The 492,751-nt window shown below is 38.9% G+C and overlaps 1 protein-coding gene and 1 non-coding gene across 2 annotated transcripts; one reads left to right on the plus strand and one right to left on the minus strand.

Moving 5' to 3' along the window:
* Nucleotides 1-81,883: 81,883 nt before the first annotated feature.
* On the plus strand, nt 81,884-475,441 carry LOC124722536 (voltage-dependent calcium channel type A subunit alpha-1). The gene is made up of 25 exons (XM_047247682.1): nt 81,884-81,916; nt 82,425-82,580; nt 83,547-83,686; nt 113,948-114,048; nt 157,074-157,229; nt 158,810-159,030; nt 165,314-165,417; nt 181,224-181,339; nt 237,896-237,955; nt 242,090-242,191; nt 253,957-253,977; nt 266,632-266,716; nt 271,209-271,336; nt 278,145-278,367; nt 342,343-342,547; nt 349,194-349,412; nt 355,990-356,096; nt 363,657-363,776; nt 366,486-366,675; nt 405,256-405,368; nt 427,990-428,250; nt 440,831-440,971; nt 459,169-459,370; nt 474,865-475,029; nt 475,304-475,441. The coding sequence occupies exons 1-25, from the start codon at nt 81,884-81,886 to the stop codon at nt 475,439-475,441; spliced, it is 3,507 nt and encodes a 1,168-aa protein (XP_047103638.1).
* Trnat-agu lies at nt 92,006-92,077 on the minus strand. Its single transcript has one exon. It is a non-coding gene; the product is annotated as a tRNA-Thr (tRNA).
* Nucleotides 475,442-492,751: the final 17,310 nt, after the last annotated feature.

The raw sequence follows: 492,751 nt of genomic DNA on the forward strand, positions 1-492,751 counted from the left end.
CTGTGGGGAAAGTTGAAGGATGTTTGCTACCGTGGTCCACCGACAACGCCTGACAACATGCGTCAGCACATTGACAATGCATGTGCGAACATTACGGAAGGCGAATTACTCGCTGTTGAGATGAATGTAGTTACACGTATTGCCAAATGCATTGAGGTTGACGGACATTTTTTTGAGCATTTATTGCATTAATGTGGTATTTACAGGTAATCACGCTGTAACAGCATGTGTTCTCAGAAATGATAAGTTCATCAAGGTACAAGCATCACATTGGAACAACCGAAATAAAATGTCCAAACGTACCTACGTTTTGTATTTTAATTTAAAAAACCTATCATTTACCAACTGTTCGTCTAAAATTGTGAGCAATATGTCTGTGACTATTACAGCGTTATCTATCACAAAGCGAAAAAAGTGGTCCAACTAAGACATTCATATTTCTTTACGTTCTACTCGAATATGTAATAAAAATGGGGGTTCCTACTTAAAAAAACGCAGTTGATATCCGTTTTACCTATGGCAGCACCACATAGCGGGCCAACCATAGCGCCATCTGGTTTCCACCTTCAAGCTAGACAAGTTTCGTTCTGTGTAGTTTCTTCGTTTGACGCTTATTTCGTGAGATATTTGACCCGGTCACGATCAATGGACCACCCTGTATATAAAAGAGAATCACTGTTGGCAAATCCAAGAATACTTTAATTCTAGCTTGTCTGCTGACTTGAGTGAAAGTTTCTTCGACACTTACATACACCCATACAAATTGAACTTGTCTTGCTTTCATAATTGCGAAATCTTCTATTGTCTGTTTAATACCTAAACTAAGATCTCGTGTTCTATTGAAATAATAGCCAAATTTGTAGCCTCTATTGATGCATTGCTGATCTTAGATAATTTTTTATAATTTTTAATTTCGAAAATGATCTTTCACCGGATGCAACTGTGACTGGCAAAGTTAGAAATATTCTTAGCTTTATTGATGTGTTGAGAAACGTTGACATTAAATCATGTTTTAAAAGATATTGTAGAATGTTATATGGACCCCAAGACTGATTTTCTAGGAAATGAAACCTTAAAATCAGTACCGTCAATGTCGGGTTCATTTCTGGAATCGGTTTCATTTCTGGAATCGTCAGTAAGTTTCATATGCAAATATTTACAACGTTTCATCAGTTCTTCTATAAGGTAACTAAAGAATATACTACTGAAAAAACCAAAAACGTCGTCTAAACTTTTTAACTCTTCAGATCTGTTTGTTAAGGAAATTAATGTCTGGTCTAGAATTCGGATAAAAACTCTACTCTGAAATTCGTTTTGGGTTCTAAAAAAACTTTGTCACGATGTTTATTGAAACTAAGTCGGTTTTCTTCTTGGGCGAAGTAGATTTACTGGAGGGAAACTTGCTTCAGCATTTAGTTTGTTTGCACATTGGTAGCTTCCTTTAATGCTATTTCACAATTTCATCCGTTCGATATTGTGTGAATTCGTCAATCAAGCTCTTTAACAAATTGATGCATATCTGAGTATTAATCGTCGGGTTTTACATCATTGTACTTAAAGAATTAATTTGGCTCAAAGCATCGTACCAAATTACAACAGAACAAATGAATTTATAATTTTGAATTTTTAAAGCAAGTGACTTTGCTTTGAGACTGGTGGTGCAATCCCAACTAGAAGAGGCTTCTGATATTTCCAACAGAGCATCAAATACGTTTTCTGTGTAGAACCGTAAGGGCTTGGTTGCTTCAATTCTGCTGGACCATTTCGTAGCACTTAAAGCTTTTAGCTTTAGCTCTGTTAAATGTTTGCAAATGATTGACCACCTAATTGTCGATGCTGAAAAGAAGACGTAAATTTCTCGAGTAATGTCGAATAAATTGATGGTTTCGTGAGAAATTTTGCCGTATCATTTACCACTAAGTTCAAGCTATAAGATGAGCATGGAACGTAAAATGCACGCTTATTGCTATCCAAAATTGTTTTCTGCAGTCCTTTGTGTTTCCCACGCATGTTAGAGCCATTATCATAACCCTGTCCACGCAAGTTTTGAATGTCCATGTTCAGTTAAGAAAATCAATTCAAAACTAAATTTAACAAACCCTCGCCAGTTGAACCGAAAATCGGGCAGTAACCAATGAAATGTTCACATACCTCTACTTTCCTGCCTGTGTGGTTTAGATAAACATGCCTGAATATTACTGTTATTTGTTCTGTATGGCTTGCATCTGATGTGCAGTCTAATATGATGGAAACATATTTAGAATCTCTTACTTTCGTCAAAATACGTTTTTTATCATCGTGTCTAATAAACCAATAATTTCATTTTGAATGTGATCTAAATATTGGGCCATACTCGTCCGACTTGGGTCAGATTTTGATTCAGTTCTGCGAATATGTTCCGGCATAACTGAATCAAAAGATGCCAGCGTCTCTACTGCTTTTAAAAAATTTCCATTATCATGTTGACATATTTTTTTGGCAGAACCGCGAAAGGTCAGACATTGTCCTTTCTAGTACATCACACAAGTGCTTTTTTCCCTTCTCTATTAGTCTCAGCTGCATCTGATTTACAGTTTTCTTTGTCTGTGACATATTATTGAATTGTACCAATGACTTCAAATTTTCATTGTGGGAATCACTTGTTTCGTGTCTTTTCAAAGTCAATGATAAATGCTGGCAATCTGAGAATTCATTTGTATCAGACAGACTACTTACACTTTTATCAAACATTTCACAACAGAAACAATACACTGAATCCTTCGATAAAGAGTAAAGAAGCCATTCTCTTTTAACTTTTTCGTCGTTAGCAAGGTTTCTATAGTTCTAAGTGTCAGCAAACTTTCTTCCCTCGTCGTTAATTGGATAAGTATGATTATGTACTGAAACAGGATCACGTTTACTTAAAATATTAACAGGATTACTATTAATATTAAGAGGCCACATCTCTGGGTCTTCGCTAAGTGTCAAACTCTCACAAACTGCTACTGTACTGCTTGAAGATTCTTCAGCAGCAACATCACACGTGTCAATGTTTCGTTGAGACTACCAGAGGGAGTAGGAGCGCAACATGTTTTGTCCGTAATTTCAGACCCAGACGTCGAGCATGTGTCAGAGGCAATAGTTTCTTGACCGACGATTACAGATTTGGTCAAAAATTTCGTAATAGAACCTGCCAGTTTCTGTTTTTGCCTTTCCTTCTCTCGTTTCTGATTACGAAACTGAGCTCCAGAAGGTTATTTTTTTCTTTTCTGTGGTCCCTGAAACAATTTTTGGGTGAAACTAATTAAATTGTTTGTTGGTACTTCGTTGGACAAATTTACAAACAAATGAAATGCTCACTCCTCTGTTCTATAATATTTTACTTTGTGTTATTGTAGGCATTTTAGAGCGTATATATATTTCCTTCCACTTCTGACACTCTCGTTGTTTTCCCGGCGTGTCAGTGACTGTTGAATTCAGGACGTTGTCGATAACGCTATTCAGTGTCTCTTAATTTTTACGAAGAGTTTATTAATTTAGGTTACAATTAGCAACAAAGCCAGTAAGGCGGAGTGAATTGATATGTGTAAATACGAAACCAATCTTATATATGTTAATGTAATACGGAATGAACTTACTGTACTGTTTTAACATTAGTAAACAGTATAGCCAATTACTTGGAAAACGAGGATTCGCTTTTGGCTGACGTTGCCTCCATATACTGTTGGGTTTAACAATGAGCATGTCGGTGATATACTGGAGATGATAAGCAACCAGGGAAAAAGAGCGACATAACGTTTCTCTGTTGTTAATTGTCTGTTATGGAAGTCACCTCTCCTCTGAATGCGCTACTGCATTATGAAATTATAGTCAGTCGTGGCGGGTGATCGTGTGTTACTGTGCTACAGCACACTGTAAATATCGGACGAAAATTATGGCATATATCTTCGAATAAAAGCCATAAATCGCATTAAAATTATGTCATTTTTCCTCGATTGGGGACCGGAAATCGCACTAAAATAATGTCAGTTCTTTTCCAACGCCTGTTGGTATGTAAATAAAACGGAGAAGAACTCGTTTTGGATATTCATTCTGGTATTAATGAAGTAGGCCAATGACATCAAAAACTCGTTGGTGTCAGACAGAGTAATATGAGAAAGCAGCAGGTCATGACACAACGAATGAAATTTACAAAACATATGTAGCTGTACGGGGCGGGGGCACTGAATTCATCCTACAGGGCGGCAAAATTCGTCAAGACAACTAAGCTTATGTATGAACCTTTTTATGATAAATTAGAAATCAGAAAGTTAGAAATCATGATTACATTACTGACAAAATTTAATAAAGTCAATTTACCACAAGAATCAAATGCGTATTCTCCTTCCTTAAAAGGAGATAAAGATGCCTACATTATTTTGAGAATTAACTGTGCTACTATTGCTTAAAAATCCTTCGTTCGCACATTTACTTACTGACAAAGGAACCTCCCCATCGCACCCCCCTCAGATTTAGTTATAAGTTGGCACAGTGGATAGGCCTTGAAAAACTGAACACAGATCAATTGAGAAAACAGGAAGAAGTTGTGTGGAACTATGAAAAAATAAGCAAAATATACAAACTGAGTAGCTCATGATAAGATATGCAACATCAAGGACGCTGGGGACGCAGGACCACAGTGGTCTCGTGGTAACGTGAGCAGCTGTGGAACGAAAGGTCCTTGGTTCAAGTCTTCCATCGAGTATAAAGTTTAATTTTTTATTTTCAGTTTATGTGACAAACTCGTATGTTTTCATCACTTTTTTGGGAGTGATTATCACATCCACAAGAAAAGCTAAATCGGGCAAGGTAGAAGAATCTTTTAACCCATTCGCCAAGTGTACAAGTTAGGTGGGTCGACAACATATTCCTGTCATGTGACGCACATGCCGTCACCAGTGTCGTATAGAATATATCAGATGTGTTTTCCTGTGGAGGAATCGGTTGACCTATGACCTTGCGATCAAATGTCTTCTGTTGCCATTGGAAAGGCACGTCCTTTCGTCTACTAATCGCACGGTTTTGCGACGCGGTCGCAAAACACACACACTAAACTTATCACAGTGAACAGAGAGGTCAATGAACGAACGGACAGATAATAACTATGCAAAAATAAAGAAAGTAAAATTTTCACTCGAGGGAAGAATGGAACCAAGGACCTCTCGTGCCGCAGCTGCTCACGCTACCACGGGACCACGGCGCTCCTGAGCTCACAGTGTCAAGTTGTTGCCTATGTGCCTATGGAGTACTCAGTTTGTATATTTTGCTTATTTTTTCATAGTTCCACACAACTTCTTCCTGTTTTCTCAATTGATCTGTGTTCAGTTTATCAAGGCCTATCCACTGTGCCAACTTATAACTAAATCTGAGGAGGGTGCAATGGGGAGGTTCCCTTGTGAGTATAAATGATGTTTTCCAAGTGACGTTACTAATAAAAATATTGTCACTCCGAAAAGGCAAGAGAAAAGGAAATTAGAGTAAATAAGCCTAATTCATCGCTGTACAAATTTTCTAAACTTCGGCAAAAATTTAGTTTTTAATGTCAAAGGTGAATTGCGATCACTTTGGGAGAACATTACGTTTGATCGAGGGTTTAAAGTTCTGTATAGACACTGCTGTCAGCAATTAACGTGCTAAAACAGCGACTATAAAACAGAGAGTATTTAGTAATAGAAATTAGTACAATTAAAATAGAAAACCGTACTCACAATATTGACGCTTTTTTCTCCGCCTATATTTTATAAAACTAAAAAGAATGTGCACTGATAGCACTTTGAAGTTGCAGTTAACAATCAACGGACAATGTGCGGCTTTCTGTTTCACGCTAACGGCTCGGAATAAGTGAATGGAGAGCGGAGTTTCGTCAGTCAGATGCACCTGCCGGGAAGCCACGGGGATTCCTTGCACGGGAACAGGCGTCTGGAGGTCTGCTCTGCTGGCTTCTACTTCGTACGAGTAATATCCCCATTGGGCATGTTCCTTCCAACATACAGACGTTTCGTATTTTAATTCGAACAGTCAGATATACATTGCACTCTTAGGAGAGGTTTAAATAATTGTGTCATGCAGATATGGAGACATTGAAACGAATCCGATCGAAGCAATTTGGCTGAATTTGCCCCCCAGGCGTGCCGCCCGCAGCACCGCACGCCTTGCACGCCTGCTCCCAGCGGCCCTGGGAAAGTGTAACAAGCTTATGTACTTTCTGGCTCTCATGCTGACGTATCTCTACGACCTCTAACAAAAAGTCGAAAAGGCTCTATTTCCACAGGTATGGTCCCTTTGTGCTCCAGGTAAAAAGCTTCCGAGATATGAAGTACATAAGTTTCACTATCATTATTTGGATATGGGTAGAATAAGAGACATTATACTACGTACATGTGGACATCACCTTTCCACTGCAAGCTAGGAACAGTCGAGAAGCCATCACGAATAACGATGTTTTAATCTGCTCGTCGTGACGAGAAAAAGCATTTCAGTGGTTGCATATTCACTATCAGCATTAATAAACTAATCACAAATGAAGTAGTGGTCGGTATTATTCCTAATGTATGAGTACCCTGAAACAGTGTGTGTTATATACTCTGATCATCACCCACGTGATAATAAAATTTGCGTTATTAGGTGTAGCCAGGACACCACTTAATTTTACAACAGATAACCTTCTTTGGAAAACAAAAAGGCCTTTCTCCTGCCCAAAAATTTAGTATCAAAACACGAATATACAGCCTTAATAAGATTGACTTTTATAACTGAACTGATTTTACGTTCCTTGGTAGTGCTCTCTCGATGCTCTCCAACGGATGCCGAGGAGTTAGACGGGCGCCGCTTCCGGGTCGAAGACTGGCGTATTGAAGACGGGCACCTGGGCGATCCGGCTGCGACGATGTTTCCTCCTGGTGGCGGTCCGCGGCAGGTCGAAAGACCTCTGTTTTTTTTTTTCTTTATTGTTATTTTTAAACCTGTTTACAGGCAGGCCGCCGGCCGGTGTGGCCGTGCGGTTAAAGGCGCTTCAGTCTGGAACCGCTTGACCGCTGCGGTCGCAGGTTCGAATCCTGCCTCGGGCATGGATGTGTGTGATGTCCTTAGGTTAGTTAAGTTTAATTAGTTCTAAGTTCTAGGCGACTGATGACCTCAGAAGTTAAGTCGCATAGTGCTCAGAGCCATTTGAACCATTTGAACAGGCAGGCCAGCAGCAGCATACTACGCCACTCTTTGGCCTCAGAGAGAAACACAAAAGATACAAATGAAGACAATTAGAGAAAAAAAATATGGTGGACATATAAACGGAGACAAATACTTTTTAAAATACATGGAGCCGTTCACTGGCGTAGAGTCCAAGATAAAATTTGTTCAGACACTTGGACACATACATAGACGAAAATTGTCACACGTGAACGTAGCTGCACAAAACGAGTAACACTGAACCACTTAAGGACAAAACGACGGCACACACAGAAACACGAGGCGTTGATCTCCGGCGCGCGAATGTTTACTAACCGTGTTCGAGTCCGGGGACCTGCCAGGAGAGGAGGAGGGGGGTGGGAGAGGGGAGAGCAGATCCCATGGGCAGAGGAGATAGGGGGAAGGGAGGAAGGTTGAGGGGAAGCCCGGGGGAAAGAGGGGTGGAGGAAGAGGACGGGGGAAAAGGAAAGAGAAGGGAGGGAGGGTGCCTAAAGGAAAGGACACAGCAAGTGGGGGGGGGGGGGGGAGGATCAAAGTTGATAGGAGGGGTAGATGGAGGGGAGGAGGGCATCATCAGGGAGGGGGAGCTGGCGGAAGCCACCTTGGGAGAGGGTAAGGAGGGTGGAGGGATGGAGACCGGGTGGGACGTGGGAATACAGGCGCGGCAGCAGGCGGGGGTTGGAAGGGATGGGCGAGACAAGCAGGTGAGGAGGATCGAGTTTGTGCGGGAGGTGTACAGGATCAGTATCTTTTCAAGGAAAAGGAGTGGTGGGGGAACGGAATGAGATAGTACAGGATCCGCGTGGGGGAGGGGAGACGGATGCGATAGGCGGGGCGGAGAGCATGGCGTTCAAGGATGTGAAGGGATTTATAAAAGGTAAGGGGGGGACCTCTGTTTCCTTTCCTGCCGGCTATTTAACCCGGCGGCTCTAGTCTTCCTCCTCGGATTCTGTCGTGAGGATTGGCGGCCGTTAGCGATACCCGATTGGCGGATGGTGATATCGTATTACTATCCGCGTCGGAAAAAGGGGTCGCGCGCGTGCGTATTCCGCGGCTGCTTTCGTGTTTGGCGGGAAACGCCTCTAGTCCCGTCTGGTGGAACGCGCCGGAACTACGTTGCAGGTGCGGCTTATTCTGGAGCGGTAGCCGCCAGTTGTATTTGCGTGGCCGTGCGCGCCACGGCAGTGTGCTTACGTGATACATTTAATTCGTTGAAATGTATTGCTGACAAAAGCAGATCTACTTTCATGCCAATGTTTTTCGAACGACGTGACCTTTTCCTCTCGCAAAACATACTCGGCTAGCTTCCGAATTCCTGTCGCACGCATATTCTCAGCTGCTGACAATACACTGACCATTGTATTGTGCCACATATCAATTGTTTACTTTTCCCAATAACAACTATTTTAAGCGCGAATCGCACATTGTCAGTTTGGCAAGGCGTAGGTGAGTAATCAGCATCTGTCATGTGCGTGTCATTCCGCCTGAATGAAGGGTACGCTCGTCATTACTTTAATACTGCTCAAATGAATAAAATCCTTTGGTAAGTTTCCAATCTAGTCGCTCAGTGTTAAAAATACGATGGGTTACGGGATTCAACCAAAATTCCAACAGAATTGGCGATTTATTTTTGTGTGAATTGTTAACCTTTCCTCATTCGAAGAAGCATCACCATTTATGAGTAATGGACATATTTCTCTTGTTGACAGATTTAATTGTACTTCTTGTCTCAAAACACAGTATAATTTGCACGAACTCATTTTTTCAGCAGCTATTGTGTCAGAATTCTCAAACAGTGTCTCATTAAACTAGTAATGGGCGAGCAGAGAGCTCAATAGCTCACGGAAAACCTCATTGAGTTCGTTTGCGCTAACATAAGACAAGAAATTTCATGTTTATTTTCATACCAGGAAACTCTTGTTTCACTAGTTGTCGATAACTCTTAAAGAATTACCGTCAGTGGAATGAAAAAAAATTAAATAGAAAGTACATGTTCTGTTATCTCGCAATACATAAGAAAGTTCAGCGTGTTTACAAACTGGCAAAGGATTCTCCTCCTCGGGTGCCATCTTCCACCAAAATATCGTTTCGATGTCTCGAACGATTTAGGAGATATGAGAGATGTTGTTTGTTTTACATTCTCGCTGGCGTGAGGTCGGGAGTTAGCGCGCTACATAGGATCCATTTTCTCGAGATCGGAGACAGAGACCTCTTCCCAAGTCTAAACAAAAGTTCAGTATGTTAGCTAAATTTCATAAGCAGCAACATATGGAGTAATACGCGCCAAACGCGTAATCATAGCGACCTTTATTTTTCATTGCAAACTTTTCGAATTTTGCGTAGTGTCTTACTAAAATGTGTATATCACAATAAGTATGACCACTAGCGAGGTGATGGACATTTCGCCACGACGCTGACATATAACGTTACAAGAAAGACAAAAATCAAATATTTTCACTGAATAGTTTCTGTAAAATCGTTTGAGAAAGTTTTCAGGGTGCAGCCGCTTCGGTTCTGGCTAGGCGCAAATTGAGACGCGTAATGCACCTGTGACGTGACACGACACTACAGCGCGACACGCACGTTCCGCACGAGTCGCGCTGGTCCAGCGCATATTGCGACGCGCGCACATTTCGCACGCGCTGACAAAACCGAAACGCGCGCAACCTGTTATCTCTCTGAAACGATTTTATAGAAACTATTCACTGAAAATATTTGATTTTTGCCTTACCTGTAGCGTTATATGTCAGCTTCGTGGCGTAGTGCCCATCTCACTAATGGCCATTCTTATTATGATGTACACATTTTTGTTTACACTTAGGAGGAGGTCTCTATCTGCCTCTGATCTCGAGAAAATGGATCCTATGTAGCGCGCTCACTTCCGATCTCACGCCCGCGAGAATGAAATACACGCAACATCTCTCATATCTCCTAAACCGATCGAGACATCGAAACGAAAGTTTGGCGAATGATAGCACACAAGGAGGAGAGTGTTTTGCCAATTCTTAAACACACAGAACTTTCTTATCTATGGCGATATATCAGTACTCATTCTTCCCTTTCTATTTATTTCACTCCAGTAGCTGTAATTTTTTGAGAGTTATCGACAGCTAGCGAAACAGGAGCTTCCTAGTATGAAAATAAACATGAAATTTCTTCTTTTATGTTACTGCAAACCGACACTATGAGGTTTTTCGAAAGCTATTGAGCTCTGTGATTGCCAATTAATTGTTTAATGAGGCACTCTGTCTCGGAATACTGCCGCAATGGCTGCTGTGAGATGAGTTTGGCAAATTATACTGTGACAAAGGAAGTACAACTAAACCTGTCACCAAGAGAAATGTGGCTGTTACTCATAAATGGTTATGCTTCTTCGAATGAGAAAAGGTTAACAATTCACAGTAAAATAAATCGACAATGTTGTTGGAATTTTGGTTGAATCCCCGCAACCCATCGTATTTTTAACAATGAACGACTGGAATGGAAACTTACCAAAGGATTTTATTCCTTTTCTTGATCTGAGCAGGATTAAAATACTGACGAGCGTTCCCTTCAGGTGCATTGACGGGCACATGCCAGATGCTGGTTACTCACTTACGGCTTGCCAAACTGACAATGTGTGATGCGCGAAGAAAATAGTTGTTATTGAGAAAAATAAACAACTGATCTGTCGCACAACACAATGGTCAGTGTATTGTGAGCATCTGAGAATAATGTGCGCCATATGAATTCGGAAGCTAGCCGAGTGTGCCTTGTGAGTGGGAGTTCACATCGTTCGAAAACCATTGTTATAAAAGTAGATCAACCTTTGTCAGCAATACATTTCAATAAATTAAATATCAACAAATTAAATATATCTAATTACCACACTCTTTCAGGACACTCATACTTTCGTAATAATACCGACAATTTTTTTCTTTGTGTAGCTGTTAAGGTTCCGGCTTCTATCTAGATCCTCAAAGACTATGATCTACAAGACAATAATACAACCTGTAGTCTGATATGGAGCAGAGACCTGGACCATCACTCAAAAGATGGAAGGAAAACTCCTGGCATTAGAGAATGTCATCCTCAGACAGTTTTTTGGGCCAGTGAAGGATGGAGATGAATGTAGGAAAACAAAGAACTGTGAATTGCAGGAGCTATACAAGTAGATGGACATCGTGGCAGTAAGAAGTGGTATGGACACGTAATGCGTCGAGAGGGCCACATCATCAGGCAGATAGTTGAGGAAGATATTAGAAGCAAAAGACCACGGGGAAGACCACGACTCCGATGGATTGATCAGGTTAGAGAGGACATGAGTATGCTGGGGCTGTCTGAAGAAGAATACATGGACCGACGACGTTGGAGGAGGCTGACTGGTGAGGCCAAAGACCGACTGCAGTTTGTGTGGCCAGCGCAGTAAGTAGCTAAGTAGCCTGTTGTATAGTTAGTTAATAAATGCTGATAATGTGTATGCAACCACTGAAATGCTTTTTCTCGTCACGGCGGGCCAATTAAAACACTGTTATTCGTGAGGGCTTCTCGACTGTTTCTAGCTTGCAGTGGAAATGTGATGTCTACATGTACAAAGTATAATGTCTCTTATTACAAGCATATCCAAGCAATGAAAGTGCATCTTATGTACACTTCCTATCTTGAACGCTTTTTTTCCAGAAGCAAAAAGTGGTCATACCTGTGGAAATTACGCGTTTTCGACTTTTACAACAGATCGCAGATATACGTTAGCATCACAGGCAGCAAGTAGATAACGTTGTTCCACTTTTCTGCCTTGCTTCTAGATCACATGATTTTGTAATATTCCTTACTTTCTTAGTCACTACCCTCACGATGAATCGTCTGTCCCTTCTTACGACTGTAGGCTAAGCGCAAACTGAGACGCTACAGCGCACGTTCCGCATGTGCCGCGCTGGTCCTGCGCATATTGATACGCGTAGACATTCCTTGCACGCGCCGGATGGCGCCGCTCTGCGCTGACAGAATCGAAGCGCGCCTTCTCAAACGATTTTACAGAAAATATTTAGTAAAAATTTTGATTTTTCCTTTACTTGTGGCGTTATGTGCCAGCTTCGTGGTGAAGTGCCCATCATCTTCCTAATCGTCATACTTATTGTGATATTATTAAGTAAGACACTGAGGAAAATTCGAAAAGTTTCCAACGAAAAATAGTGGTCACTAGGATTTTGCGTTTGGTGCTTGTTACACAATATGTTGCTGCGTATTAAATGTAGCCAACATACTGAATTTTTCTTTAGACTCGGCAGGAGCTCTCCATCTTCCTCCGATCTGCATACATCCTGCAATCTCCTAAACCGCTCGAGACATCGAAACGAGATTTGGCGAATGATAGCAACCAAGGAGGAGAGCATTTTGCCAAATCGTTAACACACGGAACTTTTTTATCTATGGCGATAATCAGAAGTTATAGTTTATATTTTATTTTTTAGGAACTGTAACGTTTTAAGAGTCCTCAGTAGCTAATGAAAGGAGAATCTCCTAGTATGAAAATAAACATGAAATTTCATTTCTTATATTACTCCAAACCGACACAGTGAGGTTTTCTGTGAGCTACTGATCTATCTGGTCGACAATTACTTGTTTAATGTAACACTCTGTTTCAGAATTCTGTTACAATAACTGCTGCAAGTTGAGTTTGTGGAAATTATTGTGTGTTTTGGACAAAATAAGCGCAATTAAACCTGCGAACAAGAGAAATGTAGCCGTTACTCGTAAATGGTGATACTTTTTCGAATGAGAAAAGGTTAACAATTCACACAAAAATAAATTGCACCATTCTGTTGAATTTTGGTTGAATCCCCATAACCAATCGTATTTTTAACACTGAACGACTAGAGTGTACACTTACATGTTCTTCATGTGAGCAATGTTAAAACAATGACGAGCGTACCCTTCAGGCGGAGTGGCGCGTACGTGCCAGACGCTGGTTACTCACCTATGGCTTGCCAAGCTGACAATGTGTGATTCACTGAGAAAAGTAAACAACACGATGGTCAGTGTAGTGTCAGCAGCTGAGAATAATGTGCGCGAAAGGGATACGGAAGTTAGCCAGATGTGCCTCGTGTGGGGAAGAGTTCACGTCGTTCGAAAAACCATTGTCATCAATGTAGGCCCCCTTGTCAGCAATACATTTCACTAAATTAAATATATCAAATCACCAGACTCTTCCAGGGCACTCATACTTTCGGAATAATATCGACTGCATTCTTCATTTGTCTAGTCTATTGTGTGATTAGTTTATCGATGATGATAACATGTACACAAGCATTGAAATGTTTTTGCTGTACACTACGCGCCAATTAAAACACTGTCATTCAGAGGGGTTTCTCGGCTGTTTCTAGCTTACAGTTAAAATGTGATGTCTGCATGCATTTAGTATGAAGTCTCTTATTGCATTCGTGTCCAAGTAATCAAACTCGCATATTTCAGATCTTCGATGGTTTTTAGCACGAACACAAAGGGCATACGTCTATGGAAATTTCCACTTTTCGAATTTTTGTAACGGATCGTACAGAAATATCAGCTTAGTCAGCACGTAGACATCCTTTTTTCGCAGTATACTATTAAAATTTCCAACCTTGCTTCCTTATCACATGATTTTATAACATTACTTTCTATTTCACTACCTCCCGAGAGACTGTCTGCCCCTTCTTGCAATTTGAAGACACTGTGGAGACATAGGATATAATCCCAGTGGCTAATGGCTCCCAGTCGCTGAACTGCGCATTGTCGTTGACAAAAGAAAAACAACGAAATAAAATAGCAAAACAATATAGATGTAAATAACTGAAAAATACAATGACCTAATGAAGAAAGATTGAGAGCTTAAATGGCGAAAAAGGAAACTCTGCCCAATGACAATAAAGTTCAGTAACAACGCAATTTTTTTCGGACACCCAACACTATCACAGGCCATATGCGGGTTACCTGAGGGAGTATATGGGACTGCTTTCCCGCTCCCCGCCGCACCCCTCCCGTAGTGCTAGCGTGGCGCGAGAAACTGCCGCAACCACACACAACACCGCGCGACCTGACACAGGCGCGTATCGCGTTGACAGCCAATTTGCGCAGTCGCATTTGAACTTATTGAGTTACAAAAATGCGCGCTGCGCTGCAACGCGCCACACGCGTCTCTATTTGCGCCTAGCGTAACAGACTGTGGTGCAGCGAACGTAGCTCCACCCACATCACCCGCCAGCTCCCAACTGATGAGCTGCGAGAACTGCGACGGCGTGTATCCGGGCGCTTGCACACTATTGGTTCGCGTCAGATCGACGTGACAAGAGACCAGTGTTGCCAACACGGAAAATGAAAACATACCGAATCCTTCTCTGAAAAGCTCCGGAAAATCATTACAGCTGACAAGCACGGTTATCATTCGATACCTCTCCCGTCATGTAAAGAAAGTTAACAAAACAGAAATACTAGTTATATAAAATGTAGTGAAGTTTGAAACTTGAATGGTGAAACAATTAAGACTGTTACTACAAGTTATATGGCGGGAAACCTACCGAATATTATCGCGTCGGTTATATAATTTACGTATACTGTACTCACTTTAAAAATCTGCCACAAAACTGCTTTATTCTTCGATGATGATTCTTGGGGAGTATAGCTCTGCAGGTTTAGAATTTTCTCAACTATATCCATGTGTAAATCACAGTTGCACCAACATTTCCCTGCATTTAGAAGTCCAAGTCGTATTGCCAAAATGGAATGCAAGTTTGTCACTTTCAGTCTATTTCGCTGTTTTCTTTTAATTACATATATTTGCGTGAAAATCCTTTCAACTATTTCGCTGTTTTCTTTTAATTACATATATTTGTGTGAAAATCCTTTCAACATCTCCATTCGAATGTGGTAAGGGAATAATGAAAGCTGCAATTTTCACTATTTCAGCATTGGGTTTTCTCCGCTATCATCTCTGTATGTAGCAACTTCACCTAAAAATTTTACCGTCTCTGTTACTTCAGTCCATTTTATGTATTGTAAATTTTTCCATTGATTATCTATTAATGTAATGATACTAGGATCCTGAACAAAGAGCGTGCCAATTCGATAACACGACGTTTTACTGATTTTAGACACTCTCTCGTAGAAAAGAGGGCTATATCTTGAAGAACTTTAATGATTTCAGGAAGATGTTGCCTCAATTGTTTTATAAGTTCTAGAAGGAATTGAACATATCTGTGACGCAGCTCTTAACTTCATTAACAGAAAGTTTTCTTAAGGAAAGTTTTGTCTCGCATACAAATCCAAGATAGGGATGTGGCTGCAAGTGATCCTCAGCTCTGGAATTCAGCATATATAGCTGAAATCCAGGAATCATAATTTTTGGACACAGTGATTTAATGAGAAGGATTAGGTCATACAATATCTTTGTGTAATCCTGACTTTTGGATTCAGATTTCTTATTCATGTTCTGAACTTCTTGTAGAATGGGCTTAAGAAAAAATAAGTTACGTTCATCACTGTACATAGAAAACAAAAGCTCAGCCATATAACAGCGTTCTCTCAATCTTGAGCTTTCAGAATGAGTTTTATGCTCCAACCACTGCTGAAATATTCGGGTTACTGCTCTTCCAATGGATAACCAGCTCGCCTGACTCATCTGAACCAGTTTTAATAGCAAATCACTGTCATTTATTGGAGCAAATAGTTCATTATATGTAATTTGTCTCACAGCGGAATGCGAGAACGAGTTGTACGTCTCTTTCATTAAGAATTCTAAATTCCTTGGCTGAAAGTCACTAGCATCAAGTGAAACCGCAAGTTGCAAACAATGGCACACGCACATAATTAACTGTAGATGAAGAATATCACTTTTCAGTTTAGCATGGACCCCATTGTTAATCCCTAGCATGACACAGGCATTACCTGTGGCTATAGCAATAAGCTTAGTTAAATTCGTCCCTCTTTTAGCAAGTCAGCTTTTAAGAGCCTCAATAATGCCATCTGCAGTGCATTGGCATAACTGCACAAGTTCTAGATACGTATTTACGATTGTATTTATTGTTGTAGAATAGTACGTAATCACAGTTCCCAGGAATTTTGTTACTGAAATGTCATTTGTTTCATCTATGCCTTGGCCTTCTAAATTAATTACATTAATTAACAGTTGCTCAAAATGTGCTGCTAACACGTTGTAGGCGACTGACGCGCGTATTGTACGACGGAGTTTAAGATCTGCTGCTCCTTTACTATCAGAAAAGCAGGATTTACACAGATCGTACAAGTAGTCTACGGTTAGAAATGAACAATGTTCTTCAATAAAAAATGTCAACCGCCCATCTAGCAACTTCGATTCTTGTCTAATCGGTTTGTATGTTGAAGCACCCTGCCGGCTGCCATTGCGTGGTTCCGCAGCCTTTATGTGCTTATTTGCTTTATTATGCGTCTCTATATCCCTCAACCTGGTATGTATTTGCAGTATTTGCAATAATATTTAGTGTCAACTCACTCTGCTCTCATTAGCCAAGCTTACTAGTAGTATAACTCAAAGAATTAAAAACAGATAGGTCGCCAGATCCAGATGGAATTCTAATTCGGTTTTACAAAGCGCACTCTACGACACTGGCTCCTTACTTAGCTTGCATTTATCGCGAATCTCTCGCCCTGCGCAAAGTCCCAAGCGACTAGAAAAAGGTGCAGGTGACTCCTGTAAATAAGAAGGGTAAACGACGGACCCGTAGAATTACTGAGCAATATCCCTAACATCGCCTTTGCTGCAGAATCCTTCAACATGTTCCCAGTTCAAATACACGCATCAAAAAAAGTTTTGCATCACTTCGATTCCTAGAGTTCCGGAACCTGTACAGAAAATTGGAATAGCGATCAACATAAACATTATTTCCGCCCTTTTTCTTGCTCATGAAAACCACACACTGCATTTTGTACCACCATACAGCGAAACATTCAGAAGTGGTGGTCCAGATTGCTGTACACACCGGTACCTCTGATACCCAGTAGCGCGTTCTCTTGCATTGATGCATGCTTGTATTCGTCGTGGCATACTATCCACAAGTTCAGCAACGCACTGTTGGTCCAGGTTGTCCCACTCCTCAACGGCGATTAAGAGTAGATCCCTCAAAGTGGTTGGTTTGTCACGTCGTCCATAAAAAAACCCTTATCAATCTATCCCAGGCATGTTCGATAGAGTTCATGTCTGGAGAAATGCTGGCCACTCTAGTCGAGCGATCTCGTTATCCTGAAGGAAGTCATTCTCAAGATCTGCACAATGGGAGCGCGAATTGTCGTCCATGAAGACGAATGCCTCGCCAATATCCTGCCGATATGGTTGCACTATCGGTCGGAAGATGGCATTCACTTATCGTACAGCCGTTAACGGCGCCGTCCATGACCACCAGTGGCGTACGTCGGCCCCACATAATGCCATCCCAAAACAGCAGGGAACCTCCACCTTGCTGCACTCGCTGGACATTGTGTCAAGGCGTTCAGTCCGACCGGGCAGCCTCCAAACTCTTCTCCGACGATTGCCTGTTTGAAGGCATATACGACATTTATCGGTGAAGAGAACGTGATGTCAAACATGACCGGTCCATTCGGCATGTTGTTGGGCCCATCTGTACTGCGCTGCATGGTGTTGTGGTCGCAAAGATGGACCTCGCCATGGACGTCGGGAGTGAAGTTGGGCATCATGCAGCCTACTGCGAACACGGCGTCCTGTGGCTGCACGAAAAGCATTATTCAACATGGTGTCGTTGCTGTCAGGGTTCCTCCAAGCCGTAATCCGTAGGTAGCGGTCATCCACTGCAGTAGTAGCCCTTGGGCGGCCTGAGCAAGGTATGTCATCGACAGTTACTGTCTCTCTGTATCTCCCCCATCTCCGAACAACATCGCTTTGGTTCACTCCGAGACGCCTGGACACTTCCCTTGTTGAGAACCCTTCCTGGCACAAAGTAACAATGCGGACGCGATCGAACAGCGGTATTGACCGTCTAGGCATGGTTGAATTACAGACAACACGAGCCGTGTACCTCCTGCCTGGTGGAATGACTGGAACTGATCGACTGTCGGCCCCCTCCGTCTAATAGGCGCTGCTCATGCATGGTTGTTTACATCTTTGGGTGTGTTTAGTAACATCTCTGAACAGACAAAGGGACTGTGCCTGTGATGCAATATCCACAGTCAACGTCAATCTTCAGGAGTCCTGGGATCCGGGGTGATGCAAGACTTTTTTTTGGTGTGTGTACTCGTTAATAAATTTTCTTGAGGCCGAAGAACTAACGTCCTTGAATCAGCGCGGTTTTAGAAAGCATCGCTTGCTGAAGTTCAGCTTGCCCTTTTCTCATATGATATACTGCGAACTAGGGATGAAGGGCAACAGGCGGATTCCATATTCCTAGATTTTCAGAAAACATTTGACAAGATGCCCATCTGCAGACTTTTAACGAAGGTCCGAGCATATGTAATAGTTTCCCAGATATGTGAATGGCTCGAAGACTTCTTAAGTAATAGAACCCAGAATGTTGTCTTCGACGGCGAGTGTTCACCAGACACAAGAGTATCGTCAGGAGTACCGCAGAGAATAGTGACAGGCCCATTATATACATAAATTATCTGACGGACAGGGCGGGCAAGCAATCTGCGATTGGTTGCTGATGATACTGTGGTGTTCGGTAAGGTATCGAAGTTGAGTGACGGTAGGAGGATACAAGATGACCTAGACAAAATTTCTAGCTCTAAATGTAGAAAAACGTAAGTTAATACGGATGAGTAGGAAAAACAAACCCGTACTGTTAGGATACAGCATCAGTAGTAACCTGCTTGACGCAGTCACGGTGTTTAAATATTTATCCGTAGCGTTGCAAAGCTATATGAAATGGAACGAGCATGTGAGGATTGTGGTAGGGAACGCGAATGGCTGATTCGGCTTATTGCGAGAATTTAATGACAGTGTGGTTCATCTGTAAAGGAGACAGCATATAGGACGCCAGTGCGACCTCTACTTGGAGCACTGCTAAAATTATGGGAATGCCCATCGGGTCGGATTAAAGGAAGACATCAAAATAATTCAAAGACGAGTTTCTAGATTTGTTACCGGAACTTACGAATAACACGTATGCCGCGCGGGATTAGCCGAGCGGTCTTAGGCGCTGCAGTCATGGACTGTGCGGCTGGTCACGGCGGAGGTTCGAGTCCTCCCTCGGGCATAGGTGTGTGTGTTTGTCCTTAGGATAATTTAGGTTAAGTAGTGTGTAAGATTAGGGACTGATGACCTTAGCAGTTAGGTCCCATAAAATTTCACACTTATTTGAACAATAACACGTATGTGTTACAGAGATGCTTTGGGAACTCAAATAGGAATCCCAGGAGGGAAGGCGACTTTCTATCCGAGGAACACTGTTGAGAGTATTTAGAGAACTGGCATCTGAAGCTGACTGTAGAACGGTTCTACTGCCGCCAACATACATTTCGCGCAAGAGTCATGAAGATAAGGGACGAGAAATTAGGGCTCGTACGGAGGCATATAGATAGTCGTTTTTCCCTCGCTCTGTCTGCTAGTGGAACAGGAAAGGAAATGGCTAGTAGTGGTACAGGGTACCCTCCGCCACACACCATACGAAGGCTTGCGGAAAATGTATGTAGATGTAGACGTAGATATGCTTAATTATTACTATAATAAGTGTATTTAATTACCTTTCCGTAAATGTCCACTTCACTGCACAATACGCCTTTCAGAAAAGTATAACATATTAGCACAAACACCACGAAAAACTGCCTCACTGTCTACTGTCCACAGCATTCAATAGCTTTGTCACCTCTTAGCTACCCAAACAATCTTGTGGAACCCCAGTCTGGGTAGGTGGCTCTACGTCAGCAACGTATCACGTTACATTACATGAATCCAGTTATCTTATCTTTTCTCTTCCTAGTTAGCAACGCGGGTCGGGAGGCAGGCTCATCAAATTATGCCTTAGTTTTAAGTTTAGAACCAGTAGGCGTGCCCGCCGTTGTGGCCGAGCGGCTCTAGGCGCTTCAGTCTGAAACCGCGCGACCGCTGCGGTCGCAGGTTCGAATCCTGCCTCGGACATGGATGTGTGTGATGTCCTTAGGTTAGTTAGGTTTAAGTAGTTCTAAGTTCTAGGGGACTGATGACCTCAGATGTTAAGTCCCAAAGTGCTCACAGCCATTTGAGCCATTTGAACCAGTAGGCGTGGGGGCGGCGAATAAGGGTGTAAGAGTTGATTAGCCGTCGCTTTCAGCTGCTTGCAGTATCAGTTTAAATTATTTACTTTATAATATCCTTTAATTTCAACATCGCCAAATTAAGCGCTAACTATTCGAGAAAACAGATTTTCGCCATGGCACTAACTACAAAAGCCTGGTGCCAGATGCATTTACGCTGAGGTGAGAAAAAGTCGTGGGAGAATAATATGTACAGATACAGATGGTGGTAGTGTCACGCACGCAAGTTATAAAAGAGCAGGGCATTGGCAGAACTGTCATTTGTACTCACTTGATTCATGGGGAAAAGTTTCCCACGTGATAATGGCGACACGAGGGCAATTAACAGACTTTGAACGCGGAGTGGTAGTTCCATTTCGTAAATCGTTGGGGAATTCAATATTCCAAGATCCATAGTGTCAAGAGTGTGCCGACAATACCAAATTACAGGCATTACCTCTCACCACGGTCCAAGCAGCGACTAAAAGCCTCCACTTAACGACCTAGAACAGCGGCGTTTGCGAAGAGTTTTCAGTGCTAGCAGGCAAGCAACACAGCGCGAAATAAAAGTAGAAATCAACGTGAGACATGCGACGAACGTGTCCGTTAGGACAGTGCGGCGAAATTTGACGTTAATGAGCTACAGCAGCAGGTGACCGACGCGGAGTGCATTTGCTAACAGCACGACATTGCCTGCAGCTCCTCTCCTGGGCTCGTGACCGTAGCGGTTGGACCCTAGACGACTGGAAAACCGTGGCCTGGTCAGATAAGTCCAGCTTTCTGTTGGTAAGAGCTGAATGTTAGGGTTAGAGTGTGGCGCATACCCCACGAAGCCAGGGACCCAAGTTGTCAACAAGACATTGTGCAAGCTGGAAGTGGACTGTGTTTACATGGAATGGACTGGTTCCTCTGGTCCAACTGAACCGATCATTGACCAGAAATGTTTATGTTCGGCTACTTGGAGACGGCTTGGAGCCGTTCATGGACCTCCTGTCACCAAACAACAATGTCATAGAATGAGATGTCATGTCACCGCAACAATGTCATGTCACTGGACCACAGCTGTTCGTGACTGGTTGGAAGAACATTCTGGACAATTCGGGCGAATGATTTGGCCACCCGGATCGTTCGACATGAATCCCATCGAATGTTTGTGGGACATAATCGAGAGGTCAGTTCGCGCACAAAATCCTGCACCGGCAGCACTTTCGCAGTCATGGACGGCTATAGAGGCAGAATGGCTCAGTATTTCTGCAGGGGACCTCCAATGACTTGTAGATTCAATGCCACATCGAGTTGTTGCACTATGCCGGGCAAAAGGAGGTCCGACTCGACGTTAGGGGGTATCCCGTGACTTTTGCCACCTCAGTATAAAAAACACCAGATCTGGTACGTAAAGCGGCAGATTGGCAACAAAGCGCGAGACGGTGGCTCGTTCGCCGTGCGAGCACAGCGCTGCGCGGCCGCAGTGTCCCCTCCGGTCATGTACGTCCATCTCCTGTGGCGGGCATTCACCTTTCACGGCGCCCGTACCAGAAAGTGGCCATTTGAATTTAAACGTCGAGGACAAATCGGTTATACAACTACACTTATGTTGCCCGTCATTTCATATAATCCAACTCTCCCTCACACAATTTATAACAACAGTTACGGCAATCAGCAGTGCTACTATTGACAACATTCCTACGGGCATATCAAGACTGCAAACAAATTATGGAAATGCTTGCAGTTAAACTATAAGAGTAATGAATGAAAAAGGAACTTAGGAGTTATATTAGCACACTGGGTAGGTGTACACAAATACCTGGCGTCAGTGAAAAGTGTAATGTACAATATTTTGTAAAGTAACCTACATTTACCAAGAAAAGCGTTTCACAACATGTTTAATAAATTATGGTCTCATGATTTTTAATTTATTTTTTGCAATTATTCGTGGGAATACGAAGATGAATTGCAAATGCCGAACTGCAACTGCTGGTAAACATAGTAGATCATTTTCTGTAGCAGAACTTCTCGACACAGTGGCTTTCGTAATACTGATTGAAACTATCTGGCAAATCGCTCGTGTGTGACGGGGTCGAAGCGAGCGACCGACAGCAGGCGATATCCTTCGCCTTCGCTCCTGCTTGGGGGCCTTTACGGTCCCTTCCAGCAGCCATTGCTCCGCGTGTCGACTGCGCGAATAGTATTGTATTATTTCCGTGTCCATGTTTAATGTGACTGATAAAGATGGTCCAATCGGTACCAGCTCTATACATTAACAGTTGGTTTCGAGAATCTAAATGATGAATGTTGATTCGTAACTCAAAAAACGAATACAATTATGAGTTGCTTGTTTAACACAACCATCTTCCCATGTCTCCGTAACGAGAGCGGCGCACTCAACCAGGGTTCGCCGCCATGACACAGATAAAATAGAGCACATTAAAGGGATGCTCCCGAAACGATCAGTTCGGATGTAGAGCATAGATCAAGACACACTATCAGCACGACGACAACGAGATTCAATATTCAATAATAGACATTGCATATCGCTGAAGTTCTTATTAATATTACTCAGTCAGATTATAACATTACACAGTCAGAGTATAACAAAATAAAACTGTTGGGCAACGAAAGGTTTAAATGACAATCACATTGTTATAAACAGAAGAAAGAACAGTTATATACTACAGACTTAATATCGAAGAGTAGCGTAGTTAATTTATACTTAACATTCAGCGCCGAAAGGAAACCAGCCGAACGAGGTGACGCAGTGGTTAGCACACTGGGCTCGCATACAGAATGGCGAAGATTCAAACCCGCGTCTGGACATTCTGATGTAGTTTATCCGCAATTTCCCTAAATCGCTTCAGGCAAATGCCGGGATGGTTTGTCTGAAAAGGTACGGCCGATTTCCTTCCCATCCTTCCCTAATCAGAGTTTGTGCTCCGTCTCCAGTGACCTCTAATCTTCTCCTCCTCCCGGAAGGAAACCAACTTCTTGAACAGCATGACACAGGGCTTTATGTGAATGCGTGGTGTCTGTTCTTTCGGACACCACGCATGAACAGAACAGACATCACACAGAATCCGCAGCTGTTATGTACATTATGTAAACTAAAGGTGGATGAGGGGGGTGGGAAGGAAAGGAAAAATAAAGGGCTATTGATGTCAGCTGCATCGAGACTTAAATGCGGAATCACCGTCTACGAGTGAAAACTTGTGCAAGACTGGGATTCGAACCCGAGATCTCTTGCTTACTAGGTAGCTGCGTTAACGATTGCGCCACCCGGACACTTTATCGAAATTGCACGGACTATCTCGGCACGCCTCTCGGCCGACCCACATTTCCAACTAGCTACTTTCGGATTCCCACTGGAGGTAGAACGTAAATGTGCATCCACAATTAAGGTGGTGGATTCATTGCACACCGGGGCGAATCGATTATATGAATGTGTGGTGTCTGTTCTTTCGGACATGTAATTATATATAACGGGGAAACTTTGTTACCAAAATCTCGAAAAGTTCTTGAATGGTTTACCTCATCTTTTTACACGATGCTCTAATGAATTTTCGGACGGTCGTAGGCTGTATAGCTTTAATTCATAAAATATTTAAAAGTTTATATAATACATAAAGGGAAGATGTTGTTACCAAAAAGCTCGAACAGCATTTGGCCGATTTACTTCAGATATTTACACGATACTCTAATCAACATTTGGACAGAAATAGGCTATACGGTCTTTTAGTATAGACTACATGGTACATAAATAACGAGGGTTGGAACGTTAATAGTGGCAACTATTTATTTACAGCTCGTACAAAATAGACTCGTGTTTCAAAGTTTTACTGACCTTCAAAGTAGTCACCAGCATTGTGTATAACCCGTTGCCAGCGATGTGGAACTCGTAGGATAATCTTAGCAGTGCCAGTTGTGTTGACAGATCGAGCGGCGCGCTCTATTGCCTGACGAATTTGTAGCAGTTCTGAAGCGAATGCCGTGAAGTGTTTCCTTCAGTTTAGAAATAGGGTTGAACTTACAAGGGCTTAAGTCAGTGGAGAGCAGTAGGTTGGACAGCACTTGGCAGCCCTATCAGTCAAACAAATCAGTAACAGCTTGCACAGTACGTGCTTGAGCATTGTCCTGCAAAATGATGGTCAGGTCCTGCAGAATGAGTCATTGCTTCTGTCTCTATGCCGTTCATTTTTGGAACACAACCTACTACCCTTACGAAAATCCTCGTTAATAGGGGGTTCTAACTCTTCCGACGCAGCTGAGGAATGACATTTAACTTTTATCTAGTTCGTGGTCCATTTCATACACTGAGCAGGTGGCTGAACCACTAGCTGAAAATAGCTATGGTTCAGAAAGAGGACATACAAATGCAAAAAATTTTATTATATTGGAAGTTAAGTCAATGTCTTGATAATAAGTTATCGTGTATTTAAATAAATTTGTAATATTACTACAGCATCTCTTAAAAAATTTTGTAAGTTGCAGTTTTTCATGAAGTGAGTCCATATTTAATGGACAAAAGCAGCTGCTGGGTAATTTGTAGATTCGTACAGGAGTGATAAATACTTATAAATCGTACAAGAGTGATAAATACTTAGAAATTTACTATCTTTAATTCTGTCACAAATTCGAGGACATGAGGACATGACACGTAACGACCATGCCGAATTGCTGACAGTAATTGGTGGAGGTTTTATGAAGACTATGTGGCGTAATTATTATACCTTAGTCAGGATCCTTAAAATACTGGCTCTGTGCAGTGAAATCAAAAAATGACTAGTCGAAGTAGTGAATTGTATTAAGCTTATAGCGAATAATGAACAAGTAAACATGCTGGTATATGAATTCCCTACGCCACTGCACACGGATACAAAACACGCAGCCTTACCCTAAAGCTTATACACTGAAGCACCAAAGGAACTGGTATAGGCATGCGTATTCAAATACAGAGATATGTAAACAGGCAGAATACGGCGCTGTGATCGGCATCGCCTATATAAGACAGCAAGTATCTGGCGCAGTTGTTAAATCGGTTACTGCTGCTGCAATGGCAGGTTATCAAGATTTAAGTGAGTTTGAACGTGGTGTTATAGCCGGCGCACAACCAATGGGACACAGCATCTCCGAGCTAGCGATGAAGTGGGGATTTTCCCGTACGATAATTTCACGAGAGTGCCGTGAATATCAGGAATCCGGTAAAACATCAAATCTCCGACATCGCTGCGCCCGGAAAAAGATCCTGCAAGAACGGGGCCAACGACGACTGGAGAGGATTGATCAACGTGAAAGAAGTGCAATCATTCTGCAAATTACTGCGGATTTCAACAGGTATCAGCGTGCGAACCATTCAATGAAACATCAACGATATGGGCTTTCGGAGCCGAAGACCCACTCGTGTACCCTTGATGACTACACGACAAAAGCTTTACGCCTCACCTGGGTCCGTCAACACTGACAACGGACTGTTGATGACTGGAAACATGTTGCCTGGTCAGACCAGTCTCGTTTCAAATTGTATCGAGCGGATGGACGTGTACGGGTATAGAGACAACCTCATGTACCCATGGACCCTGCATGTCAGCAGGGGACTGTTCAAGCTGGTGGAGGTTCTGCAATGGTGTGGGTCGTGTGCCGTTGGAGTGATATGGGACCCCTGACAGGTCTAGATACGACTCTGACAGGTGACACGTACGTAAGCATCCTGTCTGATCACCTGCATCCATTCATGTCCATTGTGCATCCCGACGGACTTGGGAAATTCCAGCAGGACAGTGCGATACCCCACACGTCCAGAATTGCTACAGATTGGTACCAGGAATACTGTTATGAGTTTAAACTCTTCCGCTGGCCACCAAACTCCCCAAACGTGAACATTATTGAGCATATCTGGGATGTCTTGCAATGTGCTGTTCAGAAGAGATCTGCACCCCCTCGTACTCTTACGGATTTATGGATAGCCCTGCAGGATTGATGGTGTCAGTTCCCCCCAGCACTACTTTAGACGTTAGTCGAGTTCATGCTGCATCGTGTGGCGGCACTTCTGCATGCTCGCGGGGGCCATACACGATATTAGGCAGCTGTAGCAGTTTCTTTGGTTCTTCAATGTATGAAGTGACCATAGCCTACAGAGCCTGTTCTCAACATCAAACCAGCCTAGTCACGTGATTTTGCGACGACGCTGCTTGTCTACAATTTGATGTAATAGTGGAACTTTAATTCTACACGTATTTGCCTTGTTTTATATATGCGTCTGCATGTTTGAGTTTTTAGTCCCATAGGAACTTACCACCACCATGTTTTAGTTTTAGTAACATCTATGGTGCAGTATTATCGTTACTATGGATTTAAAGAGAACTTTGTGAAAGGGTTACCAGCTACTTTTCATAGGTATGTAAAACCAATGTATGGTTGTAAATGTCATATTGATATGATGCACTTTATATGTTGAAAAATATTGGGGCACTATTGTTAAGTCTTATATTGTAGAGATCATTTCTACAATTTTAGGGCCACATGTTTCCGAGATAGCTGCTAGATAAATTTTCACGTGTGTTTAAGTAAACCATCACTCAGTGTATACTGGTACTACGTTCATATGCAGATAAAATTTATACTGACAATCGGATTGATTTCCTCCAGTTTGTGCAGTTTCCCAAACCCTTGTGTATATCTAAGTACTTCTACAGGAGACAGTTTCATATACAGTGTCATTGTAACGTAATTAATTAAAACAGATTCGACAATATGAATCAGTGCAACAGTAACCGTAAAAAAAACCTTGTTGGCTGTCACTTCTTTTCTTACTCAAAAACTCTAGCACTCAGCCTGTATTTTTTTATTTTTTTGTGCATAATGTATGGTTTTACTTTTCTGATGATTAAATGAAACAACATGTTTACTGTTACCAGTTACTGTTTATTTATCTCCACGACGCGTTCCAAAGGTTTAAACCTCCATCATCAGATGGATTTACATTTGTTAGTATGACATTTGTGTGTGTGTTGTGTTACGATTTTTTCGAGGAACTTGCGTCACTGTCTCCATTGGTCACCGGTTTCTTTCGCTGTCGTAACACATCACATGTATACTGTCATACTTTGTAAACAAATATGGCGCCTGAAGATATGGGGGAAAATGTAATAAATATTTTACCCGTCTATAAAAAGCAGGAGAGTAAACAAAGAAAAACTGAAAGTAATAATGGATAAGCAGGTGGTGCAAATCGCTTACTGTATTTACTGTAACAATGCGTTGCTTTTTCGTGACACTTCTGAGCCGTCTACAGTTTCATTGTAACGTAATTAATTAGAACAGAGATTCGACAATATGAATAAGCGCAATACAAAACGTAAAAAATATTGTTGGCTGTCACTTATTATCCAGATTCCGAAAAAACCGTTAATAAAGTGGAATCTGAGCTATGGTACTGAGAAGAAAAAGCACAATACAATTGCTCCTCCCACCTTTAAGCCTCTTTCAGTTCCTGGTACCAAGTTATAAAGATGACAGCAAAACGCATATACGAAGTTTGACGGTACTTCTGAAGGTGCTCTACCTGTAGCAGCGAAGTAAAACACGCAGAATACCCTAAGCCATATACGGGCTGAAATGCACCGGCCCAACGCCACATGACTTGAGCTGCGTGAGATGCGGACAGAACTCTCGTTGTCATCCTGGGCATCCGAATGCTCACCCCATAGGGATTTGTACTCTATGGCGCCCTCTACATCTACATCTACATGTATACTCTGCAAATCACAATTAAGTGCCTGGCAGAGGATTCAGCGAACCACCTTCACAATTCTCTGTTATTCCAATCTCGTATAGCGCGCGGAAAGAATGAACACCTATATCTTTCCGTACTAGTTCTGATTTCTCCTATTTTATCGTGGTGATCGTTCCTCCCTATGTAGGTTCGTGTCAACAAAATATTTTCCCATTCGGAGGAGAAAGTTGGTGTCTGGAATTTCGTGAGAAGATTCCGTCGCAACGAAAAATGCCTTTCTTTTAATGATTTCCAGTACAAATCCTGTATCATTTCTGTGACACTCTCTCCCATATTTCACGATAATACAAAACGTGCTGCCTTTCTTTGAACTTTTTCGATGTACTCCGTCAGTCCTATCTGGTAAGGATCCCATTCCGCGCAGCAGTATTCTAAAAGAGGACGGACAAGCGTGGTGTAGGCAGTCTCCTTAGTAGTGTGTTGTGTTACGATTTTTTCGAGGAACTTGCGTCACTGTCTCCATTGGTCACCGGTTTCTTTCGCTGTCGTAACACATCACATGTATACTGTCATACTTTGTAAACAAATATGGCGTGTCCTGCCAATAAAACGCAGTCTTTGGTTAGCCTTCTCCACAACACTTTCTGTGTGTTCTTTCCAATTTAAGTTGTTCGTAATTGCAATACCTAGGTATTTAATTGAATTTACAGCTTTTAGATTAGACTGATTTATCGTATAACCGAAGTTTAATGAGTTCCTTTATGCACTCATGTGGATGACCTCACACTTTTCGTTATTTAGGGTCAACTGCCACTTTTCGCACCATTCCGATATTTCTTCTAAATCGTTTTGCAGTTTGTTTTGATCTTCTGATGACTTTATTAGGCGATAAATGACAGCGTCATCTGCAAACAGCCGAAGACGGCTCAGATTGTCTCCCAAACCTTTTTATATAGATAAGGAACAGCAAAGGGCCTATAACACTACCTTGGGGAACTCCAGAAATCACTTCTGTTTTACTCGATGACTTTCCGTTAATTACTACGAACTGTGACCTCTCTGGCAGGAAATCACAAATCCAGTCACATAACATAAGCACGCAATTTCACTACGAGCCGCTTGTACGGTACAGTGTCAAAAGCCTTCCGGATATCCAGAAATACAGAATCGATCTGAAATCCCTTGTCAATAGCACTTAACACTTCATGTGAATAAAGAGATACTCTATGAAGAATTCTTGAGATGCTCGCTGTGTGAGGCACTCCTGCGCTCTGTGATTCGCGCGCGGAACTGCCTAGTCTTCCGCGCCGTGGTAGTGTGCTTCGTGTATGTGCTGTGCCTGCAAAACACACGTAGTATGACGTGCATTGCAAAACGCACATGGGCATTACAACTTAAAGTTCACTAGTTATTAAAAGTAACCTGTGTTATTACCACATTAAAAACTCGTCTGATATCAAAGTCACACAAACATTATAGTGAACCCCTCAAATTAATTATTTTCCACATTTAGGACACTTGCCAAGTGTCACAATGTTAATTCTATGTCTCAAATATCTGCAAAAAATCAAAAACGCAAAAATTACAATGTTTACGTCAAACTGGTATCTAAAGCATGATTGCGGAGTCTTCGTGGTTAAACACATGTGGCCTGCTAAACAGGCAGGTAAACTTCTTACAGAATATGGAAACAAGTATAAAACATATTATCCATAAATAGTTGAAAACCTATGTTTGCTTAAGCAATTTAATTATCGAATTACTAATGTGTAGTTGTTAAAGATAAGTTATACTTTAAATACTGTATCGAAAAACTTCAAAAATGTGAAATAAAATCAACTGTTGTTTTAAGCTCTCGGCTTGACTTCAACTGATGTTCATACGTTGATGTGAGTACCATTCTTGGTTTAAGAAAGAACAGAGCCTCAGATTAACTATTTTCCGTATGTACGCTACTTGTCCAGTGCCACAGTGTTCCTTGTAAGTCAAAATGTCTGTAAAAATACGTCATGAACGCAAAAGTGGAATGTTTAAATCAAGTTTCACAACGTTATTTTCCACATTCATACATATCCGTCAAACTGATGTCTAAAACACGATTGTGAATTCGAACGTAAGTAACCCAACGCCATTTCCATCCCTAAATAATTAAAAATATCATAATATCGGGTTAATAACCTTGATAATTCTCAGTCCACTTTAGACTGTAAGTTTTTCTAAGGAAGGAAGATTGGGTTTAACGTCCCGTCGACTTCGAGGGCATTAGAGACGGAGCACAGCTCGGATTGGGGAAGGAAACTGGCCGTGCCCATTTAGAGGAACCATCCCGAAGATTTTCGAAATAGTATTTAAAGCAAAACTCATCTTTGACAACTACACATCAGTAATTCGTTAATTACATCGCATTAGCAAACGTTGGTTTTCAACTATTTATGGACAATATGTTTTACATTCGTTCTCATATTCCCTAAGAAGTTTACCTGTCTGTTTAGCAGGCCACATGTGGTTAGGCACGAAAATAGCATTGGGGTACTTCCTTTAGACTTCGCATTCATGCGTTAGACACGAGTTTGATGTAACCAATGTAATTTTTACGTTTCTGATGTATTCTTTTCAGAAATTTTAGACTTGGACTTAACATTGCAATACTTGACAAGCATCCTAAATGTGGAAAATAATAACTTCGAGGGAGTCGCTGTAATGCTTGACTGTCTTTGATATTAGACGAGTTTTTGATGTGGTAGTAACACTGTTTACTCTCGTTGACAAGTGAACTTTAAGTTACAGTGTCCATGTGAGTTCTGCATGCGGCATGCGTGTCATATGATGGTGACTGGATGTGAGATTTACTGGAACAAGCCAACGCTCAGCCAGCTAGTTCACTCTTGCGGATTCCTGGTCAATGTGTCATATTACGCCAGCTGGATGTCACAACACATGACTTGTCGAACATTCAGTCAGTGAGTGCAGTCTCGCCTAAGCCTACCTGCCTGCCTTGTGACACAACGATTTAGATGCGGAAAGTAATTAATTTAAGGCTTCGATCAAACTTTTCACGTATGCAAGTGTTGCTTTACATAACATTTTGGATATGCATGGGGCGGAAAAAAGAAACAAAAAAACGGAGCGTTCGGATACTTTCAAACTGTAAATTACTATGACGTACTGCAAGTTACACTCTGTGCGTACGTTTTGGAAAAATATTTGTGTGTGTGTGTGTGTGTGTGTGTGTGTGTGTGCGCGCGCGCGCGCGCCAAAGGAAACAAAGCCTTACACGCACATTTACTGGATTACTTTGTAAGAGAGATATCATGTGCAAGGAGACTTTTTAAATTTATTTTATTTGTTTTGTGAAACTACATTGAGTTGCCTTAGTTTAATGCTACACTGTGATTGGCTGGAGAGGGGAGGGGTAAATGGGGTGTGGCATGTCTGTTTATTTTAATATTTTATTTTTTTTAATTTTCCCCACTTGCACATTTGAGCTAGTTCCACCATCTTTGTTTCTGATTGGTTGTTTCATTTTAATGCTACGCTGTGATTAGCTGGGGAGCTTGTGGAGAGGGTGGTGAGCGGGGTGGGGAAGAGGTGTGACTTGCTGACATCATCGATAAGAATGACGGTGTCACTAATAAGATTTCCCCTGCATGCAGGCAATCTTCAGTAACACTTGCACTGTTCAAGATCAAGCGGCCCCATCTTAGATTGTGACTTCGGTGGTATCAAGTACTTTAGTACTGCATTCAAATGCGAAGTGTCCCACAGTCGGACCGTTAAAGTCCGTATCATTTACTTAGCAAAAGAAGAGAAATTTGTTAACATCGAGTATAGATTTAAGTGTCAGGAAGTCGTTTCTGAAAGTATTTGGATGGAGTGTAGCCATGTATGGAAGTGAAACATTGGCGATAAATAGTATAGACAAGAAGAGAATAGAAGCTTTCGAAATGAGGTGCTACAGAAGAATGCTGAAGATTAGATGGATAGATCGCATAACTAATGAGGAGGTATTGAACAGAATTGGGGAGAAGAGGAGTTTGTGGCACAACTTGACAAGAAGAAGGGTCCGGTTGGCAGGACATGTTCTGAGGCATCAAGGGATCGCAAATTTAGCATTGGAGGGCAGCGTGGAGGGTAAAAATCGTAGAGGGAGACCAAGAGATCGATACACTAAGCAGATTCAGAAGGATATAGGTTGCAGTAAGTACTGGGAGATGAAGAAGCTTGCACAGGATAGAGTAACATGGAGAGTTGCATCAAACCAGTCTTAGGACTGAAGACCACAACAACAACATTGTTATTACTGGTAAAGTTTGGTGCCCTGATCTATACAGCATATCAGTGTGCAAGGTATCTTCTCATTTAGTGAGCTACTCCTCACAGCACCTCCCTGTTATTAGCACTATGTGGTGCGGCTTATGCTTTACTTAAGCTCCTGCCGGCTGTGGGAACAGCATCCTATTGCAGTTCTGTAGCTCTGTGAGTTGCTGCTCGAGAAAATATCGTAATGTCTGGCTCTCCATCATACTGAAGGATTTTATTACAGAAGATGCATTAGGTGCCAGATTGTGACAAGGTATGTCACAAGCTATGTGTATAATATGGAACGGTATTAACTGATACGAAACATAGAATAAATGAAGCACCGTGTCTCAATTAATGAAAGTGTGCCTGGACTGAAATAATGGCAGAAAAGGCATGTATCGAAGTCATAGCACATGTTCTTGATGGTGCTAACACAACGTCCACTACCATAGCCAGGAAACAGTTATCGTCAAAACTCACTGCAAACTTGCGAAGAAGTGTTCTGAATTGCTGAGACATTGAAGAGAGCAAAATCGGTAATTTCGTACAGACAAGGGGGCTAACATTTTTGTAGTTGCGAATAAATAATTTGAAAACCGTCGCACAAACACATTTTAAACTTGGTTGTAACTGTTTCGACACCAAATAGGGCACAGGTGCCCACCGTAGTTAGCGTAAAGGAAATGCCAGGGTTCTGAGCTAGGCACGCAGTATTTGAAATTCCAGATCTCATTCCTCCAACAGTAGGCAGTTTAGTTGCCAAATCTACACGGCTCCGGAAGACTGTGCAGCTAGTGCCGAAGAAATATGTGGAACACGGTGTCATCTGTGAGGTTAACAGGCCTCAATTCACAGTCCATTCTGTTCGGTACTAAGGCTCTAACGGTAGTACATGCAACTGGTCGAGACCGCCGGCTACCGTCACGCGTGTCGCCAAACATCAAATAAGAGTAGTTCGCTCACTAAAGCAGTCACAATAGTTTTAACCTAGTGACTGGTCTTCCTTTACTAAGACTCAATTAAAGTGTCTACCGAAGATTGTGGGTACGCAAAGGTAATGAATAAGTCAGTTATGGGATCTTGGTAAAAGTCTCGTTTCTCTGCACTGGAACGTAGATATTGATCAGCTGTATGTCGTACAAACTGGCAGCGACCCCCCACCCGGACAGAAACAGGGCTTCGGGGTGCACAGAATCCCGTGTTTACGTAGTAACACAGTGCCTGGGTTGGGCCCTATATTGATTATGGACTTATAATCTGCGACATCTGCTGGTTTGGTGGTGGTGCCTTCCTGGAGAAAAATGATAGTTGTATGTGCTGCCCATTGGTGTTTTTAAAACTGAGTATTGCGACTTCGGACACGATTCGATTAAGGTTGAGAGTTACTAAGATGCAAGTGTTCCGGTGAGTTTCAGTTAGTCTTATTCGTCCTCAGTTCACGCTACGTTCGGTTGTGAGAGTTGTTTCTGGAAAATTTCCATAGATTCATCACTTTGCATTTGGGGGCGTTATTGCACGTGATGCCACAAGGCAGACGGTGACACAGCGGCCAGTCGGCATCGTGTGATTTTCAGGGCTTCATAGCGGAGTTTAGCTTAGTTTATTACGTTATTGCTTTATTGACGGCTGCTCCTTTTTCTTATCACTTTTTCGATTCAGTGTCCGATTTCTTTACATCTCTCTCGGATGTGCAAGATCACCATAATTTGCACCTGTTGTCCGAAACATTCGCGTCGGGTAATGATGGGGCGGGGGGCTTCGGCAGCCACTTGGGTTGACTTTGCTCGGGAGTTAAGAAGATGTGCAGGAGTAGCTAGAGGGTCTAGGGAGCGATGGCTTTGTCCTTCAGTTGTCTGTACTGTTATAGGCGCGACATGTACTGTATCATTGGGAACCTGAGGGCGGGCTGCGGTGGAGAACGTTACCGCAAGATAATGTTGTCTATGGATTTTGCTGCTGGCATTTGTGTCGTGCGAAGTCCAGAGCCGACAGTTGAATGGCATGTATATCACTATTGTCGAGGTTCGACTGCAGTACTTCACGCTTGGGGGTGTGACTTGGCTAACGTGGAGTGTGGTTCGAGCCCACAGGGCGATTGGCTCGGACTGTGATAACTGACTGTATCTGGAGCCGTATAGGCGAGCTAATTGTCGCTCTCTGCTGGAAAGGGCACTAGGCCCACAAGTCGTCTCTGACCTTCGTGAACAACTCACAGGGGGAACCGTCCATAGGTTGCTCTCTGCGGCTCACGGAACTTCGCACGGTGAAAGAAGGGTGAAACCAAAGGAATACCTCAAGTTCGATTCCACGTGTATGATTGTGCCCCACGATCGTGATGTAGTCCAGGATAAAAAGAGGGTCAGCATCGGTCGTAATATCAACTGTCTTTTTTATTGCAGATGTAGATTTCAGCGAACAGTGCAGCTATCACCAGTGCAAGCTTAGTCCAACTCACTACTTCATGTACATTCCTAAGTTATAGTGGAATATGTGTTGTTATGATTACGTTGAGTTTACAAGACTACCTATAACGCACTGATGACAGCTGCACTGTTAGCTGAAGTCTAGATCTGCAATAAAAAGCCAGATGATATTACGACCGATGTCGACTATCTTTGCGTCTTAAGGAAATACCTATTTTGGCTTAGGTGCCAACACTCAACAATTTCCGTGAAATTTACGGCTAAAGTTCTAATGCCGCTTTATTGTCTCCTCTGCATTTAAATGTACCTGAGTCGGTAATGCGATGGTTAAGCGCACAGGTGCGAATTTTTGCGTCCCGTCTTCAAATCCAGTCTTACATGTCCTTTTTCTGTATCGTCTATTGTTGCGGAAGTATGTGAAATCAAAATTTATCGATAAATGTAATAAAATTACAGACAAAAGAAATAAGCATTTTTAATCTGGTTAAAAATAGATTTTATCATCAGAAATCTTAAGCAGTCTTCTGTCATTAACAGCACTTGAAAATGAAAAACATATAAATTCTAGTATTTCAATTCTTTTTTTCGTTTTTACTTTTGAACATCAGGAGAACCAGTGCATTCCCCGTGGCGATGACAATCACAAAAACATTCGAAGCATAAAAATTCGGAGCACCTTAAGCAGCGTACGAAGTCACGAATACCGCAGTCACATCTCTTTGTGAGAATACCATTAGGAAAACCGACCTCGTTAACGTTGCTAAATACTTTGCGATCTGGTGATCTCTCAGCAAACAACAACCTACATTGTAGCACTATCTCGAAAGGCTTGTATTCTAAATGCATCGCTTCTGTTTGTGATTTACCATTACTGTATAGGGCAATTGTGTAATCAGCGGTCCGCAGCTCGTGGTCGTGCGTAGCGTTCTCGCTTCCCACGCCCGGGGTCCAGGGTTCGATTCCCGGCGGGGTCAGGGATTTTCTCTGCCTCGTGATGACTGGGTGTTGTGTGATGTCCTTAGGTTAGTTAGATTTAAGTAGTTCTAAGTTCTAGGGGACTGGTGACCATAGATGTTAAGTCCCATAGTGCTCAGAGCCATTTTTGTAATCAGCGAATGCAATTCTTCAACAGTCGGTGAAAGTATACGTAGCACGGTAAGGTGAATGGCGTACAGTTTAGCGAAACTGCTTTTAATTAACACGTCGGTATCCTGATTTCACCGATAAACAACCCGTCGTATAAGGAAAATGAAATATTAGAATTCATATGTTTTTAATTTTCAATTACTCTTAATTATATAAGGATATACACTACTGGGCATTAAAATTGCTACACCAAGAAGAAATGCAGATGATAAACGAGTATTCATTGGACAAATATATTATACTAGAACTGACATGTGATTACATTTTCACGCAATTTGGGTGCATAAATCCTGAGGAATCAGTACCCAGGACAACCACCTCTGGCCCTAATAACGGCCTTGAGTCAAACAGAGCTTGGATGGCATGTACAGGTACAGCTGCCCATGCAGCTTCAACACGATGCCACAGTTCATCAAGAGTAGTGACTGGCGTATTGTGTCGAGCCAGTCGCTCGGCCACCATGGACCAGACGTTTTCAATTGGTGAGAGATCTGGAGAATGTGCTGGCCGGGGCAGCAGTCGATCATTTTCTGTATCCAGAAAAGCCCGTACAAGACCTGCAACATGCGGTCGTGCATTATCCTGCTGAAATGTAGGGTTTCGCAGGAATCGAATGAAGGGTAGAGCCACGGGTCGTAACAAAATGGTTCAAATGGCTCTGAGCACTATGGGACTTAACATCTGTGGTCATCAGTCCCCTAGAACTTAGAACTACTTAAACCTAACTAACCTAAGGACATCACACACATCCATGCCCGAGGCAGGATTCGAACCTGCGACCGTAGCAGTCGCGCGGTTCCGGACTGAGCGCCTTAACCGCTAGACCACCGCGGCCGGCGGGTCGTAACACATCTGAAATGTAACGTCCAAGTGCCGTCAGTGCGAACAAGAGGTGACCGAAGCGTGTAACCAATGGCACCCCATACCATCACGCCGGGTGATACGCCATTAGGCGGCCGGGGTGGCCGAGCGGTTCTAGGCGCTACAGTCTGGAACCGCGCGACCGCTACGGTCGCAGGTTCGAATCCTGCCTCGGGCATGGATGTGTGTGGTGTTCTTAGGTTAGTTAGGTTTAACTAGTTCTAAGTTCTAGGGGACTAATGACCTGAGAAGTTGAGTCCCATAGTGCTCAGAGCCACTTGATACGCCATTATGGCGATGACGAATACACGCGTCCAATGTGCGTTCACCGCGATGTCGACAAACACGGATGCGACCATCATGATGCTGTAAACAGAACCTGGATTCATCCGAAAAATGACGTTTTGCAATTCGTGCACCCAGGTTCGTCGTTGAGTACACCATCGCTGGCGCTCCTGTCTGTGATGCAGCGTCAAGCGTAACCTCAGTCATGGTCCCCGAGCTGATAGTCCATGCTGCTGCAAACGTCGTCGAACTGTTCGTGCAGATGGTTGTTGTCTTGCAAACGTCCCCATCTGTTGACTCAGGGATCGAGACGTGGCTGCACGATCCGTTACAGCCATGCGGATAAGATGCCTGTCATCTCGACTTCTAGTGATACGATGCCGTTGGGATCCAGCACGGCGTTCCGTATTACCCTCCTGAACCTACCGATTCCATATTCTGCTAACAGTCATTGGATATTGACCAACTCGAGCACCAATGTCGCAATACGATAAACCACAATCGCGATAGGCTACAATCCAACCTTTATCAAAGTCGGAAACGTGATGGTACGCGTTTCTCCTCCTTACACGAGGCATCACAACAACGTTTCACCAGGCAACGCCGGTCAACTGTTGTTTGTGTATGAGAAATCGGTTGGAAACTTTCCCCATGTCAGCACGTTGTAGGTGTCGCTACCGGCGCCAACCTTGTGTGAATGCTCTGAAAAGCTAATCATTTGCGTATCACAGCATCTTCTTCCTGTCGGTTAAATTTCGATTCTGTAGCACGTCATCTTCGTGGTGTAGCAATTTTAATGGCCAGTAGTGTATAATATTTGTGAAGATGACATCTGTTTTTAAACTATCTAAAACACTTATTTTTTGCCAATAATTCCTTTATATCTCACGATGTCACAAAAATGCTGATGCCACATAATTCAGCTACAAAAGAAGATAAAGCAAAAAAAAGAAATCCATAAGACTGGGTGTGAACACGAGACACAAATTGTAGAAACTGCGCTCTTAACCACTGCACTACCGACTCACTTAAACTTTACAGCAGGTATGGTGGTTATCCCTGAAACAACCATTTTTCCGTTGTATCGGTTTTTCCCACGTCAGTTTAACCTGACTTTTAAAACCGCTCAAAATAACCGGTTTCAGAAATAACCGATTTTTGGTTTCTTATTCCTATTATTTCCTTTAATAAACGTAGAAATCGCACAAAGATTGAAAATTTTTGACCCTCTCACTTTCAAGATATGTAGAATCAAAATATTAAATTAAATAGGAAAATGGAAGAAAACTTGTCATCACTATTTGGGCATTACGAAAGGTCAGTGCTAAAGGGTGTAAACTGAGGTTGAAGAACTGTGTTTTTCGTGTTGATTTGTCCGTTTTCAAGAGCTAAAAGCAAGTGAAGGCATATTATGTAGACACAGGCAGCAGATCAGCTACTTTCTGTTTATGCTGTATACTATGAATGAACTGTTGTTAAGTTTTTAATTTATCACTGTTACCACACTTTCTTTCCTCTTTTATGATTTCATAGAAATGGCAGACAAATCTTTAATCTTTGAAAGCAAACGAAGCACTGTACTTCATTGCTAAGTCACTTAGTAAAAATACTTCTACACTAGGATTGATACAAATCTGCAGTACAACGGATGTCCGGCAACGACAGCGATTAACTACGACATAGACCAGGTTAAGGCAGTTATGCACAGTGCAAGCACGCGCGTACCTTAAGCCACGACACACGGCAACAAGGACAGTATTGTCACAACAATGCTGTAACAATTCTTATGCTATGTATTTGTTGCTCGTTCGTGTCGCGTTGTTATTAAAATAGCACTGATTGCTTTTCTCATTTTCCACAATAACGCAATATTTCAAACCAATGCAAATTTTACGAACAAAATTTACTTCTTTTCTTAAAAAAAGGTTTATTTAAAAACGAAAAATTTTAGCAATCCTGCTATGCCTAATTGATATTTCAGTTTTTTCCTCGGTTGTAAACAAAAAATTAAAAAAATAATACCTGTTATAACCGAGACCAAGCAAATACCGAAAAATATTGGTTATTCAGAACCAAAATACAGGTATCGTTTTTAACAAGGCCGTTTTTCCAATACCTACTTTACACTGTACGAAGGGACTGATTACGTAGCATTGGAACTTAACCTTCATTTTCTCGGAAACTATAGTGTTAGCACGTAAGCCAAAATAGATATTCCTTTGTGTTCACCCTCCTTTCACCCTGTCAAGTTTCGCCTGTGTCAGAGAGCGATCTATGGAGAGTTCCCCTCGTCAGGCCTCACAGGCGCCAACAGACATATTAGAAGGAGCATATCTTTTTGTTTAAAATCCTATGCCCAAGCATCACACACCGTTAAAAATGGTTCAAATGGCTCCGAGCACTATGGGACTTAACATCTGTGGTCATCAGTCCCCTAGAACTTAGAACTACTTAAACCTAACTAACCTAAGGACATCACACACATCCATGCCCGAGGCAGGATTCGAACCTGCGACCGTAGCAGTCGCGCGGCGGACTGAGCGCCTAGAACCGCGAGACCACCCCGGCCGGCACACCGTTAATAGTGTTGAAAAACTTATTGCTTATCGACTTCTCTTGTTGCAGCTGTAATGCTGATCCGCAAGGAGCTAATGCTTGCCAGACAGCTTCGTTTGTAATTTCGAAAAGAAGGTTATATATTTTGCCTGTGTGCAGGCCTATACTCGCAAAGAACACAGATGCTTTAGAAGTTTCTCCAGTGGAGGTTGTGTAATCTGAGGAACTCTCGAATCTTCTTACCACTCTTTTACGTACTAGTAAGTATGACAGAAATTGCGTTAGCCAAAGAATCGTACTGGAGAAATTTGTATCAGCAGTGGCAGTTCGTGGGTTTTCATGAGCATAAAGGAAACCGATTCGGAGAGCGCATTTGCTAGCCGTTCTTTCCACAGCTACCTGTCAAGCACTTAACTATACAGGTCCACCTGCCATTCACAGTCAACGCCAGGCGCACCAGTCAATCATACCGGGCTAGAGCCGGTAGTACACAAGCCATTGCTCCAGTGGACTAACTCACTAAAGCTGTCAGCACACGAATCGTGCAATCGAATGTTGAGCGTTGAGCATGCCGAGTTCCTGACGTCATAGCGGAAAAAAGCACGTTGGGGAATCTTTCTGAACGTGCAGGGCAATATCTAGTATATGGGATATTCTGAACGTGTATTTAAACGTGGACCAATGAGATGAAAGAACGTCACTTAAGTGAGATGACTCCATCTCAGTTCAGCACAGAGAGGGCGTACTTTGTAAGTATGCTGTTTCAGGGCAACGGATGTTGAGGATCCATCAAAAACGCGTTGTTCTTGGTACAGTTTGTTATAATTAAATGTCAGTTAATGACATACCTACGAGTAAATCCTCCAGAAGATGCTAAGATGCAAAGTATGGTCATAATGAGGTATGCTTCCGTACCGTAATGGGTAGAGATGCAGCTTAGTAGTATAAAAGATAGCGTGTTGCTGGTTCGCGTTATACTTTCTTATTAGTTTAATAGACGAATATTCTATATTATTCTATTTTATGTAAATAAATATTCGCTATGTCTGAGGAATGAGTTTGTTCGATTGGCTTTATCTACAAGAAAGCTTGCACTGCCTGTAGTAGCAGATGTTGCACTTCCTTATTTCAAGTTTTGTGTTTCACATGCTGTGAAGATTCTGCTACTGAATAGGAACAGTGATCAAGTAAGAATGACCTTAGCGATTTATTAAAAAATGAGAATGATGAAATAATTTTTATCTTATGTGGAGAACTATTGTAATTTTGCGTCGCACTATTTGTGATGGAACTTTTATAAGCCTATGCCCTTACTGACTGGACATGGTACTTCCCTTTTGCCTATACCATGTACATGGATATTGAAATTTTTGTTTATGTACACTACAGACAGAACAACATGCCTGGCGTATGAACAAGGGAGGAAATGCGCGTTTTAATAGAGATGACGTAGAAATTTTACGCCAGTCAACTTCGTAAATAGTGTGATTTGCGTGCCAATTATAGCCAACAACTGCCGCTAAAGCGGGTTGCGCTCACGTATACCACGTTAAGGCCTACGTGCCGTATGCACAAGTCGCATCGTTACTGAGCGTTAATCGTCACGTTGAACTCGACTCGCACAACGTTGACGTTCGAAAGCACGGTCCGTGTTCCGACGGCTGAAAGGAAGGCTCGTTCACACAGTCGCAACCACCGCAATGCGGAAGCAGCAATAGTAGAAGCGCGAAGATTTGGCAGTGTAACACGGGATGCGATGTAAGCGTAGGCTTCCGAGGCCGTTGTCACTGTCAATAAAATTCTGCTGGGCCGTTGACCGCATTGTCAGTATCTAAAATTGTCCGACGTTTCGGTCACTATTGAAAATGGTCTTCCTCAGAGTTTTGTGTTGAGCTGACTCTGCACAAAAAGCCCTGAGGAAAGCCACTTGCGATAGTGACCGAAACGTCGGTTAGTTTTATACATTGACAATGCAGTCAACAGACCAGAAGAATTTTATTGACATGGGAAGCGATGTTTTTGTGTAAGCGATCCAGTCTGGTTTCTTTTTTCTAGAAAACATTGTCGCGCTAGTTTTCATATAGTGCGATTTCATTTTATTATATTTTTGTTAGGTAACGTCAAGTTGGTTTGTTTGGCCCACGGGAGAGCGTCACTAACATCCTGAAAATCTCGGACTGATAGTCGCCTAAAAATAGACGCCAACCTACAAAGTTTCAAGAGCCAGTATTAAGTGACGAATCTAGCAGTATACTACAACCCTATGTATCGCTCCCATATGGATCGCGAAGACAAGCTTAGACTAATCACAGCGCGACAGAGAAATTCAAGCATTCACATATCCTGCGCTCCGTGCGTGAATGGAATGATGGTACACTGTGTACATGGTACTATGGGTGTAACCGTTGCCATGCACTTCACTTCACAGTCTTTTGCAGAGTATGTGAATAAGTACCAGGGTTGCCGAGAAAGTAATGCACCGCAGTTTTTTATCAGCCAGAAACAATGCTACGAATGCAAAACGTTACGTATGTATTATTTTAAGTCTCCTGAGTAAGCGCGCCAAGTTTCCGTCACTTCCGACAGATAGCGTAGCTGCAGAACAGTTTCAAAATGGCGTCGGTAGGTGATGTACGTTACAAGCAACGTGCCGCATTGCATTTCTCACTGCAGAGAGAGAAACTGTGGGGAATATTCACAAACACTTCTTCAAAGTTTATGAAGCATCTGCTGTCGACAGAAGTACAGTTACTCGCTGGGCACGGAGGGTGAGGTCATCAGAAGGTGGTTCTGCGGAACTCCACGATTTGCAGCGGTCGGGGAGACCATCCACGGCTATCACACCTGACATGTTGCAGCTACCTGATGTGATTCGCGAGGACAGACGCATTGCGACTCGGCAGTTGGCGCTGCATCTGTCAATCAGCAAAGGAAGTTCGCAGTTCACACACCGAAGCACTGGTTCCGCCACCAGGGCAAGGGTTGGTACTGACAGGGCATCCACGCCTGTTTCGCGCTGGAGGAAGGCCATAGAACGGGATGGAGATTACGTGGAAAAATAGGGTGTGTAGATAAAACACCATTCTTTTATGTGTGTAATCCTCATTATGTATAGTAAAGAATTGTCGAAGAAAAAAATGCGGTGCATTACTTTCTGGACAACCCTTGTAGATGCTTTAGCCTTTACCAGAAGGTTCTTTTAACTCTACACAAGTCACACAATAAACTGTGTTTTTGTAACTCTTCCATAAATTTTCCACGGCCTATGGCTGGCTGCACCGATGTCTACATAGTACTTATTTTAAAAGAAGAAATAACGCATTTCCACATTCACTAGTTTTATGTTTATTTTTAAAGATCTTACTAACACTCCGTAACGTTCTAGGTTGTGAAGGGGCAAAATGTTCTCCCGAACCGGCCCTGCGTAAAGGGAACAGCGTATCTTCACCAATAGCTAAAAGACTAAAAACAGAGTATATATCGCGAAATACGCGAGCTAAGTGAACTGTCAGCTTGTTATTTTTAAGGATGACGGCGGCCAGCTCGCTCGCTAACGATGTCACGCGTAGATCGAGTGCAAATTCTTACGCCCAATGGCACCACCTTGTTCCCTCACACCTTGCCTCACGCGTAGAGAAGCGAGATAATGGGCTGATGTAATCCACCTCGCATAAACACCGTGCGGAGACGAGACGATGCAGTTCCAGAACACCGAGATGAGCACAAAATCTGCCGCAGAGAGGTGTTCATATTGTTAACTAGCGATCCTGGCAATGCTTCGCAGCTGCTAAATGTGTATGAGAATTAGACATACGTCCTGATCTCCTGCCCCCCTCCCTCCTCCCCCTACCTCTCTCATCCTCCTCCTTCCCTCTGTCTCTGGCTTTTTCCTGCCCCCCCTCTCACCATCTCGTATTCCCCCCTCTCGTGACCTTCAGCTGTGTTTATTGTTATAGCCAACAAAAACTTGATTCGGAGCTGAAGCCGCTTAAAATAAATGGGTACATCGGTTGGGATCATGGGTAGACAGGTTATGAGAAATCTGTCCTGCTGCTCGATCTGTGAGGATATTAGCTTGAATGACAGTATCTGGCATAATTTTAATCAGCAAATTCGTAGGATTACAAAGTTTCAGAAGATACAGATTCCGTAGTAGTTTCTAATCATAAAGTGATAACCCATACATACAACTTTCGCGTTTTCTGTTACAACCACCTGAGATAAAAAAAAAATAACAGCACATAGTTGTGTACACAGTTATTGTTTAAAATTATATATAAGGAGGAAGAATATATAAGGGAGAAACAATTTATCTAATGGTTTAAAAGCCCCGCTATCGTAGTTAAAACTGAGTGCAAGAAACACACCGAAACCGTACATTTTCACAGAGCGGCGTAGTACAGCATGTTCTTTCTCGCAGTCGGTTTTAACGGAAAACCTGTACACGGTTGTTTAAAAACTATATGTCCGTCCATATGTTTATTAGAAAATAGAGTAAAAAATTGCAGTATATTGCCCAAGAACATTTCGAGATGTTTCCCCTTTAGATATTAGGCAAGGTGTTACAAAAAGGTACGGCCAAACTTTCAGGAAACATTCCTCACACACAAATCAAGAAAAGATGTTATGTGGATATGTGTCCGGAAACGCTTAATTTCCATGTTAGAGCTCATTTTAGTTTCGTCAGTATGTACTGTACTTCCTTGACTCACCACCATGATTCCATACGATGGAGCTCCTGCACATTTCAGTCGAAGTGTTCGTACGCTTCTCAACAACAGATTCGGTGACCGATGGATTGGTAGAGGCGGACCAATTCCATGGCCTCCACGCTCTCCTGACCTCATCCCTCTTGACTTTCATTTATGGGGGCATTTGAAAGCTCTTGTCTACGCAACCCCGGTACCAAATGTAGAGACTCTTCGTGCTCGTATTGTGGACGGCTGTGATACAGTACGCCATTCTCCAGGGCTGCATCAGCGCATCAGGGATTCCACGCGACGGAGGGGGGATGCATGTATCCTCGCTAACGGAAGACATTTTGAACATTTCCTGTAACAAAGTGTTTGAAGTCACGCTGGTACGTTCTGTTGCTGTGTGTTTCCATTCCATGATTAATGTGATTTGAAGAGAAGTAATAAAATGAGCTCTAACATGGAAAGTAAGCGTTTCCGCACACATGTCCACATAACATGTTTTCTTTCTTTGTGTGTGGGGAATGTTCCCTTAAAGTTTGGCCGTACCTTTTTGTAACACCCTGTATACATATTTATAGACCATTCATATTAAGAAAATATGTAGCATATGTCCGTCTGATGATAAAAAGTATATTTGAAGTAAATCCGTCAAGAAATTTTCGTGATTTTTGCTAACAACCTTTTCCCTTAGCGTATGTCTGTCTGAATATGTGTTAGAGTATCGCGTAAAAATTTGAAGTATAGCAGTCCAGAACTTTTAGAGATTTGTGAGAACGACATTTGCCTTGTATATGGCCATACGAAGGTTTATTAGTGTATCGTGTGAAAGTCTGGAGCACGTTTATCAAGTACTTTTCAACATATTTGGTAACAACGTTTAACAGCGACTTGCCTTTATACAGTAGTATAGATAATCGGTAAACCCCGATTCTTTAAGAAATCTAACTCTCACGTATAATACAGCTTCAAACGCCCGGTTACTTAACAAGTGAGTTGATGTGTTAAATATTTCCCTTTATGCTTGTAATCGAGAAAAAGCTTAGGAAATGTTTGAAATTATGCTTAAAGTCTGTTGGAAGTCTCTAAGTGTTCTGATTATGAAACCCTAGATGAATATAAAGTGAGTAATTTGCGCTCCCATTTAAGCAAAAACTAGTTTTTCACGCATCTTGTGTTCATGACGTCATATCTCCTGAAATATGTGTTGCACAATGGTATAATTTTGCAAGTACATTAAGTAATATATGTAGATACTGTATGCAAAATGTGTTGCGAACAGCGTTAGTAGTAAAGAAGTAATAAATTTAAACGTCTTGTCCGATGCAGAAGTTTGAATGCATGAACAGCGAAAATGTAGTCAGCGATAAACTTCATTCTGTGGTGGATGTGAGTTTCGTAAAGGTTTGAAATTTTGTGTAACCTTTGTGGGAAGTCGCGCCGTGCCCTCACTGTGAAATTCTGGAGAAATGAAGTGCGCATATTAGCTCTCCGTCACTTACGCAGCCTCAAGATGGACACACAATTTCTCACTAATTCTTGTCTTACTATGTTAAACTTTTGACATAATACTTATTAATGAATAGATTATGACAGCATTTTACGTTTAAATTCTGTCAATAACTATTTTGAAAGTCGAATTTTTATCACCCATACGCTGCAACTGGTACCCTCGATAGGTCGCTTGTGGCCGAAGGTCTCCGAACATTCCAGAGGAGACAGGCAGATGCAGAGAGCTGAAGCGATGCGCATGCTGAACCACTGGGTCCTTTCTTGCGACAGGCGCAGAGTTTTAGTCTTCTGCTTCTTGTAGCTGTCTTGTACCTTGGCAAGTGAATTGCTGTTCCCTTAACACAGAGTCAAATGGGAGCCATGATACGCGTGCCATCACTCATGGCGTCAGTGCTTCGCATTTCGCGCGCGGTTTCTGTGCACATTGGCAAGTCAGCAGCTCCATTGTTTCTGCCCACAGTTTACCATTGAGTACAGTATAGTAAAATTTTTGTGCGTGTAGTGGCTACATGTGACGTGAAGAGTTTCATTGCGAAAGTGCAGTGTAGGCCAGTTTGCGGGAGTGGTCCATACCGGACAATTACAACTTAAAATCTAAAGCTTTGAATGAAATATGTAGACTGTATAACAAGATATTTGACACCTTGCCAACACAGGCGAAGGGAATCGTAGGTAATAAGATGTAAGTTCTCTTATTATTTTAGCAAGGTATCTACCGTACGAGATATATAACTGCTATATTCTACTGCACTTATGACCATACTATGTGACTACAAAATATTACGAATTTTGTTCCTTGATCCGTACAGTTTTTCATACATATACTCGAGAATGTTGCTGAAAAACTAGTGTGCCAAATTATAGCGAATAATTTTCGTGTACTCGATCTGCAATTTACATCTATGCCAGAGTCTGTATCTTAAAAACCATCGCACTGCCGCGTATCTTAAAATTTTACTCCGTCTCTAGTGCGAATAAAATTGTGAAGCACAACGCAACGTTCTACGACGTCTTCTGCAACACTGAAAGCTCGGTAAAAATACTTTACTTACTGTATAATGTTTCAAATGTACATTCAATAAGACGTCTTTCTCTAGACGGGCTGTAATTAAACATTCTCTTTTCCTGAAACAGAGCTCTTCCAGTGCAAGGACGCATCTCATTCCTGGATAAACCGAATGCCTCATCTGCGAGAAACACAAGTGGCGTATCTGACTTTGTGATCCCTCTCAAGGGGTGTAGTCGAGGTACATACAATGTTTTATATATAGTTTTTCCCTGAATGTCCTTCAGCTCCCGTGAACTCTTGTACGCTGAAGACCAGCAGCATGAAAGCTGCTCATAGCATCTAAATGTACGACGTCCCGTGTGAAAGTGTACCCTAGACGGTCAGTATTATTGCTCTATATTTCCAGATCTGCAATAACGTTGAATGCGCGTGGGTTAGGGTGAGAGGTTCTTCCAATAATACTGACCAGATCAAAAATTTCTGAAATATATTGCGCTTCCTGAGAACTACTGTGCGCTCTGTGGGCAGTATTGGCTGTAATATGCTCGCCTGTCGCCCATATTTCTGGGATTCTCTGTGTTCGCTCTTTGTGTTATATAATGACATGAGTTCAAAACAAGAAGGAATGTCATATGAAGACTGGAAAATTAAGAGCGACTCTTATTAGTTACTGCTCAGTTTGTACAGGGAGCGGTACCCTACAACTTCGAGAAACTATTTTTATTTATTTTATTTGCATGAAATCAAAACGAAACTTTGTAATTTTTGACGTTCAAGGTTTCATCCTAATTCTTTTTTCTGCTTGAAAACAGCTGTATCCACTGCAACAGCATGTTGAACTTTCAGCACTACGAATCAGACTACATAGTGCACAATATTACTGCATATTTTTATTGAGCAGTCTGTGGATGACATTAATCTTTTTGGAACGAGATTAGGCATACTGTGTCACATTAATCACATAACTCATTCACAGCATTATTTATTAAATTTCGTTAAGAAAACTTATTATACCTGAAAATATCGTTAAAGTAAGACAAAGATTTCATGAGAGCACAACAATAAAAGAAATATTATCATTCAGTTTTCTTATCGTCTGTGTTGGATTGCAGTAACAAAGAAAATAGCTTTTTCAACTGCTCCTTTATTAAAAATCACGAATTAAACTTACTATGTAAATGACAGGTATCTTTATATAAAGGCAAAGACGACATTAGAGCACATCAACAATGATAATATTCCTCATACATTTGTTTCATCGTCACTTTTGGACTGTGGCAACGTATAAGGAATTTTACGGCAGTCAGAGCAAAAAGTTTCAGTGTGTTGGGTTTTGACACATTTTGCAACAGTATTCTGTCAGTCTTTTCTTTACCGTCACGTATCACATCTAAATCTTTTCCTTTTGATCCCAGTTCCTTTTCCTCCATATCTGCTTTCGTCTCCTGCTTCTTCTTTACACGTTGGTGTATAAAGTTGTAGCCTCAGATGAATGTGAATTCCTGAGATGTCCAAGCTTCTTCGACTCAAGTGAGGGAGAACCAATGCATGAAGCCAATGCAGGAAGCCTTTTCTTCTGATACGATTCTCATTGTCGCGCAACTCCACCAAAACTGCGGTTAGGTAGTTTTGGATCTTACATAAATGGCGTAATAAATGGTAGTATTACCGGTAGTTTGGTGGCATTGGTAGGAAAAGAACATAAATGAATCTATGAGGGAGAAGCCACTGACTTCTCTTTGTTTTTGTTTTTTTTTGTTTTGCACATAATTAGAACCGCACATCTCTCAGTGTTAGTTCATTATGTACTTACTTACTTACTTACTTATCCGTGTGTCCGCAGCTCGTGGTCGTGCGGTAGCGTTCTCGCTTCCCACGCACGGGTCCCCGGGTTCGATTCCCGGCGGGGTCAGAGATTTTCTCTGCCTCGTGATGACTGGGTGTGGTGTGCTGTCCTTAGGTTAGTTAGGTTTAAGTAGTTCTAAGTTCTAGGGGACTGATGACCATAGATGTTAAGTCCCATAGTGCTCAGAGCCATTTGAACTATTTGAACTTATCCGTGGCTTGGGCCTTAGTGACGATATGCCTGCTCCACACTCCTCCTCCATCGTTCCCGGTTGCGAGCCTCCTGCCACCACCCGCCCACTCCTAATCCCGTGTCCTCGGTGTTCTTGTCAATATTGTCCTTCCATCTTGCCCGCGGTCGTCCCCGGTACCTCCTTCCAGCTACGGCTCATTATGTACTTAAAAATTTAAATTGTATTTTATCTCTATAAATAAAAAATCAGTGTTTCTTTGTATATTTGTCCTCTGTGCCTTCCTAAACTACTCATCCGATTGCGATGAAATTTTGGTGAGTTGTTTTCCGTACACCCGCAAAGCTTTATAACCCCACCCCCTACGTCACATAGTTCAGGAGATGTGACGTCATAAACATTGAGATGCGTCAGGAACTGCCGCGTCAGGTATGACATTTTGTTTCATTACTTCTTTACTACTAAAGCTATCCGCAATACATTTCGGAAATGTATTAAAAGAAAAGTATATAAAACCACGAGCGTATTCCAACGCAACGTTGTGTCAAAATTTGAAATCAATCGGTCAGGAACACCAGACGGAAAAATCCAAAAAAATTGTGTATCCAAAAGCATTTCAGTAAACATATTATGAAACCAAATACTTTTTTTCTTTCCGTGGCATTCCAACGCATGTCGGGTACAGGTGGCAAGTAATAAAAATTAGTTGATCGCGTACATAACTTCTGCGCTTTTATGTAACCAAAGCAATTACTTTTGATGCAAGTACAGTTTTTTTGCAGAAACATAAAAAATGCGTATAATCATTGTTTCTAATTTGTACTAAATAGAACGTTCTTCGTTATCATCAAAAGCAAGAGTTTTCTGTAATTTTTGACAAGTACGAAAGTTGTTTATGAATAACAAAATATGTTTTATGCTGTATAACCAGGACGAAGTACTGAAGCGACGGTTGATGTCTTATTGTTTTATGTTTTTTTTTTAATTTTACCATTTTGTGAGAAAATTGCGTTTTATAGTGTTATACGATAAATCAGCATTGTTTTTTATTTTTACTACAACATCCCTCTGCTTCACGTTACAAAGCAACAACTTTCGAACGAAACATGAATTAAACGATGGTAATTTCAGTTCTACTGTAAATAGTGTTTATTTTCAAGTAACAAACAGGAGGATAACTATGTGAAACAAAAACGTTCCGTAGGTTACGCTGTCCTTTATATATCCCCACTCAGTTTGTAGACAGTTCCCACTTACGTTTTCAAAGCGAATCTAGTAAGAAACTGATCGGCTACGCCAAACAAAGCGATCGAAATGAGGTAACACCCAATAGTTATGCAACACACCTTACGCAATGGTAACACGATTATTTTCTGAACTGACCAAGGCTGTTAGGAAAACTACCGTAGTCTACACTTACTTCTCATTGTCTGCGGTAGCCTTCCGTAATTTCACAACTCTTAACCCTTGGTGCTATTATAAAATGTTACAATGGATGGTTTCCGTTTATCTCCAGCGTCAGCATCTACTGAATTATCTTCATGCAAATCAGTTGCCAGAATCTCACACTTCCCCATGCTAGGAACATAGGAAAGTAGAGTACAGCCTTTCTTGAAGCCAAAAAGTTAACTGTGGGCAGCCCTTCCATTACTGGTAGCAAACTCCAGAGGAATCTCAGGTTTCTTTTTCTTCAGTGTCCCAACAATAGAAATATTTTTTCCTTCCTGACACTCTATCAATCCAATACTAGTAACCAAGTAGTCTGCTGTCAAATTTCAACGTCACACATTCGCAGGACAACATCCGACTATTCATTTCTTACCTAGTGTAATCTGTCTGTTTGCAACCCAGCGTATATTTCCAAATTACTCAGGTAAAATACTCTGAAATCCACAAGAGCATATATCTTAATTGCGTATTTCTTTGGTTTGCTACGTATATATTGGCAAAAAACTGCACCTTCCACAGAATCCTTACAGTTTCTCATATATTGTAACATTTTCTCCTAGAGTGAAGGATATCTGGCGGTTCTGTAACAGCGTTGAAAATATTTCCGGAATCGCTGGTATCTTGTCTGATTTTCTCCTTTCATCGCGAGGCTCAAGACTGTCAAATCTAAGCCTCCGCATAATCAATTTGAAACGTTTTATGTTCATCACGAAGCGAAATTTTTCAGTGCCGCCCCATCAGTTCTCCACAGAGCCTCTAAGCTCTGACTATTACGCCGTGTGTTATGTTAGCGACAGAAGCGACCGACAGCGAGCGATTTCTGGATACACGACACTCCAGGGACAAGCAGCAACATCGGGCGAAAAGTTCGGGAGTGCTGCGTGCGAGCGATCATGTCGCGCTACAAGATGGCTGCTTAGAGCCAATCAGCTGTTTCTATAAAACGGCGCCCCTAAACTGTAGAATACTGTAATTGGAGAGTAAGGCTACAGAATTAGGTTTACTTAAGAAAATAAAGCGAAAAGGAATGCTGTGCATGAAATTTACAAAGAGAGGAATCTCCATGGAGAATTTCATAAATATCATCAACTACGAAGATCACCATACAAATTCTCGAATACACGTGAATGAGCAGAGGAGCATTCGAATATCTCATCAATAAAATAAGTACGAATGTTTTTTACATGATCAAGAACTTTTAATAGCCGATAAATGCGGAAGATTGACTGACTACATGACGAATTACCCTAAACCCATATGTAAATTCACTGAATGCGTTCAGGAGAAATGGCTATCTGTGGTGGAGCGGTAGCGTTGTAGATCGTAATTGCGTGATTGGTAATGTCCTATGTTGAAATCCGGTGTCTTATATTTTAACTGACCCAGTTACAATTCTGTATACTAAGTTTTATGTTTACTGTTTACACTGCATTGCTCAGTATATTTTTAAGGTCTTGCTAAAGAACTTGATCTTTAAATGTATACACACCTATCCCAGTGTATCCACACATTAAATTCCTATTAAATTACAATGAACCATGAAATTTTACAGATATTTGATGTTGCGAACGTAATTCATCAGCAGTCAGTGTTATGGGCCAAGCGTTTCAATTAATCTAAATAGTCTGTAAAATTACAGCATACAAAATTTTTGAAAAGAAAGTCAAACGTTTTGTGTAATGATTATTAGGGAAAGGTTTGGTACACCTCATTTTCTGCTCATGATTTCGAGCATCATTCAAAGGCACGTAGAACGTTTCTCTGATCTACTTATTTCTTTTACACAAATCATTTGATAAAATATTTGACTGTTTTATTTTAATTTTTTATTTTCAAGTTTTATTCAGAAAGCATAATCTTACATACTCCTCGTTTGCCTTCCTATCGTACTTGATTCTAAGGAAGCCTTTTTGACATTTAAATACCGCACCAATGTACTTTTTATGCGCAAAATAGCTAGGCCTTGAATAGATGAAATTTTTTACACTTCATTTACAGCAGCTTTTCGTGAAATATTTCAATTTTTCATCAGTTTATTAGTTAAGTTTTCGTTAATTACCCTGATTACTTTCAAGCAATTAAATATTTTCATGCCAAACTATATCTCATGCTGGTCACTTTGATACCTCATTTACCTGTTTCCCTCCCTTTGTTTGACTATGAAAATTTGGATAAAACCTCATGGTGTAAGTTATAGGGAGTCTTGTTTTCGGCTGTGCTCACACGTTTACAAAAACGTATCGCGTATTAATCATATGATAAAATAGCCCTTTCTGCGTGCTGTCATTTCCAAAATTCGTCGTTTCGATATCTAGAACCTTTTATGAGGTACGACGATTTTTACGACCACTTGGTTCCCAAAGCGCAAGGAAAGGTTCGGACACACCGTGAGCGACCCGTCTGCGGATATAACAACCAATATCTCAAGAATGAAAAGAGATATCATTCCGGTCTCAACTTTAAATACAATTTAGATATATGGGTTACATTTCATACGCAACAATGTATGGCCTTCAACGAACTACACAGAAAGTCTACACAAAGTGATTTTACCTCTGCAAATTCTTAAAAATTTCGTGCAGCACAGTAACTATGACGAATAACGAAAATAAATTTAGACCTTTATCGTTTAAAGATATCAAGCTGTAGGTTGCGGAAGAATCAAATTTTTTCACCAAATAGTTTTCTTAAAATCGCATATTAAGTAATTCATAGATGCTGTCGCGTCCACTCCACTACTTTGCCGAGAAGACACGTGGCTGTCGTTCTCTGCCGCGCGTGCTGCAGCGACAAGATTCAAACACGTTTGAATACAAACGTCGCCAGTTGCAGTGGGAGACAGGCAGCGACACAGATGTCGCTCACGTAGGACACTTCCGTAACTACACCTGCGGTTGTGTTTTGTCGCCTGAAGCTGCCGCGCGCTGTCGCTCGCTTCTGTCGCTCACGTAGGACACGGCCTTAAAGCTTGCTGCGTGGAATCGCTGCAAAAGAAAAAAATAAGAAATTTGTTTCGATTCGTGACTGAATGAAGAAAAGACGTCATCTCGGTTGCTCAGCATCCTTGCTGAAATAATTTGTAATCAAAGACCCAAGAAGTTCTTTTACTTATCGCAGAATGTCACCAGAACTGTTAACGTTTATCCTAAATAGAGTTAATTATGCGATAAGTAGTTAAGATATTGTAATGCATGAAGCACTGTCGCCAGAACTGAAATTACATATCATATTGCATGCATTGCAATCAAGAACACTCGGCATGCTATAAGATGCGGTTTTAGTTGATGACGCTTTTTCATTTACACCAATAACTATTAACAGTAATACTTATTAACATTAACAGCAATAATTATTCGCAGAAGGCCGAATTAAGAAGAGAATAGTTTGCAAACTAGTATCTGGAAGATATATCTGTACAGTGGCAATATTTCAAAATTCAAACATTTGTGACTGGGAACACTGCTGCGACGTTTTAAATATATGAATATTGAATAAAGAATGTAGCTTCTTGATTTGCGCAGCCTTCCCTCCTGTCAACAATATTCATTAAAAAAAACAGTAGGCTAACTCGAACAATGGGATTTTAGTCTTGTAGAAAAGAGCATTTCTACAGCTAGAATCACATTTGCTTGTATTTTTCTTACTTCAGTTGTATATGTGCTCTAATTCAATAAATTTTGCCATGCAGCTCAGATGTCGTCAAACTATCTATGTTCTGATCGCACATGACGGTCCCAGGAACCGCAATATGTTGCTTATTTTTGTAACCAGCATCACTGAAATCCCAAATCTATGCAAAGCATAGATATCCAAAAAGCGAACATTATTCTCTGTTCCCCACGTCATATTTCAGTTTGTCTACAGTCTCCGAACACACATAACCTCAAAACTCATGCAACTAGTGTCGCCAAAGTTGGAAGACGCCGAAACTGTTTAGTTTCACCGACGAGGTTGCGCAAACGCGCGGCGCGCATGCGCAGTGGCCGGTAGCGCAGTTGCCTGCAACCTAGTCACGTCGTGTAAACTAGGCTTTACGTAGGACGCGGCCTTACCTTTCTCAACACCAGCTAAATATAAGAAACAGATGAAGGCTTTCAGTTCAATAACGTCCACTGGTTTTATGTCTCTGTCACTCCGAAATGAAGCTTTTTCGCTCACAGTATACTGATTTGTATACAAAATTGTGATAGACAAAATGTCGTCATCTATGAGGCAATTCCAGCAATCCAAAGGCGATCTCGCTGCTTTGCCGCACCTATAGGTCCAGGTAACTTTCGAATAATATTTTTGACCCTGAAACGTACTCTCTGCGATGATGATACTTTACTCTATGTTGTCTCTTTGTCCCTTCCAATTGGTAACGGTCGTTTTCCTTAAGTACTTCCTCGCAGTTTTCACTGTCGTCTTTCTTTGTTCTTGAATCTCTCTGCCAAACTTCAACTAATCGTAATCTGTGTCTACTTTGTCTTCAAAATCCTCTTGAAATTCATTGTTATCCTCTTCGAACATCATCATTTGGACGTCTCCAAAGTGATTTGGGTCGAGGAGGTTATACACTTTACTGTAACTTGCCGTGATGAAGTACATCCCGCCTAAAATCATAAAATTCCTATAAAATAACGCAAAAGGCGCAGTATATCAATGTGATAATTGTTATTTAGAAAACCGAACAGACGATTAAACGGTCCAAATATAAAATAAGTGCATTTTACTTTCAAAAATAGTTTCGTACTATTTACTAGATGTGTACTACTTACTAAGTTATGTTGTTAATCAATAAAGTGAACTGTCAGAACGAAACGCGAACGGGCACGGTGTATCAAACTCAGCAATCAGCACATATCTCGACAACAGAGCAGTCGCCTCAGTCTGAAGCTAGCCTTACTTAAATAGCGATAAACTATAGATTAATGAATAGTGTCTGTACTATCTCAAGTCTGATTTGACTATCGATATTGTTTATCATGTAATTCTTTACTTGGCGCGCGAAAAGTTGTCGGATCCTATTACCACCGTTGCCTGTGGAGTGCAAAGGGAAAGTAGATTGCATGAAGGTATTTGATCAACACCAAATATGGTGGCACCTTAGTCAGTCTATACTGTTTGTATACGTGTGTTGTTAATAGATTGGCCGCTGTGGGGGAGGCAACGTAAGAGACGGAGTTTTTCTTCTCTGTCTTCCAGTGATGACAAGTCATGGTCCTGTGCATCTCGTACCGATCTGATGTATATGGTAAAAATTACACGCGTAAATAACATGGATTCATGACGGCGCATTATACAGATGGCCGTCTTCAAATGTATGGGCATACTTACTTATAGCACTGAATACAAATGTAAATAAAGCTGCTGTATTACAGCGCAGTTAGTAGAGGAAAAAATGGCTTTTAAAGATTTGTTAATGTTACGGTACAGTGATAATTTTTATTTTTCGACCGTCTAACTTCAACTGAATGAAACACAGTTATCGTGGCATACGCGTTTCGCTTTTATTCTCCGCATGGCAACTTCAGTGGCCTGGAATATGTACATATTTTTACTATTTAGTTTACATTTTGGGGCAGTGTATACATGGTGTTACAAAAAGGTACGGCCAAACTTTCAGGAAACATTCCTCACACACAAAGAAAGAAAATATGTTATGTGGACATGTGTGCGGAAACGCTTACTTTCCATGTTAGAGCTCATTTTATTACTTCTCTTCAAATCACATTAATCATGGAATGGAAACACACAGCAACAGAACGTACCAGCGTGACTTCAAACACTTTGTTACAGGAAATGTTCAAAATGTCCTCCGTTAGTGAGGATACATGCATCCACCCTCCGTCGCATGGAATCCCTGATGCGCTGATGCAGCCTTGGAGAATGGCGAATTGTATCACAGCCGTCCACAATACGAGCACGAAGAGTCTCTACATTTGGTACCGGGGTTGCGTAGACAAGAGCTTTTAAATGCCCCCATAAATGAAAGTCAAGAGGGTTGAGGTCAGGAGAGCGTGGAGGCCATGGAATTGGTCCGCCTCTACCAATCCATCGGTCACCGAATCTGTTGTTGAGAAGCGTACGAACACTGCGTACGAACACTTCGACTGAAATGTGCAGGACTCCATCGTGCATGAAGCACATGTTGTGTCGTACTTGTAAAGGCACATGTTCTAGCAGCACAGGTAGAGTATCCCGTATGAAATCGTGATAACGTGCTCCATTGAGCGTAGGTGGAAGAACAAACTAAAATGACCTCTAACACGGAAATAAAGCGTTTTCGGACACATGTCCACATAACAACCTCTTCTTTATTTGTGTGTGAAGAATGTTTCCTGAAAGTTTGGCCGTACCTTTCTGTAACACCCTGTATATAGGCTGTAAACAGTTCTGGTGGTTGGTTTTTCTATGACGTAGTAATATTTTGAATTCTACTTCAGGTTCTGTGGACTATTTTCTTCATGTTATGTTTTTGTTCCCTTCTTGGCGCTGTTCGTCTTCTTGTAAATGACATTTGAGGTTTTTGTTTTCCACACATCATAGCACTGAGAACTGAACACTTGTTTTGATGCTATGTTTCGGCTTGTGTTGCCGACTGTCGGATGCTATTGCCAAAGATCGGATGTTGGTGCGAACTTTCGAGTGTAATTTTTGAAATATGTGTGATTTGTTTGTGTATGCATGTGTGAGTGTGTGTGTTTGTGTGTGTGAAATGGTATTTGTTTTCATGCGCTTTTTTTTAATTGTGTGTGTGTGTGTGTGTGTGTGTGTGTGTGTGTGTGTGTGTGTGTGTGTGTGTGTGGCCAGAAGACGAAGGGAGGGAGGGAGGGAGGGAGGGAGAGAGAGAGAGAGAGAGAGAGAGAGAGAGACAGAAAGATATTTATTTGTTAATGTGGCTGTATGTGCAATAGGGAGTCTGTACTGATGTGTGTTTGCTCATTTATCATATGTCTGTTTTCAGCAATGGCTTTCTGGATGTGACAGTTTTCTTGCATTTGTATAAAGTATTTGTCATGGTACTTGCTTTCACAGTATTGCAGTGCACATTCATAACTAATTTGGGCGAAATGTGCATGTTGCAATGGATGTGAGGCAAAACTTATCTCTTCTTACCAAGAGTTGAGAGTGAATGCTTTTACAAAAACTCCAATCCTGAAGATACTTCTTAAGCTCTTGCCCATTAATGCTGAAACCCTTTGTTGAAACTTGTAGAGCGGGTGAATTATCTCACCATTATCTATATTTTTATTATTTTATTTCTTCGTGTCTACAGCATATGCGAACTGATTAATAATTTTTCGAGCCTAACAAAGAGCTGCCCCTAAAGCTTCCGCTCTTAAGGGTTCCGTAGGAGGTGCTCTTAGTGTTCCAACATAATATAAACATTAAGGGAATACGACTAATATAAGAGACCACTTAAAAGGAAAACTCTATGAAAAACTAGAGTATTAATGGATTAGTAATAGAACTGAAAGGTGAGGGAATAGCTGGTGAGATATATCATGTGCAGAAGGTGCAACCAAAAAAATCTAGCAGCTCCATAAAAATTATTTTAACAGAATTCATTTGTTCAAAAGTAAAAAAAAAGAACTTGATTATCTTTATTCACAAATGATCGCTGTCGATGTGTTGCCATCCAGAACTTCCTACCATCAAGGTTCGAAAAAATATGTTCATGCATTAGACAATATACATGAGTTGCCAGATAAATCCACACTTACATGTTCACTGACCCTAAAACTATATGCGAAGCGTTCCTGTTCGGTTATACGGCCTTGGAGAGTTCCGGTTAGGTTAATGTGGCCTATCTTTACAACTTGATTGACTAGCCTTTTTTGGCAAAAAATAGGCATTAGTATTGACACCATTTTATAAGCACCAGAAGTTTTAATTCTGTTCCGATTCGCTAACACAGTGGGAAGCAATTCCGTATAAATCTCACACCAAAGCACGTTATTTATGTACTCGGAAGACTGCAACACTGTAACTTGAAATGTCTCACAAGTGTAGACTTTGGGCGGTCCGCTATAAATGAGGCGCGGAAGTAACAATGTTTTGAGAAAGACTGAAACCATTTTTTAATGTTATAATGGACATGTGGACAAGCAACGCAATTGAAGACATATTGGCGTTGACTTGCCATTTTATAATGGACGAAAAATTAGTTGCACCCATATTAAAAGTGACGGAAGTTGCATCACCACAATGCAGAACCTATGGCATATGTTTAAGTATAGTTTTTTAAGATGTGTTTCCTTCCTTAATGTGTCTTTGCCAACCTGAGTTTCCATTCATTCTTGTGATCGGTACAGGTTGGTGCAAGTCAAATTTTTCTTGATAGCTTCACTTAAATCTCAATAAAAACTAAGTTTAGTCTCTAGTAGCCGGAGTTCACAGTAATGTAAAAATTTGTAAATGAAATCATGGTCCCAATTTAAGTGTAAATTTATTTATTTGTAAAACCCAATATTGAAATTTCGGCCGTGTGGCCGTTGTCAAGTGGAAATTGAGTTCCTGATTACGACCTTCTCGCGTGTATTGCAGTCTTAGAATTTCATTGTAAATATTTTGCACGTATTCTGCTTCATTTTTGTTCACATCCGTAATATTGGTTGGTGTAAGTGATTCCATATTTATGTTTCATGTAAAACAGAAACTGGTTTCGACACATGGTACTCTATGGACGCATGTCAGTTTGTTACTGCTTGAGAATCCGTGTGTGACGTTCTCGATTTAAATGCATTTTAAGTATACTGCTCGTATTCCACATTATTTTTTGTTCCTATCCGTTTTTCGTACTCTCACATTTAACAGAGACCACTAAAATTTTCATTGATTCCTGCTAAAATGTATTGTTTGTAGTACCATTTAAGACCGTGTGAACACATTTATCCAAGTACTGTCGCATTTTTAGCAGTTGCTGGGAAGAATGATCTAATCACTAAGACTACAAATCATACTCTCTACTTCTCCATCTATACTCTGCAAGCCACCGTGAAATGTATGACACTCACTGGCAAGAAGCAACACCATTCACAGCAAAATGACATACTCATTACGTGACTAGATCTAATAAAACCAGATATCAGATCTGTCAAACCTGCTAACATAGAGTTTTCCATTAAGTACAAGAATGTACAGAAATGGATGTAAACAAAATTGGAGTAGAATAAAAGCAATATACTTAAATGCATTTGGATCGTACATTTCACACACAGATTTGTACGCTAAAATAGTTTGTAACAAACAGAACACCATGCGACGAAACTAGACTTTTTTATATGGAGTCATTTACCCCACCCTATATTACGGATACAAGCAGAACTCAATCAGAATACGGGCAACAAAATAGCAATGTTATTCAAAGAGTACAATACACATGAGAAGTCGTAGTCAGAAGCAAAATCTGGTGATTTTCTTTTTGGTTTCGTTATATGGGGCTCTGCTGTAGACTTTAATGACTTGTTACTGCTTACGAATCTGTGTGAACTGCTAGTTTAAATACACCCTAAATCTATCGCTTTTATTCTTCTTTATTTTTGTTTGCACCCGTTTGCCGTACTTCCTCGCATGTAATGGAGAATTCCATGTTGGAAGGTTCAAATGTGTGTGAAATCTTATGGGACTTAACTGCTAAGGTCGTCAGTCCCTAAGCTTACACACTACTTAACCTAAATTATCCTAAGGACAAAAACATACATCCATACCCGAGGGAGGACTCGAACCTCCGCCGGGACCAGCCGCTCGGCTAATCCCGCGCGGCTGTTGGCACGTTTTGATAGAATTGGTATTCAGCTTCAGTAAATCTTGTCATGGAAAGCATACGTAATTCTGCTTTGAATGGTGTTGCTTCTTGCCACTATGCATTTAACAGTGGCTTGCAGATTATGGATGCAGATATAGATGAGTATGCGTTGTCGCCTTGGTGCCTACAGCATTCTTCATTGCAATTGATAAAAATGCGACAGTATTATGCAAGTGTTTTCACACGTTAACTGGTACTACAAAAAGTGTTTTCACACGTCATGGTGTGGTACTACAAACAACGCATTTTAGCAGAGGTCGACGAGCATTTCGCAGGCCTCTATGAAACGCGGGAGTAAGAAAACCGGATGAGAACAAAAATAACGTAGATTACGAGCAATATACTTACAATGCATTTAAATCGAGCACTTCACACACGGGTTCTTAAGAGGTAACAAATTGATATGGGTCCACAGAATACCGTGTGACTGTAAGGCAACAGAGATAATATGCTGTGCAAAATAGACTGGAAAATACTTGTTTTGTGTTTTGATGGGCGTTGTAGTTCCTGTTATATCCTAGCCAGTAATGCCACCCGAGCCCGCTGCCAAAAGGTTGGCAGCATCAAAGTCCGGACGCCGTCCGCATAAGCAGCGCCAGCGAGACAGGAAATCGCCGCAAGTCTGCGCGCGCCACCGCTGGCTTCTGGGTTATGTGAACTCCGTCTTCAGCTTTACTTTTAATATAGTCCGCACTCCCTGAATAATTATAAATTCTAACATAAAGTTCTCACTCCACCTGTGCCTAGCGAAGTGAGACTGAACGAAACAAAATTACACAAATATTTAACGTAACAAACGAACCGCTGTCATACTGCCACACATGACCAATTCGTTGCATGCGTTTCACCAGACTTCATGGGAATTCCAAACGATCAGCGATTGACCGCTGCGGCTCGACACAAAGGAGACAGCACTACATAGAGATAAGATGCGAAACATTAATGTTCAGAGAGGATTAATTTGCATTGCGAGCGCACTGTTTTTGACAAAGTAAGCAAAATGGCGTAGGGAAGGATGACTAAGTGGATTAATTTGTATGTAAACGTGAAATGCATGGAGGTAATGTACTTAAAACTGAATTGCAGCTGCTGCTTGCCTTAGCCTTACACCAAAATTTGGCACATATGACCACAGATGCTTTCCGCTGGCTGCTCATTACAATTGTGGAAAAAAGAATACTAATTATCGACGACCAACATAACCTGAGGCTAGCATTTACACTCTGGTTTGTAGTAACCGGAGACATTTCCGTTCGTGATTGTTTCGCATTTCATTAGCTGTTGTGCATCAGCTAGTTACTAACGCCTGCAGTGACATGCGAAGTACTTCATGAATTACAGTACGTATAAAGAGGACAATTTCAATAAAATATGATTAATAAAATGTGAAATATACGTACGAACTGTCACATAGGCAACTTGACCAAATCTACTATATAGATTTTCAGTGGGAAGATAGCACGATTCCAGGTAAACCACTTATTTATCATCAAAAATATTCAACATAACAGTGCTACATAAGCCATGTTATCGCAGGTACCATGAACATAAGCAACGAGAATGATTAGGTCTATAGTATATTTATAATTTTAATCAGAATATTAGATAACATGTTCGTACTGGTTTACTTTAGAGGCGATACATATTGCTTTTCGTTTTTAATTAAAAGAATTAAAAAGCTTGTGCTTATTCACTTCCGTTCCCGCCTGATCTAATGAAATTATCATCTTTCTCATATCTCCTGTAGGGCATTTGATTGCTTTTACAATTTTCTACTCGCTCTTCGTGCTCTGGCAGTGGATTCGAATGCGGGAAAGTATGGAGCGATAATCCGTATTATTGCTTTGCGAAATACGAGTACTAGACCATAATATTTATGGGTGGGTCTGGTAGTCTGGTTTATCGCAATTTCGCCAGGCTCCCATTGTCAAGTGGAGATTATGTTCCTCATTACGACCTCCATTTTGTATTGAACTCTGAATTGTATTGTAAATATATTGCTCGTGTTCTGCTTCATTTTTGCTCTCATCCATGATCTTGGGTGGGATAAATGATTCCATGTTTGTTTTTGTTTCATATAAAACAGAAGCTGGTTTCGTCATGCAACTAAACTCGGGCTCGTTTACTGCCTATTTTTCACGTGGCTCATCTGCAAAGGGGGTTGGTAGTAAACGGTTGCATTTGCGCTATTATTAAGTCATATATTGGCTGGCTTTTGAAGAGCAGTGAATTGAACTATACACGTTCAGATTGAAACTTATTTATTCAAAGAAACACTTTAACGTTGTGGCCATGCATTTTTAAGTTCACAAATAATAATCGGTGCAATTCGTACACTGTTTGTCTCACACCCATACACTTTCACTTTGTTCCTTCGCATACACTCGCGTCCATGCTTGCAATCGCGGCACTTTGCCGCCCCCAACTTGCCACCACAACGGACCACGCACCAAGAGCACGATTTTCCCGCTCATATCCACAGTCCTGAGCCGGGTCACATGACACCACAGTAGTCAAAATAATCGCTAAACATGGCCACAATTCGTTTACAATATTTTATAATATTTAAATACTTAAATCTAAATACATCATATAATTTTACGCATTTATCACCATACTTTTATAATTCGTTGCAATTAAAAGAAAAACAAAACACTATGCACCGGAACTTTTGTGGCGGCCTTCGTAGCGACAAACAATTCGCTGTAGAAACGGCTTACGAAGTCACCGCCACACTTTTAATAGCGGGCCGACCGGTCCGCTGGAACAGTGAACAGAAAGATGAAAACCCAAGCACTCTGATTAAATAAAAGTCGGTACTTATCTTTATTAACGAAGATACAGAAACACAGTAGTGAACTCCGTGTCTACAGAGATCTGTCTAGTTCGAGTCGGAGCGGCTAGGTCAGCGTCGGCTGACGACAAACAACAACTCTGCTGCGATGAACACACAACTGACTAGCAAGTACACAATTCGGTGGCGAGTATACAACTGGGCGGCGAACACAGAACTGCTAGCGCTCGCGACTCCAGCACTCTGATTAAATAAAAGTCGGTACTTATCTTTATTAACGAAGATACAGAAACACAGTAGTGAACTCCGTGTCTACAGAGATCTGTCTAGTTCGAGTCGGAGCGGCTAGGTCAGCGTCGGCTGACGACAAACAACAACTCTGCTGCGATGAACATACAACTGACTAGCAAGTACACAATTCGGTGGCGACTCCGTCTTCAGCTTTACTTTTAATATAGTCCGCACTCCCTGAATAATTATAAATTCTAACATAAAGTTCTCACTCCACCTGTGCCTAGCGAAGTGAGACTGAACGAAACAAAATTACACAAATATTTAACGTAACTAGACAACAAACTTCCCACTGAAAATCTATATAGTAGATTTTGTCAAGTTGCCTATGTGACAGTTCGCACGTATATTTCACATTTTATTAATCATATTTTATTGAAATTATCCTCTTTATACGTACTGTAATTCATGAAGTACTTCGCATGTCACTGCAGGCGTTAGTAACTAGCTGATGCACAACAGCTAATGAAATGCGAAACAATCACGAACGGAAATGTCTCCGGTTACTACAAGCCAGAGTGTAAATGCTAGCCTCAGGTTATGTTGGTCGTCGATAATTAGTATTCTTTTTTCCACAATTGTAATGAGCAGCCAGCGGAAAGCATCTGTGGTCATATGTGCCAAATTTTGGTGTAAGGCTAAGGCAAGCAGCAGCTGCAATTCAGTTTTAAGTACATTACCTCCATGCATTTCACGTTTACATACAAATTAATCCACTTAGTCTTCCTTCCTACGCCATTTTGCTTACTTTGTCAAAAACAGTGCGCTCGCCATGCAAATTAATCCTCTCTGAACATTAATGTTTCGCATCTTATCTCTATGTAGTGTTGTCTCCTTTGTGTCGAGCCGCAGCGGTCAATCGCTGATCGTTTGGAATTCCCATGAAGTCTGGTGAAACGCATGCAACGAATTGGTCATGTGTGGCAGTATGACAGCGGTTCGTTTGTTGTCTAGTTACGTTAAATATTTGTGTAATTTTGTTTCGTTCAGTCTCACTTCGCTAGGCACAGGTGGAGTGAGAACTTTATGTTAGAATTTATAATTATTCAGGGAGTGCGGACTATATTAAAAGTAAAGCTGAAGACGGAGTTGACACTTCATTTAAGATTAGGTGACCTTATTTTTGGGAGCCGAAGGTGGGACCAACATGGGTGCCCATACAGGAGGGCAAGGGTGGTCGTATTGGTTGGGGAGGGGAGGGGGCGTTACATACGCGCCCACTGGACAGCGAACTCCATGAATATAAACTGTGAGAGCCGCTGTGATCTAAATGTCACAACACAAACTGGAGATAACGTATGTTACCTTGTGCGCATTCAGGACTATTATTTTACCAAATTTCCTGATGGCAGTAATTTCGCAGTAACACATTTCCGTTAGCAATTCTTACTTCATAATGGAGGCTTCAACGTTATTTATGATGCCTTGTTTAATACTGAATAATTTCGGAATATAAGGCCTACAAATTTGCTTTGTCTAACAAAGAGTGCTGAACCAAGGCGCTGGCAGTTAATCTTGACGCAGTCTCAATTTTCTCACGGTTTTTCCCTGCCCGCCGCAGTATTGATCATGTGTTTGAATAACGACCGGCACTCCTGTCTAGTACTTTTACCTAGTTCCATAGGATGAAGCCTGCCAGTGTTTCTGTTTCTACTTGTAACAAGTAAGATGCAAGGCCCTTTGTCAGTATAAGTTAGCGGTGCAACTTACATGTTAGTGGATGGTGGTACCTTCTTGGGTGGCGTCGATACGTAGCACTTTCTCAATTTTGTCTCGTTGTTCATTGTCTCCTTCCTCCTTCGTGCGGTCCCGTTGGCGTTTCTGCGCGGATGGAAGGTCTCTTGATGCAGTTGCGTCGACAGGTGAAATCTATTGGTGTGTGTCTGCGTTGTGGAACACGATGATTTCGTCGCTATTCACTTCACTGATGGGTGCAAGAAGTGCTTCAGTATCCATTGCGACATTATGCGACTGGTTTTGCAAAGTCTGCTGAGCAGGGGGGCTGCAGTCGCCGCCGTCCGTGGTGGTGATCGCAGCGTAGCAAAAGTTCCAACGATATTGCAGAGCCTATGGAAGTAGAACAAATACCGGAACGACCTGTGACTGTGTACAATGAGCGAGCGCAAGCCTTATAGTAAATGTTTACTACACCGTAGCTGCCGATATTGGCTCTTCTGCTTCCCGGAGCGAACTGAGATGGCGATTTTGATACGAAACAACTAGACGCATTTTAAAATTTGTTTTCTAAAGAGAATGAGGTACCATATCAAATAAACATTTTAATTTAAATGTTTAGGGCTTACCTAGTATAGTGCTTGACGTGTTCTCTTATGTGAAATTTGTATATCCTTGGATAAAAATTTAAGATCGCCGTTACTTTGTAATACTGTGCTGCTTTTTTTAAAACCTAACCGTGGAACGAAACCGTGTCTTTTTGTCATATGTGGACTCCGTCGCTCCTAAAACTTCTTCTGAGCTGGGAACTGGGAAATTTTGCAGGTCCAAATCTCTGCTAAATAATTGAAACATTTCTCCAGAAGCACTCAAATACTGACTCTTGTTAGAGCGGGCGTCACGTATCTTGGCGGGTGGTGGGGGAGTTCTGCACAGCCAGCAGTTAGTGGTGGGGGATCCAGCTGCCAGCTGCGGCAGTGTAGCCACACTATACGTTAAACGCTAGCCACACTATGCGTTAAACGCTCCATTCGACTGTCAGCTACTGACCGCAGCGCATAGAAGTACGTGCGCATATCTGTACGTCTTTGTGAGAAAGGCGTTGTCATCGAATCGTCTGCCCTTAAAATATGGAGTTGTATAAAATGTGTAAAAATAAAAAATCTGTGAACATTGGCAAGAATAACAGACTGACTTGCATTGTTTATTGTGGCTGTCGATCAACACAAGAATACCGTGTTGAGTAACTGGGAAAACTGCTGCGCATTTATCTTTCCTATTCTAACTCATAAAATACGATCTTCTTGTGCTGCCTTGAAAAATAAAATGTGAAAAGAAGAAGAAACCTCGCGGAAAAATGCATACCTACTGATAATCAAAGGATTTTTATAATACACATAGAATGTTTTGCAATACGTGTGAGTACTGGGAAAAATCGCGGCACATACAGGAGTATTTCTGTCTCCCTTTCAAACCCAGAGGATACGTTCACCCCGTGATGGCTTAACATCTGTAGTCAAAATTATTTATTTGGATTGCAGGGGAAATATTCGCACATGTGAAATTGTTACATGCCTGTTTTTAAGTGACCTAAGCAAACGTTGAGCAGTCTAGATGTAGAGCATCTTTTCAGCACATAGCTGAAAGAATCATATTTCAGAAAATATAAAACTTGCCTGGTATACATCAAAAATCGTCATTAAAAGAACCAAAGGCACTTTCTGTTTCTAGACACCTCACTTACAACAAATAATTTAAAATTGTTGATATTGTGTCTATTGTACATAGTTATTGTCATACGTAATATAAAACAAGTTTCCACGTGCTGTTTGTTGGGACTAATTTTCGGGAAAGCAAGAACAAATACTTTTTCAAAAATGAAGTCAGCATTTCGACTAGCACAAATACAAAAGAAATTCTACATATCTTGAAGGATAATTCAATAAGAAAATCGACGAGTGTAATCACTGAAGACAAGCTTCAAAGTCCCCAATGAAATTGCGTAAGAAACTAAAATCCTTTTATAATTACTTTACCAGCCAGGCAAACCTAGACTCAAGTTATATTATATAGACTTACGATTTACGATATAGGTTTAAATGCTTACCGCAGCATTGCAGTACCGTCACAGGTATCCCAAAACATCATCTTCATCCTCGCTGTCTGATAAAGACGAATCCGAATCGTGAACATTAATTATGAAAGGCTCCATCACCGAGTCTCTGTCGATTTACTTTTTAAAATATTCTTCCTGGAGTGTTTCCGAATGTCTGACGCAGTTTGCCCATGCAGATAAGCTTACGTTGTCCACTGCTTCATGTGTGCGTTCTTTCTACGTCAGCAATTCAGAAGGTGCTGTTTCTTTCTGAGATATGGGATTTAACTTGCGTCCATACCAGCTCAGTAGGATTGTAGTGGCAATGATATTGTGGTAACCTGATTACTCGGCGACCATCTGTCTTGCCATTTCATCTACCTGGTAAGTGCGGTATTTAGGCTTGTATGCATTTACGAGCATGAGTAACTCTGCCCTGGTCTGTGACGCTGTGTGAGGAATTCCATTAGACGACGACCATGAAATAATTTCATCCTTCCTGGTATTTGAAGTACGAGCCTTATTCCCTTGTACAGAGTGCACGCTTGTGTTGACCAAGACAATAACAGAATTCTCTGCCATGGCGGAAGTAGCTGTTGTACAAACCACCTCTTGAAGACAGCATAGATCATTTCAGAGTGATAGTCATCTGATTCCTTCGTCTTTGATGCTTTAAATATTAATTTACTCTCTGGTATGAAGCCTGTCTCTGCAGAACCAGCGTGAAGCACAATAAGGCGTCTCCCTTTTCCCACAGGAACATTCAGGCCACCAACATCGTCACTTGTCTTCTACCACATTGGCCTTGAATGGTTCTGGTGAATGTATGTTTCATCGAGATAATAAATATGTGATTTTCGGGCTTGTTTCATCCGGTGCATTTCTCTCAAGAACACAGTTCTTGCTGCTGCAGTGTCACTTCTATCTAAGAGCAGTTTTCTTCCCCCATTGCTCTTTCTGTATTTAAATGCCATCTACCTTAATATTCTGAGCAAGGTAGATTTGCTGCCATTGAAACTTTCGGCTTCTTTCATGTAGGAACACAATTGATCTGCCGTAGGATATTCGCCTTGGCTATACATGTCGAATATTTTGCGCTGTAACACATTCTTGCTGAAATCGTCGAGCTCACTTACGAATTTCTTTCGATTTCGGCACTTACCGGGCGACTTAAAAATAGATGATTCATTCTCTTTAGTAGATGCTTTGGCTTCACGGGCGATCCATTGTACAGTTCTCAAACCGATACCACACGCCTCAGTTGTTCGTTCTTGGCACTTGGCAACACTGGGCGACACTTTTTTGTCAGCTGTGGCTGCCGCTTCCAGCTCCCGTCTAAAGAACTGATACCCGCAAAATATTCTCTCTCTCGCCTGCCTGTGTAGTACTGGGTGACATTTGCTGTTGCCACTCATATTACCACAATGCCGTGCAATAACTTGCGAAAAAGCACCACACACCATTCTAAAACCAGTCGTTAACTTGCTCCGCTCAGAACGACATCAAATCGGGCGCTCGCTACGGCTGACTGACTCCTATTGGTCGGAAGGTCACGTGACTTCCGTGCTATGCGCATCAAGTCCTCACCCGCCAAGTTATTTGCTCCTAAGGCTAGGCGCAAACTGAGACGCGCATAGCACGTGTGACGTGACACGATACTACAGCGCGACACGCACGTGCCGCACGAGTCGCGCGGGTGCAGCGCACATTGCGAGGCGTACACCATACTTCGCACGCGCCGACTGGCGACGCTCTGCGCTGACAGAACCGAAGCGCGCGCAACCTGTATCTTCCTCAAACGATTTTACGGAAACTATTCACTGAAAATATTTGATTTTTGCCTTAATTGTAGCGTTATATGTCAGCTTCGTGGCGAAGTGCCCATTTTAGTGAGACACTACGCAAAACTCAAAAAGTTTGCAACGAAAATCAGGGGTCGCTATGATTTTGCGTTTGGTGCATATTACTCCATATGTTGCTGCGTATGAAATTTGGCTAAATGCTGAATTTTTGATTAGACTTGGGAGGAGGTCTCTATCAGCCTCCAATCTTGAGGAAATGGATCCCATGTAGCGCGCTCACTTCCGGTCTCACGCCCGCGAAAATGAAATACTCGCAACATCGCTCGTATCTTCTAAACTGCTCGAGACGTCGAAACTAAAGTTTGGCGAATGATAGCACGCAAGGAGGAGAGTGTTTTGCCAATTCGTAAACACACGGAACTTTCTTATCTGTGGCGATATATCAGTACTTATACTTCCCTTTTTATTTAATTCACGCCAGTGACTGCAATTCTTTAAGAGCTATCGACAGCTAGCGAAACAAGAGCTACCTAGTATGAAAATAAAAATGAAATTTCTTCTTTTATGTTACTGCAGACAGACAATATTAGGTATTTCGTAAGCTATTGAGGTGTGTGATTGCCAATTACTTGTTTAATGAGGAACTCAGTTTCGAAATTCTGTCTCAATAGCTGCTGTGAGATGAGTCTGGCAAATTACAATGTGACAAAGGAAGTGCAATTAAACCAGTCACGAAGAGAAATGTGGCCGTTACTCAAAAACGGTGATGCTTCTTCGAATGAGAAAAGGTTAACAAATCGCACAAAAATAGATTGCCAGTTATTTTCCTACTTTCGTAATAATACCGAACATTTTCTCCATTCGTGTAGCGTGTTGTGTAATTAGTTTATTACTGCTGGTAATGTGCATGCAACAATTGAAATGTTTTTTCTCATCACGGCGAACCAATTAAAACATTGTTATTTGTGTCTGCTTTTCGAGTGTTTCCAACTTGCAGTGGAAATGTGATGTTCACATGCATTTAGTACAGTGTGTCGTATTACATTATTACATCCATATCAGAGTAATAAGTGAGACTTCTATACTTCAGATCTGGGACGCTTTTTACCAGGAGCACAAAGGGATCACACCTGTGGAGATTATCCGTTTCTAAATTTTTGTACCAGATCGTACAGATACGCCAGCATACTAGGCAGCGATAAGGTAACCTTGTTTTACTTTCCTGCCTTGATTCTTCATCACATGATTTTATAATATTCCTTGCTTCCTTATTCACTACCTTCTGTCCTTTCTTGTTGTGTGTAAACATCACGGAGGCATATGATACAATTCCAGCGGCCAATGACTCATAAGTTACTGAAGTACGCAGTTTTCTTGACAGAAGAAAAACAAAACTATACAGGTATAAATAATATAAAAGTATAATGTGCTAACGAAGAAAGCTGGAGCGCTTAAATGGCGAAAACCGAAACACTACCCAAAGGCAATAAAATTCAGTACACAGTAAGGCAAAATTTATCGTATGGGCAATACTACCACTGCTCATACGCGCCGTTCCGATGTGAGCATATGGACGGGCTACTTTTCCGCTCCCCGCCTCAAATTTCCCACGCGCGGCGCGAGAAACTGTGCCTCAACCACAACGCCGCGCGACATGGCGCAGGCGCGTGTCGCGTCCCAGTCGCGTCGCGTCGCAATTTGCGCGGTCCCATTTGAAGCTGTGATGTTACAAAAACACGCGCTGCGCTGCGTCGCGCCACACGCGCTATACGCGTCTCAATTTGCGCCTAGCCTAAGGCCGGTATTACACTATCAAATTTCTTTGTCCAAAATCTTTGTCAAAGATATTTGATAGTGTAATAGGGACTTTGTCAAATGTCGTCCAATATTTGATCAAATCTAGGGCCTCGCTGTATATTTGATCAAAGAAACCGCTTGTCTTCTGTTCACTGCAATGTGTCATGTTACCATATGGAGCGCTAGCATCGCTGCAGCGTTCTGTCGTCTGTAGTGTTTTTATAACCATTGCCGGTAAATACAATCGGTGTGTGCCGACAACTACAAATTTAATAGAGATGTCTGAAGCTGATGAGGCGCTTTACAACGTGAGGCACCCTGAATACAAAGATAGATTAAGAAGATTGGAGACCTAACCTGACCTAACCTAACATAACCCTCTCCTGTAGCAAGGAATCGGAGTGTTATAGTGAGCCTGTCTTCTGAAGATGTAGCAGTTCTTAAGTGAATATTGTGCTTTGTGATATGAGGATACACTTCATTGAGCACATACAGAAATGTATGCTCATCCATTCTTAAGTAATTGATGTACAACTTGACGTCTTCCACTGTAAGCTCACGTAACAAGTTTTGTTGAATGCTTTTATCGTGTCGTCGTAAAACCCACCGCCTCACTCAGACTAGATTAGTTTTTCGTTCCATAGATCCGTGCTGAGGAGATCCTCGTGGATGTGGAACATGTCGATTTTTTAAAGCTGAAATAACAATACTAATAGTATGAATAAATACATCATTTGTTTCTATTAAAAATTTCGCCAATGGAGTAGAAGGAGTTGGCCAGTAGTAAGTCTTTCAGGCTCCTTTTAAACTGATCTTTATTTCTAACTAAATTTTTTATGTTTCCTGGCAAATTATTGAAGATGAGTGTTCCTGAGTAGTGGACCCCTTTTTGAACTAAAGTAAGTGCTTTTAAGTCCTTGTGCAGATCACTTTTGTTCCTGGTATTGTATGTATGAACTGAGTTGTTTGTTGGAAAAAGAGATATATTATTTACGACAAATTTCATTAAGAAGTAAATATACTGAGAGGCAGTAGTTAGTATACCCAGTTCTTTGAAGAGGTTTCTGCAGGAGGTCCGTGAATTTACTCCATAAATAATACGTATTACACGCTTTTGGGCCTTGAAAACTTTTGTTTGACTTCAAGATTTACCCCAAAATATTATCCCATATGACATTATGGAATGAAAGTATGCAAGCTTTTTCATTTTTATGTTGCCTATGTCTGCTAACACTCGAATTGCAAATACAGATTTGTTAAGGCCTTTCTGCAGTTCTGTGGTGTGCTCCTCCCAACTGAATTTATTATCAAGTTGTAATCCCAGGACTTTTAAGACTGTCAACCTCGTATGTATGGTTCCATTTTCCCCCGACTTCTTTTCCGCATGTGCACACAATGCAATTGGAGTACGTAGAACTGCTGCGGTTAATAACAAGTTGTTGTCAGCCATCTTGAACTTTGACGAAAAATTTGATGACAGTGTAATACCCCTTGTAGCGCTACGTCAAAGATCTTTGTCAAATATATTGGACGGAATATTGGATCACATCTTTGATCAAATCTTTGACAAAGAAATTTGATAGTGTAATACCGGCCTAAGACCAATTAAACCCTGAGAATTTTCCTTTATTAACCAATTTGCAAACTGATGTAGGAACTCTAGTATGTGCTCAGAATTCCTGGTTATTGGCACTTGAAACCTATTTAATAACCTTTGACCTTTTAACAATGTTTTTACATTAACTGCATCCCACCACTTGCAAATGATCTCAATGAAAGTTGCAGTATCACTGCAGTATTCAATATTGTGTTTAAAGCCTAATTCCCTGGGAGCAATGGCTGTTGTATGGTCAAAAATATGGAGAGCAAATTTTACATTCTGCCTTTCTATGGTTGAGGGATACAGTGATTTAAGACAAATTTCAATAAATTTGCCTTCTTCCAGCAAATGAAGAGATTTCAAACTATTGAAAAACGCAAAACCACCATCCAGCTCGTTATTAAAATCCGGAAACTATATAATCTCTTCTTGCTGATTCAGCCAATTGTTATGTATGCATTTTAATAAGTGCACGCTATGAAATAGAAAATAAAAAGTCCTACTTCCAGCACCTGGTGAAGGGTGTCGGTATTTAATTTTAAGTTCGGGTGGATCACTGAAGTAAGATACAGCTTTCTTATTGATGGCATTATCATCAGATACAATACCAACAACTTCAAACCCTATGCTTTCTAACTTCAATACAATATCTTTAAGGAAGGTGAAAAGAGCATAATATGAGCTACATCAGTGTACTTTGTATCCAAACCACGCACCGTGAGTACGTAGGCTGCAGATGCACATCCACTACTATTATAGGCCTGGCCAACTGTTTCCCCCGTTGTAGCCCATTTGTGACTTTAAATGGATTTCATCCATCAAGAGGAGAACTGTCCGGTCTTCTTCAGTTAAAAATCTCACTTTTTTAGCTATGTATCCAAGAAAATGTGCAGTAACTTGTTCAAGAGCAGGATTGCTAGCAAATCCACCACATATACTACTCAGAGTAACAGGGCAAGGCATAGTTATTATACCACTGCTTCTTAAAAACTTGTAACAGTGGGGAGAAATAGAATGAACTAATGACCACAAAACTAAAATATCCCATGAATATCTTGCACTATTCCCCTTGTATTTTAGCAATGAAATCTGTTCATTCATAAAGTTTATAATTTCATGTTTATCTGGCAACTTTTCAGATAAATTATTCAAAGTAGTGGTTATGAAATCAATACTCTCATTAGGTTCCTCATCTTCTCTGCTGCTAAATTTTAATTTGACAATATTAAGAATATTAGTTAACTGTGTTGTGGTACTTACAGTTACTGGAAACTTTATGTTCCCTGTTTGACCAAGCTGTAAATCATTGACATGGACAGTGAGAGTGAGATTTGCGTTAATTGTAACAGAACTTTCTCAAATGGCACTTCACTAATTAAAAGAAAATACACACTATTCAACTTTCTGACACAGCTCCACTCATTCAAATCACTACTATTAATTTTATCACATAATTCCTTCAACGAAGAGAATGATATTGCCTTCTTATGGTCTTCATGAGTAATCAAACTTTCTTTCAGCGCAGATCTGACGAAAGCATTTTCCAAACGCTGTCTTCGATCTTCAGGATGTTCTCTTGATGCTGACGGTGTAGATAAATATTCAGGACGTCCTGGCAATAGTGCTGCTATTGCACCTATAAAAAATATTAATTCTCAGTACCTTACCATATAAACCAAAAGCGTAAGAGATTCGTCCAATAATTATATAACCTAACTCAGCTGATGTAGTTCTTTCTCTATCGTGTGCATGGAAGTGCAGCTCACAAACCTGTTAAAAATAATGGATTACGTTACGTTAGTATGATAAAAGTTTGGCCTATGTATACAGGTTATGTTTATAAATTACAATTAACACTCAGACTAAACAGAACCATTTCATAGGTTTATTTACTAAAGCTGCTACTTACCACATAGTGATCTGAAGGGGTAAAATTATCATGGTGAACTGCTCTTATCCATTCTCACCTTGCATCTTCATCACGAGGGAAATGGAATGTACTGACTCTCTCCTGAGCAGTATAATTGCCTCTACAAGCACGCATACAGCATCTACGTGGCACATTTATATGTTGAAGTAGTAGGAACACTATTACACTAACATTTCAATTCACAGTCATATAACGGCTACACAGGCGAAACAACCAAGACAGCACATGTGGCTTTGTGTATGTTATGACACGTAGTGCTTACGTCACGAGCGACTCCAAAGACGGTGTAGGGGCCTTGTTCCTAGGTGGCACTGGCTAGACACGCTTCAGCGCCACGCGTCTCGCCGAATGTTGCTAAGGCCCGTATTACAATATCATATTTCTTTGACAAAGAAATATGAACAAATATTCGTCAAATTTTTTTGACAAAGATCTGTGACGTGGCGCTTAAAAGGAGTCTTACACTGTCGTCATATTTTTCGTCAAATTTCAAGATAGTGGGCAACAACTTATTATGCGCTGCAGTTGCTAGTACCACAGTTGCATTGTTTGTGTATTTGGAAGAAAAGCGGCAGATGAAGCCATGCGTATTACGTCGAGATAACAAAAAAATGGTTCAAATGGCTCTGAGCACTATGGGACTTAACATCTGTGGTCATCAGTCCCCTAGAACGTAGAACTACTTAAACCTAACTAACCTAAGGACATCACACACAACCATGCCCGAGGCAGGATTCGAACCTGCGACCGTAGCAGTCGCGCGGTTCCGGACTGAGCGCCTAGAACCGCGAGACCACCGCGGCCGGCGAGATAATAAAAGCATTGAGCAAAATTTGTTGCGAGGGCTGCAAGTGGTGGACGCCAAGTCTTATATATAAATTACTTACGAATGGGTCAGAATGTATTTCAGTACTTGCTCAGTAAAGTGCCTTCTCATAATACTCTCTTGGGAAACGCTGTATGTGCAAAAGACAGGCAAACTGTGACACTGTGATTTCTTGATACAGTAGAAAGCTACTCTAGTTTACAGCACAGCACTCGAATATCACATTGCACATTAACCAAAATAATTCCAGAAACGTGAAGCATATTTATAAAGCACTGAAGAGTGAATACGTGAAGGTAAATACATGTTTAGTACACTATATGGGTAATAAGAGCCATTTTCATTTTTGAATAATTTAATTAATGGAATTAGTGTTCCACCAACCACAAAATTAATAAAAAGTGTGGAACTGATGAAACGCTTTTCAACTTGTGGCAGTCAGAGTTCAAAAATAGACAAATTAGAATGGCAGGCTAAGAGAGAATGTTTTATTTTCGAGTCTTTCCGGCTTGCTGAATAGCTGCCTAGATGTTTGCAGGTGTAGAACTGGATGGCTATAGGCCTGTAGCGGTGATTGTGGACATGAAGTCGCCTGCAGCATATTCCACCCTAGCCGAAGCAAGCTAATAAATAAATAAATAAATAAAATAAAGAAGCCGAAGGAATACACCAACTTTGAAGGCATGTTTACAAACATACTGACAACAGAGACGTCAAATAGCTGTTGCGACGCCAGCGCTCCAGGTGGTTACATTTCACATTGCAGCGAACAGAAGACGAACGACCTTTATGATCAAATCTACGGCGAGGCTCTAGATTTGATTATATTTATTTGACGACAGGGGAGGTTTGATAAAGCTCCTTACTACACCATCAAATTTCTTTGACATAAATATTTGACGTAACGACTTTGCAAAGAAATGTGATAGTGTAATACCGGCCTACGCGACATGTGCGTCCCACCGTCACTTGTCCCCACTGAAAGATTTTTTTGTTCACAGACGCGCTGCTCGCATTTATTAGGTATATTTTAAAGTGTCACAGTCAGTGTTTGATGACGACTTCATGTGTTAATTTCGTAACAAGAGAACGGATTTTTAGTTCTGATTATGACTCAATACAGTCGAAACCGGTTAATAGTAACACATCGGGTATCTCTCCTATGGATCGTCAGGTGCATTTTCTGTGGTGTTTTCACCAGATATTTGCAATTTCGTTCTTGCAATGTGTAGCTGGAACCAGCCCGAACAAATATTGTTCGTTAAATCTCTCATACGACCCCCAGTTTCGATGGAAAGCGTCGGCTACCTGTCCGTTACAAACAAAATTATTTTTAAATCGAACTTTTACGCGCCCATTCGATAGAGCAGTCCCAAATTAGTGTAGTGCGATATTCCTTTTATCGATGTGTATTAACAGGGACAGTAAAACACAAAGAACAAGCCAGAACTTTAGCAGCAACCGCGACGGAGCAATGCTGCTGCATAGCAGTCAGCGAGGGCCAGAGAGGTGCTGCCGGTGCTGGAGTAGTGGTTATTACCCGTGCTTTACTGTTCCTCTTAATATATTTCGATGAAATGAATGTAGCACTTGACTAATTTACGACCGCTCTGTCGAATGGGCACGTAAATTTCCGATTCGAAAATCATTTTCTTTATAATGGGAAACAAACCGACGCTTTCCGTCGACGCTGGCCGTCGCATGAAAGATGTGAGGTGGAGCATCTGTTTGGGCTGGCTCCAGCACAAACAAAATTGCAAATATCTGCCAAAACACCAGAGAAAATGCGTCTGACGACTCTTAGATGGGACACCCTGCTCATATAAAAATTGCGATCAAGACACTTGTGAATAAAAATATATATTTTTCTAAATACTTACTTTAAAACATAAGTTGAGGCTAATATAAAGTTGCCAATATTGACCCTACTGCTTAATAATATTTTGGAAATAAATTGCGATTTATTTCGTATAAAAGAACAAAAAAGGAATTTGAAAAATTGTGTACATAAATCAAACACACGCAACAGAATGTGCAATAAACGAAAACTTCTTCACCACTACAGACAACGGAAAACGAAAAGGGTTCCAGCATATTTTTCACTAATTTGTCTCCGATAGGGATTACTACGAATAAAAAGAAGTGCATCAACATTGTCCGGGGAAAAGTTGAGAATGAAACTGCTGGAACAAAAATTTCTTTCAGAAGCAGAGCTAGATGCTTGTATACACAATATGTCTCTGGTGATCTTCTGAAGAGTCAGCAAATTTTGAAGGCTCGTTTTCCAGTAAGAAGCCACATTTTCTTCTATTTTGCAGTTTTGATTTAAATATTTCTCCAGCTCATCTATTGGAATACGAGTCATTGACAACTACCCACAAAGCAAACTTCTTTATTTTCGCTGGTAGTGGAGTTTCTGTGGAATCTGACGAAAGAATTCTTTTCGTGGCTCGTGCATGCGTCTTTCACCAAAATGATTTTTACCTGATTTTAAAAGTACGAAAGCTTTTTAATATATCGTTTTGCAAATCCACGTCTATGTGAGCCCTACTGTGACTATGAAAGAATATTGAAAATAAAACTAAATGTTCTGTTGTTGAAGCTATTTGAATTTCAGTGTTCCGCCAAGGTCGCTCACAAGTCGATCGGGCGAACTGTCACAGTTTATATTCAGCTCAACTGTTCTTTAGTCGAGGGAACATCGACATTCTGTGACCTACCTCGGTTTCAATCGAGGGATGTTCCCTTTGGAACTGGCCTGTGGCGAGCTATTAACACGGCAATAAATGGATTGTACGTCTCGCATGTGCCGTAACTTCACGCCTCTTCTCGTCAGATACCATTTTTAAATGACGAAAAAGTGATCAGAGAAAAGTACACTCCTGGAAATTGAAATAAGAACACCGTGAATTCATTGTCCCAGGAAGGGGAAACTTTATTGACACATTCCTGGGGTCAGATACATCACATGATCACACTGACAGAACCACAGGCACATAGACACAGGCAACAGAGCATGCACAATGTCGGCACTAGTACAGTGTATATCCACCTTTCGCAGCAATGCAGGCTGCTATTCTCCCATGGAGACGATCGTAGAGATGCTGGATGTAGTCCTGTGGAACGGCTTGCCATGCCATTTCCACCTGGCGCCTCAGTTGGACCAGCGTTCGTGCTGGACGTGCAGACCGCGTGAGACGACGCTTCATCCAGTCCCAAACATGCTCAATGGGGGACAGATCCGGAGATCTTGCTGGCCAGGGTAGTTGACTTACACCTTCTAGAGCACGTTGGGTGGCACGGGATACATGCGGACGTGCATTGTCCTGTTGGAACAGCAAGTTCCCTTGCCGGTCTAGGAATGGTAGAACGATGGGTTCGATGACGGTTTGGATGTACCGTGCACTATTCAGTGTCCCCTCGACGATCACCAGTGGTGTACGGCCAGTGTAGGAGATCGCTCCCCACACCATGATGCCGGGTGTTGGCCCTGTGTGCCTCGGTCGTATGCAGTCCTGATTGTGGCGCTCACCTGCACGGTGCCAAACACGCATACGACCATCATTGGCACCAAGGCAGAAGCGACTCTCATCGCTGAAGACGACACGTCTCCATTCGTCCCTCCATTCACGCCTGTCGCGACACCACTGGAGGCGGGCTGCACGATGTTGGGGCGTGAGCGGAAGACGGCCTAACGGTGTGCGGGACCGTAGCCCAGCTTCATGGAGACGGTTGCGAATGGTCCTCGCCGATACCCCAGGAGCAACAGTGTCCCTAATTTGCTGGGAAGTGGCGGTGCGGTCCCCTACGGCACTGCGTAGGATCCTACGGTCTTGGCGTGCATCCTGGCGTCGCTGCGGTCCGGTCCCAGGTCGACGGGCACGTGCACCTTCCGCCGACCACTGGCGACAACATCGATGTACTGTGGAGACCTCACGGCCCACGTGTTGAGCAATTCGGCGGTACGTCCATCCGGCCTCCCGCATGCCCACTATACGCCCTCGCTCAAAGTCCGTCAACTGCACATACGGTTCACGTCCACGCTGTCGCGGCATGCTACCAGTGTTAAAGACTGCGATGGAGCTCCGTATGCCACAGCAAACTGGCTGACACTGACGGCGGCGGTGCACAAATGCTGCGCAGCTAGCGCCATTCGACGGCCAACACCGCGGTTCCTGGTGTGTCCGCTGTGCCGTGCGTGTGATCATTGCTTGTACAGCCCTCTCGCAGTGTCCGGAGCAAGTATGGTGGGTCTGACACACCGGTGTCAATGTGTTCTTCTTTCCATTTCCAGGAGTGTAGCTACGTCATGCCACCTCTGGTCAACTAACCTTTTCTCTAAGTCATAAATTGAGGCGTTTGCGTAACAGATCTATTTCAGAGGCTTCTCTGTCCTGAGGCGCTTGACTCAAATGCTGTAATGTATTCTCATTCCTTGGCAACTGAAAGTGTAGTGTAGGCGATTATTCCAGCTGTAATACCTTTGACGCCTCCTTGAAACGCTGCAAAAACCCTCATGTTTTTGAAGACTTGCTATAAACTAAATGATAACGTATAAGAATTACAGTAATAGTATACATACTATGAGGAGAGGAATCAGTTCGCTCATCACTGTGATATCAATTCCTTCAATTCGAGCTATTTCTTCGTTCTCAGAGAGCTTCTCGCACAAAGCCGGATATTGGCTTACTACCGATTTCAACATTGTCAACTGCACATTCCAGCGAGTACCGTTGGTCTCTTCCAGTGTTCTACCAACAGCATCGAGAAGGCCACTTTTCTTTGTATACATCCTCCACAATAAAAGCATTTGTTAGCACTGTATTTAGCATATGGCAGGAACAATTCAATTGTGAATAATCGCGCCGTGCAGCGACAGTGTTGACACCTTGGTCGGTAGTAAAAGGCAATTCTTTCAAAGCAGTGTTGTGGGTACCAAGAGACATAAATTTTTTCAACAGTTCTCTTCGAATGGTATCGCCCGCTTTTGGTTCATTTGTAAACTGAGGAGAGCTGAGAGTCCAGGCAACAAAACAGGAGACAGTACACGTGAGATAATGGTTTCTTCTTCCACTACATGTCCACGTGTCAGTTGTTGCTGAGCAGTCACCGTTTGTTATATAAGAAATTACCTCAGGCATAATTACATCACTTAGGTTTTTAGCGCTTTCTGCCATTTGCTGCGACAAGGTTATGGGATACCTTTCCGCAAGTCGCTCCAGTGTCGACTAATGTCTGAACAAGATCCAAAAAACCTTCACCTCATATAGTTCGGTATGACCTTAGGTCTCGCCCACACGTAGTCACGCATTTATCGACAGTTGCCTCCTGAGCAAGTTTAGGAAGGCGCTTGTCGCCCACACACGAACACCGTTTAGCCACACGAAATCTTGTTTATTGCACATGCGGATAGCGAGAAATGTGCGAAGTGCCAGTTAACCCTTTACCATGAACACAAATTTCACTGAACAGCAAACAAAATTAGCGTTTTTTCCCATCGCCATTCACTATAGGCTTAAATACCGTCCAAACTGATCTTTTAGGATTCGTTTCAGGCTGTGTAGCTCTATATTAATGACTGATTAACTTTCCTTTTCTCCCTTTTTCTCGACATACTTCCCTTCCTTTGCATAGCAAGTTTAGTTTCTGCGTTAAGAAAAAATATGGGGAATTCGCACCACTGCACTAAGCACTGCTCTACGCGCCATTGGTAAACCCCAACTCGCAACAGCGGTCATTTCTACCACCAGCCCGTTGACCACAGCACATCAGTGCTTGCGCACAGTACTGGTCAGCTGGGCGCCATCAGCTAGCTATCTGTGTGCTGCCGTCACGGGCTCACTCAGTGTTGAGCGGCCCGCGGGATGCTCTCTACTCGCGAGCCTGCTGAGCCTGCTAGCACACAGGTGCTAGCGTAAAGATGCCGAAGAAAAACGCGCAAACTGCGCATGAGCAAGGAAACTGCGCGCGCAACTCTCTCGCTGCTCATCTAAAAAGGGAAACCCCCCACCGAACCCCCCAAAGACTTACTGGCAAGAATGGTCCAGTGGACAGCCTGTCAAAAACTGAACACAGATCAAGCATGATAACAGGAAGAAAGTTTTCTGAACTGAGGAAAAAAAAAAAGAAGTCAGTGAATGGTCCAAACCAAGAAATGCAATATGAGTGAAAAGGAACAGCCGCAGTGTTGTGGTTAATTGGTGACAATGTTGGACTCGCAAGTGGACGAGCCGTGTTCGAAACTACTCCGTGCCATTTACTTTTATTTAATTTTTTTCACAACATTATGAACTGTCCTTCCAGTCATTGAAATGTTTGTCCTCTTTCTGTAGTCTTGGCAGTTGTCATACTATACGCTGGTTATGGAATAGGAGTCTAGGCCTTCTACAAGCAATTAATGTCAGAGAGATTAAGCTGGTTAAATAGTAAGATTAATCATTCCACGTACCTAACATATTAAAATTCTTGATAAGCTCTTCTCCTTCGTGAGGTCTAAATTATCTGAAATACTCAAACAATGGGCACTTGCAGTCACTGCCTAACTCATGAGACATTGCCCGACAGTCTCTACGAAGATTAGTTAACAGATGGCTTCTTGCCTTCATCTTGAGATGATCCACACATTTTAAAGACCCGAAGAGAACCATACCTCTATCACACTTCAGACTAAACACTATTACTATAAGGAAACACCACAGAGTAAGAAATCCAGCTGATCACATCTGCAGTCGCCACTCAACTGACCTAACAGATGTAATGCAAATAGCGGAAGCAAACTATGGATTTGCTCCAGTCTTTCTGCGAGAAGCTCAAAAACTTAGAACTTTCTTTCCATTGCCACTGAAAGTAAAACCCTCTGTATCTCTGTTACTAGCCATGTTATTTGAAAGTCACTTCAACTGCCTTGTAGTACTGTCAGTTGGCCATCAGAATATGCTATCAACTGATTTTCTAATTAAATGGACTTACCCCACTTTTTCTGTGGGTTCTTCAATTATGAAAAAACTGAAATTGGGATGATCACATAGATAATGGTGTGAGGAATGCAAATCAAAAGACTGTGTTTTATTTGCAGAACATCTAGGTATTGTTGTGTGGTCTTCATCATCATCATCATCATCAGTCCCCATTACGGTCGGAGGAAGGCAACGGCAAACCATCTCCATTCGGACCTTGCCTAGTATGGTGGTGCGGGTCTCCTGCATCATTCCCCTATGCTCTGTCAAGAAGCATGGGACTTAACTTCCATATTAGAGTTTGGGAGATATACACTTGGACAGAAATTACTGCATTTAGTCACAGTTTCTACATATACTATTTCAGAATGTAAATTTATATTAAAAATATGATTTGCCTTTAAGTACAGTGTTAAACGTGAATGGACTAAATTTTTTAAACTAATTTTGCTGTCTGACAGGTATTTGTGAATAAATTAGGGTCTGTATTATTTTCCTTAATGACTGATAATCCGTTTGAATATGCTGTGTTACTTACCATCATTGCGAATTGTGTGGTGCTGGCATTGGAAGAGCATCTGCCTTGTAAGGATAAGACGATACTGGCTCAAAAACTGGTATGTATAATAGACAGGTCATATAAATGCACATTCCAATTTTATAAAGCTTCCTCATTTCTGAGCTTGCTGTTAGAAGTAACACACAAATTGAAACAAACATAGCACCTGTATATTCTAGAAAATACAGGAAAGTCATTTATTTGTGTGTTATACACTGCTCTTCAGTACCATTTATGTTTCCTTGCAAAATGTTTCATCATATAGTAAATTTAATTTTTTGTTTTTGCCTGCTGTCTGACTAGTATATACCAGGACAAATCACAATAAGAACAGTATATCAGTAAAGCATGGGCAAATCAGAATTTTCAGGCAGGTCATGAGTTGTGTCTGAACAGAAAATAACATTTCAGGTTTGTATTTTGGTCATGACTGCTGTTTTAACCTTTCAATAAGGATCACTTACCGCGTTGTTAATAACAACATGGTTTAATAGATGGTTGCCAAAGCTCAGAAATTATTTTCTTTAAGTGACAGAAAGTAAGAACCGATACTTAAGAATATTGTGTGTTTTTTTAATTGCCCATGTGTTAAATTTGTGATTGAGTGCAGATGAATTATTGTTATTTAACCCTTTGCAAAAAATACTCCATTTACAGTGATAACATTTTAAGGAAGGAATACAGTTCTTGACAGGAAAAGGAGAAAATCTTTACTGTGTACTGTTTCATTTTAGTACAAGGAAGTAAATGAGTTTCAAGAAATGATAATGAAGGTTGAATCAGAAGTGGAGAATGTGTATAATCCTTTTCTTTTAGCCTACAAAAAAAATGTTCATAATAAACAGTTGTTTTGACCATGCTTGGTTATCAGTGTATTAAAGTTGGTAACTACATTTAATGTAATTGATTGAATGAAATGTAGTTTATCAATCTTTTAAAATCCAAATTATGTTGTTCTAGACATTTTCAGAAATGTAATGCACTTAAGAAGATACTGCAATTGAATTTTATTTTATTTTTGCAGGAAAAAACGGAGGCCTATTTCCTTGGTATTTTTTGTGTAGAAGCGTCCCTCAAAATATTAGCGCTAGGTTTTGTACTCCACCCGAAATCATATCTCCGCAATATTTGGAACATGATGGATTTTGTTGTAGTAGTTACAGGGTAAGTGAAGGAAAATAGAACTTAATTTTTTTAACATAGTGTATGTCCTCATCTGTGTGCAATCGCAACATGTCAGATATGTTGTGCTTTCATATTTCAGGGTAGCTGAAAAGGTAATTCAAAATGCAGTCATTTCCTTTATCAGTTATGCTTTTATTGTATGCTGCTATAGTTTTATGCCATAATTCTGTCAACATGTGCAAGTTTTTGCTAAGATTGACATCCATGTTATTTTGTTACCAAAACCTCATTTAATGTTGTGTCACTGCATAATTGTTATTAAATTTAGGTTTGCTGTCAGCATACGCAATTAAAATATGGAATTCATTCTTTTCTTTCTTTTTGTCATTGTGAACTTCCCTACAGTGGTGTTGATGCTGTGGATAGCATAATTTATAGTTTTCATTATTGTTAATAGCTCTTTGGCAGACACATTTCTAATCTTAATTTTATGTTATTCTTAATTTATCAATAGAGAGAGAGTGTGTGTGAGTGTGTGTGTGTGTGTGTGTGTGTGTGTGTGTGTGTGTTAATCATGTATATGTCCAAGCACACTTCTCTGCATCACAATGCTATATCTCCTTTGCATGCTGTATAATTTCAGTGAGTTGATGAAAATCATCAGTTCATGTAAGGGTAAAAAGAGTGAAAGGTAAGAGGATGACAACAATATAGTTGTACACACAGGCTGTGGCAGCTGTACTGCAGACATGTGTGAACAGCAGAATACATGTTCCTGCTGCTTCACTATCAGTTGATGGATTGTATTCCTCATAATGTGAAGTGACAAGATTTCTGCAATGCCAAATTAAAATAATATATGAGGGGTATTCCATGACAACACTGCCACTTAACTGTGATTGAAATGCTTATAATTACACAAGTTCACATTCTTTTAATTTAATAATGATTCTGTTTTAGAAATTAAGAAGTATTCTCTTCCATTGCTAGGTTAGTATTGTTATTAAGTGTTTTACTGTTGCTGTATGTAATACCCGTTGACTACAGATCAGTTCCACACAGATTTCTGATGTAGATTTTAATTATGGTGCTTTTATCTGCTGTTTGTAACAGATACAAGACTTTTCCATGCTGAACCTTGTAAATGTTGGTAGAAATTAAACTGTATTAGACAGAAAATTAAGTTGAGAAAATTATTGAAATTATGGGACAGAAAGCTTACCTTCAGGATTCAAAATTGATAGGTTCTAAAAAGAATTGATTATAGGAGGAAAGTTTTCTAAAAAGAAAACACACAAGTACCAAAAGCTAGAATTAGTGTTACCCATTTCAAATGTTTCTATTGATGGTATTAGGAATTTTTCCTCTTGAAGGTAAGCACTGAGCTACAATTCTGTCTCCTTGGAGTCTTTAGTAAAATTTTAGTATTTAGGTAATGTTAATGAGCTATGTTTGCTTTCTAATTTTAGTAATTACAAATAAGTCTTGCATATAAGATAATCTTCATAAACATGTCATTTGTACTATTTTAGATAAGAATGATGGTTCTCAGCATGGAGAGACTGTTGGCTGCCCAGTCATACATCTCCAGTATTATGCTGACAAATGCATCTGTTGTATTTGATGCAGAGTGCTGCCTGGTTCAGAAACTATGGGGCCAGATAAAGTAGCATAAAATTTGTAGTACCCACATCTGTTCTTACTTCATAAGTACCATTCATACTATTGTGGACCCAACACAAGACAGGAGGTGGTCAGAATGGCTACCTCACTGGGACTGTGTGAGCATGGAATTCAATCACAATAGGGCCACAAGTAGCATTCCAGCAGGAGGGCTCATCAAGTAACTCAACACCCACTTGACTCCCAGAGATTTAGTGTAATCAGTATATAATTGTTGAACAGTAACATGGACTGTGAGTCTCCACGTCACCTCCCGAAGACTGCAGTACTTCTGCCGGAGATAACACTGTGATTAACGTGGTGTTCATACAGAGTTCATATAAGTTGAAGTACATGCCCCACTATAGTTCACTGATGGTGATGGAGCCATCAGAGGTGGCAGCAAAAGGGCAGGTGATGAGGATAAAGGTAGCAAAGGCTCTGTTGTTGGATGACAGTAGTCATCAAACTAAGTTCTTCACACAAGGCCAAACCAATCACTGGAATCCACGACACGATCCCACCATACCTGTATCCTTTATTACCGGAGATAGTGGTATCTGTTTGCTTGCTGGTTTAGATTGTTGCGCTATGTACCAAAACTGTAAGTCCAAGAGTACCATATGGGGACATCAATTGCTTGCCTCAGAAATTAGGCGAGATAACGACTAACTGCTGGTGCAAAGTGTTTTGCTGCCATAGGCTTTAATGGTCCAATTGCAGCTTTGTAGAGTTGATGAAACAGTGAAGTGTACATGCTTGCTTCAGTCAGCAAACAGCATGTACTATCCAGTGAGAGGGTGTTACAATGGCCTGGAGGCTTGTATGCCATTAACATTGTATTCATCTTAAGTAGCAGCAAAGAAGTAGTCAGAATACTGAAGGGCATCCTGTGGCTGTGTACACTACCACTCCTGGTTATTATGAAAATGTTTAGGGAGTTTGTCATGTTCCAGTAGAGGAATGAATGCTTAAAATTGCAAAATGACATTCAGTAGTTGACCAAGTCAACTGCTCACCATCTATGTACATACATACACTGAGGCCACCCAAATGGAGAGAAATTGGTTTACTGTGTTACAAAATAAGGTATTGGGAGTCAGCAGTTACAGTGCCTGTGCTGTAGGAGCTTCAGTATGTATGTTTTAATCAATAGTACCTTATTTGTAAATAACAGTGCAGTAACAAGACTTGTATTTGAGGTAACACTGTAACAGGTGTAGTGCCCAATGTAAAATTTTTAGTCAAAACACTTAACTTAATTGTTGGAGCAGATAGGTTATAGTGTTGCAGAGAGGCCAACTCAATCATTTTCATTGTAATTTTAATTAATTAATTAATCAATTAACTAATTTTGTGATCACATAGTCAAAAGATTTTAGTGTTTTATTTAATTTATAATTACTTTAACATTTGGTGGAAAATGAATTAAGGATTTGCACAGCTCTTTTCTGTGTATAGAGATTTTTTAAAACTTTTTATTTTATTTTTCAAAAAGTGAAAGAATACAGAGGTGTGAGACATCTTTTTTTATGGATTTGCACAACTCTTTTCTGTGTGCAGAGATTTTTTAAACCTTTTACTTTACTTTTTTTAGAAAGTGAAGAAATACAGAGGTGTGAGACAGTTTTTAGTGTTTGTGTGACTGCATTTCTTTTAAAATGCATGCATTTTAACAATATTTGCCACACACAACTTTTGTACATGAACTGTTGTATATGAGCTACTGTTCATGGTGTTGAGAACCATATCTAGAGATCATTATCATGAGAATCAACAAAAGATGTTTTGCAGAATTTAATAAAACCTGTTCCATTATATGAGAGAAGCAATTATTAGTGTTCATTTGATTGATTTTGGGATGCTGCATGCAAATTTTGATTAGGTGGAGGTGAATATTGCACATTTTCATGTATTCATGTAACGCCCAATAAATACTTACTGTGTGGTCAAATTGTGTAGCCCTTCGTATCCAATAACTGTTTCTTGCTAGTAGTTTTTTTTTTTTTTTTTTTTTTTTTTGTTTTTTTTTTTTTTGCTGTAGTGTATGACTATTACTACAGCAGCTGTCACTACCATTACAGTTATCATTAGTATGGGTAGAGAGAGAGAGTAAAATTGTCATCTCAAATTGTTATGACACCACAATACAACTTTCATCTGTTGCAAAATTTTGTTTATGTACAGAATGGGAAACTGTACCACAATTCAGATTGCATGTTGTGATGCAAAATAAGGAAAATCACCAAAACAATTAATAGTATAACACTGTAGGTTTCAAAACTAGTAAAGAATGATCCAGTTCTATTACAATGTCACTGTGGCTATCTTGTCAGCTACGATTATTTTCTGAGGAAGAGATATGAGGCACTTTGAGATTTCATGTTTTTCTCATTTTGTGTGAAATCCTAGAGTAATGAAACATGTTAAAAGAATGCAAAGTAATATGTATCCTCACATTTATTGTCTCCTATTTCACCTATTTTCTGAATGTAGAAACTGAATTTTGTGATAGTAACAACAATTATTACTAACACAAGTAGATATCAATAGTCAGGGTCTTTATTTTCTACTTATGTGTCACGGTATGCAACATCGCTAAACATATAAGGAGATCATGAGAAAAAAGGACAGTTTCCATCTTTAATTTACTGTTCTTGCAGTTGAGTGATGTGGTGCAATGGTTAGGTTACCGATTTCATACCCAGTACCAAGGTCCAGACACCATGATTTAAGTTTACCATTGAATGGATGATAAACTCTAACAGCCTTACTTATTTCTTATGCTGGCATGCTGTTGTGATTTGCTTTCAGTCTTGGAAGAACAATTACCAAAATTGTGAAAAGAATGAATATTTCATTACCACAACCTGCTTCAGCAGTATTTTTTTTACTGTAAATTGCAATATCACTGTGATAAGTTGTTGCATTATTTCCAGTACTAAGTATCCACTCTTTCACTTCTGAAGTGCTCATTCATACTTTCTTAATATCTGGCACTGGGTATATAATTAGCAGTTGAAGTTTCTTTCTATTCATCTGGGCTAATTATAAACATAATATATGCCCTAAAGATAATGTAGTACAGTAACTCTAGCAGAATGTACTCCGATGCAAAACGTTAGTGAGGTGGATCTAACTTAAAGAGAATTGATATACATTTTGTAACATGCATCAAACTTATAATAATTGTTTCTAGTGGTAGCTCCAAGCCCAAGGCCATAAAAAATTATGGAAATATGTAAAATTATTGGGAAATATTAGAACACATTCTCTTAACTTGTTTTAAAACAGAAAAATTTTACACTTACAAAAGCCGGAGAACTAAGGAAACTGCCTTAACCAAAGGGCAATATTTTGTCTTATGTCATGCTACAAATGAATTATGTCATAATAGTAATGCCTCATCACACTGTGGGTTATATTGTAGTAAAAGGGTTTATAAACTAGGAATGGGGTCATAACTGGTTTCTGGTGGACTATAATTTGTTTCCAAATTCTTGAACAGTGTTCAGTGATTTACATCTATTACTTCCTAATTTGACTTCATCTGTCAGACAGAGCCGTCCTTGTAAGTATGCAGCCAAAACTGGTGCTCAGGTAAGCAAACTTGATGATGTGCAGTCAACTGGCAGCTCTTGAACATTATGAATTCATCTAGATATTGCTTCATTACATTATAAGCACAGCTGATGCATCCACGTAAGTCTTCAGGTGAACTTGTAACGGTTTCCGCTCTCGGGCGTACGTTAACTCTTTAAAGCCTGTACTATAGTAAGTTGACAGGCTTCACCTTGTAAGAAAGGATTTTAATAAATATGTTGACCGCGTGTACCTGAATGGAGGCAAAATCAGACTTTCACCCACTCAGTAACAACAATGATACGTCAAGCAACTATAAAGTGCAACTACACGTTAGGACGGGCAAGAAACATACACAGCAGATGCTACCAATTGTGAACGATACAGTCGCCAGCCTAATTAGGCATTAAGTGAGTTTTTCCTTGTACAAGTAAAGGTACGTACAAGCATAACAACACGTAGTAATACTGCATTATATGGTAAATTTTAGAACCGGAAAAATCTACTGAACTAATATTTTCCCTTTGTGTATTAATTTGGACAAGCTATAAATACACAACATCACACTACAATGATTACTATAAACTGCGTTTTGTCTATTGATCTGATTGAAATCGGGCATAGGTTACCCTAGAAATAGCACTTTTGAAACACACATACAAGGTCAATTTTAATAAGGGAAAAACACCAATAAATTTAGGTTTTATATTGACTTTAACTTTGCGGGTCAAATCAGTTCAGTACACTCCAGAATTTAAATGAATAGAAAAGCAAAGAGTGGAGGGGGGGGGGGGACCCTGAAACTGTTATGATCACTGTGTTGAAACTATTGACTATTGGAAACATTAAGCACTCAAGATTTACAAAATATGAGTTACTACTCTTTTTGTCTTATTACTTCCTCATTTAACTACCATTATTTTTGTCTCAAATTAATTAAGTTTCATTACTAAACCAATTCCAAAATTATCTTCCAACTTTGTTAGACCTTAGTTCTTTGCTTATATTTTCATTAACAATAAAGCTCCTTAAACATCTTTCTAGCATAGATAGTTCTGCAGGTAATTCCTTTTAACATAAACTTTAAATCTTCATTTCGGGACACTCGGGTTGCACAACATATGGAAAGGACCCTGTCTAGGTTAGTGATAAGGATAATTAATTGCTAGGACAATTCTGGTAAAAGTTAAGTTATTATTGAACAGTCAGGATCAAAATTAACACTGGTCCACACGAATACAATTCTAAAGATTCAACCTGTTCGTGTCGATGCAGCGGTTGGCGGGCGGCGAAATGGCGAGGCGCACAGCACACATACAATCACAGCTATGGCTCTTGCTGTATCGGCACTTTGCTTCTTCTTAGCATTGCAATCCTTTTCAATTCAGTGCCTATAGAATATAGCCATGCTGAATAGTCGTCGGAAACAGCACATCCGAGGCTCAATGAAACCACTTTTTCCAGGATAGCCTTCTTGATCCGGAACGTGTTCCTCAGACCGATGCCCAATTCCAACTGTATTGCTGAGCCCGTTATGCCGTGCCGCGCCTGTGTGCATTTTCCCGTGCTCGCCTGCCATCCACCTTTTACCGCTCTCCTATAGATAGGGTATTCACCAAAGGTTTTACATTCCACATATTCTAATACATTGCCTACGCATGGACCAGGCTCACAATTACAATTTCAAACATGTTACAATAGATTCAACAAGGGTTACACTTCAATTCTGTTATAGCATTGCTTGAAATTTGACATAAATATTAACATTCACATCGAAAGTTGCTCACAGTTTCTTTAACATAATGACACGAAAAGAAAAAGAAATAAAATCAAAAAATTGCTTACACTAATTTATCGAAAATCAGAAGAAAAAAAATTATTATATGTACAGTTGTTGTTGTTACAAACTCATAATTGTCCCTTATGCATAGTGGATTGCGAAGTACTGATCTGCAATCAATAGGTAAGTAACACTAAGTGAGGTCAAGTTCACACCATCAAGACAGTCATCATCAAAATGTTTATGGAAAAAGAGTAAAACACTGCTGTTATGGAAACTGACAGACCAATTGGGCCCAACCAAATTCTGTGTCATCCTCAGCTGTCAGCATCATCAAGACACAGTATATATAGCGCCACTGGGTCAGCACATTGCTCTCCTGGTCATTGTCAGGTTAGCACAACTTCTCATTTGAATAGCTCCTCAATTGGAATCACGAGGCTGAGTGCTCACCATTCCCCCACAAAGGAAAAATCCCTGGCAGTACCTCGAATCAAACTTGGGTCCCCCACATGCCAGCCAGCTGTGGTGACTGTTCGGCTATGGAGGAGTACCTTTTTATTGACAACCTCTTTATTTAAGAGTTACTCTAAAATTCCTATTTTTCTGTTTGAGGTCATGTAATGGTTAAGGTACTGGACTTTTATTTGAGGGAGACAGAGTTCAAATGGTTATCTAGCCATCTAGATTTATATCTTCTGTTTGCCCTAAATTAATAATGGCAAATGCTGGGCTAGTACCATTGGAAAGTACATGGTTGATTTTTTTTCTCATCTTTGTCCTATCCAAGCATACACTCCATCTCTAATGACCTCACTGTTGAAGGACCAATGAAGCCTTGTCTTCCTTCTTAAAACAGCCTGTCTGCATGTTCATTGTTTCTTTGCTCTCATTTGGTCTCTCATTAATAATAGGTCATTAGCTATGGAATAATTCTCTACTGTGAGCTGTCATTATGATCTTCTGCATTCACAGACATTGATGCAGACAGACTGTAGATAACACCACAGTGTGCTGAATGGTGAAGACAGAATGGTGTTAAATTATTAAAGATATCAAGAAACATTTGAGCAAAGGTTGGTAACATTAGTGAACTAATCTACAATCAATGCTACACTGCTCTGCAAAACTTAAGGATGGGATAGATACAGTAACATAACATATTAACAAGTCAGTGAAAATGAATGAAAGTGTGAGAGCTTGTTACCAGACATCTCACAGTGATGCACATAAAGCTAGAGAAACTGGAAGAAGTGAAACCACTTCAGAGACTTTACTGGTCTCGTACAGCTATGCTTTTGTGTGTATAGATTGAAGCAGCGAGTGAAAATTTGTACCAAGGCCAGGAATTGAACCTGGGTCTCCTGCTTACTAGGCAGGTGTGTCAGCCACTAAGCCACCTTGGCACAACGGTTCACACAACTGCACAGATTACCCAGTCACACCTCCCTCCTCGATCCAAATTCTAACTGCCGTCCCAGTCTACTGTAAATTCTCCCTTACACATGAACAGAATTGCCGAGGCTCTCCGTGTTCTGCAATAGCATCTCAGCACTGAATGTAAATGAGGGATCCAGCCTGAAATCCAGAACATGGAGAGCCTTGGCAATCCTGTTCATGTCTAAGGGGGAATTTACAGTAGACTGGGGCAACAGAATTTGGATCAAGGAGGAGGTGTGTCAGGGTGCTCCATTCAGTTGTGTGAATCAGTGTGCCAATATGCCAAGTGGCTTGGTAGCTAATGCACCTGCCTAGTAAACAGGAGACTTGGGCTCGGTTTATGGCCTTGTACAAATTTTCACTTACCGCTTCCGTCTATATACATAAAATCATATCTGTATGAGACAAGTAAAGTCTCTTAAGTTGTGTTATTTCATTTCTGTAAGTACCTGCACCTGGGTTTCAGGCTGGATCCCCCATTTGCATTTGATGTTGAGGTGCTATTCCAGAACATGGAGAGCCTTGGCAGCTCTGTTTGTATGGAAGGGGTAATTTACAGTAGACTGGGGTGGCAGTGAGAATTTGAATCAAGGAGGGAGGCATGCCAGGTTAATCTGTACAGTTGTGTCAACCGCTGTGCCAAATTGGGTTAGTGGCTAATGCACCAGCCTAGTAAGCAGGATACCCAGGTTTGATTCCTGGCCTTGGTACACATTTCACTTGCCACTTCGGTCTATATATGTAAAAGTGGGAGAAGAATGAAGAGTGACAAGTGTAGCTCAGATGTTTTTTATTGCTCAGAGCATTATTTCACATGCGTAGGGAGCATTCAGAACCACAGGCAATGCTGCTTAAAGGAGGGGATGTGGTTGATCACAGTCATCTGCAGCAGCAGATGACGGCTACATTGTGCAACAAGCAAGAAGGGACCCATGTCAAACAGTGGATGCAGTTACAACCACATTTAACAGGATTGCAAAGCATGCAATGTCAACTCCACAGTGGAATGGTGACTGCATAGCGGTGGTTTCTTTGCCTGATAACCAGTATGTTGTGTTCTGTTGATACCTGCATATAGGCGGCACCATTTGCGATAGTGCCAAGAGCATAGGGACAGTTACCCTCTGTACTATATCATAGTAGTTCTTTTATGTATGGTCCAAACTTCATAAAACTATGTTAATTGGCACTGACACATCATGTAAAACATACTTTTGTCTTTAAGTTCTGCACATCAGTGTATTTTACGGTTCTATATCTTCTTCATTAGTGTAAATATGTGGTATTTTACCCAGTGCATGTACATCTACATCTACATGACTACTCTGCAATTCACATTTAACTGCTTGGCAGAGGGTTCATCGAACCACAATCATACTATCTCTCTACCATTCCACTCCCGAACAGCGCGCGGGAAAAACGAACACCTAAACCTTTCTGTTCGAGCTCTGATTTCTCTTATTTTATTTTGATGATCATTCCTACCTATGTAGGTTGGGCTCAACAAAATATTTTCGCATTCAGAAGAGAAAGTTGGTGACAGAAATTTTGTAAATAGATCTCGCTGCGACGAAAAACATCTTTGCTTAACAGATGCTTCACTCTGATAACTCTCAGTTCCTCACACTTCTTCATTCACAAAACACAAACAACTGTGCATTCTGTGGGATAGTTTATCACCAGGCAAATTTAATGGCAGAGACATCCCAAGCAAAGACAGTGAAGGCAATGAGGTAGATTGGACTATAGTGAAACATCAAAGGAGTTGGGTGGGTGAGGCACATATGTGAGTGCCACTAGCCTAAAAACAGATGTACATTAAATGTGTTCTATCTAGGAAACCATTTAGAATAGGGCATATGTACATATGAAGCTGATGCAACATCTAATCTTGATAACATCTATTGTAGTGTATCATGAACCCTCTCAGATAATGGCAAACAGAATTTCCAACTAGTGCACTCTGTCCAATTATCTGTGATACTACTGTAGGATGTAAAGAGCAAATTGAAAGTCAACAGAGCAAACAAAGTTACCAACTAGAGATCTCCAAATGTGTATTTCAATACAGTCATAGGAGGTTATGAGAAAATTTAGGAGGCAGTCAGCTGATGAGAAAATGCGAACAGGTTTTCTCACTTGGTGTTATGGTGTACTTCGTGGCTCAAGTTGAGGGAGATTTTTTGATGAAATGCTATTCAAAGATCTGAGCTTTGTTTCTTTTATTTTCTTAAAGCCAGGTTATATCATGGTATGGAGTCCACATTAAACTATAGGTCCACTTATATCATTGGTTGATTAAGTCATTTCTAAGGGTGGGAGAAGATAAGGACATCCCACCTCTAACACGACCATGCTTAATAAAGTACAACGGTGTTCAAACCAACCTTTAGAACAATGATAGATTTATTTTCATATGAAAATAAAATTCATATATGAAGTAGTTGCTTCAAAAATTCAGAAAGCCAAAAAGGTACTTTTTCTTGTTGGACATGATTATTTATGAGTCATTGATTGTTGTATATTTTAGACACACACCAAGAGGAAACCTCTTACAAGTTCTGAACAGCACAGACTATGTCTCTGAAATTTTAGTCACAAAGAAGTTGTTAGGAACCATTCATTAATATCCATGAAAATTTAAATAGCTGATCTTTCAAAAATTGTACTTGATTTACTGCTTATAGCAAAGTTGGTATCCTGTGTAAAAATGTTTTCTGTTACTATAATTGGCCAGAGTGGATAATTCTTATGTTGTTTCAGTGAAAACATGTTTCATCATTCTTAATATATTTTTCCTGCCTACAAGCCATATCAAAACTAACAATATTCATGATAGGGGTGATGAGTCACCATCAGGAACATAAACGAGACTGAGAACTTTGCTATCTGTGGATGAATCCTTTTCTGAGATGGGGTATACACGCATACAGAACCTGTACAGCTATACTGTGCTGGCTGATACATTGTGCAGGGATTGCAGTTCTACATCTTAAGGTGGGTGAGGACAACCACTCACTCCAATCAAGCCGCAGACCTGCAGTCCCAGCGAAATGTATTCAGCTGACATGATTCAACTATACAGGTGTGTGTGTGTGTGTGTTTGTGTTTGTGTTTGTGTGTGTGTGTGTGTGTGTGTGTGTGTGTGTGTGTGTGTGTCCAGCTTAAAAAAACGGTTCATCCGAAAGCTAGCAAAGTTTTTGCACTTGTTTACGTGCCTGATGACTACTTATTGCCTCTACTGTTTAGTGAGTGGTTACCTTTAGTCCTAAATTATTTATATTCTACCAGAAATTTCCACTACAATATTCATGACACTTTAAATTTAGTTACATTTTGCAAACCTCTCTATATCCTAACAATTTCATGCTCTTACAAAACAAAATCTACTTGTACCCTACTACACACGTAACCATTTTTGTACAGAATTCATTACTATGAATTTGGCCAATTTAGTGAAATGTATTCAAAAGATAACAGTAAAATTTTGACAGTTCCCTCAGACGTCCCTCAGAAGCACACACAACTGTGATAATTTCTGAGGAGTTTTGTCTAGAAATGTATAAAAAACTTGAAAACAGAAGCTCACTTCACCTGTTTGAATTTGCTGCAGTTCCTGTCCAACTGAAGAAAACTGGAGACTCCAAGCAGAATGTAGCAAAACGTCAGCTTCAGGAAAATTCACTTTGTGACCAACACTATACAGGCTATTTGCTGTGAAAAGACAATATGTAACATTTCTCAGATTTAATTATACAGTGGTTGTACAAATCACCTGAATTAAAAAAATCTGTTAGCACCTGGAGAATGTTTATAGCTTTTGATCTTGAAATGACAAGGTTCCAACTTGTCTTTGACTTCTTTCAAGAAGTGCATCTTCATGATTCAGATTGGTTTTTTATGTTGTCATTTCTACCATATTTTGACAGAATATTGGAGATCACATTATGTAGGCCCACGTGGTTTGTACCTTACTATATATTGGTTTTGTGTTAACTGTGGCCGGCCGGGGTGGCTGAGTGGTTCTAGTCACTACAGTCTGGAACCGCATGACCGCTATGGTCGCAGGTTCGAATCCTGCCTCAGGCATGGATGTGTGTGATGTCCTTAGGTTAGTTAGGATTAATTAGTTCTAAGTTCTAGGGGACTGATGACCTCAGAAGTTAAGTCCCATAGTGCTCAGAGCCATTTTGTTAACTGTAATGAAAGTAGTTCTGATTTGCAGTAAGAACCTTGTCACTTATCATCTTTCTTTTTTTTCTGGCCTTATCCTGTATCTTCGAGTGATCAGCATGTTAATCTGGATTTGGCACCTTTAGTTGTAAAGTGCAATCTTTCAGAACTAGTATTTCCTCCATTTAATTTAAAATCTGCTATGCTATTATACTATAATTGAATGATTTTTCTTGATATCACCCCCTGAAGGGTCCCCCACACATGCAGATTAAATAAATGGTTTATTGAGAAAGTCCATTTAACCATGGTATAATAACATGGCAAATTTTAATAAGTGAATCATGAGATGTAATTAAGTTTCAAAGCAGCCAAGATCTGCAAATGTATACAAAATTAACAGTAAGACAAATAACTGTATTGCTATAGTAACACATTTGTTAGTTGCTGGAATAATACATTTGTTAGAGAGTTGGAAAATGAATCTTTTTTCTCCTCCTCCTCCTCCTCCGTTGCAAATTGTGGTATGCCCAAGTACATGTATCCTATGATGATTTCACAGAGAAGAAAAACAGCAAAAAACATGGTAATGACAATATTTCGTTCCATTTCATATTTGGGTGCTGATGACCTCACTGTTTAGTGCCCTATATATGCTACCGCCATTGCATATTTAAATCTACTGATAAGCCAAAATGTTATGAGCACCTGCTTAACACCATGTTGGTCCATCTCTGGAATCCAATGCAGTAGCGGTTTTGTGTAGCACGAATTCAACAAGTCCTGAGTAGGTTTCTGGAGCTATGTGGCATCAGACATTTAAACACAGGTCACACAGTTTCTATAATTTACGTGCTGGTGGTTTGTGGGGATGGGGTTAATGCCTAATAGCCATGGGCACCTATGCCCAGGGGCCAGGGGGTGGGCGAGGCATGCCATCTCACACTCCCCCCCCCCCCCCCTCCAATTCTCAGTGAAAGGAGAAAATAAAGTGTAGTCAAGTGATTTTCTTTCAAGAAGAGGATTTATAAGTTGGCATTAAGCAGGTTTTTAACAGGACTGGAACTGGAGTTTTTGTGTGGACTTACAAGTCACCATTTGTCTTCCAAAACATAAAAATACTTCATACCCCCAGATCTAGGCTCCCCCCCCCCCCCAAAAATAAACTAGCATATGGGCACCCTTGCTGGTAGAATCACCGATGTGTTCCTTTGGCCTCAGATGAGGCAAATTTTGTGGGTGAGACATCAATGTGAGTTAACTAGCATGCTCCATAAACCATTGCAGCGTGATTCTGGCCTTGTGACACACAGTTTTTCCTGCTGGAAGGAACCATTACTGTCAGGGAAGACATAAACCGCGAAGGAGCTTCAGGTGGTTCACAGTATTGTTCACATAGTCCACAACTGTCATCGTGCTTTCAATTACTACCATAGGTCCTATGGAAGCCCAGGTGAATGTCTCCCATAGCATAATTCTGCTGCCATTGGCATTGAATAGCAGTGTGTGTTTTGAGCAGTTATTCACCTGAATGACAGTGGACACCATCATCGACCTTGTGTAACAAAAAATATGATACATGCAATCAAATGTCATGTTTCCATTGATCCACAATCCCATCTTGACAATTCCATACATATGGGGGTCATTTGCCATGGACACCAACGTTCAACATGTATTCGATGGTATGCTCAAAAACACTTTTGCCTGCAGTGCACTGCATCATGAGATTGCCATGGATCACCATCTATCGTGCTTTACAAAGCAATTAAGCCTCCAAACGCCTTGCCTTGTGATGAGGTGTGGATGTCGAACACCTTTTTGCTTACTTCAACTACTTTCCATAGATGTTCAGGACAAAAGCATGTGAACAGCCAACCGGCTTCCCAGATGCCAGGCCATAACAATCTGCCCTTTGTCAGAGTCACTTATGTCAGTGGATTTCCTGAATTTCCCCACAGGACCAGTTCAATGCAGTCGTGCACGCACGTGTGTGTGTGTGTGTGTGTGTGTGTGTGTGTGTGTGTTTTATTTACCTCAGAGGAAAGTAATATTTTTGGCCTTGTCTATGCACCTAGAGTGAGTTGTTGTTTTTCACTCCATTCATTGCTTGTATTCCACCCAGGATTTTCCATTACCATATCTATATTGTATTTTGTATCATTGTAGTATTGAGGTAGATTAGGCTGTTCCAGATTGAATGCCTGCCTCCAGACGGATGGGTGTCCATGGGCAGCTGTGGGCACTATTGGGCAAACAGCTGAGGCACACACAGTTGCGCTGTAGCATATGGGACTGTACTGTCTTGGCCTCACACCTGCATGCAGTGGTGGCCAAGGGGGTTTACTCAAGCACAAATTGTGTGCAGTAGGACTATTAGGTGGGTAGCCTATAATAGCTGCACTGCTCACTAATGAGCTGATAGGTGCTTCCCAGTACTGGTGCCCTCTGGGGCGAGTGATGGAACAGCCTAAAGTAGATAACCATTTGAGTAAAAATTAAATAAATAAAATACACTGGAAAGTTTGTTCCAAAATGTGTGTTTGTGTTGAATTCGACAGTATATATTGATGTTTCTTTCCAAACAAGGTACAAGTAAGCGTGCTTTGACTTTCACTTAAAAGGATGAAACTTATTAAATAAGTGCATGATTTGGAGGGGCACTATGTTTCTCCATTTATCATTTATTTGTATAAAGAAAAGGTTGTATTCAAGACCAAGGAGAGAGGTACCATGATCAAGGAGGCTACTCTGTGAACTGCAGATATCCATTAAGAACAGAATGAATTTGTTACTCTATAACTTTGCAGTGATGGTTACTGGGAACAAGAAACAATTGGTTATACCATTTTCCTATAACCTCTGAACATATATTGTATGCCAGTACAAGATGCTACTTCACAGAACTTGTATGACATAACTGAGTGGTAATAGCATAGGACATGAGGAAGAATCAGTGATTAATGTACAAACTGGTTAGTTGTAGAACAGGCACAATAGCAGGAATGAGTATTGGTAGAGAGGGGTGTGCTAAGACTGATAAATGCAAGGTAGTGGAAGAAAAGAAACTGAATGCACAGGCTGATGTGTAGGGCTGGGGAAAAATTCAACTTAATTGAAGAGATTGAGAGCCTGAAGTTATGTCCTGGGTTGTGACAGGAATGGAGTAGCTTTGAAAGATATTTATGCACTGATGTGTCACATTTTCATTTGCATGGGTGCTCATAAAAATATGGATGGCCTGCCATTTACCTAAAATTTTCTTGTTATTTTAGATTCTATGCCAAATGGAAATGCACTTAGGGCCCTGACAACCTATTTCTCTATATGTGAAGCTCCTACATATGAAGCCAACCAATCAAAAATATTTACACCAATCAAACTTCTTTAGTCAATGCAAATTACTTTGAGGGTAATACTGTGTACCTATTGGTCTGTGATAGATCATCAAATTTTGCCAAGACATTACATCAGTTTCTTTGTTCACAATACCTCGTGTTCATAGTTTTGAAAATAGGGCCATGAATTTTGCCCTTCCTTCATATGTTATTCTTCCTACCTTTATCTGTTGAGTGAGAAGCCATTGATTCAATTATGTAGCAAAGATGAACTAATTCATTCTCAGGTAAAACACTGATTGTTATTCATGCATATAGCTGTACACATAATTATTCAATGTCAAATAGTAGCCATTGTTTGCAGTTATACAGTTATAGCACCTTCCTTAGTGGAGATGTGTCAGTTAGTCCTACATCTCATTCTTTTGTAGACAACTACTCTGGATGTGGGTACATTGTGTCATTTCAAGATGAAAACAAAATTGTTCATAATGTTAATTTTTTCAGGCAGCTTCCGTCCCCTGTTCTTATGCATGCTTTAAATGAATAATCTAAATAAGAATTTCATGCCAGATGTTCACTACAAGTAATCTTCTATTGTGAATGATGAAATGATCTCAGACTTCAAACATATTTGAATTGTTTCTCAGCGGTATTTGGAGTACATACTTATGAGAATGTGCTGAAAAGTAATGCCTCTAAATTTTGCATGTGAAAACTCTTGAAGCTTTTTAAATAAAAGAGTTGTTTTAACATTCGACATCTTTATTCTTTGTGTCTACATATTTGCAGCTGCCTCCCTCTGGAGGGCTCCAAATTGTTGTGTGTAACATGATGGTGTGTAATGTAACTATGTTGGTGCATCAGAAGCAGCATTCTCGGATTGAGTTTCAATTTCAAAGAGTTTCTTCATTCATGGAGCACACTATCATTCAGCATGACAGTACCAGACCATACACAAGTACTGCACCACCTGCAACAATCAAATGCCTTGGGTTCACTGTCCTCGATCATCCTTCATACAGTCCTGACTTGGTCCCATCCAATTTTTATCTGTTTCCAGAACTTGAAGAACACCTTTGAGGACTTCACATTGATAGTGATGAAGCAGTGGAAGCAAAGGTGAGGTTATGGCTCCACCAAGAAAGTCAAACATTCTATAGTGATGGTATCAACAAACCAGTCTCTTGTTGGGAGAAATGTGTTCATCACTGGGGTGACTATGTTGAGAAAGAAATATCTCAACATGAAGAATAAAGATGTAGAATGTTAATAAAATTTGTTTCATTTAAAATGCTTCAGTAGTTCCCACATGAAAAATTCAGAGGCATTACTTTTCAGCACGGCCTTGTACACAGATATTTTAAAGACCTCTGGAATGCTTCTTATTGCAAATATGAACCTCATTTCACCTTTTTGAACAAACTTTGGTGTCCTTGCAGTGCTGTCGCCTCTTATTTGTGACGAAGAGACGTTTTCATCCTTTAATCTGCTACTAGATTATTTCCAATCTGATGAAAAGTCTCTTTTTTGGGTGCCCCGTACTGGTCTGCTTTCTTCAAGTTCTCCTTAAAACTACAATGTGGATGTCCCTCATGGGTACATTTTTTGAGATGTCCAAACCGTTTCAGCCTGTCTTCAACATAGACCTCACAAACAGATCGTTTCACTTGGATGTTTTTTCCCTGTCTCTCTTTGTTTTCATACTGTAATTCTCCATTGCTATACTAATACTTCTGTTGTTTGTGGTGTGCAGAATTATTTAATTTAGGTGCGACTGGTCACTTCAAGAAGAACAACAAACAACAGGACTAGTGTTGCAACAACTTAAAAAATAGTCTCTAGTTCCCTAATGTTACACCAATGCCCATTGCCAACTGACCATGCTTGATTGGCTAATGGAGATGAGTACCTTCAATAACTGCTTACACATCATTACTGATTTACATAATTTATTAATAATAGTTCATTGAAAAACAAGTCCTAAAACACTTCATAGAAAGACTGATTAAATAACTGTTCCTCTGGGTAATAAATTCTCAACCAATAACAGTAGCAAACAACATCATTTCCAATTAAAAACTCACAGAATCGTAATGGTAGAAAGGTACCTTACAAACTTCAAAATTCACTTTCATTTAACACACAGATATAAAAACATATCCAAAACTCACAGTTATCATATATGGTAAATTCCAGTATTTATAACCCACTGAACTACAGTGCAGAACTGAATTTCAAATCTATCCAATGAGTAATCCTGATAACAGAAAATTATGTTTACAAATAAGAAATATAATAACTTTATGACAACACCCAACCAGCATTGGCCATGCTTTTACACACTTGTTAATTCCATTGAAAAGTGACAGTTGCTGCTTAATCTCCACACAGTTAAGCAAACTAACACTGCAGAAAAACTGAAGGTTAATACATGTACTGTATTCCAGTGCTTTCTTCTCCAATATCATGACATCCTTATTGTGGGTGAACATGCTACAGCACAGCATGTTCAGGTTGGGCCCACACTGTCTTCCTTATCTGCTGTGGCAAAACACCCACAAACGACATCAGCCACAGCTCGCCATAATTGCGTCCATACAATTGCAGAACCCACAGCTTATCATTCCACAGCAGCGTTGAATTCCCAAGCATCTCAGTTTCACCATCGGTCCATAACCACAGAGTGCCAAAATTATTAAATGCCCAATTAGGACCTTCTGGACCCCAACACTCTGCCATTCTGTCCTTCTCACTCAGTACTGTCCAATCCTCCACTCCTCATCGCCAGAGGGCCACTCGCCGCCAACTTGGCGCCCCAGTATCTCTGGCGAGGCCAATATCGACCTTAACACTCACTGCCGGAACACAATCGTGCTAAAATTTGGTACATACTACCCCCCTTAATTGCTGATCACAGCTCCCTTAAGTTCCCAGAATGAATAAGTGATTGACCTGGTTTTATCTGAGAGAGATGAGCTGGTATTGTCTTTCCATGCTGGGGGTCCATCAGCGTAACGGTGACCGGTGTTACAAAACATCTAATAGTGTATGGCCTGATGAAATGTGGGAGGAGTTTTTTAGTAACCTTATCCACCTTGCTGCTCATGGCCTGGAAATTTTTTACATACACCGAATCTCCCAATTTATACGGGTTTGGCCACCGCCCTTTGTTGTACCGCTTTGCACGAATCTGATGAGCCTTAAGAATATTGTGCTTCGCCCTTTTCCACTGATTCACCAGCTACTGAAGCTCAATGTGCTCAGGTAGTAGATCCCTAATGGACCATAGGTTACTGAGAGGAGTCGACAAATGCGTTTCATGCTTGGCCGTGTTAAACGCCATCATAATCCTAGGAAGTGTGTGATCCCAGTTCTCCTGGTCTTTACTGTGATAGGCAATTAATGCCACCCTTAGATTGTGATTTACCCTTTCGGCATATGTTGGGTTCGGGTAATAGGGAGTCGTGGTCCCATGGGTAACGCCCATTCCCATGCAAACATTCTTAAGCCCTCCTGAAGTAAAACATGAAGCATTGTCGCTAACCAAGTACTGCAGCAGCCCAAACATGCCAAATATATTTTTCAAATTCTGTATCACAATTTCAGTCGTCGCTGCCCTAGTGGGATACATCCAAGTAAACCTTGTGAAGGCATCAATACGTACTAGGATGTACTTATTACCTTTCTTAGATCGAGCTAAAGGCCTTACAAAGTTGATGTACATTTTCTGAAGGGGATAGCCTGCAGGTATGGATTCCAGCCACCCAACCCTACCATCCTGCGCTGGTTTCGCAGCAGCACACACCTGACACGTACTAACATTGTGCTTAATATCTTTATCCATTCCCTTCCATATGAAATGCTGACGAAGTTTTGCTTGAATTTTAAATATTTTCAAATTTCCACCCACCAGCAATTCATGAAAATATTTAAAAATGAAAGGTGCCAAATCTCCAGGCACCACAATTTTGTAACCTTTATCGTACCGAGCCTTGCAACACAGTACACCATTTCTAAGTAGGTATGGTGTCACCACCTTTCCTTCTTCAATTTTTTGTTTTACCCCCCACACCTCCTCATCCTTCTCCTGATATTCCTGAATGTCTTTTAACAGCAGTGGAAAATCAGTGAGAATCGAACTTATTCTCCCTATGGAAGCACTACCTTCATCCAATTCATGACTATCATGTTGTATGTCAGGTTCCTGTAAAAGGCGGCTGAGACCATCGGCTACCTGGTTTTCCGATCCTTTAATGTTCTTGACCTGGAACTTAAATGCCAAGAGCATTGTTGCCCACCGGGCTATCCTTCCAGTCTTACGAGGACGTGCAAGGATCCAGCTGAGCGCCTAGTTATCGGTCTCTAAGAAAAACTGTGTATGTTCCACATAATACCAAAATTTCTCCATGCTAAATAATACTGCAAGTGCCTCCAGCTTGTAAATAGAGTAGTTCTTTCCTAAATAGTTCAACGCACATGAAGCATAGGCAGTAGGCATCCTTCCTTCGTCTCCTTCCTGAAGAAGGACCACCCCCACCCCCGCATTTGAGACATCAGTCTGAATTATAAGCAGAGCATTGAAATCAGGAAGTGTGAGTACTGGTGCTGACGCCAAGGACTGTTTCAGGGATTCCCACATGGCTTCCTGTGAAGGACCCCACTCAAATTTTTGTCCCTTCTTATGTAAGGCATTCAACGGGGCCACCTTCTCTGCAAACCAACACACTTTGCAATCTCCTTCACATTTCTAGGAATGGGCAGCTGCTTTATAGCTCACACCCATTCCTCAGCAATGGTTATCCCCTCCAGAGAGACCACATGACCAAGGAAGTGCATAGATTCACAAGCACACTTTACCTCAGCTGGATTCACCATAAGACCTGCCTTCCTTAACCTCACTAAAACCTCCCTTAAATGTTGATAATGTTCCTGCATGGAATTACTATAAACTACCAAGTCATCCAAGTGGTGGTATATAAACTTAAAATTTATGTCCAAGAATATTTTGTCTAGGAGCTGAGATAGAACTGCAGCACATAGATAATCCGAATGGAACCCTATTGAATTTGTAAATATTCCAATCAGTCGTGAAGGCCGTAATCAGTTTGGAAGTTTGATTATAACCCTGGTTGAAATCTAAGGTGGTAAATATCCTTGCACCGCAAAACCATCCAAAACAAGAATGCGGGCTGGGAAGAGGTACTGACCGCAATACCACTTTTTTATTCAAATCCCTGTAATCAACCACCGGGCAATAATTCCCATCGGGTTTCCAGACCAGAAATGTAGGCACAGCATATTATGAATTAGAGGTCCAAATTACTTCCTGCTCTAACATCTCTTCAATCTTTTCCTTCAACAATTTCATTCGAGGTGAAACCATCTTATAACTGCCACAGAAACTTCCCCTTGGTGCTTACAAAATTAAAGACTCTTCTCTGGTTTAACTCTGAAGCCAAATTGGCTTGCACCTCAATCGGTAGCCAATACAATCTTTTTAATAACATCAGCTCCTAGAATGCATGTTGTGGCAAGCCTGCTTACCACTCGCAGTCTCACCCTCCATGTGAAATCCCTAATTATAAGTTTAATCCATATGACACGCTTCACTCTTACACTAGACTGATTTACCGCCTTGTATTTAACTGTATCCTTTTCTATTTTACTCCACTTACAAATATCACTGTTATGGTTAAACCAATTTTCTTCGGTTGCTGTAATAGCACTACCAGAGTCCAACAATGCCCACACAGGTTCCTCATTCACAACAGAGCATACAAAAGGTAAATCCTGTTCCTCCCCTCTACTTATCACACAAGTCTCTTTCCGTTCCATTCCTGCCTCTTGTTGTAATTGTCAGGATGTCTCCGGCTTACTCTTCTGACAATTCCTATTTATGTGATCTAATGTCCCACAAATCCAGCACCTTACATTACTTTTCTTTTCCCACCGCTGATTTGTAGAAGTAATTTTTACTATTCCTATTGTTTGCTTGAACATTCCTATTCCATTCCACCTTATCCAACCGGTTCTCCTGTCCGCGTAACCTTTCATAATTAGTGATTAGTGGCCTGCCCCGCTCCCCCGTGAGTCTACATACATAATAACCTGGATGTGCCATACTAATTCATTCAGCTGGGCAAACATTTGCCGTGTCCCACCAAATACTGCCCTCTGTCTATTGTCTGGTCATAATCCTTGAACAATATGTAATACAATTTCTCTTTTGCAGTATGGCAGGCACAAGGCTAGCACACTCTCTCTAACTTTCTCAACCAAGTTGACAGTCTGTTCATTATCCTCCTGCACTCAACCATACTCCCTATAAACTAATTTTTGCAATGCATGGGGCGGAATCAAGGTGCAAATTTATCCTCTAAATTGTTCCAATGTTAGTCTCTCTTGAATTGCATTCAACAGGTGTTCTACTAGCTCTCCCTTTACCTTTCCCACTATGAATTTTAAACTTTCCAAGCCCGTCATGTTAACAGCTCGCACTTTCTGCTGAAAACCGATGATGAAATACAAAAACTCCACAATATTCTCCACCGAATCTAAACACCATTCCTTACATCCTGTCAAATAATCTTGCATGAGGTGAGGTAATTTTGAATACGACCAATCTGAAAACGCATTCCCCCACACACAGCGTTGCTCGACCTGTCCTGCTACACTTTCTGCTTCACGTTCCACTCCTCCAATGTGAGTCAGCCCGTCACTGATTTGCTTTAAATAATCCCTTATTACATTCTCTTCCTCCCTCTCCATACCTACTAAATCATCCACCCGATTTAGGTAATTGGCACGTCTCTCTTGTAACCTCCTAACCTGATTTTCGGTTAGTGAACCCATATCCAAACTGTCAACACTTTCCAAGATTTCCTCAAGCGGTGCATCTATATTGGCAGTGGCCAAACTTACGTCTCTTTTTCTCTGTAATTTTTATTGTTACCAGGAGGTGCATATTCTTCCTTAATAATTCCAACAATTCAGTTACATTGCCTTGTGGTTCCATACCACTCCTTCGAAGTTCATACATCAACTCACTTCTCCTCAATAAAGCCATGTTCATCACCAGATTCGATAGAATCCTGGAATAATTACAGCAGTATCAGGTCCAAAATAGTAGTGAGCAGTCTTATACTACAACCTAATTTTTGACAGTTTGAAGACACTTCCTTCCAGCCAATCAACCGTGCTCTGCTACCAGTGTGCAGAATTATTTAATTTAGTGGTGACTAGACACTTCAACAAGAACAACAAAAAAAACAGGATTAGCATTGCCACAACTTAACAAATAGCCTCTAGTTCCCTAATGTTACATCAGTGCCCATTCCCAACTGGCCATGGTTGATTGGTTAATGGAGATGGGTGCCTTCAATAACTGCTTACACAACACTACTGATTTATGTAATTTATTAATGATAGTTCACTGAAAAACAAGTCTTAAAACACTTCATAGAAAGACTAATTAAATAACTGTTCCTTTGGGTAATAAATTCTCAACCAATAACAGTAGCAAACATCACTTCCAAATAACAAGTTACAGAATCGTAATGGTAGAAAGGTACCTTACAAACTTCAAAATTCACTTGCATTTAACACACAGATATAAATACATATCCAAAACTCACAGTTATCATATATGGTAAATTCCAATATTTATAACCCACTGAACTACAGTGCAGAACTGAATTTCAACTTTATCCAATGAGTAATCCTGATAACAGAAAATTATGTTCACAAATAAGAAATATAATAACTTTATGACAACGCCCATCTGACATTGGCCACACTTTTACACACTTGTTGATTCCATTGAAAGGTGACAGTTACTGCTCAATCTTCACACAATTAAGCAAACTAACACTGCAGAAAAACTGAAGGTTAATACACGTACCATATTCCAGTGCTTTCTTCTCCAATATCATGACAGCCTTATTGTGGGTGAACATGATTCAGCACAGCATGTTCAAGTTGGGCCACTGTCTTCCTTATCTGCTGTGGCAAAACACCCACAAACAACATCGGCCACAGCTTGCCGTAATTGCATCTGTACAATTGCAGAGCCCACAGCTTATCATTCCACAGCAGCGTTGAATTCCCAAGCGTCTTGGTTTCACCGTCAGACCATAACCGCAGAGTGACAAAATTATTAAATGCACAATTAGGACCTTCTAGACCCTAACACTCTGCCGTGCTGTCCTTCTGGCTCGGTACTGTCCAGTCCTCCACTCCTCGTCACCATAGGACCACTCTCTGCCAACTCGACACCCCAGTATCTCTGGTGAGGCCAATATCAACCTTAACACTTGTGGCCAGAACACAATTGTGCCAAAAATCAGCACAGTGAGTACAAATTTCTGGACTGAACCTGGTAACTGCTACAAAGAAGCTCCTGGAGAGGATTTTGACTTCAAGGTAACTTCCTCTAATGTTAAATTAATTTTATTGAGGCAGGTTCCACATTTGTACAAAATTTCATAAATGACAATATTTCTGCCATGGATTGTAATTATTGTATTACTTCCACTATTGGCCACTTTTGGCTGTTGTACCATTTTAAAGTGATAGCTGATGTTTCAAATTGGGCTCAGCAGCAAAAGTCCCATTTGTGTAACACATGTAGTTCAGTCACATCAGTTGCAATTGCCGTGGATAGGGGAGCTTCAAAATCAATCACAGAACTGTGCATATGAGCTGCCTGGTCAGATGGATGCAACTTATTGTCAAGTCATTTGTGTCAATGATTGTACTTGTTTGATACAAATCATACAAGCTGCACAAAGACTAGCATGGTATATTCACATTCATTGAAGGAAGTTTGTGTGGTTATTTGCAGTTACAAAGGAAAGCTTTCATAATTGTTAAACACAAAGATAGAAAAAAATCTAAGGTTTTATCAGTATATTTAAAAAAAATGTTGCTGTTATCATGATAACTTTAACCAGCTGCAATGTAACAAAAGTACTACTATGTCTGTTTGTCAGTTAGAATTCAGCACTCATTTGGCAAAACTGCATAACTGAGGTACTCACCAAGATGTTTTTGGTCTAAGAAGCCATTCAAGCATTCACATTTTCTCTCTATTTTCCTCCTGCCAATGTTTAACAGGTTGATGATGAAATTTCAAGCTGTAACATTAAATCATACTTACAAGTTACTTGAGGCATATATTGAGCTGTTTCCAACACTGTACAACTGAGAAATATTAAAATGTAAATTGTATAATTAATCTTTGTGGACTGAAAGACTGAGAAGTAACTTGTAAACTAGCCCATTATACGCCTAAGTGAGTATGAAATCTTATAATATACTGAACTTGATCAGTCCAGAGAAACTGAGCAAAATTGTGCAGTGGTTAAGACACTGGGTCCATATTTATAAGGAGCAAGATGCAAAAAATCCTCTGGTCATCTCCATTTAAAATTCCTTAAGTTATGTGAAATGAGTACCCTGATGCTTCTTTTGTTGAGGCCATGGTGGTTTCCTTCCATATTCTTGCAAAATCTGAGCTAGTTCATCATCTCTAATGTTCTTAACATCAACAGGACATTAAATTCTATACTTCCTTCCAGTACAGGGAATCTGGAGCTTCTAATAGAACTAGCTTCACATCTCTGTAATTTGGAACTTCAGTAATATGTGGGATTAACACACAGCACCTATATAAAGTAAATTTTGGAAATCAAACTACTTTGCTACTGGTGTTATCACAGAGGCTTCAGGACAGTAGTAGAGATGCAACTTCAGAGAGTTGTAAAATAATGATCATGCATAATGGAAATTTTTGTTTAAACATTCAAAAGTAGCCCATTTTTAATACGACCACTCCTACCATGTTCACTAATTGTTAAAACTGTTGATCAATCCTCACACCAATAACCCTATTTTAATAATTTTTGTATTTTTGCCTTTTTCCACATATTTACAAGGTTGTAAATGAAGTTTACTGTTTGAATAAAACATTTCTGCTATGTTTATACATGCATATAGATATATTGCTGTATTTTGCAGCATTTTATGTAATGAGATGAGTTACTTTTTTCCATAACTACACTGAGATATTGTTAATTTTTTGCAGCAGGTGGAGTACCAATGGGCCTGTTGAGTAACCAATGATAAATTTGGTAGCTTTTGACCTGTTTGTTAAATTCACTGCATGTTGACATGTGTGCTAATGGCCATAATCCTCTATCAGATCTGTTCTGTGACCTCTTACTATTTATAAAGCATAAAGTTGAACATTTATTTAAATTAACCACGTTGTATGTGTTCCAGCATGACTGAATAGGCAGTCATACACTGACAGCCCCATCTATAATGTTGCACATTTAACAAAAAAAAAGTTTTTTGGACGGGTAGTTTGTGTATGTCTTTTAGCAGGGACATAAGGAAAAGTAATCACTCAGGTTGAACAGACAACTGAACTACTATGCTTCAGAATGCTTTTCCTGTAGGCAGCTGTTTCCAAAACATGTGGGTGTTTGTAGGTCGATGACCATATTTGCGGAGTCCAATGTGGATGTGGATTTGCGGATGCTTCGATCATTCCGTGTGTTGAGGCCACTGAAACTGGTCTCAAGAATACCAAGTAAGTTGGTAGCAGCCTGCAGCGAGCTTACCAACTTGAAGTACATCCTCCTCTAGACGCAGTGTAGTAATGACAACCAAATGTTAGTGTTGACTGGAATGATTATCCGTGTGTCTTATTGCCTTAGGTGCAGGCCACAGAGCTAGATGGAGTATTTCTATATCTTAGTCTTAGATATATACAGCTAGTTGTTGATAACATGGCATGCCCATGAATGTTGTTCTTCTAAGTGCGATTGGCTGTTTCATTACTTAGCAATAATATTGTAAAAGACGAGTCACATTTACTCTAAAGCTGCATTATAACAGTGGATGTGATTAAAAATACCTCTGTAGGTGGCTGATTGTCTTAGTTTGGTCTAATTGATATTGTAACTGGTTTTGATTTACAGTGGGTTCATAAATTATAAAACAATATTTTATTCTGAAGCCTTGCAGACCTTGTTTGAAGAGCATAATTTTTTTTACAGTATTTGAAATAAAGTTATGCACGTATATATATATAATCCTTAAGCAGCACAACATATGACACAAAGCATTGTGATTTAAAAGTCAACAATATGGTTCTGCTTTGGAGATACCCTGTTACATATGCATTTGTGTTTGAGTTTGCTGTACAGAAACTAATTTCTTCATGACGCATCTGTCTGTTGAAAAATAGTTGGATCAACATTTTTTGAGACCAGTCATTAAGAAAGTGAGCTTTAGATGAAGGCTATTGAAAAGAAAGCATTAAGTGCTCATTCATTTTGTCTTAAGAACAATACATGTTTGTAATTAACATAACAAAAAACTTTCATTTGATGAAAACACAAGAAGAAAAGAAGTTTGGGCACTTGTAGCATCCCAGTTAAAATTTAATCATCTCTTGCACTGACATTAATTTTTTGCTCAGTATGTAGTATCAGTTTTTTCCTCCTTTGCCTTTGTGACCTGTGAGCAAGGTCACTAAATAGTGAACTGTACATCTGGGCAACTTGTTATTTTTCAAAACGTTATTAGTGATGTTTCCACTGTGTCACTGAATGTTAAGTCTTCTGATAAAGTAAACATGTATTCAGTAAAGACCACATGTTGCGTCGTCATTTCGGCTTGTGTAAACTGCTGTACTGTAACGCTATGTAGTACATTATTTGTACACATTGTACTAGAATAATTTGCATATGAAATAATGTAAAATTAATTCAAGATGTATGGCCCCTTTTAAAAATTCTCTGTTAAAATATTAAACTCAGAGAGTAGTCATTCGTCTGTGTATGGTGAGATTTCAGTTGATTGCTTAGACAGTAGATAGATTCAAGTATGAGAGTGTTCTCTGAATTTATTTGTATTGTGCTGTCAGTGTTTAACAAGTGATTTTATTTGCATTAACTTGAGCAGATTCATTATTATTTTGTGAAAACCTCAGTATGCCTTTAGTCAACAATTACATGTGATGTAGGCTTAATTTTATTTTGAGTATTTTGTTGATACATATTATTAACATTTTAAAGGCAACATCTATATATAATTTTATTGAAAGCAAATCATTTCTGTTTATAACTGCATCAAGTTTCACTGAGCTTGTTACATGGTTTGAAAAAAATAAACATACAGTTTCTGTGCTTAGAAAGTGTGTCCATATTCCCTTATTTTGGAATATAGATTTTTCTGATAGAAATTGTATCAAGTGATCTCAATGTGATTTAATAGTCTGAAGGTAACATTTTTTATCATAAAAAGGACAAAATTTTTTATGAATAAAAATTGTTCCTTTGCTGTAAATGTACAATAATTTTATGTTTCTGTTGATGTGAAGCATATGGTCAACATTTTTTATCTCTGTAATAATTATTGATGAGACCAGAAATTTAGCCTCATATTTTATGAACTTTTTGGGTGACTGTAATGAACATAGCGTTCTACCATACCTTTGGCAACTATTAATATGCAACACTCCATTGATAAATGATCAGTATGTCCAGTGGGTACGGATGAGCCTTCTATCACTACCATCCCCACCACTACAACCACCAACATTGTTGCCACTGTCACAAACATCACCACCACCACCACCACCACCACCAGCACCATGACCTTTACTACTACCACCACCACCACCACCACCACCACCACTATGCCATCACCACAGCATATTTATCCAGCTTGTAACTTTGATATCAGTTAGTGCTATTTTCATGCCAGCACTGTACTAAATGACATTGAAGACCAAAATGAGATTAGAACAACATTTATGGACATGCATGTTTCTACTCATGAGATGTCCACTTGTTTTGCAGTGATGCGGTGTGTGTGTAGTGTGATACATCCAGAATAGAAAACTGTGTTTTATTAGAGTTTAGTGATTTTGGCTGACTGGCTGTCTGAGGAATTTCGAGAGTGATTGTTCATAATACTTTAGTTTCATTAATCACCGAGATGCTACAAGATCCTAGCTGAAAATCTCTGTGCCATTTTATTATCATGACAAATAATATGTGAAAGATTGCAGATACTAAAACACTGTGTTATTATTTCTCAGCGTATAAATTCTTGACAGCAGTGAACCTAATTTCTGGTGGCAAAATCCCACAATACAGAAAATAAATTTACACATTTCCCTACTACAAATATTTCATTTGATGACTATTGATTTTGTGGCTTTTCTCAGAGTAACCTCATCATACTCTGTTTATTGCTTACATATACTGGGTCTTCCACTTCATACTTCTCTCATATTACTTTTAGCTAGTTGCCTGCATAGCATTACAAAATATTTTATTGACTGAAAAAAAAAACATCTGTTTCTAAATGTTATAGATACATTATAGTGTAATGAATAACAATTAGCTCATTTTCCTCTTTTCAGGAGTTGCTAATTGTGTACCTATTGTACCCGAGGCATGAAGACAGCTTTTAGAGTACAGCTGGCAGTGTTGATATGTTCTCTGCTAGTTTAGTGTTTAGTCCTGTTTGTAATAGGAAGAGAGCCTGACACAGAAGTATGCAAAACTCTGTGTGTGTGTGTGTGTGTGTGTGTGTGTGTGTGTGTGTGTGTGTGAATGTTTTTTTTTTTTTCTTTGGGGGGGGAGGGGGAGGGGAATAATAAAGAGAAAAAGAGAGAGAGAGAGAGAGAGAGAGAGAGAGAGAGAGAGATTATTTGCTTTTGTATTTGTGGACAAAAACACTGCATCAATCAGTCAGCAAATAAAGATGAAGGGAAGTTAATATTTTTTAGTAAGTAAATCAGTGTTCTTCTCTTAGAATATAATTATTACTGAATGTGGGGAAAGATATCAAAATGGTAGGGACATTGAAGGAAAGCAGCATTACCTGCCAAGTAATTTCAGATCAAATAAAGTGGTGAATAATGAAGAAATCGTTGGATAGTAGTGCTTTCTGTGATATGTTATCCATTACAGCAATTAGAAACATCTTGTAATTGTCACCTTATCTTTAGTGGTATTTCTTGACTGAATATTTCTTAATGTTTTAATATGTTTTCCCCATTAGTATGTATTGTTCATGTACTAAAACTATGCAGTTTTAGTGTGAATAGAGTTGGCAGTGTGAATGGAGTGTCTGTGCTAATTGTTCATAGTAGTTTATTTTGCATAGAATTTCTTAGTTTAGACATGTCTAGATCTAGAATAGTTATGTCCTATTTTACATTTAGTTCTTTTCTTTGTATTACTCTTTAGTTTTAGTAGTGGTTTGTTTTGTAGTGATAGCAAGTAATTGCTTCCACAGGTTCATAACACTCATCCCTTTCAATAATGTGGACATGGATCTCCGAACTCTGAGAGCCATTCGGGTGCTCAGACCTCTCAAACTGGTGTCGGGGATTCCCAGTAAGTATGAGTTCTCGTACCTGTTTTATAGCAGAGGAGTCATGTTCCATCAAAAGATTCTGTGAATATCTGCATCCTGGCTTATTTGTTAGGTGTAACAAGCAAACAAAAGGGTAGATTCTCTGAGTTCCTTTTGTCAGATACTTCTTTTTTGTGAAATGAGATGCTGGTGTGATGAAATGAATTTAGGTATTTCAGACTTTGCGACTGTTCTAATTATAAAATTATGGCATTTGTTGATATTCCTCCAAACTTTCTGCATTTTCAGTCAGGCTGCTATGCAGTGTAAGGCCAAAGAAGTTCGTAACTATCATTGATTATGCTAGTACCTTTGGGTTGCAGGACGTTGTATAAATCACCTATTTCAGTTTCTTTGGGTTATGTAACAGCTTTTAACCAATCACAGTTTAATGATATCTGTTTCATTGTTACTATATGCTGTACTTGCTAGATCAGTAAAAGAAATGTGTTTCAAAAAATTGAATGACAGGCCAGATCAAATTTCTAATCACATAAATCCATGCAACATTCAAGGAGACTAAATTACTTACATACTTTTGTTTTGCTGAAATGTGCATTCTGCTTTTAGTTAGTAAGTAAAAAATATTGTAGATACTTTTACAAACACAGCTGAAATGGTATTAATTTTCCACTTTGCATGAAATAAGCAGTTGTGTGAAACTTTCATCCTGCATGGAATATGAAAATAACTATTCCTAGCATTCAAGTAGTATGCTTCATTGTGGCTGCTTACTATTATGTAGTCTCCAGTTAATCATCTTTGTGCCGTTATCTTTGTGTTTCTCTGTAGATTACACATTATTTGATACAATGAATAAATAGGCTTTGCCTGTGATTGTCGAGAAGACAGTAGCACATTTCCTGAGAGTGAAAGTAGTTCTCAGAGTGTAGTTTCTTATGTTATTCCTAACAAAGACAGTGTAATTTGAATAGAGGTAGTATTAAATTGTAATGTACATATACAAGGTGTAGGAAACAATTTGAATGACTCTGGAAATTAAATGTTTAAAAAAAGTGTACATACCTGAAAACTGAATGACTATGAGCAAAAAGTTTTGTTTGTGCAGGAAGTGTAGACTTCATGTGTTACCCTCCTTTGTGCTATTTTAGCCATTTATCTGAACATATTTATTCGGCCAGTCTTCCTAGTATTTAATTACTATCATTTTGGACTACCAAGCTGAAGAAATTGTACTTTTCTCATGAATAGTTAACAAATGTCTACAGCACTATTGAATTCTGTAACCATGTATACAGGCCTGTATAGCTTCCAAACGTTTACTTGGTTACATGAAAATTCAGCACATTCCTGTATATCATCTATGTTCTGCAGCATTCCTTGTGTGCAAATCTTGTAAATAGCATTCAGTTGGTTTTTCAAGTATATGTGTAGACTGCTGTTTCTCAACCTTGATCATTTCCCTCCAATGGGTCCAAACACATGTGCAATAAGTTTTAGTTATTAGGCCAGTCTAAAGAGTCCTCAACCTTTAACCTTTGGCCAAGAAAATTACATTGCTTACTAGGTAGCATTGAGACCTTCATCTCTTTCAAAGTAGGACCATTGTTCACCCATAAATTTTGTTCCTCAATACATCCATTGTTGGAAACACCACTGGAAGAGGGTTTTGGGAACAAATTGCAACTCCATCATCACAATCTGTATCATCTCCTAACTACTCTCAAAATGATTTTTTTCTCAGAGGTGTCTTTATTCCGTCTTATACCAACAAAGCCTGGATCTGACGTGACAAATAAGCTGGAACATTATTATTATTTAATAATCGGTTCCTTGCTTTCTGTAGGAATGATCTGTTGCACTGAACTGTGTCATCAATATGGCAGAAAACATAGTGATAAAACTCTATTCTCACTTTTGCCTTTCTGGTGTGTACTCATAGTAGTCATATAGTGCACTTCCACAGTTATCAAAGAAGACATTCAGCATCAGCTAGTCTTGGGGGCAGGGGGGGGGGGGGGCAGCTAGGAATGCTTCCATTTTAGTGACTGTGAACTGTGCTTTTGTTTCCAGATCATACCTGTAACCCCAACTACTGTTCAGTTATCATTGTGTTATGAAACCTAGCATCAGTATCAGCAGTGTCCTACATGTCCTGTGAAACATCAAGATGGAATTCTTTCTGTTCTGCAGACAACAACAACTTGGGAAAGAATTTTGCTGACATTCTACACATGTTCAAAATCTTGTGTAAAATTGTACACATATAAAGTTTTGCTGATCCCAATGGCCCCAGTAATCTGTCATGTTGCAAAACAATGATCCCCCAGTACTAGATTTTGGACTTTCTCAAGAACATCTGCCCTGCAAGCAGTTTGTGGCCTCTCTGGACACTAGCCATTTTTCACAAATGTTTAGCTATTTTGTAACTCATTGAACCACTTCTTTATTTGGTCTCCCTCCACAGCATCATTCTCAAATCCTGCCAAATCAAATGAATTGTTTTGCTTTGAGAATCATCAATCTTCTGACATAATTTGATGCAGCATTGTTTGTAAACACATTCAGTCATCTCAAATGAACCAGAATTCTGACAAATCATGGAACAATAGTTCACACAGTAACTACCAAGTAATGAATGATATAGCCCATGGTGGCATGATTATTTGAGTATACGTATGAAGATGTCCCTCTTCACTGTGGAAAGTGGTACTACTGTAACACTATTACTTTATGTGGGAAAATTTAAAGTTGGATACCTTTTAGACAGGTCTCATACTGCTCAGTCGGACATTGTGCATTAATTCTCTTGCACTATGATGTCTGTACTATACATTCTCACGATTATAAAATCAATTCAAAGAATGTTATTTTTAAAGCCCATCTATGTGGTTAGCCTACACTGATAGGTTATTGTTTGAAATTTGTTTAATGAATTACTAAATGTCAGTAGTGTTCTGCAAATGAAACTTATTATTTGTGTCAACAACCAGTAACCAAAAGAGAAAAAGGTATAGATTCAGAAAATGAAACTTGCTTGGACCCTGAACAAACTCTATGTACAACACCTTTCATTGACAGATACAAATATTGCAGTGTACCAGAATAATAGTATGAAACTTGTTCTTCCCAACTTCTGAGGTAGGAAAGAATATACTGAATATTTTGAAGAAATTAATTTGTTGATTTGTAAACAAAGGTCCTTAATGTCAACTTGTAATTTTTGGTATTATCCATAAAAATTGATAAATTTACATGACAAATGTTTACTGGTTACTGAGGTAACAAAAAATAAAGTCATTCTGATTATTGTGGGGAGTGATAAGCAGTCCCAGGTCATTAATTAGTGAATTTTTCCAAGACTGACACCATTGCCTCTGAGATATTAAAAATAATAAACAGCTGGACATACATAGTTTGAAAGAAGCTTCCTTGCCAGTGCAAGAAGTAATATTCTGTGAGAAACATTAGAAAAGGATTACTGTAAAATATTGAGAGTAGAGATTATGAAAAGATTGAACATGCACATATTATTTACAAGTTTACAAAAAATAAGAGATATGGTAAAATACATCTTTAAGCGTGAAATAGAAACATGATAGTAATTAAAAAAACCAACTGTGCTGATTGTTGCAAAAGCACTGTATGTGAACTAATGAGTCAAAACATTGATGACCACCAGCTTAATAATGTGTTGATGTGCCTCTGGAATGCAGTACAGTGGCATGCTGGATGTCATTGGGTTTCCAGAAGCATATGGCACCAGCATCTACTCACAGGTCACACAGCTTTCATAAATTACAGGTTAGTGTTTTGCGGGTGTGGAGCTGACATCTGATAGCATTCCTGTCTGGCTAAGATCAGATGAATTTGGTGGCCAAGACATCAAGATGAGTTCACTACTGTGAACAACTGTAGCACAATTCTGGCTTTGTGGTACAAACAGTTGTCCTGCTGGAAAATTCCATTGTCGTTGGGCAAGACATTGAATCTGAAGGCATGCAGGTGGTCTGCCATATAGTCCAGAGCTGTCGTTGCACTTTCAATTATGACCACATGTCCCAGGGAAGGCCTGGTCAGTGTGCCCCATAGCATAATACGGCCCACACCAGCCTGCATCCATGGAGTGGTGTATGTTTTGAGCAGCCATTCACCTGAATGACAGTGTATCCACACAGGGTCATTGACGTGGTATGATAAGAAATGTGTTTCATCTAACCAGGTAACAAATTTCCATTGGTACAAAATCCAATTTTGATGATCCTGTTCTCACTGCAGTCATAATTGCTGATGGTGTTAGGTCAGTGTGGGAACACATAGAGGTTGTCTGCTGTGCAGCTCCATCTTCAGCAGTGTGTGCTGAACAGTGTGCTCAGAAACAGTTTTGCCTGCACCAGAATGGTGCCAGATCTGCCACAGGTTGCCACCTATCTTGCTTTACAGCATGGTCAAGACTCCAACATCCATGTTCTGTGAAGGGGCATGAACATCCAACCCTTTTTGGGTACTTTTGGTTTCACTTTCCTTCGAACACTTTTAGTAAATGCTCATAATGGTAGCAAGCAAAGTGCCAACCAGCTTCATTGTTTCTTAGATGCTCATTGCCAGATCCGTGACCACAACAATCTGCCCTCTGTCAGAACCAATAATGTCAGTTGATTTTGATATTTTCAGCTCATGTTGAACCCTAAAATTATTCCCCATTCATTTGTGCTCCCTGTAAATGCTTTCTTCATCACATCATGTGTTGGAACCCCACCAAGTGGCATTCAATCTTGTTGTGGTCAGTGGTAGAACAGTGGTAGAATGCGGCTGGAATTCTTGAGAAGTTGGTCCCAGCTTTTTCTGTCTAATCTGATTTTGTTTTCCTACATTTTTCTTGAAGTACATAGGTAGTAGCCAGGTTTTTCCATAAAATTTCCCAGTCCTTCATTTCAGAATGCTATTACTCCAGTCATGAAATTGGAGTCATGGTGGCAACTCACTATAGGGATTACATGAGTACAGGCAGGTTATGTTACAATACATATAGAGAGTACAAACAACTATACTACCAAGAGCAGCCACAATAATTTATCTGGCAGGGGGAGGGGGTGCATGGGTGGGAGGGTGGGGGGGGGGGGAGGAGGAGGAGGGGGATAGTTGGACAAGATACTAAGATTTCCATTTTCATATACTCAGACAGTGAGTACGAAGACATGCTTGAAGCATGTTATTTTACAGGATATATACAAAGATGCTAAATCCCAAAGAATTGATAGTAATTCAGTCAATAGGTAGATTACTTAATCTGTTGTGAAAATTTTATGTATGTAGTCACTGTGAGTTACATGGTAAGGTCCCTTTTAACTGTGGTGAGATATTCATTTCACGAACAGGCATATTCTGCCAAAGGTAAAAAAAGATCCATGTATAATCACACAACACATCACTGTAGCATGTGACACATCTCATAGTGTAGCATGTGATACATCTCATAGTACCAATTGGACGATACTTAACTGACTCTCCATGTATCCATATTACCATCATTATGTGCAGGATCTTTCACTTGCTAATCATAGACAGTAGAAATTTTACTGATGGTTTGTGGTGCAAACTGCCAATCTGTTGGTTGTATCCTCTTTCTCATTTGTAGATGAGGCAACATTTGGAAGATATAAAAATAAACCATCACAACCATTTTTGTGAGTAAATGAAGACAATCATGGAAATACTCGGCTAGACACTGATAGCAGTTTAAAATTAATGGGTGCTCTGGAATTCTAGGTGACTGGTAATTTGATATATTATCCCAGCATGCCTTGCAGATGTTGTCTGTAAGGATCCTATTGATAAAGTTCATCTGGCCACACTGCACCCTTAAAAATAAGAGGAATTGGTCTATGTATGAAGAGGCTCCAGTAAATTTCAGCCAAATAGTTTGAGGTGCACTGGTTGATATATACTCCAATGAATAGATAGGTAGGAGAGTACCAATTCCATGGCCTGCACATTCCTCCAACCTCAGTTTTTTTGGAGTGCCAGCTGTGATGCCATCTATTATAAACAGTTTGTGCAGCAGTCATTCCTAACACAGAGACACTTCATCAGTGTGTAACAGAGACCTGTGAAACCATTTGACACCATCCAGCAGGGTTTGAAAGTGTGCAACAGTCTACCATCCCATGAGTCTATACATGTGTAGAGGCAACTAGGAGACATTTTCAAGTTTTTCTGTCTGTCAGTGGCTTGAGAATGCAGAGAAAAATTCTTTCATCACTACTTCAAAAATGAAATATTTTGAGATACATTCATTTGTGGACATATGCCCCTTTTTTCATGTGAGTAATCTGCCACAATCTCAAAGCTTGTAAAATTATTTCTATTACTCCTGGTATAACACTTTGTTTGCTCACAGAAACAAACATCAGATCATATTAATGGAGGCATTATGTTATTTACATATCATCACCTTTTCAAGTTTGAGTGGCATAATTAAAGGTGAACAATTGTGTATTGAGTGCTACATGTAATGGGGAATCTAGTCACTTATCAAAATGTGTAGGATAAACCTCCTAAAGTCACAGTGAAATGGGCTGGTAGAACTAGCGTATAGTCCTCATATCCCTTGTTTGACAGTGTTGTGCAGTCATGCTAATAGGTTTCCATTTTTATAATCCTAGTTGTGCAAGTTGAATTATGTCACCACCTTGTCAACATGGAGAAGGTGTCATTTAATGGATATGGCACTTTTTCTAATTTGATGAAAATTTCACATTGTATTTTCTTTCCTTTATCCACTCTTAGTAAAGAAAGTGACATGATCTAATGGATACATCTGAGTTCATAGATGAAGTATAGAATACCACGCCTACTGTATAACATGGCCATTCTTGTCAGTTTTGATACTGTGCCTTTATTTACTGTGATTCCTGTGAACGATATATACAGGGTGATTCTTATTAACATTTAATAACCGACAAAGAGATGTAGATGATCCTGAGACAAGTAATTTAATATGAGACACATGAGGCCACAAATGTTGGGAAATACCCCAAAAATGGATGATAAATGCTGAACATGTGACATCACCAGATGATGTTCCTTGCCATCAGTTGAGCTTGTCAGTCCTACCCTTGCTGGCAGGGGCAGTGCTACTCTGTTTCTGTGCTTGCATCATCTGATGTGACATGGCAGTACTTGTGGTAGTGGTAATACAAGACTACAAGGAATCAATTAACATTTATGAAAAGAGTAGCATACCAGAGCGATGTGTAGCACTGCTGCCTGCAAGTGAGAGTACTATCGACAAGCCCAACTGCTACAAGTACAGTGAGGTATGTCATCTGGTGAGGTCACATGTTCAACATTTGTCATCCAGTTATGGGGTATTTCCCAACATTTGTTGCCCCCCCCCCCCTCCTCTCCCTGTGTCTTATATTAAATTACTTGTCTCAGCATCATCTATAGTGCTTCGGGGGTTTTTAAATGTTAATAAGAATCACCATGTAGAGCAGACATTTTTTCAACTGATATAGTAGCTTTATTTTGACACTATCTCATTACAACCTATTTTCAGTACAATAATGAATTTTATGAGCAAATTGATGGCGTCGCAGTGGGCAGTCCTCTTTGCTCAATTGTTGCAAATTCGTTTATGGAGATTTTTGAACAACAGTTATTGTAGACAGCCAATAAAAAACCAGCTAAGTGGAACCACTGTGTGATGATACCTCTGCAGTAAAGACACACAATAAAGAGGAGCTGGATGTCTTCTTGGAGCATCTCAATAGTATTAGCCCAAAAATTCAATTTATGATGGAGAAAGAGAGCAATGGGCAACTTAACTGTCTGAATGAGTCTGTAATCAAATGAGTGGATGGGGCTTTGGGAAATAACATGTACATGGAAGGTACACACACTGATTGATACCTCCATAAGGAATCCAACCCTCACCCAAGACAAATAGAGGTGTCATCAGTAACTTGGTGGACATGGTTAATAAAATCTGTCAGCTGGTTTATTTATGAGATGAGTTTAACCACTTACAGTTGGCTTTCAGGAAAAATGGTTACTCCAGTAAAGAGGTGGATCAAGCACCCCATTCAAGAAGAGAGAAAGCCAGGACCAGTGAGAAGCAATGTACACCAAATGGGAAAGTTTTACTCCTGTTTCTTAACAAGATTACAGATCACATTGGAAAGATGTTGGCCAAGTATGGTGTGGAAACTACATTTATACCCTCCAAGTAGATAAAAGAATGTTTGAGAATGACGGAACATGTATGCATCCACTAGCAACACCTGGAGTACATAAAATCCTTGTAGTTGTCGGCAGGTATATGTGGAATAACAAAAAAGAAGTGCTAACACCTGTTTTGCTGAACACAAAAGGAATTGCCATATAGGACATATGGACAAATCAGCCATACCAGAACATGTTTTTCAAGATGGAAATCATGAAATAAAATAAAATTCAGTGAGATGAGTGTTTTAGCTATTGTGTGAGCATGTATAGAGAGGTCATAGAGATTTAGAAACATCATAATAGTTTAAACAGAAAAGAAGAAGGTGTTAAGTCAGATAAAATATAGATGTTGACTTTGCACCAACAGAATTACGATCAGTTGCTTTTAATCAAGAATGATGGTACCAGCCATAGATACTCTTGCAATCGGCATCATGTGTCAAATTATGGTGCCCTCTAAACAGCTCTATTAATTTGGCACTCTCTTGAGCCCTTGATGCAGTTGCCATTTTACCTCTAATGACCTCTCCTGCTGTTGGAGATAAAATGTTAGGGAATAATTTTATATCTTGACCATGGCCTGTCAGCCAGAAGTCTTAACTTGATGTCTGCTGGCCTTGAAAGCCTGTATTATACAATTAGTTTGAACTTAAAATTTTAGACTCATTTTCATGGATGTTCATGAGACAATACAAAACACTGAGGTAAAGTCCCTGTTCCTTTCTCTTCATTGTGCGTAAGGTCTGTGTCAGTTATGTGGATGACTAAGATGAGTATTGTGTTTTCATTTTTATGGATGATTATTGAAATGAAATGTAGGGAGGAGATGAGATATGACGTCAACACATAGCAGGTTACTCTCAAAAAGAACAAAGAGTGCAGCCAAGTATAACATTCTTATCCAATAGTTGGATTGCTAGCAGTACCCTTACTCCATGAAACAATATAGAGATATTTGGGACATAACCTAGAGCACTGCTGTTAATTTAGGTGATTGTGAACTGTGTTCCATCCACTCTTTATCCCATGTTGGCCAAGTAATGGTTACAAAAAATATCTACACAATTCAAACTGGCTATGTCCCAGTGGCTCCACATTTGTGGTTAGCAGCCCTGGTTACAGAGGTGGGTGCAGAGGAAGTTATGTCAGAAATTCTTAAAGAAATGTTGGAAAAATTTCACATGACTCCCTTTACAGACTCAAAGGAATCTCTTGGTCCTTGAGCTGGTATGGTTTCCTATAATTTTTCAATTTTTGGGTGATGCCAGATCTCTCTGTGCGTCTGAAATTGTAGTCGGCGCAGAAAAACATATTTATGTAAATGATCCAAGAAAGGGAATATGTTTTCAGTGATAAGAGCATACCTGTCAACATTAACAAGGTGAAAAAATGCTGCAAATAAAGTGGTGATGGTGTCCTTTTCCAGAAGTAATCATTATGGCAGCCTTATTTAGCACACTAGATATTGTAAATGCAAAGTGGTATATGGCAGTTGCTCTGATACAAGTGTTTAAAAAAAAATCATGAAAATGACCAAAGAAGTGTAGTAAAAGACTTTCTGGTCCTACATAACAGTATGTCAACACACACTACCATCATCATGGACTAGTGAAAGAAATAATTTTACAGCTGCACAAAATTTGCTTGATATCCTTCCATAGTGCCCTTACTTGTGCTGAAGAGCTAACCCTGAGAAAAATAATTTTTCGGGTTGAAAAATTCAATTCTGTGGTGTACACTAATTTTAATAAATGACAAAATGAGGTGGCAAAATGAGGCTGAAACAGAACTGAAATGTACTGACTCATATGTAATTATGCATAGTATGTACCCAGTATTAGTAAAATTGTCTGAATGGCTGCTGCTCCTACACATTTTGGGTGAAAAGTGATACAGGTGGTAGAGGGACTCAAAGTAAATACTCTGAATTATGAACTAAAATATTGGGGGTTTGTGGTACTGGCATATCACGATCAAGAGTACACAGATGGCTGACAACTGCGCTGATCATGTTGATGTGTCCCACTACATATTTTATAGCAAGTAAAAACACCACTGTCCCTTGCACAGCTAATGAAACAAGTGTTCTGTTTTATGTCATATACAAGAATGTAAGTATGTATGCATGTATCAATACGTAAAGTTTTGCTGAACATGGTGGTAGAAAGAACATTCAACAATTTCATGCTCATAAAACCATACTCACTGGATGTAGCTACTGGATATCAAAGCCAGCATTGCTCAGTAGTGTGGAAATACTCAGATCATACAATATTAGATGGAGCTGACTTTAACCTATCAGGTATGGACCAGGCAATCTATGAATTCATTTCTGGTAGTACAGAAAGTTGTGTAAAATGGTTCTGAATGCATTTTCCAAAAAGTGTCCAGAGCAGCTAGTTCAAGAACAATAACCCACAAACAATGGAAATCTTTTAGATCTTGTAGCTACAAACAGGCTGGACATTATTGACAATGTTAGTATAGAGACAGTAATTAGTGATCATGATGTTATCATAGTAATAATGGTTATTAAAGTTTATAAATCTATCAAAAAGGCTAGGAGAGTTTTTATGCTGGAAAGAGCAGATAAACAGTTGTTAGCAGGCTATTTAGACAATCAATGGGGATCATTTAATTCTAATATGATGAATAAATTGGAATTATGGACAAATTTTAAGCCGATTGCAAACTGTGCTGCGGAGAAATATGAAAGAACACAGAAATGTCAACAGTCAGAAGTTAGTAGAAATTTGTGCGTCTATAGAAATATCGATGGGCAAAGCATACAACTCCTATCACCATACCTTAACAAAAGATCTTGCAGTGAACCCAAGAAATTTCTTGTCCTATGTAAAATCACTAAGCAGATTGAAGGCTTCTGTTCAGTCACTTATCAACCAGTCTGACTAGGCAATAGAAGACAACAACAGGAAAACTGAAGTTTTAAGCTTTGGATGTTAAAAATTATTTACACAAGAGGATCACACAGAAAAACCATTGTTTGACCATCACACAAACTCCTCAATAGACACAGGCATCCCTGACATTGAGACTGTAGTGAAATAGTTGAAAACAAATAAGTTGATAGGTCTAGATGGAAGCCCAGTTTCATTTTACAGAACGTACTCTTCAGCATTGGTCCCTTACTTACCATGCATTTATCATGAACCTCTCATCCTGTGCAAAGTCCTAAATGACAGGGGAAAAGCACGGGTGTCTCTTATATATAAGAATTGTAAAAGAATAGATCCACAAAAATCAGAGTCCAATATCCTTAAAATCGATTTTCAGCAGAATTATTGGGCATATCCTGAGTTTGAATATCATAAATTTCCATGACACAGAAAACCTTCTTTTGACAAATCAGCATAGATTTAGAAAGCACTGTGTGTGCAAAACTCAGCTTGCCCTTTTCTCACACAATATCCTGCAAATTGTGGATAAAGGGCAACAGACAGAATCCATATTCCTAGATTTCTGGAAATCATTTGATACAGTGACCCATTGCAGACTGTTAATGATGGTCCAAGCATACGGAATAGGTTCCCGGATATACAGATGACTTGAACACTTCTTAAGAGATAGAACCAGTATGTTGCCCTCGCTTGTGAGTGTTCATCACATATCAGGAGTGCCCCAGGGAAGTGTGGTGGGACCAGTCTTACCACTCTTGTTCTCTCTGTCTCTCTCTAAAAAGCAGCATTCTGCATCTTTTTGCTGACGATGATGTAGTGCACAGGAAACATTGTCACTGAGTGACTGTAGGAAAATACAAGATGAATTAAGCAGAATTTCTATTTGGTGTGAGCAATGGCAGCTTACTCTAAATGTAAAAATGTGTAAGTTAGTGCATATGAGTAGGAAAAACAATACTGTAATGTTTGAATCCATTATTATTGATGTTGTGCATGACAAAGGCCTGTTGAAAAAATATCTAGATGTAATGTTGCAAAGTGATGTGAAATGGAATGAGCACATAAGTTTGGCAGTAGGTAAAGCAAATGATCAAATTTGGTTTATTGGGAGAATTCTAGACACGTGTAGCTCTTCTATAAAAGAGACCATCTAGAGAACACTGTTGCAACCCATTCTTGAGTACTGTTGAAGTGTTTGGGATCCCTAACAGTTAGGATTAAAGTGAGACATTGAAGCAATTCAGAGGCGTGATGCAAGATTTGTCGCCAGTAGGTATGATCAGCATGTGAGTGTTACAGAGATGCTTCAAGAACTCAAAGGGGAATCCCTGGAAGGAAGACAACATTCTTTTCATGAAATACTATTGAGAAAAGATAGAGAACCAGCATTTACAGCTGCCTTCAGTACAATCCAGCTGCCGCCAATGTACATTTTGTGTAAGAACTGCAAATAGCATATAAGACAAATTAGGGGTTGTGTGGAGGCATATAGGCAGAAATTTTTGTCTTGCTTCATTTGAAAGTGGATTGGGAAGGGGAATAACTAATAGTGTTACGAGGTACTCTCTGTCATGCACCATATGGTGGCTTGCAGAGTAGGTGTGTAGATGTAAATGCAGAATTTCATGTACATCCATATTACATTAGTTAGCTTGATGATCATCACTTTGAAAGTCATTATGGGTTGTACATTGCTTGAGGTAACAAACAGCGAGAGACAGAAACCATCTGTAAACACACATATAACAAATTAAACGACTTTTACAGTAGAAGAAGAAGCTATTGAATTAGTGATGGTTCAGCCACAAGCCCATTGAAAACTGGAAAGAATCTTGTTGTACAGTATACTATTGTGTGGAAAATGTGATGTAAGCATCTACTTCATGTGTTTTCTCTTTGACAGAGTTAAATGTAGCCTATCCACATTGTGGTTTGCAGTTCTCATTTCTGCAACAGACTGTGTTGTAGACAAAATTTTCAGACTATATCTCTGCAGAGATGTGAGTTATTTTGTACATTAGGGTGTTTTCACTCTGGAGTCCATTTGTTTAAGCAGTCTGAAACCCATGTATTATAAGATCACAATCTTTTTAAAAACGGTGTGCTAGTACTAGTATCAAATTGTGTTGACCATATATTTCTCAGCCATCTTAGTTGGTAGATATGTATCATTTTTCAAATGTGTCTGACCAGAGCATTTAAACAGTATTTTCTTGTATGAAGAAGAGTGGAAGTCCAAGACATGAAGGAGCTAGTACATGTAAAATCATCTGAGCATCAATATGAAAGTAATGTCTGGGAACTAATGATAAGGATGCCATGGATTTATATATCCGATTCTATCTGCTATAAATTCCTATCTGTACACACTATCTGCAGTAAAGACAGATGTCAGAATCAAATTTATTGGATGAAACCAGTTGTTTAATATTGTTTGATAGTCTGGAACACTTACCAAATTAAAGTAACAGAGGAGAGAGACTATTCAAAGGAGAGCTGCAGCACTGGAAATAATAGATAATTAACATATATTTTGAACATTTCAAGAATAAATTAAATATAATTCTACACACATTTGTATCTACATTTTCAATTCCACTGTAGTCAGCAATGTGTTATTACAGACTTGCATCACACTATTGTTGATAGAAATTGTTTGGCTTATATTTTCAACGAACGTTGCTCAAAAATTATTTGTTGATATACCCTAGCACCAAGAAGCGTAGGCCATTAATTGAAACGGTAAGAAACCAGCATACACCCAAAGACTTACAGCTGTTTATCTGAATTAAGGTTAGTGATGTTCTAGCTCATTTAGCGGTCATTTTGTCATTGTGCTTTACATTCTTTTCACTAATTTAGTGTGCACATAAAGTATTCCTTTAGCATTTACTAGGTTTAAACTTATTTTAGTACAATTTCAACACATATTTTAATGTATTTCCAACATTATGTTGGTATCGGGATCAGCAACTCAATATATTTGTAATTTATTAATTAAGGTTTCTGTCAGAGTTGCAAATAATTGTTTTTATTAGTGACTAGTTTTGTACACTGAAATGCTACAAATGCAGGAATGTCATAAAATATTTATTACACTGCTGTAATATGTGCACACAAAATTTTTGAAAATGTTGTATTTCATGTTTTGTTAATAAAAATGTACCTTCTAATGTAGGTAATGGTTTGAGAATGAATGAAAATGTTTGAAACTAGTCACTAATAAAAATATTATTTGCAACTTTGATGTAAACCTTAATTAGTCAATTACAATTATATTTTAATCTTTAACTCTTTGGTATATGAAACTATACCTATTCTTTTCTGCCAAATGTCAATTATTTTCCAGATTCCATTGGAAAGCACAATGTAGATCAGGCTTTCCTTAGGAAGTGAAGTGCAACATTTGGCGTAGTCCTACTGACCCATGAAATTTTATTGTATCCAAAGTTCTAAACTTTGTAAGTTTATAATAGAATGCATTTTACTTTTTAATGTGAGCTGTAATATTTTATAATTAATTTTGAAAGAGTCTGTACAAGGCATCACCTGCGAAGGCAGGAAACTGCCATTTTCAGTGTATACAAGCCTAAGTAAGCTATGGCCCAAAAATTTGTTTCAGTTTTGTGGTTTAGAGACATATTATTTGCAAACAATGGGTTTGCCGTATCACGTGAATGGAGCTTATAGATGTCACCTGTGATATACAGTAGGTGCAATACCCTGACTACTATGAAGATATTGGTCAGATTATGGTCCAAAAATCAACCTGCATTTCATCTGTCCATGCTCAAATTAGTAATATAAAATTTTATTAGACTATATTTTCACATATTGCATGGAAATACACAAATCTGTTTGAAAAATGTGAACGCACATGTCTGAATGAGTCCCCACAGACTGTCAGAGGAACAGACCTTGTGTGACTTTAAACTGGGCCAGTTTAACAGTTGATCATTGAATTGTGGTGTTGGAGGAAACTCCTCTGAGTCCCATTGAGCACACAGAGAATGAATAGGTCAGTATTATAGCAAATAAAACTAAGTTGCTCCTTAGATGGTCTGACACGGAAACAAAAACTTAAGCACATGTGAGAATACATGGTTCACTGGAAAAGACGTTAATGTTGGGGAAGATCAAAGACACAAAGAAAAGAGGGCAGCAAAGGATGAGATGGATCGATGACATCATAGAAGTAATGGATTCCAACCTGGAAAGTCTACAGGAGAAAAAGTGCAGGACAGAAGAAATTGGCATTTTCTAACTCACGGGTTAATGGAAAGTTGGAATTGACTACACGAATAGAGAGAGAATGTTTCTCAAACTCTCTTAAATGATCTGTTCTGTGTAATCACAGTTTTATGCCTGCTCGATTTTTTTCATCTCTGATTTATAAAACATAACAAAACAATAAACTGCAAACAACAGTAAGCAGAGAAAGCATTGTGATAGTGTACGTATGTGCTAAAATATGTACAAGGGGCAGACATGAAGTTTTAATTATAACCACGAAACTTGTAACACATTCTTCCCAAGTATAGATGACTTAGTGGAGATCTTGGTTGCAGAAATCTGCATTTTTGCTGTTGAAGAAACATTCCATCTTGAAAATGGATTTTTATCTGAAGAAAAAGTAAGAAATCACTGGGTGCCATGCCAGGAAGACAGGGGTGAGGCAAAATTTAATAGCAGAAGGAAGCAGCATATGTCACTGTGCTCTGTGCACAATGAGCAAACACACTCTCTTGGACAGATGCCTGTAAAACTTTCTCATGACAGCCAATTGTAACCTAATCAACCAATTTTGATAGTATACCACTCTGAAGGTTTATCCTTGATGAGCATAACCTGTTAGTATCAGATCATGCTAGTTCCAAAAGGCATTCAGGGTCACCTTGCCTGATGATCGTTAGGTCTTCACCTTTTCAGTGGTGATGGATGTATAGTTATGTTTCCATTGCTTGCTTTGCTCCATTGTCTCAGGGTCTTAATGATACAGTCAGCATTTGTCCTTGGTGAATAGATGGCTAAAGGAGTATTATTGTGTATATGGGTCTGCTGGGTCTGTGTGGTTGGAATACTTCACTTTTTAGTGAAAATCATGGATACTTATTGTTCACACCCTTTAATATCATTTGAATGTTAATATTCACCAAAAGAATATGGCAATTTTGCAGTGCTTCATAACATTACACACACACTTTAAATATCTCTGCTCAGCATAAATATTCTGTTCAGTTTTGTTATTACCCAGTTTTCAAATAAAAATAAATTGAATGTACATTCCCACAAGGTTCTGTCAGTTTTAAATTGAGTATTTAAGAGATAAATGCAAACAATCCGGATAAAATCTTTTTCTGTCACTTATCGCTTCACTCAATTCTGGAAATTATTTGTTAAAGTAAAAAATTCCAAGTTGCACTATGGTTTGTAGGTCCCCATATAAATCAGTTGAAAGGTTGGAGGACCACAAAGGCATACCACCTTCATACCACCTTCAATACTAGCATGCCTACTAAAGTACTGAAGTGTTCAAACCAACTCTGAATTCTTTGCAGTAGACACACATCTGAACCTGTTAATTACAAATAAAATTATGTCATAAATCTTGTTTGCGTTAAAGATGAAAGCTTGAAGTAAAGGTAATCAGTAACTACACCCATATTTTGAACACTTCAGACAGCAGATTAGTTAGCATGATGCGTACATAAGGAGCTGATCCACAGACAGCATTTGAGATAGTAAATACTCTAAAATTTAATACTTTTACAGTTATTAAAAATTATGGGTGAGAATTTACGATTGTGACTCATGTGACGCCACAGAATTTGCTGGTGGGAAACACAGCCAGAGTAAGAGTCTTGTGCAGCACTGACACATATAAAATGCAATGTGTCAGTTTTTCAGATTATTTTGTCGACATCCAGGGGTGATATTATTATTTTAATGTTATACTCAAATTATCCTTTCTGTTTTCAAGATCTATTTCAAGAACATAAAAAATACAAAAATATTTCCTGGAAATTGGATATGCAGTCATTATCAGTAGATAATACTGTATAGTGATTGGTCAGATGGAGAATTTTTACTGGTGGTGTTCAGGTACAGCTGAATACCCTGTCTGAAGACATTCATTGAAAGATGTCCCATGTTTGACTCTATATTTGATTTTCGATTATATTCCCTTGTCTTATGAGACATATTCTATTGGCTCATGGCTTGACAATTGAAAGTCTATTATGTCTTTACACCAATCTGCTCTGTATGTCATGAAACATGTCCATCACTCTAGACAAAGTGTAGTTAATTTCCCACATAGAGGCAAGAGTGTTTTGGCTAGAAACAAAAGAGGGTCACTTCCAGTGGCAGATATGATAAAGAAAAACTGATGGCAACATAAAAGATCTATGACAATAACCTCTGACCACCTATTTGAGGCAGCTGTGATGGAGAGTTCCTGTCTTCTTCAAGCTACAGGAACAACAATTAAGATGACATTTTATGTTAGCATTGTTTGTTATTAGTATTAATCTGTTATGAATGAATTATCACAAGGAACTTTAAACAAAAATGAAGTGGTAGGGAAATTCAACTGTAGAGTTTAGATTACCAGTAACACTACTTCCTTATTGTGTCTCGTACAAACCGGAATGTGATTTTGAGGAATTTTTCTTATAAAAGAGTGCATCACTTTAGAAATATTCTTGCATGTTGTGGCAATATTCTGCTGTATAGATTAGTCATTTACTCACATTTATAAGTACATCACTTACTCTGTCACAGCCAGCCATTGTATTTGATTCAAGGTTAGATACCTGCACCACATTCTTTTAAATCAGGAGGGTGCCCGAGAGGAGGATCTGCCCCTTTCTAGGAGGCAAATCAGTTTGAATAAAGCTAGAACCTTTAATGGATACTGACTAGCATAAGAGTACCAAAGCAATTTGTGAAGACATCTCAAGATTTGTTAGCTGTTTCACATTCTCCTCTTGTGCAAGGACATACCCAGCAATGACCAGGGAAAGGCAGCTGCCTCTTCCTAGAGAGAAATTATGATTTTCACAGACTGAGCTCGAATACTGCACCTTATCTCTCTCTCTCTCTCTCTCTCTCTCTCTCTCTCTCTCTCTCTCTCTCTCTCCCTCCCTCCCTCCCTTCCTCCTTCCCTCCCCCTCTCTCTTCACCCCCTCTCCCTCCCTCCTACACACACACACACACACACACACACACACACACACACACACACACACACACACACACACACGTCAGTTCCATATCAATTTGAAAGTAGGCAGAGTATCTAATGGATACGATGTAGGATTTAGTAGCAAATGTACACAAACCATTTATCCAGATATCTGGCAACTAATTCTCCATTTGCAGCTATTCTGTTTGTAACAGAAGTGGCAGAAGTCTATTGGTTCTAAAGGCACCTAGTAGCATCCAACCATACGTTAGTGATCTTTTTTTGTGTGTTACTAGTGACTGTCAGAAGAAAAAAGATTTGATTACAGGTAGTATTCACAAATTTCTGAATGTTACCTGCCTAAAATCTAAATAATACTCTGAAATTGCATGAAAACTATTATCTTTCAATTAAGCATATTTATAAAGTGTTTGAAAGCATGCAGTGATAGCAATAAATCTGTATTTTAATAAATGACAAGCTAATTATAGCAAAGCAGTGTTAAATGAGAGAGAAAGAGAGAGAGTTGGGTATTCCGTACAAATGGGAAATGGAAAAGTCAGTATTAGTCTTCTTCATAGAAAAGGATGAATACAAATATTTAAGGAACAGTTATTTCCAGCTAGTAAAAATGTAAATGGTAAATAATGACAGTGCATAGACAAAATAATTATGCTGGTCAGGGCCATCTTCTGCTGTGTGTGTGTGTGTGTGTGTGTGTGTGTGTGTGTGTGTGTGTGTGCGTGTGTGTGCCTGCAGTTTTAATATTTGTTATTTATTTCTTTGTTGCTCCATTGATAATAAAAGTTATGTGAATGTTGTCCACATGTACTTGTAAATTGTATATGAATTCATTACAAGGGAAATGAAACATACAAATATAATCATATAATAATACACACAAGATAGAACAAGTAATACATACATAGTAATAGAAATTTATATATGCACATGCTTTTGTTATTATATATTCATTCTCTTTTCTTCAGAAGCCTACATTACTGTCCTCCCTAAGGAGAATATCTTTTTATACACAGCAATTATTCAGTAAAATTTTATATGAGACAAAAGCTCTCTGTTAGATATGTAAACACAAAGAAAATATTAAGTGGCAAAATACAGTAGTTTCAGTTTCTGATTAATGTAAACATATCAACAGAATGTTACTGGTGAACATCACAGAGCAATTGCATTGTATAAGTAGAAATATTTTAAGTCCTGTTTTAAATTTATTTCTGTCTCCTAACTTTCTAATCTATACCACAAGTCTGTGTAAGGTTAATACCAAAATGCCTCACATACATTTGTGTGCTAGTTCTTTTTGTTGGATGTGTATTTAGTGCTGTGCTATTTTGGGTTGCAAAAGAGTGGAAATAACCAAAGTATGCCACACATGCACCTTCTGAAATATAAACATTTCAGATTATTCTTGTAGTGAAACAGGCCAAATCGAGTTTCTATGCAAGTTTTCCTACTTCCTCTGAATGAGCTTTCAGCAGTTTCGTAGATGCTACTCTTCCCAAGTCTTTTTTCATCCAACACCTGATTGAAATTTGTATTTTAACTTATTTTCCCACACTGCATGTAATTTCTTTTAATTACATTTAATGTCAACCTATTTACATTGGACTAAGTGTGGACATTCTGGAGGACTTGAAGCAGTCATTGTGTGCACCAATTGCTATAGTGCACTTACTATAATACTGTATTAAATATTGAAATACCAGTATTGATCTTTCACAATAATATTAATTTTGTAGTGGTTGCAAACTGGCATTCAGCTTTCTAGACCATCCTCAGACAACTTAAGACTAAACAGATAGCCTACACAATGATACAAAAAACAAATGTGTATTGACATATGCAAAGAAGCTATGAACAACATTATACTCATAGATTCAAAGTATACAAATATTAAGGCCAGGACAGTACATATGTGAGTACTTGGACAGACTACTATGTTATATGGACAAAGTAACTGGTGTATGTGATGAACAGGCAAAAAATGGGGTGTGGTAGGAAAGGAATGTAGAAGGGGGAAGGAGTGATTTGAATGTGAATGGAGACCAGTTAATCCATTTACAGCAAGCATGTTATATTATGTGAGGAAAATATTAACTGTCTGCTGCTACTGTGGCAGTGGTGAATAATACAACGGTGTTTGATCATTAAGGATTAAGTCAGGATTATGTGAATTGGTGTTCATTGATAGTCAAAACGTCAAGTAATATTGCTCTTTTGACTTTATTTGCTTGATGACAATCATCACATTCAATGTCACAAGGATGAAATTCATTCAGAGCATGTTTAGTAAAAGTGGAATCTTTCTTTTCCAGTCTCCAACGCATTTCATGTTCAGTCAGTCTAGAAATCTACATTTAGTTTGCCACACAAATTGCAGGAACTTCTCTAAATTCAGTTTTGTTCTAGAGGCGGAATTTTTTCTTTACTGTGAATGTGAGTAACTGTGTTCATAGAGCGGGAAGTTGGCATATATGCTGAACAGGTTCAGAATGAATGTCATTCATATGATATTAAATGTGATATTCTCCATAGTGCAAAAAGGCAGAAAACTAACATTATTTGAAATTATGGCTATCAACAAACACTAATTATGCAATAATGAATTAATCCGTAATGATTTGATACAGTTCCATTAAAAAGGAATACAAAAACTTTTGCACTCAAATTTCTCAGTGCTCGAAACAAGGTTATGTACATACTATTTCTCTCTATTAACAATGAACCAGTTGGCACCAATACAGAAACCAAATTGTTAGAATTATGCCTGCAAAGCAACGTAAAATGGACTAAGTGTTTAGAATTTCTTAATGCAGAACTGAGCAAGACCTGCTACTTGCTTTACTCACTATAATCCCGCTATAGCCAAAACAAAAACTTACATATGATCCAAATCACACTCCTGTGTCAAAATAGTACTTTCCACATGGGAGTTAAACTTTATGACAAAATTCCCAAAAACATAAAGAATACTGAAGACAAAACCTTTAAAAAAATTTTCAATTAATATTTGCAGCATCACTGAATTTACTCCACTGAAGCATATTTAAAGGTCTGAAGTGTACTGTATAAACATTTAGATGTATGAAGTCTATTATTTGTAATTTTAAATATTTAAGCATATAAATCACTTTGGTACATATATAAATTGACTTGGCCAATGTTTTATGCATAAGGTGCTCTTGCATGCAACACAACCAATAAAAATCCAATACAATATACATCTGCTAATGTAACAGCAGCTAGTTAATATTTTTCTCACCATGAAATAATATGTTTGTTGTAAATGGCCATCCACATTCAAATTACTCCTGCCCACCGCACTACCCCCCTTTTTTGCCTGTTCATCACATTCATCAGATACTTTCTCCATATAAATAACATAGTAGCCTTTGCTAGTATTGTGTACTTGTGGCCTTTACATTCTTATACTTTAAATCTCTGAGTATTAAGCAATATAAGGTATATTTATTTTAAATTAGAAACTACTATTCTCGGTATATGGTGGTTATTAGGATTCTGTTTTCCCCATGTCATAATTTGGCAGCTATAAACGTTAAAAATTATTTGTATGTGTTACAAAATGGGCATAATGACTTTTTTTAACTTAGTGAAAACTACATCTCAATATATTTACTCAATCTAGATATATTTTGGGATTACTGTGTATGAAACTACCAAGAAACAGGAGAATTCAAGAGGGATTTGGCAACATTTGTGATGTTACAACTACAGTCCACATAAATAATAAATATGTTTTGTTATTACAGATAGAGTGACAAGTTCTTGATTCCGTGATTAAAGTATCTTTGGAACATGTTGAAGGTGTAAACTCATCATCAGGCAATCATGATATACAAAGTTGGTAACCCATCATACAGTAATTTTTACATTGATTTTGTTTTCATGCCGTATGCTGTGGAATACCAAAAGCGAAAGAGAAGTACTACATACCTGCAAAAATGTGTCTTCAATCACTGGTCTGCCATAAATGCCAAAAAATGACAATGAGTGAAGAGACATTTTCTCAGTAATGTTGTGTTTTCTTTCAATCCTGATGTTCCACAGTGCATACCACAACAGGAGCACTGTAAAATCCATTGTGTAGGCTACAGGGAAAAAAGAGTGGGAAAAAAAGGAAACTGGAGTACCACAAGACAGTATTCTAGGTCTCACATTATTTCCTATCTCTATAAATGACATACACACCATAGATAGTGCAGCTCCAGGACTTTCAAATTCATAACAAATTAATACCTACCGTAATTCAACAAACACGGAACAATAGTCCAAATACAGTTGCCAATGATGTTATATGTATGTCAATCCATCTAGACATCACTTGATAATGGAAATTTAGCTGAAATAGATCTGTAGTGAATGTGGATGGAAGTAAAAGTTAATATTACACAGCAGTAAGTCTGCACACTCCTTTTAAACATTTCACTTGCTGACTTATACTACGCTGTAGGCCCTATCGAACATAAACTGTTGGCGTTGCCTCAAAAATAAAACTTACAAAAGATGTCAACAAATTGTGATTGATAATTGTCATTGTAAAATGTATTTACTAATTTCATTAATCTGTCATGGTCATAGCTGAAAATTAGCCAATGTGGATTTTCATTGTTTCTTAGCAAGATAATAAATATAATGTCACAGCAAATGTCATTTAAATGATGTATGGTTGAAACACACTACTGTGTTTGCCATATCATTGGGATATGGTTAGGTGCAACTTTTGGGAGGTCAGGTTAATGAAGCACATGTATGACCATCAAGGAGAGACTCCTTTGTGGACAATAATGTGACTAACTAACTAGCTTTTGCTGAGGACAGTTTCAACCACAACACATATATCATAATTTTTCTGAACTATCATTATTTTATTCTGCAAATATTTCTCTGGTATGAGTATGTAGGACACAGGATGTCTATTTTGGTCCCAAATATATCCACAATTGTCTCACAGTGTTTTCTGAGGTGTTATAGTACTGGATGTATTCCTGTATATTTGTAATGCTCCAAAGTGTAAATGGTTATGACACTCGTGTTTTGAGTAGTGTTGTGAATACATCAGTGTTAGAAATATATCCTGAGAGAGTAACATGTTTAAATGCTAGTTTCATATACTAAAATTAAAATACAGATATGCATGTAAACTAAAAGTGAGAAAGGATAAACACCCTGAAAACTATATGTCAATTCAGCCAAGCTGAAAATAAGTAAAATCAAAACTGAACCCCCTTGAGATTTCCAGTGTTTTTGTAATATACCATTTATGGTACAAAATGAACAAATTTATTTTTAAATATGCAAGTTCTACTTGGAATGAAGAAAAGAATGTAAGTGCTGGATAAGCAAGATATTTCTCATAAAGATCAATGTACTTTGAACAAAAATACTGAAGGAATCCACAATAATCCACCTCATCTTAAAAATAACAAAGAGGAAGGAGAAAGCCAGCAGTGTTGCATCTTGCTTTTAAAATGAAAGGAAAACCTGATGATGAAGAAATATCTGTTCCCTAACAGTTATAAACAATGAAATAAATAATTTTCAATAAATGTAAATCTTAAGAAAATTAGATAATATGCAATCCAGGGGTAAATGAGCACCCACTGAAAACATTTTTGGGGCCTATTTTAGAAACATTGATAAAGAACATGGTAGTTGGGTTCCAAGAACTACAACATGGACAAAAAGTGTTTCTTCTTTTTATAACTGATTATATTTCAGAGACCTAGTTTAGTTAATGATGTTCCAATATTTTGTTGTACTTGAGTACTTCAGCAATTCCCAAGCTTCCAGCTCATAAAAGCTTTTTTCAAAGAGGAAACGGTCAGGGTCTTCAGAAGTAACCTTTGAGTTGTTTGAATTTCAACTATGGAGTGTGTATAAATGTAGTCTTGATGTCTGGGATGGTTTTCACTTTTCTAGGTCTGATTTTATTCGTGTCACTTTCTCTTGTTTCTGTAATTCCAAAATCCCTGTCATAGGGATGGTTACTATCCCCTGACACAATGAACTTTTAATCAAAATAATGAACAAGATAAACATCACAATTTTATTTTTATTTTGTCTGGTATAGTTCCTTTTTGGCAGCCATTGTAATTCTGATTACTATCTATCAACACAAAGCTAATTACTTTAACCATACCAGCTACCCTGTTGTAGCACATATGATTTTGGCATCTCAGTTGTCTTTTAGATGAATACATACATTGATTGATTATTTATTCTAGTGTTTGCAAAGATATTTATTTTTACAGGAATTCCCGGAAGTTGAGGGTTTTTTCACAGTCAATGGTACCATGTATACATAATCACAGAGCACAAGATAAACTAATTGACAGTACTCTAATACTAAGATATAGTACATTACATTTTAGCTAGAATTCAACATAATGTGTGCATATGAGGTGATCTGACTAGCACTTGTGTTCTCATGTTCTGGATGCTTGAGTTTAGTCATCAACCTTTATCCATACTAACACAAAGAACACATACATTTCCTGTGAACTCCAGGAGCATATTAGAGTTACTTGATTTTCGGGTGACCAATGGTGCAGATGAGTATTTTCATCCACTTGTTTTTAAGATGCAAATTGCACCAGTCTGATACTTAAACCCTTTCCCATTTCCACTCTTCTCGACAGAGCCACATACTGGTGCAACTATGTTATCTGAATAGTCTGAATATTTGTGAGAAACACAATTCATATGACAAATTAAGATATAGGACATATACACAGGAGAAAATGAAATTACTATTTTAACATCTATCGCACAACAAAAGAAATATTGCTATGGGGAATGACATATTCCAAATCTTAGTAAGTTGTCATAAATATTCCTCAATGAAAACACAAATAACTAAATAACATATATTAAACATGTTTCCATATATTTGTGAATAGTTCTTCTGCATCGGATGTTCTGGTGTTAATACTCAATGTATGAATAGTAGTAACTGAAATATGGGAAGTACACTGTAAAATGTGCATGTTTGTGTAGACTGTCATCCAAACTGCCACACTGTATTTTCACCATTGTATTTAAATTCCTAAGGCCATATTGTTTCCATTGAGACTATTTGGTTAGGCACTGTGCGGCAGATGTCTACTATTATCTGTTGGATATGTATTGAGGTCACAGGTCCATTACCTAATGTAGACGTATGAGTCACTGTATCAACTTCATAAGGAAGGTGACCAGAGATGAATTTTTAACATTTTATTATTGACAATCAGATACCACATTGATTTAGTGCTGAATGATAAATGGTGACTCTGGATATACTTCCTAATAATGTCCTATTTCACTTGTTGGTGGGTCTTTTTATCTGGTTCATCCATTTTTTATTTCTTACAATCTCATAAATTAAGTTATATATATGATTATGCTTCTGCAAACAGAAGTTTTGTGAAACTCAGCTTGCTCTGTCCTCCACAAGATCCATAGTGCTGTAAACAATGGCGCTCAGGTTCCTGCTGTGTTCCTTGACATCAGGAAGCATATGACACTGTGTCACACTGTTTAGTGGAAAAAATTGAGCTTCTGAGTATCAGACAAGATTTGCTACTGGTTTCTAATCTTCCTTGCGGATAGAACTCAACATGTTTCTTTCAATAGAATAAAATCCTCAGATGTAAATATAATTTCCAGAGTACCCCAAGGAAGGGCAACAGGGCCATTACTGTTTACAGTCTATGTAAATGATCTAGTATAAAACATTGGAAACTCTTTAAGACTGCTTCATTAGTTCGTGGGTGTCAGATCAGATAATGTTTTGGAAGCTGCACCATATTTCAAGACAGCTGCTCATCATTTTCAACTGATGTGTTGCTGCAGTGGCTCTCCAATACATACACTGGCGCACCAGAAAAGTGCGGGCACCAAGAGTTGGGGTGATAACATCACTGTAGACGAATCACAGAGTACGGCGATATGCAGAGGCCGTGCTGGAGAAAGAGGCTATGGTGTTTGCATGCACAATCCAGAAAAAGGATGGCCACAGATTGCTGCCCAGCATGTGCATGGGCAGACTGTTGGCACCCAGTTTAAGTGTGAGGATTCTGATTCCTTGTCTGTGTTGATTTGGATCCATTCATCTGTGGCTGATGCAGCATTAGTACCACCAATGGTGGCTCCCATGCCTTGCTCAGTTGAAATCCCGTGTCTCTGTTAATCAGGTCATTACTCATATATATTTTGACTGCTTCTTTAATGATGGAGTCCCAGTACATGAAAATGGATGAAAGGATCTTTGCCCCTCTATAGTTCATGCTATGTCCTGTGTCATGGCTGTGTTCAGCAACAGCAGACTTTTCTGGCTGACCCAATCTGGTGTGACATCTATGTTCAGTGCACCTATCCTTAACAGTGTGACACGTCTGGCCAATGTATGATTTTCCACACTGGCATGGGATTGTATATATCCCTTGTCTCCTTAGACCTAGGTTGCCTGTAACAGAACCCAGCACTGTTTGCACTCATTCTAGAGGGTGGAAGACACATTTCATTTGATGTTTCTTGAACTGCCTGCCGATCTTAAAGGACACACCACCAACATAGGGTAGTAAAACCATCCTCATGAAGTTCTCCATTTCTTCTGGCTGTCCATGAAGTTCTCCATTTCTTCTGGCTGTTCTTGAAGTTTAATGCATGCAGGTTGAAATGCATTACGAATGTGTTTGTCAGAGTACCTATTTTGTACAAACACAGAGCAAAGATGTCTAAGCTCTGCTGATAAGCTCCCTGTGTGTGAGATAACTCTAGCCCTGTGAACGAGAGTCCGTAATGTGCCACTGCACTGAGATGCATGATGGCAACTGATAGTTAATAGGTATACGTCAGTGTAAGTTGGTTTATGAAACACACTATGATCAAAGGAACCGTCTTCTTCTCTGTGGATCAGGACATTATTTTTCTCCACTTACATGGTGAAGCTAATTCTCAGATGGAGGGAGTTAAGGTGTTCCAAAAATACAGGAGGCATTGCTGCCCCATGTGGCCATACTACAAAGGTGTCATCCACCTACCTTGAGAAACATTTATGTTTCAGCATTGGTGACTGAAGTGCTTTTTCCTCGAAGTCTTCCATGAGAGGGCTAGCTACTGGGGGATACAAAGGGCTATGCATAGCCAACACCAGCAGCTGTTTTCAAAATATTGTTCATTAAATAAAAACTCAAATGTAGCTTCTGTAAGTTGTAATAAGTTCATCAGAGATACTTATGTGAACAAAGAGACAACATCAAGAGTCACTAATATATCAGCTGGTTTGAAAAGTCACTATATAAAAATCTTCTGACTTTCGATTGTGTTGTTCATATTTTCCTACCAAAGGGCTCAGAAGAGAAACCAGATGTTTTGCCAGGTAATATGTTGGGTATCCTCTTTAAGACTGTTTGCAGATGATGCTGTTGTCTATAAGTAAGTAGCAATGCCAGGAGACAGTATCAATTTGCAGAATGACCTGAAGAGCATTGACGAATGGTGCACTGTTCGGTAATGAAAATGCCAAGACTGAAACGGTATCCAAGGAAGAGTATGCTTGAGACCGTAAATAGAAACAAATGTCCATACATAATGCACTTGAATATAAATGGTCTAAGTGCTGACTTTTCAAAAAGAAGTCATAAAGTGGACAAATTACAAATTTTTCTACCTTGATGTACAAATATCAAAGTTATTTGCCTCATTGAACATTGGCTTACGTCTGACAATACTAAAAGTCTTAATGAAATTGAAAATTTCGAATTAGCCAACAGCTTTTGTAGATGAGGGAAATCACATGGAGGCTCTTGCATACTTACTCATTCTGATATAAAATATGAAATAAGAAATGATTTTAATCATTTGAATGAAGAGTGTATATTTGAAAGCTGCTGTATCGAGTTGAGGGACCTAAACATCATTGTAGTTTCTATTTATAGAGTACCAGAGAACGCTACAATTGAAACCTTTGTGGTGAAATTTCATTGCCTTCTTGAAAAGCTCAGTAAAGAAAAAATGACAAAGATAATAACAGCTGCTGACTTCAATATTAATATTGTAGATGAAAGAAATGAAGTGTCCAAATTCACTGAATTAATAAAAAATTTTGGCTTCAAAGTAAGCATCATGTGACCCAGTAGAGTAAATACATAGTCAGCTACCTGTATTGATAATATTCTAACAGATTATATATTTGTAAATGTTTATAAATTTTGCATAGATTTAGAAATCTCTGACCACTCTGCAATGCTTCATTGAACTACCAAAAATTAACTAATAAATTTTGTCTAACAAAAGCCATATGAAAAGGAACTTAAATGAACAAAATTCAGTTACATCAAGAAATAAGTTAAGAGAGCTTGAATAGCCTTACAAGAGCTGTATTTTAAGTAATAGTAACTTTAACAATTTTTAAGTAACTTTCTTGGAATATTAAATGAAACTTTTTCACTTAGAGTGCCAGGCAACAAAACAAGTAGTAAGATTAAATGGCTAAATCAGGATGTAAAAATTTGTAGTGCCAGGAAGAGGAAACTCCACAATGAACTGAAATATAATAAAAACAGATCTGTTACTGAGTATGTTTGTCATTATAAAGCTATATATAAAAAAGTTGTGAAGCCAGTCAAACAACTGGCAAACAGTAAGTTCACTGTACAACATAATAGTAAAACAAAAGCAGTGTGGTCAGTTGTCAAATCAGAGTTAGGTGTTAGAGTTAGTAGTAATGAAATATCTAGGATTACAGTAGAAGATAGCTTTATTGTAAACCCAGCTCAAATGTCAGAGTGTTTAAATGAATTCCTCATAACTGTGGCGAAGTCAGATGTTGATGTAGCAGAGTATCAGAGTAAAGTAAATCCCTTTGAACTCCACCAAGAAGCTGAGTATCTTACGGATTTTAAAAAGTCACAGTACAGGATGTAGAAAATGTTGTATTATCATTAAAAAATAAAAGCCTTGCTGGTTGGGATGGGATACCCACTAAAATTATTAAAACGGTGTGTGACATAATAGCACCTCCCCTAACTAGAATATTCAACCAGTCTTTTGAACATGGATGCTTTCCCAAAGTTCTAAAGTATGCTGAAGTCAGACCTCTGATCAAGAAAGGGTCAAGGGGAGACATGGGAAACTTCGCCCTATTTCTATTCTTCCAGTCCCAGCAAAAGTGTTAGAGAAAGTAGCTGCAAACCAGTTCAAAAATTTTATTGTAAAAGTGATATTATTATAAGTAACCAATTTGGATTTCAACCAGGAAAAAACACTCTGGATGCAGTGAACAACTTTATTGAAAATATATGCAAATGACTGGATCAGAGGAGTAAAGTTGCAGGTATCTTCTGTGCTCTCACAAAAGCATTTGACTCTATGAACTATGACTTGCTTATCTACAAATTAAAGAAATACAGATTAAGGATAATGCTCTAAACTGACTCACATCATACTTCCACAACAGACTCTATGAACTATGACTTGATTATCTACAAATTAAAGAAATACAGGATTAAGGATAATGCTCTAAACTGACTCACATCATACTTCCACGACAGAAAACAAAGGGGGCTTATAACATCAGATGCAGTGAATTATTATTCTAAATGGAATACAGTATCACAGGTTGTATGTCAAGGCTCTAGTTTGGGGCCAATCCTCTTCTTAGTCTATGTAAATATAAATATAAATTCCCCATCAGTTCTATTTGCAGATGATACTTCTGTTTTAATTGAAGATGCTGATGCAGAAAAAAATTGAGTTTCATTGTTGGCACAATGGATATCTTACAAAACTGGTTCCAGTTAAATGGGTTGAAACTGAACATTGCAAGAACCCATTTCATACATTTCAAAACCGAATGTGTGGAACTTAAAATACAACATAGGAATCAACTTATGAAAGAAGTTGACATTTATTTATATATTTATTTATTGTCTTTTTTTGCATATAGTCACCAAATGGTGTCTTCTGCAAACGTCATAGCATTTTTATACAATTTTTGTACAAACAGTAGGAATTTGCAATTCACATTTACAAGAAGCCACTTAAGGGTGACACACTTAGCAATATATGGTACAGTACTTCATAATTCAACATACAATTGTTACATAGTATAGGTATCTGAATTTACAGCATGTTGTTACAAAAATAATATATATTACAATCACCTCAGAATAGTACATCATATAGATAGAAGAGTTAGGCATACATTTAAGAATAGCTACACTTTAATATCAGTATTCATTCAGTGAGTAAAAACATTTGAGAGTTAAGAATGATTTTAATTCTCTTTTGAATACTTCACCTCTGTGGCATCTTACAGCACTTGGCAGTTTGTTCAATTCCTGGGACTAAATGTGAACAAGAACTTAAGCTGGAATACACATATTGACTTACTATCAAATAAAATATGCAGTTTTGCATTTGCAATGCAAATACTAGCAAATTCCACTGACCTGAGTACACAAAAAATTGCTTGTTGTAGATATTTTGAATGTGTTATAAGATACAGTATACTTTTCTAGGGAAGTCAAGTAGTGTACCTCGAATACTGAAACTGCAAAAGAAAATTATCAGATACATGTGCACTACACAGCAAACAGAGTCTTGTCTACCATTATTTTGGAAACTAAAAGTCCTAACTGTTCTCACCATAAACATTTAGAATCATTCTAACCACACATATAATAGAAGAAATACAAATAATTTTATGCTACCCATACATCAGTTGAAATTATGTGCATGGAGTCCACAGTATTTGGGGATGACAACATATAACAAGTTAAGGGCCAAAAAATATTTAATATGGAGCCAGAAATTTTAAAAATGAGGCTACAGCAGATTCTGTGGGAGAAATGCTACTATCCAATAAAATAATTCATAGAGGATGAAATGATAATTTGAGCAAGGGGTAGTTAAGTGTTAGGTGTTATTGTATGTATATATAACAAAATTGTATTATTATTATTATGCTGTTTGTTAACATCAGCTGTTCTGTGTTTATGGTGAAATGTTACTACAATTTTGATGTGTCTCCTGTATTTGAATAAAATGATTTAAATTATGTACATTATGAGATGATAAACCACAGTATACAGTTCAGGCTATGGCAGTTGACTTTGAGTGTAAATAAATGTAACATATTGCGCATACAGAGGAAAAGAAATCCACTTCTGCACTACTATGCTGTTGATGGAAAATTGCTGGAAACAGTATCTACCATAAAATATCTAGGAGTGACCTTAAATGGAATGATCACATAAAACAAAGAGTAGGAAAATCAGATACGAGACTTAGATTCATAGGAAGAATCTTAAGGAAGTGTAACTCATCCTTGAGGGAAGTAGCATACAAGGTGCTTGTTCAACTGATTCTTGATTATTGTTCATCTACCTGGGAGCCTTATCAAATAGGAGTGAAAGAAGAGACAGAGAAGATCCAGCAAAAAGGGGTGTGTTTTGTCACAGGATCATTTAATTGACATGAGAATGATACAGAGATGCTCAACAAACTACAGTGGCAGACGTTACAGGAGAGGCAAGAGGTTTACTATTGAAATTTTGAGAGAGCACTCTCTGGGAAGAGTTAGATAAGATACTACTTCCTTCCATACAGATCTCATGAAATGACCATGATGAAAAAATTCAAGAAATTAGCACTAATACAGAAGCTTACTGACAATCATTCTTTGCATGTACCATTTGCAGTTGGAACAGATAAGTAGGTATCAGTCAGTGGTATCAGAAGTCCCTCCACTACACATGCTCATGCTCATGGAATATGGTGTAGATGTAGATGCTGTTGTTAGTTAGCATGTGTGTGCAGGTTGAAGGTAATCTAGCAACAATATGTTGGAAAAAACGTTACTATCAATGATATTTCCAGGTTTTCATTAGTTGTTAAGGTGTTCTATGTACCTGTATTTTTACAAATGTTGTTATTTAAAAACTTTTGTATTTTTGCATCACATTGATGAGACTTACACTACCCCTCTTGGTTCTGATGATGGTAAGTTGGTGTGTGTGCCCAACAGCACACCTCATGGTGGGCAAAGTTAAAATATCATAACATATGTTTAAAGTGTTTCCTCCATGTCCGAACAACATCACTTTTGTTCACTTCGACATGTCTGGACACTTCCTTTGTTGAGAGCCCTTCTTGGCACAAAGTCAAAGTAACAATGCAGTGCAGACATGATCAAACCGCAGTATTGACCATCTGGGCATGGTTGAACTACAGACAACATGAGCCGTATACCTCCTTCCTGGTGGAATGACTGGAACTGATCAGTTGTCAGACCCCCCTCTGTCTAATAGGTGCTGCTCATGCATGGTTGTTTACATCTTTGGGCAGGTTTAGTGACATCTCTGAACAGTCAAAGGGACTGTGTCTGTGATACAATATCGACCGTCAATGTCTATCTTCAGGAGTTCTGAGAACTGGGGTGATACGAAACTTTTTTTGATGTGTGTATAATAAGAAAATGGTGATTCACTGTGTAAAATTGAAGAGTATTTTATTGCACTTATAATATTACATTGCCACCCTGAAGGAATATTTTTTTCTCCAAAAATCTTAGGTTTTCAGGTATGAAGCATGTTATTTAAACATGCACAGTGAAGGAGTACTTGATATCTTATAATCTCTGAATAACAAATGATACGGGTCTGTTGGTTTTGCATCACATGTTTTTCAAGTCATTCTTCTATGTAATTAGTGTTTGTGAGATATACTCACTCACTCACTTCTGCGTCACCATCCTCTCTGTCATACTTCCAGATGTAAATCATGGGATCTGTGGCAACTGTGGTGCTTACATCACCAGTGCCTTTCCTGATATGTAACGAAGTAGTTATCTCCTAATATAGTGTAAATGGATGCCACTGTAAGGGAATGGCTGAAGCTGTAAGATCCAAATATCACCCACAGGACTCCTTTCCACCCTCCCCCCCCCCCCCCCCCCCGCCCCCCCACCTTCCAAATGCAAGAGATCCCAAATAAACCCCTGCCAAACCATCTTCAATCCTGGAAACCCGTAGAGGCTGCAGTCACTAACAAAACTTCCACATTAAAGAAGACTGGCAATGAAAATGGAATGCAGTATCAATACATGAACATGGTATCATAGACCCAATGGTTGCTCCATTAGGATTGAATATGAAGAGGTGCACCTGGACCAGCTTGAACTGAATTAGAACTAGCCATACAAAATGCAGTGCCGTGTTGTAACAGTGGGGACTATACAACAGCTGCATCTGTGGGTGTGGAGTTGGTGGCCACAATTGTCTATATTCACAGCCTTACCATTCTGGTCATAATCATAAACTGTCATTCAGTAGGCTGCCAAGTCGTATTTTACCTACTTTCATGCTGTTCTTTTCTTTAACAATGGAACAGTAATACCACCTTTAATCTTCTATGGCATGATATCAGTTTATCATAATCTGTTCACCATTTAAGCCATGTATGTCCATGAAGATCTCAGTAGTACTATGAGAATACAGCATACAACCCATCTAGACTTAATGATTTACCTTTTTCAGCTTTGTAGGCAGAATCTGTAATATGTCAGCCTCAGTGGTTCTCAGTATCAATCTTTTCACAGACATTTTTGGATAGATACTAATTTATGACTTGCTTGTGGTATTAGTTACTATAATACTTTTGTGTAGTTAAGATATCAGGCTAGTTCATCAGTTTGTTTCCCTCTTCATCATTTGCTTCCTCCACAGACACCAAGTTGTGATGCTGTACCATTAAAAATGTAGATCTATGGTTTTCTCTGTGGGCACATATCAGCACTGTGGGTGTTCTTAATTCCTTCCATATGTGTACATAAAACAGTTGTTATTTTATTCATATCTCTTGACACTATATAACTTCATATTTGTAGTAGTACTGGCAGCTTGCTTATGGCGATGGTCTACACTTGACCTCTCTAGATCATCTTCTTCTAGAATGTCTAAACTGGCAACTAACAAAGCTGTGGTCAAACATACTTCAAAAGTGCCAAAGTTATCTACACTGGCAGGAACCAGTCTTTCATCATCTACTTCTTATATGCATGGGGAATTCCTATGTACAAAACACCATGGTGCATGCAAGACCTATTCTCTTCTTGTGGCTCTACCACATACATCACCTTAACAGGTTGTTTCATGTCCACGCTCACTCAAAGCATTTTCTGTGTGCCTTGTGGCATGTTATCATGTGAACTGAGTCTTCATGATTTCTCTTATAGTTTAATTGATTTGTCATATATGATAGACAAACCTTGCAGCTGTTTATCACTGGTGACAGTTTCCCTACGTGGAACAATGTTCCCTAAGTTCCAACGTGTGTCACCAAAGATCAGTTTTAGCCTCATGACTAACCAGACAATTCAACTCAAGGAGCCAATATTCATTTGGAATCGTTCTGCCCCAACCTGAAAACACAGTCATATTGCCTCCAGTGACTCTACATCACTGTTACTTATGCCATGCAGCTTATAACATGGTGGGTTCAACTGTTTCTCAAACTCATCATGTATACATGTGCCCCTGGGTCCAAAAAAATGTACACTTATTACCATTAACAAAGCCAACTAAGACACACTCTGACTCTGCATTTCTTCTTGCAGCATCAAAATTTAGTGGGACTGCCATCTGTTGGACATGGAGTTCCTCTTGGTGTTCAACGGGTGACTATTCTGCCCTTGTCCATTACTCCTTCTGTTCCTAAAATCTCAGTGTTGGTGCTCACCCAAGACACACCTTTCACATCATGGTTGGTGACACTGCTTTTGGATGTTTTCTGAATGTTCACATGTATAACATTTTAAGTCTATGGAGAAAGCACTTCTTTTTTCCTGCACTCATGTTGTGATATCTATCTCCTAAAGTTCTGTAGCCATCCTAATGGCAGTAGCCAAATCTTTCAGTGTTTCTGCCCATACCCAACTTTACATGTTGCGTGGCAGTCTCTTATAAAGGCACTCGGCACCCTATGCTCCACTTCTTGGAGAATAATTTTGTTTGATCATTCTCCACTAGCTCATATGTGTTTGCATTGATCTTTCTGTTTCTGTTGACAAAACTGTCTACTGTCTTGTTCTGCTTCTGTAACACACCAGTCGGCTTCTTTAAAAAAAGCCTCATACTGTTCTGTTTCTTATAGCTTTGCACAAGACCTTCCCTTAGCTCCTCAAATGTAAGTGCATTCCTCAGCCCTTCACCGCTACCTAACAAGTGCTTTTGCTTCCCCTATCAAACGTAACTTACTCATCTATTCTACTATATAAAGACAAGCTGTTGTTTAACATTGTTACCAAAAATCTCTAAAAGTACTGGAACAATTTACTTTAAATTGATACATGATACTGTAATGAATGTTCAGACAGGCATAGGCTATACAATTTTAATATATGTGATATGGATATTTATATATGTAATATATAAAAGGGGAATGTTGTTACCAAAAATCTTGAAATGTTCTTGACCAATTTACTTAAAATTTGTATGTGATACTCTACTGAACATTTGGACAGACATATGCTACATATTCTTTTAATATATAATATGTAAGCATATATTTAATATAGATAGGGGAAATATTGTTAGCAAAAATTTTGAAAACTCTTTGACTGATTTACTTCAGATTTTTGCATGATGCACTAATAAATGTTCAGATGGACATAGGCTATATATGTTATATTATGAACAGATTTTTTGTTAAAACCAACTTCAAGAAAGAAAATTGTGTGCTGTGCTGTGAAAATGTGTGGTTTTTTTTTTCTTGCAATCAGTTTCAACTACGATAGTAAGGCATGTAAACCATTAGACAAATTGTTTTTCACACATTCTTTCTCCTTATATATAATTTCAAACAAAATTAATAACACAAAAATGTTCTGTTTTGTTTTCTTCATTGCTGTAAGTTTTATAGAAAACAGGAAAAGTGTATTTATGGCTTGCCAGCTTATGATTAGAATAATACTACACAAACTGAATTGTCAGGATTTTGTAATCCTGCTCTTTTGCAAATTTAAACTATGCAAAATACTGTCATTGAAGCTACTATCCTCTCAGATCCTGCAGCTGGAGAGGTCTCTCTCACTCCCTGTATCCCATTCATTATTAGCGACTTCAATCACAAATTAAGGTTTAGTTTGCAGTAACAATACACAAGCCTCAAGGTGAGAGAGAGGGATAAGAGAATATGTGGAGATGGGGGAAGGGAGAGGAAATGGACATAGAAACAGAGGAGGAGGAGATGGACAGAGAGATAGGAGAGGAGGTTATTCACAGAGAGAGGAGGAGGAGGAGGAGGAGGAGGAAAGAGGAGATGGGCACTTGGGGGGGGTTACTTTGAGAGTGTGTATCCAGTTTTCATATATATTTATTTAGCAATTGTCAAGGATTGCCAGGTTTGCTAGTTTGTAATAATTTCATGTCTGTCTAGAATCCCAGTCTAGCAACTGCCATCAAGTCTATAAACAATAAATCCTTTGTTGGCTTACCAGAAAGTGGGTAACCAAACTTGTGACAGCTGCACCTAAGGAAGAAATAGTTAACTAGATGATACTCCATGTTCCCTCATAGCAGCTAGCTGCCTATGCACTTCCAAGTTATCTGTTTTCAACTGCACTTCTTGGTTTATAAAAGACTTAATCGCTTCCCATTTGGAAACCTCCTTGGTCTCAAACTCCGACATTGTGAAACCCCTGTCCATCAAATCACATCATATGCAAACAAAGTACAATAACCCAACACATCTGAAGCATCAAAACACACAGAGACAACAATACAGTATAGATAATCTGAAATAGTTATTCTAAACTATACATCTAATCATGCACCACCTTGACTCCCTATATTGCCTAGCAAGATGATCATAAGAATGACGTGTTATTCTGTTTAGATATACATAACAAATTATAAATTTATGTTTCTGTTTACCAATAAAAGATGTCATAGAATCATTGAAATTTGCTGAAACCTGCTGCAATTTTATCACAATATGTCATATGATTACTACATTTTGTACTGGCTACTGTTAATATTCAGTAGTTATTATTAACATATAAAATCGTTTTCATCAATCATTCAATATTCTTCTCCGCTGTAAAATATTACAGAAGAAATATGTCGGTGTAATGAAACAGCACTACCTTGTTATGCACACTGAATACATTCATATGAAAGTACTGAAATATTTTATAGATTACAATTGGAAACAGAACAGCTTAGTTACTATAGCTCTAGCAATGAAAGATGATCACTCAGTTACTGAAAAATAATGTAAAATTGTCAGAGATGCTGCAAACGCAGTGAGTATGCATACATTTAAAATTGCATATAAGTTGAGTAATAATAAAGGGCAGTTTAGAACAATGTGTACATTTGTTCCCTCATTTAACTGGTTATTCAAGATTGTGTGACCAGACTTCAAACTTTTGCATTCCAGCTCTGTGTTAAGCAGTTTTTTCAGTTATTATGAGTTCATATATGGTGTTTGTATTTTTTCATTATGTTTTGGTATCCTTATCTCTCCTCTTGTTGGTTTTCAATTTTCAAATTACCACATTGCCTTCCTTCAGTGCTACCAATTGAGGTGTTGCAGCAGTGAAGACACTGCTCACTCTGGAGGAGTGGGGTTCAGACTTCTGTCTTGTTGTCCAGATTTTGGTTTCCTGTGATATTCCTTAATCAGTTAAAGCAAGTGCTGGGACATTTTCTTTGAAACGGGCACATTCAGTTCTTTTTTCTGTACTTGTCTGTTCTGTCTCGAATGACCTCATTATTAGTTGGTCATTAAACCCTAATTTACCTTCTTTTCCTTCTTGCTATTCCACTGTTGCATTTACATACCTGTGTTTCCTTTCTACCCAAAAAATTGGCATGCACATTTCCATCCATGTACGCATAAATACACATACACATGATGAGGATGATGATGTTGGTTTGTGTTGTGCTCAACATCATGGTCAGCAGCACCCATACAAGTTCCCAGTCTTTCCATTCCAAGTCTCACCTCTTCCCGAATGATGATGAGGACAACACAAACACCAGATGGAGGAAATCCTCAATCTGGCCAGGAATCGACCTGGGACCCTGTGATCCAGAGGCAGCAACACTAGTGACTAGACCATGAGCTGTGGACATATACACATGTATTACCGTGCATTTGAATACTTTAGTTGCATCGTACACAAAGCACCCTGCAAATGAATGTTCTCTTTACATTACTGTCTATGTTTCCCCTAACAGTCTTCTTTTGTCTTGCTGATTTGTACCTTTAACTCTCATATTGGAATACCCCCATTTCCCTCACACCTTTAAAACAAAATGCTAGCAACTTACTAGGTCACGCAAAGCTGTTGCATAAGTGTAGTGGTTTTCTTATCCTTCTGTTATCTCTAAACAGCTTTTGCTTCATACTAGATCAAACATATCATTCCTTATTTCATTATATTTCATTACCTATCCTGTTTGGAAGTTTCCCTCTTGATTTTTGGTTTATTTGACTTGATTACTACTAATTTTCCCATCATTAATCACTGTTTACTTTGGACACTTCACACTGGCCAGAAAAAGATTTGTTGCCTGTGTGATTATTAAAAATTCTATATCTTCAGGAAAACTTCAGTGACACCTAATATTCTCAGTTGTTTTGTTCATTAAATTGTGATGTATCTCCAGATATTTCTTTTCGAAAGACACAGATGAATTCAAAGTTTAGAAAGCTGTATACTTCAGTGAATTTGCTTTATCTGTTACTTGAAAGTTAATTTTCGAAGTGTTTGATGACATTTCCATAATTATAATATTCAACTATTTAGTTTTTATGACTAATGTTGTTGTTATCATTATTCCATTGCTGAAATGGAGAAATTTTTTATTTCTCAGGGGTGTACAGTGTGACAGAGAACATGGAACATAATGCATTTTGAATCTGCCTGAGGTTGAAATGTGGTATGTCATCAAAAGATTCATTTCTTGCAAAGAAGATTTCATTAGTAGATAAAGGGATGGGACAGATTAGAGGCAGTCGTATGAATTTGATAAATTATAAAATGATTGTCCATTTCTCCAGAGAACAATAAGAGCACTTTCATAGATGACTGAACGGGAGAAAAAAAACCTGATGTGAACTTGGAAATGACGCAGCAATAGAAATTAAAAATTAAATTTAAGCAAGCATATAAAAGTTTCATATTAGAATAAAAATCAAACCTAGGTTCCCATTTACTGCCACAGACATGCCACCTCTTACATTATTTCCCTCAGTTTATTACTTCTGCAAACTGATACATAGCATACTGTGACAGGTAACTTGTTGATGGAAAGACCTTTTTGTTTCAAAGCTGAACATATTTTGTCTTTTAACATTTAAAGAAATTTCTAATGTTTTGATCTTTGCATGTAGCCTTTATCTTGTAAGAAATTTCAAGCACAGTTGGAAATACAAAAGCAATATTTTACATTAATTGTAGCTGTATTTTATAAGCTGATATTACTGTATAGTTATTTTTATAATATATGAAATTTGCAAGGGGATATTTCAGGCTTTTGCTGCAAAAAAGGGGGTATACTTTTAAATCTAGTGAAAATCTGAGATGCATTTTTCAACAGTTATCACTTTTTGAATGTAATTTAAATATATCTGCATTTTAGGTCTGTATTTGTCTTATTCTGTCTTTCATTTCAAGGATACATTGTCAGAACTGCATGAGTAAGATCTGTAGAGAGATGAATTTCAATTTGAGTTTTGTGTTTGTGTTAAAGTTTCCATCCTGCATTACAGTAGCTGTATCATTTGGTAAACACTATTTAATTGTTTTAATTTACATTTGGTCTTAGTACCTTGCAACAGATAATTAGGACTTTGGTATTCTTGTATGCTTTATACTGGATCACAGTGCATGCACCCATATGCAATCAATAGTGAGTATCCCTGGATAATATGTTGTACAGAGTGTGATAGAACTGCTTGGGTCAGACAAATGAGGAAATAAATGTCCAGCTGAATACTGTTTACTGTTAAATCACTTTTGCTGATTTCCCTCAGTCCTCTACAATATACAAATAAAATTGTCAATTTTTGCCCTTGAATTTTTCAAAGTGAAATTTTAGAATGACTGTACCATTTATCAAAGTATGTCAGAAATTACACTTAATCTACTCATATGATCAGTAAACAATAAATCCTCAAAATTTAATTACTGTCCAAAACAATGTATGAAAATAGTCCTCTGTAAATAGCTCAGGTACTTTATCCTGCTATAAAGAACACTTACGACCATTAGTGTTTAGTGTCAGTTTTTAATTTTGTAGATTTTTATAGTTTGTAAGGATTCATTATGCAGTAAACATACACTCTGATGGACTTTAATTATAGCTTAAAATTTATTGCACTACATAGTGGGTGGGAGAAATTTTTATTGCAAATGAGTTTTGAATTAGAAACTTGATAGATGTGTGAAATAAGCAATACATAGTATTGCAGAGTGTAAGTGTCAAGAACTTTTGAATGGGTTAGCTGTCAGTTTGAACAATGAATGGTATTGTAAGACAACTGCTGGTAGAGCTTTAAACAATCATTGGAAAGATGTTGGAATATCACAATGCAAAGACAATAAAAATTTTAACTTTTATTACTCAGTGTTGCCTGCCCAATTCTGATATCTCCTCTTGGTCATAATAATTTAGTCTAAATTTGTGGAAATGACAATAATTGTGCTTATAACAGGTAAATGGGAGAACCGGGGGAAAAAAAACCTAATTAGAAAGTATTGTCAAAGGTTAAATAACGGATAATATAAGGGGTTACCAAATGAAAATGAGACAGATGAAAAATGATAAGTAAACTATTTATGATTTCAAAAGTAATCAGTATAATTGTTAATACATTTATTCCACTGTGGGACAAGACCATCAATGCCTTAATAGAAAAAATGTTTGTTTTGTCTATAGAACTGTGGTTGTGCCCAGGCGTGTACCACTTCATCTGAAACTAATCAGCGACCACAAATGTTTTTCTTCTGGGCTCCAAAAATATGGAAGAGATCAGGACTGTATGGAGGATGTGTAAGGGCTTCCTACTGAAACTTCTATAGTGCAGTTGAAAACACATAGGCAACATGTGGGTGGGCATTATCTTTCAACAGAATGATGTTCTCCATCAACGTTTCTGGGCATTTGGAGCTTACTTCACTCTTCATTTTTACAAAGTGTCCACATATCGCTGTGCATTAATTGTGGCACTGTGTTCCAGGAACTGAATGAGCAGTGGGCCCTTGCAGTCAAAGAAAAAGGTCATCAAGACATCCACAGCACTGGCGTGCCTATTGTTTCACCTGAACTGCAGACATTTCACTGAGAAACCCTTACATATTCTCCATTCAGTCCAGATCTCACCCCATGTGACTTCCATATTTTTTGACACCTGAAGAAAGGCATTGGAAAACAAAACATCGATAACATCGATTTGCTTGGAGGGAGGAGGGGGAGGGGGGGGGGGGGGGAGAAAGGAGGTGCATGCCAAGGTATTACCATAGTTCCAGTTCTGTAGGTAACAACTACAAACATTTTCCAAGGCAGCATTGGCCATCTTGTCTCACAATGAGATAAATGTGTTAACAGTTAAGGGAATTACTTTTTAAATTATAAACAGTTTACTTACATTTTTCCATCTGTCTAATTTTCATTTGACTGTCACTTATGCATTATTTTCCTACCACCGTAAACTGGAATTAACTTTTTCTCAACTTGAGTGATTTTTCCATAGTGTAATGTTCATTGAAGTCAGTTTTGCTTGATGCAGTCACTGTGATAAGACATTTGCAAGTCTGTTGTGATGTTCTAAATAAAAACATAATGATTAAAAAAACAGAAGTATTATATTTATTGGCAAGATCTGATCCTTACTTACAGGTTCTGCTTGGTATCCAAATAGTTATTAATCATCTTACTGAGACTGCTAGTTCCAAAACTATGTTAAAAATTACTTTATTGCATATTTTCTTAGTCATGTAGATCTACTGAATCAGTAAGTTAGTGAATCGTTAATAAAAGATGAAGAGAGTCTAAACTGGTTTGTTCAAATGTTATAAACAGCCAATAATGTGTTCATGACATTACTGAGAAGCTGCTCGAAACTGTATCATCATTTGTTACCTAATATTTTTCTATAAGCGTAAGATGTCCATCTGCTATGGAAAAGAATCATTTCCGAATGAACTGCTGTGGTGATGGATAGATGGTGAAAAGTTGGCCAGCAGAGCATGAAACAGAGCATTAACAAAATGTTCAAATCTCGGAAACTTGAAGACAGCACCAAGTGGAGAGTGATACTGTCTATTTCAGTATCTTGCTTGATGAAGGAACATTAAGAAGCTAGCTGGTCTATGCTTCGAATTTTCCACAAGTTGTCTTTCTTTTTTGCGAGATAACAAAAGAATTGAGTGTGTGTGAGCAGAGAAACAGTTTAATGGTGTCATGGTAGGAATTATTAAAGTACAACTGAGACTCTAGTGCTTTATGATGCATAATGTTACTATTTCTACAAAACTCATTGAAAATTATTAAGTTTTTGTTCAGTATTCATGCAGTTATGTCAGTAACTGATTTTACTATAATCCCTCTAGCATTAAATTTATTCTCTGTTAAGAAAATGAATCTATGAAGTGTGTTCTTCTCTTCCCATGCAGGTCTGCAGGTGGTGCTGAAGTCCATAATAAAAGCAATGGCACCACTGCTGCAGATTGGTCTGCTCGTATTGTTTGCCATTGTCATTTTTGCCATAATTGGGCTCGAATTCTATTCAGGGGCCTTACATAAATCCTGTTACAGTTTAGAAGATTTCGGTGAGTAGCCTTAATGCTTTTAATGTAGCTGCTCTTTGTGTTTCACTTTTTACTTATTCATTGTAAACTTACTAAATGAGTCCTTGAGAAAATTTCAGGCTCCTTTAATACAAAATTAAAGGTACAAAAATAAAGAAATGGATACGGCTTCCAACAAAGATAATATATTTGTGTTGTTGTTAGTGTCTTTGAAATTGATTGTTGCATTGTATTGTGTATGACATAGAATGTGACATAAATCTGCACATGGGAACTTCAGAGGATAAAAGTAAAAAAGTATCTATTTATCAACTCCTAAGGCCTGAGGGAAACTATAGTCATACATGGATAAACTCAGGCTTTTGGAAATACTAGTGATGTCTACTGGAAAAAAGAGTTTTTTTTTAACTTTTTAGGACTGTATGGAAAATTGACCTAGCATGCAAAGGCAATCAGCAAATTAGAATGAAATGTAATGCAACAGACAAAATTTGAAACATGGTAGATCAGCAGTGACAGACAAGATAGCTTGCAAGGCAGATGTTGAGATGCAGAAACTAGGAAGAAAAGCATGACAAAATATTACAAGTAAAATAATTAAAGAACATCTCCAGGATGTATGGTCAGTGAGCGAACATTAACACTATGATATATTGTGTCAGATCTACTCTTTGTTTACCTACAATTATGTCATTTTGCTTAAGTGTTAAGGTTTCTCTTCACATCAGTGGAAACTTGGATAAATTAGGATCTGTGTAGATGGTTTCCATTACTTGAGGTAAGAAGGTAGCATATTACAGAAAGATTATTGGCTGCAATGAAGGTAGTGTTGCAGATTATTGAGCTGTGGAGAATTTAGGGTCCACTTAAGAGTGTGAATGTATGCACTGTGTTCTACATGCTACTCCCACACACAGCATACATGATGGCTGATTGCATAATCACCTCAAAAGGTGTCACCCCTATTTGGTGTAATGTGCAACATCATCAGATGCTCTCAAGAAGAGAATCTTAATGCATGTCTCTACAGGCACCAGACATGAACATTCTTGCCACGTAAACATGGACCATATGACAACCATCACCAGTCTGCACTGTAGACACCATTCATGTTCCAACCATATTTTCTTGTGGACTGTTAACTGGGTGGGCCACTATGGTATTGAATAGCCTCTCAGCTTCGAGCTTGACTATCAGCTACTGCCCTTCTCTCCAGATTGGCCAAAAGTTGATTGATTCTCCATTTTGAGGAAAATATTGATATGCTTTAAATACCTACGATAACTTCCAAATGCCTTGCAAATGCAGCCAATCATGAGACTGAGACCAACAGAGTTTTTCCTTGCATTTCAGCGCCATGTTTAAATGCTTTCTACCTGCTGACTGATTGATTTCATTGGTATGTGCAACAGGTATGCATAATGATTCTTTGTGGATATTATGTGACCAGAATTAAAAGTTGAAAAAGCATTAACAGCTTTTGATCACTCACTGCAAATGTTTTTAGTAACCTAAATTAATACTGTTATTTGTAAAATTATTAACGTTTCACACTGGTATGTTATGGAAAAAACAACTCCAGTACTCTGTGTGTTTTTCAGATGTTATAGTTAAAGAGGGAGATTTAGAAACTCCTTGTAATGCAGACAGCGAGTTGACTGCACCAAGAGGAAGTTATGTTTGTGATGCTAATATTTCTACTTGTTATGAAAAATGGGATGGGCCAAATTTTGGAATAACATCATTTGATAACATTGGCTTTGCAATGTTGACTGTATTCCAGTGCATTACTATGGAAGGATGGACAGCCATTCTTTATTGGGTAAGTGCTTTACATATTTTGACATATTTGTTTTGCTACAGAATCAAAATGTTTAATCTCTTTTTGTGTGTAAAACTATTTTTTGTGGGGAAATAGCAATATTGATGAGTGGAATCACTAATTAATGCTTACTATGCAGTCTCCCACTGCATGATATTTTTGCAATGTTGTCCAGGTCACGTGAAAAATTTTCAGGTGTTATTAGAAATAAAAAAATAGTGAAGCATACTTCTAATGCAGTAGATCTCAGTATATAACCAGCATTACATTGATTGAACAGATCAGTTACAATTAAATAATATATATCATTATTTTGAAGATAAATGAAATAACCACTCCCACCAGAGTGAATAGTTATGACCTTAACAATAAAACGATCAACTACAAAAGCAAACCATGGTATTTAGTAGCTTAATTACCACAGCATTAGAATATGTGTAACATCACAGACATTGAAAAAAAGTACTACAAAATCTCCATTAGGACTAGCAGAAATAATCTCAGAGAGTTAAGCATAAGAGACTACTGGAGATACAATGTTTCTTGTACTTTTATTGACAGGTTTTTTACACATATTAATCACTCAGTAGAAGGAGAGTTCATCCTAAGTGACAAAAATGTGTTCACACCCATCATGTGTCCTGGGTCAACCTGTGATCAGTTTGCAGAATATCTGCTGTACAGCTTACTCCACTAGGATACAGGGGAAGTTTATTTTGCAATGCACAATTCCATTGTTTCCACATGTGAGTGGAAGGACTGTTGGGCAGTTTCTCTCTTCTCTGTTGTTCAGGCAGTGGTGTCAGTGTGGCTGATATACCAAGTGTTCAAGCTAATGTAGTGATGGTGATAGGAAAAATAACTCCAAGAAAGAAAAAGAAAACTATGAACTGAGCAAATTGAAGAATAAAATTTTACACAGTAGCAGAAAAAAAGTCCTGACTCTGGAAAGAGTTATTTTTGAAAACAGATCTCTTTCAAAGCTGATACTCTAAAAGAGAAAGGTATTGATACAGGGTGGGGCAAATAAAAGTGGTCCAGAGAACAGAGTTCCAGGGTACAAAGAAACACAGAAGAGGAAAGTACTAACTTGACTATGGCAGATATTGAAAGTGACCACCATTCATCTCTTGGCACATTTTCTGGTGTGCGGGCACATTTCAGAATGTTTCTTGACTTGTTCAAAACAAATCCTATCTGATGCCATTTCCAGACTATGCGTTGCTGGGAACTCTTTGCTGGCACTTTGATACCATTAAACTTCTCAGCAGGTAACTGACCACACCATATCCACAACCTTGTTGTCACATAAGACTTCACAACGAATACCTGGTGCTCTACTGTGAGTACCATCGTCCACTTTGGACTGCTCTACTCACACTGACACAGCCCACACAATGCTCTTAACCATGTGGATCACATGGCGGGCATACACGTGGTGTGCGTGTCACGGGTTGTGGTTATATGCATACATTTACATCCAGTTATATCCAATCATCCAGTCATATCCACTCATCCCCACCCTGTTGCTTACAGATATTCATGTGTTGGCCAAAACAAGAATTTTGTGGTAATGTACTTTACTCTATGCCAATCATTTGAGGAAACTGGACATACATTTCTAATGCAACTGCAAACAATCTTTCCATGTTACACAGATTTTGCTATAATAGGAAAGTGAATGCAAGTCATTTATTCACCTTGACAATGGGTAGAATTCATAAAGGAGAGCCAATAGTAGAATCCATACAAAATCATCAAAATGATGGTGAATTATTTTGATTTTACTAACATAAATGCAGTGTTGGTAAGAACTGGTAGTAGTAGGTTAGGCATCACTGTTTCAGATGTACAGACATAAATGTGCCATGTCTTTGAAATTTTATTTTATTTATATTGTTTAAGAGGAAAACATTGAAGGTATTAATTGCAAAATGGACTTACAAAATTGAAGAAGAGAAATTTGTTAACATCTAATATAAATTTAATTATTATGAAGTATTTTCTGAAAGTATTTGTCTGGAGTGTAACATTGCATGGAAGTGAAACAAGAAACATAAGCAGTATAGACAAGAAGAGAAAAGAAATTTTTGAAATGTGGTACTGTGGAAGAATGCTGAAGTTTAAATGAGTGATGGAATAACTCTTGTAATGAAAAAGGACTGAATCAAATTGGAAATGAAAGAGTCTTATGGAACAATCTGACTAAAAGAAGTGATCTGTGGATAAGACACTTCCTGAGGCATTATGGAATAATCTGCTCAGTGTGGAGGGAAGCGTGCAGGAGGGTGAATTGGATGGGGAGGAGGGAGGTGTGAGGGTAAAAGTTGTTGAGAAACACTAAGACTTGACTGCAGCAAGCAGTTTCAAGCAGGTGTATGTTGCAGCAGTTACGCGCAGATGAAGAGGTTAGCACAATTACAATTCTGATTTTCATTCTATGTACTGGTGTTCTTTATGTGTGTTCATTGTATAATAAAATTAAATAATTGTAGACATAAGAAAGAATTTTCAACCAGTAAATCCTCATATGACATACACTATCTATATATGATGACCAGTGTTGTTCAAATTTTGAACATCTTCAGATCTTTGAAAACAAATAAAATACACGCCACGTTTCACCCTACAAACCAGTAACTAAACTGAAACACACATGTGATAAATATAAAAGTGTATACAGTACCACTGTAGTTGCAAAGCAACCTAGCAGTTTTATGTACCATGCTCAGCCTCCATATGTCCCTAATGTACATAGTCTATCTGATTAAAAGTATCCGGACATTGCTATGTAATGCGGAATTGACCAATAGATGTTATGAGGGGAGGACCTCCCATTATAAAAGGATGCAGAGAGTATTGTGTTCTCAGTAGAGAAGCAGTAACAGTGGAATGCATCAGTAAGCAGAGCTCACTCACTGAGTTTCACCTGAGTAACAAAGATATCAGGAACTTTTGAATCCTTCTAAAACTGCCCAAGTTAGTTGTTGGTGATGTGATTGTTAAGTGTAAACATGAATGAGCACTAATAGGGGTCCAGATACATTTTATCAGGTAATGTGAGACCTTAAAAGTAACAATAAATAATGAATAACTACACTCCTGGAAATGGAAAAAAGAACACATTGACACCGGTGTGTCAGACCCACCATACTTGCTCCGGACACTGCGAGAGGGCTGTACAAGCAATGATCACACGCACGGCACAGCGGACACACCAGAAACCGCGGTGTTGGCCGTCGAATGGCGCTAGCTGCGCAGCATTTGTGCACCGCCGCCGTCAGTGTCAGCCAGTTTGCTGTGGCATATGGAGCTCCATCGCAGTCTTTAACACTGGTAGCATGCCGCGACAGTGTGGACGTGAACCGTATGTGCAGTTGACAGACTTTGAGTGAGGGCGTATAGTGGGCATGCGGGAGGCCGGGTGGATGTACCGCCGAATTGCTCAACACGTGGGGCGTGAGGTCTCCACAGTACATCGATGTTGTCGCCAGTGGTCGGCGGAAGGTGCACGTGCCCGTCGACCTGGGACCGGACCGCAGCGACGCACGGATGCACGCCAAGACCGTAGGATCCTACGCAGTGCCGTAGGGGACCGCACCGCCACTTCCCAGCAAATTAGGGACACTGTTGCTCCTGGGGTATTGGCGAGGACCATTCGCAACCGTCTCCATGAAGCTGGGCTACGGTCCCGCACACCGTTAGGCCGTCTTCTGCTCACGCCCCAACATCGTGCAGCCCGCCTCCAGTGGTGTCGCGACAGGCGTGAATGGAGGGACGAATGGAGACGTGTCGTCTTCAGCGATGAGAGTCGCTTCTGCCTTGGTGCCAATGATGGTCGTATGCGTGTTTGGCACCGTGCAGGTGAGCGCCACAATCAGGACTGCATACGACCGAGGCACACAGGGCCAACACCCGGCATCATGGTGTGGGGAGCGATCTCCTACACTGGCCGTACACCACTGGTGATCGTCGAGGGGACACTGAATAGTGCACGGTACATCCAAACCGTCATCGAACCCATCGTTCTACCATTCCTAGACCGGCAAGGGAACTTGCTGTTCCAACAGGACAATGCACGTCCGCATGTATCCCGTGCCACCCAACGTGCTCTAGAAGGTGTAAGTCAACTACCCTGGCCAGCAAGATCTCTGGATCTGTCCCCCATTGAGCATGTTTGGGACTGGATGAAGCGTCGTCTCATGCGGTCTGCACGTCCAGCACGAACGCTGGTCCAACTGAGGCGCCAGTTGGAAATGGCATGGCAAGCCATTCCACAGGACTACATCCAGCATCTCTATGATCGTCTCCATGGGAGAATAGCAGCCTGCATTGCTGCAAAAGGTGGATATACACTGTACTAGTGCCGACATTGTGCATGCTCTGTTGCCTGTGTCTATGTGCCTGTGGTTCTGTCAGTGTGATCATGTGATGTATCTGACCCCAGGAATGTGTCAATAAAGTTTCCCCTTCCTGGGACAATGAATTCACGGTGTTCTTATTTCAATTTCCGGGAGTGTATAAAAATTTATCACAGTCTCGTCAGTATCTGCATGTAAAATAATTTTTTATGCTATGCCTAAAAGGTGTTTTGAAAAACTTATTTATCAGCCAGAAATGTGAATTATTGAAACTTCTCTTTATTTGAAACTATCTCTAGTTGCGACGAGCTCATTTTTCACTGAGCCACTTATATTTTGACATTATGTTGGTAATGGGATTTGCCTATGAAGAATGACTGTTAGTTCAGCAAAGTGTACATTCATTTTGTGGTATGATCTCGTAATTGATCTTGGTTGGAAAAAAAATGAGAGAAGGTGACTGACAGATCTAACTGGCAGGGTCATGGATCTTTTAGATATTAACTGTGTCAGATAATTAGAATTATATTTATTGTTTTTGCTGTAGCATTGGTAATGTCTATGTGATTATTATTGCTGTTGTTATTATCTTTATCTTCATCATCATGTATAACAATTTGTGACAACGGCACATTGACATTTGTGTGTTGCCTTTTTCTATTACCAAAATTTGTGTGAGTGTTTATTTTTAGGTATGTTTAATGTAAATATTTAGGTATCTATTATTTTGTTAAATTTTGTCCTTTTTTTGTTCAGAAAGTTGTGAGAATTGTCTTTGTGATCTCATTTACAGAGTGTTCTTTGCACTTTATGGACATTACTTCTTGTCTTATTTACTGTGGTTGCAACTTTAAGTACACTATATTAAGTTGAAAAGTCAAGAAGCTAGTTTATGCTGATTATTTAGATCCTACTTCCCTGCACAGTTGCTTGAAGGGCTTAATATTTTTCATTTCACTTGATGTGTACTGCATTCCTGAACACGACAAGTTGCTAAGGGAATCTCTCACTACACTATGCAATCACAAAACAACTGTAGCAACCGTAGCGATTATGCCATATAGACTGCCATGATTAACACTGTCTTTTGTCATTACTTTTTCTAGTGATGAAGAAACACATTCTCACAAAAGAGCATGGCAGGTGGTATGTGATGCATGGCTTCTTGGAATATCACAATTGAATTACAAATATGTAAAGAGATAAAATATTCTTATAGGTTACTGTTTGCATTTGTGTAATAATGCATCATATAGTGTATGGGGAAAAAAACAATATAATTATGAAATAACACATACAAGTACGGTATTGTGACATATAATGTACTTGTTAAATTACAGATTCAGAGCTATGGGTTTAATCAGTCTTAGGAACTTAATGGTCTTAGAACTTTTTCTGGCACTTAGTGTGCTGTTCGCTTTGCTAAGTGCTTTGATAAGTAAATGATATCAAGTTAATTGAAGTTCAAGTTCCACATTTAAGTGCAAATACTCTAAAGCTGATAGTGTGAAGTCAGAAAGAAACAGTCAGATACCATTTTCAGTTGAGCCATTCATAGTGGTATTTGAACCAAACATTGGCTCAGTGACTGATTTGCTTATTGGTTGGATATGTTGCAGCATGAAACATGCTTATTTTCAGAACTAATTGCATAATTTTGCTGAAAACGTAAGTTTATCCCCAGTGTTCCACATGATGAGCTCTTGCATTTGAAACTGTGGGTACTGTAGGGCATATATACAATCATTCTCACTGTTATTCATGTATTCTTGATCACTGGACAGTATTTACTGAAAATGTTAGTTTCTCTGATTTTAATTCCATCCATATAATTTAGCATTCTCATCTCATATTTTCTTATTATCACATGTGTGGTTTATATTCCATATTTTCTACAATATAAATATTTCTTTTGATTTCAGACAAATGATGCACTAGGTAGTTATTTCAACTGGGTATATTTTGTGCCATTAATCGTCCTGGGTTCCTTCTTCATGCTCAATTTAGTTCTTGGTGTTCTTAGTGGGTGAGTAATCTAAAGTAAATACACAGTAACAGTATTTATATGTTTAAAGTAATTAATATCTTCATTCTTTATTATAATGGTTTTAATGTATTGAATTTAATATTTTTACCATGTATATCAATCACTTTGATCTTGTGAGGATGCTCAATGTTTAAGACACTGGATTTTTATCTCTGAGGAGAGGAATTAATACCTGTCCAGCCTTCCAGATTTAAATTCTCCACAGATACTCTAAATCAATTAGAGCACTAGATTTCTTTGAGAAAGGTATGGGAAATTCCTTTCCCATCTTTATCCAGTCATAGCTTGTTTTCCATCTCTAATGACCTTGTTGTCAATCAGACAGTACAGCCTAAACTTGTCTCTTTTTTTTTTCTTTTTATTTGGTTTTGGTTACTTTTACTAAATTGATACAGATGTATTTGTTGTAGAAAATTAGCTGTGTAATTTGCTTATTTTCCTAAAATTCTGTCATATTTTATCAGTTGTGGACCACATTCAGGCTCTGTATGCGTAGGAGGGTAACTAATGCGTCAGGTGAAATAAGTGAAGGTGTGCTGAAATCTGCTACACATAAATCTACACATCTGAAGATGCTATAACCAGAATTTATGATTTCTAAAAAGCTGTAACTAGTATTTTCAGTGTGGTATATGGGTTAAGGTGATTGCCCACAGTTATGAATTATTGTAAAGCAAAACGTCACACATGACGTGCTGGTTGTGCGTACTGACATTAATATTCACGCAGAAGTAATAAATAACACACTATATATTTTATTCCCTGTTCTCTATACCCTAATTAACACATACTCATATGGCAATTATAATGCACTAATTATGTACAAATGAAATGTATCATCAGTTTCATTTAATGGTGGGAGCAAGTTGTGTTTGTTTTACAAATAATTTGTAACATTTCAATCTGTACGTATGAAGCAAACTTTATTAATAAATACATTGAGCCATTTAATAAGTTTATTGTGTGAACTTATCACACAAAGTATTTGTTGTTTGATCATCATTATGATTAATACAGATTGTGTTGAAGTACACACGTAACTAATCAGTCATTCTCACTTAGCTTTCTGCTTTACATTTGAGAGGACTATACTGTGAAGGATTTTATGCTTGTCATTATGAAGATTTATTTAAAAGCAGCATAATGTATATGGTTTGTATGTACAATTTTCTGGCCTACCTGTAGCCCTTCCAGAGAGCAGAGGGTTGAATCAGAAATATTTCAGTCCATGGATACAAAACAGTTTAACTATGAGGGTGCTTTCATTTCATAAGTAAATAGAAATATAAATGACTTTCAGATATCACAGGCTGGTTTTTTTAAATTATGTATTATGTTACATACTTTAATTTCATGAACTGACGTATGTATATGAGCATGCAATATCTGTTTATGTCACATCATGAAACGTCTTGTGTGTAATGTTACTGTAAAATAGCATTCAGATCAGCATCTTGTGGCCACTGAAAGCTATTTATGTTGCTATTTACATTTACAATGAGAGAACTCTTGTCACAATAAAGCTTCAAACCCATACATTAAAACAATTTTGTTTTTACCTTTTTCTCACTAAGAGTGCCACTGGTTGCTCAGAAAGCTTTACATTCAAAGTGTCTATGTGATTTAATATTTACATAAATCCATGTAATGACAGAGTTATAATTCTCCAAAATGCATAGTGTATAGTTAAATAAAAGTGGCTGGTTCAATTTTTTCATGTTTCAATTACTATTCATAAAAGTCACAATTAGCATCAGCCTAAAATTTTCACATTTGAAACTGATTTTCTTCAATTTTCCTGTAGTTTTTGTCCACATTTTCTTGAAAATAATAATATCTTTCAAATCGTTGCCCGGGCATAAAATACAAGAAAAAGTGTTTCAGAATAATTTTTTTCCCAGAAACTTTTTTTACTTTTGAAGAATTATTAATGTTTTTCCTTTAGTTTCATTTTTTGTGTTATCATTCATATTTTATTTACATCATTCTTATTTTGATATGTTCTGTTATCATTATAATTTTTTTATTTTTCTAACCTTTGGGCACATGCACAAATGTTTCCTTTTCAGTGAATTTTCAAATGAAAGAACTCGTGTTGAACGAAGAGCAAAATTTTATAAAACTCGAACTAAACAACAATTTTCCCAAGCATTTGGGGCATATCTCAGTTGGATCACTCAAGCAGGTATCCCAGGAAATTGTAACATTATAATACTAGATTGCTGTACTTCTTTTGAAATTGTAGATAGCACTGCATAAGCAGTAGCAGAGAAGTAAAACTGAAATGCTTGTACAAGAGTTGTGTAATGGTAGAGCTGATATGATATTTGTTTCATAGGAACAGCATACACACTGATAGTTTCCCTATATCTTCGAACTTGTTTTGTTAAGAATCTGTCTTTGAATCATTTTGCACCCAGTGATTTTGATTTTATTCCACTCCTGAGAAAAGACTAGCATTAAGTGCAATGCAAACCTAATCTAGTGGTGTGTGCACAAAAGATGAAAATTTCAAAGAACCAGGAAAGAGCTCACTTTTTTCGAAGTGTTCATGTCTGTTACTGTTCACAAAAATAATTTGTCATTGGCTTTGAATTGTCAGTCACATTTGTTGCACCGAACGAGGTGGCGCAGTGGTTAGACACTGGACTCGCATTCGGGAGGACGACGGTTCAATCCCGCGTCCGGCCATCCTGATTTAGGTTTTCCGTGATTTCCCTAAATCACTCCAGGCAAATGCCGGGATGGTTCCTCTGAAAGGACATGGCTGACTTCCTTCCCCATCCTTCCCTAATCCGATGAGACCGATGACCACGCTGTCTGGTCTCCTTCCCCAAAAACAACCAACCAACACTTGTTGCACATTTGATTTCATAGGAAAATGTGAAACTGCAAAATAAGAGTTTCTAACTGTAGTGAGGAATATGGTGCACCAGAAATTCTTTTCATCCAAAAAATAGCTTCTGTGTGTAACATCATTGGAGAATCATTTTTGCAGTAAATCTGGAACTAACAATCAGTCATTATTGATTCTGCTAGTTACATATTATCACCATAATTATCATGATCAGTTTTTTTTTTTATCCAGTCTTCTTTACGTGTCAGTTATCAGATAAGAAGTGACTTCTGTAGTGAGGACAAAAAAAGGCTATTTTTTTCCCTTCTAGAGCATGAATTCTAATACAGTCTGCACTGTCAGGAATGTAAGCAGTTACAAATTGAATTGTTATGTCTTTACTTTGAATATTCCTGCTGCTGATCCACAAGTAATAGCAGGTGGAATTTAGACCTTAATCTATAGAGCTCTACTAAAGAGACATTGTTTAGACTTTCCCAATAATATGCAAGCCGGGGTGAGAAAAGCTACTCAACTACCCACTATCCACTTCATATAGATTCCAGTAAGATATTATTATAAGCTAATCAGATAGTTAATGTTACCTAAAAATGTTTAGTTATAAAAAGACCCACTACTGTACTAAATTACTGCCTTTATGTGAATCAGCCATTATAGTGATTCTCAAGACTGAATGCAGCTCATTATTTTATCCCTCAACCTTGGTCTTTGAGTGGAACTCTCCATTTTTCCTTTCCTATAGTATAATTTTTGACTCTATCTTGGCCTGTTAAGAGGCCTGTTCATATCATGAGTCATTTGACATCCACCGTGGATAGATGCATTGTGTAGACTTCTCCATACAATATGTTCTTCAATGGTACACATCCATTTTGCTCCTGTATGTTTTCTAATGCCATCTGTCCATCTTCCAGTCTTGAAATCCAGCAGAGAACTTGCTATTCATCTACCATCTATTCAACTAGATACATTTCCAACCCATCTCCATTTCATTTCCATTATGATCATAATTATGTCTTTCTGTGCTGACTGTTCCCTTTTCTATTTGCTTGTTGTCTTGTCTCTCCCAGCAATGCCAGACTTACAGGGGTTGGACAGATATTTGGAAACACCAAAAACTCAACACACTACCATGCCTAATATGGTGTAGGAAACCCATTAACTTTTGAACCAGCTTCTAGTCAACACAAAAGCAGTCTTGGACAATGCAAGCTGTGCAGACAGGGGCCATGTTGTCTTGGGACACAGCATCACCATTGGGGAACAAACACTGTATCATGGGATAGACCTGATTAGCCAGAATGGTCACACCAAAATAGCCACATAATCCTTGGCAGTAATGTGACTTGAAGAATACCATGGTATTGCAGCCCATATCATCATTGAATTTCCACCAGGTTTCATTCTTGCCATGTGAACTCAGCCAGATGTTGGAAACAGTGTGAAACAAGACTCGTCAGAGCAAATGACTTTCTTCCATTACTCGATAGTCTATGTTTTACGGCTTTGGCACCACGTTTTCCTGTTACGGGCATTTGAACCACTGATTGGTTTTGGAATTTCAGCTAACCCTGCCCCTGTTTGTGGAATTCGCTTCATATTCTTTTGGTGGCAACAAAATTTGTGAGTGCAACGTTCAGTTCTGGAGTGAACTTTGCAGCCGCCATCCTCTTCTTTTTCATTATGATCCTTTTCAATGACTGTATGTCATGATCACTCAACACATACTTTTATCTGTGTTGTGATATAACAGATGATATTTCCCTGCTTTCCCTGCATGTACTATAAATCCTCGATATGGTGCTTCTTGAAACACCGAACACATACTTTAGCTCCAACATACTGCACTCATCACTATGCAGAACACTGTTCTGAGCATGACTGACACTTGCAACATTATAAGGACATTGTACAGGTGCCGTTCATGGTTATATACAACAGCACAACCTTCATGCTTAGTTAGCATCTGCATTTATGTTCAAGCATGCATTTCATGCAGTGTTCCCATATTTTTGTCCAACACCTGTACATCTTTCCAGTATCTGCTGAGCAACAAACAACTTTTGAATGGTTTTCACATTAACTGTAAAAACACACTGGAAGTTTTATTTTGAAAACCTTATTTGGTTTAGGCTACCTGAAGCACTCCAGGCCAGTTTTATTTTTCTGTCTGTTTCCTTTTTTGGCCATCCTGTCGCCTGTGATAAGCCTTATTCAGCTAATCTGAAGTGCTCTAGACCAATTAACTTTCATGTTCATTTCTTTTGTTTTTGATTTTATCATCTGCCCTAAATCAACAAACTCATCAACTGGTTTTATAGCTTCATTGATTCATGGTTAATTTGTACTATTTTATTCTTGATATGTCAGTTATACATTATTTTAGTCTCATTGTAATTGATTTTCAAAGTCATCTGCTTTCATACTTTATTTAATAAGTTCTTCCATTTATTGTTGTATATTATCTGCACTAAAGCAAATAGTACAGTGCCAGTCATAAAACAAATGTGACTGAGATATCTTCCATTAACTTCTTTCCTTCTCTGTTTTTCTCAGTTTGAAGGTACAAAAACTTCCTCTATGATTGCTGAGATTGGTTTTGAGGCTATGGAATCTTCTGGTTTGACTCCTCTTTCAATTTGGAATTTTTCAGTGCCCTGACAAAGTTCAACGGGAGCTATTGCATTTATGTATGTACTATCCAGTATAATGCCATAGACTGAATCATTACATCATTTCTCAATGGTTATCAGTAGCAATTTAGTTGAAACTGAGTATAAAGCTTTTTCAAAACCATGAATCCCAAACGAAGTGGTAATTCATACTCATTGCACTGTTCTGTAATTTTGTTCATGACTTGCAGATTGTCCTTTGTACTATGTCAATTTCTAAAGCCAGCTTCTCCCTTTGTGTGATTGGAACCTAATGTTCTTTGTTCTGTGCAGTTTTGCTGCAGTTGTAGTGAGTATCTAGTACACTGCATATATGAGACTGTTCAGGCTTTAGTTTTTTATGTCTTGTCTCTCCCCTTTCTTGTAAAACAGAACAATTACAGTTTGGTGTAATTTTGGGCAACAGTCTTCTTTCACAAACATTCTGTAAACTATTTAGCAGATACCTTATATCTGTCTTTTCCTCCATCTTTAAGCATTTCTTTTGAAACACCATCACCCAGTGACTTCCCTTTCTCCATACTACAAATGGCTTTATTCATATCATTTTGCATTTTATTAGGAACTTCATTATTTTCATAAGTACCTATCTGTTTTTCTGATCATCTCTTTCGTGCAAACCTTTAAAGGAATCTTGGAATTCTTGAACAATTTTCTCTCTGTAGTTTGTCATCGTGCCAGATGTTATATTACCTTATGAAATACAACATCTACCCAGCATAAACTCCCATTTCATCATCTTCGTACAGTTATTTCTTTACTTGTTTCATTTACTCAATTTTCTTAGTATCTTACCACTTTGTCTCAAATAAATATACAAATAGCGTTGTTTCATTAAGCATATTTAATCATTTCCTAGTTATTGTTTATTTGAAACTCACCTTCTCTTAAACAGCTGCTTGTTTCATTTGAGACTTTCTTTTCACTTGCCTGCTTCATACATGCATTCACTTTTCCTGACTGCAGATATTCTTTTGTTAAATAATTGCTGCTTCCGTCTGTGTTTGTATAACATTCTTTCTGCCAAGATACTGAACATGTTACCTATTTTAATGTTGTTTACCTTGATATTATTAATAAATGATCATAATATACATTTATGACTTCCTGCCTGATGAGTCTCTGTTTAACCATATATCTAACTGTACTCTGTATTGTATGAACCTGTGATCACTTGCAGTTTGAAAGCAACCATCACATCCTGCACAGTTTCATTTTTCATTCTATGTGGAACTTTTGGAACTGCATTTTTTGTTTCCCTCATATGGGAGAATGTGTTAAGCATATACATGCTGTGTTTCTCAACAAATTCTATTAGTATATTAAAACAAATTCTATTATTATATGATTTCTGTCATTTCTGATGTCGTTACCATTGAAACTTTTATATAGAAGTAATTGTTTGTTGTGTATCTCTTTTTAGCCTTTATTTTGAATTTACCATTTACATCAATTTTGTCTTCTTTTCTCCATCTTTGCCGTTTTTGAATAAAGAAAGCAGAAACAACTCTTCAGGTGTCAAAGTATCTAAACGAAGATGCTGTAACTTACCAAATGAGAAAGTGCTGGTATGTTGATAGACACATTAAAAAACACACACACAAATATTCAAGCTTTCACAACCCAAGGTTGCTTCATCAGGAAAGAGGGAAGGAGAGGGAAAGACAAAAGGATGTGGGTTTTAAGGGAGAGGGTAAGGAGTCATTCCAATCCCGGGAGTCATTTGATACTTCACAGTTTCTTTTGCCACACTCTGATCATCTCTTGAAATAGTAACATTTCTTTGTGTATCAAACAGTCTGTATCCATCTGGAGCATAGCCAACAGAAGTGCATGGGTTACTTTTTTCATCTAGATTCTTCAAGCACCCTAGATTTTTGCCAAAATGTCTTGATCCAAAAGTTGGAAGTCTTAATAGGTTGTGGTCTTTTGCCAAACCACTTTCCTGCAGGTGTAACATTTTTTATTGATTTGACTGATTGTCCATATAGATCTTTCTTCAGTTAATTACTATTGCCTTGTTCATTATTGTCAGGTCTAATTTCTCTGCTTTCTCATTGAGTTGAGGAATATAATTAATACTAAAGTCCGGCACAGTTACTTTTCCTTCACACTGCTTCACAGCTGGTGTACTCTCCACCTTTAACACATCTTATTTTTGACAATTTCACATTGAACAGATTTTCTCTTTCCAACACATATTTTCTTATAGATGTTGCAGCCTCTGACGTATGTCTTAACAAGTAGATTACACAAAAATGAGTGAAGTCATCCAATACAGTCTTGTAGTATCTATATCAACTGAATGTTGGAGGATCTGTCTCTCTACACAGATCAGTTTGTATTATTTAAAATGGTCGTGCTGCTCTCTCTCTCACAGTAGAAAATGGATATTTTGTTAGCTTAGCTCTCACACAAGCTTCATGCAATTTTTCTGATGAGAATAAACTATTAGGTACTCCATCACACATTTTCTTTGTCTTTGAAGTATAAGTTATGTCTGGATTACCTTGCTTCTTTTGCCATTATTGGTTTTCTCCATCTGTCAATAATGGTCACTTTCCTGGTTCAGTTATCACTTCACACAATCTGTTTCTTGTATTTGGTCCTTCTAAAATAAGTATTTTATCTTTATAGATTTAAATAGAATGTTTACTAAAAGCTGTGCAATTTTTTCAGTGATACTATTAACAGACATTAGATTTCTACTCAGTTCACAAACATACCCCACATCCTAGAGAATATGGCATTCACCCACAAATTTTCCTATTGCTACTATCTTCATTGATCCACCTGGATAGGCGACTTTCACAAAACTACCATAGTCTTCCACCTTTTTCAATTTGTCCACATCATTACACATGTATCCTATACATACACTATCAACAACTATGGTCATTTCTTCTTTCTTGCTACTTCTTCTGAAATCTTTTATACAAGAAATACACTGTCTTCTTTCTTTTTTTCATTGATTTCTTCTTTCTTGTTCTCTTTAGTGATGACTTCTCTCTTCTTTTCTTCGGTGATTGCTTCTTTCTTGTTTTCTTGAGAGATATCTTCTTTCTTGCTTCCTTCAATGACTGGATCTTCTTTGATGTCATCTGGGGTGAAAAGTACTGTTTTTGCATTGTCTTTGTCCTTAAAATAATAAATGTCTTCTTTATGGTTTGTCTTTTTGCAGTGAGGACAGGGCTTGAAAGGTCTTGTTTATGGTTCTTGAATTTTATTTTTGTTTTTAAAGTAGCATTCCATTATTCTTTGATTATTTTTCTTGTATATTGAACTGTGTTCTTTGTTATTAGGCTTCTGACTTTCTCCTGCAAAATGGCCATGTTCACCACAGTTGTTATAGATTGGATCCTTTCTTTTATCTTTGTTAAGATGAACATCGAAGGCAATACTATCTTCTTGATTATTACCTTTGTCATTCCTTTTCTTTTTTGAGCCTAGCGATTAGATTTTACAATCTTCTCTCCTGTGGGTGATGAATTCTATGCTGGAGAAAAATGAGTGAATTCGCTTGGCAAAACTTGGGTATCATGTCTGACATCTTTCCTGACTTGAAATGATTCAGTTAAAACACTATATTCTCTAGAGCACTTACATTACTAGCCGTGACTCTAGTTTCACAGTATTTGAAACTATAATATTGTTGAAACAACTGCACAGTTCTTTGAGACGTGTCTTTTTTGCATATTACTTTGGAGATAAGAGAACAACTTGTATGAATATCAAGAGCTCAGATGGAAACCCAGTTCTAAGCAAAGAAGGGAAAGCAGAAAGGTGGAAGGAGTATATAGAGGGTCTATACAAGGGCGATGTACTTGAGGACAATATTATGGAAATGGAAGAGGATGTAGATGAAGATGAAATGGGAGATATGATACTGCGTGAAGAGTTTGACAGAGCACTGAAAGATCTGAGTCGAAACAAGGCTCCCGGAGTAGACAATATTCCATTGGAACTACTGACGGCCGTGGGAGAGCCAGTCCTGACAAAACTCTACCATGTGGTGAGCAAGATGTATGAAACAGGCGAAATACCCTCAGACTTCAAGAAGAATATAATAATTCCAATCCCAAAGAAAGCAGGTGTTGACAGATGTGAAAATTACCGAACTATCAGCTTAATAAGTCACAGCTGCAAAATACTAACACGAATTCTTTACAGACGAATGGAAAAACTAGTAGAAGCCAACCTCGGGGAAGATCAGTTTGGATTCCGTAGAAACACTGGAACACGTGAGGCAATACTGACCTTACGACTTATCTTAGAAGAAAGATTAAGGAAAGGCAAACCTACGTTTCTAGCATTTGTAGACTTAGAGAAAGCTTTTGACAATGTTGACTGGAATACTCTCTTTCAAATTCTAAAGGTGGCAGGGGTAAAATACAGGGAGCGAAAGGCTATTTACAATTTGTACAGAAACCAGATGGCAGTTATAAGAGTCGAGGGACATGAAAGGGAAGCAGTGGTTGGGAAGGGAGTAAGACAGGGTTGTAGCCTCTCCCCGATGTTGTTCAATCTGTATATTGAGCAAGCAGTAAAGGAAACAAAAGAAAAATTCGGAGTAGGTATTAAAATTCATGGAGAAGAAATAAAAACTTTGAGGTTCGCCGATGACATTGTAATTCTGTCAGAGACAGCAAAGGACTTGGAAGAGCAGTTGAATGGAATGGACAGTGTCTTGAAAGGAAGATATAAGATGAACATCAACAAAAGCAAAACAAGGATAATGGAATGTAGTCTAATTAATTCGGGTGATGCTGAGGGAATTAGATTAGGAAATGAGGCACTTAAAGTAGTAAAGGAGTTTTGCTATTTGGGGAGCAAAATAACTGATGATGGTCGAAGTAGAGAGGATATAAAATGTAGGCTGGCAATGGCAAGGAAAGCGTTTCTGAAGAAGAGAAATTTGTTAACATCCAGTATAGATTTAAGTGTCAGGAAGTCATTTCTGAAAGTATTCGTATGGAGTGTAGCCATGTATGGAAGTGAAACATGGACGATAAATAGTTTGGACAAGAAGAGAATAGAAGCTTTCGAAATGTGGTGCTACAGAAGAATGCTGAAGATTAGATGGGTAGATCACATAACTAATGAGGAAGTATTGAATAGGATTGGGGAGAAGAGAAGTTTGTGGCACAACTTGACCAGAAGAAGGGATCGGTTGGTAGGACATGTTCTGAGGCATCAAGGGATCACCAATTTAGTATTGGAGGGCAGCGTGGAGGGTAAAAATCGTAGAGGGAGACCAAGAGATGAATACACTAAGCAGATTCAGAAGGATGTAGGTTGCAGTAGGTACTGGGAGATGAAAAAGCTTGCACAGGATAGAGTAGCATGGAGAGCTGCATCAAACCAGTCTCAGGACTGAAGACCACAACAACAACAACAACAACTTTGAGTTTATTGTACATAGCCTTGGAAGTTTCACAACACAACACATGTGGCTTTACCTTTCTGTCAGTTGTCTTCATTGTTCCTGACACGAATACCAGGCCATTCTGCTGCTTACAGTTCGCTGTTTCAATCATACAGCCTGCAACACACAAGTAATGCATGACACATGGTTATAGGAACTTTCATTCATCAGTTCCATCTATTGCGGCAACTATGCATATCAGGACACGTGTTCATAGGACCCTTTTCTCCTCCATTTCCAGTCAGGAATCTGTCCCTGTAATTTGTCTGTTTTGTTAATGTTCACCCTGTAAAATGTTTTGCCTTGCTGTCCCATTGTTGCCATTTATATTTTTTCTTCTGTGTGACATATTTCAAATAATTCAGTTTCATCCACAATATCATACAGGTCTTGCGTAGTAAACAGTATTCTGATTTTGACATCATCCCACACGGCAAAAATGCTGCTGTCATCAAGCAGTTATATATCACAAAATTCATTACTTTCCTGGGACTTTTTAAGTATTTTTCTTCTTTTCAACATTTATTGGTTGTTTTTGTGATGTTTCTTTATTTCTGTTGAAGCCATACCAAATATACAGTGCCCCCCTCCATACTAGCCTAAAATACTTTGATACATAAAATCACATTTTAAATTATTTCTGCTATTTGTGGTGCACTTTAAAAATATAGTTTTTTGCTGTACTAAAAAGTAAAGTTACTTTGTACAAAGGTAATTTCTTACAAGGAAAAGAACAAAATCTAAAACTTTTATAAGATTTAGATTTAAATGTGCTGTGGATCAAGGCTGATGGGTATTGTACTATTTCTTTGTAACCTAAAACTGGTGACACACAAACTCTGGAGCTGTGTGAATGTTGTAGGTTTCATTTTGCTAGAATAGAATTTGCAACAACTGTAGTAAGATAAAATAAACATGTGGGAGAGTGACAGTTTAAGATTAACAGGAAAATAATTTTGTTCCCTCATTACAATGAATGTAACATGCTGTGATGTTACTATCAAACTTGTCAGTGCTATTTTACAACACTATTTCACAGATGAATGTTAAGTACCAGATATACTCAGTTTCTTTCTCCATCATGTTATAAATTTGTGAAATGTTTTCCTTTTTGTTACCAACTCCTTCTTCCCAGATTCTTGCTGTTAACTGTACACACTAAGCAAAGCAGGTAAATACTCACTGTAGGCATTTTGAAAACTTTAATAAGATAATTATAAATACTGACTAAATGATGAACTGGTTATGTAATACAGTTCAGTAAAAAGCCAGGTATTTAAGTATGCAAGTAGACACTATGTATGGGAGCACGCTGACGATCAAGTTATTTAACTACATTTTTTTTCCTCAAGATGAGAGCATCTGGAAAAGTATTGATGTCGTTGTGTCAATGACCCAGTTTTTCTTCTGATGTTGTGAAGCGTTTTTACAGGGCATTATGTAGCTATGATACTTACAGTGTCTTATTTACATTTTGAAAAGAGAGGACTAGTTTTATGTTTTTCAGTGGTTCTGGCATTGCAAATATAATTCATTGTGAAACTTCCTGACAGATTAATTCTGTGTATAGTGGACTATGCCTTCATCCCAGAACTTTGTACTTTGGACATTGGTCTTACCAACTCAGTTATCCAGCCACAACTCTCGAAGGGCCACAAAGTAGGAGAGAGCGTTATAATCAGTGGCAGCCACTGAGGCATTCCATTGGCAGTGCCAAAAAAACTTAGTTTGGTAGCACTGAATCTATTACGGAATTTTGTCGATAATTCATATATTTCATAAGATATTATATCAAACAAAATGTATAGGGAAACAGAAATAAACACTTATTACAACAGCACCCTTTTTATGCACAGAAAGAGTTATATATATTCCTGGAGAACATGATAGCAAGTGTTTGCATGAGAGAGAGAGAAAGAGAGAGAGAGAGAGAGAGAGAGAGAGAGAGAGAGAGAGTGTGTGTGTGTGTGTTTCCATGTCTGCATGAAATATAAAATGTAACACTAACTTTGAAAATTTCTATCGCACATACGCGCATGAGCACACATATGAACAGCGCAATTCTTTAGTCCTCACAGGGTATGTTTGGTCACTTTTACGTAGCAGTCATAAGCAGGGGGTGTTTTGATGTATAGTTGCTTAAGATACCAGTGGAGATCGGGCCTGAACTACCATGTAACAATATAACCAAACTCAGCTAACAATTGCACTCTAGCAGCCGTATGTGCTCCGCTTCACTTTTGAGTTGTGCTTGCTCGTTGTTTCCTTTTCTTATTTTGAAGTGAGTGTGGAGAGCAATCTTGTTCTGTCACAGGGTTCAAATATGGCTCTCACAACATCAGATGGAATTAGCGATCCATATATACATTATTACATCAATTATGCCTTAGGAACAGAGAATATGGACATAGGCTGCCAGCCCTGTGCGAGGGTGGCATGGCTTGTCCCCCCACTCTGCTCTTTTCCCCTTGACAGCCAGAACTCCCCGTTTGTTTTACGTTCATGGCTGACTGCCAGAAAAAGTGACAGTACAAGAAATAATAGAGCATGTATAAATTATTCGAACTTGTAATCTGGATTTTGCGAAGCAAATTTAATCAAATTACTAACATCTAAAACTAAAGGCATTGTACTCACCAGTAGCAGCAAATCCATGACTTTGGGAAGACAGCTTCAAAACAATTGATAGGAATTATATTGTAAATCAATTCATCAAGCCTTCTTGTTGGCAAATAAATCTCTCATTCAAACTGAAATCTTCAATTTTACACACGAATGACTTTTCACAGGTTAGCATCCCTAAGACACTCAGTCATTCTTCTTTCATGGTGTTTTGTAGGAATGTTTTAATTCTCTCAAGCATTGAAAAGCACCGCTCAGCTTCTGATCTCAAGATAGGTGTCACGATTAGCAGTTTCAAAACTTTAGCAGTCTTGTCGAATGTGTCACAGAGAGGCAGTTCCAAAGCACCACAGAACTGAATACAATTTACAATTAAATTCAATATATATCTATTCTTTTCTACACATTTGTTGTGGCTGGCAATTGTTTGTCTATATTGTGAATCTAATTTCTGCTGAATGTTTGTTTTACCTAGAAATGAAAGATTAAGCACATTATTCATGTGTTGCTTTTACATTTCATGTACTTTCATTTTAGACCATATATGCCCAATATCAGTTATTCCGGTCTTGCACTAGTGAACATCACCCCCAAGTAACGGACAAGGAAAACAAAAAACAGCATTGCTTTCTTCACAACCACAAGTCCATTTGTTCTTTTGGTAGATTTCTGGACTGAATGTACTGTATCAATTTTTTGTTTGCTGCTGCAGATTCAGATTTGGGAGTGTTTTTTATCTGAGAGTCCTGTTACTAAATGGAATTTTTAATAACTCATTTACTTTGTTCATGTTTGCTATTTTCACAGTCAACTGAATTTTCCATTACAGATAACACTGTGCAGACAGCTATATACGGTCAATTACCTGACCTCACAATAACTACATGTTTGCACAGGACTGTATTACACAAACATAATAAGTATAAATAGAAATACTACACCTTTTCTTGGAATACCAGTATTGAAAAAATCCCTCTTCGTTTCAAAATCTAAGGGCATAATTATATTCAAATTACATATAGCTGTTTATAACGATATTTAAGTGTATTATCTCTGTATTTGATTTAATTAAGCATTAATTAGTGTTTAGGAATGCATAAGCATTAACTTGCAGAAGGACTGTAAAACTGAATTACAATACATCTGCACCCTGATAATTTCTAACAGGATCATTAGATGGCAGATCATGCTTCTATAGATCCTGCACTTTACTGCTCTCTGGCAGAATGAATGTAAAGCTCTGAGTGAGACTAGTTGTGGCTTCACTCAGCCGTAAGAAGCATGAAGAAACCAGTGACCGAGCCTTTCACACAGCGCTTTATGAGAGCAGATGGTGCCAATCTGCTGTTGGCTCCAAGCTTCAGAAAACTACCGTGAGAGCGCACAAGGCGAAATGTGCCTCTTCAAATTAGAAACCACGTACGCCGAAACAATGTTTTATGCACAGTTCGCATAGATTTCTCTTTCTTTCTTTTTTATACAAGGGGTGCCATGGCACAGCGGCACTACCTCAGAAGCTGCCCCTGGTTATAATTAAAACTGGGCAGACTGTGAGTCAGGCCAAACAGCTCAGCTGTTAATAGCAATGCCCCTGAAAGGTAAAGTTCTGTGTTTGAATTTCAGTCTAGCACACAGAGTGAAAGATTCATTCTAGGTCATTCCATTTGTAAAATATGCAAGAAAGTCAGTACTGCTGCCAGTGAAGAGTACTGATATCCCACAGTTTTTTACATTGTTTGCCATTCGTTAAACAATTATCATTGATGGCGTTACGATTGTGCAATAGGTATGAACTAGTTACATATAAACAAGTTACAATTTTGTGAGATACATTAAATTGATGCCCTTAAAGCTTTCCAGTCACAGATGTGTGATGTTCTTATATTGGCACTATGAAATAACCTCCTTATTATGCCCATAACTTTGTTGCTTTTAAAAGTTAGTTGACATTTCCTGAAACCTGTTAGTATTATAATAATAAGTATTATCATTCTGTAGCTCTGCAGTACCAGTATTTATCCAAATATTTTGATTTATGATGTTGCTATTTAAAATCTTGTAAAAAGAACAGCTTTCAGTTCCTTGTACTACCTTTTGTACTGCAAATACTGAATCTGTCTTGATGAAAAGACATTGAATAAGATATTGTTGTGCATGACTTATTGTAGTTCCCCAGTAGTTACTGCACCAGTTTCCTTTTCCTTACCAGAGAATTTGCCAAGGAGAGAGAGAAAGTTGAAAACCGTCAGACGTTCCTGAAGCTGCGTAGGCAGCAGCAGCTGGAACGTGAGCTCAATGGGTACGTCGAGTGGATCTGCAAGGCAGGTGCGTAAGACTTATTTTTATGTATGTTTATAGTTGATGTGTCAGAAAAGTGAAACAGTTTTTTACTTTGTCTATGAAAATTTGTGACAATGAAGTTGGCTGCAAGTGATACCTTAATGAAAACCAGTGAGAGATAAATTACTGTATGTAAACTGAAAATAATATGACTTTTTTAACTTTTAGAATAGATAAGTGTCAGCAAGGGAATATATTTATTGCTGTTAACATCAGACCATCAGATAACTGTGGTTCATGAGAGACTGAAGGAAGTGCACTATAAATTGTCAGCTCAAAGAGGGCTTTCAGCATACTGAGTAATGGATAGAAGTTGAGGACCAAAACACAGACTGGGTAGCATATAAGTAGATCACACGATGGTTTGGTCTATGATCCATATATTAGGATTGTCAGTGAAAGCTAACACCAGAAGTTCACAGTGACAACCTCTTCGTGAATTTATCATTTAATTGCTTTGTCACCACTTTGACTGTGCGACCTACTCAGATCCAAGTGTAAAAAATACAATTTACGACCTACTTTTGCTACTACTTACTTTCTACCTCCAGAGTGGTTATTCCAGCATCTAAAATTAGCCTTATGTCACACCCATATATGCACTTCTCTCTTGGATTCATACCTCTCCCGACACTCCATGCACAAAATTTGTCGTGTCAGTATGTTTCACTGTGTTGTATTTGAAAATATATTACTTGACACAGAGAGAGAGAGAGAGAGAGAGAGAGAGAGAGAGAGAGAGAGAGAGAGAGAGAGAGAGAGGGGGGGGGGGGGGGGGTATATGGTGGAACTGAATCTGCTAAAACAGATGGTTATATCTATGAGTATGGGGTTTAGCAAATTGTTTTACATATTTCCCTGTTACAATTATTTGCTGCTAATTATATACAGTATTCATAACAGTAGTACAGACTTTAGAGAATTTTCCTGATTCATGTTTATCATTATTTACTATTATGTGGAATAAGTCAACTGCTGACCATAAAATGGTTCAAATGGCTCTGAGCACTATGGGACTGAACATCTTAGGTCATAAGTCCCCTAGAACTTAGAACTACTTAAACCTAACTAACCTAAGGACATCACACACACCTATGCCCGAGGCAGGATTCGAACCTGCGACCGTAGCAGTCCCGTGGTTCTGGACTGCAGCGCCAGAACCGCACGGCCACTGCGGCCGGCGCTGACCATATATATGAGTGATTTACACTTGTTTAGTACTTAATTTATGTTTTTGTTACTCTATTGAAACATACATATCTCTTCAAAAATTTCATGATGTAGTATAGAGAATTATGAATAAGGGTAACAACTGAACAATCAATGTAAGCCTCCAAGACCTTCATCTAGTCCCAGAAAAACTATACAGAGATTGAGAAGCTGGTTTTGTTACCAGACACAACATAGAAAACTTCCATATTTAACATTATTGTGCATGGATTCACATGACAATGGACTGTAAGCCCTTCTTGTCCCTTTTTGTTCCACTTTGCAATATAACTGATGAAACCAAACAGTACTTGCAACAGTGGGTGTGACTTCTCAGTACCTACAACTAGGAGACACATTTCAAACTGACCACAAGCACTTGAGAGTTGTTACATTATTGCATTTCTTCATAGAACTCTATTCTGTATTCACCAGCAGATATTCTGATACCTGCAGCAACCTTATATGTTTGACACATGCTGCTGCTTTTTCTCTGCATACTCTCTTCAGATTCTACCACCACCTTTCTCCAGTAGTTTGCTTGGAGCCATGAAAAGAATACTTCATGGTTCCCCAAAAGCTTACAAGTTACAATTTTGTCTCATCCACTGCAGCCAATCAACAATGACCTGCATTAAGAACCTGGACTGGTGACATGTTTCTCAGTCACAGATCAACAGGGACAAAGTCTGTGACTATGGGAGGTGTCCAGAAAATCGGGAAGCTCCTGACCATCTTTGGCCTCCATGCCTAAAGCTCACAATCCTTGGTACAGGATCTATATTGACTTTGCTGGTCCATTTTTATATTAATTATGACAAACACATGTTCGTGGTTGTCCTATTACTCTACATGTAACATATTTCTGCAACAAAATTAAGTAATGCCAACTAAACCAGAATACTTTGTCCATTCTTTTACTTTATGACAGGTTTTACTAAAATCTCATCTGCTGGCATTTCATTGTTAGTCTGTAAAGATAAGAGAGAAGTAGTGTGAATAGCCTTGATCACATTTTAGCTGTAAATATTTCATCACGTTTCCATTTTATGAGGGCATGCTGAAAACTAAGGCCTCTGAATTTTGTATACTAGTCTCAATATTAGTTGAAGTATTACACGTGATGCACATTACTCGGTCGACTTTCCCGCGTCGCAGGTGCAAGTTGCAGCCCTCTGCTTCTTGAGAGCTCCAAATTGTAGTGTGTGACATGGCAGTGGGTAATGTAGTCAGTACATGTGAAACAGCATGCTGTAATCAAGTTTCATAAATCTGAAGAGTTTGCCCACACATGGAGCACCCTATGCTTCAGCATGATAGTGCCAGACCACACTCAAACACTGCAGCATCTGCAACAATCCAACGCCTTGGGCCTTGGGTTGTCTGTCATTGATTGTTCTCCATGCAGTCCCAACTTGGCCACATCTGATTTTCATCTGTTTCCAAAACCTAAAGAAAACATTTTAAGGACTTCACTTCGATAGTGATGAAGCAGTGCAAGCAGAGGTGAAATTGTGGCTCTACCAACAAAGTCAAACATTCTGCGGTAGCAGTATCAACAAACTGGTGTCTCATTAGGAGAAATGTATTTGTCTCCAGGGTGACTGTGTAGAGAAATAAATATGTAAACATGAATAATTAAGATGTAACCCCCCCGCAGGTTCGGGGGTTAGAATAGGCCCGTGGTATTTCTGCCTGTCGTAAGAGGCGACTAAAAGGAGTCTCACACGTATCGGCCTTTATGTGATGGTCCCCTCTTGGGTTTGACCTCCATATTTCCAAATTTTTCTGAAGAGCAAGCCAATTGTGGAAGGGCACCTTACATGGTGCACTGTGTCCATCATGCATTGAGATCTTTTGCCTGATTTCTCGTCGTCGCAATGCAGTCCCGCTCATTCTCCATCTCTTGGGGTGCGATTTCTGCCATGCACTGTGCAGTGTCACTTTCTGTGAAGACGACGACCATGGACTTCCTTGCACCTAATATCCAGCACGGTAGCCAGTCGGTTGTGGTGGGGCCACCATGTACCCTGTTGGTGGTAGCCCCCTGACAACACGGGGATCGCTCTGCTGATGCCTGTGTCGTTAACTCCCCATGTATGCCAAGGAGTAGATGCCTGTCACCCTGGGGCATTGGGACTCCTGGCAATGGCCATCCTGCCAGGTGGCCCTTCCTGAGGCTGGGTGGCGCCCATGGGGAGAAATACAATCCAATATTGTTCCCCTCCTTGGCCACACTGTGGGAGGAACGAAAGGCTAAGGATGGCAGCGAGACTTATTTGCCCCATTTCCTAGTTTGAATGAGAGCTGATGGGGAGTCTTTCATGGTGACGAAGCCTCAGTTCTTTGTAGAGCATTTAGAGGACAAGTTTGGGTAAGTGGAGGGCTTGTCCAAAATGCGCTCTGGGTCAGTTCTGATAAAAACAGCATCCTCTGCCCAGTCATGAAGGTTACTCACTTATGGCAAGTTTGGGGATGTTTCAGTTACTATCACACACCATAAAAGCTTACATATGGTAAAGATTAAATATCGTCCAGGACATTATCTTCCACAGGGATCTTCTTTTATAGTCTGATGATGAGCTGCACATCAACTTAGGGTGACGAGGTGTCCATTTCGTCTGGTGCGTCCACCGGGGTCCAAGGGATAATCAGGTTGCCCCCGGTGCCTTCATCTTGGCCTTTGAGGGTGACACATTACCCAAGAAGGTGAAGGTGATGGTCTACAGCTGTGATGTCAAGCCATATATCCCTCCCCTGATGCGATGCTTTAAGTGTTGTAAGTTCGGCCGTACATCTTCCCGCTGTACTTCCAGCCTCATATTTCGAGATTGTGGTTGTCCATCCCATCACAATACTCCATGTGCCCTGCCTCCCATCTGTGTTAACTGCGGAGAGCACTATCCCCCTTGCTCACCAGACTGTAGGATTATACAGAAGGGAAGGAAAATAATGGAATACAAGACCCTGGACCGACTGACCTACACTGAGGCTAAAAGGAAATTTGCACAGCTCCATCCCATGCACATGACAACATCTTACGCTGCCACTGTCACTCCTGTTACAGCTCCATCCATTGCACAAATTACAGTCTGCTCTCAGAGCTGAAAGACCACATCTGCCCCCTTGATGGTGGGGGGCACTTCCCTCCCTGTTGCTCCCACACTACCTACCTCAGGAGCAGCACCCGCCCAACCATCGGGGACATCCATCCCCACCTCTAAGCCAGAGAAGCGTAAGTCTTCTTCAGCTTCTCTCACTAGGAAGGGGTCCCTTGGGTCTCTCCCTTCCCAGATTCCTACCAGTGGCAAAGCAGACACCCGCCAGTGGTTGAAGAAGCCCCAGGTAACTGGTTGTAGGGCTTCGCAGTCCTCTTCAGTCCCAGAGACTGAATCAAAGCAGCCCTCCCAGCTAGAGCAACCCAAGGAACAGCGCAAGAAATCAAAACCGAAGACCCCTAAGACGAAGGAAATTGCGGTGGCACCCCCACTACCATCGTTACCTACCAGCTCTGCATCTGAGGATGAGGTGGAGATTCTGGTGTCCACTGAGGACCTAGATCCCTCAGACACGATGGATGTCGCTCCCATAGGTACGCAATCGGTGGCAGCAGGTGACCCAGCAGTGTAATCTGCCTCCTCGGCCCCTTCACACCGTTTTTGGCCATGGACAATGTCATTCTCCAGTGGAATTGCAGTGGTTTTTTCCAACACCTTTCTGAGCTTTGACAACTTCTCAGCCTTTCCCCTTTCCTCTGCATTGCTCTTCAGGAAACTTGGTTTCCGGCGATGCGAACCCCCGCCCTCCTTGGTTCTCGGGATTATTATAAGAACTGGACAGCTTATGTGAGGGTATCTGGTGGCATCTGCATCTACAACCTTAACTCTCTTTACAGCGAGTGTGTCCCTCTTCAAACACCTTTAGAAGCTGTCGCTGTTCGGGTGTGGATGCCTCAGGCTGTTACTGTGTGCAGCCTCTATCTTCCACGGGATGGTGATGTCCTGCAGTATGTTTTGGCTGTGCTTATAGCCCAATTGCTGCCACCTTTTCTGTTACTGGGCGACTTCAACGCCCATAACCCTCTGTGGGGTGGATCAGTGGCAACAGGCCAAGGTACTGTCATTGAGCAAGTGTTGGCACAGCTCGACCTTTCCCCGCTTAAATAATGGTGCGGTGCCTTCACGCATTTCAGTGTGGCACATAGCACACACTCAGCCATTGACCTTTCGATCTGCAGCCCTATCCTTTTACCATCTGTCCAATGGAGTGTGCATGACGACTTGTGTGGTAGTGACCACTTTCCGATCTTTCTGTCACTGCTACAGTGTCACTCATCTGGGCGCCCCTGCATTTGGGCTGACTGGGAATTGTTCACCTCCATTGCCACTATTGAGCACTATTGAGCCCCCAAAAACCAACCAATTAAGATGTAGAATGTTAATAAAGTATATTTTATTTGAAAAATAGCAACAGGTTTCACATTAAAATTTGGGAGGCATCACTTTTCAGCACACCCTCATACTATCTGGAGTGCCCTGTTGAGATGACTAAAGTGTGCCCTTTGAGATGACGAAAGTCATCTGTATGTTCTATATGATGAATACTGTATCACTGTTTGCACATTAGTTTTACAAGGAACCATCTGCTGCTTTTAATCATACAGTATAAGTCAGTCCATGATCTTAATTATGTTTACATTTATGTCAAGGGAACCCTACACAATATTAGTACCTCTGACACCCTCTATCCAAGCCTCCCTCCTCCCTCCCCCCCCCCCCCCCCCCCCCTCATTTTTTATCTCACAATATTGTAACAACAGCTGCATGCAATAAAATGGATTTAATGAACAGCAGACAGCATAACCTCAGAAGCTATAAATACTTAACACATTAGATGGCTCTCCCCTAACAGCATTTCTAAATATGCTAAGTCTGTTGTTACATTAACACCAGTTCTAAGATTTCTGGCTCTTACACATTTTTTTCTAGTTTATTCATCAGTTTAAGCATATAATGTAAATTTTAAATATAATATTTTAACAAATTAAAATTAAAATAACTACATTATGTACAATTATCAAAGGAACAATTGTAGATAGGCTGTAAGAATGATTAATAATTGTACATGGGATCCAAAGGTTCAGTATGCTTGAGGGGGGGGGGGAGAGGGGGGGAGGGCAGGGGGGGGGAGGACTGATAAGGCAAGTGGCATTTCAATCATCACTCTAGTCTAATATAAAAAATAACATAAATAATTTTTGTAACTGGACAGTCAGAAGAACACATACACTTATCATTACATCAGCACTGTTTGCTACAATTCGTAAACATCATTCCCAATACAATCAAATTCTCTTGCTCAAATAAGACACTAAATGATGTTGTATTTCAAGGTAACTGGGAAATTAAAAGGCAAATTAAAATACACTGCTAGAAAAAAAAGTCAACACCCTCAAGGACTAGGTCACTATTGACAAGTGAAGTGACAGGTATTTCATCACTGTAGGAATATGTGATAACAAATTTGGATCAAATGAAATGTGTCACAGTAAAGGGTGTCCAGTTGCATCAATACACAGTGTACTTCCTTCTGGTGGCAAAGCAGTTGTGTATTCTCATATGCAAACAATATTAAAGGTGCCAAGTAGCATCTTGTAACAGATTGTCCCAAGCATGTTGCACCTTTTGTTGCAATTTGGCAATAGTCCTTGCAGGCCATGGAGATTGAGTAAGTTCCTGCTTCATCATGTCCTTTATGTGTTCTGTTGGTGAGAGATATGGTGATCTTGTTGGCCAGGGCAATTGTTGTGCATGTTGTGTATGTGGACATGCATTGTCCTGTTGAAAAAGCATATCACCTTCCTGTGAAGAAATGGCAGTGGAATAGGGATAATAGCTTGTGCAACTTAGTGGGCACTGGTTACTTTACCCTATAGACACACCATATGTGACTGCTAGTTGTAACTGATGTACCCCCACTCAATGAAGCCTGGGATGGGACCTGTTTCTTGTGGATTAATGCACTCTGGAATAGGCAGTTCACCAGGTATATGCCATATATGTGTACGATTATCATTTGTGTACAGCCAGAACCTACTCTCATCACTGAAGATAGCAGAGTAACATTCCACCCTCCAGTAAACTCTTTCACGACATGAGAGTAGAGATGCTTGGCAGTTTTGTGGTGTCAGCAGTAGTGTGGCCAGAGGCACATGTGATCTTACTCCTGCTTGGGAACCACATGGAGCCCACCATTCATACCTTTCACACTGACCAAAGGATCCCATGATGAATGCACTGCCCTTTGTTGGATTTTCTCACCTTCTCTGTCTTTCATATCATTGAACCCTCTGCCAGGCACTTTATTGTGAATAGCAGAGTAATCATGTAATGCAGATGTACCTGGTAAGGATCCCAGACTGATAAACAGTACCCAAGAATCAGTTGAACAAGCACCTTTCAAGCGACTTCTTTCATGGATTAGTTAAATTTCCTTAAGATTCTTCCTATGAATCTCAGTACTGCATCTGCTTTTCGTACTGTTTGTTTCATGTGGTCATTTTGTTTAAGTTAACTCTCATAGTTACTCGTAGGTACTTTATGGTAGATTCTGTTTCCAGCAATTTGTCATCAACAGTATAGTACTGGATTTCTTTTCCTATGTATGCACAATATGTTACACTTATTCATGTTCAGCGTCAACTGCCAGAACCTCCACCATTTATCAATACTCTGTATGTCATTCTGCAAATTAGTACTGTTTTTTGGCATCACAGCTTTCTGATAGACAAGTGTATCTTCTGCAAACAGTCTTAAAGAGTTTCCAATGCTTTCTGCTAGGTCATTTATATATGTTGTAACCAGTAATGATCCCATCACACTTCCTTGGAAATTACCTTTACATTTGTGAATTTTGTTCCATTAATAGCAGCATATTGTGTTCTATTCACAAAGAAGTCTTGAGTCTAGTCACAAATCTGGTGCAATTCTCAGTAAGCTCATTTTTTCACGAAATGGCAGTGCAGGACAATGTAAAATACCTCCCTGAACTTGTGCAACATGGCATCAACCTGAGCACTGATGTTTATGGCACTATGGATCTCGGGGAGGACAAGAGTGAGCTGGGCTTCACAGGCTCTCTCTGTTTGTGGAATCCATGTTGATTTTTATATTTTCTCCAAAAATATCATAATTCTTGAGTGTAAAACATGTTCCATAATTCTAAAACAGATTGACATCAATGATATAGGCCTATAATCATGTTCATCTGTCCTATGACGCTTCTTCAAAATTGTAATGACCTCTGTGTTTTTCCAGGCAAGAGGTACTCTTTGTTGCTACAGTGAACTACAAAAAACTGCTGCTAGAAGGGGAGCAAGTTCATTGACATAATCTTTGTAGAATATTACAGGCATCTCATCTGGTTCTGATGTCTTTCCATTACTAAGTGTCTATATTTGCTTTTCTGTTTCACAACCAGTTATTTCAACATCTGTCTGATGATTGAAAGGAGAGACTGTATTACAGTCTTCCATGGTGAAACAATTTCAGAAGACAAGACTGACGACCTCAGCAGTTTGGTCCCATAGACTTTACCTATCAAAAGACGAAATTCAGCATTTCAGCCTTCTGTCTGTTATTTTCCGTTTTGGTGCCAGCATGGTCATTGAGTAACCCCTTAGGGTTTTTAGTGAGATTAATTGACAACATTTTACTTTCAGGATAATTCAATGCTTTTCTCATTGCTCTCATTTTGCTCATTTTTGCTTCGTTCAGCTTGTGCTTGTCAGCTAGGCTTTGACTGCTCTTAAATCTGTAATGCAGCTCTCTCTGTTTCTAACATGGCTATTAAACCATGGTGAGTCTTTCCTATCCCGTAAGACATTGCTGGGAACATACTTGTCTTAGGCACATTGAACAATGCTTCTGAATTTTTTCCATTTATGCTCCACATCTTTCTCGACACTGAATGTTTGATGTTGACTAGACAGATACTCTGCAGTTTATATACTGTCACTCTTGCTTAGTAAATGATGTTGACTAGACAGATGCTCTGCAGTTTGTACCCTGTCACTATTGCTAAGCAAAAATATTTCCCTGCCTTTCTTAACATTCTTTGTAATATCAACAATCATAGTTGCTATCACAGCCTTATGGTCACTGATACCTTACACTACATTAACTGATTCGATAACTTCAGGTCTGTTTGTTGCTGGGAGGTCTGAGATGTTACCTTCATGAGTTGGTTCCCAAATTATCAATTCAAAGTAATTTTTGGTCAAGATATTTGGAATAATGTCACATGACTCCCTGTCCCTGGCACCCAATCTATACCTGGGAAGTTGAATACTCCCCCTATTATGACAGCATGATCAGGAAAGTCATTAATGCTGTTATTCAAGTTCTCTCTGAAGTGCACTACTGCTACAGCTCTTGACCCAGGCAGTATATAAAAGCATCTCATTACTATTTTTGAGCAATCTCTGATGCTGAACTTTACCCAGATTAATTCCCATTTGGAATCCATCATAACCTTGCTAGATATTATTGAATTGTTTACTGCAATAAATATGCTGCCACCATTGATGACTAACCTATCCCCACCATAAATATTCCACTCTGAACTTAAGATTTCATTGTTATTCACTTGCAGTGTCAACCAACTTTCTGTTCCTAATACTATCTGGGTATTATAGCCTTCAATAAACGATATTAATTCTGGGACCTATCCTTGGATGCTCCTGCAGTTTACTAATATGGTAGTAATTATTTCTATATCCAGTCTGTGAGAAGAAGCATTGTCTGAGAACATTGTGGCTGATGTATCTTCTATTCTGGGAGGCAGTTTGTCACTGATCCCAATGTGGCTTTCCTCTGACCTTAAATACCTCCATGTACACATCACATGTACAATGCTACACTAGCAGCTGCTTCTTGCATACAGTGCATACTTCGACTATCAAGAAGAACCCTACAATTCTCCACCCAATAGCAGAGGTATAGAAATCCACATCAAAAAGCATCTCAAAATCATCTGAGACTCTGGCTTAGACTTTCCTCTTCGCTCCAAACCAGAGGACTGTGATCAACCCTTGGTATAATGCTACAGATAGTGAGCTTAGCCTACACTCCACATGCGATGCAGGTTGCCTTCACAAAATTCAGCCACTGCAGCCAGTTGCACCCAGTGTCCTCAATAGCTGCTGGCAGAGTCTCCTCCATATCTCTGAGACACCCCCTTCACCAACACCCACCCCTGGCAAACGTACCAACTGCATGCTGGCATTCCTTGTCACGATGCGTGCTAGTTCCCTGAGGGGCTCCATTACCAGCCTAACATTGGATTCCCAATGACCTCTGCACTTGCTGCACTCATCCAGACTGGGCAGGAAAATTGGCCACTAGCCCAGCAGGATAGGCATCCTGTGCTGGCTCAAGAGTATTATCAGCACTGGGTGGCACCTCATACATGTTGTTAAGAAGTAAGCAGCCAGCTATGCAGCCCATACCCACTTTTGCCTTCTGCCCAGTGACATGCAAACCTACTACTGTCCGCAACTCACTCTTCAGTGAAGACAGACAAGTCAGCTGTTGCATATCAGAAGATACAGCAGCAACCAAGTCACCAGGGGACTCCAATGGCACCAAATTCATTGCAGGTCTCATCACTGGCACTTTGGTGTCATTGCAGCTTTGGGCAGGAGTCTGATGCCTGTTGACAGAGCCCACTGCATCTTCCAGCTGTTTATGGACAGCAGCCAGCTCTCATTGCATCAGTTCACAACATACACAGTCCATAGCCCCATAGCCATAACTTACTTTGTAAAAAAAAAAAAAAAAGAAAAAAAAAAAAAGAAAAAAAAGAAAACTGAATAAGGCCTCAAAAAATAAAAAATAAGGCAGTCAGGAGTAACTGAGAAAGTACAAACAGCCTCCCACTTTACTCAACTGTGGTGTTGCTGACGGAATGCATGCAAAATATGAATGAGGAGAATAAACAAACACTAAAATCTCTTCTGCAGAGTCCTTATTCAGTTAAAGAGTTTACACCAAAGAGCACATAGACACTAAAATCCTTTCTGCAGAGTTCATTCAGTTAAAGAGTTTAAACCGAAGAGCACACATGAAATTAAAAATAAGTCTATTATTATTAGTAGCTGTGTCAACTCACAAACGAAACAGTGTGCTTTGGTGTGTGCTGCTGCTGGAACGGAAGCTGCCACTCAACTGAAGGATCTAACAACTGAAGGATCTAACAACTGTAACTCACTCTTCAAACAAAAATGGGAATGACTGTTACAATGCAAACAGCGGTACTATCTGCTATACAGTTACTAAAACATTGAATTGTGCCTGATAAAGACACAAACATGCCAAAATTAAAGAGTTTAAACTAAAGAGCACACAGGAAATTAAAATAAGTCCCTTCTTATTAGAAGCTATTTCAGTTCACAGACTAAACAGTATGCTTTAATGCACTGCTGCTGTAACAGAAGCTACCGCTCAGCTCCAAGTTCATTGATATAAAACTTGAACAGTAAAGGTCCCAACACAATTCCCTGTACCAAGCTTGAAGTGTGTTGATGATTGAACATCCAAGGTATCATGCTGCATCCTCCCTACAAAGAAATTCTTAATGCAGTCACAAATTTTGTTTAATATCCCACATGAATGTACTTTGATTAGTAAATGTTGTGTGGTACTGAGTAAAATGCTTTTCAGAAGCTGAGGAGAACTGCATCTACATGACTACCATGACCTATAGCTTTTGTGGATCACTTCTACTTCCCGTCTTATAGATGGGTGTATTTGTGGTTTCTTGCACCTATTGGGCACAAAATTTTGTTTAAGGATTCTATGGTACATTACGGTTAAGAGAAAGGGTAATTCAGTCACAAATTAAGTATACAGTATGATATGTATCCTGTCAGGCCCTGGGGTCTTGTTCAGTTTTAGCAATTTGAGCTGTTCCTGCACACTGCTCACACTAATACCTCTATCACTCATCTTTGCAGTGATACAAAAATTAAACTAGGGAACTATTGCCCTACCTTCTTTTGTGACATTAGGAAATAGTGTCGGATGCAAATTTCTCGACCTCCGCTATCGGGTGCAGAATTCCAGGGTACCCCTGAATAGGTCAGGCATGCACTACATGCAGGAAGCAGCTACTAGGGCAGTGGAGTATGTGTGGTGTGCACGTGGGACTTTTTTTAGGTTAGAGGACCCCTCCCTTGGGAGCAAACACCATTTGCCTGTTAAATCAGCCACAGTGAGTTCAGAGAATTGTGGGTCTCGCAGATCAGAGATAGAAAAGATTAATATGATTTTGGTAAACTGCAGGAACATCCAAGGAAAGGTCCCAGAATTAGTATTGCTTACTGAAGGTTACAGTGCACAGATAGTATTGGGAACAGAAAGCTGGTTGATGCTAGATGTCAATGACAATGAAATCCTAAGTTCAGACTGGAATGTTTATCATAAAGATAGGTTAGTCAGCAATAGTGGTGGCTTGTTTATTGGAGTACAAAATTCAATGAAATCTAGCGAGGTTATCACGGATTCCGAATGTGAATTAATCTGGGTGAAACTGAGTAACAAAGAACAGTCAAAAATGGTGATTGGATGCTTTTACAGACCCGGATCTGTAGTTGTAGAGCAGTTCAGACAGAACTTGCAGAATATCATTAGTAATTTTCCTGATCATACCGTTGTAATATAGGGCGACTTCAACTTGCCAGGAATACATTTGGAGTGATATGCTATGAAAACTGGTGCCAGAGGCAGGGAATCGTGTGGCATTGTTCTGGATGTCTTGTCCAAAAATTACCTTGAGCATGTAGTTAGAGAACCAACTCGTCAGGGTAATGTCTTAGACCTCCTGGCAACAAACAGACCTGAACTTATCAAATCAATTAACGTAGAGGAAGGTATCAGTGATCATAAGGCTGTGACAGCATCTATGATGACGGGTCCTACAAGGAATGCTAAGAAAGGTAGGAGGATATATTTTCTCAGCAAGGGAGACAGGATACAAATTTCAGACTATCTTAGCAGTCAGCATCAAATGTTTGGTGATGAGGACAAAGATGTGGAGAACAAATGGAAAATATTCAAAGGCAATGCCCTAGACAAGTATGTTCCAAGAAGGGTTTTATGGGATGGGAAAGATCCACCATGGTTTAACAGTCATGTTAGAAAAGCACTACATAAACAAAGAGCACTTCATCTCAGATTCAAGAGAAGTAAAAACCTAGCTGACAAACAAAAGCTGAACAAAGCAAAAATGAGTGTAAGGAGAGCAATGAGAGAATCATTCAATGAGTTCGAATGTAAGACGTCGTCAACTGACCTGAGTAAAAACCCTAAAAGATTTTGGTCATATGTAAAATCAGTAAGTGGATCAAAGTCATCTATTCATTCTCTCAGCGGCCACACTGGCACCAAAACAGAAGATAACAGAGAGAAGACCGAAATACTGAATTTGGTCTTCCGAAGTTGTTTCACCATGGAAGATCATAACACTGTCCCTCCTTTCAATCATCGTGTGAACGTTGAAATGGCAGATATTGAGGTAATTGATCACGGAATTGAAAAGCAGCTACAATCGCTTAGTAGTGGAAAGGCTTCAAGACCAGATGAGATACCTATAAGATTCTATAAAGATTATGCAAAAGAACTTGCTCCCCTTCTAGAGTAATTTATTTTAGATCGCTTGAGCAATGAAAAGTACCTGATGAATGGAAAAAAGTGCCGGTCATTCCCGTTTTTAAGAAAGGCTGTAAGACAGATCAGCACAGTTATAGACCTGTATTGTTGAGGTCAATCTGTTGTAGAATTGTGGAAGATGTTTTATGCTCAAGAATTATGACATTCTTGGAAAATGAACATCTGCTCTATAAAAACCAACATGGATTCCGCAAACAGAAATCCTGCAAAACTCAGCTCGCTCTGTTCCTCCATGAGATCCACAGCGCAGTGGACAATGGCTCTCAGGTTGGTGCAGTGTTCCTTGATTTCAGTAAGGCATTTGACACTGTCCCACATTGCCGTCTAATGAAAAAAATACAAGCTTACAGAGTATGAGAACAGACCTGCAATTGGATTCAAGACTTTCTTGTAGTTAGAACTCAACACGTCACTCTTAACGGAACTAAATCGACAGATCTAAAGGTAATATCTGGAGTACTACAGGGAAGTGTGATAGGACTGTTGCTGTTCACAATATATATAAATGATCAAGTAGAAAGCGTCGGATGCTCTTTAAGGCTATTTGCAGATGATGCAGTTGTTTATACCAAAGTAGCAATGCCAGAAGACAGTAAGAATTTTCAGAACAACCTGCAGAGAATTGATGAATGGTGCAGACTCTGGCAGTTGACCCTGAATGTAAATAAATGTAACATATTGTGCATACACAAGAAAAGAAATCCACTGCTGTACAGCTACACTATTGATGTCAAACAGCTGGAGACAGCGTCTGCTGTAAAATATCTAGGCACAACTATCCAGAGCGACCTTAAGTGGAATGACCATATAAAACAGATAGTGGGAAAAGTAGACACCAGACTCAGATTCATCAGAAGAATCTTAAGGAAATGTAACTCATCCACAAAAGAAGTGGCTTATAAGGTGCTTGTTCGCCTGGTTCTTGAGTATTGTTCATCTATCTGGGATCCCTATCAGGTAGGACTGATAGAGGAGATAGAGAAGATCCAAGGACGAGCAGCGCGTTTCATCATGAGATCGTTTAGCTGCTGAGAGAGCATTACGGAGATGCTAAACAAACTCCACTGGCAGACGTTACAAGAGAGGTGTTGTGCATCACGGAGAGTGTACTATTGAAGTTTTGGAACAGCACTTTTCAGGAGAAGTCAGGCAACATATTACTTCCCCCCACATACATCTCGCATATTGACCACAAGGAGAAAATTCGAGAAGTTGGAGCCAATACAGAGGCCTACTGACAATCATTCGTCCCAGCACTATTCACGAATGGAACAGGGTTGGAGGGATCAGATAGTGGTACCAAAAGTACCCTCCACCACACACCATTAAGTGCCTTGCGGAGTATGATTTAGAGGTAGATGTTTTAGACGTAGATGTAGTGTTCAGCACGTCTAGTTTTGCTCCCCTTTCCTCAGTTTTAGTTCCTGTGTCACCTATGAGTGTCAGGGCATAACTTAGGTGCCTTTACATACGATCAGGGTTTTTTGGGTTTTGTGAGAGGTATTTCATTAATATTCAGCTGTTGCAGTCACTGAAGGTTTTGTCATTCCCCTTGTGATAACCAACAGCATTTCATTTAGCATCTCTTTGTTCGTAGCTGTTTTCTTCATTTCATACCAATTGTGCTGTAGTTGCTGCTTCTTAAAGTTTCTTTACAGAGACTTTATATCATAGAGTGTAGCTCCTGTCATGAACTGTTCTACAAGGTTTATATTTATGCACTGCTTGGTCAACTAATTTCTAAATATGAGCCAAAGTTCCTCAACATGAACATGTACATGTTCAGTGGCGAAGATTTTCAGTGCTCCCTTGAGATATGACACTAGTGCCCCTTTATCTAGTTCACTGAAAATGTAAATCATTTACTTGCTTTAGTTTGTCTCTATACTTTGGTAATTATTGTTGCTACAACTGCCTCATGTCACTGTTGTGAACATCCTCAAAGAGGTCAGGTATATATGTTGCCATTAAATCTAATGTATTTCCATCGCCAATGGGCATCCGAACTATCTTTCTGTGAAGTTTTCATTGACAGCATTTAGTCTTGTTTCCCAGGATGTCTGATCATGCACATGGCACACCACTTACAAAGTTGCAACTACACCAAGTGATTGCTGGATGACTGAAGTCTTGTTGAATGAAAGTATTATGGGGAATATACATACTAGCAAGCTGAAGTTTTATTTTTATTAATTGCATCTGGATGTGAGTTAGGTGGCCGATAAATGTACCAGATTGTAGGTTCCCCCTTGATATGGAATCTTGCCGAAACAATCTTATGTACATCCTCAAATTTTCAATTTTTATTTCAGTGGATTTGACATACTTGTCTACTGTGGTAAATACACTACCTACATTTCTTGTTAGTTTTCAATGTATGTTTGCATTTACTCTAAAAATCTCACTGCTGTCAATTTTGAATTTCAGCCAGATTTCTGTATCTAGTAATACGTGTACTCCACTGCTTTTTACGAGCACTTCAACCTTTGGGACAAGTAAGTTTCAGTAGCCCTAAAGAGTACTCAGATTGTAATATACCTTCTTGCCTTGGCTTCGGTATTTCACATCTGTTTGGGAGAACATGCATTTGTGAAGACTGCACACTGAAGGCAGAATTCTTAGAATTTCTGGAAGAGCTTATGAATAAAACAGGTGCCCCCACTGCACTGATCTGGTGACAATCATGTTATCAAAATAACTGACACATCTGGGGCAGATCAATTAATCTGTTCAAGACAATATAAAAACAATATGAGAGGCTAAAAATATTGAATAGTAATTTTTTGTAATTGTAAGATGACAGGTTGTAATGATCAATGCTTAATATTGTGAGTTTTCATCATATGGTCTTTGCAGTTATGCGCCTTAGGGAGAACATTCACACAGGTCATCTTAGGGAGAACATTCACACAGGTGAATTTGGAGAGGAGACTTTGTGGTGAGAAATGGGATAAGTATCAACCAGAGCCTGGTTGTTAATAAGAGGGGCGATCAGAAACTAAGGTTACAAAGCCTGCAGTGAAAAGTATACATTTTATTTCATACAACCAGTAAGTGATAGTAAATACATTAGGTTATTTTTAACATAGTTGCCATACTGGTTTAGGCACTTGTTGTTTCATAGGGTGAAATTGAATATGCCCTAATGGTAAAAATCCTGTCCCTTCATGTTCAGCCATGTTGCTGTGAAGTGTTTCACCTCTTCATCTGGAGCAAATCGACGGCCTCCTACATGAAAAAAGGTGAAAGTTGTGTGAAGTGAGATCTGGTCTGTAGGGAGGGTAGTCGATGATGTGTCAATGAAACCACTTCAATGGCATTGTGGTCTTGTAGTCGGTATGAGGTCGCATGTTGTCATGAAGGAAGATGACACCCTTGGTGAGAAGTCCTGGCCATTTTTTCCTGATTGTTTTGTGCAATTGAGTCATTGCTTCTTGCAGTCGAGTGAAGGTCTTGTGGTATCAGTCATTGGACACTGTATACCCTCTTTTTAAAAACTCCATGAGTATGACACTCAAAAATATTGTGGCCATCATCATCTCAACAGATGACGTCATGCTAAACTTCTTTGTCTTTGGAGAGGAAGGGTGTTTCCACTCCATTGATGATTGCTTATTGCTGGGGGTGTAGTGGTGGATCCATTTTTTGCCATCCAAAACAATGCGATGAAGAAATTGTTCCATTCTATGGAGATCCATTGGAAAAGTTGTGGACTTGCCCCCATGAACTTCTCTCTTTGTCTTGGTTGGACAGATATGATGGAGCTCATTGGGAAAAAACTTCCAGGTACTGCAGAATATTGTGAAAAATGAGACAAACCCTTATGAATGAGATTCCCAATTCTACCACCATATGGTATAAAGTGAGCCTTCTATTGTCCTAAATCAAATTTGTGCATGTGAGCTGTGTTCAAATCTGTTGTTTCCATGCTGGATCAGCCAGTGCAGTCCGTGTCAGTGATGTGTTCTCTATTGGCCGCAAACTTTTGACACCATTCTGTGACATGCAGTTGAGACATTACAGTCTCTTCATAAACCTCTACCAGCTGCTGATGAATTTCAGCCACAGTTACATGTTTTGACTACAGAAATCGAGTAACTGAGCAGGTTCCTTTGCGAGACCAGTTTTCCAAACAAATCAATGTTTGTGTTTACCTACAACTAGTGTTGTAGTTGGCTGGTGGCTGGAACTCTGCACAGTTGCCAACAGCATGTATCAGAATTACTGCACAGTATTAATGGATGAAACACAAGAACACTGGCCATGTAACCTTAGTTTCTGATCACCCTTCATAGTACTCAGAAGTCACCACAGATATTCAAGGGCCTCAGTGTCATATTCAACAAGTAATTTGTTGTGCAACATAAACACAGCAGAAATAGTTTTAAAAATTCTTACCAGACTGTTTTGATACCCTGGAAAAGTTGTAAACCCCAAAATCCTTTAAGACATCAAGAGCTAAGATATTGCCAAAGCGATGTGATCAATTGCTAGTATACAGAAGCATCTAGACAGCTTTGTAGACTTCATTGACTGTGAAAAACTTTCTGTCAATATTGGATTATTCTGTAGCAGATTAATCATTGTGGTGTAGGTGACAAAGATGGTTAAGTGCAGGGAAAGTAATCATAAGTAAGTGATGCTCTATTGTCAGCTTGAAAAGTAATGTTCTGGGAACTATTGGTAGTACACCAAGAAGACAGCAGTTGGGCCTATTTACTGTGGAGCAACACTTTTAAGAAGGGTTTGGCAGATAGAGATGTGGTTAGCTGTGCTGCCATATTGTGTCAGTGTGACTTTGTTTACCACAAACTGTGCACTTGTCCAAAAACTTTGGCCCGTGTGACATGTCATGCTGGTTGAAAAAATATAACTTGAAAGCAGTTGCTTCTTTTGGTGATAGGAGGACATTATGAACAAAAAACTGGAGGATGACAGTGACACCAGTAAATGGAGGAGGATATTAGTGTTTAACGTCCCGTCGACAACAAGGTCATTAGAGACGGAGCGCAAGCTCGGGTGAGGGAAAGATGGGGAAGGAAATCGGCCGTGCCCTTTCAAAGGAACCATCCCGGCATTTGCCTGAAGCAATTTAGGGAAATCACGGAAAACCTAAATCAGGATGGCCGGAGACGGGATTGAACCGTTGTCCTCCCGAATGCGACCAGTAAATCTGGAGACTGATGTTGTGGGACCTATATTTCTGCTGCTTCTTTAGGAACTTGTAGGTGCTTAGTGGAAGCCTGATTTACTTAAAACACTTGCACTATTAGGAACATGTCATACGATGCATAATTGGCAAGCTTTAGTGCTTCACAATGGACCTCTTTTGAGGGCACAAACAGTACAATGAATTTGCAGATGAGGCAATCAGCGTAAGACTGTTTCCGTGGGGATTTATCATTTCTGGTGTCACACTTTCTGCCAACATAACTTAACTCAGTTGCCACAGTAAATACAATTGCCCTCTTGTTTTTTTATACTGTTAAAAGTGGAGGTGGGCTTACACCACGTTGCACTTTTGATAAATATAATTTTCTGGCAGGCAACAGATTTATGATAATGGTAAAATGAAAGTGCAATGCAAAAAACAAAAATGATTAATTAATTAACTTCTCACTCTTTGACTTTGACACAGATGAGACAGGTACTGCATTAAAAAACCTCTCTTTTGAATTTTTTTGCCTAGATAGGTACATTATAAAATTTTTACCTGACTAATAGAAACAATCTGTGAAAAAATTTGACTACAGGTGAGTGTGTTTTCTTCATGGTTGCTGTAAAGAGAGAACAGGTCAGGTACAGGATAAGTTGGTAGTCGGAGGTTTCTGCTTCTCCGGTTCTAAGAGAATGCCAGGCAAAGTCGGAGAAAACTGCTACAACTTGCGATGAAGATGCCATCTCCCTTAGCAGCTACAATAGTCACAGTCGCCATAAAATTTTCTTTTCTAGAAACACTTTCAGAATGATAAGGTTGAACAACAGTGGCAGTATGATATCTTCTGACTAACAAACTGGTTGATTAGGGAACGTCTTGAACATACCAGCTGATGGCAAAATATTGTGCGTCGTTCGGACCATGATAGTAGCAGATTTGCCCAGTATTGTTAATTTGCGAAGAAATCACTATGCACTGTATTGCTAAACTAACAGTTTTTATGAAGGTCCAAGGATCCAACATCAAATAAAGGTCCGTAAAAATATTTACCTCCCTTTTTTTCCACAAATTCAATTTTTATTCTTGATAATCGCAATTACATATTGACCTCTGCACTTCAAATTACTTCTCTGTGCAAACTTATCTGACCTCAAAAAGGCACAATGTCCAATCGGCATTTCTTGTCTCCAACAATTACAAGAAAACCTAGATGCTCCTCTTTTTTTTTTTCAGCAAAGAGCATTGTCAGAGCAAAGAGCATTGTCATACCAAATTATAGTAGCGCATCATTGCAGGTACTTGTAGCTGGAATATTATAATTACATTACATTATTAGGAACATTATGATGACTAGCCTACAGTATCATCTAACACGAAGAGTTTACTGAGATTCAAGACAATTCACGGTCCAACCAAGACAAGAAAAACGCCGAAGGTCAGTGTCATTGACGTGGAATGCCATGAAGTGTCACCAGAAAGAGCAAATGTTCCATTCCCAGTCCTCATAGGTTTCATCGAAGGAGGAAACAGAGGCAATTGTAAGCTGGGCACCCAGTGTTGTTGTGAGATTGATGATTAAGGTGGATGGGATAGCTGTAAGTGGAGAGATTCTTCTTGCTGCCTATGCTGCTCTGCATATTCCATTTGTTCTGTCATCATCTAAAGTTGTTGGTGATGGCATCCCTTATGTTGTTTTGTGAAATTTGTCAAGTTAGAACCGTATCCGTAATCTCCTTTCTGGTGGTTTACTGCATAAAAGGGTTATAAAGCAAGTTATAGCATAACCAGGAAAATATATGTTGTTGTCAGGAGTCCTAATGTTGTTAAATGAGCCATGTGAAACACTTTCACTAACTGCACAAGTACCACACCAATTAGTATCTGCTGAAAGTCTATGCCAGCAGCAAACTAGTGGCAGATGATGCAGGTGGTGATGTGAACAGCACTCACACCAGCAGTCAAATGGCTGAGCCAGTTTGGTGTCACTTCTTGTAGAGAACCCAGTCCAGGGGGGTGGCAATTTTGGCACTGCTTGTAGTGAGATGAGCACATTCAGAGTGGAGAGAGACTCCATCAGTTCTGGCATGTTCTCAGAACATGAAGTATTTGGACAGTCCATCAATCAGATCTTGTACTAGATACATATAATGGAATTAGTAAAGGTAACCCCCTCACTGTTACACACAGATGTACTGATACATTGTCCCGGCACCAACTACATCATTCCATCCATATCCAGCCACCCTGATTTAAGGTTTTCTGTGATTTTCCTAAATCCTTTAAGGCAAGTGCAGGGATGATTCATTTGAAAAGGTGTGGCCAAGATCCTTCCCTATCCGTCCCCAATCTGAGCTTGGGTTGTGTCTGTGATGACCTCATTGTCAATGGGATGTTAAACCATAATCTTCTTCCCTTTCTTCATTTTGCATTGATCTGGAATGACACAACCACACAAATCGGTAGGTGAGTTTGCTGATACGAAATGTTTTACGTGCACAGCAGGGATAGATGACAAAATAAAATAAAACTCATCTTTTACTGTTACTGGGGTAGCCACACACCAATGAAAACCCCTCAAAAAAGTTTCAGTAGTTCTCTGGGACAATGTAGCCATGCATACACTGATGAGGCAAAACTTTATGACCACTGCCCACAGTGGGTTTGTATGCTGCCTGGTGGCACTGAGGGCACGTGATGTGGCAAGAGAAGCATACGAGTGGAGCAGAGACGAATGGGAAATCATTCTAGCTACGATAAGTGGTGTAAATGCGGAAATCTGTCAGCCGAAGTGACACTGACGTAAGCCAGAGTGTCGTGACCCAGTGCCCGGGAGCGAGCATCTCGGAAACGGTGCAGCCGGTCTGTCGTTCGCGTGCTACTGTCGTGAGCATCTGTGGAAAGTGGTTGAAGAATGTTGAAACTGTGCATAGGCAACAAGAAGTTGGACAGCCATACCTCATCACAGAACATAGGGGTTGGAGCCTTGCCCACTCTCTGAAACAGGATAGGTGGCAATCTGTAGCAGATCTGACGACAGAGTACAGCCGCTGTCATCCAGACAAATCGCTGCTCGAAACACGCGACACGCCACAAACGCAGGCCTGTGAGAGCAGCATTGTTGGAGCACATCCACCTGAGCTTCCATGAGACTTAGCTTCCATGAGACTTGCGGTAATAGTCAAAGTCACCATGACAGCTGTGGACTATGTGAACATTATTAGTCAGTTGATGTCTTCCTCTACAGCAATGGCATGTTCTAGCAGGGTAACTGTCAGTGCCACAAGGCCAGAATCGTGATGCAGTGGTTTCAGGAGCACGACAGTGAACTCACGTCGATGTCTCAGCCATCAAATTCAGCTTATCTGAATCCGATGAAACCAAACTGCGATGCTATCGGGCACCAGCTCCGTGCCCACAGACCGACTGCCCACGAATTGTTGGAAGTCTGTGACCTGTGCTTAAGCATCTGGTGCCACAAACACCTGGTAACCTATCAAGTACTTGTAAAATCCCTGGCACACAGAATCACAGCTGAATTGCATGTCAGAAGTGGACCAATATGATTTTTAAGTAGGTGGTCATAATGTTTTGGCTCATCAGTGTATACTGGAGACTATCTCCTAACGTTCATCTGGTGCATTTTGTCTGGTGTTTTGGGAGATATTTGCTGTTTTGTTTTTGCAATGTGTAGATGACATCAGCTGAAACAAATGCTCCCCATCCCATTGTTCGTACAATGCCCAGCATTGATGGAATGCATTGGTTTGTTTCCCCATTTCAAACAAAATTATTTTTAAATCTGAATTTTACGTTCCCATTTCATAGAGCACTATCAGATTTGTCTAGTGCAATATTCATTTGACTTATATGTATGAACGGGAACTGTGAAACATGAATAATAACCAGTACTCCAGCAATGACAGCAGCATGCTTCTTTGTGGCAGTAGCAGTCAGTTTAGGCCAGGGTGGTGCTGTCATTGCTGGAGTACTCATTATTACTTGTGTTTTATGGTTCCTTTTAATACATATTGGCAAAATGAATATCACGCTAGACTAATTTGGGACTGCTCTGTTGAATGGACATGTAAAATTCCACATTAAAGATCATTTCATTTGTAACAGGAAACAAACCAACTCTTTCCATCAACGCTTTGTGTCACATGAAATATGTGATGAACAGCATTTGTTTGGACTGACTCTAGCTGTGCCTGACGACTCTCAGGAGATACGCCCTGTATATGTGTGTTTTGTATTAGCTACCTCTGAAGAAGGATATTGTAAGAAAGCTCACAATTTCGGTGTTACTTATGTACGTGTCAACGGCATAATGTATGGCGTAATAGGTTCTCTCCTTCCACAATTCTGTCCAGGACATTCCATTATCATATGTTTACTATAGATAGTTACTTGGGATGGAATTCTTTTTATTTGTGTACTGCTGTTGTGGTTGGTGAAGAAAAATTCAGTCACTTGATGTTCGCCCGCCCGGCGAAACGTGGTGTAACACGCTGCTTCCCGAGCGAGAAGGCGTATCGGTCCCCGACACGAATCCGCCGGGCAGATTAGTGACGAGATCCGGTGTGCTGGCCAGCCTTTGGTTAGTTTTTACGGCGGTTTTCCATCTGCTTCGGCGAATGCGGGTTGGTTCCCCTTATTCCGCCTCAGTTACACTATGTCGGTGATTGGTGAGCAAACACTTTCTCCACATACGCGTACACCATCATTACCACGCAAACATTTGGGGTTACACTCGTCTGTTATGAGACGTTCCCAGAGCGGGGGGTCCACTGGGGGCCGAACTGCACAATAACCGAGGGTTCGGTGTGGGGCGATGGTGGGGTGGGTGGACTGCTGTGGCCTGTTATGGGGTTGTGAACAGTGGCGGATTTACATATAGGCCCACTAGACACATGCCTGGGGGTGGCATGTTAACCTGGGGGTGGCATGTTAAAGGGTGCGGCATTTTTTGTTCTGTACTCAAATTAACCTTTTATGTTTTAAAATGACTGTGCATACAAACGAAAAAAATTTTAATATTGTTAACAACTTGCTAGTTTAAATAAGCCTTAAGAACGAAATTTGACAATACAAGCTTGGAAATGTACACAGTTTAGTTGGTGACTGAATGGAAATTTAACATTGGGTTTCCATCTGGTATCATCTTCATGATTGTTCAAAATATTTTGAAGTAAGCTGTCAGGACAGCAATCTACAATACAATGTTTGAAACGTTATTATTCTGAGATTGTTGTCGGCTTCTAATTAAACCTACCATATTTTCCCCGTGAAAATATCGGGACCCCTGAAAAGTGTGATAAACTAATCACACGTTTATACGAAAAGAACATAAGCAGAATATCTAACAATGTGTGAAATACACTTCGCAACAGTTTAAAAATTTTATTTATTTATTTACTTAGTTACTTTTTTGGCAAAAAAGAAGAAGAAACCAACTTTCGTTTGTCTTATTTATTGTGCTTGCAGCCTGCACGATATCGTAGTACATGGAACTGCAAATTTTATGGTTCAAATGTCTTTGAGCACTATGCAACTGAACTTCTAAGGTCATCAGTTGCCTAGAACTTAGAACTAATTAAACATAACTAACCTAAGGACATCACACACATCCATGCCCGAGGCAGGATTAGAACCGGCGACCGTAGCGGCTCTAGACTTTGGCGCGTAGAACCGCACGGCCACTCCGGCTGGCTGCAAATTTTATATTTAACTTCTTAACTAAGCATTTTTCTACGAGGAAAGGTTATTTTTATTTTATGTTGGAACAAAAGGTGCATTTGCATGTAGACATGACAGCAGTGTTCACACAAATGGCAACAAACCACATCAGCTGCCAACAAGACTACTTAAACTTTGTAGTCTGTCTCCCCTGCCCACAGAAACTGCTAAAATGTTATAAGAATAAGTGGGATAAGAGTCAATCCAGCACACCTCACTGCAAATAATTGCAAAAATTCTTTGCTTTTTAAATTAGAAAGACAGTATCAAGAATATTCAGAACATATTTGCCTCCCAGCTAAAATTCCGGCGACGCGGGAAACAGAAGCCAAAAAAGGGACTGTCCCATTTTATTTATGAGACGAATTCCAGCCGGCATGTGTGCTTCTACTGTTCACTGACAACAGATAAACAGGCGACAATGAAATTAAATTATTTTGCATTGTCATTATTTCATAGCACAGTTATATCGAGTAATCCGAGTTGGTCAGTTCATCGATTCGTGTTAAAAGGAAAAATCTTTGTGCTCATGTGCCGTGTTTAAAGTAAAAAGCTTTGTGCTCATGTGCACTGTAGTACGATTGGAACTGGATACAATCTTTCTTTCTTTCTTTCCTTTTCTTTTCTTTTCTTTTGATTGTTGGTTGACAATTTTGTAAGTGCCTTAACATGAATAACAGTGAAAAAAGCAAACGTGCAAAATTAAGTGGGGCAGCATTTCGGAAATTATCAAAGGAAAGGCAAGAACGAGAAGCCAATGTTCTAAAAACGCAGAGTAGATAATTTTTTCGCAAAAAATGTTGCTGGTTCGACTTCAGTTAGCACAGATGATATTTCTGGCACTGCAGCTGTTGTAAAAGAAGTAAATACAGATGAAACAAAAGTTAAAAATGAAGAAAAGCAAATTGTTACTGATTTCCAGTTTCACAAAAACTAAATGTCGAGTCAGACATTACAAAAAGAAATAACCCAGTTAGTGATGATCCTGCAGAATGGTGTGTCAGTGAATCGACAACTGACATTCTCGTACACTGCGGCATTAATCAAAATTGCAACAGTGATTTTTCTAATTCAAGAAGATCAATAGGCGATAAAAGCATATATTTGAACAAAAATGTGTTTTACCGTAAACTTTTAAATGGTGAATCAACTTTGGGTGATTTTTTAGTATACTCCTGTAGCACCGGTGCTGTTTTTTGTGCACCATGTAAATCGTTCCGAGGTGAGGCCGCGATTGCTACTAATTGTATTTCGGATTGGAAAAATATTTCTTATGTTTTATCTCATAATGAGAATTCACTTGAACACAAAAATTCTGAGTTATCACTCTTAACAAGAAAAAAGTCACTTGGAACAATAGATAACCATTTCGAGTCAAATGTTGAGACAGAAAGAAATGTACTGGCGCAGTGTGTAGGAAAGTGTTTGCAGTAGTGAAGAAGCTAACAAGTGGTGGACTTCCCCTACATGGACATGTTGAAAGATTCCATTTATTACATAATGGTCAATTTATGATGTCTCTTGAAATTATAGCCGTGTTTGATCCTTTTTCTCGCAGAGCACATTGAACGACATGGAAATCCGGGGCAGGGACATACAAGTTACCTTTCGTCAACAAACTGTGATGAAGTAATAGAGCTTTGTTCTGAACGAATAAAAAGAATTATCTTAAGTGAAATAAAACAGGCCAAATATTTCTCTATAATAGTAGATTGTACTGTGGACATTTCACATATTGATCAATTATCTTTTATATTAAGATAGGTGAACGAGAATGGTGAATCTGTTGAATGTTTCCTTCTGTTTTTAATAAACCCGGGACACAAGTCCGAAAACTTAGCTGAGGCTGTACTATAAGTCCTGTCTACAAATTCCATTGACATTACTGACTGAAGAGGCCAGTCATATGACAAGGCAAGCAATATGTCAGGAACATACACTGGTTTGCAGGCATGCATTAAAGAACGAAATCCGAATGCGCATTATATGCCTTGTGGAGCACATTCTTTGAATTTAGTCGGCACTAGAGCTGCAAGCTGTTGTCGGGAAGCATGTTCGTTTTTCAGTGTAGTGCAAAATCTTTATAATTTTTTCTCTGCTTCTACACAGTGCTGGGATAAGCTTCTTTCTGTCATAAAACCAGGAAGTAAAATGGTAAAAAGTTTATCAAAAAACACATTGGCCAGGAAGAGGAAGCGTATGTAAGTCTATATTAAAACTGAGTGGGCGATATCAGTGCCCTCACACATATTGCCACTAATACACTTGAAAAAATTTGGCTTAAGTTTTATAGAATCAACTCACCGGACTATAAACACTATTCACGATGACAGTTTGGAAGGACTTAGTCCAGAGATTTAATAGTGTAAATTTGAAAATGCAAAGTGTAAATATTGATACTAATATTGTGAATTATACGAGTCACTTGTAGGATTTATTGCATCTATTCGTGGCATGTTCGACTATTATGAAAATAAATCCATGGATTTTGTGACTGGTATAGATTATGAATGCACCTATAAAAGATCACGAAATCACAAACTTCATGATGACGAGGAAGTGGACTGAATAAGTTTTTCTGACTGGAAGGGAAAAATTCAGAGTGGAAACATTTCTCCCAGTACTCGACAACTTGTACGCCGAATTAGTGAGGAGGAAGGAAAGCTATAGATAACTGTTGGACTCCTTCACAGTATTCAGTAACCTTAAGAACAGTTCACCTGACGATATTGCTCAACGTGCAGCAAAATTCCAAGTGTCATATGACACAGATTAAGAGCCTTCTTTCCCTAGTGAATGTGTACATTTCGCGGAACTTTTGAAATCTTCTGAGATTAGTGATATACCAGTCGAAACGAGAAAATTTTTACGAAAAGAGAGGTTACAGTCCGTGTTTCCTAATGTTGACATTGCTCTTAGAATATTTCTATGTATGGCACTTACAAATTGTTCAACAGAACGCTTGTCTTCGGCTCTTAAGGGTATACGGAACGCCCTATGCTTACAATGTTAAATTGAGCTAAAAGTTAGGGACATTTTCTCATTTGTTATTTGTACGATACTCTTGATTTTTTCACAGAACGCAGAGATATGTTCTGCTTTTATGCTGAATTATTAATTTTGAAAAAATAATGTATAGTTTTTCAGATATTTTATTTTTTGTAAATGTTAAAAAAGTTATACATTTTAACAAGTATTTTAAAATTAGATCCATTAATACAAAATAATTCCACATATCTTTTAATTCAGATATATTAGAAGGTCTTAAGGAACAACTACAGAAAATTTCATCTTTCTACTATAAATAGGCCCTGAGAAAATGTACCTTATACACAAAAAAAACTAAAGTTACGGGAAATTAGCTTCAAAGTTTTTACTTCAGTACAAGCCTGCTCCATAGCTTGTATCATCCAACAGCTTCCTCTTGATGGCTCTGCTATGCTGTCTAGCCATCTTTGAATATACTTTTATGGCATTATCTGAAGACCTAAGCCGTTCCTTGTCCAAACAAAGCATAGCTGCGGCAGTTCGTAGTCCTACACAGAGCCCCAACTTCTGCAGAACTTTGCATTTTGTCATATTGCCCTGATTGAATGATGAAACAGCATCATAAACGCCAAAGTGAAGTGTGTTTATACCCACAAACACGGTTTTAGGTAGTCTATTCCATATCAAATGGTTCACACACTCATTTGGATTTTGAGTCCGGCCATGAAGACATTTCTTTAGTAGACTAATATCTGCGAGGTCTTGGAATATTGGTTTTATTTCATCCATTACTGCAGGTGGCAGGTGATGAGGGTGATTGTATAGTTTCTTAGTTACCTTGCCTCTGTTGTACTTGCACCAACTATCGTCTCCTTTTGGACATAGCTCATGTTGGGAATTCTCATTGTTTGAAGCTGTATGAAAAAACAGAGCCCAGACTGCTCTTCTCATTAATTCTGCATCTGCTGTATTCTGTCTTATTGCTAGACCATAGCACTTCTGAATATGATCTATTGTAGCATCTGTCAGTCTATTTTTCCCATCTAAAGTTTTTCCATCGCTCAGTTTCTTGCCTTTCATGCTAGCCTTGAGCCGTCGAAGTCTTGATCTCATCCTTTTCTGAACATGGCCAACACACTCCAGTTTGGAAATTTTCACATCGTTACCATAGGGTCTCAGCTCCTCAATTTCTTTGAAAGCCTTTGAGTCACCATCTCCAAGATAATTTAAGTATCTAATGTTGTACCATTTTACTGAGCATTGATAAATACTTCTTACACCAGCAACTTCCATACCACCACTTGACCCATAGTAATTTGCCATGCACTCCTCTTCATGTTTATTTTTCATTTTCTCCTTGCATCTGCAATGCTTGGAAAGTATGGCCACATCAACTACCTTACCAGTGTCCACACTTGCAGCTGTTACTACACCATTCAGAGATGTGTGGCCTCTCTTCTGCCAGCTTCCATCAAAAGCTATGGACAAGTCTCTGCTATTATTATTTTCAACAACTGCTTCCTCAACAGCATCTTTCATGTTTTCCTGTGGCACATCTTCTACAGCAGAGCCTATTGCAATTATGTGTTTATTAAATTTTGAAGGTGGAGGAGGGAGGTTCATCACACCACACAACATGGCACCTGCAGCCCTGCCCTTTCCTATACACCGTAACCCATAAACCAGTCTAATGTTTACATCGTATAGTTTACCTGTATCTGCAGTAACATGTGAGGAATTGAAGAAAGTAACACTGTGTTTGCAATAACTGCACATCAACTCTAATTCACAAGCAAGTCCTACATGTAAGTTTGTTTTCAATGAAACACCACATTTTCCACATTGTTTGCAGCACACATTGTTCTCCAAAACGTCTGATAATAAAGAGACGTTAATTACCTCATATTTTGTAGTCCCAGCATTTAGTTTCTTGTATTCTTCTTCAATTCCAGATAGTTTTCTTCTTGAAGCACTTTCCGGTCTAGTGGCACCAGCATCACTCAATGTATCACTACCAGTGTTGAAGTTAGTCGCTACTGGGACATCAGATACTGATGAAGATGAATCAGACGAATTTTTAGTACACTTTACTTTCTTGCGCCAATGCACACGCTTTCTAAATACCTTCAGACTAGGTCTTGGCATGTTGAAGGAAAGAAAACTCAATGACTTCTCCACATACGACTTTCACAACAATGACATGGATGTACTCACAAAGGAAACAATACAAATGAAGCAGAATCTATTGTCAACTGTCTAGCAGTGGAGCCAACAGAAAAGCTAACTCTCTTGTGCTCAATTATATCTCTGGCAAGGCTGTCTATATCAGGTATATTTCGCGTCTCATATACAAGGTGTGGAACATCGTGTGTCGAAATTATTTTAAAAAATTATTTAAAATAGTTCTATTCACGTCATCCAAATATTTTGTACATGGTATTAAACGGGAGAGTCTAAATTTTTCGAAAATTCATTTACCCAAACATGAATTTTTTCATCGAAAAACTCATTCCGTATTCCCTTAAAAGGCTGAAATCATACCTATGTTCTACGTTGTCTGAGGAGAGATGAACGCCTTGTCCATTCTCCCTAACTGAAAACCGTCTGATCTATGAAGATATGATCAATGAGTTCTCTGCCGTTAATGCCAGACGCAAACTTTGCTAACTGGTAAGTTTGTTTATTTATTCATATTAGTTTTAAAAATTTAAGATTGTAATGTGATTTTTATTATAACTTAGAGCACATTCAATGAATTTACAAACTACGTATTACCTGTTTATTTTACAATTGCCGATGGAGAACGCGGAACTAAACCTCGTTTACCTGCAGACGCGACCGAAGGCACAGTTCTAAACCAGGGCTTAACAACTGGCCGGTTTTGAGCGCGAGTACTAGCGTCGGCTCAGACACGTGCTCGCGAGCAGGTGCAAGGTCGCGGAGTAGGGAGGGAGGGAGGGAAATGTGCGCGCACGTCTGAATAGGGCCGCAGCGTGCGTATTGAATTCGCGCCGACTGTGTAACATTTAAAGTACTACGATCAGCTCTAACAGTCACTTCGCTCGTTAAGAATCATCTCGAGTCGCCGTTGTGTAACCCCAACCATGCTTTCGCAATTCAACCCCCATTGGGAGGAATTGTATCTGTTTACAGAAAAAGATGGTGTTGCAAAATATTTAGTATGTCACAAAACGCTGAATTCTTTTAGGAAGTCTAATTTGCAGCGACATTATATGTCGTACCACGCGAAAGACTACGGAAGTGGAAAATGTGATGGACCAGATCGTGCACAGGAAGTTATTAAACTTAAAAGGAAGCTATCCGAAGAAGATCTGGACGACGAAGAAACATCAACTGAGGCAGCTCTCAGAGTGAGTTACAAAATTGCTTTGCTTTTAGCAAAATCCCTGCGCTCCTTCACTGATGGCGATTTAATAAAAGAATGTTTGGTAGTTGCAGCGGAACATTTGTGTCCATCTCAAATTGAACAGTTTCGGATTGTGCCATTATCTAACATGACCATTATGCGTCGCATACAGGACATGGCAGACGATGTCCAGAGCCAGCTTGCAAATATCTGTAAAGATTTTATGGCGTATTCTCTAGCTCTGGACGAAAGTGTTGATATCACTGGAACAGCGCAGCTTGCCACATTTGTTAGAGGTGTTAATAGAGATCTTTAGGTGCGGGAGGAGCTCCTCGATGTAGTAGCCATGAAGAACACTACAACCGGAGGTGATATTTTAAGTAGTGTTGAAGAAAGTGTTGAAAATATAGGATTGTCGTGGAATTCTTTAGTTTCAGTGTCTACAGACGGTGCACCAGCGATGACAGGGAAAAAAAAAATCAGGTTTCGTTGCGCTGTTGAAGGAGAAAATGCAAAAACTGACCGTGCCGAATGAAATAAGGGGCGTTCGCTGTGTGATCCACAAGGAAAACTTATGTGCAAAGAGTATCGCTCTAAAAAATGTGATGAGAGTAGTTGTTCATACAACCAATTTTAGCCGGCCGAAGTGGCCGTGCGGTTCTAGGCGCTGCTGTCTGGAACCGCGAGACCGCTACGGTCGCAGGTTCGAATCCTGTCTTGGGCATGGATGTGTGTGATGTCCTTAGGTTAGTTAGGTTTAACTAGTTCTAAGTTCTAGGGGACTAATGACCTCAGAAGTTGAGTCCCATAGTGCTCAGAGCCATTTCAACCAACCAATTATAAAAGGAAGCAAGGGCTACAACACAGGCAATTTAAAAGCTTTCTTGATGATGTAGAAAGCTCATATAGTAGCCTGCCTTATTACAGCGAGGTCCGCTGGCTTAGTCGTGGCGAATTATTAAATCGATTTTTTTGCCTATTAGATGAGATAAATATGCTCATGGAAATAAATAACATGTGTGTTTCTGAATTGAGCCTTCATGGAATGTGATCTCGCATTCTTAGCATATTTAACTGGCCATCTGAATGCTTTGAACATTTCACTACAAGGTAAAGATCTGCTAATTACTCATTTCATAGATCGAATACGAGCTTTTAAAATGAAATTGACACTTAGGGTGAGTCAGCTGGAAACAGGAAATCTAGCTCATTTTCCTAAATTATCATCCATGCAAGATGTTCACAAAGACTGTGAACGCTATTCACATGGTTTAGTTGCCCTTAAGGAAGAATTTGATCAACGCTTTCAAGATCTGACAGCTCTAGACAGTGATTTTGATCTGTTCTCCTCTCCATATTCAGCGAATATTGAAGAGATTCGTCCTGAGCTGCAACTAGAAATTATTGACCTGCAGTGTGACAGAGAATACAGAGAAAATTTCAGAACAAGAAAAACATTTTGGAATTCTAAGGCACTTCCCTCAGGATAGATTTCCTTGTTTGCACAAACTGGCGGCTACAATAATATCAATGTTCGGTTCCACGTATGTTTGTGAACAACTGTTCTCTGCAATGAAATGTAACAAGATGCGCCTGAGAAACGCATTGTCTGATCGAAATTTAAACTGCACGCTGCGCCTACAATGCACAAGAACAATTACTCCGAACATAGACGCAATTGTAAAGTGCAAAAAGTACAAGATAACTGAGAATCCCACACCTCAGTGACACCTTTTATTGTGTAACAGTTCACAAATTAATACGAATGTAGAGGCATACACTAAGCTAATAAAATTATGTGGCACGTGTACATTCTCCTTTATTTGTTTCATTTGTCGCAGTAATAATTCGTGAGTGATATCCCTGCAGGTGGCCGCGGATTTACATTGACTGGCGGCAGCTGTTGTGTGCCCCACGTGACTCTCGCCACTCTCTCCGCTTTGGTCCGGTAGTGGGGGTAGCGTGCTCTCGCTGCTCTGTGCTCGCGCCTTGCTGCTCACAGCTTGATCCGCGAGCACGTATGTTGTGAAGCCCTGTTCTAAACGATACCCGAATGACCCAGGCCGCTCGGCGCTGTACAGTCAAGTCATACTGATACTGTTGTATATTACAACTGATGCTTATTCTTGGCGTCTGCTGAAACGTATAGTTATCGCAGAAATATATGTTGTCGTAGAGTACGCTCAGATGAAAAAGCATTAACAAATAATGTAGTTCAGTTCTGTGGATAAATACTTAAAAGCTTTGCTAATACCGTTAGAAAGAGCTATAGTGAGAGCAGTAGCTGCAGTACAAAACTGTTAAGCCCTTACATGGATTAAAGGTATTGTGTAAACTTATTATGCAGCACCTTGCTACACAGACCCTAATGCTATATACGTTAATTATTAGATTATAAAACAAATTTGATTTCTCCACACTAATCTGTAAAATTGTGTAATAGCAAATCCAGTTCTGTGTTTGTTCGTCTGTGTTTAGTTATTAGTTTGTGTGCAGAAATTTGTATTTCATTTCTTACGCTTTCCTTTAGATTCACGTATTAATACCGAACGTGTTTTTTTTTGTATCAGTTCAAGTTATTAGATCGTAAAACGACAGTTAATTTTAATTTTGAACCCATCTCTGTAAAAGTATGTATTAATTAGTAATGTACGACACGTTCGCCTCAATTTTTTTAGATTGTAACACAACTTTTTTTATTTTCGTGTTCAACGGTTTTGTGGCGGTGTTCGTAGCGACAAACACTTGGCTGTAGAAATGGCTTACGAAGTCACCGCCACACTTTTAATAGCGGGCCGACCGGTCCGCTGGAACAGTGAACAGAAAGATGAAAACCCAAACACTCTGATTAAATAAAAGTCGGTACTTGTCTTTATTACGAAGATACAGAAATACAGTAGTGAACTCGGTGTCTACAGAAATCTGTCTAGTTCGAGTCGGAGCGGCTAGGTCAGCGTCGGCTGACGACAAACAACAACTCTGCTGCGATGAACACACAACTGACTAGCAAGTACACAATTCGGTGGCGAGTATACAACTGAGCGGCGAATACAGAACTGTCCTAGCGCTCGCGACTCCAGCGCTTAAGAAGCCAGAAGCCAGCGGTGGCGCGCGCAGACTTGCGGCGATTTCCTGTCTCGCTGGCGCTGCTTATGCGGACGGCGTCCGGACTTTGATGCTGCCAACCTTTTGGCAGTGGGCTCGGGTGGCATTACTGGCTAGGACATAACACTCCTCCCCCCCAAATCGCCGCACCGTCGTTGAATAATGACGTGGCGAGCGTCGACGGTGGTGGAGGGGTCTGGCCGCAGGCGTAGCAGAAGAGACCGGGGCGGAGACTGTTGTCGGTGGCAGTCCCCGGTCCGCACCCCAGCATTGGCTGCGCGGGGCCTCGGGAAACACCGACTGAAAACCGAGGTCAGGGCGCACGCCTGTGACCACGGGCGCAGCTTCTGGTACTGGACGCAATGGGGCGTCGAGACCCACGAAGAGAGGCAGCGTCTGCTGACGCCGCGTCGACGGCTGCTGAGTGGGCGCCGGACAAGGCGCTGTTGTGTCAGACTCCTTGGGGGTGCCCAAGGAAAGCGGCTAAAGGACAGGCTGCACAGCCACCACTTGGGAAGGCGGCCCGGCTGAGGGGTCGACGTCCATCAGCTCCGAAGGCGGTGGCGACTGAAGAGGGACCGCAGGCGCCGGAGCGACCACCTGGGGCGCTCCCGGATAAAGCTGCGCGGGAGGCATCAACGGGACGGGCTGTCGGTGTGGTAGCGGCGACGGCTGCTGTTGCTGCTGCTGCCCTGGGGGCGGCAGCGAAGTCGGAAGGCGCGGCTGGAACCCGCCGCGGACCAAATCTGTGGACAAAGAACGAGCGGCAGAATCCGGGCGGCCAGCGCGGCGCAACTGGTTCTGATGCCTCCTGTGCACCCCAGTAGCACCTTGAACAGCATAAAAACCTCGACCCTGGACACTTATCACGGTACCACGTTCCCAACGATGGCGACCGTGATAAACTCTGAAAAAAACGGCGTCGTTGCGCTGAAAACGCGTGCGATGCTCAGAAGCGGCGGGTCGATCCGGGGGGTGCAACAACTGTAGTAGGGTGCGATGACGACGGCCGTGGAGAAGCTCCGCAGGCGAAGGGCCATCGCGTGGCGTGGTCCGGTACGACGACAGGAACGTGATGAGAGCCTGCTGACGAGAGTGCGTAGCACGAAGGCGGTCCATATGATCTTTGAATGTGCGTACAAAACGTTCCGCTGCACCATTCGATTGAGGGTGGAACGACGGAGTAAGAACATGGCGAATGCCATTGGCAGAACAAAAACTTTCAAATTCAGCAGAGGTAAATTGTGGACCATTGTCAGACACTAAAACTTCTGGGAGACCCTCAATACAAAAAATTGAAGTCAACGCCTGTATAGTTTGTGCAGACGTTGTAGACTGCATGGGCACAACAAACGGAAAATTACTAAATGCATCTATCACGATGAGCCAACGAGAATTCCAATATGGACCAACGAAATCAATATGTACTCGCTGCCAGGGACCGGCAGGGCGTGCCCACTCAAAATAGCGTTGAGGCGGAGCAGCTTGGTGTTCGGCACACGTCGAACAATCTGTAGACATCTGCGTAATCTGCTTATCAATGCCGATCCATGTACAATGACGGCGGGCAAGCTGCTTGGTGCGGACCACTCCCCAATGACCTTGATGCAACAAGTCGAGGACCTTGGATTGGAGCACTTGGGGAACCACTACACGAAGCTGGTCATTCTCGGTGCGTAACAGCAAAACTCCGTGCGAAACAGACAACAGATGACGTTGTGGATAATAGCGACGAACCACAGGATCCGATATGTCCTTTGCCTTGGACGGCCAACCACGTTGAACAAAACGTAATAGCAAACTCAGATGAGGATCCGTAGCTGTCTCACGTGCCACCTGACGATAAACAATCGGAAAATCCCGGAGGGATTGATGCTCATCGGCGTCAATCTGATGGCAAGAGTTGTCAGAGGAATCGAAGACATCATCCGCAGCAATCGGCAATCTAGAAAGCGCGTCAGCGTTTGCATGCTGAGCTGTAGGGCGATACAGTATCTCATACTGGTATTGTGATAACAAAAGAGCCCAACGTTGTAGTCTCTGAGCTGTCCGCTGAGGAACTGGTTTAGACGGATGAAACAGTGACGTCAGGGGCTTGTGATCTGTGACTAAATAGAATGGTCTACCATAGAGGTAGTGATGGAATTTTGTGACACCGAACACAATAGCCAACGCTTCCTTGTCCAATTGGCTATAATTACACTGAGCTTTGTTTAGCAATTTAGATGCGAACGCAATAGGACGTTCGGTGGTACCGACTCGGTGAGACAACACAGCACCGAGGCCGAAAGAAGAGGCATCACAAGCTAACACCAGAGGCTTGGTAGGGTCGTAATGGACCAGACAACGATCATTCAATAAAGCCTCTTTAAGCTGCTGAAATGCTGATTGGCAATCAGCTGACCACACAAACGGAACATTCTTACGGCGGAGACGATGCAACGGTGCAGCAATCTGTGATGCATTAGGTATAAACCTAATATAATATGTCAATTTGCCAAGAACTGCTTGCAATTCATGCAGATTGCGAGGGGCGGGCAAATCACGAATAGCTGCTAAATGTGACTGGGAGGGATGAATGCCTTGAGCATTAATAACATGTCCCAGATACTCCAGCTCCGTATGGAAAAATGAACATTTATCGATGTTGCAACGTAGGCCTGCCTGAGACAACACTTTAAACAAACACTCCAAATTACGGAAATGTTCAGCAGGCGTCCGACCGGACACAACAATATCGTCTAAATAGTTGCAACACGATGGCACATTAGCCAGAAGTTGTGACAAAAAACGCTGAAAAACAGCTGGAGCTGACGCACAACCAAAAGGCAAACGCAGAAAACGGAACAACCCCAACGACGTGTTTATGACAAAATACTGTTGTGACTGCTCGTCGAGGGGCAATTGCAAATATGCTTCACGGAGAACAATTTTGGAAAAGAAACGAGCTTCTCCTAACTTATCCATCAGCTCGTCCGGTCGAGGCAAAGGAAAAGAATCAATGACAGTGAGGATTAACTGTCGACTTAAAATCAGCACACAAACGTAACTTGCCAGACGGTTTCTTTATAATAACTAAGGGAGAAGCCCACTGGCTCGCTGAAACGGGTTGAATAACACCGTTGTTTTGCCAACGACGAAGTTCATCTTCTACAGGTGCCCGGAGGGCGTGAGGCACTGGACGAGCACGACAAAATCGAGGCTGAGCATTATCTTTTAACGTAATATGAGCGGCAAAGTTCGCAGCACAACCTAGTTCGTCTTTAAGTATGTCACTGTATCGTTTACACAAATCGGTTGTGCTGTCTTGCGGAACAACAACAGAATTAATTTGCAACACATTGTCTTGGATAGACAGGCCAAACAAGTCAAAACAGTCTAATCCGAAAATGTTTACACTGTCTGTAGCGCGGAGCACTGTGAATGAAACTGTTTTTGTATTGCCACGGAATGTGGCTGGCACGCTACATACACCTAACACAGGAATTTGTTCGCCACTGTAAGTAGCCAAAGAATGTTTTGCCGCTGAAAGTTCAGGGCGGCCGATAGCCGCATACGTAGCACTATTTATGAGAGTCACAGACGCACCAGTGTCTAATTGAAAATTGAAGGTCTTATCCTGGATGCGTAGCTTCACAAATAGTTTATTACACTGTCTCTGGATCGGTGCAGTGGAGGCGGAAGACACAAAATCAGCGCGTTTAGCGCGTGTTCGCTGCTTACGACAACTCGTGGGTTGGGCGGGTGGAACAACAACTCCCGCTTCACTTGCAGTCTGTACATTACTTTTTACAGCGTTTGAATTACGCTTGGGTCGCATAGCAGAGGGCTGGGTGGGTGGCTTATTGCGAACAAGTTTATTACCCACACGAACCGTGGAAGAGTCTTTAAACGGGACCTTCTGGGCGGGCTGGCTTTGAAGAATATGAATATCCATGGGCTGGGCAGCACTAGAATCGTTCTTGCGTTTACGCAAACAAACAGTCTGGATGTGCCCTTTCCTTTGACAAAAGTGACAAACCGCGTTTCTTAACGGGCAACGTTCACGAGGATGAGCAAGAACACACTTTGGGCAAGACTTAACTCTGGCATTTTGCACACGCGGCTGACGAATGTGTTTAACATGACGCGGCCGGCTAGTGTTTACAGTCTGACTGCCGGTGGGGCCGCGGGCGTGACATAACTTGCTTAGCACAGGCAATTTGAGAAATACATGGCTGATCTAACTCACACTCAGCATAGTCAAAAGTATCTTGGGCTTCAATGATGTTCATCACAGTCTCTAATGACGGGTCAGGCAACTTTAAGATAGCAGCACGAATACGAGAATCTGCAATGTTTTGAGTAATAGCGTCTCGTAACATGACATCACTGTAGGAAGCTCCACACACACAATTAAATCGGCACTGACGGGTGAGGCCCCGTAAATCTGTTAACCACTGTTTATTAGATTGATGTGGCAGTTTCTTTAATCTGAAGAACTTGAATCTGGCTGCTGCCACATGAACTCGCGACTCGAAATACTCAGCAAGCTTGTTAACAACAACGTCATAGTCTAAAGCTTCTGGCTGGGATTCCGGGAACAACTTACAAAGTAGTCGATAGATTTCCACGCCTGCAGTGGAAATTAAATAAAGCTGCCGGTCAGTACCTGTGATTTTGTAGACTGTCGTGCGCCTGCAACTGCGCGAAATATTCTCGCCATTCTTCCCTGGATTCCTCAAAAGCCCGGAACTGTGGTGCTGCCTGTGCTTGTTCCTTTTGTGTTGGTGGATTAGCCGCTTGTTTGGCGATTGCTTCCACCAGACTTTGTATTTGCTGACTCTGTAACAAGATCAACTGTTGTAATTCGGCAGACATAGTGAACACAAATTAAACCAGCCCCCAAAATTCTATCGCTACAATTAGGAAAACCAGAAACAAGTTGAACCAGCCCTGCACACGAGTTCGGAAGTCCTCGTCGCCAGTTTTGTGGCGGTGTTCGTAGCAACAAACACTTGGCTGTAGAAATGGCTTACGAAGTCACCGCCACACTTTTAATAGCGGGCCGACCGGTCCGCTGGAACAGTGAACAGAAAGATGAAAACCCAAACACTCTGATTAAATAAAAGTCGGTACTTATCTTTATTACGAAGATACAGAAATACAGTAGTGAACTCGGTGTCTACAGAAATCTGTCTAGTTCGAGTCGGAGCGGCTAGGTCAGCGTCGGCTGACGACAAACAACAACTCTGCTGCGATGAACACACAACTGACTAGCAAGTACACAATTCGGTGGCGAGTATACAACTGAGCGGCGAATACAGAACTGTCCTAGCGCTCGCGACTCCAGCGCTTAAGAAGCCAGAAGCCAGCGGTGGCGCGCGCAGACTTGCGGCGATTTCCTGTCTCGCTGGCGCTGCTTATGCGGACGGCGTCCGGACTTTGATGCTGCCAACCTTTTGGCAGCGGGCTCGGGTGGCATTACTGGCTAGGACATAACAAACGGTTTCGTGTAAAAGAAAATATTAAAAGTTAATGAACGTATAACAAAAATCCGTTGTCTCCTACACCCTCTGCAGAATTTTTTAGGCCATAAAAGAAAAGTTATTTTCCTTGTGTTCGTTTCTGTTGTCTTTCAACAGATGAATGTGTTAACACAATGCAGCTTTAAATTTGTTTTATCCGCTGCCGTACACCAAGTACAGTACAGGCACCATATTACATTTTGATTGAGTGCGATTATAAGCCGTTCAACGTAAGAATAAAACTGATGTAAACATTGCACTATGTATTTTTCCGCGTTTGCTGGAACCTCATTGGATTTCCGTTTCACGTGGGACTGCAGCCTAGCTGCCTCGAGTACTTTCAAGCGCGATAATAAGGGTACATCTTGTGTTGTGCGTTACGCACACATCGGATTAGCCGTAATACGGGACAACAGTTTTACCGGCGCATTTAACTTGGCCAACACTGACGGGTCAGCTGGTACAGCTAGTATGAAGGCTTTCACGACCGGATGATATATCTTCTGGTAAATCTTCCGGGATGTAAGGTCGTGGTCCATGAAACGTTAGGAGCTGAAGAGTTTCATGGACCACGACCTTACATCCTGGAAGGTTTACCAGAAGCTATGGTACAGCTAGCCTGCAGTGACGTAGCCAGATGCAGTTCACACGTAAAAAGAGACGAATAGAGGAGCAATACAGCTTCGAATGTCATTTAATTGTTAAGCAGGGTGAAATAATACACTACAGATCTCCCACAATACGCTCCTTTGGCGACTAGAAGAAAACCGCAACACGCTATCGTTTTTAGCTAACGTACTATCGTAATTAAAAGCAAGAATGACGAGAATTCCTGACTTAACCACAGGGTAAATTTTCTGCATAAGCTGTGTGTAACGTAAGAGAGTATTGAATGATTTCACTGTGTAGTTAAATACTGAAGCCACTGCAGGTATTACTTAGAGTCAGTCGTCTGATAACCTCTTAGCTCCTTCCTTATCCGAATCTGAGAAATACATTTCAGTTCTGGAAGAGTCACCTGCTACGTTGATAACGAGCGTATCAACAACAGAATCCACGAAGTCAACCAGACGCAGCATTTTCTCTTCTTGTTTTATGACGAGCCATTCTATATCCCTCCAGCGTTCGGCAGTTAAGTGTGAAAAAGCTGCGTGCGTTAGTTCCAGTACGTCTGGCAGCTTAACAGTCTTGTTACTTCTCGGGCCAAATCCCGCAGCTTGGCTCCAGATCAGTTCTGTTGGGTTAATATTGTAATGGCACAGTAACAAGTATCAAAATGCAGCACTTGTATGATGTGCTCGATGCTGTGAAAATGATTGTTTTTCATGTTTCTACGATACTCATCTACCTCTGCGTTACAAAATGTTGGACGTAGTCCAAATAAATAGTATTTGGTTTTTCATTTTTGACTTAAAAATTAAATTGTTATGTTTTTTAAATTTAAACAACTTTTATGAACAATCTTTCATAAAACATCGATAATTAAGAATTTGTATTTGAAGCGGAAACAGGAATTTCGCGTCCAATAGGTAATTAGAAACAAGTAAGACGTGCATTAGTCATAAAAAATGATGATGAGTTTTATAATTACGAGATGTAGGTATTTCAAACTAAACGAGATAAAAAAACGGTGATACAGGGGTTTGAACCAGCACCCATACAACATGTCGAGGTTCATATTTATATGACTCTGAGAAAACTTCAACGCCAATTATCTCCGTAAATTCATGAAAAACATTAAGAACAGTCTATTTCTCGGCACTTCTTAACCGTGTTCCTCGCGGGTGTTTCACTACTGAACAGAAAGCAGCCTCAGCCATTTTTATACTGCACATTAACAGCGTGAGTCAGAGCACAACGCTGCAGAGGCTGTGACTGTACACGATTTTTGAAATAAAAACTACGTAGCTAAAGCGTGATTAAGAAAAACGTTGATGGCTGTTAATACATTTGAATATCTTAAAGTTTCATTTAACGTAACTTAGTAATAAGATATCTGATACATAAGTAGGACCTACTTCCAAGAATGTAACAACACTAGTGTACTTGTGTTACGGCTTCTGACCAATCATCACGTTTGTGTTTGTTGACATCAGGTTTATTCTTATGATGAACGTATTATAGACCGCTACAGTCGCAGGTTCGAATCCTAGGTGCTATAGTCTGGAACCGCGCCACCGCTAAGGTCGCAGATTCGAATCCTGCCTCGGGCATGGATGTGTGTGATGTCCTTAGGTTAGTTAGGTTTAAGTTGTTCTAAGTTATAGGGGACTGATGACCTCAAAAGATAAGTCCCATAGTGCTCAGAGCCATTTGAACCATTTTAACCAGAAGTGAATTATTTAGTTTCACCTGAGTGCTTCGGTAGTTAGGTTTTTGAATCTCTGGTATTAATCTAATTTTTTAGACATAGTTCCTGTGTTTTCGTCAGGGTCTACAGTAGAGCTGCGCAGCACTTGCTGATAGTCCGTTTATCTGCATAGTTTAGTTTTCCACGGTCTTTAGTATGAACAGGGACTGCAATTGTTGTGTGCGGATGCGAGCTGAGTTGGTGACACTTTGCTCTCAGCTTCAGGCTTTGATAGCTTCGGTTACACAGCTTGAGGCTGCAGTGGATGGGCACCACTGCCGTGGGCTGGCCGTGGGGGTCCAATGGACGTCCAGTATATCCGAAACCTCCCATCGGTCCTCACCGGTGGCCAGCCCAGTTATTGCTCGCACTGAGGTTGACCCATCACCTGTGGTCGAGTGGGAGGTTGCTCTGGGGCGTAGCAGGCGGCGAAAGAATTTCCAGGCAGGCGCACGTAAGGCCCCCCCGCTTAGTATGGTAAACAGGTTCCAGGTGCTGTCTGTGGCTGACACTGTTGCTGAGTCAGATGCTGTCGCATGTCCTAAGATCTGGACAATCACAGAGGGTGGAATTATTGATAGTTGGGAGCTCCAACTTTAGGCACGTGATGGGGCCCCTTAAGGACATGGCTGCCAAGAAGGGAAGGAAAACCAATGTGCATTCCGTGTGCATACTGGGTGGAGTCATTCTAGATGTGGAACGGGTCCTCCCTGATGCTATGAAGAGCACAGGGTGCAGCCAACTGCTGGTGGTTGCTCTCGTCGGCACCAATGATGTGTGTCACTTTGGATCACAAGGGATTCTCTCTGACTTCGAGCGGCTAACAGATGTGGTAAAGGCTGCCAGTCTTGTTTGCAAGAGGAAAGCAGAGCTGACCATTTGCAGTATAGACAACAGGACCGATTGCGGACTTCTGGTACAGAGCCGAGATGAGGGTCTGAATCAGAGGCTCAGACGGTTTTGCGACTGTATAGGCTGCAGATTCCTCGACTTGCGCTAAAGGGTGGTTGGGTTTCGGGTTCTGCTGAATAGTTCATGTGTCAACTATACACAGGAGGCGGCTACACGGGTAAAACGGGCTGTGTGGCGTGAACTGGGCGTTTTTTTAGGTTAGATGGTCTCGGGAAAACACAAGATGGGCTTCAGCCGCAAAGGGTGCAGGCCGAACACAGGAAGAATGGGGATACAGGAACCATCAGTATAACAGTTGTAAATTGTCGTAGCTGTGTCGGGAGAGTACCAGAGCTACAAGCGCTAATAGACAGCACTGATGCTCAAATCGTTATAGGCACTGAAAGCTGGCTAAAGCCGGATATAAGCTCAGGCGAATTTTTGCGAAGAACATAATGGTGTTCCGAAAGGATAGGCTAAACACGGTTGGCGGTGGCGTGTTTGTTGCTGTTAGAAGTAGTTTATCTTGTCGTGAAACTGAAGTAGATAGTTCCTGTGAGTTAGTATGGGCACAGGTCATTGTTGGCAACCAGAATAATATAATAATTGGATCCTTTTACCGACCTCCCAATTCAGATGATACAGTTGCTGAAAGGTTCGAAGAAAACCTGAGTTTGATTTCAAACACGCACCCAACTCATACGATTATAGTTGGTGCTCACTTTAATTTACCCTAGATATGTTGGCAACCAGCTACTGTAGAAGAAGTATTAAATACATGGTGGTGTATCTGCATATGTTAAAAATAGTGTGAACCTAATCTATGAAGTTATAGATGTAAGTGGACTGAACATAGAAGCAAAATTTGAAGCTGCAGCCATAAAGTTGCCAAACCTGGAAATTATAATAGCTTCAGTATACTGCCACCCAAAACACAATGAAGACTTGTTTGTGGAGCTTCTGGAGAAACTGATACTCTTGCTACTCAAATACACAAACCACAGAGTACTAATATTTGGTGATATCAATATAGACATTAGGTTTAAGAGTAGAAAGGTTGATAACTTGCTAAAAACATTAAGATTCCTTAACTTCAGCTGCGCAAATGACAAACACACGAGACGGGAAGCATGTCTACATAACATAATTTGTAATTTTCATCTAAACAAAACAGAATTCAACACAGTCAAGCTAGGCATTTCAGATCATCAGGGACTATGGCTCAGACAAACTCTTAACAGTAAAGCAACTGAAACTTCCACAGACTGTACAAAAATTATAAGGCCAATTAACGAATCAAAGCCAAACAAGTTGATAAGTAAATTGTATTTAATAAAATGGAATAAAATAATAAACACTGCAGGTGCAAATGAATCTACCAACAAATTTATAGAACTGAAAATTTTGAAGCATGTTGTGCTAAACACTGCAAGAAAATATTAAAGCAAAATAGTTGCACCAAACCACAAAATCTAAAAAGCTGGTACACCCCACATCTAAGTAGAATAAGAATCATAATGCTACTCTATCATGATAGGTCCAAGCACAATAATGCTGACAAGGAAATGTACATGAAAGTGAAAAACATTTACAGGTCTAAAATCAAGGCAGCTAATGATGCATATATACTGAACTCAGTAAATAAATGCAAACCTGCATGGGAAATTATTAAAACAGAAACTAACTGTGATGATAAAGTATACCAGACCACAATTCCACCTGATATTCTAAATGCGCATTTTGTCAGTCCTCAATCAGATAACAGCATAATGGAGAACGTGAGCAAGGCAGAGGCACTGCTGCCAGAAATGAACAGTAAGTAGACAGACAGCTTTCACTGGCCTTGTGTAACTGAGAAGATGGTCAATGAATCAATAGCTAAGCTCAGTAATTCTAGGGCATAGAATTATTATGGTCTCTCGAATTATGTGATTAAATACATCAGAAATCAAATTGTAACACCACTGACTAAAATAATCATCAAAATTTTAAATGAAGGTAATCATCCAGAATGTTTAAAAATTATCTGTAGTTAAACCAGTACATAAGAAAGGAGATATAGCATCGCCAGATAACTATCGACCAATATCACTTATACCCATAATATCAAAAATAATAGAATACTGCATGCATAAACAGATGAGTCAATATTTTGAACATAATAATATACTCACCCCCTCATAGTATGGTTTCAGCTCTAGCCTTTCTACAGTCAAAGCAGTTGAGAGTATGGTAGCAAAAGTATACAATTGTTTTGAAAATAAAGATATTATCTGTGCAACACTGTTGGAGCTCAGTAAAGCTTTTGATATGGTCTCCTACAATATTCTCATAAACAAACTCTACCACTACAGAGTGAGAGGGAATGCTCTATGCCTAATGCAGTCATACTTGGACAATAGAAAACAGTTAGTTAAGGTAAATAATCAAATGTCAGAATGCCTCCCCTTTGTAAAGGGTGTACCTCAAGGATCTGTTCTTGGACCTTTCCCTTTCATTATTTATGTAAATGATTTATCTGCAGTTGTCTCATGTGATGCAGTACTATATGCTGATGACACAACACTCATCACATGTGGCACCAATGTTGAAAATGTGGAACACAGCATGGCAGTGGCAATGGAGAGGTGCACTACTTGGCTTGAGACAAATGTACTGCAGAAGAATGATAGTAAAACTGAAGCTCTTGTATTCAATCTGAGAGCTCCCAGTCATGGCAACAAAACAGTAAAATTATTAGGATTTCATATAGATCAAAAGCTCAGCTGGGATACTCACACAGGGAAGATATGTAGCAAATTGGCACGTGCCATATATCTGCTGTACAAGCAGAGGAGCAGTGTCAGTAAAGAACTTCTGTTGTATGCGTATTTTGCATTCTTCCAGTCGCACCTGAGTTATGGAATACTATTATGGGGTAGTTCCGTAGGCTCGAAATTAGTGTTTAAATGGCAAAAGAAAACCATAAGGTGTATAGCAGAACTTAGCCCATATGAATCATGTCGAGAGTATTTTAAGAAATTAAATATAATGACAGTGCCTGGTCTGTATTTTTGCAACTGCTTTGTCTTCGGTAAAGAAAATCTGAGTAAATTTGACTTAAGTAGAACAGTTCATGACCATAACATAAGAAGTGGACATACAATTAATATGCCATATGCTAGGCTTGGAAAGACACATAACAGCTACAAATATCTTGGTCCTGTCTACTTAAACAAATTACCTGAAAATGCCTACACAGTGCCAGTAAATAAATTTAAAACCAGTCCCTCGAGGTGGATCAAAAGTAAAGTAATTTACTCTGCTCAAGAATTCTTTGTGTATGTGACAAATGACCCACTTTCCTTATGAGAATGAACTATAAATTAACTGAAAACTACACATATGCCATACTGTGCAATTATTTTATTACTGTTTCACGTACGTATTGTTAATTATCCGTTTGATTATTTATTTGTCATTCACTGAACTATGTAGTTCATTTGTCTTGTAATTGACCTAATAGGAAACTTCTTGTTGTTTTGTACACTTGCACAAATATGTATTGCATCCATCCTGGATTATTATATTGTAGTTAGTAACATTTGTCATGTCAAAGCTTATATTATTATTATTGTTATTATTATTATTATTATTATGTAAACAGTGACGACACCAATTGCATGTAAATATGCTCAACAGTGGAATAAAACATTTGTATTTGTATTTGAAAATACATGTTTAATTCCGGAGGTACGCATAACACATAAAACATCCGAAATTGTGCTAAACGCATTCTCTGAAAATTATTTCGAGCAGTTAGTTCATATGCTCATGCGAATAGTAAATGGTTGTGTAACACACGTGACCCCTTAGCAACAAATAATCCTGAGTTAATAACGAGCATCAAAACGGAAAACAAGGTAGTGGTAGCGAGACTGAATATTGTAACCCCCAAATCCTCCTAAAATAACCGGAAAATATACCTGTTCAAAGAAGCAGATAAAAATTCAGTTGACGCCTTCCTGAGAGACAATCTCCACTTCTTCCAAATTAATAATGTAAGTGTAGACCAGATGTGGCTTGAATTCAAAGAAATACTATCGGCAGCAATTGAGATATTTATACCAAATAAAGTGACAAACAACAGAGCTGATCCTTCTTGGTACGCAAAACGTGTGAGAACACTGTTGCAGAAACAACGAGGCAAACATGTCAAATTTAAACACGAAAAATCCCTAAAATTGGCGATCGTTTACAGAAGCTCTAAATTTATCGCGGACTTCAATGCGTGAAAACTTTGTCTCGAAATCTGGCAGAAAATCCAAAGACATTCTGGTCGTATGTGAAGTATATTAGCGGCAAGATGTAATTAATGCCTTGTCTGCATGACAAGTAATGGCGATACCACAGTCTAACATATCAGTCGCGACTAGTGGTGGGCAGGAAATCGCGTATCTGTTAGAAATCACAGTGACTGAGAAGTCACAGATATCACAGTAGCAACTTTACAGAATCTAACTGCGATTTCAGTCACAGTTAGCAGTCGCAAATAGTATTTCACATTCAAAGACGTGAGCCATCTATTGGTCGAATTTAGCACTGCTTTTTGCGATTTCAGTGACAAGTCGCAACTAAGAGTCGCAAGTAGCAACTAAAAAGCGCGGTTAACAGTGGCATCTGTTGGCCTAAGTTCGTACTACGTCCATCTCTGCGGTACGCTATGGAGTCCAACTGCGATTTCCGTGACAAGTCGCAACTAAGAGTCGCAAGTAGCAACTAAAAAGCGCGGTTAACAGTGGCATCTGTTAGCCAAAGTTCGTATTACGTCCATCTCTGCGGTACGCTATGGAGTCTAACTGCGATTTCCGTGACAAGTCGCAACTAAGAGTCGCAAGTAGCAACTAGAAAGCGCGGTTAACAGTGCCATCTGTGGATCAAAGTTCGTACTACGCCCATCTCTACGGTACGCTATGGAGTCTAACTGCGATTTCCGTGACAAGTCGCAACTAAGAGTCGCAAGTAGCAACTAAAAAGCGCAGTTAGCACTGCCATCTGTTGAGCAAAGTTCATACTACGCTATTCGCTACCGAGTCAAACTGCGATTTTTGTGACAAATCGCAACTAAGAGTCGCAAGTAGCAACTAAAAAGCGCAGTTAACATACTTTTCCTAGTGTCATCTGTTGACCGACGTACGTACTTCGTTATGAGAGCCTTGTGCCTCACGAGATCGATGTGCTGTGTGTGCATATGAAGGGCTTATTTCAATAGTGGAACAAGTCCATTTTTGTTAATTTTGAGATATAGAGTCGTAAAGTTAAATAAGCGCTGAAAAATCTGCAGTTGAGATACCAGAAATATTCAAGCATATGGCTTCTTGCTAGAGATGAACCTTTATTTATGTTTGTTTGGATCACTAATTTCAGAAGCATTATAGACAGAAAAGTGTAGGTAATGGACTTGTACCACTATTGAAATAAGCCCTTCATATTATATGACGACATGCACATTCAGCATCAGTTATGGTTGGTCAAATACTGCTGTGACTCTGAATGTATTATATTAATAAGAAACAACATTGCCTTTTTCTCCTGAAAATATCAAGTAACGTAACAAATATGTTTGATTCTGCTTCCAATATGACAGTTTTGGTTAATGTCTACAGGACTTTGCAATGTTAACACAGCAGATCTCAGACATCTGTATAAGTGTAGAGAAATGAAAACAGTCATATGAATGCCTCACTTTCGTTCCGACACAGTTCAAGACTCGGGAGAAAAGTTTTACACCTGGTGTTCTACATGGCAACTTCACACACAAGAACTTTTTGCCGACACTACTACCACCTACATAAGTAAGCTTTTCCTGTGTCACTTTCAAGTAATGCACTTGAGCTATTCCTGATTTAACTGGAAGATCTGTACTTCCCACTTTCATAACAACGGCCTCAAAATGCATATTGTAGACTTCAGGATATGTTACAGATCAGTGTCACACCAAGATTGTGTAGAAAGGGAGGGGGGGGCGGCACATCTGTATCCAACAAGTGTTTACCAATAAATAAGTGGCGGAAAATTACGGGTATAGGACGGCTTAACATGTGGAAAATGAGATTTTTATTATTCACTCAATGTATTTAACATTTATTATTCCTTTAAAATCGCACAACAACTTCAATAAAACACTTTAATCAGTCGCACACTTATTTCATAATTATTTCACTTTTAAACTGCAAATCCTCTAAGAGCTGTCTTGAATCTTCACGAGTCTCTCTCAACAGCCTTGATGTGGATAGATATGTACAGTAACCAGTAATCAGTCAGAACTGCGTCTGCAAAAACACAAGGATTATTAAACAATTTTTGCTGTCACTAATTACTAGCAATATAATTGATAGAGTAGATTGCTAATATTTGCTATATCACATTTGCTAATATTTGCTATATCACATTCGCAAGAACGATCTCACTGAAGTAATTAAGTCCATCAAAACGCTTAGAAACTAACCTCTCGTCTGACGAAAACGGTCTAAAGACTGGCAATTTCTTCAGCTCTGTTGACAATGATATTTTGAATTATCTCTTTACTGAGTGACTGAAATGTAGTGCAGGTACCTATGAACATAACAATATGTTAGAATTCATTTTCAAAACACGAACTATTACGATACTGTGCGGCTACTTACATATTAATTACACTATTAATATTTTCACAGTTGTTTCTTTAATACAAAATTAAAGCCAACGGAAGAATAAACGTAAAACATACTTACCAATGACAGGTTTGTTGAGATGCAATTTTCTGTGTGGACAGATGTAACTTTTTCATACGGTGGTACGTCGCAGAAATCGCAGGAGTCACAGAAATCGCAGAAGTCGCAGAAATCGCGGAAGTAGCAGAAATAGAAGTGGCGGAGGGATACGCGACTTATGTTCCTTAACTGCGACAAATCACAGTTAAGAATAACAGATACTGAAAAGTAGCATTCACAGAAATCACTGATATCGGAAAATCACAGTTTAGCCCATCACTGGTCGCGACACTCACTGCTGTAAAAGTTGTTGCCGTTTGACAGATGGAACGACACTAGCGCTCCAAGTGGCAGGTAAGGTGAACGCCAGACGCGTCGTAAGCATAATGTTTGTTTACATCCATTTCCTACCTAATTTCCGAATTATTCGAGTTATTTTCTTGCCTCCAAGAGTTTGTGTAGTATCAGGAGGCATATATGTTTCTAAAAGTGATTCTAAAATAAGCGCAAGTATGGACAAAAACCATGAATAGAGTGGCAAGCTACAACACATTCGGGAAGAAACACTTGTGACATTGGACAGAATTGCAGCTTACCACGTTGATATCAAAAGAATATAAACACACAGATTCACATGTGAGAAGGACAGAAATGTACCTCTACATGCAAAAGCGATCGACAGCTCGTTTATCGTTCTGTAGGCCTACTGTGTGTGTCATTGCCGCCTGTTGCCACAAGTACGACCTTCACCTCTATATTATTCTAAGTGGGACAAGCAACTGCCAAATAGTGGGAGAAATACGCTGAAAATATTATAATTAGCTGATTACATTACATTTCACGAAAAACCACATATTTGAATAATTTTCAAACAATCTGTCTGTAGGCACTTTGCTTGTCCCGTAATAGTTTCGCTCGATCTGCACATTCTGACACTTCACACGCTTTTGTAAGACACGAACAGCTGCACTTAATCTAACCACTTCATCGCCAAAGCATGTCTGTGTTGATGTTCACACGAATCTGGCACTGATACATGGAGAGTTGAACTGGCTGCTTCTGTGTCATAGGACTGTTTTACAGCTTTAGATTGACTGTCGAATCTTTGTGGCTGTTTCCTCTTCATCGTCAGTTGCAGTGGTTTATTTGGAATGTCAAACAGTGTGGGTACTGCACTCCACACGAGTTTGTTATCGTCTGCGTTCATGAACTGGTTTTGTTCGAAATGTAGCGGACAAAACCTAATATTATTGTACAGGTAAACTGGCTCTTTCTTCATAAGGTCTTCTCGTCTGCTATTAACTAGCCATTTTCTGCTCCTAAAACGAAACATTCATCATTTATTCACATATAGTTTGCAAGTGAATCCTGACGATACAGTTTAGTAACATGATGGTATATACCTCTCAGGATCCTTAGGAAACCTAAAAAAAGACAGCTGTGGTGTCTTCTTCCTGTTGTTGCTGCAATTTATTGCGCTACAAACGCTCCCGATGGTAAAAACCATTGTATAATTCAAAATAAATAATCACTATTCGCTTTCACGATCGCGCCGAACTCACAGTTCAACCTACCGACCGCTTGGGGCGCTGCTGGCGCTGTAGGCAACAAAATCGAGGCGAAGTGTCGCGACTGTTATGTTAGACTGTGGCGATACTATCAAAGACAGTGCTGCCAAGGCAGAGTTTTTAAACACAGCCTTTCAATATGCCTTCACAATAGAGGGCGAAGTATTTTTTCCTTTGTATTGTCTTCAAGCATACAACTTTTTAGCCATCACAAATAAATGTACTGACACACATAACAAGATAACATTTTTTCTTCGTCATACATACTGTTTAGGTCATACAATGACTAAGTAAATATTCCAGAATTCGAATCAAGAACAGCTGCTAACATGAGTAACGTAGAAGTAAATATCCTCGGAGTAGCGAAGCAACTTAAATCACTTAATAAAAGCAAGTCTTCTGGTCCAGACTGTACACCAATTAGGTTCCTTTCAGAGTGTGCTAATACATTAGCTCCATACGTAACCATCATATACAACCGTTCGCTCGACAAAAGATCTTACCCCACAGACTGGAAAGTTGCACAGGTCACACCAATATTCGAGAAAGGTAGCAGGAGTAATTCACTTAATTAATGGCCCATATCGTTAACGTCGATATGCAGCAGGATTTTGGAACATATATTGTGTTCGAACATTATGAATTACCTCGAAGAAAATGGTCTATTGACACACAGTCAACATGGGTTTAAAAAACATCGTTCTTGTGAAACACAGCTACCTCTTTATTCGCATGAAGTGTTGAGTGATATTTGCAAGGGATTTCAGATTGATTCCATATTTATGGATGTCTGGAAGGCTTTTGACACTGTACCACACAAGCAGCTTGTAGTGAAATTGCGTGCTTATGGAATATCGTCTCATATATGTGACTGGATATGTGATTTCCTGTCAGAGAGGTCACAGTTCGTAGTAATTGACAGAAAGTCATCGAGTAAAACGGAAGTGATTTCTCTCGTTCCCCAATAGTGTTATAGGCTCTTTGCTGTTCCTTCTCTATATAAACGATTTGTAAGACAATCTGAGCAGCCGTCTTAAGTTGTTTGCGGATGATGCTGTCACTTATCGACTAATAAAGTCATCAAAAAATCAAAATAAATTGCAAAACGATTTAGAAAAGATATCTGAATGGTGCGAAAATTGGCAGTTGACCCTAAATAACGAAATACCTAGGAATTGCAATTACGAACAACTCAAATAGGGAGGAACGCATAGTAAATATTGTGGGGAAGGCTAACCAAAGACTGCGTTTTATTGGCAGGAAACTTAGAAAATGTAGCAGATCTACTAAGGAGACTGCCTACACCACGCTTGTCCGTTCTCTTTTAGAATACTGCTGTGCAGTGTGGGATCCTTACCAGATAGGACTGATGGAAGACACCGAAAAAGTTCAGAGAATAGCAGCACGTTTTGTATTATCGTGAAATATGGGAGAGAGTGTCACTGAAATGATACAGGATTTGGGCTGGACATCATTAAAAGAAAGGCGTTTTTCGCTGTGACAGAATCTTCTCAAGAAATTCCAATCACCAACTTTCTCCTCCGAATGCGAAAATATTTTGTTGGCACCAATCCACATAGAGAGAAACGATCACCACGATAAAATAAGGGAAATCAGAGCTTGTACGGAAAGATATAGGTGTTTGTTCTTTCCTTGTGCTTTACGAGACTGGAATAATAGAGAATTGTGAAGGTGGTTTGATGTACCCTCTGCCAGGCACTTAAATGTAATTTGCAGAGTATCCCTGTAGATGTTGATGTAGTAAACAAGGACCACAGCTCTGCCTCTGTACCCATATGAATTGGGTGTCTCCCCCTTACATTCATCAGGTTCGTTGTCTGTATTGAAAGGATAGGCATTGAGTTACAGACAGGCACAATGAAAATGACTGCTAAAATGTTTATGCTTTTAGACAAAGTCCTTCTGAAATAGAAAACACACACACACACACACACACACACACACACACACACACACACACACAAAAGCACAACTAACATACAAATGGCCACTGTCTCCTAGTGCTGGGTCCCAACTGGCATGTATGTATTACATGTAGTTGTGTGTATGTGAGTGTGGTTTCTATTTTGGAGGAAAGACTTCATCCTAAAGCTGAAACATTTTTCATTGTGCCTGTCTGCAACTGAACACCTCATTTATGTGGTGAGTAGCAATCTATCTTTCATTTATTGTTATTATTCCATGCTGGACTACCCATTGTTTGACACTATATTGTTTTGCCAGATATTTGCAATTTCATTTTTGCAGTGCATTGATAGTCAGTCCAAACAAATATTGGTCCTCAGGTGTTTCATGTGCCTCCAAGGGCTGATGGAAAACATTGCTTTATATTTCATAACAACCTAAATCATTTTTAAAGAGGAATTTTGATAGAGTGATTCCAAATTAGTTAAGTGCAATATTAGTTTTAATAGTAAGTATTCACAGGGACAGAAAACTACATAGAATAACCAATACTCTAGTGAAGACTGAATGGTGGTGGCAGACAGACAGCATGGCTTGGGCAGGTACACAACAATGGGAAAGTTGGGAACATTCAAGAAGTTTTTACAGAACAGCTTGAATGTGTTAACTGTTTTGTTTCTACCAATATTATGGCTACAGACCTTATTCTTCATAAATAGATAACTATAACAGACACCAGAAATTTGGGAAACAGGATTCAAGTTCCATCACAAGAATTTTAAACAAACTGTGATAATAAGCCAGTAAGTTGTTATCTGCAACTTGCAAGGAGATAAAAGACTGCAGATGCTGCTATAATGCAGTTTGTCTTTAGGATCAGCTAATTTCACAGCATGTGGACTGGTACCTATTTTTTAGGAACACTGAAAGGCACTTTGCTGCATAAAAATACTAAGGTTGCAGAGAATACAATTTATGTTGTTTTTTGTGTTGATTTTATCTACTAGTAATGTTACTACACTATACATCTTTGCATGAGGCTTGTTTCACAAGAAATATTATGAAAAAGAGATCAGAAATTTCTAACATTTTAATGTCACTACTTTCTTTCTGAGTTAGTAACCAAATTGTGGTGCTTGCATTCATTGATTGGCTTTGGTAGGTAAGAGTAAAATAAAAGTGGTGCAGGTGTGTGGGATAGAAATACGACAGATAGGTACTGGAGCTGGTGAGTTATGTGGCACACAATGGCAGTGACATGAAGGTGTATTGTGAGAGTGTGACAGGACTGATGTGGGGGAAACTGTTAGGTATGGAGTGTCCTGCAGGGGGCTAGTGGAGACTGAGGCCAGGAGGATTACAGGAGTGAAGGGTGTATTGTGAGGATAACTCATATCTGCATAGTTCAGAAAAGCTGCTGCTTGGAAGAAGAATCCTGTTGACACGGCTTGTGAAGAAGCCATTGAACTTGAGGTTGTTGAGCTAAATGCATAATCCACCACTCAGTGATCAGCTCTGTTCTTGGCTGCAGTCTGGTGGTGGACATACATTCTGGCAGACAGCTGGTTGGTGCATGCCCACTTAAAGTACTATGCACATATTGCAGCAGAGTTGATGTATGATGTGGCTGCTTTCACAGGTGGCCCTGTCTCTGAGGCAAGGTATAGGATAAGTGTAACAAGACTGGAGTAGGATGTGCTGGGTGGATGAATAGGGCAGGTCATGCATCTGGATCTTCCATTGGGACATGATCTTTGTGGCAAAGAGTTAGCAGTGGGAGTGGCATTGGGATCGATCAGGATGTTGTGCAGGTTGGGTGGGCAGTGGAATACCATTTTAGAAGAAGTGGGAAGGTGTGTGGGTAGGATGTCCCGTATTTCCAGGCACGGTGATAGACAGTCAGAGCCTTGACAAAGGACATCGTTCAGTAGCTCCAGTCCTGAGTGATATTAGGTGATGAGGGGGGAACTTTTTTGCATCTGGTTCTTGAGGTGCTGAGATGATTAGGGTTCTGTGAGGATATGGCACAGAAAATCTGTTTTCTGGCTGGGTTTGGGGGATAGTACCTATCAGAGAGGTGGAGATCAATGTCAAGGAAGGTGGCACGTTGAGTTGAAGAGGACCAGGTCATCAGTGAACCTGAACCAGACTATTGGAGTTGAGGTTTTTGGAGGCTAGGAAGGTTTCCTCTAGATAGCCTTTGTACAGGTTGGCATAGGAGGGTGCCATGCAGGTGCCCATTGCTGTGCCACAGATTTGTTTGCATACCTTTCGCTTAAAGAAGAAGTAGTTGTGTGTGAGGATGTAATTGGTAAGGTGTACAAGGAATGAGTTGTTTGGTTTGGGGCCAGAAGGATGTCAATGAATCAACATCTCTTCTATTTGGTGAGTAGTCTTCTTTACTTCTAAACAATGTGATTTTGTCATTTTTCTCTTCTGAACTGCTGGAGTATAATCATTTTCTCTTAAAAATATAAACTGCTGGAATCATAATTGGAGGCCATTTTATATACTGAAAACTTGTGACCCATATGTAAAATGTCATATTGGTGTTGCTGAGTCATCACTTAAATCATTTACATTTTGTTATTGTCACTTGGTAAGGCTTTGATTTTAAGGCAAATGACTTCTTAAGGGTTTATCAACTTCTGATGTATATAAGAATACAACCATGCACAAAATAGTAATAACAAAATATATTGTTACTGATGAGATATTGTTGTTCTGTATCTGTCCACTCAGTGGAAACTGCTCAAACCATAGAAATTACAACTCAGAATTATACTAATATGAACCAGATGTATGGAACCATTACTAATTTATGATTTAATGGAGTTGCATCGGAGGTCAGTGTTGGGCTCAGAAAATGGCATCCAGTTAACATTTGTCAGACCACGGAACACTAAGTTTAGAGTGAAATCTTTGTTTTCTATGAAAAGTTTTTTATTTTTTATGATCATAAAACTATTTTTTTACCAGCAAAGTTTTTGTAGTCTGTTAGTGTATCATATAAAATTAAACTTGTCTTACTTCAACTGAATTAGAGAATGTTGCATGATACTTACACTCTATATCTGTATTACTGATGCACCATACTTCACTTATGAGCTTCAACTGCCAATTACTAGTATGTTTACTACTTTCTTTTTACTAAGTTCAAGCCATTTGTCATATTCTGTATGAAAATGAATTATTACTGTCACATTGATTTCACTACACATTTGTATATAAGATATTGAAGAATAATCACACTAGACACTTTTTTTTCTTTTTTCAGAGGAAGTAATCCTTGCAGAAGAACGAACTACAGAGGAGGAAAAAATGCATATTATTGAAGGTATAATCTTGCACTTTTAACAGTTTCATCATGCAAATACGCTTAAGTAATGTCAATTTTTCTGTAATAAATTAATCTGTTGATTGTTTAATGTGTGACCTAGTGTATGTGTTCCACTGCAAAACTAAGAACATGACACGGAATGCAGCAAATTATCACAAGAGTAACTATTTATATGGATTTGCAATTATATCCATCATAATACAGTCAGTTATTTGTTGATACTTCTGTCTCCTCCCACTCAAAGGAAACCCATTGAATGCCTAAAACAAGGAAAAAGTGGTTATTTCTATCTATAACTGTTTTAGGCATATTGTTTATTCACATTCTGGTGACAAAAATCCATTATGTGTATTGTTTACTCTTTGATAATTCCATTTTTGTTTTCTTTAAATTGGACATTTTTGGTTTTTGAGTAGAGAATAACTGTTGAAGGGAAACTAAATAAAGAGTGACAGTTTTATGTTGAACGTATGTGATAGACAAAGAAAAGAAAATTACTTTCCAAAATTTGTTGAATTCACAGAGACACAAGTGAGTTTGACAGCAGTTACCTTCAATAAACACAACTTCACAACAGACAATAGACATACATATAGGTAAATAAACAAATAGAGCTTCTAGCTTTTGGAATCAAATATTTCTTAAACATAACCATGATAGTGGACCTGGCTTGTGCCTTAGCATTGTTATATTTTATGAATAAGACACAGTAGCCACTTTAGGAGTACACACACACACACACACACACACACACACACACACACACACACACACAAAAAAAAAAAAAAACCACAACCACAACCTGTGCTCCTACATCGTGCTGGACGGACACATATGTCGGGACTGCATTTCGGCAGATGGTCTAGGGTAGGGCAGGGACTGTATCAGGTGAGGTGGTTACAGGAGAGAGGTGTGAGGCAGGAAGGAGGATTGGTAGATGGGTAATTAGTAGCTTGGAAGGAGGCAGCAGGTTTGATGGCTAGGAATGTGGGAGGGAGGGGTGGCAGTTTCATGGGATAGACACGTGATACACAGGTACAGGAGCCGGTGGGGTGCAGTGGATGATGAAGGTGATGTGGGGACATGTATGTCAAAGGGCTGATAGGAAAGAGTAAGGGGAAACTTGTTGTGTAGAGAGTATTAGGACAGTGATTCAATGGAGATTGAGGCAAGGAGGGCTATGAGAGCGAATGGTGTGTTGCGGGGGTAACTACCTTCTGTGTAGTTCGGAAAAGCTGGTGGTGGAGGGAAGGCTACAAATGATCCGGCGTGCGAAGCAGCCATTTAACCTGAGCATGTTGTGTTCAGCTGCATGTCGTGCTACTGGGTGGTCAACTTTGTTCGTGGCTAAAGTTTGGCAGTGGTGACCAGTCATTCTTGAGCTAATTTTTAATTTTTATGATGAATTTAGAGAAAAATTTCTAAATTCAAATGGTATATTTTTGATTATTTCATTTGTGCCGTTCTCTGCCACAAGAGCTCAGTGTAAATTCTGGTTATTAGTTTCATGATTACTTTTACAGTGGCTGTAGGAACACAAACAAATACAAAAATTATTTTTTTCCAGAGAAAATGCTTATGCTTATCTTTTGAAACAAGCTGTGTTTTGTAATATATCACTACCACAATAGTAAACATGATATGAGAAACCAAATTTCATATCAAACTCATGTATCTGAGAACAGCACAAATGTAATAATCTAAAAGTTATCTTCTGAAACAGAGATTTGTTTCTGAAATACACCATAAAAGTGAAAAAAAGAGGTGGTTTGTGGTGTTTTATTTTTGTATAAAAGTTGCAGACTTATTCTTCAGAGAAGAGAAGAAGATATAGTCAGTGGAGGGATGCTCTCCTTCTTCTTTTTTATTTGGGTGTGTGCATTGAGGGGAGGGGGGTCAGAGATCATTCAGAACCCATTAGCCTTAGGACTTAACTACGTAGTGAGTATAGTGTGATAGCAGAGTTAATGAAGGTGCACTGACTTAAAGTAAGGTAACACATTGTGTTTTGTTACAGTCATGGACATTATAAAATTTAATTATGTTACAGAATACTTGCTATGGGTGTGATAGTAAAAGTTATGAAATCTGTTGGTTCAAGATAGTTTTGTGTACAAACTGCTATTGTGTTTTGAAATGTTTTTGATTCTCTGTCTGTAATAAACTCTATGATTCTGTGCTCCTAGAAGAAGTGTTTAACCAGAGTTTAAAACTTAATTTGGAATTAGATCAGTATAAATACATGTGGAATACTGGCAAGTAGTATAATTCTGGTGCACAGCAATGGTTAGTGTGAGACCTGAATATTTTTTTCCATAAATGTAGTTTTTCTTATTAATGGTAGAAGATTGTTACAGAAAAGCTGAAAATGTCAGCTGGCAGACACATGAAGAAAGATGGATAATATCTCATGAAAACAGATGTAGAAAATTCCATAGACTAGTTTTTCAGTGTGGAATTTGTGATTATTATTCATGTCCTCTCAGATCACTCCTGTAGAGACTGTGAAGCTAAAACCAGATTAATAACAGTTCACATTGTGACCTATGTGCAATCTCTTGTCCTAAATGGCATCTGTGACCAGCAAGGATCATTAATACATATAGTACAATCAAAAACACTTTATACTGATTTGTAGAGTACTGGTATGGATGTGTGTACAGAGATGTGAGTGTATGTTATTTTAAATTGTGAGCAACGGCAGCCAAATTTCCACATTTTGCCTTGCTTGCTGTCGCTCAACCGACTGTGGTTCTCTGCTGTCCCCTTCATTTTAACTATGGCTTATCACTTTGGCTCACTATGTGTTTATAACTTGGCATGAATGATGGGGAGTGGATCTAAGTCAGTTACCTTTCTGCTATGAGTTATTAAGTAAAATCTCTGTCACTTGAGGATGCATCTTCAGCTGACATATACTTGTTGCAACTTTAAATAAAAGTATTTTACACTCACAGTGGATCATTTCATTCAAGATGTGAGGAATTATTATTTTTATAAAACCATCTCAGCCACATCATATATTTATTTTTAACTCCATAGTTTATCCTGTTTTAAGTGATTGCATATCATACAAATATTTAAAAAATTTAAATTACCGTCAGTAGTGAAAATATATACACGTTTTAAGAACACAGAATACAATAGGATACCGTTTGCAGCACACAGGTGTACCAATCCATTGAGACAGGAACTAACATTGCTGGACAGACATTTCCTCCAACATGCTGAGCTCAGAGTTTGCTGTATGGTAGTTTTATAAAAACAGAGGTTGTCTCACAATTATAGTCAGCTGTGGCACACAAAAGCCAAATGATATAGATGTACAGTTCCTGAAACCTGGATGTGTCACCTTTTTTATAACAGACAATCTTTGTCGATCATGAATGCACATGCACTCCGTCTTCAGGCCACAAGTGGCCCATCGGGACCATCTGACCGCCGTATCATCCTCAGTTGAGGATGCGGATAGGAGGTGTGTGTGGTCAGCACACCGCTCTCCCGGTCGTTATGATGGTTTTCTTTGACCGGAGCCACTACTATTCGGTCGAGTAGCTCCTCAATTGGCATCACGAGGCTGAGTGCACCCCGAAAAATGGCAACAGCACATGGCGGCTGGATGGTCACCCATCCAAGTGCTGACCATGCCAGATAGCGCTTAACTTCGGTGATCTCACGGGAACCGGTGTATCCACTGCAGCAAGGCCGTTACCGTGTCGATCATGAATGGTTCTTGTAAAATAATCCATTAACATATCGTTACTCAAGCATTATGTATATTCAAATTTACAAAATAAATTTGCTATGAGCAAAATAAAATTTTATGTTCTCTGCATTTAATAATAGGTACTCAATAACTTTCATTTAGGGCTCTTGAGATGTCATTTATTATGAGAAGAGTCTATTTTGATATAAGTATGTATATTATAGTATTATTTTCCTTTTTATCATGACCAAATGCATTAATTGTTTTCCACACGTGTTTTGTAATAAACTGAAGCTTGAATATTAGTAGAAAAATAGAATTTTCATTCAAAATGGACTAAGTATGCAAATTGTCACTTAGCTTTGCCTGGACAAGAAAAAATTGTTTATACATGTGTGCTGTATTGTTCAACTGTTTTGATTTAGCAAGAAGAAGAGCAGCAGCAAAAAGAAAGAAACTGAAAAACTTGGGAAAAAGTAAAAGTACAGACACCGAGGAAGAAGAGGGCGAGGAAGAAGATGAAGATGGTGAGTCATTTTTCAGTTAAATATAATTTTAAACGTGAGAGTTCAACAATTTGCAATTCTGTTCATTGTTCATTCCAAATTTTAGGCCTATTTTAAGTCATATGCCTTATAATTAAAAGTCTGTGTGTTACTTATAGCACTGTCAGCAGTAGCAAATGTATTTAACAATACTTAAGGAAATTTTGTTACATATCTGAAAAAGTGCATTTTTGCATACAAATGTAATACAATGTAATGTTTTCTTGTCTTTATCAGGAATGGCATAACATTTCTGTTTTACACAGGTCATTATTAACATTGTATAGAACATCATGTGTTAAACATTTCACTATTATTCTAGGTCAGTTTAAATTTCTACAACTGTTAGTTAAAAAAAAAAAAAAAAAAAAAAAAAAAAACCATATTAATGGTGGAATTCTTACACTGCAGAACATTTTATTAACCATACAAACAGTACTTAAAAATGATTTCCATGCAGTCCATAAAAATAATATATCTGGCAAGTACAATTGCAACACAATATATAAAGAAAGCTTTCCATTTTACAGATATAGAATCTTACAGATAAAGAAATTTCAGACTTACAGAATCATACTTTCGTATTCAGGATTCAAGATAAATAAAGTGCAGTGGCAAAAAGCTCAATATCTTAGGCTGATTGTGACGTGCATTTGAAGATTTTATCATGACTCGATCCTCATAGTTTGCAATCAAGGACTGAATGTGCTGGAAACTTGCCGGGTTCTCCATTTTCTTTCTCATGATCACCGTACCACACAAATCTGCTGTAGTGTTTTAGTTGTTTCATGTTGCCTACTCATTATGTTTTTTAAGGTGAGTGCATGTAAACATACATCTATGCATGACTGTTTTTGCTGATTTCCTTGTAATGACTATTTTTAAATGAAAAGTTTCAATGATTTTAACAGTAACCATTTCTAAATATTTTAGGTAGATACTGAAGGCCTTGTTGTCATCTGTCACCCCCCCCCCCCCCCCCACCCCATCGTATTCTGATATGCAAGGATAAGCTGTGTTTTAGTCTTTTATATATTATCCAGAAGGTAGAAGTTTCTTTTTGTGGACAAACATTGCTTATGTGAAGTACAGAAAATTGACTGCTGCAATGCATGCGTGTCCTCAAGTTCTCAACTACCTGAATAGTTGCATCATGTGTGAAGAACACATGTGATCTATGAATGAAGGTACCATTGTCCTGTTCACATTGTTTAGTCCCTTAACCCTCAATCAACCTACCAATTAAATCACATTATTGCAGACCATCACAGTAAGTAGGTTCAAGTGAATATGGGTTGCTACAATTAAGCCAAAGGGAAAAGACTAGCACAGAATAGACTAGTGTGGAGAGCTGCATCAAACCAGTCTGACAGAGGTGGCCAAAGTGTGACTTTAAAGCAAAATAAAAGTTTTTGTATGAAACAATTAGTTTGTAATATCCCTCTTGGAAACAGTTTTTTTGCAGAATTGTAGTGAGAACATGGAAAAACCTTTTGTGGTGACTGCATCAGTAAGAACTATTAACTTAAGGAGACTTATGTAAATGTGCAACAAACTCTACATCAGTAATAGTACAAGGAAAAAATAATCACACTGATTCATAATACACCTGAAAAATTTAGATGAAATGTGTTCCTTGACAATTGGCAAGAAGCCAATTTAATTTCTCTGTTTGTGATATTAAAACAGCAGTTCAAAATGACTTCCACAAATTAAGTGTTTTGCTATAACAGAATTAGAGGTGTAAAATGAAAGGAAGCACTACCACAATTGCTTATTATAGGTCTTAATTTTTGAACTGTCACATATTTGGGCAGTAAATAGTATTACAGATTTAATAACATATATATATATATATATAACAGAATTATTCATATTGTGTGCGTGATCAAAATCATTTATATAATTTTTAGAAATTAATGTGATAGTACCAATTTACCAGCCATGTGACTTAAAAAGCTACACTGCAAGAATATGGTAGTTTCTTCAAAAAGCAACTGTAATGGATTAACTGATGGATTAGCCAATACATGGTGACAACATTATCAGAATCTGATGTGGAACACAAGCCATGTGAAAAGCACATTGCAAACGGTATTGTAGATTTTTTAAATTTTAACAGAGAACCCAAAGATACAGAATAGCTATTCTCACAGTATGGTTAAATTATTTAAAAATATTAAGACAATATGCTATGGTACAACAAAACAAACTATATAGGTCACACAGTTTTTTCCACTGATTGATACAGGCCAGTGCCGTTTCTCTTCCTTCAGTCAATGTCATCTGGTTCTTCTTGTACTAAAGTACATATAAGTAGAGCAATCAAAATAGAAAAAAATATTTGATTACTTTTATTTAGTTTAAATTAAAACTTAACTAATATTCATTCACACACATTGTTGCTTCATTTTTATTTATGTATTACCTAAATCAGCTGATGATGAGATTGAATGGACTGTCAAAAAATTTGCTATGGACCAACTGTTTAATTTTACTCTCAACCTCAGGACTCTTTGCTTCTCCACCACCAGGCTTGCAACTGTTGCCTGTTAGTGGCATTATTTTTATTCATTGAGAAGAGATCAACTCTGAATAATAGTTGTGATCCATGCTCAATATATTACTAGGGATAGGAAAAAATCATTATATATTTTGCCCTATTCCAGTATTATTTGTTGCACAATTCAGTGTTATATTTTGCCAGTTTTGGTGTTATTTTGTGATGGCTTATGTTCTTACTTTTCTTATCTTTGTCATATTTTACTGTTTTTCGATCATATGTTGAAAATGAACATTTACTTGTTCATTGTACTGTATTGACATCACACATCTCATCATCAAAAAAATACTTAAAACATATTGAAAATAACCAATTACAGAAGAAATTAATTTATATTCCATGCACACAAATAATGTTGAAAGTTTTCAAGAAAATGCATTTTCATTACTTCAAATTTATATTCAGAGGCAATATGGTGTCAACATTTTAAAACAATGTCTCATTTACCTCAACCATTCCAAATCACTTTTTTCCAGAAGTAAAATTAAAAATGTATGAAGCAAATGTTTAGCTATCAGGAAGACAATAAGCAGCATGATTTTCTTTTTTGTAACTTTGTGTCATGATATGAACTGCAGTGTTTCTTTTTTAAATAGCAACCTATGTTTTATGTTCAGTAACCCCCTCCTCTCTTTAAGACCTGTTCAAAAACATATCACAGTGTACAAGTCACATAAACATCACATTATTAAGAATGTAACACAAACCAACTGACTCTCTTGTACTAGCACACAGCAAAAGTACTCAGGGTAACGTAACACACTCACTTGCTGGAGTTGACAGTAATCATGGAAACTCAAGGAAATTTCACACCAATCATAGAGTTAACCATACTCCTTTGGATGTTTGTATAAGTAAAATGTACACGAATTAAGAGAATATAGAAATGGCACTCATCTATGCAGAATGTGAGTTAGAAAAACATTAATTACAGTAAGGAGGGAAAGTGGGCTCCTATAGGGATATAGCACTCTGTAGAGTTCCTTTAGTACATGTACCTTTAACCACAATAAAAGAAAAGTGATGATGATCTAGTTTTTAATGTTTAATGTACACAACATATTGTTAAAAAGTACAACAGTACTGTGCTACATGTATCTCTATCATAAATAAAGAAAAAAAGTTGTTTACCACGAACTCCAGGAAGTGGTAGAATTATGTTATCTCAAATACCTAGACTGTGTGCTGGTACAGGAGAGTGAAAGTCAGTTTTGTCTTACATTTTTAATAATTTGATGTTTACATGAATGGTACACTGTGATACGTTTGTCAACATGTCTTGTGGAGAGAAAGTGGATACAGGGTTATATTTAAAAAAGATGTACCATTGCTCATGTCTTTGTAATGAACAAAGTTACAAGAAAGGCAGCCATGCTGGTTAATGTGCCCCTGATAGCAGAATAATATTTCTTTGACACATTTTTTAGTTTTCTAGTGGACAGAAAGTTATTTGGGGTTCTCAAGATAAGTGGGTCACCCTGTACTATATGAAAACTGCCACTCAGAGTCTGTGTTTGAACATGGAAGCCAGACTTCCTTCAGTACAACAGCAGACGTTTGACAATGTCCATATTTTCTACTAACATGAAATGTTACTATTACACTAAATTTGGAAGGGGTTTGTATCCATTCTGAATACTTTACTGCAGACACCTGTCATTCCAGGTACCCATAACAGGCTCTTTGCCATGTTATCTTTAATAGAGTTCATCCTTATCATCCCATTGTTGGAACAAGAGCCTACTGCTGAGAACACAGACATGCATGTATGTGTGCGAATAAAAGTTGGCTGGCTTGTTTTGAAGTTGCAACCAATTGTGTTTCGCTGTTTCCTTCATCTGTGCCGGGAGTACCTTACTTCTCTTCACATGTTTCAATAATAATTTCATCATCAAAAATTCATTTTCCCATAGTAATGATGCAATTTTCGAACTGTTTTGACTTGGAATAGAGTACTGATGTCATATTTCCTGAAACTTTTACACAACAAATCTTACCAAAAAATACACATTTTGGAGAGATCTTTAATTCTGTACATCAGTCAGACTGCGTAAGTGTAAATACAAACTGCCAAATATGGCACTTCAGCTTCAAAAACACGTAAAATCAACATGACATCTGCTCAATTTGCTTCTATCTACCAAACACAGTACAGGACACATGATGTCACGCAAACATTTATCTGGTGGTAAAAGAGAAAACTGAGAATGTTTATTGCAATATTAACTTAATATTATTTTTACTCCTTTGTGAAATGGAGTCTGTGGTGACAGCCTGATCTGTAGTGTACACCAACTGACTGAAAGAAGCAAAACAGTGAGGTGACATGCTGATTTATATGTTGCTAAGCTAAATGTCATATTTGATGATTATTGTATTTATGCTTGCATACTATAAAAATATGCAGTTTAACAAATACACCACATTAAAGATCTCTCCAGAACGGTATGATTTTCCGTTAATTTGTTCTACAAAAGTGTCAAGAAAATTGGCTTCGGCAGATAAAGGTGTTGTCGACCAATGCCACATCTAGACATCAGTTTGTTAAACAGGAAATGAATGATCAAATGGTTCAAATGGCTCTGAGCACTATGGGACTTAACTTCTGAGGTCATCATTCCCCTAGAACTAAGAAATACTTAAACCTAACTAACCTAAGGACAACACAAACACCCATGCTCGAGGCAGGATTCGAACCTGAGACCTTAGCGGTCGCACAGTTCCAGACTGTAGCGCCTAGAACCGCTCGGCCACACAGGCCGGCAATGAATGATCATTTTAAGGTTACACACATACCTCAGCCTTGAAAACAAAAATCAAGATCCAGTTTCAACATTAAGTAACTATCAGTTAGCAATATCAGCTAGCAGCTGCCTTCAGATTTATAATATTTTTACATGCGAATGGGGAAAATGCAAAATTTGGTAGTATTTCATGGAAACTACCAAACTATTTTGATAAGTGTGCAGCAATATTGCTGCTACTTGTTTCATGAAAAGTTGAAAGCGGTTTACAGAACAGTTATTCATTTTCATTATGTTTAATCTGTCAACAGACTGGCAGCTCCACTTCATAAGTCAGTCATTAAGTCATCCTCATCATCCTGATCAGTTTCCAGCCCTGGCTGGATCTGTTTGGAATATAAGCCATACCATCTAGTCCTGTTTTCCCATCATCTTTTTGTGTTCACTGTGGTCCCCTCCTCACTTCTTTTTTTGACACACTCCACACCCTTCAGTCATCTGTTTCTTGGTTTTCTTCTTGGTCATTTCCTTTGCATCTCCATTTCATATATCTTCTAGGGAATCATCTTGTTTTCCATTCCCTTTAAGTGCTCATACCATCAGTCAACAAGTAAAAATCGTAAACAACCTACACTACATGAGGTGATACAGTAGTTAAAATGAATAGTTGTTTTTTTTCCAGGTAAACTGTGTTAGTGGCATTTTTTTAATATTGAATTAAATAAAAAAGTTAAATTAAATCATATTAAAACATAGAAACCAGAAAGTTGGCCCACACAGTCATTAAATAGATGATGGAACCATACCAAATTGAATACTTTATGGTGGTAATTGTGAAAAATTATCAATATATCAGCCTCTGAAACAAGCGTAATTGGAGCAAATCAGACAAGTAAATTTAAAATATAGTTAAATCTTGAGCTTTGAGAATTTGCTGACACTCTTTCATTAGGTTAAGGAAGAAGGAACAGGTAATTTACAGAAAGAAATGTTATCAGAAACCCTGGGTCTAAAAAGACCTGTAGTACAGAGAAACTTTCAAAAGTAACAATCAGCAGACATTAAAGACAGTCACTTACACTGTGTTATAGGTACTTAATAAGTCTATGATAAAGAAAATAAATTTAAATGACAATAAAGCAAAGAAGTATGTGAGAAATAAGAAAGAAATGGAAGCAAATGGAGAAAGAAGTGATACCAATAGAATGTGGGGAAATTGAAGAGGAGCAAGAAGGGACACAGAAGTATGTAGAAATACATAAATTGCAAAGGGTATATTGGAAGGAGGAGGAATGAAAGTAGAGAGGGAGAAATATAATAAAACGTATGAACAGAAAAGTGATGGAAGCAAGACTGTGAAAGAGAAACCAAGTATGGAGAGACAAGCAATCATTGAGGCCGGGTGTATTACAGGAGCATAGTGGATGATCAATTCTCATCTCTAAAGTCTGAAATCATATGGAAAGCAAAACCCATATGATGTGCTTCCTGAAATATATGTTCCATCACTTGCTGTTATGTCCTGTGGCATGCTCAGCAACAGGTTTCTTGGTTTGACAAGTGTAGACTGTGCAACCATTCATTCAGGCAGATGACATGCTGACCAAAATGCTTCTATTAAATGCCACACAAAACTTACTGTCCACATGATATTTCTTTTAACTGTAACAGATTTTGCAAAGCTCTTTATATCTTTCATGAAGCTCTGCTGTAGAACATAAGAAGTAAGCAGTTATAGCAATGTACTTTACCAGCATCTGATTTGTAGTAAGCATTCTGATTTATAGTCAAGACAAAACCCATTATGTCTTCTCTCCCATTCTTCTTTTCATCGGTAATGTGCTCTGTGTTGGTCAGCATTTTTATGATTATTGAGATAATACAAACAAAACCGAACTAGAAATTTACTCTTTGGAATATTAAAGAATATATCAGTTGTATAGCAGCACCAGATGGATGTGGCACATTGTTTCTATACTGGGGAAGGCTGTAAAACTTTAAGTGTCAGATTCTCAAGTGTGACGGGGTACCATTGACTTCTTCTTCTTCTTCGTCTCCCCCTTTTTTTTCCCCCCCTCCCCCCCCCCCCCCCCCTTAGATTATGTCTCCAACTACAGGTTCTTTTTGGCAGTTCTGTCTAATGCACAAAAAAAAAAAAAAAAAAAACGTGTTATGTACAGGAATGTCATAACTGACAACCATAGTCATATTGTGTTCTTTTGAGACACAAGGAAATGAAATTCACAAGAACTCATACACAATATTCTTACAAAATTTGAAAATAATGAACTTTATCAGGTAAGAAACTAGATAACAACTGAAAGTAATAACACATGTTTCTCACCCTTGTTTCATCTAATCCTTAATGAAACTCTTACTAGGTGGTGGCACTTATGTTAGCGCATTCTGCTGCACTCTGGTGAGACAGTTACAAACTTAGCATCCCTTTATCACAGGGGATAGAGTTTCCAGTGCCAGGAACAGAAAAATGTCTTTAACATTATCAAAATATTAAATGTTAAATTTCAATTAATGTCACATCATAGCACAACAGAGAGATACAGGAACAGGGATTCATGAGTGAAGGTACAACCAGTCTGTTAATTCTCCTTAATTGTAAGCAAGAGAACATGGAGATCATGTGGAGGTTGGTATGACTCCCTTAGACTCAGCTATTTGAGCCTTGCAGAAGCCCATAAGAGTTGTACTCCATAGTAATTCTAAGCAAGAGAACATGGAGATCATGTGGAGGTTGTTATGACTCCCTTGGACTCAGCTTGTTGAGCCTTCTAGAAGTCCATAAGAGTTGTGTTCTGTGGAAGTCACATTCTCAAATCTGTTCTACATGGAGCTAAAAGCTACTGTTAAGATGAGTGTGTACATTGGTAGCAACATTGCACATTCTTGAACGTCACAACAATTGTGCTATCTTATCTTGTATTTTTGTTCATAAAGTGATTATAAGACATACCATCATCTATTCTGAGATGAGATGCTGAGTGATTATAAGCACATTAAAACGAGAGATGAAGGGGGGCAACTTGAGTAAGAACTATCATATGAACATAGCAGGAAGAGGAATGTGGAAGAATAGGGTCAGGAGATTTAAAAAGTGTCCCAATCCATGAAAAAGATAGGGATTACCTGTTTTTACAGGGTGACTGGGACTGTAATTTGCACTGAGGGGCAGCATATAAAGAAAAAATCCACTTATAAATTTGATAAAATTTACAAAGACAGAGGTGGACTGACGACTACCAACTTCAAGAGGCATGTCTGCAAGTACAGCACATAAAACCACTTAAAATAGTAATAAATAAAAACATTTCACATCACAGCTTGTGGAACCACAGTTCCCTTCTGTAAAACAAAGAAAAAATAATCAAAAATTGATAAACAATTGCTGAAAAACAATAAACAACCACTGAACAATACAAAATGAACACTCTGCAAGGAAGGGTCTTAGAAAAAAGGGACAGAAGGATTTCATATACAACTTTGCGTATAATCATGTCATGTTACTTTTTAATTAAACAAATTGTTTGCAATGACATAAATTACTACTAATAAGCTAATTTATGACTTAAAAAGTACTTATTAGCAAATACATATTTAATTGAAAATGCTTGTATGGAATTGTGTTCAATTCAAAAGGAGAATGGAGGAAAAACTGAAATAATAAAAGAAAATATGAGGACGGGATGCACTGAGTCATACTGCTAGTGGCTTTCATCTAATTATGTACTCACCACGAGCAGCTCAAACAGTCACCACTGTAGTATGAGTATAAGCCAGCTCATATAATCATTACTGTGGACTTGGTTGGTTTTGAGTACTAAGTTTACTTGCTCAATTTCGAGTTCAGTCACCAAACGGTGCACAAAAAATATTGTTGAGAAATGAGAATGGTTTCATCATTCTGATCTTTGTGCATTACACATGCTGGGCTAATATTATGTACCATCATACTTACCGTGGATCACATTGATCTTCCACAAATTTACTTAGTCTCGTCAATCATTCATACATGAGTAAGTTCTTGAATGAATGGATTTTGCAAACTCGAACCAAGATTATGTTATTGAATACTTCCATACATGTACTTGAGCACAGCATTCTTTCAGTGAACTGCAATCTGCCCATTGCATTTCACACAAAAAAACTGTTGCTTTGCTTTTTTTTTATTTGGATGTTTTTGGTAGCTGTGGGAGATAGTGCATTTGGAATGGAAATAAAAATAACTGATAGAAATACTTACTGTGATTGACTGTTGGACAAAATCTTGTAAGGAAATGAAAAAGAAGAGAAATTTCATGTGTTTTGAAAAAGAGTTTCAGTAGTCATTTAAGTGGACTGTAATATCCACATTATTCTACCCCAAAATTTTCATTTCTAGTTGGATTGTAATCTCTCCATTTGGAGGATTTAATTATTTTTATCAGTTTGCACCCTTCTGTATTAATTCCTATTCTTTGTATGTGTTGTATGATGGCTATTTAGCCATCATGTGTGTGAGCTTGTGTGTCAGAATGTGTCAGATTAATAATCAATAGGTTCAGGGTTCAAATATCGTCCACGCCTTTATTATTATTTTTTTTTCACTCTCGTATTGATTTTCTCACCCCTGGTAGCTATCTGTCTATATGAAAAATGAAAAGTTGCACCATGATTTTGTCCCCACAACAAAGTTTAGGTCCTTCTATAACTGGCTGAATACATCAGTTCAAAGGTCAGAGGGAGGTAAGGACATACCACCTACAGTAGGACTTTTATAGTAAAGCACTGAGTGCTCAAACCATTCTTTCTTGTTGAGGACAGTTTTACTTACTCTTATATATTTTTGTTCGCTTCTCGATTCTGTCATTTCTTGTCTTTACCTTCTGCACCTCACTTTGTGAATATAAATTACTAACACAAAGGCAGATTTAGTTTGCTTTTATTGTTTGTGTTTGTACAACAATCTAAGTAATAAGAAAATGCTTATGGTGAAATTCCTTCCAACACATTGTGTTCACTTGGCTGTAGTGCAGACATTGTATGTTCAGCAACTTCATAGTTCAGTGTTATATTTTCTACCAGACAGTCACATTCTTCCATCAGTTAGTGAATTCTGATTCTGCTCATTCTGTTTACCCATCCTGTAGAAGATGTTTTCATTCTTTTCTCTTGAAAGTAACACTTGATCTATGTTTATTTTCAATTTCATAAAACTTCTCATTGATGTCCCCATAGCTTATGTGTGTCTCCAAGAGAAAAATCTCCTATTAATTCTTCATATTGTAATTTTTAATTGTTATTGTTATTTTAGAACACATGGTGGTTCATGTGATTTCAGTTACTGGTTTTGACTATTTTTGTTTTTCAGAATGTTAAAACCATTTGTCAAGAATATAATAAAATTATGCAGATCTATATTGACTTAACTGTGAGATCATTGAGAAGTACTGTAACAACTACATGACACATACCTTTGTTGTATTTACAATTCCCAAAATCCTTTCCATTTAACATGCTCTGTTTTTAGTCACATCATCATTTTCTGGTGAAACTGCAGCAAATGTTTTAAAATTTAAATTCTAATACTTGAGTAACATTAAGAATAGACTGCCATGCCATGATTTCAGTTTTTTTACTCTTTGGTTGTATCTTATCTCTCATTTTTAGTTTATATTATATGAATTGTTAATCACTAAAAAGTCTTTACAGTATTATACTTTATTATTCTGTATGTAATGGTAAATGGTAGTATATTTAGACAGTTATGCATCAGTGTTAAATGTGGGTGAAGAAGCAGTTCATTTAATCTGAGGAGATACGACAGCTGCCTCTTGTGCAAATTAATTTTTGCTTTTTTTACAGATTGTCTTGCAAGCTGTAGTCATATGAAATAGAAACCAAAAGAGTGTGTCTCAGTTTGTGGTATCAGTGATGTACTCTGAAACGTTTTTTTCCTATTTTGTGTACACACCCCTATGCCACTTTTTTTAGGTGAGAACCTTATCAACCCAGTTCATGACATAGATATTGTGGAGTGCTACATTTATGTTTGCAGATAGTTTGGAAAAGTGTGTGTGGGTTTATTGTGTTGAATATATTGTGAGTATCTGTGCAGGAGAGCTGTACCACATAGTTAATGCAGATTAGGACTGAAATAAAACTGTTAAAGTGATTTATATGAAACACTGAGTGCGATGGTTTTAAATGAAAATGTGTGAATTAGTTTAAACAATGGATTTTTGCTGTGTGTGTTCTAATAATTTGTCATTTGTTTTTCTAAATCAGTTCATCAGCTTTTACTCATTGCCTCTGCAAAAACTTGTGGTTTTGTTCAGTAATAGTCATTATAAAATTAAAATTTGTCAGCTGAACACCAGCAAACCTATTTTTGTTTATTTATCCTTTTAATACTTGCATTTACATTATCAAACCTTTCATTTCAGTGCCTAAGAAAAAACTGAAAGGTACGGATACCTCAGTTTGTTCCTTTATTATGCAGGTTCTTAGTTTTAGGATGTGTCTAGTAATTATGAATAGTCAGTTGTTTGGGTAAGCCTGTGGTAGACCATATCTATTAGCCATTTGTATCTAGCAAATGTAATTTACTTGCTGTGTCAATAATTTATGAGAGGTAGTGCAATAAATTGTGTTGCAAGGAGGGTTCTCTCAGTAATACAACGACTGCTGTCAGCAGCAGCGTTACTAAGGGAAACTTTATCGTAACATAAGTGAAAACAACATCATTCAAAATGATGGAAATACAATAACTTATTACAATTGCTTCAATAAATAATTCATGTATTTTGTTTTCACTTTTGTTTCATTACTTTTATAGATTCACATTCTTTATTAAAGCTTGTTAACACTGTTACAAAAAATTGCCTACTATCTATTTTTTTCCAGTCTTTAGCCAAAAAGAGACAATATATTCTAATACAGTTAAGTCTAGTTTGTCAGTTGACAATAATTTAACACTTAAAAAGATCATGACTGAGAATTGCACTACTTCTGCTGTCTTATCTTCTTGAGGCTGAGCCTGTGCTGTGACAAATTTCCCTGGTTCATACAGAAAGCAGAGTTTATTGACTTGACGTACTTAATGCAGCTAATATACCAATATTTTGCATGTGTATTAAAGGTTTGATCTTCCCTCAAATGCATTGCTAACTGTCATTGACAAAAAAAAAGGTATTATCATTATAAAGCATTTAACTGGAAGATTTTTTTCCACCTCAATCTTCCAAATAGTGTGGATGGGCGTTGTTAAGGAGGAGGACAGTTTTTTGATCATGTAAACTTCATTTTAGTTTTAAATAAGGGAAGGTGTAGTGATGCTAACACACCATATAGTTGTGTGTTTGAACATTTAATAGGCACATAAAAAAGATGAAAAACATTGCTAATCTCGTGGATGTGCTGTATTGTGCTCTGTTGTAGGGTACACTTAGCAACAAGTTTTACTAAGCCTCAGTATACTACAGCAATTAACACCATAAAAGTGAAAGTGATCAATTATGTACAATACTTGACGACTATTACTTGGAAGAGATCCAACCTCAGGTACAATATTTGACAAGTATCACTCTTAACGGAAGTCCTGATCTGGCCTGTAGACATGTCCAAGAAATTCTTCAAAGAGCAGTCACAATATGATGAACTGGTCAACCAGTGGCAGCTGTCAAAGATCGGTTGGAGGCTGTTGTCCATTGGTGCTCGTTGTAACTAGTAGGCTGGGTGTTGACTCCAGAAGTGGATCACCCAATTGATCCTCCAGTCAACTCTCCTTTTTGGGCCTTGGAGCCCACACAAATACCAAGTGGGTGTAGTGATAACAAGCAATGCTCTATTTGCACCCATATGACAGGAGATGCGAAGTGAAGTGGTAAAGGGGTCGCTTTCTGTAGACCAGACGAGAACTAAAGCTTTAGCCATATATCATCTAGCCACTTACCACCTAATGAACTACTGTACTGGTGCTCCATGGAATCATTCTTCCATCGATAGAGGATGGTTGGGAAAGCTATTGTGATGTCATGATCACCATCTGAAGGTGCACTGATCGGATGATCTGTCTCTGGATTGATGAGATTGGCCTCCACTGGAACAATGTCAAAATCCACTTCCATGTCCTCATCATTGGACATGTGGTCTGGAGGTGTAGTGGGCTACTGGTGCAGATTCTGTGGCTGTCCAATAGGTATTCTCAAACTTAAGTATCTTGAAACAGAAAACAATGTGGTATACCTGTTGCTTGAGACATTTATATGCTGTGAAACATAACTAGTTGAAGTTTTTCCTGGCACAGGCCTAATCTGCAATTTTTATTTCAAATGTAGCATTTCCCAAAAGCTTGGTGATGCATGCTGGCAGCCACATTTGCTTTCCCTTTTTAAATATTGAGGCAAGTACACTGTCATTCAGTCTAAATTTTTCTTATGCTCTGTGTGTGGTGGTTCGCTATGTTTCTCAGATATATGGATGAATCCTTTGGGGTCAACCATGTAACTTCTCAGCTGGACATTTACCTTTTTGAGGTATGTTTCGATATGTGGATAAGAACATAGTTAAGACATCTTTATTGTAATTTTGAATGAATGTGGTCATACACACCTTGAATGTTCGTTCAAGTCTTTCAGCCAGGCTATTTGATTTGAGGTGAAATGGTGCTGATATAACATGTTTGATGATGTTTTCATTACAATATTTCTCAGATTCATAGGAGGTAACTTGTGTGCCATTATCTGTACCCAACGTTGGAGCTAACCCTTTCTTTGATTACAAAAATTCTTGATTGTCCTTGAATTGTTTTCGAGGAAATTGTTGACTGCAAGCTTGTGATGTAAGGGGACTTACTATATGCATCCACAACAGTGAGCCACTGAGCACCTAAAAATGATCCTGCAAGACTGAGTGGGTTGTGGCCACAGAAAATATGTGCAATTTGATAGGGTTTGCTCAATATCTTTGTCTATCCCTGTCCACAAATCATGTTCATGTGCGATCCTTTAGTTTAGATTGATGCCCCAATGACCTTTGTGGGGTAAACTAAGTACTTTGCGTGGTAAGGTATTGTACATTATGACTCTCTAGCTTTTGCATTCTCAGTATATAATTGGAGAATTCCCTTAAATATAATTTTTTTTCATATCTTGTGTTCCATTATGTATCTATATCTGAGTTGCAGAACAGTTTTTTATCTACAAGCCATTGTGTTTCAGCACGTTTTTACATCCTATAAAATAAGGGCCATGGTTATGAGTTTGGCTACACCTGTAGGACTAAGAGGAAGTCGTTCCACTGCTTCTTCCATGTCAATGTCCATATGTAAGCAGATATTGGGTGCAGCATCAAAAAGTGTGCCCTGCCTTCTTGGTAGGCAGGAAACATTTTGGCATTAGAATGCTATGTGAGTGCTATGTGCAGTACCTTATTTCACAGTTATACTTTGGTAGGAGTGAGAAACATCATTGCAGTGGCTGTGTAGTTCTTTGCAGAATGCTACTGCAAGCATTGAGTTTTGATAGTAAAGCTTCATGGTCTGATAACAGAATAAATCTTTGCCCATAGGCATACTCGTGAAACATGTTGAGAGTGAAAGTAATAGCCAAAGCCTCTTTTTCTGTTTGGCTATAATTCTACTGTGCAGCACTGAGTGTTTTAGAAGCAAATGCTATCAGTCATTCTAATCCATTTGGGTGTGTGAAATAATAGCTCTGAACCCATAGTTCAAAGTGTCAGCAGCCGTTGTAATTAACTTCTTCAAACTGAAGTTATTTAACCAACTGGATTTAATTATTGTTTGTTTTAGTTAGCTAAATTATTTTTCTTAACAATCTGTTTAAAGGTTATGAAATGTCCACTGATTTCTGAATAAATTTCCTGTAATAGGTTATCTGAACCAGAATGAACTTGAGGTGCTTTACATTAGTGGTGTGCATGTTACACTGTTAACACTGAATATGTGCCCCCAGGTGCTCTATTTGCTTTATAAAGAAACACACTTTTGTCTATTGCACCTTAAAAGTAGCTGGTTCTAGGGTTAGAAATGATGGTTATAAATTTCTCAAAAGATCATCAGAATCTTTTCTATCATTATGATATTGTCAATACAATTGGCAGTCCCTGGAACTCTGATAGTTAACTGCTTGAGATGCATTTGGAAAATAGCTGGTGCACTAGAGACACCAAATGAGAATCTTCTGTACCTAAATAAGTCAATGGGGTATTAATCACTGTAACTTATTGTGATTGTCAATCCAAAGGCAACTGAACGCAAGCTTCTGTCAGATCTGTTTTGGCAAAAATTGTACCTACAGTCAATTTAGTCATAATATCCTCCTCTTTGGAGACTGCTTGTGTGTTGATTGTGGCTTTAAAGTCACTGCAGATTCACAGGGAGCCATTGGATTTTTCTACGAGCATTTGCATAGGCCATTGGCTGTTAGCTGTAGATTGTATTACACCCTCTTTTTGTAATCTTTACAACTCTAATTTATCTTTCCAGTCAAAAGGCAACTTTTGTGCTTTGTGAGACTGGGGTATTGCTGTAGGATTCAAAGTTACATGTGCTTTGTAATCTTTTCTACATGTTTTGTCATCAGAAATCTTCATGTACTGGTGTAATAATTCCATAAGATGTGTTTTAACACTTGAATGTGGACTTGATTGGTGGAGCTATGCAGCGCAATATCTAACTTAGAGCAAAAATTTGACCCAATATGTTATTAGCTGCCTGTGACTTGACCGCAGTGAATCTTGATTTCAAAAAAATGTAAAACACCAAAAACATCACTCAGGAATTATACCTTCAGCCTGTTCTGACTGGCTAACTGCTACCTACAAGCAGCATGAGGAGTGATCTATGATTGTGGGACACGAGATCAGCATATCAGAAACCTCTCAAGCTGTTATGCCAGTAGATTAATCTGAATGATGTCACTGCTGAATCTCAGATTTACAGTTTTATCTTTATACATTACACTAGCAAAGAGCTGACCACATACAGTGATGCTGAATGGCTGTAACTTTGGTGAGCCTAACTGCTTGCATGTTTGAGAATTTAAAAGTGTGGAAGATGAGCTCATATCAGTTTGAAATGTAATGGGATTTCTGGTAATCCCCACATGTAAATTTAAAATTTGTTGCCACCTGGTAGTATTGCATTTACTTGAGAATTTTTGTTAGATAAATTAGATGATTGCTCCATGTCTTGCATACTGTCTTGACTTGCTTCTAAAATTCATGTGCCATTTAGACCTACTTTAAATTTATGTGTGGTATTACAAACTTCAGCCTTTTGACCTTTTTATGATAAGCAGCACATTTTGCCATACAAAAATAGCAGTTATCATGCTTGTAAGTAATGGAAAACCTGACACATGAGCATAACTTTTTTTGAATTGTTTTTGTGGTGTGTGCTGCAGATATTTGGCTGAGTCCAGACAGCTTTGTTTACTGGTGGCGTGTGAGTGCACTCGGCTCAGCTGTTGTTAACCAGTGTGATAGACTACTAAAGGATATTGTAATACTGTTGATGAGATTATCATTTGCTCAAATGCACATATGATTGAAAAACAGCTTTCTTATGAGGGGCGTTTTTGCTTTTAAGAAATAATTTTTCAAACTATTATCAGGAGAACGCGCTAAAATCATCTCTCCCAGTAGTTGAATCAGCATAGGACTGTTTACACTTATCATTAAGGCACTGAAATTTCCTTAACACTACTCTTAACCCTACTGAAAAATTTATGCCTTGCAACAGCTACAGGAATTTGTGAGTCACAGTATTCTGTTAATGTCTCTTTCAGTTGCATATATGTTAATGTACTAGGCTCTACTTCCGAATTAAGTTTCTATATAAGCCTATAAATGTTTGTGACAGTACATGCAAGGGGAAAAGCTTTCTGCTCTGTGTCATCTGTTATTCTGTGGGCCACAAAGTGCTGTTCTAACCTGCAGCACAATTCAGCCATGACTACACTTTCTTATCGAAACTTGGGAATGAAGGTGGTGGAAATTCCATCTCCTTTGCTGGTTCTTTTTCTGGTTAGCACTTGCATTGAGATATCCACTTATGGAGTTTCCATTTTGAAATGGAAAGATTTCATTGTTATAACACTTTTCCATGGATACGACTAACACAGCTACTGAGTGATTGTTGAGAGTCAAAGCTCATACTATTTACTATGGTATCAATTATATACAAAACATGACTCTCATTTGGAGTAGATCTGACATAAAGCACAATATCTGACAAGTATCACTCTGAATCAAAGTCCTAATGTGGGTAGTATACACTTACAAGGACACCTTCTATGTCCAATCACAAATTAATGAATTGCTGAATAAGTGGTGGCCTTCAGAGGTGGTTGAAGGTTTTTGTCTGCTGGCACTCACCATAATTAGAAGGCTGGGCCTTGGGTCCCGAATAGTCCAACTGATTGACCCTGTAGTCAACTCTCCTTATTTGGCCGTGAGTCCCACATACATACCCATCATGCATAAGCACCCAGCAGGCAGATTGATGCCAAACAATGCTTTATTTTTGCCTCTGTAGGCTAGACTGAAACTACAACTGTAGGCATATGTTATCTTGCTGCTTATCACCTGTTGAGCCGGCAACCCAAATGACACAGTCTCCATGCCCATGGGACATGGTTAACTAGTTAAAATACACATTTTTTATTCTGCAGGTTCAGACTTCTGTATTTTATTTTTTAATGATTATGTTTAGCAACTTTTTTTGTCTTGTTTATGTGCCTATTGACCACTCAACACCTCAACTGTATAGTGGGTTGTTACCTGTAGTGCTTTCTGTTATCATGTTTAATTTTGTTTTATGTAGCAACCCTCAATCAATATACATAAGTAATTTCAAGGTCATTTTCTAAATCCATTCTATATGTATGCTGACACAAGTCACAAGTTACCTCTGCTGTTCTGAAAGTGGGTTGTTGTTCGCCAAATCCATCCATGTTGGTCGTATTGTTTACAGTTACAGTCAGTGCATCTGTTGTCATTGTTTCTAATTTATTATAGCACCTATCTTCAGTTTGTTATTTTGTCACACTATTTATCAAATCTGCTTGTATATGTGTAATACTTCTCATAAGTCAAAGATGAATAGCAGATTATAGTGGATAATAAAACTAACCAAATTCTATTGCACATAGGTGATGAGTATTCTGTTCATAAAAATGTTGTCATGCAACACCGTTGCCACTCAGCTGGAATCAGTATCTACATTCAGAGGCAGCAATATTTTACAGATCTGTTGTCTATTCAGATTTACACAAATTAGTGCAAATTGGTTGGACTGAAACCCTAATAAAAAATGTTAACACCTCAGATAGACATTCATTGCCAATACATTGTTTTTCCGAGGAGTGTACTTTACAGCCGTTGTAAGGTTAGGAGAAAATGAGGGTTGGCCAAAACACTGCACCAATTCTCAGCAAGGGTAAGACTTAAGTATCTAACTGGATATTGGATGCTTTGGCTTTTGTGTTCCTCCAACCATTGGCCAATTGTTGTACTCTGTGTGGACTGTTGTAGTCTGTGAGAATGATGTAAACTTTCTTATTTCTGAATTATTCAACATTATGATCCAAATATCATTATGCATCAGTGAACAGTGTTCTATGTGAGAACAATTTTAATTCTGTATTTCTGTCCATCCTCAAAGCAGCTTCTCTATATATATCTTTCTGAGATACTGGATGAATTTTTTTTCTACAGCTTAGTGCATATTGTTGGAGACAAAAGAAAAACACGTTGGGCACATGAGGAGGACTGGTTACCACTACTCACAGATCCAGTTTACATACGCTGCATATCAGTGCAGACAAACAATTCTGTGATACTATATAATTGATAAATATGCATTCATCTCATGGGGGTACAGATTTGGATTTGTAGATACACCAGGCAGACACAATATAATTGATAAATATGTGTTGGTCTCATGGTGTACAGGCACTTTCATGGATTTGTAGATACACCAGGCAAACACAATGTCTGCATGCAGTGGATTGCATTTAATGTCATGCATGTGTTTCTTTGAGCACTTACACAAGTCTGTCTGTCATTGTTGAGAAATTTTATTTGTGGTCAGTCTTCACTGAAATGTAATAACATATCTTGTAAAGCCTGCCGGCTCTCAGTGCATGAATCTTGCAACATTGACTTGCAATTGCTAATCTTGCACACATTGTGTCATGTGCCACCACAGTTCCTCAGCCAGAAGTTGCCTGAAATTATTTCTAGTATTTTCATATAACATTGCAGCATGCAAACAGTTCAATATCTCTGTGTGCTAATGTGCTAATTAGTACATTGAACAATGTGATGCCATTTCTTTAACACAGACAACAGAATATTTCTTTCCTGAACATTTTTGGCTCTGTACAAGCTTTGCCTCTTGTTTCTTTACAGTATATAATGTGTACTTTATAATGACAGTTACTGTGACATATATTCCTGAAACAGCTTTTGTAAACACATTGTTTGGTATATACATAATTTCTTCACTAGAAAGTACAGAGGGGAAAAAGGATTTCTTTATGCTACTACTCATGCTGTAATTGCCTTGCTTTATCTTTATGGCCCCTGTTAAATATTTTTCTATCAAAATCTGGCATACAACCTTTTGTGAGATGACTGACAGCTGTTCCCACTTCTTACAAAGTCAGATTGTTTGTTACTTATGCAATATCTGAAATGTTTTAAGTAGTTCAGTTACTCTGTATTGTTTTGTTTTGTGTATCGTTTGGGCAATTATAATAAATTGTTACATCCAGTAAGACTTCCACGCTCCTAGAAATAATAATGTCTTCTGTTGTGTCTTCTTTGTAGATAACCAGATCTGATCTCTATTCACAGTATGAATTAAAACTTTAACTTTTTAAAACATTGTTGCTTCATTTTACATCATTCCAACTTGTATTATTACAGAAAGGAATTTGACTATTGTTACTGATTCAAATCATAGTGCATTACATGTGTTTCAGCACCAATAAATCTTCAAACAGAAAAAAATAGCACATTACTAGTCACTAGTGTGTAATGGGCAAGTGATTTAGAAGCGTTTTACAAGAGGAAGCAGAATCACTATTTTGTGTTTGGTTGTCATGCACACACTACTGATATCAAAGGAGTCCAAATGTTGAAACAGTTCATCATTAAATACCTATGATTTACAGCTAATTAGTTCCTCATTAGCTTGAAGCCTGTAGTAGCTTTCCTTTCCATTATGTTGTGCCATCTTTCATCAATTTTTTTTTTCCTGTAGGCTGTATCACCAAACGGGGGGTGGGGGTGGGGCGGGGCGGGAGGGATGGGAGGTTGGTAAGAGTCTTCTCGCGATAATGTGACAATGTCATTTAAAAATGCAGAAGCAGTGCATATGTGAGGTGAGGACATGCCCTTATAATGCTCTCCTTTTGAAGGCACAATGCGTTGCAATTCCAAGCTTTAAAGTACTCTGGGGTTATTAGAAGCCATAACTAATACTTGGCTTTCTTAGTTCTTGCATCTCAAAGGAGTAAAGACAAAAATGTTTACAAAATGCCATTAATGTAGTTGCTGAGTGCTCAGTGCTTCCTAAGTGATAAAAAGTTTTCATGTTTGGAAATTAGTGTACTAAGCATTGTGCTGTCTGAATTTTCTTAATGATTGTAGCAAAATTCAGAGCATTTTTAATGGTTAGTAAGTTCCTCCTTTGAGATAGTAATTTTTCAGTAGTTTGCAAGTAATATATAAGGTAATCTTATTAATTACTTGATTGTTGGTTGTAGACTAAATATTTAGGTTCATTTATTAGAAGTTAACATCACCGCAGTTAATCATTATTATTAAAATGCTGCCAATATTCCTGACATTATAATCATTGTAGTGATTTGTGTAAGAGTGTATTTGCTTGCAGTAAATTGGATGAGACAACATACATTAGCTATCAGCATTGTATTAAGATGTTGAATGATACTTATGGCCTGGTGTTATTTGTAATCCCTCCCTAGCCTGGAGGAGTAATTACATTTATTTTCCTCATAACTTGTATAGATATGCTGTAGAAAGCACAAGGTTATTTAACAAATATGAAAATATCTATTATTGTTTATATTAGCCATTGATGTGTTTCTTGCACAATAAAAAAGCAAAATGAAACTTGTTGTTGCCTTCAACATCATTGGTGTAAGAATGATTCTTTAATTGTATCAGTAATTACCAAACTTTGGCATGCTTTAAATTCAGTACTTTCTGCAATAAAATTGTTTATTTGTGAGTCACACATTTGGCTCATTTCTTACAAACAAGACTAATTCTAAATGATATGCTTAAGACAACAGTTGTACCCTGCAGAGTTTCAATGTACATTACCCTCTGTGACCCTTGTGACTGACAATTAAATGTTGGGTACTTTCAAACAACTGTAAGAACTAAGAGCAAATAAACAAATAAATTGTGTACTGCTATGTCTGATGGGTCTCATACATGAAACAGTGTCATAAAATAATAATTGGTAGTATAAATACAAACATCAAAAACGTTTTGCATCACCCTGGTTCCAAGAACTGGAGATTGATGTTGACTGTGGATATTGTATCACAGACACAGTCCCTCTGACTGTTCAGAGATGTCACTAAACCTGCCCAGAGATGTAAACAAACAGCGCTTATTAGATGGAGGGCATCCGACAGCCAGTCAGTTCCAGTCATTCCACCAGGAAGGAGGTACACAGCTTGTGTTGTCTGTAGTTCAACCATGCCTAGATGTACAATACCACGGTTCGATTATGCCTGCATTGTTACTTTGTGCCAGGAAGATCTGTCAACAGGGAAGTGTCCAGGCATCTCAGAATGAACCAAAGCTATGTCATTCGGACATGGAGGAGATATAGAGAGATAGGAACTGTCAATGACATGCTTTGCTCAGGCCACCCAAGGGCTACTACTGCAGTGGATGACTGCTATCTATGGATTATGGCTCGGAGGAACCCTGACAGCAATGCCACCACATTGAATAATGCTTTTTGTGTAGCCACAGGATGTCCTGTTATGACTCAAACTGTGCGCAATAGGATGCATGATGCCTACTTTCACTCCCGACGTCCATGGCGAGGTCCATCTTTGCAACCACAATGCCATGCAGCACGGTACAGATGGGCCCAACAACATGCTGAATGGACTGCTTAGGATTGGCATCACGTTCTCTTCACCGATGAGAATCACATATGCCTTCAACCAGACAATCGTCAGAGACGTGTTTGGAGGCAACCCGGTCAGGCTGAACACCTTAGACACACTGTCCAGCAAGTGCAGCAAAGTGGAAGTTCCCTGCTGTTGTGAGGTGGCATTATGTGGGGCCGAAGTACACCACTGGTGGTCATGGAAGGCGCTGTAATGTCTGTATGATGTGTGAATGCCATCCTCTGACCAATAGTGCAACCATAGCAGCAGCATATTGGTGAGGCGTTCGTCTTCGTGGATGACAATTCATGCCCACATCGTGCACGTCTTGTGAATGACTTCCTTCTGGATAATGACATCATTCAACTAGAGTGGCCAGCATGTTCTCCAGACATGAACCCTATTGAACATGCCTGGGATGGATTGAAAAGGGCTGTTTATGGACGATATGACCCACAAACCACTCTGAGGGATCTACGCCGAATTGCTGTTGATGAGTGGGGCAATCTGGACTGACACTGCCTTGATGAACTTGTGGATAGTATGTCACGATGAATACAGGCATGCATCAATGAAAGAGGATGTGCTACTGGGTATTAGAGATACTGGTGTGTACAGCAATCTGGATCACCACCTCTAAAGGTCTCACTGTATGGTGGTACAACATCCAATGTGTGGTTTTCATGAGCAATAAAAAAGGTGGAAATGATGTTCATGTTGATCTCTGTTCCAGTTTTCTGTACAGGTTCTGGAACTGTCAGAACCGAGGTGATGCAAAACTTTTTTAGATGTGTGTAAATGATAAAAACAAAAACTTAGTTTCTTAATTTTTCTGTAACTTGTTGTGAACAATAGTTCTGTTACTGAGACACAGAAGGAAGAGAATTGTCTGACCTCCTTTATCGATTTTCAGAGAAGGTTATTTTGTAATTAATAAAATGTACTGTGTGTCACTAATGGATAATTACGATTTATTTTTTCCATTAATTGCTTAGGACATTTTACACTCTGTTCTTGTAATTGTCATTCCACCTTGTGCCATTTGCAGCACACACACACACACACACACACACACACACACACACATATATATATATATATATATATGTTAGAGTAAATAAAATTCCACCTAAAACTCATTTCTGTAACAAAAAATAAAACAGCTCCCCGGGCCTATTTGGGGTTATCTAGGAGCTTGGTGGACAGGAATTGCACCAGGATTTCTCTTTGCATTGCCCAATCCCTTTTTTCTTTGTTTACTCAGGTGAAGCAGAAATTACATTTTTTGCTCTATTATTGTAGAGTACTATACCTGAAAATGCTTGAAACAAAAAAAAAATTGTGTATGTCTTGAAGATTTGACTCGGGTATTGGATAAACAGTTTTGTTAAATAACCTTCATTAATAGACTGGAGTATCTGTATTTATTTTCTGTTAAGAAGTAAAGTATTATTCATACTGTTTAGTGTTGTGTTGTTGAAAATGGTTCAGAGAATTTACATATGATTTTTGTTTAGCCATAGTATGTCAGTTTGATTTTCTGTTTATATAATTAGAATCACTTCCTTCTTAAAGTATTTTTCTTTATGTATCTTTTGTGTAGCTAATTACAGTTACTTCTTTGCACTTAAGCTATGCAGATATGTTGAAGTTTGATGATCGGTTAAAGTGTGGCAGTGTGTTAGATTAGTGTTTATTTTCTGTAATTAGTACTTTGTCAGACTGAATATGACTTCTCAATCAAAGTTTATAATTTTTGTTAACATAAGTAAATAAACACCTACTGCTGTTTTCGTATGACTTGTAGGTCGCTGCAAAAGTACTATTACTCACATTCTTTAGCACATCTCAGTACAACGCAGATGACAAATGTAGCATTAGTTCTGCAACTGCATTTTATTAAAAATAATAACACAAATGTTTTGTCTTCAGGTTTCTCTCGAGCTTCCTATTTGAAATCAAAAGTAAAAAATAAAGGGGCATGTGTACAGTTTTGGAGAGCAGAGAAAAGATTCAGGTACTGTAAATTTCCTCTGTATAATTTACGTCAGAAATCTTGGATTTGTCTGTCTCTTTAAGGATTTCAGTACTATCCAAATAAAGTTCATGTACTCTAGCTTTTGATTTAATTAGCTCACCATCAGTGAATCTTAGGTCTGCCATAATGTATGTGGCTACTTGTACTAAGTAATAGTTTTGTATCTGTTTGTAATATAATGGTGTTTTGAAAATGTTTGAAAATTAAATTTTTTTGTTGAAAGATGTGCAGTGTTAAAATGAACTTTGTGAAATTTGAGAAGAAGCCTGCAATTATAACAGTTTATAAGACGAGTAAATACAATATATTGAAATTTTTTGGTGGTTACAAGCTTCTGAATACATATGCAAATAGATACTCTATTTTTGTGTATTGGGTATATATGGGAAAATGATGGGAAGATGTGTCGTTGTCCAGGTTTCAATTTCTGTCTGCTCTGCATTTATAATCAATGTAGTAGTCTGAGCCATTGACATTCTGGTGGCAATTTAACATGTGATTACCACTGAATGGAGTTAGAAGAATGAATGATCAATGTGGCAGGCCTTCCTCCAGTTTCCTGATTTCTTGTTTGTATGTTCTTTGCACCAGGCAGGTTGTTTTCCTTGATGATCCAAAGTTGATAGTCTTTTCATAGTGGTTATTGTCTGTTACACACCACATGAGCAACTTATCTATAACATCAACACTCAGCTAGTTTTAGTGAGTTTTTCCATTTTCTCTTTGGGTAAAGTGTGGTGACTGTTGAGTGCTGCTGCCCCAACCCTTCCCTCTCCCCTATTTCTATCCCTATCCAGATATCCATTCCCAACCCTCCCCCTCTCCTTCCCCCTCCCCTCCCCTCCCCCTCCCCCACCCCCTCCCCCTCTCCCTCTCCCTCTCCCTCTCCCTCTCCCTCTCCCTCCTCCCTCCTCCCTCCTCCCTCCTCCCTCCTCCCTCCTCCCTCCTCCCTCCCTACTCCCTAATCCCTACTCCCTACTCCCTCCTCCCTCTATTCACCCTTGCCATTCTCAGAGCTACTACAACCTCATGTGAGTGTAAGACATCATGTTCTATCAGACTTATTGTTTAAGCTGATAATTTCATATGTCCTTATAACTGATAGATGTCAACTGTCTATGTCATTCTACATTACCCTGGATAATGTCATACAATGTGTTCTTGCTATCTTCTCTTTATTATTTGCATTCTAGACAAACAGTACATGGCATTCTGTCTGCATCAGAGATGCCCCACTTTTCCTAAAGCAAGTTGTTTTAATGATACATATATTTACCATTTGGCTTTGTTACAAAATCTGTCCAGAAAGTAAGTTTTGTTCATACTTCTTTCAACTACAGAGCTATAATTACAGTTCAGCACTTGTGTGGTAGTTGCTTGAAATCAAGGAGAAGGAGATGATGCCATTTTTTTCTCTGTGTGTTGTTTACAATGTACAATGCTTGTTTGGAATGGCAAAGTTCACTGAAAATTTTACCGATCACAGGATTAAATCTGTAATTCGTTTGCTGAATGTGAAGAATGCTAAACCAATTGACATTCATTGACAGGTTTGTGAGGTTTATTGTACAAATATGATGAATGATTCAGTGGTAAGAAGAATGGTCGGACGGCATGATGAATGACATTGTCCAGTGCACAGTGCCGAATAAAGTAGTAATCCACATAAGGTTAATGAAGGATTTGTTTGTGCAGTTGAAAACCATAAGTTTACAATAGCCAATTTTTCAAAAAGATTTTCCATAAATTTGAAGATCAATTCAGCATGAAATCATTTCTGAAAAACTGAAATTTTGAAAACTGTGTGCACGTTGCTTGCCAAAATCTACTATAAAGCAACACAAAAAATACTATCTTGTCAGTGCACTTGAATTTTTGAGACATTACAATGAAGCTGGTGATGATTGTCAGAGTAAGATAGTGAGCAGGGCTGAAACTTGTGTTGCTTATGAAATGCATCAATCAAAATGGTAACCAGTGGTAAGGATGTACACTGTAACACCAGTAAAGACTGAAACCAAGCCAATCTTGAAAACCTTAAAGATCATTTGCACAGTATTTTAATAAAGATTTAGCATTCAGCAGGTGAAATTTTTAGTGCAAGTTGAAACAATTAGTGCAAATATTTATTGTGAGACTTCTATGAAACTGCATCCCACAATACAAGTGCCATGGAAAGTTCACAAATGGTATTGTTTTGTTTCATGACAGTACCTGACATCACACTGTTAGCAAGACACAACAGTTCTTTGACAGACCTTCAGCTGGAGCCAGTTTGGTCACCCTCTGTACAGTCCTGACCTTGATGACTTCCATCTCATTTTGTACCTGAAAATGTTCCTTGGTGTTCAAAAATTCAGCAATGATGACAGACTCAATTAATATTGGTATTAGCACATGACTTACAACACAGGCATATAAAAATTGTGCCACACTATGACAAGTGCCTACAAGATGGTAGGAACTATGTAAAAAGATAGTTTAGATTTGGCAATTTTTTCCAACAAATAGTTTTTCTGTACCTGTATTTGTTTTGTTTTTGTTATTAGATGGAATTTACTTCCTGGACACATCTCATATTATTTGTGTTTATCCCCAAATTAATTTTTACAGGCCAGTGGAGAGTCTTTTTTATTAAGAGGAATATGACAAACAGCATGGTTTAGTTGTATATAGAGACAAAGACATATAGTTTAAATATCAATAAACATCCTAATCACATAAAATATCCAAATTTTCTGATGTATGTATATGTTTTGCTTTCTGGGTTGATGTGTTAATGAAGGAATACTGAATTCTGATGTGTTAATGAAGGAATACTGAAGCAAGTGAATAAGTTCATTCCATGGACATCTCTCTCATTATTAAAGAGAAGAAAACATGCATTTAGAAATAGCTTGGCCTTGTGAACTATATTCCCGCGCCATGGAAGAAGTTGAGGAGGAAGTTAATGGGGACAGGGATTTTGATGTTGAATGTTATAAGTACATGAGCATTTAACCAGTAACAGATAAAGTATGATGAAGGAGGAGTCACAGAGGATATGAAGGGCGAATCTGTCTTGAAAATATGTTGAATGAAAGGGGGGGGGGGGGGGGGACAAAAGAATAATTAGGAGAGGCTGAAATAGTAGAGGAGGTAAACATGGGATGAGGCAGAATATTGTCAGCTAGGGCAGCAAAAACAAATGTAAAAAGTGGAAAATTTAATCTCAGCATGTTAAAGGAAGTCTTTGGTCATCCTTTAACCTGTTTATGAGGACTTTGAACCCAAACATGAAGAAAACTGTGGAAGCTTGGCAGATGAAAGAAAAGGGAAAGGGAGAAGTTAGCAGACATACAAAATGGAAGGAAGTAGAGGGATTGGAAGGTTGGAGGGAGGACTTGGTCCAGGATGCTGGCAGGATGAAAAGATGTATTATAGTACTAGTTGTCATCTCCACATTTTAAGGGAAACTGGTGTTAGACAAGATGAGTCAAATGACTCATGTAGTGTGCAAGCTATAAAATGTCTTTCATGTTTCATGTTTATTGCCTCGATACAGGATATATCTGTTCCAGATAGTGCAAATGCATCTCATTGTATGTTCCATCTGATATATGGTTTGAGTAATCTCACATGTTGTTCTACCTTTAATAATAGTGGATTTGAAAATGTTGGGGATGGAGTAAATAGTTGTATGTGGGTTCCAAATGCATGGAATAGGTTATGTAACAAGATTACTCCCAAAAATAGAAAAAGTTTGGTAAGAATCATGGTCTAGAGATTTCATAGAGTTTGATTACATTGATGTGAAAGGTTGGTTGGTGATGGAAGTTAACTTGAGGTGCTGTGGGTGGAATATCAAGTAAGGACAATCTCAGGGCTGGATAATCTGGCTGGAGATTGTCATAGTCCTCAGAGCATTCAAGCCCAGGATGGTACTAAGTTATGAAGGTGATACTTTTGGTTTGTTTAGAAGTAACATCTTGGCTTTAAGGAAAAAAAAACGGGGGGAAGGAAATTTGTTTCTGAATGAGGCTAGTGGTATAGTTGTGAGAGAGGAATCATGGGAGAATTTGTTATTATAGCTGCTAAGGCATTTGGTATTGGTGCAGTTATGTTTGCTCTGGGTACAGAAGCTATAGGGAAGGAAATGTGTAACATACTTTCATAGTGAAGATATTTTTTGTTGAGGTTTGTGTGCACAGATGTGTGAGTGAAGTCTTAGTGAGGTGGAAACCACATGTATGATAGTGGTATGGGACTGGAGAAGGATCAGCTGAAGGACGTGGAGATGTTTTACTTCACCACAAGTCCAGACTGCAAATCAATGAAACTGTACAAAGCCAGCATACAGCTTCTGAGTGTTAAGAAAATCAGTACTAGATATAGTGCACAAATTGGGTCCTTTAGAGATGTGTTTATTTTTTTAATTTTTTTCACTGGTAAATCAGTGGACTTTTGGATATTTTATTTTTATTTGTTTCAGATTCTGGATCCGTCATACTGTTAAGACCCAGTGGTTCTACTGGTTTGTTATTGTGTTGGTTTTTCTCAACACTCTTTGTACTGCTGTAGAATATTATGGTCAACCACAATGGCTTACTGATTTCTTATGTAAGTATTTTGATTAAAAAGTTAGCAGAGTCAAAATTTCAGTCTCACATAAATGAAATGCAGTCAATAGGGTAATGCTTAGATTTTTAAAGAAAATCTGTCCCAGTACCCAATTTCATATGCAAATTTATGTAATGGGAGATCATACTTTTTATGTGGATGTCTTCGGGAATACCTGAATGTCATACACTTGCACAGTGATAACGTCATTTGTTACGTGTACTGAAGTAAAATAGAAGATGGAATTTCTTCTATCTAGTGAACTCATTTATGTGGTACCAGACAAGGACGCAAAACCAGATCTTCGCATTGCAGGATCCATTTCTGAAAATAGGGGAAAGGTACTGGCAGATTTGAGGTTCATATTGGTCTGTAAGGACTATTTTAATGGCTCACATAGTATAGCTATGTTGTTGAGAAGGGAGTTCCATGTCCTAATCTGTCAGGCTTACAGTTATGGAGTTATGTTCTGTTAGCAAGTTTCCTATCTGAGCATGCTCTTTTTCAGTCTCGGGGTTTGGGTTTGGAAAGGCTTGCTCATATTTTTCATAAAAATTATCTGTCTGAGACCATATTTACATGGTAAGTTACCAATATCAACAATTTTTTACTTCGTTCATTTGTATCTCGTACAGGCAAAATTATATTCATATTGTGTTCAAAATTTGGCAATACAGTAGTGACATTCTCCCATCTGGGTTTCAAGACACAGAGTTTTAATGTTGGACATGCCATTCTAGTTTGATCTTACTTTAATTTGCTTATAAAGACAAGGTACTTGATTTGATATTAGATTATCACTTTCAGTGTCTATATCAAACCTTAATGTAACTGCTGTTAATTAAGTCTTTATCTTATTGAATCGTTTGTGTGTAGGATACAAGAACCTTGAAAATATTCTGCACCTGGAAATAAGTAATCATGTTTTATATGTGACTAACATGAGAGAATTTTAAAGTATTTCTACTGTAATTCAAAACATACAGAATTTATTCACATGCCAGTCAGATATCAGCATCAGGTGAAATACTTTCCCAGGCCCAGTGTCATGGTAACATTACATCGCCATAAACATGATGCTTAAACACTTTATCCAGTCATCATGATTTAGTTATAGAAAACACATAAAACATAATTCATGATAAAACTACTAGCTGAAATGGATCTTTTCCCCTTAAGGGCCAAGTGGTTTCTTTTTGGACTTATTTACATTTTTTAAAGATTGAACTTACTCAGTGAAAAAAGGTTAGTGCAAGAAATGCATTTGCTTAAAATATTTGTCAGTTTGCTGCCAAATTTGGCACACATTTTAAATACAGGCAGATAATCATATGATATACAGTGTGTCATGTGAAATTGAGCTCTCATTTCCAGAAGGTCTGAACATGTAATCACCATTGCTGTTAAGGAGGCATTCAGTGGTGACTAGTGTGAATGTCATTATGTTTCCAATTGTGACAAACCTTTGAATCATCTAAAATGCACTTAAAGCTCAATCATGGAGTGATCACCTAATTATGTATGTTTGAGTAAGGGTCAATTATTCCACCACAGGAGGGTGCCTGTGGATGTCACCATATTGTGTTCCAGACCAGTCTGTAACATGGGAACATGGGATCTGAGATGAAATGCATGGAAAATTACTGAATTCTTTTTGTCCTCACCAAACCTTATGAAATGAGGATTGTCTGATCTACAATCATTTCAACCAGATCCACCTGCTTCAATGCCCGCAATCAAAGCAAATGTGGAAACACTTTACATGCACCAGTTCAGTCACAAACTGCACCATTGCTATGCACTTCATAGAAGGTCTTTTGAGACCATGGTAGTGGTTGTGTCCTTTTATTGACACCAATCCTGAGTCACATCTCTTTGTATTACTGTTGTGAAAGGACAAATAAATCTCTGTTCTGTTTGAGTGTTAAATTTGGCTTTGTGTGTGTTGGGGACTGGTCTTCTGGTATTGGTCATTTCTAGTGGGGCATATGAGGGGCACTGACACCACATGCCATCTATGAAAATACTGTGGTACATGTAGAACACATTGTGTTGTCTTTTAGTAGCAACCTAGTGTTTTACTATCTAGAAAATTTGGATATTTGCGTACAGTTTTGCATCAACTCTGTCACCTCAAATTTGCAAAGTTTTCTATTACTGGTTAATTCCTCCATCCCTCCCTCCCTCCTTCCCTTCCTCCCTCCTGCCTTCCCTCCCCCCCCCTCTCACTGTCTCTCTCTCTCTCTCTCTCTCTCTCTCTCTCTCTCTCTCTCTCTCTCTCTCTCTCACACACACACACACACACACACACACACACACATACACACAAATGTATAGGTCAGCTTTTTTCTGGCTTCAACTATTTGTTAACAGCATTCTGTCAGTTTAATTTTCTTTAAGTTCCTAGACAATGAAATCTTGTCTGTTCCACTCACTTTTTCATGTTCAAGATTCTTCTTCCTTTTTGGACACTGATTCTATAAAACAAAAAATTGCAAAAATAACAGTAATTCAAAATGCAATGTGTTGAATGTAATGAAACACAAGACACAGCATTAACACAACATTAAAACACTTATCTTGATAATGTTCAACCTTATATGATGTTTTTAAATGTACAAAATGAATTTGTCAGTATTGTTTGGACTTAAGTGGAACGTCTAAAAAGGAAGGTCAGATGATTCAGTGTCAGTCATGATTGCAGATTTCTCAACTTCCACTGTCAGGTAAAGAACAATAGGGCCTCTAACATAGGTTAGGCATGCCCTACACAAAAGGAGGAGCTACTCAGGCAGCAGAGTACTTACAATGTGCACATGGTATAAGGTTGATCAAACATGTTAAAGTGGCAGAGTGCATCAGAGAAACTTTGGAGAATATCATGAGTAAGTTTCATGATCATACTATTGTAATAGGAGGAAACTTCAACTTGTCAGCTATAGTTTGGAAGAGTCATGCAATTTGTTCCAGTGGCAGAAGTCTGCTTTGAGCGGACGGTTAGAGGACTGACTCACGAGGGCACTCCCTTAGTCCTCATAGTAACCAACAAACCAAAACTCCTCAAATATGTTCATATAGAGGAGAGCATCAGCGATCATAAGGTTGTGATAACAATGATTATGGGTGTTACAAAGGATGCTAAGAAAGAAAGGAAAATATTTTGCATAAGTAAAAAGTGAGAGGGGAAACAAACTGCAAAATATCTGAGAAGTCTACATCACAGATGTAAGTGAAGCCAAAGCCTAATTGACAAACAGACATTTTAAAAAGCCAAAATGAGCATTAGAAGAGCAATGTGAGAACCATACAATGAATTCAAAAGTAACATTTTAACAATTCATCTGATGAAAAATGTTAATAATTTTGGTTGCACATAGTAAATGGATCAAAACCATGTACTGACACTCAGTGACCATATTGGCACGAGCATTTAACATGACAGGAGAAGGCCCAAATACTGTATTCAGTCTTCTGAAAGCTGAAAAGGCAGGTATTGAGATAGATAAATTGATCAGTGGTGGAAATATGTCTTGATCAGCTGAGATACCTATGAGATTCTACTGAGATTATGAGAATGAACATGCTTCCATTCTAGCAGCAGTTTACTTAGGTCACTGGACCAGTAGAGGGTATCAGGTGATTGGAAAAAAAGGTACAGGCTGTACTCATTTTCAAGAAGGTTCCTTGGACAGATGCACATAATTATAGGCTTATATTATTGACATTAATCTGTTGCACAATTATGAAATATGTCCTGTGATAGCACATTATAACTTTTTGGCTAATGAAAATCTCCTCTTTAAAAATCAGCTTATATTCTGTAAACAAAGATCTTGTGAAACTCTGCTTACTCTGTTCATCCAAAGATCCAGAGCACCATAGACAATGGTGCCCCAATTCATGCTGTATTCCTTGAATTCCAAAAGGCATTGCTACAGTTCCACCTAGTCATTTAGTGAACAGAAAAGGAGCTTACCAAGTGCTGGCCCAGATTTGTAACTAGATTCAGGGCGTCCCAGCAGATAGAACTCAATATGATGTTCTTAACAGGATGAAATCAACAGATGTAAAGATAATTTCAGGAGTACTCCAAGGTGGTGTTATAGAGCCATTACTGTTTAAAACATATGGATTGTCCATGTTAAACATATAATAATATAAAATGTAATAACTTGAGACATAATGGAGATATTTATTGGTGGTTTGCTTCTACAAGTATGGTAACAAAAATGTTTTCTGTGTTTGTTTTTGGCAGTTGATACCATGTGCGCATGTGAGTAACTGCTCTATTCACCTGAAAATGTGTCAGTAGTCATGTGTACTCTGCAGTAGAAGGTTTTGTATGCACTTTCTCTAAAGTCTGTTACACTGGTACAGTGTCATTTTTGGCATGAGTATGGAGTGCTGCCATGCCATTTTGCAAACATTGCAAGGAATTTTTTGGATCATGAGTTCTCATATTGCTGGACTGGGAGATGTAGTCTATTGATTACCTGGCCACTCTGGGGGCTTATCAAGAATGAAGTGTACCAGACACCAGTTCATGATCTACTAGATCCGCCTTGTTGCACCTATGCGGCTATCGCAAATGTTACACCTACAATGCTGCAAAACTCTTGGAGAAAAGTGGAATACAGATTAGATGTCTGTTGAGCTATAATGGTGCACATATCAAGTTGTGTTAGGAGCGTAAAAAAATATTTTGAGTCATCATACTTGTGGATGTATACTGTCGATAAATATCTCAATTACTTCTCAAGTTATTACATTTTATGTTATTATATGTTTAACCCTGACACCCAGTACATAAATGATCTAGTGGAGAATGTCAAAAGCTCCATGATGCTTTTTGCAGATAATACTGTTGTCTGTGATATAAAAGTGTGAGTTCCGTGACATTTTTGACGATGATGCTGTTGCCTGTAGGGAGGTTGCAATGCTGAAGACTGTAATATAATGCATGAAGGCCTGTAGATGATCCAATGATTGCTGCAGGGATTGGCAGTTGACTGTGAATGTAAATAGATGTAAGGTATTGTTTATAAATAGGCAAACAGATCCATTACTGTTTGAATATGCAATTGTGAAAAGTCACTGGAAGCAGTAACAACTGTAAAATACCTAAAAGTATATGTAGACAGTGACATAGAGTGGAATGACAATGTAAAACTAATTGTAGAAAGAGTAGATGTCGGACTTATGTTCATTGGGAGAAACTTAAGAAATGTAATGTATCCATGAAAAAGAACTGTAATGTATCAATGAAAGAAGTAGCATAGAAAACACGTGTAAGATTGTTTCTTAAGTATTGCTAATCATTCTTTGACTCTTACCAGGTTGAATTAATTGAAGAGATTGAAAAGATCCAACCAAGAACAGCAATTTTCATCATAGATTTCTTTAGTAAGTGTGACAGCAAAATGGAGATGCTCAAAAAACTGCTACAAAAGAGGTGTTATGTATCATGGAGAAGTTTACCATTGAAATTCTGACAGTATACATTCCTGGAAGATTTAGATGAAATATTATTTTTTTCCCATATATACATCATAAAATGATCATGATTAAAAACAGAGACATTGAACAGCTTTATTAACATTCTTCCCATGTGCCATTCCCGAATTTCGTGGTTAAAGGGGGAAATGATAGTGGTATCAGAAGTATTCACCACCACACACTAGAAGGTGGCATATAGAGTACAAATGTAGATATGGCTGTAGAATAAATAAAAAAATAAAATTATACAAAACATGATAGTGGAAATAATAAAAAATAATAATAATAGTTAGGAACTGAGAATGAAGTGAACTGTCAGTACACAGTATGTATAAGATTCCAAAAGATTAGACTTTAGTTATCTCCAGGAATGTAAGTTGTGATGAAGATAACACACATCCTACAATAAGAAGATCATCTGAAGAATGTAGTTGGCCTTATGAGAACATTTGAAGAAATCCTGATTTTTGTACTAAACAACATGTGCCATGAGTCAATACTTCCTCATAATACACACTGAGATCAGTATCAGTTCTTCATTACCTCTGGCGGCCTGAGTGGCCGGGTGGTTCTAGGCACTACAGTCTGGAACCGCGCGATCGCTACGGTCACAGGTCTGAATCCTGCCTCGGGCAAGGATATGTGTGATGTCCTTAGGTTAGTTAGGTTTAAGTAGTTCTAAGTTCTAGGGGACTGATGACCTCAGAAGTTAAGTCCCATAGTGCTCAGAGCCATTTTTTTTTCATTACCTCTTCTTTTTGCATATTTTACACCACTGTGGGCATCTTGCTTTATTGTTGCCCTCAGTTTCACTTTCTTTTGTAGAGCATTTAATATCAAGCATTTTCTCCAATTATAAAATAACTCTTCGCAATGAAAATATTTGGTAGAATTTTTGAAATGTTTTTTAACTACACTAGTCTTTATTGTTGACTGCTTTAATAATGAATTTGCCATTTTGAATATTGCTTCCTTGAATATGCATGGACTTTGCTTTAGGAAAATAAGCTTATTTTTTCCTGTAAAAAAATCTTTGATTTAAATAATTGGTAAAGTGGACGGAAATAGTTTTTCAAAATTTTTGTAGGCTATTAGTCACCATTAATTTTTATCTGTGACTTGCCAAAAAGTCTTGTTGTTGATGCCCTAATAGTACATACGATAACTGTGCATATTGTTAAATTTTACTGTGATTTTTGTGGTCCACTTAAAGTTCTCATAATTCCTCCAACTTTCCAACAGCATTACATTTATGTTATATGTATTACATTTACTGAAATTACTAAGAAGTGTATGTATATTCTTTTTTCAGATATTTCTGAATTTGTATTCTTGGGTCTTTTTATGATGGAGATGCTTATCAAGATGTATGCCCTTGGACCTCGAATCTATTTTGAATCTTCATTCAATCGTTTTGACTGTGTAGTGATCAGTGGCTCCATCTTTGAAGTGATATGGTCTGCTGTGAAACAAGGCTCATTTGGTATATCAGTTTTACGAGCCTTGCGCCTTCTAAGGATATTTAAAGTTACAAAGTAAGTGAGAGTGCTTTTTTTGTGTGTGTTTGCTTTTGAGAGTCACTGCATGCGCAGGAATTTGTTCTTTAATCCAGAAAGAAGAAATTTTGAAGCAAGATAGCCTAGAAGGAAATGCTACAAGAATGGAATCTTAATTTAAGAATCCTTTTTTTAATGGGAGTGCCAACTGTTTTTTTTTATTGCAGTAATTTAACTGTATGTGTATGATGTTGCATTTTATAAAATGTATGATTCTCGTCTCAGTAAAGTAAGTATTTCAGGTGGCATGTAAGTTCATTTCTGAAGTGTCCTATTTGACATTTTTTGATGCAACTAACAACATACAAGCTACAGAAAGATAGGTATATTTCAGTATTAACTCCAACATCTCCCTGAACACCTCATATTTAAATGACCATTAAACTCATTATCTTGATGCAACAGTATGGAGAAAAACCGGTGCAACTGTAACAGTGTTAAACTGAATCTTTTAGATGACTAACAAGTTAAATACTTTATTGTTTTCAGGGAATAATGTTTTTTCCAAAACCTCATTTGCTTTCAGTAAATGACAAATCAAATCATTAGATACAGTGATAAGATTTATATTATTTGTATTACTTTTACATAGTTTCAATGATGTTGGTATAATTTACAGCAGTATTTTAATCAAAAATGAATTGAACTGGAAAAAATGCTACTTCATGTTCTTCAGCAATTTATCATAGGAGACTTCTGAAATGAACCTTGCTTGTATCATCTTATATGACTGTCTTCGTCTTATTACTAAGTATAACCATGGAATTATGTTAACTGAGAACATGTCAGTAAACATGGATTTGTAAGCAGAGCACATACAGTTGTAATAGAAGCATTGATCAATTCTTTAATTTCATTATATGCTCCTGCATTATATATCTTCCTCTGTTGTGAATTAGAAAGTAGACATTTTGGAAACAATTTATTTCAAGAATCAGTAAAATAAGATCATCTGCAGTTTGAGTGTACCGGCCAAGTTAAACCGTTTACAAATTTCCTTTTGCCATGGAAATGTTTCCATGGACAGACTGATTTGGCCTAAATGTCATAGACCTTCCAGTTGTTTTGCTGGAATGTTCCAGTACCTTTGCCAGTAATAAGCTGCAGAATGCACAGCAGACATTTCTTTATTATTTATACTGAACTGAAATACTGATCATAATTCAGGTATACTTGCCAGTCATGACCATTGTTTAATATTGTAATATTGTATACTAACAAAGGTTTTCTTTGTGCATTCTGATTATACTTTATTTGCTCTGCAGCCGGTAAAAATAATGTTTATATGTGATAGACTGATAGTACTTCAGAAGTTTTCATAATTAGACTGATGATGAAAAAAATTGCAACACCAAAAATAATTAATGTAATTTCAGGAATACACTTGTCTAGATAACATATTTAAGTGATTAACACTGCAACATTACCATTAATGCAAGAGTAAGATAAGCTATTGCATATGTGAAATGCTGGTACAGTAATAACTGGTATAACCACTAGAATGTTGAATTCAAGCATGGAAATGTGCATGCATTGTGGTGTACAGATGCCAAATGTCAGTTTGTGAGATGGAGTTCCATACCTGTTGCACCTGGTTTGTCGATACAGGGATGCTTAATACTGTTTGTGAATGGCTCTGAAGTTGTATGATGATGTCCCATATGTGCTCGATTGGAGACAGATGTGGTGATCAATTAGGCCAAGGCAACAGCCAACATTTGGTAGAGGCAACATGCCATCACTCAGTAGTGCACATTGGGTTACAACAGTGGTATGTGGGTGAGTGTTATCCTGTTGGAAAACACCCCCTAGAATGCTGTTCATGAATGGCAGCACAACAGGTTGAATCACCAGATTGAGGTATAGATTTACAGTCAGGATGCTTGGGATAAGCATGAGAGTGCTCCTGCTGTCATACAAAGTCACACCCCAGACCATAACTCCAGGTGTAGGTCCGCTGTGTTTCACACGGAGACAGGTTGGTTGTGGGCCCTCAACTGGCCTACTTCTAACCAATACACAGCCATCACTGGCACTGAGGTACAACCAGCTTTCATCAGAAAACACAACAGACCTCCATCCTGACCTTCAGTGAACACTTGCTTGACACCACTGAAGTCGCAGAAGGCAGTGGTTTGAGGTCATTGGAATACATGCTACAGGGCATCTGGCTCAGAGCTGTCCTTGAAGTAACCAGTTTGTAACAGTTTGTTGTGTCACTGTGGTGCCAAATGCTGCTCAAATTGCTGCTGCAGATGCAGTACGATGCACCAAAGCCATACACCAAACACGATCGTCTTCCCTTGTGGTAGTGCCATATGGCCGTCCGGAGCCCACTCATCTTGTGATCATACATTCTTGTGACCACTGCTGCCAGAAATCGTGTGCAGTGGCTGCATTCCTGCCAAGTCTTTCTGCAATATTGCAAAAGGAACATCCAGCTTCTGACAGTCCTATTACACAAACCCATTCAAATTCAGTGAGGTTCTGATAATGGCGTCTTTATCACCTGAAAGGCACTCTTGACTAACACTGCCTCAGCACATCCAATCTCAAAGATAACTGATGCTCATGACTGTTACAGTGGTTATTTAAAGCAAACCTGATTTGCATCCTCATAGTGTCACAACTAGCACCTGTCTTACGTGATTGGTGCAAAATTTGATTTGTCATCATGAGATGGACAAACATGCCTACTAAGTTTTGTTTGTGTCACACAATTCCTTCTTGGTGTTGTAATTTTTTTCCATCACTGTATATTAGTAATATATATTTATTTTATATCTTTTAGTGCAATGTCTGGCAGATATACTTTATTAGCAGGGAAAAATGGTATTCCATGAATGAGTTGAAATAATATGAATGCCTTCAATTTAAGATACTCTAGGATCACACTTGAATTATTAATAACATAAGGTATTAAAAGTAACATTTAAGAAGTTATCTAGTAAAATCATTGTAAAATAATTGTTTGGTGAACTGTAGGGCATTTTTGTTAAACTGAGCATGGGCCCCTATATATCCTTATTAGGTTACAGTTAGCACTTTATGACATGTTTCATGTCATATCCCTATATTTTCTGTTACCTACAAATTAAGTCATGTATTCTATTTATACACTTTCTATTCTTGTGTATTCAGGCTTAATTTGAATTTTCTTTTGTTGTACGTTACTGCCTCGAATTTGCAAAATAGAGGGAAGGGGGAGGGGGGGGGGGGAGGTGGTAGACTGTAAGATATGTGCATATTCATTGTTTCAGTGATTCTGCCAAACCACTCAGTGTACCTTGATGAAGGAAACATTGGTGAGTCTTATATGTAGAATCCACAAAAATAAAAATACAGTTTAGGAGAAGTGGGAGGATGTTTACAGCATGTTTGATTTAAAAAGTATAATATCTATTTTACATGTGATTAATCATGGTACACATAACTTCACAAAAATTGGCAATTTTTAATATCCTGTTGAGCACTGTTATGAATGATATGCAGTATATCAGATTTTTAGTCTATGGTAGGTACAGCTTGAATTGGGAATACTGTACAGGAATGATCCTGTCAGTATTTCAGAGCTATACCAAGTAGTGTCCATTATGCCCTTCACCATACTGCATGAAACTCATTACTCATGTGCATTAACATGTAGTTTATTTCCTACACAATAGTTGAAACTGAGTTAAGTGTAAGTCAAAAAATGTTCTCCTGATGACAGCTGTGGTAAAACTATTTGCAACCTAAAACTTCACTGTTAGTGATATCAGCTTTTAGCCCAACAATATGGGTGGACTCGGACGTCTGCAGGAAATAATACTGATAATAACATAATGAATAAATTTTGTTACCATTAAACAGAAGGTTAACAGTTATCAGAAGCTGTTATTCGGTGTATGAAACAGTACCAGTAGTAATGCAGAGATGCACCCTCAGTCCTTGGAGAAGGGTTGAAATGCCCAATGGTGTCAGTACTGTCAGACGTGGTGAAGAACATCTTCCTGTTGCTCCTCATGCTGCTAATTGTAACTTCTTGACCGTGAAATGTGTGGAAATTGACACCCCAGGGAAAGGGTGGTTTTGTTGACACCTTCTGTGACACGCCTGTGGCCTTTTCATACTGGTTCTGCATTGCAGTGTGTTTGGAATGTTTTTCTTGGTCATTTATAAGAAAACCACATGATCTCAACACCAGGTTGTGACCTCCATCATAGAGGCTTCAAAAGAAGAGCTGAAATATGGATAGTAGGAGGTTTAACAACATTCTGATCATGTGACACCTGCACAGTCGCATTGGACCTAATGTGGTGAAATTTGGTGACAGTGACATCGTTAACCCACTTTACACATTGCATGAACTTCTGAGCTACGGCCTTCTTTTTGCAAGTGTTGACACCTTGCTGTCTGAAGCATCATCAAGCCTGAGGGAGATGTCACAGGGTGCCATGCTTTTGCACCATTACAGAGGAAGCTTGTTAGCACCTTTGAGCCAAATTTCAAACTTAACCGTCACAATGGATGGGAATTATGGGGTTTTGAAAAAGTGATCCTGTAATTCTATTACGCAGTGTTGCATAAGGTGTTAAAGCATAGCTAGGAATATTGTGCAAGCAGAGAGAGAGCAGCATAACAAATGAAAATAAAGTTGAACCACTGCTGATAAACAAAAACTGAAAAAATTTAAAACAAGCATAAAAGAAGTGGTCAGTAAATTCAAAAGCTATAATTTACCTGCTGAGTTGTTGAAAAATCCTAGAAGGTTTCAGTCCTGTGCAGAATAAATCAATTGAACAAAGATGCCTGACCAAATCTTTTTGTATATGGTGTCACTGAAAGAGGAGATAATAAAAATGAAGTCCAAAATACGTAAGTCTATCAACCAGATTTGCTTCACTGAGGATGATCACAGTGCAGTTCGTAAGGCCACAGGATCTGATGTGATATCTCTTAATTTCCATACAGTATATGCAGATGAACTGGCTTCACTTTTAGCATGAGTTTACTGTAGGAATGTGGAACAGTGGAGTGTGTTACATGATTGGAAAAAGGTACTGGTTGTGCCAAACTATAATGTTCTCAAGACCAATGCACAAAACTGTAGACCTTTATCACTGATTTCAATTTGTTTTAGAATTAGCTAACATGTTTTATGCTTGTATATGACTTTTCTGGATACTGGACAACTACTACATAGGAATGGTATCAGCAAGTACCAATTGTGTGAAACCCAGCTGGTTCGTTTTTAAAAAATTATATCCAAAAGGCAGTAGATAGCAGAAACAAGTTGATTGATATGTTTCTTTGTGCTCTGAAAGCCTTCATTATAGTTCTGCACCATCACCTAGTAAAAAAATGTGAATATGGAATATTTGAATACACATGTGATAGATGTGAAGACTCCTGATAAATAGAGATGAATGGGTGTCTGTGTTGTCCTCATCATTTCATCATCATTCACAAAAGTGGTGAGATTGGACTGAGGAAAGGTTGGGAATTTGTATGGGCACTGATAACCACGCAGTTGAGTGCCCCACACACCAAATATCATCATCCTGATAAATAGTACTCTGTATATTATTCTCAATGCTGGGGTATTGTCAGAAGTACAGGTTACTGTCCAGTGTACATCAAGGTAGTGTGATAGTGCTTCTGCTATATATGTGTATACAATCCAAGATAAAAATTTAAAAAAAATGATGCAGCACCAAGGAATTATTCAAATGGGATGGAAATCAGTAGATGTGATGTACATGTACAGAAAAACAAATGATTAAAATTTCAGAAAAATTGGATGATTTAATCGAGAGAAAGAGCCTCACAAACTGTGCAAGTCAATGACACATTGGTCCACCTCTGGCCCTTATGCAGGCAGTTATTCAGCTTGGCACTGATTGACAGAGTTGTTGGCTGTCATCAACATACTTAAGTCCCTCATAAGACCCTGGGTTCTGGATGAACGTGAACTCTGGTGAACTTAGTGGCATAAGAAGAAAATGATGAGTCAGAATCAGTAACTGGCTGCTGCTCATCATGGTCACTCGATATCTGAATTACATTTGTGAAAGCACATTGAGCTTCAGAAGCAATCTCAAAAGATTTAGCAATCTTAAAAACTTCACTAAAGCTAGGAATTAATGTTTCTAATGCTTATGCCATGACTTCCCTCCTGGGGGCTAGATGCACAACTAAAACAAAAATCAATGATTTTGCTTAGGAAACCTTACAACTGTGGCAAGTGAAACTCAACTGTCATGCGAGACCCTGCAAGTTAGCCCATGGTATGTGAGACCATCCCTGTTATTTATGACACTGATTAAACTTCAGCCTAGCTGCTACCAAATATGTCTGGTGACCACAGTATTTGGTTTCTGGTCCATGTAATTCATTAAAAGATAAATCACTGAGGTTTGCAAGTGGTGCAATTTCTACACAATTTCATATAAATTACGCCTAGAAGACAGGAGTCGAGCACTTTTCTGCCCATTGGAAATGCCGTAAGTAAGACAGTGCAGTTCAAAATGTCAACGGTATATGTCCCAGCTATGTAAAGCCTCATCAAAGCTGGCAAATGGTGGTAAGGTGTTGCCGTAACCACCAACTTATGTTTTTGCTAATGACACAAGAGCTGCAGGATAGCAGTATGCTATTCTACATCTAATGGGTGTTCGGGAAGCAAGGATGAATTTGAGTTTTGCGCCATTTTGTCATATGGCGGTTGACAGCCATGGTTTTTTCATGTTTGTTATCTGTGATCCTTCGCATTAATAGCCTAATAGCTGTTGTGTGGTGAGCATTGTGTTTGATGTTTATTTTCATTATGAAGCAGATGACAACTGAGCAGTGAATCCAAGTGATAAAAAGTTATTACAAAAACAGTGAAAGTCCCATGACAACCGTTCATGAATTTCTTGTGACACTTGGATCTAATGCTGCTCCAACTGAATCATCAGTTCAGAAGTTGATCCAGAAGTTTGAGACAATGGTTTCTGTTTCAAATGTTAAGAAAACAGGACAACCACATTCTATTTGAACACAAAAAACATTGCTGTCATATGTGACAATGTGACAGTTGAAGTTATCATCAAGTTCAGTGCATGAAATTCTTTTGAAAGATCTGGCAATGTATGTGTATGAGATTCAACTTACATACGAGATCATGGATACAGATCATGGAAAGAGACATTGATTTGCTTAATGGGTCTTAGCTCAACAAGCAGAGAATGAGAACTTCACAAAAATAATCATTTTTTCAGATGAGGTGCACATCCACCTTAGTGGGTACATCAATAAGTAGAACTGCAGAATTTTGGGTAACAAAAATCTGTGAGTGACTGTGGAAGATGAGATGCATCCACACCTTGTGACTGTGTGGTATGGGTTCTGGGCAGGAGTGATCGGCCCATACTTTTCTGAAAATGATTAGGAAGCTGCCATCACTATGAACAGTGACCATTACCAAAACATGCTTTCTGATTGGTTTTTCCCTGTTATTTGTGGAAACGATGATTTTTAGTTTCAACGAGATGGTGCGACTTGACACACATCCCGTGAAATGATTGCATGGGTGATTGGAAAATTTCCTCAAAAAATTATCTCTTTCCGTGGCAACCAGGAATGGCCTGTCAGCTTGTGATTTTTTTGTGGGGATTTGTGAAATAAAAAGTGTTCATGAACAAACTACAAACAATATACCAATTGAAGGATGAAATTTAAAAGGGTTATTAATGGCATCCCGCCAGATGTTCTCGAATGCATCATCGAGAACTTCAATGGACACATTGCTCATTGCCGTGCAGACTTGGGTGGTCATATGGAGGCTATAATTTTTCATACATAAATGGGAGAAGTTACTTAATGTGTTTGTAAAAAAAAAATAACAATATATTTTCAATACATTTTGTATGTTCTGTAGCTCTTTAATATTCGTCCCTACTTCCCAGACGTCCTCTACATACATATTCTGCAAGATGCTGTATAGCATGTTGTCAGAAATGACCTTGTACCACTGCTGGTCATTTCCTTTTCTGTTGCACTCATCCTTTTCTGTTCCACTCACAAACAGAATGAGGAAAAAATGATTATCTATATGCCCTCTTACAGACCCTAATTTCTGTTATCTTATCTTTGTGGTCTTTATGTGAAATAGACATTGGCAGCAGTAAAATTGTTCTGTAGTTGGCTTCAAATGCCAGTCCTCTAATTTTTCTCAATATTTTTCCCTCCAGGGATTCCCATTTGAGTTCCTGAAACATCTTTTTAATACTTGTATGTTGGTTGAACCTACTGGTAACAAATATAGCAGCCCATCTCTGGAGAATTGCTTTAATGTCTTCCTTTAATCTGGTGTGGTGGGGATCCAAAACACTCAAACAGCACTCAAGAATGGGTTGCACTAGTGTTCTAATATGAGGTCTCCTTTACAGATGAACCACCTTTTCTTAAAATTCTCCAAATAAACCAAAGTCGTCCATTGGCCACCCTACTGCAACCCTTACATGCTCATTCCATTTCATATCACTGTGCAATATTACACCTAGATATTTAACCAACATGACTGTGTCAAACAGCTCACTACCAATGCTGTATTCAAACATTATGGGGTTGTTTTTCCTACTCATCTGCATTAACCTATATTTTTTTACATTCATCACACCAACTAGAAATTTTGTCAAAGTCATCTTGTATCCTTCTACAGTCAGTCAATTATGACACCTCAGTTACATCAAAGTATCAGCAGCAAATAACTGCAGTTTGCTACTCACCCTGTCTGTTATTCATTTACGTATATAGAGAACAATAACAGTCCCATCACACTTCTCTGGGGCACTCCTGATGATAACCTTGTTGAACACTCACCATCGAGGACAATGTACTGGGTTCTGAAAACAATGAGGGAGCTGCCATCACTGTGAATAGTGACTGTTACCAAAATGTGCTTTCTGACTGGTTTTTCCCTCTTATTGACAAAAGTGGTGATTTTTAGTTTCAATGAGGTTGTGTGACTTGACACATATCCCGTGAAACGAGAAGTCTTTGAACCACCCACATGTCTGGGAACCTATTTCGTATGTTTGTACCTTCATTATTGTATCTGTTGCTGCTGTTCCTTCTTTTGCAGTTTTAGTTGTCTCTGTTGCTGTTTGCAGAATCTATTAACAGATTTGTTTGTGTCTGTTCAATGTGGGAGAGCTGATGATAAAAAAGTTGTGTGTGTACAATTACAAAATGTATGCTTACATCTTCCTTTTTATTTCCGCAGCTCATAGTTTATGCAGTTTGATTTATAACTGTTTGTAACCAGATAATCTGTTAATGTACCTTCTCCCACCTCCATAGTTCCATATTTTTCCAGTTGTACTGAATGACTGCTATGGCAAAAAATTACACTGGGACATAGTCTGTTTAGTGTGTGATAGCCTGTCACTTTGTGGCATTTGGATGATCTCATTTTCTAGTTACTTTTGGTGTACAATACCAAAGAGAATGTGCAATTCATTGAATTTACTAATGATGGAAGATTATATATTTTGTAATTCCTTCCTCCACATATTGCATGAGAATTGAAAATTTTGCCATCCATGCATTAAAATTTGTTGTACTGTTATTAGCAGCCACCAAGTTATTGCATCCTTTCACATTTGTAGCCATCAAAGTAGGCAGCTCTGGCTAAAATCTTATTTGATACCTACTGATTTGCAATGAGTTGGTTTAAGTGCTTCATGAATTCATTCATACATCTCAATAAGTAAATGATGTGTTTATATTACTATTGAACATGTTCCATACACTATTTTATGTGATAAAGGCCACAGTTCATAATAAACTACAGAAAGCCATTGAGTAAAGCAGAAGTAACATCTGACATTCCCCAAGGCCCTCTGTTGTTCTTGATCAGTATAAACAATTTATGACACAATCAGAGCGGTCCTCATAGATTGCTTGCAGATGATGCTGTCATTTACCTTCTAGTGAAGTAATTAGAAGATCAAAACCAACTGCAAAATGATTTAGACAATATATCTGTATGATGCGAAAAGTGTCAATTGGCTATAAGCAATAAGTAGTGTGAAGTCATGTACATGAGTAACAGAAGGAACCCATTAAATTTCAGTTCCTCAATAAATCACATAATTTTAAAGGCTGTCAATACAACTAAATACATTGGGATTACAATTACCACCAACTTAAACTGGAATGATCACATAGGTAATGTTTGGGGGAAGGTGAACCAAAGACTGTGTTTTATTGGCAGAACTCTTATAAGACGCGACAGATCTACTAAAGAGAGTAACTACACTACAGTTATCCATCCACTTCTTGAGTATTGATGTCCAGTATGGGATCTTTAGATCTTTAGATAGTCTGAAGGTGGTTTGATGAAGCCTCTGCCAAGCACTTGCAGAGTAGTCATGTCGATATAGATTTGTAGTTTCATTAATGTATTTGTGAAATTACACAACAATATCACATTTTATACTCACCAAAGTGATGAGTGGAAGAAGGTGCTGGGTATCAGAGGCCATCACTGAAATGTGAAGAGAATGACCATGACAATGGATATCGTGGTAAGCTGTGGAGCATAACTGTTCAGAGGTAGACATCAAGCAATAACCCTGTTACCAAAATACAGGGTGTTTGAAAAAGAACTCCCTAGTTTTAAGTATAAATTTAATGGGGAAATTAATGAAAAATTTCATCAGTGAGTACATATCATGAAAGAGAATTCCTTCAAATTTTCTTTAATGTTAGTATATGTCAACGTGGGATCCATTTGTTGCCCTGCACATGTCGAAACAATATTCCGTTTCTCGCCACGTATTCACCAACATTTTAGGTGTAACTGTCACAACTGCCATGACAGTTCTTTTCTGTAAGTGATTGATGTGTCTGATCTTTTCACTGTACACAACATTTTTTTATGTGATCCCAAAAGAAAAAGAGCAGTGGGGCTAAGTCTGGGCTTCGTGGTGGCCAAGGTATTGGGCCAGCCCTGCCTATCCACCTTCCTGGAAATTGAATGTCAACAGCTACACGCGCATGGTTACTGTAATAAGGTGGGGTGCCATATTGTTAGAAAAACACAAGCCCCTTTTCCTCCTCAGTATCGTCCATTTTGGGAAAGACATACTCTGTCAACAAGTCACAGGAAATGTCTCTGTTTATCGTTTTTTCTACAAAAATGAAAGAACCAATCACACGATCTTCCATCAAACTGCACCAGACATTAACTGTGGGAGAGTCACGTTGATACAGAATAACTTCATGTGGATGCTAGTCCCCCCCCTCAAATTCTGCACATATGATGATTAACTATTCCAATGACATGTGGAGTACACATTGTTGCTGAGTTGCTCTGTGCTGCATTGCATGCACACCTGGACTGAACTGACAGAACAGAGGAAAAAAACAGCGATGGTGCCATCTCAACGTCAAGCAGACCTGCCAACTGCAGGGGAGCCAAACATGGAGAGTTGATGAATCAAATACCACAAACTAGAATTGTGTATGTCATTTTGTGTAGATTCTAGGACACATTAAAACTTGGGAATTCTTTTTCAAACACACTGTATTTTTGGATGAAACTGCTGTTAGCGTGTCAGAAAGTGAAATAAGTTATGACTGTGTTTTGGTTAGCCATGAACTTTAAGCTAACAGAAGAAATGCGTTATGAAAAAGTTAGTCATATGGTGACACATACTGATGCAAGTTTGTTGGATAGTAACTCACTCAAAGGCCCTGAAGATGGCTTTGTATAGCTGAAATCTGGATGTGTAAGAATAATTAAAAAATCCAATGGCGCTGCAACTGATTGCTGTGTTCCTGTCCTTCCTTAATTAAAAGAATGGGAGCAGGCAGGCATTAAGAAGAGCTCTAAAAGGGACAGAATCTGGATGAAGACCACTTGTAAGGGGATGAACAAAATGGAGAGATCAGGTGAAGAATGATGTGAGCAGACAGACAGTCAGTGCGATTTAAGCAATGTGCAGTCATTGAATTCTTGACAGCAGAAGGTGTCCCCCCAAAGGAGATCCATCAGAGAATGAAAGCAGTTTATGGTGATTGTGTTGATGTGAGTACTGTGCATCTTCATTCTCATAACACGAGAGGAGTTCCTGGCAAATTTGAAGTCTGTGCGCTTTCATTACAGGAGTCATCATCCAGGGTACCCATCTTGCACAAGTCTTCCAATAGCAAAGCAATAATGTGACCCACACATTCTTGTGAAATGCTGATTGTGCTTGCAATTTCTTTCTGAGTGACATGATGATCATCCTGAATCAATGTGTCAACATTTTGCTTGTGAAACTCAGTGGTTGCTGTCATAGGACGTCCAACTCTTTGTTTGTCACGCAGGTCAGATGTTCCCACCTCAATATCTTTAAAATTACTCACTCAACGATACACAGTACTCACATCAACACAATCATGATAAACTGCTTTCATTCTTCCATAAATCTCCTTTGGGATGACACCTTGTGCTGTCAAGAATTCAATGACTGCACATTGCTTAAATCGCGTCGACTGAACGTCTGCGCACAATTCCATTCTTTACACTGTAACAACACAACCATTCAATGCTAAGGCTTCTCGCCAACTGGAGCTGTAGAGAAGACACTACGGAACAAGCCAGTACCTGCCGCATACCAATGCTGCCAACTGTTGAAGAGGTACGAAGGTAGAGGCATTACTTTTCAGTCAACCCTCGTACAATGAGAGGATATGCTGAGTGATAGACTATGGGAGAAAAGGGAAGCTTGGAAGAGGCTCTGTAAGTGACCTGCATAAGCAGAAATGTTTCAGAAAGAAGAAGAAGGCTAACTAACTGTGGCTCCCTGTACTGCCATCTTTAAAGGACATAACAAACCAAAGGCTCTATCCATTGAAGGAGAAGAAGGAGATTAGTGTTTAATGTCCTGTCAACAAGGTCATTAGACACGGAGCACAGACTCAGATTAAGTAAGGATGGGGAAGGGAAGCAGCCGCACCCTTTTTAAGGAACGATTCAGGCATTTGCCTTAAGCAATTTAGGAAAATCATAGAAAACCTAGATGACTGGGCATGGGTTTGAACTCTCATCCTTCCAAATGCGAGTCCAGTGTGCTAACCACTGTGCTGCCCCGCTCTCACTATCCATTGATGTTGCTTATGGCAGTCCCTCTTAGGTTAAGGTATAGTAGGTGAGTGCTTTGACCCATATTTCTTTTTGTGGACCCACTGACACACCGAAATATTATGCTAGGTCAACCTATATTGAGGCATTTCTCACCACTGTTCAATCTTTGACTCAATCACATCACAATACTTGTCTCATCTAAGTCTGTACTAGTAGGATTTAGACAATGCAGATTACCTGGTCTGCATTTAGAGTGTGTGTTCTTGTTTTGATTATCAAGAGGATGTAACTGTTTTCAATTACTTCCACAGTTACTAGTGTAAAAAGCAGTGCTGCACATGCTGTTAAGTGATTAGCTCCTGTATAACTTCGGCAGAAAGCTGAAATTTCAGTTCTTGCCCTTTTGCAAGCTGCCAGGTGTGCAAATAAATGGAAATAAGATTTTGACTGACAGGTTATCATCAAAAATAGGTCTTGTATAACACTACCTCAGAAGTTGACCTAGTTTCTGTATCAGATAAAAGAGGTGTTTGACATATTTCAGTTGATTAGTACTGACTTGTGGGGGATGTTCAGCATCAAATTATTGACCAACTTGTTCCCATTGTCACAATGTAAGACAGAGGTAGAACTGACATTTAGCTGAATGAGAAGGCCCAATGTAATATTTGTTTTGGGTACTGATGGAAAACAGGCCCAGGAAAATCCCAAAGAAAGTGTGTAAGGACATCTTAGATGTGTCATTTGCTGTTAAGCAAGTCTGCTGTTTGAAATAATTTAGCTAAACAGTGGTGTCAGGGACATGGTGCTCCAATTCAACTGTCACTTGTCATGTATGAGACTCTGAAATGTATGTGGAAGTGTGTAGATTGCCTAACCCAGGCTGTTCCAGTTTGAGTGCCTGTGCACAGGTGCCAATGAGCACAGGAAGGCAGCAGTGGCCAAACAGCTGATGCATATGTAGTTAGGCAGCAGGGCCAGAGCTAATGAGACCCTACTGCACTACTGAGTGCACATGGACAGGGGTGGCCAAACAACTGGCACCTGTGCAAATGCATGCAGTAGTGCTGTGTTTTACAAAAAAAAGTGCATCATGATCTTATATTGTATATTGCTTGTCAAAACTAAAAAAAAAAAAAGGTTCAAATGGCTCTGAGCACTATGGGACTTAACATCTGTGGTCATCAAAACTAAAAAACTGCTATTAATATGTGTCTGGAAACATATCAACATCTGCATCTATGCTCTGCAAGCTACTCAGAAGTGCATGGCAGATGGTACATCCCAATGTTCCAGTTACTAGGGCCTTTTCCTGCTGCATTCACATATGGAGCACAGGAAGAGTACCTGTTTAAATGCCTCTGTGCATGCTGTAATTAATCTAACCTTGACCTCATGATCACTGTGGGAGCAATATGAAGGGCATTGTAGTGTATTCCTAGAGTCATCGTTTAAAACTGGCTCTTGAAACTTTGTAAGTAGGCTTTTTCAGGGTAGTTCATGTTTATCTTCAAGATCTGCAGTTTAGTTCTTTCAACATCTCAGCGACACTCACATGGATCAAACATACCTGCGACCATTTGGGCTGCCCTTCTCCATATACATTCAATGTCCCCTGTTAGTCCTATCTGGTATGGGTCTCATACACTTGAGCAGTATTCTAAGATGGGTTGCACAAGTGGTCTATAAGCAACTTCCTTTGTAGACTGGTTGTATTTCCATAGTATTCTACCAATAAACTAAGTCTGCTACCTGCTTTACCTGTGACTGAGTGTATGTGATCATCCCATTTTTTGTCCCGTGTAAGTTTACACCCAGGTATTTGTAAGAGTTTACCGATTCCAACTGTGACTCAATGATGTTATAGGCATAGGATACTATTTTTTTTTTTAATTTTGTGAAGAGCAGAATTTTACATTTCTGAACATTTAAAGCAAGTTGACAATCATGGTACCACTTTGAAACCTTGGAAGTTTGACTGAATATTTGTGCACCTTTGTTCAGACTGTACTTCACTGTACATAACTGCATCATTTGTGAAAAAAACTGAGGTTACTATTAATATTGTCTGCAAGATCATTAATATACAACATGAACAGCAAGGTACCTACCAAAAAATAATCAGCTCAATCACAAATTTTGCTTGATATTCCATGTGATTTTTCTTTTTATAATAAGCCTAGGTGTGGTACAGAGTCAAATGCTTTTCAGAAATAGAGAAATGCTCCATCTACCTGACTGCCTTGTTCTGTAGCTTTCAGTATGTCATGGGAGAAAAGTGGGAGTTGGTTTCGATATAATTGATGATTTCAAATTCTGTGATGGTCAGGTCGGAGAAGGTCATTCTGTTTGAGATACCTCATTGTGTTTGGGCTAGAATATGATCTAAGATTCTACAACAAATATATGTCAAGAATATTGAACAGTAGTTTTGTGACTAGGTGTCAAGAATATTGAATGGTAGTTTCGTGAATCACTTCTGCTACCCTTCTTGGTGACAGGTGTGACCTGTGACTTCTAACTAATTATCAAGATTTTTTATGCAAGGAATTTATGGTAGATTATAGTAAACAGTGGATCTAAATTAGTGACAAATTCTGTATCAAATCTGAATTTTAAACAATTTCAGCTGTTTCTCAATGCCACTGACACTAATATCTATTTTGCTTATCTTTTCAGTGGCATGAGTATTAAATTGTAGCAATACTCGTGGGATTTCGTCTGCAAAGGAACATGTGAAATCAGAGTTAAGCATTTCTGCTTTTGCTTTGCTACTCACAGTTTCGTTTCCCGTCTCGCTTGTGGGTGACCTGACACAAACTTTGGTACCACCAACAGCCTTTATGTATGAGCAGAATTTCTTTGTGTTTTGTGAAAGATCTTTTGACATTATTCTGCTACAGTAGTCACTGAAAGATTCACACATTGCTCTCTTGACAGCCAAATGTATTTCATTCAGTATCTCTCTACTTATAACCCTATGCTTTGTTTTATACCTATTATGCAGTAGTCTCTGTTTCTTTGGAAGTTTCTTCACATCTACATACATACTCTTCAAGACACCATATAGTGCATGGTGGAAGGTACCTTGTATGACTACAAGTCATTTCCTCACAGGTTCTGCTCATAAATAGAACAAAGGGAAAACAATTATCTATATGCCGCTGTCCTAGCCCAAAGGCGGCAGTAAAGTCATTCCACAAACAGCTTCAAATGCCAGTTCTCTAAATTTTCTCAACAGCGTTTCCCGAGAAAAATGTTGTCTTTCCTTCTGGGACTCCTATTTCAGTTCACAGAGCATCTCTGTAATACTTGTATGTTGATAAAATCTACTGGTAACAAATCCAGCAGTATGCCACTGAATTGCTTCGATGACTTCTGTTAATCTGACCTGGTGGTTATCCCAAACATTTTGAACAGTTCTCAAGAATGGGTCACACTAGTGTTCTACATGCGGTCTCCTTCATAGAAAAGCTACACTTGTCTAAAATTCTTCCAGTTAACCAAACTTGACCATTAACTTTCCCTACTACCATCATTACATGCTCATTCCATTTGATATCCGTTTGTAACATTACACTTAGATATTTAATCAATGTGACTGTGTCAGTCCGTTCACTACTAATGCTGTGTTTGAACATCATGGGATTGTTTTTGTTCTCATCTGCATTAACTTACATTTTTGTACATTTAGTTCAAACTGTCATTCATCACAGCAACTAGAAATTTTGTCTAAACTGGTTATACATGGTTTCACAGGAGGAATGGTCATTATTTAGGGATCTGACAGGAATGATCATCTGCAGCAAAAAAGGCTAATAAGTATGGACTCTAAAATGTATATCTTAAGGGCTATGAGCACTTATTCTCTTTAACTACTGTGAATCAAATCTCTTCTGATGCAAGTTCTTTGCTTTCATCTTTTGAGAGGTGGTAGTATGGACCAAACAGAAAAAAAGTCCAGTAAACATGGGATCTAACTAGCATACTTTAAGAGCCATGAGCACTTGCTCATCTTTGCTACTGCGAAACGTAACTCTTCTACTGAACAAGTGCTCATACTCTTAAGGTATGCATTTTAAAGCCCATGTTTATTAGACTTTTTTATTTTGAATGATCATTCCTGTGTATCTCTGGGTATTGTTTGTTCCATCTGGGACTCACTGTATATCCGTCCTGTGCATAATCAACTGTTCTTTTAAACTCGAGCCATAATTCCTCTACATGCTCCTGTACAGGGTGAAAAATTTCAAGTTCCTCATTGAGTTGTGACACTAATGCTTCTATGTCTAGTTTGCTGAACATATATTTTTTTCTACTTCATTTAGTTGATCTTTGTACTTTTGTATTTATTATTTCTGCATGTGCTTCATGATCACTGATACTAGTTTCGGTGTGGACATCCTCAAGGACATCACATCTGTTTGTTGCTGTTAGATCTAATCTATTTCCATCACGAGTGGGATTCTGCACTATCTGTTCTAGGTAGTGTTCAAAGAAGGCATTTAGTAAAGTTTCACAGGATGTATTGTCATATCCACCATTAATAAAACTGTCATTATCCCAGTTGATTGTTGGATGGTTAAAGTCTCCTCTGATGATTACAGTATGATGGCTTTCTCTAAAGTTTTTGAGTATGTTTGGAGGTGAGCCTGGTGGTCAATAGAAGGATCCAGTTATAATTTTATGCCAACCATTAATACTGAGTCTTGCCCAAATGATCTCGCATGCAGCTTCAATTTCTATCTTCAAAAATTTGAGTTTCTTGTCTACTGCGACTACACACTACCTCCATTTCCCATTAACTTTTCCCTTCAGTATGAGCTTAAATTTTCTCTGAATGTCTCCCTACTGTCAGCTTTAGGTTTCAACTGGCTTTCTGTAACTACTATTATGTGAGTTTTAGTGCTTTTTAGGAGCACTTCAAAATCTAGCACTTTGTTTTGAATGCTTCAGTGATTAACCATTAGAATTCTAATACTTTCACCTGTATCATGATGTTTTCTTTGGATCTCACAGTGATATTTCTGGGTTTCATACAGCTATTGTTAACTGGATTGAGATATGGCTTATTCTGTCCTGTGGTAGGTATCTGTCTGTTGACACTGCAGGAGGTGTTTGATGTTGTCACAAGTCATTTTTATTCATTCTTCAGCCCTTCTTCTCAAAGGCTCAGAAACTCATATGAACGCACCTGGCTGCCCTCAGATTTGTCACTAGCATGGAACACATATATTGTTGACTGGTGTGGAATACAACAGTGTCTTAAACGTCACCATAATCTCAGGGACTAAGGTCAGGTGAAGGGGATGACCCATGATACTGGGCCTCCTTGACTAGCCTATCATTCATTAAATGTTCATGCCACACGTTCCCATACAAGATATAGAAAATGAGGTTGTGCCCCATTATGCACAAACTATATCCATTGTCTTTCTGCAAGGGTAATATTCTCCAGTAGCTCTCGTAATTCGTGATACACCTGTTAATTTGTCCATTAAACTTTATGGCCATATGATCTGTCATCCATGATCTGTCGACATGTGGATATTGCAGTAATTTACTACCCTACTGTCAGAACCTCACTTCATTCATAAGTAAAAACCAAGCGAGGTGGTGGAGTGGTTAGTACACTGGACTCGCATTTGGGAGGATGATGGTTCAAACCCATGTCTGGCCATCCTGACTTAGGTTTTCTGAGATTTCCCTAAGTCACTTCAGGCAAATGCTGGGATGTTTCCTTTGAAAGGCCATGGCTGACTTCCTTCCTCATTCTTCCCCAATCTGATGTGACAGATGACCTTGCTGTTCTGTCCCATACCCCAAATCAATCAATCAACCAACCAACCAACCAACATCAGTAAGATGAAAGTTGTGAACTGTGGATTTTCATTGCTATGTCTTAGAATCTATTGGCAGAATTTTAATCTGGCATGTTGGTCTTGTGGCCCAAGAGCTTGTACAGAATACACGTTATATGGGTAAAGTTGATGCTCTTGCTGAGTTGGCATTGTAACAGCTTGGTTTATGCCTTCAGCAGTTTCATATATTTTCTCACTTATTTTATGATAACCTTCTAACTGTTGTAGAACTCATTCCACTATCATAACCAGGTTGCAGACTGTCCAGGGTGTACCACAGGCCCTTGTCCCTGTTGCAAATTACCCCATGTCTGAAAGTCACTGGAATAACCTACTGAACATGATTTAAGATTGAATGTGCCACTGAGTATGTTGTTAAAATATGTGACACTTGTCTGTCAATCAGTACTGTCATCTAAACCATAGTGGAATACTGCATGTGTCTTTTGTATGTGGGATAATTTTACTCCATTTCACTGCATACATTGTGTACACTCCACATCAGTAACCTTGTTGTGATGCTAGCACAATCTCAAAATGATATATATGAAATGGCTGATGTAGGAGATAGCTGTAATTGCTGTCTGACAAATCCATCACAGTCAGCACTATAAATACAGAGACAAATACAAATAATAAGAAATGACAAACGCCACCATAAAGACAGCCTACACCGTTTAATACTTTTTTCAAACATACTGTGTGTGAGGGAAATAGCAGAACTGTTATTTAGTCAACTTCAAAGTTAGTTAGCTAATTTCATGTTTCATAGATCATTTGCATGATAAACTTTAATGATGTGGAATGAGTAATTTTATATTCAGATCACTTTTTTTGTAAATATGCCAATATGCTGATCATTTATGCTGTTCTTTGTTTTTTAATTAGTTAGTAATTCCCATCCACCTCTTTCTACACATTACAGTAATAGAAACTCTTCTATGGAATAGAAGGATTTGTCTAGGAGAAATGTTTTCAGTTTATTTTCAAATTTTACTTTATTAACTGTCAGACATTTTATATCACTGGGTAAATGATAAAAAAAAATTTGGTTCTAGCATTGTGCACCTCTTTTTGTGCTAAGGACTACTTTAATGTGAATTATTGTTATGTACAGCAGTGTTCCTTTTGAACTGCAGTGGATTATTTACAACAAGTTTCCAGGGGTAATAAATATACTGCGAAGCAGCAGTCAGAATGCCCAACTCCTTAAACAGATGTCTACAAGATGATGGTGTGTGAGCACCACATATTATTCTTACACTATGAATTTGAGCAATGAAGACTTTATTTTTTAAAGATGAGCTACCCCACAATATTATTGCAGATTACATTTTTAGTATCCCTGCCAGTAGACATCACAATGGAAGCAAACGATCCGGCATGGGTAGCGCAGTGGTATAGTACAGAAACCTGCCATGGAGGGTGGATGTGACGTGTTTGCTGGCATAGGTGTTTGCCTGCGGTTGTCAGTAAGCCAGGCATGCCAGTGCTTACTCAGAGTTTGACCACCACAGATCTCACCTAGTATATTGTGCTGTGTGATGTGTTGAGTGCTTAGCTGTTAGCAGTCTGCACCAGCCGTGTGCTGATTTCTTCCTGTACTCATCTATACAGGGGTTTGGACTCTATGCTTCCCATAGATCGACTGACACAGCAAGTTCCATTCTCTCATATAGGGGTCTGATCATCAGCTATTATCAAGCCATCACTGGCCTGTGAAGTATTTGCATCAACTGTGTATGAAGTGGCATTGTCATGCCTTTGCAGATAATTACATGGACGTTTTGTCTATACGTGATGCCCCTATATTTTCTTTCCCCTTTTCATAGTGTTCACTTGGACCACCATGAACCCAGCATTTCTGCAATGCTGACAGGAACAGTTGTGCCTACAGAAGGAGCAGTAGCAGACGCAGGTGCTGATAACCCAGAGTGTGAACTTGCTACATGATCTTGCTTTGCTGGCGGGGGGCCAGATGCCTGCTTTTCCATCTTCTGCACTGCCCCCACCACCCACGACATCATTTGCTACTCTTGATGAGTCCACAGAAAGGTGGTGTCGCCGGCCGGTGTGGCCGTGCGGTTAAAGGCGCTTCAGTCTGGAACCGCGTGACCGCTACGGTCGCAGGTTCGAATCCTGCCTCGGGCATGGATGTGTGTGCTGTCCTTAGGTTAGTTAGGTTTAATAAGTTCTAGGTGACTGATGACCTCAGAAGTTAAGTCGCATAGTGTTCAGAGCCAAAGGTGGTGTCCTGTCCCACTCGTCATTGCTGCACTGCCAGGTAAGATGTATCGTCAATCTAGTTGATAAGGCTGCCTTGTTGTTGTCCGGCAGTGCAGGTTTATGCAGAGTTGTCCAAAATTTTAAGCCCTCCACTGAGCCCAAGAAATGTTCTTTTGATGAGCTTTGTTGCTTGCTTATGTAATATTTTTGATTTCAAACCCATATGGAGGTGGTGTGATTGCAGTTTTAGTCAGCACCACATGCAACCTGGGCAGTCATGCATGTCTTGGATTGCTGATTTGCTGGGTCTTTCATGCAAGTGTCATTTTGAGTGTTCCAAATGTGCTGCCTCTATGCAGACTTGTGAAATCGGGATGTGATTGTCAGGTTATCTCCTGATCAAAAAGTTCAGACTAGGGTGTTGACCTTGTCCGACCCTTCTTTAGCCAACATTACCAAAATCACAGAATTGCATGAGCTTATGGTGGTAGCAAGTGACAACTTTCCAATAATTGTCAGGTGGCTCAATTGGCGTGCATGGTAAACAGCCCTGTTGCCCATCGGGATACCCCAGGTGGTCTCGCCTCCTGCAGCATTGCCGTGTGTTGCTGCTATTGATGATGGCGATGCATTGGTGTCATGGGGCTGCCTGTCCTCGCCTGTGCCATGCTTGGTGGGTTCGCACTGCTTGCAGTGTCATAATTCCTGGCAGTGGTGTTTTTCAGGTACTTGACATCATTCTCCTCCTGCTTGTTGGGGAAGCCGGAAGTCCTGCCCTGGTCATCAGTTGTTGCATGTTTACGTGTGGAGGACATATGTGGAGTGTGCTATCAGATAGATCATGTGACAACTGTTTGTAACAGTTGATGGGCCGTGAGTCAGTAATTCGATGCCCTGGTGTTTTCGCCAGACTCTGGGGCTGACTCTGTTGCCCCATACATGTTTCCCTGGCATGTTTTGCTGATATTGGTAGTTAAAGGGAGGCCAGTCAAATTTCAGGTGGACACTGGAGTAACTGTGAACCTAATTAACTTAGATACATACAGACTCTTGATTGCCTGGAGTTGCAACACCCACTCCATCACGTTGTGTCTTATAGTAAACAGCTTATTCCTTTGTGGGCACAAATCTCTGTCTGTGCACATTCTAGGTGGAAAATATCTTTGGGCTCAATGCATTTTCTGTTTTTGGGTTTACTGTGATCCTACAGACTGCTGTCTGAGATTACCTTGGGACAAGTAGTAGATTTTGAGGCACATATCTCTCTTGAGCCATTGGCGGTACCCAAATTTGGTCATCCCCACCCCATGCCCTTCACAATGTGTGACGAGCTAAAGACTGAGTTGCAGCATTCACAGGATCATGGCCTCATTTCTCCTATTTTGTTGAGTCAGTGAGCCACAACTTTGGTGTTGATTCAGTAGCCCAGAAGTACCGTGTGGCTTGGTGGCTATTTTAAACAGAAGGCCAAGACACAATGTTTTGCTGATTAATACCCCATTCTGCAACAGGCAGTGTTTTTGATGAAGTTGTTGAAGGTTCAGTATTTTTTCCACATTGACTTGCATGATACTTACCTGCAGTTGCCGTTGGACATGGTTTCTCAGACTTCCCTGGTCCTCAGTACCCCCTTTGTGCTTTACCAGTTTAATTCATTGCCTTTAGGAGTCTTGTCTGTGCCAGAGAATTTACCAGTGGTATTTGGGGCAGTCACTTCAGGACATTCCTTCTTGCATCAATTATCTCAGTGACATCTGGGTCACAGGCACTACTCAGGAGGAGCATTTACAAAACCTTCAGTGAGTTTTCAAACTCCTTCTCAAGAATGTCCTTTATTGCAAGTGCAGTTTTTTCTCCTCAAAGATGCATTTTTTTGGTCGTATGCTTGGTAAGGATTGTCTTGTCCCCACAGATGACCACATCGATGCTATTGTCAACCTACTGGCACCCAGTAACCTGAAGGAGCTTCAGTCTATTTTCTATTTTGGGTGAGTTTTCATATTATCCTCAGTCATTCCCCAGGCTGCACAGATCTGCCAGCCCCATAACTGGTTCCAGCAGAAGGGTTTTGATTTTGTCTGTTCTGCAGATTGTTAATGGCCTTTTTGGTCTCTCAATCAGTGTTTGTCCTCTGCTTCCTGTCTGGCTTCCTTTGCACCAATAAATGTTCAATCCTGGCCTGTAGCACTTCCCAGTGTGGCATTGGTGCTGTCCTGTCCCATCAGAAACCCGGGCATCACTGAACAGCCCATCACTTCTGTTGTACAGCATAATTATTTACAGGGAAAAAGGAGGCACTAGCTGTTATCTTCTGGGTTTAAAAGTTCCACATCTTCCTGAATGGGGTGAGGTTCCACCTCACTACCAACTACAAGCCACTGGCTTCCTTATTTGGTCCTTGTTCCAGGCTAACAGATAGGATTGCCCTCTGGTTATTGCAGTGGGCCCTCTTTTCATTGAATATTGTTAAGACATTTGTCATTGCTCCAGTGTCCAGCACTCCAATGCTGACATGCTATTGTAGCTACAAGTGGGGCCCAATCCAGAGTTCAGTCGGCAGGAGGCTCTTGTTTTCGCACTGCATGTAAAAGTTGGGACTGCCACAGCAGCTGACTGATTTTTCCAGATGATTGTTTCAGTGGTCCATTTTGGTTGGCCGAAGTGCATCGCTTTCGATGAAGATCAGGTGAGGTGTACACTTTTCTTTCTAGATAATTTTATCAATGTTGTCCAGGGGGTTCTCATGCTTGCCTTGGAGTAGCAATGGTGCATGTGTTGCACTGGGATATTACTCATATGAAGGCACTGGAGTGATGTCACATCTACTGGGCAGTGATCAGTCATGACAGTGAACATCTGGTGTGTTCTTTTGGGGCTTTTACACAGAACCAGGTTGCTCTGGTGCACCAGTTCTCTCCTTGGGTCAGGGCACACATTAATTTTGCTGGCCCCTGTTTAGGCATTGTGTGGGTGTTAATAGTCAATGCATTGTTCAACTTCCCATACACAATACACAGCCAACTCATATTGTCAACTTCCATGGTTTGTGGATTGTCAGCTATTTTTGCCATTGAGGGAGTCTCCAGGACCCTGGTATCTGACAATGGTCAGCAGTTTGTGTCATGGGAGTTTGAAGGCTTTTGCATTCGCAATGGTGTCCAGCTCTGCTCTGTTTCACCCAGCTTCTAACTCAGAGGTGGAACACTTCATTCATACATTAAAGATCCAAATGAAGAAGTCCATGCCTGCTGCTTTGCATGACAATGTGTTGTCGAGCTTCCTGCCTACATATGGGGTGATGCCGGTCAGTGGGTGCAGTCACAGGGTGTTCTGTAATTTCCTGCACCCTGAGTTGCATGCCACAGGCCATTATGTTTTCCTTCTGGGGCTGCTGTTTGGGCCCAGGCCTTCTGTCAGTGACAGGAGTGGCTGCTGGGTGTTGTGGTGGGTCACGGAGATCGTCACTTGTTTGTGGTGGATGTTGGTAGGGAACAGATGACACGCCCTGCATCCTGTTGGGACATCACTGCTGTGATCTGCTGGGTGGCAGATTGGGTCATGGCCTTGTTCTATGTGAGGGCTCCCACTTGCAGTGAAGTAGTTCCCTGCTGCCGCCCCTTTTCGCACTTTGCTGCCCTCCATTGCCTGCAGCCAGCAATGGCCCACAGTGAAGCATGCACCTAAGCCTATTGATGTGAAGCTCATGGATTTTGATCCACTCCTCCTTCACCCCACCCCCCTCATGGATTGAGGTGGCATCACCTCCAATTGCAGCCCATGCACCCATCCCCCTCACCCGCCCCCATTACCACAGCCTCCATGCCCTTCCACCCTTCTCCTGAGTTATCAGTACTGGTATTGCCTCCATTGGTGGTTGTTCCACTGTTGGGTTCTCCAGGTGCCTCTCCGGTTCTGTGTTGGTGGTCATGGGCCAAGCCTGGTCATTTTCGGCACTATATGGCCCATTCACAGGGGGAGGGATTTAGTATCTCCACTGGAAGACCACACAATGGAGACAGACAAGCTGGCATGGGGAGCACAGTGGGATAGTATGGGAATCTGCAGTGGAGGGTGCACGTGACATGTAGTATGGGCAGAGGTGTTTACCTGCGAGTGGCAGTAGGTCATGGAGGCCAATGCTTACTCAGAGTTTGACCACCAAGGACCTAACCTAGCATATTGTGCCATGTATTGAGCCGAGTGCTTTGCCATTAGCTGTCTGCACCAGCCCCATGCTGAGTTCATCCTGTGTTCATCTCTACGGGTGTTTGGTTTCTCTGCTGCCCATAGATTGATTCACACTGTGGGTTCATTTCCCCCTCATGGGGTTCTGTTCCCTGGCTATTATCGAGCCACTATCAGTCTGTGAAGAGTCTGTGCCAACTATGTAGTGAGGCAGCATTGCCATGCCTGTGCAAATACTTAAGTATTATTGAATGAAAGTACACCAAGTATATCATCTTACTGATGTGTCTCTCCCCAAGATTGGCAATCTTTCTAAGTGCAAATGTGCCTGGACAAAGTTGTTTTAGTAGTTCCAAAATACGCTTTTTCAGTTTTAAATTCTCATCAATATGGTCACATAATAATGCTGAAGTTTCTATCTTATTTAATATTTCTACACCATGTTACAATTATCATTGGTGTAGCACCTCTAGATGTGCAGACATTTGTTCTGGAGTCATTAATTATTCTAACTGATATACACTGAGGAGTATCAATACTATGTATCCTAATTAACTGTGCATTATGATCAGAGAGAGCATTAAAAAAAGTTATCAGTTAGGCCCCTACTGTCTTTATTCACCCGTGTTTGAGAGTTAATTGCTGAAACAAATAGTAGATCGAAATAAGTGTTCAAGATCATTTTTCCCATCAGATTCCTTTGGAAAACCAACACTGAAGTCACCACAAGCAATTAACTGCTGTCTGATAGATAGCACAGTGAGGAATCCAAATTCCTCAAAAACAGTTCAAAATTTTCCAGTTACAATTAAAAGTGATCTATTTTTCAGTATGAATTAAAAAGCACACACTTCTGTTTGCTCATCTCAGCAAAATCTACTTTTCTCTGTATTTTTGAGCCAGTATTCCAGCTTAATATATGTAACAACTCCTCTGTTTCCCATATTAGTTCTATGTGAGTAAAGTGTAATCTTTTCTATGTAACTGTGGTTGTGTAGTCCTCAGACAGGCACAGGATGTCTGTCTTTTCAGAACTCTCTAAATTTTCCAAACAGATAAGAAGCTCTACTACATTATTTGTCAATCCTCTAATATTTTGATGAAATAAGCTAACTTTACTTTTCTGTGCACCCTTAAGCATTTTGTGGCTCTTATGTTATTTTGACTTCTTTCAAAACAGGTTGCCTGAATTATGATTCTAAGCTAAGTAAGGTACCTCTCTGACACCAGTAACCACAGGAATCTCCGCCCGTACGTTTTCTGCAAGAAGGTCACTGAACCTATCTTTCCCTCTCCTATTCAGGTGCAAGTACATGTTCTCTAAATTTGCCCAACAAGACTTCAGTAAAACATTTTGTCTTTCTTCCAAAAACTGTCATTAAGTTATGGGTTACTAAGAGTTATTATCAAGTACTAAAAATTTTAGGAATTGTAGATATTCCAAATTGCAAACCACTACTTAATGTAAATTTTAGGCACCAAAATCAAACTTTCCTTCAACACCTTATTCCCATTATATTGGATGCATGCACTGACTTAACAAGGATGGGTGTCATGAAGTCATTGTATCCTCTCCTGAGGGTAGCAGGTCTATAGCTGTTACAACTGACCATTGGTATCAATGGTTACTGGCACTGGGACTGAGTTGGTATCTGAGCTGGTTCCATACATGTTCTATTGGGGACAGATTTTCTGGCCATGGGAGTACCTCAACAGCACACAGACAGTTCATAAAGAAACAAGCAATGTGTGCACGGGCATTGTCCTGCTGAAAAATGACACCGTGATACTGTCGCATGAGATGTAACACTTTAGGGTTCAAAATGCCCGTGATGTACTACAGTGCCTTCAGAGTTCCTTCAACCGCTACCATCAGGGTCCCAGTGGCTTCCCACACCATGACACTAGGAGTAACAGCACGGTGCCTCTCCAAGACATAGAAAGAATTGGGCCTCTCCCTTGGTTGCTGCCTATTTGCTGCCACTGGCCATCTGGGATAGTGCAAAACCATGATTCATTGCTGAACACAGTGCAACACCATTCATCAACATTCCATGCTTCCTGGTCACAGCAATATTCCAAATGTGGCTGTCTTTGTTATGGTGTCAACAACAGCCTACACATGGGATGGAAATTCCCTAGTCCTCCTGCTGCTAGTCTCCAGCCAATGGTGGGATATGACACAGAATGTTGCAGGGAGTTCATTACTTGTTCTTGGATTACAAGCACAGATGTGAAGGGGTTACAGTAGGCTTGCTGCCCAATACAATGATATTATCTTTTGGTGATCAGATGTGGTCAACCAAAACCTGGACATTCCCGCCCTTTCTGATATCATTCCACTGTCACTTCCAAATTCCACATAAATCTGGACATTGCATGATTCAACTAGCCAGCCAAATGGAGACCCACAATGAGGTCCATTCGAAATTCTGTCACATGCTGATATCACTTTTTAATGTAACCACTTACAACCCCTGTGTCCTTCACACTGATCACTCAGTATGTGCCCCTGTTCATGTCTATTATATACTTTTTCAAGCCTGGTAACAACACTAAATATGAATGGCAATAATGTGCACTAGTGACAGTTTTACCTGTCGTGGAGAATTGCAACTCTTATCATTTACATACTGTTTGACGGTGCAGGTGTGTATGAAATCACATTGACATCCAACTGTCTTCTGGGTGCTTCACTTTTTTTGTCAGGCAGAGAGTGTGTGTGTGTGTGTGTGTGTGTGTGTACTGCAGAAGTATTTGGTCCAATGAAAATTTTTGTTGTATCAAGCAAGTTCTTCGCCCAAAACTGTTCGTGCAGAGAGTTCCATTTCTCTACTGAAAAAGTGTAAAACTTGTAATTTGTGCTGATGAGCATATTGAATTAAAAATAGTGTCCATGAATGAGAATGCATTCCTGATGATTTGTAAGATTCAATATTTACTTGTGAACATAATGTCATATGACCTTGCTCTACAAGTGAAAATCAAGAATAGTGCAGGCAAAACATATGATATCAGTGAATTTGGTGCTGTCTGAATCATCAAGGCCAGACACTCGAACCATTCCATCTCCGAAGTAATGCAGTACTTTTGCTTTCATGAGACAAGAGGTAAAGGTTCTACAAAAAGCATTTAATTTTGGATAAAACTTTTGTTGCAATATATGCAATGGGATCAATAAGACGTGGATGACACGAGTGCTTCCAACTGATGCAGAATGCAACAGCAGTATGAAAGTTGCATCAAATTTGTGATTATCACCACTATTTAAAGTACACACATCTGTAAGCCTTTAAGAAAATCCTGTTATGGTTTAATAGTCTTGAGATACATTTCCTGGTGTACAAAAATTATATTTAGTATAATTCTGTTAGAGCAAAATGAAGAATCAGTTGAATCTTAGTTTCCTCGACCTGACTGCTGCCACACTGCTCCCTACACCCTATCCTTGGCAAACCATGTGATGCAAGAAATTAAGTGTGGTGTGTAGGGAGGACACACAAGGATCTTCCATTTTTACTTGCCGATTTTGTTCACTTGTGGAAAGTGACACATTTGGGAAAAGTGTTACCATTTTGAACAGTAACCTTACTCATTTCTTGATACTTATCCTATGTCCTGAAAACAGACTCCACCATAATCTGTTTGTACATGCTTCATCCCACCATTAGGAAATCAATGTGTTGCCAACAGATGCTATCACCTACTGAATTGAGTTGCATTCATCCACAGCCTAAAAAGATTTTGATGACTGCTTCTATCGTGCACTTAGTAGGTGGGCTTCAATGCAGTAGATTAATGGGTAATTCTGTCTGAACAGAAATGCCATCAAGAGTTCTCCCTTCTTTAAGAATTACGGATCCTTTGCTAACTACTAATCATAATGCATATGGTAACAGCTATAGGACACTGATACTGTGGAAAGATGCCACCTGGCATGGTAATTCACATAACATGTAGCCATTGGCATTACTCATACACTTGCTTTGAGAGATATGTGAGACATAGAACTCTCTTGCTAGCAGGTTACAATTTAAACAGGCAGTGGTATGCTTTGCAAGTGGAACATTTAAATGGTTGAAGTAGGATCCCTAACATCAGCAATTGTCTTTCACAGGTGAGAGTGTGCATTCTTTCTTTCATCTACAGCACCTTCCAGGGTACTTCTATATTTAGCAAGATAATGCATACTCCACAATAGTGTCATAATGTTTTGATGAACACTTCATTGACATAAGGTAGCTGGCTGATTGCTCAGATTGTCTCATCTTGATCTTAATGAGCAAATATTGGATGCTATCAACAGGAATATGCTGTCATAGTACTCTGCTCTTACCAGTTTTAATGACAGCATGGTGAAATGCTTAGTATGTGAGTGCTACTTAGCACTTAGGAGGTGAGAATAATTAATTTGGTACTTAGAGTAAAATGAAATAAAGATTACACAATCATCTTTGACACAACCATGAATATTTTAACCCATGGTATGGTGTAGATCAGATGTTAAAGATTCTTTATCACCAAGTAAAACCTTGCATTACTTTAGAAGCTACATGTTGTGGATAATCCTTTGCTTCACACAGTATCATTGAAACTGAATGATGATATGTTAACAACTGCATTATACAATATACAGCTAAAATAGTTATTTTATTATTGACTATCAGTTTCAGTTGAATTCAGAACATCCATGGGTCATCAAACCTTTTCAACTGTGTATTCCACAACTGCAGTGCTTACACATTGTGAGTAAGTTTAATATTTACATTCTAAGGTAAAGGTTGTTTGGTTACAACAAATGTTATACTGTAGTTGAACTTCTCAGATTGTGTAAGCATTGCAGTCATGGAGTACATAGCTGAATATAATTTATGACCAGCAAACTGTCTTTAATTTGACTGAAAACAATAGTCAACAGTAAATTAACAAGAACAGCTGTGTATTATATAATGCAATTCTAAACATAACTAAGAGCTGTCCAATAACACATTTCTAAAGGGTATTACTTATTCTATTTGACTCTCGACTTCTCACCATAAAAAATGAAAGTGAATTTCCTACAAATACTATGAATTGTACTGTCTTACAGCAAGTAGTATTTTAGTGTTTGGTTTATGGGTAACACCTATGTGACATGAATACCTGCAGTCTATTCCCATACTTTATTTGGGACTAACTTGAGACGTCATCTAGTTCAAAAATATGAAGCCTCAGCTGTTTTCTGTATTAAGTGTGTTACTCATGGTGTACACTGTCGACGTGACATGAAATGTTGTTTTAGCATATTTTGTTCTAACATGTATATCTTTTTTAAAATTAACATATGTTTTAATAGTTAAAATAATTACGGGTGTTGTGGTTATGGTGACAAGTGTAGAACAAAGCTTGCAAATGCAATATGTCAACATAGGACTAGTACCTTATGTACCTGCCACCCTTATTGCAGTTTTGACAGTGATCTGTACAAGTTATCTGATTTTAATGAGATCTGTATAATTGTAAGGTTTTTGAATGGAAGAGTACATTTATACTGTTACTGTTACTGATATCATACTGTTACTGTTACTTATATCATTATTTTCTACAGAACTTTAATAATTTGTCAATATTTTTGTAGTACACTTAGATCTTAGTTACAAATTAATTGTTTCTGCTGAATGTGTTTTGAAAAGAAATGCATTACAAAGCATCAACATTTAAGAAATAAGTTTTGTTCTGTGAAGGAAAAGCTGAATTATAGCTGCTTTACCATAAACAGTGAATACTTACAACCACTTAATTAAAGTGTACATTCAGAATTGTAAAACTAAAAGAGTGGATATAGGTAAATAAAAACTGATAATTCCAAACAGGTGAAGGCAGACACAAAAGTCATAATTACTGGAAGTATATTCAGTATAGGGCTATGAGGAGTGCTTAGAAGTAAGTGCTGGATCTAAAGTCTTTGGACTACACCTTCAACTACTCGAGAGAAAGGGAAGGAATTGGAAGGTGTAGAAAAATGCAGTATAAAAGCTGCATCTTTCAGTAGTCATGGCTGAATAAAATAATGCATGTGAAAGAAGTGCAGACAGATTGTAATTGCATTTAGAAAATGGCAAGACAAATACTTTTCTCCTAGAAGAAGGAGGTTAGAGACCTGTCCACACTCAATTTAAAATTTTTTAGTCATTTAAGAATCTCATCCAGAGACTGTATTTTTCATATTCTATTTTTCTCTCACACTCACTGAGCCTCTTACAGCTATTACTTTCTTTCCCCAAACCCCTTTGTTATTCTGTTTTGTTTTTTTACATATTTTTATAATTGTGTGTGTAAGAAAACTGTTTACTTTGTTTCAAGGCTGAATCATCATACTGAATTTGTGCAAGAATATAGAACTCTACTCACCAAATGTGGAACATGAGTTGGTTTTTAAGCAAAGTCTCATCAGAGTTACCACATGGACAGACATGAGCACGTGCTCCTCCCCCCTCCCCCCCCCCCTCCACTTTCTACACACAAACACACACACACACACACACACACACACACACACACACACACACACACACACAGCTACTATTTTCAGCTGACACTGATATCAGATGACAGTGTCGCACGTATGTTCATGTGCATCGTTTTGTTTTTTTTAATTTTTTTTTAGATCTGATGAAACACTTTCTTTTTATGTGCTTGTCCACTGCTCAGTGTCTCCTTTGTTTGGTAAGTAGCAATATGTATTCTTACACATATTGAAGTATTTCTTTTAGTTGTTGAAGGATTTTCTGTAATGAACACTTGATGCAGAATGAAACAATAAGTTTACTGTTACCCATTACGTGTTTATTTATTCCCACAATGTGTTTTGAAGATTTAAACCTTCATCATCAGATGGAATATGTGGATTAACATGGCAGGTATGTGTTGTGTTAGGACTTTGGAATAACCTGTGGGACTCTCACCAGTGTTTACAGGTTTTATCCCTGTCATGATACATCACATACACCATGTGTTCACAAAGTGTAATGACTAGATTAGATTAAATTCAGTTTTCGTTCCATAGACCCAAAAATGAGATGATTCTCCTGGGTGTGGAACAAGTCAAAGTATAACACAAAAAAACATAAAACATTTGAATATAATAGTCACTTCCCTGATCATTTGTCAGTAGATTGTAAAAATATGCGAATACATTACAATAAACTGCAACTGCTAATATTTACAGAAGTAATACACTGTCAGAATGAAACATAGTTATGCATTTTTAATCAATTTATCATACACAAAATATGTAATCTTGACTGTTGTGACCAAGTGCTGTCAAAAGTGAAATATAACAGACATATTTAATTAACCTGGTCTGACAGTCCCTGTTAAGATATTCATCTATAGAGTAGAAGGAGTTGCCTCTGAAAAACTCTTTCAACCTCTGTTTAAACTTTGCTTTATCTGAAACTAAGTTTTTAACAGTTTCTGGCAATTTATTGAAAAAGTGAGTTCCGAATATTGGACCTCTTTTGGAACCAAGGTAAGTGATTTTTATGTCTTTATGTAGATTTCTCTTATTCCTTGTATTGATATTATGGATTGAGCTATTTGTTTGAAATAGAGATGTATGATGTATGTGACATTTCACAACATGGAAAGGAGCCTATGACCACTGGATACAGTGCCACAGGTTACTCCAAAGTTGAAACACAACACATACATATCATATTAATTCGCATAAAATCAGCCAATGAAGGAGGTGTCAACATAAAAACGCACTGTGGAAATAAATAAATGGTGACTGGTAACAGTAAACTTGTCTGATTTGATATCGATAACAGTCATGGTAAAGCATAGCCAAAAATGTTTGCACATAAAGTATGAACAGCTGGCTGACTTAAGCATTCCTCTTGTAATGAAAACTTCACTGTTGTGATCCATATAATTCAATTGAGGTTAGGAAGAGAGGCCTTTCTCCACTGTAGATTTTCATAGTAACTTTTGTATCTGTGTTCTCTTTTTTGTGGTACTGTGTCAGTGTAGCCTGTACCAGAAAGGAATACTTCAATATGCACCACCTCTGTATGATGTGATCTGTTTTTTGTTGTGTTTTTGTACTTTATTTGTCTGTATATGCACTTGTGAGAGACAGAAGTGAATAACCCACTCAGGACATGCCTAAATGGATGTGGAATTCTTCCAAAAACTACGTGCAGATTGGCCAATGTACATGACTGGTGATCATTAACCAAGCTTGCAGATTCAGTTTGGGTGTGGCTCACTTGCCTTCTTGGAAGAAAATGTCAAGTGTATTAAAACATAACATTTCTATTAGAGTTAAAGGTAACTTAAGTAATATAATTTATCAGTATTTATATACTTCGAAGCTATTTATTCTTTTTGTGATCATATGAAGGCAAATTTTATACTTAATTCAGTGATACAAACGTGAACCACTTAGATGATTGAAAATAGACATAAATGCTAGAAAATAGTCATCATACAAGATTAAAGTAAGTCATTAACAAATATCTTAAATAACCAATTTAGAAACTTTATTCACAGATAAGTTATGAAGTACCAGTTTTCTACAACATTATTAGAGGAAGCAGTACTACAGCGATCTAGTATTTTTTTTAAATTGAACTTGGAATGTTTTAATTGAAGATCATAAATCAAGGCATCTGTATTTAATAGAAAATTTATAAATTGTCTACAAAATTAACCCAGAAATGCTGCCCCCAGTGAATTCCCACAGAGTGTCACATCACATAAAGGCAAACTGTGACATAGCCACACTAAATGGAAGGAATGTAACACTGTCTTACATTACACTGTCCATTACTGTACTCTGAAAGGGAGATTATAAGGAATTGTACATCTTACAGAATGTTAGGATACAGCCTCAGAATTAAGGAACTAGCAGAGAAATAGTCTCAGAGTTAAGGAACTAGCAAAGGCAATAGAATTTATTAATTGTAAAAGCAAAATATATAACTGTTGTTCCCGAAAAAGTGTTGTGCAGTAAATTCTAAATACTGCTTAAATCTGAAAGATTAAAAAAGTGTCATACCATCATTTAGAAATGTCAACCTTTATTTACCTATTGTAATGGGGTTTTGTATGCTTAATGTCCAATATTCTGTCTTCAGACAAGATGACGATCATTTAATTTAAATAAGTTGCATTGAATTGCTCACCCACATCTAGAGCTATAAAATTTACTTGTCTTGTTAGTATGCTAGTGACCTCATTGTCTTCCATGCAATATGTTGTTGGTCTTGGATTCTATTTCTGATATGAAGAAACGTTAACTGATGAAAGGGCTGTGTTATTCAGGTGACTTCCAATGATTATTCATTGTCATGATGTTTCTGAACTTTGAAACAACTGTATTCACTAATATCTGCACACACCAAAATATTAACAAACGATATTTCTGCCTTCAGTAGTATTACAAAAACACATGATCTCCATTTACAAAAGCTTTTCTGCCAAGAATGTCTATTTCATATTACAGTCCTGCCAAGGCTGTCCACAATTAAGAAGAACAGAGCTATATTATAAAATTAAAGCACTTAAAACTTTGTCTGCAATTATTGCTGCTATAGCTTTGAAACAATTAATAAAATCAATTAAGAGAAATTTAAATTAAATGCTTCTAGATTAATTCATGAACAACTAATCTATTTATAAATATGTGTTTACACAAAATTATTTATATCCAGTGGAGATATCAATACCCACTGGTATAATACATTTATTATTGTGTTATTGACTTGATTACATTACACTATGAAAATATTAATATACAAACAGAACAACAATACTTAGAATGCAGTACATACTGTCATTTTACTTTATCATTTGTATCTCATTTTCTTTCTAATTTCCAAATAATGAATAGACAGAGAGAAGCAGGGTATTCTTCTCCCTTGTTGGAGAAAATTTAGTTTTGAAGTAATTTTCATAAGAAATCTGTTCAGGACATCTATTTGTGTTCATATTTATGCACAGTGTAGCCTTTTTCTATGTCCCAGTATTATGAAATGTAAATAATTTTAGGTATTTGCTCCCATTCATCAGACAACACTTATCAGAAACCTGTCAAGTCCTCATGCATATTTCTCATTGTGTCAATAAAACACAGCAAGGTAATAAAGTAAAAATTAAAAAGATACAAATTCCACTACTGTAATAAAAGCACAGTGAGGATAGGTTAACTTGAGATGTTAGCAAATGATACCATCATCCTATCTGTGTCAAAACTTTCTTCCAGAAAATCTTTGACGACTTTCTGTACCATTCTGTTTCATTGATGACTGATATGTATGCTGCCATTTTAAGTAGACTGTGAAATATTTTGTAGTGATGTTCTGTGATTTGTCATCACATCCACAGGGAATTGTACTTAATACTCACAATTCAATCTTTAATAATTGCAATAAAATACTGGAGCACCTAAACTTAACAATAACATAAGTTGTGATGGTGTTTCTGGTGGTATTTGAGGAGGAATTCAAGTATAAACATGAAAATAGCAGAGAAAATGTATTACAAATTCAGAAAAAGGAGGAAAATTATGCTCTTTTGCAGAAGAAGAGATAAAAAAGAGTAATAACAGTTTAAGATAACTGCAAAATAGAAGCATACTATTTCATTCAGACATAACTTCCACTTTTAAAAATCAGGTGCTTAACATTGGCTGGAAGATCAGAGCAGAGTGTAATTGATAGTCACCCTGTAGTAAAGCAACAAAAATGAATGCTTTAGCCAATGGTATGTAATTGAATAGACCAGCTTAAATTGTCTTCTGTATTTCATGCAAAGGCAGAGTTGCTAATAGAGAAATGATGTGAATGGAGTATAATGAAAGATTCCAGACAGATGTAGCACATGTCAACAATAGATTTCCACTGGTGTTTGTAGTCCTAGATATAATGTCATATGTACCAGAAATACTCTGTACCATGAGCGGTGCAATCGACAAACATAACTATTTGACAATTTTCAACAGTGACAGCTAGTATCAATTGTCCAGGGCAGTTAATAGGTCATGCAGTTTAATGTGACGTGTTAGCCTACAAAACAGTGAGGTATTAACCACTTAATTGCTGCAGAGAATCATTCTACATTTTATGTTGTGCATTAATCAAACAGTGGAAGATCCAGGATGGAATGTAACAATATTGTGAAAAGGAAAGTTGCTATTCACCACTTAGCGGAATGCTGAGTCACAGATAAGCACAATGAAAAGACTGTCACAAATATAGCTTTCGACCAGTAAGGCTTTTGTCAAAATTAGATGACAAACTCACACATACACACTCACACAAACACAACTCACACACACAAATGCAATCCCACGCAACTGAGGCCACACTGCGAGCAGCAGCACCAGTACATGATGGGAGTGGTGACTGGGTGGGGGTAAGGAGGAGGCTGGCGCGGGAGGTGGAGTAATTGTAGGGTAGGGGTGGCTGACAGTGATGTACTGTTGAAGAGCACACAGGGATGAGGTGGAAAGAGGGTAGTAGGGCAGCTATGTGCAGTTGGGAAGTTAGACAGAGGGCAGCAGAGAGGTGATTTTTAGGGGGGGGGGGGGGGGGAGGCACAGGGAATAGGGGGGGGGGGGAGGCACAAGGAATAGCAGAAAAGGAGAGAAGTAAAAAGTAAAAAGATTGGGTGTGATGGAGGAATGAAGCCTGTGTAGTGCTGGAATGGAAACAGAGAAGAGGCTGGATAGGAGAGGACAATGACTAATGAAGGTTGAGGCCAGGAGGGTTAGGGGAACAAAGGATATATTGCAGGGAAAGTTCCCACCTGTACAGTTCAGAAAAAGCTGGTGTTGGTGGGAAGGATCCATGTGACACAGCCTGTGAAGCAGTCATTGAAATGAAGGATGTCATGTTTGGCAGCATGCTCAGCAACAGGGTGGTCCACTTGTTTCTTGGCCACAGTTTGTCAGTGGCCATTCATGTGAACAGACAGCATGTTAGTTGTCATGCCCACATAGAATGCAGCACAGTTGTTGCAGCTTAGCTTGTAGATCACATGACTGGTTTCACAGGTAGCCTTGCCTTTGATGGGACAGCTGATGTTAGTAACTGGACTGGAGTAGGTGGGTGTGGAAAGATATATAGGACAGGTTTTGCACCTAGGTCTATTACAGGGGTATGAGCCATGAGGTAAAGGATTGGGTGCAGGGGTTGTGTAGGGATGGACAGGTACATTGTGTGGGTTCCTTGTGTGGGTTCCATGGATGGCGGAATACCACTGTGGGAGGGGTGGAAAGCACATCTCTCATTTCAGGGCACAACAAGAGGTAGTCAAAACCATGGTGGAGAATGTAATTCAGTTGCTCCCATCCTGGGTGGTGTTGAGTTATGAGGGTAATGCTCCTCTGTGGCCGGACGGTAGGACTTCGTGAGGTGGTGGGAGACTGGAAAGGTAAGGCATGGGACATATGTTTTTGTACAAGGATGGGAGGATAATTATGGTTTGTGAAGGCTTCAGTGAGACCCCCGGTATATTTCAAGATGGACTGCTCATCACTCCAGATGTAATGACCACAGGTGTCTTTGGTGTCTGGAAGGACTTCTTGGTATGGAACAAGTGGAAGCTGACAGAGTGGAGGTATTGCTGGTGGTTAGTGGGTTTGATATGGATGGAGGTACTGATGTAGCCATCTTTGAGGTGGAGGTCAACGTCTAGGTTGGCATAGGCTGGTGTCATGTGGGTGCCTATAGCCATACCCCAGATTTGTTTGTACGTAATGCGTTCAAAGGAGAAGTAATTGTGGGTGAGGATATAGTTGGTCATGGTGACTAGGAAGGAGGTTGTTGGTTTGGAAACCATCAGGCATTGGGAAAGGTAATTTTCAACAGCAGTAAGGCCATGGGCATTAGTGATGTTAGTGTGAAGGGAAGGTGGCATCAATAGTGATGAGTAGGGCACCATGTGATGTGGTAAAGGGACAGGAACAGTGGAGAGTCATTGGAGGAAATGGCTGGTATCTTTTATATAGGAGGGTAGGTTTCGGGTAATAGGTTGAAAGTGTTGGTCTATGAGAGCAGAGATTCTCTCAGTGGGGGCACAATAACTGGCCACAATGGGGCATCCTTGGCAGTTGGGTTTATGGACTTTAGGAAGCACGTAGAAGGTAGGAAATCGGGGAGCGGTAGGGGTGAGCAGAGAGAGATGGACTCTGCTATCCCTTTGCCCCCCCCCCCCCCCCCCCTCCCTTCTTTTCACAATCTCTCCGCTGCCCTCTGTCTAACCTCTCAACTACACATAGCTACCCTACCCTCCTCTTTCCATCTCACCCTGTGCGCTCTCCACCACACTGTCTGCCAACCCAACCCTCAACCCTATTATCCCTCACGTTCCCCCTCTTCCTTATCCCCACCCAGTCACCACTCCCATCATGTACTGGTGCTACTGCTCACAGTGTGGCCTCAGTTGCCTGGGATTGCAGTTGTGTGTGTGAGTTGTGTTTGTGTGAGTGTGTTTGTCATCTAATTTTGACGAAGGCCTTACTGATCAAAATGTATGTTTGTGACAGTCTTTTTGTTGTGCCTAACTGCGACTCAGCATCTCCGTTATATGGTGAGTAGCAACTTTCTTTTTCATAGTATTGTTATCTTGTGCATCGTTTCATTTTTGTCAAATCTGTGTACCTGTACTGAGTATATAGAATGACTCCATTTATAACATTAATGCTGAATGTAACATGAATATGTGCACTGTTTGCCACGTTTTTATGACTGACGATATAATCTATATTATTACTCAACAACAGTAGTGTATTCATGAATTTTACTGTTTGACACCATTGATTTTGTCACCCAGCGTGATGGTGTAAATGTTTTATGAACCTGATGATATGATGGTCCATGGACTGAAACTGGTTGTTGAATAAAGAAATTTTATCAGCAACTATTGGCAGTTAATCACGACATTCTTCAAATATTTATGAGCTGTGGTTCACCTCTTTCTTAAAATAAAGAGCAGTTTCTTCATTCAGTTTGAAGAAGTTGAATTATATTTGCATGGAGAGTAATATCGGTAACTATTTTGCCTCATATATAGATACCATGTCACACTGTGTCACGTCAAGCACTTCCAGGAGAAAAGAGATCAAAATTTTTCAGGTCATGGGAGAGAGAATTCCTATTTTGGTTACATGAAAATGTCTTTATGTATCAAGTCATTACTGGCATAAGCCATATCATTGGTGAGCAGCTGTCCACTCAGAAAAGTATTCATTGTATGAAAATATGTACTATGACTAATGTATAATGTTCACCCTCAGATATTTTGTGGGCAACTTATTAAGCAGTGAGGTATTCTGGAAAAAACACCAGATTATGTCAATTCCTTTAAGACTCTTTGATTAATATCTGTTACAGTAATAATAACAAAATAATAATATTTTTAAATGCAACAGTAGGAGGAAACTAGCAAAATCAGCTATTCAGCATTATTGTTGCTATGATAGGAGCAAAGAATTACCTAGGAACAGTTTTTTATTTTTTGCACAAAGATTTAAAAGGTATTACAGAAATAAAGCAAGGAAGGAAATTTGGGTTTAATATCCTGTTGATGTTGAAGTCATTAGAGAGAGAGTACAAGCTCTGACTGGCAAGGAAGGTGAAGGGAATGATCCATGTCCTCTTCAAAGGAACCTTTCCTGTGTTCCCTGACTTTGAGAAACCACATAAAATCGTAACCTAAATGGCCAGGCAGGCATTTGAATTGATGCCCCCAAATATTATGATTGTGCTGATTTGATCCTCACACCTCGGAGAAAACCTCACAAATAATATCTACTTCATATCATTTTTTGGATAGTTAATATTGTAATTTATTCAGATAACTTATGCAAATGCAGCTGGATGATATCATTGACAATCATTGATATTTTGACTGGTGCATACTCTGTCATTTTCAAGGCAAAACTGCAGCAAGTAAGTGCTGTGCAAGGGAATTTAAAACCTCAGTTTGTAGTGCAGTTCTGGAAGGGCAAAACAAACACACACACACACACACACACACACACACACACACACACACACACACCACACTGTAAACACTAACACCACCACATAATCAAAGATAACCGATGTCAGAAATTACCAATAGTGAAACTTAATAACCGATGGGTGAGGTAGCATTAACTCTGTCCCTTTGTTGTTTGACGTGGAAGAGCAGGATTCCATGCAGAATTTGAGCAAAAGCCTCTATCTCAGTTTATAATGTGAATTCCTAATTTAAATTCAACTGCTTCCTTAATAACACTATCCCAACAGCTGGAAGTGCATGCCAGAATCTCTGCAGGATGACCAGTGCCAAGACAATGTTCTGGAATAGTAGATTAGCTCACCTGTTGTAAGCATGAGTGACTCTTATGCTCTGTACACCAGTCCTGTATGTTCCTGATCATCTCATCAGTATGTGACATACCACAGCTTCGGGAAATATGATAGGCAATCAATTTAAGCAAACCAAGATCACTCTTTATGGAACCTAAAAAGACCCTAATCTTAGACAGTGGTTGAAAAGCACATTTCACATCATATTTCCACAAGAAATGACCAATTCCGTTGGAAATGCTCCCCGTGTAAGGCAAAATGGCCATAGACTTTGGTGCCACCTCGGTATTATCATCAGTCATCGGTGCACAGCCGGTCGATAGTGCAAGGCGTGTCTGACCTGTCTTTCACTATAACCATTCTGACAAAAGGTGACCTCAAGATGGGCTCATAGTACTGGTCATTGAATAAAAGGGAAGTGGAAGTCAACACATGTTGAAATAAATTCTACGTTAATTCAACACCAAACATAACCCAATTAACCCTAACGAATCCGACAGAGGAACATGAGTCAAGAGAGAAAACTCACCAAAACTTACTAGAATATCTGAATCATTCAAATGCATTCCTTCTAATTGACATAAGAAATCCACAGAGTTTTTAATTTGATGCTCACTACAACCTATTAGTGGGCTCAACGAGGTGTATTGCTACTCAATATATCGAAGCACAAATGTTACTCACAATTGGGCTGAGAGGAACCCCTTCCTTGTGGGCCTTCAGAACACCATATAATCTAGGGGGAACGGCACAATACGAGAATTAAGACTCTTAATAGGCTCCTTCAACAAGGAACTTTTCTTCAGGAGGCTCGTAGTCTTTCTCTCAACACTTTTTGTGAAATCAGCACCAGTCCTGTGGGACACTGAATCAGCCAGCAAACACTGCATCTTTCGAATGTCATCCTACTTGTCCAAAACAACTGTACGTTTGGAAAGTCCAGAAATACTGCCTCCACCTAATTTCTGTGATTCATGGCTTTCAGGAAGTTGAGTTTGCACGATCAAAGTTATTGGAATCCATGCTTGGTTGACATTGAAATATTATTCTGTTCAAGATACCTCATTGTGTTTAAGCCAAATACATGTTCTAGAATTTTAGAACAGATTTTCATCAGTGAGATAGGATGGTAGCTTTGTGTTTCACTTCTGTTACCCTTTTTGTAGATTGATGTGACCTGTGCTTTTTTATACTCACTGGGCACAGTTTTTTGTTTGAGGGATCAATGGTATATTATGGTTAAAATGGGAGCTAAGACAGGTGAATTATGTATAGAATCTGACAGGGATCTCATTAGGCCCAAGAACATTGTCTGACTCAGCAATTTTAGCTGTTCCTCAACGTTACTGGCACTAATGTCAATATTAGTTATCTTTGCAGTGGTGTGGGAAATGAACTGTGGGCAATGCATCTGTATCTTCCTTAGTAAAGTAACATTTGAAAACAGAGTTCACTCTTTCTGTTTTGGTTTGCTATCCTCTATTTCAGTTCCTGTATTGTCCATGAGTGCCAGTACACTAGCTTTGGTGCCACCGAGTTTTGGGTTTTGTGAGAGATATTTGCATAAAATTCTGCTACAGTAGTGGTTGAACACTTCACACATTGTTCTCTTGACATCCAGATGTGTTTCGATCAGCATCTATTTATCTATGGCCCAGTGCTTCATTTTACACCAGTTAGACATAAGTTGATGTTTCCTTGAAAGTTTCTATACAGTGACTGTATGCCACAGAGAGTCCCTTGCATCATTAACTGTTCTGCTAGGTTCATATCTACCCAGAATATGGTCAACAATTCTTGTAAACTTGAGCCACCATTCTTTTACATTCTTCTGCTCAGAGATAAATGTTTTGAGTTCCTCTTTGAGATGTTTTATGACTGCCTATTTATTTAACTTCATAAACATGTAAATCTTTGTACTTGTTTTAGCTACCCTTTGTACTAGCTACAACTGCTTCATTGCCATGATACTAGTTTCTTCATGAACATCATCAAAGAGGTCTGATATATTTGTTGCCATTAGGTATAATATATTTCCATCAAGAGTGGGTCCCTTAACTCCCTGTTCTGTGTGGTTCAACAATATAAGGAAAAGAATAGATTGCTATTCACCATAAATATAACATGTTAAGCTGCAGACAGGCACAACAAAAAGAGTGCTACACATTTAGCTTTCAGCCAAAGCCTTCTTCAGAAAAGAAAACACCCACACATTCATTCACACAAGCAAGCACACCTGCACACACATGACTGCCGTCTCCAGCGGCTCGGAGTTTTCATTACCATCTGGAGGTGTGTCTGGTGGTCAATAGAAAGATCCAATCACAAGTTTATCCTCACCCTTGATACTGAGTCATGCATATGCAATCTCACCTGCAGCTTCAGGTTCTGGTTTAGTGGATTTTAGTTTTTTGTTTATTGTGACAAATAAACCACCTCAATTTTGCGTCAGTCTATTCCTTTGATATACACTTAGATTGACCCCAAAAATCTCACTGCTTCCAATTTCTGCTTTTAGCCAGTTTTCTGTATCTATTGTTGTATGAGCTCCAGTGCACTTAGGACAACTATGAACTTTGGGATGCTTCTGCAGTTGATCACCAGTAGTTTAACTGTTTCATCTGTGTGGTCATTTCTTTGAATCTTATCCCAATACTTTGGAATTTCTTACAGCTATAATTATTTGCAATGGAGTGAGGTTCACATAAGGTAAAAACCCTTGTGTGCACTTCACACATTGTCAGTCACTTGGGTTGCAGCCTCTTATGTGTGGTGCATGAAATTCTCAGCTCAAGCCTCCTGCTCAGCTCAGATTGGGTCTAGAGACAATGTTGCAGATTGGGAACTTTTTTGGAACTCTTGAATAATGCTGGTCTTCTCAACCCTCCCTACCAGTCACTTCAAACAACTGAAGTGTGTATCAATAGCTCAGTTTAAGTCTCGTTGTAAGCACCTCATATTCATTGCTTAGATGGATAGGTGTAATCCCTGAGATTTTCTAAGTCGACGCCTCCCCTGGGCAAAGCCCCTAGACTTATCATTGATATGCCGCTCACAATGAAGTGGATTATTGGTGGTAGGTACTGTACTTCCTGTAGATGAGACAGTATCCACAGGAGAGGATAATACTTAAGATACCTTTGTGGCATACTGGTGCATTACTCTCACAAGGGAACCTCCCCATCGCACCTCCATCAGATTTAGTTATAAGTTGGCACAGTGGATAGGCCTTGAAAAACTGAACACAGATCAATCAAGAAAACAGGAAGAAGGTGTGTGGAACTATGAAAAAAATTAGTAAAATATACAAACTGAGTAGTCCATGCGAAGATAGGCAACATCAAGGACACTGGGAGTCAAGGAGCGCCGTGGTCCCATGGTTAGCGATAGCAGCTACAGAACGAGAGGTCCTAGGTTCAAGTCTTCCCTCGTGTGAAAAGTTTAATTTTTTATTTTCAGTTTATGTGACAAACTCTTATGTTTTCATCACTTTTTTGGGAGTGATTATCACATCCACAAGAAAACCTAAATCGGGCAAGGTGGAAGAATCTTTTTACCCATTCGCCAAGTGTACAAGTTAGGTGGGTCGACAATATATTCCTGTCATGTGACGCACATGCCGTCACCAGTGTCGTATAGAATATGTCAGACGTGTTTTCCTGTGGAGGAATCGGTTAACCTATGACCTTGCGATCAAATGTTTTCGGTTCCCATTGGAAAGGCACGTCCTTTCGTCTGCTAATTGCACGGTTTTGCAGTGCGGTCAAAACACACAGACACTAAACTTATTGCAGTGAACAGAGACGTCAATGAACGAACGGACAGATCATAACTTTGCCAAAATAAAGAAAGTAAAATTTTCAGTCGAGGGAAGACTTGAATCAAGGACCTCGCGCTCCGCAGCTACTCACGCTAACCACGGGACCACGGCGCTCCTGAGCTCACATACTCCTTGATGTTGCCTATCTTGCACATGGACTACTCAGTTTGTATATTTTACTAATTTTTTTCATGGTTCCACACAACTTCTTCTTGTTTTCTCTATTGATCAGTGTTCAGTTTTTCAAGGCCTATCCACTGTGTCAGCTTATAACTAAATCTGAGGGGGTTGCGATGGGGAGGTTCCCTTGTCAGCAATTTGCTAACCAAACCATTTGAAGCAGCTTACAATCACTTGATGGTAGTCACATTGATTTAAAACTAGTTATGGACAGCAACTGTCTGAACACTAAGTAGTTAACTTTATATTAGAATCTCTGGCATTGTTTTAATTTCAGTATCTGTTATGCTACAAGTATTATATGTTCCCATTAAGATCTGCAGCTACAATCCCCAAGAAAGTAGTATGTGTAAATAAAGATGGAAAAACCTGAAAGAAAATTAAGAATTTTCTATAAGCTAGCTTTGTTTCTCATAATTGTGTTGAGTTTATGCTCACTAAACAAACCCATATAACAATTCCTAATTAGTGTTAATAAATGACAAATGTAGACAGTAAATGACAAATGTAGACAGTATTAGCTATTGTTGAAGTGGAAACCATTCCAATCACACAATGATCAGGAAAAAGTGGAAATATTGCATTAATCACGTAAGTTTATGAACTAAGTTTTACTGCGTTAGTCCCTTGTTACTGACATTTATTAGAGAGACACATTTCAGCAACATGCTGCCATCACCAGGTGCTTTACAATTACAGTAAATGTACATTAAACTGAAGTGTGATGAGGTTTATTTGCTAGGTGTCCTAGTGCGGCTGTGACAGAAATTTAACCTTGTATAGAAAGATTCATTTATTTCAGTGTATATCTTTAATGAGATGTGTATTTTAATCATCTCACTGATGTCCTTATTTACATTTTTGTTGGATATGTATTTGTCTAGCACATGAAGCACAGCAATTAACATAATGCAATCACTTAACACTTTCACATTCAGTTAAGAGCCTTTTGAATATAAACAACTGAATGAGAAAGTGTTCAGTGATTGTGGTTTTTTATTCCTGTACTCTGTGTACCAGACAAATACATATCCAACAAAAATGTAAGGACATCAATGAAATGATTTAAACACACAACTCACATAAGGTACACACTGAAATAAATGAATTTCTCTGTACAGGATTAAATTCAGCACCTAACATCATTAGCAAACCTGGCAAATAAGCCTCACCTCACTTCAGATTCATGCACATGTAACTACACCAAAGAGCCAAAGAAAGTGGCACACCTGCCTAATATTGTGTAGGGCCCTTGAGAGCACGCAGAAGTGCCACAACACGGCGTGGCGTGGACTCGACTAATGTCTGAAGTAGTGCTGGGGGGGAACTGACACCATGAATCCTGCAGGGCTGTCCATAAATCCGTAAGAATATGAGAGGGTGGAGATCTCTTCTGAACAGCACATTGCAAGGCATCCCAGATATGCTCAATTATGTTCATGTCTGGGGAGTGTGGTGGCTAGTGGAAGTGTTTAATCTCTGATGAGTGTTCCTGGGGCCACTCTGTAGCAATTCTGGACATTTTGGGTGTCACATTGTCCTGCTGGAATTGCCAGAGTCCATCAGAATGCACAATGGACATGAATGGATGCAGGTGGTCAGACAGGATGCTTACGTATGTGTGTCACCTGTCAGAGTCATATGTAGATGTGTCAGGCATCCCATATCATTCCAAATGCACACACCCCACTCCATTACAGAGCCTCCACCTGCTTGAACATTCCCCTGCCAACATGCAGGGTCTACGGATTGATGAGGTTGTCTCCAACCCATACACATTCATCCACTTGATACAATTTGAAAAGAGACTCGTCTGACCAGGCAGCATGTTTCCAGTCATCAACAGTCCAATATTGGTGTTGACGGGCACAGGCAAGGCATAAAGCTTTGTGTTGTGCAATCATCAAGGATACACGAGTGGGCCTTCGGCTCAGAAAGCCCATATCGATGATATTTTGTTGAATGCTTCACACACTGACACTTCTTGATGGCGCAGCATTGAAATCTGCACCAATTTGCAGAAAGGTTGTAACTTCTGTCACATTGAATGATTCTCTTCAGTTGTCATTGGTCCCATTCTTGCTGGATATTGTTATGGTCACAGTGTTGTCAGATATTTGATGTTTTACTGGATTCCTGATGTTCACAGTACACTTGTGAAATGGACGTACAGGAAAATCCCCTACTTCATAGCTACCTCGGAGATGCTGTGTCCCATCGCTCATGCACCAACTTTAACACCATGTTCAATCTCACTTAAATCTTGATAACCTACCATTGTAGCAGCAGTAACCAATCTAACAACTGTGCCAGACACCTGTTGTCATATATAGGCGTTGCCGACCTCAGAACCGTATTCTGCCTGTTTACATATCTCTGTATTTGAATAGGCATGCCTGTACCAGTTTTTTTGGCTCTTCAGTGTATAAAGTACCTGATGATGAAAGCATGCTGCCAAAACATGTTGTGCTCATAAATACTGGTAAAAAATGACTGAAGCAGTAAAATCAATTTCATACAAAATGGATAAATGGAAGTAGTCACATAAATACCTACACTGTAATGAGGAAAGGGAACCATTTTTTGAAAAGATATTTCTTCAAAATATATGGATTACACAACTGTAGCTCACAGTTTACAACAGAATATATTATACACAATACTCAAAATATCCAAAAATTCTCAAAAATACACAATGAAATTAGGGAACAATATTTTTTTAACACTAATACTCTTGTAAAAAGTTTCATAAAAGCACAATGATAAAAAATATCCTTCAAAACTATACCATTTTGAATTGCAAATTACTTTTTTACCACATTGGTGTGTATTATTCCAGTTTACATATTTATTGCAATTGTTGCTTCAGTCTGAATTTCTCACCTGTCGTCATTGTGTGTCTGACCATAGAGAAGTTTACTGTTTCAGAGCGTTTGTAATTGGTTAAAACTTTTTATCAAGCAGAGGAAGCTATGCAGCAACTGTGAGACATCTTTACACAATTCTAGGATGCAATGAAGCACCAAATGAGTCAACAGTTTGCCCTTGTAAAGTTCAATGAAACAAGCTCAGTAGTGAGCAGTAAGAGCTGTGGCCGATTTGTGCAAACATTGTGGATTGTGATAGTTTGTGACAGTGTGGCTGTTAGTCCAGTGAAGTTGGTTCTTTACAATTCCCAAGGATTGGGCTCAGGATATTTTTCAGTTGGCAAGTTCTCCAAAATGATGTCCTTCACTATGCTTACTGAATTCAGTCAGTGCAGCGACTGAGGGAACCCAGGTATGAGGAAGGGCTATATTTTGTTCATTGTTTTCTAAGAAGACAATGGTTTTGCTATGAACATTGTCTTTAGAGGTGAGGTGCACATTCACTTAAGTGGATTGTGAATAAACAGAACTGCTATATTTGAGGGGTCATGAATAAAATTGTTCATTGGTTGAAGAGAGGGAAGCGCATTGACAGTGAGTGAAGGTTTGGTATAGCCTTTGGGTGGGCAGCGTCATCAGACCTATTAATTTTTTTATTTATTTTTTTATTTTATTTATTTAGTTTTTTTTTATTGAGCCAGGACAAGTTATGACAAGTAATAGAGACCAATACTGTGTGATGATAAGAGATATTTTTGTGGCCCTATTTCAGTGGACTGGACATTTGAGTGGTGGTTTCAGCAGGATGGTACCACCTGTCACAGTTCTCATGAAATGATTGAGGTGCTCTATTTGTGGTTTCCAGATCATCTCACCTCACATAATTGTGACCATCTATGCTCACCAAGGTCATGTGGCTTAACCCCATTGTAAGTTTTTTCTTTGAGGTTATCTTAAATAATTGATTTATGTCTATAAAATCCAAAACTTATGCAAGTTAAAGGAGGAAACTTGAATGTTTCTTGCAAAATGTTAGTGGAATATTGTGAAGCAGACACAGCAAATTTCATGAACAGAGTTCTCACGTGCCAGGCCAGACAACACCAGTGACAACTAACATGATCAAAAGTAAACAAAATTCTACTAAAAGTGCCATGTATCAGTTGAAAAACAGCGAACTAGTCAGTGTTCTTAAATAATGTTGCATGTCCTCTTTATTTAAAGTCAATAAATGAGACATTTGGAATATGACCAGTGCTCTGATCTCATATTTCATTAATAACAATTGTAGTATACAGAAAACTAGTTCATTTTGGTGTCAAAGATGATATCTGTAGACTGTTGAAAGTGAAATAAAACTACATTCATTTAAAGGGTGAATTGTGATGGAGGTAGTACTGTACCCTGAATCTCAGGCTTCAACAGCCATTTAGAGAAATTGAATTGTGTAGTGTAATATCTTGTGAGAATGCAGCAATAGAATGAAGCTAATAAAGTGGTGTATTCTGTGTAAGTTGCAAAATTAATGAATGCATTCAACAAGGTCACACTAATGATCCATAGGGACTTTGTGTTATAACTTCAAGTTGAACAAATATATTTCAAGGACGACGCAATACATGAAAGTCAGATCAGGTAAACAGAGTAAGACGTGTGTTACTTTAACAGTCAAATCATAAGTGAGTCCGAGTCTAGCGGCTGCTAGCTGGCTGGCTGCTTAAGTGGCGCTGCTGCTGCATGGCTGGCAGACAGCGCCGCATGTAGAGGACGCGCATAACTGTGCGGTGGCGCTTTGAGTCACAACACTTTGCACTAATCCTTTAATAGTCACATTTTTTCCAGCTCTTTCATTGAGTAAGATGGTGGTGTGTTACAGTCCTGGACTCACAATCAGGAGGGATGGGTACAAATATCTGTTATGCCATATTAGTTTGAGTTTCCCACAGTTCCTTAGATCAATGTAGGCAAATGTCAAAATCATTTATTAGAAACCAGATCATTACTGCTTCCATACATAATCCTCCTCTAGCTGAGCTCGCACTCCATTGCTGAATTTCAATTAAGAACTGGTAGCATATATAGTTAGAAGAAATCAAATTTAAGTGTGTCACTAGCTACATGAGTAGTTTGAAGGACTGTGTTTTAGTCTTATTAAATTTATGTCAGTGTGCTGTTTAGCAACCTGTAAATGGCCAGTATGTAGCTGTACTCACAAACTAACTGTATATATATGTTGCCTATAAACTGTGTCATTCCACATCATTTCAATAAAATCATGCAAAGTAGCAATGATCTTCCTTTGTACTTCCAAATATTTCCTCTCTCTTATGGGATTAGGGAGACTTTGCTTGTAAAAGCTACCATACAAATAGCCCCTTTATTGTGTACATTTAGTAACACTGCCATAAATGACAGACTTCTCTGCTTTAGCTTATTATAGCTTTGTATTAGATATCCTCTTCATTTCAAGACTTTAAACTAACCATTCTCCTACTTGTACATTTAATAAAACCATCACTTTTTTTTTTTTTTTTTTTTTTTTTTTTAAAAAGAAAGCTGTGCTGCCATATAAGAAGGGTGGCTGCTAACTGCAGGTGCTTAACCTTAGCACGTCAATCAGCTCTTATAAGTCCACACATAAAACCTAAATGATAGAATAAAGCAACATCATTTGAGAAAAAGTAAAGCATATGGTTTCCACAACAATGTCATTACAAAGTATAAAAATTCAAGAGTTGCACGATAAGTGTGGTAAAATGCATGTAAACATTTTTGGAACAAAAACTTCTTTTTTCAACATAGTCTCCATCAATGTCTGTACATTTGGACTATCAAGTTTCGAATTTTTTTCATTATGTTGGAAAAATAGCTTTTGTCAGACTTGCAAAAGCTATGGTATCTTCCCTATTTAATACAAATTTCCTCCTACCATCTCAAATTTTCAAGTTGGGTAGTAGAAAGAAGTCACTTGGAGCTAAATTTGGAGAACATGAAGGGTGAGGAACCTATCTGACTCCCAGCTCTTGCAATTTTATCATTTATATTGCCATTTTTATTGCAGTGAGGAGTGGTACATGTTTCCAGTGAATAATTAGAAGCTAATAGATTCATACATTTGCTAGGATTTTTATGTAGTGTACAATGCTCTTTTATAAATAAGTACTTGCTTCAAAATTAGCTGATATTGTGAAAACAAATGTTACACCATTCATTCACATCTCATCACTAGTCACTACACACATCACTTGCACTGCTCACACACACACACACACACACACACACACACACACACACACACACATTTTTTTGTGCATTGTAAGTTACACACACACGTCTGGTATTGGAATCATGACAACATCCCTACCTTTTTGTTTCATTCTTGATATTTTTCCATGTGTCTCTTTGAAAAGTTGACTCAACTTTCCTCCATATTGTTGAAATGAGGAAGATTAAAGCAGGTTAATATCACCAATATTGGGCTTGCAGTTTTCCAGTAACATGAATTATACCATGGAAGTATATTGTAAAACAACAGAAGTGATTTATTATTTATTGACATTACATTTGTACCAACCCTACTTTGCACTATTGAACTAATCCTTCATAACAGAGTGTGCTTTATTTAAGAAGTACATTCTAACTGCCTTTTTAAATGTGCTGATTTGAGTAATTCTTTTCAACTCCAAGGGGAGTTTGGTATGCATTTTGATTACATCATAGAAGTACTGCTTTGCAATTTTTCATTTATTTTGTCCTGGTAATTGTAAGTTACATATAGCTCTTGTTCCATAACCCTGGATAAAGCTGATAGTGTAATATTTACTAATATATTTTTTAATGTATGCAGTGAATTTGCAGGTGTACTCAGGCATTACACTTACGATCCCTAATTCCTTAATTACATATCTTCATTGGGTCCAAGAATTGCTTTTGGTGGTATCCTCATGGCCCTTTTGGGTAGTTTGAGTATGTGTCTGTGTTTTGTATACCTAATGCAAAAAATGATTTCATAGACATGAATTTAGTGTTCATACTAAATGGATGTGACCATGAGGCACTTACTATGACACATTGATGACAGAACACTTAACAGCATAACACTCTAATGAGATCCTGTTTGCTAGTATCTTTTTATGATTATTCACTTGAGTAGGTAGTTGTCTAAAAACTGGCTGTGTTTGTTACACAGTCCATGCAGTCAACATCTATATTTACTTTGTCTTTATTGTTTTCCCTCTTTAAACTGAAATTCATGTTAGTTGTTTTCCTTTTGTGCATTGATATTGCAGGCCTATCATGTATTTACGAACAGTAATGTCTTGAATATTTTGTTTTCTTTCTGTGCCAGAAGTTCTGATGTTTTTCCTGTTGTTACAGTTTTGCCGCCACTAGCAAAGAGAATTTTTTCTTATGTCTAACTTTTTCTGGAACTGCAATGTATTATCCTAAGATACTGTCCTGAAAAACTTCTATATTAAGATACTTCAAATCTGATAAATGTTTCACAAAAAATGATCCATGGCAAGTAACAGCATCATTATATTATAGAGACCACATCTATTTTTGGGAATTTTATTTGTATCTTTTGCTGAAAACTGGAGAAATACTTATTCACACAACTAATACAGTAGTGTATTCCCTGCAGATTTTTATTGATCTGTCTATATGCTATAGCTGCAACTTTTTGTGTGTCTGTTTCTTTTCTTAATTATGAAACTTAGGAACTCTGGCTTATGCTTAAGGGTATGGGAAGACTGTCTAATCCCTACAGTTCTTCAACTGTTTTTATTGAACAATGCTTCTATTGTGAGTACTTGTGGAATGTCTGTTTAAATAATTTAGGTAACTTGCATTTACATTGTTTTTGTATACATTTGTACCCTTCTATGGCTGAACAACACCTCTGAAAAATATTGCATTTTGTTTGATGAAAATGGTATTTTGTAGGCCAGCAGTCTGATGGACTTTTTTGAAACCAACATTTGCTTTCACTATTTGAGCAAAATGGTAAGAGCAAACAAGATCTTTTGTAGACATATCACAAACTTCTGTGTCTGTGTTTGTTACCTCATGACCATTTTCAATTTATTTTATTTTTTATTTATCTTTATTCATCCAAGGAACATCTTGCAATCTTGTACACTTTGTCAGGGTAATACAGTGCAAATCTGTAGGCCATATTGTACAACACAGCATGCATAATATGCATTATGCAGACAGGACAGGTAGTTTATATGCATAGGACAGGTGGCCTTGATTAAGGAACCATTACAGTATTTGCCATAGCAATCCACAAAAACCATAGAAAACCAAAATTATGATGGCCTGACAGAGCAACTCCATCCTCCTGAATATGAGGTCATGTCTTAACACCTTCTCTGACTGATTTGGCAAGTCCCTCTTGTATAATGTTCCTAGATTTACACACAGCTTATTTCAGATAACGTGCAAATAAAACATAATTTGGTTCTTCTTTGCTGCACACACTGAGAACATCCACTGATGACTCCTGGACTGTTTCCGGTTATGTAAAACATAGTTCTGCTCTCCACTGCCGCACACACTAATAAGACAACCACCAATGACTCCTAAACTGAGAAGATGCTACTGTGCCCCTTGCACCAATTCTGACTCCATATTCAACTATGTGTCACCACCCACATGAAAAACTAAGCCAATGGACATGGCTATCATGCACTTTACATCTTGACACTTGATTTTTCTTGTCTTGTAAGCATGTACTGAAATGCGACAAGGTGCTGTAGTTACTCCCATTCACTGGTGTCTACTACTTTGAGTCCTCTAATTAATCTGTAATTGTGTGATATACATTACCATATTTTTGAAGAATGTTTTGGCTGCCATTTTAAACAGATCTTTTCACTTCCTTTGACAATTTTTAGACAGTTTTATCCCTAGATATAAAATTTTGCCTTGAGTTTTTAGTTTGTTTTTCGTGCATAATTGTAACTCCAACCTTGCTGTTCTTACATGATTATGTACAGAACTGTTAGTGCAGTATTGAGTAATGTACTCCATGGTATGCACCAAAGAGTGGTAGATGTTCTCAGTGGTGCAGTAAGGGTGCCTATTTTTTTTAAATAGCCTTTTACAATAAACCTGACTACTACTATCAGTTTAAAATCTGTTCATATTGTGTGTCTTCAATCCCCAGAAAAGAATCCCATTGCTAAGAAGTGAATGTATATAGATGTAGTGTATCATCACAAGACATTGGCTGTTACAAACAGATGCTAACATTGTAACTGTGTAACATGGTGATGACATTCTTTTTGACAGTATCTTTGTATGTTCACTGCATGTTAGCTGTCAATCAGTGTTCATCTCTAAAAGCATTGTGTTTCATACACAACCTATACATCTATCATGTATGCTTATTTGTGACAGAGCTGCCTCCTCACTTTATGCTAAAATACATACTGTTTGTTTTTATGTTCAACATTAATTTAGTACATGCTGACCAACTGCAAACATCTTTGAGGGTTTTACATGGTTTCTCTAATAGAAGTTCTGATATTTTATGAGTGACCATAATGTTGCTGTCATCAGTTAAGAGAACTTTTTCTCCATGTCTTACACTGTCTGGAAAGTCATTTGTATATATTAAGACAAGAACTGGACTACCCTAAGGAACAACTATGTTTATGTGTTTCTTATCTGACAGATGTGTGAACGATCTCTATCTTTTGCACCCTGTTTTTTATGCAAAACTGAAACCACTCATTTGAAGTTCCTCTTACACCTAGTGCTTCTGGCTTACGCTATAGTATTTTCTGGTCAATTGTGTCAAACGCCATGGACAAGTCTAAGAAAATGCCTGTAACACAATCACCGCAATCAAGAGCTTCAAGTACCACTTTTGTGATCTCTACAATGGCCAATATTGTACCTCTTTCATTTCTGAAACCAAACTGTGCTTTCTTATGAGATTGTATTTACTCATGTAACTTATCAGTCTCTCTTTCATGACTGCTTCAGTTATTTTTGAGCATGAAGGCAGCAGTGAACCTGGCCTGTAGTTTTCAGTGCTTTCCACATTACCTTTCTTTAGTAAGGTACTTTGGAAAACATGTGAACTAAAGGACTCATTTATTATGTTTATTAATGGGGCTTGTATGCTATCTATGCATGCCTTCAGAACAGAGACATGAACCTCATGCCTGCTGATTTCTTATTTTTTAATTGTTGTACTGTCTTCCTAACTTCAAGCTCTGTTATGAGAAACACCATGATTTTGCTTGCTGTGTAAATCAGTGACCTTGCTACATGTGTTTTAGGTAGATTTTGCAGCAGCTTCCCCACAGTACCAGAGAAATAATCATTTACAATATTTGCTAATTTCTAAGGACTTCCTGTTATTCTATCCCAATCTTTGATTTGTATGCTATTATACTTGTCTGGCTTTTCCAGTTTCATCTTGTATTACATCCAACACCACTTTGCTTTTATTTTCTGCATTACTCAGTGTGAGGTATATAAAACTGTCTTTGTTACTTCAGTGGCTGTCAGTTCAAAATGTTTATCTACACTAATTGTGGTTAGATCTTCTGTAGCTTTAAAATGTACACCATCTCTGATCTAGATACATGATTCCCCACCCTTTAAGGTAGACCTACAGTAGCAACTTGCACATTTATGTAGAATTTTTTGTTCTCTTGTTCCACAGTTGACCAACTGTGAAATGTAAATACAGTGAAAGAGCCGTAGGATATAACTTAATTCATGTGTGGTATTTGTGTTTATAAATACTGTATGTGTCCATATGACAGTATCTTATTTCTGTAATTGAGACTTTTTCCTTAAATTCTGTTGATTTATTAAAAAGGTGTTTACACTACTACCAGGGACGAGTAAGCACAATGTCAATTTACTTCTGTTTGTAAATGTCCATCATTATTAGTTAAATGCCTGATATTTCAAAGTATTTGCCATTACTAACTGCACTAAGATTATGTCTGGCTATAAACTGTATTCCTTTTCTGACATGACGGCATGTGCCTTTGTTGTTTATGGAAACCCTATAATAACAGTGTGTCTTTTCAGATGAGGGTAAATTGTATGTTGGAGTTTGGTCATTCCGCATTAATGTTCGGCGATGAACACAGCTGTACTGTTTAAAAACTGAAGCTCAAGTTACTGTAATTTTTTTATTGACTGTCTGTCTTTTTATGAATCATTATTAGATCTATATGTATACCACTGTTATTTCTCATCATGACGTTTGCTTTTGGTACCTACAAAGCTTGCCCATTGGTATACCGAAATCTATCCTGATACTTTGAGATTTGTAAGAAACAGACCATTAGCTTCTGAACTGACAAAAGTCTCCTTGTGTTCTTAGGTATGCTGTCACAGGTTGTTGTCCATCATTTTCACAGATATTTCAGCTCTGAATGGAATGAATAATCCATGTTCCAACATTTTAATGCTAAAAATTCAATAGGTTGTTAATCATCTTCATTAAAATTTATTGAAACATTCTTATGGATGCGTGTTTCATCAGCAGCCAAAAATGACAGAAACAGTCTCTCTCTCTCTCTCTCTCTCTCTCTCTCTCTCTCTCTCACACACACACAGACACACAGACGCTTACTTCCTAGCCTTGTAGCCCACCAGAATCAACTATATGAGTAGCAGTATGTAATCTATTGGCTCTTTAGAATTCAGTAAGTGTATCTGACATCTGCAGATAACATATATAAACCAAATGAATATAATATCATATATGCTGGATAGATTTATTGTGTATTCCAACAGTGGATAATCCAAGGTGGAATAATGACAGTATTATAAAAGGGATAGATTGCAAGTCACCTTATAGAGGAGACATTGAGTCACAGGCAAGCACAACAAAAAGACTGCTAAACATGTGAGTTTTCAGCAAAAGGCCTTCTTCGAAAGTAGACAACATACACACATTTACACAAGCACAACTCAAAAACATATGACCACCGTCTCTGGCCCCTGAGGCCATACTGCGAGCAACTGTGCATCATGGAAGAAGCAGTCTGGGCAGTGGGGTTAAGGATGAGGCTAGGCTGGGGAGGAAGAGGATTAGCAGAGTGGGGGTGGGTGATGGTAAAGTGCTGTTTGTGGGAGCATGCAGGATTGTGGTGGGGACAGGTAGGGCAGGCAGATGCAATCGGGGGCTATACGAGGGGGAGGGGGGCAGAGAAGGAGGGGAGGGGCAGAGAGAGAGGAAAAGCAGAGAAGTAAAGGGGTGTAAAGGAGATTGTGGGTGCATTGATGGAATAGGAGACTGTTTAGTACTTGAGTGGGAGCAGGGAAGTGGATAGATGGATGAAGGACTGGGACTAATGAAGGTTGAGGCCACGGGGGTTATGGTAACATAAGATATATTGCAGGAAGGGTTCCCAAGTGTGCAATTCAGAAAATCTGGTGTTGGTAGGAGGCATCCAGATGGTGCAGGCTGTGAAGCTGTCATGGAAATGAAGAACGTTATGTTGGTAAGCACATTTAGCAACTGGGTGGTCCAGCTATCTTTAACTACACTTTGTTTGTGGCCATTCATGCAGAAAGCTTGTTGGTTGTCAAGCCCACCTAGAATGCAGCACAGTGGATGCAGCTTAGCTTGTAGATCACATGACTGTTTTTACAGGTAGCCCTGCATTCGACGTGGAAGGTGATGCTTGTGACTGGACTGGAGGTGGTGGGAGGATGTATGGGACAGATCTTGCATCTACGTCTATTACAGGGATGATCCAGGAGACAATGGGTGGGAAGCAGGGGTGGAGTGGAGATGGACGAGGATATTGTGTAGGTTTGGTGGGTGGTGGAATACCACTGTGGGTGGGTGAGAAGGATAGTGGGTAGGATATTCATCATTTCAGGGCACAATGAGAGGTAATTAAAACCATGGCAGAGAATGTGAATTAGTTACTACAGTTCTGGATGGTACTGACTCATGAAGGGAATGCTCGTTTGTGGGACTATGGAAGATGGTGGGTGATTGGAGAGATACGGCACAGGAGACCTGTCCTGTAAAAGGTTGAGAGTGTAATTCCAGCCTGTGAAGGCTCATTGAGACTCTTGGTGTTCTCCATCAGGGCTTTAGCTACCTCTCATCATGTCCCGAAAAGAGGAATGTCGTACCCACGTTCTTTCCCACCCTTCCTACGCAGGTATTCCACCGCCCACCGAACCTACTCAGTATCCTCATCCGTACCCACGCCACCCCCATTCCCAACCCCTGCCTCATATCCATGTAATGAACCTAGATGCAAGACCTGTCCCATACATCCTCCCACCCCTATCTATTTCTGTCTAGTTGTAATCATCACCAATCCCATCAAAGGCAGAAAGCTGTCATGTGATCTAAAAGCTGAGCTGTGACCACGGTGCTGTGTTCTGCATGTAAATCACAAACAACAAGCTGTCTGTCCACATGGATGGCTACCACCAAACTGTGGCCAAGAGACAGCTGGACCACCCAGTTGCTGAGCATGCTTCCGATCTCAACGTTCTTCACTTCACCAGATTTTCTGCGTGGCACAGGTGGGAAGTCTCCCTGTAGTGTATCCTACATTTCCAAAACATCCACAGTCTCCTTTTTGCCTTCCCTTACTTCTTTCATTTTCAATCCTCCCTCCTTACACCCCCCCCCCCCCTTCTCCGTCTTCTAATCTCCCCACTGCACCTAACTTCCCTACCCTGTTCTCACCATGTCCCTACATGCTCCCACAAGCAGCACTTTACCGCCCTCCACAGCTACCTTGCTATCCCTCCCCACTGCACCTAACTTCCACCTTACCCTCACCATCCACACTGTGTGTGTGTGTGTGTGTGTGTGTGTGTGTGTGTGATGCTTGCGTGGAAGAATATGTGTTGTCTACTTTAGAAGAAGGCCTCTTGGCCAAAAGCTCACATGTTTAGCAGTCTTTCTGTTGTGCCTGTCTGTGACTCAGCCTCTCCTCTATATGGTGAGCAGCAATATATCCTTCAGTCTTTGTGACATTTTACTTAAATATTCTAATTATGTAGCTGTTGGGGTCACTTTGGAGCTGACCATGTATCAAATTACAAGTATACCTATGTAGTAAGCATCCCTTACTTTACAGATGTAAGTGTCTCTTCCAAAAAGAAATATTTTAGAAATGTGGTTAATACAATGAAATGTCCATGATCCATAGCTTTAAACATATGCTAGGTAAAAGAGAGAATACATTTTGTAATACCATAAGATATGAGAGAATAAGTTTTGTAATTGAAGACCGCAGTATGTCAGCTCTGTATGTTAGACTTGAGAGTACTGTTTACTGCCTCTTTGTTATTAAGTTAATAGATTTCAGATATTCTTTTTTAGTGATGAACTGAAAGAAAATTTTTGTTAAAAATAATTGATCCTTTTAATATTTCTGTTCAGCATCACATATATGTGACTACACTAAATGTCTTAGCTGTACTGCTTTGACTGTGTGTTTTTATGACCTCTTGGTTTTTATTGATGAGGCCAGTGAGTGATGAGATTCAATGCATTTTTCTAGATTATTATGTTTATATGTCAAGTAAGTTAACAGAATTCCTCATTATATTACACAAGAAGCTCTGAGGTTGGCAGAAGCTAGAAGTTTTGTGTAGCTCTTTACATAGCTGCCATTCAGTTACTTGAATTATGTCCTCAGAGTTTTTTTTGCAAGGCATCATTATTGGCCTGCTTTCATTCAGTGATAAATTTGTTTTCTCATCATTTGTTGAACATGAGTGTTTTTGCTGTTCTCTCCTAGGAGTGGTCCACTGTTGCTAGCCTGATCAATGTTGTGCACATCTGGTTTCTTTCACATTTTGATAGACAGATGCTTCCTTTTTCCTCCAGGTCTCTAATGCTTCTAGAATGGCACAGTTTAGGACTAGCTAGGTTCCAATAACATTCTTGACGGTTTGTATGTGAGCAGTACTTGGCAACAGTATGCTAGAAGAGTACTGATTTTGCTTCCCTTGTCAATTTTTGCATTTTGTCTAGTGTAAGATATGTCACAATAGAACATTCCTCATTTTCTTACATGGATGTTCTCTATAATATTGTGTATAACATATCCTCTGTGGGAAAATGAAATTTTTAGTGATCCCCAGAAGTGTGTAAACTATTTAATAGCCACTTTCCCTCAGTTAAGATTTTTTAAAATGTTTATATCACTCTGAAAATAAGAATTAAGTGACACTATGTTCATTTTATCAGTTACTAAAACAGGTCACTATGGATTTGAAATCTCATCTCTTTGTGAGGCTACGATTCAGAAACTTTTATATTAGTACATTCAACTTTTCTAATTTATTTTTATCTTTTGTGGTTACTACTTTGTTGCTGTTTATTTTTATTTCAATATCTTTTTGAATGTGATTTGCATCTAGGAAACATTTGTTGAACTTTATGCTAAGAATCAGTATTCCTAGAAGTGTATAGCAGTATGTTTTAATTAGTAAAATATAGATAGGGTGAAGTAAAGATTTTATCACAACAGACAAGCATGCAGTACTTCTACAAGCTAGTATTGGAAGACAGTTTTGTCCTGAAGGAAACAAATAAGATGAAAATTAAACTTGCATAGACAAGAGCATATTCAGAACCTGTTATAGGAGAGGAAGGTAGGGGACCCAGTACATATTAATTTTTTGGAAGGGGGAGGATTGGAGAAAATAAAGCACAATTTCTTACAAAATAAAACTTGAAACTGTTGGAAAATGTGTTTATTAATCACTTAACATATTTAAAAGAGGAAAGGCTAATCTTAGCTTTCAGAACTACTAGTTCCTTCCTCAGGGAAGAAAGAGGTCTAGGTTCTGGAAGGTTAGAAAGGAGGGGGAGTTAATTCAGATCACACGCCAATTCTTAAGCTGGCATTTGGTTTTGATACAAATTTGGTTCTCTTAAGCTAGCACATATGCTGATGTAACTTTAATTTCACTTATCCTTGTGTACTTAATATTAGAACAGATGGTATTAACCCTTTAACATTACAATTTTTGGACAGGTTATGTTTCAAAGTTTAGTAATTTCCTTTATAAACAACAAACACAGTTTATTAAAAGATATTCTTATCTGTGATGTGAACACATCCTGCAAATTCTTGCTTCCTTTTCTTCCTTTGCAACTGGTGGAGTAAGTGATGGGAATTGCCATTTAACCAATGATAGGCATTGCTGCTTGGAAGAAAATGACCTATTTTTTCATGTGAACTCATCTTTTTTGATATTTTGAAGTTATCTTTTCAATAACAGCAAGATGGAAATCACATGCATTCTTCTTCTTACTACATTGTGTATTGGAGAAGACAAACACATTCCATAAAGCAAGTTTTGTTAGATTCAAAAATACCATCTTATAGTGATACCCCATGATTGCTGTTACCTTTGAAACCTCTCTAAAACTTGTATTTAAATGTTTACTATTGGGTAATAGTAGTCAAGATACATGCCTCTTTCGCTCAAACTGCTGTTACTTTACATTACTGAAATACAGCAATTTTCCCCTACATCGGCTTTGTATCACAAAATTATCTAGGCATTCGTCTTCTATATGAGCTCCCAGTTCCACACATATGAACCCTATGAAAAACAAGTTGATCTGCAAGTTGAGGAGCAGTGTATTATTATCCATACTAACATAATACAATGCATTTGAAACATGTTCTGTTCATCTTTAGGCATTTATACATACATACATACATACAGGGAAATGTTACTTAAAAATAAACATTCTTACACAAGATTAATCTAGAACTCTTTGTCCATTCTTTGTTACTGTAGTGGCTGGTGTGGCATTTTGGGGGGAGGAGGGGGGGGGGGGGCAGTGGATGGCTAGAAATCGAAATCGGTGATTTTTATTGTGCATTCTGTCTTGTTGAAGTGATGCACAATGCATCAGTTATTATGGAGAATTATTTATTGGTATCATGAATTACCAGCAGATACAATGACACCATTGATATTGCTGTTTATTGGTCTTGAATACTATTTGTTGGAACTTACAAAACCTTATTGACTTACAACAATTAAGAAGACTTTGGGTAAAGCTGTCTGTTATATACAGTGCATTGAAGATGATTATTGTTCCTTAATTCATTTTAGTAGTTGACTTGGCGTTCTTTTCCTAGCAAGCATTTTATCTTCTGTGATATTTGAGGACCAGTGTCAGACCCATGAAAGCATCAAAATAAATCAAGATTTAAAAGCAATGTCTTGTCAACTATTTATCATATATTAATTGGAACATAGAAAGACTGGATTAAAGCATAAATTCCCAATTCCAGTTATGTGTCTTAAGAAACAGTAAGAATGAGAGTGTCCAAAATTATGATGTACATAAACAAATATTTCAGTTAAGTGTCGTACATCTCTCCTTTTAAGCCAGATAGAAACATGATGGCCTAAACATTGAAAATTGACAACAAAGAATGAATAGGAGAGGGCACCTGAGCACATGAGGAGGATAGTTTGTCTAGTTTTGTAGCTGCTCTGAAAGTTGGTACCACAAGAAAAGCCTGTTGTGACACACTTTGTTGTATTCAGAACACCTGTAGAAGACAATGAGAATTATTGCCAATGTAATATGTTGAATAGACTAAATGACACAACCGCATAAATGCGAACTTCTATTCATGTTCCTTTGAGTTGTTTTAGCTAACTTATTCTGTACCATTGAGAGCAAGGAGAGTTTTGTCTTTATCAATTTTTCTATATTCTTGAATTGCATATATGTGTACATTTAATGACAAAGTCATGTCTGACAACCGTGTTAAGATGACTGATAGGTTGTGTATGTACTGGGATGCCTTAGTGATGTCTAATGGCCCACATCTGTTGAAAGAAGGCTAGGTTAAAATGTAGGGAAAAGTCGTGGCTTTGCTTCATGTTATGCCATTGTGTATTTAGTTTTCAATGACAGTGTATAGTTCATATTACCCCTCCCCCCTCAAAAAAAGGAAACTGATCTTTCAGTTATTGCAAATTTCATTTAAAAACCACATCATGCTTGACAGAAAACACATGAAAATTCTTCATGTTGTTATTTCCAGTTTTCCAAGTGAATGCAAGCATAACTGAAAATTTCAGTACAGGTAATATCATAAGAATATTATTCCCATCAGTATGTGGCAGAGGTATTTCTTTAATATACTGTCCAGTCACATTAATGTGACCACATGTTAAAATCCTGTATAACCACCTTTTGCAGTGCATAACACAGCGAGATGTGCAAAAAGAGAGTCAGTGAGGTTCTGGAAGGTACCAACAAGGATGTGGAGCCATGCCAACTCCAGTGCTGTGGCCAACTGCACTAAGTTTCTCAGTTGAGGATCCATGGCCCATAGCAGTGTAACATGTTGCATTTCCTTCTGGTAGATGCCAACATGCCGAGGAGAAACAAACTACATAAGGGTGAACATTGTCCCCAAGGATAGATTCATTCTCGTTCTGATCTATTGTGCCTTCCAGAGAGACAAGATCACCCAGGGTATGCCACAAAAATATTCCCCAGACTATAATGCTCCCTCTCGGGTCTGGTCCCTTCTGACGATTGTTGCAGGGTGTTTGCTTTCAATCTGATGCAGCATAAAATGTGATTCATCTGAAAAGGCCACCTGTCACCACTCAGTGGATGTCCAGTTATGGTACTAGTGTGCAAATTCCCACCTTTGTTGCAAATGAACAGCATTCTGCATGGGTGAATGAGCCAATTGTGCCTGCTGTGGAGGCCCATACAAAGCAATGTTTGCTGGATGGTTATTGTGGAGACACTGTTCATAGCCCCTTGGTTCATCAGGATGGTCAGTTGCTTAACAGTTGCATGTCTATTTGCCCATACATATCTCCGCAGCTGTCGTTAACCCATGTATCTATTGCCTGTGGTATGCCACAGTTGTCTCAGTGCCAGTTTCGGATAGTGCCATTTTGCCATACACGGTGTAATTTAACCATGGCAGCAAGCAAACAGTTAACAAACTTAGCCATTTCAGAAATGCTTTGTCTCTTATCCCGAAAGCAAATGATCATGCCCTTTTGAACATCACCCAAATTGCTCTGTTTCCACATTATGACAATGACTGAACTGTTTTCTGCATCCCCTGACACTATTTATGTACCCTTCACTGCTAGTGCTGTTACCTGCCATCTGTGTGTGGTTATTGCATGTTGATGTCAATCATAGGCATTGGTTTCATTAAAGTGGCTGGACCATGCATATGAACCATCATGAAAATGTGTGCAAGAAACATTCCTTTATAACAGTGTGAGAATCTTCTAGAGAAATAGATATTACATACGTCTGTTTTGATTTAGAAATAATGACAGAATGCCAGAGTCACTCAACTAATGAATGTATGATCCACAGGTACTGGTCATCGCTGCGCAATCTTGTGATATCCTTGTTGAATTCGATGCGCTCCATCATCTCACTTCTGTTCCTGCTCTTCCTGTTTATCCTTATTTTTGCCTTACTTGGTATGCAGTTGTTTGGTGGTCAATTTAATTTTGAAGATGAGACACCACCCACAAACTTCAACACATTTCCTATTGCTCTACTGACAGTCTTCCAAGTAAGTAGCCTTTCTTTAAATAAGAAAGAATATAATTTATGAACATTTGTCATTTATTATTTATTGTTGTGTAAAGCTTGGTTTTTTATAATTGTATAAATGCGAAGTATAATAATTTGTTATATTTCTCATTTCATCAAAAGCGTAGAGACGGTCTTAAGGTGATGTTCTAGGAAAACTCATTAATTGGTGTTTTGGGTTTATATGAGTGCTAACAGGAAACAAGAAGCACCCAGAAGGGGAGAAGGGTATGTAATAAAACTTCATGGTTTGAAAGGGTATGTGATGTTATTTAAGTAATTACAAAATTGAGTCAAATTTAGAAAGAACTCAGCAGTATGATCCCACTTACACGTATGACGTTGCACAGCCTCCGGCCCAAATGCATGCACTGATTTTGTGGGAAAGGGTGTCATCAAGCTATTGAATCCTCATCTAAGACAAACTGTCGACAACTGTTGTAACTGGTCGTTGATATTCTGGATACTGGCACTAAGACAACAGTTGATGTCCAAGCTGGTATGACAAATTTTCTATCAAGGACAGACCTGAGGATCTTGCTGGCCACTGAAGCATCTCAACATCATGCAGACAGTTCATAGAGACATGTACCATGTATGGACATGTGTTGTCCTGTTGAAAAATGACACCATGATACTGACACATGAGAAGTAACACACGAGGATGCAGGATGTCCATGATGTACCGTTGTGCTGTCAGAGCTCTCTCAATCACTAAAAGCTCTAACCTGAAGTCATACCTGATGGCTCCTCACACCATGATACTAGGAGTAACACTGCTGCGCCTCTCTAAAACATTGGAAAAAATTGACATCTCCCGAGGCCACCACCATACTCACCGGTAATGGTCGTGGTGGTAAGATAAGGTTGACTGGAACCTTTACGACAAGTTTGCATGCCCACATGTTTCCATGCAGTGTGACATCATGCCACCAGCATGTCTGAATACCCTGAGAATCTGGATATTGCACATTTTGACCAGTAAGCCAAAAGGAGACCAACCTTGAGGTCCCTTTAAAACTCTGTTAGGTGCTGATAACACTGTCTCACATGAGTATGCAGCATCTTTGTGTCCTTCACAGTGATCACTAAATATCTGATGCTATTTATGCCCCTTTTATATCAAACCAGACCTGGTAACAGCACTAAACATGGACAACTTTAATGCACTGTGGTGATCATTGTGTCTGTGACAGAGAATGACCCCTCTAATCATTTACATACTCACTAATGGTATGTATGTGAATGAAGTTGTGAGCCCCATCCATAAAGTAAATTTCCCTGGTGTCATGAACAGAAAAAGAACAGAGTTGAAAGATTTATTGTGACAGGTACAGGAAGCATTGATCTGTTTTTCGATATATTCACCATTGGAATACAGACATTTCAGTAATGAAACACTGCACCAGTTATTGCTCAGCACAATGCATTTCAAGAATCATTCTCATAGTCAAATGCAAATTGCAAATATTTGCAATTGACAGTGAGATTAAATTCTTGAAACATGTTCTAAGCATGAAAAATACACAGCTAGTGCAGTCTTTCATTATTTAAATCATGAATGATACAGCTGCAGGCTTTCCAAAAACATTGACTATGATGAACTGACATTTTGTTGAGTGGGACCAAATTCAGACATTTCTTGTCCCTTAGGACCAACTGTTGTATTCCAGTGTCACAGAAGTTTGCCAACTGGATCTGTATCCACTGTCTGACAACAATCTCTTCCTCTCATTCAATTTAATAATGCTGACTCTGACCAAACAGGAAATTCATAAAGTTCTGAAACAGATGGAAATAACTGGGTGTGAGGTTCAGGCTGTAGGGTGGATGGTCAAATTTCTCTCAGCCGAGTGTTTGCAGGAGCTCTGTTGTCCATCAGGCCATCTGTGGTTGACCATTATTCTGCAGCAAGACAACATAGGCGCTAAGAATACCATGCCACTTTTCTAAGTGAACCTTTGCAATTTCTGCATTGTTTTGCAGTAATGCTCATCATTCACCATCTCACATCTGGTCAGGAGTTCGATGAGGAGAACTACCTGACTGTCCCAGAACAAAAAACACAGCACTTTTTGCATCAACACAGAAGTGAAATGTGCATATAGCATTGTTGACCAGGAGCCCCTGGTGCAACTCTTTTTATTTGATGCCACATCAGCAACTTGCACATGGATGATAATGAAATGTTCTAAGGACAATGTTCTAAGGACAAATCTCTCTCTCTCCCTCCCACACACACACACACACACACACACACAGACACACAGACACACAGAGTTCTGAGCAGAGAAAATCCCTCACCCGGCCAGGAATCAAAACCAGCCCCCTGTGACGGAGAGTCAACGACATAGATTACAAGGCCAAAAGCTGCTGACTGTGCCAACACAATCTACATGAATTTCATCTTGCAGGTAGAGTTACTGCCATGCCCATGCATAGATTGGTGCTTGGCTTGTAGGGTTTTGTGTGGAACCAACAACTCGTCACCTTTGATGATCCAGTCTAGAAATTCACCACCGGCATCATGTTACCACTGTTGAAAAGTCAGAACTGTCCTAATGGGCTTTGCTTTGTGTTCTGGAGTCAGTTGCTTCAGTACCCACCTGCTGCACAATTTCTGGAACAACAGGTGCTCTGAGACAATTCCACGCAACAAGGATTGGTGCATCTTTGGGAACTGCCTGCTGAGTTTCATTGAGTGTGAAGTGATGGTTTGCCATAATGCATTCCTGCACAAGCTCTACAAGGTCTCCTGTAATGGTGGATGACCTCCCACTGAGCTCCTCAGTTTGGCAACCAGATTGGTTACCTGGTGCAAAGTCTCTACACCAGTGATGCGTCATGTTCTTTCTCATGACATTAGGACCATAGACATGACATAACTGATGATGAATTTCAATTGATGCTGTGTTTCATGCATTCAGAAACTTTATCACCAAGTGCATTTTACACACAGTGGAAGCTGGAACACGAGCCTCCACTTTCAACCGCTGCCTCAAAGCTTCTGTGAGACCTTCGGGAGTTCCTTTAGCACATGTTCAATATCGCATCACTACTGTATCACATACACTCAGTCGCTTTGAGCAACATATGATTTGCTAGTTTTGGTACGACATGAAAACTTACTTTATGAACGTGTCGCATTGAGATCTAACCATGTCTTCTGGGTGGTTCACTTTCTTTGGCAGGCAGAGTAACTTCTAAAAACACTCAAACATTTTTTTAGATTATACCTCTAACTTTCTTTCAGAAAAAGGCTATTTTGACTTTACTAAGTTTTTGAAAATAAACACTAGTGTAATCATTAATATTTTTTTTTTAGATATAAGACTCCCAAATGTGCCACTTAACATAAAAATTATGAATCTTGTAGACAGGTAGTATATGTGTCTGGCAGAATTTCTGGGAAATGAGCTACCACGTCGGTATTAGATGTTACTGCTTTCAGGATTCCTACTTTTTGCCAGCAGTTAGTTCATACAGTACTTCAAACCTTTGCAGTGTTTCTTCAGACAGATTATCATTAGCCTGAATACCATATTTTTTGTCTGTTTCAGCATTTTTTGACTCATCAGTGCTGTGAACTTTATTGTCAATAAATATACAATATGCTTAGAAATTGATGCTGGGGTATTCATCTTGAATGGACTCCATTGTTGCATTTATCTAGAAATTATTACTGTCATTAGAATGTTATCATTAATCACTGTTGCTATATGAAGAATCATTTCTCTTTCAATGTCTTTCTTCTACAATTTGTTGCTAACACATTCATTTACTTACAGAAAGTGTAGTAATGATTATTCAGTGTATAGTTGGTGGTAAACATGTTGTTATTCTGTTTACTTATGATACCGTATTTCCTCATACTAATTTGGAACATACATCTACCAAATCTCAAGTGAGACACATACTTCAGATAAAAATTCTAAGACCTCTACTTCATATTCCATGAGAAACTATCTCTCTACTATGAAGCATGCTCTTTTTGTTTCTACTTCTTCCAACAAGAGCTTCCCCTTTCATACTTTTTTTAGGATTTTATCTTCCTTTCCCCTTCATTTGTTATTGCACCATATCTGTATCATCTGCTTGTTATTGAATAAAGGCTACCTACAGTTATTTATGTGAGTATGTGGTAGTGTTGCCTGTAGCGAGTTTTGTACACAGTGTGAAAATGAATTAGCCCACAAAATCATCAAAATACTCTTAAGACTTTTCTCTTCTTTCCCATCCTTATGTGAGTGCAAGCACAGTCTTCACCTTCTGTATTTAAGTATCAGTTCAGCATATATTCCCACCCCACATGTAAGATTTCATTTTTTGTTGTATTTTATTAAATTTACATATTCTTCCCTCAAAATAGTCTGTAATGGGAGACCAAATTTAAGTAGAGTAACAAGAAAAATGTTTATTGACTCAGAATAATGGAAATAAGTGGTAACATTTCTTATTCTACAGGGTGTTACAAAAAGGTATGGCCAAACTTTCAGGAAACATTCCTCACACACAAAGAAAGAAAATATGTTATGTGGACATGTGTCCAGAAATGCTTACTTTCCATGTTAGAGCTCATTTTATTACTTCTCTTCAAATCACATTAATCATGGAATGGAAACAGACAGCAACAGAACGTACCAGCATGACTTCAAACACTTTGTTACACGAAATGTTCAAAAATGTCCTCCGTTAGTGAGGATACATGAATCCACCTTCCGTCGCACGGAATCCCTGATGCGCTGATGCAGCCCTGGAGAGTGGCATATCGTATCACAGCCATCCACAATACGAGCATGAAGAGTCTCTACATTTGGTAACGGGGTTGCATAGACAAGAGCTTTCAAATGCCCCCATAAGTGAAAGTCAAGAGGGTTGAGGTCAGGAGAGCGTGGAGGCGATGGAATTGGTCCGCCTCTACCAATCCATCGGTCACCGAATCTGTTGTTGAGAAGCGTACGAACACTTCAACTGAAATGTGCAGGAGCTCCATCGTGCATGAACGACATGTTGTGTCGTACTTGTAAAGGCACATGTTCTAGCAGCACAGGTAGAGTATCCTGTATGAAATCATGATAATGTGCTCCACTGAGCGAAGGTGGAAGAACATGGGTCCCAATCAAGACATCACCAACAATGCCTGCCCAAACGTTCACAGAAAATCTGTGTTGATGACGTGATTGCTCAACTGCGTGCGGATTCTCGTCAGCCCACACATGTTGATTGTGAAAATTTACAATTTGATCACGTTGGAATGAAGCCTCATCCGTAAAGAGAACATTTTCACTGAAATGAGGATTGACACAATGTTGGATTAACCATTCGCAGAAGTATACCCGTGGAGGCCAATCAGCTGCTGATAGTGCCTGCACATGCTGTACATGGTATGGAAACAACTGGTTCTCCCGTAGCACTCTCCATACAGTGACGTGGTCAACGTTACCTTGTACAGCAGCAACTTCTCTGACGCTGACATTAGGGTTATCGTCAACTGCAAAAAGAATTGCCTCTTCCATTGCAGGTGTCCTCGTCGTTCTAGGTCCTCCCCAGTCACGAGTCATAGGCTGGAATGTTCTGTGCTCCCTAAGATGCCAATCAACTGCTTTGAACGTCTTCCTGTTGGGACACCTTCGTTCTGCAAATCTGTCTCAATACAAACGTACCGTGCCACGGCTATTGCCCCGTGCTAATCCATACATCAAATGGGCATCTGCCAACACCGCATTTGTAAACATTGCACTGACTGCAAAACCACGTTCGTGATGAACACTAACCTGTTGATGCTACGTACTGATGTGCTTGATGCTAGTACTGTAAAGCAATGAGTGGCATGTCAACACAAGCACCGAAGTCAACATTACCTTCCTTCAATTGGGCCAACTGGCGGTGAATCGAGGAAGTACAGTACATACTGATGAAACTAAAATGAGCTCTAACATAGAAATTAAGCATTTCTGGACACGTGTACACATAACATCTTTTCTTTATTTGTGTGTGAGGAATGTTTCCTGAGAGTTTGGCTGTACCTTTTTGTAACACCCTGTATAAATGCATTAATAAGGGTCATACGAGAACTAAATCTACAACATTTTCCAATATGGAAATATTATAATTGAAGTAGACTGATATGTGAAATATCATAATCTAGATAACAGAAGTGCAGAGTGTAACTAAAAATGAAACAGAATTAAGTGTCTTTTGTGGTAACAATGAAAACTGTTTGGCACATTATATGTAGTCAATCTGTGCATGTTCTTAAATGATTAAAAGTTTCTGTAACAGTGTAGTGTTATATCATGTAAGTTTCTGTATTTTATTTTTGATATGCTGTCATATCTAGCATTCTGCCCTGAACCATTGATTTTTAAGTTCACTTCAGAAAAATAATTCTAAGAGAATTTTATACTTTGAACCTTAGTAAACAGCACACACTTATTTATTTTTATCAATAATTAAACTGCTGATATTTAATGATACTTATTCATTTATTTATTGACAATAGCATATGTTTATTTCTGAAGACAAAATGCTAAACATTAATTAATGAAAAATGTGGTGTAAGGAAACTAATCTGTTTTCATATCATCTCTGGATGATATTTACGATAAGACTAATTTACATTCCAGATTCTTACTGGTGAGGACTGGAATGAAGTGATGTATCAAGGAATTCGTTCTCAGGGTGGAAATAGTGGTGGTATGATCTACTCACTTTATTTTATCATTTTGGTTCTGTTCGGAAACTATACACTGCTGAATGTGTTCTTGGCCATTGCTGTTGACAATCTGGCCAATGCACAAGAACTGACTGCAGCAGAAGAAGAGCAAGAAGAGGAAGATAAAGAGGTAAGAACTCTTAACATATCTGTGGTGATGGAAAAACAGTGTAGTTGTAACAAATTTCATGAAGTGTATAGGATTACTTTGTATGTATTGTAGTGTGACAGTAATTCACACATGTGGCAACAATAGATTGTAGAGGTTCATGTGTTCAAATGCCCTTGTGAGGCCAATTGAGGAGCTACTTGATTCAGAAGTAGTGGCCCTGGTCATGAAAACTGACAGTGGCTGGGAGAGCAGTGTGCTTACCACATGCCCCTCCAGATCCACATCCAGTGATGCCTATCAGCTGAGGATAACACAGCGGTTGGTCAGTAGCATTGGGCCTTTCAAGGCCTGTTTGGCCAGTGTTGTGTGTTCAGATGTTGACACAGTGTGCTAAAAGCGTGACAAGTTGTCTGCTCCAAATGGTTCAAATGGCTCTGAGTACTATGGGACTTAACTTCTGAGGTCATCAGTCCCCTAGAACTTAGAACTACTTAAACCTAACTAACCTAAGGACATCACACACATCCATGCCCGAGGCAGGATTCAAACCTGCGACTGTAGCGGTTGGGCGGTTCCAGACTGTAGCGCCTAGAACCGCTCGGCCACTCCGGCCGGCTGTCTGCTTCCATAGCATGTCCATGTCGCCTGTGCTGTAAACTGAAATGCACACTATTTTGAGCAGCATATACTTCATGTGCATGACAAAATAAAGACCCCCCCCCCCTCAGGTACTGTGGGCTTGTTAATAGAGACATTGATGGTACCAATTGGCAACTATCCATCTTGTCAAATGAATAACTTCAATTTAACCCACATTGTTGGGCAGGTAGGTAAAAGTTGCTATAGAGGTGGACATCACATCCCAGAATAGATTAGCCAACATTATAATGGACTTTATGGTCTGTGATTCTATTTGGTTTCATGGAAATTTTATAGATTTCAAACTGTTAGTAGTAGCTGCACCAGGGAAGTTACAGGGACCTAAGCAATATGTGTCCCTTGGTGCATTCCAAGTGCTGTGTTTCAACAAGAGGTTTGTGTATTATGTCATTCTACTTTCTCTCCCTTCTTTCTTTCATGTCCATTGCTGCTAGAACTCTTAGTTTAAACCTACCTTCCCATAATTTGTATTTATTATTGTATTTATCGTGAAAGAATGTCAATTGTGTGGTTTTGCGTACACTACTATAATTTCTAAATGTAATGTTCTATATTAGATGTAACTTTTAACATACTTATTGTAATATATGTAATATAAAATAAATATAGTACCTAGTTAGATGTAAGAGAGGGCATGCTGGTCCTAGTCTTGTCAATTTAAATAAATCAATAAATAAATCCACATATCATAAGTAATTTTCAAGACTCCTTTGCATGACAAAATCATTTCTTCTGTGACCAACTTGGTTTATTTGACATGTTAACTGTGGATGCACTGGATAGCGAACAATAAAGCAAGGAACCTTCCCATAAGTTTATCTTTTCAGAACAATAAGAAGATATTATCATGAAATATGACAAATTATTGATTCCATTGCTCATATCAGAGTTATTTCTAGTAGCATTTTTCTTTTTTTGGGGTGGGTGGGGGTGGGGGGGATATTTGAGTGTTAAATGGGGAAAGACAGGTATGTGTTCCAGTTTGCAACACTAATCCATCCCTTCTTCCTATGTACCTAGTCATGTGGCTAATTTTTAATAAGCTGCAAAAATGAACTAATGGTCTTTATTCACAACAGACACGGGCTGCCCACTTTGCACTGTTTCTCACTTAATTCTCTACTGGTAAAAAAGAGAATTTACTTCTAAACTGAAAACTGAGTTAGGAAGTTCCCAATACTTTGCAGGTTTGAAATATTATAACATTTTCAGAATAACACTGTCTATATTTGATTTCTGTGTCCCTTAAATCCATTATTTTGGTTTGAATATGAGCAAAAGCTATCTGTTGATGGATACAGCCTGCACTGTTTCAGTCTTCATATGCTGTATGGCATTAACACAGAGAACATACTTCTTTACTATGTTGTAAATGTCCCTTGTAGTACTCTGCACTAGGCCACCCTGGACATCCCATTGTAGCTGATTACTGTGCTCCACTGAAAGAACCTCGGCTCTAGTTGGCCAACACTTCAAACCCAATGTCGATAGCCTAATATCCTTTACCAAGGGCATGAACCACTTCCTTCATTGCCTCTCCATTGTCCCCACCACGTTGCAACATGGTTCCTTGGCATGTCGCTATTGACGCCACCTCCCAATACACCATCATCCTCATGTGCGTGGCCTCGAAACATCAGACACTAAGCACTATAACACCCAAGATCATGCTCATTCCACAATAACCACCTCATTCCTAATGCATGTTACCACTTATATCCTAAATCACAACTACTATTCCTATGAGGGGAAGATATATTAACAAATCTGCTTCACAGTCATGGCACCTTATATGTCAGCCCATGTGGGTGACCTGGAGGAAATCTTCCTAGCCATGCACGATCCTAAACCCCTGGTGTTGTGCAGGTTAACTGTTGATCTCCTATCTACTGTGTCCTATCTCCTTCACTTGGTCGTCACTAGCTCAGTGTGCCAAATTTCTTGATATTGACCTCCACCTCTCTGATGGCTCCATAGGGACCTCCATCCATTTAAAGCCTCCAACTGTCAACAATGCTTCCACTTTGATAAATAAATAAAAAGCCTAATAAGTTTCTCTCATGTACCTTAAACAGCACATCTGCAGTAATAAGCAATCCCTTTCCCATTATGCTGAAGCCCTTCACAGACAAGCACCAACCTTCCATGTATATCTACACATGCTCCAAATTCTCCAACCACCCCCCATGTACCAGCTACAGAAGATCTGTTCCATTATTACCAAATATCATCCTAGACTGGAAAAACTAAACCACATCCTCCAATAGGGCTTCATTTACCTTCCATTGTGCCCTGAAATAAAGAACACCCATCCCACCTTTCCCATATTCCACTGCCCTCTCAATCTATGAAATATCAAGGTCCATTCTGACCCTACACTTAATTGCAACTCCTTGTCACATAGGTCATAGCCCTGTGGAAGACCCAAGTTCAAGAATGGACCTATGCACCCTTGCAGCACAATTACTCCTGCCCTGCCATAGGCATATCCTGCCATACCAGAAGCGGGACCATATCAGAAACAAGCCATTTTTGATATAAATGTGTTGGTAAATTTTGAGACATGTCATGACTCAAGACTAGATCTAAATTATATAGATATTTGAGATTTAGCAGAATCATAGGAAATCACTTCTAGATGAGTACACGAAATCTGTAATGAATAAAAACTCAGTACTTCAGATCAGATTCAAGGCTGTGGGAGGCAAATGCTCTGTCTTATGGGTACTTATGATGACTGATGTTTGGATAATGCATGTTTTGCACTTTTCCTTTGTACTACCAGATTACACACTGAAAGTTGCTTAGTTATAAAAGTGTTTGGGTTCATGGAATACATTCAAAGAATCAGTGAAGAATTATGAAGTTGAAGTTCAATGCAGCTGAACATACAAAACTTGCACTGAGCAGCAAGCCACTGTTGGTGGTTGAGATAAGAACTCAAGCCTGAAATAAAGAAATGAGTGAGTAGAAATAAGAAGTTGAAGTTTATAACTATTTTAGAACTTACAGACTTAAACTAGAGGTCTTGGGTTTTATCAAAAATGAGAAATATATGTCCAAGTCAAATTTCTATAACTACTGTCTGCAGTAATGGAGTAGAGCAGGTGTCTAAAGCTGAGGCGAGTATATGGTGGAGGCCATTGAGAAACTTTGTGCATACATGCCCTGGGCTATCTATAGCCTGAAAATGAAAGATAAACTGAAACAAGCTGAAAACAGTAATATGAGATTGTGCAAATTTGTGATGCTTTGTAGTAAGAGAAGAACTAAAATATTTTCTATCTTTCACAATGTGTGACAATAACTTTTAGGAAAATCATTTTAAATTTTATTTTATGAGACAGACATACATATATGACTAACTGGACTGCATTATGTGCTCCTTAATATCACACAAAAGCTGTATAGTCTACTATAACAATTGCCTTACTTTTCTTCTTTTATTCAGAGATGTATGAAAAAAAACATTTTTTTTGTGTCCTTAAGCATTTGAAGTGATTATATCAAACACTTATTTTTTAAAAAAATCTTTATTTTCAAAGAATGCTCAGAAGCACTTTGAGTGCCACAGTAATTCTTTAAGACAGAACATCATTGTTATGAATACAAGACAGATTATTGATTTTCCTTGTCTCCTATGATTTCTGTTTCCATTTTCCTGGCTTTCCTTTCTCAGGCCTATGTAAGGAGACCACTCATTGAAAAGCAGAAGTATTGAGTTTTCTATAGGCACACACGAAGGAAAGAAAGCTTGCTAGCTTTAGGAGTTATACTTTGATGAACTAGAATACACACACACACACACACACACACACACACACACACACACACACACAGAGGGAGATGGCTGGTTTGCAGACTAAGAATGCGGAAGAGAAGGGTGGCAGATATTTGGGCTGGCATGATTGTAAAGGAAGGTGGGAAGGGGCACATGCTGAGGACAGGAATTGGGAGGGGGTGACAGCATAGAGGAAACTGTTAGGTTTAGGTGGAGGGTGCAGGGACAGTGGGGTACCTGAGATTGTGGCCAGGATTGTTATGAGAATGGAGGATGTACTGTGAGGATAACTCCCATCTATATAGTTTAGAGAAGTTGGTTGTGGAGGGAAGGATCCAGATGGCATGCCTTTCAAACTGAACTGCGTGTTGTGCCACCAGATGGTCAGTTTTGTTCTTGAAAATGTCTTGGCAGTGGCCATTCATCCTTGTGGACAGCTGGTTGGTAATCATACCAACATAAAAGGCTGTGTAGTGTTTGCAGCAGAGTTGATATATGACATTGCTGCTTTCATAGGTAGCCCAGCCTCTGATGGAGTAGGATGAGCCTGTGACAGGGCTGGAGTAGGAGGTGTTAGGTGGGTGGATTGGGCAGGTGTTGCACCTTGATCTGCCAAAGCAAGTGGGAGTGGGGTAGGGATGGACTAGGATATTGTGTAGGTTGGATGTGCAATGGAACACCACTTTAAGAGGGGTGGGAGAGAGTCTTGGGTAGGATGTCCCTCATTTCAGGACACGATGAGAGGTAATCTGAGCTGGCAAAGGATAAGGTTCAGTTGTTCTAGTCCAGGGTGATACTGGGTGAAGAGGGTGGCACTTCTTAGTGGCTGATTCTTGGGAGTAGTGGAAGGATTAGGGATGTTTGAAGATGTGGCACGGAAAATCTGTTTGTGGGCTAGGTTTAAGGGGTATTGCCTGTCTGTGAAAGCCTTTTTGAGAGGCCTTCAGTCTACTGGACAAGTGAGTTCATGTAACTGCAGATATGTCATCCATGGGTGGCTAGGCTGTATAGGAGGGATGTTTTGTTGTGGAAGGGATGGCGACTGTTGAAATGCAGGTACTGTTGCTGCTTAGTGGGTTTCATGTTGACAGGTATGAATGGAGCCATTAGAGGGGTCAGTAAGTCTGCAGCTCATGGTCTTGCAGTAGCATTCTCGCTTCCTGCACACAGGGTCCTGGGTTCAATTCCTGGCGGGGTCAGGGATTTTCTCTGCCTCGTGATGACTGGGTGTTGTGTGCCTTTCATCATCATTTCATCATCATTGACTTGCAAGTCACCAAAGTGGCGTCAGCTAAAAAGGACTTGCAATGTTAGCAGCTGAACACCCCGCATGGGGTCTCCCGGCCAACAATGTCGTACGATAATTAAAAAAAAAAAAAAAAAAAAAAAAAAATAGGGGTCAGTTTAATGTCAACAGGTGTGGATGAAGCCATTAGAGAGGTGGAGGTCAATGTCCAGAAAGGTGGTGCATTGAATAGAGAAGAAACAAGTGAAGCAAATGGGAGGAGAAGTATTGAGGTTGTGAAGGAATGTGGATAAGGTGCCTTGGCCATGAGTCCAGGTCATGACGATATCATCAATGAACCTGAGCCACTCTAGGTGTTGAAATTTTTTGGTGGTTAGGAAGGTTTCCTCTAGATGGCCCATAAACAAGTCCATGGCAGAGTCATGGACACTCCCATGGCACTCTCCTATGCTAACCTGTTTGTGGGCCAAGAAAGCAAGCAAGTCGTATTTCTTTTGTGTGCCTATCGACAACTCACCACTTCTGATTTTTGGTGAATGGTCTCCTTTAATCATGAAGTATTTACATTCTACAAGAGCTTTCCTACAACATTCTGGTCTGTATAAGTTTCGTATGTTACTTATTTTACTCTGAGTACAGTTCTTTGTTTATCTTTTCGCATAACATTTAAGTATCACATAACTCATGAATCAGCTTCAGCTCTGTAGCTATTATTTATGGGTATCAAAGATGTCCATTACTATTATTAGAGCTTATGCATGAAAGGCATTTTGATATCAATTTAAAAAAAAAGTGTTGTAAAAGAGCCTTTAAGCAGTTTTGGGATGTGAGTGTTAACGTAGATATTGTTTTTTGTTTAGGATATTTTGATGGATGTGATTCAAATTTTGAAATGTTTTCTCTTCCAGAAACAGCAAGAAGAACTGCACAAGGAGATGGAAGCTCTGCAGTTAATGGGCGGGTGTAGTTCACCTCCAAAAGTTGAAATATGCCCGCCCTCACCAACGCACAATTTGTAAGTTCTTAATGCATCAAAGTACATTGGCTGTTAGTTACACTGTCTTAAATAAAGTGAGTTGCACATGACCCAGATCATAGCAAGACAGTCTCTTTCTGTAGTTGAGTAGTTTCTGTCAGCTTTTGTAAATGTCCTAGAAGTACAGGCTATAACCTTCTCTTTTCCATCAGAAATTTGCACCAGAACAGCATCGATCCCATACCCACTGGCATCTGTGTGTAGTTCTGTAAGTGCTTTCTCATCATACAGACCAAGTACAGGATCAGTTGTCAGAGCTTTTTGCAGCACATCAAAAGAATCTTGTTGAGCTCCATCCCAGATAAATTTAGTATCAGCTTTTAACAACTCTTGGAGTGGCCTGGCTTTGACACCAAAGTCTTTGATAAAATGATGGTAATAATAACATATCCCAAGGAAGCTTCTCACATCTCTAATACTTTTAGGAATAGGAAATTCTGTTATAGATCTCACCTTTTCTGGGTCTGGCCACACACCTTCATTTGACACAAGGTGTCCAAATATTTTGATTTCTTTTGCTCCAAAGAGACACTTTCTTGGATTAAATTTCAGTCCACCTGTTGGAGACACTTAAAAGTGGCCCTCAGTCTTTTTATATGTTCATCAAATGTCTCTGAGAACACTTTAATGTCATCTAAATGACAAAGACATATCATCCACTTCAGGTGCCTTAGAAGATAATGTATCATCCATTCAAAAATTGCTGGTGCATTACACAAACCAAACGGCATTACCTTAAACTCATACAGGACCTCAGGGTTGATCAATGCAGTTTTCTCACAATCAGCCTCATCTACTTTGATTTGACAGTATCCTGAGTACATGTTCATGGTTGAGAAAAACTTAGCCCCCTTCAGACAATCTAGTGTATTGTCAATTCGTGGAAGAGGGTAAATGTACTCTTTAGTTGTATTATTAAACTTCGTGTAATCATCACAAAAGCGCGAGCTGCCATCCTTCTTCCAGTCGAGGACCACTGGTGATAATCATGGGCTCTGCGAAGGCTGAATGATGTCATTCTTCATCATTTTCTCTACCTCGTTGTGAAATATTCGACATTCCTTGCTGACACACGGTATGCTCTCTGGCTTATTGGTTGATGGTCTCCACTGCTAATCTGGTGTTTCACTGTTGATTTGTCTAATTTGCTCTTCACCTTTGGATTGAAGCATGCAGAGAACTCTTGAAGAATGGTAAGTAGCTTCTTCTGTTGTTCCTTAGTGAGATCTGGTGATAGTCAAGCTAGAAGATCTTGTCTCGTAGTAGTAGCGCTAATTTCACCCAGAGACTCACCATGGGAGGTTTCTATGATGCTCAGCTGTTCTGCAATTAACGACTCAGCATTTGCTATGCACATGCATCTTGGAAGGATCTGTGGTTCTCAGCGACAGTTAACTACCCACAATTCACCCAATCTGTTCTTAAATGAGATGACAGAGGCTGGGATGACCAAGTTATTCTTCAGTTGTATGCTTCTCTTGCATTCCACTACAAGATCCATGGGTTGCATGGCAGATGCACATCTTCCTGTCCACAGTATCTCATCTTGTCTAGTGTAATCTTCGAGCGACCGCAATCTATAATTGCCTGGGAAGCTTTCAAAAAGTCCCATCTAAGAATGACGTCATGACTACACTCTTGTAAGACAATGAATTCTAAGGGCTGTGTAAGGCCACTTATACCCACACGAATGGTACATATTCTTGTAGGTTTTAAATATTTCCCATTAGCCACCTTCAGCAGAGATATTTTGCTGTCAACGAATACGGTTTTCTGCAACTGGTGATGGTACTTCTCTGAAATGACTGAATATGATGCTCCAGAGTCCACGAGAGCTTGGGCTGGTCAGCTGTCCACGAGGATATTGACGTAGTTCCCTGTCATTTTTGTAGTGACCGACGGCGGGGGATTTTTCCCTTCGGCGGCCTCACCTCCAAGGAAGGTCACACCCTTTAGTTTTCCAGGTTCTGGCAGCTAGGTGATCAGCTGCAGCCTCTAAACAGTGAGGGAGACCTTGATCGGCATGTTGGGTAGTGTCCTCTCCAGCGGCTAGCTTGCGGTGATGGTGACCTACGTCATCCTGCACTCACATCTTCTTGTTCATCTTTGTCATCCTGGAGTTGGCATCGGCTAAGTTTGGTCTGCTGTCTTCCAGCACAGGTGTCATCAAATATCCTCCACCTTTCTCAACAATAGCACACCCCATATCCCGGTCATTCACAGTGGAAACACACTGGTTGGTTATCCAGGCTCCTCCAGACGTCAGTCTTCCTCGGTGTCCAAACAGGTTCCTCATACGGCATTGTAGGAACATAACTCCACTTGGGTCTCAACTTTTTCACCATTTTAAGGCGAAATTAAGGATGAGATATTGGGTTCAATGTCTTTTCCACTTCCTCCCTTATTACCTCTTGAAGTGTCTCAGTTTTTTGCTCGCTGTGTAATCCAAGTGCCTTCTGAACTTCCTCTCTTACTATGTGACAAAGAACACTTGTGAATCAGTTGCTTCGTCCATCACAGACATCGATACAACATTTGGAAGCCGCTCAAACTTCTTGCATGTAATTCTTCTTTTGACGCATTGTCTCGATATACTGGCACCATTTTATGAAGTTGTCTGCTGTCGAAACATCCTTCAGGAGTAGGGCTTGATACATGTCCTCAGCATCACCCTTCATGAGATGTGCAACCTTATCTTCCTCCTTCATTCTAGGATTCACTATTTTACAGAGCTCCAAGATGTCTTGAATGTAGGATGTTGTAGTTTCTCCTGGATGCTGTGCCCTGCACTTTAATTTATCTTCAGCCTTGTACTTCTGTCATTGGGTGTCTCCAAAATACTTGCTCAGTTCCACCTGGAATACTTCCCAGCTTGTGAACTTCTCTTCATTGTTCTCATACCATTGCTTGGCAGTGCCCTCCAAGTAGAAAAATACATTAGCCAAACACACGGTGTCATTCCATTCGTTAAATTTGGCTATACGCTCATATACCTTCAGCCACTTGTGTGGATCTTGGCCATCATCACCAGAGAACCCGGAAGGATGTCTCATGTGGTGGCACACAGTTGCTGTCATCGTAATGTCCTCTTCTTCTTCTGTCTCCAATAGATTGCAATCTGTTGAATATGGCTTGAACTTGGGTTTCTCGCCACATAAATGGTGGCTCTGTCATGGCCTGATGGGAGCCAATGTGTCGTCAATAATTTGTGCTATCACAAGTTCCAATACCCAGCGCCTGCACCAGAATAATGTCATGTATGTAATTAGATGAATGATGAACAATAACTTCACTTAACGAAGGTTTATTCAGCGCTTGCACATACAAGAGTGCGGAGTGAACTGCCTCCTGCCAGAACACATACAGTATATATACAGCTACAAGACATTCCAGTATAATGATTCTTGACATTTGTGGATACTTCTAGAATGTACTCAAACTGAATATACAAATTAAAATTGTACAGTCCAGGCGAGTTTTGAACTCATGTCCCTCCATGCAACAGTTTAGTATCATAACCGCTACACCACAGTGCCACTCAGTCTCTTCTGCGACAATATTATGATATGAATCATCTACTAATAACCTACACTGAAGCACCAAAGAAACTGGTATAGGCATGCGTATTCAAATACAGAGATACATAAACAAGCAGAATACGGTGCTGTGATTGGCAGTGCATAAGACAATAAGTGTCTGCGCAGTTGTTAGAGTGATTACTCTTGCTACAGTGGATGTGGTGTTATAATTGGTTCATGAGAGATGGGACACACCATCTCCAAGGTAGCGAAGAAGCGGGCATTTTCCCACAAGGCTATTTCATGAGTGTACCATTAATATCAGGAATCCAGTAAAGCATCAATTCTCTGACGTTGCTATGGCCAGAAAAAGATCCTGCAAGAACAGGACCAATTACAACTGAAGAGAATCATTCAACATGACAGAAGTGCAAGCCTTTCACAAATTGCTACAGATATCAATGCTGGGCCATCAACAAGTGTCATTGTGCGAATCATTCAATGAAACATCATTGATATGGGCTTTTGGAGCCGAAGGCCCACTTGTATACCCTTGATGACTGCACGACACAAAGCTTTACACCTTGCCTGGACCCACCAACACCAACATTGGACTGTTGACTGGAAACATGTTGCCTGATCAGACAGGTCTCATTTCAGATTGTATTGAGCGGATGGATGTGTATGGGTATGGAGACAAACTCATGAATCCGTGGACCCTGCATGTCAGCAGATGACTGTTCAAGCTGGTGGAAGCTCTGTAATTGTGTGGGGCATGTACAGTTGGAGTGATGTGGGACCCCTGACACATATAGATATGACTCTGACAGGTGACACGTACGTAAGCATTCTGTCTGATCACTTGCATCCATTCATGTTCATTGTGCATTCTGATGGACTTGGGCAATTCCAGGAGGACAATGTGACACCCCAAACATCCATAATTGCTACAGAGTGGTTCCAGGAACACTCTTCTGTGTTTAAACACTTCCACTGGCCACCAGACTCCCCAGACATGAACATTATTGAGCAGATCTGGGATGCATTGCAATGTGCTGATCAGAAGAGATCTCCACCTGCTCATATTCTTATGGATATGTGGACAGCCCTACAGGATTCATGGTGTCATTTCCCTCCAGCACTACTTCAGACATTAGTCGAGTCCATGCCACATTGTGTTGCACCATTTCTGCGTGGTCGGAGGGGCCCTACACAATATTAGGCAGGTGTACCAGTTTCTTTGGCTTGTCAGTGTATATGTAATTTGATATCAACAAAAATTGTCATGTTTCCATACGTGACACAGATATCACATGTCTGCCCTACTCAGTGGCGAAGTGTATCTGATTTTGATAAACTGAACATTCTCTAGCTGAAATATTCTGAAAAAAGTGAAACAATTGAAACCATTATAAATGTATTTTTGTTATGTGTCTTTCTAGTTCAGTCAATCAAGCAAAATTAGAGGGAAAATTTGTGGGGCTGCAAATCTTTATATAGTTACATGGGGTAATGCAATGAATAACATATTCAAAAGGCTGATGGGTGGGGTCTGAGCATGGGATTGATGGTGGTGGTGGGGAGGGGGGGGGGGGGGGTTGGGGTGTTCGGAGGTAACTTCTTTTTAAGATTTTCTCGAGTAACTTGAAAACTGCAGCGTCTAGTGAAAATTTTTCCCATTACAAATTTAAACTACCTTTTTTGTTTCCTTGTTTCAGCAGTTGGAAAAATCACAGATTATTAAAAATAGTGTTTTGATGGTTTAAAATTAATGTATATTGTTAAGTAATGTGGATGAAGAGCATTCATTGGATGTTTGTATTGCATTTAAGTGCTGTAGAACCAGAAATTAAGGATGTTTTGTGTTCTGGGATGTAATGGGGTGGAAAGGTGGGGGGAGTAGCTTAGAAGCACAAAGGAATGGAGGTCGCTGTATTGTGGTCATGCTCTTCCTCTCCTTGATAGGTCTGCAAATTGAAGAATGAGCAGGCAGTTCTCCATTCTTGTTATTGCACTGTGGCACAAAAAGTAACTACATGATATTTTACAAATATCTGCAATCTGCATCTCGTCTCTTGAATTACTGGTGACAGCAGTGTGCAGACATGCCCAGTGGTGTTTATTTTCACGAAGTATGTTGACACTGTATGGATTACTGATATCAATTACTAATAATACTATCGCAGGAAATGCCTCAGAACACTATCTGTGTAAATCTGTGCACACTGACGTACAATGGTAGTGGGGAAATTGATTCTTAATCACCCTGTACAGCACCTGTAATGTTCTTATGGGAAAGGCAACTACTCTCACCATGAGTGCAGCTTTTTAATTTAGATACAGAGCATACCTGCCCAGCATTTCCTGTCTAGGTTTCTCGTGTGAGTAGACAAAATAATGTCACTGAGCTTGTTTTCATATAGTGGAGTTATTTTTGGTTTATTAAATAAATATTTATTTGTAGTTGTTTAAAAGAGCTGTTATGTAATAAAGCTCAACAGCTGGAGCTTTCAGCTGTCTACCATACTTAGAAACCTGTCCCAAGTTTTACGTGCTATTAATATGTATTTGAAAATGTCGATTTCATTGTCTCCCCTATCAGTGGCTGGAATATTTTTTGCACCTGGAAAATATCAAATGCATCACCCCCAGCCTCAATCTTCCAACATGTGAAGAGACCCAGAGGCTTAAATTGGCTCTCTATGGAACAGAAGTAGGCCACTCAGGTGTCACGGAACTTCACATATTCCAACACATGTCAACTAATGCATTACAGCAGAGTACTGATCTATATTGTAACATGACCAGGCCTATTCCAGCAGATATACTGACACAAACCTTGCAATATATACTGTGTATGTGCCGGCAATTTCTGAGTGGAAGAGATTGTTTGTAAACTTCAAATTGACCACTGCTCTTGGTGGAGGAAGTCACTTTTCTGAGAAGTAATCTACAACTGCTGTACAGAATGACTAAGAACCAATTTCCCCACTAACATTGTAGGACAGTGTTCAGACATTTACATCTGTCCATACGGTTTTGTTGCATTTGTATTATTAATAACTCATGTCTGTATTCAACATAGTGGTAACACTCTTGGCACAAAATAAACACCTCACCACCAGGAGTTCTGTGCACTGTGTTGCCAGCGTTTCATAAGGGGAACTGTGGAAGGGTCAGTATAACTCAATGGAATACCCTGTAGTTACTTTTTGTGATGTAATGTGATAGAGAGAATGGGGAATTGGCTGCTCATTCTTCTTTTTGTACACCAATGAAGGAGAGAAGTGCACAGCCACAACAATGTGGCAACAATTCTTTCCTCATGCTTCTAACCTCCACTGCTGCCTTTCCACCGTGTTACACCCCCAGAACAAAATTTATCCCTTAATATGGTTCTACTGCACTTAGGTGTGGTGCACACATTTAATATTTGTTTGTATCCCACTTCGTTTCACAGTAAACATCAATTTTATACAATTAAACCACTATTTTTAATTATCTATCATCCCCCCCCCCCCATCCCCCCCGAAATGTGGAAGCTGTTAGTCCTAAAGAAAAAATGCCTAGGATTTTTTTTTTTTTTTGTAGGAAACTTAATGCAGTTTACTTTTAAAGCAGGAAAACATTTTTGCTAGAAGCCGCAGTTTTCAAGATATTCAAGAGAACCTGTAAAAGTTATCTTTACATGCCCCACTCCCAGACACTCACTCACACCCCACCAGGCAAAATTTTAAACACATTGTTCATGATATTCCCCTTACCACTGTACAAAAATTTGTTACTGCATTAATTTTTTCCCCCAGATGACATTTATTGGACTGCATTGGCTGGACTACTACTTTTCTTTTCTAATTTTTTAAAGGAATTGATTGTTTGATTTTTAGGGAATAAGTTGATGTTATCTGTGTGATGTTACATGTAATTGCATATTCACAGTGTAGCCTCTCTAGCTGTATGCTTAACTTCCTCATTATGAAATGTCTCTACTTTGTTATATACTACATGCTTTTGTTTACAGTAAAGGGAAGAGCAATAACAATAAGAAAGAAGAAGATAAGAAGGAGGAGGATGAAGATATGACTGGTCCAAAGCCAATGCTGCCATATTCGTCAATGTTTATTTTTTCCCCAACCAATCCGTAAGCATACAGCAGAAATTCCAGAAATTCTAACAAAGACAGTTTAAAATGATATTTAACATTGGATTTTCATTTTAAGTCTACAGTGAATCTGTACAAATATTCTCAAATGTATCTACATAAAAAAACAAAATTTACACAAACTCTTGAGAATACTGTGTTGTAATTACACACAAATCTGGTTCTGCACTTACAAATAGATGATACATATGGTATTACATAATTGAGCATTTGGATGTAGATCTTTGGAATGCTTGTAACACTTGGTATTTGAAGATTTTATTAACATATGGAACTAATTAGTTTAATTATGGAAGATTGTGAGGGAAATACAAACAATGAAATGGTGAATATGCTACCATCCATTTATATAGAATATATAATAATAAGAGGCACCATGATGTTCTTAGAGCATGCTTGAATCAGCAGTGCTGAATGTTGCCAATAACATCACTGTGTTGCTCATTGGACTGCAGACGGTTGTTTTCAGTCGTGATATACATGGAAATCAATGCCGCAATGGAGTGGATGGTACCACTGACACCCTTATACCACCTCGTGAGGGCTTTCTGTATCAATTCTGAGTAGCAGTGGGTCTCAAATGTTTTCTGTTGCCACTCATAAAGAAATGATTTCACTGCTGGGTTTCACTGTTCTGACATACATCGCAGAGGCATCAAAAGATGAGGTGAAATGTTGGAATATGGGGTGTGATGGACTTCCCTACAAGTGACACATCCATGATGCCATTGGGCACAATTGTGGTGAAATTTGGTGTCAATGTGACATCATTAATCCACCTAAGATCTCAATGAACTTCTGAGCTTTGGCTTTGTTTCGCACCTGTCGACACCTAGCTGTTTGAAGTGTCACCAAGCCTGAGGTGATGCCATAGGGTGCCACACTTTTGGACCATTACAGAGGGAGATTGTGGGCACATTTGAGTCAAATTTCAAACTTATGCATTGCAATTGGAGACAATTATGGTGTTTGAAAGAAGTGATGCTTTTTTGTGCATTATGCATGATACAACAATCAAAATTTAATTAGGCATTATTAGAACCATAGCATAATTGAACTTATAATTAAAAGTTATGATTTCACAAAAAGTTTGATACAACATACTCCTTTACAAAGTAGAGGAAAATATTTGACATAATTTTGTCCCTGGTTACTGAACATTTTGTGTTGAAAATAAGCAAATCGCATTCTGCACACAGTTACACTAGAATAACTTTTGAGTATGTGTTAGTTACCAAGTTATTTTTATACCATAATTTATACTTAGAGTTCATTTAACATTTAACAATATTCACCTGTTATTTCTGGGGTAAACAATGAAGAGGAAATGATTTCAGGAATTAATGGCATGCTGATCTTTCTTGAATTGTTTACAAGAGTAAATTTACATAAAATAATGAAATGAAAGCCAAACGCATGCCTTTTGGCCATAAAGTAATTATGAACTCATTTCCAAGACAAAACATGTGTTCTGTTCACACCCCGTGGATCAAGATGATCAACAGTCCTGGCATCATGGAACTTTAGTTATTGTAGCACCTGTTATGTGGCCTGTTTCTGAAAGAATTATCTCAGACATTCTGTATTTCTGCATGGTTTTAACATCAACTTAAGTAACATGCTATGGTGCACCTGCTGCACATATCATTCTGTTTTGATGAATCATTGTTGAGTAGGAAACTGTAACTGTTCAGAAGAGTAACGCCTTTTATTTCAGTGTCATTTCTTTGTTTCATTAGTGTGCCAAAATTGTAATTTATTTCTTCCCTGAAGTAGAATTGTATGGATTCATTGAGTGCACATTTTTCTTTTGAACAAAATTTATTTCAAAGTACTGTGTTTCTTTTGATGCAAACCCTGTATCTCATTCTAAATCCTTGCATACTGCCTGGCTACAAGTATAAAATTGTGAATGACTTTCACATTTCGTTTCTCTTTTAATATGATTGTTCATAATGGATATAAACATGTAATTCACGAAAATCACTACTCTACAGTATGTGAAATATTATGAAACTATACTAAGAACTTTACAAAACCACTGGGAGTCTTTATTAGAAGTTTGTCACATATGCTGTCATTTATGTTTTAATTCCTGATGAATTTATACAGCCACAATAAAAAAGGATTTCAACTCTGTTTCATTCATTGTCTTGATGTTGCCAGATATAGGAGAAATAATGAGTGTATAGTCTGTTAGCTAAATTCCCTTTCTCTCTCGTCTCTCTCTCTCTTTTATACTGGGTTGCATGTAGGGCACATGATAGCATTATTAGTGCAAATAGGAGTATGAGTCACATTCATTATATCATCTGCATTTCTTGGCCTTATCAACTGATAAAATATGTATTATTAGTTGAAAAAGTTGAAAATAGTTTGCAGATATAATGTAAATAAATAATAAGTCAACAGTTTAACAAAGTTATAATGTTATTGCTTATTCAGTTAAAAGAGACATGTAAGTAAAATATTATAAATATAATAAAAGGTTTCATTCATTTATTGTACATGGAGAACAATCATAAAAATTTATTGTTTTTGATTATATTATTAAAAAGGAAAACACGTCCCTATGTTCAGCAAAATTTTTCAGAACATTGAGAAGTGTTTTCTGTTTTAATATTATTATCATATTCTTCCAAGCACCAGCAGAAAATTCAGTTAATCTTATATTTGATTTTGTTTCAGAGTTCGACGCGGAGCTCACTGGGTGGTCAACATGAAGTATTTTGACTTCTTCATAATGGTAGTCATCAGCTTAAGTAGCATAGCTCTCGCTGCCGAAGATCCTGTAGATGAAAAATCAAACCGAAATCATATTTTGGATTATTTTGATTATGCTTTCACTGGAGTGTTCACAATTGAAATGATTTTGAAGGTACTTATATTAAATATCACACTTCACATATTTTCGCATGCAGTCATTTGGTATAATTTTAGATGCCTCAACATGTACTTTATTGTTGAAAGAAATTCTCTGAGCCTTTTGTAGATAAAGTATGTCTCATCTTTTGATCTTCACATGAGTTATTTCCTTTATTGGAAAAATCATTGTCATTGTAATTGTTCACTGTGAACACTTCTTTTGGAGGTTAAGTTCATTGGGCCTCCACTTGGTTTAAATGATTTTTCTTAGCTGTTTCCATTTAATGGAGGGAGAAAAACATTGAAGGCAATACTTGATATCTGTGGTTCATAGAGCTTGCTATGAGCATATTGTGTGGAATCAGAACTAGCTTTTAACACAAAATAATCGAAGTCAGTAGTCATAAATATGAATTAATCATTGGTATGTTGAACATTTCAAGATTTGTATTGAGGTTTCTGACTCATTAAAACTGTATTTTGGAGTGAGATTTAGTTGTAGCTTTCCCTAAGTTCTACTGTGATAACTGGATACTCCTATAATACCTTATGTCAGCCTGTGAAACACCTTAGAAGACATAACTGATAGAAAACTGTTTGCTGCAGTCCAGGATTTTTGTATGCTCTGTGATTTTCATCTGCCAGGAGGAACATTCATTTCTGTGGTTTGAGAGATTTCATTTGAGATTGTCGTATCTGAAATGGCGAACTGAGAAGTCTCACTATCACACCATAACAATTTTGTTCTTGATATTTTTGTGTAGCCACTTTCAGGTACATGAAGTTTCATTGGAATAGAAATTTTCTGATAATTGTAGTAACTGAACATGATTAATTAGCATAAAAGTGGCACAATATTGCTTATGCACAAAAGTAAGCATGATTAAATTATTTTTGTATAATCTGTAATACAAGCTTTCCAGTAGAATTTTAGATACACTGATATATAAATATTTTCCCTGATAGGAGAAAATCTTGTGAGACTAGTGAATCAAGGCATGTTTGTTAGTTGTGAGCCATTTATGGTATAAGAATTGTTATGGCACACCAGCCTCAGGGGGTGTGTTGCACCAGGATGACTGAGAGATATGGTTTGGGAGAGAGGGGTGAGTCATGTTGGGGCATGCAGAGATACACACGCAGGTTTGGCACTGACTTTATTCTGTCAAAGAATATGCAGTACCTCTGCTGATCCAGGCAGCGGCAGTGTGGCATGTGTACATGTGTTAGTGCAAACGCCAGCACTGCTACTCTAAGTAACCAGCTGCTCCATCCTTGCAGAGATAACAGCATCTGTCTTCATCTGATGATGTGGCTGGCAGCATGTGTTGGCTCAACCAGAGGTTTGTTGCCTGCCCACGCAGTGCGGCTGGCTTTTCCCTCAAGTGCTGCTTGTGATTACCATGTAGATCACTGAAGGGAGACAGCCAGCAACTGTTGTAGTAGTCGAGTCTCACCAGCTCCAGACGCCCATCCACGATAGCTCAGTCAGTGATTGAAGACAGCCTTGGACCCAGGAGGCTAGGAGAGGGCACCCTTGCAGACTCCCACTTGCAGTCCATCAGATGACAACATCCAGAGAGCAGAGGCTGGCCACCCCCTACTCCTCGCACCCATGCATCACCAAGTTTTGGATCTGCTTCGCCATGGCTATGGCACGACTGTACAGTGGAGCTTGGTGGTTGACTCAAAGGGCCAGCTGGCTGCCGAAATTTGTCACAAGATGGTCGTCATGGTTGGCCTGCAACTTAAACAGTTAATCATTCTCTCTGGTTCCAGACACAGACACGATGGCGACATGATTGCCTGCCTTGAGCCTTTGGGCTTCCTTATTTATACTCCTTTTCCTACGCTTCTGACCTAATCCCTCTGTAGGGGATGTGTGGTGTGTTCCTTAATAATTATAATGGTAGCTTTTCCTATCCTGCTTCATCCCCCACATACAGGTTGCTAGGCACTGTGCTAACTGCAACATGTGGGATTTTCGTAGCACATAATTGTCCTGTGTTGTGCCTGATTACTCATCACCCATCTCCACACTTGTTTATAGTGCCATGCTTTCTGTCCCGTGAGCAGTGTTGTAAACCTGCCTCACAGAACCATTTGCTTAATATCAACATGGCCAGCACCCACTACCCGATGTGCCCATTGGCCCCTTAACATCTACCTTCTTGCCATAGTTGTACAAAATTTTCAAGAATCCCCCAAATTTGTGCCTTTTCTTATTCACAATGCAGCAAACATCCTCCCTTCTGAAAAAAATCGTCCCAATTCTGTAATACTGGGCTCCCACTAAACCATCTTAACTCTAATAATTTATGTATTGAGGACAATCCCCACAAGTCACAATGTAGTGTTCACACACAGAACTTCCCCTCACATTTGTATTGCCCCCGTAACTAACTACTATTATACTTGTATATACTACTTATGTTCTTAAAACTAATTGCTTCCCCAGCCGATGTCACAACTAATTGCTTCCCCAGCCGATGCCACAACTGGTAGCCGATACACTTACTATTACTTACTATTAATACTTTGTGCTGCTGTTGTTCCTGGAAATGTTTTACATGCTGCCATATTTGTTCCACCAAAATTCTCCCTTGATAGGACTCTACTAATATGTTCAAGCATTGCACAAGTTCTGGATTGAGCATGTTGTTTAAATAGGTTAAATTTTGGATGGACAATGCCCTCAGAAATCCTTCTGGCCAATACAGCATATTACATGACAGTGTCATAACATTTGAGCTGGTGTGTGCAGTCAGATGATGGAAGTCCATCCATTTATCTCACAAGTCGTGCCGTTAATAATCATTGCACATTCCCGAAGCGTGGGTTTTCTCAACCCTGCTGATCTTCCTCCTTTGTAGCAATTCAATCATACAGTTTCTAGTGTGAATATTAAGTATAATCAATCTGGTCGTATTCTCTGGAAGCAAGTTCTATCTGGCAGAAGCTCCTTCCCACAACTCGGCCCATCTACTTCCCCCAGAAACAAACTAGCTTGACATGTTTGCATATCAGTACATATCTGGGAATATCACAATCTTCCCTTGTGCACCACTTTGCAGTTCTACCCATGACTTTACCAGATGAGTCTGCCTGTCCTTGGGAGTAGGAATACTTCCTGTTTCCTCACCCACACCCACTTCCCCAGTATCTCCCATTTCACTGGATGTGGGTGGATGGTTCAGCACTGAAACTCTGAGTTTCTCCCTGCAACAGGTACATGGATCACTATATGCACCTGGACACCATCTGTTTCCACCTCTGCCCTAGCCATACAGAGGAAAAGTGCCAGATTTTCCTCTAACATTTTGGCTATATGTTGTAACTCTGCTGGAATCTGCTTTTCTGCTCAACATGATCCCATCATGGATTCTCTAGGTGTAACCTATACAGGCCTAAATTGCCCTCTTCGCTCCTAGCATTCCCAAATTGGTCCACAAGCCCGTGTTGCAACCTTGCTATATTCAGTTTGTTGTTCAGTGCACTCAGTTGCTTCTGTATTCTCTCCAAATCTCTATTCAGCACTTCCCTCATTACAGTAGCACATCAGGTTACTTCTGCTGTCAATTCCCTTACTATTGTCATGTTATTCAACACCCTTTGTTCCAAGTTTGATAACTGTTAGATGTGCCACTCCACAGTATACTTCACAGAACTTGCCATCTGCTGAATCTTAACAATTGTGCTATTTGACTCCTGCACTTCCTCGTCATCTGCTGTTCCAAACATTGTCTTTAACAATTTTCCTCCAGCATTTACCGAGCTCCTCTTCCACTGACTTCAGGCTTGCAGAACCACATGCACCAAGTGTGACAACTGCATCCTCTGGTACTCTCCCTTAATCTCTCTAAACAAATTATTCCCCTGTACTTCCTTATACAGTTCTGAGATGACATTTACCAGCCTACATATCTCCACTGTTGTTTTTAGCACCCATTTATGACTAGTAAGCCACACATTCAATTGTCCTGAGGACACAATACCCAATTCTAGAGCCTGAACAACTGTTACACACCCTGCCTCACCCTTGACGAACCACAGCAATAGCAGGACAATTCCCTCATCACCCAGGATGCCCGTACACATTTGCCACCTGCAGGACAACATTACCCTATCACCCCTGCCTCCTTCTGAGAACATAAAATACACTAAAAAGTAATATCAATAATAACATGAATAAAACTAACAAACAAATATGCCTATGTCAATAAAAATATGTGCTTCCCTGCTACACTTAACCTGGAAAAACCCAACAAATTGCAATCCTACATCTTAATTATGCAATCTTAACCTACGTGGCACACCATGCACATTATTTAACAAAGAAATTCGCCTGACAGGTATGCAACTTGAGAAGTTATTATTTTATTTCTGCTACTAGTTTCAGCAAGTCACTATGCCACTTTCAGGTCCCTTGCAGTTGCAGTCAAGTCTTCAAAGGAAGCACCTGAGAATTCATGACATCCAGAAACAGATGGCCCCAGTATGCCAATATAAAGAATTTTTGAAAGGTGCATATGGGGCCTGAAAATAGCATAGTGAACTGCTGAAACTGGTAGTGGAAACAAAATAAAATAACTTCTCAATTTGCATGGCTGTTTGGCGAATTTCTTTGTTAAATATTTGACCAGCTGCTGTCCCACAACCACAATGGATCAGCAGAGATGTTATGCACATTTCGTTGCTCACCAACTACAGGTCCCTTCTTTTTACCCCTTGCAACTTTCTCCCCCTGGTTGGCTACCAATAACTGCAGAATGCCCTCTGCCATTCCTTTAAACTGCTTTATGTGACTGACATTTTTGTAGGGAACTACATCTTCATGCTGACTGGTAAGGTCATTTCCATGACTTGGTAAGGTCCCTTGTACTTAGTTAAAAATTTCTTTGTTTTTCCCCTTCGGCATATAGGAATTCTTGACCATCACACACTGTCACATATGATACTGAGGCAGCTTGTCAATAAGTCTGTTCAGCTGTTCCTGCTGTTATAGTGCCTCTGTGTTCACCTTTTGTACATTACTCAAACTTTCATTATTCTACTGGCAAACTTCCTTATTGCCTTGCCATCTGGCCCTAATTTAGGTGTCAAGACATCAAAGGGAGATTGCATTTTACTGCCATACATCACTTCAAATGGTGACAAGCCTGTTGCAGTATGGACTTTTGTATTATAGGAGCACAGGACATAGGGAAGATAGGTGCCCCATCATCTTGCCTGGAATTAATGTAGTAACTTGTCTTGTGCACATGTTTGGTTCTCCAGTTCGTCTGCAGACCAAATGGAACTTGTCCATAATTTCTGTATACTCAACATATGGCATAGTTGTTTCATTAAATCTGAGACAAAGATTATACCCTATTATGTAACAAAAGGTATCAGGTACCCCAAACTTCAATGCCCGGTTGTGTACCAAAGTCTGCATGAAGATACTAGTCCATTAATCTGACATCGGCATCATTGCCGAAAATTGAAAAATATGATTGCTGATCATGAGAACATACCTATTCCTTGCAGGTGTTTTGTTAAATGGCTCAAGACAATCCAGCCCCAACATAATGAATTTACCGGAGCATGTAAGATGTTTGGAGGATGTCTTTAACACACTATGGTCGGCACGTTTGAAGTTTAGTATGGGCAAATGCCATTTTGCACAAACTGAGGTACTCTGTCTGGGGCACGTGATTTGTGAACGTGGCATACAGACTGATCCTCACCTTACAGACGCAGTTCAAAATTTTCTGACACAACAAAAACTAAGCAGGTACAGTCATTCATTAGCCTTTCTAATTACTATAGACAGTTAATGAGGGACTTTGCAATACTAGCCAAACCCTTGAACATGTTACCAAAAAAGCTGGCCTTTGGTAATCTTTGTAACAGCACTTTCTGATGCATTATGTATGCCCTTTGTGAGCATGACAGACAATCCCTAACATACTGCTTCATGTTGCACTTCCTGTCCATCCACCAAACTTGCTCTGCTACACTTTTGTCTGCTGCATGTCACCCTCCATGACCTGGAAACATATGATCATGAGCTTGCTGCAAGACTTCCTTCTGAAAAACTGCTGGAACCACCACTCTTCTGTAATGTACTACCTTATGACTTCATGCATCCACGTTTGCATCTGATCTTCCTGGCTTATGGATTACCTCTACTCAAATCCACTAAGCTTAAGTGTCCATTGAGTTAATCTGCTAGATGTATCTTTCAAGCCAAGCAACTATTTCAGTGAGGCATGGTCTGCCATGATGCTAAACTTATTACCATACAGGTAACATAGAAAATGTGTAATACCATAAATGACCACCAACATCTCTTTCTCATTCATGAAGAAGTTATCCTCCACCTTGTTTAACTGCCAGAAGTGTAAACTGCTGGATGTTCTTGGCCATTTACCATCTGTCCCAAAACACAACTGACTGCTTCATTTAAAACATCACATGAAAGGATAAACTGTTTCTTGAAATCTGGAAAAACCAATACTGGATCTGAAACTAATATTTCCTTTAGGTTTCCAAATGCCACATGACTTTCCTGTGACCAATGGAATTTCACCCCCTTTTTCAGTAGCTTGCTCAAGAGTCTGCCTATTTTTGCAAAGTCCCTCATGAACTGTGTATAATAATTACAAAGGCTGATGACTGACTCTACATGCTTAATTGTTTGTGGTGTCAGAAAATTTTGAAATGTGTCTGTAAGATGAGGATCAATCTGCATGCCACATTCGCTAATCACATGCTCCAGACGGTTTACCTGAGTTTGTGCAAAATGGCACTTGTCCATACTAAACTTCAAACATGGCGTCTGTAGTGTATTAAAGACTTCCTCCAAACAACTTACATACTCTGTTAAATTCTTTAAATAGACAATTATTCCATACAAATACACCATACAATTTTTTTGTTTGAATTCTTTCAGTACCCCATCTAGCAAATGCTGAAAAGTTGCCAGTGCGTTCTTTAGTCCAACTGGCATGTGCTTGTAATGAAAATGGCCAACCAGTACCATAAATGCTGTTTTGGCCTATCCTCAGGTGCCACTTACAAATTGATGGTGCCTGCTCCTGGGATCCATAGGTGTAACGAACCAACCCTCACCCAGATTATCCAAAGTTTCTGTGATCTACATCTACATCTACATTTATACTCCGCAAGCCACCCAACAGTGTGTGGCGGAGGGCACTTTACGTGCCACTGTCATTACCTCCCTTTACTGTTCCAGTCGTGTATGGTTCACGGGAAGAACGACTGTCTGAAAGCCTCAGTGCGCGCTCTAATCTCTCTTTACATTCGTGATCTCCTCGGGAGGTATAAGTAGGGGGAAGCAATATATTCGATACCTCATCCAGAAACACACCCTCTCAAAACCTGGCGAGCAAGCTACACTGCGATGCAGAACGCCTCTCTTGCAGAGTCTGCCACTTGAGTTTGTTAAACATCTCCGTAACGCTATCACGGTTACCAAATAACCCTGTGACGAAACGCGCTGCTCTTCTTTGGATCTTCTCTATCTCCTCTGTCAACCCGATCTGGTACGGATCCCACACTGATGAGCAATACTCAAGTATAGGTCAAACGAGTGTTTTGTAAGCCACCTCCTTTGTTGATGGACTACATTTTCTAAGGACTCTCCCAATGAATCTCAACCTGGTACCCGCCTTACCAACAATTAATTTTATATGATCATTCCACTTCAAATCGTTCCGCACGCATACTCCCAGATATTTTACAGAAGTAACTGGCACCAGTGTTTATTCCGCTATCATATAATCATACAATAAAGGATCCTTCTTTCTATGTATTCAAAATACATTACATTTGTCTATGTTAAGGGTCAGTTGCCACTCCCTGCACCAAGTGCCTATCCGCTGCAGATCTTCCTGCATTTCGCTACAATTTTCTAATGCTGCAACTTCTCTGTATACTACGGCATCATCCGCGTAAAGCCACATGGAACTTCCGACACTATCTACTAGGTCATTTATATATATTGTGGAGAGCAATGGTCCCATAACACTCCCCTGTGGCACGCCAGAGGTTACTTTAATGTCTGTAGATGTCTCTCCATTGATAACAACATGCTGTGTTCTGTTTGCTAAAAACTCTTCAATCCAGCCAAACAGCTGGTCTGATATTCTGTAGGCTCTTACTTTGTTTTTCAGGCGACAGTGCAGAACTGTATCGAACGCCTTCCGGAAGTCAAGAAAAATAGCATCTACCTGGAAGCCTGTATCTAATATTTTCTGGGTCTCATGAACAAATAAAGCGAGTTGGGTCTCACACGATCGCTGTTTCCGGAATCCATGTTGATTCCTACAGATTAGATTCTGGGTTTCCAAAAACGACATGATACTCGAGCAAAAAACATGTTCTAAAATTCTACAACAGATCGACGTCAGGGATATAGGTCTATAGTTTTGCGCATCTGCTTGATGACCCTTCTTGAAGACTGGGACTACCTGTGCTCTTTTCCAATCATTTGGAACCTTCCGTTCCTCTAGAGACTTGCGGTACACTGCTGTTAGAAGGGGGGAAAGTTCTTTCGCGCAGTCTGTGTAGAATCGAATTGGTATCCTGTCAGGTCCAGTGGACTTTCCTCTGTTGAGTGATTCCAGTTGTTTTTCTATTCCTTGGACACTTATTTTGATGTCAGCCATTTTTTCGTTTGTGCAAGGATTTAGAGAAGGAACTGCAGTGCGGTCTTCCTCTGTGAAACAGCTTTGGAAAAAGGTGTTTAGTATTTCAGCTTATGCATGTCATCCCCTGTTTCAATGCCATCATCATCCCGGAGTGTCTGGATATGCTGTTTCGAGCCACTTACTGATTTATCATAAGACCAGAACTTCCTAGGATTTTCTGTCAAGTCGGTACATAGAATTTTACTTTCAAATTCACTGAACGCTTCACGCATAGCCCTCCTTACACTAACTTTGACATCATTTAGCTTCTGTTTGTCTGAGAGGTTTTGGCTGCGTTTAAACTTGGAGTGAAGCTCTCTTCGCTTTCGCAGTAGTTTCCTAATTTTGTTGTTGTACCACGGTGGGTTTTTCCCGTCCCTCACAGTTTTACTCGGCATGTACCTGTCTAAAACGCATTTTACGATTGCCTTGAACTTTTTCCATAAACACTCAACATTGTCAGTGTCGGAACAGAAATTTTCATTTTGATCTGTTAGGTAGTCTGAAATCTGCCTTCTATTACTCTTGCTAAACAGATAAACCTTCCTCCCTTTTTTTATATTCCTATTAACTTCCATATTCAGGGATGCTGCAATGGCCTTATGATCACTGATTCCCTGTTCTGCACATACAGAGTCGAAAGGTTCGAGTCTGTTTGTTATCAGTAGGTCCAAGATGTTATCTCCATGAGTCGGTTCTCTGTTTAATTGCTTGAGGTAATTTTTGGATAGTGCACTGAGTATAATGTCACTCGATGCTCTGTCCCTACCACCCGTCCTAAACATCTGAGTGTCCCAGTCTATGTCTGGTAAATTGAAATCTCCACCTAAGACTATAACATGCTGAGAAAATTTATGTGAAATGTATTCCAAATTTTCTCTCAGTTGTTCTGCCACTAATGCTGCTGAGTCGGGAGGTCGGTAAAAGGAGCCAATTATTAACCTAGCTCGGTTGTTGAGTGTAACCTCCACCCATAATAATTCACAGGAACTATCCACTTCTACTTCATTACAGGGTAAACTACTACTAACAGCGATGAACACTCCACCACCGGTTGCATGCAATCTATCCTTTCTAAACACCGTCTGTACCCTTGTAAAAATTTCGGCAGAATTTATCTCTGGCTTCAGCCAGCTTTCTGTACCTATAACGATTTCAGCTTCGGTGCTTTCTATCAGCGCTTGAAGTTCCGGTACTTTACCAACGCAGCTTCGACAGTTTACAATTACAATACCGATTGCTGCTTGGTCCCCACATGTCCTGACTTTGCCCCGCACCTGTTGAGGCTGTTGCCCTTTCTGTACTTGCCCAAGGCCATCTAACCTAAAATTGGGTAAGCATTTGGAATGGTTTGTGCATTGGATGTCTGTTGTCAAAGCATAATCTATATTTCCTTGTTCTGTCCACCTATTTTTTGACATAACCACTATATTCATGCTCTAAGGACTATCACTCACTTCTGTGGTCCCATCCCATAAACTATTCTACTAATGGACGCAGCTGTCTTGCTATATGGTGTGGCTTCCTATAAATTGGTGTGCTATCCCCTGTCAGTACATGACATAGTGTGGCCAGGGTTGCTGGTAAACACCTTTGCTTGTACATAATAAATCATTACACCCCAACAATAAGTTTTCCATAGCCCTTTGATCAGTGCCCTTCAAGTGACCCACTTTCCCTCGTAACGCTCCCTTGACGACAGTTTGCTTGCGGCTTTCCTCTAGACTTGACCTATAGAAGTCCTCATCTTCCAAGACTTCCAGAGTGGCTATTTTTACTACATCCTTTGACAGTCACCTCCCCTTACCAAAGTTATCCACACTAACCAGAATCATCTGTTTCCCATTAATATCACTCACACGTGCCAAACTCCTGCAGACAAAACAATGTGAACCATCCAACTCTTCATTGCTTAAGCGTGGTTCAACCACACACTCATATTATGTTTTGTCTTGGCAAATTGCTATCAACTGAAACCCTCACCATCTTCCCCATAACTGCTGGTATTTTATCCTGCTGATTGATCTTTACTGAAAATGTACGCAGTTCAGATTGCCTCACTTCCTTGATAGGTAAACCTTACACCATTGCCTCAGTTACAACTCTTTTTCCCAATTGGAGCAAAGTCCCACAAAGTTCTTCTGTGTGTTGCCAAAGATCAATCGTAGCACGATGTTTGTCAAGAAAATGTAGCCTGAGAATCATTGAATAACCTTTGCCTATGCACAGCAATACCACCATGTATTCCCTGTACCTAGTTTTCCCAATTGAAAACTCCGGTACTGCCATATTCAATGATTTCACACTATTATCACCAATACCATGTAACCTATGCTGTGGTGGCCCCAGTCTCCCCTTTCCCAGAACTAAACTAAAAATCTATCTGAACAGGCCTTGAAAGACTCTTACAGCACTGACCAACCACCATGTCATCCTTAGCCTATAGGCGTCACTGGATGTGGATATGGAGGGGCGTGTGGTCAGCACACCGCTCTCCCGGCTGTTGTCAGTTTTTGTGACCAGAGCTGCTACTTTTCAGTCACGTAGCTCCTCAATTTGCCTCACAAGTGCTGAGTACACCCCACTTGCCAACAGAGCTCAGCAGACTGAACAGTATTCCATCCAAGTGCTAGCCAAGCCCGATAGCTCTTAACTTTGGCGATCTGACGGGAACCGGAGTTACCACTGCCGCAAGGCTGTTAGCCCTCTTTCCCAGGAGGTTCAGAATAATAATGGACACATGCGCCCCTGTGTCTACCAAAAATCTCCGTTTCCTGCCACTCACCAAGCCCACTAATCAGCATTCTGTCTGTACAGTAACTTGTGCAGTGATACAGTCTATCAGGACTGCCTTCCAATTTTTGAAGCAGTCATGTTTGCATTTAACAGCTGCTTCCCCTGCTGTTGCTTCCCACCATTCCTACTTATGCAATCAGATGCCTATCTGCCCACTCTGCCACACACATAGCACTCTGATTGTCTACATTGCTTCCTTATATGCCCCTCCTGACCACCTCTATAACACTTGGTTTCAGAAGCGAAACCCGGTGGTCCACTCTTTGTTTTGTGGTAATATCCACCTCCTCTATACATGTTGTGAGCCTAAGAGTTGACCGTAAGTCCTCCAGGCTTTCCATTAGTACCCTTCATGACACCTCTGCAGATATACCACACAGAAAAACATTCACTGCTCTATTTTCTGCCTCTTAAAACAACACCCTATTAACTTCTGCAATCCGGGTCTGTACATGTGTCTTTACATACTCAAGGTCTCATGGTATACAGTAGCCTATTTGTTTCTGCGGCTACTAGATGGCGCTCATAGAAACACCATGTTTACTTGCCCACACTTTCTAACGTGGGCACCTGAGTCTTATTACAACCCCTGTTCACTAAAGAATGAGCAGCCCTTAGTGGCTAGCCATCTTACTTACAACTATTCATGACATCACCTTTCCAGCTTAGATCTTTTTTAATATTTGATTTGTAAGTACTGCATCTTTTTCCAGTCAGTACAAACTTTAATTTTATTAATGTATTATATACTTAATATGTTTTAGAACAGTTAGTCTAATTCTGAAGATGACACTCATAGTAGTGTCGAAACCTGGTCAATTTTGACTTAATATTTGTGACCGAGGGCTTATTTGTTCTAATATAATTCTGACACGGTCACTGAACCTTAGCAGCTATATTCAAAGTTTTATACAAAATATGCTTTGGTGTCCCCTGCCAACCGCATACTAGCACCATGGTGGGTTATTTCATTTGACCACCCACGCACTTCTGCAGCATCCCTAGCACCCTTATTAAAAATTGTCACATCCTCTGTTGTTTTGGCTGAGAAGGAATTAATTAATGTGACCACTGATGGATCATACGGAACAGAAGACACTCTCAATCCAGACTTCTTTCTGTCTGACTTCAACTGCAGTTGAACCTGACTCGCTTCCCCAGCTTGTAATTCATGATTAAGTTCAAAACTTCTATGCTTCTCATGCACCAATCCCTTTGTTAACACATTCACTCCCTGAATTAAAGCAGCAACTACTTCTGTGGTAGTAGTGCCACATGTTTCCACCATTTTGCAAACTTTACTCCTGCCTTAATTCAACTGTTAAAAAAATCCCATTTAACCAATCACCCCACACACAAAAATCTAACCATAAATTAATTCTTCTGGTGGATCATTGCTCATCTACTCTCAGTACAGCTACTGGCCAGATGACCATTTAATCTACACACAGGACAAGTAGCTGTTACAGCTCTGATAAACAGCAAATTGTGCCCAGACAAATTACAAAATGCATGCCTCACTGGCACTAAATTATAATTGTCCTCCATTACCTCTAAACAAAGATAAGTCCACAGGTTCCTGTGGCTTCACAAAAGTAACTTTAAACATTGCGTACCCTAGCTCCCACAGTTCACTCTGACACAGAGAGCAAACACTAAAAATATTGTTAGTAAAACTAGACTCACTACACCACATTGTGCTGAAGTAAACCCACATCAAGTGCCTCACATACCACTCCTCAGAACCAACTTCTCTCACGAAACTGTTTTATTGGACATGGATGAACACTTCCCGACACAACTTGTTGTGTTGGGAAATGAAACTCACCTAATTGTTACCACTCTGTGGCCTCAGGGGTTGTAATGCACTATGATGACAGAGATATGGTGTGGCAGAGAGGGGTGAATCATGTCAGGACATGCAGAGATACACAGGCGATTTCGACTCTGCTGGTCCGGCACCCGGTTACTCTGGCCTTGCAGATGTAACTGCTCCTGTCCTGGAATGGCCAGCAACATGTGTCAGCCGAGCCAGAAACCCCACGCCTACCCTCTGGAGTACAACTGGTTTTTCCCTCAACTGTTGCTTGTGATCACCTTGTAGAATGCTGAATGGAAAGAGCCAGCAGCCATTGTTGTAGTAGAACCTCAGCAGCTCCAGTAGCCCCTCCAGGGTGGCTCATTCAGTGACTGAGGATAGCCTTGGACCTGGGAAGCCGTGACATCACACTTCGGCTCTGCTCTTGCAGATGGTCGCTTGCAGTCCAACAGACAACATCAACCAGAGAGCAGATGCTGGCTGCCCCCATGATCCCTGCACCCATCCAGCACCAAGTATCACACCAGCCTTGCCACAGCTACAGCATGTCTGTACAGTGAAACTTGGCAGTTGATTCAAGGGGCCGGCTGGCCACCGAAATTCATCACCAGATGATCGTCAGGGTTGGCCTGCAACTTAAACAATTGTCATTCTCTTCAATTCCAGACATGGACAGAATGGTGACACAACTGCTAGCCTTGAGCCTCTGGGTTCCCTTATTTATACTCCTTTTCCTATGCCTTTGACGTAGTCCTTCTGCAGGGGACAAGCGAAGTTGTCCTTAATAATTATAATTTCAGCTTTTTGTAGTCTGCCGTGGCTCCCACCAACAGGTTTCTAGGCACTGTTGTAATTGCAACATAGAGGTTTTTCATAGCACATCAATGCCATTCGTTGCACCCGATAACTATATGCACATCTCCACAGTTATTTATATTGTATGCCAGGCAGTAATGCCTGGGCTGCTAGTGGTATTGTAAACCTGCCTCACAGAGTCATTTGCTTAATAGCATAATTGCCAGTGCCTGGCGCCTGATGTGTTCATCGGTCCCTTAACTTCTACCTTCTGGCCATAGCTGCACCAAATTTTCTAGAATTCGCAACTCCGTGCTTATACTTATTCGTGGTGCAGCAGAATGAACTGTCTGGATGTATTTTATTATCACACCTTATCATCAGTCTTCTATTTTACCTGTTAATATTTAATTACACGTTATCCAACTGTCCATGCATCCATCAATCCATTCTGCCATCAGTACATCAATTTTTGTAGTTCTAACACAAAAAGAAACATGTAGGCCATGGAATGAACAAAGAAATTCATTTTTAGAAATAAGATGCCATGAGAAACTTCTTTCGTGTATTACATTCAGTGTTAACTGCCACATCCCTGAAGTGCTTCCCAAAACCAGTGGAGTTACCATTAGTCATTAGGTGAGTAATGAGAAAGTACTGAACTGAATTGGGAAAAAAATAAATTTACATCAGAACTTCACTAAAAAAGGAGGAATGCATTAATAGGACACATCCTGATGCGTCAAGGAAGCATCAAATCATACTGGAAGGAAGTGAGAGGGGTAAAAGTTGTAGAAGGAGATCAAGGGATAAATGCATAAAATACGTTCTAATGGAAGTAAGGTGCAGTAGTTATTTGGAGATGAAGAGGTTTGTACAGAACAGAGTAGCATAGAGAGCTGCATCAGTCCAGTCTTTGGACTGAAGACCACAACAACAATAACAACAACAACAATGCTCTTGAATTTTCATTTGTAAAGGACTAGTTGAAAACAGAATTCATCATTTTGTTTTAGATTTGAAACCCTCAATTTTAGTTCCTGTGACATCCATAAGTGCCTGGAAACTAACTTCGGTGCCTTTACACTTAACCAAATTAACCAAAATTCATTTGGGGACTGTCATAAATAGTCAGTAGGATTCTGCTCTGGTAATCGCTAAAGGTTTTATGCATAGCCCGTTTGACAGTCAAACATGTTTTATTTAACATTTCTCTGTCTGTATACCTATGTTGTGTTTTACAGTACTGTGCTGTCCATAGCTATGTTCAAGTTCCCCATTGAAATACACTGATCAGCCAGAACATTATGACCACCTACCTAATAGTCGGTATGTCCACCTCTGGCATGGCTAACAGCAGTGATGAGTCATGGCGTGGAAGCAATGAGGCCTTAGTAGGTCACTGCTGTGAACAATATAGTATGTGTAGACTAAGAATGATGCTGATTAGATGGCCAGAAATGCCATAGAGAATGAACATCATGACCGAAATTAATGTTAGCCCAGTTCAGTACCAATCGCTTAACAATGCTCCATACTGCCATGGGTTTGTTCTTGGAATCTTTCATTTTTGTGTGCATAATAGATGGTGCTTGCTTTTTTGGTGACACAGACATAAATTTTGTAATATTTATTGCTGTGGACTTTTAAGTTTTAATTAGAGTTAGTCCTCTGCATTATATAAAGCTTCCTCTTACTGACAAAATATACTTTAATCCCAGATGTTTGCCACCTTCTCCATCTCTGCTCCACTGTAAAGAAAAACTGTTTTCATAGTGTTCTAATAATGTTTTTAGTACCAGATTAAATACCTAAACTACTTTGGGCCCTAAGTAATTCTTTCTATTTCTGTATTCTTGTCCACCGAAGTAGCTGAGGGTGTTCAACACTTAAGACTCTCATGTAGTCCACCAGATTCAGTCCCCTGTACTGCTAGGGATTATTCCTCAGTGGGACAACTGGAACAGGGTGCACTCAGCTTCCAGATGCAATTTGAGAAACTAGTTGAGTGAGAAATAGTGGCTCCAATGCCTGGAAAGTTGACAACAACTGGAAGGGTGATGTACTGGCCCTGTGGCCTTCCCTACAACATCTGGATGATGTTACATGGCAGAGGATGAAAAGGTGACAGATTATCATGTAGTTTTCAGAACCTGCTCACAGAGTTCATGAATTTTTTCAAAAAATATTCTGTAAAATAATTCTCTTTCTTCTCACATAATGGCTCCAGTAATGTGATACTAACTTGTATTGACCTAGGTGTATCTATTCACTTCTGGGACTTCCAAATGCTCTTTTGTTATGCTTAATTTATCTCTGTTAAGAGGTTTTGAGTTTTCAGTTTTCTGCAGTATCTTTCTTAGATAATATGCTTCTTATATTTTGATGAAAAGGCTGAAATGTATTAAGACTTGTTGAATCGCCTCTTCTGCCGTTGTAACGCATGCAATGATGTAATGATGGTGGTTATATTTTAGTGCCATGGTGAGCAATATTACAGTGGATTATCTCCTTAGTGTTTGGGCATAGGCTGTCACCTGTTTTGCTTTCGTGTCATGATGTCATCACCCTACACCCTAGTGTGTTTGCTAAAGTGAATTCTTGCTGCTAATTTTGTTAACAGGAAACAGAACCTATTGGAATTCTGTTGGGTCATCATCTCCAACACCCATGTTGCAAAACAGCTTTTACAAAGAAGAACTTCTTCCTGCCTGTCACTTCCCAACAGAATGATGAATGTTCAACTTCTTCAGAACAGTGTGTAGTAGAGGCACCTAATGGGAGACTCTAATACTACCATTCCTCTGCCCTCAGGAAATGATATCTTATTGTTAACAGTCTTTCCTTTGTACATTTTTGTTTATTGAAATATTAGATGTACATGATGTATGAAACATAATGATCCACTAACATCATAATTCAGACTCTTGAATCAAATATCACTTGAAAGTATATGGTCATTAATAAGAACTAAGGGTTTACATTGAAAGCATACTTATCGAACACAGTCAAAGTGCTTGTGAAGCTGAACTGTCTGTATTAGCCTAGTATTTAAACAAGCATAGAATGTTTTTGTAAATTACAATGTTTCATTAATAAGGAAGTTGTAGAACCTTCCAGAAATTGCAGATTGTAAACAGTTAATAACCACCGGAGGTAGGAATTGGACCTGTGAAGCTGAACTGTCTGTATTAGCCTAGTATTTAAACAAGCATAGAATGTTTTTGTAAATTACAATGTTTCATTAATAAGGAAGTTGTAGAACCTTCCAGAAATTGCAGATTGTAAACAGTTAATAACCACCGGAGGTAGGAATTGGACCTGTGACCCATACCTCAAACCCACTCAATATGACAGTTACAGCTTGTTGGATGATGTAAAGCACATGGCATCGCTCCCTCTCCACAGAACAACATCCCATATTTTCTAAATAGGGTCTTTCTGGATGTGGATCTAGTCAGTGGTCTTTCATATGATAGCTGTGGTGGAGTCTGACTGTCAGGCTATGTGATTTTTGTCCTCATGGTCATTCTAAAATTGAAGTTTAAGTTACTTCGACTGAGAAAGCGCTGTTGTGATGCCACTGTATTGGATGCCCCTATTGTCATTCTGTGTCTCAGGATTAAATTAGGCCTCATGCAATGTTCATGTTCTTTTGCCTCCTCAATATATGAGCACTGTTCTTGACTTTGTAGGTAATGACTGCCAAGTGATGTGGTATTCCATACAGAATAAAGTAGCACTTTAATACTTTTTCTGGTAACTTGGCCTTTTACATGGGTGTAAGAATCCATATCAGTTCAACTGGGCTGTAGCTTATAGTCCAGTGTTTGTCATTATAACATTGTCGGTCCATATACTGGGTGTCCAAGGGCTGAATTTGTGACAGCTGTCTTCTTTCTTTATTTCTGGTGATGAGCAGTTTGATGTACTCAACATCATCATTGTTAGGCTGAAATGGAAACAACATGTCCATTTTTGTTCCACTGTCTGGACTGTGAATGAGGAAAAATGACATGAAACCTGTAGTTTGTATTGTATCAAATTTCACGACATGCAACATTATACCCCATTCTCTCTTTGTTTCACACCAGCAGATGTTGAGAGCATATCTGCCAGTCATCTTAAAACTTACTGAGGCCACTAAGACAACCTTAATGTGGAGTAATGAGTGTCATTTTTCCTTCTGGTACTGTAATTATGTACCTCAATATTTCTTTTGAACTGTAGTGGAATATTTACAACAAACTTCATGAGAAAATAAATATACTGTGAAGCAGTAGTTAGAATACCCAACTCCTTAAACAGGTGTCTACAAGATGATCATGGATTACAGTACATTTTTGCCAATGAAGACTTCCTTTCTTAACGATGAGTTAACATTATTCCATATGACATTATCGAATGAAAGTATGCAAAATATGTCAACTTACTGATTTGTCTCTCTCCTAGGCTTCTAATTATCCTAAGCTCAAATGTGGCTGAACTAAGTTGTTTTAGAAGATCCAAAATATTATTTTTTCAATTTAAATTCTCATCAGTATGGACCACTAAGAATTTTGAAGTTTCCACTCTATATATTATTTCCTCACCATTTATTTCCTCCCTTATTGTAGGTGTAGTACCTCTAGATGTACAGAATGTAATACATAGTGTCTCAAAATTGAGGGTGGACAATTCCCAGAAAATCAGTCAATGATACTTTTAAGAACTTTGTTTATCATTTATTCTGTTTCTGTACATTGGAGGCCTGTTCAAAAAATTCCAGAAATTTTTCCACAAAATGTTTCTTTGCTTACCTTGTACTTATTGGTCTCTTTTGAAATACTCTCCTCCCCAGTTGATACACCTCTCTCAACACTGTTTCCACTTCCGGAAGCAGTCTTGGTTCGCCTCTTGCTGGATCACATGAAGTGCCATCTGTGATGTTTATTTTATCTCATAAATCATTACAAATATTTGTCCTTTCAGTTTCAGTCGTCACATTTCAGGCTGTTTCCTTCTCACATTTTCTTGCAGGCATCGCAACATGTCCTGATAGTACCATCGATTAACAGTTTGTCCCTGTGGCACCAATTCGTGATGAACTAATCATTCAAAGTCAAAGAAAACTATCAGCATGGCTTTGACATTTGACCTGACCTGACGAGCTTTTTTTGGTATTGGAGAACATTTCCTGACCCATTGTGAAAACTGATCCGTGATCACAACATCATAACCATAGACCCACATCTCATCACCAGGTATTATTTTCATAAGAAACATCTCATTTTCATTTGCACAGTTCTAAAGCTCTTCACAGAATGTGAGACGAAGATTTTCCTGGTCATGATTCGTGAGCCATCGGACAAACTTGACAGCAAAGCGATGTATTCCAAGATGCTGTGTCAGGATTTCATGACATGATCCAACTAAAATGGTACATTCTTCTGCAATCTCTCAAACAGCTGGTCTTCGATTGGCACACACGGTTTTGTTGACATTTGTGCACCATCTGGTAGACATCAAAAGGCATCCTGAACGAGGGTCATCATTAAGTTCTGCCTGGCTATTTTTAAACCATGTGAACCATTCATAATACTGAGTTTGCTCAAGCACTCATCACTGTAGGCTTCCTGTACCATTTTGTGTGCCTCTGTAAAGGTTTTCTTGGGTTTCATGCAAAAATTAATGCAGACACATTGCTCCTCTAATTCTGCCATCTTGAAATTTGTAAACTGTGTGATACAATGTTCTACTCAATAAATCACTGAAAAATAACTAACAGACCTATAGCAGTTACACATTAAACATGATCATGTGCAGGGACCCAAAATGCATTTTGCTCCAACACACCACTGGTTCAAAATTATGAATGTTCTGCAATTTTTTGAACAGGCCTCGTATGCTTGGATTGATTACAGTATTAGTGTCATCTGCAAAAAGAATTAATTCTGCTTATTGTGTACCAGACAGAGGATCATTTAAATATATAAGGAACAGTAGTGGATCTAAGATTGAACCTTGGGGAACACCATATGTGATTCTTCCCCAGTCAGAATTATGTCCATGGGCTATATTGCTTGAATTACTAAGTGAAGCTTCCTGCATTCTGTGGGTTAGATATGACAATATCCATTGGTTGACTATACCATCAAACCCATAAAACATCAATTTGTCTGGTAGAATGCTGTGATTCACAAAGTCAAATGACTTATAGAGGTCGCAGAAAATACCAACCAGCACTATTTAAGTATTTATTGCTTGTAAAATGTGCAAGTGAACATATAAATGGCAGTCTTAGTAGAGCAACCCTTCTGAAACTCAACTTGTGATTTGTTAAGGATACTATTGTTGCTAGGCTGAGACACTATTCGAGAATACTTCATCATCTCAAAAACTTTGAAGAATGTTGTCAGCAGTGAAACAGGTCAGTAAAAAGCCTTTAGTTAGTGGTGCGTTACATATTTTAGATAAGACTAGGCTCATTTTATGGGAAGTAATTTTTAATACTCTAGTGGTAACACCATCAAAACCAGATGAGCTTTTATTTTTGAGAGACTGTATAATGTTTTTTAATTTCAGAAAGAGAAGTTGGTGATACATTCGTATAATCCCTATGCTTTCTAATATGTTTAAGAAGTGATTATTAAATGCATTTTCTGTCTGTGACTCATTGTTTATAGACCTTATGTAATTCAGTTTGATAGTGATGTTGTCTTCTTCTGTGACTGATTGTCCTGTCTCTTATTGTAACAAAGCGAGGCAGCGCAGTGGCTAGCACACTGGACTCGCATTCAGGAGGACGACGGTTCAATCCTGCGTCTGGCTATCCTGACTTAGGTTTTCTGTGATTTCCCTAAATCGCTCTAGGCAAATGCCAGGATGGTTCCTTTGAAAGGGCACGGCTGACTTCCTACCCCGTCCTTCCCTAATCCGATGAGACCGATGACATCGCTGTCTGGTCTTCTCCCCGAAACAACCCAACCCCTCTTATTGCACTACAGTCCATCTACCTTTAAGTCTGTTGTCGGACATTATGTGCATGTTCTTCCATTTTTTAATAACCTTTGTTAATGATTTTGAGTTGTTTTTATAGTGTGCAACTACTGCAGGATCCGTACTTGTTCTTGCCAAAAGATACATTTCCCTTTTCCATCCACAAAATACTTTAATGCCTCTAGTGATCCATGGTTTTGTATATGGCTGTTTATTGTCCTTTCTGATTAGTGTACGTGGAAAGCTATTTTCAATTAATAATATGAATTTATCATGGAATAGATTAAATTTTATGTAATCATTTGGTTCACTATAGATTAAATGCTATGTCATCTCCTGTAAACTAGTCTTAAAAACATTTGTCCTGGAGTCATTAATTATTCTAACTGATTTCCACTGAGGAGTATCCATACTGTAAGGCACTATGTTATTTATCCTAACTAACTGTGCATCCTGATCAGAGACAGCATTCATTACTGGGTAAAAAGTTATTTTCTTACTTTGAGCTTCATCAAAGAAAACATTGTAATTAGGGTCCTACTGGCTTTTCCACCCATGTTGGAAAGTTAATTACTGATGGAAAATTGAGGGTCCAAAAAAGTTTCCAGATCATTTTTCCTATCAGAATAATTACATTACATTATCTAATCAAAGAAGGAAAATCTGAATCAACGTGTATCATGACAGTAAACTAAGAAAATAAACCAATAAATAAAGCGTTAGTTTGTTTGGACATCTTATTATTGCTAGCACCAGTCTTGAGCGAAACATTTTACCATGCTCAGAGATAGTTATTTGTGAAGTTCCTATCTTCAAAATGATATCTTGTACAAGAAACCTAGTGATTTTTAGAGATTCACCTATTACTCCAGCCTTGGTGACTCATAAGATTTCCAAACAAACTAACAGTTTGATTGTTGATTTATTTTATTTTCTTAGTTCATTCTTATGAAACACAGTGATTCAACATAGATTGAATAATCTAATGGTCGCTTCCTTTATAACAAAGTTAGCACTGACTGATCATTGCCCCACAAGATCTCCACAGAATCCTGTTTTACATGAGTCACATACTACATAATTATATATTAATATTACTTAATAATCTACACTTTCTTAAGAACAGCCCCCCTGAGAACTTGATTCTCTTTCCAAGAGGAATCTCTCCAGTGAAACCCTGGCCTACAGTATTTATAAAACAGTCCCAAACTAACTAGTATGTGACAGCATCTTCTGCTGTCACCATCATTGATCCATTTGTGAAATGTTGGATTGTAATATAATAAACCACTGAAATATCTGCCAATAAACAAAATTTGTTGTCAAACATTCCCATGCCACTTGTGGGCTCCTGTCCAGGAGAGATGAGTGCAGTCAGAACTATATCATTATGTGTACCGTTATATGCCCCCACAAAACTTTTTTTACAAAGAAAAAGAAAAAAAAGAAAAAAAATGAAAAACAAAAGCAAACATTTATCCAAAGTGACTCTAAAAGCCAAGAATCTCAAAAGCAATCGAAAATTTCAGATAAAATGCAAAATAGCAATGGTGCCCTCTTAGCTATAGAACAAAACATTTCGTCATTGAAATAGGCAACACATTCACACTTTCAATGATCCATCCCTACATGTAAAGATTTTACAATATTTCTTAGAAATTCTCATATGGCTTGTAAATTCTGATAAAAAAACCTGCTCAGAAAACAAAACTTTACAATTTTGTGCATTCATAAATTTATCTCCTACTGGAATTGTCTCAGTAACATTCTCAAATATCTATGACTTCATATATACCCCAGAAGCCACTGTATGGTGCATAGTAGGCCACTACCTAGAACCACTGCTGATCGTTACCTTTCCTGTTCCATTCACATACAGAGAAAAAGGAAAAACAGTTGTCTATATGCCTCTGTATGAGCCCTAATTTCTCTTATCTTAACCTCATTGCCCCTATACATTATGTATGTTGGTGGCAATAGAATTGTTGTGCAAATTCGGCTTCAAATTTTGGTTTGTTTTGCGAAAGAATATTACCTTCACCCTAGGGATTCCCATTTGAGTACACAAAGCGAGATGCTTTCACTTGTTGATCATACCTACTCATATCAATCCTAGCAGCACATCTCTGAATTTCTTCTATGTCTTCCTTTAATCTGACCTAATGGGGATCCCAAACACTTGAATAGTACTAAAGAATGGGTTGCACTAGTGTTCTATATGCAGTTTCCTTTATATATGAGCCACACTTTTCCTAGAATTCTCCCAGTAAACTGAAGACAATCATTCACATTCCCAACCACCATCCTCACATGCTCATTCCATTCGTATCTCTTTGCAACTTACATCTAGATTTTTAATCAACATGACTATGTTGAGCAGCACACTACTAATGCTGTGTTCACACATTAGTATATTGTTTTTTCTATTTATCTCCATTAACTTACATTTTTCTGCATTTAGGGAAAGCTATCATTCATCACACCAGCTAGAAATATTGTCTAAATCGTCCTGTATCCTCCTACAGTCATGCAGCAGTGACACTTGCCCATACACAACAGCCTCATCAGCAAACAGCTGCAGATTGCTGCTCACCTATCCACCAGATCATTTATGTATATAGAGAATAACAGCAGTCCTATCACACTCCGTGGGCACTTGCAAAGGACACTGTACTGGGTTGTATTACTTAAGAAGTCTTCAAGCTGCTCACATATCTGTGAACTTAATCTGTATGCTCATACCTTCATTAACAGTCTGGGCAGTGTCTCAAATGCTTACAGTAAATTTAGGAATCTTCCTGGTTCCCTTAATCCATAGTTTGCAGGACATCATGTGAGATAAGGAAAAGCTGAGTTTTGCAGAAGTGATGTGCTATAAATATGTGCTGGTATGAATATAGTCCATTCCAGTTCATCTTAACAGTTTAAATTTTTATTAAGGTGTTAGCAGGTTGCTACATGTATTCCTATTCACTTAAGTTAATCACTTTTATGTATATAGAAAACCAAATAAAATATGTTACACAGATTTTTCAGAGAATTATGAACTCATGGATATAGCTAAGGCAATCTTTTTATTTAGGAGATTCGAGAGAAGTCCTATATTTAGTGTGACATTCTGTAAATGTGATGAAAGTGTGCGAGAAATAACAAAATTGCAAAATATGATGAACAACTTTTGTTAGAGACAAAATGTTTGATGATACTTCCCAGCACTGCTAGGCATCCTTTAGTATTCATCAGCCCTGGGACAATGAGGTTTCACTAACTAACAAAGTCTACTAACCAGGTGTGCAGCATATTTTCCATCCTATAAATTGATCAAGAGATTTTCAACAAGAAAACCAAAAGTATGAGTGTCTCAAAGCAGAGAAAGATGTTTTGGAATCAGAAGCCCCAATTTTTCTAGGCCTACCACCTTTCACAGGGGCAGGTGAGTGGATGTTGTGTAACACACATTGCATACAAATGCTGTAGAGTACCTGTGCCCTGCCACCTTGCAGGTACATAACCAGTCTTAAATGATGCCTTGCACTGCTAGGGTTCATCAGTGAACATTTTGTCTGTAACAAAAATTGTTCCACATGACATGATCTATCAGCTTGTGGCCCAGTCACCATCTGCTCTGCGTGGATATCTGTTGGTGGTGAAAGTCATTGCTCGGCAGTTTGCTGAGACATCAGATAGCCTACTTTCAGCCTCTAAAGTTTCGCCCTCCACTGTTTGCTTTCAGTCATCAATTGAAGTGATTTTCACCTTGTTAACATGCCTTCCCAAAATAGTTATTTATCTAGTTGTATGTGAGAGACTTGTGAAGACTTTGGAGAAAAGTGAAACAATATGAACTGGTTGGTAGTTTCAGACAGAGGCTGAATCTGCCTTTTGAAGATTCATCTAATTTTGGACACTCTTGAGAGAAATCCACATTCTAAACATTTATTACAAGTTAATGTAACTGTTTGACAGATAAGATTTTTTTAAAATTGATTAATTGAGAATCAATACCTCTGGAGTTACTCAGGTTCCATAATATCTGTGGAAGTGATGACATTCCAGTGAAAAGTATTCCTACCAAGACTAGAATAAACTGAAAAATATGATTGCCACTCAGTTCCTCATAGACACAATCTAATTTAAACTTTATGGGTCAATAAGGAAATTTAAAACAAGAAACAAATGTTAAAATGAAGAAACTCTGTTTTTAGTGTGTAAAATGTGTTGTATTGAATATAAATAAGCTGAATTGTAATCTATGCATCAAGCATGGTATCCACATAAGCTATGAAGGAAAGAAATGTCTGTATGACTGTATTTATAAACTAATTAAAGTAAGGTGTGAAAAGAATAAAACTATATATCAAAACGTTGGTGTGAATAATGACAGGAACGAAAACGATGTTTGAGATAAAAGTAACCTATAATTAATAAATCTTCTGCACTTTGACTTGATGATCTGCTGCATATGTACCATTTTGCTCAGTGAGAATAGGGAGTAATCATTCACTTCTTCTGAGTCAAGAAGTACATCTTGTATGTGGCTGTAGGTATTTTTATGTTTAAGAAATTCCATGGTGCTCTGTATTTGTTGAGAGCAAATTCTATGTACTATTCAGAAGCAAGTGTTTTAACCAGAGCCAGATTTATTTTCTTTGTTTTTTTTTCACATTTAAAAGATCTTTATAAATAGTGTCATTCACTGACCCTTGTTTACAAGAGTTTTTAAATATTCTGTATGGTCTGAGAATCTCCTCCCTAATGTGAGCCAGATCATCACTATAATATTTTAACAATTTATTTCTTTGTATATGCTAGCTTCAATTAATGGTGAACAATTTTAAAGAAAATCATCAAAAAGTGTTTCAACAGTACCCTTTTCAATTTGTGTATTCTATATGAAAACTCTGCTTATTTTGCTAATCTATCTTATAAATAAATTAATAGTCCTCTTCCTGTCCTTTTGTCCATGCCCCATAACAGTAGGCTTACTGTTGACTAATGTTACTGATTTTGACCATTGTTCACAATAGAATGTAAAGAAATGATGGTTGATGGCCTGAAGAAACTCCCCTATGAAGTCTGCCACCATACATATTTCCTTATTTTCCAACAACAAATATTGTGACAGACATACAATATCAACATGTTCGGCACTGGAAAAATATTTCTGTTATAATATTTTATTTCTAATACAGTGAATGTTCATTTGCATTACAATAAGTGATTCATTTTTGTTAATTTTCTGTAAACAGTTTTCCATTTTAGTGTTGCTTTTAGTGTCATGTCCAATTGCAGGAGATTTACTACCTACTGGATTAATTTTATCCCAAACAGGTTTCACATTCTTGTCATTATTCACAGTGCTGTTTTCATGGATAGCTTTATTCTGTTCATGCATTATTTAATTAGTTCATAGACACAATGACACAGACACTTCTTTCCTTCATAGTTTATGTGGATCCCACGCTTGGTGCATAGATTACAATGTGGCTTATTTATATTCAATGCAACACATTTTGCATACTCAAAACACAGTTTCTTCATTTTAACATATGTTTCTTTTTCTTTTTTCAAATTTCCTTATTGGTCCATGAAGTAAATTAGATAGTGTCTATGATAAGGGAGTTGGGGGGGGGGGGGGGGGGTGGAAGGAGAGAGAGAGAGAGAGAGAGAGAGAGAGAGAGAGAGAGAGAGAGAGAGAGAGAGAGAGAGAGAGAGAGTTGTGCAAATTGAACACAAAGTGATGTTCATACAGGTATTGACAGAAAATTCAAATTTGCATACTTTGGTGGCTGATGGGTGAATGCGTGATGCTGCAACATAAATGAAAGTGTCTCGTAATTAATGTGCATGATATGGAATCTCCAGATGGTCCGCATCTTCATTTGTAACAGTCTAGAAAGACTGGTTATTCTCAACAAGTTTTGATAATGATACAGAGGACAGCAAGTAGGTGAAAGTGACCTGCATAGAAAACAATCGCATCACTGCAATTCCCACTTTTATGGCAGTGAAAACTGCTTCACATGGAGAAAAGCACAACCACCAGTTCATGTAAAAACAAAACAATGTAACTTAGTGTTGCAGATTCCTGGCCTACAACTTACAGAAAATGCCTTGTGTAGGAATCTAGATGTTGAACAATTTTGCTCTTGATATTTTCGATGAGATTGTAAAGTAATCGAAGAGTAAAATCAGTAAAATAAAACTACTCTCAAGAGAAAATATCTTTTATATATGATACTGATGTTCTTGAACTGAAAACATTTTTATGTTTCCTTTTATTCACAGCAGCCACCAAATGTGGCTCTGAATCTGTAGTTAATTTTTTCTAAGTGCATGGAACTGGACGAATTATTTTTACAGTAGTATAAGAAAAAGTTTTGTTCATATCAAAAGCTGTTCTATTTGAGAGCCCAGATGACAGGGCAAAAAGAAAAGGAGAAGATGTGACTGGCACAGTGTCATAGTTTTTAATGCATTTATTGTGAACTGTCAGTAGTGTTACTCTCCAGGCTGTACCAAGTCTGTTAGTGAACTGCTTGTGGTTTTCTGTGGTCAACATAGGTTTTGGACGCATTTGCCAAGAAAACCGGGAGAATATGGGTTAAAGATTGCATGTATGACAGACACCAGGACACAGGACTTATGAAGTGTAGAGCAGTTAAAGTTGCCTATCTCCTCTTGAATGCAAATGCAGTATTTCAGCTTTTGGAGTAATTGATTGTTACCATTCTTCTGCCAGCATTTCAGTTTATTTCATGAGTGAAGGTAGATGTTTCTCTTTGCGGTCTGAAAAATGACTTTCTTGATACAAGAAAGAATCAAAATTGTGAAAGCATATGTGAAAACAGGTTCTATTAAGGAAACTCACAAAATTTTCAGGGTCAGGGATCCAGGTAGAGGACTACCAGCAAAGAGGGCAATACAGAGTCTGTAAGAAAACTGACACCTGCAGATCTGTGCAAAGTGTAAAATACAAAGAATTTCTTCAATTCGCATACCAGAAGTTATTGTAGACATTCGATGTAAGATTATTTTGAGTCCAAAAAAATCTACATGTAAATTGGCCAAACAGGTGCATGTAAGCAGGAGAAGTTGCCAGAGAATATTGAAAAGTCTTAAATTGAAGCCATATAGTATGGCGGTTGTGCAGCAATTATGGGAGTATGGCAGTCAGAAAGATGTAGATTACTGCATGTGGCTTTTGAATAACATGAACGATGGTTTGTTAGACCTTTTCCATTACATTATGAGTGATGAAGCAAGGTTTTATCTTTACAATCATGTGAATTCACAGAACATGCGGTACTGAGCAACAGAGTACCTTAATAATGTGTGACAGCAATCACTCAGTGCTGAAAAAATTGGCATTTGGTGGAGTGAAACAGGAACAAGCACCATTGGACCAGTATTTTTTGACACTACCCTCAACGTAGTTGCATATATGTAGAAATTTTTGATATATTTTGTGCTCAGCTCACAAATATGAAATGCTATACTGCTCTTCCCAGCAAGATGAGGTAACATGCCACACATCTAAGGTACCCCTGGAACAAGTCCATGATGTCTTCACATGTTGTTAGATCCAGTGAATGTGATGGTGGCCATAAATATTTGCTGACAGTTCATTCCTCAGTGAAGACATCACTGAGGAATGAACAATCAGCAAACATTTATAGCCACCACATTCACTGGCTCTAACAGCATGTGATGTTTTTCTGAGGGGACACCTAAGAGCAATGTTTGTGAAACAAATCCACACACAATACAGGAACTGAAAGGCAACATCAGCCGTGAAATTTCTGCCATGGCTATCCAAACTTTACCCTGGGTGTGTTTGAATATGCTTAGATATGCATAGTTGTGTACTGATGCTACAGGGGGTCAGTTTTAGCATTTTCTATAAATGTATTTTTCACTGTATTTTTCATTGTAAACAAATGATAATTTATTTCAGCTCTTCATTTCTGTAATTTTACTGTATTTCTTTTATACGTATATGGGCAACTTCCATCTGTGCCATCCTGTATATGACCTGCATTATAGCATTTAAAAAATTTGAGAGTAGCTTAGGTTTAATAACTAAAAGTTTTATTTCTTGATTTTCCCAAAACATAGGAAAGTCCCCTTTTCCAGAACATCACTTGCATATTTTCGTCTTGAGTATTAATATTTTTGTGTGATTTCACTTTTAATATGTCTGAAAACAGATGTAGTAACTATTTCAGATCAACACATCAATTAGTAAGTTCAGTCAATATTGTATACACCAAGAAGTTAACTTCTGGAGTTTGACAGACACCAGGATACCACTTATGTAACAAAATTGTAAGATATCAGTTAAAATTAGAAACTAAAAGTTGCATTATGTTTTGAGTACGTGTAACTGCTGGGCCAGCCATTGGTGTGCTACAGTTATTATTTGTTAAAAAATGGTTCAAATGGCTCTGAGCACTATGGTCGTCAGTCCCCTAGAACTTAGAACTACTTAGACCTAACTAACCTAAGGACATCACACAACACCCAGTCATCCCGAGGCAGAGAAAATCCCTGACCCCGCCAGGAATCGAACCCGGGAACCCGGGAGTGCGAAGCGAGAATGCTACTGCACGACCACGAGCTGCGGACAATTATTTGTTAATCAAAAGCAAATTCACTAATGAATATTCTCCTTTGCTTATCAATCTGCTTCCACTTTTGCAATAATATAATGTTGAATATACTTTTTACCACAATAAATGTTTAATATTTTGTGGTTTCAAAACTTTTCACTCATTTTTAATCGTAATATATTATTTGTAACTGACATCATCATCAGTTATTCACTTTTATCCAAAACAAGCTCTGCAGCTACTATTGGTAGCATAGGACAGTCAATAGCATGGTTTAGTACCCTCATAGGCTGTGAAATGCTGTTTTGTTTTACTTGTATCTGTGTATATCCATCCTTATTAACAACTTAGTGGTTGGCCTGCCTATACAGAAAACTGGAAAGGCATTATGAGTAAGTTGGTGTTAGACAACCCAGACCATTCAACAGGTTATTGATTAATTAGCATTTGCAACTAATATAGCTGGAGTTCTCAGTGGTTAGGGGATACACAGGACATGTTTTTCAGCAGTGAACATCACTGTGAGCTGTACTCTGAGGGAATTGGTTGAAGCATGCATAGTCACTCTATATGAGATAGTTAATTACATGTTCTGTAGATCATTTGAATGTTTCTTTTATCAGAATGATGTGGAATGAGCCAGTTTAGAAGATATTTATACATGATTAGTGTTAAAATTAATGAAAACATTATTTGCAACTACTCATGCAACTACTCTTAATAACAAGTTTCTTCTTTTTCAGTTTTAACTAGCTTTGCTAGCTATGAGACATTTTACGTTATTTGGCAAAATTTTTGTTGCTGTATACTGAACTCCTTTCTGAGCCACTGATAGCTTTAATAATGGGTAGTAAAGATCATTTTTTCCTCTAGAATTGTAGGTATGGACATCACTGTTCTTCTCAAATTCTGATAGATTGTTTATGAGTACTTTAATTAGTAAACATACATATTGTGAAGGTGCAGTTAATGTGTCTAACTCCTTGAAGAGATACCTACATGATGACCACTGGTGAACACCGCATATTATTCTTACTGCTCGATTTCATGCACTCAGTACATTCTTTTTAAGTGGTAAGTTATATCAGAAAATTATTCCATAACACATTATTGATTGAAAATGTGAAAAATATATCAGGAGGTTTTGTTTGCTTCTTTTCAAGAGTAGTAGTTATATAAAGAGCAAAATGAGCTGATCTTAATTGTCTGAGAATCTCCATAATGTCCTTCTTCCACTTCAAGTTTTCATCTATATGTACACCAAAAATTTTTAGTAATTTACCCTATTCATTAGGGGTAAGATAGATACTGCTTACAGGAAAATTAAAGAGACCTTTGGAGAAAGGAAAACCACTTGCATGAATATCAAGAGCTTTGATGAAAACCCAGTTCTAAGCAAAAAAGGGAAAGCAGAAAGGTGGAAGGAGTATATAGAGGGTCTATACAAGGGTGACGTACTTGAGGACAATATTATGGAAATGGAAGAGGGTGTAGATGAAGATGAAATGGGAGGTATGATACTGCGTAAAGAGTTTGACAGAGCACTGAAAGACCTGAGTCGAAACAAGGCCCCAGGAGTAGACAACATTCCATTAGAACTACTGACAGCCTTGGGAGAGCCAGTCCTGACAAAACTCTACCATCTGGTGAGCAAGATGTATGAGACAGGCGAAATACCCTCAGACTTCAAGAAGAATATAATTATTCCAATCCCAAAGAAAGCAGGTGTTGACAGATGTGAAAATTACCGAACTATCAGTTTAATAAGTCACAGCTGGAAAATACTAACATGAATTCTTTACAGACAAATGGAAAAACTGATAGAAGCTGACCTCGGGGAAGATCAGTTTGGATTCCGTAGAAATATTGGAACACGTGAGGCAATACTGACCCTACGACATATATTAGAAGAAAGTTTAAGGAAAGGCAAACCTACATTTCTAGCTTTTGTAGACTTAGAGAAAGCTTTTGACAATGTTGATTGGAATACTCTCTTTCAAATTCTGAAGGTGGCAGGGGTAAAATACAGGGAGCAAAAGGCTATTTACAATTTGTACAGAAACCAGATGGCAGTTATAAGAGTTGAGGGGTATGAAAGGGAAGCAGTGGTTGGGAAGGGAGTGAGACAGGGTTGTAGCCTATCCATGATGTTATTCAATCTGTATATTGAGCAAGCAATAAAGGAAACAAAAGAAAAGTTCGGAGTAGGTATTAAAATCCATGGAGAAGAAATAAAAACTTTGAGGTTCGCTGATGACATTGTAATTCTGTCAGAGACAGCAAAGGACTTGGAAGAGCAGCTGAACGGAATGGACAGTGTCTTGAAAGGAGGGTACAAGATGAACATCAACAAAAGCAAAACGAGGATAATGGAATGTAGTCGAATTAAGTCGGATGATGCTGAGGGAATTAGATTAGGAAATAAGACACTTAAAGTAGTAAAGGAGTTTTGCTGTTTGGGGAGCAAAATAACTGACAATGGTTGAAGTAGAGAGGATATAAAATGTAGACTGGCAATGGGAAGGAAAGCATTTCTGAAGAAGAAAAATTTGTTAACATTGAGTATAGATTTAAATGTCAGGAAGTCATTTCTGAAAGTATTTGTATGGAGTGTAGCCATGTATGGAAGTGAAACGTGGACGATAAATAGTTTAGACAAGAATAGAATAGAAGCTTTCGAAATGTGGTGATGCTGAAGATTAGATGGGTATATCACATAACTAATGAGGAGGTGCTGAATAGAATTGGGGAGAAGAGAAATTTGTGGCACAACTTGACTAGAAGAAGAGATCGGTTGGTAGGGCATATTCTGAGGCATAAAGGGATCACCAATTTAGTATTGGAAGGCAGCGTGGAGGGTAAAAATCGTAGAGGGAGACCAAGAGATGAATACACTAAGCAGATTCAGAAGGATGTAGGCTGCCGTAGGTACTGGGAGATGAAGAAGCTTGCACAGGATAGAGTAGCATGGAGAGCTGCATCAAACCAGTCTCAGGACTGAAGACAACAACAGCAACAACCCTATTTAATGGTGTTTGTATTGTCCTCACCATTTCACCATCATCATTATCATCATTGATGACAGTGACTAGATTAGACAGTGTAAAACAAATTGGACTGTGTAACAATTGGGACTTTGTATGGGCACTGATGACCACGTAGTTGAGTGCCCGCAAACCAGTCATCATCATCACAATCAAACACTTTGGAAAGATCACAAAAACTACGAGTTGACAACATTTTGTTATTTTAGACTTTTAATATTTGGTGAGTGAATGTATACAGCATTCTGAGTCGAGCAACCCTTCTGGAATCCAAACTGTGATACGTTAAATAATTGTTTCTACTTAAATTTGAGACTACTCTTGAGTACATTACTTTTTTGAATATTTTGGAAAAAGGTGTTTTGAAGGAAATAATATGATAATTATTTAAGCCTTTCTTGTCACCTTTCATATTTTAATCTATCTGGAAAAGTTCCCTGTGCCAGTAATGCTTTACATAGGCTTACTATACATCCCAGATTACCTCGGACAGTCCTGTTGTTTTAGTGCTGTCCAAGGTTGCATAAATGTCTGGTGTTTGAGAATTTTTATGACTGGTGAAATTTATAGCTGTATGTCTCTCAACTGAGCTTGGAACAATGACTGACATCAGTGGGGAGGTGTGGCTAACAGGTGTGACACAACTTTTCACTTACTCATTTTACAGCACAACACGAGCGGTGTGTTTGTAATTTCCGTGTGTGTAGTAACTCATCTACAAATTTTTGATCATTTTATCCCTATTCTTTTTTGTCTCATCATCTATCAGTGGGTAAAAGGAAGTGAGTGTTTAATGTTAACCTACAGCAGGAATACAATTTTTTTAATAGCCCATATAAAAACAGCTGAAAGTAGAGTGCTATTAATGACACTGCTTTGCCAAATGAAAGAAATTTTTTAAAGCCAAAGATGGGAATATCAGTGATCTGGAGTGTGCTGCTAAAGAGACTACATCTTCATACTACACCACTAGATACAAACACAATTTCTGAAAATAGTCATTTCTAGCAAAAATTACAGCTAAGTAAATAAAGTTAATGTTTCGGTAAAAAAATTTCGAACAATTTTTCAGAATTATGTCTGAAATTTCATCAACACCAAATGAATTTTTAATTTTTAAAATTTGTATAGCTGTATTAATTTAACTGAAGGATGTTGGTGCTTTTTCTAGTCACTTAAAGTTTTGTGGAATGACATGTTTAATGTGTTCCCTTGGTTCTTCAATTGAAGAACTAAGGGAATTTGCTACTGCCTTAAGAAAGTGATTGCTGAAAGTATTTAAAACTTGTGAATTATCGGTCACAACATTGTCACTTAGTTTATTATGGTATCTTGTACACTGACTAGCTGTCCTGTCTCCCATTTGACAATATCCCGTATGACTTTAATCTTATTATCTGCATTATTAATTGCTTTCATTAAAATATTACAGTACTTTTGTTGTATGCAGCTAATGTTGGCTTTTGACTTATTTTGACCTTAATATAAATTTCCATCTTCCTCTTACATGAGATTTTAATTCTCTTAGGTATCCATGGCTTACTGTTTTTTTTTAAAATAGATTTTCTGGATAACTTTTTAGGAAAGCAACTTTCAAATACTGACACAAACTTACTGTGGATTAAATTGAATTTGACATTAGAATCTCTTTTTATACATGCCTTATTCTTTACCTCACATTTTTAACTTACTGTTAAAACATTGTATCTTGTCCTAATTAATAAGCCTCATGGCTTTATATGAACCTGCCTCATGGCTGCAAGGTGCTATACTATTTATTTAAATTAATTTTGCATCATGATCACATAGTCCATTAACAATTGGGTACACATTAATTGTTTCAGCCTGAGCACTGTCTACAAAAATGTTATCAGTTAGGTTCCTGCTATACTGTTGAATATGAGTTGGAATATTAACTACTGAAATTAGAAAAAAACACCCAAATAATTATTGCAATTCATTTTTCCTGTCCTAATCTTGTAAGAAATGTACACTGAAATCTCCACTAGAGACCAACTGCCTGCCAGGTAGTCCAGTAATGTATATAGATATCTAATAAATAGCCGAAAGTTTCCTAGAGGGGATCTGTAGACTGATACAATTACCAGAAAAGTATATTGCATTAACAACTCATAGGCAAATGCTTCTAGGTTCTGAGCTACATAAAATCTGTTTGTTTCAATACTCCTGATTTTGAGTCCCACATTTACGTATGTTGCAACTTTTTCCTTGTTAATTCTACACAAAAATGATGGTAGTCTATGAAACCTGATATTTAACTTCTCTGACTCTGCACTTTCGTAGTCAGAGACACACACAGAAAATCTGTCACTTCAGAATTTTCCGCATTTTCAGCACATACAAGAAGCTCATCTATCATGTTTTTCAACCCCTTAATGTTCTGATGAAACAAGTTAATTTTAGTTTTCTGTAAACTGTTACATATATTATGGTTCGGTTCTGTTTCAGTTTCTGTCAAGACTATCTATAACAGACTCTGACTTAAAAATTGTGCCTCTCTGACTTCAGTAATCACAGGGATTTTTTCTTGTGTGCTTGTAGCTCCCCATTTCACTTTCTGCAAGATGCTCAGCTAATCTGTGCTTCCCCCTCCTATTCAGGTGCAGACCATTATTTGCGTATACCCATCTACCAATTGCAGCAGTGGGCACAACACAGATATGAGACACTGTTTCAGTCAAAAGCAGTCCACAGAGCTCTTTATTTACATGGCTGACAGCTGTGTTAATCCATGGCTAATCATGATACTGAAAAATCTCCATGAACCTTACATGATTGTGTGCTGTTGGTGCTCCTATTTCCTCTAGATCATCTTTAATACTGTGTTCTAAACTGCTTGCCTGGCTGTTTCCTGCTCCTTCAATAAGTAACATATCCTCTTTATCAAAATCTCTGCACAGGGCACCTATGTTGTGTCACCTGGCTAAGCTTGGTACACAGTCCCAAAGGTTGCCAGTGTAAGAACCAGCAACTCTTTGTGTTTTTTATTTATTATTATTATTTTTTTTTTAGGGCACAAAAACAATTAGGGTCATATGTGCCCACTACTTTTGATGTGGACAATAACAGATAGTTGCTTCTTATTTCTTTGTACACCTTAAGGAAATCATAGCCCTGCTAGAAAAAACAGGTGATATATAACTAACAAGAATAGTATTACATTATAAGAGGTACAAACTTTAAAATGGTTAGGTGGAAGAGTATTTGCAAGGGATTAAGGGATTGGTGGAGCTGTCATTAAACAGATGTAGTGAATCAGTGTATGAACAAGCTCTAAGACTGTAGTGAGTTAAGTGTTTTATATCTGAGGGATATTAATACAGAATGGAAGTACTGTTCTCTGTTGACATAATTAACAACTTTAGATTTGAGAAACTGCCAATCAGCATGGTATAGGTTAACACCAAGAAAAGTGTCTTGACACTTTCGAAAATTATCAGGTGAATTAAGTGAGTTCCATTGTTTTAAGTGACAGGCATATAAGAAAATAAGAGCACTGATCCCAAAATTAGTATTTTTGGATTTATTCAAGTTTAACTAACTTGTATTACACAAATATTTGAGAGGAGGATCAGTGCATATTGATAGTAGTTTTGAAAAAGAGGATACTGTACTACCACGAATTTGAAAGGTTACATTTCCTTTAAATATCATTTGTTTATGTAATATAACTACAGGGCTATTACAAATGATTGAAGCGATTTCATAAATTCACTGTAGCTCCATTCATTGACGTATGGTCATGACACACTACAGATATGTAGAAAAACTCATAAAGTTTTGTTCGGCTCAAGCCGCACTTCAGGTTTCTGCCGCCAGAGCGCTCGAGAGCGCAGTGAGACAAAATGACGACAGGAGCCGAGAAAGCGTATGTCGTGCTTGAAATGCACTCACATCAGTCAGTCATAACAGTGCAACGACACTTCAGGATGAAGTTCAACAAAGATCCACCAACTGCTAACTCCATTCGGCGATTGTACATGCAGTTTAAAGCTTCTGGATGCCTCTGTAAGGGGAAATCAACGGGTCGGCCTGCAGTGACCGAAGAAACGGTTGAACACGTGTATCTGGACATGCTGGAAAATTGGCTCATGCCACAACTGGAGACCGACAGCGCCGACTTCATCTTTCAACAGGATGGTGCTTCACCGCACTTCCATCATGATATTCCGCATTTCTTAAACAGGAGATTGGAAAACCGATGGATCGGTCGTGGTGGAGATCATGATCAGCAATTCATGTCATGACCTCCACGCTCTCCCGACTTAACCCCATGCGATTTCTTTCTGTGGGGTTATGTGAAAGACTCAGTGTTTAAAGCTCCTCTACCAAGAAACGTGCCAGAACTGCGAGCTCGCATCAACGATGCTTTCGAACTCATTGATGGGGACATGCTGCGCTGAGTGTGGGAGGAACTTGATTATCGGCTTGATGTCTGCCAAATCACTAAAGGGGCACATATCGAACATTTGTGAATGCCTAAAAAAACTTTTTGAGTTTTTGTATGTGTGTGCAAAGCATTGTGAAAATATCTCAAATAATAAAGTTATTGTAGAGCTGTGAAATCGCTTCAATCATTTGTAATAACCCTTTACTTCCATTACATTTTACATATGTTTTAAAATGGCCAGTAGTGGTTCTATTACTTGACTGAGCTTCATGCTGCTTTGGTAAAACACAAAACTCACATTAAAATCCCTGTCTGCCCTTCCTTAGATTAGATTAGATTAGTTTTTCATTCCATAATCCATGCTGAGGAGATGCTCGTGGATGTGGACCTTGTCAATTTTTTTTTTTAATGTGAAATAACAATACTAATAGTATGAGTATATACAATACATCATTTTTTTAAGCTGAAACAACAATACTAATAGTATGAGTATATACAATACATCATTTGTTTCTATTAAAGAATTCATCAATGGAGTAGAAGGAGTTGGCCACTAGTAAGTCTTTCAGGCTCCTTTTAAACTGATATTTATTTGTAACTAAATTTTGTATGTTTGCTGGCAAATTATTGAAGATGAGTGTTCCTGAGTAGTAGACCCCTTTTTGAACTAAAGTAAGTGCTTTTAAGTCCTTGTGCAGATCATTTTTGTTCCTGGCATCGTATGTTTAGGTTCCCTAAATGCTTAAGGCAAATGCTGAGATGGTTCTTTTGAAAAGGATGTAGTGAATTTCCTTCATAAATCTTCCCCATTCTGTGCTTTTACACCCATCTCTAATGACCTCATCACTGATGTGACGTTAAACCCTAATCTTCTTTTCTTCTTTTACTGTTTGTTATGGCTTAAATGTCCTTGTGATATTTCCTGGACATGTGGATGTGCTTTCCATCTATCTACTTCTCCAATATTTCTATAGATGGTTCTTAAAGATAAAGGGAACAACTCATTTCTGGATTAATCTGATGAACAGAGCCATGTCTTTGAAAGTACATAGTAGTGTGTGTGTGTGTGTGTGTGTGTGTGTGTGCAAGTAAAGTCATCAAACAAATGGAAAAGGTTCCTTAGGATGTATCCAAACATTTGTCAACCACTTATGACAGCATCAGTATACTACTTATGACAGTATCAGGCCTTATCATGTGGCACAATTTTAAATTTTTATTTTAAGTGTCTTAGGCATAAATGGTTTTTCTCTGTATACTAGGGAAAGAATGGTTTCCTGCTCCCATATGAACGAATTATTATTTTATAATTCATAAACACCAACATGTTATACTTTCTATATAGAAAGAAATATTTTCTTGCATTTTATTGTGTCACAGGGTTTTTGCTAAGCAAAAGTTGTTTGCATACTGTCTCACTACCTTTTTTTGTTTCTTTCCAGATTCTCGATCTTGGAGTAATCCTCCATCCGGGGTCATATCTCCGAGAATTCTGGAATATTATGGATGCTGTTGTTGTTATTTGTGCTGCTGTTTCATTTGCATTTGACATGAGGTAAGGAAATATTTTGATATGGTTTTTCATGTTTACTGTTAATATTTTTCTCTGATAGAAAAAACTGGATAATCAAGCTCTGTACTCAACACACTCATTCCCATCAAATAGTGTCATATAAACACCTTTCTTGATGTCCAGTATGTGGTTTATGGACAGTGAAATTGTCATAGCTGTCTTCCTGTAGAGTGGAAAGGTACATGTTCAAGTTCCTAGGGTAAAAAGGAAGACATTTATTGAGAACATCCCAAGAGAGACCCTATTGACATGGAAAGAAAGAGACAACTTTGCAGAGAAGCTAGGAGGTGAGAGTAAATTGTAAGTGGAAGATCAGGTTTGTGTGAAGCAAATACTGTAGCACAACTAATTCAACACTAGACAAAATTCAGTAGCATTAATGGATGAGATGATGGAGGTGATATGATGAAAATGGAACCAAACAGTGCTTTGGTATGCACCTAAAATATTATGAGATGAGAAGAGACTGGAACTTAAATATTAGTTGAACTAAACCTTCATCACATGGATTTTCTACTTCTAGAATTAAAAAGGATCAGACTTGTTGGGGATCAGAACCTATAAATTGCTGCTTTAGGTACTGGAAATGAAGAAACAGATTTTGTAAGTAATTTTTAAGTATTATATTCTGTCAGACAATAAGATAATGCTTAAAAACAGAAATAAAATGCAATTCATTGAGAACTGAATTAACATATAAACCAAATGATATTATTACCTGAAGCTTTAAAATGTCATCTGTAACCACTTGGAAGGAGTACCTGTATTGTTATATGTCAAAGATGAGAAACGCTAATGTACAAACTGATCCTGTCTACTTAGAAATTGGAATGAGAGGATCAGTGGACAGGCTTTGCAACAGAAGAAGCATTGATGTATGAAAAAGAAATAGGTTTAATATATGCTGTGAAATCATATTCCAAAAAATCTGTTATAGGCAAAATATCCAACAGAACATTCTGCATGATCTAGGGGGAAAAAATTCAGAAAAGCATCAATAAGGGATGTGAAAATTTGTACCAAAGTGATGGAAAATTGAGATTTTACAGACCAAAATGAAACAAACTTGTTTAAAATATAGCGGATTAACATATGGCAATTTTATGTGAAGTGATACATTAAAGCAGAAGTACAGACTATTAGTAAATTATTGATATATTGTCCAACACTGTTAATGGACATGTTTCAGTCCAGTTTTCAAATTTGTACACAATTGTGTTAATCTTTCACAAAGGTAATGCAGGGATGACTTCCAGACTGACTTACCACAAGTCAGACTTAGTTCTAAAATGGCTGATTATATCTACTTGCTACATTGTAGTTACCTAACATTTGTAAATGACCACCATAAAAAATTTCCTTGCATGTAAATTTTTACACACTAGTTTATCGTAATGACATTATCTAAATACTGAGGAAATACAGTATGAGCTTCTTAAGGAAACACAGAAATATGTTGGTGTTCCTGGTTCATAACAAAAATACAAGAAGTACATCACGAGCTAGATAAAGGGGAAGACTCATTATGAAGCAATTAAAATTTCAATCACCAAACTTGTAATTGAAACTTTTCTGTTAAACTCTCTCATCTGCTTAAAACAGCTGAAACAACTATCTACCTCTTTATAAATAATTATTCATTCCCACTGAAATTTTGTGTGTCTACTTGCAGATTGGAGTATTTACGTGCAGATCAGGAAATGCCACAATAATAAAAATCAGACTATACATGGTGTTATCACAAAATTTTTTCGGAATTATTAAAATGAATGTAAAATATATTTTATTCAAATTCAGAATAAATTGAGAGTTGTTGATGACAACACCAAGTAGATGTTAAATACTGTTATGATACAAATTTATGTTGCTTTCTGCTTTAGCCATCTCAGTAATAATTAATACTGAGATTATTATAGCACACTGCTGACCATTAATATTGTTACCATAACTGGGCATGCAAAAATCTAAAATTTTCCATATGAATGTTTATTAGTACCAAAAGGCTTCAAAATACCTCCTGATACACCTAACATTGAGTCAATGTAGTAAGTGGCAGTACTAGGGTTCTCTAAGAGGGGAAGAAAGAGGATTAGGGTTCAACATCCTGTCAGTGATCAATTCTTTAAAGAAGTATTGTGTGGCTAAATTTATCCTTGAACCATGTTGATGAGGTGGCTGAATGGGTATAATGACCTGCGCAGATCTGCTACGAAGATGGGGGCCATACCAGACCACTTTCGGTCTCTACTGAATGAGTCTCCCAATGAGTTCACAGCAGGCGCAGAGCACCATAGTGCAGGACTCACCCACACATTGCTGTTAACTGCACAAGAGGAGACAGTACCCCTATTTGTTTGCAATCTGCAGAAAACATTGATGATCTGCATCACAGTACAATGTCCCCACATTTGCAATTGAATCCTCGAGCATGTGTACAGCCACACCGTATTGTAATAGACTTGGAGATTGCTGTGTGTTGCATGAAGTTTGAATTAGACACAGGGGCCTTGGTCTGTCTCATGAATTTGGGTACTTATGACTGGGTGAGGTGCCCCCCTCCCTCCCATACAGTGCTCTTAGCATCAGGTAGTATCTTATTGTGTAGGGTCAAATACTACTCACGACCAAATACATAACTGTGAAATGTCAGCTTGTGCTTTATCAGTATCTGATCACTCAGGTGGTGCATTCTGGAGCCAGGAGTCATTGCTAGAGTCATTTGCTCAACTTTTTGGTACTATTCTGGGTAGGACCACCAATTTTGAGTCCCACATCATACTGAAACTGTTGGTGGTTCCTGCTGAGCCCACCCCATGCACTTTGCTACGCAAGATAAACTGAAGGTGGAACTCAATAGATAGCAGAATCTCAGACTGGTGTCACCAGTTTCAACAAGTTGTCTCGCAAACTGACATATGGCTGGGAGAGTGGTGTGCTGACCACATGCCCCTCCGTATCTGCATTGAGTGACACCTTTGATCGAGGATAGCACAGTGGCCTGTTTGGGTGGTGTTTAGTTTTTTAGTTTCATCAAGCTATTGGGCCATCCCCATACTTGTGATACAGAAACCCAATGGCAATGTTAGACTTTACAGCAAGTTCAGGCACATGATTCATGCACAAAGTGAAAAAGATATTTATCCCAAACCCTGCCCCATGAAGTGGTTGGCTAAGTTGGCTGGCAATCATATTTTTTCCAAAATTGACCTCAGAGATGTATACTTGCAGTTGTCATTGGGCACTGAGTCTTGGCAGATTTTAATGTTAAATACTCCGTTCAGGAGTACTAGTTTAACTGGTTGCTGTATGAGGTAGCGTCAGCTCCTGGAATATTCCAGCATTTTCTTGAGCAACATATCAAAGACATTTTGTGCTATGTCAACTATTTGAAAGACGTTTGAGTTACTGACTCCACAAAAGAACTGTATTTGCATAATTTACAGGCAGTTTTTCAGTGACTGCTAGACAAAGGGCCTCTTTGACCGCTTGAGAACTATCATTTTTTTGTTCCTAGAGTACAATACTTAGGGCATGTATTAAGTAGGGATGGTATAATACCAACAGCAGAGCATCTTGCAGCAGTCAGCAAATTGTGAGTTCCTAAGAATACTTGGAGTTGCAATAATTTTTAGGGAAGGCAAATTACTGTGAAAAATTCACTTCATGGTCTGAATACCTTTGTCATGCATTGAATCAGTTTCATAAGAAAGCAATGAGAATCGAGTGGTTAGAGGCATGTCAGTGGCATTCCAGAAATTGAAGCAACACCTCCACTCTGCTCCATGTTTGGTAACATTCACTTCTGGTAAGTCCTACACTCCGGCTGCTGATGTGTCTCAGTACAGCGCTGTCACTGTCCTCTCTCACAGAAACCCTGATGGCTCAGAACAACCTGTTGTATTTGCCTCAAATACTTTATTCCCAGACTTAGAAGGAGGCACTTGCAATCATGCATGACTTTAGAAAGTTCCATGTGTTCTTACATATCGCTATGTTCCATCACCTTACAGGTCATAAGCCACTCATCTCCCTGTTTGGTCCTCAGTCTGAGCTCCCAGACATAACAGCACAACCTGAAGAGCATTTGGCCTCATTTCTGAGTAATTATTCTTATGAAATTCACTTCCAACACACATTCTATCATGCAAATGAGGACATTTTGTCACTGTAATTGGTGGGTACCAGAACTGGCTTTGACTAACAGGAAGAAATCTATTTTGCACTGGGACCAGAACCTTCTGGAATGTTCAACAAATTATGGATGACAGTGTGGGAACTTAAGGCAGCTACAAGTGAGGATTCATTCCTGCATAGAGTCATTAACAGCAGTCCAGCAGTGCTGGCCAGAGTTGCTTTCTTTGAGGTCACACACAGTGCTCAGGACATATTTCAAACTTAACAATAGGCTCAACATTGTCAACAATGTCCTACTGCTAACTATGGGAGACCAGAGTTATTATTTCACCATCGTGACAACAGATTCTGCATGTGCAAAATGCATTTCATTGGTGGATATCCCAAATGAAAGCACTTGCTTTGTAAAACCTCTGTTGACCAGCAGTTAACTCTGCCATTGAGGATGTAGTGTGAGCCTGTTCTGCATACGTGCACAACCAGGATGCCCACCACAAACGCTTTCTCCATGGCCTTTGTCCAACCACCCATGGGACTGGGTGCATATGTGTTCTTCAGTTCCTTCCGTGTCTAGGCGCTCAGTCTGGAACCGCGCGACTGCTACGGTCGCAGGTTCGAATCCTGCCTCGGGCATGGATGTGTGTGATGTCCTTAGGTTTAAGTAGTTCTAAGTTCTAGGGGACTGATGACCACAGATGTTAAGTCCCATATTGCTCAGAGCCATTTGAACCAGTTTTCCTTCCGTGTGGCTCATAGTGGTAGATGCCATTTGTAATTACCCTTATGTTGATAAGTTGTCCTTCACAATGACGCAGGCTATAATTAAGCCCTTAGTTGCCATTTTTGCTATTGACAGTGCACCACAAACCCTTGTCTCAAGGCAATGATTGCCAGTTTGTGTCAGAGAAATTTGAAGCATACTGCCACTGATATGATATTCAGCACCTGACCACCTTGCTGTTCTGCCCAGTGTCTAACGTAGAGGTCGAGCTGTTGGTCTGGACATTCATATCACAACTGAAGGAAACAGTGTCTACAAGTCCTAGAGATGATGCTTTGTCCTGTATTTTGGCACTTCACCAAGCAACTCCAATCAACTGTTGCAGTCTGGCTGAGATACTGCACTGCTGTCAACTTTGTGGTCTCTTTTTACCTGTTGTGCCCTGTGCTGTGTGGCCCTGGCCTGAGGACCTTACCATGGTATCAGCAAGGCAGAAAGGTTCTGCCGTTTGGGCAGGCACATTTGGGCATAAATTGGGGTGGATGCAATGGATGCAAGGCATGATGATGATGGGAAATAAGGGGAGACATATTTATGTTGTGGAGGTGGCTTAACAATACCTGCTGTGCCACAGGAACCTGCTATGTCCAAATCATACTGAGCAATGGAAGCCACAACTCAATGATACAGGTGACATTTTCTCAGGTGGGTGGGTCAACCACCCCTTGCTTCAAGTACTGAGTAGCACCCACCAATGCTCTCACTGCCTGTGTGCCTCTCACTGTATAATTTGCACCATTTACCAGGTAGGTGCCATGTTTCTTGACTTCTGCAAGTCATTTGATACAGTTCCCCACAGTTGTTTAATGAACAAAGTAAGAGCATATGGACTATCAGACCAATTGTGTGATTGGATTGAAGAGTTCCTAGATAACGGAACGCAGCGTGTCATTCTCAATAGAGAGGAGTCTTCCAAAGTAAGTGTGATTTCAGGTGTGCCACAGGGGAGTGTCGTAGGACCGTTGCTATTCACAATACATAAATGACCTTGTGGATAACATCGGAAGTTCACTGAGGCTTTTTGTGGATGCTGCTGTAGTATATCGAGAGGTTGTAACAGCGGAAAATTGTACTGAAATGCAGGAGTATCTGCAACGAATTGACGCATGGTGGAGGGAATGGCAATTGAATCTCAATGTAGACAAGTGTAATGTGCTGCGAATACATAGAAAGAAAGATCCTTTGTCATTTAGCTACAATATAGCAGGTCAGCAACTGGATGTGGTTAATTCCATAAATTATCTGGGAGTAGGCATTAGGAGTGATTTAAAATGGAGTGATCATATAAAGTTGATCGTTGGTAAAGCAGATGCCAGACTGAGATTCATTGGAAGAATCCTAAGGAAATGCAATCTGAAAACAAAGGAAGTAGATTACAGTACACTTGTTCGCCCACTGCTTGAATATTGCTCACCAGTGTGGGATCCGTACCAGATGGGGTGATAGAAGAGATAGAGAAGATCCAATGGAGAGCAGCGTGCTTTGTTACAGGATCATTTAGTAATTGCGAAAGCATTATGGAAATGATAGATAAACTCCAGTGGAAGACTCTGCAGGAGAGACACTCAGCAGCTCGATATGGACTTTTGTTGAAGTTTCGAGAACATACCTTCAACGAGGAGTCAAACAGTATATTGCTCCCTCAAATGTATATCTTGAGAAGAGACCATCAGGATAAAATCAGAGAGATTAGAGCCCACACAGAGGCGTACTGGCAATCTTTCTTTCCACGAACTATACGAGACTGGAATAGAAGGGAGAACCGATAGAGGTACTCAAAGTACCCTCTGCCACACACCGTCAGGTGGCTTGCTGAGTATGGATGTAGATGTAGATGTAGATCACCCAGTGAAACCCTCATTCCATGAGAGCTGTTTGCCAGGAGGAGATCTGATGGAGGTGGAGTATTCCCTACATCACTGCAGCAGCCATCAGAGGTTGCCCCCAGTCCTCATCAGTCCCCAACCACCAGCGTTGGGCAGAGCATCGGCGTACAACCAACCCCAGTGTCACCTACGATGTTCCAATGAAGAGCACCCAAGTATATCATCTGGCAAAGGTCCCTCTCGCCACTTATCCCTTGACTCAGTGACTTCTGATGTGCCATACCTGTGATTCATTTATAGCCATTGGTAGATCATCTTCAAGTACTCATCGCTTTGTAGCTGGATGTAATCTCATTTCCTATAAACTGTTGAGGTATTGTACATATCACAGCATCAGTTACATCTTAACATTTATTGGTAAGTATATTCACTTAATAATGAGCTTGGTTAAAATATCTCATATTGAATAATAATCAGAAGTAAGCACATCCATGGAGTTATGAACAACTTAGACAGTGGCACTGGTCTGACTTAGTCAGCACAAATATATGACACTCAATACATAATGCTGACAAAGTGAAGCATTCCTGCACATCCCAAAAACCTTTGATATTAACATGCTGATTTTTTATACATAGATTTCTGTCGAATGTGTGTTAGCTCATCTCCAACTAACTTGACAAATGGACTCACAACTATTTATAAACATACATCGGAATAATTACCAAACTTTAATTACATTTTAGTTTATAATAATAATGTCTGAAATAACTCCAATGATATTACAAAGAAACAAGTAATAAATTGTCTCACCTGTACGATGGATTACTGAAAAAACTGAGAAGTTTACTGGACTACTTAGTTAACCCACTATACACCACCACTGGGATTTACTAATTTTTATGCAACATTTTTATGTTATAATTTTATCGATTTTGTTAATTTCTTAATTTAAGCCTTATTTTGTAAACCAAAAGTGTTTTTCAGTTCAGCAAATTCAGGACAACATAATTATTGTACCATTTGTCAAAATTAGACACTCTTAAATGCCAAAATAGAAAAGTATTGTCTGTGAGGTAGAAATTACAAATACAAATATCTCTTTAAATAGTAAGTTTTTGTAAACTCTGAAGAGCTTACTGAAAAGAGAGTCTTTGTCTGGCACACAGTTTTAATCTGCCAGAGTGAAAATCTCATTCTGGAAGTTTATGGCGGGCTTTTTATTATTTTCCATTACGCGACAAGCCATCAACTATTTTCTCACTGAAATTCTTAGTCCTATGTGTTCTGTAGGAATATGATATGTGTAATAATTCTTCAAATAATTTGGTTTTTCCTTAAAGTAACTATATTTCTGCTGTTGAATATTATGGAGGTACTCATTGAACTATAATGTTTCATAAATGAGCCATGGAACAGAGGATTCATCATTTTACAAGACTATAAAATGTTTATCAATTACATAACGAGAAGAAAAGAAAGAAACTACATTTTTAAGGTGCAGTATTGTAGCAAGTGGGTCCACCCCCCCCCCCCCCCCAAACCCCAGCCCCTCCCTCCGTCCTCTCCATCTCCACCCTCCATCATGCTACATTCTTTCATTAGCCCTCCCCCCCTTCCACCCACCCCCATAGTAGGTAACTGGATAATTCAATATAAAAAAGCCATAAAATACACTCCTGGAAATTGAAATAAGAACACCGTGAATTCATTGTCCCAGGAAGGGGAAACTTTATTGACACATTCCTGGGGTCAGATACATCACATGATCACACTGACAGAACCACAAGCACATAGACACAGGCAACAGAGCATGCACAATGTCGGCACTAGTACAGTGTATATCCACCTTTCGCAGCAATGCAGGCTGCTATTCTCCCATGGAGACGATCGTAGAGATGCTGGATGTAGTCCTGTGGAATGGTTTGCCATGCCATTTCCACCTGGCGCCTCAGTTGGACCAGCGTTCGTGCTGGACGTGCAGACCGCGTGAGACGACGCTTCATCCAGTCCCAAACATGCTCAATGGGGGACAGATCCGGAGATCTTGCTGGCCAGGGTAGTTGACTTACACCTTCTAGAGCACGTTGGGTGGCACGGGATACATGCAGACGTGCATTGTCCTGTTGGAACAGCAAGTTCCTTTGCCGGTCTAGGAATGGTAGAACGATGGGTTCGATGATGGTTTGGATGTACCGTGCACTATTCAGTGTCCCCTCGACGATCACCAGTGGTGTACGGCCAGTGTAGGAGATCGCTCCCCACACCATGATGCCGGGTGTTGGCCCTGTGTGCCTCGGTCGTATGCAGTCCTGATTGTGGCGCTCACCTGCACGGCGCCAAACATGCATACGACCACCATTGGCACCAAGGCAGAAGCGACTCTCATCGCTGAAGATGACACGTCTCCATTCGTCCCTCCATTCACGCCTGTCGCGACACCACTGGAGGCGGGCTGCACGATGTTGGGGCGTGAGCGGAAGACGGCCTAACGGTGTGCGGGACCGTAGCCCAGCTTAATGGAGACGGTTGCGAATGGTCCTCGCCGATACCCCAGGAGCAACAGTGTCCCTAATTTGCTGGAAAGTGGCGGTGCGGTCCCCTACGGCACTGCGTAGGATCCTACGGTCTTGGCGTGCATCCGTGCGTCGCTGCGGTCCGGTCCCAGGTCGACGGGCACGTGCACTTTCCGCCGACCACTGGCGACAACATCGATGTACTGTGGAGACCTCACGCCCCACGTGTTGAGCAATTCGGCGGTACGTCCACCCGGCCTCCCGCATGCCCACTATACGCTCTCGCTCAAAGTCCGTCAACTGCACATACGGTTCACGTCCACGCTGTCGCGGCATGCTACCAGTGTTAAAGACTGCGATGGAGCTCCGTATGCCATGGCAAACTGGCTGACACTGACGGCGGCGGTGCACAAATGCTGCGCAGCTAGCGCCATTCGACGGCCAACACCGTGGTTCCTGGTGTGTCCGCTGTGCCGTGCGTGTGATCATTGCTTGTACAGCCCTCTCGCAGTGTCCGGAGCAAGTATGGTGGGTCTGACACACCGGTGTCAATGTGTTCCTTTTTCCATTTCCAAGAGTGTACATTAACCACAAGCACTATATGTAAAATGCACCTGAAAGTTACTATACACATAGTTTTTATAGAACATGAAATTTTCGTGGTGGAAACAAAATTATTACTTCTGAATGATACATCCATTGAGATTTCCAACTTCTAGTCATTACATGTATCACATTTTAATACAAAAAATTATGGAATGAGCTGATCATCTTTCTACAACACGAAATACAAATTTTCAAAATACCAGAATATACAGTTACGTAAAGAAATTAAAATGGTTCAATCTTCTTAGCAGTGTACATTAATTCTTACTTCTGAGCAAAGAAATTTCTACATTTTTCAAACATTTAGTAATGTAATTGTTTTTCCTTTCGCTTTTTGTAATGTCCTTCTTACATACAGTTAAATTAATTAACTTCAGTGCCCAACAGGCATGATATATGCTGAGATGACAAAAGTCATGGGATAGCAATATGCACATATACAGATGGCAGTAGTACCGTGTACACACGGTGAAAAAGGGTAATGCATTGGCGGAGCTGTCAGCTGTACTCAAGTGACTCATGTGAAAAGGTTTCTGATGTGATTATGGCTGCATAACGGGAATTAATGGACTTGGAAAGTGGAAAGTTAATTGGAGCTAGATGTATATGTCATACCATTTCAGAAATCATGGGAGATCCAATATTCTGAGATACACAGTGTCAAGGGTGTAGTGAGAACACCAAATTTCAGGCATTACCTCTCACCAAGGATAATGCAGTGGCCAACGGCCATCACTTGACTGACAGCAGCAGAATTTGTGAAAAGTTGTCAGTGCTAACAGACAAAGAACATTGTGTGAAATAACCACAGAAATCAGTGAAGTACATAAGATAAATGTGTCTGTTGCAACAGTGTGGCGAAATTTAGCATTAATGGGCTGTGGTAGCAGACAACTCATGTGAGTGCCTTTGCTACCAGCACGACATCACCTGCAGCACCTATCCTGGGCTCCTGACCATATAGGTTGGATCCTAGATGGCTGTAAAATTGTGGCCTGGTCAAACAAGTCCCAATTTCAATTGGTAAGAGCTGATGGCAGGGTTCGAGTGTGTTGCCAACCCCACAAAGATTAGGACCCAAGTCAACAAGGCACTGCACTTGCTGCTGGTGGCTTCATAGTGGTGAGCGCTGTGTTTGGAAGGAATAGACTGGGTCCTCTGGCCCAAATGAACCCAACATTGACTGGAAATGGTTATGTCTAGCTACTTGGTGACCATTTGCAGCCATTCATGGAATTCATGTTCCGAAACAGCAATGGGATTTTTATGGATGATAATGCACCGTGTCAATGGGCTGCAATTGCTTATGGATATTCTGGAGAATTTGAGCAAATGATTTGGCCACCCAGATCACCTGCCATGAAACCCAGTGAATATTTGTGGGACATAATTGAGAGGTCAGTTTATGCACAAAATCCTGCACCGGCAACACTTCCGCAGTTATGGACAGCTGTAGAGGCCACATGAGTCACTATTCCTGGAGGGGCTTCCAACAACATGTTGAGTCCATGTCAAATAGATTTGCTGCACTGCACCAGCCAAAAGGAGGTCTGACACTATGTTAGAAGGTATCCCACGATTTTTGTCACCTAATTGTACAAATAGTAAATATCCACTAATTTTCACACATTGTACATGTCTTCTGCAGTCAACAAGTTTTGGCCTGGCATGGCCAGAGTCCATAGTTGTTATATGTCACTGGAATTCATTGTTCTTACTGCATATCATAAAAGGGAAACATACAACTTACATTAGTATGTACATATGTATTTTTGACTGTCATGACAATCATAACCTTTTGTATGATAGTTTCTCATATTACATTATATTCAAGTAAATAGCATTTCATGAAGTCCGCTTATGGATATTCTGGAGAATTTGAGCAAATGATTTGGCCACCCAGATCACCTGCCATGAAACCCAGTGAATATTTATGGAACATAATTGAGAAGTCAGTTTATGCACAAAATCCTGCACCGACAACACTTTCGCAGTTATGGATGGCTATAGAGGCCACATGAGTCAATATTCCTGGAGGGGCTTCCAACATGTTGAGTCCACGTCAAATAGACTTGCTGCACTACACCAGCCAAAAGGAGGTCTGACTCTATGTTAGAAGGTATCTAACCTAATGAAATGGACGTCATAACTGTATAGCTAAACTTGATATAAATAAAAAAGCAAGTAATCATTTGTTTCATGTAATCAGCTTGTTACCAAAAGGATCAATGTCACAATGTCAATTTTTGTTCAGTCACACCACTTTCTTTACAAGTAATTTCAAAATAATTGCTCAACCAGGAAAATACTCCAAGATATCACAAAATTACATGTATAATACAATGCAATTCAAGCAGCAAAGTTACTGTGTTCATAGTATTTCATTATTTTGAAAGCAATGCCTATTCTTAATAATGTCAATTGAGGCACACATCAAATATATTCACTAGGAAAAAATATTCTGAAAAGAAAACTTTACATTACACGGAGCTCAAACACATTCTTCTTCAAATCAGGTTTTTATAAATGTTACTAATTTTAATCATAGTCCTTCTGCTTTGGTCTGTCTACAGTTTTTCTTTCTTATGTCACACGGCTATTTGCATTGTTAGTACACTTATGACATATTTATAACTTCCTCCTTAAATATGTTTATTTTTCTCAAATTACTAGAGGCCTGCCACAAGGCCACAGAGGATAGTATATTCATAGCTTTTACATTATTTACATGTTTTTACCACTTTCCTTTGAGACATGTCATTGATTATCATTACATATTGTACTTTTGCTGAGTTGATCTTCCTATGTTACTTTAATTTCTCAGTTACATAAATTTATGTTCTTACACCTTCTGATTATTCACTGGCAAGGTCACTAACCAATCCCTGACACTGAAAAATATCACATTATTTCCTGATATGAGCCATCTACTACTTTATTAACTCTCATATAACACTTCCCATTTTAATAGAAAATTGTCTTGCCATGATACATCAAAATTCATAACACTCTTTTCATCTCCCTGACATAGCCAAAACAACTTCAGCAAAACATATTTTCACACACTCTCAATACATGTCCTTCCAACACTTAGTTTATTAAATACAGTTTTACAGTATTTCAATATATTATTCATGTGCTCTATTACAAAATGAAATGTGCAAGAATAACACTTCATTACGTTTGCATATAAAGTTTGAAACATAACATAAATTGAGTTGTTTCCTCGTAATATACTAGTCAGGTATACTAGTAGAAGTAGATTGTCATTCAGGAAAGGCAGGAAACCCACAGCCATCTTGAGGCTCATTGTTTGCCAAAACACATACAAAGAATACGAGCCCTCTGGAGGCTTTTAAGCACTGATTTTTATTTTAACCCCTGGTTCCCAGCCTATTTTTACATAACTGAGTGAAGTTCCACATTTACTATCAAATCAATTTAAATTACAGAACATCCCCACCACAGGTATTTGAAAATAGCATTCGCCGCATTGCAAACGCTATTCTGTTAAACACTTTATTAAATGAAAATTACTTATTTACATAGGTTACTTTGTTGATAATTTTAAAAATCTTAGATATGTCTACTATCACTAATTTTGTCATTAATGTATTTGCTTTGGCAAAGCTTACTTCTACAACCGTTTCACTCCTCACTTGCGTACATTCTGTCTCAGTTGCACTTACATTGTTTTCAACTAATTGCAAATCTTTAATTTATTGCCCCTTTCGAATATCTAACCCTCCAACCTGACATACATGGTTTGACTTTTGTTGAGCATTGTCCTGAAGCATAATGTGTGCTTGAAAATTCTTTGGATGTCTCAATGTGCCACTGATCAAATATCTGTGCTTTTCACACAATTGTTAATCCTGGTATGGGAAACTTAAGTATAGATAGCATGCATATTTTCTTGGACATCTATACCAAACAAATCAAAAACACCCATGCCAAAAACATTTGGACAAAGTATGAGTGAACTAGCAAGAATGGCACCAATGTAGTCATACTTTTATATTTTGCTTGTGAAGTGCATGTCCTGAGACTGGAATATTTTCACCATTGTATGCTGTGAAATCCAGACATGATTTCTGGAGCTTGGGGTGTCCCAACAGCATATATGTATTCTGATTAGTTAATGTGACTGAAGCATCAGTATCTTAACTGGGATTGTACAGTTTGATTGCAAATTTATAAAGATATGAACAGTTTGTGATTATTCCTCTGAATATGGTTGTTAGTTCTGACTTTCAAAAGACTGTCTTTGTCTGATTTATGAGTGACGGACTGTTTTGCTGTTCGTCTATTTGAGGAGAGCTGATTGAATGAGCAAAGTTTTTCACTGTGCTTGTAGCTTTGCCATTGTAGTGCTTGCATCTATAGTCCTGTGAGTATTGCCAGAGGAGTGGGTGAGGAATCAGAATGTGAGATTATATTGACTACCATCTTCTCAAATCTAGGTTCATAGGGAAGAAAATTTACTTTTACATTCTTTCGCAGGCACATTTTCTGTTTGTGGCCTGACTTACGGCTGTGTCGGGCATTCCAAATGGCAGAAGAAACATTGTTTGCAGCGATGTGTTATGTAACACTGAACACAAGAATTTTGAGCACACAAACTTGAAGGAAAACGGGCTGGACACACTGTGTACTGCATATGCCACTGCTTGTGGCTGTTGCAAACATGTGCCATGCAGGGTTCAGCCTGCTTAGAACTTTTTTTGGTCAGTTTTGCAACAACAGGCATGTTAAAGTCTAGTGCAATGAAGTTTTGCTATTACTAAGATTTGATCATTTTGAGCACTTCATTGGGACTAGGATAGCGATGCATAAAAATCTCATCTCATATTCTATTGTCAGTGATGGTCTGAATAGTTGCATCATGAAGAATTTTGTCATGAAATGAGTCTCGAAAAGCACAGTTAAATTTACAGTTCCTAGTCATGCCCCCGAGTTCAGTGATCCATTCCTTGTAACATCGATTACTGTTATGACACATGCAAAACTGTTTGAAATGAGCAGCAGCTGCTTAGATTGGGGACTAGAAAAATTCCTTGATTTTCCTAATAACTCACTCAAAGCGTAGAGTTTGGGGTTCTACTAGGGGGAGCACTTTTTGACACATTTGCACTATTTCTACTCCTACCCATGAAAAAACAAAAGAGCATCATGGGTCACTTGAGATTTTGTAGGTTGAAATATGCTGCTCCAGATGAATTTTTTATTCTGTCCACCCTCTTGTTTTACATCAAAGGAGCAGAAGGGAGGAGGCAGCATCTGGTGACCAGAATTATGTGCTTCAACTGTAGTTTGCCACTGTACATTTTGTACATCCAGCAGTTGGGTGATGCTTAAAAGTAACATTTGTATTTGTTGGCTCTGAAACTGAGTAAGTGCAGTGAGTGATGGCTCTCCAGTGGTTGCCATTTTAAGCAAAAATTAAGTACCCTTTAAGACACAAGAAAGAAATTTACAATTATTTTCCCACACTGCTGAAACAGAAATATTGATTAATTTGATGATGTTTGGAGTTGAGGATGTTGAATCACATCCCAAGAATCCAAACCACTATGATCTCATCCTTGTGACCAAAAACATCTGTTGTGTCCTGTATGAAGTGATTGGTTAAACCTGGAACACTCCATACATTTCATAAATGACTAAAACATCCATACATTTATTTACATTATATACAGCACAATAAAATTATACATAGCTGTAGTATCAATTGTTGTCTGTTCCACACTGTTTCAAAAATAATTCTGTATGATAGTTGAATATTAATAATGTTGTACATTGTCTGTAGTTCTATTTTTACTGCGAGTCTTCTGAGATCTGGGGACTGGAGCTTGGTGTCTGCCATCTTAAAAAGACACGTTGATGGATACCTTTGCATGCAGTGAGTAGAAGAGATGAGGCATACTGCTATTTTGCAGGAGTATGGTGAGCCCTGTAAAAAGTGGGGTTCACAGTGGAGGACAGACATGTTAGACCAGAACCTTGATGACGAGTATGCCTGCCCTCATATTCACATGCAACTGACATCGGTGTGTTGAAATGATGCATCTTCTGCACAGAAGTGGACAGTATGCCATGTGTAGTTGACATAAACACTGTCGATAATGCAGATACTGTTACTGGCATGGACTTGGTGTCCCGGCTAGCCTCACATGTGTTCTATTGTGGAAAGAGCTTGGGATGTTATTGGCCATGAGTGTACCTCAACATCAAGCAGACTGTTCATAGAGACATGTGCCATGTGTTTATGAACTTTATTCTGCTTGGAAATGGTACCTCGATACTGTTGCATTACAGGTAACATTTGAGGTCTCAGGATATCCATGACATACCATTGTTCCATGAGAGTTCAGTCAATCAGTACCAGCCATAATCTGCAATCATACTTGATGGCTTCCCACACCATGATCCCACGACTAACACTGCTTTGCCCTTCCACCCCTCCTCAGGTCGCCTCCATACTTGCCGACGATATTCATCCAGGGTAGTACAGAACTGTGATTCATGACTGAACACAATGTGATGTCATTCATCAACAGTCCATGCTTCCCTGTCAAGGCACCACTGTGAACTCAGCCATTTGTGTTGTAGTTTTAATGTTAACCTATACATGGGGTCTCCTAGTCCTGTTGCTGTTAGCCTCCAGCCAGTGGTGCAGGATTACACAGGATGTTTCAGGGAGTCCATTACTTGTTCTCACATGGCAGGTGCAGATGTGAGGAGATTACAATACTATGGCAATCCTCCCTTGTGGTGGTCAGACATGTTAGACCAGAACCTTGATGATGAGTATGCCTGCCCTCATATTCACATGCAACTGACATCGATAGACTGTCACATCTGAATGCACCGCAAATCTGGATATTCCTCTATTTGACCAGCCAGCCAAATGGAGATGAACTGTGAAGCCCCTTTCATACTCTGGCAGATGCCGATAACACCGTGTGACACAAGTATGTGCCAGCTCCGTGTTCTTCACAGTGATCACTCAACATGTGACACCATTTGTACCCATTATATAACTTACCAGGTCTGGTAACAACAGTACACGTTAACAGTACTAATGCAGTCCAGTGGCTGTGCTACCTGTCACAGAGAATGGCAACTCTAATTATTTACATATCTGCCTGCAGTGTGTATGTGTATGAAGTTACATTGTCATCTGATCGTACCTTGTTGGTGCTTCACCTCTTTTGTCAGGTTGTGTATTTGATGAACACAGAAAACAACTGAAATTAATTTTCATACCTGATGTCTGAACCCTGAAATATACAGCAGAAAAGGATTGTGTTCAGCAAATACACAACCTGGAGTGGCTGGAGTTTTAAAGAAAACAGAAATCTTACCCATATTCAGTGTGTGTTTTCTGTTTGTTCTTTATTTTTTTCCTTATTCCTACAGTCAGTCAGTGATCTTTATATTCACTGCAGATCAAAATTCTGTACAGAAATATTTCTGAAGATCAACCATTTTTATACTGACTTTCATAGAGTATTAACAGAGAAAGAAATTTTTGGTAGAATGCAAAATGTGTTTAGTTGGAAGCATGTTTTGCCATATTCTGAAAAAATCATCTTATCACTATAAAGCATTTTTAATGTAAAAATCTGTATCTAGTCACATCAAAGAATATTTGGTGAATTGATCAAAGTCTTCATGTTAAAGTTTTTTGTGAAATGTCTACACCATTTGATTGTGCAAACATAGAATATCCTGAGATAAGCTCATTTGCATTGACATAGTACATTATAAGAAAGTATACACAGCTATCAGTCTAATTTCATGCTGGGGAAGTGATTGAAATGAGTACATTTTTTTTGTAGGTCATTAGCTGATTTACCACAAATGAGCTTACTCTGACCTTTGAAAACTACAATTTTGCAGGTTTTCACAAAACAAAACAGTGAAATCATCAGGGTAAAAATATCAGCACAAATTGATAAATAAGGTAAAATACTCCACATTTTTTGGGTAGATATGGATGATCTCACATGCTGGAAAGTTCGTAATGGTGATCTATTAAAACTGATTGTGTGGGCCAATACTTATATAAAAATAATTATAAAAAACTAAAATATTTTGCAGTTTGTCTTTCTTTGATTTTGTTTCATATAATATTTTGTCAGTTACTGTAGGTAGAAGAAATTATTCACTGATCACAAGAAAATAATTAGGATGAAACACCACTCCACTTTAAATAATGGAAATATTACAAACTGTTAATAAAATACTTGCAGTTCTTTTTTTTATGGATTATTTAAACTAACAATCCATACCTGTTTGGAAATAAGAATGATGCTCATGGATATAGAAGTGGCATTCAGTATTCTCTACTGAACCTAACTTTGATTCAGAAGGAAGTACCAATATATATAAAAGTAGATTAAAGTAGTTTATTTTTAACAAATCCTTTCATGACTCATACAGATTCCTGAAGGGAAATAAGTATTCAAAGTTCATGTCAGTAATAGGTCTAAAAGTAGATTTTGACTAAACAGAAATAACTGCTGTAGAAATTGCTTATTCCATAACATTGTGTTTATCATAATTATGTTCAATGGAAAAAGGATCACTTGAACAACATTTGAGAGAAGTTAAGACCATGTGATGGACTCATCTCTGGTTGAGCAAGTGCAGCATGCAGTTAGATCCTGCTACAACTGTTCACTGCAGTGTGGCCAACAGCCTTGCCATGTTGGTAACACCAATTTCCAGCCAGCCAGTGAAGTTAAGCAACATTAGACTCAGTTAGTTCTGAGATGAGTGACCATGGATGGAAACTGAGTGCCGTTGGTTGATGGACATGCAAGTTGTAATAATAATAATAATAATAATAATAAAGATTTTATTGTCTTTAGGCCATTACAGCAATTGACAACGTCAAATGAAGTTACAATTTATAATACAGTGTGATAAGGTATTGACTACTTAAATATTTTAGCTTATATTACAATCAATGTACAGTGGGTCATCTGTTAGATTACTGCATTTTACAGTTGAAGAATTCATTGATATCATAGAATGGGTGGGCAATAAACCATTCATGCAGTCTTTCTTTGAATGTATGTTCAGGAAGATCCTGTATGGCATGTGGTAGCTTATTAAATAGCTTGTGCCCTGTGACTTCATAGCTATTTATTGATTTTGATAGTCTGTGGTAAGGCGTGTATATGTGTTTGATGCTTCTTGTGTTGTAACAATGTACATTTTCTCTACGTTTCACATCTTGTAGGTTCTTCTTCGTAAAGATTAAGACATTGTATATATAGAGGTTTATTACAGTCATAATTTTTTGTTTAGTAAATAAGGGTTTGCAGTGAGCCTTATGTGAAGAATTTGTAATTATCCTAATGGCTTTCTTCTGCAATAATAGGATGTCATGTATATGACTACAGTTACCCCACAAGATAATGCCATAGGATATTATACTCTGGAAAAATGCAAAATAAGATGATCTGATGTATGTTTCAGGTACACAATTTCTGAGTTGTCTCAATAAATAAATTACTCTAGATAGTTTACTACTAATATAGTTTACATGTTGGCCCCAGGATAACTTTTCGTCTAAATAAACTCCCAGGAATTTAACAGAACTAGGGTCATCAGATAGTGGCTTGTCTCTTAGAGTGAAGATTATCTGCTGAGTTTTATTTTCATTTAGCAGGAAACTATTTGCTCTGAACCAATATGCTGCATGAGTGAGTGTATTTTCAGCACAGGTTTTAAGATCATTAAGACTGTTACTGCTATGGAGAAAAGTCGTATCATCTGCATACAATACAGTGGTGGATCTAATAAACGAGGGGAGGTCATTGATCATTATCAGAAACAGGAAGGGCCCCAGTACAGATCCCTGAGGCACACCTACTCTAACATTTTCTATGTTTGACATTTCCTTACCAACACAAACTACCTGTTTACGGTTGTTGAGATAAGCTTTTAATAGTCTGAGACTGTTTTCTTTGATGCCGTAGAATTCTAGTTTCTCTAGTAGTGGCATGTGCTCAACACAGTCGAAGGCTTTGCTTAGGTCACAGAATGAGACCTGAGCAAAGCCTTTGTTCTCAAAAGCTTTGAGGATGTAACTGACTACCGTGTTGATTGCATCAATGGTCGACAGATTCTTCCTAAACCCGTATTGTGTAGCATTAATTATTCCTAGATTCTCAAAGTGAGATGATAATTGTTGATACATGATGCATTCTATTACCTTGGAGAATGTGGGTACTATTGAAATAGGCCTGTAGCTAGATGGAGAGTCTTTATCTCCCTTTTTGTATACTGGGATGATCCTAGACAGTTTTAACTCATCAGGAAAATATCCCTCAAGTAAGCACTTGTTTATACAATGGGTTAAGGGGTAGAGAATGCAGTCACACACTTTTTTTAGCAGGTTGGATGATATGCCATATATATCTAAGCTATCAGATGATTTCAGTTGTTTTATGACCCCTTGTACATATCTAGGCGATACTTCGGAGAAGGTTACCATGCTTGTATTTAGTGACTGTCTACCCCAATTTTGGGAGAGTAACTCTGATGGACTAATGTCTGGTTTGATAATTGTGTCTCCTATTTCTTTCACTGAATTAATAAAAAACTCATTGAGTGTTTGTGGTGGGATATTAATTTTGTCTTTTTTAGTATCTCTGGCAGCACTGTTAATTACTTTCCACGCAGTTTTGCATTTATTGGTGGAATTATGTATGCTGTTGGCATTGTAGGTTTTTTTGGCTTGCAGGATGGCTTTTTTGTATTCATTCCTGCATTCCACATAGGCTGATTTGGCACAGTCAGACTTCATACTATTGTATATATTGTACAGTAACAAAACTTGTTTCTTTAGATCTGTCAGCTGTTTAGTGTAGCATATATTTTGTCTGTTTTGAGATCTGGATTTGTGGCTGCTGTCCATTATTTTTATTTTCTTTATGGGAATACTATGGTTAAATAGGGTCAAGAATGCATTAAAAAATCTATCAAATATTATTTTGGCTGGCAGATCATTACTTGATGTGTAATGTCCATCAACACTACAATGGCCAAACCAGTCTCTGTCAGCAAGGGAATTACGAAATGTTTTAATTTTATCCTCAGTTCTGGGTCTGGTAATCACAACTGTTGGGACAGGTCTGTTTGCATTGCACCTATTGAGGGGAATTTTACTTGCATAATTTAGAGATACGGAGTCATGGTCAGAGAATGGGAACACTACAACTTCGCATGTGTTTTCAGTGGTCTTGAAGTTTACAAAGATGTTATCTAAACATGCTTTGTTTCTTGTGGGCCTGTTATTAACATGATGTAAATTGTATTGTCTTAGCAAGTTTTCCAGATCTGCAACACTACCCTTACATTTAGTAACATCAAAATCAGCATTCAAATCACCTCCTATTGCAATATCATAATGTAGCCATTTAATATTACTTAATTCACTCAATAGCATGTCCATTTTTTCTAAAAATATGTTAATGCTTCCCTTTGGTGATCTGTACATGGATACTACTATTAGCTTATGACTATTAATGATTATACCCGTAACTTCAAAGTGCTGTTCATCACACAAGGAATTTAGGTCTAGTTTGGTTATTGTACAATTGAGTGACTGGTTGGAATAAATTGCCACACCACCTCTAAGTGGTGTCCAATTGAAAGATCTGTACCATGCCAATGTGCCACATGTCATTATTATTATTATTATCAATATTACTGCAGGATGTATTCCACTAATTATAGAGACATTTCTCAAATAATAATTTGACTAACTAACAAGAACTCTGAAAGAGAATCTTTGCTAGTTTTGATCTGTGTAGATATTGTTAAGAATGCATAATGACCTAGTTAAAATGGTTGCATTTGCTGATGATACAACCATCTGCAAGAATGCAGCAAGTAAGTAGTATTTCATGTAAAGCTCTTTATGTTTAATGGAAAATCCAGGATGATATAATGATAATATTATGGAAAGGATATAGTGCTACTCATCACATAATGAGATGCTGAGCTGCAGACAGGCAAAACAAAAAGAATGATAAACAAGTAAGCTCTCAGCCAAAAAGCTTTCATCTGAATTAGATGACACACACACGTCTGTGCAGCTGTCAGATATGGTGGTCTTGTGTGTGTGTGTGTGTGTGTGTATGTTTTGTCTGATTCAGACAAAGACCTTTTGGCCAAAAGCTTACTTGTTTAGCCATCTTTCTGTTGTGCCTGTCTGCAACTCAGCATATCCATTACATGGTAAGTAGCAGTCTATCCTTTCCATAATATTGTTTATGTTTAATGTTTGAAGCATACAGAAGAAGAAGAAAATGAGCAGTAACATACAAACATAGACTTCTGCAGGAGGTGACAGCTTGGTTTATCTTTTTGGAGTATAATTCTCTGTCACACGGTAAAATACAATGAAACTGAAAAAGAACCAACTCTTCTACAAACTTTCAATGGTCTACTTTGTGGAATCATCACTTTAAACAAGACTAATGAATACTGACAAAAAATTTGGCATCCTTTTCTTTTTCACTGTACGTTGTGAAACATTATTATACCCAAAAGCTAGATAGGTTGTATCACTTTTCGTGTTCATTGTTCTATGAGCACAAAAGACACTTATTTGTTTTAAATGTTGTGTGCATTATGTTATCTGGAAAATATTAGAAATGCAGTTTTGTGGGGATATTGTCAAGTTTTGTAACAACAGGTTTCTTTTTGTGTTTCAGTGGAAGCAAAGCGGGTCAAAATTTATCTACTATTAAATCTCTTCGTGTGCTGAGAGTCCTGCGTCCTCTAAAAACCATTAAGCGTGTTCCCAAACTTAAGGCTGTGTTTGACTGTGTTGTAAATTCTCTCAAGAATGTCATCAACATTCTCATCGTGTACATATTATTTCAATTCATATTTGCTGTCATTGCAGTGCAGTTGTTTAATGGAAAATTCTTCTTTTGTAATGATGAAAGCAAATTCACCAAAGATGAATGCCAGTGAGTACCTATGTTGCTATAAATATGTAACATATATTAAATTTTTAAAATAGTGTTTGGCTTTTGTAGACAAATGCTTGGCAATAACAAAAGTCAAAAATAGAGGTTCTCAGGTGTCATACTTCTACCTCTTCTTAATATTTATATGTTCATAAAATAATTTTCTAACTTATATTTTAAAATTACAAAGCATATTTGAAAAGTACAGAGAATTACTGGGCATTAGTAGTACAGTTGTGTGATTGGGAGATGATTTATAATTTATTTTGGAAAGTTTTACACAAATGTCAGAGACCAGGCTCAGAGAATATTTTGTGTTTTTGAGAATCATCATCAGACTGATCAAAACATGCAACTTTTTAACAATTTTGCCTCTTAAGACTGATGAAGATGTGAATAATGCAGACTTTGTGAATGGTTTTTAGACATCACTTACAGACTTCCTGACCTGTGTGATCAATAAACATTCTTTGTTTTCTAGGAACTCTCTTTCATCACAAATGCATTACAGTATCTTACTTTCCACATGTCCCTGGGAACAGGTGTCAAATAAATGAAGAATTACACTGTCTATCATACCTTAACATTTGTCTACTATAGACTCAAAAGTCTTCCTTGAAATCCAACGTCATGTAAATAATTCTACGGAGTCAAATTTCAATTTGTGGAAAGATACATCAGCTGGGAGTGACTTGGTGTTTGACAAGTGAAAGGCCTTATATAGCACAGAAACACCACTTGTGCTACACATTCAAGAATCCTTTCTCCACTCTGGTCCTGACATTTATTGGCCAAAGGAGATCAATACTAAACCACTTTTACTATGGTCTTGTCCAAAGCAAGATTTCAGTATTTCACTTTACGTTGTGCAGTGGTTAGGACCAGTTTATGGAAGCAGTTTCACAGATAAATAGAGCCTAACAGTTAGTTAGACTCATTTCTGACAACAGGATATCATTAGAATCTTAGGCATCATGTGTATTTGGTGGCATGCACACCTGTCTTCAGTTTGAGTACCATTTTCACATAGTTTTAGAGTTGTTGGTTTGGTTGTCCAGCCTGAAGTTAGTTTGTCCCATTTCTCCATACCTGTTGCTTGTCAGCTATCCTCTTTCTTTCTGCACAACTGTCATAACTCATAACATCAACAATACATATTTTGTGCTCATAAATATAAGCCCGTCCCTGTGATTTTTTCCCTCTACCATCCCTTGAGCTACTGTTTTGAGTGATGACGTATATCCAGATATGTGTCCACTGAGTCCATCTCTTCATTTCATTATATTCTTTTGTAGGCATTCTTTCTCATTGACTCATTCTACCACATTTACAAGCCATACTCATAAAGATCCAAATTCAGATTGGAGTCCTCAAAATCATAATCACTATTGCCTTGTATTGACTGATGACTGCTAGAAAACATAGTGGTGTGTGGCTCTCATGATGTACATTTAGTTGACATATTTTAAAGTGTCTTATGTAATTGATGAAATGCTGTTCATGAAATTGAGAAATGAGGAGTAAAGAACAATATATGAAAAGGAGGAAGTCCTTTTTCATAAGCATAATGTCTGACTTACTCCTCTGCAACTGTTGCTATCTTTTTCCCAACTATTCAGTTGCGTATTATTGTGGAACCTTTAAAGAAACAAAAGTGTTACACTAAAATTGTAGACTGATGAAGAGACACTTATCTCCCAAAGTTAAATTACACATTAATCATCAAAGTAGAATAAATCAAATTATATTTATGGGATCAGTCAACTTAAGACTGAAGTTAATGTGTTCTGTTAAAAAGTGATTACATAGACTAATTACAGTTTTATTGTGTGCATACCTATGAATAGGCCATAAAAAGGCAGCATTTTGTAAGTGATGTGAAGGCAACATTTGCCCACTGAATTGCTGTAGCCAGTGTTAGAAGCTTGCAGACTGTGTAGTACATACATTCCAGTGTGGCTTGATGTTCATTCTTCAGTGGTTAGCAGGCTCCAATTGAAGTTCAAGTGAAGATAAAATGTCTAACTGAGTTAGACTGAAAGTAATGTTCATATGTTATTAGTCTTTGCTGATCATTAAATTCTAGTAAGAGTCACAACAAAAAAGTTCTGCAATTCTAATCTGAATGTGTACTCTTTTAGGATTTCATTGACTATCATGTATCTGTAAGTACAATGTCCTGATGCTTTCAAGTGACCTGTGTGGCAAAAATGATTGATAAGTTAGAGGCATAACTAACTTGGTGCACTTGAACACAAGCCAATTGAATCTTTGAGAAACTGCAGTTAGTTTTATCTATACATTAGTTATGGTTTACTATAGACAGTGAGTGTATGTACTGATATTAAGAGAGCAAGGGAAATCATGTCATACATGCAGTACTGCTGGAAGTTTCTAAGATGGAAGAGCAGATGCACTTGATTTGGTAAGCACATTTTGAGTTCTATGTGCTTCTGTATTGGACTGTGAATATGCAGAAACATGCAGATTATGTTTTGGATCATCATATTAAACAGCTGCAGGTATCATTCTTCAAACTGACATAACACTGTCAATAAATACCATATACTGGGTGACTATGTATTCCTTCCATTAATGAAACAAATTAGATAACATAACAAATGAGTTGGTTTGCAGTTATTTACAGCATGCAGCATTATTGTAAGTGTTTTATTACTGTTTCAGCTAATTATCATTCATAGTAGTGCCTGATACATGTCATCTCTTATTAGTGCCTGTCTGCAACATTTTTGAACTGATTGCTACAGTTTGAATAACTTTTTTTTTTGTAAAAAGTTAAATTTAATTGGTTCTATCAGTATGCTGCATATCTGCAATGTTCTTTTAGTTAAAAGCAAGCAGAATGATTTGGAATTTGTAAAATTTCCTGTTTTCTCCTCTTTCTGCTTGTCCTTCTATTTATTATAGCCAATGTATGTGCAAGTGAAACAACTACTTATATTTAAAAAATTTTGGTCTACACCATTGATTATCACTGATATGTGATACCCATACATTTCTTGTTTCTGATGTTTATTCTTAACACATTTAGCAAACAATGTAAAAAACTTTTAATGAAAAAATTAAAATAGTTTATTGAGTGTTCTTCTGGGCTGTTGATCACATTGTCAGTGTATAAAATTGTCTGACATTTCAGTTACTATTGCAAGTGGCCTTCCTCACAGCTTTGTGCTGGGCTGACTGCTGAGTGAGAGAAATTTCAGATCTTATATAGTAGCGGTTGAAGCTGTTTACATAATTTGATAGGGTACTTGAGAATAGGAGGAGGGGTGTTTGGTGTTCTTTATGGTCTTTGTATTGGTGGGTAAAGACATGCTTCATTGATCTTTACACTATTTCTTGCCACTGGTGCAAATAGGCGAATTAGAAATGGGTGGTAGCTGTGACATAGCACTGGTTACTTGCTGCCAGGTGTGGGCTGTGGCGTACCTGTGCTCTGTGTACATATGAACACCTCTGTCTCCCATGTGCCTGTTTGAATGGCTTTGTAAACACTGTCCGTCAGTAGTGTTGCCACTGCTGGGAGCCAAGATGCCTGAAGCCTATACCTGTTCTCGCTGTTCATGTTGGCAGGTCACTTGGCTATTTCTATCACCTCTCTAATCTTCCTCCCCAATGTAAATGGCTGTTTTGCCAGTACAGGGTTTTCACAGAATATTATCTCTTTATCACACTCATCCTGGTTTTCTGCCACTGTTGACCTCAGAGATATCTTCAGCAGAGATCTCTTCTGTAAAGATAGCAAGATAGCAAGAAATGGTGTAAAGTGAGATAAACAACCAAATCTATCACTGGACCTCATAAATCTATGACACAAAAGTCCAAGAAAACAGTTTAGTTGTAGAGGAAAGGTTACACAAGATGGAAACAACTTACAGTATAACTTAGAATACCGCAACAGAAAATCTTTATCTAAAAACCGTAAAATAAAGCTCTACTACACAGTTGTGAAACCACCATGCCTATATTCCAGTAAGTGCTTAGCACTCAATTATAAGGCAGAAAAAGTTTAAGTATTAGATGGAAGAATTAAAAGAAAAGCATTAGGTCCTTTAAAAACTTCAGAATTTTGGTAACTAAGAAGCAGCGGTGAAATATAACATAGAACACTATCTTAAACAACAAAGAAGAGAAGAGTGCTTTGAGTAATGGCTGACAATAGAATAACCAAAAGGATCTTCCATTAGCTTTGTGAAAAAAAAATCAATATGCATATAGATTCAAGAAGTCAAGAAGACTTGGGAAGGAAAAATATAAGAAGAAGTAAGGGAAAGAGAAACGTTCAGAAGGAAAGTTATAAAATTAGAAGGTTTCCAGGGGAAGGAGGAAAAGACAATAGGCACAAAGTGGTCTGACAAAAGGAAAAAAGAAACATTGTGAAACAATGCAAGAATACTGTATTAAAGAGGGAATGAATGAAAGATGAAGAACTGAAATCAGAAATCCCTTAGACAGTCCCAATGCAAAAAGGAGGAAAAAATGTTTACATTAATGTAAAAATTGGCACACTGAAACAGTCCCAATGAACAAGCATAAATAAATATTGAGGTTTTGGAAAAGAAATGAATATAATGTGATTGTCCTTAAAATTAAGATAATTGCATAAGATACTGATCTTTCATTATTAATTTATTTTTCATCTAAACACGAAAAAAGAACCTAGAAAAACTGTAAAATTGTGTCAACAATTGACAAACATTTTTAGATTTTATGAACATATTTAACACTTCTTTTTCATCCTGGATACCCATTTTCAATTAGTCTGCACTTTTTGATGATTGTTTGGACATGCTCTTGACAGACTGACTCATCTACAGAGGGTCCATCCATGGGCAATGGAAATTATTTTCCAATTACAGAACTTTTGAGATAGAAGTACTAAAGAAAAATGAAGAGAACCATCCGCACACACTGAAGCTGATTGGTTGATGGTGCATAGAAACATGTTTAATACAGAGACTTTACTAATTTTTGAACTACCACTTTTTCTAGTTCGAGTTCCTCTTTCACCTCCCCCACCCCCCCCACCCCCCATCCCCACCCCCCCCCCCCCTCTCTCTCTCTCTCTCTCTCTCATTTAATAAGTGCTCAATTGCAAAGACTTTACAAATAACCTCACATGTTAAGCACACACTGTAAAAGAAGCTCTCCTTTCTCAGTCACATAGTAACTAAGTTAGGATTGGAGAGCACTATCAATGAGGCAGATTTTGTTAAAAACATCAGAGATGCACCCATCATGTTACTGTATAGGAGACTGATTCTTGCAAATACCTTAGAAAATGGACAACCCTCAAAATTAGTGAATAATAGGTGTGCTAAACTGCATAGAGTTTACTATCTTTGTAACAACATTTATGAATCTAAATTGCTTTTCAGATACCTTGAACTCTGATACTACAACACCATAATGAGACCTTAAGTACTGTAAGCTTCAGATATCTGAACATAATCGGAATAGAACACATCAGGAAACTTCAACTAAAGCATAGAGAGATTCTGAAGATATCATGAACTCCATAATGGAAAATGATGTATACAGAATCAGACACAACAAGGAACTCTGCCTATATCTGGAGTAATGAGAAAGAGGATACAGTCATGTAGTCAGGATGGAATTTTCTAATGCTCAGAAATTAGAAGGAGTGATCTGTTTTACTTGGTAAAAGCTTTCTAAAACCAGATTCGCATAAATATTTCTTTATTTAGAACCAACTGGTTCAACAGCCTTTGCTGTCATCTTCAGGTATTCAAAAATTTATGTAATAAAATGTGTTCATTTGAGTTGGACCTCATGCCAAGTTGCCTTGTAGATAAAATTAAAAAACAAAATTTAAAAACAAGAAGCACTTTGTGCATATGGCCATGTTCATAGACGTAGCACTCACAGATGATTGTTACATTGTGAAAACTGCAGTAGACAATAAAAGGGACAGTAGCACATCTGTTAATGTTAGCTGGACATGTTCTAACCATTGAAGGTCCACCTTAGATGGTGTATAAGATATGAACTGGAGACTCAAATCAAGGCTCTTTGTCTCTGGAGGGAAAGTGAACAAGAGTAGTTAGGATAGCTCTTTTGCAACTATAAACTAACCATAATGACATTTGTGACAGAGATCAATACAGATTACGTATAGAGATTCTCCCCAGTCACTAACACCAATGAAACTGTGTCTGGAAAATGGAATGTACTGGGCTCAGGAATGGAAAACACCCGCAGTGTCAGGATGAGAGCATGTTGGGATGAGAGAAAGTGTGCCAGAGTTAAGAACTTCAGGGTCCAGTGTACGCCAAATGGAATGTAATATTTAAATAAAATTTACTTTTTCTCAACCAATATACATTATTCAACTACTGAAAGCTTTTATGAAAGTCATCTAAACATTCACACACAAACTAGACAACTTTAGGGCATTCTTTGGGTTTACACATTGTTTGTTTGTTTGGTTGTTCACCAGCTGTTGCTCTCTTTCCTTTATTCTGGTGCTTGTACCATCCTATAATTCTTTCATTTTTATTCACTCACATTATAGTGGTGAGGAACAGTGCGACTAGCACAGCAGGCAGATATGTCATGTGTGGCTAACATGTTTCTTATTATTGTAAGATAGAAGTTGCAAGGATGAGTCCTATCACACAGGGCATCTTTCCAGAAGAAAAAAGTAAGCATCACTGAAACACATCTGTGATACATGCAGAAATAACCTTTTGTATAAATGTAGAATTTTAGCAAGCTGTAATCTGGGATTGACAATCAATGTCAGACATTAATGTGTTGTAATCCATTATACTAATATGTTTTTCCATTTAACTCCCCCTTTTATTTGTAAAAGTACATTTGTAAATTCAGTAACAATGCACAAAACATAACTTTTGTTACCCTATTTTCCCACATGAGTGCCATTATGAAAGATAGATTTATTTTCTGTTTGCTTTATCTATGCATTCATTACTTCTTTGGGGCATGCTTTCTGTCTACTCTCAGAGTTTCTGTACTTTACGTTTATTTTTTGGTAACCTAGCAGCTAACTCCAGATTGTCATAGTAATTATTGAGGTAAGCAGCAAAAATCAGCATTGAGTGTTTCCTCTGTTAAATACTGAAATCCTGTGTAGTGTGCTTAATTCTGCTAATTCCACTTCTTACAACTTCATACAACTTAGATTTGAGTGTGAAACCCTCAGATTAAGTGAGCATGTACAACTATGTTCCATATTCACAATATTCATTTTTGATGTACTGCTTGAACTGCTGACATCCATACCAAGCCATCACTACCTTGTCTGATAGCAGTTTTCAGCCTCGATATTAGATCTTTGCCATTCGGAAGTTTTAGTTAACTATAGACCTAATTTTTGCTGTGTTTTTGTTAGGTTTTCTGTTTTCAGTGGTAAACATAGAAACTATCAAAATAATTGGAAACCTGTCTACATATAAACTTCTTAAATTTATTTATGTCAAAGGAAGGGTTCTGTAGTAATTTGTTATTTCCCTTTCATAAAATGTAACCTGTCAGACATTTGTGGATGAAGAAAATGCCCCACTCATTTGCTCAACACAAAGAAAATCATCAACTACTTTCATTGAAGAAAGTCTAATGATTTTTCCCTCTCTTGGAACACTACCAGCTGCAGCCAATTTGTCTAAAGTAAACTGTTTCATTGTACATGTGTTACCCAACCATCTATGATTGAAATGCAAATGTTGTTGAAGTCTGTTTGAGAATACTACACCTCCTTGATGCTCTCCACAGTGCCTTCTTCCTAGTCTGATCTTGAAAATGAACAATAATCTTCAAAGTTGGGAAAACAAAGTATTTGTTTTAGTATTAGGTTACTGTTTTCTAAAACGTGTCTTGCCACATAACACCTACACCTACATTTATACTCCGCAAGCCACCCAACGGTGTGTGGTGGAGAGCACTTTACATGCCACTGTCATTACCTCCCTTTCCTGTTCCAGTCAGTATCGTTCGCGGGAAGAACGACTGCTGGAAAGCCTCCGTGCACGCTCGAATCTCTCTAATTTTACATTTGTGTTCTCCTTGGGAGGTATAAGTAGGGGGAAGCCATATATTTGATATCTCATCCAGAAACACACCCCTTGAAACCTGGCCAGCAAGCTACACCATGATGTGGAGTGCCTCTCTTGCAGAGTCTGCCACTTGAGTTTGCTAAACATCTCCTGTAACACTATCATGCTTACCAAATAACCCTGTGACGAAGTACGCCACTCTCCTTTGGATCTTCTCTATCTCCTCTGTCAACCCGACCTGGTACGGATCCCACACTGATGAGCAATACTCAAGTATAGATCGAATGAGTGTTTTGTAAGCCACCTCCTTTGTTGATGGATTACATTTTCTAAGGACTCTCCCAATGAATCTCAACCTGGCACCCGCCTTACCAACAATTAATTTTATATGATCATTCCACTTCAAATCGTTCTGTACGCATACTCCCAGATATTTTACAGAAGTAACTGCTACCAGTTGTTTGTTCCGCTATCATATAATCATACAATAAAGGATCCTTCTTGCTATGTATTCGTAATATATTATATTTGTTTATGTTAAGGGTCAGTTGCCACTCAGTGCACCAAGTGCCTATCTGCTGCAGATCTTCCTGCATTTTGCTGCAATTTTCTAATGCTGCAACTTCTCTGTATACTACAGCATCATCCACGAAACGCTGCATGGAACTTCCGACACTATCGACTAGGTCATTTATATATATTGTGAAAAGCAATGGTTCCATAACACTCCCCTGTGGCACGCCGGAGGTTACTTTAATGTCTGTAGACGTCTCTCCATTGAGAACAACACGCTGTGTTCTGTTTGCTAAAAACTCTTCAATCCAGCCACACAGCTGGTCTGATATTCTGTAGGCTCTTACTTTGTTTATCAGGCAAAAGTGTGGAACCGCATCGAACGCCTTCCTGAAGTCAAGAAAAATAGCATCTACCTGGGAGCCTGTATCTAATATTTTCTGGGTCTCATGAACAAATAAAGCGAGTTGGGTCTCACACGATCGCTGTTTCCGGAATCCATGTTGATTCCTCCAGAGTAGATTCTGGGTTTCCAGAAATGACATGATACACGGGCAAAAAACATGTTCTAAAATTCTACAACAGATCGCTGTCAGAGATACAGCTGCTCGATGACCCTCATTGAAAACTGGAAATACCTGTGCTCTTTTCCAATCATTTGGAACCTTCCGTTCCTCTAGAGACTTGCGGTACACGGCTGTTAGAAGGGCGGCAAGTTCTTCCACGTACTCTGTGTAGAGTCGAATTGGTATCCCTGCAGGTCCAGTGGACTTTCCTCTGTTGAGTGATTTCAGTTGCTTTTCTATTCCTTGGACACTCATTTCGATGTCAGCCATTTTTTCGTTCATGCAGTGACTTAGAGAAGGAACTGCAGTGTGGTCTTCCTCTGTGAAACAGCTTTGGAAAAAGGTGTTTAGTATTTCAGCTTTACATGTGTCATCCTCTGTTTCAATGCCATTATCACCCCAGAGTGTCTGGATATGCTGTTTTGATCCACTTACTGATTTAACATAAGACCAGAATTTCCTAGGATTTTCTGTCAACTCGGTACATAGAATTTTACTTTCAAATTCACTGAACGTTTCACGCATAGCCCTCCTTACACTAACTTTGACATTGTTTAGCTTCTGTTTGTCTGAGTGGTTTTGGCTGTGTTTAAATTTGCAGTGAAGCTCTCTTTGCTTTCGCAGTAGTTTGCTAACTTTGTTGTTGAACCACGGTGGGTTTTCCCCATCCCTCGCAGTTTTACTCGGCACGTACCTGTCTAAAACGCATTTTACGATTGCCTTGAACTTTTTCCATAAACACTCAACATTGTCAGTGTTGGAACAGAAATTTTCGTTTTGATCTGTTAGGTAGTCTGAAATCTGTCTCCTATTACTCTTGCTAAACAGATAAACCTTCCTCCCTTTTTTTATATTCCTATTTACTTCCATATTCAGGTATGCTGCAAAGGCCTTACGACCACTGATTACCTTTTCTGCACTTACAGAGTCGAAAAGTTCGGGTCTGTTTGTTATCAGTAGGTCCAAGATGTTATCTCCACGAGTCGGTTCTCTGTTTAATTGCTCGAGGTAATTTTCGGATAGTGCACTCAGTATAATGTCACTCGATGCTCTGTCCCTACCACCAATCCTTATTGTCCCAGTCTATATCTGTTAGACTTAATATTCATGAAAAATACCATATAGTCAACTTCTACTCTCAGTTAATATTGGCTTCAAAGAAGTGAATTTGAAAAACAACTGAATTTGTGTGCATGGCAATGACACATGGTGATGCTACACTCACTGCAGTAATTCACAGTCAACATGTTAAGTTCTGTAAGGCATAGCTCCTCTTTCTTCCAGGTAGTGGCTCCCATGTAACATTTTACACTGATGAGCCAAAACATTACAACCACCTGCTTAATAGCTTGTTTGTCCATATTTGGAATGAAATACATCACTGATTCTGCATATCAGGGATCTGAGAGTTTGTTGGTAGGTTTGTGGAGGTATCTGCCATTAGATGTTTATGCATAGGTCATATAATTAGTGTAAGTAATGGGTTGCTGATTTCCATACATGGTGATGGCACCCGACAGCGACCCATGTAGGTTTCATAGGATTTACGTCAGACGAATTTGGTCAGTGAGTCATCTATGTGAGTTCACTGTAATGTCCTCAAACCACTGTAGCGTGGTTCGGGCTCTGATACATGGACAGTTATTGTATTGAAAGATGACATTGGCTATGGGGAAGACATCAAGCATGAAGGGCTGCAGGTGGTTCACAGCTGTCAGCGTGTCTTCAATTACTACCACAGGTCCCATGCAAGTGCAGGAGAATGTGTCCCATAGCATAATACTGCTCCCACCAGCCTACGTCCATTGCACGCTACATGTTTGCAGCTGCTGTTCATCTCAATGGCAGCATTTGTGGAGATGATCATTGACCTAGTGTAGCAAAAATGTGCTTCACCTGAAGAGTTGACACATTTCCATTCATCAATGCTCAAATTCCAATGGTCCCACACCCACTGCAATTGTAATTGACGATGTTGTTGGGTCAACATGTGAACACTTAGGAGTGGTCTGCTGTGAAGCTCCGTGTTCAACAATGTACAATGAACAGTGTGCTCCGAAATACTTGAGCATGCACCAGCATTTTGCTCTTTTGACAGAGAAGTCACAGATCACCATATATCCTACTTTACAGAGCAGATAAGCCTCTGAACCCCGCGTTCTGTGAAGAGTCGTGACCATCCAACCATTTAGCACCTAGTGGTAGTTTTGGTGTCCTTGTATCTCTTTCGATAGATGCTCACGACTGTAGCACTTGAACATTTAAGCAGCTGTGCCATTTTCCAGATACTCATTGACAGGCTCTACATAATAATAATAATCCACCTTTTCTCAAAGTCGCTTATCTCAATGGATTTCCCCATTAGCAGCAAATAACTTCGCTAAGGTAATCCCCTGTCTGTGTCTGCTCTGCTTACATACTTTTGTTACCTTGTCATCTGCTTGCAATGCCACCAGGTGGTATCCAGTGTTGTGGTTGACAGTGGTCATAATCTTTGGCTTATCTATGTGTGTTTTGCCGTATAGCATTATTTTTTGTCTTCATTGGTGCTAGTAGCAGCAGAAGTACTAAAAGTAGTTTTGTTAATTGCTTTGTCTCTTATGCCCATATTTAGTTTTTAATAATTTTTTATTGCCTGTCTTACCTTTCAGAGCACTATGTTGGCTCTAAGGTTTTAATGGCTGCGTACTGCAGCCTTTACTCTAGTTGTAAAACATCTACTGAAAAAAAAGTTGTTTGATGGTGAATTTGACAGCTCCTCTGTTGAATTATAGACAGACACAACAAAAAGGCTGTGATATATGTTGAGCTTCTGGCCAAAAGTTCTTTTTCTAAAGTAACCAACACACATGCATTCATGCAAGCACAACTCAAACCTCACACACACATACATTGGTGTTGCTCACAGCCCAGCCTCAGTAACATAAGACATTGGTGATGTATGTGTAGTAACATAAGACATTGGTGATGTATGTGTGTGTGTGTGTGTGTGTGTGTGTGTGTGTGTGTGTGTGTGTGTGTGTGTTGTCTACTTTTAAAAAAGGCTAGATGTGTAGTGTAGTGTGTGTGTGTGTGGGTATGCATGTGTGTGTGTGTGTGTGTGTGTGTGTGTGTGTGTTGTCTAGGCTAGATGTGTATGATAGTCATTTTGTTGTGTCTGTCAAAATAACTATTTTACACACCCACATCCGAAATTCCTTATTATCTGTCATACAGTAGTAGCTGTGCTTATGCATATCGCAGGAGGCATATGTGCCTTCTTCAACACTAAATTCTTGTCAGTGTACACAGTGAAAAAGCCAAAACACTTCATCTTCATGTTAATTATTGTTCATTAAATCATACCTTGTGGCTGCCCTTAAATGCACTGTGTTTTTCATAAGTTAAGTAACAAATTACTTTTAATCACATTTGAACAAAAATAATTTATTTCTTAATTTTCAGGGGCCAATTTTTTATTTTTAATGGTGATAATGTACCTGAACCAAGAAATAGGGAATGGAAAACTCAGGCCTTTCATTATGACAACGTAATGGTTGCAATGTTAACATTGTTTGCTGTGCAAACGGGTGAAGGTTGGCCACAGTAAGTAAAATTTCAGTTTACCTATTATAAAGAAAAACTATTAGTTACTACATTGAAAAAATATGTAAATGTGTTAACAAACAGGAAATAGGAGTCTGTTAACTTTAAACTGAGAATTGTAGGGTTTCTCTTAGTGGGTCAGGTGTGCGCGACACATCAGAGGCAACATCTAGGTAGTTGACTGTGTGTGGGGTGACTTTCAATCCAGTCCAGTTAATGATAGCTGTAGGAAATTTGTAAGTATCGGGGTAAGACCCATAAAAATCCCCCCCCCCCCTCTCCTTGCACAGGTGAGAATATTAAAATCATAGTGGTTAACTGCCAAAGCATTCACAAGAAAGTGTCACAGCTATAAGGTCTCCTAAAAAGCACTGAAGCCCACATAATACTAGACACAGAATGCTAGTTAAAACCTGAAGTTCACAGTAGTGAGATTTTTGGGGGAAAATTTAAGTGCATACCAAAAGGATAGGAAAATGGAAGTGGTGTGTTTGTTGCAGTGAACAGAAACTCAAATCCACTGGGACAGTAACTAAAGCTGCTTGTGAGATTGTTTGAACAAGACTCAGTATCAAGTGTGGGCATAAAATTATAATAGAATCCTGCTGTCGGCCACCAGGCTCACTTCCTGATGTAACCAAAATCTTTAGAGAAAACCTCAGTTTTCTTGTATCTATGTTCCCTAATTGTAATGTGGTCATTAGATTAACTTTAGAAACATTAACCATATAACCACAAAGTTGGATAATTGCAGTTTTGTAAGTGGTGGGTGTGACAAGACATCCTGTGAAACATTACAAAATGCCTTCTCTTAATACTACCTAGAACAGGTAGTTCGGAAATATGTTAAATCTAATGGTAACAGACAAACCTGACCTCTTTGGGGATGTTCACATCTAAACTGGTATCAGTGACCATCAGTTAGTTATAACAACAATGAATACAAATGTACAAAGGGCAACTAACACAAGTAGAAAGATTTATATGTTCAGCAAACTAGTGAAATAAGCAGTAGTGTCATAGCTCAATGAGGAACTTTTTGAAATGTTTAGCTCAGTTGGGAACATGTAAAAGAATGATGGCTCAAGTTTAAAAGAGTAGTTGACCATGCACTGGATATATATGTACCCAGTAGAATAGTTCATGATGGGAAAGATCCTCCATGGCATGCAATTGCTGTAAAGAAACGTCTATAGAAACAGAGACCACTGCATAATAGGTGTACAACAAAGCATAAGGATATAGATAGAGAGATGCTGAAGAATGAAACACATTTGGCAGTGAAGAGAGCAATGCTGAAGCCTTCAGTGACCGTAGCAAAATACTGTCAGAAAATCTTTCACAAAACCCAAAGAAGTTCTGGTCATATGTTGTTAGTAGCACCAAACCTAGTCTCCAGTGACTCATGGACAAGACAAGAACTGAAAGTGAGAGTGGCAGAGCAAAAGCAGAAATGCTTAACTCTGTTTCCAAATGTTCCTGTACAAAGGAAAACCCAGGAGTATTGCCCCAATTTAATCTTTGTACCATTGAAAATGTGAGTGAAGTGGGCATTGGTATCAGTGATGTTGAGAAACAGCTGAAATCAGTAAAACTGGACAAAGCCCTAGGGCCCAGTGGAATCCCTATCAGCTTCTATACCCAATTTGTGGCTGAGTTAGCCCCTCTGTTCACTATAATCTGTCATAGATCCCTCAAGCAAAAATCCATACCCAGTAGTTGGAATAAAGAACTACAAGAAGGGTAGCAGAAGAGGCCCATAAAACTGCTGTCCAACATCCTTTGCCAATGAGCATGGATTTCAGAAACATCGTTTGAAAACCAACTAGCACTTTTCTTACATGACATCCTGAAAGCCGTGGCTCAAAGCAGTCAGGTAAATGTAGTATTTCTTAATTTATAAAAAACATATGCCTCAATACCACATCTACACTTCTTACCAAAACTATGATTGTATCAGGTATCAGGCAAAATTTATGACTGGATTGAGGATTTCTTGGTAGGGAGGATGCAGCATGTTATCTTGGATGAAAAGTCATTGACAGATGTTGAAGTAACTTAGGGTTCACCCCAGGAAAGTGTGTTGGGTCCTTTACTGTTTGTATTGAGCAAGCCTTGTGGACAATATTAATATAATGTAATTGGATATTAATATTAATTAATGTTAATTAAAATTGATAGTGACCTCAGACATTTTGCAGATGATACAGTTATCTACAACAAAGTACAATCTGAACGAAGGTGCACAAATATTCAGTCAAACTTTGATAAGATTTCAAAGTGGTGCAAAGATTGGCAACTTGCTTTAAATGTTCAGAAATGTAGAACTGTGCACTTCACAAAAAAAAAGAAAAATATGGTATCCTGTTAAAGTAATATCAGTGAGTCACAGTTGGCTTTGGCCAACTAATACAAATATCTGGGTGTAACTCTTCATAGTGATATGAAGTGGAATGATCATATAAATACAGTCATGGATAAAGCAGCTGGTAGACTTTAGTTTCTTTGTAGAAAAATGGGGAAATGCAATCAACCTACAAAAGAGATTGCTTACAAATCACTCGTGCAACACATCCTAGAATTTTGCTGAAATGTGTGGAACCCATGCCACATGGGACTAACAGGGGATATTGAATGTATACAGAGAAGAACAGCACAAATAGTCACAGGTGTGTATGGCTCATGGGATAGTGCCATAGACATGTTGAAAGAATTGAACTGGCAGACTCTTAAAGGTAGGTGGAAACCACCCTGAGAAAGTCAACTAACAAATTTTCAGGAACTGGCTTTAAATGATGATTCTAGGAATATACTACAACCTCTTACATATCACTCATATAGGGATCATGAGAACAAGATCTTATTAATTACAGCATACACTGTGATATAGATAAACATTCATTCTTCCCATGCTCCATGTGTCAATGGAATGGGACAAAAACTTTAATAACTGGTACAATGGGAAGTACCCTCTGTCATGCACTTCACAGTGGTTAGTAGAGTATAGACATAAATATAAAAGTAAAACAACACATGATTGTTCATTTCAGCTAAATATTATTGTATGGGAGTTCTGTGATGTCAGTTATTTGGTAAACTTTGTTCTTTGCTCAAAGTCAAGTTTGATTTGATCTTTCATCATCAGACATTCTTTTTGCAAATGTTTACTTGCCATTTAACTATTGTACTTGAACTGAAGGCCTCTTGCTATTTCTCCTCATACCTTTTACTTATGATATAAGGTATTGTGTCATAATACAAATTTCCTCCTTCTTCGCAGCTTACATAAAGATCTGTTTGTAACTTCCATTCATTAGACCCATGTGTTCAAATCTTTCAGCATAGTAAAAGGCTCATTGGGAAAGCTTATGCAACTTGGGCCTCATAGTGGCACAAACAAACTATTCAGTTTTAACATAAGAACACCCACATAACTGATGAAAAACCACTATGAACTGTATTAACCATTTATGATTACAGCCACTACCACTTCTCAAAGCAGCATTTGTCATTGAAAATTCCCATGTTTCATTGTAGATGAAGTTACTGATGGTACTTAATGGTGGCCCAATCTATAACATGAGAACTTGCTATGGACTTAAGGTGATGGTACATGAATGTATTCTCTCTTCAAAACTAACGCTTTGTGTTCTATACTAGCACTGTCAAAGATATCTTGAATCTTGTACCTCGTGATGTAATGTAAAGGTTAAGACACCATACTTATGTTTAAGAAAGTGGGTCTCATATATCTCTCCTGTTGTCCAAATTTCGATTATCTGTGGTTTTTGTAAATCATTCCGATCAGTGATTTAGTAGGAGCCATAAACAATAAAGGCAATATCTAGCCCCATGAAAACCTAGCTGAGCTAGTCATCCATCTCTGGTGATCTCTATGTTGCCAAAATATTTCACTGTAACTTTCAATGTGATCTTGTTTGCATTCAATTTTCTCATACCTTGAGAAGAAATAAGAGCAAAAGTTAGGAAACATGCTGGAATTCATGTTATAGTAAGTGAATATTTGCTCTACTTTTATTGGTTTTCCATCAGTCATCATTCTTGTTGTTGGTACAGTTGTCAAGTTGGAGCATCCTATTTGAAATACCGGTAAGAGGATTTTTACAGGTTCGGAGTCATTCAATATGCAGTCCATAAATGAATTTGTCACGGGACTTTAAATTAGTTCTTTCATATATTTTATTCATTCTTTTTTTATCTTCTGTATCATTCTAACTTAATTTACACATAGTACTTTTAGAACACATCCATACAACACGAAGTCTAACTTATAACTAATACTGCCAGAAAGCTTTCCTCCAAAGAGCATATACCAATTTACTTCCAAGTCATTGAGAGTCTTTCCAACTAATAACTTTTCTTTATAAAATTTTGATTTAAATTTGCAATATTAGCATATTCTGTTTATGTTGAGTTTTAGATTTCCTTTAATCCAATTAGTTTTACGATTTTATGTATTATTAACAGTTGTGTCTTGTCATTATACCAACATTGCAACACAAACAAAAAGATTTCAGCTATGTCACATATTTTTAGTTTATCATTTAAAAATATTCAGTAATCAGTAATATTAGTCACACATGTATTATAATAAAGAAAATTTCTAAAAGAACAAAGTATGTAATGAAAGAAACCTTATATTAAATGTTCTTGAACTAACATCATTAAGATGTAGGCACAATTAAAAAGGGATTTTATGTTGATATATATGGGTAATTAAAATAAATGACTTGGTAGTCATAAGTAATAACACAAAACTGACCCAATAAATTGTACATGTAATATTAGTGTATAGTGTTGCTTAATAAATGGCATAACATATTGTTTACTAAAACATGAGCATGAGGCATTACCGACTTTAATTAAACTTTCCTTTGAAGAAATGTGACCGTCAGTATTCCAAAAACACATCTGCTACATATCTGATAGACAGTCATGGCATAGGAATACTCTCACTGACGTATTCATGAAAAACTGGTTGTACTTTAGTAATGTAACTATAACCATATGAAAGACAGAGTTTACATATTTTCACAAATTCTGTTAGTTGTGGCTTGAATTTCTTACTTTTTAATGTTTGTTTGGTTGGGATGTGGTTTGATAATACAGACACAACACATAAGTACTGGACAGCTTTATTCACAACTTTCTTCATTGGGCACCACACAGATTTATAACAATTGCTCTGAAAATATGCATGTAGTAATTACGAGGTGCATTCAAGTTCTAAGGCCTCCGATTTTTTTTCTCCGGACTGGAAAGAGATAGAAACATGCGCATTGTTTTAAAATGAGGCCGCGTTCATTGTCAATACGTCCCAGAGATGGCAGCACCGTACGGCAGATGGAATTTTACCGCCAGCGGCGAGAATGAGAACTGTTTTAAATACTTAAAATGGCGACGTTTTCCTTACTTGAACAGTTTGCAATCATTCGTTTTCTGAATTTGCGTGGTGTGAAACCAATTGAAATTCATCGACAGTTGAAGGAGACATGTGGTGATGGAGTTATGGACATGTCGAAAGTGCGTTCGTGGGTGCGACAGTTTAATGAAGGCAGAACATCATGTGACAACAAACCGAAACAACCTCGGGCTCGCACAAGCCGGTCTGACGACATGATCGAGAAAGTGGAGAGAATTGTTTTGGGGGATCACCGATTGACTGTTGAACAGATTGCCTCGAGAGTTGGCATTTCTGTGGGTCCTGTGCACACAATCCTGCATGACAACCTGAAAATGCGAAAAGTGTCATCCAGGTGGGTGCCACGAATGCTGACGGACGACCACATGGTTGCCTGTGTGGCATGTTGCCAAGCAATGTTGACGCGCAACGACAGCACGAATGGGACTTTCTTTTTGTTGGTTGTGACAATGGATGAGATGTGGATGCCATTTTTCAATCCAGAAACAAAGCGCCAGTCAGCTCAATGGAAGCACACAGATTCACCGCCACCAAAAAAATTTCGGGTAACCGCCAGTGCTGAAAAAATGATGGTGTCCATGTTCTGGGACAGCGAGGGCATTATCCTTACACATTGCGTTCCAAAGGGCACTACGGTAACAGGTGCATCCTACGAAAATGTTTTGAAGAACAAATTCCTTCCTGCACTGCAACAAAAACATCCGGGAAGGGCTGCGCGTGTGCTGTTTCAGCAAGACAACGCACCCGCACATCGAGCTAACGTTATGCAACAGTTTCTTTGTGATAACAACTTTGAAGTGATTCCTCATGCTCCCTACTCACCTGACCTGGCTCCTAGTGACTTTTGGCTTTTTCCAACAATGAAAGACACTCTCCATGGCCGCACATTCACCAGCCGTGCTGCTATTGCCTCAGCGATTTTCCAGTGGTCAAAACAGACTCCTAAAGAAGCCTTCGCTGCTGCCATGGAATCATGGCATCAGCGTTGTGAAAAATGTGTACGTCTGCAGGGCGATTACGTTGAGAAGTAACGCCAGTTTCATCGATTTCGGGTGAGTAGTTAATTAGAAAAAAAAAAAAAAAAAATAAATAAATAAAAAAACGGAGGCCTTAGTACTTGAATGCACCTCGTATAGATAGACACCGAAGATATTACTTGACAGTAAAATTTGAATCTCAACATGACTCCTCAATTCTTACCGACAGTTTTATATTAAGAATTGAGTCTTAAGTACATGGTGTTGGCTGATATTCCAGTTTAGCAGATACTGTTGTAGACCCTGACGTATGTGTGGTATTTTTTATGAATGTGTTTCATCTTTGATTGAAAAATTTGGTTAGGTGCTAACTTTCTAATTGTTGTTGAACAGGGTGATGTCTGGCAATGGCTTTGGTTTAATGTTTGTATCACCATTAAAACCACCTCCAAGATTCATGTTGATGCCTCCTCTTTGGCGATGATCTGGTTCATCTTTATACACTCCTGGAAATTGAAATAAGAACACCGTGAATTCATTGTCCCAGGAAGGGGAAACTTTATTGACACATTCCTGGGGTCAGATACATCACATGATCACACTGACAGAACCACAGGCACATAGACACAGGCAACAGAGCATGCACAATGTCGGCACTAGTACAGTGTATATCCACCTTTCGCAGCAATGCAGGCTGCTATTCTCCCATGGAGACGATCGTAGAGATGCTGGATGTAGTCCTGTGGAACGGCTTGCCATGCCATTTCCACCTGGCACCTCAGTTGGACCAGCGTTCGTGCTAGACGTGCAGACCGCGTGAGACGACGCTTCATCCAGTCCCAAACATGCTCAATGGTGGACAGATCCGGAGATCTTGCTGGCCAGGGTAGTTGACTTACACGTTCTAGAGCACGTTGGGTGGCACGGGATACATGCGGACGTGCATTGTCCTGTTGGAACAGCAAGTTCCCTTGCCGGTCTAGGAATGGTAGAACGATGGGTTCGATGACGGTTTGGATGTACCGTGCACTATTCAGTGTCCCCTCGACGATCACCAGTGGTGTACGGCCAGTGTAGGAGATCGCTCCCCACACCATGATGCCGGGTGTTGGCCCTGTGTGCCTCGGTCGTATGCAGTCCTGATTGTGGCGCTCACCTGCACGGCGCCAAACACGCATACGACCATCATTGGCACCAAGGCAGAAGCGACTCTCATCACTGAAGACGACACGTCTCCATTCGTCCCTCCATTCACGCCTGTCGCGACACCACTGGAGGCGGGCTGCACGATGTTGGGGCGTGAGCGGAAGACGGCCTAACGGTGTGCGGGACCATAGCCCAGCTTCATGGAGACGATTGCGAATGGTCCTCGCCGATACCCCAGGGGCAACAGTGTCCCTAATTTGCTGGGAAGTGGCGGTGCGGTCCCCTACGGCACTGCATAGGATCCTACGGTCTTGGCGTGCATCCGTGCGTCGCTGCGGTCCGGTCCCAGGTCGATGGGCACGTGCACCTTCCGCCGACCACTGGCGACAACATCGATGTACTGTGGAGACCTCACGCCCCACGTGTTGAGCAATTCGGCGGTACGTCCACCCGGCCTCCCGCATGCCCGCTATACGCCCTCGCTCAAAGTCCGTCAACTGGACATACGGTTCACGTCCACGCTGTCGCGGCATGCTACCAGTGTTAAAGACTGCGATGGAGCTCCGTATGCCACGGCAAACTGGCTGACACTGACGGCGGCGGTGCACAAATGCTGCGCAGCTAGCGCCATTCGACGGCCAACACCGCGGTTCCTGGTGTGTCCGCTGTGCCGTGCGTGTGATCATTGCTTGTACAGCCCTCTCGCAGTGTCCGGAGCAAGTATGGTGGGTCTGACACACCGGTGTCAATGTGTTCTTTTTTCCATTTCCAGGAGTGTAGAAGTCCACAATAAGTTTATTTGGGCTTGAAACTGTCCTGATGAAGGAACTTCATATCTCTTAAAATGTGAACAGTGTGATGTCTTGGTATCCATGTACAATATCCTTTCAGACAGTCAGAATAGACTCCAAAAATTCCTTCTTTGCCTTTAGGATCAAACTTCCCTTTTTTTGGTGATTTATCCAGGCTGACAACTTTTTTTTGACCAAATGTACAATGACGAGATAAGTTAGGCTTTCTTATCATCCAGTTCTCATATGGAGTTCCATCAGATAGTCCTTTAGTTAAGCAAAAATTTTGGGTGTAGTTGGTTGTGTTTGTGGCTGTGGCCTAAAATGGTGGTGGCAGTCCTGATGCGAGCAGCACACAATGAGCCATTTTGACCAATGAACAGTCTGCCCCCAGTAGCTGAGTGGTCAGTGCAACAGAATGTCAATCCTAAGGGCCCAGGTTCGATTCCTGGCTGGGTCAGAGATTTTCTCCACTCACGGACTCTGTGTTGTGTTTTTCTAATCATCATCATTTCATCCCCATCAACGCACAAGTCACTGAAGTGGCATCAAATTGAAAGACTTGCAGCCGGTCAATGGTCCACCCGACGGGAGGCCCTAGGCATACGACATTTACATTTTACCAATGAATGTTTTTTTTCATTTGGCAACATCATTCTACTACAGTGTGTATGGAGTTGTTAGACATTTCTGTATTCCTGCCATTTTGAGGATGGAGTCCATTATTTCATTGCAGTGCTCCTTACCATTGTGTGACTAAAGGGATTTAATTTTATGTTCAGTCTGATTTTCTACTAGCCTTTTGAACTGAACGAATTTATCAACAGGTTCTCTTTCATGTTGAAGGATATAGACTTTTGTTATCTATAAAGGTCACAGAAATTTTCAAACTGCCTTGTGATGTTTCTCTCATTGGCCCACCGACATCACAATTAGCATTTTGTATTAATTGCATGAGTTTTCTCGGTTGTTGCTATGTTGTTATTGTCCGCAACCATTACTGCTGAAAAAGGATTAATTGGCATGTACAGTGTTTTTCAGTGTTATGGAGTTGCTGCCACTGGTGGTGGTTGTGATGTGTATGTCACATTTAGCTGTTACTTTCATAGCACTGTTGTCTGCAAGCATTAAATTCTCTTTTGTTTCTGTTACATGTGTGAACACTTTCAGATTGTTGCACATATATGAACTGCAACCAATATCTATGCACCAATAAATGTTTGAGTCACAAAACTTTGGCACAGGCTCATTCATAGAGAAACAGCAGTGAGTTTTATCAACAATTGTTTGCAGCTTACACACTTAGCTGCTTCTTGAAAAAGCAGTCATCTTCTTTCTATCTCTTCTTGTTACAGCAATTGCATTTGTATGATGATTTTTCCATTTTTGTTTCTGTTTTGATTTTTTATGATTTGTCACTGTGACTCACAGCACATTTGGCGTGTTCATGAAACATTTACCCAGTTTAACAAATATCATGGCACTGTCTTCTGAATCCTTGCGTAGTGTTCTTCGAAGATTTTTACTTTTAGTATCTCAACATATGGTAGGATGTCACTACCACATCTAAAAGTATTGTTACTATCCGGAAGACTGTAGAGCATCATTATTGACAACACATCACTGTTTATGTCAGTATCCATTGCTTGTAACTTATCCACACCATCGAAGAATTCAGTGATATATCATGTCACATCATCAATAGGATGCATTTTGTGAAGTGTATGGCATTTGAGCAGTATTACTTTGTGAGCAGGTCCTTTGGATGCATAGATTGATTAGTTTCAGCCATACCTGATGTGATGTAGCGCAGTTCTTTACTTGCTTCAACTCAGTAGGATTAATGGATAAAATCAAGTCAGCCTTTGCTTTTCTGTCTGCCACTTGCCATGGTTCATATGCAACTTCTGTAGTAGTGAGCACTTCACCTTCACCAGTCAGCTGTCCTTAGGTTAGTTAGGTTTAAGTAGTTCTAAGTTCTAAAGGACTGATGACCATAGATGTTAAGCCCTATAGTGCTCAGAGCCATTTGAACCATTTTGAACCAGTCAGCACAGTTTGTGGAATGTCTCCAGATACATATACCCAAGTGCCGTTTATGATGAGTAGTGCTTCGACTTTTTTTCTACATGTGTGGTAATTATCACATGACAGCATTTCCAGTCAAACTCCATATGCACCATATTCACTATGTTAATGAACTTGTTGATTTCCGCACTTTTAAGCTTACAAACTTAAGTTTTCATCTAGTTGAAAAAGGTCCTTTTTGCCGATCATGTACCCTGGGCCCATTACCTGTTGGTATGTGGTTTGACAATACACGTATAACATATAATTACCAAACAACTATATTCTGAACTAGCTGCATGGAGAATAACATAGAACTACAATCAATTGATTTGAAAACATGTATAGACACCAAAGATATTACATGATGATAAAATTTCAGTCTCAGTATTTTTTACTGTGCTCACATGTTTGCAAACTTAGCTACCCATTATCAAATGGAAAAAAAGAAAAAGAAATATTATTGTGATATCACTATATTTATTTTGTTTGTAGTACTTTAAAGAATGCATACATATTTAGTGACTCTCATTCATGCTAATGCAGACATAATCTTGATTATTTACTGTCCTATTATAATGTTATTAGGTCTTTATGATTCTTGTTTTCTGGTTTCACAATATTTATGCATTTTACTTGCACCTGTGATTACAGTGTATCTGTAATTAAAAAAAAAATAGAAAAATTCTTCATTCATCTGAAAATTTTCAGGAATATTCCTCTCCTTCACTTATGAGTGTGTTCCCAGAGTCCAGGTATTAGCGTGTCACCAATTTTTTCTTCTCCTGTATGATTTCCAGTCCATTACAGACTTAGGGGACTTCCTTCTTGCATTATATTGGCATTCCCACACAGTTGTATCTGCTTCTGATTAATAAAATCAATAACTGAATTTTGAACAATCATTCTTTCTCTGATTACTTTATTTCTTTTTTTTCTAATTTGAGTGCCAAATGTAACCAGAAATCCATCTCTGCAACTAGTTATTTTGAATTTAATTGCCATTTCACTGTCCAAGTATCTGAACTATATGTAATAGTGTGCTTAGTTATTGTTTTAAATATTGTCATTTTAATTATAAATTATTATGTGATTATCCCAGAACATTCCATGTAGAAATGAAATAAACATCTTTCCTAAATTTGTTCTAAAGCTTATTTTTTTGTCCTCTTTCCCATTAGTTGTAATTTTCACCCTTAAGTGTTCCCATGGATCAGTGTTATGTGTTATTCCAATACTAAATCTTCATTATCTCCACCAGTTACCATGTATTTCAGTTTACCAATATTTGTGTCTGGATCCTATTTAATATATTGTTGTATCAATTTCTACATAGTCTATGGCTTCATAGTCTGGGTTAAAATCAGTTTGCCATCTGCCAACTGTAATGAGTATACTGTATTGTCATTTATTTGAATTACGAATTGTGGTTTATTTGTCTCATAACATACATAATCTAAATCATTTGATTCAGGCACAGGAGACATGTCAAACTGGTAAAATTTCACCATAAACAAAGAACAGCTGATGTTAACAAACAAACAGCATCATAATAATGATACGATTTTGTTGTATATACGTACGTTAACACTTATTTACCCCTTGCTCAAATTATCATTTCATCCTCTATTAATTCTTCTCTTGAATAGTAGTATTCTCCCATGGAATCTGGTGTAGTCTCGTTTTTAAAATTTCTGGCTTCATGTTAAATATGTTTATGCCCATTAACTTGTTCTATATTGTCATCCCCATATACTGTGGAGTCCGTGCATATAACTACAAATGGTGTACGGATAGCATAAAATTATTTTTGTTTCTTGTGTTATATGTATGGTTAAAATGATTCTCCTCACATAATTTTTGTCTGCTGTGTAGAAAGATTTTAATTTCATAAATGTATATGGGGGGAACAGTTAGGATTTGGAGTGTCCAAAATAATGGGTGACAAGACTCCATTTGCTGTGCAGTACACATGTTTCGGACTGGGGACTTCAATATCCACACAATGAAATCAGATGATATTAGTAGTACATATTTGAATATCCTTTGCAGCTATGGCTTAATGTCACTCGTAAACTGCCCAACTAGAGTGACTAAACAATCTTTCTCAATAATGGATCACGTGGCAACAGACATAGAAAGGAAGCACTCCACGATACTTGTCGAAAATCTAGGCCTATCAGATAACCTCTGTCAGATATTAAAAGCCAATAATTGTATAGAAATGTCTGCTAAATTGAATGCATACAAAAGGATCCTCTCAGAACCAAACCTATGTCAGTTCTCATTCCAGCTACAGCATGAAATGTGGAAGGAAGTGTATGTGGAAACTAATGTAAACAAAATGTTTGATAAGTTCATGACAATATTTAAACTAAAATTTGAGGAAGCATTCCCCAAAACACTGCATTTCATTGGAGCATAAAGAAAAGTATATGGGTGACCAGAGGTATCAAAAAATTGTCTGTAACTCTAAGGTATCTCACATCCATCAAAAATAACCAGACTGGTCCAGCCTTCTAGAATTTTACAAATATTACAGAAGAACTTATAGAAAGTTATTGGTAGCTGCACAAAAACGTGCAAACAGTAAAACATTAATGAAGGCAGATAACAAAAACAAAGAAATCTGGAATATAATCAAACAGGAGACAGCAAATGCTGGACCAAAACACCTGGAAACACAGATAAAAACAAAGATTTCCAAATCAACAACTCAAATGAACTAGCAAACTTTGTGAATGAATATTTCAGCGGCATTGCAAGAGAAATTTTCAGACACATACGTTCGACACCACCAGGACCAGCCACCACACTCAATGGTGCTCTTTACAACAACAGAGAAAGAGGTGCCACTGGTAATACACCAATTAAACAATAAAAAATTCGCGGGATTAGACGAGATCCCAGGAAGCGTCCTTAAGATTTGTATAAACAACATCCCTCTAACAATAATAATTAATAAATCTTTCAGATCTGGCTGCTTTCCTGAATACCTAAAACAGGCAAAAGTAATCCAAATCCTGAAAAATGGTGATCTAGAAAATGTAGAAAACCACAGACCACTTTCTTTATTATCTTGCATTTTCAAAACAATGGAAATCATAACCAGTATTTGTGATACACTACTTGAACTGCCCCAGAAAATTATGCTATATCTAATGACAGATTCAAAATAACTATGATAAGCAACAAAAGTCAGTCAAATTTGCTAGTGTTTGCTTTTCAAATGCAAAACTGCTTAGTTTATTTGATAGGAAGTCAATATGTGTATTCCAGCTTAAGTTCTTGTCCACATTTAGTCCCAGGAATTTGACTGTGTCAACTTCTTTCATAGGTTGATTGTTATGTTGTATTTTAAGTTCCACACATTTTGGATGTTTGGTTTTGGAATGTACCATACCGGTTTTTGCAATGTTCAGTTGCAACCCATTTAGCTGGGACCAGTTTTCCAAGGTATCCCGTGTGCTTATGATGGAGTTCAGAATTTGTTCTGCATCATCATTTTCAATTAAAACAGAAGTAGCATTTTCAAACAGAACTGATGGCGAATTTATATTTATGGGTAAGTCATTTACATACAGTAGGAACAGGATTGGCCCCAAAATGGAGCTTTGACACACACCTTGTGATACTGTACTCTATTTAGAATAATAATTAACTGCACCTGAGATGATAGTTATTCTTTTTTTCTGTTGTGTAAATATGATGTTAGCCAATTTAGAGCATTGTCCTTAATCCCGTATTTGTATAATATGTAGATAAGTAAATCATGGTTCATGGAGTAAAATGCTTTTGTGAGGTCGCAGGAGATACCTGCAACTTTACTCCTCTGATACAATGATTTGCCTATCTTTTCAGTAAAGTTATTCACTGCATCCAGAGTGTTTTTCTAGGTTGGAATCCAAATTGGTTGCTTATAATAATATCATTTTTACAATAAAATTTTTGATCTGGTTTGCATCTACTTTCTCTAACCCTTTTGAAAGATCTGGAAGAACAGAAATAGGCCGATAGTTTCCCATGTCTTCCCTCAAGCCTTTCTTGAGCAGAGGTCTGACTTTGGCATACTTCAGAACATCAGGAAAGCATCCCTGTTCAAAAGAATGGTTGAATATTTTAGTTAGGGGGGTTGATATTATGGCACACACTGTTTTAATCACTTTACTGGGTACCCCATCCCACTCAGCAGAGTTTTTATTTTTTAATGATAATATAACATTTTCCACATCATTTATTGCGACTTTTTTAAAATCTGTGGATTCTGAAGGGATTCATTTTGTTCTGATACTCTGCTGTATCAACATTTCACTTTGCCACATTTATAAAGAATTCATTTAAACACTCTGATATTTGAGCTGGGTTTACAATAAAGCTATCATCTACTTTAATCCTAGATATTGCATTACTACTAACTTTAAAACCTAACTCTGGTTTGGCAACAGACCACACTGCTTTTGTTTTACTTTTATGTTATACGCAGAACTTCTTGTTTGACATTTATTTGGCTGCTTTCACAGCTTTTTAAAATATAGCTTTATAATGATTAAAACAGTTCATTGTGGAGTTTCCTCTTCCTGGTACTAGAAATTTTTATACCTTGGGTTATCCATTTAAGTTTATCAGTCATTTTGTTGCATGTGGTTCTAAGTGCAAAAGTTTCATTAAATATTTCAAGAAAGCTGCTTAAAAACTGTTGAAGTTGCTATTACTCAAAATACATCTGTTGTAAAGCCATTCAACCTCTCTTAACTTATTTCTAAATGTAACTGAATTTTTTTCATTGAAGTTTCTTTTTATACGGCTTTTGTTACATGAAATTTCCTTCTTAATTTTTGGTAGTTCAATGAATAATGCAGAATGGTCAGAGATTCTTAACTCTATGCAAAATTTATAAACATTTTCAAATACATAATTTAGTCCTTAAAAGTTTTTGAGCTTGTAATACTCTGGTAATTTTACAATTACTTAAACTATTGTGTTTTTTCATTCTCAGTTCTGATGCTAAGTTTTTGCTAATGAAGGTGTCTTCCTGTTCAGGTGTATTTTACTTCTATTGAAGGTATATTTAGATATACTGAAACCATGGTCAAGAATTTTAATAAATCTTTATCCTGCAACTGTTTGGCTGTTATCATTTACCGTGAAGAATTTCAACAGTTGCTGTTTCAGCCATGTTTAAAATCTTGAGTTAACTATAACCTCATAATCAGAACGATGATTTTTCTCCATACAAAATTGGTTTGAATAACAAATTAAACACATTAAAATACTAGAACATAACTGATGCAGATTCCAACACTTTTAATAAAAATTAAAATGGCAATTGAGGCCTATATGGTGCTTGGGAGCCTCTTTAGCTGGAGCCACAGTGCTGTCTTTTCGAGTATATTTCTTTCTTTCACTGCATAATTTCTTCCTTTCCCTCTCTTCCTGCATTTTGGTCCAGTTTTCCTTTCCCTTTTTCAATGTTGTGTATTATGTATCTGTAATAATTACTTCTGCAGTGTCCTATTGTTGCAAACAAACCACAGAGCTACTTCAATTGTCAACAATTCACACAAGTACGCACCAAGACAATAATACAGAACTGAGGGCACATGACTCGTTATTTGAACATCAATTTTGGTGTCATCTTGTGACAGCTGTAAATACTGTTTTTCACTGTTCTGGTACTTGTATCAGAATATATATTATTCATGTTGGCGGTTAGCGCAGAAATTCACCTATAACTCAAATTTTCAGTTTTTGGCACTTGACCCATTATTTACTTACATGCCACAAATGCTTCTTTTGTTGAATTATATAATTTATCTATGATATGATGATAATTATTTTTTGTAGTATAAAATTTTTCATCTAGTAACTTCTGAAACAAATATGTGGTATGTTCTTTATCGAGGCCATGGTGGTGTAGTGGGTAGACCACTAGAGTCTTGCCCTGTAGGTCCCGGGTTTAATCCCATATGGGGTGGGGATTTTTCCTCATTCCTGTCAATCTAGGATGATCCTAGGTCCACTCTGCCTGCTGTCAAATGAATACGGGGTATCTCGCTCAAGGGTAAAGGGTTACTGGGGCAGTGGGCTCTCCGACATCCCCCTCCTCCTGCCTCAGTGAAGAAAGACTGGAGGCCAGTAGCCAGCTCAGAGGCTTGTGCCACAGACTAAACTAAAGTAAAAATGTTCATTGTCAAGGCTGTATAAATTACGCAACTGGTAGATATAAATATTTAATTATCACTTTAAAAAAAGTTTCTTGACTAATTTTTTGTTTGTTTGCAAGTACATATTTGCGGTCCTGGCACACAGTGAAATCCCTTCTCCACAGTACCGTAGTATTCCACTAGAGAAGCCAAAACAAAGTGGCACAGCTCATCTCCACTTTATCAGTGGACTGCGTCATTTTATATGTGCTTCTCTAGCAGTGGGCTGTGGCCTTGTGGTGTAGGATTTTAAAAATGTGTCAGGACTGCAGACAATGCCATTAAAACAAACATAAAATTAATTACATAACTTTATTTTGTCTAAGTGATTATTATGACTCAATGACTACACCTCATTTTTAGGGCTTGTGACTTCTATTGGTAGTTTTTCTGTATCAGTAAAGTAGTTTTCTCCTCTGTCTATCATTCTGAAGGGAAACAGAAATTTGGAATTAACTGTGTAATAATAACAGAATGTTAGCCATTTTATAATCTTACATCCTTTACTTTTATCCTTGCATACTGTTTAACTATGATACAATCTATTGAAGTCTTTTATTATGATTTATCTTTATGCCATGTGAATTTATACATTTCATTTGTTGAGAAAAGCCATTCAGAATTTTCAGTGCGTTTTGCTCACAACTATTAATGAGTCTATTACCATTACCATTCACAATGTCTTCTCAAAATAATCTAATAATTTTCTATTTCATTTTACATCCTGTCTTACTGTTAAAATCACTTTTAATGATAATCTGTCTTGTTTCTCTAAGATGCTCTATGATTTAATTTACTTTATGGGAAAATTCCTCATCGCTGATTCCATATATCCAAAATTGTACATTTGGATCCATTCAAATTAATATGAAGTTTAATAAAATTTTCGTGAGTAGTTTCCCAGGTTTCGACCATGCTTCTACGATTTTTAATGGATTAATTTTTTTTCACTGATTTCAATGTTGTCTTACACATTAGGCTTCAACCTGGAGGATCAGTTGTTTTTAAGTCAAGGTTTCTTAGCGTATGGTATTTCAATACCCAAATTACAAGGCAGCAGCTGTTAGTTTTGGTCCACCCTGATGTTTCATTTCCCTATTATGCTCCGTATCTGGTAGGCATTCCTCTGTCTCTCTTCCAAGGAGCTGCCCAATGAGAGACTAGCAACTCCACATGGACTATGGTTTATGTTAATAAATAACTTTTATTGTGTTATGTGTCATTCTTGTACATAAAATCTTGCTTGTTTCTGTAAGCTATGAAAACAATCTTTATTGATAAATGTACAAGGATATAACAACAAAAATGTACTATCCCTAATTAAGGGAACGTTTTTAAAATTATAGTTTTGCAGTCAGGTTCTGAACATTACAGTATTTTTTCTCAAGATACATAATCACAATTTCATAATTTGTAGGTACCATCTAAGTAATATACATAGCATCTGGTTTCAAAGACAAAATTTTTGATATTAATCTAATGAAATATTCAGCATCATTATGCTTTGAATGAGTGTGGAAAAAAAAGTGACAGTAATGGCACTAATTTCACACATCCTTTTTTGTTTCAGAGTGCTTCAGAATTCAATGGCCACAACACAGGACAACCGTGGTCCTATACAAAATTATCGAATAGAAATGTCCATCTTTTACATTGTGTATTTTGTCGTATTCCCTTTCTTCTTCGTAAACATCTTCGTTGCCTTGATCATCATAACATTCCAGGAACAGGGTGAAGCTGAATTGCAGGATGGAGAAATAGATAAAAATCAGGTAATACTATTTAATACACTTAAATTTTAAATATTTTATGGTGCACTGATAGGTTAATTTTGGAAAATTACAATTCTCAGTCTTGAAGGATTAGTGTGTGTAATGATGAAACTACTGGGCACATCACATAAGTATCTTAAATATGTAATTTTGCATCATTGTCTTTTAAGTTGCCATTGTTGTTAGAAATTCTATAAAAGTCTTGGGGATGAAGAAACAAATATTTCCTGCTGGATGAAGTAATATTTATTTATCATTATCTGAGCTGGCATTAACACTTTTTTTATTACCATGGCTGACTGTTAATGGTTATGAAATGCTTGATACTGGTTGTGTTAGGACAAATAGAGATTATTTATACATCCACTAGTCAGTGCTTTTTCATCACCATGACTTTTATTGAATACAGCCAAGCTGCTGAGAACCAGTTCATCATTAAGGTTGTTAGGAATAATGTAAAAAATAAGTTTCAGGTGACAATGCAGTGGCATGATAATTGTTATGTAATATATGTAATGTGTGTGCTGATAAGTACTGGGGAACGTTTATTGAATGTGATGTGGTATGTTCCTTACTAGAGAACCTCCCCATCGCACCCCCCTCAGATTTAGTTATAAGTTGGCACAGTGGATAGGCCTTGAAAAACTGAACACAGATCAGTCAAGAAAACAGGAAGAAGTTGTGTGGAACTACGAAAAAATAAGCAAAATATATAAACTGAGTAGTCCAAGCACAAGATAAGCAACATCAAGGATACCACAAGCTCATGAGCGCCATGGTCTCGTGGTTAGTGTGAGCAGTTGAGAAACGAGAGGTCCTTGGTTCAAGTCTTCCCTCGAGTAAAAATTTTACTTTCTTTATTTTCGCAAAGTTATGATCTGTCCGTTCGTTCATTGGCGTCTCTGTTCACTGTAATAAGTTTAGTGTCTGTGTTTTGTGACCGCACCGCAAAACCGTGCGATTAGTAGACGAAAGGACGTGCCTCTCCAATGGGAACCGAAAACATTTGATCGCAAGGTCATAGGTCAACCGATTCCTCCACAGGAAAACACGTCTGATATATTGTATACGACACTGGTGACGGCATGTGCGTCACATGACAGGAATATGTTGTTGACCCACCTAACTTGTACACTTGGCGAATGGGTAAAAAGATTCTTCTACCTTGCCCGATTTAGGTTTTCTTGTCGATGTGATAATCACTCCCAAAAAAGTGATGAAAGCATAAGAGTTTGTCACATAAACTGCAACAAATGAATGCAACAGTTTCCCAGTCGCACAGTTTTCCTTGTGCTCTGTCATAGCCGGCATGTCTATGTGTTCGGTCAGAAGGTTAGCTGCCTTCTGTAATAAAAAACTGGGTTAATGGATCAACGACGAACTGAAACGGGTGTCTTGTGACGTCCGCCCTGAGCAGATACAACGAACGAAAACGAACAAAATGAGATTAAAAAAAAAACATATGTTTTTAACGTTTTCAAATTTTTCCGTGTGTAGACCGTCAAATCCTGCATATGCCCAAGCAAATCTGAACAAGTCCTGGAATTTTGGAGAGCGAAGATGATTATGTGTGAGTGCCTGAACTTTGATAATTGTCTGAAAATAAAAAATTAAACTTTTCGTTCGAGGGAAGACTTGAACCAGGGACCCCTCGTTCTGCAGCTGCTCACGCTAACCACGAGACCACGGCGCTCTTTGGCTCACAATTTCCTTGATGTTGCTTATTTTGCGGATGGACTACTCAGTTTGTATATTTTTCTTATTTTTTACATAGTTCCACACAACTTCTTCCTGTTATCTCGATTGATCTGTGTTCATTTTTTCAAGGCCTATCCACTGTGCCAACTTATAACTAAATCTGAGGGGGGGGGGGGGGGGGGGGTGCAATGGGGAGGTTCCCTTGTTAGTAAAATTTTCTAACAGTATTACTTAAAAGAGCAACTAAGTTTTTCTTTTATTTGCCATTCTTCAAAGTAATCAAAGAGACCACTTATTCCTTTGTATCTGGAGAGTAGTGGGGATTGTAAGAGTGCATCCAAGACATGTATATCAGATTTTTTAGAGTCTTTTTATGTAGTTACGTGTGGAGAGTTTGTTACTACCATGATTAGCATGATAAGATCCCTTATGCTGTGCCACAAATGTATGAGGGCTTTTTTTCCAAGGTCTGGTCAGTCACAAAATTAAAACCATAGTGAAAGTCTGATGAAGGTTTGCCCAGATGTGTTGCTCTGTGTGTTTAGTATACCTGTGAATTGCATCATATTGCACTTTTCAGTTCTGAGCACAGACTGGAAGCGTGTGCTGTTGTTCAATTTCTTCATGCTGAGGGGTCCAAACTGTTCTCATGTGGCCAACATACTGTAACTTTCAAGTGTGATAGCAAAGTGCAGCAATGGTGCAGGAACTTTGAAGCAGGGTGTACATATGTTTATGTCAGAGAAGGAAGCAAGCATCAGCTGATGATCTCATTCAGTGAGTGAATCAGGGTATTCAAGAAAATCATCCATGAAGGTCACTTCAGAGCAAGTGAAGAGGAATGTTTCAACAGGCATTGTTCTCCTTCACGACAATGCTCAGTTGCATGCTGCAGCTGCAACAAAGACACTCTTACAGCATTTTTGATGGGTAACATTTGACTCTGACCATATCCAAACTTTGCTCCCTGTGATTCTCATTTCTTTTCTCACATGAACCACTGGCTACGAGGACAGTGAGCTGCATAGCTGTGTGTAGGATTGGCAGAAAGGAAAGGTGGCTATCTTCCCCCATGAGCGTATTGAAAATCTGATACGTAGCTACAAAAAATGTCAGAGTCACAGAGGTGAGTATGTAGAGAAGTAGCTGGAAGGTGTAGCTAATGTTGCAAATAAAACAATTTTGATTTTCACTGTAGTTTCAATTGCAAGACTGATCAGACCCAGGTGCATACATATCTCCCCCCCCCCCCCCCCCCTCCCTCTTTATATATAACAATGAAAATAATCAATTATTGATAATATACTGTAATAGCTTTTCACTCTTATTAACTCATGTGATGTTTTAGTAGTAATCTCTGTCTTGCATATCAGCCTGTCTTCAACCTTTAGGCCCTCAGTATTTCAAATCTCAGCCTGTGCAGTCCGCAACAATCAGTGTTTCCTTATTGTCCCATCTGGTAAGTCTCCCCTGACACGGGGTTGTGGGAGACTTTTCTGAACAGTACCCCTTTCCCTAAACCTCTCCAATCCTTTTCCTTCAATCATCTTCCTTCCCCTTCATCTCTTCTGCCAGAAGAAGGAACCCCTGGCTCCGAAAGCTTGTAAAAATTAATTCCTCTTGTGTGTATGTTACTCTGCTGCTGCTTGGTGTGTGTGTTTGTGTGTGTGTGGTACACTTTATCAGTTACAAAGATGCCAACATACTGACCATTTAAGTTATTGCTTTTTACATGAGTCTTAAGCTACCCTAATTACTTTTTGTAACTTTAGGTGATAGATGCAAGATTATGTGTGCTATCAAGGATGATATGATTTCAGTTTGTGTTTGAAGTTAATTTAATATTAATTAGATTCATCACAACACTGGGTAAGTCTTTTATAGCTGAATAACTCATTCCTTTCTGTGCCACACAAAGGCTGTGTAATGGATAGTACCAATCATATTTCTCTAGTTTCATACTTATCGTTGTTCTCTTCAAATTCAGATTGAGTGTTGGTAATGAGCTTCATCGAGAAGCAAATTTGTGGAATGGCTATCATCAGTGTGCCCATCCATTGAAAGACCTATCTACAAGAAGTTCAAAAGTTTTCCTTGTTGTGTGTGTGTGTGTGTGTGTGTGTGTGTGTGTGTGTGTGTGTGCGTGTGTTTGTTTGAGGTTTACGGGCGCTAAACAGTGTGGTCATCAGCGCCCATTTTTCCTTGTTACAACATGCACTTGCTTGCTTGGTATCTTAACCCCAGTACAGAAATTAAATGTTCATGTTAATATTTTCCATTGCTGGAGCATAACTGATCTCAGAATGGTATATCATCAAATATGACTTTTCCAAATAATTGATCTAGGCCACTTCTTGTTCTTATTCTATGTAACACAGTTTTTGAAGACATTAATTAAGTATATAAAAAATCTGAAGAATAACTTGACCATAAGTATGCTTACACAGTCAAAATGACAGCAATGGAACTGGGTAACAAGTCTTAACCGTGTTACATGAAGTCACTGAACAGTACTGACGAAGGTGGGATGAATTGGATAGTCTTAATACAGTAATTGTTCTCTATACAGTTCTGTTGGTTTGATGTATATTGAACCTATTCTTAAATAACATGACAAACAATTTAACAGTAGTACAAATCACTGTGCACCTAAAAACAATTTAAAACAGTTCAACAGTGTAAATGTTTTATGAAGAAAATATTGCAGATGGGTTGCAGTTCATTTCACAGCGAACTTAGTCATTAAAACAGCAGAAGTATTGCAAAATTAAATGCATTTTCACTCGATGATGTCTTTGAAGGTGCACAAAATAGTTTTACTATTTAATTTTCTCAACAAATTTACAATAAAAAAATGAAATAGCTATTTTTATTTTGGTTGTCAGCTTGTAAGATTAAGAAGCCACATTAAAAATGAAAAAAGTTTTTATCCCACTATTCTGTATCTAATCCAAATGAAAAAAGGATTCTCTAATTACAAATTGACAACAAAATCTCAAAGTTTTCATTCTGCTATAACTGGCAGTCAGTATTTACCCTTACTACAATGGGCATTCAATAAGTAATGCAACACATTTTTTTCTGAAAGCAGGTCAGTTTTATTCATAATTCCAACACACCATATTAACCATATTATTCTGCATTCTTTTGGCTATAAAACCTCTGCTTTTTTACATAATATCTGTTTAATGAAACAGCCTTAGACCACCATACTGGGATGGCCTGTAGGCCAATATGGCACATCTGTACTGGTCAACGTCTTGCTGTGTCAATAACCTCCACATCATTAATGAACTGCTTGCATGGAGCACATTCAACATTGGGCCAATCAGAAATTCTGCACAGATGGCCTATCATTGCTCTTTATGTTCTTCTGTTAGACAGTGAGGAACCCAGCAGGCAGGAGTCACAGCTGTGTGCAGCTGGCCAGCAAGAGGGAGATCGGACTGGTTTCCATGACCTTGTTGTGATGATGACAGGTGCCTCGCCCAATGATTCACCGTGTTTTTGTCCACCGCCAGGTCTGAATAGACATTCTCCAAGTATCTATGAATATTTGCTATCCTCTGGTTTTCCACTAAAAGAAACTCAGCAACAGCTCTTTGCTCGTAGCACACCTCTGTTACTTTTGAATGCTACGCATAGTGCCATCACATATCAGTACTTCATGAAACTATAGGGGCTGAAGCAGAAATTTTCCATGATATATCACAACAAATTCCACATTTTTTTAATTGAAATTGGCCAAGGAAAAAGGTATTGCATTACTTATTGAATGCCCCTCATAATTTATGAAAATTGCAGTCCCAAAAAGGTTATAAGTGACTGCAAAAAAAATTATGTCACAGGTTAGTTGCATTAAAATACACAAATAATCTGACCCTGAGAATCCAGTATTCGGTAAATCACCATGTACCGCAATCAGATCCTCTAAACATTATGATGTGGGATGAAAGAGGGCTTGCATGCATTTCTTGTGAATCCCCCTCCATACAGTTTGTATGCAAGTCATTGAAGAAGTTAGATGGTCATGATGAACAAATTGTTAGTTAATCAGAACCTAGGTGTGTTCAGTGAGTCACTTGGTGAGTGGATGTGTTGATAATGGAAGCAGTGGTAGTTATTCTTCTTTAGTGAAGGCTTGCCTTGCTCTACATGGTTGAGCATTGTCCTCTTGAAATATGATTTGTGGAGTTATCTGAAGGAAGGCCAGTCACTCAAGAATTGAAACTTTCCTGATTTAGCAACTGTTATATAGATTGTCCTTAATGTAGGGATGTGACAATTTGGTGTGTTTCAAAACCATCATGTTGCCTTTCAATGTGCCACCATTAATGTTATATGGTCATTGAATTCTGATGTGATTGTGGTGTCTGGGACATGATACAATGCATCCCATTAGTACATCCTGCAGCAATTAATCAGTAATTCTTAAATGTTGTAGAGAACATTGGTTCAAGCAGCTCATTGAAAAGCGTTGAATGTTGAAAATTCTGTTTCCTAAAAATGTAATTGCCTGGAAACCTCAACTCATGAATTTCATATTAAATTACAGAAATATTAAATGTTCTGTCAGTGGCCATAGTCTTTATAACATTACCAAAGCAATACTTTGGAGTTTTTCTGAGAGCGCATATAATATCTTTATTGAAATATTGCAGGCAACACTAGCTCAAGATATTTGTGAAAAAGGTTAAAGTTTGTGGTTACTGAACTGCTAAAATTGACAGATGAAGATTGAGAAATTATTGACTTGTTACATTGCTGAGATTATTTAATTATTTTTGTGACAGTGTTAATTATTGTAGAATAGTGTATCACCTTAACATCAATAATATGCTTAGAAATCATGGCTTGGATACAAGACTGTTTACTTAGTAGGAGTGTTATTACACCATGCACTCAACATATACAACAAGCACCTGTTGGTGTGTTTCATGATTAATTCATTCCTTTATTCACATATTGTACTCCATGAATCCCATAATGTTTTTATTGTGTAAATCATGCCATGTTGTGGCAAAAAACTATGATTTTATAAAAAGTAATGGCATAGGAGTTGAATAATTATTATTACATTTAACCATTTGAGTGGTGAATTAATGGTAAACAATTCAGTTGTTTGAATTATATGAAAGTTTTTGAAGTGAGCCAAGACCATCAATGCAGTATCACCCAATTTGATTTATTTATTTATTTATTTTTGTGTTCCATAGCTCCTTGATGCGAGTGTATTGCTAGGATGTAGGATACGTCAGATTATTATGGTAATAACCATATATAAATGGTCATGGGGCTTTCAAACTAAATTAGATAAAAACAGATACAAGAGATTCAAGTGTTTAAACAATAACACAGGTTATAGCAGTAATAATGATTACAAAAACAAATTATAAGTCTTACATTCTAATACATATAGAACGAATTCTACCATCAATTGATATGCCAGTGCTACATAGTCAGTTCTTTTAGGAATGCTTAAAATGAAACACATTGTACTAATTGTTACACACTATTAAAAAATTTATTTGAGGCCTGATTCTGGCCTTCGAATTTGTATGTGACTCTCTACTTAATGTGTATCACATACAACTAGTCCTATCTGAAATACACTCCTGGAAATTGAAATAAGAACACCGTGAATTCATTGTCCCAGGAAGGGGAAACTTTATTGACACATTCCTGGGGTCAGATACATCACATGATCACACTGACAGAACCACAGGCACATAGACACAGGCAACAGAGCATGCACAATGTCGGCACTAGTACAGTGTATATCCACCTTTCGCAGCAATGCAGGCTGCTATTCTCCCATGGAGACGATCGTAGAGATGCTGGATGTAGTCCTGTGGAACGGCTTGCCATGCCATTTCCACCTGGCGCCTCAGTTGGACCAGCGTTCGTGCTCGACGTGCAGACCGCGTGAGACGACGCTTCATCCAGTCCCAAACATGCTCAATGGGGGACAGATCCGGAGATCTTGCTGGCCAGGGTAGTTGACTTACACGTTCTAGAGCACGTTGGGTGGCACGGGATACATGCGGACGTGCATTGTCCTGTTGGAACAGCAAGTTCCCTTGCCGGTCTAGGAATGGTAGAACGATGGGTTCGATGACGGTTTGGATGCACCGTGCACTATTCAGTGTCCCCTCGACGATCACCAGTGGTGTACGGCCAGTGTAGGAGATCGCTCCCCACACCATGATGCCGGGTGTTGGCCCTGTGTGCCTCGGTCGTATGCAGTCCTGATTGTGGCGCTCACCTGCACGGCGCCAAACATGCATACGACCATCATTGGCACCAAGGCAGAAGCGACTCTCATCGCTGAAGACGACACGTCTCCATTCGTCCCTCCATTCACGCCTGTCGCGACACCACTGGAGGTGGGCTGCACGATGTTGGGGCATGAGCGGAGGATGGCCTAACGGTGTGCGGGACCATAGCCCAGCTTCATGGAGACGGTTGCGAATGGTCCTCGCCGATACCCCAGGAGCAACAGTGTCCCTAATTTGCTGGGAAGTGGCGGTGCAGTCCCCTACGGCACTGCGTAGGATCCTACGGTCTTGGCGTGCATCCGTGCGTCGCTGCGGTCCGGTCCCGGGTCGACGGGCACGTGCACCTTCCGCCGACCACTGGCGACAACATCGATGTACTGTGGAGACCTCACGCCCCACGTGTTGAGCAATTCGGCGGCACGTCCACCCGGCCTCCCGCATGCCCACTATACGCCCTCGCTCAAAGTCCGTCAACTGCACATGCGGTTCACGTCCACGCTGTCGCGGCATGCTACCAGTGTTAAAGACTGCGATGGAGTTCCGTATGCCACGGCAAACTGGCTGACACTGACGGCGGCGGTGCACAAATGCTGCGCAGCTAGCGCCATTCGACGGCCAACACCGCGGTTCCTGGTGCGTCCGCTGTGCCGTGCGTGTGATCATTGCTTGTACAGCCCTCTCGCAGTGTCCGGAGCAAGTATGGTGGGTCTGACACACCGGTGTCAATGTGTTCTTTTTTCCATTTCCAGGAGTGTATAAATAGTAAAATTTTAAAAATGTGCTGTTACTTTTGTGCTTCATGACATCCTAGTTCTCTGTGACAAATAAATCAGTAAGTTAATCTACCCTGTGAAATCATTACAATGAGTTATGCAAATGATTTGTGGAACCTGGATATAGTTAGCTAGGTAACCATCTAAAATATTATTTGTTGATCATTTGTCATTCTCTGTAATAAATTAAAATTTAGTAGATATTGTTTCACAAGAATACAAATCAGAAGATTTCACTATATAGCAATGGTCTGAAAATTCATGATGGCATCCTTGGTCAACAACAAATAATTGGTTCTGAACATATTAAATATGACAGGAGTTTGAAAATGGTTGTTAATTTTAAAACTGTTCATTTTGTTATTGTTCTCTTATAAAGTTAAATTCTGTTAACAGGCAGTTTCATAAGATGCGAAGTAATGGGTTATTCATATCCTGGAGACATATAGGTATGAAGAAATGTTACTACACTCGAAATTCCCTTCATTTTTCCTGAACTCCTTAATTTTTCAGAGATGCAGAGTGTGTCAAAGAGTAAATTAACAATAATATACTGCCTCTGTAAATCGCATGAACTCTAAGTTTCTTGGAACTTAATAACGTACTGTAGTACTAGATTACAGCTGTAATTGGGGAAAAAATAAGTACTGTATTTACTCGAATCTAAGCCGCCCTTTTTTTCCGGTTTTTGTAATCCAAAAAACCGCCTGCGGCTTAGAATCGAGTGCAAAGCAAGCGGAAGTTCTGAAAAATGTTGGTAGGTGCCGCCACAAGTAACTTCTGCCGTCGAATATATGTAGCACTACACAGGCATGCTTTGTAGGCACAGAGATAAATACTGGCGCCAAAACCTCTGCGTCAGTTAATAAATAAAAAAAAAAAAGGTGGAATACGAGCTTTTTTTTCTCCGCCCCGAGTTTCGACCACTGCATTTTCATGCATTATCCAACGAAGTAAATACAAATTCCGTATTGTTCATCTTCGAAAGTAGCAGAATTTCAATGTACTACGAAAATCTGACTGGCAAGACTGTTGCTAATAGGAACCTGATGAAATGTGAATCACGTGCAGTTTTCTCTTCACCATAAGAATAATACGAATATAAACATTTTGCCATGTATTCTTTCATGTTTGCTGCTATCTCATTTAAATTCTGTCTGCCTAATAAACTACGAAACTAGAGTGAGAGAACAGCAAATGCGGAAGAATATACATATCGTGTCATGTTTACATTCGTATTATTCTTATGCCTAATAGTGATACAGTCAGAAATGAAGCACGGCAACTGACTAGATTTTTAAATCTAAAATGACTAATTTCTGTGCAGAATTTGATGCACTAAAGAAGCGGCCGCAAAGATTTTCAAACGGAGAAAAATTTTCGCCTAACTCTCGTTCAGAACATGTTCTATCAAACGCAGTCTATTATTTGGTTCTTGTTGATCATTATCAAAGAAAGCAGCAGTGTAAGTAACAACAAGTAGCAGTCACTTGCCATTGTTTCGCTAATGAGACAATTCCTCTTTTTTTTTTAATTGTAAGCGGCGGTAGTGCGCACAAAAGCAAGCCATGCCGCGGGCGGCGACAGGCCGTAAACACGCACTATCAGAATGCGACAAAAATGCCTGTAACAAATAAAACGGCACGTATCAGATCAAAGCAAAATACGCAATCGATTCAAACCACACGAAGCATGTGAAAAAGGAAGGGTACCCGTATAAATACGGACGAAGCGCCTGACGCATAGCAATGGCTACCTGGTAGAGCTTAACTGCTAAGCTTACGACTCGAAGCAAACTATTGTAGCTGTATCGTCTTTCATTCGACCTAAATTGTGTCTCATATTACAATGGACCAACTTTGTTTCGATTTGAAGGTGCGGCCTAAAACTTTTCTCTCCCCTCGAATTTCGAGTCTCAAATTTCACGTGCGGCTTAGATTCGGGAAATTTTTTTTTCCCTTGATTTCGAGTCTCATTTTTCAGGTGCGGCTTAGATTCGAGTGCGGCTTAGATTCGAGTAAATACGGTAGTTAAATACATTTTTAAATAGTTTATTTCAAATCTGTGACTATATAGTATGTGGGGGTTTTTGTTAAAAATATTCAACCAGAATATGGAGTTTTATTATAAATTTTATGCTGCTGTGCTACTAAGCTGTCATATCAGTAGCCCACAATTAAGGATTGCAGTGTACATTTATAATGGTGTAAATAGTAAACTCACCTTCATTGACAAGTGTATTCTGGCAGTGAATTATACACTCCTGGAAATGGAAAAAAGAACACATTGACACCGGTGTGTCAGACCCACCATACTTGCTCCGGACCCTGCGAGAGGGCTGTACAAGCAATGATCACACGCACGGCACAGCGGACGCACCAGGAACCGCGGTGTTGGCCGTCGAATGGTGCTAGCTGCGCAGCATTTGTGCACCGCCGCCATCAGTGTCAGCCAGTTTGCCGTGGCATACGGAGCTCCATTGCAGTCGAATTGCTCAACACGTTGGGCGTGAGATCTCCACAGTACATCGATGTTGTCGCCAGTGGTCGGCGGAAGGTGCACGTGCCCGTTGACCTGGGACCGGACCGCAGCGACGCACGGATGCACGCCAAGACCGTAGGATCCTACGCAGTGCCGTAGGGGACCGCACCGCCACTTCCCAGCAAATTAGGGACACTGTTGCTCCTGGGGTATCGGCGAGGACCATTCGCAACCGTCTCCATGAAGCTGGGCTATGGTCCCGCACACCGTTAGGCCGTCTTCCGCTCACGCCCCAACATCGTGCAGCCCGCCGCCAGTGGTGTCGCGACAGGCGTGAATGGAGGGACGAATGGAGACGTGTCGTCTTCAGCGATGAGAGTCGCTTCTGCCTTGGTGCCAATGATGGTCGTATGCGTGTTTGGCGCCGTGCAGGTGAGCGCCACAATCAGGACTGCATACGACCGAGGCACACAGGGCCAACACCCGGCATCATGGTGTGGGGAGCGATCTCCTACACTGGCCGTACACCACTGGTGATTGTCGAGGGGACACTGAATAGTGCACGGTACATCCAAACCGTCATCGAACCCATCGTTCTACCATTCCTAGACCGGCAAGGGAACTTGCTGTTCCAACAGGACAATGCACGTCCGCATGTATCCCGTGCCACCCAACGTGCTCTAGAAGGTGTAAGTCAACTACCCTGGGCAGCAAGATCTCCGGATCTGTCCCCCATTGAGCATGTTTGGGACTGGATGAAGCGTCGTCTCACGCGGTCTGCACGTCCAGCACGAACGCTGGTCCAACTGAGGCGCCAGGTGGAAATGGCATGGCAAGCCGTTCCACAGGACTACATCCAGCATCTCTACGATCGTCTCCATGGGAGAATAGCAGCCTGCATTGCTGCGAAAGGTGGATATACACTGTACTAGTGCCGACATTGTACATGCTCTGTTGCCTGTGTCTATGTGCCTGTGTCTATGTGCCTGTGGTTCTGTCAGTGTGATCATGTGATGTATCTGACCCCAGGAATGTGTCAATAAAGTTTCCCGTTCCTGGGACAATGAATTCACGGTGTTCTTATTTCAATTTCCAGGAGTGTATTAAAAGGAAATTTCACTTCAGAAAAATACACCATGTGATCATCTGATAAAAAGTATCTGGATACTCATTAGTGAACATTAATATGAGTTCTGTCTATCCTTCACCTTTATGATGGCTTAAACTATGCTGGGGACACTTTCAGTGAGTTTTTAGAATGTCTTTGGAGGAATGGCAGCCCATTATTTTGCAAGGGCCAAAACCATAGAAGATAGTGATGTTGGATGCTGTGGCCTGGAGCAAAGTCAACTTTATAAAGATATTCCACTGGGTTAATGTCAGGACTCTTGGTGAGCCAGTCCATTTCTGGAACGTTATTGTCCGCTACCCATTAACTCACAGTTGCTGCTTTATGACAAGATGCATTGTCATGCTGATACAAACAACAATTTTCTCCTAACGGTTCCTCTACAGAATGCAGTACACGTTGCTATAAAGTGTATTCATATCCCTCCTTATTTAGCATTTGTGTATGTACAGTAAGAGGAGCACACCATAACTATGAAAAACAGCACCATACCATAGCACCACCTCCTCCGTATTTCACTGCTGGCACTAAGCATGATGGCTGATGATGTTCTCCAGGCATTCACCTAAACTAAACCCTTCCATTGGATTTTCACATGATATAATGTGATTCATCACTCTAAATCATTCGTTTCCAGTCATCCACTGTCCAGTAACATTGCTCGTTACACCAGCTCTAACAACACTAAGCACTGACTACAGAAATATGTGGCTTTTGAGGAGCTGCTTAGCTGTTGAGTGTCATTCTTTATATCTCTCTAGGCACACTCATTGAGCTATCTGGAATGCTGGTAGTGCTTTGGAACTCATGAGTAATTCCTTTCCCTTATTTCATGTGACTTTTTACAACCACCTTCTACAATTTTTGATCATCCCTCTCTGTCAGTACAAGAGGTATGCCTGGTCATGGTTCAGCTGTGGCTGTTCCTTCATGTTACCACTTCACAGTCACATCAACAACAGTGAAGCTGGGTTGAAATGTCCCTCATTGCTGGTCTATTCAGGTGACATCCAATGACTAATCCAGGTTCTAAGTCACTGAGCTCTGTTGACCAACCCATTCTGGTGTTATTGCCTCTCTACTGACAACGCAATACTTCTCACCTCCTTTTGTGCTAGTGGGCCCACCTCTTGTGACATCTAGTGGACAATTACACATTATGTATTGATTCCTAGATACTTTTGGTCCAATAGTATAGTGATAGGAGGGCTGGCTGGTACTTATCTGAGCAGCTCCCTGTATTGACAAAATAACATTCATATAGGTCTCATCAGTTGTGGCCTTCAGAACAATAAATTCATTTTACAGAGTGAAAAAATAAATTAGTTGTTGGAGGTTGTACAGGAGGCCAGCCACTAAGAACTCGAACTAAGAGGATACAAGTGCTATGATGAGGAAGAAGGCCAGAGAAGAAGAAAAAGTCACCTGTGACAATAGGAGCTCAAAAGTAGTGTGTAGTAAGAACTGTATCACCTTTATTATAGAGAAGGTAACAAGGACTGAGTGAGACTTAAAAGTTAACTGAAAGAGAAGAGAAAGTGTGAAGTTGAAATACTATACAGAGCCTCCCATTCTACTTACCACACATCGCTCTCCCACATGAATCCTTTCGTCCTATCATTGCTGTAACTCTCTACACCACCATTCCACATACATATGGCTTCTTTTCAGCTCTCCAACAATATCTCTCCCAAAATCCTCCAGAAAGTCTCCTAAAATCCCTGTTCACTTCCACAGTGGTCAATGTTCAGGCACAGTGATATAGTGCCTTTAATCAATCCTTTGCCCACAATAATGTGGAGTTGTGCCAGGAACCAATATGTGATTCAGACTCCACATTAAACTGTAGGTCATTTTTTCCCAGTATGATTATTAGGGTAAGTTAAGGATACATAAGTTGCCAGAGTGGTGTCCAATTGAGAGACTTGCATCAAGTCATTGAGCTACACAGAATTAATATTATTATTCACTCTTACACACAGTTTTTTCATCTTAGACAAATGGACCAACTTATCATCTTATTCCATTGTAGTTCTAGACATAATCTTCATTACCTTATGCCTACTTCCTGTCACATATTGATGTTTGTTAGAAATTTATCGTATTTAATTTTAATTTTATCATTTTATTCTAATCCACCTATATTTCTTGCTCTGTCCCTTCTATCAAATTTATATTGATACTGGCATCTTTTATTTCATCTTTGCCTCCTCCTCCCCTCATAACAGGTGGATCATTCTTGGCTTCGTGACCTACTCTCTCCTTATCAAACCTGCTTAAAATTTCCTGCAAACTAGGAGTGCTGCGAACTATTTTAAGTGATTGTGATTGTAACAATGTATTCTGTCACATCCTTAAAGTGCTGGCAAAACATAGTTTACAGCACAACAATTTCATAACATATCTTGTGCTATTAATAGATAATGTACGGAAAAACAATCCATAGATAATTCCATATGTATTATTAGTGTTCATTAAAATTGAGAATATGGCCATTGCTAAGTTCATCTTAAGGTGAAAGAACTCACAGTAGGCATTGCTATGGGATGTATAACTTTCTCTTTCATTGTGACAGTTGGCAAACATGTAATACCTGATACACCAATCTGAATGTTACAAATTTTATCACATAAGAGTCCCCATATGTCACTTACTGGAGGTGCTGTGTATTCTTATTTCTCCTTGAGAAATTCATATGGGGAAATTTAATTGTTTTGCAATAATCCATTGCATTCTTCAGTCTTAGGCGATTTCAAAATGTTACCAAAGGGTTTTAATGTTTACATATGTCTCTCCATCCCTCCCTATCTGTCTCCCTCTCCCTCCCTCCCTCCCCTCCCTCTCTCCCTCCCTCCCTCCCTCCCTCCCTCCCTCCCTCCCCCCTCCCTCTATCGCTCTCTCTCTCTCTCTCTCTCTCTCTCTCTCTCTCTCTCTCTCTCTCTCACACACACACACACACACACACACACACACACACACACACACGCACACACAAAATACCTTCCCACTCAAATCTCATAATCCCTCTATTTATTTTATCCCCATTTTCATGAACCAACTGCTACTCATAAGAAGTAACAAATAAACCAATCACTGAACAATGTGTGATAATTGCTTGATTTCTTTTCTCCTCAGAAATCGTGCATTGATTTTACAATTGGTGCTCGTCCTCTTGAGCGATATATGCCTAACAAGAGGAATGGTTTCAAATACAAAATTTGGAGGATTGTAGTATCAACACCATTTGAATATTTTATAATGATTCTTATTGTTTTCAACACCTTGCTGCTTATGATGAAGGTAAGTTGCATCACTGTCTTTTGTTGAAGTCTCCCCTTCATTAATGATTTGACTAACATGTGTTAAACCCTAATTTATTTATTGCCTGTGTACATCTGTGTTATAAAGTACCAACAGTATAATGTGTACTGTAAGGCATCCATATGACTGTTCATGTCTGTGTTGCATTTTTATGTTTGAAGTACTGAGCTGAATATTGAGCACACCTTTGAAACATCGTACAAAAAGAGACCAGCACGGACTGCATTTTCAACATTTATGCCTGTATCGATAGGTACAAAACTACCACAATATGAGGCAGTTGGTTGGCTTTCCTTTGAGAGATCAATGCGACAAGTGGAATTATAAATTACCAAGAACATTAATACTTCTCAAACTCTTAGAAACTAAACCACCAAACAACATTAAATAGTACTTCACAATAAAAAAGGACCTCAACCATTATTAAAAATATTGATAATCTTTTGTATTAAGTAAAGTAGAATGCTGGTCTCTTCCAGGCAGAGTAAAATTATGTCTAAACACAACGTAAAATGAGAAGTATGAACTTATTCATAATACATGGATGGTATAATTTCCTGGTTCAAATCAACACATTCTTAAAGCAAATAAAAAACAGAAGTTGAAAACTTCAAAATTATTTTACATGTTACTTTTGGGACCTTAATTTCTCTCAAGTCAAATTTGACTACTTAAATAAATAATTGAAGGTTTCTATCCTGAGTTTTATTTTCATTAAATGAATGATTTTGAATGCTGCTCGGTTTTTTAGCAGGTACATTTAGACACTCACATGCTTAAAATGCCATCAGTACACTGTTTTGTTGCACGTAGTGCTGCATCAATAATTGGCTTTACATAGGTGAATGTTCTGAATATGTTAGTTGGTGTTGTGCATGGCACACATTGTCATCTGTGATCACATGGTTCTGTAAAAAATGCAAATGCACCATTATTTCCAATTTAAGCATCTTTAAATTTAATCAAAGTGTGCAAGAAGCTGGCCTTGTCTTGACAGAAGAAAGCTTATGTTTAGGAACTGTTATTTTTGAACCAAGCAGAACCTAATTAAACTGCATCTCATAGTATAATTAAATACTTTGATAAGCCATTCAGAAATATTTATGAAACAGGAATGTGGTTAAAGTTAAATGGAGCTGTTCCGCTGCAGTATGGAAAATGCCTGGCACGCTTGCCGGTTTGCTAAAGCTTAAGTTTTGTCTCTGTTTGCTTGTCGCCCTATATTACTTATTTATACATAAATGTTTTTCTTATTATATTTTGTCATTGGTTAATATATTTCTTACATAATTATTTTGTTACGTGGAAACTACTTTGTATGAATAAATATGGATTGAATCACTTATTAATTACATGTACGTGTGTGTAAGACAGATAGTTGCTGCAGATGTTTAATGGCTTATGGTTCTTTCATTATTTTTATAAACTATCTTTAAGTACCAAAATATCTGCCAGTTACACAATTTATTGTACAATTTTAGAAACAATATACTTTGCTATAAATATGTTCTAGCATACTATATGACTGTGACAGATACTGGAAAGTTTTTTCTAACATACCACTAAGGTGTTAATTATCTCTGATAAACAATGTAGGAAAAGATAGATTGTTACTTATCATAAAGAAAATATATTAAACAATGGATAGGCACAATTAAAAGGCACTTACACAACGCTTCTGGCCGCAGCCTTCATCAGCAAAAAGAGAAACATACACCATTCATACACACAAGCAAGTACACCTTACGCGTACGTGACATGGTTGGTGGTCATGTGTGCATGAGATGCTTGTGTGTATGAATGGTGTGTGTTTCTCTTTCACTGATGAAGATTGTGGCTGAAGGCCTTGCATAAGTGTCTTTTGATTGTACCTGTGTGCAACTTCATGTGTCTTCCTTATGGTAAAGAGCAACCTACCTTTTCCTACTTTGTTGATATTCCTACCTGGAGTTTCCATTGTTTGATTTTCTCTGGTAAACATATTTTTCACCACAGATGCAGAAATAAGAGAATAATCATGTATGATAAAACTTTGCTTTCTATACTGGCTCCATAGTAATTTTTTATTTATAATATTACAAAATTTTCATGGTAATTAGTTGAGAATTATCATTATTATATCAACTCAATAGCATTTCATGAAAACTTTTACCATTGTGCTACAATATACAACAAATTTTGTTTCACTATGTTGTCATTATAGTAGCAACCAAATATTATTGCAATATTAGCTTCACCTGATGCACTAAGAACAAGGATATTGTTTATGTTTTTATGATTTCTGACTTTTTTTTATTATTATTGCATGTATATGTCCTAGACCTCCACTACATCTGTACCCCACACATCACAGTTTCTGAATAACAAACACATAAGGCAAAATAGTGCATTGTGAACATCACATCCACAGATCCAGCTCTGGTACGCTTTCATACCAAATTTCCTCATATAATTGCTTTTTCTACCAAAACTTATATCCTTCTGACTTGCAAGGATAGCAATCATAGCTAAATTGAATATATTAAATTTATGATATAAATTTAACTGTTTAAACATACTGAAATTTTGTAATTAATTGTTTAACTTTTTTTAAAATTTCTAATACTCTGTTCCTCAATGTTTAGAGAGCATATTCCTTTTCCTATGGCCCATTCAGGTGAAATATTTTAGAAACCTGAAACTTTCACTTCCTCCTTGAAAGGTCTACTGGAAAAGGCCCTCTTTTGCATATCATTTACAGAATTTGTCATGTTGCTTGCACAGTGTTTAACACAGGCTTTCAAAGAAAAATACCAACCTGGTGCTGTGAACAACATAGCACCCTCAATGTCAGCAGGGATGGCGTCTCATTGGACCATACAGCTGTGTCCCTTCTCTGAGCTGATCATAGCACGGCTGACTATCATTTCAGCACTCAACACCACTCTCTAGTTATCATGGAGAGAGCATTACAAAACATGTTTCTATCACTTTTCTTTGCATACCAGCACACATTTGAAGAGAAATGATGTATTTTTTTTTTTGTAATTTCTGGCTTGCATTCAAAGAGAAATATTATAATTTTGTGCAACTTCTGGCTTGCATATAATCTTAGTGCAATATTTACAGTGATCTGTAGCACATTAGCACACGATCACTGGCTGCCTCTGCATCAACCTTTCCTCCTTTTAACATGAGATGGTCACAGGCAGGATATAGTTATATCATGTATTATACAAACAGCAGTCGAGATGATTAAATTACAATTTATGTTGATTTTATTGTACAGGGTGATTTTTCCACCATGTACAAACTCCAGTGATTGATCAATGAGAGGATATGGAACAAAAAAAGGCTAATGAACTTATGTCCAGAAATTCATGGTTTCCGTGCTAGGGACCATTTATTCAATCATACTCTGTTACAGAGACTGCACTCTAATACGTGCTGTACCATGCAGCCACAGTTACAGTATGCATCGTTTCCTCCTAGAGGCTGGTACTGTTCCTCATACATCATGCCCTATCATTCTCTCACGGTAATGTTGTGTCTGATTCACTTCTCTTGGTGACTCATCTTGTAGTGGATGTGTTACAGGGTTGTACACAATGGTTCTGTGTTCGAGTCAAGAGCTTGCTGACATGGTGTTTACTTACAGAAAGGCAAATGGCAGTGGGAGGTGGGCAACAAGTTTGTATTAGGAGACCTATTCCCACTAACAACAACAGCAGCATTCAATGTTTGCAATAGTGTTTCGCCATTTGTCTAAGACAGGATTGTTCCAGGAGGCAGGGTATCATGAATGACATACCCAAAATGTTTGGACACCAGAGTTGGAAGAAAATGTGATTAACACTGTGGAAAGTGACCACCTTGTCAGTACCAGGTAGTTGGCCCACCAGTACAGAGTAAGCCAGATGACCACGTGGAATATTATCCATGACAGTTGTTACTACCCTTATCACTTACTCAGGGTTTATACGACCCGGGACAACCCGGAGATCCAGGAAAAACCCGGGAATTTTTTCATCCGGGAGAAAACCGGGAAAAACCCGGGAATTTTTTAGAATTCCGGGAATTTTTCGTTGTTTTTGTTTTCAGTTAAATTTTTGTAATTTTGGCTGGTGAGAACCAATACTCTAAAAAAGGATATTACTGCATCCCGCTACTGCAGAATAATACTGCAGCAATAAAACATGAACGAGAGAAAAAGTGAAAATAAAACTTAAAATGCAAAGTACATGCGCCATATACAGCAACAAAACACTGTGGTCATACAAGTGTCTGCCAACAGCAAAATGTGTCAAAGGCCTTAGGAAGACTATGCAATGTTCCGTAACAACAAATTGCCTCCAACGAGCATGGCGTCACAACTGTTTACATTAGATTTGTTTTAGCAGTTACGAGAGGGATCATGCGAATGAACAGTTGAGTAGTACCTTCTCCCGCTTCTGGCTACAGAAATGTGGCTGTTGGCTGTGTAAGCAGTCACAGCAAGCAGCTGGATGCTACCGGGGAAAAATTTTACTGGAACGCCCAAGCTGCCAGATACTTGCATGCGCAGCAGGCCCAGTTCTATGAGGGGGGTGGGGGGCAAATTCATACTCTTGAGAGAAAAATCCTTGTTTCACAAAGCGACTAGCATCCAGCGCACGTTAGTCTATCGATTATTCATATGACTTTGAAACACATCCCTGTCGGTTTTTGAACATTTTTGAACACATTCTAAGTTGATTTCTGAATGAATCGTAAGTTGATTTGTGAATTCGTGCATAGTGTACATGATGTCTCTGTCAGGGGAATCCTTGTCGCATGTAGACACAAACTTCCCTACAGAGAAAAGGGGCTACACGAGCTGAGCGGAGTAAGGCCGAACGGATGAATGCCAACCGCTTTCTGATTGTGTGGTTGATTGGGTTTGCGAATGATGAGCGTTGTTACAATTACTAGCTAAATCCATAGATTCAGACTACAGGAGTGGAAATAAATGAATAACAGGTAAGGAAGACTACGTATTATATTCTCGGTGTATCCAAGAAAATGAAATTTTGACAGAAAATTTTTGGCCAGATCGCTATACTAGTAAGGGCCAGTTGTACAGTCCCTGGCTAGCAGCCACTTTAAATTCTATTCTGGAAGAAGTGCGGAAAACGTGTTGTAGCAGTGCCTAACCAGAGAATAATCGCGGGATAACTAAACCGGTGATTCTGGCAGAGTTAGTGGAGTTAACCTGCCAATAAGCTTTGACATTGGCAGGAATAGTTACAGAATTAGTGATAACAAGACTGTTTGTTAGAACGAGGAAGGAGAAGAAATGGGGACATCACACAAAGTATGGAACAATATGACGATTCCAAGTTTGTATAAAAATTTCGTACTACTACTTTTCGATCTCATACTTGAGAAACTGGAGCGTATGAATGAAGTGTGAAACTATTTTCTAACGTAAGGCATTTTGCTTGCAGTAGGCCTAATACGCATTTGATATTGGTACTCTGTGAATTATATTCTGTCATTACAAAAAAGACCGTTTGTGCCAAAACAGTCTCGTTTATTTGGTGTGTATTACAATTGTTGCAGTATTAGAAAGGCCTATTTTGTTTTATCTAGCAGACAGTGACAAAACAGACGTAATCAGATAGGGAAACCACATCAGTCTTGGGTCCTATTTTCATTAACAGCTTTGTCAGTGTTAGACAACGGAATTTCTACTTTTCATGCAGCAAAACGCTTGCTGAACTTTGATGAGGTAACAGATTCTTTCGCAGAAAGGAAAGCACGATATGTAAAGCTGTAGCAAGATTAGAGAGAAAAAAAATCTAGGAGCTAAGGACTGAAGAAATGTGTATTGTCTTGTTTGTCTCATGTCTTTACTGGGTTTATGTATCCTACATTTAATTTTATGTCATACCAAGCAGGAAGTTGTTAGCTGATAGGGAATAAAGGGTGCAAATTTTCTGATGAGTCCTTTTTTTTTTAAAAAAAAAAAAAAAAAGAAAAAAAAAGAAAAAAGAAAAAAAAAAAAAAAAAAAGGGAGGGACAGGATGTCAAACAGACCAATTGTAAGCAGGAGAGGCACCACAGAACATTTTAATTTCCACTGTCCTGAATATGGTTTGATGGCATCCATTACAAAATATACACTTTTCAGTTCCACAGAGCGAAGTACAGTGACGTGCGATAGAAGAATGCTGTGCGAAGAGGGGTGGCACTGCACTTCTGGCACACTTAAGACCAAATAACGTGTCTTACATTTCCTTGAACACATATGTTTTATGCATCAGACTCTTCAGAAAGATGTGCGATACAAAATGACCATATTTTTGAAAATTCGATTTTTTTAAAATTTTTGACATCCTATCTCAAACGCTCGAGGGAGTGGTGAGGTATTGCACCGGTTCGGAAATATCGTAGATCTGGGGCTGATGCGCAGAGAAGTCTGAGTTACAGTGGGGAAGTGGGTAGTCTCCATGTGATCTGTGTTTACATTTGGTGATTTTGCAGTTTCCTCTTCGTTTACTGCTCTCACGTCAAATGAAAACAAAACAGATTTCTGATTTCCACCTTTCAGACAGTCAAGCATTAATTGCCTTGCAGCACAATGAAGTTATTTTTGTTGGTTTGCTAAAGAAATTTTCTTTTATTAATCTTTTCCTCTGAGACAGACAATATATTTGAAACAAAGTGTTTAATTCCACACACTGTTCGCTGCATTTCAAGTGCACGTTTTCAACTTCTAGCACATATGGCATTATGCCACAATAAAGAACCAAACATGAGATAACACAGTACTGGTACTCCAAGAAAATTTACATCCTGAAAACCACATTGAAAAGCTTAATATCAGGTCGTGACCTACTTAACTGGGAATATGGACATACGAATGTGCACTTTAAATGTGCACATTTTAATATGGGTCACAAAATTCTGATGCTCTTGGAGTATCCTCTGATGTCTTGTTTCTTTTATGACAGAATGTATGATCTTTTAATGTTTTACACATACGAACATATGGGCTCCCTACGACATCGTAGCAGCGCAAGTGCGGTGACACCTGTCATCTGGCACTCTCTGGCAACTGCGGAAATGAACCTATTTCTAACAGGTCACGGGAAAATATTCCGAATGATGGTTTGAAAAGCATTACCATCAAAGTACCATTCTGGCAGTTTCAATGGAGCTATGTGCGATAATGTACTATGAGCGTTTGACTCTCATTTAAAAATCAACTCTTTGATGACGAGCCATTTAGATGAATTTCGAGCCCAGAAGATCAGACATTTATGTTGTTATTAAAAACTTTACGGCCACATTTGTGTGATACATCTTAAATTGTAATACGCACGTAAAAGACCAACATTGTATGTGAAAGCTTAGCTTCTCTTGCAGCATATTAATCTTACAGACCAATATTATATGTGAAAGCTTTGCGTTTTGTGTAGCAATACTATGTATATTAATTTAAACCATTAACTTTTTCTGTTTGTGCATTCACACTACTTAACAATGATGTTGCTATTGGCTGACTACATCATGTGTTCTAAGCTCTGAATACCCGCTGTCATCAGCAGGCGAGATCACATGACATGAGAGCTGTGACTGGCTTACAATAGCGCATCGCAATCTCAATTGCAATGCGTACATGTTGCTGCACATCAAAGATCTTTCCAAAACGCGTTTTTTTCCCTGTGTTTAGTTTTCTAAAGCGCCGGGAAATTCTACTCCTGTGTATAAAACCACAATCATTGAAAGTACTTATAAGTTATACAGTTCTGAGAGAAAAGGTACTGTCAGTTAACAGGGAAAAAGAATGTTTTCACCCGGGAGAAAATGCATTTTTAACTGGGAAATCCAGGAGAAATCCGGGAATTTTTTTCCCTTGTCCACGTATACACCCTGTTACTGCATGTGCAGGACTCAATAGCGACAGACTTTCCACATTGGGAGCAGTTTTGTGACTGGTTTCTTCACCAAGCAAACCATGATTCCAGGATTTGTTTCATCCATCCTATTCACAGATGAGGCTACTTTTATGAAGATTGGAATCTTCATCTTTCATAACAGTCATCTGTGCGATATTATGCAGCACCTGCATGGTATGGTGACAGTGAATCATCAGCATCAGTGCAGCCGGAATATGTGGTCTGGGATAATTGGCGACCATATTTTGGGATCAGTCTTCCTTCCATGTCACCTAATGAGCCAGAACTACTGGAATTTCTTGTGGGTGACTCTGACCTCCCCGCTGGAAGAAGTGTCATTGATGATTCAAATGGTTATGTGGCTGCTACGTGATGGTGCTCCAGCCCACTTTGCCATTAATGTCCAGATGCATCTCAGTCATGTCTTCCCTGATTGATGAATCAGATGAGAGGGCCCACTTACGTGCTCATTCACTGGAGCTCAACTTGTGCAATTTCTTTTTATGGGGCCAACTCAAAAGAGTATGCAGAGCCCATGTGGAGACACTGGACCAGTCTATTCATGCTGCCTTTGACACTGCTCGGATGCAGCCTGGCCAATGTGAATGTGTGAGACAGAACATACTATAACATGTTCACGCATGTGTTTAGGAATATGGAAGCCATTTTCATCAGATACTGTAATTTTGGCTGAAGGTACAGTGCGTATATGACTGCAATCTCTGTAACAATGTATGATTGAATAAATGATCTCTAGCAAGGAAGCCATGCATATATGGACATAAGTTCATTAGACCATTTTTGTCCCATATCCACTCATTGGTCAATCCCTCGAGTTTGTACATGGTTGAAAAAATCACCCTGTATATCGGCAAAGATCACTCTAGATTTATAATATTTTATCAGAGTATATGTTCCTCTCAAAAATTACATGTCTGCTTTTCTGTTTTGTTTCAGAAGGTATTTTTCATTTTGATTTTCCATGTGTTTACCATTGCAGCCCAAATATGGACTGCTCCTGAGATGTTCCTTGTGATGAGCAACACCAGTGGGGAGCTCTGTGTTGTTTCTGATTATAAACAAACAATATTGTTTCAGCTGTAATTTCATGTACCCATTTAACAAAGGGTTTTTCAAATTAGTCTGGATGTGATATCCAGGTAAAGTGTTCTGGTAAAGATGACAACAAAATCAAAAAGAAAACTCAGTATGTCAAGCATCCACTGAGTATGCCATATGTGATGGACAGTCATAAAGTTTTAATTATCGCCTCAGAAAAGGAAGCAATGTAATTAAGTTTTGTTTGTTTGCAGGTATGTGTCTGCATTCTTGGCACACACTAAAATCCCCACAACACAACACCACAACATAACACTAGAGGAGCCAAAACAGTATGGTGCAGCCCATTTCCACTTTATCTGTGGTGGCTCAAGCAATGTGTTATAGTACTGTGATGTGTGGCTTTCAATGTGAAGCAGGACTGCAAACAAATTAATTATGACAGTATTACAAAAAGGATAGACTGCTTCTCACCATATAGTGGTGATACTGAGTCACCGATAAGCACAAAAAAAGACTGTGATACAAGGAAGCTTTCGGCCAAAAAGGCCTTCATCCAAATTAGACAAAACACACACACACACACACACACACACACACACACACACACACACACACACACACACAACTAATAGACACCGGACTACAGTCTCTGGCCCCCTTAGCCTATGTGTATGAGTTGCATGTGTGTGTGTGTGTGTGTGTGTGTGTGTGTGTGTGTGTGTTGTCTAATTCTGATGAATGCCTTTTTGGCCAAAAGCTTACTTGTTTGACAGTCTTTTTGTTGTGCATATTTGCAACTCACGATCTCCACTACATTGTGAGTAGCAATCTATCCATTTCATAATATCGAAATTATTCCATCCTGGATTTTCCATTGTAAAAAATTAATTATGTAATTTTATTTTGTCAGTGTGGGAATTAAAACTTTATGAGTACCCATTGGACTGTGCAACACTGTATATAGTTTGCCTCCTACAGCATGTGTAGTCTGCCAGAACTACAAATATTGAGTATCTCCTTGATGTGAATATAGTGCCAAAGTAATATGAGGCCATTTTATTAACAAGGAATGGAAAACTATATTTTAAACAGCAATTTACTTGTAATGAGAACAAAAACCACATTTTAGTCTATATTTGGCACTGCAATTGCACACCTTATGAGCAGTCCATATTGTGTTGATTCTATCTGTACATTTGAAAAACAAACTGCAAAATATGTACTGAAACAGCCGAATAATGACAGCTGATGATATTTGTAAGAGAAAGACCTGGTATACTGGCATGATAAAAAATGTCTTATTGTATATGTGGGTCCACAGCAGCCACTGCGAATTTCTTGAGGGGAAGTAGGCTGTTCTACATTTGAAAAACAAAATGTAAAATATGTACTGAAACAGCTGAATAATGACAGCTGATGATATTTGTAAGAGAAAGATCTGGTATACTAGCATGATAAAAAATGTCTTATTGTATATGTGGGTCCACAGCAGCCACTGTGAATTTCTTGAGGGGAAGTCATTTTTCTGTGTAGGCTGTTCTTATTTTTTAAGTAATCACTTTATTTTGTGCTTTAGCTCTTAACTAACTTCTCCCCTTTGGGCATTTTCAAGCTACCTCTGTTACATATATCACAGTGGAAACCTGTAATTGTATAACATCTCATATTCCACACATTTGTGTGGAGGAAGCAACATCTGATGACATTCTTAATAAAGGTGTCTTATGATCATGGTAGTTACTCTCTACTGACAGAATTCAGTCTACACAGGAAAGTGACTTCCCTCAAGTGATACAAAATGTATTTAGAGGCAAACTTTAATAATAATGTTATACGTTAAAAGTCTTTGTAACAGTGTTGATAGTAAAACAATCTACTTAGGTAAGAATGTGGGGAGTAACTGTGTGACTTTAAAATATCAGTGAGGAAAACCGTAGTAACCTTTTTGTGTAAATGCAGCAATTTTTTTCCCTGTGGGTCCTATGTCCTTTAGCCATAATAAGTAAATTTATGTCCTATTTTGTATTTGAGGGTTTATTGTTATCTATATAACTGCAAAAAGGTGGGAATTTAAGGAGATGGGACCTGGATAAACTAAAAGAACCAGAGGTTGTACAGAGATTCAGGGAGAGCATAAGGGAGCAATTGACAGGAATGGGGGAAATAAATACAGTAGAAGAAGAATGGGTAGCTTTGAGGGATGAAGTAGTGAAGGCAGCAGAGGATCAAGTAGGTAAAAAGACGAGGGCCAGTAGAAATCCTTGGGTAACAGAAGAAATATTGAATTTGATTGATGCAAGGAGAAAATATAAAAATGCAGTAAGTGAAACAGGCAAAAAGGAATACAAACGTCTCAAAAATGAGATCGACAGGAAGTGCAAAATGGCTAAGCAGGGATGGCTAGAGGACAAATGTAAGGATGTAGAGGCCTATCTCACTAGGGGTAAGATAGATACCGCCTACAGGAAAATTAAAGAGACCTTTGGAGAAAGGAAAAACACTTGTATGAATATCAAGAGCTCAGATGGAAACCCAGTTCTAAGCAAAGAAGGGAAAGCAGAAAGGTGGAAGGAGTATATAGAGGGTCTATACAAGGGCAATGTACTTGAGGACAATATTATGGAAATGGAAGAGGATGTAGATGAAGATGAAATGGGAGATACGATACTGCGTGAAGAGTTTGACAGAGCACTGAAAGACCTGAGTCGAAACAAGGCCCCCGGAGTAGACAATATTCCATTGGAACTACTGACGGCCGTGGGAGAGCCAGTCCTGACAAAACTCTACCATCTGGTGAGCAAGATGTATGAAACAGGCGAAATACCCTCAGACTTCAAGAAGAATATAATAATTCCAATCCCAAAGAAAGCAGGTGTAGACAGATGTGAAAATTACCGAACTATCAGCTTAATAAGTCACAGCTGCAAAATACTAACACGAATTCTTTACAGACGAATGGAAAAACTAGTAGAAGCCAAACTCGGGGAAGATCAGTTTGGATTCCGTAGAAACACTGGAACACGTGAGGCAATACTGACCTTACGACTTATCTTAGAAGAAAGATTAAGGAAAGGCAAACCTACGTTTCTAGCATTTGTAGACTTAGAGAAGGCTTTTGACAATGTTGACTGGAATACTCTCTTTCAAATTCTAAAGGTGGCAGGGGTAAAATACAGGGAGCGAAAGGCTATTTACAATTTGTACAGAAACCAGATGGCAGTTATAAGAGTCGAGGGACATGAAAGGGAAGCAGTTGTTGGGAAGGGAGTAAGACAGGGTTGTAGCCTCTCCCCGATGTTGTTCAATCTGTATATTGAGCAAGCAGTAAAGGAAACAAAAGAAAAATTCAGAGTAGGTATTAAAATTCATGGAGAAGAAATAAAAACTTTGAGGTTCGCCGATGACATTGTAATTCTGTCAGAGACAGCAAAGGACTTGGAAGAGCAGTTGAATGGAATGGACAGTGTCTTGAAAGGAGGATATAAGATGAACATCAACAAAAGCAAAACGAAGATAATGGAATGTAGTCAAATTAAATCGGGTGATGCTGAGGGAATTAGATTAGGAAATGAGGCACTTAAAGTAGTAAAGGAGTTTTGCTATTTGGGGAGCAAAATAACTGATGATGGTCGAAGTAGAGAGGATATAAAATGTAGGCTGGCAATGGCAAGGAAAGCGTTTCTGAAGAAGAGAAATTTGTTAACATCCAGTATTGATTTAAGTGTCAGGAAGTCATTTCTGAAAGTATTCGTATGGAGTGTAGCCATGTATGGAAGTGAAACATGGACGATAAATAGTTTGGACAAGAAGAGAATAGAAGCTTTCGAAATGTGGTGCTACAGAAGAATGCTGAAGATTAGATGGGTAGATCACATAACTAATGAGGAAGTATTGAATAGGATTGGGGAGAAGAGAAGTTTGTGGCACAACTTGACCAGAAGAAGGGATCGGTTGGTAGAACATGTTCTGAGGCATCAAGGGATCACCAATTTAGTATTGGAGGGCAGCGTGGAGGGTAAAAATCGTAGAGGGAGACCAAGAGATGAATACACTAAGCAGATTCAGAAGGATGTAGGTTGCAGTAGGTACTGGGAGATGAAAAAGCTTGCACAGGATAGAGTAGCATGGAGAGCTGCATCAAACCAGTCTCAGGACTGAAGACCACAACAACAACAATATACTTGTTGGTGTGCAAATTATTCAGAATAACACTACACATTGTAAGCAAGCAGGGAAGCCAGTATCTCCTTTTTTTTATTAAAGAAGAAGGGATAACACTTGACAGTAAATGAAAATAGGAGATGTATAATAAAGATGACAAAAATATTACTTTCTGGAAAAGAATGAGAAAGACTTTCAAAAGATAGTAGTTTTTCACATCTTTTGCCCCTCTGTTAAATAAAATAAACTGACACATTTGATGTCGAACAGAAGTATGAATTCATGTGCCAACAGTGAGAATGAATTCATCACATGATAGGAAATGATTTCCTCATAATTTTCACCTATATGGGTGTCATACAAAAAGTGGTTTTAAAATAATTGATAAAGGGACAATGATTCTCATGTGAAAGAATAGCCACAGTGAAGATGATAATAAGAGATACAGTCTCTAAAAGGAACTTTTTTTTTGGAGTTATCAGTCTTCTGACTGGTTTGACGTGGCCTGCCATGAATTGCGCTCCTGTGCCAACCTTTTCATCTCAGAGTAGCTCTCACAACCTACATCCTCAATTATTTGCTGGATATAGTCCAATCTCTGTCTTCTCCTACAGTTTTTAAACTCTACAGCTCTCACTAGTACCATGTAAGTTACACCCTGATGTCTTTACAGGCAACCTTCATCCTATCTGTTATTCTGGTCAGTGTTTACTGTCTATTCCTTCCCTTGCTGATTCTGTGAATAACCTCCTCATTCCTTACTTTATCAGTCCACATAATTTTCAACATTCTTTTGTAGCACCACATCTCAAATGCTTTGATTCTCTTCTGTTCCAGTTTTCCCGCAATCCGTGTTTCACTACCATATATTCTGTGCTTCAAAAATACATTTTCGGAAATTTCTTCCTCAAATTAAGGTCTACATTTGGTACTAGTAGAGTGCTCTTGGCCAGGAATGTCTTTTTGCCAGTACTAGTCTGTTTTTCATGTCCTCCATACTCCTTCCATTATTTTGCTGCATAGGTAGCAGAATTTCTTGACATCATCTGCTTCATGATCCCCAACTATGATGTTAAGTTTCTTGTTGTTCCCATTTCTGCTACTTCTCATTACTTTTGTTTTCCTTTGATTTACTCTCAATCCATATTCTGTACCCATTAGACAGTTTATTCCATTCAACAGATCCTGTAATTTTCTTCATTGTCAGTGCGGATAGCAATGTCATCAGTAAATCTCATTACTGATATCCTTTCTCCCTGAATTTTAATCTCACACTGGAGTCTCTCTTTTATTTCCATCATTGCATCTTTGATGCATAGACTGAACAGTCGGGTCAAATGAATACGTCTCAGTCTTACACCCTTTTTAATGTGAGCACTTCATTCGTAGTTCCCAATCTTATTGTTCCTTCTTGGTTCTTGTATGTATTATATATCACCTGTCTCTCCCTGTAGCTTAAGCCTACTTTTCTCAGAATTTCAAACATCTTGCTCCATTTTTAACTGTCTAATGCTTTCTCCAGAATGGCAAATCCTATGAAAAAGTCATGAGTTTTCTTCAGTTTTGCTTCCATTATCAACTGCAACATCAGAACTGCCTCTCTGGTGCCTTTACTTTTCATAAAACCAGGCTGATTGTCATCAGACAGATCCTCAGTTGTCTTTTCCAATCTTCTGTATCTTATTCTTGTCAGCAACTTGTATGCATAAGCTGTTAAGCTGATTGCGCGATAATTCTTGCACTTGTTGAATCTTGCTGTCTTTAAAATTGTGTGGATGATGTTTTTCTGAAAGTCTGATGGTATATCACCATTGTTATACATTCTACACACCGGTGTGTATAGTTGCTTTGTTGCCACTTTCCCCCAAGAATTTTAGAAATTCTGATGGTATGTTATCCATCCCTTTGGCCTTATTTGATCTTAAGTCCTTCAAAGCTCTTTTAAATTCTGACTCTGATACTGGATCCCATATTTCTTCCCTATCTACTCCTCTTTCTTCATCTATCATAACATCAGATAAGCTCTCATCCTCATAGAGGCATACAATATACTCTTTCCACTTATCTGCTCTCTCCTCTGCATTTAACAGTGGAATTCCCATTGCACTCTTAATATTACTGACTTGCTTTTAATTTCATCACATGTTGTTTTGACTTTCCTGTATGCTGAGTAAGTCCTTCCAACAATCAATTCTTTTCTGATTTCTTCACATTTTTCATGCAGCCATTTTGCCTTAGCTTCCTGGCACTTATTACTTGTTTCATTTCTAAGAGACTTGTATCTCTGTATTCTTGAATTTGCTGAACACTTCTTCACTTCTGCAATGTACCTGCAATCCAGAAAACAAAGGAAATTTTGCTTGTTAGGTGTCAACAGGTATAGACAGAAACAGTAGATGGCATGAATGTTAGCTTTTAAAGCCAAGATTTCCTGTATAATAATAATAAGAAGAAGAATGTTAGGATTGTAGGTTCTAATATCCTCTAGTGACTCCCGTAATTTACTGGTGGTTAACAAACCCTTGAATAAAATCCACTTTTTGTATAATCTTTTGTTGCTCATATCTCTGTGTGTTATGCTGTGTAGCCATATCAGCTTTTACAAATAAAACTGCAATCAATTTAGGATTTGCAACACATATAAATATTAGTAATGGAAAACAAATTTCAGAACAGTATATTTTGATTGCCTCTTAAAAAACAATGGAGCAATGTGGACAGATGTTAGAAGAATCAGGAAATGGGTGACTGATTGTGCTCAAGTGAATAGGAGTAATGCCAGCACTAATTCTATGTTTTTCATATTTTTATTTTGTAGAAAGATGCTATTACAAAAACTAGTAATTTGGGTCATTATGTATATCACATTAAATGGCAATAGACAGTTTTTGAGTGAATTGTGGATTTAGTAATGTCTTGGTCTATGAAGCACAGATTATACTGATGGGTGGTAAATTTGCAGTGTGTGTTGTAACCTGTGTATTCAACTGGGTTGAAAAGGTGCACCATTCTCAACTGAAAATGCTGTCTGCAAAGAATTCTTGCAAATGTCTTAGAATACCCATAACTAAAACCGTAGATGCTAATTCATTTTACCAAAATCTCCCACTAAAATTAAGTGAATCCAACAGCACTGCTGGTTTCTGCTATATGGCACCCTAAAGAGGAGAAAACTGCGTTTCAGGTCTATTACTGCTGTTAAAGACTGATAATTCTTGCACAGATTAAGCTTTCTGGACTACTTTTTCCTAGAATTTGAATTAACATCTGCAGCTCTGCTATCATTGTATAGAAATTCCAACCAGGAAATGTTATTCTCAGTAATTATGATCGATATTCACTTGCATACTGGGTGAATAGAATTTATTTCAAAGTAATTATTGTTTCTTTGTTTGTTTTCCTCTTATTGTTTGTTTGTTTTCCTCTTATCATAGTTATGAAAGAGCGCTTTGTAGGGTGATTCTTATTAAGATTATATTTTAGCACAAGGCTTCTCATTAAGAAGTTATTTTATGTGAGCTTCCTGCATAGTTTCTGCAAATGTACAATTGAATAAAGCATGAGGCACCATGGTGCATATGTGCCTGCAGATAACAGTCAACCAGGACCAGTAGTGTAATTACTGTACTTCAGTAGACCTGTGCCCTCTCTCTCTCTCTCTCTCTCTCTCTCTCTCTCTCTCTCTCTCTCTCTCTCTCTCTTTCACCAAAAGAGGAGTGGTTACCATTTCTTCGAAAAATATGATCGTTAAATGCTGAAAAATTTGTTTCCTTGCCTCTTGGGTATAAAATTACTTTGTATTGTTCATGTATGATTTCAGTTACATCCAACTCCTCTATAAATTTGGTAGACATAGACCTGTGCATTTGATTTATCAGAAATGTCCTAGCTACAGACCACAATTTAATTGTAGTCAGATAATTTTGATGCATCTTGTAGAACCATTTTGTTATCGCAACTATTCCCATATTGCTTGTAATAAAGGACTGAAGCAAAACAAGGAATATTTCTAAATGAATACTTAAAGTTTGTAATTACTATGCCACCTGTGAAATATTGTGTGTGCATATGACAGCAATAATCTTACTAAGTGAATTGTCTAGGCATGATCCTCACTCACAGTCACTGTTTCAATTTTTCTAGTGTTTTTAGTCCTACATTCCAAATGTCATAGAAGTTTTCCTGTGTACCTTGTTCGAATAGCCCTCCCAGAAGAAAGGATATAATGAAGAAATGGATTAGCCATTGCCTAGAGGCAGCACCCAGAAAGAATTTTTGATTATACAGTCAGGTTTAGAGCCTTAAAACTGTATACCTGTTCTTCATGGGCAATGAGCTTATCAAATGAGATATCCAGCCATGGCTCACAACATAATTTCACAGATTCTGTTCTGTCAGTAGGTCTCTTACTTTACAAACTTCACAGAAGCTTTTTTGCAAACCTCACTGGACCAGCACATGTGGAAGAAAGGACACCACTCTGCAGCAAAGTGAAAGATCTCTTCTGAAAACAACTTCTAGCATGTAGCAAAGCTATTTCTTTGAGATATCCTTTATTTCAGGAGTGCTAGTCAAGA

Source organism: Schistocerca piceifrons, chromosome X (assembly GCF_021461385.2).
Source record: "Schistocerca piceifrons isolate TAMUIC-IGC-003096 chromosome X, iqSchPice1.1, whole genome shotgun sequence".
Classification (NCBI taxonomy): Eukaryota; Metazoa; Arthropoda; class Insecta; order Orthoptera; family Acrididae; genus Schistocerca; species Schistocerca piceifrons.

What these genes read in the sequence shown, in the direction of transcription:
- LOC124722536 (XM_047247682.1), top strand. Translation starts at nt 81,884, where the DNA reads ATGTTATTTGAAAGTCACTTCAACTGCCTTGTA. An exon ending in CGATACTGGCTCAAAAACTG is followed by an intron (nt 82,581 to 83,546) that starts GTATGTATAATA and finishes TTATTTTTGCAG; the next exon opens with GAAAAAACGGAGGCCTATTT. An exon ending in TTTGTTGTAGTAGTTACAGG is followed by an intron (nt 83,687 to 113,947) that starts GTAAGTGAAGGA and finishes TTGCTTCCACAG; the next exon opens with GTTCATAACACTCATCCCTT.